Source organism: Rhinichthys klamathensis, unplaced genomic scaffold (genome assembly GCF_029890125.1).
Source record: "Rhinichthys klamathensis goyatoka isolate OS25496 unplaced genomic scaffold, OSU_Roscu_1.1 h1tg000311l_1, whole genome shotgun sequence".
Classification (NCBI taxonomy): Eukaryota; Metazoa; Chordata; class Actinopteri; order Cypriniformes; family Leuciscidae; genus Rhinichthys; species Rhinichthys klamathensis.
The window spans coordinates 531,932-1,104,707 of NW_026606829.1; the positions used below are offsets into that span (position 1 = coordinate 531,932).

At 38.6% G+C, this 572,776-nt stretch overlaps 22 protein-coding genes and 5 long non-coding RNA genes across 60 annotated transcripts; 13 read left to right on the forward strand and 14 right to left on the reverse strand.

Moving 5' to 3' along the window:
* Positions 1-20,360: 20,360 nt before the first annotated feature.
* Positions 20,361-42,676, reverse strand: LOC130104585 (uncharacterized). The gene is made up of 2 exons (XR_008809509.1): positions 42,291-42,676; positions 20,361-20,607 (listed from the first exon to the last, which is right to left on the reverse strand). It is a non-coding gene; the product is annotated as an uncharacterized LOC130104585 (long non-coding RNA).
* On the forward strand, positions 41,407-43,194 carry LOC130104586 (uncharacterized). The gene is made up of 2 exons (XR_008809510.1): positions 41,407-41,638; positions 42,100-43,194. It is a non-coding gene; the product is annotated as an uncharacterized LOC130104586 (long non-coding RNA).
* Positions 43,195-84,083: 40,889 nt separating this feature from the next.
* On the reverse strand, positions 84,084-89,615 carry zgc:153372 (uncharacterized protein LOC767695 homolog). The gene is made up of 10 exons (XM_056271207.1): positions 89,445-89,615; positions 88,697-88,827; positions 88,462-88,612; positions 88,201-88,337; positions 88,032-88,101; positions 87,843-87,924; positions 85,841-85,972; positions 85,520-85,662; positions 85,322-85,444; positions 84,084-85,188 (listed from the first exon to the last, which is right to left on the reverse strand). The coding sequence occupies exons 1-10, from the start codon at positions 89,535-89,537 to the stop codon at positions 85,111-85,113; spliced, it is 1,140 nt and encodes a 379-aa protein (XP_056127182.1). The 5' UTR covers positions 89,538-89,615; the 3' UTR covers positions 84,084-85,110.
* A 3,792-nt stretch (positions 89,616-93,407) lies between these two features.
* On the reverse strand, positions 93,408-134,068 carry nrip1a (nuclear receptor interacting protein 1a). 2 transcript variants are annotated; one of them, XM_056271206.1, is made up of 3 exons: positions 133,808-134,068; positions 94,064-99,133; positions 93,408-93,769 (listed from the first exon to the last, which is right to left on the reverse strand). In XM_056271206.1, the coding sequence occupies exon 2, from the start codon at positions 98,799-98,801 to the stop codon at positions 95,565-95,567; it is 3,237 nt and encodes a 1,078-aa protein (XP_056127181.1). In that variant the 5' UTR covers positions 98,802-99,133; positions 133,808-134,068; the 3' UTR covers positions 93,408-93,769; positions 94,064-95,564. The 2 variants fall into 2 exon arrangements, with proteins under 2 accessions (XP_056127181.1, XP_056127180.1); XM_056271205.1 differs by having other exon boundaries at positions 94,056-99,133.
* On the forward strand, positions 131,420-158,072 carry LOC130104587 (uncharacterized). Its single transcript, XR_008809511.1, has 3 exons — positions 131,420-131,464; positions 156,838-156,994; positions 158,024-158,072. It is a non-coding gene; the product is annotated as an uncharacterized LOC130104587 (long non-coding RNA).
* A 14,064-nt stretch (positions 158,073-172,136) lies between these two features.
* Positions 172,137-173,290, forward strand: ly6d (lymphocyte antigen 6 family member D). Its single transcript, XM_056271179.1, has 3 exons — positions 172,137-172,257; positions 172,449-172,544; positions 172,966-173,290. The coding sequence occupies exons 1-3, from the start codon at positions 172,206-172,208 to the stop codon at positions 173,046-173,048; spliced, it is 231 nt and encodes a 76-aa protein (XP_056127154.1). The 5' UTR covers positions 172,137-172,205; the 3' UTR covers positions 173,049-173,290.
* An 8,262-nt stretch (positions 173,291-181,552) lies between these two features.
* samsn1a (SAM domain, SH3 domain and nuclear localisation signals 1a) lies at positions 181,553-196,677 on the forward strand. 4 transcript variants are annotated; one of them, XM_056271111.1, is made up of 16 exons: positions 181,553-181,653; positions 184,129-184,272; positions 184,612-184,658; positions 184,806-184,843; positions 185,142-185,225; positions 187,198-187,289; positions 187,499-187,555; positions 187,987-188,083; positions 188,207-188,541; positions 193,464-193,544; positions 193,747-193,875; positions 194,272-194,377; positions 194,456-194,613; positions 194,692-194,910; positions 195,620-195,770; positions 196,269-196,677. In XM_056271111.1, the coding sequence occupies exons 1-16, from the start codon at positions 181,630-181,632 to the stop codon at positions 196,370-196,372; spliced, it is 1,866 nt and encodes a 621-aa protein (XP_056127086.1). In that variant the 5' UTR covers positions 181,553-181,629; the 3' UTR covers positions 196,373-196,677. The 4 variants fall into 4 exon arrangements, with proteins under 4 accessions (XP_056127086.1, XP_056127088.1, XP_056127090.1 ...); XM_056271113.1 differs by having other exon boundaries at positions 194,462-194,613; XM_056271112.1 differs by having other exon boundaries at positions 181,615-181,653; positions 184,132-184,272.
* An 823-nt stretch (positions 196,678-197,500) lies between these two features.
* Positions 197,501-206,896, forward strand: hspa13 (heat shock protein 70 family, member 13). Its single transcript, XM_056271138.1, has 5 exons — positions 197,501-197,642; positions 198,277-198,617; positions 198,697-198,910; positions 200,817-200,984; positions 205,531-206,896. The coding sequence occupies exons 1-5, from the start codon at positions 197,618-197,620 to the stop codon at positions 206,097-206,099; spliced, it is 1,317 nt and encodes a 438-aa protein (XP_056127113.1). The 5' UTR covers positions 197,501-197,617; the 3' UTR covers positions 206,100-206,896.
* Positions 206,897-207,497: 601 nt separating this feature from the next.
* On the reverse strand, positions 207,498-265,393 carry gdpd5b (glycerophosphodiester phosphodiesterase domain containing 5b). 4 transcript variants are annotated; one of them, XR_008809503.1, is made up of 18 exons: positions 265,100-265,393; positions 244,145-244,319; positions 231,845-231,948; positions 228,321-228,414; positions 228,043-228,102; positions 227,680-227,778; positions 225,443-225,536; positions 223,267-223,412; positions 221,386-221,468; positions 220,045-220,195; positions 219,178-219,399; positions 217,971-218,128; positions 217,466-217,613; positions 217,041-217,123; positions 215,781-215,795; positions 214,379-214,491; positions 209,452-209,694; positions 207,498-208,429 (listed from the first exon to the last, which is right to left on the reverse strand). XR_008809503.1 is itself a non-coding variant. In XM_056271116.1 (17 exons), the coding sequence occupies exons 2-17, from the start codon at positions 244,259-244,261 to the stop codon at positions 208,362-208,364; spliced, it is 1,755 nt and encodes a 584-aa protein (XP_056127091.1). In that variant the 5' UTR covers positions 244,262-244,319; positions 265,100-265,393; the 3' UTR covers positions 207,498-208,361. The 4 variants fall into 4 exon arrangements, 2 of the variants coding, with proteins under 2 accessions (XP_056127091.1, XP_056127092.1); XR_008809504.1 differs by lacking the exon at positions 215,781-215,795; XM_056271116.1 differs by lacking the exon at positions 209,452-209,694.
* Positions 265,394-269,360: 3,967 nt separating this feature from the next.
* On the forward strand, positions 269,361-273,013 carry serpinh1b (serpin peptidase inhibitor, clade H (heat shock protein 47), member 1b). 2 transcript variants are annotated; one of them, XM_056271137.1, is made up of 6 exons: positions 269,361-269,400; positions 270,135-270,182; positions 270,685-271,298; positions 271,604-271,702; positions 271,791-272,023; positions 272,110-273,012. In XM_056271137.1, exons 3-6 carry the CDS (start codon positions 270,716-270,718, stop codon positions 272,410-272,412), a joined length of 1,218 nt encoding a protein of 405 aa, XP_056127112.1. In that variant the 5' UTR covers positions 269,361-269,400; positions 270,135-270,182; positions 270,685-270,715; the 3' UTR covers positions 272,413-273,012. The 2 variants fall into 2 exon arrangements, with proteins under 2 accessions (XP_056127112.1, XP_056127111.1); XM_056271136.1 differs by lacking the exon at positions 269,361-269,400 and having other exon boundaries at positions 270,033-270,182; positions 272,110-273,013.
* Positions 273,014-278,174: 5,161 nt separating this feature from the next.
* Positions 278,175-291,694, reverse strand: gucy2f (guanylate cyclase 2F, retinal). Of its 5 annotated transcripts, XM_056271094.1 has the most exons (20): positions 291,008-291,688; positions 289,707-290,500; positions 285,593-285,894; positions 285,157-285,511; positions 284,014-284,098; positions 283,817-283,913; positions 283,586-283,714; positions 282,979-283,059; positions 282,712-282,888; positions 282,415-282,571; positions 282,148-282,297; positions 281,878-282,026; positions 280,916-281,079; positions 280,623-280,815; positions 280,268-280,442; positions 280,005-280,103; positions 279,817-279,911; positions 279,202-279,287; positions 278,844-278,938; positions 278,481-278,587 (listed from the first exon to the last, which is right to left on the reverse strand). In XM_056271094.1, the coding sequence occupies exons 2-19, from the start codon at positions 290,449-290,451 to the stop codon at positions 278,866-278,868; spliced, it is 3,312 nt and encodes a 1,103-aa protein (XP_056127069.1). In that variant the 5' UTR covers positions 290,452-290,500; positions 291,008-291,688; the 3' UTR covers positions 278,481-278,587; positions 278,844-278,865. The 5 variants fall into 5 exon arrangements, with proteins under 5 accessions (XP_056127068.1, XP_056127066.1, XP_056127070.1 ...); XM_056271093.1 differs by lacking the exon at positions 278,844-278,938 and having other exon boundaries at positions 278,175-278,587; positions 291,008-291,689; XM_056271092.1 differs by having other exon boundaries at positions 282,148-282,571; positions 291,008-291,693.
* Positions 291,695-295,011: 3,317 nt separating this feature from the next.
* tsku (tsukushi small leucine rich proteoglycan homolog (Xenopus laevis)) lies at positions 295,012-305,756 on the forward strand. Of its 2 annotated transcripts, none has more exons than XM_056271146.1 (2): positions 295,012-295,237; positions 304,281-305,756. In XM_056271146.1, the coding sequence occupies exons 1-2, from the start codon at positions 295,235-295,237 to the stop codon at positions 305,328-305,330; spliced, it is 1,053 nt and encodes a 350-aa protein (XP_056127121.1). In that variant the 5' UTR covers positions 295,012-295,234; the 3' UTR covers positions 305,331-305,756. The 2 variants fall into 2 exon arrangements, with proteins under 2 accessions (XP_056127121.1, XP_056127122.1); XM_056271147.1 differs by lacking the exon at positions 295,012-295,237 and adding an exon at positions 300,725-300,802.
* Positions 305,757-305,912: 156 nt separating this feature from the next.
* On the forward strand, positions 305,913-306,239 carry LOC130104551 (uncharacterized). Its single transcript, XR_008809505.1, has 2 exons — positions 305,913-305,952; positions 305,986-306,239. It is a non-coding gene; the product is annotated as an uncharacterized LOC130104551 (long non-coding RNA).
* A 6,459-nt stretch (positions 306,240-312,698) lies between these two features.
* si:dkey-52l18.4 (uncharacterized protein LOC560708 homolog) lies at positions 312,699-321,228 on the forward strand. The gene is made up of 5 exons (XM_056271153.1): positions 312,699-312,821; positions 313,369-313,704; positions 313,841-313,993; positions 314,101-314,129; positions 321,055-321,228. The coding sequence occupies exons 1-5, from the start codon at positions 312,761-312,763 to the stop codon at positions 321,154-321,156; spliced, it is 681 nt and encodes a 226-aa protein (XP_056127128.1). The 5' UTR covers positions 312,699-312,760; the 3' UTR covers positions 321,157-321,228.
* A 1,757-nt stretch (positions 321,229-322,985) lies between these two features.
* rap1gap2a (RAP1 GTPase activating protein 2a) lies at positions 322,986-424,378 on the reverse strand. 10 transcript variants are annotated; one of them, XM_056271100.1, is made up of 25 exons: positions 424,327-424,378; positions 407,775-407,810; positions 352,615-352,699; positions 344,360-344,395; positions 340,914-340,946; positions 340,398-340,430; positions 337,559-337,780; positions 337,032-337,135; positions 336,838-336,916; positions 335,817-335,870; positions 335,407-335,490; positions 335,210-335,310; positions 334,815-334,944; positions 334,573-334,728; positions 334,415-334,486; positions 334,242-334,328; positions 333,873-334,013; positions 331,905-332,051; positions 331,652-331,767; positions 330,959-331,054; positions 330,617-330,734; positions 325,406-325,505; positions 324,662-324,729; positions 324,363-324,401; positions 322,986-323,153 (listed from the first exon to the last, which is right to left on the reverse strand). In XM_056271100.1, exons 1-24 carry the CDS (start codon positions 424,368-424,370, stop codon positions 324,393-324,395), a joined length of 2,151 nt encoding a protein of 716 aa, XP_056127075.1. In that variant the 5' UTR covers positions 424,371-424,378; the 3' UTR covers positions 322,986-323,153; positions 324,363-324,392. The 10 variants fall into 10 exon arrangements, with proteins under 10 accessions (XP_056127075.1, XP_056127076.1, XP_056127074.1 ...); XM_056271101.1 differs by lacking the exon at positions 424,327-424,378 and adding an exon at positions 421,960-422,072; XM_056271099.1 differs by lacking the exon at positions 424,327-424,378 and adding an exon at positions 414,956-415,053.
* On the reverse strand, positions 331,087-331,361 carry LOC130104552 (uncharacterized). Its single transcript, XR_008809506.1, has 2 exons — positions 331,277-331,361; positions 331,087-331,243 (listed from the first exon to the last, which is right to left on the reverse strand). It is a non-coding gene; the product is annotated as an uncharacterized LOC130104552 (long non-coding RNA).
* On the reverse strand, positions 366,436-370,245 carry LOC130104542 (uncharacterized). Its single transcript, XM_056271148.1, has 2 exons — positions 369,143-370,245; positions 366,436-367,774 (listed from the first exon to the last, which is right to left on the reverse strand). Coding segments are annotated over exons 1-2 (1,032 nt in total). The 5' UTR covers positions 370,173-370,245; the 3' UTR covers positions 366,436-367,772.
* Positions 401,421-433,843, forward strand: xaf1 (XIAP associated factor 1). 2 transcript variants are annotated; one of them, XM_056271152.1, is made up of 9 exons: positions 401,421-401,433; positions 429,466-429,514; positions 431,543-431,678; positions 431,888-431,944; positions 432,032-432,263; positions 432,382-432,449; positions 432,565-432,786; positions 433,322-433,386; positions 433,485-433,843. In XM_056271152.1, exons 2-8 carry the CDS (start codon positions 429,480-429,482, stop codon positions 433,358-433,360), a joined length of 789 nt encoding a protein of 262 aa, XP_056127127.1. In that variant the 5' UTR covers positions 401,421-401,433; positions 429,466-429,479; the 3' UTR covers positions 433,361-433,386; positions 433,485-433,843. The 2 variants fall into 2 exon arrangements, with proteins under 2 accessions (XP_056127127.1, XP_056127126.1); XM_056271151.1 differs by having other exon boundaries at positions 401,425-401,433; positions 431,465-431,678.
* Positions 433,844-435,490: 1,647 nt separating this feature from the next.
* On the reverse strand, positions 435,491-439,864 carry zgc:113149 (uncharacterized protein LOC541363 homolog). 4 transcript variants are annotated; one of them, XM_056271142.1, is made up of 5 exons: positions 439,645-439,864; positions 438,073-438,228; positions 437,492-437,947; positions 437,352-437,402; positions 435,491-436,772 (listed from the first exon to the last, which is right to left on the reverse strand). In XM_056271142.1, exons 2-5 carry the CDS (start codon positions 438,209-438,211, stop codon positions 436,282-436,284), a joined length of 1,137 nt encoding a protein of 378 aa, XP_056127117.1. In that variant the 5' UTR covers positions 438,212-438,228; positions 439,645-439,864; the 3' UTR covers positions 435,491-436,281. The 4 variants fall into 4 exon arrangements, with proteins under 4 accessions (XP_056127117.1, XP_056127116.1, XP_056127115.1 ...); XM_056271141.1 differs by having other exon boundaries at positions 438,073-438,309; XM_056271140.1 differs by having other exon boundaries at positions 439,641-439,864.
* Positions 439,865-441,380: 1,516 nt separating this feature from the next.
* On the reverse strand, positions 441,381-448,431 carry zgc:101731 (SNARE_SNAP25N and SNARE_SNAP23C domain-containing protein). Of its 5 annotated transcripts, none has more exons than XM_056271157.1 (7): positions 447,970-448,431; positions 447,265-447,340; positions 446,819-446,867; positions 446,325-446,442; positions 444,067-444,204; positions 441,711-441,855; positions 441,381-441,612 (listed from the first exon to the last, which is right to left on the reverse strand). In XM_056271157.1, exons 1-7 carry the CDS (start codon positions 447,972-447,974, stop codon positions 441,547-441,549), a joined length of 597 nt encoding a protein of 198 aa, XP_056127132.1. In that variant the 5' UTR covers positions 447,975-448,431; the 3' UTR covers positions 441,381-441,546. The 5 variants fall into 5 exon arrangements, with proteins under 5 accessions (XP_056127132.1, XP_056127130.1, XP_056127131.1 ...); XM_056271155.1 differs by having other exon boundaries at positions 447,265-447,306; positions 447,970-448,428; XM_056271156.1 differs by lacking the exon at positions 446,325-446,442 and adding an exon at positions 445,789-445,900 and having other exon boundaries at positions 441,382-441,612; positions 447,265-447,306; positions 447,970-448,423.
* Positions 448,432-450,142: 1,711 nt separating this feature from the next.
* On the reverse strand, positions 450,143-458,879 carry capns1b (calpain, small subunit 1 b). Its single transcript, XM_056271154.1, has 11 exons — positions 458,706-458,879; positions 458,226-458,279; positions 458,103-458,133; positions 457,828-457,920; positions 454,147-454,204; positions 453,997-454,061; positions 453,820-453,888; positions 451,171-451,249; positions 450,892-451,008; positions 450,738-450,796; positions 450,143-450,622 (listed from the first exon to the last, which is right to left on the reverse strand). Exons 2-11 carry the CDS (start codon positions 458,270-458,272, stop codon positions 450,596-450,598), a joined length of 645 nt encoding a protein of 214 aa, XP_056127129.1. The 5' UTR covers positions 458,273-458,279; positions 458,706-458,879; the 3' UTR covers positions 450,143-450,595.
* A 1,008-nt stretch (positions 458,880-459,887) lies between these two features.
* On the forward strand, positions 459,888-473,612 carry zgc:162698 (Transmembrane protein 87A-like). Of its 3 annotated transcripts, XM_056271122.1 has the most exons (21): positions 459,888-460,099; positions 460,486-460,552; positions 460,674-460,765; positions 460,849-460,968; positions 461,117-461,167; positions 461,866-461,931; positions 464,263-464,325; positions 464,413-464,521; positions 464,770-464,831; positions 464,988-465,171; positions 465,604-465,703; positions 466,720-466,813; positions 466,981-467,052; positions 469,391-469,499; positions 471,372-471,430; positions 471,521-471,624; positions 471,721-471,791; positions 472,327-472,388; positions 472,606-472,658; positions 472,852-472,882; positions 473,295-473,612. In XM_056271122.1, the coding sequence occupies exons 1-21, from the start codon at positions 459,956-459,958 to the stop codon at positions 473,334-473,336; spliced, it is 1,755 nt and encodes a 584-aa protein (XP_056127097.1). In that variant the 5' UTR covers positions 459,888-459,955; the 3' UTR covers positions 473,337-473,612. The 3 variants fall into 3 exon arrangements, with proteins under 3 accessions (XP_056127097.1, XP_056127096.1, XP_056127095.1); XM_056271121.1 differs by lacking the exons at positions 459,888-460,099; positions 466,981-467,052 and adding an exon at positions 469,016-469,084 and having other exon boundaries at positions 460,475-460,552; XM_056271120.1 differs by lacking the exon at positions 459,888-460,099 and having other exon boundaries at positions 460,476-460,552; positions 466,981-467,048; positions 469,387-469,499.
* A 1,270-nt stretch (positions 473,613-474,882) lies between these two features.
* si:ch211-137a8.4 (RNA polymerase-associated protein LEO1) lies at positions 474,883-480,365 on the reverse strand. The gene is made up of 3 exons (XM_056271110.1): positions 480,094-480,365; positions 476,260-478,294; positions 474,883-475,403 (listed from the first exon to the last, which is right to left on the reverse strand). The coding sequence occupies exons 2-3, from the start codon at positions 478,103-478,105 to the stop codon at positions 475,381-475,383; spliced, it is 1,869 nt and encodes a 622-aa protein (XP_056127085.1). The 5' UTR covers positions 478,106-478,294; positions 480,094-480,365; the 3' UTR covers positions 474,883-475,380.
* Positions 480,366-490,922: 10,557 nt separating this feature from the next.
* si:ch211-137a8.2 (uncharacterized protein LOC777613 homolog) lies at positions 490,923-513,586 on the reverse strand. Its single transcript, XM_056271109.1, has 13 exons — positions 513,367-513,586; positions 504,116-504,396; positions 503,875-504,025; positions 502,588-502,770; positions 501,374-501,511; positions 500,146-500,340; positions 498,530-498,755; positions 497,433-497,524; positions 496,793-496,844; positions 496,214-496,377; positions 492,786-492,947; positions 492,418-492,482; positions 490,923-491,210 (listed from the first exon to the last, which is right to left on the reverse strand). Exons 2-13 carry the CDS (start codon positions 504,373-504,375, stop codon positions 490,994-490,996), a joined length of 1,905 nt encoding a protein of 634 aa, XP_056127084.1. The 5' UTR covers positions 504,376-504,396; positions 513,367-513,586; the 3' UTR covers positions 490,923-490,993.
* Positions 513,587-520,008: 6,422 nt separating this feature from the next.
* Positions 520,009-521,083, forward strand: dharma. The gene is made up of 3 exons (XM_056271162.1): positions 520,009-520,576; positions 520,657-520,844; positions 520,949-521,083. Exons 1-3 carry the CDS (start codon positions 520,048-520,050, stop codon positions 521,045-521,047), a joined length of 816 nt encoding a protein of 271 aa, XP_056127137.1. The 5' UTR covers positions 520,009-520,047; the 3' UTR covers positions 521,048-521,083.
* A 418-nt stretch (positions 521,084-521,501) lies between these two features.
* On the reverse strand, positions 521,502-533,118 carry clip3 (CAP-GLY domain containing linker protein 3). 2 transcript variants are annotated; one of them, XM_056271119.1, is made up of 14 exons: positions 532,851-533,118; positions 531,007-531,155; positions 530,688-530,827; positions 528,579-528,672; positions 528,195-528,356; positions 527,868-527,986; positions 526,507-526,743; positions 526,275-526,410; positions 526,018-526,164; positions 525,476-525,610; positions 525,223-525,346; positions 524,500-524,564; positions 524,034-524,106; positions 521,502-523,914 (listed from the first exon to the last, which is right to left on the reverse strand). In XM_056271119.1, the coding sequence occupies exons 2-14, from the start codon at positions 531,134-531,136 to the stop codon at positions 523,860-523,862; spliced, it is 1,617 nt and encodes a 538-aa protein (XP_056127094.1). In that variant the 5' UTR covers positions 531,137-531,155; positions 532,851-533,118; the 3' UTR covers positions 521,502-523,859. The 2 variants fall into 2 exon arrangements, with proteins under 2 accessions (XP_056127094.1, XP_056127093.1); XM_056271118.1 differs by having other exon boundaries at positions 521,502-523,917; positions 532,851-533,115.
* Positions 533,119-556,148: 23,030 nt separating this feature from the next.
* Positions 556,149-557,359, forward strand: LOC130104549 (cytochrome P450 2M1-like). Its single transcript, XM_056271160.1, has 4 exons — positions 556,149-556,256; positions 556,328-556,516; positions 556,656-556,796; positions 556,968-557,359. The coding sequence occupies exons 1-4, from the start codon at positions 556,154-556,156 to the stop codon at positions 557,150-557,152; spliced, it is 618 nt and encodes a 205-aa protein (XP_056127135.1). The 5' UTR covers positions 556,149-556,153; the 3' UTR covers positions 557,153-557,359.
* The last annotated feature ends 15,417 nt before the right edge of the window (positions 557,360-572,776 follow it).

Here is a 572,776-nt window from a genome sequence, read left to right on the forward strand (position 1 = left end):
AATACAATCAGTCCTTTATTTCTTCTAGAATGCAAAGTAAGTGGTTCATATGCACTATAGTTAGGATTTACTAACAGCTTGCGGCAGAGCAAACCCTCTTTTATTGTTAAAAAAGTGTCAGGATTTACTAAAGACACGCAGTGAAAAAAATTTGCTAAAAGGGTGTGGACAGGGTTATTTTTGAGGCTGATCTTATTGCGTATGCATTTGTAGGAGTTTCCATTTCAGATGCAAAATTTATGGGAGGAGAGTATTTAAATGAATCATGCAGGGGGATTTACTAAGGTTTCCTCTAGTGTGTGTGTGTGTGGGCGTACGTGTGTGAATGAGACTATTATCTTTAAGACATTATTATTATTATTATTATTACTTTGGTTGTTTTTTTTTTGTTAGAGACTTGTGCCCTGTGTGTTGTAATTTGTCCGGAATGTGTCTAAATAGTTTGTTCTGTTTGTCTTGTCTATTGTATCTTGTCTTGTGTGTTAAAAAGAAAAGAAAGAAAAGAGTGTTGTAGGTATAAAGTGAAGGGGAATGTGCACTGAGGTGGTGGTTATTTCATGCGTTTTTTTTTTTTTTTCTCCCCTATTGCATAGAGGATATTGCTTAATACTGGGATGGACTTGGATGTAAACCAGGTGCCCAGGTTGTTTGTCTCTATTTTTCTTTGTACTTGCAAAATAAAAAAACAATTAAAAAAAAACAATAATTTTTTTTTTTTTTTTTTAAAGGTTTCCTCTAGTCAATTTACTGGAATTTGCTCCGTTATTTAATGCATGTCTTAAACCAGATGCTAATTTGTGCTGCTCTTGGTAGATTGTGTTGGTCATTATGGAAATGATCCGGCTGTGTCTGTGTTTTTTAATTTGCACATCTTCAATAGCTCACACGGAGTTGCGCTTTCACACTAATGTGCCCTGTTTAGTAAATCACTTGGTTTGCACAAAAGGTTTGCATTGTGAAAGAACTAAAATGCAATATATATACACTCATTGACTACATTTACATGTGCACAATTAATGTAATTACTGTGATTATTTCATCAGTAAGGACATAATCACGGTATGTTTACATGACATTAGCAAACCTCACTCCCATTTACATGCAATTTTCATTACTCATTATTCATTAAGAATTCTGGTTATTTTTTACTGCCATTATTCACATACCTTAATGCACAGCACAAATGATGAAGTCACATACAGCAGGTGTGTTACTGGCTACTGTTTGAATCTTCTTGCATAAAATACAAAACACATTTCTGTGGACATATTGGATTTTCTCTCTGACACGTCTAAAATGTCTTCATTTTTATCTTTCAACCATTAACGTGCTGCATTATATTCATGCAGTGCAAAGTTGTCAACATGAACTCAGTTTCTTTCCAAAAAATGTGATGCCTCCTTTATCACCATGTTTATGAATCTGCGTATCACTGCAGGAGCCTGACACGTCATCCGTGTATGTCACAAGCACATGCACACATGGTCAGAGTGGGAAAGATGCGACTAAAGTTTTTACATGCCTGTTTATTGCGATTAAAATCGACATACACCACATATTTTACTACGATTATGGTTGCTCTGATTATGAGCTCAAGCACATCAATTTGATCAAAGTATTGTATTTTCATGATTGAATTATTAAGGTGCATGTCAACAAAGTTATTACGCATACAGCAAAATATAGACCGGCTGTCTCAATGATGTCATCCTCAGTTTTCATTCAAATGACTGCATTCATTGCGTTTAAAATGAATTGACTTTAGTGGTTTAAGTCAAGCGTGAAAAAAAATGGATTTGGCAGCATTAATCTGAAAAACTTTAAGTTTCCACTTTTTAAATGGTGCTTGTCACTGACTTTATTAGACTGCTATTATTAGCTACAGAGCATCATATAATTCCTCTCTTAGAACATAGAATGGTGATTTTACCTCCTTTATACCTTTAAATAACTAAACAGCTATTTCAGCTTGCTCTGCAAGTCAAAATTGCTTTAGCATCTGAGGTTTTTAATATAAAAAGCTGCTATAATTGGCTTTTGCTTTAGAATAATGCTATCTCAAAACATGTATGATACTGTTTCCAAAGGCAAAATTAGCCATTAAAGTTCATTTGGGATCTCATTTTCACTTGACACAGTGAGCACTTAACACAAGGCTATTCGAGATGCAAGTACCAAAAATCACTTACCTCTATTAATAGCGTTATATTAGAATTACTTTATTTAGCAGAGAATCGCTCCTGACACATTATGGCTGGAATTATTAAAAAAATAAAATAAATGAATAATGCATCTAAAACATTACAGCTACATCAGCTCTTGATGCCTAATTTTGAGGTGAACATCTGAATAACTTCCCTGCAGGGAAGTCAATATAAAATGGTGGCTCATTTAAAATACAGAAAAGGCAGCTCCATGCCAACCAGGTGCTGTGCTGTCAGCATGAACAACAACAGCCATTTATTAAAGGGCTTTGGGTAGCTTGCTCCTGTCTACTAACCACAGAGATCCTTGTATTATGTCAAAGGCGAGTTTTGTCGCCTGAGTCAGAAAGGAAAAAATAAAGGGTGTGAAAAAATACATCTAAATACAAATCTGGAAATTCCATATGGCTTTGATAAGAGGAAGAGCAACGGGCTGTCTATCACAGGACACCTTCATACATGAGGTCATATTGCAACAGCGCAAAAGTAGGCAAATGTTCTTAAGTTGCCAAAACAGTTTAGTGTTCAAATCTTATTTTTCTTTTAAATAAGAGCAAAAAATAAAAAAATAAAAAAATCACAACAATGTGGTTATTTTATACACACACACACACACATTAAACAACATACAGACTAAAACAGATTTAGTCTCAGAAAACAGTATTTGGAATCATAAATAACAGTTTAAAATGTAAATCACAGTTAATCACTGCATTCGATGCAATATCAAACCAAGTTCCACAAACAACTAGCCCTTTTTGTCAGGTTTGAGGTAGCCTAGGCTAAAGAATGAGGCAATGACAAGAATGCAGATATGATATGGGCTTTTTATTCATCAGACAAACTAAAAAACTAAAAAATACCATGTGAGGGAATGATTGGCTGGACTAAGCAAGGTAGTGATGTTACATTTGACACTGAAGCTTCAAAGCGCGTATCGAGTAGGCCTACGCAGCGAAATTTCTCATGAAGCTCGTGTCGGAGCGCGTATTGTTTTCAGAGAAACACGTGATCAATGAAAAACGAAGCCTCACTTTCTTTCGTCACGTGAATGCTTCACTTTGCGTGTCGGAATGTTTGAACCCAGACCACTACTCTACTGGTCTTTGGAAGTTTAAGTCCATTTACTAAAAAATTTTTTATATAAATAAGCCTATAGCCTATGTTACATGATCATATATTATGTCACATAAACAGCATAGAAACCATAGAATAATTAGACCAACATTTACTTGCATCAAGCAACTTTTATAATTTGTATCAATATAATTGTTACATTTAATTTATTGCCACACTTTAATATGTGAATTATATTATCAGAAAACTGAATATTTAGCGTTGTCAGGCTTTTATTTGTGCTTAATGTATAAAACAACTGCGCTGCGCACTCATAAACATGGCTGCTATAAATTTGACCTCCCACAAGATGGCGCTGTTTTCGACACTCTTGATGCTTCGTATCTTTTCCCGAAACATTCAGGGAAAACCTCAGTGCTTCATGAGGCTTCATATGCCCATCCCTAAAGCAAGGCAAGGCAAAACAAGACAGGGAACAGCAGGTAAACATGATGCACATACAACAACAATCTGGCACAGGACTGCAAACACAAGGAGAATAAATAGAGAGAGCAAACAAAGCAGGTAACGAGGAAGCACAGGTGGGGCAAATTAACCAATAATCAGATAACAAGAAGGGAGGGGTTAGACAATAGAGAGGAAAGCACATGGCACATAGAAACAAACATGACAAGCCAACGCTATCTCACAACTAATTCGTACAAATTCGTACGGGTGAATTCGTACGATTTGTCTAAACCCCAGTGATGGGTAGGTTTATGGACGGGATCAGGATAAGGTCATTCGTACGAATTCATTTGAATTGGTCAACTGCGATTTAGCAAAAATCGTAAGAATTCGTAGAGGTCAAATGAATTTGTACGAATTAGCCACCTCGTAAAACACGTACACTCTGAAAAAATGCTGGGTTGTTTTAACCCAAATTTCGGTCAAATATGGACAAACCCAGCCATTAGATTACATTTCTAAATTACATTTTTAACCCAATGTTTGAGGTTGTCCATATTTTACCCAAAATTGGGTTAAAACAACCCATAATTTTTTTAAGTATACGAACTGCCGTGAGATTGGTTTGGACAAGCCATGTGCTCACCAAACATGACAAAACACTTTTCCTTTTCTCAGACCCTTTTTAGTATTCATTTTGAGCAGTATCTACTTTTAACATTTGAAACACAACAAATGTAATTATCACAAAAGATTTAGTGAAAAGTGTTTTGTCCCACTTGGTTTGATGTTTTGGTTATTCAGGAAAGACATGTATAGGTGTAATGTATAGTGTACCAGTCAGATGATGTCAGCTGTTTGGTAGATGAATGGAAATTAGCAACTCAAGAACCTTAACAGTTGGCTGAATAATTGTCCTTCTACAAGAAAACCCTTTTCACTATATCAGCTTTATGTCATTTGCTGGCTACTCTCCGCATCCCCATGTCATTGCCCCCCAGCTTTTCAACTTCATGAATTATTCAAAATCATAGAAGTAAACAAAGTGATAAAACAAGGGGAAAGACCCTTGCTAGTGGCAGATGCATGGCAGGATCAGGATGGAGGCTGGAGGCTCTGTGTTATTTAAACATGCAGACATAAATATGCACTCATGAATATTAAAGCACATGTATACATCCCCCAGAGACAGGAAGTCCTATCATCTTATTTTAGCGCCACATTTTTCAACTCCAGTTTATACTGTATAGTTGTTTGTTTTGCCCCATAGCAATGATGTATAAATTATTGTGGCACTAGATCTTCATTGAAAAAATTAAATGATGGTGTGGATACAAAGAATGCAGACACAAAGTAGGCTATCTCTTTTCCATATAGATGTAACACAGCTCAGTACCATTTCTTTGAAATACGAGGAAAGTGGAACTTTTCTCTATAACAGAAAAACAGGTCACGAGAAGTGTTTAAGATTTACATTTCGCTTCAATTTTTGTATACGTATAAAGTCCCCCACAAAGTCCTCGTCTTGTGCAAGACACGCCTCAATAGATCGTGATACAAAAAATGACCTTCAGAAGTTATTTTTTTTAAACGCTGACCCCTGTGAAAGTTACTGTATAATTTGTGCACTGATTTAAATACTAATACTCTAATGACAGTTAGTTGACATGTAGTTGCAAAGTTACTTATAGTTAGTAGAATGTCTAAAGTGGACTATCGAAATAAAGTGTCACCATAAAGTGAAAAAAGTGGTTTAAAAAGAAGCAAAGCAGCATCATGTCTGAAATGTCTCAAACACAGAAAAGCCGAGTGATAAACAGTGAAACATAGCAGTGCTGTTATAAAAAATATCTGTACTCCTGAATGCTATATCACTGGTGTGTACTAAGTTATAGCAATCCAATTTCAGTCAAGTGTTTTACAGATAAATCATGCCATTTTTTTGAAAAATCAGGACTGCAGGTTAGACTGTAATATGCTTTCAGCTATTTATGGGGCTTTGGATTGCAGCTCTCTTCTATTGTTCTTCACAGGACTTGCTGAAACAGAACGAAAAGGTCAGAAAGGTACTGTAAGCCCTGTGTTATGTATGTATAATACACACAGTCAGAAGCTCACTCTGAAAAGCAATTTCTGGACTGAAGCAGTCTTACAATCTTTTTCTCCTAATTGACCCACTTAAAGCTGGCAAATGATTTTCATTGGGAAATTTCCACTTCAAGAGTTCTATAATTAGCATTCCTTATAGGCCTAATAAAAATTTTTAAGTGCTAATTGCACTCCTGTTTCCCGGCTCTAGCAGTTAGTCTCAGACTATGAACTCTAGATGTGAAAACACCCTCTGGTGTGAGCACATTTCAGAAGAAATTCACACTTCATACATGTGTCTCTTTGTCAATAAAAAAAAAGAAATCCACTGGTCAATTGAAAATTCAGGTAAAGTGTGTATTGTCAACGGTTTTGATTCAACATCTCTTGATGTGCTGTTCTCAATTTATCAGCTATAAATAAGAACAATCACCATTTAAATCTGAACAGAATTGTAATCCATGCTTTTAAATTAAATTAACTTAAACCTATGATCTGTTTCCGCCATGACTTCTGACTTTCAGAATATAATGATTGTACTATTGGTTTTATAATTGTGTCATATTCAGTTGAGTTGTGTAAACTGGGGCATCTCTTTCTGATTTCTGAGTGGCTTTTTAAATAAATTTTCCATTGTTCCTCACAACAAACAGGTGCTTTTAATGGCATAGCTTTAATTTTTGGCCCCGTATTTCGGCTGTCTGAAAATTCATTCTTTAACCCTCTAAAGGATCCAGTACTTTTACAAATTCGGGGATTTTTTTTATAACTTAATCAAGGAAATAAAAAGGCTAGTGTGTGCTAATCTGCAATGCAAGTTTCCAGATAAAAAACAGTTCTAGCGCACAGTTCTTAGACACATGTTTTGAAGCAACTCTTCATTATGATATGCATAAACAACTCAAAAGCTTGAGAGAGGCTGAGTGAATACTTTAATTCTGAAAGCACTTTATTACTTAAAGCTGCAGTGTGTAATTTCTGAGCCACCATGGAATTTAGTCTTTTCAAATAGGTTTCTGAACACTCTTTAAACCTCTCCTTATCCCTGTCTAGGATAGAAGGAATTTTAACTATTGATTTTGAATTGAATTAGGAATGCCTTTTAAATTCCAGTTCAATTCCTTACTTTGAATTGAGGTAGCAAACACAACAGAGAATTGCAATTATGATTTTAATGGATAAGGAAGTAGAATTAAAATGAATTGAAAATCAAAGAATTCATATAATGGAAGTTTGTATGGATGGATGGATGGATGGATGGGTAGGTGGATGGATGGATGGATGAATGGATGGATGGATGTGCATTTTTATTTCATTTCCAGTCACACCGGTAGATATCACATTGTAAATGCTATCATATTGCATAACATATGGGAAAGGTGAAGTGCTGGAATTGCACTGTTTTGAATACTGCTTATTGTGTTGTGTACATTTGTGCTCTATTGTGTAATTACAGTGCTGGCTGTCATGAGCAGGGGTTGAGTGATTAGTTTCTCCACCAAAAGCATTACTAAGGCCATCCAAATCGAGTGCGGGATGCTAGGGCTTTTTCATATCAAATGCTTCGAAATGCTTCTAATTCAGTCAGTATCAGTGCAACATTACCATCTCTACTTGGTACATGTTATAAAGCAATATGGATGCAGCTGCAAAAAAAAAAAAAGCAGACTGGTATGTTACTTAAAACATCAACATACAATCATTTCATTCCTGATCATAGCCTCATAAATACACTCACTATGGCAGCATAAAGCAGCAGGGCAAAAATTGCTTTAGTGCCCACTATACTTGCAAGGGCATGTGATTGATTGCATTAACTGGCATTAATCTTTAATCTATTCCCCTAGATATAAAAGATGAACCTAGATTCTTGTCAAGGCTTGTGGCTGATATATTTTGTATTATTTTGTGTAATAATTCAAAATGTGTTCTATTCAAGCACAACACTCCAGTGACACACGAATTGTCAGGACTGTATCAATAGTCAAATTCTGGCCAACACCAATAAACTGAAATCATGTTCAGATTATGACCATATTAAAAATCTATCTATCTATCCATCTATCCATCCATCCATCCACCCATCCATCCATCCATCCATCCATCCATCCATTCATTCATTACCAATTTAAGATTAACTGAAAGTGAGTGATGATGGAAAAGGTAATCTAAATTTAGAAATAAGGCAAAAGCACAATTAAATATCCAATATCTGACAATACATCCACTACCATTCAAAGGTTTGGGTAGTTTTTTCAATGTTTTTGAAAGAAGGCTGCATTTATTTGATCAACATACAGTAAAAACAGCAATATTGAAAAATTTCAATACAAAATAATGGTAATATCACGATAATAGCAGTAATATTTTTTATTTGAATATAGGTTTAATTATATTTCATTTATTCCTGTGATGCCAAAGCTGAATTTTCAGCATCATTTCTCCAGTCTGCAGTGTCACATGATTCTTCAGAAATCATTCTAATATGCTGATTTGGTGCGTAAGAAACATTTTTTATTATTATCTATGTTGAAAACAGTGCGTGATATTTTAGTGGAAACCGTGATATATTTTTTTCAGGAATCTTTGACGAATAGAAAAGAAAAAAAACAGCCTTTATTTGAAATAGAAAACTTTTGTAACATTGCAAATGTCTACTGTCACTTTTGATTAATTTAATCCATCCTTGCTGAAGAAAAATTTATAATTTCTTTAATAAAAACGTACTTTTGAACGGGAGTGCATCAAGTATAAAACCAGCTTTTATACAGTATCAATATATTGGGCATCCCTAATTCCATCCACATCACGTCAACCAAAAGGGAAAACAGGCTGCTTTCTAAAAACTCCAGAAAAGTTCTGTCCTTGACAACATGGACATAGTTTCACACTGTGCTTAAAACCCCAAAATAAAGCAACATCCTGACACATCTTATCAGCTTGAGGATATCTTCTAGCCTGACCGCAACTGGGAGCTCAGTCTTGGCTCTCCTGGAGAGCACAGTAAATGACACAGTAAATGAGTTTGGATGACATTGACTGACAGTGTCATCTCCTGAGAAGTGCCCTGTGGTTTCTCCACGACAGACCTGTAAATACATTCCATACCTTCTCCTCCTCCTTTCTGTCAAATAGGGGAGATACCTGCTATGGATAGGTCATTAATGACCCAACTGCCAGCCCCCAGCTCCCCCTTCAATTGTCACTTTGAATCCAATTTCGCCAATATTCACTGGAAACTGAACAAACCCAGCTGGATCCCCTGTCCATCAAAAGCAGCTGCTGTTTGTTGGCTCTGTAACATCAAAACAATAGAGCAGATTCTATTTACATCATCATCTGAGGGCGCACATACTGTATATGCATTTACATATATGATCCATATATATATATATATGATTCAGTTCTCTGAACTTTCACTGCTCTGCTGTTCATTTTAGTATGACAACACAGGAAGAGTAGATGCATGTGAAAGATGTTAGAAATGCTTATAAAGAATGAATGTATAGCTGTCACATGATCAGCAAATTAGCATTTAGTGTGATGCTTATTGATCACGGAATCTGTCGACGGCATGATTTACATTAACGACAACGTTCAAAAACAACATGCAAAAATAACCCATAAAATTACAAGCTTGCTATTTTGACATCAATTACAATCTGTATATCTAGGCCTATCCGTAGTGTGGGAGGATTTGGAAAACAAAACAAGACACAAAAAAATCTCTGCATGACAGGGAAAAGCAATAAAACTCTTGTCTCTTCTGAGAAACATGAATTATTTACACCGCCCCTTGTTTGGTCTTTCTGTCAGAAAAATACAATAACAGATAAGGAATATTGTTCACTTGAGGGACACAAGGTAGAGATCATGTACTTTAACTTTTAACTTTATATGAAAAACATTATACGATATCATGTATATCAAATATATCATGGGTGACATGTCCGGTGAGTATACTGGCCATGCAAGAACTGGGATGTTCCAGCAATTGTGTACAGATCCTTGCAACATCTGGGGCCGTGCATTATCATGCTGCAACATGACGTGATGGTCGTGGATAAATGGCACAACAATGGGCCTCGGGATCTCATCACGGTATCTCTGTGCATTCAAAATGCCATCAATAAAATGCATCTGTGTTCGTTGTGCATAACATACGCCTGCCCAGACCATAACCCCACCGCCACCATGGGCCACTCGATCCACACAACACATTCTCATCCCAAGGCGTCATCTAACTGACACTTTTGACCATGCGTCAACATGCCGACGCACATGGTACCCTTTAAGCGTCAATATGAGACGCTCATCCTCGGGCGTCATCTAACTGACGCTTTTGACCATGCGTCTAAATCCGACGCACATGGCACCCTTTAGCGTCAGTTAGATGACGCTTCCGTTATGGGTAGGTTTAGGTCTGGGGTAGGGTTAGGGTTAGACCACTAGGAGGCGCGTCTCATATTGACGCTTAAGGGGTACCATGTGCGTCGGCATGTTGACGCATGGTCAAAAGCGTCAGTTAGATGACGCCTTGGGATGAGAACGGGCTGATCCACAACGTTGACATCAGCAAACCGCTCACCCACACGACGCCATACACGCTGTCTGCCATCTGCCCTGCACAGTGAAAACCGGGATTCATCCGTGAAGAGAACACCTCTCCAAAGTGCCAGCCGCCATCGAATGTGAGCATTTGCCCACTCAAGTCGGTTACGACGACGAACTGCAGTCAGGTCGAGACCCTGATAAGGACGACGAGCATGCAGATGAGCTTCCCTGAGACGGTTTCTGACAGTTTGTGCAGAAATTCTTTGGTTATGCAAACCAATTGTTGCAGCAGCTGTCCGGGTGGCTGCTCTCAGACAATCTTGGAGGTGAAGATGCTGGATGTGGAGGTCATGGGCTTGTGTGGTTGCACGTGGTCTGCGGTTGTGAGGCCGGTTGGATGTACTGCCAAATTCTCTGAAACGCCTTTGGAGACGGCTTATGGTAGAGAAATGAACATTCAATTCACGGGCCACAGCTCTGGTGGACATTCCTGCAGTCAGCATGAATGAATGTGTTTGGGATGCTCTGGATCGGCGTATTTGACAGCGTGTTCCAGGTCCTGCCAATATCCAGCAGGTTCGCACAGCCATTGAAGAGGACCAACATTCCACAGGCCACAATCAACAACCTTTTTTTTTTTTTTTTTTGAAAATCTAACAAGAATATTCAAGGACTAACAAGCAACCTTTCAAACAAGATATATCAAAGGTGCAGATGCTGAATCTTTGAGATAAGGACCTCAGGAAAAATGATAAGGAAGGCTTTGTAACTTCATACATCAAACACAGCAAAACCTATACAATCTGAAGAGGTGGTACACATGCATAGTAAAGGCATTAAGTGCCACCCGAGAAAAAGCCACAACAGCACAAAATTATTTATATTGCACACTTTTGTGTGGATATGCCTGAATAACTAAGAATTAATGGTTGAGAGGTTAAAAAGCCACTTACTTTTCACCGTTTGCAACTTTAGCGAGGAGGCTGGGGCGCAGAGGCCGTTGTTCTTGGTCAGATGCACACAGATGTGTCAGAGATAGACAGTGAAAACAAATGAAGAGAAAAAACATGAGAGAGGAAAGAACCGTTGAAATTGCATCTCCAAATGATAAGCTCTGTCGATTTGCACTTAAAAACGGTTTCATGACGGATAAAAGCAAATGAAAAAAGCACACAAGCAAAAAAAAAAAAAAAAAAAAAAAAAGGGGCTCCTGGTTCACACTGATTTTGAAAAACAAACCCAACCAATCTGTATAGCTGTAACAGTACAGCATGCACACTTTTTCTGAAGGGCTAGTTGTAGCTCTAGTTTGATCATCTGCAGGAGAGCAGAACACCATGAGGTCTTTAAGGTGGAATTCTGAAGGGGTTTGACAGCACTGCGCCACCGTGTAACCCTGAATCTTATTATAACACGGTTCAGCCTTGCAAGGACATGGAGGTGTCAGTGTACAGGAAGCACTTGACAGTATCATGGTGTGTGCTTGTGTGGCAGTCGCTCTGTTGAACAGGCTCGTGTAAACAGGCTTGAGATAGACAGCACACAATAATATTTCCCTTCTAGTGTGTATAGATGACACAAGGTAAAGCAAGAAGATTCATTAGAGTTCATTATAATAAAAACATGATACACCTTTGTTTGATCACACAAAGTGGACGTATTTGTAGGAAGCTGTTTTTTTTTGGTTCCAGACTCATTTTTTCTGCCTTCATTAAAATGGGAAACTGTGAGGCATGAAATTACTGCATGAATTATTGTCATTTGTGTAAATATTTGTGCAATATTAATATTCAAAACAGGATGCAGGAGATAAGTTATTTTGATTACTGTGTTTCAATTTTAATTGATTTCTCTCTGCGTGAATGAGCATCACTAGTGCCAGCTTTTATTTTTAGACCTCTGTCCCACACACACTGTCTCAGAGTTCTCACAATCATGTGAGAACAGAGATTATTTACATTTGTACTAATTGCACAAGGCTATTTGTCAAACAATAAAGTCAAACAGTGAAGACCTAAACCAGTCACTCTATACATGGGAATGTTTATCGTGTTACCAGTGTAACAGTGTTTTCATTTACTACTGGCACATTGCCCCATAATATGAGCAAACACTGCCATCTTGTGGGCAATGGGATCAGACTTCTATCTATCTATCTATCTATCTATCTATCTATATCTATCTATCTATCTATCTATCTATCTATCTATCTATCTATCTATCTATCTATCTATCTATCTATCTATCTATCTATCTATCTATCTATCTATCTATCTATCTATCTATGCTTAGGTCAACCATCCATCTATCTGTTTTAAAAACACACACACACACACACACACACACACACACACACACACACACACACACACACACACACACACACACACACACACACACACACACACACATTCCTGATAAAAATAAAAATTCCTGATGGATATTTGATGAACTTCCAAAAAAATATACCCATTGACTCCCATTATAAGGCTTGGAAGAGCCAGAACATTATTTAATATAACTCCGATTGTATTCGTCTGAAAGAAGAATGTCATATACACCTAGGATGGCTTCATGGTGAGTAAATCATTGGCTAATTTTCATTTTTGGGTGAACTATCCCTTTAAGGCTGCCATCTTTGCTTAATCGGCTCAAACATTTTTTGGAACATTTTAAAAATGGAACACTGATACAAAAAAATACACATACTGTATTTTTTCCTAACATTTTTCCCCAGGCAAAATAAAAATACAATTTGATTGTGTACTATACAATCAAATTGTATTTTTATTTTGCCTGGGGAAAAAATGTTAGGCTATTTATTTGGCCAGAGAACATTGCTACTTTTGAATGGCCTTCTACCCGTCTTTGAAATTCATAATAGTGTTGTTAAAGACTCTACCAGCAGGGGCTAAAGGGGTGCTCAAGAGCAATACATAGCTCCTCTTCTTTTTTCTTTTTTTTATAATAATTGGCACTAGACCGAGTAACTTACAAAAACGCGCCAACATGGATACTCAAACCTCGCAAGACTCATTAACGTCACTAAAGGTAAGCAGCAATAACTCTTGTTTTAAAACGTGTCTTAGAATTTTCTCTCACACACAGTTACAATATCCATGAGCAAGTTGCATTTCGTTATTTCAAATTAGTGATGGGCGATACTGCAAATTTCTGTATCGATCCGATACCAAGTAAATACAGGGCCAGTATCGCCGATATCAATACCGATACCGATACTTTTTAAAAGCATGCATTTGAACTTGTATGCACTTTCCTGTGCTAGAGCAGTGTGTCGTGATTTATGAGGTGAATGCATCATTAATATGCTAAATCTGAACACTTTTTCATGACTACTAGGCCTAAATATTTTGTGATTTGTGCTCTCAACTCCCCTTTAATTAGTCAGTGACTTTTATAAAACTACCCTAATTATAGTACAAGCCTACTAGTACTAGCCTACTGTTCAAAAGTTTGGGGTCTGTAAGATTTGTATTTCTCTTAGTAAAAACTGTAATATTACAATTTAACAATTTAACATAGGCTATTTGTTTTCTATGCCATATTAAACTGCAATTTATTAATGTGATCAAAGCTGAATTTTCGGCATCATTACTCCAGTCCTGATGATAATTCATTTTAATATGATGATTTGCTGCTCAGGAAACATTTCTTATTATTATCAATGTTGAAAACAGTTTCATATTTTGTTGGAAACCATGATACATTTTATGCAGAATTATTTGATGAATAAAGTAAAAAAAAAAAAAAAGCATTTATATGAAGTAGATTTTTTTTAACAGTGTAAAACCCTTGACTGTCACTTTTGATCAATTTAATGCATCGATCCTTGTTGAATAAAAATATTAATTTCATAAAAAAGATCTTACTGACGTCAACATTTTAAACCGTTATGTACAGTTTTGGTTTGTTTATTGCAAAATAACTCCCGATTGTTTCTCTGTCATCTAAGCAAGGCTTCGTTTGCCAAACGCACTGGGCCTGTGAGCTCAGCGAAGCACCAGCATCGAACGCTCTCTGTGATTGATTGGTTTCGTCTTGTATACAGATGACTAGGAGAAAAGGTTCTATCCTACACAATTACCCGCTAACATTCGCTTATTTTTCCACTTAGAAGCTTATTTTACGCGCTGAATTGCGTGCTAAATTAATAAAAAATTACTGGTAAAAAAAATACACATTTGGATCGATATTTTTATGTGAGGATCGATCCTTTTCGATACCACGTCAGTATCGAAGTATCGATACTTCAGGATCGATCCGCCCATCACTATTTCAAATGTGATCGCCTAACTTGTTTGGTTGTGACCAGGTAAATTGGGGTGAGCGGTGTGAACATTTAGGCTATTTGGACGGTTCTTAGTAAAAAACAAGGATAATAACTTATCATCATGGTTAGATCAATGCAACTGAGGTTTCTTTCAAATAGACTATTTTTGTACATGTAAAAAGGAAAATTAAGTAGGCTTTATTCACTCACTTCCCCTAATAGATTTAGTAAGAATCTAGTATTAATACAATATCATTGTAAATGGAAGGCTTTTATGAAGACCTAAAGCTGGAAAATGTCGATAGACTAAATGCTTGTAAATGTGCATGTTCATTTGGGTGTCTACACACAGCTGAAAGAGCAACCCAGCTCTGTGACTAGATATGTTTTATAGAATATATGTGTGAGTGTCAGCCTTAAAGCTTGAAAGGAGGGGCTTTTATGAAGGGCTTTATGGAAGGCCAGCATCACTGTGAAGCATCAATCATTCTTTTTGGCCTACAGCATCGTTGGTTTGCCCTTTCTAAAACAACATTCAGTGAGCTTTAAAGTCGAATTTTATTTTTTATTTTTTTTTATCTCAAAAAGACCACACACTTGTGAGCTGGGAAATGCCTACCATCCTGTCTGTCTATACTGTATGTTCATATGTGAGAGCTTGCTGCAAGCAAAGATGCTGAAATTTAAATATGTTAATTTCAGTAGATTCACTGTCCACCTGCAAAAGGTGGGATTTAAACCCACATCTCTTAACTTACTTAATTCCTTTCACCATAACCACTAGATGTCTGAGAACAGGCACCCTTACATTATAGATAAATTTTTGGTGCATAAATCCTTTTAAAAATGCTCAAAGAGGGAAATTAATCCTCAATCCAATGGCACCTCCATTACATAAATGGAAATTAAATGGAAATAGGCAGGGAAATTGTACCTGTTCAAAATGTTGTCAATCAGTTTGTAGAGCAACAAAGTTTTTAAGGCTGTAAAATAACAATGTTGGAAGACTTTGTATAATAGGCATATCCAAAATCAGTTATAACAAAATAAGGCTGGTTTATAAACTTGGTGTCTTTCATTAAAGGGATAGTTCATCCAAAAATGAAAATTATGTCATCATTTACTCACTCTTGTGTTGTTCCAAACCTGTATGAGTTTCTTTCTTCTGCTGAACACAAAAGAAGATATTTTGAAGAATGTTGGTAACCAGATAGTTAACGGCACCCATTGACTTCCATAGTATTTGTTTTTCTTCAACAGATGAAAGAAATTCATACAGGTTAGGAACAACTTGAGGGTAAGTAATGACAAAATCTTTATTTTTGGGTGAACAATCTAAGGAAATACAGGCAATCCATGCTTTGCACCACTAGATGGCAGGCTTTATCTTTACACCAGCTCCTGTTTTAGTTACAGGAGATTTCACTAGAATTGCATTTCACTTCAGTTGAGCGTTTTATAGGCTATAGGCTACTGAAGGGAAAATCTGATTTATCTTAATTTGTTATTGCACTGGCAAGTGAAGTTTAATTTCTGATTACCTTGCAATGGGAGAAATCAACCCAGATTCATCAATTTGCTGGTTGTTATTTAACTATTTCAACTCAGTAAAGATAAATCTGACACATGGGCAATATAATTAGCTTTTGGTCTAGCCCTCGGTCTGGTTTAACTTTCTTCACCCATCTGTTTTTATCACAATGTTGATACTCTGTGTTGCAACTTCAGTCCATCCATTTGAGAGAGTAAATAAGCATAAACTCCTAAAATGACACCATATTAGTTGTGATTTATAGAGAGCAGTTGTCAGCAATACATCCTTTAGATTTGTGTGTGGGTGTGTGATATGTAACATTGTATTACATAGAAAAGATTCATGAAGTGACCTCTGTCATTTATGTACTTAATTTCTATTTTCTGACATATTCCTGTTTCAGTATGAGTCTAACTTACATTTCTTGTGATGTACAAGGGGGATAAACACAATGCCTTTTGTGTAAAACACTCAGTGACACAAAATACAACGTCAGCGCTTTTCGATGAAGGTAGGAGGAGCACAATGTTTGCTTCTGCTCCTGCAAAGCGTGCGCGGTAAGGGGGTTTGGACCTCTGCTGTTGTGGTTTTGGCAACTTTGTGGTCCAGCAATCAAAAGTGCTCATGTTCTCTGAACGTTAGGTTGATTTTCACTTCTGTGGTTTTAAAAAAAATACGATAACTGATTATTATTCTGTTCTGTTTATAGTAAAAATAATCTTTTCCTTTTTTTCTCTTTTTTTTGTAGGTAAATTTTTTCTCAGTTGGGTCTTTCTGGGCTGGCTTACAGTTTGGATAGAAATATGAATGTGTGCATGTAGGGATCAGGCCATTTGAATGGAGATTTCTCAGTGGAATGTATAATTAGACAGAGGCCTGTAAAGGGAGAAAGGTAGGCATCTCTCCAGCCCTTAGTCTACCAGCTTAAAAAATACATTCATAACTTCATCCAATACACAGTAGCTAGCTGGTACATTTCACATATGAGTAGGCCTATATGAGTTCAGTTTTTTGAAAGATGATTTTAAAATAAAACATATTATTAGTTAAGCAACAATATCAGTGTTGCTTTTTCGGCCGGACATTCGATTAGATGCATCGTGTGAGATTTATCTGTGACTTCTCTATAATATTCTGCTGCTTTGCAGAGTAAAAGAGCTGCATTTTGTGTTTTAGATTGCTTAATATCTCTGCAAAATGCATGACTTCAAAGAAAGTTTGACTTGGCCGCCTCACATCCTTCCGTATAAGCTTAAATCTCACAGTCGGGTTCGTGCCTGACGCAAATCTGAGGCAGAGCAGGCAGCCAGAGCAGACGAATAAAACCGACTAATGAATTGACATTCGAGACTCATGATAATATGATAAAACACACTGGAGACCTGTGGCTTTTACTAAACCAGTCTGCACAAGTCCGAACCAAAAGAAGCACTGCTTGGTTTTAATCTGTCTCATTCATTTTCAGTGGATGTCTCAATAAAGCATTAATGCTCAAAGTGTGGCTTGTGGAAAAAGCTCTTACGGGAAAAAGGAGCTATTCTTTTCGTTGCCCTTGACAAGTGAACAATAGAGGCGGTATTGTAGAGAGAAGGTCGGGTTGTGTAGCAGGTAGTGTCTGTGGCAGGTAACTTGGGCAAAGCATGGGGCTTTTGTCTGCGTCTGGCTCTCTGGTTGGACTCTCATGGCACTCCGTACCCCCTACCCCCTACAGCAGTGACCGGATTCATCCTATTAGAATGCAGCGCTCATTCGCTGCCTCTGCTCACTGGTGGAGAGAGGGGGCTGTGGAAGAGAGATGAACGATTTTAGCTGGGAGAATGCCAAGCAGAACTCAGTCTTTTCTGGTCTTTGGATTCTAGTGGTTCAAGGATAAGATTTTGTTTACAGCTGAGGCTGATTTCTAAAGAGCAGGCCAATATAATACTATATTTCAATAAAAATAATGAATAGAAAAATGTTACAAAATTATCTATTTATAATGCCTTGTAATACATATATTAAATCATATTTATTTATAAAATGTTATTTACTAATTTTCACAATATTTACAAAATGAACAGGAAAAAAAATTATTTGAACATAAAAAAAGTGTAGTATTTATAGTAAAATTACCACTTCTGTTAATCCTCTGATTAAAAGCTAATATAAAGTGCAGGTCAGTATAAAATGCTAAATTTAAATAAAATGAATGAATAAAAGTACCATTTGTTTTATATTTGTTTATTTAAAAATGGTAGGTGGATCCTGTTGTAGAGCAAGAAAATCCATGTCCAGGCACTCACATAATTAGAAAGGTAAAAAGCCTTACCTTTCTTACTAAGTGAGTGCTTGGACGCAGATTTTCTTGCTCTACAACAAGATCTACCATTTTTTATATTTCGTTCCCCTTCTGGGAGCACCTATAGTTTTGTTTGAGAGTACCAGATGCACCCCTGGTTGAGATATTTTATCTGATTTATTTATTTATTATTTTGCACAATATTTAACAGGAAACATGTTTCCTTTAAAGGTACAATATGAAAGAATTTTGTAATAAAATATCCAAAAATTACTTGCACAGTGTGACTGTGATATATGTCCTGCAGTTGTGTACTTACAATATCCCAAAAGTCTCCAAAGATTTTTTATTTCAGAGAAATTCCAATTTTAAATAAGTGGTCGTCCCGGAAAAAAATGTCGCCTGTCAATGACGCAATATCCGCGCTATCCTCTGCTTCTGTTCATACTGCCATAGCCATGACGTAACCATGGCGACAGACGTGGACAACTGCGTAGTGCGTAACGTTTAGCGGCACGCAGTTCTTGTTTCTTTCAAACATAGACCATGGCAAGCAGACTTTGGGACAAACAAGGAGAACTAAAATGAGGATCAATATCAGCGTGCCGTTTTTGAGATGCCGAGAGCTCCACGTCCGCGACTAACTTGGACTTGACAGAGCTTCACGAGTCACGACTTGACAGCTTTATTAGACAGGTGAGCAAATGTACATAAAACAAATCAATGTTATATAACGTTAGCTCAACATGATGAAATGTTAGAATATGGTCAGTATGTTATTCTAATGTTGATCTAGCTTACTGCTAGTTTCGTATAGCAAACGAACTAACACGTAACATTATAACTTTCAACACACATTTAAATGCCGTTTGTGATAGTGTAACTGTAACATTAGACCAAGTGAAGCAGCGCTGCGTTACCTCACAAGTTTAATTCGTCTAATAAACTGACCTGTGTGAGTAAAATCCAGCACTTGTGGGTAGTTCGGTAGAATTAAATGTCCTTATTCCTTTATATCCGCGGGACTCGCGTGTGATATCTGTCTCTCTAGCAATCGCGACCTGCTTCATACCACTGTAATGTTAAAAAACATGAATGTTTGCCCTCATCCATAAACCTTATTAGATCCATCAGCTTGACATCAAGTCCCATCATTCAGCTCATCACTGCGTCATCAACCTACACCTTTGTTATTGTTGGAAACTGCGCACTCTTGTGGCGAAAAAATCTTACATATTGTGCCTTTAACATTTAAAAAAGTGCATTATTCACTGTTAAATAAGCACTTCTGTTAACCGTTCCGTCTGGAAAGGCTGTTGCTGAATTCTAAAGAGCAGGCCAATATCATGCTGAATTAGAATTAAAAAAAAATATTTAGAATGATATTTTAAATTTTTACAACAAATATTATTTCATGTTATATAACATGCATTTAAATAATATTCATTAATAAATATTGTTTCATATTTTACACATTTACAAAATTAACAGAAAAATGTTTCTTTTAAGATTGTACTCAAAAACTTGCACATTATTAATTGTAAAATGAATACTTTTGTTATAGGGGTAGATTAGCCATAATTTACTCATGTCATCATTTACTCACCCGCAAGTTTTTTCTTTCTTCTGCTGAACACAAAATTTGAAGACCAAACAGTTGATGGGCCCCATTGACTTCCCATAGTAGTTTTTTACGTCAATGCGGCCCATCACCTGTTCCATATTCTTCAAACAAAATACCCTCTTTTGTGTTCAGTTCAGTTTAGTAAAAAAAAAAAAAAAAATGTAACTTTTTTTAACAGCAACTTTGACCTGTTAAAATCTCCTGTAGAATGTTGTAGAAGAAAAGTTGCAGTATATTTCTTTTGAAAAAATAAGCAAAAGAACAAAGTTGTTCACCTTTTATATTTCTTTATTGAACAAAGCCTGGACAAAAGCATTTTGAGTTGGTCAATGCAACACTGAGAGAGAGAAACAGAGCAAGAGAAAAGATCGAGAGAGTTTCAACAGTTTTATAATGCATCTAATAGAGTGTGTCTGGTTGTACTTGGCAGTCTCTGTGGCAGCCCAGGAACTCATTGACCTCTCAGCTCATCTGTGTGGAGATGAGCTTCGCTTAAACACCGCCAACTGCCTGCAAATGAAACACACGGCACAATTTCAGCAACAATCGCACATATACATAATTTGAAATGGTCCTCACTCTGCGGTATTTCAGTTCGAGCCGAAACCACACATTTACCATCTTATGAGATGGTTTTAGTTTGGCGCTCGACTCCTCTGCGGTAAACCCACATATAAGCCATAAATAACAGATACATTTCCATATGAGGCACAAAAATTATGCTAAACATTCCATGAAATTACCCCTACAATTATCGTACAGTTAAAACTTGGTATATGAGACACACAGTGAGGTTTTCCTCCACTAAAGGATTATTTAGCCAGTTTAAAGAAAACATGTCAGCAAAATGTGACCTGGTGGCTGAGAAAGTGCCGACAATCTTAATCATATGATATCATATATTCAAATAGTGTCCGTGCACATCGTGTCTGCTCAATAGCTCATGGTGGGCTGGCCGACATGAGGGTTGCTGACTTTGGTAGACAGACTGCTGAGAGAAAGTGACCTTGGTGGTGCCGATACAAATAATGCGACGGTGCACCTTGTTGTCGCTTGCGAACTGAAATATGGATGCACCGGGATTGGGTTGTCATGGCAACACCTACAAAGCAATGCAGTAGAGGGCGCCAAGGAGATAAAACTGAGTTGAAGAGGGACAATGGGAGATTTGGAGCCAGAATATCATTTGCATCAGTTACAGACTATATCCACCACATGACGACACTAAAGTGAATCTCACTGGCGCTAATGGCTGTCTGACAGTGCATGGTTGAAATTAGGTAAAAAAGATCATAAAAAATTGATTTGCCTCTCAACAGCCTCTCATTTTCAAGAAATTTGAATGTGAAAATGAAATGAAAATGTTCTAATCTATATGCAGCGTATTCATAAGATTGAAATGGAGGGTGAAAGCAATGGCGGCAGCACACTCAAAGATGGAGTGAGTTTTCAGGTGACTGTCTGGACGTCTGCCGCAGTGTCTGAAAAACACAGACATCAGCCAACTCTGATTATCACCCAAGTGTGTGCTAGCAAATATGCGTGTGTGATAGAAAAGAAAAGAAAGAAAAAGTCAACTAGAAAAGAGCAAGACATCTGTGACCAAAGCAGCGTTTGTGTCCTTATTTGACTCTCATTTATTAAATGGAGACAATAGCTTCGCCCTCAGGCATCTTACAATATCTGTCAAGAAATTCAGTCACTTTGAGGCCTTCGTTGACCTCCATGGTGGGACTACATATTTAATGCACTTAAATTGGCTGAAGATTGTGCCAGCTCTCCACTGTGGAAATTACCCGCAATTCATGACTCATACTGTTAGTACCCTTGTTGATAAATCACTGTAAAAGTCCACAATCAATATATTTTATTCACTGTAATTTTGAATTGATTAGAAATAGATTTAAATTAAAAGTTGAATTTTTAATATTAGTCGAATCTAAAATAAAAATCCACATTCGAATGCTAAAACGGTGCATTTGAATTTTAGGTGTCAGACAGCCTTATCAATGGTGCACGAGATGCTACGATGATTCAAACCATACAAACAATTCAAACAAAACCATTCAAACCACTGAGAAATAGAGAAGCTCAAAACCGAAACCAAGACGCTCACACGCTGCTTTTCCATTGGGTCTCTGTAAATAAGTGCTAGACGTACATCTTTGACCGTTGCACTCGAATCTCGTACAATGAGGCTGCATGTTTAGAAAGCCATTTAAAGTTAAAAGAAGTTCAACTTTTAAAGGGGTGATGAACTGAGAAATCAAATTTTCCCTGAGCTTTTGACATCTAAGAGGTCATCAAATTATAAGAATATCCTGTAAGTTTCAAAACTGAAAACGTCCTTGTTAGTCCAATAAAAGCTTTTATTGACACCAGGCTCAGCAAACGACTCGTTTTTCAAAGTGGGGAACTATGACGACAAAGAGGATAAAACACCACCCCTGCAGAAGAAGATCAACGCCTACTTCAACACGGCCGGTTTAGCCCCGCCCACCGATCCGCGCATTACACGAAACTCATTATAATATGCAAAACTGTTATCCACTCACAGCAGTGGGCGTTTACTTCCAAGTCTTCAATGCGAGACGCCCATAAAAACCGAGCGTTTTTGAGCTAGGCTCAAAACTAGGGTAGAAAATAGTCTATTACTTATTCATTTTGATGTTTTTGAATGTAAAAACCAAGCGAACGTCATAAGTTGACCTCAGACAACAATACAAAACAATTTAAAAAGCCAGTTCATGACCCCTTTAAAAAAACATGTCTCTAGACTTTGTGGGGGTTTTCCCATTCCACTGGATCTCATGTTTTTAAATGCAAAAAAATAGTCTGTGTGATCGGCGCTTCGGCTCTTTGTATAAATATGATGCTGTTTTGTTCGTAATTGTTGCAAAAAATTGTTGTTGCAATTTATGAAATTATATTTGATTTATTAACATTAGTTTAAACCTTTTTTGTACAGGCAGTCATGCCATTTCATTGCTTTGAGTAAACATTTTAATGCGGTCCATTAATATTTTGCTCATTGCGCTCTCTTGTGGCCTCAGTTTGTCCCCTAACGGAAATTATGCCTTTTAACTCTTTCCCCGCCAGCATTTTTTTTAACAGGTGTCCAGCCACCACCAGTGTTTTTGACCATTTTCACAAAAATGTCATGGCCATGACATGTCATGAATATCTGAACATGCAATATATCAAAAGAAAGAACAGACCCTTCCCTTTTATCAACACTTCAATGTGGGTAAGTTTAATAAAAAAAAAGTTTGAACAAAAAAGATTTACATGCTGGTTAATGTTGATGATCGCGTTATTTTACATATGCGTATGATTACATATGATATCGCTGGTTTCTGCATTTTCTTCGGATGTTTTGATCAGGAGATTCAGTACTCTCTTTAAAAAAGTTAATAAAATTTAGTTTTTAAACCATTTTGACAGCCCTAGAATAGATCCGATGGCGATTTCCCAAGAAAAAGACCCAACAAGTCTCATAATTACCTGCCTGTTTCTTCCACAATTTGATTTGCAATTTTCTCAGTACATTGAAATGTGCCCATTAAACTCTATATCAGGGGTTCTCAACTCTGGCCCTCAAGATTCACTTTTCAACTCCAAACCTATAATCAAATACATGAAAAAGCTAATCAAGGTCTTCAGGATTACTAAGCAGGTGAGTTTGATCAAGGTTTGGAGCTAAACTCTGCAGGAAAGTTGATAACCTCTGCTCATACTATATAATCTCATTACTAATATCTAGCAAGCTGTAAACCAAGTTAGATGTTTCCGCTTTAAAACCCTCACCGTAACTCTAAATGGAAACTTAAAGATACACAACTCAGTCCTCTTTCCGATATCCCGATTTCCGGTGGCCAGATTACAGACAGATGCACCATGGCTGTTTTTCTTTCAATGGGCATGCGCATTTGACTGAGTCTAGTGGCTTCAGGCTTACTGTGCTATGCCTGACTGTTTTGTATTCATGGTGGATGACTATCTCGCTACTGTTGCTGGGGGCTCTGGCAACCACCTATTAGCTGGAAAACTGCCACGGCTTGGAGTGAAGTTTAATAAATATATAAAAGCCATGCAGTGCGTAATTGGATGGTTAGCGTCAGAGGACAATCAGTTTTGTTGAGGTTGCATTTTAGATGCTTTTCTTTTTTTTTCTCATTCAACTCATTCTTGAGAGTCAGAGATTTAAAAATAATGACAAAAAAGGGGACGAGAGTCAATCTGAGTGTTTTAATCAAATATATTACTTGCACTATATATATATATATATATATATATATTAGCAAAGTCTTAGTCAGTGGCTTTATAATTATACATCCACACAATAAATGTAGGTTATGCAAATAGTAAACCAGGTACTGGAATAGTGAATTATTATTCTGAATTAAATATGAAGCAGACAAGCATACCGAATGGCATTAGAACTGTCTGCAGAATTATGCTATTAATCCATAAATGTTTGAAGACTCGCTTACAGCTGTCATAAACACAGCAATGACATTTTGAAGCAAAGCAATTATCCTCAGACTTGGAGTCTGATTGGAAACTCTAACGATGTGAAAATATTTGAGTGACGGCAATAAATCCCACCCGCTTCTTAGATAAAAAAAATAATATTCCTAGTTCACAGACATCAAATGGACAGTAATGGAATATACTGACCTTTTCCACCTTTTATTTCCATTGTACATTTTGCCTCCGCGATAATTCCATAATAAAGGAGCCAATCTGCTTTTAATTAATCTGCCAGAGAACTTCTTCGAAAAATTATTGAAAACAGCATTTGCCCTCCCTACACTCTCGACAATCTCTGTGTCTGCCAATAAACTGTAATAGTAACCATATGCCCAGCAGGAAGCAAACCAAATGCATTACCTACATATTAAATTCCCAGTAAATTCTCCTTTTGATACGCCTTTTAATGCATTAGCTGTGCTTGTGAAAGAGCCACAAGATACGTCTCGGTTTACCAAAACTACGTATAAGGAACATGTACATGTGTTGCATTTAATTAGACTTTTACTATAGTATTGAAATAAATTTATGCTCTGATCTGAGAACTTTAGATGGAAAACCCCCTAACCAGACACCTTAGCTGCCAGGTGTATCCTAAGTTGGTATCTCCCAGTTTGCAAACCGGTCGTGCCTCAAGGCGATTGAAGTGAGTGAAATTTTTTAAGTTATGCATTTAAGTTCAGAGCTTAAATACAGATCTCGAAATAGCCTGTGGGATTTTCATTTCTCATTCCAAACCCTTGTTTAATGTAAACCTGGGTTCACTCATATCACTCATTCACTAGTTTATACTTTACTTATGGTTAGTTAACTTCACACAGTATTTGGAAACTCTAGGCTAACATTTCTATTTGTGAAATCAGGAGATAAAAAAAATTAATTTAAAATTAATGAATTAGTAAATCTACGGAAACCGCTATGCTAATATTTTATATATACAACAATATAATTTATACTATAAGAATATACAATAACTTTTCCCCCTAAGATGAAACTTAACTCAGTGTGTGAAACTTTTTTGAATCATTTTACACACTATTTTTTTTGGCACCACAATTGGAGGGTTAGCATCACAAAGTCCCGATAAACCCTGCTCTAACCCGGGGTTAACAGCCACTTGATAACTTGTTTTCAAAAATAAAGTGTGAAACGCTTTACCCAGGGTTAAAAGTGGTGTTAACCTGGGATTTAAATGCTCACCCTGGGTTAAGTGCAGTGTGACAAGCCCATATATAACACGATACGATTAGCATGTATTAAGCAGGTAAACAGACTGTCGCACAAATTCATTTGTCTGAGAGAATCTTTATTTATTTTTTGGTCAGAGGTGCTGAAGCCCTCCACCTGTCTCCCAAGCTCCTGACCCGTGATTTTGAAAGAAGAACTCACGAGTTAGGGTCTCAGGGAACAGGAGGAGGGCAGCTATAACCAGCTGAGGCTATTGCTTTTCTTTTATCAAAGCTGAACTCAGCAGCTTCTACACTGCCAAAAGTTTGTGTCTGGCTGCATCACGTATGCTTTGTGTCCTAAAGCATCACTGGTCCTGTGAAAAGCCTGAAAATGTTGCAAGTAAAATACAAAGACGTTTCGCTAATAACTGTTATGCATGAGACAAAACTATAATAGGATGATGGGGCGGAAAAGAAGAATGGAAAGGCAACGAGCTGAATGACAACTTGTGAAACATGTTTCCTCTTTCTTAGATTGGACTTCAATAGACAAATGCCCTTGCTCTGCAGTCTTTGTGTGAGGAGAGGAAACACCCCCCCCCCCCCCCCCCCCACCTCCATCTCAGAGCCAGACGGTAAGTCCTTCCTCTTTGTTGTCTTCTCTTAGTCATGACAGACATGCAAATCCCACAGACACCCAGCAGAGAATCAAGGTGCCTCGTCCACATAACAGGTAGGTCAAAGCGACCTTGCATTGCAGTTATATACATCAGGCAATAGTTGCAGAAAAATCCCCAGCGAAAGTCTCTGTTACTTTCAAATAGGCTGCATCGGACACTCAAACCCCTTTGGAAATGCAGGCATGCACCAAACCGCCTCAAGACAAAGCTGTCACTTAGATATTTGGAGGTGCGACTAGTTGGCAACTACATACAGATGTGGCAAACATGCGAACCCCACCCCCCTCTTTTACCTCTGTCGACACTATTCGGTACGCTTAATGAAATCTCTCCCATCTGTGGTGGCAATTCGGTCGCACACCCCAGCCATAACATGAGTGATGTTATTCCCTTCACCTCTCCCGGCTCCTCCCCCAATCTTCTCCCGCCCCCCACACCTCTGGCCCCTGTCCTCCCCTGAGGACGATGCGAGAACCGACCAAGGTGATGCTCCCGGGAATGAGCAGATCATTATCGGCATTCACAATTTACCTCTGCCTTTCCGAACAAACGAGACGCCATCGCTGCCACCATCCATCTCTGAAGGAGAGAAAAAAAATCATATTTGGAGGTAAAGAAGAGAGGAGCCGGGTGCTGAATCAGGCGCAGACTGGTCTTAGGAGGGGGGCGGGGGTGGACTGGAAGGCGCAGGTTATACCCGCCCCGCCGTTTGCTGCCATTGGCTTGTGGGAGACATCCATCATGCTGTCCCGCAGTGGCAGGACGCTGCGGCGCATGAGTGAGGCACAAGGCAAATGGCCGGTGGCAGAAAAGTGAAGATCCAAAGAAATACCTCACAAACTCGATGTCTTCCTAACAACCAAGCTTGTCATCAACCTCATCCCGGCTCAGGGAACGCTAAAATTAATTGACTGAGGAGAGCAATAAACCTTTTGCACAACCTATTCTGCGGTTGGTCTGGGTCAGTCGATGACATCTTCTTTGAGAAATTAACTGTTAAGCAATCATTTACACCACTGCTGATAGCATATTATGAATAAGTCTATGCCTAATGACTAATTCATCATTAACTATGTCTAACATTATAGCGCAAACACTGAGAAAGGCGGTTCATGGAGAAAGAGGGTTCGTGTAACGATATAATGACTTGCAGAACAGCCTATCTTGTGGTTCAGTTCATTCCCCGTTTCATTAACACTCCTGCCCTATGCAAGCATTCTCAGAGGAGCACAGCGCTGTGAATGTCAGTATATAATCTCCACTGCACCACAAGGAACACAGCGATTTCTACAGCAGCAACACATAATTCAAGTCCAAGTCCGCTTGGACTCCAGACTGCAGACATTGGAGACTCTACAGGGCCTAGGGACTTTTAAAGCAAATGAAATCAATGCAGGCCCTAAACTAGTGCCTGTAATCAATCAACTCTATTACAGCCTTTGCCTCAGTGTCTGGACATTGCTGACCCCCACTTTCACCTTTGGACATTAAAGATGCAGCAAATACATTACCAGCTTTACAAAGCTTGTTAGTCCTTCTGCAGTTGAGTGTTATGGTTCTGCAGTGGCCCTTCACTATATGCAAATACAAAATCAATAAATGAATCTCAACACTGTATCAGGGTTGTGCAAAATTCAGAATTGAATAATTGGCTCTCTTTCAATTCATGCGAATTTGATATAAATTAATCACGCCCCACGGGAAGTTCAGTTGGAATTTGAATTGAAATGACAGGAAGAGGAATTAAATGGAATTCCAATTCAAAGAAATTTAACACAGGTGATTAACACAGGTTAATTTACTAAATATGATGAAATATGTATACACATATATCTATCAAAGCTTTATAAACTTGTTTAGCTTGATTTGTTTTTCTATTTAAAAAAAATTTGTCATATTACATTTTATTTCAGTTATATTATTTCTTTAAATTAAAATTTGAATTGCAACATGTATCTTGTTTGCTACCTCATTTCAAATTTGATTTAAATTTAAAAGGCATTCTTAATTCAAATCCGAACAGCACGTCATTCTGCACTCTACTAACTCTTCTCTGCTCTGCTAAAATATCTTCAAGAACATAAAATATGTCTATAAAAAATGTCTGAGCCGAGATGTACTGGCCGACAGGGTAGAGTGTGCAAACATTAATAACTATCATGTCTTGTCACACCAATTGACAGCCAACTCTATCGATGCTGGCCATGCCCCTTACGCTCAATGCTATTGATTTCTTTTAGGGGTCAAAGGGCGGGCCGGCATTGATCCATGAGACTCTTTGACAGCACCGAAAGGACCAGTTCCAGACAAATCGATGACACCTCAGTCACCACGTATACATTATGGTTATTTACTGGACATGAAGCAAAAGCAAGCTTTATCACTTGTCTGTCAGGTGTGGCAGAGCTAAGCAAAATTCATATAACAGCTTCAGAGAAAAATTAAAAGCCAATGGGCTCATGCAACGGCTAAAGGGTGAACAGATGGGCAAAAAAATACCTTCAAGAAAACTTGTTGGGTTACCATTGAAATTATAAGTGAGGCCAATTGCTTTCTTGTGGTTTTACAAGACAAATGGACTGAGATGTAGACAAATACAGAATCAATTCTGTTCACCCTTTAGTCGAAATATGAGCCTTATTCTAGTGCAGCATTCACCAAAGATGGATGCATGAAATAAACAGTAAAAAATCTAGATATAAAGAAAGCTAACAAAGACCTTGATTTTCAAAAAAGAAATAAAACATTCCTTTTCAGATTATTTTATCGATTTCACCTGTGATTGGCTGCAGCTTTACTTCTGACAGACATAATCCTCAATGACTTGCAGGGTTATGCATGAATGTTTAATTCCATTCAATACTAATGAAATGATATATAAAGGTCCATCTCTCTGAATCACACTCAATTGATTCAAATACTAATTCCAAATAAAAATGCATTGCATCATATTACTTCATTCTTCAAGTCTCAAAGTTTTATTGTAGTTTAATTTTGGTAACTGTATGCTGATCGGTGGCTTGTGAGCTCCAAGGAAAGCTAGAAGGTTGTACAGTTAACTCCCAGGGCAAAATTCTAAACCATACAACCTACTACCTCAACCTGGATGCACACAGTCTCGGTTGCTGTAATCCCTTTTGAAGAAGTTTACATAAATGTCAATCAATAGAAAATTACACTAGACATGTCTGAGCAACTTCAATGCCTGGCAAGCAAGGCAAAGAGTGCAATATGTAAAAAGCCAAAGCAGGCTGGCCTTACATTTTGGACGATTTTCTACCACAGAGACAGAGACCCATAGAAACGAGCTTGTGCCATCAAACTTATCACAAGATCGGATCTACGGGTTAATGACAAGTGGCTGCTCGTTTGATCATAAACATAAAAAAAAAAACTGTGATTGCCCTACACCATATAGAGATGTTAATATGATGTTAATATCTGGCACATCAATGTATAACCTTCACAAAGACCTGCATTGTAAACTAATCTTTCCTTTAATTTGGGCCAACCGGTAACATAATGTCGAGAAATATACCAAACACTCTTTTGTGATACTAAAGGAAAGCTCTTTTTTGTCCTATGCAAATGAAATATACATTTAAGACCATGAATAAATAAAATTGCTATACCTGAAGACAAGAAATTCTTGTTGTATCACCTGTAATGCAAAGATATAATAATAAACTAGATAAACACACAATTTGCTACAACGATTGCAGTTAGTAATCGGATGAAATGATATTAAAATGCTTAATACAGAAAAGCACTGTATTATTTTTATGTTTTGGCCAATAACTATTAAATGGATGACACTGACACTTAAACTCATACCTCGGGTCTTTAGTGACCCAGGACGTCATTACTACCTCCTACTCATTCATTTTTTAAAGTTAGACTTCAACCTCCTTAATATTCCTCAATCAATTAATTATAAACAATATAATCAACATGACATCATGACTTTGCGTAAACATACACGCCACTTTCAATTTAAGTGGCGTGTTATCTATACGCATTTTGAGCTATCCGCGTGTATTTCCACGCCGAAATCTTTTGCGTGTATGTCTACGCCATTAAATGTCCGAGTGATTCCGCGTGTATGTGTACACCATTAAATGTCCGAGCGAAACGAAGCAAAATCTATATCTGCATCTGTGGAGTGATATTTCTTTTCCTAGGATGGTAGGAGAAGACTCATAAATGGTATTAACCCCAGTGACGGGTAGGTTTAGGGACGGGGTTGGGGTAGGTCATATATTTATATATACATAATACAGTAATATAACGTTAAGTCAAAGGCGTTGATAAACACGCTGAAAAGCGATTATGCGTGTTGATAGCACGCCAAAAATGGAAATACGAATTGGCGTGTCATACATACGCCATTTCATGAGATCAGTCTGATATAATAAGAAAATAAATAATACACTTATAAAAGAATGCCTGTTTTCCAATTCATTTTTTTTTGTAAAAAATTGTATAGGGTCGCTAACAACCCCAGGTGTGTAACAGTTAATTTTTTTCTGCTCAACAATAATTGATTCCTTGATGGCTGTATAAGTGCAATTTCTAATACACAATGATGAAGTGATGTTTCACTCATAGTTACAGCAGGCAGAAAACAAAAGAATAGGAAGTATCATCAGCAAAACTTGAAATGGCTCAGCGATTTACTGCAGGTCAAGTACTGAACGCAATCAAATATTAGTGTCACTGTCACTTGATGGTGGATTTGGTGAAGAAGCTGTCAGCAATCAAAATATTGATTTTGAAGATGCTGAAAATGATAGTTTTGAGAATATGTTTGAGATCGTAAATCTGAGCCAGATGCTGAATGCACTGGGAAATGAGCTCTGACGAGGACAATGGCGATGGTATAAAACATCTGCTCAAACTGAACCCATCCAAGCTCTAAAAGGTAAAATATGATTTATCTTATTCTTCTGTAATTGTTACTCTACCTGTTGTGAGAATATAAAACTCTCTTGATATTAGAGATCCATCCGTGATAGATATACTTCATATATACATAATATGTCATAATGATTGGTGAAACATTCATCCATTTAAGGGTTCAAATTATTCTATTTTATGTTTAAAAAAAAATGCTCTAATATAAAATAACTTTTACTAATAACTTGTACATGATGATGAAAATAAAATCAACACACAACCCTGTACCTGTAAAGTGATTATGATGGTTGGGTAGTTTGATTCAAGAGCTCAACTTTGTTCAAATGGCTTCAATGAGAAAAGAAAAAAAGTAGGCTAGGTAGCTCAACAGATCATGTTCCCCCCTAAAATATTTGACAAGTTCAGTGATTGATAACACAGAACTCTTGCCTAGTCCAAAACCTCAACAGCCTTTCCCAATAATGAGTCACTGAGGTAATCTTGCTTTTTCAAAAATGATGCCAAAAATTCAAATAGCGGCACGCCCTGGGCTGTCAAACTCTGTTCTGTGAGCAAAAGAGTTGATCTTTTTTGCTAAGCTGAGAGCAAAGCTGCATCTTAGCATTACTTTTAGTAACCCTAACTAAACCACAGTTTGCTACTAATCCTAAACATGAAACCGCTATGTAATGACTGTCTGAAGAGTCACTAAGTACAGTATCAAGTTTCAATACCTTTTGACCCCTTGTTTGACTGACAGTTTTTGTAGAGCCAACATTGTTCACAGTGGTAGACAATGTTGGGCTTGGAGTGAGATATTTACAACCACCATCTGAGCTCTTTGCTGTGTTGGTAACACTTTACAATAAGTTAGCATTAGTTAACTACATTAGTTAGCATTAGTTAACTACATTAGTTAGCATGAACTAATAATGAACTGCACTTCTACAGCATTTATTAATCTTTGTTAATGTTAATTTCAACAATTACTAATACTTTATTATAATCTTGTTAACATTTAATGAATGCACTATGAACAAACAATGAACAGCTTTATTTTTATTAACTAACATTAACAAAGATTAACAAATACAGTAAGAAATGTATTGCTCTTGGTTAGTTCATGTTAGTTAATACATTACAATAAGGTTCATTAGTTAACATTAGTTAAAGTGTTACCGCTGTGTTCCATAACAAAACATGTGAACCAAAAACATCTTCCAATGAAACGGCCATGTAAGGTCAAACATGGCTCTTTGATTTTGTAGTCAGCTTCCAAGTTTAACCCTGCCCATAAGCTGGTTCACATTACCAGTAAATTTAAATGGAGCATGGTGAATAGGAACGAAGCTATGAGGCTTTGCAAATAAAGAATGTGGACATGTCAAAATATACCAGTCATAAAATAACATTTCATGCTCCCCACACCAAAGAATAACTCTGGCATCATTAATAGTCAACATGGATGATTTTTTTTTTTTTTTATATATATATATATATATACAAAAAGTTTGCCTTTACAAATGAGGATGCTTTGATAATTTTTTTTGGTCAGATTAACATTTTACAGTTTTGACAGTTAAAAGTATAGATTACTCAAACTCATAAAGTCAATTCTTCACCTTATGATTTTCCTCCTTCTTTGGACCACAAATACAGTCTGTTTCAAAGTGAGTGGTGACCAGAGAGCTGTCAAGCTCCAAAAAGGACAATAGGTCCTATAAAAGTATCATGATATTTTAGAGCAAGGGATACCTGAAAAAATTGTGTGCATTGAAAGCAATGCAGTTTGCTTTGAATAAAAGTGTCTGCCAAATGCAAAAATGTCAATACACACAAAAAAAATGAAATTGCTAGTAAATTTCACAATAATTACAAAGAAATGGCAAATAACACATTGAATAAAAACATGAAATTTTTAAGTAACTGAAATAGCATTTTCTTGTAAAAAGTGCGGTACTCCAATGTAATCTTTTTTTTTTTTTTTTTTTTTTTTTACTGAAATTTAAGTAGTTATGAATGAATTAATTTGTGACCTTTTCCTCCCTCAAAGCTAGAATATGGCTTCAGAAGACTTGGAACACAGCACAAGACTTGTCACGCACAAAAAAAATATTTTGTTTGTGTAAGTTACAGAGCTTGACGTGGAAAAGAGCAGCGTGAACAAAAATTAGGAATGACATGAGAATGAGTAAATGATGGCAGAATTGTATTGTTGGGTAAACTAATCTTTTAATAACCTTATAAAAGAAAGTAATAAAGATAAGCAGACTTAAAACCTCTCCTCTCTGTGAAATATCCATAAATCAGTGCCCTCCAAAATGTATACTCACATAAAAGTTTATTTCACCTCGCCAATACATTCCTTGTAAACAAAGATTTGCCCAGAATGTGACAAATCCTAGTTCATTTATGAAGAATATTTCCATATATCATAAATTCCATCCCTTAGTGGATTTGTACTCTCTGACATGTGAGAATGGAGACCTAGACTGATCGATTAGTTTTATCCCACAGCATTAACAAAAGTAATGAAAGCAAGGATAGATAGGGAAAAGCGAGGTATTTTTGGCCACAGCCTGGCTGTTTGTGCACACGTGAAGTGAACTCAACGGTGCCATTAGTCTTAAACAAGCAAATGTGAGCAGCAGCTGAGTGGGGCCCCTCACGTGCCATTTGGCTACAAGGCAGTGTTACATGCGTCGAGGAGTCACTCGGTTCATAGCAATTACTCAAACATATGACAGGACTCATGACTCACACACTGCACCACATTTTGCTGAGTGAAAACAAGACTGGTCTGAATCATATTAAAGTCACTGAGAAAACTTCTCACTGCAACTCTCCAGACCTGACCTAAAAGGTTTCACAGAGAGAACCGTTGCCATAATTTGATTTAATTCTCCAGCTGATTGGGGAAAATATTTGAACTGAAAGCAGGTCAAAAGCCTGTTCTTTCCGTTATTTAATTAAAGCTCCCTTTCATTAATGAAGGTTACTTATGATCCATCGAGGTCAATATCTAGTTAGTATTTCTCCAGCAGTGTGCATTTAGCCTTCACCTGTCTCATCAAAAGTTGTTTTTATTGAATATTCCGGTTTGCCAACTTAACTAATTCAAGAGGTGAAGATCAACTAACGAAATGGATTATAATAAGATAGATCATTATACATTAGGCCAAAAAATTATGACAAAAACAGATCATAGTATTAGTTTGAAATTTAGCCAAGCACATTGAGCCAACCCACACTAACTTAAGACAAATTGGAATTTGGTTATGGGCAGTGCCTCTCTGCAATAATTCATAGCCAATTTTAAAAGCGTTATACACCTGTGTGTGGTTGTCCAAGACGACATTGTGGCCCGCGGCAAGCAAAGACCACTGACAAATGGTGCACTTTTCCAGATGTAGTGATGTCAGAGAGCAAATCCCTCTCTTGCTTGATAAATCTTTACCCAGACTTGACGTACAGCAACAGGATATAGCTAAGTTCGAGAAAACATAAAAATACTGGAACCAAACTCTTCCCAGTTCTTTGTAGGGAACCGCCCAAGTGTAGTCTGCCTAATTGATCAAATGACTCTTATGAGCCGGTTCTTTTTTACTTTTTACTCTTTTTTTTATTTATTTTTTTACTTAAGGTAGTTGCTGACCTGCTTTTTTCTATCCCGTGGTATAGCTGTAAAAGATATTTCATTAAAACGTGCAAACACACCTTTTGTAAGAGTTGTTTTACATTTATTTGTTGTTTTCATCATTTATTCTCAAAGATTATCTTCATTTGGCAATGAAGAATTTAAAAAAATAAAAATTCCAGCATGAAAATAATTTTTAATGGAACAACTAACCAGAATTGTTAAGAGGAAATGGAATCAGAACTATATATATATAGAAAATACTATTCCAGTCTTTCTACTTTAAAAAATTTCATGTTTCACAATGGCTGTTTCCATCCAAAGTTGGGAATATAACTTATGCACAAAATTGGAATATCGCATAAAACATTTACGAATAAAGCACCGTTTCTATCCACTGGGTCGAAGAGAACAAAATCGTTACTTTCTGATAAACTGGTGATAAATATCATTAAGAAAAATGGAAGTTGATGAAGTAGGGGAAGCCACTGTATATAATAATTTTCGCATAAAATATATTACTCCTCAGAGCGCGCAGACAAAAACGCAATAAACACGGTCATGCTATATTTCTTTCGGAGGCTAATGCCTGCTGTCATGTAAGACCGTTCTGGGAGGTAATTACCGAAACACTCTGAGGACAGACTTTGCTCAGGCATTTCAGAATGACCAAAACAGCATTTCAGATGCTATGCAATGAGATCAGTCCGCTGGTTGGTCCAGTTATGCCATCCCATCGCAGTCACATCTTCTTTTTTTTTATCGTTTCATTGCAATTATCTGTGAAATTTAGTTTTACTAGCAACTTCTGAATAAAAACATTTTCAAAGTAAATCCTACTTTGGATTTATTTTAAATACACTTCAAAATGCTGACTGTTACCTGTGTTTCTTGACTCACTACCCTTCGCTCATCTCATCCATTTTTGTCAATTGTAAGCAATTATTGATATGATTGATGATTAGATGGGCTGAGGCTCAAGGCCTGAGGCATGCTGGGAAAGGTCTTTTGTCAGCCCCTGTGGACCTGATAGCACTAGTTCAAATCAAGTAGAGATTTGCTGGGAGAGGCGCCAAGAAAATGACTTTGTTTGACCCAGCTGCCAATCAATCTCCTTGCACAGTGCCAGACTAAACACGGTCAGTATTTTAGCGGGACTTGTTGGCGGCAGTTACCGGATGATTGAGGGGAAAACTGGGGTTCTATTCGGGGAGAGTTACATGAAGCAGCAGTAAACACACACTCACCCCAGTGTCCGCGGATACATGACTGCAAAATAGTAGGAAGTCTGCAAAAGTTGCATTTGGTCTGAGAAATGGTTATCAGAGAGAGATTTCCATATTTATGATATTAGTTTGAGTCGTTGGGTCATGTTTGAAAACTAAAATGTTAATTATTACCCGGATAAAAAAAAATTGTCATGATCATCTGTTTTTCTATTAGAACAACCTTGTATAAATATTCTGACAAAGGAAGCTAAACTAGTGATTACACATTTAATCACCAGATTATACCAGTAAGGCCAAGTCATTTAATTTAATTTACTAAATAACAAAGGCATTTATTTTTCATCAGTTGGTCAGCATACTACAGAAATGATTAAAAAAAGTTTTCAAACCTGAGCTGGGCAGCTTAGTCCTTTATTTTATCCAAAAAAAAAAAAAAAATCACAATATTGTATCACAAAAGTCACATTGAGGCCAATGTAATGGAAGTACATATTGATAATTTCTCATTATATAAAAGACTACTGCCAAGCACTACATCTGGCGATTATGAAAAACATCAATACTTTATGGATTTTAAATGAACTGAGCTTGAAAAAAACCATAAGCATCAATGTGGCTAAATAAAGCATTATTTTAGGATCAATGAAAGCAAAAGCTTGTTTAACCATTTATTAGAATTCCCTTCAAAAAATCAAATGGCATTTCAGTTTAATTACTTACTTTTTTAATTACTTTCCTTGTCTGCGGATCAACTATGCTTAGTGTTAATTGCTTACCATAGGCGTGTGTATGTTATCCATTAGAGGCGAAATCCCAGTACAACGAGGATGGGAAAATGCAAATGAACTAATATGATACCGACTGCAGTCCGCACTAAAATTGAGCTCTCTCTCTCTCTCTCTCTCTCTCTCTCTCTCTCTCTCTCTCTCTCTCTCTCTCTCTCTCTCTCTCTCTCTCTCTCTCTCTCTCTCTCTCTCTCTCTCTCTCTCTCTCTCTCTCTCTCTCTCTCTCTCTCTTTCTTTCATGGTCTCTCTGTTGATCACAGAGTAAGCAGTATTTAGTTTCTAAATAGCCTATATTTCAAAATGGGTTGAAGTTGCAAAAGTCTGGAAATGTCATCTGTCTGAATAAGCTTGTGCCAGAATAATGCTTACAACAACTCAGTTTCAACAGTTGGCATGTAAAAATAAAAATTCCCTCCATTTCATATAATTATATGCAATCCTTATTCTGGGAGCTGGACACTTGGTCACATGATCCAGTACCGATGACTCAGTATCAAATAATATGCTGGTCAAACAATATGCAGTAACAAACCAAAGCTGATCAAACAAGCATATTTGTAATCCAACATTAAAAGCTGTTCAAATTGATGTTGTTCTATTCACAAATATATATTTATTTATATAATTAAAAGAGGTTTTGGTTGATGAATCATATTTTATGACTGAATCAAGGCTTATTTATCATACCAAAGTAACAAAAATGTCCTTAAAATTAAAATTAGACTAAACTGCAAAGGCCCAACAACACTCTTGGAAATAAAGGTTCCAAAAAGGGAGTTTTTCGCTGTGATGGATTTCCCATTTTGGGATCCTCACATATCCTTAAAGTGATCATAAAATAACCATTTTCTTCTTAGTGTGACTGAAGAATTCAATTTAAAAAGAGTCTTTTGTGCAATGGAAAGGTTCCATGTATGTTAAAGGTTTTTCATAGAACCATAGATGCAAATAAAGAACATTTTATTTTTAAGAGTGAACATGCTAATAACATGTCAACAGCCAAAGTGTGAACCTCCAAAAATGAAACACCTCCAAAGAACCATATAACCAAGTATACTATACAGTGAAAAATGCAATATACACGCAGTAATGCAACCTGTGTGCTTACAAAGTTTCTAGTCGAATGACTCATGAATGCCATTATCCCATGGCCTCTAGATCCTTTTAAGATCACTGTAGATGAAAATACCAATGTATTAAGATTCATTCAGCACTGCTGTTATTGCCGCAGGCTGTTTTTACTAAAGAGCACCTAGTGTGAGACTGCAATAAAGAATAACTACCACATTACTAAATGCGCTGGTGGCACCATCGTAACAGCACTGGCGAGCAAAAATGAGGATGGAAATAAAATGGTGCAACCCATTTTCAAAACCACTGAAATCTTATTGAGTACAGGAGGTCAATGCAAACTGTAAATGCATTCAGGAAACTCAGGCTCATATTTTGGACTTAGGACCACAAACATAGACACTATATATGCACCTTAATTCTCAGATCTCTGAAAGCATTTACCACAGCACCACAAGGGGGGAGACAAAAATGACTTGTGGCATTAGTAAAGCGTGGAACTTAAATGCCATTCAAAAGGTCATGAGAATGTGTTTTAAAAAATAAATGAAAAATAAGTCCTGAGCTTCCATGCATTGACTAGATCTACAACAGCTGCTATCGTGTTAACGGTTAGGAAATAATACAGAATTAAACCTGTGCACCTCAGAAAATAAAAAATACTGACAAATGTCATCTTTTCACTTTATATTCAATATCCTAAACTAATTGTTCAATATAAAAGCACTCTAGTCTTTGTGACACTACTATCCTATACATTTTTGTGATGAATATTACATCTTCTTTGAAGTTTTGTTGATTTGTCCCTCTTTTTTTATTAAAAAAAAATTCTCGTAAATTATCACCATAACATTTATGCAAAACTTATATTTAATTTTTATGTATTTGTTGTATTAGTAAACTTTTTAAAAGATAAAATCGTGTAAAATAAATCACAATAATAAACAAAGGCACTTAACTCCATCTCTTTCTTTACTTTTGCATTCATTTCTGCTCTAGTTTACATCAAATATTGTAGGCTTTTATGGTAAAACGGTTTGAGATGTTCCTCAAGTTGCTTTGAATAAAAGGGTCTGCTAAATTGCTAAATTTAATAAATATAATGAAAATTGAGTTTGCCTTTTTTGTTGCAGTTTTTTATTTCTAGATTTGTGGAAGAGAAAATAATATTTCTATAAAACAACCACCATGCTATTATTTTTTGAAATATTTTCTATTTCACAAAATATATATATATTGTGGGCTTTGTGAATGGACCTTTATTTTGACATGATTGTATTGTTAACAGCATTATATATCTACTCACTTTTTGTGTCCAACTACATTTATTCTTATTTATAGGTAAATATAAGGTTTGATGACTTAGTTAAAACTCAGTTTCATTGCTTAGCATGTAAGAATCTGTGCACACCACAGTCTCTGTGGGAGGCAAAGCAATGCAAAGTGGTATTCCTCAACAATACGGCTAATGGAAACAGAGTAGAAATGCATCATAATGAAAGCTGGGGTCAAACGAGGGGAACGATTCCTCATGGGTGGAATCAAAACAAGGAGCCGAATGAAACTGAGACTCAGATTTCACTGCTGCACAATTCGATTTGTGTGATACCACTCTGTGCTACTATAATATTCATAATTACGGTAACACTTTGAGAAGGGAGTACAGTTTTTTTTTTTTTTTTTTTATATAATATAATGTGATCAATGCCTGTTACAAACAAAGAAAATTCTGAAATTACAGTGCACTGAGATCATGAATTATGGAAAACATGGATTTAAATATTTCATTTGCTGCTAAAAAGGACATTTGCTTTATAGTTTAATATTTATGGTTCATAAGTTTCATCATGTTTTAAGCTCCTTATTAATGGTGCACATAAAAGTGTGAATAAATGAGTTTCTAACAAACTAATTTCCATAGCCAACTAACCCTCTCAAAATGAAATCAATCCCAGGTCAGGCTTTAGCTTCATTCTCTCCCTCCATTCCCCTCGGAGCAGACTCAAAAAACTGAAATCACTCCAGGGAGACAGGGCATAAATGGTTATGATCCAGTTTTATTGAAAGCAACCCAAAGAAACTCAAAATCCGAGCGAGAAGAACAAAGAGCAAGACTACAGTAATAAATATTTGCCGAAACCTATTCAGAGTGCAGCAGAAAAGCAGACCTTGTCTAAATCATTTTCCAGGTCAAGTACACTACTCGAGGGCAGTAAATGCTCAACACCAGGCTTTTTTTTTTCTTTTTTTTGCATAACTAAATCTGGGGGGGTTTGCATCACTCACGGAACCAAACTTGCAGCATCGGCATAATGCGGGGGAAAAAAGTACCCAAAATGTATGGAAAATGTGCAAAAGCCAGAGTTAAATTGAGGCCAACAGTTAAGGAAGTGAAGCATGTATATTCCTGGTGTTTCCAACATTCTACCCCTGCTGTGTTACATGGCCACGACCCCTTTTGTGTTGGGTTAACCCGTTAAATCCCACCAAAGTGGCTATTCAGTGGAGTGCCATCCACCCCAGGGGTTATTGTGATTGGCCATTGTTGAGAACAATAGACGTAAAGAGGATAAGACACCAGAAGCACTTCCTAACTTCCCCCAAAGTCTTCTCACTTTCTCCACTCTGGTAGGGCAAGTGCCTGGAGCGATTGATACCCCCCCTGTTTAATTTCCTGTTTAACGTTAGGGAACTCATTTGTTTGATCCCGAACCCAATGAAATTATGTTAAATGGCATGCCATTTTTCATACAAATGAACATTTTCTGTGACTGGAGCTTATGTTTTAGTCAAATGGTTTATTACATTATTAAAAGCTGCCTGTCTAGATGGAACTAGTTAATAAACTAAACTTGCTCCTAAATATTAATAATGCTTGAGCCACAAATGAAAGAAAACCATCAATGCAAGCTCCTAACCGAACCCTAATTAAACAGTCGAAATGCATCCTATACTGATTTAGAAGCATAGCATCAGAATTTGTTTCTCATATTTTCCCATTCATTATTTGTAAACAATTTTTTCTGATTTAAATCTGCAAGAAATTACAGATGCTCTATCATTCAATTTTAGTTCTCCATCATAAATCATGAAATCACAGATTTTCAAATAAGTTCAATGCTTGTGATTATAGGACAATTTCATCCTTCCCTTTAATCATGGGTCACTGGTTCGAAAATATATTCTCGCTCTTGCCTCCCTCTAAGCAGGTGAACTGAGCTCAAGACTTTCCCACGATCCCTCAGTAAATCTCTCTTTGCTCTGCCCCTTTCCTCTGTCACAGCCATCTGTCTATTTTTTAGAGAGCGTCTGGTGGAGCAAGTGTCAGCTGCTGGGACAAGTCCAGCATTCCAAAACAGATTTCACCACAACATTTAGCCAGAAATACAAATAATCAGATTCCAAATTTAAGATGCATCAATTGTACTACTATAAACAATGGAATACCTAACGATTTCTCTTTCTTTCTTTATGTCTGTCTCCCTCATTTGAAAGAACCCCGTGGTGTTCTGACAGTCCAAGAAAAGTGAATTTCATAGAGGTAAGCATGTTTTTTTTTCATAGAGTCTGTACTACTTTAGAAAGATTCACCATCAAGCATCAACCTCTTATAATATGACTTTGCTAAATAGAAAATTGACTATTAAAAGGGGACATCCAATGTGAGAAATTTAAGGAGTATTATCAACAACAACAAAAAAAGCCAAAAGCTCTAACCAAAATTGTCAAGAATGCGATTAAGAAGTCTGTTCTTTAGCTGCCAATGTTTTTCAGTAAAACACAATATCTGCAACCTATCCAACAGCATTTGACCTTCACGCTCTTTGTGTGAGGTTTTTGTTTGGGTCATTTTTACTGAAACCGGACCTGTCAGAGCAATAGCCAAAAATAATGTTTTGCTTTAAAAAAAAAGAAAACATTAAATAATCGAGCTATGTTACGCAGTCATGTGACATACAGTCGCCCTTCTATCCTCCATTTCTCCTTTTTTCTGGTGAGCAGCCCATGCACATATCATTAGAGCGTTAAAAGAAGCGAGCCTGGTGCCACGGGTCTCCTCCTGTGCTGCCTTCCCTCTAAACGTGTGACACTGGCTGGCTGAGAGCATGAGAACGGAGCCTTTTGAATAGCAGGATCCTCATACTTGGCTAGTAACCATGGAAGCAGATGCCTACTCTCTTTGCCCTCCTTACCTCCTTGCTCCCTCATTGAAAAGAGGGCACGCCTCGCTTTCTTCTTCCTGACCGAACTTGCCTGGCCCTCAAAGGGAGCGATTGAGCAGGTCACTGGTCTAGACTTGTTTGCATGGTCCACGGAACAGCCTTGAGGTAACCCTTGCTCCCCGTGCGTCGCACCACCGCAGACTGCAGAGGGGGCATCGGAGATGTGAATTTGAAAAGGAGCTCCGTCCGATTTTGCCTTTGTGCCTTTTCCCTCATCGATCGGCTGAATATCGAACCCTCAGTCTGTGCATGTGTGAAACGGATAGCTTAGTAAGCATTTTTTCTAATCAAGCTTGCGTTGTGGGCCAACTCTCTCGTTTTTCTCTCTCTTACTTAGCCGCTCTCTCTCCCTCCCCTCTCTCCCTCTCTCTCTCTCTCTCTCCGTCTGTCCCTCTTTCTCCATTTCTCTCTCACTGTTTATTTTCTCCATTTCTCTCTCTCTTTCTATTTTCCTCTTTCTGCATTTTCTCTCTTTCTGCTTTTCCTTCCTCTTCTACACTTCTCTTTTGATAATCTGGGACATTTGGATAAGCATGTTGTGATGCTTCTGATCAATGTCAATTTTTTTTCTATCTGTTATTGATCCTGAAGTGATTTCAGCTTTGTGTTACCCGAGGATTTTGCATGCTGTTACAACTGTTTGCTTTTTCAATTTCAACTGGGATGACCACTAACCACAGAGGGACTTTTTAAACTATTTAGACAAAAATACTGGCAAATGCACTGCTTTTGTTTCCATTCCATCTTCCAAGATGTATGGATGACAGTTTCCTCTTTTTTTAAAAACAAATAACATATTAAAAACTGATGTATCGTGAGGTGAGTATAATTATGTTTTCGTATATTAGAGTTGGTATAATCAGCTGATGTAAAAGATTAAATAGAAAAAAAACCCTGATCTTTTCCTGCTGTTTAATAAATGTACACTATCTACTTGAAACATTTATGTTGAATATGCTGTATTAAAGCTGTGAGTCTTTGAATTTATCTGTGTCTCTCATCATATGACATGTTGCAATTATTGTGGGATTACTGGGCTTTCACTATGTACATATTGTGATGAGATTTCTTAAGTGCTCAATTTCCCGCATATGAACATCAATGAATATATATTAGACTAATACTCTATAGTAATACTAGACTTCTTAAATACTAAGCCTAAAACCAAATGAAATATTTTCTATGTTGCTAGAAGAAATGTTTGTTTGGAGGCAGAAAAATATACTCCAAATAATTTTAGTAAAATGGTAACACTTTATTTTACAGTGTCATTGTTACATATGTTACATGTAATTACTATAGTAATAACTATAAAATATGCATAATTACATGCAACTGATCCTAAATCAAACCAAACCCTAACCCTATAGTAAGTGCATGTAGTTAATTAATATTACTCAGAACTGAAATGTATAATTACACTGTAAAAGGGACACCTTAAAATAAAGTGTAACCAAATTATTCTTTATTTATTGTGTTGAAATGATATATTGAAGTCACTATGTATAGAAAATATATACAGGAATGTGATAACTCATCAGTCAACATCAATGATAATATAAATACCAAAAGCACACTAAATAGCACACTAAAATAATGATCATTTGTTTTGTCATATGTTCTAAGAATATGACAACACAAATGTAATATCATGACAGTCTGGAAAAAAAAAATATTGCAGGCATCAAAACTGACAAGTTTTATTCAAGACTTTATCAAAATATTATATATTTTTATAATACAATATTTGAAACAATATTGGACAAAACGTATTAGACAATATTATAAGATTGTATTTAAGTTACATTCAAATTTATTTACTGTATATTTTTGATTAAGGTACTTTATGTGCACGGTATTGTTTAAAAATAGCTTACAAAAAAAAAGAAAAAAAAAAATATTTTTTAACATTGTTAATCTAAAGAATATCCCATTTGCAAGACTGATTAAAACAGTTAGAAAGAAATTTGAATTATATAGAAATAAGTATTTTAAAACTGTGTAATGTAAAAATAAAAAAAGCATTTAATAAAAAAAAACCTTCATGTGTTACTTTTTTTCTAAAACATCCCATATTCCCCATATGTTTTTACATACATTATAAGTACATGATCTATGTTTCATAAAAATAAAAATAAAAGTTTTTTATCTTTTCAACCATTGTGGACATACTTTTTTTTCTTTTTCTTTGCCTGCTCAAGTAAGTTTGGGTGAAAGATTGAAAATGCACCAAACTGGGTGTTGAAGGGTGAAACGGGGATTTTATTTTGGAGAAATTTGATTGGACGGAGCCCCACGCAGTGTACCACGCGCGCCATGTCAGTAGCTGGCGGTGAGGTCACATAAAATGGAAGCTTAAGATCCGAGTTCAATCTGGAAATTACCTACTGTCGGATTCCATTTACTGGCTATTGTCATACAAATACAGGCCTTGTCCAATTTAAATACACAAACATTGAAATGTAATAAGTAAATTATTTACTGTTTTTGCATTTTGAACAGCTGATATGGCAACGCATTTAAGGATTTTCGTGCTTTAATTATAGAGCTCTTGAATGTGAAAATAATGTTCACTCTTTGGTTTCTTATTTTTTCATATTATTTATACAACTTTAATGCAATTTTCAACATTAGAGCAGATGTATAAATGTTATACTGCAGTCAAATCCATCAAAACTCTGGTGCTTGTTTTTACAGTGCAAATTCCTTATTAGGAAAGATATTAGAAAATGGCATTATATCTCTAAAAGAAATAATATAGAGACAATTAGATACTCTGTCTGTCTTTCAAAATAATTAAGAAAAGATCTGAACAGCATTTGATTTGTCTAAAATAGTGATTTATAGTGAAATATTAATTTAATTTAAAAAGAGAAGCTACATTGGCAAAGCATTAAACGCACAGACAGAAGACCGTATATCTCAGCTCATCCCCAACAATTAACGTGAGCCAGGCAAATGACTTTCACCATAATGCAATTATATCACTTGTGGTATGCGTTAAACGGCCATGTCCAAAAGTGTCATTTGTGATGTGCTGCTTTGTGTTTTGACTTTGAGACTTTCCCGTTCAATATGTTCTTTTGGCTCGCTCGAACGTGTGACTCACAATAGACAATGAAGCCAAGACCAGCTGTGATTTTCTGTTGAGCTCACTCTATGCATTATTTATAGTCACATCAGTAGATTAGGCTGAAAGCTTGACCCTATACCGCATGATAATGTCTCCAGCCCGTTCGCGTTCTGGTCACCACTAACAAATGATAACCCCTTATCTGACTGCTTTTCCGTCCTCATAATGCAGTTTAATAGAGCAGAGTCTCAATCGCTATGTCCATTTCTCACTAATCTGTTTTGTTCTGTTTTTACACATACAATTTTTGTTATTAGATAGAGTACAACGGGGCTAAAGGCACACCTTAAGAAAAAAATAGCTTTTCACTAGTGTATGATTGTAGAACAGATAAATATGTTTGTATTGAATATTGATGGAGCAACAGATTTTGTATAAAAATAAATCATAAAATGTGTTTATTTTGTTTAAAAATCTTGTAAATTAATGAGTTGGCAAGGCCTTTTACCCCACACACGGGTAAAAGGCTCACCAGCATGGGGCAAAAGGCACACATTATTTATACAAATACTTTAGCTATGTTTTTAATAATGTCTAAGTTAATGCTTGTTCAAAACAATCACTGTAGCAAAGTTTGTACTATTGTCTGTTTATTTTGATAAATAAATAAATGCTTTTTTTGTTAAATAAATGTACTAATATAAAAATATATTTTAAAAACAGAAACAACATGATTTTAAAAAGAGTCAATATTCTGAAACCATTGAATGTTATCCCATAATAATTTAATATAGATTTACAGTAGTAACAGAAAATTATTTATTATATGATATGATTAATATCATATTTTTAAGTATGATGGTTCCATTATAAATATGATTATTATCTCTGGTGGACACCCAACTTAATATATGATATTTACCATCTGAATCTAACTATGTTGGAAAAGCCAGCCAACTATTTATTATTATGTTAATTATTGTGCCTTTCACCCCAATAGCATTTTTTTTTTTTTTTACATATTGGAAATTTTATATGGAAAAACTGTTGCTTTAATTACCTTGAACAAAACTGAAAATCATTAATAAGACCTTTGTATAAAAATATATTCCATAATTTTAGCGATTCTCATTTGAATCGCTAAAATTCGAATCATAAATCTACAACATTTCTAACGCAATCTACAACATGAAATATTAGATCAAATTAGCACAGAATCAACATTGCGCTGCTGCCCGAGATTGCGTCAAGTATCAGCCAAATTTCCACGTGCATCTTGAAAAGTGGATGTTTTGGAAAGTGTTACGGCAAGTTTGTGTGCCATCTAGTGTTTTAAAGGGAAAATCAAATCAAAGGCGCCTTTTACCCTGGTGTGACTTTAGTCCTGTTGTATACCCTACCGAAAAATCTCAGATTTGTATTGCAATTACTAGAGTAAACTGGTGGACAGATATCCACCTGGTCCAATACATTAGTTTTTGTGGATTGTACCTCAAGTACCCTGTCGCTCTTCAAACAGATTCTCAAACAGATCCCCCCTCAGAGTCAGTACACATCACAAAAAGATCCCCCTCTGCATTCCCCGAGCTAACAAAACACCATTATCTGTTTAATTGCCTGAGAACTGTTAAATACCCTCTATTTACATGACAAGATGCATCTTGTTGCGAAGTGTGACACAAACGAGTCAATACACAAAAGATGAAGGTGGTCACCACCGCCCCTGCACCCCCCAAAGACAGGAGTCCGGCTCATGAATGACAGTGCTGCAACAAGCACCCTGAGCAAACACACACACACACAAACCTAATTGGTTTTTAACCAGGTTAATGGAGCTTTAGCAGCAATCCCTGCATTCAAAGACATAAGCACACTTCACTAAACAGATGTTTAATGAAACAACCACAGCAGTGTCAGTGTGATACAAAATATGTAAAATATAAAAAATGTTTTTACAAAAATTATATATATATATATATATATATATAATTTGAATCCTAATGTATTATCTATAAGCCCTATATACATATATATATATATACACACGCACAGACTGTATATATATATATATACACACACACGCACAGACTGTATATATATATATATACAGTGTGTGTGTGTGTGTGTGTGTGTGTGTGTGTAAAATATATATATATATATATATATATATATATAGGGCTTATAGATAGATAAATACACTGTCTATAATTATATATGCACGCATATATAAGGCTATATAAAAAAATTGTTAGATGCGCTTAATCAATTTGACAGAGCTAGTGTGTGTGTGTGTGTGTGTGTGTGTGTGAATATTGATCATGAATTAAAATACAAAATATATGAAGTAGGAATGCACAAATAATATTCTAGGTTGATTCTAACATAAATTTATTTAAATTTTATTTAACATAAATACATTAAAGTGTATTTAATTTAATAATAAAATATTTCTCAAAGAAAAAAAAGCTTCTATTTTGCATCATTTAATTTAATACAATTGAATAATTCATTACAAATAATTATACATTAAGATATTTATATCATAGGGTTTGAGTGAAAATGAACATGAATTTAATATTTGCTTTAAATTAATTGATGGCAAGTTTGTGATTCAAAACCTGATATGATATGATGAATGTTCCAAAGAGTTTACATATGCTTATTTGATTAGTGACTTGCAAACTTTAAAGCTATGTATGATTTCACATCCTAATCCTGTTTAATTACAGATTTAAATTAAAAAGGCTGAGTTTTTTTTTTTTTTTTTTTACATGGACGCTCTGTCATTTGAATCCTAATGTATGATAAAAAAAGAGTGGAGAGAGTTTGAGCAGAGGACGAATGACCCGAAGGAATGGTGACTCGGAGAAAAGGCTGGTATCACACTGGGAGAAAAAAAAAAAGCGAGAGGGAGAGAGATGGGGTTCATTCTGTCTTTTCTCCCTCTCTCTCTCTCTCCCTTTCTCCTGCTGCCTTTGTGTGCCGTGCAGGAATGTGCTTGCTTTTCATTTCTTTCTTTGTGTCTGCCCCTCAGGCCCTAGCAGGCAGTGTCTTATGCCACAGCGGGGTCATGGCAAACACAGAGACACATTCATGGCCACATCAAGTTTATGTGAGAATCTGGTCCTTCCTTGCCCCTCATTTCCATATGAATTGTTAATAAAATAGCAGTCCTGTGAGGAGGAGATCACTCCAGCAGGGGAAGTCAAGCAAAGCAACCTTGGTTTAAAAACGGCCTCATCCCTTCTGTTCCTCAGATGTAGAAACGCTTCGGTTAAAGCTATCGCGAGCATTTGTCATCATTACTGACAATGTTTACTTAAGCACAACCACCTGTGAACTGCTCCATCACAAAACACCAGCGAAAACTGTATATTTTAATAAATGGCTCAATGAAAATAACATGCCTAAATAATAAATTTGAGAAATAACCATATAAAATTCCACGGTTAATGCGATATCCCACCGAAGCTTCTCACACATGCATTAAAGGCAAGACTCTTTGTTTCAAAATGTTAGCCAGCAATAACACAAAATGGAGCTTGGGAAAAAAACAGATCCCCATTTTTAGTTTGGGAAAACAAGCTGTTCTCAAGCCAATCACAGTTTGGGCCTTCTGGACAGGGAGCAGGATACATCTGAAGGGCTGGCCAGTTGATTGACTTTTCTTTAGGTTCAACACACGTGTCCTGTGACCCCGCCACACTTTCCCATGCCCCGCGATGCCCCATCTATTCTAACAGACATCCCTAATTCCCCCCATCCTCCACAGACAGATCAGCCTCGGCCATCACACTTGACAGCAGCCGTGTGTACGAATTCCCTCTGTGATGTCAGGGAGGTTTGCTGTCCAATAATTAGAGGGCGAGGAAGGGTCAGGATACGATGTGGACAGGTGATTGGACAAGATAGAGGAGCTCACCAAATCAACCTGCTCCGGCTGCGTTTTATTCAGCACATCTGCACCGGTGATGTTTCGTTAAATGTGGAGTGTAACAGAAATAATATCATCAGGCACATCATTTACGTTAACCTGGGGGGAAAAAGTATTGTTTATATACGGAAAATGTTTTCCATCGAAATAAGGTTATATATCATACTAAGGTTATATATTTAACAATAATACAAATAATTGATCAAAAATTTGACATAATTACAATAATATTTTACAATAATTATTTAAAATATAATTTATTATTATAATAATTATTATTCAAAATCATGAATTATAATTATACATAGGTTTAAAATGATTTCATATAAATTAATAATCAATATAATTAAGATTAATTATAAAAAAAAATGAATAACAAAATGCATTCCATTTTTCTTTTAGTCAGAGATTGCATCAAATGTTGCCAAGTGCCAACACAACTGTGTCACCGGCCCACCGGTGGGCCCAAATCTATTACATTTTTAAAACAGTAATATCCTATACTAAACCTAAACTAATCTTGACAAACTATATATCATTTGAAAGCTTACAATCTTAAAAGCTTATAGTTTCCATATTTGGTGATTGATTTTCAAAATAAATTACAGAGGAGCTGTAATTTATCAATTTGCAACAAGAATATTTTCATACTCCTAAGGCGTGTTTAGACCTTTATTTTGAAATAGTGATGAACATGAAAAATCATGAAAGAAGGGTAGAAACCTCAGTTTGTTTTCATGCCAAGAGTTCAAAAGATAGCATCCATTCAATTATTTTAGAAAAAAAGGTCTGAAATTTTTTTAAATATAAAGAAAAAAATTATAGATTCACCATTTGTGATGTGGCAGGAAGCTATAACGCACATACTTGTTCTTTTTGTGTTTCTTAGAGGTTGAATTCATATCAAAATCTGCCAAACTTCTCATATTACTTCTGAATAGGATGTCTACTTCATAAATTGTATGAAAATTGTGGAAATAATGGTTCAGATCACTCAAAACACATTTGGAAATGGAGGCGCCCTTATATGGGCAGTAATGGAGTCTGGTTGTCATCTAGTGAAAAAGTTTGGTACTGCGCCCAAACAAAATCTTACTGAAAGCTCATTTTTTGAGATATCAACCTAAAATTTGAAGCACAACTTGTTCAGATTTTTGGCTTTGTTTTTTTTTGTTTTTGCAGTTTTAGAGTCGCCCAGATTTTGAAAATATATATTTTATATAAAATATGAATAATTCAATTTTTTACATTGTACATTTTCATAAACTCAAACTTTTATAACCTTTTTTCTGTTTCACTTTCTTAATTTATTTCACTTCTAAAAAAATCTGCCAAATGTCTTCTTTAAAACAAGACCAATCTTACGTCTATATTCCAAAGCATTCTTGAATTACAACCATTTAAATTCGAAATGTGCATTTTCATGTATATTCAAAAAAGGGGGGGTGACACTTAAAGGGTTAATAGATGTGAAATATATACACAGTAAAGAAAAAAGTTATAATACTGATTATAATTATTGGAGTACAAGAAAATACGATTTCAGTCTTTCTACTTAAAAATTGTATGTTTAATTCAATGTGTTACTTGCCATTTCTTTGTAATTATTATTTCTGAGTGAAAATTGTTTAAAAGTAAACTCACTATTTTTTTCAGCGTATTCATATGCATGTTAAGTTGAATATACATACATTTTTTAAAAAAACTACACAATTCTTTGTGTAAAATTTCCATTTCACAGGATGTCAGATCTCATAATCTCCATCTTAACTTGTGTTATAATCTCTAACATGTATCTTCTGCTCAATCCTGCTTTGTGGTGCTGTACATCTGTTATTCATACAGCGCTCTTCGCGTGATTAAGTCGTCTCTTTGTGGACATGGATGTCCTCACTCTTTAGTGTTTTTGGACTTGCGGACAGATCTTGCTGTGAATCGAGGGTATGTCTGCCAGCTTGACACGCACAGAAGGAGAGCATGACATCAGGGCTTTGTCATTTAGAAGATCTATTCAAGGATTACAGTGGAGAATGAGCCCCTGCCCGGAGGAGGCTTATTTCACTGAAACCCTAGCTGTTTTCACTACCATTTTCTTTTTTCTCCAAGCACTTCTGTATGTAGCTTGGGAGAGTACTATAGTTGCATTACGTATTCAAATCTGAGACTTTTAACCCTTAGGCACCACTTCGGAATACAAAAGAGGTTGTGTGCCCACATGATAATATCACATGAGCCTTCACCCAAATATAATAAAAATGACAAACACTGATACCATAAAGTATTTCTATTTCTGGGAATAACCCTGGAAAAGCTAAGATTCATTAAAAAAAAATAAGTCTTAATTCTTGGCTATCAAACAGATTAACTAGACCAGATAATGTATTACTTTAATATACACTCAATGTGTTCCAAAGGGGGGTTTTCACAGTGATGCCATAGAAGAACCATTTTTGGCTTTCCAAAGAAGCTTTCAGGGATCAGTTCTTAAAAGAACAATGTTTTTCTTATCGCAAAGAACATTTTAATAATCGAAACAAACCTTTTCTACTATAAAATACCTTTATTTTTAAGAGTGTGCATTATATGGAATGGCACACATTGGTATACTCCTTTTATCTCTTGTTTTGTCACTTAAAGAAACGTACTGTTTTAAAATGCATTTCAACTCTTTAGCCAGTTATTAATAAAAATGTACACGAGATAGATAGATAGATAGATAGATAGATAGATAGATAGATAGATAGATAGATAGATAGATAGATAGATAGATAGATAGATAGATAGATAGATAGATAGATAGATAGATAGATGTCAGAAGTTTACACTCATTTTTTATAAATACAATTTTTTTTTTTTTTTTTTAATGGTTGTTTTGGCAGGCAGAGTATCACATATCATCATTTTTTTTATTTAATTTATTTTAAGAAAACAATCTAGTTTTTCTTCACGGCAAAAACTGACTCTAGTGACAAGTCTGACATTACTTGCTGTTTGCTGAACCCAAGCATAACTCTCTTGCTCTCTCTGCAACACAGCAGAATACATTTCCTGTGGATATCAGGGAGCCATTTACTCACATACTGCTTCTTTTGTCTTGTCATTTCCCCAAACAAGTGTCCTGTGATTTAAAAAAAAAAAGAAAAAAAAAAGGAAATTTTATACTTCCTTTGTACTCATCACAGGTGTTTGTACAGCTTACTTGTAAAGGAGACGATAACATAAGCTGAAGCATGTTTGGATAATTCTAAGTTAAAAGTCATGTTTCAATTTGACTGAGATATTAGCCAAAAAAAAAAAAAAAAATCATGGCAGGGATTATTTTTGAACTGGCTCTGATGTTTATGTTTAGTGAATTTTTAAACAATCTTTTCTATGGTATATAACTGATTTCTAAATTTCCAAGGAAAGCCTCTTCCCAGCAGGTATTAGGATTTCCTCATTTTGCACATTAATTCAAATAATTTACAATACAATAATATTAAAATATACTAAAAAGGTGCATTTACTAGTACAATCAAAGACATTAAAGCTGACTGACACATTAAAAAAAGTACAAAAGCACCACAAATGAATACAAAATGTCACAATATGGTATCTCCTTGAGTCAGGTTTGACAACAGTGTTGTAAAAGACCAACTGCCTTTTAACCATCTGCAACTCACCAAGTTTGAATGCATCTTTTTAAATGAGATTTGAAAGCCAATTGGCAGAGGATGAGCTTTAGAACATCATACACCTTTAGAAGACTTAGAATATAGTGCATAAGGTGGACTTTCATTGACTTATTTTAAAAAATATTTTTTTTTTTATTAAATTACTGTAATTATTAAACATGTGGCTAAATGTAATTTGTTATGAAAACTGTTTGGTGGTAAGGGTTGGTTTATGAGCTCAAAAATATTGATATAATAACAATGTAAATTATACTAGTGTCATATAATACATAATAACAAATATATTGCTGTTGAATTTCCATGTATTGCATCATGGCTTTGACAAAATCCTCCTATATGAAGTGAAAATATCACAAGAGTTTTGGTCGCTCACAGTAAAAAGTGATCAGTTGACTTAACTTAAAAAAAGGGAGGAAACCTGTTGCCCTATCTTATTTTATTTTTTATTTTTTTTTATTACGCATTAAGTTTATTTACTTAATAATTTGAAGGCAATGGGTTTCCTTACTTTTTTAAGTAAAGTCAACAGATCACTTTTTACAGTGCAGCAAAGGCCCTCGAACAATGCTCTCTCTTCGCTCTCTTTTTCTATTAAAAGTAAAAATCCCTGAATACTCTATAACTCAAAAGTATATAAATATTATAACTTTATAACTCTTTAAATGGCTCCCATAAGGTTCTGGGAGTATAGCTACAAACACATTGAGTATAACGTGCGAGTGCGAAAGAAATTTCACATTCACCCGAGGAATTTGAACAAGATGGATCTAATCTGTCTTAATCCTCTGTGAACTCCAATTACAATTTTCTTGATCTACACTTGACCTAATACTCCCATGCGTGGCACCTCAGACCAAGAACCTTAACTTTGCTAATTGGGCCTTCTTGCCAACTCGATGAATGTAGGTCTTCAAACAGCATTCCCAGCAGGGCTGTTTTTAGTCTACAACTGAACTCACCAAAAACCTGAATAGAAAAACAGCGTTTCCACAGCTACATGAATATCAATCATCATTGGCGTAATGTAACTTTATTTTTGGTTAATGGTTAATAACTTAAAACTGGTTCGACAGAAGCACTGAATGGATTATTACAGCACAACAAATACATAGTTTTTCCCCCCATTCATATAAAACTTTAAACTGGATGTCTAGACAGACTACACAAATAAACAGCATACAGGACTTCATGCAGCGATGAACAGCACCCAGGTAAATACTGAAAGCTATTCCCAGAAAGTCCTTGAAAGTGACAGAGCCTGCTGGTTAGTGTTTGCTGTCGCTAAAGAGAAACTGGACTAGACACTCAGCTAAAAGCATACTTCACTTAAAACGTTTATAAAAAGAGAGATAACATACTTAGCTTTTATTTAATATTAACATATATATAATGTATATATGTGTGTGTGTATATATATATATATATATATAGTCTTTGATACAATTTTATACATCCATAAATATGAAAATAAAAAATAATATGGAACCAGGAACTGCTGAAAATAAATTCAACCTCTTGTTTTCATGTGTGTTCAAGTAAAAGACTGAAAATCCAGACTAGGCCATGAACTTGTCTGGAATTCAAGCACAAAGCTGGCTTTTTGCCTCAATTCTCAGTTTCAGCTGATAAGGCACAGAGCTTGTTTGAAGAGTCAATACAAAAACATTTTTAAAGGAAAAATGGGAAAGATTGCTAAAGTCTATGTCCATTCCATGTGCGTGTGTGCACATTCCGGAGCAAATACACTTTACTCTCTGAACAAAATTGTGTCGACAAAGAAGGCTGAATACACTTACCATGCCTTTAGCCTGTATATCATAAAGGGAGTGAAGCATCCACCTTTATCACAGTCTATTCCATTTAAGGTTTTGAAATAACTGCTGTCTAGACCACGCAGAAACTTGGTGCTAAAGAAGTGAAACGACCTTCCCCCTTCCTGCGAACGATCTATTACCCCCCTCCCCGCCCGGCACCCCCTACCTCATCCATGAGTGGAATCGCTTTAAGTGCCTGTCAGGCAGAAAACCGGCTTCAGCATTGTGCAGCTGTAAGTTTCCCCGATCCGTTCTCCAATGAGATTGGCCCTTCCTTCACCACATGACTCAAAAAAAAAAAAAAAAGGCTAGAAAGTGAAGAGCAGAAGAAGATACAGCAGACGTGGAGAGAGCATAATCCTGTCGGCGGGGTCGTGTACCTGAGGAGCAGGTTTAAGTTTCTAGAGCTTTTCCGACATAGTTTGTGGAGGACTGGGAGAGAGCGAATGGGAGGGGGAGGAAACTGTGCATAATCCCTTCCCTGCAGAAACTTCCTCCCTCTTGCTCTCTCTCTCTCTCTCTCTCTCTCTCTCTCTCTCTCTCTCTCTCTCATATGAGCTGCTGGCCCTTGTCTGAGCACTGGAATGCAAAGGCCATGCTTCAAGAGGCCCAGTCAGACAAGCTCAAGTCAGTCACTCCTCTGTGACCTCAAGCTTAACACTAGCACGTGTGCATGGATGTGCATTTATACCAAATTAGAGCCCTATTATCTCTTTTACACTTTTTTTAAAAAATTAGGGTTGAGGGGGAAGTACTGTAGACTAAAGGTAGAAGGATACAGGTGTGAGGTGTGTACCCAATTGAAATGAAAACATACTTGTCAGTAATAATAATTGTATTCATTTCACTATTTCATTCCGGTATTGCCCAGTACACTGCATGCATTCAAAAGTTTGGGGTTGGTAAGATTTTTTAAAAGAAGTTTCTGATGCCCACCAAGACAGCATTTATTTGATCAAAAACAGTGTGATACTGTTTTCTATTTTAAAGCTGCAGTCCGTAGCTTTTCCTCTTTGTCGCCATCTCTGCATCTGCATCTGTAACTGCAGTGATTCGCGGAATTATCATCTTTACGTGGGTTGTAAATCGGCATGAAACAGCGCGGATGAACACAGTGTTTTGAGGCGAGTGCTGCTGTCAGTCACCGCGCTGTGTGGATACTGTCAGAATCACAGATTCACTTTTTGAAAGTTTGACCAACATAAGAATTTTCATAAGAAAATGTCTTCTGAACAAGTAAGTAACATCCATTTTTGTTCTGACCAACTAAGGGGGAAAAAGCATTCGACATGATAAGCTTCGTTAGATTTAATCAACGCGATTTACAGCAACCGTGCAAATTATAGCCTACTTTGTTCTCAAATTGTTCATGTTAACAACATCACATCAGCATTGCGTGACTAATGTTAAATTTAATGTGTTTTATGGTTACCTGTGTAGTTCAGAATTCATATTCTCCATAATGGCAAAACGAGAAAGGCGCAACAAAGGAAACTCCATAACTGTGTGAATTAAGAAAACGTACACGATTGAACTATTGAAATGTCTTACTTGTTCAGCAGAAAAAAGCCGTCTCTTCTTCCGTTTCGAACCCCTTCAAAACACGGAGTTCACGCACTTTTCAAAAGCCCCGCCGATGTTTAAATCCTCGTGTTCGGATGAGACGGTTTCTTTCTCTTTCTCTAGCCACCTTAAATCCGAAGTACGAAGTCTTTTGGGTTTTATAACTGCTGAATCTCCAGTTGACACTGATGATTGTTGTTTGGATCTTTCTGGATGCCATAAGTTTAATCATGTAAAGTGCTGCGAGAAAAGCCTATACATCTAAACATCTCGTCACGCGCAGTATAGCCGGCTAGCCGAAACTCCTTCTTTATGTGTACGGGTGTGACGCATGGGCGTAGGTTTGGTCTCAGCTTTGGTGGGGACATCCCATCTGCCCCCCCCCCCCCCCCCCCCCCCCCCCCCATTAAAACTGTATAATCTCAAAAATGCACTCTCAAAAAATAAAAACCTGAGACTGTAATGCTGAACAACCAAACATTTTATTTAACATAAATTATTATGTATCTATCTTCTATTCTATATCAAATTCTATTGATATATTCTATCCTTAAAAAAAAGCAAGTTTAACCCTCCTACCAGATATTGTTATTTGGATATTATCAAACAAATAATGATTCAATATATTTGAATAACCAACAGTGTTTACTTTTGCCTTTTTAACATTGCCAATATGTTTTTCCAGACATGTGTCTAGCAGGCTACACTCACAAATACAATACATAAACAGAATGTAGAAACGAAAAATGTCTCAGATGATCCACTGTTTATGTCTGCATTCTAAGTTAAGGTAGGCTAATTAACATTCAGTGACTTGCTAACGTCTATCATGATAGCGCGACTTCTATGAGTCTATCCGAGCTGCACACCCTGCTCCTAACCTTGAAAAATTGCAGAAGCTAGGTTTAACAGTAACAATATCCTGGGTAACCAGGATCACCAGTTAATACTATTTTCCACAGTAGAATCTGCATTTGAAAGCATGGTCAGTCACTACTACTGCTAGTTATTTGTGTGGCTAGTTATTTTTGCCTACTTACACTCTGCTTTATGAAAAAGCGAGTATGTCCCCTTTCTTCTTCTTGGGTGACATAGCTGATCTACTACAAAGTACAAAAAGGGGCAAAAAACGGAATATTAAAATGTTTTACCCTGGCCTTTGTATATGCATGAATATGTGCATGCAGAGAGACAGCCCTGGGAACTTACCGTCGGCGTCGTCACGCGCGCGCGCGCACACACACACACACCACCCGCTCGCTGCCAGTGAGTGCAAGCACAAAAAGTAGTCCCGGCCCGCGCGTGTAGCCTGCCTGTCAGATACCCCGCCGCCAATCAAATTACGGCGTATCTTGTACTGTCGTCGTCCTGGCCGTTGGAATCGATCCAAATAGCAGCGCAAATATCAAAATAGCAGTTCAAAGGAGCTTGCTAAATATTGGTGGGGACAAATTTGTCATCTCAAAATATTGATTGGGACTAGTACCTAGCGTCCCCCCCTAAACCTACGCCCTTGGTGTGACGTCATGACGCAAAGACATGCTCGAATTTCCCGCGGAAACCCACCAGTACCACTGGAATTAAAATCATTATTACAAGCTAACCGTTTTGAATCTAGCTATGGCAAGCAGATAGTTTTGACCACTGGCAGAATACGTTTTTTTTAATATAATTATTTTGGATTATTTTTTACTTAAAAAAGCTACAGACTGCAGCTTTAATATATATTAAAATGTCATTTATTCCTTCAGTCTTCTGTGTCACATGATCCTTCAGAAATCATTCTAATATGCTGATTTGGAGCTCAAGAAACATTTCTTATTCATATTTATATGTAAAATGTTACAGATCTTATTGTTGAGAAGATATTTTGATTAGCTTTTCTGTACAAAGAACATAATTTATTTGAAATAGAAATCCTTTTATCAATGTAAATACAGTTACTATTAAATAAAATGTAAAAAAATCTTACCTAAACCTTTTCATCAACTGACATTTATATAAAGACAAAAAAAGCATGACATTATGACAGTAAGTTTCATACATAATGGCAAAATTGTATTTTGTGACAGAATTTGTCATTTTATCAAACCGCTGTTGCCAATGAGAAGCCATTTTTGCTCTGAACAAACTTAAAGGGATAGTTCACCCAAATTTTTTAATTCTGTCATCATTTACTCACCCTCAAGTTGTTCCAACCCGAATTAATTTCTTCTGCACAAAAGATGATATTTTGAAGAATATGGGTAACCAAACAGTTAATGGACCCCATTGGCTGGAACACAATACTATGGAAGTCAGTGGGGTCCATCAACTGTTTGGTTACCCATATTCTTCAAAACATCATCTTTTGTGTTCAGTTGAAGAACAACTAGAGGGTGAGTAAATGATGACAGAATTTTAATTTTTGAGTGAACTATCCCTTTAAGCAATAATGTAACACATTTATAATGCTTTTTGTTTTTTACCTTTGTAAAACTTTTTTCCAGAATTTGACTTATATGCCTCTACTCTGTTAACTTTTATCCAAGTGTATGTTTTGGATGTCAAACGAGACAAGGATCATTTTCCATGTCCAACTGTAGCAGTGAAAATAAGTTACCGTGCCTCGAGGTAGGTTGTGAACCCAGGCAGACTTTTCCATCTGGTTTCACGCTCGCTCAGTGAACAGAACATCAGTGTTTCACCATAAACACAAACGTCATGCTCATATGATCAGGATACGTTTCCGTTGGCCTTTGCCTTCCTCACACTGTCTTAAGGCAATCACAAGACATATATATCCCTCTGAGCCAGTCTCTCATGAAATGAATACTATTTCTAGCAATGCCGCTTGAACTAATACTTTCACTTAGAGTCAAAGCTCAAGATATGCAGAAGTCGAGTGGGTTTTAGAGCACTATCAACTGCTCATGTCTGTTCGAGACCACACACTCACTCCTGTAGCTGCTTAGAACCTATTTTAGAATCAACCTTGTCTTCACGGTGCCCTTTTCAAGAATTATTCTTGAGACTAATTGGACCCTGGGGATCTAGACCTCAGTGCTGAGGGTCTAGAATAAGGTCTATTAGACGTCCATTTGGACTCAAGCCAACACAGCACATGACAAGTGGAGTAAGTGTTTGCTCCACCCATGAGGCCCTTATGAAAAACAAGTGCTTTTCATTATGACACAGAACTGCCTGACCTCATGTCTGACACTTTTTATAAGATTTTTTTTTTTTTTTTTTTATATTATAAATGAACAAGTCAAAGAGTTAATAGACTAAACTAAACAATAAATAAACACTTTTCTAGCAGCTGGATTTGTTCAGCTGTGCACCAAATGACCCTTTGTTAAACTCCGCCCTCCTCTCAGACAAGCTCTGCAGAAGGTCCCATAGGAAAAGAACTGGATCTTTTATCTGCTGTCTTTATTCAAAGCAAATGCTAAATTACATTATATTAATAACACGATTAAAAACTGGCAGAAACTGAATAAAAATCAATGCAAACACTGGTAAACTGAAAAGAGAAAAACCTCATTTGAAAGCGATTACAGTAACAAGTGAACGGATGTCTCACTCACTATTTTTGGATAATTTCTGTAAAAGTTCATTTCAAATTCTACCCAAACACATCAGAAGTCTGTAGAATTAGATTTAAAACCTTGGCTGTGTCCCAATTCAAAGGCTGCATTCTTCGAAGGACTCAGACTTCGAAGGCGCGAAGGTTGGACTGAGCGCAAATGGGACGGTCCAGCCTACGGAGGACTCCTCTTGTCGCCTAACAACTGTGACAGTTTCCGTTAAAGTTGATGGGAAGCAGTAACGTTTGTACTGGACTTTTTCAAAAGTTATATTCAACTGCCTAAAAACAAAACCGGATTCACAACCTGTCTAAATATATTCACTTTGGCCCATTTATGTACATAATAAAGAGTATAAACTATATAAAATCGCATCTTAGTAAGATATACTTAACGTTTAAACCACTTTCCACCGAATGGGTGACATTTGCTTGTTGTAAACTTTATTTTTTATATTTTTTCAACACTGATATTACACATTTAAATATTCAAAATGTGTATTGGTCAATTTATTTTTTATAAAAACAATAATTTTTTACAAGGTTTCTAAGCAGAAGATGGACGCATGTTTTCTCAGTCCTCTCACAACCATTTCTAGGGTTTACAAAGTATGGTGTGAAAAGGGAAAAACATCCAGTATGCGGCAGTCCTGTGGGCAAAGATGCCTTGTTGATGCTAGAGGTCAGAGGAGAATGGGCCGACTGATTCAAGCTGATAGAAGAGCAACTTTGACTGAAATAACCACTCGTTACAACCGAGGTATGCAGCAAAGCATTTGTGAAGCCACAACACGCACAACCTTGAGGCGGATGGGCTACAACAGCAGAAGACCCCACCAGGTACCACTCATCTCCACTACAAATAGGAAAAAGAGGCTACAATTTGCAAGAGCTCACCAAAATTGGACAGTTGAAGACTGGAAAAATGTTGCCTGGTCTGATGAGTCTCGATTTCTGTTGAGACATTCAGATGGTAGAGTCAGAATTTTGCGTAAACAGAATGAGAACATGGATCCATCATGCCTTGTTACCACTGTGCAGGCTGGTGGTGGTGGTGTAATGGTGTGGGGGATGTTTTCTTGGCACACTTTAGGCTCCTTAGTGCCAATTGGGTATCGTTTAAATGCCACGGCCTACCTGAGCATTGTTTCTGACCATGTCCATCCCTTTATGGCCACCATGTACCCATCCTCTGATGGCTACTTCCAGCAGTATAATGCACCATGTCACAAAGCTCGAATCATTTCAAATTGGTTTCTTGAACATGACAATGAGTTCACTGTACTAAAATGGCCCCCACAGTCACCAGATCTCAACCCAATAGAGCATCTTTGGGATGTGGTGGAACGGGAGCTTCGTGCCCTGGATGTGCATCCCACAAATCTCCATCAACTGCAAGATGCTATCATATCAATATGGGCCAACATTTCTAAAGAATGCTTTCAGCACCTTGTTGAATCAATGCCACATAGAATTAAGGCAGTTCTGAAGCGAAAGGGGGTCAAACACAGTATTAGTATGGTGTTCCTAATAATCCTTTAGGTGAGTGTATATGTGTGTGTATGAGAGAGAGTGTACATGACTGTGTGTATAAGATTTCTGTGTTAAAGTGATGTACTATGTGCTAGTAGTACTTCACAGCAGGTGGAAAAAGAAAGAATGACAGAGAGGAGAAGAGAGAGGGAGGGAGAAAGAGGGAAGTTAATATAAAAAGGGGGAAAAGAAAGGGTTGCAGGTGTGTTTCGCTCCTTCCCTTGCAGGATGCCATGGGTGGGTGTTTCTGGCACTTGTATGGGTTCTCTCCATCTTCTATAAAATATAAGAAAGACAAAACGTTTAAGTCACTTCGTGGTGGACTGGCTGGAAGTATGGTATTCTCATTGTAAAACTAATACTAAGGGTAACAGGACTGAGTCAAAACCCGGGAACGCGACGTGTGTATTGTATCTAAAATGTTAGATAAAATATTTTTTTCTCATAAAAAAAACAACACTTTAAAGCATAGATTGGATATAAAGTCACAAAACAATGCAAAAAAAAAAAAAGATTTCTGAAGGATTTTAATCATTATATTTCATGGTAAAGTTTAGACATGGAGAGTGGGGACATGCAACAAATGCTATTTTTTTAGTGTTCTATGTAGTTTTTATTAATTTATTTAATTATATTTCATTTTATTAAAAAAAAAAGTCTGAATTGCAGGATATAAACTGGCAATTCTGAGGAAAAAAGTTTATATCTCACAATTCTTATTTTTCTACTCAGAATTGTGAGATATCGTTTTCTGCCCACAAAATACATCATTGCTGTTTGCAAACACCCAAATGGTTTATATAACTGATAGCAAAATTTGCTAAGGAAGTAGGCTATTGGCCAGTAATGATTTATAAGGCGGGGCTTAGCAAAGTGTCAAGAGAAAAATTAATCAAACATTGTATTAAATAATTTATTATCTTCTGCTGTCCTCAATCCCGTAACAGAATCCACAGGGAATTGTGATTTCCTTAGCCTGTGTGTATCCGCAGTCTTGAGATGTTTATGTAAGGATGTGCTGAAATATAAATCTTGGAGTGCTCTACCCTCACAATGACAGTAACGCTTGCATGTAACTCTAGATGCACTACACTGTGATGAATTTGGTCCCCACCCACCAGGTGCTCATGGAAAGAATATCATGAAATACAGAATTTTTACAGTAATAATAATATTAATACCACACTGACTCACAAGATCCATTCTGTTTGTACACCAGTTTGCAATCAGCTGACTTGTCCGTTTTCCCGCTGGTCTTTCTCTTTTGCTGGTCACTCTATGGCAGTGCGGTAATATTTCACTTCACTTCGTAATATTTGCATCAATAAATCAAAAGCATTGGTAAAATGCATGCACAAATTCAGACGAAGAAGTTGAACTGTGCCTTAGTATTTTAGTTGTCCCAATTTCAAATGAAAACTGTTAATCTGTTAATCAAACTAAATAATCAATATAAAAATGCATCTAAATGTAAAAATGAAGTGTCAGGCTGTAGTGAGCTCTGCTATTGTCTTCTGACATTTGAAAGCATTACTGCCTATTGAGAATCTGTAATAAAACTGTCGTGTTCTTCAAATGGTCACATTATACTAGCACACAAAACTATAAAACTAAACAAAGGTAGTTAGGGCACAACGCATTTATGAGCATCTCAACAAAGACATCTCATTGGCTAGCAGACCTATCATATTGCAAAGGCAATAAATTCGAGTGGAAGTTTTTGTGACAGTAAACAGCCTGTCTGTGGAAGAGAATGAATTGTGGGTTAATTGAGAGGCGCAGTTTTGCGATAAAGCTCCACCACCTCTGTATGACCCCTGTGATAATGAGCAGTATGACAGAGGGCAAGTTATCCTTGACACTCCTAACAAAAATCTACTGCCTTAAAATAATATATATATTGGGTTTATCATGCATTCCCAGGATGTCACCCATTTCTTTATCTTTAGAGGAAAAATAAGACTACATCAGTATTAGTATCTAGAGCCTGCGTAAATCGGATATTAAATTATCTTGTAATCACGAAATGTCTAGACAGTGGAACAATAAAAGGTTATTTGGTGAGTTAAGGACTGTTATGGTTGTATTTGGAAGTAGTCCTGTTTAACCAAGACATTCTGTCTGCAAGGTCCTTGACCATCAAAAAACTCACAATGGGAGCAGGAAAACCCCTGTTTTTCCACTCTCCAGCTTGTCTTACAAATGTGGGATTTCCCTTATTAACCGACACTTGCATTGATATGAAATGGAATATGTAGCGCTACAAATCCAGATATCCTATCGAGCAGTGACCAAATTGCAAGCAATCAAATGGGAATAATAAAATCTTTCAAACCAAACACTAGCTATTGTTGTTTCTCCTCTGTTTCTCCTTCATCCATTTTTTTTTTTTTTTTTTTTTGCTTGAGAGATCAAAGGCGAGGGTTTTAGCATTCCTCTGAATAAGCTTTTAGCTTAACAACACAGGGCAATTTAGATCTCTTGCCGGCCAAGACAAAAGCTTCCATGGATCTGTTAGCTGATATTCTAGTGCCTATTGTTGCCCTTGAACCTGATAAATTTGACAGGGCCCAAGAGAATGGACATTGTGATTCCACAAAGCTCTCCTTCAATAACCGAGGGGCTAATCTCCTCGCCTGATACCGTATTAATAACCTTTTAATTAAAACAGAAAGCGACATTGAACAAGGACTAAGCTGCCCCATGCTGGGAAGTATAACGAGAATCAATACGTAAACTCGCAGACTATACGAAAGGACGTTCGAAAGAGAGAGAAAAAGAGGCCCCTGTGAAGTGAACAATGTCACAAAAGGCAGATAGTGAGGGACAAAAATATTTGCTTATCAAAGGATTCGAAAGGACCAAAGCTAAACAATGCATCCAAGCGTTTATGGTGTATTTGAAATGATTCGAATTTATTCCATTTTATTCTATTGATTAATGACTTTTATAAAAAAAAAAAAAAAAAAAAAATTATGAATCTTATTTATCTTTTATTCATTGATATCTGTGTTAATTTAATCATCTTTAATCGTTATATTCCTTATGTTGCATGATTATTCGTTGACATGCTGATTTCTTTAATACGCTGATTTCACGCAGCTGCCATTTTGAAATGGCTCCGGTGGGAAGAAAACCGGAAGTGTCGCATTTAATCATAGGAGAGTCGCAAATGCGATGGTGTATTGTTGTGTTTAATGTAGAAAATAGTTATTCTAAAAATTTACTCACATTTCTTTCATATTTTAGACTATATACAGTGAAATTTATTTATAAATAAAATAATTATTTATATATAATTCAGAACGTAAAAAAAGAAGCAGGAACGAACTATAGACATATCCTATATTGAATATTAACATCCAATAGTGTAAATCGCGGCAGCAGCTTCAGGTTGGTAGTCCAAGGCATTGTTGTTTATCTATACTTCCGGGGTTCTTCCCACCGGACCCTCGCTTTCGATTTCAAAATGGCGGCTGCGTGAAATCACCGTATACCATATATTCTGATATGTTTAATCTATCTATAAATTACAGGAACGTCTGTCTGTGTGTCTGTCTGTTAATCGAATATCTCTCGAACCCATAGCTGTCAACCCTCCCGTTTTTTCCGGGTTTCTCACGCGTCTTCCCGTTTTAGTATTTTCCCGTAAAATATCCCGTATTTTTACGCTCTGATTGTGTTAACTCAGAACACGCAACTATCTGTGTGGCTTGCACTTGGGTTGCTAGACCTCCAGTAAAGTAGCCTACACGGCTTTACTCCGTGTCAGCACACGCTTTGATCGGTAAAGTAGCACAGACCTCTCCCGAATCATCTCCAGCAGTAGCAGCCTCAGAAGCACCACTAACTCTGTTTCCCTCGTAAGCTGAAATTAGTATTAACAGATCTCTATGATAAAAAAATGTTTGTAAAATTTTTTTTAATAACACAGCTTTGGCGGTTATAGAGTTCTAATGACGGTGTTCAACTATAACCATCGGTCTCACGGTTATATAATAACCGTCACACCCCTAACACACACACACACACAGTCTACCTCTCTCTCACTCACTCACACACACACACACACACACACACACACACACACACACAGACACACACACACACACACTGTCTTTCTCACACACACTGTCTCTCTCTCTCTCTCTCTCTCTCTCTCTCTCTCTCTCTCACTCACACACACACACACACACACACACACACACACACTGTCTTTCTCTCTCACAAACATAGTTATAAACTCTTTAGACTGTTAAAAATTTGTGTTGACAGCTATGCTCGAACCGTTAAGTCAGATGAATTTCAAACTTTACAGGTGTCTTGCTACGGGCAGGAGTAAGTGCAGTGCCAAGTTTGACGTTGTTTGGATTAGAAATGCAAAAGATATCGGTAAATATATCGGTAAAAGAAGCACACATTGAAGTTTAAAAATAAACATTCTGACATTAGACAGGGTTGTGGTTTAAAAATTGTGGTTTAAAAATTGTGGTTTAAAAATTAACATTCTGTCAGCTAAACATTAAGGTGCCATTCACATATAGCGCCTAAAAACGCGTAGAAAACGCTAGAAACGCGTTCTCCTTTTTCCAAAGCGCTAGGGTGGTTGCGCTCCGGTTGGTTCTTGTCACGTGACCTACGGTGCGCTTGCGGCATTCTGAAAAGTTGAGATATTTTTATCTCGATGCGGATATCTCGTCGCACCGCGTCAGGCCCTAAGTCAGCTACACTGTTTACTTCTGAAGTAAAACAGTAGTGATTCTTTTCGAGAAATGTAGCGATTCTTTTCAAGGTTGTTATTATACATTTATTACAATATAATTATACGTTTATTACAATATAATTATACATTGTTTACAGTGTTATTATACGTTTATTACAATGTAATAATATACATTACAGTGTTATTATACATTTATTACAATGTTATTATAAGTTTATTACAATGTAATTATACATAATAATGTTATTATACGTTTATTACAATGTAATTATACATTTATTACAGTGTTATTATAATTCGTTAAATTATTATTATTTTACATTTGTTACATTAATGTTGTTACATTATTCTTTTTGAAAAAAGTAGCGATTAATTTTTGAAAAGTATCGATTCTTTTTGGAAAAAGCAGAGCCATAGAGAGAAAGAGTTGCGATACTCTCATAGACCGCCATAGGAACTTTGGAATGCGGAAGTAACGCGTGTCGTGGAGCGGCCAATAGTTCCAAACACTGATAGTTTCTCCATTGAACCCCATTCATTTTCAGTGCTTCCGAAGTACGCTATGTTATTATACATTTGTTACAATAAGTATAAGTAGCGATTCTTTTAAAAAAAAAAGTAGTGTAAAAAATGTAATTATACATGTTACAGTCTTATTATACATTTATTACAATGTAATTATACATTTATTACAATGTGATTATACATGTGTTATACGTTTATTATAATGTAATTATACAATTATTACAGTGTTAGTATACATTTGTTACATTATTATTATACATGTTACATTATTATTTCGTTACATTATTCTTTTTGAAAAAAGTAGCAATTCTTTTTTGAAAAAGTAACGATTCTTTTTGAAAAAAGTAGCGATTCTTTTTGAAAAAGTAGCATTATTATTATTTTGAAATGCAAGTTCTTTTGTGTCGCTTCTGGGGTTTGTTCTGTTGACCGGGTGTGTTTTCTCCGTGCTCCTTTGTATCAAAATATGTTTGCAAGATCTGCAATATTCTCTTAAAGGTCTTAAAACCATATCTGCTTATCAAGTTATTCTGTGTGCCTACAAGGACCATGGTGACCTAATTAGACCTGCTAGGGTAGCCTACATTTTGTCCTGAGTGCATCCTTAAATGGTTGCAAGAGACGTTTGAAGAAGTTCAATAGGTTCTTTCCCTAGTCCCTTCCTCCCACAGCATAAAATGTCTAGTTTCAGGAGACTCTGGGCTTCTTCTTCTCTTCTTTCTCTCCTTGTATTCTGCAAAAGAGTAATTGATTGTGTTTTTTTGCCGGTAGAGGTATCCAAAACGGTAACAAAGGCGTGGCTTGATGATGCTGTGAAGGAGCGTGGAATGATGGGAGGTGTCGTCTTCACCTCCACTGCCGATGAAAATCAATCCGTTGGGACTCACAAATCATGTTCATGGATGAGGTAATGAAATAAAGTTTTATAACTGTTACGTTTGATCACATGATTTTATTTCATTCTAATGAATTAGCCGCAAGTAATGTAATGTCACAATGCTAAATTACTACTCGAACATGTCACTTTATTTGTCGAATTAAATGGTGGGGTAACGCAGCACAGTTTTACGTGTTTAAAACAATCACACTAAAAGTACCCACAGCATTTGCTAAAAGGCTGACTTACTTATAACACAGTGTATTTAATTACACTGCCATATACTCTTTTACCAGACTTGTTAAACAATGTTAGGACATGACACTGATATTGATCATTTTATTTCTCCTTTTGTCCAAAACTCTTCTTGGGTCATTTGATTCACCCGTACCTTTTACGTTTCTTGGTGTCATCTCTGGCGACAGAACCTACTGAAAAAGATAACGAAAAAATGTGGTCCATGAAGACTGTCTGAAAACAAGAAAATGCCTTGCTAGAAACAACAACAGAGTTACGTTCTAGACGCTACAACTACTACTTCCGAATTTTTAATGAGACCCACTGTGTTTCTGTAACGTAGCTGAGGAAAGCAGGCGAAGACGAGCATCTAAACGCAGGGTGATTTAATAAAGTAACACATAAAACAGATAACATAGAACTCAAGGAACAAAGGAACAAAACCAGGGGGTCACAGAGGCAACCATTACACGTATAACAACTGACGAAGTAACAAGTGAAACACAAGCGCTATAAATACACAGGGACAAACAAGCTTAACTAAGGGTGTATTCACACCAGGAAAGTCCGATAGTTCACTTGCTTTGGTCCGGACAAATTATTATTATTATTTTTTTTTTTGGTACGGTTCGCTTTCACACTGCTCTTTTTGCAAGTGAACCAAAATGTGTAAACAAAACCACACGTGTGCTAAGGTCGTCCATTCATTGGACAAGGATTCTCAAGTAGGGAAATCAGGAAGTGCAAAAAAGGCTCAGCATGGAGATATTTCGTACTGCAATATTTGTTATTTTACTAATTTTGTGTTATATTCTGTACAAACGCAATATGAAGAAACTGCGCAGAAGACGGATAAGGTATAAAGTTTTGATTCATAGAGAGGGGCTATGTTCACACATTCAAATAATGATATTCTTATTGTATATACTGCTAACAAGTGCTGTCAATGTTAACGCTTGCGATTTAAGTTTGTCCAGTTTAACGCAGCGTCATCCTTGTAACTATTATATGAACTCCAAAAGCTTTTTTTTGCATCTATGCGCGATTAGACTAAAGAGAACGCGCTGTATGTGAATGTCCTGATGCACACACTCATTCATTCATTCCATTCCAATGATGCACACACGACGCGCAGAAAGACGCGCAACAGTATCGTGTGGCCAGACAGCGCGCCGGAATGGAATTATCTTTCGCACTTGAACAACAATAACACAAACCTTTATGCCAAAATCTCCGACTACGGAAGCCTTTTAACTCAAAGGCGCAGTGCTTTCTTGCAATTGGGTCGGTTCATGTTCACACCGTAAACGAACCGTACCAGAGTTCGTTTGGAACCGTACCGAGACCACCTCTTCAGCTGGGTCTCGGTTCGGTTGTTTGGTCCGCACCCGAGTTCGATTGCTGTATTCACACCTGCCCAAAAGGTCCGCACCAAGGGGGGAAACGAACTAGAGTTCGATTCAATCGAACCAAACAAGGCAGGTGTGAATACACCCTAAGTAATGAGGAAACAAGATACACCTGGGAACAATCATGAACTAATCAACAGGAAAAACTACAAAGGACTACAAACATGGCACAAAACAGGAAATAATAAAAGTCCACACAAGACAAGGGGAACACAAGACAGGAATCATGACAGTTACCATGGTTTCAACGGCAGTAAAAGCGGAAAACTAGGATAAATGCGGATTGATGCGGGATGTTACGCTGGTAAAAACTGCTAATTTCTCTGGATTTAAACAATGTTGGAAACAGCTGGGATTATATAAGTACATAATTGAACAAAATATATAACACTGTGCTATAGTGTTAAAATATAAAAAAACATACATATTGTGCCTTTAAAAAGAGCATGAAATCAAAATTAAAATTAAAATATAATAAGATCATCTACATTTGTTTCATGTTTAACACTTTACAATAAGGTTATACATTTGTTAACATGAAGTAATAATAAAAATACTTCTAAAGCATTTATAAATCTTATTTAATGTTAATGTATTGCTCATTGTTAGTTCATGTATTAACTAACGTTAACGAATGGGACCTATTTGAATATCCTGTTTCAATCCTTAAGTAAAATGGGTTGCAAATGCCGTTTCATGTTACTGAGATTTAATTTTTCATACAATTTACCTTAAAACTAAAAGGAAAAGCAGGTGAATGAAAAAGGAAACAGCGTGATTTATAGCCAGGAAATGTGAAATGCTCTGATAAAGATGTGGTTGCTTCAGTCTGAGTCTACAAAACCTGCTTAGGAAAGCTGCTTGTCTGTCCTCAGCCGTGCCTGGCACACAGGGGTCATGACCTGGTCATGAATCGCTTCTATCAGCTCCTTGCTGGGACAGGAGGGGAGGGGAGCCGTGAGCGCTTTTGATCTCGGTTGGCTAGTCAAGCAGCATGGGTAAGATATCTCCTGCAGGTCAGGCTCTGTGGGAGCGGGGCCGAGGGCCGGTCAAGAGCACAGTTCTATTTTTCCTCTTCACTGAGACTCTGTTGAGCTCCTGTAGCTTCAAGTGTTGCCGCAGACATGTTGGGTTAGAAGTACACTCGGCTATGAATTTGGAAGGTGTTCATTTATGCATCTAGAGTATCTTGGTCAGTGTAGCGCCCATAGAGGACCACAACAATTATTTTACTTGCTCTAGTTAGTCAAAGCAGGTGGTATAAGAAGGAGCGGACATTCTCATTCTAACAAGCATTTGAATGGATTTTATTTATTCGTTTTTTAAAATTCATACTTTTATTTAGGAAGGAAGCATTAAATTGATAAAAAAGCAGAAATTTCAGCACAGTGGTACAACCATATATGTATATATATATATATATATATACGTATATGTGTGTATATATATATATATAATATATATATATATATTTACATAGATGCCTCAGTGTCTGTTTCTATGGGCTGACATCCGTAAGCTGTCCGCCATATTGGAAAGGTCGATTCTGGTCCATGACCACTTGAGAGCAAGTTTACTGTTCATCTGCAACCTATTTATTCACATGTATGAATATCTGCATCTGCAATAAACATTAGCAGATGATTTTTACTGCATTTAGTTAATTATTAATGTGATAATTCTGCATATTGAGTTATACATAAAAAGACAAACAAGCACATTCTCACCTCTGAAAGGTTATCCCATTTCATCAGGAATTTATAGCTCTGTGGTTTTTACAGCCATAGGCAGCACAATGCTGTGACATTTTCGATTAAAATTAATTGATTTGTCAGTGTAAGTGATGTTAACTCTTCCAAGATGGCAGAAGCGTTGAAATGTCTGGAGCGGCATCTACATATAGCCTACACATATGCAGGGCCGGCTCTGGCCCTTTGGTTGCCCTAGGCGAGATTAAGTTTTGCTGAGAGCTGAGGATCACCGCCAACACCTGCCTCTGTAGTGGTCATTTTACACGGGATAGTTTTATAAACTTTCGCCGGAGACAACTGGGATTCACTGATAATCCGCTGTTACTGGTGAATGGGGCCGAACCGACTATATCCCGCCTCGGCCTTCATCTCCCCGTCCCGAAAGCTGTATCAGCTAATATCAGCGTCGGCTGCTTTCCCGCGAGTGGGCGTGGTTTCAGCGCAGCCAGCGGACACGCCCCCAGCGTTTGAAAGCAGAGAATACTGCTCATTTTTTCAAGATTTTGATAGCTTATTTTATGTACTTGCCGGCTTTTTTTATCATTCAAATTTGGCTGGGTGGCTAATAACACATTTTTCTGTGGTGTGACAAACTCAGAACACATACTTAATTTTGACTTTACAGGGACTTTAAAAATACTTACAAATGATAAGTATTTATTAAACTAAACAAAAATGCTCTTATAGTCACTCCAAAACTTCAACAAGCAAATTATGACTTGAAGGATCAACTGTAATAAATTGTTCATACAAATGCTACAAAGAACGTTCAATGATATTTCTATCATCCTACATAGTTGCATTGAACAAATACATTTTGTCTGACCATGTAACTTGTAGTATATAAATTACAATTACTAACACCACTACTATTATTATTACGATTACATCTATTAGTCTGCTACAAGGCTAAGGGGGTTTCGGGGGTATGCCCCCCGTAAGAAAATTTTGTGCATTTTAATGTTAAATTCATCAATCTGGTGCACTTTGAGAGTTCAAAATTAAAAGCTCCAACCCATATTCAGTGTGCAAATTGAACAAAGAAAAATTCAAACCTCTTTTAGTTACAGTGTCTATCTACATTACACTACTACATAATAATAGTTATAATATTAATTCCATGACAGTAATAGCCATAGGCTATATTGTAAAACAAATGCACTGAAAAATAAAGGAAACTTTCATAATTAGTTTTGTTACTTGGAAGTAACCCAGCGCCGCCAATTAAACAAAACAAAACAAAACGAATAGGCCGATGTACAAGGTTTATGGGCCACTAAGACAAAAAATAATATTAATAATAAAACTATGAGATGTATCGGCCCAAAAAGCACGTCGGCCCACCGGGAATCTCCCGGTAGTCCCGATGGCCAGCATGCCTGTGCACAATACTAAGTCAATTTATTTAGTTTGACACCTTAATGGCTGAAATGAGAAGACTTACCTAATACTGGGCTTTATTTTTATCTAGTTGCTTTCTCCGTTTTCGTCCCTGTGCACCAGAGGGTTTCGATCAACGCGCCAGCAGCTGAGCACTTGTCTAACGTAACGTAACGTAACCCACCCCCCGTTAGGAAATGATCGACAATAATCATCAATTCAATCTAATAATCAGGTTGACAAGTTTGACAAAACATGTGACTGAGGGGGCGCCTTAGGATGATCATGTTTGTAGAAAATCCTGCTGAGATCTGATTGGCTGATTGAGTCCTGATAAGATCACCTGTTGCCACTAACTAATCATGCTTCAGTCTCAGTTTGCTTGTATATAAGAAGCCGTCTCCCCCATTCATACATGGTCTGTGTGGAATTGTTGCGTTGTTGACAATGTAAGTTTCTTTCTGATTGTTTGTTTAAAGGATTGTGTTTGATATGATATATTGAATTCTAGTTATGTATAGTTTCTCTTTGGTGTTATATTCATTTGAATTGTTAAAGTTGATATCAGATGTATGGTTTAAGATCTGCAGATGTGTTTGTAATCTATTAATTGTTTCTATGTTTATGTTTAGAAACCAACAATTACCACCATAAGAAATGTCTACTCCTACATGTTGAGTACAATAAACTGAGAGCAATAACTGATGACTGAATGAGTTTTAATGGACCCACCGTTCCAGTAGCAACAGCTGAATCAGCCTAAATGTACCACTAGTTTTTACATGGTCCTTCGAGCCAGAGAGGCTGCTGGAATGGAGACTGAGGATGACTGTGTGAGACCTAAACGTTCATCTAGGATCGTAAAACCTCCAAGATGGCACCAAGATTATATGATGGCTCAGTCAAATCCATCAATTCATCCAATTGGACAATTGTCAAATCAGCCAGAGGATTTGAGCCATTTTGTTGCCTCACAAGGAGCTTCCATTACCGCAACTCAAAATGAAGTGAAGTCTTTATCTGAGGAGATTAAACAAATGAAAGGAATGTTGTTGGATGTGGGACAAATGATGAAAGATCTGCAAAGGAAAAGACATTCTTCATTTTCTACTAGCTCTGAATGCAGTTCTATTCAAGCATCCCCAGTTCATATCCCAATGCAAGCAAAGCAGCAAGAAGAGATGAATGCTAGAGATTCTATTGTGGATGAGTTGAGTGAATGTATGCGACAACATCAAACCAGGCCGGACAATGTGCTTTCTACACCACCAAAGATTCAGGGACAAAATACTTTGCCCCCCGCACAGTATGCGCAGCCTACCATCCCATTAGCGACCACTAGAGAGCCATCAGAGAGACAACACCAGCAGCTTTCTGATCCATGTCTACTTAATAGGCCATCAACTCCTTTACCAGAAAACCTCAGGTCACAACCTTTAATGGATCCCATCGCCAGGGGTGACAGCTTAATCCAGCCACAACGTAATGGTCCTCCATGGCTATCTTCAGTCAGTCATCAAATGAATCCCAGTTTCTATCCAAGTGATCAACAAGTAGGAAGGGATCAAAGCTTATTGCCATCTGGTCAAATGCAGGGAAATGCATTTTGTATGCCCGGTCATCAATGGATGCCTCCAAGTTGGCCAACCTACTTCCCAAGTGGAGGCTTGTTAAACCCACCGTACCTACCTAAACTCCCTTATCCAGTATTATATCCATCTCATAGTCAAAATGCTCCACTTAATTGGGTTCCTCCTAGAGTTGCCACGTTGCCTCCTAGAGATTTATCAGTTGGATTTCCTTATACTTCTCTTGGACATTTACATCAAACTTCCTTAGAACAGCAGACAGCTAGAACAGCTGTACGTCAGCAAGATAACCCTTCCATTATGTTGCCACAGAATCATTTGACACCAAGAGTTATTACTACGGCATCAGCACCTCAGGGCCAGCAAAGAGATGTGAATCAAATAACTGCATTCTCCCCAAATGGAATTCAGATGATGGTACCTGATCAGCATACGTCTATTCATTCAGCAGTGAATGTGCCCCACCCAGCTATGTCAGCTCTACTTCCTTCCAGGTCAGCCCGTATTGAGCGACTTTCATATCCAAATTTGAAGAGTGATGACCCCCAAGAGTTTGCCATGCTGAATATGGCTCTGAAGAATTTGTTACCCTTAGAGGAAACTGAGCAATATAAGTACCATATTCTTCTGGATCATTTGAAGTTGGATGCAGCTCGACTTATTGCCTTAGCTTATGCCCATCATTCGCAGCCTTATACCATGTCCTTAAAGGCTCTACAGAAGAGATATGGTCAACAACCCCAGCTGGTGCTCCGAGAGATTGCTACTATTAAGAACTTGCCCGCTGTACGTTCAGGCGATTCTGCTGGATTTGGCGCATTTGCTGTACGAGTTCAAGCTCTTGTGGGAATGCTTCAATCCTGGGATCATGAAGAAGGAGCAAAGGAGTTATCATGTGCATCCCATGTCCATCAGTTACTCAGTAAACTTCCAGCACATCAGGTTGCTAGTTTTGCAAGATATGCCAAAACAACCCGACCAGACCAGTCCTATGACTTAGTGAATTTCTCAGTTTGGTTAGAAGAGGAATCAGATTGTCAGAATCTAGCAACCCAAGTGTTTGAACAACACCAAGGTATGAAGAAGTTCCAGGTAAGAGAAGGAAGGCCTACCAAGAGCCAATACCACACAGCTACTTTCCTTCATGGTGTGAGTCAAGAAGTTTATCCCACTCAAAGGAACACTGAAACTGCGAACCATGAAATTAATCAGCGACAGGGCAAGAAGGAGGGCCTTAAACCATCATGTGCATACTGTGGCAGTAAGGATCATCATCTCAGTCATTGTCCTGAATTTCAGAGCTTTGATATGGTAGCCAAACGGAAATGGATTGTTGACAACAATCGTTGTTGGAGATGTGGTTGGGCCCATAGATCATCCAAGTGTGACTTAAGAGGAAAATGTCCGTTGTGTCAGGATCGTCACTTAGGAGTATTGCATGAAGTAAATGCTCGCAAACCAGACTCTAGGATATTCTATTTGAGCCGAGCAAGTGGCCTTAACTCTGTTCTTCTGAAAATTGTGAAGGTAGTTCTGAGCCACAAAGGAAATACTCTGGAGACATATGCCATCCTAGATGATGGTTCAGAAAGATCCATGCTAATGTCTTCTGCAGCAGAGAGTTTAGGTCTTCATGGGGCGGCAGAATCATTGGTTCTTCGAACCATTCGGCAAGACACAGAGAAAATTGAAGGTGCAACAGTTTCCTTTTCCATATCTCCAGCTTCTCATAAGCAAAGTAAATACCAGATACAAGGTGCCTTTACTGCTCAAATGATTGATTTACCCGAACAGACTTATCCTGTGCAAATCTTACAGCGACGCTACCAACATCTAAGGGGCCTCCCTCTGGAGGAGTTTCAGAAAGTTAAACCTTTGCTACTAGTGGGAGCTGATCATCCTCACCTTCTTAGCCCCAAAGAGCGAGTACGTTTTGGACCACCTGGAAGTCCAGCAGCTTTGCATACTCGACTGGGGTGGGCATTACAAGGACCTACTTCTTTGGGTGAAAAGACAAATCCCCAGACTCAGTGTTTCTTCCAAGCTTCTCGCTCAATGGACCAATTGCATAACGATGTGGAGAAGTTATGGCAAGTTGACGTACTTCCTTTTTCTCAGAATCCTAAGCATGCTCTGCGTTCTAAGCAAGATAAGGATGCTATCGAGTGTCTAGACCAGAAAACAAAGCGTGAAGAAATCAATGGTATCAAAAGATATGCGACTCCTTTACTTCGTGTCAAGAATGCACCTCTCCTTAAAGCATCTCCGGAGGCAGTGATGCCAGCTTTGCGTAGAATGGAGAGACAACTAGCCAAGGATCCTGATCATGCAGCTATCTATGAGCATGAGATTCAGAAACTCATTGAAGCTGGATGTGTTAAGAAACTGAAACCAAATGAGATTGACCTCAGAGATGAATCTTGGTACATTCCTCACCATCTTGTGGAACATAATGGCAAACATCGTGTGGTATTTAATTGTTCCCATCAGTATCGAGGTGAGAGTTTGAATGCCTATTTGTTACCTGGACCGGTACTGGGCCCTTCCTTGATTGGAGTTTTACTTCGGTTTAGAGAACATCAAGTTGCTATAAGTGGAGACATCAAATCCATGTTTCATCAAGTCCGCCTCTTGTCTTCTGATTCTCCTTTGCTACGCTTCTTGTGGCGAAATATGAGAAGAAATGATTCAGCCGATGTCTACGAGTGGCAGGTTTTGCCTTTTGGTGCTACATGTAGTCCGTGTTGTGCGACCTATGTGCTCCAGAAATGTGTTCAGAGCCTTCCTGTTGAGTTTCAAGATGTGCAATCTTCTGTCATGCATTCCTTTTATGTGGATAATTGCCTACAAAGTTTTCCAACTACTAAAGAGGCTAAGGAGATGCTGATGAACTTACGTTCTTCCTTGGCTGAAGGCGGTTTTGAGATTCGGCAGTGGGCCAGTAACCATATTTCTGTGATTGACCACTTACCAACAGAAGCTCGTTCAGTAAGCACTGACTTGTGGTTAAGTCATAATTGCACCGATCCGTGCGAGGGTACTCTTGGGCTCAGTTGGCATTGCTTGCAGGATACTTTGAGCTACAAGCACCGTCTAGTGGAGTATCCTGTCCTAACATTGCGGGTTGTATATCGGGTACTTGCTCGTCAGTACGACCCTCTGGGTTTCATTATTCCATTTACGACACGTGCTAAAGTTCTTCTGCAACAATTGTGGATGAAACCTAATAGAGGATGGGATAATCCAGATATCCCAGAGGGGATTAAAACCGCCTGGATGGCATGGGAAGGAGAGTTGCCAGATTTGGTCAAGATCCAAGTACCTCGATGGTATGGTCAAAAAACCCACAGGGAAGATCCAGTCATCCGAGAGCTTCACATATTCTGCGACGCATCCGAAAAGGCATATGGTTCAGTTGCCTACTTGCATATGAGAAATGGAATTGGTGAGATTTCTATATCTCTGGTCATGGCTCGTTCAAGGGTAGCACCGAAGAAGACCATTTCTATTCCTCGTTTGGAACTGTGTGCTGCTCTGACTGGGGCACAGCTAGCTAACCTGTTGCAAAAGGAACTTACCTTGGCTGTTCAAAAAGTGACACTTTGGTCTGATTCTACAACTGTGTTGACCTGGATCCAGTCCGAATCCTGTCGGTACAAGATCTTCGTGGCAAACCGCATTACGGAGATTCTTGATTATACTAGACCGGATCAGTGGAGATATGTTGACACTGCCAGTAATCCAGCAGATGACATCACTCGAGGCAAGAGACTTGCTGAATTGTCTGCAAATAGTTCTTGGTTTCAAGGACCTACCTTTCTCTATTTGCCCCATCAGCAATGGCCAAAATCTCCAGCCTTAATGACAGAGGAGGTTGGGACAGAGCTGAGAAAACCTTTGTTTTGTGGGCTTAATCAAGCACCAGTTAACTCTCCAAAGTCTAGTGAGTCTCAGTTTAATACCTGGTCAGAGCTGATTGCAGCAACTGTTGAAAACCTCTCGTTGGACTTGGGAGCTGAGATCAAACCTTCTCAAACTGAAGCAGAAGTATATATCCTGCGTCAAGCCCAGATGGAAGATTTCCCTGAGGAATATAAGCTGCTTAAAGATGGTCATGGAGTTCCTTCGCACAGCCGTTTAGTTGGTCTGGCACCAGAGTATGATCCCGTTACAGAGCTAATAAGAGTGGGTGGACGTCTTCGTCAAAGCGAGGATTTGGATCTTGAAGCTATTTACCCAATTGTCTTAGATCCTAAGAATCATGTAACCAAACTTTTGGTTGCTAACTATGATACAACTCTGTATCATCCCGGACCACAAAGAGTATTCGCCCAGCTTCGCCGGAAATACTGGGTTCTGAGAGGGCGACAGTTAATCAAGAAAATCCAGAGATCATGCTTTGAGTGTAGGAAGTGGAAAGGTGTGCCTTCAGTTCCCAGAATGGCTGATTTACCCGTTTCCAGACTTCGCTTGTATAAGCCTCCATTTTGGTCGACGGGTATGGATTGTTTCGGGCCTTTAACCATCAAAGTAGGTCGCCGACATGAGAAGAGGAGGGGCATTATATTTAAATGCCAGACGACCCGATGTCTTCATTTGGAACTACTTTCTAGTATGGATACTGACAGTTTCCTTATGGCCCTTCGAAGATTTGTAGCCCGTAGAGGTAGGCCCCATGAAATATTATCTGATCAAGGGACTAATTTCAAGGGAGGAGAAAGAGAACTCCGGGAGGCATTTTCGCAGCTTAGTCCCTCCTTTCAGGAGATACTTGCCCAACAGCAAATTAAATTCTCATTTAATCCGCCATATTCCCCCCATTTTGGAGGTACTTGGGAGAGAGAGGTACGGTCTGTTAAGACGGCATTACGAGCAGTCTTGGGAAAACAAGTAGTTTCAGAGGAAGTTCTGTATACAGTGCTCGTTGAAATTGAGGAGTTGCTAAACTCAAAACCTCTTGGCTATGTGTCTTCAAATCTTTCAGACCCTGATCCAATCACCCCAAATATCCTACTGATGGGGCGGCGAGATGCCTCTCTTCCACAAGTGATGTATGCAGATTCAGAACTACTTACTCGTAGAAAGTGGAGACACAGTCAAGTTCTTGCGGATCGATTCTGGGTCAGTTTTGTCCGAGATTATCTTCCAAGTCTTCAGACTCGTCAAAAGTGGGAACGTGATGGTAATCCTATTGCTCCTTCTGCCATTGTCATGATTGTGGACCCTCAGCTTCCGCGTGGACACTGGCCTATCGGGACTGTTAGTAAGATTTTGCCAAGTCCTGATGGAAGAGTGAGAGTTGCTGAGATCTTCAGCAAAGGGAAATCTTTAATTCGTCCTGTCAGCTGTCTAATTGTTCTTTCTGAATTGACTGATACGGATCATCCAATTGTATGAATTTCCTGTAGATACAAATATGTTAACATATTTGGGGGCGGCTGTAGAAAATCCTGCTGAGATCTGATTGGCTGATTGAGTCCTGATAAGATCACCTGTTGCCACTAACTAATCATGCTTCAGTCTCAGTTTGCTTGTATATAAGAAGCCGTCTCCCCCATTCATACATGGTCTGTGTGGAATTGTTGCGTTGTTGACAATGTAAGTTTCTTTCTGATTGTTTGTTTAAAGGATTGTGTTTGATATATTGAATTCTAGTTATGTATAGTTTCTCTTTGGTGTTATATTCATTTGAATTGTTAAAGTTGATATCAGATGTATGGTTTAAGATCTGCAGATGTGTTTGTAATCTATTAATTGTTTCTATGTTTATGTTTAGAAACCAACAATTACCACCATAAGAAATGTCTACTCCTACATGTTGAGTACAATAAACTGAGAGCAATAACTGATGACTGAATGAGTTTTAATGGACCCACCGTTCCAGTAGCAACAGCTGAATCAGCCTAAATGTACCACTAGTTTTTACAATGTTTAATAAACATGTTTTTGTTTCGCTTGTCATTCTAATTCTGTGATTAATGGGAAGTAGTCCAAGGACGACACTAGAGTGCGCCCGCGCCCCCAACACATTTGTCGCCCTAGGCAATCGCCTAGTTCGCCTATAGCAATCGCCGGCCCTGCACATATGGCTACAACAACCTATAATGAAATGACCCGTTACAATAGAAAACTTTACACTGAATTCTGTTAGAGAGCTACATGCGTATAGCAATTTATCTGTTCAATGAAATACCTTACTCACCTGTTGAGTAATAAAAACACCTCTCCCCATCGCTTTTACAACATTTCAAAATTAAAGCCAATGTTGATTCTGGTTTTATTACGAGCTCTGTTGTGTTCTCTTCTTGCCACATACTCTCCTCTGCTTGGCGTTATTTTAAATGGGTGATTCCCCAGAGGTAGGTTGGAGACTAAAGGCCATTGCACACTGAGTCCGAAATTTTCGTATGCGTTTTTTGTTCATCAGCCTAAAAATTCGTCACGCACAGAAACTTTGCACACTGAGTCCGATGCGTATTTATTAAACCTTTGCAGAAAAAATGCAAAAAAATACTAAATGGATTCGTCAAGCAGTGAGGATGATTTTGTTGCCCTCTCTCTTATTAAAAAGGAGGAAATATTGGGTCCTGTGCCGAGAGGAAGGAGATGATCTTTCAGCTCCTTATCAAGGAGTTGCGAAATTATCCCGAGCGATTCAAAATTTACCTCAGAATGTCAATGGAACAGTTTGATGCTTTGCTAGCGATACTGGAGCCACATAAAAAGAAGACCACCAAAAAAGATACACACACGAGGGCCGGCAGAAACGCTGGGCAGACAGAACAGCTGTATACAGGTTTGTTGTTTATCATACAGTACTTTGTGCTGTGAGACGAAGTGCATCAACTTGTCAGATGCCATTCTGGATTTTGTCGTTCGCTTGTACGGTGGATCTGAATTGTCAAAAGATCTCTCAAAATGTTGGATGTGAAAAACGCAGAAAATCGAACCCGATCCGAATTTTTTTATGACGGACGAAAGTTTCGGAGGCAGTGTGCAAGTATGATTGACATAACGTGAGGTCGATTTTTTTTTTTTTACGTGCGAAAATTTCGGATGCGAATTTCGTACTCGGTGTGCAATGGCCTTTAGGTATGTTTACATATGACCCCGTTTTTCAACTGAAAAGGGAAAACCTTTTATGCACTTTGGCCATTCATTTACACGAAAACAGCGTTTTGGGGACCTGGAAAATGTAAGCTTTTGAACACGGGTTTCTAAGTGCAAGGTTTTGAAAACGATGCCTTTACCGTCTCCGTGTTAACAACAAAAACGTGAATATGTGAAAAGGATGACGTCATGCGCGTGTGTATTACATGTCCACGCATGCGTATTACGTGTTCACGGGGTGTTTTTTGACAAAGTGATATCGCCAACTACTCTGCCCTACAAAGGCTCACTAGAAACTGAGAAAAATTACTTTAAAGATTTGTAGTTGTCCTGCCAAATTAATTATAGGTAGGACACTGGAAATATCTACATAAAAAAATCTTAAGCTCAAACTTGACCTTTGACCACTATTTTAAAGTTACTGTACTCTGCCTTTGTATTGTCAGCAAAAAGTGAGAAGTCATGCCAAGGCAAAAGGCAGTAACTTCCACATTATCAATATTTAGTTGCTGATCACCATTAACAAAATCATTATAGTAACACCTGTATAAAATCTAGTTAGCATGGCATTTATTTTGTATGATTTACAATTACTTATAGCCATCTACTTATTGCTATTCTGTGCTTTGGTTGCATTCGGATTCAACTCGATTGACAAACGTATATTTAACGGTTTACTTAATAAACACTACTTCAATGTACCAGATTAAAGAATATCTTTGTACATAACAAAAAATAACATGTCAATGTGTGTGAGTGTGTGTCTATATGTGTATATTCTTAATCATAGTCACAGTGCTGGCAGATGAATGATGCCGGTAACCCTGGAGTGCAGGCCTGATGAGCCCAGAAACTGCATAGGGCGCATTTCACCCAAACCTCCTTTGGCTTTGAGTCGTTAAATTGCTCCATGCAAACCACTTTATTTAAAACACTGGCAGAGACACCTCTGTCAGTCTTTCTTTTCCATGCTCTAGTTATTCTTTAAAAACATTAAAATAAAGAACATTCTTAGTTATATTCTTAGTATGTAAGGGGATGGTTGTTGAAACAATCATACTGTTAAAAGCGCTTTATAAATGAAGGTGACTTGACTTGACACTTTTTAAATAAGTGTTACAACCCTCCCCACCCCTGTCAGCCAATGTTTAGCTAGCAGTTTTAGCATAGTGGTTTGAAATTAGCAGGGGGAAAATGCATCACATATTGCCTAGTAAACTACTATTTACTCTAATATAACTCATACAATTTTATCTTCAATAGTACAGATACTAAACAAAATATAGTCTTGGTCAAAATGTTTACTTTCTGACCTCAAAATCTTTTTTTTCTCTATATATTCTACATTTGCCTGTTTCCAGCCTTGATCAATCACCATGCGTGATCGGGTAGGAAGTAGGAAGAAACTGAAATGATCACATGACTCCTATCTTATCCCTAATTGGTGAAATTGTGTTACAACCAGGGATGTGTTACAACCATCCCCGGTCTCCCCTATTTTGAACTGTAACATTACATTGTTTTTACTCTATTTTTGATCTAATAAATGCAGCCTTGGTGAGCATAAAAGACTTCTTTTAAAAACATTAAAACCAAACCCCAAATTTACAATTTGAACTAGTATCCACAAATCTTAGATTTTAATTTGATAGGGTCTTTGATCTAAAGGAAACTGGTAATTAATGTGAAATTCAGTTTTGCAGACATATCTGGCACAGTTCCTATTTATCAATCTTCTAGTACAATACACCAGCTTACGTCATTGAAAACTAAAACATGAACCAGTTCAGAAGACGAGCATCATGCTGGAATCAGTGTGGTCTTATACATTGAAGCTTACTCTTCCCTTCACAGTGTCTCTTGACAGTAGAGGCTTTTTAGCTCTGGATATCGTCAAGCATTAAGTGGCTGAGAGTAATGGGATACATTCTGGGCACGCAGTAGAAGCCCAGCACTTTAGGAGAGGTGAAACCAGGACAATGAGAGCCGTTCCTCACTGCTGTGTTTACATTTAAACCACACCTGCTTCCTCCACACAACTCGGAATGTCACAGCACTCCTTCTCAGAGCGTTGAGGAGAAGTCAGGGAGTTTATTCGACTAATTTCTGGAAGGATAGTCCAATAGAAGCTTTTTCTAATCTAGAGGTATATGCCTGAGACTTAATCAACACCTAGAATCCAGGTGAAATGAACCTGTGCACACTCAATTTGTCATGTACAATGTTTCAAATGACACACTCTTGGATAAGACTTATCCAGAGGATTTTTTTGTCATTATTAACTTCTTTTTTTTTTTTTTTTTTGGTTCTTACAGACTAATATTAGCAAATCTCTAAGTAAATTACTATAAATGAGATTCAGAAATGCTCATTGATTGCTTGGGATGAATTGTCCTGCAGGTAATTTGCCTCTTCAAATCATTCAATTATGACTGCTTTATGCCCTTATCATTGACTAATCATATTGGTTCTGCACTGCAAACTGCAGAACCATAAAAATGCAATAACATAGCGAGCACAGAATACTAAGCTAGTGTGGGAACACTTTGAGGATTTTGGTGCCACCTACAGTCCAATTACATTTATGCATCAGGACCTTTTTGCTGATTAAACCACGTGACGAACTGAAAGGATATAATCCAATAAAACGAGACAATTAAATCATACGAACAAGAATACTGAGATTACACATGATCTTAAATCTAATCTTACTCGTCATAATAGAACTGTTATTAGGTAAAACGCAGTATGTGCATGGTTGTTAAAAAGTATGATGAAATTCCTATTACTGGCAAAGAAACCTTTCTCAAGAGACTTACAGAGAAAGTGACATCGGTCTACATCCTGCTATTAAAAATACCACATGATTTTTAGGAATAAGGGAAATCAAAAAGTGAAGTTAACATCTATCCCTTCTCGGAATCAGCATCAATTTGATGTTGCTTATAAATGTAATGGGTGTTTCTTCGACTAAGAGCTCTTTTGGACACTAAAAAATATACAATACACTTTTAATCTACTAACAACAGCAAATATCTATCCATCACGATAATTAATTCTGTCATTTCTGTTTTTCCCTAAAATCTTTTTTCCACCACATCTCAAATGATGTATTTTCATCTATAAAATTATGGCGGAAACGACATTTTAAACTTATTTTAAAAATAAAATGATCAACCTCTAAACCAATTGTATGTTAAGGTTCATTTCTAAGGTGGTATTTTATACAACCTAAATACACAGAACAAAATTCAATTTTCACACTTTTTGAATATTTTGACACATTACAGCTTATAATGATGCACAATAAAAAAATATTATCTACATAAGTGATAATAACATGTGATATGTGGGGAAAGAATCTATTTCTCATAGAGTATGTGATCTCAAGAATTCACTTCATTGACCGTTGTCTCCTTGGTAAACAAACAAACTTTTTAAGTAAAAATAACAATAAATGCAAAAACAAATTTAACAGAGAGATTGTGTATCGATGTTAATATCAGCACTGCCTTATTTCAGTCAGAATGGAAAACAAGTGCCAATACTTTTTAAGTCTTCTAAGGGACAAAAAAATAGTGGCCAGTAAAATTTGCTTTACATTTTTCAACTATAGCACAAAAAGAAGAAGAAAAAAAGAGAACTGTTGCAATGGTTTTAAAGTTAAATTTTTTTAAAAAAAGGAAAAAGTACAAATCAAGTAAAATCAAAATACAAATACATTGACAAAGATCTTGGTTTTGTTCTTTCTTGAATAAAAAGTGGATACCTTTGCTCATGCTTTTCACATATTAATGTAATTCATATATTGCTAATTATTACTATTGTTTTGTTGTTGAGGCTGCTGTTATTGTGATTACCATTTTTAAAAGTCATTTTACAATAAGCAGGACAAATAGCTTCCTGAAGTTTAAAAAAAACATATGGAATGATCATTTGAGCACTACAGACACCATATACTCTCACTTCCCACTACATTTTCTCAAGTGATCCAGACATCACATGATCCGTCAGACTCTCCACATTTACCTTAGCGTCCTGTCTTTGAGCACTGTTTGACAGAGGAGCCCAGTTTATCCGCGAGAAGGAACGGGCTAAGGTGGCAATACTGGAAAAATGAAAACTATGATTAAAAGTAATTCCTTTTATTGCTTCTATTAAAAAAGAAATATAACTTGTAAAGTAAACCTTATTTACCAAAAGATAATGAATAAGCTATGTGCACAATACAGCACATTTACCTGAGGAGTTCCGCTCTGGTTTGGATCTGGAGTGTCTAACATCGTAATATTGAAGTCTGTAGAGAAACGTGTGTTCTTGAGGATGGCGGCCATCTCTGCATCCACCTCCACTGGGACATTCGCCTGGAATCGAATTAGCAAAACCGACCACTGAATAAGGCATACTAACATATTAAAAAAGAAGAAGTAGAAGGTTACCTTGAAAGAATGAGAGGCATCAAACTCAAAACAGTCAGCACAGTCAGGCACGGTTCCTTTATATGTGACCAGAGCTTTGCTCTTGATGGAGTTTTGAGGCAGTTTAAAGATCCGGTAAGTTCCAGATGCGTATTTAACATCACCTATGATACGTCCCAGGTCATAGCATACCTAGTTAGAATTTAAAGCATCTGCCTGCATCCACGTTACATAAAAGCACAATGACAATGCAGTTCAGCTATAATGCTAGCACATACACAAACAAATTGGTAAAAAATAATAATAATTAAGAATAAAAAAAAAAGTAAACAAGTAGGTTACCAGTCTTTTTTTGAAGTTCAGGATTGTGAACCACAATGTGACTGCCTGCAACCATGTGGGGAGTGCTGAAGCCTATGTCCTTCATCAGAGCGATGAGATCTCGCCAGTAGAGGGCGCCGGCCATTCCCTCACCTGAAAGTAACGAGCACCAGTGGCGTATGTTTGATTTTGAAATTGGTGGGGACGGGGACATCAATATATAAATATATTTTAAGTTTTGATTGAAATTATTGCTAGGGATATATCAGTGTCACTGGATATTGGTAGGGACACGTCCCTATCGTCCCTACTAAATTCTACGCCCCTGACGAGCACTCATTTAAATCCACTTCTTTGGGCCAAATCAAATTCTCTTTCACATGGATGAGACACATTTCATAAGTTAGTGAAAAATGCAATTTCAATTAAATGTGTTTCAATGTGGACCAGGGTTATATATAGTATGTATATACTGTAAAAAATGATATGATCAATAAGTTATGACAACATATGTTTTTACATTGTATATATTTCCTCTCGGTAAGGTTATTAGTCAGTTTAGTGACATATCTTACCACCTGTATGCAGATGATATCCAACTGTATTGCTCCTTTAAGGAAACTGAGTTGTTTAAATTGTCCTCTTTAATTAACTGTCAAAAAGTGGTTATGTGAGAACTTTTTGCTTCTCAATTCTGACAAAACAGAAACACTAATCATCGCCCCTGAAAGTAAAATCCCAAAGACAATACAATATATTGGTGACTTAGGCTCGTCTGTCCAACCGAGCCTCAGGAGCTTAGGTGTTGTCTTTGAGTCAGCTATGTCCTTGGAGCTTCATTTGAAACAATTAGTTAGAAACTGCTTTTTTCAACTGAGGAACATTTCAAAATTAAGATCATCTGTGACTAAAGGTGAGTTAGAGATGATTATTCATGCATTCATCTCCTCCCGTTTAGACTATTGTAATAGTCTTTATACGTGTTTGAGTAAGAAGGAGCTTTATCGTCTCCAGGTTGTTCAGAACTCTGCAGCAAGGCTTTTAAGAGAACACATCACACCTGTTTTAGCATCACTTCACTGGTTACCAGTGCAGTATAGAATTCATTTTAAAATAAATTCTGGTTCTTACTTTTAGAGCCTTGCATGGCCAAGTCAAGTCCCTACCTACATCACTGACCTGATACAGCTGCACACTCCTACCCGGAGTCTCAGGTCTTTAGGTCAGATGTTATTAGTTGTTCCCCGTACTCATTTTAAAACTAGAGGGGACCAGTCACTCCAGGCAGTGGAATGCTTTGCCTCTTGTTTTACGTTGTGCGAACTCAGTTGATTCTTTTAAAAAACAACTGAAGACTTTGCTTTTCAAGCAGGCTTTTGGTTAGTCGAGGGTTTTTTTTATGGTTGTTTGTAGTGTTTGTTGTTTTTATTTTGGGGAATGTATTTAAATTGTTCTTGTATTACATTTTACTGTGAAGCACTTTGTGATGTCTATCTGTGAAAAGTGCTATATAAATCAATTTTACTTACTTACTTACATTGCTTTAACTCATCAAAATAAGTTAAGCAATTTCAACTATTTAATAAGTTATACAAGACAACTAATTTTCAATTTCATGTAATTTCAGTTGATTGTCCTTAAAAAAAATTAAGGAAACAACTTTTTTTTAACTATTTGCCAAGTAAGCATTTCTCATTTTCATTTAGTTTAATTTAATGTACGAAAATAACTAAAACTAAAAATTTGATAAAAAACGAAATAGACATGTATAGAAAATAGACATATAAACATTTGAACTAGAATTAAATAAAAAAAAACAAATTAAAATATTAATAAAAATGATATTATACTTATCTGAATTATACTAAAATAACACTTTGAACTGTGAACCCAGTGAGAACTGATTTTGACATCATTTTGTCATTATTTTCCCCTCTTAATAAATCTTAAATCTAAACAGAATGCACGTTCTAAAATGTAACAGATCAGAGAATGTCAGAAAACAAAAAGAAATCAAGTTTACCCCACAGAACTGGATCTTCTTTGAAAGAGTCTGGAACTGCTTTGCTTGCATAGATGTCACTGTAGTACAACTCTCCACCCTCCTATGAGATCATTCACGTATAAAACATAGCATTTGTAAGTGCAAGACTTCGTAAAGGGTTTTGTTGCAGAATGAGGGGAAATTATCTATATGATGGAAATATCTCACCTTTAGAACTTTGTAAGCTTCACTTATCACAGTTCTCTTATCTGGGCACAGACATATTACACAATTTGACCTAGAAAAAATAATTGGCCTTTTTTACAACTTTTGCACAGGCAGATTAATGATCTACAAATCATTGAAAACATCATAAATGACCCAAGGATGTGCATACACAACTACATCCAAAGAGTTGTTCTGTATCCCTGCATCACTGAGCTTCTCCATGTATCCTTTCACAAACACAGTGTTTGGTTTTGAGTATCCAAACTTCTCCTGATGGTACTGGATATATTTTTGCGAGGCAACAATCTAATTATGGAGCAAACACAAAGGTTAATGGTTGCACTTTCTTTCATATTGATTTACACGTTTCAATTATACCATTTATACATTAGTTAACACTTATTCACAGATATTTAGATTTTTGAACTACCATTTTGTCCGTCATATCCAGTCCAATGACATGACCGCTCTCCCCCACCAGTTTACTGAGGACGAAGCAGTCTCTCCCCGATCCACTGCCCAGATCAAGAACCGCACATCCTTCCAGCTTCTCTGGAATCACCAGGCCACAGCCAAAATACCTGCAGATTTATTTTCTGTGCATTACTGAAAGGAATCAGGCAAAACTAAAGTTTTAAGGCACAATCTCAGTGCTGCTGCTGTACCTCTTGCAAACATCCGGGTGGACTAGTTTCAGGGCTTCACATGCACTCTTGGCCACGGGTCTGGAGGGCATGACACACGCAGCATTGGTCTGTAAGTCATCTGAAGTCTCCAGCCGAGACCCATAATAATTCTGGAAGTAATAAAGAGTGAATCTTTTTTTTTTTCTGGTAGAAAATATATCAAAAGTAATTTATACATACTGTAAAAGTTTCTCCAGGAGGGCTTCTACCCCCCATTGCTCAGTTGGTCATCATGAATCCAGCAGAAATAATGCTTGGCTATTTTTTAATGTTCTTATTTTTTTATTTTTTTATCACTATTTATTTTTAATATTCCTCATTTAATGTAACAATTCTGTGAAATCTACAGTTAAGGCAAATATTACACATACAAATCTTGATCAAATAAACAATCAAATATCACATGCCTCAAGTAGGGTAGTAGCCTACTTGATGAGGAACATGATTTACATGATCTTACAGACTTCAGATGAGCAAAGTGGAATCAAACAGCTCTGGTCATGTGACTATGTGTACATGTTCACATGAAATCAAAACAGTTTGAAATGTTTTAAGTTTATTTTATAGTGCATAACTCATAAAATACATTGTCGACTCTTAGGCCACTCAAGCGCAAAAGTAGCCTATATTAGATCATTGGTGTAACCGATGGGATTAATTATGTCGCTGGTCGCGTCGCTTCATTTGCAATATAAACATGGGGTAACACGACGTTGTCACCGCTTACCTTCACGTTTTCGTGAACAGCAGAAGACATGCTAAGGGGTTGTGGTTTACGCTGAAAAGCCAGAGTCCGGAGAAGTGTGGTAGCGTGTTTCATAAACGCAGTTATGCAAATCAAACGGAATGTAGTTGTAGGTTCGTGAACGTCTTCGAGTTTGTTAGGGACAATGACCCAAAATCTAACGGATTAGTGTATTGCAAAAAGTAAGACTGACTAAACTTTAATCGTTATATCTGATTGTATCCAACTTCAGGGGTAAAGTCCTTGCAGATCCTGGAATGGATATATGAATTATCAACGCATGTTCTATCAGAACTAACCACTAGAGGACGCGCCTGGTCCATAAATTCATGGCACACCTTTCTGCTATTACCGTAAATTACAGGCGATTTATTACTAGCTATGTTTAATGACTAGTGGGTAGAGGTCCCTTTAAGTATCTTCCAGACAAATTGTGGAATATTTCACCTTTAGTGTAAGACTGAACTTATAACCTTAGCCTATAATAAGTCTGTGATGATTTGTCAAATATAATGTCCAGGTCATCAGGACAAACATCTGTAATTCTAATAAAGTGTGTAGGCTATCTGAAGTAAACTATGGATGAAGGTGGTAGTATTGATGTCTTAGCACAGTTAAAAGACAGTAGTGTGAAGAAGAGGCCTGACATGCTGTGATGAATGCAGACATTGTTACTCTCCCGTGTGTGTGCATGCAACTGGAAAACTCTTCCCACAGTGTCCTGCTTGACATTAAGCAGAATCAGTCAGCTGTGACCTTACTCTGCCCTCAGAGTCCTGAGCCTTTTACCAAACAACAGCCTGTACTTTGATTAAAGGGTGGTCCGTCCAAGTATGTCTGGTTTCACCCCCTTGTAAGCAAATATCTGTGGGACGAGTCTGAAAGGCCTTTGTTGTCAAATACGAGACATTCTCTGTCATAGAGATGAGTCATAGTCATAGTATTTTGACCTCAGAAAATCAATAAAATAAATTTTACACTCTATAACTAATGTATAATAAAGTAATTAAAAATGCATGTAAATTAATTTCAACATGAATTATTTTTAAAATATATGTTATGCTCATGAATGATTAATAAAGATTATAAACAAATCAATGTACATAAATGTAAACATTTATTTTCTTACTCATTTCTGTGTTCTTAAATTATTGTTAATGTTAAGCATGAATTACCATTGTGTACGAAATGTTCTATATAAACCAACTTGCCTACATGCATAAATACAGATTATTTCAAGCCTATTAAAGGAATTGTATGCTATTTGCACACATTCACATGTAGCCTATGGCATCCGATTTGATAAGTTAACCTGACTGTTTATCAAAGCTCTGTTTTTTTATTCCGTGACCCTTTGTAAGTGCATGACCACTGTACCGCAGACCGAGACATCAAAGCCAGTGTTCTCTGTGCGCCATTTCCACCCCCTTCTGTGTTCTCTGACAAACGAATAGTTGTCAAGCTCCAAAACTTGACCTCGGTCTTGGTCCCAGACTTATTTGTTTAATTTCTGTTCCTTTTTTTGTAGTCAAGGCAAGCAAGAGGTTATTGTCAGTTCAAGCCTGACAAACATCTATGCTGGGAAGGGTTCGCTGCCAGACTAAAGGTTATGAGAAGTTGAAGGAAAGGGTAATCTTTGGAAGATCAAATAAAGTGGAAGTCAGAGGAGGGGAATGTGTACAGTGTCACACAGTCTGCCTTTTCCTCAGCAAACAAAACCCCACTGTTCCACTTTCTGCCCTACTCACATGCACACGCACCATCTCTGAGGTCTTTTTTAACCTCTGCTGCCCTTTTGAACTCCTCAGACCATCTAGTTAAAGCAAGCTATTGCAACCATTCAATGTTAGTTATTTCCCTTTTACCACAAGAACAATGTATACCGGGAGAGCATCAGATCCTGCTGTGTTTGACTCAATGTTCAGAGGGTTTACACAATAAGGTGTGTGTGTGTGTGTGTGTGTGTGTGTGTGTGTGTGTGTGTGTGTGTGTGTGTGTGTGTGTGTGTGTGTGTGTGTGTGTGTGTGTGTGTGTGTGTGTGTGTGTGTGTGTGTGTTATGTACTGTGTACTTGTACAACTATTTTTGTGAGGACCAGTTTTAGACCACCAAAGTGAGGACAAATAGAGTAAAGTGAGGAAATTTTGGCTGGTCCTCACTCTCTGAGACCCCTGTTTGCATTAAAACAAGCATTAAATTGTGTGTGTGTGTGTGTGTGTGTGTGTGTGTGTGTGTGTGTGTGTGTGTGTGTGTGTGTGTGTGTGTGTGTGTGTGTGTGTGTGTGTGTGTGTGTGTGTGTGTGTGTGTGTGTGTGTGTGTGTGTGTGTGTGTGTGTGTGTGTGTGTGTTTTTGTGTGTGTGTGTGCGTGCGCATGCGTGCGTGTGTGTGTCTTTTTACAGAATATATAATCCTTGGTCTAAAAAAGGCTTGAAAGCCATCAGATAAAAGTTACTTAGATCTACAATACGGGATGTTATTCTCCGCGGTTCATTTCTGCATTGTCTCTCTCCTCAAAGTAATCTGGCATATCTAATGTGAGATATATGTTCATGTCATTTTCATAGGCATAACTGGGTCACATGAAATCTCTGAATCTCGGAATATGCATGATCACACACACAGATTTCCTTGTTATGAATCACAAAATAAGCCACATGATATGATATGAGATAAATTTCACTGCTAAATCTAGTCTAAAGATGGAGGCACCCCTAGACGCATACTTCGCATACGTTTGTGCTTAAGGTTACAAGGCCTGTTTAAGTGGAGACTTCAGGGATAGGGGGCATGAATGGGCTGTAAAGGAGCCAAGAAGTCATATTCCATGCGAGGAGTTCAGAGAGCCATAAATTACAGGTATGATTTAGAATCACCCGCTTAAGCACAAGGGGCATTAGCTATCATCGGCCAAGCACAGCATACTTTTTATGTACTGTTCCACATCGGCGGATTCATGCCAACTGTGCAACTTTCTTTGATCCATCAAAAATGCATGCAAGCTCTTGTCCAATTACGAGGAAGAGGATCTGTAAAAGAAACTCAGCAGGAATGTGAAGTGTCCTCCACTTAATCAGTGGCGCAGCTTCTTTACTGACCCTCCCGACAGCACTTTCCAGTTGTTCAGAGCTTTATCATCCCTTCCTTTACAGGCAAAATGATGCATTTTTAACATTCAAAGCCAAATCAGTTAGTATAACCTGAAACTCCAAAAGCTTTTTTTTTTTTTATTCACACTCATGTACAGCACAAACCTCTTTTTTCTTTAAGTTAATCCCATCAGCTCTCACTTCAGCCACCCCCTACCCCCTCACTTTGACACATAAAAGGAGGTGTAGGCCTACATTATATGACCTAGTTTTGGAGGAAAACATAAAAGAAAGCTCATATTCAAAAACAGGCGTGTGTGCTTCTCCCAGCTTTGAGCATTAAAACCCCTCGTGCTCTGCTGCCCGTCAACGAAATATGCATGTCATTTTTGAGCTCTTAAAAACTTAAGTATTTAGATGTGAGAGAGCAGAAGGTGAGGGAATAGGATTTCTCTCCTCCGTTTCCTAAGAAGCAACCCTGTAGGCCCGAGGCAGGTTGCTCTTTGTTGCAGAGTGTCCCTTTCTTACAGAATACCTTTTTACAGTCCACTGATCTGTCTTGATGTTGGCCCCAGTGATGCACGAGGTCATCTCTGTCCTATCACTTCCTCTCACATCTATGTATGTCACTGCAACCGGCAGGAATTAAGGTCATGACTCAGGGCCCAGCAGATAAAATTTAGGTCAACAGCAAAGTTTAGTCAGCCAAAGGAAAGGTTTTTATGTACAACCAACATACTCTTAACGAATTCCTCCTAACTTACTTTTTGCATGCAAGATCACGTTTTTTTGTGTAGTCTAGAGCCATAAATTGTGACAATATAGTAAGAAAAAAAAGCTCTTAGCAAGACAAACGACAGTTTATTCTGATTGTGCATTTCAGAACTTTATTCAAAATCTGTGCAAGTAAACACCCAAATGAAATGTATTTTTAGAAATAATGATACACAATAATACTCAAATGTGTTGCAGTTAGCCTGCATCAAAACAATATTTTAAAACCAATAGAAGTCTTTGAAGCATCAGTGTAATCCATCTTTGTACTGTACAGTACGGAACATGATTGTTTACCTGTTTGTTTGGTTTTCTCCTTGTAAAAAATAAAATTGAGTAAAAACAAAATAAATATCTTCATATGCACATTTGTTTCAAAAGTTCAAACATTTTGCCCAGCGGTCTATTTCTCATGACAAACATACAGATCACATTTTTATGTATTGGGCTCCATGACTATATATATATATATATATATATATATATATATATATATATATATATATATATATATATATATATATATATATATATATATATATATATATATATATATATATATATATATATATATATATATATATATATATATATATATATATATATATATATATATATATATATATATATATATATATATATATATATATATATATATATATATATATATATATATATATATATATATATATATATATATATATATATATATATACATATACATATATATATACATATATACATATATGCTTAAGACTTTGAATTTCCCCATGTCCAGTAATACATAGGAACCTTCTCATGCATCTGCATGCAACAGGCAGCAGTGTACTCTTAAATATCTGACATAACACAAAATTTTGCAGAACAGATTATCATAGTTTAATCAGGAGACACATGCAAAAGAAGGACAAAAATCATCCTCTAAAGTACATATTCACATGGCATTTACTTTGAAGTCTCTTTAAGAAATTTCAAAACTAAAATGCTTTTCATTCATACAAAATAGCTGTCTTTCATAAAGATTATGCTATGTACATAAATATAGTTTATAACGAGTCTTTAAATTGATGAAAAACAACATGTCAAATGTAAGACTGCAAAACATCACATGAGCAAACATTTCTGTGGGAATGGCCTTAATATCACAAACACTCCCTTTATTAGATCAACATGTCTATTAACATGACAGACAGCTGAGATTGGGATGATTTGTCTCAAGTCGATGCAACAATCTCTTGCATAATAGAACAACATTTTATGACATGCTAATACCAAGACCTGTTCATAAAATACACAAATACAAAACATATGAGGGGGGAAAAAGCAGTCATTTGTAGTAACTCTTGTGATTTTCATTCATCATCTTCTAGAGTATTGTAAAAACCCAATGCTGTCTTGACAGGTAAATGCTGAGAATGCGGAATAAAGAATAAAGCACATCACAACATTGTTTTCAATGGAAGAAAGAGATAAATTAAAGAGGAGATTGATAAAGTATACACACTTCACATACCATATAGATATCAAGACACCATGTTTTAACACTGATGGATTCATATTCCATATTATCCAAACATGAAGATATACAGCTTTAAAACTGCTGTTAGTTTATCCGAACAATACAGAACCAATTAGAGATGCCTATCTTTTTTTAAAAGGCCGATTTCATTTACTTCAATGTATAAATATGGTGACAAGCCTTCCAGGCATAGACAAAAGTAACAATACATAGTTATTTCTTCGTTTCATCATGGTAAATTGAAGAATATTCACTAACAACTGTTGAGGCACAATCTGTTTATACAGATTGTCATGTGCATTGTTGCATCATAACTCACTGCCTGAGGCCAAAAGTCTAACCATGTGTGGAAAACGGAGTGGGAACTGATATTGTTACGAATACATGAGGGCAAATCTGTCACACACCTTTCATAGAAACCGTATTTCCTTTGCTGCTTAGAATGTAAGAAAGAAATCAGCCAGAAAGCAGTGCTTAGAAATATTCAAATTAACTTTGGTTTCATGGTCTTTTTGTGAACTAAATGACATGTAATTCAGGTGAAAAATGTGTGATGCCTCAATAGAAACAAAAGAAGCAATAAGGTAAGTTGAGAGAATAAACACATTTCTAGTTCAAGCACAGATACTGGTTCACAAACTCAAAACTAGTACTTTTTTCAATGACCCGTGTAGCCGTGGTGAGTCACAACTAAGTGTTCCATGGTAATTCTGTGAATTTTGTTTCAAAGTTCAAAGGCCTCAGTATTACCTGACGACTCGTTTTTGACCTTTGTCTGCATTTGTCTCGAGCCTGCCTCCAGCCCCTCCCCCTCTTTAACCAGTTGTGCATTGCTCCTCTGGAGCATATAATACAAAATAGGGTTAGTCTTGGTAAACCGAGGTGAGTCTAGCCCATACTTTTGTGTTTGATCGTCTCCATTAACCATCCTTGCAGGGCCCTTCAAATCCTTTATGATGCTGTAATCGATTTTTGACCTCGCAGGCTCCTGCTGTGTAAAATGGGAAGATTCTTGCCTATGAACGCTTGCTTTTTTAGGAGATGCATTGCTGGGGCTCAGGCTCTGGTGAAAGTTTTGAAGCTCACCTTCATTACATGGTTGCTTGATTGTATTCCCATTCAGCACAGCATGTGACGATGAACTGAATGTACCCCTGGGCTGAGACAATTCCTTCAAGCAGTTGTCTGAAAGAAGCAGCTGCTTTAGAACATTGAAACTTCGGTTTTCATTAGACTCATTTGGTGGAAATTTAGCTGGTGGACTGTCTGCCTCTGGGGGGCTAGATGGGTCTCTGGCCTCTCTTGTCTCTCTGGTCTCTAGATGTCCAGCAGCAAAACAACCACTGTCGTCTTCTTTTATGATACCAGAATGCTGCAAATCCCTGGCCTGGTGACTCGAGGAGTTATGATATTCTAGTTCTACCGAAAATTTCCGCTTCTTTGGGATCGTTGGTCCCTGGATTTCAACTGATTCTTCTTTGACACAACCCCTGTTCAGGTCCTCTAACTTGTTTGGCTGAAGGGTTTTGTTGGGTCGTTTCTTTAGGAGGTGACAGAGAAGACCATCTCTGGTGGAAGCCTCTGGGGACAGTGGTTCTTGCTTGATGTTTTCGTGAGAATGATAACTGGTGCCTTTTCTAGGCTCCAACCCTGAATTCTGGCATTGCTTTGATATTTTGTTATAGTCATACATATGACCCTCATCAACTGGCTCAGTTTTTATTGTAATATCCAAAGGAGGACCATTTGCTTGGCCTATTGCCTGATGTGTTCGGTTTTCCAAAGAATTGGTCTTGCCATGTTCTCGTTTTCGTTTACTGCCTACCTTTTCATTCTGAGGAGCATTGCCCAGAAGAAGCTGAAGAACTGTACGTCTTTCAAGCAGATTCTCAATTTCTGAGACATGCTGTGCTGCTTCAGGTGCAGTTGAAGTTTTTGCCTTGGCCTCTTCCCACAGTGGGTTATTACTTTGAATTGGCGCAGTGAGTCTTTCAAGTAAAGTTGGAGGATGGTTAACTTTCAGCTCTTGGGTCATGAGTTTGATAGGGGGTAAAGTTGCCTTCGCTGGAGGAGAAATGTCAGGGTTTTGTTTTCCACACTGAGCTAAATTCTGTAACAGTTTACTAGCACTAAAGGCAGGTTCTTTTACTCTTACATCACTTGTGGATTGTTTTGCTTTACAAAGATCTAAGGGGACAGACTGAGAATGGGGAGACCCATAAAGTGTATATGGAGATGCACTGCTGTTGGATTCTCGGCTTTGGGTGTACGTTGGCAAAAGTTTGGGACTTCTACAACTCAATCCACAGTGGCCACTAAGTTCACTTGTGTCGTTACACCTAGCTGTACTGAAAACACTCTGGCTACTTGTAGATGCACTAGTGACCTTAGGGATTACATCATGCAGCAAATCTGGATTATCCAGACCTTTGTTTGCTCTCTCGTTATTTTTGTGATCCAAGAGCAACTGTAATAGAGTGACCTTGTGATGAGGTTTCATCTCTGGACATGCATCCACTTTGACAGGTGGACTCTCAGGCTTCCACCTATTTAATGAAGACTCTGGGATTCTGTCCAGTACAGGTGAGGACGAAGTAGATACTGGTGTTTGTACATTTGTTCTGCTCTTTAAAGAAAGGTCAATAGGAGAGCAACTAGAGTAAGTGCTCTCAGCATCACTGCTGTCTTTTGTTAGACTGCTGTCAGGGTTTGAGTGCTCGCTGTCTGAAAAAAGCGGAGAGGCCAGAGTGCCAAGGGTACAGAGGTCATCTTTCAAGTGACCCTGTCCATTAATTCGCTGTGAGGTGTTGTGACTGTTGAGAAGCTGAAGTAGGAGACTGCTGCAGTTCTGTGATGGTCTGCCTTGTTTCTCAAAAGGTCGACGCTCCCGAAAGCGATGTCCTGTCCGCATGGAACTTTCTGTCCTTCTTTGCCCTGAAGTTAGGCCTGGACTCTGTCTGCTGGAGCTTGTTGACAACAGTTGTGAAGAAGGTATTCCGTTCTTGGTGTGTAAGAGGCTTAGTCCATGAGACTGGCCTGAAGTTGTAGGTTGTTTATCTTGTGTCTGCTGTGTGGCCATGGCTGATAGTCTTTCACTAGCTGATCGTCCAGAGAGTTGGGTTTTAAGGGCATGTTCTCGAGAGTACTGTTGCAGGTGGGCCTCACTGGAGAGCAAAAGAGCCAGTTGACTACATGCCACACTTGGTTTGGGTGATGGAGCGGGACTGGATCTGATATTTACCAGGTTTGCCACGGCTTTTAGGCGCTCTGTACAAGATAGAGACTCTGGAGATGGGGAGGGAGTACTGTTCTGCAGTGCCTTAGGGGATTCTGAAAAGCTTTCCTGGCTAGACCGTCGACGTTGATAAGGCACACTGTTGCTGTGATTCTGCATTTTGCTCTTGCTCACTAACCCTTTGAGGTGGCTCAAGGCAGGTCTGTGGCAAGGCACATCTGCACTGTCCTCTTGTGCAGGCTTGCTTATCTGGCAGGGGGCATCCAGTGGCCTCAAGCCTTGGATAATCTGCTGTGGCAGGGTCACGTTTTGAAGTCGAGAACTGAAAGACTGCAGCAAACTAGCTAGAAGTGTACTCTCTCCTTTATCCTGTGAGGAGCCATTCTGGCCACTGTGGTGGTCTTCACTTTGCCCGTTCAGTGAAACGGAAGGTGCTGTTCTCCGTTGAGTCTCACTCTCTGTCCAGGCCTCTGAGTTGAGTAGACGAGCCTTTCTGAGGTGCTGCGAGGCTCCACAGTGGGAATTTGTTCGGTTCTGCTCCTGTCGAGTGCCATTGGGCTGTGCATGCTCTGTCCCGCCGTCCTTATTCTTCTGCTCTTGGCTTCCACTCTGTGTTGCTGCCGCACCCTGTCCTCCTGCTACCTGATGCATGAGTAAACCTTCCAGATATGTTAATACAGCAGAATCCTGGTGTGTTTCAGGGCCAGGCTCTTCCCCATGAGTCATGTTCAATACTATAGTCCTTTGTATGGTTGGCCACTACAATAGAGGGGGAAATCGTTCTCTTATGTTCTACCAAGAGACCTTACAGTTTTTAGCTTCCAAACCTTGTTTTTTTTTAGGTAAAAGTAAGGCCTAATGTAGATTCACAAACCATTCCCCCATACAGGAGGCAAGACTATTGTTTATAATCATGTTTGCCATTGTTAAGAAAAGTACAGGATTGTAATGCAGTCAAGTCTTGTGGGATTCCATGGCACTGGTTCTGTACTTCAAAGCTCCAGGGTTGTGAATAAAATCACTGCCACATCTGTCCACAAGGTCAGCTGGTGACGGTCCTGCACAAAAGAGAGAGAAAAACTATTAATATTATTAGCTAAATTTTGCATACCACACATTGTATTCAACAAAGCAAATTCATCTAATATTTAAGAAGCAGAATCATATTTAACATGTCATATGTTGATAAGTTTTAGAGGCAAAAGACACTGTAAATGTGATTAAACAGCAAGTTATTTAAGATGAAACTTAAAAATGATCAAACAAGCAAGGCCAAAAAATCTAAATGCAAGTGTTTTGACAGCCATTTCACATGAAAAAGTCATAACCAAAGATGGACCTCTTCATATACTGAAAGATTCACTCAAGACTTTTATCGTATGACAGCAATTACAATCTGTTTCTTGCCTGGGTTTAATTTTTTCCTTCTCCAGACTCTTAAGCAGTATGAATTAGCTTGCCGAATCTCATTAAAACTGAATACACAGGACTTTAAAGACTACTTGATTGATTTGACAGACATTAGGTAAAAAAAATAAAGCAGAGTATCCTGAAGAGTATTAAATGTTTTGACAGAATTCTTGCCAAGATAGACCCACAGAACTGCCAGTTGAGAACTCAATTCTGTGTAAGACAACCACAGACAGCTAACAGGTACTTTGGAACTGTCTTTCCATATCATCTACAATGACTGACAGGTTAAAAAACTAAACCAAGATATAAGCAAAAATGCCACAGAAAGTGACAAAAATTGATGTTATTATAAATAAATAAAACACTGTTTTAGGCTATATCTCGTATTGCTGATTTGCTGCAAACATTTACTACATGTTGCTGGCTGCTTTTACAGACATAGGTTAAATCGCTTAAAGGTTTTAAGAAATGGCTAAAGTTCCTTGCGATCAGACACCTGTGTAATGTATCTCTCTCTCTCACCCTCTATGCAGTCAGTGTCAGTGCCCGGAGAAGGAACACCCACATAATCCAGCCTAGTCCTTCACTTCCATGTTACCACAGTTGCTCTCACTACATCTCAAAATATACCACCCCTGGATCACACAGTGCCATTGGCTCTGTAGAATGACACATTTTTTGTGTATATGCGCAAGCCTGCTCAACGCTATACTCACCACACAACTCACTGAAGTACAGTGAAAGTCACACACAAGCCTCTTGGTACACCAATACCACAATTATGTCTACACATAAGAAATTGAAAACATAATTTGAGATTGAACTGTAAGCACTTAATCATGGAATACACACAAGGCTGACTTTGTCAGTGCTCTATGATCAGAGTGAAGGTCAATGGCTACGGTTGATTTGTTCTGCTAATAATTGGCACCTCTGGTTGTTCTACTTTGGCTGACAGGGAGTGGACAGTACGGGATGACCTTATCAAGCTATCGGTCACAGAGATGTCAGAGTGACAGGGCCGAGAAACTCCTGTGCCACCAAACTAAATACCTCTAATTTGGAATAAAGCTACTGCTAGAGACAAATTACTGATTGTAGCCTAAGTCTTAGTAAGACATTTTCAGCTATTTGGTAATGGTATGGAATAATACTACTTGTCAAATAAATAGTTAAGGAATTTCATTAAAAAATTGGTTGGAAGCTGAATCAGACTGTGAAAATTAGTGTGAAGTTTTGTCTCCTCCTGACCAAGCGTTATATCTAATGTGTCAAAGACTGGAAGAGGGTAATTGATTTGGGCCAACAACAACAACACTTCGTCCTATACTTGTGTCAATAGGCCACTGTTGTCCTAATCCAATCAAAAGAGGAAACACAATACTGACAACTCCTTCACTCTGTTAAACAGATAAACAATTATTTTAACACACTTATCTCATCTCTAAAGAGAAATCGTTATTGAAATCCGATTTTTTTTAAAAACAGATTCGGTAACAACTTTCAAATCCAAGCTTTGCAAAGATTAGAAACTGCCATTTTATGACAGCTGTGAGCTTCAGAATAACTGTGTAAGAACCAATTGTACTAGCCTCTCTTAAAACCTAGTCATATATGAGTCCGTTCACTCAGTTCTATTCAGGGTTTTTTCATCACAATATTATCACCATCAGTGCAGGGAGAAGACGCTCCTGAATGAGTTACCTGAGTAATAAAAATCCCTTTAAAATGAGTAGCCTGATATAAATGGAGAGAATCTGATATCTGGACTGGATCCCTCATTCCTCAATTGCAAGTTTGGAAGATTAATTGACCCCCCAAAAAATACCAGATCATAAATTACATCCACAGTCCAGAAACTGTAATCCATTTAGGCTATTTAAAATGCATGATGAGGCAAAAAGAGCAAAACCTGCTGCATGCCCTGTTTGAAGTCAAGGTCATTTACTCCGCCGGGGCTGTTTGAGTTGATGCAACAGCTGGCATCCATACAAAGCATTAGGTCCTAATAAAAAGCGACAAAGCTGCCCTTGCGATGTGCCTTCGTACCTGGCGTCTAGCTGATGTGTTCTCGAAATAAAAAGGAATCTCAGACATAGTTGTGCCACTGCAACTACTTAGTAGTTGTTATCCTCTGGTTGCACACATAGGCACAAAAGCCTGTGGAACTACAACAACACATTCCTAAGATAGCGTTGGGTGACTCAGTCAATCAGGGCCATGCATCATTCAAACTAGGTCACTGTGACCTACTTACAAACAAGCATTATGGGCATCATGCATTGACATTTCCTAGCTGGGGCACACCCCTTTAGTTAGGGCTTTGCCAAGTGCAATCTCTGACTCCTAGTAAAAGCATGGTCTGACCTGCATTATGACGACCCTATGATGAGCTACCCTTTCACATGGGCAAGCATGGGGCAATACCAGCATGTTTAAGCCAAGCAGAAGGAACCCTTTCCCAAGTAGACGGCAGAAATATATACAGGGGCCCCTGCATGTACCGTCACAAGACTCCAAACATAATTCCAGAGTCCTGACACAAGTAATAGTCTTGACCTTAGACTTGTAGATTTATGATGGCAGCATAATGTTAACAGGAACACTTAGAGAAGACTAAGCTGGTTCATCTTCGACTACAGAATAACATGTATCTTTGTCAGTTCTCTTTCAGCCCAAAAACAAATGGCACACTGAAGTGATACCGAGTGCACTAAAGCTTGTCCAGGAAAATTTTAATTAATGGCCACAACCAGGAAATGAGAACAAACAAAATATTTGTACTCTTAATTTACTGTAATAAATGGCCCAGTTTCCGGGGTTGGAAATTACTTGAGGAACGTGAGCATGCGAATCAGTCTTTGCCCAAAAACAAACAAAAAAAAAACCGGTTGATAAAAATACCAAAAATCACTTTGAGTACTTAAGTGGATGTTTTTGGCTGTGTGAACTTGTACCTGACCTCTAGAAAGCTGTGACCTTTTTTAGGCTTCACGCAGGGGAAAAAAACTAATTTGCATTCGTAGACATTGTGAGAAAAAGTCAGATAGAAACAAATAGCTACACAGTGAGAGCCGATGGCCCTTTAAAAGTCACCCTTCGCCTTAACTCAAGAGATCATGTTTATCAGGATCATAGTTTATGCCAGTCATTATGTAAACAGCTCTGACCAAGTATAGCAATCGACTGCCAGTACTGCAACGTGCAACTGTACTTGCAAAACCAAACACAAGAAGTTCATATGACAAAATAAACAAAAGTCACATGGTGCGGACTAAAGTGCAATATATCAGTGGTCTGAAAGTCCAAATCGAGAGGGAACCAAAGAACCCTTTTATTAATAAAATAAAAATACACTGCACAGTTGCCTTAAGGGTCAGATGAAGGGACAGCATGTGCGTCATGAACCTCATGTCATCTGTTCGAGTCTTTAGAGATAACTAAGCAATGTTCTCATCCAAAACGGACAGCTTCCACTTTTTCCAGGATGTGATCTCATTACAAGTTACTGGCAGTACAGGTTATATGTCAGGCACGATGGGCCTAATCCAGTGGTTCTCAAACTTTTTGTCTCCAAGGCCCCCCATTGTCCACAACAATCGATGGCCCCGTGGTTTTTCCAGTTGTTTGTGATTTACTGGATAATAATTTTTATTTTATTAACAAGTTCCATCATCCCAAAGTCCATGGGTTTCTTTAATTGCTTTTTGGTTAAATGCCTGAAATAAGCTAAATATATTTTCATGTTTATTCTAAAATACATCAGTAATACCCCCCTCATTAGTTTTTTCAGCTTTTTTCGTGTCTTGAAAAAGGCTATAGTGGGTTAATTTGACAATATATTTGCGCTCCAGTAAACTATTCAACTCAAACTTTACAACTTGTAGCCTTTAAATAAATATTAAAAGAGCTGTCATAGGCTATGACGCTGAAGTCATGCGACCAGGAGTTAGTTCGTTTATAGCCTAACTTCAGCGTTTTACCTCCAGTGATTGCATCAAGGCTTCAAAATGTATACAATTTAATCTTGATGAACAAAATGTGAGCTTACAGAGCTTATTTTCTGCAATAATCCAAAAGCCAGTGGGAAAACAATATTGTTGCTTTGTCGAGGGAACCAGGGTGATGCAAACTTTTGGGTTGGCCAACAAAATTACGTCATTTCAGCAGCACTCCATGAAGATACTGATATGGCTAGAGACTTCATGATGTTAAACATATTTGACTGATTTCTTTGTGCAACTATTTAAATTAGGGGGGAGGGGGTAGGGGGGGAATACAACATGCAAGTTAATTTTCAACAACTTAAAACCATGGAAACATTTTAAATTTTCACACAAATTAATCTATAACAGCAGCAAAATAAGAACATTTGAAGTATTAAGACTCATCCAGAACTTCAGAAAGCTCAAATTCATAAAGGTCCCAGCAATGTGGAAGAGATATTTCTGCCATGCACACACTCATATACAATATACGATCTTACCTTCTTACGCAGCAGTGACACCAAGAACAGGTACAGTGTAGTAATCAATTTGCTCTGCAGGCTGTAAGGCTTTGTCTGAATACTAATACACCTCAACAACATCCTGCCCCTCTTTGCTCTCTCCTTCTGTCTCTCCCTTCTTCTTTCTTTAGGGTTGACACCCTTCAGTGCCCTAGCCCTGACCAGTGAAGGAGGTGGGCAGCGGCTTGTCCTCTAGGCAGATAACCAAGGCCACTAATCAAGTGTGCGAGCACCCGGGTGGGGGATTAGACGCTCGCTCTGAGCAACTCAACACTGAAAGCAGCTAAGTGTGTGCACAACAAGGTCGCCATTAAACCTGTAGTAACCCCGTGGCTGGTCTCTCTCACTCTTTTTCTCGCCCACACACTCTTATGTGTGCCGCAACCACGCCGTTGGTGCTCAGTCACACAAAACAGGCTGACACACACAAGCGTAGCCTCTCTTTATACACCCTCACGTACTCTCGCGTACACACAGAGCCACACGCCCACAGACGGCCCACTCTTTGCCGAATAGGGATAATTCATCATATTTTACAACTGACGGCTTTCTACCTCAGCTGAGTGATATTGCATCCTGGCAGCGTGACAGGAACAAGGCACCGCCAGCCCTTCTGACAGCCTGCATTTTGTGTCTTAGAAGATGCTGCGCTCTGTCGCCGCACACTTGCTTTTATAGTGCCACAGCGCGTGTGTGCGTGTGGGTGAAGTGGAGCAGAGACCGGTCGTGGCTTCTTGATTACTACAGTCGACTAAGAAAGCTAAGCCAAGCTGAAATGCTTCAGCAGACAAGACCTTTATGCCTTGAACTTGCCTTGCAGTGGTTAGTGATAGAATTTCCTCTTTTTCCCCTTTTTTATTAACAGAGGAAACTCTAACCAATGGCTTTCCAATGTGTGCAGCTAATGATCTGGAGAGAAAAGGCCTCATTTGGATCATTATTCTGCTGCAAATATGCTGTGAAATTCTCAAGATGCTGGCATTAATAAAAATACAGTCATTAGCCTAGTGTCTTAAAATACCAGCTGTTTTTTGCTATTTATACACACACAACTAATTTTACTTTGGCAAACAAACATTATATTTTAAGAGTTTTGTTTTGTTTGGGCACAGTGCTTAGAGAAAAAAACTGGCCAGCCATGTAAAAAAACTGTTTTAAGAAAATAATTAAGCCTGTTGCATCAGCAACATGCAGCAGGTATTGATAATTAAATATACAATAAAAATAAGATTTTTGTTTTAAAATGCTGATAACCAAGTATTCAGTTTGAACTTGTAAACAAATATGCATCAAAATAAGCCTCCTTTAAATATCCAAATCAGATTGATAATAATAATAGTAATAATAATAAAAGAAAAAAATGCTAATATTCGAGGATATGGTCACTGATACAAATAAAGCTGAAATAAGAGAAATTATAAGAAATATAAGAAATTATAGAAAAGCTGCCTTGGCAAGGTTCTAAAGTACTAAAATCACTAAAACTGAAATAAAAATAAAGCTAAATAAAATGCAGAACAAAATTAATAAAACGTCATTAAAATTGAAAAATAAAAGCTAGTTCAAAATAATAAATACTATAATATAGGCCTATATTTTTTTTCTAAATGATAGATCCAAAAAATTGCCACGCTTTACTTTAAATGGTAAATAAATAAATAACTGTATATGTTACATTAAAATATATTTAATGCTGTTGTGCCTTGAATCTTATCTAATATATCTTTCTGCAGTATATAATTATATACCCCACCCAGGAGACCATTCTGAGCATAATGAGCATGATTACGAGCCTAGAAGAAGAAAAAAACAGATGTAAATGAGAGCGAGAGAATGAAAAATATCACTGCCTCTCCGTCTGAGAGCTGGGGATTAACACAAAATCTACCGTGCATGCACGTATCTGTGCAAGTGGCGTTGGAGGATGCAGTGCCACCAGTCTACCCTTGACACATTGACATCAAGCTACTGTCATGTGACACTCTGTCATTGGCCACCTGGCAGATCCTCCACCTTCTCACGACCTCATCCTCCTGTGACCTGAGGCTCTGGGCACGGGCCCGGTCCGTCAGGCCCCTCCCTCTGCTCCCCCTGCTGCGGGAAGGTCGAACAGGTCATCGTGTCCTCATCTGTAATCCGCTGCCATTCGTCAGCAGTGGAGGCCGGAGGAGGCAGCCTCGCTACGAGGGGAGAATGCCCAATTAGGCAGCTGTCACACAAAGCAGAGGCTGCAGAAAGAGAGTGAGAGAGGAGAGGGGGAGGCCGGGGGAAAAATCATCCCCTCCTGTTTGTGGAGAGGACAAGCAGCTGCGGGTGCCAATTACAGTGATATGTTAACCATTTCCACCCTAGAGCAGAGGGAGAAGGGAACGGGACTCTCTAACCCCTACTTTGTCTCCCGGTGGAATTCCTCTCGTGGGGTCTGTTTACAACCGCCGTCACATTCGGCTGAGGAACTTGACTCGAATCATAGCACCTCCACTGTTACAAGTACTTCGCTGGAAAAGCATCCCTATTTAACTTTCGCATTTGTGTCCCTCTCTGTTAATGAAACAGGAATGCATTTTGCAATAGTTCAAAGAGGTACTGCTACACATCTAGACAATGAAAACAAGGCTGTCAATGGAAGCGTCATGCCCATTCAGGCAGATTTTATTTCGAACCAAGTGGAAATTCGATGCAACCACCTAACCTCAACCTCACTCAAAAATGGTTTCCCATGTTTTTCCATATAGTGAAAATAAATGGTGATCAAGTTCACACTTCATTTTAAAAAATGTCATGTCAAATTGAATTTCACAATAGACAAATAATAATAATTATTATTATTAAATAATTAAAAAAATAATACAAAAATCCTCAGAATCTTTCACCACCTCATTTTCATTTGAGTAATTTTAAACTACCATCTACTTTCACAAAAGAGCAGACTTTCAGGAGGTTGATGTTTTTTAAGGATTTTCTGTTGGAAAATCTTTTGAGGTTCTTTTCCATTCTTGGCACAGTTAGGCAAACATCCATTATATATTAAAGATGTCTTAAGCAGTCAATTTTGTGTTAAACTGGATAATTAAATATAAAATAAAATCATACACTACCGTTTTAAAGTTTGGGACTATTATGCTCACTAAGGCTGACTATATTTGAAATATTATATTAGGGGTGTAACGGTACACAAAAATCACGGTTCGGTACGTACCTCGGTTTTAAAGTCACGGTTCGGTACGTTTTCGATACAGCAAAAAGAAATAAATGCCAGAGAAATTTCTTATTTGTTAAAAGAAAAAATATTTTTAAATAACTGAGTTTTCCTACATCTTGAAACTTTCAGGTTTATAAATGGGGGTCATCTTTGAAGGATGAACAAATAATGTTTTGGTCATCACATTAAAAATAACATTTAAATATATATATATTTATTTATATATTATTTGAGTTTTGAAGAGCTGGAAAAAGATGTGTGAAGTACTTGAAAGCAGTTCACTATTCCAGCCAAACTGGTTACAGTTAGTGTTAGCCTACTATATTAAATCCATGGTGAATGTTGCTGGTCTGTGGACGTAAAGTATTACTAGTTCATTCACGGCACAATGTTTCTCCTGGTTTCCACGTCAGCGCTGTTTGATCTAATAGAGATCTACGGTTAATAACGGAGAAATGTGAATGCTTCTCACTAGATCTCGCAGCGATGTTATTACTTCAGTGGCGAATTCAAATGTTTTCTTTACTGGATCTCTTAGCGCTGTGTTGTAACAGTGTCGCTTGATCGAGATCGGCTCGCGCTGCACAGATGTTGCTAGTCAAACGATGCGTGAAGCACAATATAATGAGTAGCGCAGTTTCGTTCCGCTTTCATTACGTTTGCCATTTGATGTTGCGCAACGTTGTGGTGATCGCGCCAGCGCGAATTTTGTCGGCAAGAAAAATGGTCCAAGGAATCGTTCGGTTTGTATGCGCACCGAACCGGAAGCCTCGAACCGAAACGGTTCAATACGAATACATGTACCGTTACACCCCTATATATACACACTCACCTAAAGGATTATTAGGAACACCATACTAATACTGTGTTTGGCCCCCTTTCGCCTACAGAACTGCCTTAATTCTACGTGGTATTGATTCAACAAGGTGCTGAAAGCATTCTTTAGAAATGTTGGCCCATATTGATAGGATAGCATCTTGCAGTTGATGGAGATTTGTGGGATGCACATCCAGGGCACGAAGCTCCCGTTCCACCACATCCCAAAGATGCTCTATTGGGTTGAGATCTGGTGACTGTGGGGGCCATTTTAGTACAGTGAACTCATTGTCATGTTCAAGAAAGTTCAAGACTCATCAGACCAGGCAACATTTTTCCAGTCTTCAACTGTCCAATTTTGGTGAGCTCTTGCAAATTGTAGCCTCTTTTTCCTATTTGTAGTGGAGATGAGTGGTACCCGGCGGGGTCTTCTGCTGTTGTAGCCCATCCTCCTCAAGGTTGTGTGTGTTGTGGCTTCACAAATGCTTTGCTGCATACCTCGGTTGTAACGAGTGGTTATTTCAGTCAAAGTTGCTCTTCTATCAGCTTGAATCAGTCGGCCCATTCTCCTATTACCTCTAGCATCAACAAGGCATTTTCGCCCACAGGACTGCCGCATACTGGATGTTTTTCCCTTTTCACACCATTCTTTGTAAACCCTAGAAATGGTTGTGCGTGAAAATCCCAGTTACTGAGCAGATTGTGAAATACTCAGACCGGCGCGTCTGGCACCAATGTGCAATGCATTGAAGCAACTGCCATGTGATTGGTTGATTAGATAATTGCATTAATGAGAAATTGAACAGGTGTTCCTAATTCTTTAGGTGAGTGTATGTATGTATGTATGTATGTACACTCACCGGCCACTTTATTAGGTACCCCATGCTAGTAACGGGTTGGACCCCCTTTTGCCTTCAGAACTGCCTCAATTCTTCGTGGCATAGATTCAACAAGGTGCTGGAAGCATTCCTCAGGGAGTTTGGTCCATATTGACATGATGGCATCACACAGTTGCCGCAGATTTGTCGGCTGCACATCCATGATGCGAATCTCCCGTTCCACCACATCCCAAAGATGCTCTATTGGGTTGAGATCTGGTGACTGTGGAGCAGGGGCGTAGCCAGTATTGGGCCAGGGCGGCACTGGCCCGCCCACATTACTCACTGGCCCGCCCAGGCAAGTTTGATAAAAATACATTTTTATTATTCAAATGTATTTATGAAAATATATTAATATATACCTGATTAATTGTTGACTGCTGTGTGTGTTTCATTTGTTTTCCGAATAAAACTTAACTTAAAAAAAAAAAAAAATTAACTGGTGAAGCAAGTTGTAGAAAGCCTTTCTCCGGAACGTTATTGGTTGCTATGGTTGCTGGGGGTTCCGACAGGAAAACTCTCAACGGCGTCGGCGCCACAATAATGGCTAAACAACTTTCTTTAATGTGCTATTTGGAAAAAAAAAGCAAGAGTTGAGGAAGAAGACACGCCACTGCCTTCATCTTCCGAGTCCATCCAGCCCAGTTCTTCCGACTCATTACCCCAGGAGAAGGCTAGTCAGGTGTTGGCGCCGGCCGCTTCTTGCTCCCTCTCTCCCCGTCAGCCTGACGCGGGTTTATCCGCCGATCTAACTGTGATATTATTATTTTAGCTTACTTTATTTTCGGGTGAACTGTATTTGCACTGCTGAATAGAATAAAATAGACATTGTCTACTGGTTTTGTCCAGCCTTTATTGAGCTCTGTTGGTTGAACATGATGATTTGCCGAATATAAAGGTGTAACTGTTCTTTCAGTTTGTCTATTAATGTTAATTATTATTGAAGTCATTTTTCAATAATTATTATTATTGAAGTCATTTTTTTCTAGGAAAAACTATAGGCCCAGTCACATTTTCACTGGCCCACCCAAAATACAATTTCTGCCTACGCCACTGCTGTGGAGGCCATTTTAGTACAGTGAACTCATTGTCATGTTCAAGAAACCAATTTGAAATGATTAGAGCTTTGTGACATGGTGGAAGTAGCCATCAGAGGATGGGTACATGGTGGCCATAAAGGGATGGACATGGTCAGAAACAATGCTCAGGTAGGCCGTGGCATTTAAACGATGCCCAATTGGCACTAAGGGGCCTAAAGTGTGCCAGGAAAACATCCCCCACACCATTACACCACCACCACCAGCCTGCACAGTGGTAACAAGGCATGATGGTTCCATGTTCTCATTCTGTTTACGCCAAATTCTGACTCTAACATCTGAATGTCTCAACAGAAATCGAGACTCATCAGACCAGGCAACATTTTTCCAGTCTTCAACTGTTCAATTTTGTTGAGCTCTTGCAAATTGTAGCCTCTTTTTCCTATTTGTAGTGGAGATGAGTGGTACCCGGTGGAGTCTTCTGCTGTTGTAGCCCATCCGCCTCAAGGTTGTGCGTGTTGTGGCTTCACAAATGCTTTGCTGCATACCTCGGTTGTAACGAGTGGTTATTTCAGTCACTGTTGCCCTTCTATCAGCTCGAACCAGTCTGGCCATTCTCCTCTGACCTCTGGCATCAACAAGGCATTTCCGCCCACAGAACTGCCGCTCACTGGATGTTTTTTCTTTTTCGGACCATTCTCTGTAAACCCTAGAGATGGTTGTGCGGGAAAATCCCAGTAGATTAGCAGTTTCTGAAATACTCAGACCAGCCCTTCTGGCACCAACAATCATGCCACGTTCAAAGTCACTCAAATCAACTTTCTTCCCCATACTGATGCTCGGTTTGAACTGCAGGAGATTGTCTTGACCATGTCTACATGCCTAAATGCACTGAGTTGCCGCCATGTGATTGGCTGCTTAGAAATTAAGTGTTAACGAGCAGTTGGACAGGTGTACCTAATAAAGTGGCCGGTGAGTGTATATATTATATATATATATATATATATATTAAAAATAATATATATATTGTGAAATATTATTACATTAAGATAAGTTTTCTATTTTATAATAATAATGGTAAAACTAAACTTAATAAATCATTCTAATCTACTGATTTGAAACATTTCAGTTCAAAAGAACAGCATTTATTTGAAATATAAATCTTTTGTTAATTTAAAAAAAAAAATCTTACTGCCCCTAAACATTTCAAATCTACTGTAAATCATGACAGTATTAATGTTTGGCATTCTGTTTGTGAACATCTATTTAAGCACCAGGTGAAAATAAATGTAAACTAAATGTACTTGAACATAATCTTGTTAACTAACTTCTGTTATTACAGAATAGAAATGACCCTAGTCTTTTTTATTGAATTCCTATGGGGGGTGGGGGGGGGGAGCCCTTAATTAGGGGGGTTAAACTGTGCCGAACCCTTCAGACAGGTTATGCGGCACAAAAAGATACAACCCAAACTTAAACGCAAAAAGAGATAACACAGCTGCAAGCACAGCCTTTATCAAGACGAAGAGACCAAAGGGGACCAATTTCTTATCCTGCAACTTATTTAAAGACCTCAGGTTCCTCTTTTCTCTACTGTCACAATCTCCTCCTGTTTCACATGCCCCGGATAGAACAGGCAAGTACAGTTACCGAATGCTACAAGTTTAATCAGAGATGAATGAGGCGCTGGAAGGGAGAAGGAGCTGACTCGAGGCTGAATAATCGCTCCTCTTCTTAATTAAATGATTGAAGAAAAGCCAGCACATTAAAAGGAAGACAGTGCCTGGGTCCCCTGCCTTTTCCCTAGATGAGAGAGAAGTTATTAACACAGTAAAGTCTCTGCAGTCATCAGAACCAAACGCATAAGTCTAGAGGAAGGAGCAGAGAGTTTTCAAGGATGTGACCGGACAGAGTCAACTGTCAACTTAAGACAATGTAGACGAAGCAACTTCTTATAAGGCCAAACTCGAAACTAGGGATGGCCCGATACCATTTTTTTTCAAACCGATACGAGTACGAGTATTTACATTTGTGTACTTGCCGATACCGAGTACCGATACCGATATTTCTACCGCAAAAGTAATAGGCTCCCAGAAAAGAAGACGACTATTTTAGAACACAGGTTAGAAGACTGTTTTTATTTTCTTCTCTGCTTGTTTTAACAAGTCTAAAAATAAAAAAAAATTAGTAAAATAATAAATGTATTAACACACAAACCACTGTTAATTTAACATAAAAGCAAGCAGGCTACTGCGTGCATGGTCTGGCATGACTGAATGCGCGCAAAGTGCGCTCCCTTAATAAATCCTAAAAGCTGACAGTTCATCACGATCTCACACATCTCTGTTATTATCAATGAAGCTGACTGCACAATCAATCTTTCATAATATCCACACTTTGTTTGTTATAATTAGAGGATTTGCCAGCATACAGAATTCAGCACTGAACAAAAAAGTCCGTTTTGAGCGGTGAGGGGAGTCTATCTTAAATGCTTCTGATTGGCCATTGCGTTCCAGAAATCAACACATATGTCTGTGATTGGCTACATCGCTCAACGCTGTAACCATGTTATGAATAGAAACTCTGTCCTGTAAATCGTTTCTATTTTGTTGTAGTTGTTCTTGTTGCTTTTCTGCAAGAGATGAATAAAAATCTTTTAGTTTTTATGTTTTATTCATAGATATTTCTAGTTTGCGGGAGTCCCGCGAATCGTTTTATTCTCCCGTAACCCGCATACACAGAGTGATTGCATTACCACCCGCGCGCGCGCTCGGCCATCAGATCTATGATGCGTCTTCAGATGTTTAGATTGCTGGTGTTAAACGATGTACTTTCTTTCCCTCCTCTCGACACCTTAGCTGAACATAACTCACAGTCTGCCTTGCTGTTGTCATCATCCCTTATCTTGAAATGAGCCCAAACCGCCGGCATTATACTTTCCTATGCCTCAGTTCACCTCGACAAAGCACTCGCGGCGGCCAGTTTCGTTTTGCAAAATGTACGTGGTATCGGTGCGTGGTATCGGCGAATTTTTATGAGTACGAGTACGAGTATATTAGGACAGTATCGGCCCGATCCCCGATGCCAGTATCGGTATCGGGCCATCCCTACTCGAAACTGCAGCTATTACTGCAAAGCTTCGAAATGATTCAACTCAATATGTAACCAGTACATTGAATCAACGCAATACCAATGCTGTATTATCTGTGACCTAAGCAATTCATTTAAACCCTTACAACCACGTTTAATTTAAAAGCATGTCAACACACAATGTTATACTACTAGATAGGCAGTAAATCCTTTCCATGCATTTCCATCAACATAAAAACAAACCACTATCTGCTATTTCATTTGGACATATTTCCAAAAATCCAGGGATTCATCAAATATGATGTAGGGAATTCTGTGAGGACTAAAAGCAGACGCTGTGTTAGTGAAACTGGATTTGGATTTGGTGTTAACAAGTTACATAAGCAGGTTTCTTTCATTTTCGTGTCATGGAGGTGCCATGAATAATACATTACCAACAATCTGCTAAATTAAAAAAACTCATTCCTGCTTATATACCAACACTAGGAATGCCCTGGTGCTCTTTACAGTGCTTTGGAGTCTAATATAAATTACAATTCTATGAACATGATAATAGCTCTGTAACCTACATACATTAGATTTAAAAGTACCACAGTATTACCATCCCTGTACTATGGTATCGCCACACCACTTCTTAGGATAAATAATAACAAACCACTCTTAAATGAAATCATCAAAGCCTCAGGAAGCAGCAATACTTTTTCAGATCCTCATTGTAACTCGGCATCTAAAATGTGCGGTGGCTACCCACAGAGCAGCTAACGCTAGACCCTACAGCACATGTGCTTTTTATGTGTCTCTCCTGTGTTCCTGGCCTGCTCTCTTTACTACGGCCCGCTCCCGAAAGAGCTGACAGTACACTTTCCATCGGTTTGACTTAATAATAAGCACTTTTGAAGGACTTGAAAAAGACTAAAGTAATGAACAACTCGAGAGAGAGGCAATCGTTGTCCTGACACAGACGGATGGACATGGCAAGGCCTGTCAGTCCTACAGTTGCTAATTAGCAGAAATGAAGTTGGATTAAAAACTTAATGAGGAGGTGATAACAGTGCAAGACAGAAAGCTAAACGAGTCAGCAAACCTTTGACAGGCCTGTCTCTTTAAAAGTAATGTTTACACAGTTGTTCTCCCTCCCTCTATCCTCTTGTCCTATTTTCTGTTTTGTTATTTATTAATGAGTGTCAAACAGTAGCATAAACACTTACGAACGATAACATGTCCTTGGTCATGCCTGCCGCACTTCGATGTTCTGTTCTGAGTTTTGGGATAGGGTGATAGACACTTTGATGCTATGCTAATCGATTAGCATTTATACATTTTACAATGATAACTTAAAAGGATGGAAATCAGAGACAACTTCCTTGAGAGGGGTTTTAATGTGCTAAAGCGTGCTTTGGCATGCTAAGTAAGGGGTGTAGAAATGATCTAAAAAGTGGTGAGGGTATAATATAAATATTTAGCTTGCCTTATGAAAATTAATTAGATGATTAATTAGATAATTAGAATGAATACATTTTCTAAAGGCAATTAAGTTAGTGCTAGCCATCATACGATTACCATTTGCACATTCATTCAACTGGGCGACAGAATTAGCTTCCAATTGGATTTAAAGATGTTATTTAAAGTAATTGGCTACTTCTTTCTACTGTGCCAAATCAAACTCTTAAAATGAATCTTTTCTAGAAGTCTACAATTCATCTTTTAAAGTATTGTTAGTCCACTAAAACTTAAAAATGTTTTCGGTAATTGAAATAAAGCTGAAAAAATATATAAATATTAAATGAAACGACGTGATACAATTACTAAATAAAAATGAAATAAAAATAAATTTATGCTAAATAGAAATATAAAAAAAAACTTCTATAAAATTATAAAAATTAAAAGAATTCAAAACACTAAAATTACACGCCCCTTAAAGGGCATATTGCAGGTTAGAGGACCCAACGAGTCAATGTATAGAAAAATAATGTAGGAACTAGATTTTCTTTAAAATATTCTTATAAATATGCTACAGAAGCTTCTGGAGTCGTTTTTGTGAGAAAGTTTTACTTCAGTGTCTGAAAATGGGCGTGGCGGGCGGGACGTAACGGGCGGGAGAGCGGTCGATTCAAACAACAAGAAAACAATGGATCGCAATGACATTTCGGACGCTGAGGAAGTACTTACTCGTATGACGGACGACAGTCATACAGTTATGAGCCTGCTATGAGCCTGCTATGCTGCCAAGAGAGCAGGACAGGCCAGGACTAATGCTAGACAGAACGGTCAGAGACATCATGAGTTGTGGTGTGAGGAGAACCAGTGGATACAGGACAGGTGTCTTGGTGAGAGACGTGCTTATAGATACACGTTCGCTAACGATATACACTGTGCTCACAATATTGTACAGATTATTACCATCGTATATCAGGCCAGCAGACATTAGTATGTTTAGGGTAGATTTATACTATTAAATGTATAAAAACTATACTTGAGTATATTTCTATTGTAAATTACTAAAAACATACTCAAGTACATTTTTAAAACATAAACAGAAAATTAAAGATTTGAATATTTAAACAATAGTCATTTTGTTTTTCAATTACAAGTTGCCTCTATTTAGGGCATGACTACCTATATCACACTATTTGATGCCATTGGTACAGTATACGTCGATCAATATTCTTGTTTCGGCATCCCATGTTAAACTCCATCATATCGCCGGTCCGGGATGATAATCCTCCAATCTGAATTTAACGCTACACACGACCGTGGTTCTCGAAGCCGATGCGGAAGAGAAATCCCGTCTCTTCACCTGCACAAACCGCACCAGGCACGAAATATATACAGCAGCACCGTCCTTTTTCTTGTTATGGAAACCTGTGGACTCGATGTCCTGACAGGCCGGAGTTTTTGCAACCTCCACAAACACAATAATTTACCATAACGATGATAAATTGAAATTCAAAAACTACCTAAAACACACTGACTCACGACTGCTCTCACTGAACACCAGCCTACTCTGCACTGAGCCGAGGCTGAGGCTCCCTGTCGTGACGTAAAATGACGCGATGTTGAAAAAAAAGCCGTTTTTACGAGCAGTCCAAGAAACGCTCACTTTATCTACTAAATTAGTGCCCTTATGTCGTTTTAAAACATTTTAAATCCTGCATTAACTTTTCATATGGTATTTTCATACAAGGTGATACATTAATTTAGGTTTTTTTTTTTTACCTGCAATATGCTCTTTAAGAAAGGCTTACGGTAGACGTGCTAAACCAGGCTAATAATATAAAGCTTCGTTCTGACAAGTCAGTTATGAAAATATGTAGTTTTGCATATCTTTATTTTATAGATTATAAATATATCATATGTGGTAATGTATCTAGGCCTACTTCCTATATTATATCACAATAGCATCAGTTTAGCAGAGAATGGAAGCGTATGCCATCTCAATCTCCTGAGTGCTCAGTACTGATCACATAAAAGAACTATAAAGGCTTGAAACAGCACAGAATTTAAAGGTGCATTAATTTCGGAGCCGAGTTTGAGATAACTCATACTTAAGTCAAATAAAAACCCCTGACATGACAAACGGTCCTACCGAGCGGCAGCCAGAGAACAGCATGTCTCAAGTTGTCTGCAAATGAGAGAGATGAGTAAAAACGGCTGAGCAAATGAGGCCCTGGCTGCGCTCACACAGAGCAAAGTGAACTGTTTACTCAGAGCACACAGGGGGAAGATGACTCGCTCCCTCCCTTCCCCCACTCTCTTCCTCAGTAACACACACTCTCGCTCTCTGTCTGTAGTGAGTGAATGTCAGAGGGTGAGTGTGCGTGACCTTGAGTCACGTCAGAAGCACAGCGAGGGTCGTGCTGCCTGCAGGCGTCCTTGAACTGCATCTGCAAGACAAACCCTTCAAAAATAAACCCTTCACGGTACCCTGATAGATATCTCAAATATCCTGCCTTTCTTCAATGGCCGCCTGTGCTATCAGTCCCAGTGATGAAACATTTCATAGAGCCGTGTACCTCTACCCTCACACCACAGTGGAATCGCACAGTTATCTGCTGGTCTAGTCAAAGATATGATTTGCAATATGAAGGCAGTGCATCGTCCACTCTAAGAGATGACGGGGGGGGGGGATAGAAGAATAAGAGTGCTTAAAAGGAGGTCAGATAGCTTTTGCACACTGATGTAGTGTTGAACGCCATCCATAACAGTCACATGCATGCCATATAATGCAATTACAAAAAGGATGCACGTGAATTTTGCAGTTTTCACCACAACATTTTGGCCAAAAATGTCAGTTGATCAACTACATCAAAACATTAATCAGATTGATTGTCATTACAAAAAATATATTTTCAAATAAATTAACAAATATAAACAAAGTTAAGTTAAATTAAAAATAATTAATTAAATAAATGTAAAAATCTTATTGCATCCAGAATTTAAAAATTCAGCCAAGAAAATATAAGCCTAAAAATATTATTTTTGGTTTGAAAGAAGTTGATCAACTACATCAAAACATTAATCAGATTGATTGGCATTACAAAAAATATAAACAAAGATTAAAAATAATTAATTAAATAAATGTAAAAATCTTATTGCATCCAGAATTTAAAAATTCAGCCAAGAAAAAAAAATGCACTAATTAAATATACACCATTTTACGTAATTACAACTTGCCACCTCAATGCATGATTGAACTACTCCGAATGCTAATGCATTAACACTTCATTGGATGTCCACCCTAGATAGGGTGTCTTTTTCTGGCAATTCAAAAACAGATACATGCAGAGCGTTTACAACGTGAACGATGACAGATTCTCAGAGGCCCGGGCCCCCTTCCGAGGAAGTAGAATTGACCCCCTCGGCAGATGAAACCCTACACCCTGCCAATCGTGGCCCCACTGGTACCCAGCTGTTCTTGTCCTGCACTTGGGTGTGCTTTAGCCTGCATAGAGCGGTTTTTAGTTTAACCTCAGGAGGGTGATCAGGACGGGATGGAATTCAACGTTGTTCATCATCCCGGGCCTGGTATGGCTGAAAACATGTTGCCAGATATCTTATCTGGAAATACAACGCATGCAGGTTGCACTGCAGAGCTAAGTTTACACAAGTCAGTGGAATGCTAGGACACATTTGCCTTTCACAACACTCAAGTGCAGGTATACCGTGACAAGAAGTAAGAAATGTAGCTCGTTACTGTTGAAATTGGCGAACACATGGGCGAGAATGCTTGTTCTTGCCAGTAATACTCTGTAGGGATGGGATATCTTGAGTATCCATTTCTTATAAGGCAACATGCTGAACAACTGCCAGGGGTCCTGATAAGGACTGAGATGAGGTGACCCTGAGATCAGAGGTTACGTTCATGGGCAAAATGGAAAGGCTGATTAGTTAGTCTGTCTTCCCCTTTAAGACAAAGGTCAACATCACAGGCCATAAGAGGTGATCCAGAGAGCTGGGTGACATAGCTTAAATAAACAGTCAAGAAATTAAATAGAATGATAAATAAACAAAACAATAAAATAAAAATGTATTTTTAAGGCAATTGACAAAATAAAAAAAGATTTAAAGTATATTGCATATACATTATTTTATGCATTTTCTCGGAATAAAGAAAATAACTTTTTAAACTTTAATTTAAAAAAAGTAATGTTGCTGAAGTTTAACTCTGAAACACATTCTCATACTTGCTCTTTAGGAAACCTTAAGGTCATGGGACAATAACAAATAAAGCTTAAAAAAATATCATTTTTAAGCATATTTTTGAGTCACAATCACAAACAATGTGTTTAAACAAGTTTCAATTGCACACGCTGCTATGTGTTAAAACTAAACTCATTTAAGCCTGCCAATTTAAACAGAGCACAAGACACGAAAGAAAAGATGTGTGCACTTATCCGAAGCGCGCGCACAGAAGTGCATGTACAGCACACAAATATTGAATTCTCTTTCAAGTCTTTTAAATAGTTTTCTTGTTCTGTTCATTTGTGCGGACGGTTGAGCCACCTGACATTTTGGGGGATACCAAAATTTTAAATAATAAATATAACTAAATGTACTGAAGATAAATTCTATAAATAGGTTTTATAGAATAAAGTGATGCATGTCACAGATTTATCCAATTATTTTAAAAGGACATAAAGGCAAAAATATGCAGGTCATGTCATTGACCCTCATATGAAAAACATTTTAAAATCATATCAAAATAGCAAATCAAAATATATAAAGAATATTAAATATATCTGTAGTGATTTACGTAGAAATGTTTCATACAGAAAGTACTGAATCAATGCTATATTTATTTATATTTGTAATAACCTTTCAGATCAATGTAATTCTATTTCCACAAGACTCGCAGCCCTTCCAAAATTATTTCACAGGGACTCTTGCTTTGTGCTGGAGAAAATAGGTCACATATAGTCTTCCACTTTTTTACTGGACAAAAGAAAAGTTCAGCTGAGTTTTATCACAGAACTCAGCAGAGACCACCTTCATTAACCCCAGCGAAGAGAGATCAAGCTCTCATATTGCCAGATGTGCTTTGGAGCCCTTATCAGCCAGCATGTATGCGAGACAGGCTGATCTTAATTAAATACTGCTCCTATCCAAAGGCTATGCAGCACACTCGTTTTTACTCCCTTCACTGCTGCCTTTTCCCATTCAGGGAGGAGATTATTTCAGCGGCTAATGGCGGAGGACTCGAAAAATCCCCTGCCTTATTAAGTAACATATTGTGCCTCATGCTATCTTAAGCAAATGGTTTCGCTGGAACTCGCTAGAATTCAAAGCTGAGACCTAACACCACGGCTTTGGTCGTGACAGGTTGCCTCATTTTGGAGCCACGTTTACCTGCATGTTAATGTTTTCCTTTTTAATGCATGTTAAAATCTTGTGTAAATAGTAAGGCTGTGAATTTGACATTAATTTAGTGCATCTCATTTTTGAAAGTAATGCAAATATTTTCTGTTCACGTGACACGTTCTTGCTGAGATAGCTGGATGGATTGCAGTAGAATATAGCCTAACAGAAGCCATAAGATGCTTTTTTAACTAAACCACTTTAAGTTTAACTAAGTCTTAAATGCAACTATATGTTATGAGATGCTGACAAACAACAAAAGACAGTACTTTACATAGACCATCAATTTTAAAACATCGCAGACCAAATACAACAAACGTGTCGAGTTCAAATTAACACAAAACTAGTGGTCCTGGAGCTCACCCATGGATGTGTTAAAATTGAACACAGGTTGTGTCATTTTTAACACATTCTTCAACCACAGTCAAGTCTACCACAGACAGAATGACAAAATCAATTGCAAAATTTTACTGTGAACTGTTCTATTTCCATATCAGTGAAAATAAACCCAACAATATTGTCCTCAAACACATTGTGTAATAGGCCTATCTATTCAATGTTTTTGTCTGTTATTAAATTATCTTGACTTTTTGAAACACAGTACATATAGTTTTTACTAAAAATACACAGTTACTATGTTAACTATTACACCGTGTCCTAACTACACGCGACGCGCGAAAAAAGGTATCTTTCCATGTTAATCAGAGTTTTTGTCCAAACCAGCCGCGACAGCGACACGCGACGATTCTATTTCAGAACCGGCTGGAACAACAAACACAGTGTGGCAATGATAATTTATTTAATGTTAAAAGCATTCAATGTGACTTTGAATATCATTTAGTGCTCCCAGCTTTGTATAGCTGTAAAAGCAACAATGGATAATTCACCTCAGATGTTGAAATTAAACAAATGGAGACAAGAAAGTTCAAACTGTGTACAATCAAGCGTATTCTTTGACAAAGAATGTTTTAGTAACTCAGTAGCCTATGTATTTTTAATAATGTTTAAATGGTGCAATATTTGTGAATTTGATTACGTTTCTAGGTTTTAAAAACATCAGGGGCTGAGCCCGAAACATCAGGGGAGGGTAAATTTGGATTTCTCTGACATACATGTGCATTTTAATGTGTTTGAAGGCCAAAAAAATTGGATAACAACAGCTTTAAAAGCATGTCAGTGGGAAGTAGCATAAATTATTTGTCAAGCAGATAACAGATTCTTAAACATGGAGCCACCAAAAAAAAGAGATCATATATTAATTCATTTTGGTTTTACGGTTATAATAACTCTGGAATTTGAGGGAAACTGGTTACTGAGGTACATTTTTCATTGGTACTCCATTTTTCCAATATAGTCAGGCCCGACAAAGTTCAATGTAAATAACAAGCTGGTGTAAAAATAGATTTTTTTTTTTGTGCTCTGGAAAATGTTCTTGTGTTGGCCTACAGTGTGCGTTTTGTGTCTTTCACATACCTTCCAGCCTGCAAACTGCCTGTCTAACCCTCGCCCGACCTTCAGCCGAAAGAGAGGCAAACATGGTTGACCTGCCACTAAACTTTCCCCGGCTGGATGATAAGCACTTGTTTAATTATATTCATCTACATGGATCTGACATTGTTCCAGGATGATGTCAGAGCTCAGCAAGGTTAGCGGGAGCTGAAAGTGGATGGGAATGTTAAAGCCACCCACTGCAGCACTTTGCAGGCAGCAACTTTATTTTCTGCTTTGTTCCACGAGCTCAGAGGGCAGCTTCACTATCCGCTGTTACCGGGGTCATACAAGGGCATCTGCCGAATACAGACAAACCAGCTGGGAACAGTGTGGAAGATGGTGTTAGAGAAATAAATGTCACTCAAATGAGAAATAAGACAGCTTTGCGTGCTAATAGTTTGTTGGATGCTAGCCCACAAAATAATTTTTGAACAAATGAACTTAATTTTGGTTTTGTACACTATAAAGGCCCGATATACTCACAGCAAAGTAATTTTGTGTTCTTTTCCATTTCCATTTTTTGTATACCACTAGCAAACATCCCAATGACGCCTACACTGTCGCAAGCGGCGTTTAGATGAATATGTAACAATGAGCTGTGCGCTTTCCTTTCAATAAATAAATAACCACCACACAGCAAAAAATGACAGCAGTGACAAAACAGCAGTTAAGAAAGCATCCAATCATAGGGATGTGGATATGTTTGCATGAGTGCTTTAACTCAGAACTCCAATAAAGTCGCATCATGTTTATGTAGCACTTTTTACAATAGAAGCAGCATTGTAGTATTAAACAACAAAAAAAGAGTGTAAGTGTAGCTTTCAACTGAAATTACAACTTTAATTTCTACTATAAAGCAGCTCTCCAGTGTGTTCACGTTTTTACTCGCGGACGTCTGACCTCGACGGACTGAACAGAAGAAATTAACCAGAGAAATGTCTGCTTCAAAGAAGGCGGAGCCACAGACCACACCTACCCATTACGCAATCACTACAGACCAATGATAGTTCAAAGGTGTTTACCAGCCAGAGGAAAGTTTTCTGACTTTTGGAAACTGTTTCAAACTCCCGAAACAAACTTAATTTTGTCCTGATTTTGTTCAAAATGAAGTCACACCAATTAGTTCTTAGATTTCGCTTCGAAGTATATCGGGGACTTGATAGTATCGCTTTCAGTGTTGTTACTTTCAAGCTTCACATTTGTTAAAAAATTTCGAAATTTGAGTGATCGCTATCACATTTTAAGGAACTATATTTTTCAAATAACACGTCAGATATCTTTTACCCTAAACGAGTGGTGTTACATGGATGACATGCGAATGTTTTCATGACAACAGCAGGTCTTGTGAAGTGATCACTCAAAGGCAGGTCAATTCCCTTTGATAGACAGGTTTACGTGTGTGCACCTCAGGAGGGGAAGAGTACGCAGGGCTGCTATAAAACATCTTTAATGGCTGAACCTGGTGCTGCTCCAGTCTTCATCTCATTTACAGGCAACTTGGATGTTTTATCACCTTCAGCTCTCCTTGCTGGCCTCGCCACCCACACGAACCGAGCGGGCGGATGGTGGATGAGCAGACCCGAGCGCCAATTATATCATTGCCCTTATTTATGCCATTCAAATGTTTTCAGGTCAGCTCTAATCTCCTCCTAATCAGCGAGCTCAAACCACAAAAAAAGATCATATCTTTTCAAAAAACAGGCCAGCTAAATCAGAGACGTCTAGCTATGAATGTCAGACAAACCACAGTTACATAAACAACAAAATGACACATAAAAGCTGAAAAGTGTCAGCCTGCTGTGCATAAAATGGAGGTTAACTGAAGCATATGTGAAATTGTGTCACTGCAGTTGACCGCAGTTGAGGTCTGTGTAGCACAGGGTCACGTCGACGTGCATCAAAAGGGTATTAAGGTCGTAACTGTCGTTTTAGATTATCACAAATCCCCTTAGATTCACTTTGAAAACAGATCGATTTGCCTGTAAGTGGACTCCTAATACAAGTTATCCTATCTTATGTAACACATACTGTGCTAGTGAGATCACTGGACTAGAACCTAGTCATTTGTGTGACAAAATGTAGATGTTTACACAAACAAAAAACTACTACATACAGATTAAAACAATAAGGTTCTGCTATCAGCAAGATTTAACAATCCAACAAGTGGCCTCCATTTTATGCACTTTGGCCCAAATAATTCTACCCTAGCATAGCAGTTCTGATTCTGTGTTCTAGTTCCTTTCTGCTGATGCCACAAATGAACACAGTACAGCAAAAAAAATTTACCATGAGGTCGGTGGTACGAACAATCACATCAGTCTGCAAGAACGGACCAAATCCATCCTTTTTAAAGCATTTTTAATGGTGGGTTTTTAGAAAATCCTCTTTCCGTATAACTTTTTAGGGCAAAACTTTTGTGGTGGGATACATCATAAAACACATTTAGGTCATTTTAATTTGTCTTGGGGCAAGGCATTAAAATAGCCAGCCTCTCATCATGCAGGGAGGCCTAGTCTGCCCGATATTCAGCTTATTTAACTACCAGTATGAGCTTTTTGATTGTTGATTCATAATGTTTACATTTGGTCAGCCCAACCCTGAATATGTAGATACGTTCTTCTAAGAAATCCAATGATATACATGAATAAAATTTGTGAAAATGTCCAAATTAGCCCATGTGAATGATTAAACAAAATAAAATGTTTATTTCACACAACAAAATAATGATGAGGTCAGTAGATTATAAAAAAAGAAATTACTATTATGGCTATATATTATCTAAAAAATAATCTATTTTTATAAATGATAATTATTTACATGTATTTATAATATGTATGGTAACTTGCCTAAATATACATCTTTTTAATGTTTTTGAAAGTCTTATGATGCTCAGCAAGACTGCATTTATTTGATCAGAAATGCAGTAAAAACAGTAATATTGTGAAATAATGCTACAATTTAAAAGAAGTGCTTATTCTATTTGAATATATTTTGAAATGTCATTTATTCCTGTGATGACAACGCTAAATTTTCAGAAGCTATTACTCCAGTCTTCAATGTCACCTGATTCTTCAAAATAATGATCACTTTCACCAGTTCATCTTAAATTACATAATACCTTGACCTTACTTGAGGCCGTTACCTTCCACAAATAAACAAATCATGTGTTCAGGTCATCTGACACACAGAGCTTTCTTCCCCGGAGCCTTGTTTTCACCTCAGCTCCAGAGAGATCATTGTTCACAATTAACTCAAATCACTGGTCGAGGGAAGATCATGTGTCCTGACCTGACAAAACAGCTTATTAAACCGTGCTTTGACCTTGCTGTGACTCCTGAAGTGGATGTCAACCTTAACCCGCGAATGACATACTAGCGACAAACGGCCTTGATCCACTCAACAGAGCAAGCTGGATCAGATTTCGGCCCCCATTATTGAAGATGCCCACTAAAAATACAAGAACGAACAGTAAAGTGCTGTTCAAAGCGGTCTGGGTGATAATTATCTCAGCCTGGTGGGAAACAATCTGGCCCTCTGGGTCAGGTCTAAGGCCATGCGCAAAGGTGACGATAGCGTCATCCTAAACGGTTTGACCAAGACATGCCCGCCCCTTCAAGGTCTTGGAAAGCTGTTCTCTTTAGTATGCGACTATGCGCTACTTGGGGGAAGGGTAATGTTCTGATTTACTGATGACTATCAAATGGAAAAACAGCTGCCTCTTTGTGATGAATGAGGTGACACTTTTTGTTCAAAGCGCAAAGGCGGCAATAAAACCTTTAAACAAAACAAAAAAAGCACACATGACCACAACAAAAAGACTACATCTCTCACCTCAAAAGCATCAAGAATTAGCATATCAAAGCGGCATGTTGAAAAAACACAGAACTGTAATGTTTACCCAGCTGTCCCTGGTGCTTCTGTCTCTCCAACGCCGCAGATTCCTTCCACAGTCTAAACACGGACGGAGGGCAACCAGACTAAAAAAATGTGCCATGAGCTGAACTCAACAAAACCGCATCCCCCGGGTAACGGCATGAACTACACACCCAAAACGTGTTGTGAAGGGGAGCCTGCTGTTGCTCGGTAACAGATTAGTCCAGTTTATGCTTTAGTGGGGTGGATCTGCTGCCCATCACCACTCGCTCTCTGCCAAATCATGGCCAGAGGACTTTCCAGACACTCACGCTAAATAGCCCTTGACCATGAACTCTCTGACTGTTCAAACATTTTCAGAAACCTTGAACACATCTCTGTGATGCCAATACAACCCCAGAGCTTGTCTGTAACATCTTACAGCAACAATCTATCTTTTGGTTTCAGCCACCTTTAGAAAAAACTGAGAGGAGCATACAAGAAAATATTAAATGTCTTTAAAGAACATATTATTTGGCTGAACATGGTGTTCCCTCTTATTCTCAGCAACTTTGGCATTAAGAGGTTCATTTAGCTGTAGAGACCCATTTGATAGAGTAAAGAAATAAAGCAGAATAAAAAAAAAAGAATTCCATTAAAGGTCTCCATACTCCGTGCCGAAGGCTCGAAGTTATCAAAGTAACAGTATCAGATATATCTACATAAAAATATATCGTCGCTATTGGGTGTAAACCTTGTATTTACATATTATTTTTTCATAAATAATTACTATCGGTTACTTCTATTTTTACTCAAGATATATATATATATATATATATATATATATATATATATATATATATATATATATATATATATATATATATATATATATATATATATATATATATATATATATATATATATATATATATTTTTACTCAAGATATATATATATATATATATATATATATATATATATATATATATATATATATATATATATATATATATATATATATATATATATATATAAAGGCTACATTGAGGAGCAAAGAAAAGTGTCTTAGTCTAGCATTTGTTATCGAGTCATTCCCAATACTGCCTTAAATAGCCTGTGTATACTTGACAGAAAAAAGTGCCCATATAGCTACAGTAAACTTTATAACCCGAATGTTGCTGAAAACGTAATGCAATGAATGCACTTACTACCTCAGATGCAGCCCTTCTAATGATGGACAAAAAACAAATTCACTGGCCAAAAATACATTTGATATTTTTAATAACATAATGACTCATGCAAGTGTCTGATCATATACAAAGCTACTTTGACAACGCAGTATTTAATTATTTAAAAATAGTGGTTTTTCCACTTCCTAAAAAGTAGTTTTTGGAGATACAAGGTTTCCGCCCAACAGCGATGATATTCATTATTTTCTGAATTGTGTATTTATTTTTTTCTCATTTTACTTTATGAATTGGCGCCTTCGTGTGTGCATAACTATATAAAATACAAAGTTCTGTCGTGAATCTCTAGATGGCACAGGCTGATAGGTCCTTAGCTCAATTGTTAAGAGATCACATCGTTATCTACATAGTGCAGTTGATTGGTAGCTGTGGCATCAGCAGCCAATGAGCTTGCTGCTCAGATTTCAAATACTTGGCATTGTTTGCTGTTCCCAGCACGCCTCAGAAACCATCCACCTTCCCCAGCTCCACCTGTATAGAGCGCTACGGGGCGTAGCAGGTCTATTCCGCCAAGACCATAAAATAAAGTACATAAGCACATAATTTATATACAGCCTGATTAAAAAAATATTGCAGTATAAAAACTACAGAAAAATATCTACCATTTGACATATGTCCATGGTGGCAAAAAATATATCAAACCACCCTGCTGTAATCCAAACTCTAAAAAGCCCAACACTCAGAGCAGACGGTAATCCCTAGCGTTTGTATTCAAAGTGGTGGCACAATAATCTTTTCTCACCATATGTTATAGATTACCTGGTAATGAATTCTGTTTAATTAACTCTTAAGAAACACCTCGAAGGTCTAAGTTCAAGCTGTGCATTATTTTCTTGATCTGCTCGGCATAGAGCCGTCTTTGTCTCGGCAGGCAACCATTGGATTCGATTTTCCTGACAACATCTAGCAAGTCATAAGCATGACCTCATATCTTATCGAACTGGGTACACAAAAAAGCAGCTGGTGAAATCACTCATGTCGTAATGCCACCACAGAGCTCCTTGAAAATACTTTACTTTCCCAGTACCTGGCAGAAACCAGCCTCGAACACATAGACAATGCCACAAGTCTGATCAACTGTTATGGTCCAAAAAAGTGGATACGGTGATTCTCCACCACGTTTCATGTGCCTCTCAATGTGACAATAAATCCATTACCTCTGCCTCACATCCATTGCACATGCTGCTCTCCTCTCTTGCAATATATCAATCTTCTCAGTCATTCATAAATTCTAAAAATCCCCTTTTAGTTAATTGCTGAACCAATTTAATTCCGAAGAGCCAGTCGTAATGAAGTAGGGATACATCCACCGACTCCCTCTGACAACGCCACTCTTTTTGCGCTTGCTGGTGTGAGTGGATGAACATTGAAAGATGCTTGCATTAAAGCCATATAATTATGTGTGGGTGAAGCACTCCATGGCTCGGCTTATTGTAGCAGACACAATGCCCTTGCCTGAGCTCTGTAGGCTCCAGAAAGGACAGGCGGCTAAGAAGTTGTGAAGGACAATCCACCCTAATAGGACAGCACTGCAGCGGCCTTGGACTCTGAATTCTCTGCTCGACGGGGGACATACATCAATCCGTCAGCCCAGCCACAGACAGCCCTGTAACCTTCAAAAGTCTCAGGATCGGTGAGGAATGATTGGCATTCGAGTGAGCCACTTTTCTCAGTGGGATTTGCTTCATATAACCCAGAGTGGTTAAATTAAGACACCATTGAATAACAGTCTTAAGTCCAATTTAACCATTGCCCCTACTGCGTCCTCTCAAGCCTTCAATTATGCTGATCCTGCCACATGGTGACCTACGAAAACCTTTATCCCTACAGCCATTAAAGCTGTCTAGAGACATAGACGTAGGAGCCAGGCAGGGCAATACATGTTAGAAATGATCGGCTCACGCCGCAATCCTTATTCGTAATGGCTACAGTGCAGAGCTTAAATGTAGTGGTTTTGGTGAATATTTCTGGGAAATATTTCCAGAATCAGCCAATGTCCAAAGAAACTAAAAGACTGGTTTGAAAGTTTCAAAGGTCACTATGACATTTCCTGTAGTTATAAGAAGTTATAAGAAGCCCCAGAAAGAATCTGCAGACAATTTTCACATGCTGTGATATGGATTTTAATATGGTTATATCGAGCCTTTATTGGTAGCTGACATGAAATATTTCCGGGACGTTGACGTGTCGTACGGTCTGAAATGCTAAACTACCCCTAGAATTCTAAAAGTCACTATGAAACAGAAGAGATGATATTTTTGTGAAATGGATTATCGAAAAAGAAAAAATGTTGGTAGGTGACTTGGTTCTATGCATGGGTTGTTGATTTGATTTTGAGATGTGGGCATTGCACTGAAAAATGAATGTGAATGTGCATTTAGCAAAAAGATAGGTTGAATTTTCTTTTCATGCCAACTTTAAAAACAGCATTTTGCCACTCATTAAATAACTATATTAAAAAATTGTGAGTGGTCAGGTCAGATAGGTCTTTATTTAAAAATATATATATTAAATAAAAAATTGTTTTAGAAGAAATGGTGACCAGTCACAGCACCTAAAATAAATATACACATTCTCTTATTCATTTTTTTTTTTTTTTACCTCAAATCTTGATGTTGATTTAGAAACAAATCTTCATGGGCATGTTATTTATCAACAACCCATAAATGTCAGGAATTGACCCAAAAATTGTGGGGCGAGGCATGTGTAGAATTTTATGAATGACTGGCATTCCAATTCTACAGAAATCTGTGGAACTTTCTGTGGGCACATATTCCATGTGGGCTTGGTTATACAATTTCATAGGAATCTGTAAATAAAAAAGTAGATTATGGACTGAGATATTATACAAACGGATAAAAATCTAAAAACCTTCACAAACAGCATTGGCTACCACCCATTAAGTTTGGCTTCTGATTTCTGAGAGTCTATGCATGTGAAGTTAAGGATAGTTGCACATGTGTCATAAATCGCATACCTAATATTGGCGTACTCTATAAAAACATCACTGATACACATCGCTTGCCTCGGCCTGACATTTCTATTCTACAGATGGAAAAATCATTTCTGTGGTGTACTGCTGATAGATGAGCTGGCACACGGAGACATGATTTAAGATGCTTCTTTCCTTTTGCCCTCCACTTTTGCTTACGCCATTAGTTTAATACGGGACTATTTGCTTGCATTTGTCTTTTTTTTACCAACCCCCCCCCCCCCCCCCCCCTCCCCCCTCCCTCCCCTCCTGGACCACAACACAAGCCAATTTAAGAGGCACTGTAAATGTATTTTCTTAAAAGCTAGTGCGCTGCTGAGATCGCATTGATCCCTGATGTTTACAAGATCACGTTCAGCTGGTTGTCTCTTCAACAAGCCGTTTGCTTGCATGCATACCTCTCTTCCTGATTTATCTGACCCTGATCTCACAGTGGGCCGGCTGTAATATTTTTCTCGCAAACTATGAATAATGTACTTCAATCTCCATTATGGTCAATCAATTATGGGTTATGATTGAGGGGCGTGGTGACCTCCTGTCTGGTAGATGATCCTGCCATTATCTCATGAACAATATACCCCTTCCAGCCATCCATACGCATGCGCGCGCGCACACACACACACACAAACCATTTCACCTTTTCACTTCATCCCTCCATTTCCTCATCCTGGCTTTCTTTCCACATGATCAGATGGCATTTACTGTTCCGCCCTGTGCAAAACGACAGGAGTATTTCTGTCTCTCTACGCTAACTGCATACTCTGTCAAAGTCCAGTTACCTGAGCTTCGAAATTCAATTTGTAATATGATGAACTGACATCATAATATTATTCAGAACAACAAAAAAGCAAAGCAAGAGTTGGCAAACATCTCTGTAGGACTGTGAGCATCATTTAGGAGTCCAACCAAATACAGAAGAAAACCACAGGCACTTCTATGCATAATCAAAAACATTCACTTTTAGATATCCATATATTTTGACTAGTGTATGTCCATATAACTATACCATAACTGTCTAATTATGAATTCACTAACAGGAATGTTGAAGAAATAGTTCACATAAATTACAATTTTATCATCATTTACTCACTCTCAAATCTCCAATCGTTCCAAACCTGTATGACTTTTTCTTCTGTGAACACAAAAGGAGGAGGGCTGGTTATCGACACAAATTTCACAATTCGATTCGATTTCGATTCACAAGCTTGTGATTCGATTCTATTCTGATTCGATAGGATAGCGATTATTTTGGATATATCAGGTATAATACATAGTAAATTTTCTCAAAGAATAAAAATCTCTCAACTAATGATGTAAACTAGTTCGTACTACATTACTATAATATTGAAGGTTAAAATTAAGTGATTTGTATACAAATACTTAAATTACACACAAGGAAGTTTCATAATGGTAAATGGTAAATGGACTGCATTTATATAGCGCTTATATAGGCCACAGACCCATGGCCACCAAAGCGCTTTACAGTTTACATATTGCCTCACATTCACCCATTCATACACCAACTGCGGTGTCAGCCATGCAAGGCGCCATCCAGCTCGTCGGGAGCAGCTGGGGTTAGGTGTCTTGCTCATGGACACCTCGACACTTGGTCAAGTGGACCCGGGGATTGAACCACCAACCTTCCGGATTGTAGACAACCTACATGAACCACTGAGCCACTGCCGCCATAATAATAAAGTTAAAATACTAACTTAATTACCTAATTACGTTGATTTTTGGAAATATAAACATTTAAATGATGGCTATCTTTAATACTTGACGGATTTATTTAAACATATAATATTGAAAAACAGTAAAAGTATAATGAATATGCATAGATTTAGCTAAATGTTCCTCTCTATAGATCATGACTAACGAGTTTATGGTCAATGACTGGCTTTTCTGAGGTAAATGTAACATTACGTGACACTGTTTACAGGCTATTTTATTGACGTCTTTCCTCAGTTCAAACACTGATTGAGCGATTACATGAGACATAAGGATTTCGGTAAGTATTTTTTAACATACCTTCTAATGTTCATTCATATTTATTCCATGCTGTAACTAGTAGTAAAGCAAAAGAGATGATTAATTCATGTGCGTTTCGTGCTGCTGCTCTGTTTGTTCTGAGGCGCCACAGCGATCAGTCACACCACATTAAAATTTTGTAATAAAATTGACAGAATTTGAAAAACTTATTTTGATATCAAAAGTAACAAAGCTTATAGTGATTTATTGGATGGGAGTCGTTACAATTCCATTCATTCATCAACTGAAAACAGCATAGACTAAAAGATCGATTTCTGGGATTTAAGAATCGATATCAGTTCACATAAATGAGAATCTATTAGAATCGAGAACCCAGCCCTAAAAAGTTGTTATAATATATTTGTTTTCCATACAATGAAAGAAATGGGGTCAAGAACAACTTGGGATGCCACTGACTCATATGGGGAAAAAAAAAGTTTGGAACAAAACGATGGTAAATAAATGTTGGAATTTTTTATCTGTGGGTGTACTATCCCCTTTAATAAGAAGAAATGCTACATGAAGTCATTCATTTACAAATATGGAAAACATGAGTTGAAACTGAGTGCACAAATATTACTATTAACTGGCTGTTATCACTATCCTAGATATCCACTTCTTTTAATCTAGACTTCAGTGACAAGATTGTTTACAAAAGCTTCCTTCACAGCTCTTTCAGAAAGACTAAGAGCTTTAATTTTAAACAGAACCACACTATAAACAAATTACGCTTTAACATAATGTGAGTGGGTAGTCAGGTTTTTGGGTTACATGTAATTGTGATCTTAAGCAAGCTGTTCCTCCCAACATTTGGGACATTTTTAAACCATAAAAAACAGTGTAAAGTCTGATGTAAGAAGAGAACCATCTCAGTGTTTTTTATTTAGTCATGCTCAATACAAAAATAAAAATCAACGCAACTGCCCACATACAGTGCATTGTGTGCTTAAAAAAAGAGACGGTGTCATACAGTACATTATTCGGTGCAGCTGAGCTAATGACACAACACCATGCTCATTCAGTACTGTCTAATGTCATAAGGTATATTTATCCTAAAAAACCCTATGAGTCAACCCACTGAACATTATATACTTCAGGTCCTGTTGTTATCCACAGCTCCACACTGGATTGAGAGAAATGCAAACAAAAGCCAGAGGCATGAATATATAATACATAAAGGTGCACTCAGTAACATCATACTGACACCTACTGGCCTGGAGGCATGTAGTATGTTTACTAACTGCTGCCAAGTATGCACCAAATCTGTTTATCTTTTTTTCTATCTCATTAACTACACGAATACATATAATGCATAATAATGCAAATGACAGACTGTTGCGATTTCTCTCTGGAAAAAAAGGCATATTGTAGTGTTTTTCTTTTAATGCATATGCTTGTAAACCACCTACATTTTAAAAGTGTAATATAATGTAAACAAATTTTAATAGCAGCCTACGCAATTGCACAAATTGATCAATTGCATGACCCAGTTGGTCATGTGATATCAACATGTCTGCGCGCATAAGGGGGCGACCACCTCCACATAGAATAAAAATAAAGACAGCTGGAGTCTCAAATTAGAGTACATAATTGCTATTTCTCAAAAGTGCCGTTTACTTTGTAAAACTACCCACATGCTCAAAAAATGATTATGTGAATAATGTGATGTTCTTTTTACAAAACTCATACTACTGTCTGCGAAACTGAACTCCAAACCATATTGTTTTTAGGAAGCATAAAAACACAAAATTTCAGGATTAAGATTTATAGCATGCGCCATGCGAGATCATTTCTTGTTACTCAATGAAAGATCTTGGAGCATGTTAAAGATTTCACACACGCACTTGTCTCAGTTAGACTATACATAAACTACGAGGTAAGCATGGTGCTAAAACCATCCTCTTATCACAACCACAGCAACAATGTATCTAGTGCTTTAACTGAGCTCGGCTACTATTAGCACAACAACACTCTTTTATATCACATTTCACGTGCTTGCCGGTGCACCCTCTATAAATTTACATGTGTAACTTATATTCTGATATAGGGTGCGTATAGTCCTTGACGCTTTCATGTAATCGTTTGATCACATGCATTTGTTAAAACAACCGCACACATTATACGTGCATGCCTGCATGTAAACATTCAATGAAATAAATGAAGACTCAAAATGGAAACGTCAGCTCACACCACCCTATATATCCTCTGCTTACATATACGCACAAGCCATTCAAATACATAGCGGATTCTGTATTTGCTGCTAATACATTGATGACCAAACGAATAAATAAACCAGAAATCTTATTTTCACACCAAGCCTTACCTGCTCGGATGAAGAGAATCCAGTTGAAAATTATGCTGCATTTAGGGAGGCGCGCATATGATATTTCTCTCTGCGAACAATTCAGATGTAGGAAAACGGAAAGATGACTGGGGCTGACAGCGTCTATTCCCCACATGCGCGGTTTTCTTCTGCTCTTGAGTCCTGCAGTCAGTCGCTTGACTGAATTGTTTATTCAAGGTATCCCCGGCACTCTGCAATGCCATGTTCACTCCTCCTACCCTCCTCATGGACGCTAGTGAGATCCGATTCAAGAGCGAATCGTTCTTGTAGGGATTCAGTCGAACCGATTCGCAAAGAGTGAGTAGGCCTACATTTATAAAAAATAAATAGGCTACACTATTATGGTAAACATAGTTCCACCAAATATCCGTAATTACAACAATAATTTCCATTAACAATATAATAAATTATCTCAAGACAGGATAGCTATAGTTTTTTAAAGAAAGCAAAACCAGCCAGGGCAAACTAAAAAACAGACTGGAAAAGCTAGAAACAAGCTAAAAAAAACCTGTTTTCCATGTGATCTCTGTGGGAAAATCTGTGGGGTAGCGTAGGTGACATCACATGTTGTGATACATAAAATATAATTAATCATACATTTGGCTATACCCGTACTTAACTGTATTTTACAACAATAACAAAACAAAGAAGAGTAAAATGACTTCTGAGAATACTTTTGAGTAATGATTCAAATGAATCATTGAATCGTTTGATCGGCTCAGTCAAACGAATCACCCGTGCGAATCGAATCGCTAAGATGAATCGGATTTCCCAATGCTTATGGACGCCACCCTTAAAGCCACAGCTTAAATATCTGTCTTCTTTCTAACCCTGGGCTTTAAATCAGTTCATGACTTGCGTGATCAAATGTAACCAAATGCAACTCAGATTGAAGCACAATTGCATAAAGTAAAGTTCTATCTATCTATCTATCTATCTATCTATCTATCTATCTATCTATCTATCTATCTATCTATCTATCTATCTTAATTTCTTCATACATTTATTGGTAATGGTATTATAATAAGAAATATAGTTTAAAATCTAATTTTGTTTGCTGTAGGAAAAATGAAGCAAAAACATTCACATTTAAAAATCGACTTGCCTGCCTAGTTCAGCCTTTCTATGCTTTAAGAAGTCTCAGGTTTTACACCAAGTTCACACCTTTTAAGACCCCATATGACCAGTCAACAGTTCTGGCTGGAATAAACATGCCCCGCTGAGGTTACAGATGGGCTATATCCTGATGGGACAGTATCAGCCATCAAGTTTTTCACAGCTTTCTCTTGCATACAAAGAGATGTTAACATCCCAGCTGCCCCTCCTTACTACAGTAGATTCTCTCTCCCTCCCAATATAGTCACATGTTTGTGTTACAAGCTGTGAGGAAAACCTTTTGCTCGTGTGTGATGTTTACACATTACACATTTTTTCAGGGCTCTGACTAGATTAAAGACAGGTTTAAAGTAAGATGTTCAGTTACCCCCCAAATCATGTCATCAAATTTATTTGTATCGCTTTTCACAACATTGAACAAAGCAGCTTTACAGAAAACCATGATGTTAACATTAACAACATTTTAATATATAGTCACATTTACCAGATTGGAGCTGGAAGATTGTGCAATTTTGTAATGAATCAAGCAATCAAGTACTTGAGATTTGCAATGTAAGTATAAATCGCCCTACACGAGTATGAATGCAGAAAAAAATTAAACTTTATGTAGAGATCTGGCCGGTAATATAGTTATACCAGTAGTTTGCGATTAACTAAAATCAGGCCGCTGAGATTTGCTATATAGCCTATTACTATGAAGGTAAGAATACACTATTACATTTTTCAGCAAAAAAAAAAAAAAAAAGTAAAATACTATTGTGTTCTAATGTGTAAAATCCATATACTATCATTGGTTTAGAAAAATTAAATGAGATGCTCAATGCACAACCCCCAAATTGTCAGGAATATTATGCTATTTGAAAAACAATTGGTTGTACTTCTGTTGTGTATTTATAGAATAATGCACCAGCACTCAGATACCAAAAATATTTTTTTAATTTTATCACAGCGAAATCAAAGTCAAGCAATTAAAGTATAATCAGAGGTTTAAATAGCACATCTTTTTCCTCTGTGTGCCTAGAAACGGATAGCAGTTCAAACACTGAACCCAGATCAGAGATCAGAGAGCAGAGTTAAAAAACAAAGGGACTTTGGGCTCAGCATGTGACGGTCACAAAGGGAAACATTAGGTCTGCCAGGAGACAATGACCTTTGATTCCACTGATTTCCCTTGAACCTTCTATGACCAGGAAGAGCAAAGGCTCTCTGGGCAGGCAGGTGCAAACAAGGATATGGGGTGAGAAGCGCAAACTGCCATCTCCCCTTTGGACTCAAATACAAAGGTTGTTGGTCTTGCCAAAGAGGCCAGAATAGAGAGGAAAATTACTGTTTAACACAATATTGACACAGTCACTGAAAATAGGCATTGTGAAGTCAGAGCGAGATGAACGCTGACTACATGTGTAGTTGCATAAAAATATAAATATTTGATTGTATTAGCTAACAATAATTGAATACAGTGCGTGCATAATTATTAGGCAATATTCTGATCACATTATTTTCCAAGAACATTTTACCAATTCAAAATCACATCATTCTAAATAACTAGCCTATTAATTTTGTATATAATAATTTCTAAGTGATATATAATTGTTAACAAGGCCTGGACGTGAAAAAAAATGCTTTATATTCAGATGGGCATAATTATTAAGTAAGCTTTCTTTTTTGAGAGATTTAACTCACACTGAAAAGTCAAAAATTATTAAATCCCATGAGAAGGATGCAATACTATAGAAACTGCAAAATTAAGGTGTGACCATTGGATAAGAAATGCTATTTGTAGCAGCAGAGACACAAACACAGGGTAAGAAGAAAATAAATTGACTGCAAAAGATTTTAGGAATTAAGGTGAAGAATTAGGTGTGAAACCATCAGTAAAGCTTTAGTCTCCAGTGCCATCATTTTCCAGAACTGCAAACCTGGAGTCTCCAGATGTACAAGGTGTGTCAGGTCCTCAGAGACTTTGCTAAGGTAAAGAATCCTGAAACGTGATAATCCAGATTTAATAAGAATTACAAGCGGAAGTGTTGTGAAATACATGAAGACTGTTTTTTAAAGGCTTTATATAAAGATAGATTAAAAATGTCTCTTGACGGACAAGCACCACTTTCTCATGTTTGAAGAATTTATATTCTGAGTTTGCATTTCACTGTTTTTATTAATTTTAGGGAATAATGAATCTGTTTTTGTGAAAGGGAGAACTACAATAAGCATCATGTTTAAACAGCGCACACAACGCCTCTGCACCTCACTTCCAATATGGGGACAGGAGAGCTGTCAGTCAATAAATGGGAAAACTAAGTAACTTGCGATACTTATTTGAAAAAGTAACGCAGATATTTTTTGGGGAAAAAAATGCATTACTTTACTCGTTACTTGAAAAAGTAATCTGATTACGTCACTCACGTTACTTGAAATGCGTCACCCCCAACATTGCATATATTATATACAAAATTAAAAGTTATTAAGGTTGGTGTGGTTTGGAATTGGTAAAATGTGCTTGGGGAAAAATATTGTCAGAATATCGACTTGCCTAAAAATAACTATGCACGCACTAAATGTTTATAAATATCGTCTGTGGAAGGCGTAGGACCATAAAATGTTTGTTCAATCATTTTATTCCGTCTGAATGAAATGAAAGCATGTGTTCCCTTGTCAGTCAACGTGTGTTTGCATTTCACTGCACAGCCTGTTCACGCAGACATCATACGTCATCACTGTGTTCACGTACGCTATGCAGACAGAGCGAGAATGGCAGGCAAACGTTATTGTAGCACTGTTACTCACTGTACTGTAATTTTTTCTCACTGGTGAATGACATATGATGTAATCCAATAACGTTGTCTCTGGTCATCTCGCTTCATATGCTTTCAATGCTAGCAGGCTAAAGTTAGCATTTCCCAGATCACCTACTGCACCTTTAATTGATGCCCAGAACCAAGCTTTGAGTCTAGGGTTGTGTTGAACTGCTGCTGATGAGGTGTTGTCACTTTATGTTCATATGACAATGTACATTTCCTCAAGCAATATGTTCAAAGGTCTCGGAGCATAACTGTGAAAAACAATTCAGTAAAGCTGTCAAAAAGTTTTTCAGCAGCATTACTGTCTGTCACAGATGTTTTGCTAAGCTTTTTTAACGAACTATAACTGCTTTAAACAAAGGCTATAGTTTGAGACTGTGGCTAGTTGTCACAATGTTAGTAACGATAAAGATTTAAGTAAAGAGTACAACTACACAAATCTTTGTTTTCTCTAGCAGTTTTTTTTTTTACGTTGGTTTCAGACACTTAAATTGGTCTACTAACGAGAGTTAGTTGGCATGTAGGTGCAACGTTACTAATAGTCAACAGAATGTCTAAAGGGGACCTTCAAAATAAAGTGTTACCACAGTTTTTTGCCTGCTAATGATCAATATGTTTTTTATTCATTATTCATGAACAATAACGATGTAAATCTTCAATAACCTTATAGCCAAGACTTAAAGGTTTGTGCCTAAACTAGGAGAAACCAAAGAAATATTCAGTGGAGTAAAAGGTGTGAACTTGCCCATGTTCCCCCTTTATCTTGTTGTGTACTTTTAAAGTGAGAGGATGTTGCATTTAAACTAATTTGGCAAAGCATTCAGATTGCCCAAAGGGGTTAATTGCTTGTTTTGACCTGTGGTTGGCGTTCTTGTATACTGGAGCTTTTCCTGTCCATTAATGTGTCCATTTTTTTGTTTTTGCTTAGAGTATATCAATATCCTCACTGGTTGGTTAATGGGACATAATGCTTAGTCAGTGGCTTTTAGTTGGTTTCGCCATCTTTGACGGGCGAAGCGCTGTGCCTTTTTGAATGAATGCTTGTTTGAGGTGAGACACTCTGTGGATTTAGGTCTTGTATCATAATGTAACCCTCGTTATTTCCCTGAGCGATGCAGATCAATAACTACTGTTTATGCATGCAGCCCGCATATACGGCACTATTCAGAGAAAGTAAAGTTGCAATTACGGCTGCTTAAAATCTGGCATGGTTTCAGTGTCCAAAGAAGCACTGAAAATAAAAGACAAACGTCATACTAAAAAGGTCTCAGTGGATATGAAACCATTATGTTGTTTCTTCTTTGTGCAAAAGATAAATTATCAAATAATAGTTCAAATAAAACCATTTATTAATCATAACAAAGAACCATAATCAGATGTTTACAAGACCTCACATATGCAACGGCTAGATGAAGCAGAAGTTACAGTAGCTGCATTCGGGGACTGGCAATGTGGTTAAAGATGTAAGGTATCTCAAGAGAGCAAATGAGAGGGAAGTGGAGGAGAAAGAGACTCAGAAAAACGGAAATAACCCCATGAGTGTATTATGTGGAGGGTTGTGACACACTGTGGCTTTCTGCACTTATGTGGCAGAGCGGAGAGCGGGGGCGTAAGACTTGGCATTTTACAGAGGAAAGGCCTCACTGTGTGCACATTGTGCAGCCATGTGTGGCATCACCACAGTTCACATCTTACCCATGTACAGTCTCCCAAATTTTCCCAAAGGGACTTCCAATTCTCATTGGCCTTGTTCCCTTTTTATCCAAATGCTTAAGCATGGAAAATCACTGACCTAGCTTCAGGGAATCTAAAGGTTTATAGGGATGTATGAGCTGTGCCTAACCTGCTCTAATGCACGGATTAGTCAAACTATGAAATCAAAAATGCATTTTTAAAAATGTTGATGTTGAATTTATTAATCAGTATTCCATTCCGCTTTGACTCCTCCCAGCAATAAAATGTCATTTGAGTAAATCTCCCTTGAATCTCAGTGGCATAAATAGTTAATATTTCTCCTTTGTACCGAGGAAGGCATGTCATAATCCTACATTTGAATGGGGTAACCCTATCAAAAGCTGGACTGTTCCATGACAAATTGCTTATGTTCATCTCTACATGAGCATACCTCTTATCAATGTGCTGAGGTCCCACATTTATTTTGCCTTGGGCGACTGTCTCTACCATGTGAAGGATCTCACATTATAATCCACAGATCACATTGAATGGGGCAAGTATCTAATTTCTCATTGTGCGCTCCTTCCATTTAGTGTACATGCTAAAGGAAAGCCGACTGAATGAGGCTTTGAGTTGAATAGGACCGCAGGGTGAGGTGCTCAGAGCCAGGGCTAAGTCATCAGGTGGAGGGTCATCTTAGCCCATTGTGTGATTTAACGCTGGGTAAATGTCACCGCCAAACATCCCAGATCTAGCTATTCACTCCTACCTTTCACTATAGTCAGTTCTTATAACAATGTTAAAGGGCTTTGCAGCTTTGAATGTTTTCCTCTCAAATGTCAGATAAGGATTACCCTCTAAGCATTTAATTAGGTCTGCCAATCAATTAAAAAAAACATTTCAAATGACCTAAATGATGTGCTGATTAATTAAAAAAACACAAATAATTTCAGGAATTCATATTTGTTTAAGGTCCCCCTGTGGTGAAAATCAAGTTTTTAATATGTCTATGTGGTGTTTTTAATATGCTTTAAGACAAACCATGTGTAATGATGCGGGAAGAATGAAGCGAGAAGTAAATCCAATTGCAAGCACATTTATTAATAAAACAAACGAAACACGGAAACAGCAACCATTACAACATTAAGAACTCACAAGGACCGAACTAAGGCTATGTTTACACGGAAACGATCTAAAGAGAAAACGCAAAAGTGGCGTTGCGTTATGACTTTTTATTCTGCGTTTAGACGAGCGTTATGGTTGGGAAATCCGCGTGCATATGGTGACGCAAAAGTGTGTGAAATTCGATATAGTATGCACTCCAGGCGGCTAGGTGGCAATGTGAAGCACTGCCACACAACAACACCAATATCTTAGAATATTTTGAACAACTGCTGAAAAGACTCTTGTATGTTTTTCAGAGCTGCTAGGGCAACTTGAAGGTCCGACGTATGGAAATAATCTGACAATGTTGGTTATTTTCCTTTATAAAACGGTTAGTTCCAATCCTTGATTCTGATTGGTCAATAGCTGTGCTTTATTCACGATAAAACACGGCTATGACCGCTTCACCCAACGGTTCTATGTATCACTACACAACACCCCTAGCAACCACTCTTAGCAACTTAAACAGATGTTTCATCTCATTGATATTGTTCATTTAAAGCTAGAGCAGAGCATTGTGAGAGATCGAGTAAGCGAGTGTACCTGCATTTACAGTAGACGTAGCATTTTCCTTCAGGTCAGTCCTATATTCATAATAAAAAAAATGCGTTTGAATGTCCGCTGCATATTTTGTCCTTTTAACAGTCATGGGGTTTTCCGTGCATAACGTTAGTCATCTGTCAGTTGCGTCTGTCTTCTCCGTGATCACAAGTTCGAGTCCTTTCAAAAGCCTTCTCTACAGACTCACTCACTCACTCACTCATAAAGACAGTCTTTGCCGCCATCTATTGGCGAAATAGTATATGTAACTTCTGTTGCTGTTCACGTTCCGGGACTATTTTTTCCAGCGGAAGGCAGGCTTTTAGTGATTTTACTTCATGAAAGTTGCATAGATACATATTTTTCGGCTTTAATAATTTTATTGTGTGGCAACCGTTTTATAAAAGCAATAAGGTACTCGAGGCAAGTGCTGTATCGTGAATAAGTAACGGCTGAAGGGGTTGCAGGCACTCCGCTTCGCGTCGTGCCTAACAACGCCCTCCAGCCGTTACTTATTCACGATACAGCACAGCCTCTCGTACCTTATTGCTTACGTACTAGCGCATGCCTGTGACGTAAACGCGTACGCGACGAGAGCCACCGTGAGCAGATTTGCGTTTTTGCCGTTTAGACGGGAATGCGACGGTGGAGCGTTTTTAAGATTTCCACTTTGGAGGGTGGTTTCACTTTTTTGCGTTTTTAAGCCCCAAAACGCCGTTGCCGTGTAAACGAAAGGCACATCCGATAAAATATTTTTACTTTTTCACCCGGAATCGTTCTCGTGTAAACGGGGCCTAAAACACAGGGCTTAAATACAGAGGACTGGGTGAGTGAAACAAGACACAGCTGGGCAATTAACTAAGAACACAGGTGGAAAACATGAACACAAACGAGGAGCGGGAAAACTAGACAGGACTAAACCAAATACACAATAATGGGGGGAACACAAGACAGACAGGAACAAGACATGAACCCACACCATGACACCATGAGCAAATTCATAAGTCAACACCATTGCTGAGTTTTTTCTCCTTAAAACTGCAGTGAACCAAAGACAGTCTCAAAAACACGGTTTGAAATCTCTGGTGTTTCTGGCGTCACAAACTACCTTGTAACCAATCACGTCAACGTGTGATTGTCAACGAGTGGATCTCTGAGCTGGTGTGAGTGAGTGGAGGCGGGGCTAATTTGCATTCTTGCATACACAGAACCACGTATAGCCTACTAAATGAGGCAAGGGTGAAGAGTTACATTCAAGCTATTTTAAGGCATGAAGAATTTAAAGGCGAAAAAACATTTTATGTCATTTTGGTGATCAAAGATGAGTTTTATGGGATAATATGATAGACTACAAGAGGACTTTAAAAAAAACAAATAAATGTAGATACTTCAAAAACATTCCATTATTATTTGGGGAGAAAAAAAAAATACTTCCACGGTCCACAGCAATCGATTTTGTAATTTAGTTTGTCATTCCGAAACTGAAACGGTTTGCTATGTCTCGCGCACAGACGAAAACATTTAAATTGGGTGTGCTACCAATAAAAACCACAGAAGACGCAGCCATGCTGTTCTCTGCAGGTTAGGTGAAGTATCGTAAAGCGGTAGAAGTGCAACATGCTTCCATACAAGTTTGTAGTCAGTGCTGCCAGAACTCTTGATAGTGGGCGAGTCGTAACGGCGAGTGGAAAAATGAAGCATTCCCAAGTCATGGTTTGGCATGAGGTGACGATGCGGACAGTAATAGCGGACTTATTCAAATATGCTTTTTATTTAGGTTGAATTAAAAGTCAAGTGAAAATCAGTGATTTTTACTAGTCAACAACACAAAATGCAAATGACTTAGGCTTTGTGTCCCAGAGATTACTAACCCAGTTGGCTCATTTTATGTTATTATTTTTTAATGAGTTTCTTTTTCTGGCATGTCCTATATTCTTTCAAAAACATGTCAGAATTGTCCGTCTATATGACTCACTCGCGCAGACGGGGAGCTGAGAAGCAGGTCAGGCGCTGATCCACATGTGTCGTGGTGGATGTGTGGCTGAGGGGGAGTGAAGCCCCACCAAAGCGCTGCGGCGATGTGTCAGACCTGCTCGCTCTTTTGTGGCGTGCCATTCATTCTGCTCGCATGCTTTGTTTTCACATCTTGTTGACCTACTTTGCGCTCTTGGAGTAATCCTCCAGGATCGTTCCACGGGTGGTTGGGGTGGAGCACTTTGCTATGCCTATCCCTCATTAGAATATCAGATAGCATGAGAAGGTCTCTCAAAAAACGGAAAAAAAAAACAGGAAAAACATCAAGGACTGTCTGGAAGTAGAGCACATGGGCGTTATGTACATTGTCTCAAGGGCCTGGGCTTGAACTCATTTACCAGGGCCTTGGTCTGTAATCGCAAAGACTATTCTGAGTCAATGCATTGTGCTTTTGAATAAGGCTATCTATTCTTAGAGGAAAGACTACAAGTTGGTCCCCTGTGTTGGAGGGTTCAATAAAATATAACCCTGTTTGAAGCGGGGCTAGTTTTATTCGTCTGTCAGACTCACTTTATAGATCATGAAGTCATTGTAATCTTATGCTTTGACTAATCAAGTAATGTAACGCTCATTATGTTTCAGCTGCAAAGAATGTTTTAACTTTGAGTCATGCCAAAATGCAAGCTTATGTTAGTCTATTTTTATGTAAAACTTCCAAACAGATCAGAGCTACTTCTTGATTATGTACATTTTGAAGTTTCATTGCTCTGATTTTTATGATCCCTCTTAGATTGCCAGAGTCCCTGGTTAATAAACTGGATCTTGCCCAGGCCCTTCCCACTCCAAAGCAACCAGCATAATTACAGAAAGGATCTTTAATTAGGGCAAAGAGAAGAATTATCCAGCTGTGGCCAATGCAGTCTTCTCCTACATCATTTTCTCTTTCAGTGAGCCAAAAAATCAAAGGAGGGAGAGGACTAACATCGAGGACGGGGAGGGCACCTTGGTGGAATTTACCCAGCAATGTTGTTTTTGCTTCCTCATACTGTTTTCTGGGACTTTACCCTCTGTCCTTCACCACAGACTGGAGATCAGACTTTCCTATTGTCATCTCATTTTAGTTTTACACAGCACTGTATCACAACAATATATTGCACAAGAAAAACAATTGCTGGAAATAATGGGGTTATGATATATTTTGATAAAATTGCTTTAACTCTTGTGAGTCAGTGGAGATCTTTGGCTGATGTATCATATCTCTCTTTGTTTTTTAGTGTCTTGCGTCATGAATGTCATGTTTTTAAGACAAATATACACACAGAAGGCCAGAGTGGGCCATGTTTGGGGGATGGGAGTGGGTGGTCAAGCTGCTTACCGACTCTTGCTGCCGAGCTGCCAGGGAGAAAATGCAAGCAGGGTCAGTCCAGTTCACAGCAAGCTATTGACATGCTTTTGCCCTGATTACTCATTACCAGAACAGCGGGAGGTAGTCTGGGGCACAGAGTGCTCCCGTGCCCTGGCATACGGGACAGGCCCCACCATTCATAACTAAAAACCTATTACTCTCTATTACAGGACCAAAGGTTAACAGCCAATGACCCTCTGCCCACTGCTAGCAAGACACTGGGGTGATACTGACCCTGCTTTCAAAGGAACACAGGGCTGAATATTCGTCTATCTGTGATTCTGTGTTAAGGACAACGCTGCTGATGACTCATCTTAAGAAGAATATGTTTTGTGAGGAATAGCTTGTGTGCTTGTGGCCACCTGGGAAATTGTGCCAGTGAGTGCGTGACCACGTTGGCGCAAAAATGGTCTTGAGTGAAAAGGGACAAGCTTCATAAAGTTGCTTAATGAGCTGGAAATAATGGAAGTAGATGTCTTGAGTCCAAATGATTCCAATTATGAAACTATAAGATTGGATTAGAAATCCTGAAAACAACAATGATGAAATTAGAAACTGGGTGTTTCTTCAACTACAGGCCTGTGGACTTTTAGAAAATAAACTCACTTGCAACCCATTTTTCACACTCTCACTAGATAGTTGCTTTTTTAAAGGGGTGGTTTACTGCTTTTTTTCTTTGCATGATTAAGTTTATGGGGTGCAATATAACATGTCTTTGTGTTTGTTTGTTTTTTAAAGCCTTATTTTTCATAAATTTCACCTTTATTGTAAGCCGCTTTCTCCTCTGTCATTTGAACGACCGGTTGACTATGAAACCACTCCCTCAGAAACAGGCAATGGGCTCAGTTTGTTTAGTTGGGCCCAGATTGGTTGGTTGGGCCGGTGTGTTGTAATTGCCTAAACTGCGTAGTCCACGTTGTCCGGAAACTTCACGCCGATTACCTTTACGGGCGAAAGATGCATGTGCTCCGGTCAAATGTAAATAATGGTGTCAATGCTGCCGTATCAGTTTGAGCCAGAATCAGACCCAGAAAGCGGCAATGAAGAGAGTCAAGCAGAACCTCCGTAAACACGGCTCTTACAAAACGTTTCTGAATGGTACATTTTTTTATTATTATTATTCTATTCTATTCTACTATTGTTATATAAGAATTTCAATATGCTGTTACTTGAAAAGGCTACTGCTGCTTGTTAGCTTTTGAGATACGGTTTTCTCCTGATTAAACATTTAATATAGGCCTAACTGAATAAATGACCGTTTTTTAAAGTTATTGTTTTATCGATATAATGAACAACCGTTTATCTATTCACAAAACTTAGTTTACTCAGTGTATCGTTTTCTTAAGGTGTACATGTGGCAACTGTGTTAAAAACCATACTGTACACTGATAACAGCAGCTGAAGTTTGCTGTTGCGATTACATATAATGTTTTGAACTTTATACACGTTTGTCTTATACACACAAAATAACATCGAACTAACTGGCTACTATAAACAAACAGCGTTGGCATTACGTTCTTGATCAAATCGAAAAATTACGCCATAAAGTATACATGGAAAATACATTTACAAAATTAGTACATAATTACAAATTCAGGTCCAAAATGTTTGTACGCGTTTGACACACGAAATAGCATAACTAAGTGGCTACTAAAGCCAGCGCTGGCATTTGTTTACGTCCTTGATAAAACAAAAACATTACGTCTGAAATTATACATGCAAATACATTTAAAATTATTAAGTCTTACAGGTTGTGGCCCAACAACTGCTGCCTCTGGTTTTAAAGTTGGAACTGCTTCATGTTTTAATAACAGTTTCTTGTTGAATCCGGCATTGAATTCGTGGAGATTCTGGAAGCTGTCTTCCGTAAAATGCGCAGCACAGAGAGCTAAATTACGATTGTAATTTTCAGGAACATAATCAAACATAAATTTTAGCCATTGTTGACGAACTACAGCGTCCGTAGGAAGCCCGAACACAGAAGACCTGACAGCTGGGTGAAAATAACACACTTTCGACGGCATGGCTACAGCTCTCCACTATAACTCTTCCTCTTCGACAAAGCCGCAGAAATATGGCCATGCCCCCTTTTTTGCATATTCCGGAGTTGATGTAAATTTATGGATTAGTTACGTATAAAACCCGGGAAGTATCTCGTTAGTCCCATTCGAGTCGTTTTTGTAGGCATTAAACTTCCTGATTTTTAAAAGACGATATCTCTGCTTACGTTGAACTTTCAGCGCAGCAACTTTGCAGACACTGTTCATGCACCAACAGCAACATTACACACTATTTAAAATGAAAAAAGTGAAATCACAATCAACCACTGCTTTAATACTAAGGGCCAGATTTACTAAACAGGGCACATTAGTGTGAAAGCGCAATTCCAAAAAAGCGCCGATGGGATCTACTGAGGTGCAAATTAAAGAACACAGACGCAGCCGGATCATTTCCATAATGACAAATGCAATCTACCAAGAGAAGCACAAATTAGTGTCTGGTTTAAGACATGCTTTTTTGGGCATTAAATAATGGCACAAAGACCAATAAATTGACGTGCTCAAACCTTAGTAAATCACCGCGCATGATTCATTTAAATACTCTCCTCCCATAAATTTTTCATCTGAAAGGGAAACTCCTACAAATGCATATGCAATAAGATCAGCCTTATCAGCCGGGGGAGGGAGGGTCTAAGCCTTAATTTTTGTTGACTAACACATTTTACACCACTTTTCAAATGAGTTATTGTGTTTGATAACATTTTGTGTTGGAAATTACATTTTGTATTTGGAATAAAATGTCTATCTCCTTTATTCTTTGTCCAAAACAATTTTAATGTGACTTTCATATAACAAAAAAGAAAGAAAAAATTAAATAAGTTGGTTTAAAAGTCATCATGAATTATGATTGCCTTTTCTTCCCTATCATGATGTATATCAATTTTTTCTTTAACCTGTTAACTGTCACCCCCCTTTTTTTTGCATAGACATAAAAATCACTATCCAAACTTAAATGGTTGTAATTCAGGAATGCTTTGGAATATAGACCTATGGCTGGTCTTGTTTTAAAGAAGACATTTTCCAGATTATTGTAGAAGTCTAGAAATTATAAAAAATGAAACATAAAAAAAGTTATAGAAGTTTGAGTTTATGAAATTCTGTAATGTAAAAATATAATTATTAATATTTTATATAAAATGTATATATTACAAAATATATTTTACTCTAAAACTGCAAGAAAATTAAAGACAAAAATCTGAACAAGTTGTATTCCAAATTTTAGGTTGATATCTAAAAAAATGAGCTTTCAGTAAGATTTTATTTGGGCGCAGTACCCAACTTTTTCACTATACTCCATTACTGCCCATATAAGGGTGCCTCCATTTTCATATATGTTTTGATTGATCTGAATCATGTATTTCCATAATTTTCATACAATTTATGAAGTAGACATCCTATTCAGAAGTAGTATGGGTGGTTTGGCAGTATTTGATATGAATTCAACCTCTAATAAATGCATAAAAAGACTACGTTATAGCGTTATAGCTCGCAGCCAATCACAAATCGAGAATCCATACATTTTTCTTTATATTTAAAACATTTTCAGACCTTTTTTTCTCATAAAATGGAATTGGTGTTATCTTTTGAACTCATGGCATGAAAACAAACTGAGGTTTCTACCAATCTTTCATGATTTTTCGTGTTTATTGTTATTTCAAAATAAAGGCCTAAATACTCCTAATGAATATAAAAATATTCTTGTTGCAAATTGATAAATTACTGCTCCTCTGTAATTTATTTTAAATAACAGCCACCAAATATGAAAACTAGAGATTTTAAGCTTTCAAATGATATATAGTTTGGCAATATTACTTTAGGTTTTTACTAAGATATTATTGTTTTAAACATGCAATGGCAAATGGGCCCGCCGGCGGGCCCATGAAGGTATTAACAAGAAGAAATCGTGATGTATACCCATTTTTCTTGATTTTGTCTATTGGGAATTGATTAGATCGTTGGCCATTGCTGCGATCTCATGTGAGTGACGTTGCTGGATACCCAAATTATATTCATATCCTGAAGTATATTAAATGAAAGACAGCAAAAAATGATACTATGATGGGAAGGTTCTGTATCAAGCGCCTGAAAGAACCCTTTAAAGTTCTATATACAGCACTGCTTTGCCTTTCATCGCAGAGAAAAGAAATGAAGCCATTTGAGTTGGATGCTCTATAATGTCTATTTAAGGGTATCTCCGAATTTGTTTGTGATACTAAATAAAACACAGATGATGAAACCACAGTGGTAAACTAAGGAGGCTGACCTTGTCCTGCCTCTGTAACACAACCCTAGAATGATCTGCAGGTCAGCAACCTTCCCCTGCCCTCCATTATCAGACCACACTCTCGCTCTCTTTTCTCATGCTTCTCTCCCACTCTTCTCTCCCTTGCCCTCTTTGTCTCTCTCGCCGCTCATGGGGGTTTATATCTCCTTATCTTTGTCTATGCAAAATGTACACGGGTCAGCTATTATACTCATGCAGTGGCCTTTTTAAGCTGTCATCACTTTTCTCACTATTACAAAATAATGCAACATTATAATGTCAACAGAGGTCATGTAGTATTATGTTCCGCTTCTCCTCCGCATTAATCAATACACAGCAGAAGCACGTGAAAAGTTTGCTAGTATGTGTTGTTGTGCGGGGAGGGACTCACATTTTCCAGGTGACTGAATGATTGTGACGCAGAGCGATGTGGAAAGCGCTCTGTTATTGCTGAAAAACGAGACGGCGTCAGCAGCTTCTTGATGTCCCCCATTCAATGAGTAATTACTGCAAATCGCAAAGGCGAGTGCCAGAGAGCCTGAAGACGCCTCATCCATTTTGACGCTCATCTTTGCAATTTAAACCACCGGTGATCTCTCAAAAGGGCCTCCGCAATTGCGGCGCATTTGCACGGCATGATTTTCACTTGTCCTTGTCTGCCGAGCTCCTTATCTACGACGCCCTTCGTTATTATTCTCTGAAAATAACTCTGTGCTCAAGGTGAAAGAAGGCTTGTGAAAGCTATCTCATTTTTTAATTCTCTTTACAAGTAGTTTCATATACCTACTGCACATGTATGCTAGTAGGAAAGGAAGTCAAGGCTTCATGATATCAAAATTGAGGTTCGTGGCTTTTATGTTTATGCATTTAGAAGACGCTTTTATCCAAAGCGACTTTCTGCATTTGAGCCTACAACCTTGGCCCTGTTATAGCTCCATGCGCTACTAAACTACATGAATTAGGTTAGGTTCAAGTTCATTTAAAATTTACAAAATTATGCTATACTGACAAAAACGTTGGGGGAAAATACACATTTATAATGTAGTTGTCTTCTGGGAAAAACAGATCAACAATAGTAATGACCCATCTTGTATTCATAGGTGTTTACATATTTTTGTCAAAATAAAATGGTTTCTTGATATAGTAAAAAAAAATATATATATATATATATATATATATATATATATATATATATATATATATATATATATATATATATATTATTGTTTTTCCTTGATGTAAACCTGCCTATAGCATTATTAGGTATCAAATCTTGGTGCATGACATTATTTCTAAGGCTGCTGGCTATTTTAAAAAAGAACAGAACTATTAGATATTTCCGCCCTAACCTGTTTGTCCTCATCACAGGATTAAATGGGTTCTAATGTCTTTTTTGTTTTTTTTTTGTTTTTTGTTTTCATGTACTGTTACAGTTCAGAGGTCAGATACAAAAAGATCCTCTGGGGGTTCGAAAACATGTCAGTCGAACATTATAGTGTCAGAGAATTTATGTGAAATCCTTAGTAAACATCATCCTTCAGCAAATTAAACCATAATCCATGTTACTTTAGCATTTACTGGACACCATTTGCCCAGGCATGTACTCTTGGCTCATATCTCTCTGTCAATCACAGATGGCATTTACTGGCTAAAACAGGGACTAAAGCAATCTTGTGCCAACAAGGACATTCATCTGCCAAAGACAAATTGGTGCATTGAAAGTCATTTAATAGATAGGCTTATGTGAAATATGGGGAAAGAGGGTGTGTTCTGGTGTTCGACAGCACTCAGAAATGAACATTTGCTTGGTTTACGACTTGTGTTGTCTCATTAAATATTCCTTATTAACACAGAGCAGTAAATATAGCTTTTTCAGTGTACTGCAAATAATAAGACACCGTAGGCCTTCAGGTATTTATGAAGCTAACACTGAAGTCAAACGATATCTTACAGGGACAGTTCACCCAAAAATTAAGATTCTGACATAATTTACTTACTCTCATGTTGTGAATTTCTTTTGTGGAAAACAAAAGAAGATATTTTGAAAAAAAAATGTAAATTAATGACAATGAAAATCAGTAGCGCCAAATGTTCTTTTTGACCAAATTGACTTTTTATTCTATGGACAAAAACAGTTGAAATACAGATTTGAAATGGCACAAGGGTGAGTAAATGATGACAGAATTAGCATTTTTAGGTGCACTAACCTTCTAAGCAATGGAAAAAAACACACATATACAATAGGTCTAAATGGCTATGTGGTGAAGAACCACACCAGCCTCAGGTCACTAGAGACTTGAGGATTGACCCATTGATAGATAAAGATAAAGGTCTCAGTGGTCAAGCTTGTTATCCGTGGCCACTCTGTTAGAGCCCTTATTTCCAACAAGACAGAAGATTGGAGAACCAAATACAACAATATTGATTTTGCAATTGATAGTTGCATGCCTGCTATTGATCAGGATCAAGCATCTGCCATTTGCAGAGGTGTGCATTTTCCATTGGTAGTGGGTTTGCAATTAAGACCCGTTTAGCATTCCAAGCCCATGTGTGATTTGTTGTAATGGATGTTCATTAACTTGCTACTTTGCTTTTGGAGGTCAAAAGACAGATCCCAGAATCCCAAGGGCTTTAGCCTTCTGCACCTCATTTTGTGACGTTTTATTCGCCCAGTTGAATTTTGTAGTTGCAAACAGAATGCTGGAGAAGTATGAAGTGTGAGAAGTATGAATAAATTATTATTATCATTACAATTAGGGATGCAAGAGGAATGTGGTTTAAATCAGTAGTTGTCAGACTCTCAGACAACCCAAAGACCCCCTAGTATGAAAATAACAGATTTTCTTGTAAACACTGTACATTGACTTTGATTAATGACATCAACAAACACTATTATATTATGCTAAACTAGTATTTTCTTGATTAATAACCTTTAATTTGGCATATCACAGAGGGGAATTTCCATGTATCTAATGATGGTTTCACTATATAGAAGCAATCAAATCAACCAAAGATGATGTAAAAGGCTTATTTAAAATTGTACTATATATTTTAAGATATTTGTGTGTGTGTGTGTGTGTGTGTGTGTGTGTGTGTGTTCTGTGATAGGTAGGTTTAAGTGTATAGTGTAGGGGATAGAATATACAGTTTGCACAGTATAAAAATCATTGGGTCTATGGAAAGTCCCCATAAAACATGAAAACACACCATTTATCACATCTTATCCTTTGTAACCTGCTGGGTTCCTTTATTAAGTTCTTAATTAGAGAATTTGTGTAATGTTTTCTGGATTGTAAACATGTCTGTGTCTGAATTACAGGACTTACAAACTCAAGGCCAGCTTTACCTCTACCCCCACGTCCCATCTCTTGCTGCAAAATCAATGGAGTGATGTAGGTATATGGAGGAGGACATGGGGACAGGCTTAAGCAGACTGCTTGTCTGAGTCCCATTTCATGCATCAGCGGCTACAAGCTCAAACACCATGATCAGCCTTTGCTGTTCAACACCGCACTTGCTCACACTAGTAGCACCAAATGCAAGCACGCACACACACATAACCATGCAGACACAAGGCGCTTTGAGAAGGCAACACAACATGTTATTGGACGCCACATTGATCTACTGAATATGAAGTCTTGCTGCACCAGCGCTTCCGTGGAAACATTGTGGCATTCCTCTCTGGAAGAATAATTCAGCCTTTGTCAGTTCATACTCTGACAACAGTTTAACATATAGGGAGTAGAGAACAGGGGGGTAATTCCAGAAAGCAGGTTATGCGACTTACCTAGGTAAGTTTACTCAGAGTAAGCGGATCAAATCAACTTTCTGTTCCAAAACCTGAGGTAACTTTCAGGGTATGTAAGTAGCCACAGCAACGTATTCTCTGAACATAACCTTACGTTCCAGGATTAGTTTACTTCTGAGGTCTTCAGTGGATGCATGCCCTATTGATGAGGCTCCAGTGGGCTTAACAGATTTCATGACGATATGCACTATTAGTGTAAATCGCCATTAAACAAAAGAAGAAGAAAGACGTATAGGTGCGTTCACCCCATGCTGTAATTACCATAATTACAAGATTTCAACTTCACATTCTTGTAGAGCTCGTAATTACAGCTTGTAAGATGGGAATTTAATGAGAGCTCCTACTTATACCACATGATCGCTGGAATACCTGTAACTCTGAGTATCATACTCCGGGTTGACTGAACTTACTCCAGACTGCAGTTTTGGAACCTGCATACCTCAAATAAGCAAGGTTTGGGTTAATCAACCAAGAGTTCAGGGTATGTGCTGGTAAGTTAACCTTGCTTTCTGGAATACCCCCATGATGTTGTATGTCTGTCTGTGTTCCCCCTGTCTTTGTGCTTTTGGTTCAGTCCTGTTCAGTTTTCCCGCTCCTCGTTTGTGTTCATGTATACCACGCCCCCTTGTTATCTTGTTTAGCTTGTTTGGCCTTGTATTTAAGCCCTGTGTTTCAGTCCAGTCTTTGTGAGTTCTTGTTGTTGTAACATTGATGTTGGTGGTTCTGTTCCTGAGTCTTGTGCCCTAGCCAGAGTCTTTATGTAGTTTGAGTTTATTAAATAAAGTGTGCTGCAATTGGATCCTGCTTCCTCCTTGCTTCCACCTCATCATAACAGAAGAACTCACCAAACGATGGATCCAGCAGTTGTCCACAACCAGGTACTAAGAAGATTTCTAGCCTCTATGTTTCAGGATGGCCAGCTGATCGAGAAGTATGTGAGGGACTTTTTGAACTGCTGCCATCTGGGATCGCTTAATGACATTGAGCTCATGGACCTGTTCTGGAGCGGGCTGGATGCGGATATCGCACAACTGATGCCGGATGATTATACCGGTTGGACCCTAGAGGGATATATTGACCTGGCCCTTTACTTGGGGGGTTCGGCATCTACGGTGGGCTTGGCTGATGAAGCACTCTGCCAGTTCACAGTATCCCTGGAGCCTATCCACGTCCCGCCTGTCCAGCCAGAGACCGTCCAGCCAGAGACCGTCCAGCCAGAGACCGTCCAGCCAGAGACCGTCCAGCCAGAGACCGTCCAGCCAGAGACCGTCCAGCCAGAGACCGTCCAGCCAGAGACCGTCCACGTCACGTATGCGCCGCCTGAGCCCTCAGTGACCGCAACACTGGCCATTATGGCCACAGCCATGTGGTGTGTGTGGGCTACGCACACACTTGAGCCGGTGTCCGCTGATCCTGCGCCAGAGCCCGCTGATCCTGCGCCAGAGCCCGCTGATCCTGCGCCAGAGCCCGCTGATCCTGCGCCAGAGCCCGCTGATCCTGCGCCAGAGCCCGCTGATCCTGCGCCAGAGCCCGCTGATCCTGCGCCAGAGCCCGCTGATCCTGCGCCAGAGCCCGCTGATCCTGCGCCAGAGCCCGCTGATCCTGCGCCAGAGCCCGCTGATCCTGCGCCAGAGCCCGCTGATCCTGCGCCAGAGCCCGCTGATCCTGCGCCAGAGCCCGCTGATCCTGCGCCAGAACCCGCTGATCCTGCGCCAGAGCCCGCTGATCCTGCTGATGACCCCATGGCTGCCCCCAAGAAAATTTTGGGGGGGGGCAGTAGGATCCTGGACGGGACTGTGAAAGCCGCACCGCCGTGGCCGCCCGAGGGGTCTTCACCGCCGTGGCCGCCCGAAGGGTCTTCACCGCCGTGGCCGCCCGAAGGGTCTTCACCACCGTGGCCGCCCAAGGGGTCTTCACCGCCATGGCCGCCCGAAGGGTCTTCACCGCCGTGGCCGCCCGAAGGGTCTTCGCCGCCGTGGCCGCCCGAGGGGTCTTCGCCGCCGTGGCCGCCCGAGGGGTCTTCGCCGCCGTGGCCGCCCGAGGGGTCTTTGCCGCCGTGGCCGCCCGAGGGGTCTTCGCCGCCGTGGCCGCCTGAGGGGTCTTCGCCGCCGTGGCCGCCTGAGGGGTCTTCGCCGCCGTGGCCGCCCGAACTACCTAGTCCACCCTGGTCGCCTGCGCAGCCTGCTCCGCCCTGGACGCCCGAGGGTCCGACAGCTCCGCCCTGGACGCCCGAGGGTCCGACAGCTCCGCCCTGGACGCCCGAGGGTCCGAAAGCTCCGCCCTGGACGCCCGAGGGTCCGACAGCTTCGCCCTGGATGCCCGAGGGTCCACAGCTGCTCCGCCCTGGTCACGCCCACAGCCTGCTCCGCCGTGGCCTCGCCCTCAGCCTGCTCCGTCGTGGACACGCCCACAGCCTGCTCCGCCCTGCCAGTCTGTTCGTCCTGCTCCGCCCATGTTCCATGGCCCAGGTCCGCCATCGCAAGACCCCGGTCCCGTTCCCTGCACGGACCTGGCCCGCCATCCCTCCCCCGGGACCGCCTCCGCTCCACCATCCTCCCGAACTATGTCTCTAGTTTTGATGGGCGTCGGGAGCCGCCCATAGAGGGGGGGCTATGTTGTATGTCTGTCTGTGTTCCCCCTGTCTTTGTGCTTTTGGTTCAGTCCTGTTCAGTTTTCCCGCTCCTCGTTTGTGTTCATGTATACCACGCCCCCTTGTTATCTTGTTTAGCTTGTTTGGCCTTGTATTTAAGCCCTGTGTTTCAGTCCAGTCTTTGTGAGTTCTTGTTGTTGTAACATTGATGTTGGTGGTTCTGTTCCTGAGTCTTGTGCCCTAGCCAGAGTCTTTATGTAGTTTGAGTTTATTAAATAAAGTGTGCTGCAATTGGATCCTGCTTCCTCCTTGCTTCCACCTCATCATAACACATGACACAGTAGATTGAATTAATAGTTCAGTGAAATTAACTCAAAAATATTTTTAATTAAATTAAAATTAATTTATTAAGTTTTTCTTTTAAATAGAAGAGAAATTGGTGTTGAGTCAAGTGTAAAATCTGGGTCCTAAAGCAAACCTAGTCGAGAACCACTAATGGCTAAAGGTTATAGGGTTGGATCCAAGTAACCCAGAAACTGAAAGGTCACTCATCTCTACTGTACCCTTGGGCAAGGTGTTTACCAAATGTACTGTCAAATGTAGGCTACTGCTAATTTAATGGACAAATAAAATGACAGTAAACACAATGGCAACCATTTTAATGATCTAAATCAGAGAACAAACTAAATAACCTTGTGATATCTCTGATTCTATTTCTGACTGCGCACATCCAAATATAAGCTACTGTGTCCTCTATGTTCCAGCTTAATTCTCTGTTTATAGATAGTGAGTCACTAAAAGAACATGCATCCGAAGACCTTTCTCTTTACTGTGGCCATAACAAATCAAGGAACGCTGGCTCCTGACCTGTAGGTGTATTATAAGAAAGCCAGCTGCCTATAGCTGAAGCTAATTCATCATGACATGGTCAATGAGGATCACACTGGTATGGCCTAGAGGGAAACTTCCATTAGTTTGCTGTCCACTGCACAACGTGTCTTATTCAGGGGGTAGGATTGACTGAAGAGAAACAGATCCGTAAATAAAACTGCATAGATCCACTCAGTGACTTTTTCATCTCATCATCTTGCAAAAATAAAAGTCACCTTGTGGTAAGGGTTAAATAAATTGAGGGGAAAACAGATCTCTTCTGAGCTACAAAACAGTGACCTTAGACTTGAGATGGATGGATGGATGGATGGATGGATGGATGGACGGACAGACATTTTTGGGGATCTGTCCCTTTATATTCCAAGAGCCATTCCTTCAGTTTTGCAAGGAAGAGGTATCCCTCATTGCTTTAAAGTACCCAATTAACACAAGGAGAGATCTGGTGGTGAAGTATTTGGGGAAATCAAATTCCTTTTCAACAGGCCCCTTGCAGGAAAGCCAGCAATAGGCCCCTTTATCTAATATGTGCCAAGAATAATTAGGTTATTCCAGCACTGCCTGTTGTTGCTCAGTAATTAGGCTAGTCTCTTATGGATTCACTCCAGGTCACAATGACCTTGAGGAAGAGGGAAAAAATTGCCCACTATTGACATCTAAACTGAGGATAGCGGGTCAATTCCCACAGCCGGCAGGTTCACCCTGATCACGTACTGTGCGTTTCAGTGGCGGTGATGCGGAAAACCGTTGGAAGTTGAGGACGCGGAGATGAAAAGGAATGTATGATGAAGTATAGCAAGGTCCTCAAGGAGACAATGAAGGCTCTGCCCCTCCCATGCCTCTTCCTGCATCTCTAGTCCGTGTTCTTGGCCTTGCTTTTGAGGTAACTTAAAAAACGCAGAGAGTTTCAGATACACTTTTTGTTGTGGTCATGCATTTAGAAGCTGTTCATCTTTCACAAAGCCCGTTATGGAATAACAAAATTAGGCTACATTTACAGTATGCTTGTTTTATAAGTCTTTGGAAACCTCATGCCTGTGCTCAGGCAGAAAATGCTTTTTCATATTTTCTACTAAAAAAATAATATAATATAATATAATATAATATAATATAATATAATATAATATAAATGGTGTGCATCTTGAGACAAAACAAGAAAAAACAAAACAATGCCAGTGCAAACTCAAATCTAAAACTCAGGGAAATTATGATTTCTTTTGCACTTTTTTATAGCAACATGTTTTTTGTTGTTGTTGTTGTTGTTGTTGTTAAACAATGCACTATCTGAAATAGATTATAAATGATACTTTAGACTAGAGGGTCACCTTGTAAATTTTCTCCGTAATTGTCTAGTAAGACAATGCTGTCTGCCAAGTAATCCATGCTTTTAAACTCGTTTTGTGGTGATAAATGTGCATCTTGTATTTTAATATGGTGATAACAGATTTTGTTCATCCATGCTGTTATGGAATGTACAAGCCATTAAAGATCTTCTGTCATCTACATTCTGCCAACATGGCTAGTTACAGTGTGGTAATTGGTCATATTGGATCCTTAATCAAAAAGCTCATTGTTTCTGCTGCCTGAAAAGCAACGATTACAGTCCCATATGCTGAGATGAAACGAAACAATTACATGGGATGGAAGCCAAAAAAATCTTTAAAAATAATTTTTTAGTTGTATTCAGCACCCACAATGGGACTAATATGTGTCACTTAAAAAAAATCCACATATTTATCTTATTCTTATATTGAATTCCAATGTGTTTAGTCATTTATAAAAGGAAATCTATTTGCAATTAAAATGCACATGCATTAGCCTACACAAATATTATCATACTCTGTCATGATGACACATTTATAAGTTGCTGGAGGCAGGGTCGTAATTGTACATCTTTTTTTTCTTTTGGCAGTTTTGTCTCACTTGCTGCTTCGGGCAAGATAAGACATGACCAATGAGAGAAAAGAACACATTCTAACAACTATGTGGATCTTTTTATTTGTAAACAAGTGCTAACCTAATTGTATAGCGTTTAGTTTGGGAACACATTTTCAAATATATATGCATATATATATGTGTGTGTGTGTGTGTACATATATATTTGTGTGTGAGTAAGTTGCATTAAAAATCCACTTAGTTAAAAAAAAAAGAGTTTGAACAGGCATGATGCTTCTGACTGGCCGTTCTGACAAGATGCATTGAGACATAAACTGAATACGTGTTAAAAAACAGATAAAAATCAACAACAGGTCACCCACTAGGGTCATCCAGTCATCAGCAGGAAACAGAAGAGGTCATGAAAGGTCAGACTGATAAACACCTTCATTGATGGGTGTGAGTCACCAGCAGGGCAGGAAATGAAGAGCTCCACCCCTCAGGGGTCACGAGAAGTTAAAGGTCCCAGTGAGGACACTGTTCTATGACGCAGGAGAGCACAGGCTGTGCAGGGATAGCGCAGATGAGTAGGCAGTATTGGTGCAATAAAAGTTCTGAGTCACCTCCTCCTGGACAGGACAGGCTGAGCTATTAGTATAATGTGAAGTCATATGTCTATTGAAGGACTGTGGCATTTTACAGCCTCCAAAATCTGCATAAATTAATACCTGAATGAATATATAAATGTGCATACATGAATGAAATGAATAATTGATTCACTTGAATAAATTCAACTTCTTTCATTTTTCTAATGTTAATGCAGCTGTTGTCAACATAAAATTAATTAATCAATAGTGCAAGTCATTATCATGAGGATGGAGTGTTTTTCATATAGAAAGGTGATCAATATTGATGGCCTGTGGACGGCCCATAGCAGCTGAAAAGTGGTGAGGAACCAAAAAAAACCAAGGCTATACTGCTTATTTGAAATAGAAATTAAAAGTGGTGTGATTGACCGTTCTGAATGAAAAATGACAAACCTGACTATCTCTGTGGAGTCAAGGAGCATTTTGCAGCCCGTTCCAGGACAGAAGTGACCGCTTTTTTAGAGAGTGGTTTTCATTTATTCAGAGCTATTAATTCAAACACACGTGTGTGTTTGAGTATAAATTTGTAATGTACAGTTTGGGGGAAATCTACTACACTCACCGGCCACTTTATTAGGTACCCCATGCTAGTAACGGGTTGGACCCCCTTTTGCCTTCAGAACTGCCTCAATTCTTCGTGGCATAGATTCAACAAGGTGCTGGAAGCATTCCTCAGGGAGTTTGGTCCATATTGACATGATGGCATCACACAGTTGCCGCAGATTTGTCGGCTGCACATCCATGATGCGAATCTCCCGTTCCACCACATCCCAAAGATGCTCTATTGGGTTGAAATGATTAGAGCTTTGTGACATGGTGGAAGTAGCCATCAGAGGATGGGTACATGGTGGCCATAAAGGGATGGACATGGTCAGAAACAATGCTCAGGTAGGCCGTGGCATTTAAACGATGCCCAATTGGCACTAAGGGGCCTAAAGTGTGCCAGGAAAACATCCCCCACACCATTACACCACCACCACCAGCCTGCACAGTGGTAACAAGGCATGATGGTTCCATGTTCTCATTCTGTTTACGCCAAATTCTGACTCTAACATCTGAATGTCTCAACAGAAATCGAGACTCATCAGACCAGGCAACATTTTTCCAGTCTTCAACTGTTCAATTTTGGTGAGCTCTTGCAAATTGTAGCCTCTTTTTCCTATTTGTGGTGGAGATGAGTGGTACCCGGTGGAGTCTTCTGCTGTTGTAGCCCATCCGCCTCAAGGTTGTGCGTGTTGTGGCTTCACAAATGCTTTGCTGCATACCTCGGTTGTAACGAGTGGTTATTTCAGTCACTGTTGCCCTTCTATCAGCTCGAACCAGTCTGGCCATTCTCCTCTGACCTCTGGCATCAACAAGGCATTTCCGCCCACAGAACTGCCGCTCACTGGATGTTTTTTCTTTTTCGGACCATTCTCTGTAAACCCTAGAGATGGTTGTGCGTGAAAATCCCAGTAGATTAGCAGTTTCTGAAATACTCAGACCAGCCCTTCTGGCACCAACAATCATGCCACGTTCAAAGTCACTCAAATCAACTTTCTTCCCCATACTGATGCTTGGTTTGAACTGCAGGAGATTGTCTTGACCATGTCTACATGCCTAAATGCACTGAGTTGCCGCCATGTGATTGGCTGCTTAGAAATTAAGTGTTAACGAGCAGTTGGACAGGTGTACCTAATAAAGTGGCCGGTGAGTGTATATATTACATACTGTAGCATGGCCCAGTTAGCCAACTGCAAGTCTCTTCTGCTCACCAAGGCTGTATTTATTTGATCAAAAATAACGTAAAAACAGAAATATTGTGAAATAACATTAACATTAAAGGGGTGGTTGATTGCGATTTCACTTTTTTCATTTTAAATAGTGTGTAATGTTGCTGTTGTTAAAACATAAAGCAGTTCCAACTTTAAAACCAGAGGCACCAGTTGTTGGGCCACAACCTGTAAGTAAGACTTAATCATTTTTAAATGTATTTGCATGTATAATTTCAGACGTAATGTTTTAGTTTTATCAAGGACGTAAACAAATGCCAGCGCTGGCTTTAGTAGCCACAGTTATGCTATTTCGTGTGTCAAACGCGTACAAACATTTTGGACCTGAATTTGTAATTATGTACTAATTTTGTAAATGTATTTTCCATACTTTATGACGTAATTTTTCAATTTTATCAAGACCGTAAACAAATGCCAACGCTGTTTGTTTATAGTAGCCAGTTAGTTCGATGCTATTTTGTGTGTTTAAGACAAACGTGTATAAAGTTCAAATAATTATATGCAGTGGTGGTAAGTAACGAAGTAAAAATACTTTGTTACTTTACTTAAGTATTTTTTTCGGGGATCTGTACTTTACTTGAGTATGTTTTATTTGCATCTTTCACTCTTACTCCACTACAATATTAAAGACAAAGTTTACTTTTTACTCCGATACATTTCCCCATGCCCGCTCCAAGTGTTTATTAAACTGGCTTTCCAAACCAATGAAAAACTTGGTTTTCTTTTGAAAAAAAGAACGCACAAGCTCTTTGCCAGTATACGCTCACATAGCAGTCAGTTCGCCATTGCGAAATTGAGGATGACCGCAGAGACGGGTGAAGGTGCAGCTCTCGCTGCCAGCAATGATCCCGAGATTCCCGGCGACAGGGATCACCCATGGCCATATCACAATGATATGTTCGAATTCACTGAAGTCAAGGGAGATTCTTATCGGCTGAAATGTCTTCTTTGCCTGCCACGGGTGAATAAAATTTCAGCATTCAAAATTTCTCCCTCAAATCTGAGAATACATATTGAGGTGAGTTGACATTAAAGCAACACTAAAGAAGATTTTTTACCTTAAAATAATTTTTCCAAAATCGTTTCAGCGGTTCATCAAGTCTTAACAGGGTGAAGGCACTTCTGCCTTCGCTTTGTGGTCCTATATCTGCTAGAACCACAGTATATAAGTTTGCCAGATCGGGTCGCGTTTTTGTAGTTCGAATGAGACATAAGAAAACTACAAATTTGAATTGCTTTACAATCGGACATCGTTCACTCTAAAGCCGGTGCTGGATAAACAACAATGCCGCTTCTAACCTGTAGGGGGACCACAGAGGAAAAGTTCTTTAGTGTTGCTTTAATGTTACTATTATTAGCCAAGTGATTTCATATTGAAACGTGCCTTGTAAACAGCTAGCTAACAAATTCTTAATTGCAGTATCTAATCTTATCATTTGTTCAAATAAAACATTGCATATCACTCCCAAAACAATTGATCTGCTTACTTATTGATATTTACAGTTAATTTAGCAACTTAGCATATCAGAAATATTTCTGAAGGATCATGTGACACTGAAGTCTGGTGTACAATATCACTGTTTTTACTGTATTTTTGATCAAATAAATGCAGCCTTGGTGAGCAAAGAGACTTTCAAAAACATTTTTTTTTTTTTTAAATGTCCAACCCCAAACTTTTGGAAAGTAGAAAATACAAATAATAATTATATTGTATTGTAACAACATTATAACAAGTATTTAGCCTTAAATTGTTGCCTGCCACGTCACACCTCAAAATAGTCGCTGAAGACTTTTGGAATTATGTGCGTCCTTGTTCTTGTGCCATCCTGACAAAGTGCCATTGAGATGAATGGGAATGCTAATGGATAGCTTTCTCCAGGTGTTATGGATCTCCTCAGTCCAAAACATAATGAGAAAGCCATAACTACACTCCCTTTCATGCAAGCCGAATCGGTGTAGTATTTACTCAGCGTTCTAAATCTAACCGACCCTGAGATGTATTTAGGGACCGTGACTTACTCTCCTGAGAACAAACACAGGCAAACACGAACACACAGGCAATATATTAAGACTTTCACAGGGAGGTCTCTGTTCCAAGAAGACCTTAAATAAACTGGCACATAGTGACCAAGAGGATGCAGCTGGACCATCTATCTGACTCCTGGCGCTCGAACTGAGACAGAGAAGGGAAAGGGGGGAGAAAGAGAACGAATGAGTGAAAGAGAGACGGATGAGGGCAGAAAAGAGTGCTAGACTCAAGAGCACAATGTGTGCACCTGGATAAAGCTCCCCCACATTACTCAGCTCTCATCCGGCCCAGTCCGGATACGCTCATCAAAGACCCCTGCTGTCTGAACTCCCCTCCACTCTTGTGCAACTTTCCTTTCGGTTTAATAACTCCTCTTCCTGCTCTTTGAATTATTTTTACAGCATCACGTCTGAGCTTTAAATACTTCCTGGGACTCCGAGAGTTCTTGGAACGGCTTTGAGAGCCTCTTACAGAGGACACTGTATCTTACTTAAACTTTAGCAACATAAGCATCGCTGTAAAGTTAGCCAAGCCTTAGATTTCAGAGATACAGTTTACATTGATATCAACATACTTTTGTGTGTGTGTGTGTGTGTGTGTGTGTGTGTACCTTAACTATATTTTGGGGACAAATTTGTACCCAGAAGTTACCAAAACCTGAAAAAATATCAAAAGTAATTTTTTAAAATGTAAAAATACACAAAGTTTTGTGTGATAGGTAGGTTTAGGTGTGGGTTAGTGTAACTGTAAGGGGATAGAATATACAGTTTGTACAATATAAAAACCATTACGTCTATGCAATGTCCCCATTTAGATAGCTAAGTAAATGTGTGTGTGTGTGTGTGTGTGTGTGTGTGCGTCACACTAATCCACCTTACACCCATTTTCTATGTCACACTTGTTGATTTAACTATTCTGAAGAAAAAATACAAGGCCATTTGTCTCTGTTTGTCTCCCAGCTGGGCCAGGCTGCTCTATAAAAGGCAGCTTTAACACTGAAACAGAGAGGCCAATGGCCCTGCATAGCTCTGAGGGACAGGAGTACAGAAGGTCATCTACAGCATGGCTGATGAGGCACTGTCTGTAACCCAACTCACTGAGGGAACAAAAGGCCACAGAGGTCATGACCTCTCAGTCTCTCAGCCGAATGCAAAGATAGGAGTTCAGACAGACAAAGAAAGGGATGTGGATTTAGTGAGCCATTAGCCACTATTCAGCACTGCAAGTGTCAAATATAAAAAAAAAAAAAAAAAAGGAATATCGGAAAAAGATAAATACAGTATTATAAAATATTCAGCAGGGTTCAGAAGTCTGAGACCATGTGATAATGCATTTATTTTGCATTTGCAAGTATTTGGTTTGTCATCCGTTTTCTCAAGAGTTGAGAATGTTTCAAAGATTACTTTGGGCTTTAACTGAAGCAAGAACATTTAATTTATCATTAATAATAATAATAATAATAATTAAATACACTCACCTAAAGGATTATTAGGAACACCTGTTCAATTTCTCATTAATGCAATTATCTAATCAACCAATCACATGGCAGTTGCTTCAATGCATTTAAGGGTGTGGTCCTGGTCAAGACAATCTCCTGAACTCCAAACTGAATGTCAGAATGGGAAAGAAAGGTGATTTAAGCAATTTTGAGCGTGGCATGGTTGTTGGTGCCAGACGGGCCGGTCTGAGTATTTCCAGACTGATCTCATGAAATGGCGTATGTATGACACGCCAATTCGTATTTCCATTTTTGGCGTGCTATCAACACGCATAATCGCTTTTCAGCGTGTTTATCAACGCCTTTGACTTAACGTTATATTACTGTATTATTTATGTATATATAAATATATGACCTACCCCAACCCCGTCCCTAAACCTACCCGTCACTGGGGTTAATACCATTTATGAGTCTTCTCCTACCATCCTAGGAAAAGAAATATCGCTCCACAGATGTAGATATAGATTTTGCTTCGTTTCGCTCGGACATTTAACGGCGTACACATACACGCGGAATCACTCGAACATTTAATGGCGTAGACATACACGCAAAAGATTTCGGCGTGGACATACACGCGGATAGCTCAAAATGCGTATCGATAACACGCCACTTGACTTGAAAGTGGCGTGTATGTTTACGCAAAGTCATGATGTCATGTTGGTATTTCACAATCTGCTCAGTTACTGGGATTTTCACACACAACCATTTCTAGGGTTTACAAAGAATGGTGTGAAAAGGGAAAAACATCCAGTATGCGGCAGTCCTGTGGGCGAAAATGCCTTGTTGATGCTAGAGGTCAGAGGAGAATGGGCCGACTGATTCAAGCTGATAGAAGAGCAACTTTGACTGAAATAACCACTCGTTACAACCGAGGTATGCAGCAACGCATTTGTGAAGCCACAACACACACAACCTTGAGGCGGATGGGCTACAACAGCAGAAGACCCCGCCGGGTACCACTCATCTCCACTACAAATAGGAAAAAGAGGCTACAATTTGCAAGAGCTCACCAAAATTGGACAGTTAAAGACTGGAAAAATGTTGCCTGGTCTGATGAGTCTCGATTTCTGTTGAGACATTCAGATGGTAGAGTCAGAATTTGGCGTAAACAGAATGAGAACATGGATCCATCATGCCTTGTTACCACTGTGCAGGCTGGTGGTGGTGGTGTAATGGTGTGGGGGATGTTTTCTTGGCACACTTTAGGCCCCTTAGTGCCAATTGGGCATCGTTTAAAGGGCATATTGCAGGTTAGAGGACCCAACGAGTCAATGTATAGAAAAACAATGTAGTAATTAGATTTTCTCTAAAATATACTTTAAAAAAACGTTACATTGGCTTCTGGAGTCGTTTTTGTGAGAGAATTTTACTTCCGCATCTGAAAATGGCCGTGACGGGCGTGACGTAACGGGCGGGAGAGCGGTCGATTCAAACCATTCAAACAACAGGAAAACAATGGATCGTAATGACATTTCGGACTTACTCCTATGACAGACCACGAACGACAGGCTTACAATTATGAGCCTGCTATGCTGCTGAGAGAGCAGGGACAGGCCAGGATTAATGTTAGACAGAACAACGGTCAGACACACATTATTGCAAAAGTATTATTATAAAAAAAACTTGCGTGGAGTGAGTGTGCGCAGCCGCAGTTTATTGCATCACTTAATCACGCTATTTTTGATTAGCCTAGCTGTCAGATACTGAGTAAACATTAAAAGAACAGGCCTATTCAATCTTCCCTGGATGTTTTTTTAACGAAGAAATTAAATAATAGCAATCAGGAGAATGGAAGCAGGAATAAAAAAAATGAGGACTGTAGTGCTGTCGGCAAAACATTATACCACTGCAATAAAAACTGCACTGCAACAAAAAGGTAAGGCATATGTGTTTTTATATTTAATGCTGTTCACTGTGAGTTTTAATTAATAGTGTAATAGAGTTAATTGTGCATCGTTCATTCTGTTTGGTAAAATGTGAAGTGTATATCGTTCGATAATGTCGTTGTTCTACATGCACAGAGGGGAATGCAGGCCTATTTAAAACGCCGCCACGGCAGGTGAGAGACCACCGCTAACTTATAGATATATAGCCTATATACACGTTCGATATACATTGTGCTCACAATATTGTACAGATTATTACCATCGTATATCAGTTAATAGCAAAGCTATTATTGGTCATCTAGGAGTATTGGAATTTACCAATAACAGAATAAACTATAAGCTTTGATCAGGCGCGTATGTCATGCTCATTAATATCCATCCAGACTAACGTTACATGATATAACTTAGCGTTTTCTCATCGAGAGACAGATAGATATTTTTATTCCTGATATACACGTTTTTGTTCCTCCGATCTGGTGTACGCTACACACGACCGCGTTTTTCGAAGCCGATGCAGAAGAGAAATCCTGTCTCGCAGCTGCACAAACCGCACACAGGCACAAAAGATATAGCCTACAGCGCCGTCCCTTTTCTTGTTAGGAAACCTGTGGACTCGATGTCCTGACAGGCTGGAGTTTTTGCAACCTCCACAAACACAATAATTTACCATGACGATGTTTAATAAAATACAAAAACTACCGAAAACACGACCGCTCTCACTGACTTTTTTTTTTATTCGATGCCACAAGAACAAGAGGTTTTACATATTCACAATATCACATTAACATTAGCTGCCAGGAGATAAAAAATACAAAAAAAGTTTTACATAAAATCCAGTGCTTTCAAAGCATTACATGTTTTCATTGCTTTTTTGTTTTTAGTTTGTTCCAAGAGATGTACATATAATGTGAAGTCATTTATAAAATGTGAAAAAAAGCCCAATTCTTTTTATGTAGGCTACCATATGGTATTTTCCTAATAAAACAAATAACTGTATAATATGTTGTTCTTTACATTCCAAATTGTCATTCTGAGTATAAAAAAGCAAATTTACCTGCTCGTACATACAAACCTATCTGCGCTGCTGAGGCAGCTGCTGAGGCCCTCTGGTGACGTAAAATGACGCGATGTTGAAAAAAAAACGGTTTTTACGAGCAGTCAAAGAAATGCTCACTTTATCTACTAAATTTGTGCCCTTATGTCGTTTTAAAACATTTTAAATCCTGCATTACCTTTTCATATGGTATTTTCATACAAGGTTATATATATTAATTTAGATTTTTTTTTTAACCTGCAATATGCTCTTTAAATGCCACGGCCTACCTGAGCATTGTTTCTGACCATGTCCATCCCTTTATGGCCACCATGTACCCATCCTCTGATGGCTACTTCCAGCAGGATAATGCACCATGTCACAAAGCTCGAATCATTTCAAATTGGTTTCTTGAACATGACAATGAGTTCACTGTACTAAAATGGCCCCCACAGTCACCAGATCTCAACCCAATAGAGCATCTTTGGGATGTGGTGGAACGGGAGCTTCGTGCCCTGGATGTGCATCCCACAAATCTCCATCAACTGCAAGATGCTATCCTATCAATATGGGCCAACATTTCTAAAGAATGCTTTCAGCACCTTGTTGAATCAATGCCACCTAGAATTAAGGCAGTTCTAAAGGTGAAAGGGGGTCAAACACAGTATAGTATGGTGTTCCTAATAATCCTTTAGGTGAATGTATATATAATTTTTTATCAGGTTTAAGGTTTATTTTCCTAATTAAAAAAAAAAATTCAAATCAACATTATTTTCTTCTTTGACCAAATTCAGCTGCTACAATATACCTTCAGGTGTGAAATTTGCTGTAAATAAAAGCTCCAGGCATTGTTATTTTATAAAACCTCTACCACGAGGCGATATTTCAACAGATGAGCACCTGATGGGTCTTGGAGAGCTACTTTGCACTTCTGTCCCCATTCTTTATGTGTCGTACCGCCCACAATCTCAGTAATACCTCTCTCCTAATCGCTGTAGCACGAGGCCCTCTGGAAGACTCCGACTCCATCACTTAATCCCGTGTCCTGTTTGATTCTGCAAGGCACTCATCGCAAGGCTACGTGAACAGAGTGGAATATGTTTTCACGCCCGGGTGGTTATTTGATTAGGTATACCGAAGGTTTATGTGATAAAGCGCAAGCCAGGTCTTGCTGTAGTAAGCTCTGTTCCAATTCAGAGACAAGGACAAGAGGAACACATGTAGGCTACATGGGACAAGCTGAGAGTTTAATGTCATCTTGCTGCAGTTGCTCCACACACCTTCCTAAGAGGGTAAAGCGCAACTCCCAAATTTAGAAGAGGTTCTTGTTCTTATAAAACAGAGCCACTTATATAATTAAACAGCATTTCGATATGGACTCGTTGTTCTTTTTCAGAGGTTCTGGTTAGGCGTATTTAGCTCGAGGATAAATGGGATCATTACAGAGTCTTCTTTCATTAAACTTGTCGGGTGTTGTATTATTGATTTCTATAAATGCTAGCAACTTTCAGCTGCATTTAGCGAAACCTTCACTCACGTATAGCATTATTGACATACGTGATGCCGTTGTCTGGCTCTGGGAATAAATGTTTGTGTGTTTAACTTTAGCTTTGTTCGGTAATCTGTTAACCATTCCTGCATTTGGAAACAGGCCTGTCTGCAGTGTGACATGAGGGGGCCGTGGGCAGGCCGATTAGAAAGCTGCTTCATTACCCTTTGTCACATCAGCTCAGATTTATGGAGCCTAATGGAGGACACTCTGTTTCTGCCATTTACAGAGGGAGATGGGAAATCAGAAGTTTTCTGTTATCCATTAGTCACTACATTGCGCTTTGGAAGAGAGAATGACTTTTTTTAAGCAGCAAGACCGGACTACTCGCCCCTTCAGACTGTTTCACTTTGCAAATGGTGTCATTTATTTCAGAGATGTTGTTGGGTTGTTTAAATGATAATTGTGGGTTTTTTTTTGACCAACTGCATTCTGAGGAGATTTTTAGCTATTTTATCTGTGAAATGCAAACAAAATAAGTCATGGACTTACACGTGATTGGCTCAATGGTAGTATCTGCTGGCTGTCAATGGTACTGCAGTGCTTGCTAATTTACTAGGGCTGTTTCCATAAATGACTTTTAAGTAATATGAATTCTAATAAACTACTATGTATTAGCCTTTAAATTTACAGATTCAATTATTTTCTTAATTTTCTTACTGTGCTTGTTTTATTTATATTCTTGCAAGTTGCTTGATGCAAGACAGACTGTTAAATTCTAGACATTTTCCTCTGGATGTCATTGGCACAGGTGAAGGAATTGTGAGGTGTCACTGCAGAACCCCTTCAGAAGGTCACATGGCCAACACATAGTTCAAAACCATAAAACACTCAACTTTGTTTGCTTAAAAGCCTGTGAAGAAGTTTGTAAATTGTGCTATTCTAAAGTTCAACCATAAACCCTGGCAAATCACAAGTCATGATCACTGTCACCTGTATTCTTAGAAGCAAAATGAAATCCCAAATGTTTTATTGAAGTGATTATTTATACAGGAATTAAATTGCTTACAAAATGGAACTTTTAGCAATTCATTTAATGCATCAAATTACATTAGAAGATTTCATTTTGTTAAGTGGTATAGGCCTAGAGATCTATAAGCTTTCCAATAAATTGCTTTTATTAAAAAATGAATTAATGGATCGATAGATGTATGGTTTATGAATAAATAGATGGATGGATAACTAAAGAGAAGCGAGAGACGGATGGATAGATTGATGTTTAGGCTGAGGATTGCTAATGTTCTTCTACCAAAGTCATAATTATCTTAAGCATTAATTATAAAACACAAGCTTTGTATATTAAACTGAAATATTTCAATTAAAACAATGTTTTGTCTTAAGTGCATTGCATGAAATCTGGTTCTGATTCTACTTAAAACTGCATATATGCAATGATACATTTGAAGTATATAAAAAAAACATACATCTAGTTCACCCAAAAATGGAAATTCTGTCATTTACTCACCCTCAAGTTGTGCTAAACCTGAATGAGTTTCTTTGCTCTGTTGAACACAAAATATATTTTGAAGAATGTGGGTAACCAAACAGTTGTGGGGCACAGGCACCATTGACTTCCATATATGAAAAAAGGGACCATCGACCATTGATTACCCACAATCTTCAAAATATCTTCTTTTGTGTTCAACAGAACAGCTCGTACAGGTTTAGAACAACTTGAGGGTGAGTAAATGACAAAATCTTTATTTGGGTGAACCACCCCTTTATTATAAACACATTAATCCATATGTGTTCCAGTATTATTTTTACCTTTTTTTTTTATGAAGGCCATGCAGGCCACGTATTTGCTAAATGTTTGTCTAATTACTTTTGATCTTTGTTGCCCCCTGCTGTCTGTGTTAGTTAGACCCTTGTGTTTTTAATCTCCACATTACAGCAATTACCTAATGATTTCAAGATCATTATGGGTTTTTAGGTATTCTTTGTTTTCACAGATACCTCATATAGATTACAAATCTTCATTTACTAAAATTACATATTTAAATTACTAATCTCATATATTATCATCAAGATATACAGTGCAATTTTTAAATCAAAATTGTGATTACTAGCAATGAAATCGAAATGTTTAATGAACAATACTTGCTCTAACTAAGTTATTAATCCATTGTCTTATCCAGATTCATGGCAACTTTGTGTTAAGCTGTGAAATTTCTGATTTGGTTTCTCAAGTGGACAATATTCTTCATATTTGGCAACCTGACTTTAGTGTAGAGAGCTGAACATTGGCAATTGCCTCCTATCCCCTAAGATCTCTCCTCAAAGCAATAACTTGCCTCAAACGTCTATGGAAATGTCAATGCCTAAAAACAATACAATACCAATCTTCAGAAAGATTACCCATAAGGCCTGTCCGTGCCCCAGCTGTAATAAGCATTGAATTCACTTGGCCTCATGGCCCTAAGGTCCATGCTATTAGAGATCATTTTGCCAGCTGGCCTGTAATTTCTATTTTGAGATGAGATTTGCATTCTTAATAAGAGGTAAGAGGCCATGAGAGGTTATGAAATAACTGAGTGATTTAGTACAGAATGAGAAGTGGTCCAAGTAGATCCCTGTGGAACACCAGAGGATTGTTGGTGGGAAGATTAATTGGATGGTTTTCCTGACAGGCTTAGAAATGCAGGCGGAATTTGAATTTAGGGGTTCTGCACTTTAGATGCCCATCTCACAAAAAATATGGTGGTTTATGGTTTCAATCAGTGTTGGGGAAAGTTACTTTTAAAAGTCATACATTACAATATTGTGTTACTCCCGAAAAATAACTAATAGTTGCTTTTTATGGAAAGTAATGTTACATACTTTTGTGCTACTTTTCTCACCTGGGCTGGGCTTGCTTGTTTAATAAAACAAATCTATTTTAAAGGCCAAAAGTGAAATGAATAATCCTCAGGCTGAAGAAAATGCAAATTCATGTCTGTAGAGGGCGCAGCCATTCTGAATTGAATAGGATGCAGGAAAAGATAGTTCAACACAAAATTATGTTTATCTAAAGTCATCTTTGCTTATTAGTATGGCTGAATCAGGTAATCGAAGATCAGCAGCAAAGACATTGGTTAATAAAGTGAGATTAAAATGCATAAAGTATATTTGTTTTATTTCACTGTTTTAGTTCCTTTTGGGGAATATGAATCGGTTTTTGTGAAAGTGAGATGAGTAAATGCATGCTTACATTTAGTCTAGAACTACAATAAACATCACATGCATCAATAAGCATCATAATGTTTTAAAAGTAAAGTAGTTACTTTACTAGTTACTTGGAAAAAGTAATCTGATAATGTAACTTTTGTTACTTGTTATGCATTTACCCCCCAACACTGGTTTCAATAACTGTACTAAAGAATTCTAATAAAATAGAAGCACAGTCAAAACAGTTCAGAGTTAGTTGTCATATTTGAAAAAAGTGACATCAAATGGTTTATTCCTGAGGGTGTTATGCTGGAAAATAGATTTTGATCTTAGTCCTAAAATAACTAAATTATCAGATGACAGAGGATAGATAAAAGAGTTGAAAAGGTTAGAAAAAGATGCCATATAGAGTTACAGGCTTGATAGAAGTTCTTGGATCTTGCATCAAGGCTCAAGGACAGACAAGCACAGAGAATTACCAGAAATGTACAAAATAATTGTACTTCCTTGTCAAGGAACTAAGCTGACATCTATAGTTACATGAAACCTGTCATGCTGCATTACTGTTCTGCGTTAGGAAGAATGTATTTACTGTAAAAGGTGTACCCAAGGTATATAAAGAATCACGTTCCTCTGCGTGACCAGACCAGTTTTCATCATGAAGGCCCTAGTGTGTGCTTTTATTGTGGTGCTCCTCTGCAGCGCATCAGGTAAGAAAAAAGATTTTTTCTATGTATGTATCTATCCATCTATGTATCTATCTATCTATCTAATATAACGAACTGGACATTCCTAGCTATCTCGGAGTAAGTTTGGAATGTAAAAATTGAAAATACTCTGATAAAGTGCAGAAAAATGTCACCATTATCATCTATTTGTCTAATATGTAATCTCTCATCAGTGCACTCGCTGAAATGCTACACCTGTGTGGACGGGGACTGCAAGACCCCAACTGAATGCCCAACCTCAAGCAATTTCTGCAAAACGGTTGCAACAGGTAAGCAAACAATATTTTCAATAGTCAGTAGTGTGTATCATTTTAATAGGCTATCATTGAAATACTATTATAGGTTTTGTTCATATTTTATTATTTTTCATATAATTTTTATTAAAAAAAATTAAGTTTTTTTAAATATCTATAGTCTTTGTATGTTTTAGTTTTTTATTTTAGTTTTATGTATTTTAGTACTTCAACTTCAACTAAATGTAAATGTTGGCAGCTAACTAAAATAAAATAAGTTTAATGTTTTGAATGTTTTTTGGTTTTTTTTTAGTTCTAGTTCGTGATAATGACCCTAAAACAGCTTCATATTTATTACCCCTCCACTGGTGATTAAAAAAAGGAAAATGTAATTTTTTTTTTACTCTGTATTCTAGATATAATTGACCTGTTTTTCTTGATATGTTTTTAACCGCAGCCACTGAGTTCTCCAGGACATGCGAGGAGTTCTGTGTGCCTGGAGTGAATACCTACTGCTGCACTTCTGATCTGTGTGACTGATCTCTCAATGTCACCAATCCTGTTGATCTACTGTCCTTGAGTCAGGCACTAATGCTCATTGAAATTGTGTAGTAGCACTGGGTTACTGTAGGTTTTTCTTTTTCTAATTCCTTTTCCATCTGATTCAACATGGATTGTTTTACATATCACTGCTTAAATTAATTTCTAATTAGCATGATTTCTGTCCCAGCTCTGTATGATTTGATTTATGAATGAAATAAAATCTACTCAGTAAACCGCTGTGTATGCGTGTGTTGAAGTCAAAGCAGTATCAGAGAGATATAGGTCATTCGAGAGAGATGTTTTGATGCCATTTGTCTGGATTAACCGTTGCTTTTAACAGATGAGAAGACTGGAAACTAAACATGCACTCCTCTCATGAGATGCAAAACTCCATATCAAATGTTGATTATGGGTGATTTAAAACATAATAACATGCTTGTTTCCAAACAATCTTAACTCTGTGAGAGTCGATGAGATGCTCTGTGCATTTTTATAAACCCTTCAGAAGTTTTAGTCAACAATATTGTGAGGTTATTGAACTTTATTGTTCCGTCTGTGAGTAACTTTTACTTTTGCACACATAACTGTTTTGCTGCTCGTTATAATATTTATAATAACATTTAAACAAAATACATTGCAGTCTTACGTATACATACTACATGCTTCTTGTACACAAATAAATTGGGCAGCTTCTAATAATCTTAATTCAAACAAGGAAATATGGGTCAGCTGCGAATTAATCCTCCCTTCTTTATTTTCCCTGACCGCAGGGTTTGTTATTAAGAGATTGAGGATTTTCTTCTTTTGAAATAACCAGCTGGGAACCTGCGCACCTTCTTTCACACAGTGCCTGTGACAGCAATTTATCTTGTCATGTTCTCTAATGGACAGCAAAAGATTAAGAGCCGGAGGCCTCGGTGGGTTGAATTGACATGGCATTTTTGTCAATTTACAAGTTCTAAGAAATGAGCAAGCGAATGAGCTGTCGTTTCTCAGAATCTGAGCTCTTTTGCTGATTGAGAGAGAGAGAGGGGGGGGGGGGGAGAGGAGAGAGAGAGAGAGAGAGAGAGAGAGAGAGAGAGAGAGAGAGAGAGAGAGAGAGAGAGAGAGAGAGAGAGAGAGAGAGAGAGAGAGAGATATCAAGATTTGTCAAGAAAGAGGAAGAAAATTGGAAACAGGACACATAGCAGTGATGGATTAACTTTAACTGAATTGAGACTGTAAAAAAGGCCTTGCCATCTTGGCTTAGCTACGATTAAGTTTGCAACTGGATATTGAACAAGAAAAAAAATGTTGGGTGGGGGTTAATTTTAAATATTGCAAACTGATTGGACAGTGAGAAGTGGGTGTTACCCACCGAAAAGAGCCAGAACAGAAACGCAAGTTAGTTAAAATGATGCCCACATACTTAATTTGCATTATGTAAGGACATGAAAAAATTTCATTCATATTATAAAGATTACTGCAAAAAATATATATATATATATTTTTTTTCAATTTGGAATAACATGCACTAATGAATGAAGCACAATAAAACCAGGAACATGCATTAAGAAATTAAATAGGCTTCATTTTGATTTCTTGTTGACTTTCAAATGGAATCTGCTACTTGAATTACCTTAATAAAAATATGCATTTGTAAGTATGCAGGACTAATCATTAAATTTATGTGAGCACATTAATTATCTGAGTGCATTAGTTGTGCTTTCTCTGCCAGACCAGCCATCACCTCAAACTGCCCTTTTCATTGCAACATAAAGGAAATGAACAGATTGCATAATTTGGCACACTTCCAAAAAATAAAAACAAGCAGATTATCACTGAAGCAAATCAAATATCTGGTGACCTTCACAATCATCTGTTTGCACAGCCAGAGAGAACCCATGAACACCTTGCTTTCATTTTGACCCACTTTCTGCAACTGCTTGTATTCTTACCAGATTCACATTCTTTCCTGATATCTGAAGCGCTGCGCTGTGCACCATAATCCTCTGGGCCTATTTTTAAGACAGTTCCAGATATAAACAACCTAAGGGTTGTTGACAAGACATCACATGCACTTTGGCTAAAAAACACTCGCTGTGCTAGCAGGTAATGTCATATGCCAAGGCGGTGAATCCTCAGCTGGGTAGATTTTCTCTAGCTGAGAAGAATGGATGAAAGGAGATTTACCCAAGTGACTATTACAACATACCATGCCACGCTCCTTGGGTTATACAATGTAGAAAGTGAAACTCTGCACTTAAAGGAACATTTCTGTGTGACTGGAGCCTTATACAATTGACTTTCGGTTTTCTAACCTTACCTAATGAGGTTGATTCAGTCATATTAAATTATATTTTTAACTTACAACTATATAATTCAGATGGTCCCACACAGTGCAGTCAAGGTTTTTGAAGGTAGGCCTAAGTGATGGACTTTCCCTGTGGATGGAGACAGAACATGGTGCTTGGTTAATAAAATATCACTGCCATATTTAAGTATATTTTTATGTCACCAGCAAGAAAAAGAGGTCAATGTTCCCTGTGTAGAGACAGCTGGTGTTCTGTTTCTATAGCTTATTTGTCTTCAGTCTACGTACAATGTGTTAAGAGATGCACAGATGCAAACAAATGCAGTAGAAAAAAGAGAGATATTAAATAAAAATGGCTTTAAGTTTTTCAGGTGGGTCTAACAGTGGCATATTCAGGTCAGAAATACTACAGAAATTAAAGTAATCAAATGTAAAATAACACTGGATAGTCTTTGTAAAAAAATAAAATAAAATACAGATTGATGCTTACAATTAGTTGCAAAAGGTATTCAGTCAAGAGCAGAGACAGAGTTATTTTATTTGTCTTTTGTAGGCTGCTGTCACGTTAAGAGTTTATGTCCAATATTCTGTTACACAACATATGAAGGGGCGCAGGAATATGTTTTAGGTTGGGGGTGCTGTTTTTTTGTTTCACTTTTGAATAAGAAACAATTAATATCAATTCTATAAAACTCGTCAAAATTCCGCGAATCACAAGTATATCGGTGAGAACACTAGTTTAAACAGCATGCACACACTTGAACTTGACTGCATCACATTTCTGAAATTATTGAGACTGCTTTTAATCATAATGCAACTGACCAGTCTGTGGGACATAAATTAAAGTCGGCATGAAACGGAAGTTGAGATTGTCATTTTTTCCTTGTTGTGACGTATATCCGAGTGAAACGGCTTCTGAAATAGAGAGCCTAAGTCCCTCCCCTTCCGGTCGACCGCCATGGGACCTTATTTCGGAAAAATATTGTATGGTAGTCAATGGCGAGAGACAACAAATATTTTGATCTCGTTTGAATTGTGCCCTGAATTACACATATGATGTTTGTCAATTTAAAAGATACATTTTAAAGTCAAGAAAGTCGCAGTTTGATGTAAAACTGTTGAGGTATAAGACTTTGAAAATACGTAATTACAAAGACTACAAACCCCAAGGCGCACATTTTCTCTCAATGAATGAAGCTAACTTTACTGAAGCTAACGTCTGTCATTTTTTCTATAGTCTTACGGTGTAAAATCGTAACGTGACGCCGTCATGCCTGAGTGTTTTGTACAAGACTGCACACACACGAGCAACGGATCTCGCTCGTTGTTTCGCTTCCCGGGAGATGTAGTTCATTGAGCGATTTTCACATAAAACTAAATGTTACTCTTCTGTTTTATGACAAACTGCGACTTTCTTGACTTTCATAATTATCTTTTAAATTGACAAACATCATATGTGTAATTCAGGGCACAGTTCAGACGGAATAAAAAGATAAGTTGTCTCTCGCCATTGACTACCATACATATTTTTTCCGAAACAAGGTCCCATGAGCCGGAAGCGGAGGGGCGGGACTTAGGCTCTCTATTAGAAAAAAATGTAGGGCGGGGCTTGATTTCGTCCTTCGGGAATTGATTGGATCGTTGGAGGTTGGGCGTTGCAAACAAAATGGAGGCAGATTTGAATGCCAGTTTACATTCAGTTGTGGAGGATTTCTCTCCACCGGACTCCCCACCGTTACCCTCCCATGAAGGATTTTTTATTGAGGAGCCCGGCGACGACAACGAGGACGAGCAGCTAAATTTTCAGGCAGGAATCTGACACTGACAGGTTCTCTGAGAGGCGGTGCACCGATAGCCGCACCCTCATCGGCTCTGGCCACACTCTTTCGCCATGGCACGTGACCGAAAGAGAGGAGAGATCGTTTCGAGAGGGGAGGGAAGGGTAATGTATTTGATTAAAGATTATAAGGGTACATGAGGTGCATGAAGGGTACATAAAAATAATAATGAAGTGCACAGATAAATCATTTATAATAAACACTACAATATTACATATAATTTGTCAAATTTGATTTCATGCCGACTTTAAGCCTTTAAATAAAAGGGTTATTGGGCTGTTTACACTGTCATATAAGCTACGATAAAAGAGCCTGCACAGCAACAGGAAATAGAAATGAACACAAAAAGCCTTAGTGCCTACCTTACACTTACGGTGGAATTGCGCTCAGGAGTACAGCGGCATGCGTACTTTTTTTAAAGGCTGCGAACTAATTCGTTCTACGCACACACAATATAACATCACACTTTTTTAATTTCAGAGAAATTCAAATTTTAAATAATGGCTCGTCCATTTTCACTTGTCGCCTGTCAATGACATAATATCTGCGTTATCCCCATGGTTATCCCGTTATAATGGACACAGCAACCCCATAGACTTCAACGGAGAAAAGTGAAGTCAATTAGAAGCACTCACTTCCTGATTGCCAAGCGCACTGCGCAGGCTCACACTGAGCTTGATGAAGTAGATGTGACGTGAGCAACCTGTCTCACAGTTGTACGTCTTCTAGCTGTGCCAAGAGGAATCTGAATCATTCCCTTCCGAATCTTGCAGAGCCGGATATCGTGAGTATTAGCTGTCCATGAGCTAGCAGCAGGAGCAACTTTACAACTCTCTATGGGCTTCTCCCTTGATGTTATGCCTCCACGTCCCCCCGATTGCACGCGAGCTTCTACTTCTGTCTATACGGTAATTTCTCTACTGTGCGACAGAGAGTCGCGTGTTATGACGCAATCGTTAGCCTATTTTTACAAAAACTGCTTCTACGGGGCCATAACGTAAGATACAAGGTAATGAAGCCTTTTATACATTGTCGTGTTTCTTTAGAAATAAACAATGGACAAATGGAGTCTTTAAACGCTTCAGATGTAAAGTTATTCGCTGTCAAAGTGATGCCAAAATGAATGGGAGTCAATGGAATGCTAACAGCAGGTGAAGGCTTGCTAGCCAATGGCGGCCCCCGGGGAGACTTCAGTTTCCGGCTGGTGGATTACCCCCTAGTTTCCGCTTGTACTGCCATAGTAACCATGGCGACAGACGTGGACAACTGCGTTACGTCTAGTGGCTAATACAATGCTAAATCATAATTCAGATGTACCTATGTACAATAACATACCGATGTAAATAGTATATTGTGTTTAATTTGTCGTTTAATGAGATCTAATAATTATGTGTTGGTGCCGAGAATTTTCACGTGAAGAAATACATAGATCCGACATATACACACATGCACTTTAATGGTCCATTGGCAGAATGGTCCATTTGCCAAGCGTGTCAGAGGTTCTGGGTTCTAATCTGCACTCGTATAGTTTTTTTTAAAACCGATTATGTTTATCAGTGGTTGTATATCAAGCAGGGACACGTTTGTGTGCATTTTACTTTGTGATTTCACCAGAACGAATAGAGAGTCTCCGCAACGGATTGAAGCGCGCGTGCGCTGGCCACAAGAGAACACTGTATCCGCGCCACTGATCGCAGCGGCAATGAGCACTTTGATCACTTGATTTAAAAAACAACACATTTCAGCGCTAGATCGCCTCTTATTTAACAAACGAACTAAATGAATGCTCTGCTAGTTAACTAGAGATGTTTTATTTATTTGTATTAGTTACATCTGTGCCGCGAGATGTTTCAAAAGTGGTGGGGACAATATCGACCCTGCAGTGGTGGGGACATGTCCCACCCGCAAACTACGCCTATGTGCTAGTCTCATACAGCCAACAATCTAACGCATAGAATAACATTATAACTTTCAACACACTCAAATGCAGGTTAGTATGGTAGTGTAGTAGACCAAGTGAAACAGCACTGCGTTACCTCACAAGTTTCATTCGTCTAATAAACTGACCTGTATGAGTAGTAATACAGCACTTGCGTGTAGTTCGGTACAATGAAATGTCCTTATTCCTTTATAGCGGGACTCGCGTATGGCGCTGATATGTCTCTCATTAGCAATCGCGCCCTGCTTCATACCACAAGCATGTTAAAAACAGCAATGTTTTCACTCATCCATAAACATTATTAGATCAATCAGCATGACGACAACTTCCATAATTCCGCTAATGCGTCATCAATCTACGGCCTTTGTTGTTGTAAGAGGTTAGCGACCCCTAGCGGCGAAATAAAAATTGCATATTGTAGCTTTAACATATAAAGGACAAACACTTTTTAAATAGCCCACTTAAAGTGTTTATTACAAATAAATTGCTAAATGCTAAAAATGAATAAATGTAAATGAACAAAAATTTGCGTTGCATTTACAATCCTGTGAAAACAGTGGCGCGCGCTTTTGATGTGAGAGCGAAACCTGCAGGAATTAGTAAAATTATGCGCGATACAAGCACTATTTTAACCAGAGTGAGAGTGAGTGAGAGGAGTGCACTTCGCCGTCGGAGAGAAGAGAGCAAGAACGCGCAGCTGACGTTATTGCTTGGGCCACTGGCAACAAAACGGACAGCATCGGAAAGACGTGATCGAGACTGACCGACCGGTCACCGGAAAATCGGGTGATACCGGTTCCTGGTCGGTCGATCGGTGAATCTGTGTAGTAGCTATGTTATATGATCACCGGCCACTTAAATACGCCTGTTTAACTGCTCGTTGGTGCAAATATCTAATCAGCCAATCACAAATAGCACCAACTCAATGCATTTAGGCATGGTCTTTAGGCATGGTCAATAGGATCTGCTGAAGTTCAAACTGATCATCAGAATGGGGAAGACATGTGATTTATTTAGTGACTTCGGGCTGGTCTTAGTATTTCAGAAACTGCTGATCTACTGGGATTTTCATGCACAACCATCTAGAGTTTACAGAGAATGGTCCGAAAATATCCAGTGAGCAGTGGTTCTGTGGGTGAAAATACCTTGTTGATGCCAGAGGTGAGAGGAGAATGGCCAGACTGGTTCGAGTTGATAGGCAATAACTCAAATAGCCACTTATTACAAGACATGCAGAAAAGCATCTCTGAACGCAAAACATGTTGAACCTTGAAGCCGATAGGCTACAGCAATTGGCATGGGCTCAACCAAATTGGACAATAGAAGATTGGAAAAACATTGCATGGTCTGATGAGTCTTGATTTTTTGCTGCGCCATCCAGATGGTAGGGTCAGAATTTGGCATAAACAACATGAAAGCATGGATCCATCCTGCCTTGTATACGGTTCAGGCTGCTGCTGGTGGTGTAATGGTGTGGGGGATATATATTCTTTGTACACTCTTGGCCTCATAGTACCAAATGAAAATTTAAACGAGTGTTGTTGCTGACCATGTCCATCCCTTTATGACCACACAAATGGCCTACAGTCACCACCAGATCTCAATCCAATAGAGTTCCTTATGGGATGTGGTGGAACAGGAGATTTGCATTATGGATGCGACAGCCGACAAATCTGCAGCAATTGTGTGATGCTATCACGTCAATATGGAATCTCTGAGGATTCAAAAATCTCTGAGGAATGTTTCCAACCCCTTGTTAAATCAATGCCATGAAGAATTTAAGCAGTTCTGAAGGCCAAAGGGGGTCCATCCTGGTGTACCTAATAAAGTGGCCGCTGAGTTTGTGTGTATACACACACACATACATTTACGTTTACATAGTTTAATAAACAAGTGACTTATATTTTAGGGAGCATATGGCTAAATAAAATATTTTATACTAAATACAGTAATAAAATATTAAATATAATCAAGTTTCTTTTTAGTTACAAGAATTGGCCTGAAGTATGTGAATGGAGCATCCACAAATAATAATTTCAGAAATAATGTTAATTATTAATGTGAAAACTATAAAGGAAAATATGACATTTAAATTTACACAGAACCAAATCAGCATCAGAGATGCTCAGAGCTTTAGTCTTGTACATGCCTGTGTAAAGACAGGATGCCTCTGAATCACATTTTTAGATTAAACTAGTGACTGGAATCTACCAACGCTATGCGACTGTTCTGACTATGACTCCGTCATAGCCCAAACAAAAGCTCTCAACCCACTTCTCTATCTAAGTAAACAACATCAGCATTAACAAGCTCAGCACTTGATATAGGGGCTGCCTGGAGTGGTAATGGTCCTCCACATCTATTGGATTAGAGAAAGGATGTCATTCAGTATTAATCTGTGGAGCAGGAGGCAGTCTGGAACACTAAGCACTCTGCTCTCTGTCTGCCTGCCTCGTCCCATTGTTCATCCTATGCTGTGGGCACTGGAAAGAAACCATACTTCCCAGAATGAATCTCTTCTGCTTCTCTCTGGTAAGATGTGATTCTGCTTTTCTTCTCTGTGGTTTGTTGATCGACAGTGTGTGGATGAAACATGAACTGCTGGAGGGTTGACAGTGCATGAAGATCAGGAACCATGCGTTAGCTGCATGCTTTCGGAGGGCCTTTAGTTTTGCTTCCTTATAGTGACGAAGTCAAGTCAGTGTGTGTTGTGTATTATGGCTTACATTTGTAGCCTGTGCATTAAAGATAAACTATGTATCACAATATCTCATTCAATTTCATTTTAATTATTTATTTTATTATTTTATTTATAAAACAAAAAAATTCACTGTAAAAAATTATATGATCAGAAGTTATAACAACGTATGTTTTTACATTGCTTTAACTCGTCAAATTAAGTTAAACAATTTTCTAACTTTTTTTATAAGTTATACAAGATTCAACAATTTTTTTCAGTTTAATGCAATTTAGTTTGAAATGACTTTTCCAAAAATTTCTCTGCCAGATGTTTTGTGCAATATAGGATTAATGGTGGTCTTGCGTCACTGAATTTACGCTGCTCTGATTTTCTGTAAGAAATATAATGCTTCTGGTTTTTTGTTTTATCTTTTGCGCAAATGGATTTGCACTCGAATGCACTATATAGAGGCGGTTTACACGACAAAACGCAAAGTTTTTATGCGTTTTGGCCGATCATTTACACTACATTGCCGTTTTGTGGGCCTGAAATTGCAAACTTTTGAAAATGGACAAAAATGCAAATTTGTGAAAACTGTGACGTCATGCCCATGCGTTTTACAGTATGTGTTCAGTCGTATACGTTCAGTCTATAAACCTTATTCAAAGCAGGGCCATTACAGGTTTGAAAGCAAGGCTGTGAGGGAAAGACTAAAGCCACGGACACACTTAACGACTATAAGGCCGATTATGAATGTAATTTGATTTACGACTGATCATGTCCACAATGCGCTGAGTCAGAGACAATTGCGTTCAGTCAGTGTTCACAGTCGGTGTTTAAAATCTGCTCCAGTCTGCTCCTTGGAATGTTTCAGCTAGTCGTTAAGTGTGTCCCCGACATTATTGTGTTTTCAATGGCATCCGCTGTATAAAGCTCCTAGATCACTCAGAATTCTTTTCACATTTTTCCACAGTTTTTTTTTTTTTTGTCTACTAAAATTTCTTGGAAATATATTTTTGCAGTGTTTCGTCAGCAGAACAATTCAAAAACACATGAAATAACTGTACAACCCACTGAAGAGATGCGTGTCTATCCCACACAGCCTCCCTTTTATTCCCGTTAAAAAATAAAGATGGCGCAGCTGTGAATAATGGTGCGTTCACGTGCTATGGAAAATACGATATTTTCCACTTGTGAACTGGTATTTACCAGTGTGTTGCGTTCAAGTGCTTTTGTTGTCGTAATGTGGTAAAAAGATGGAGATCCAGACCTGTTATTTAGCTAAAACTATTTTAGATTGCTTAAGTCATCTGCTACAGCAAGAAAATGATTTATCAAAACTCAAACGGTAAATAATATGCTGTATATTTTCTAGATCATGTACATATTTTTACCATTCACAACTCTTGCGTTGCTCTCCGCCATTTTGAAAAGGTCAAAGGTAATCTCATCTCGGCAACTCGTGCATCAAAATATTCTACGAGTTGCCCAGTGGAAAATACCACATGAGGGGGTGTTCATGTGCATTTTCCATGTCGGCTTTTGGTATTTACCATAATTACCATAGCACGTGAACGCACCATAAGGTCTATATGCGTGTAATGTTTCTTTACAAAGTGACATCCCAAACTACTGGCCTGGCATGCATAATACAGCATTTTTAGTCGTTTTAGATCCATGGGAAAGTTGTCGTGTAAACGTACCCTTATAAATCAGTGGAATTGGTGGTTGTACTGCATTAATTATTTGATCTCAAACTAATTTTTGTTCAAAAAATTGCTTTAAACTAAAATACAGCATGACCTTCGTTTAAACCAAGGCTAAAGTTGAGAAGCTTAAAGTAAGCTAATTTTTTCACATTTGAGAAAGTGAAATTAAATGATCTGTATATGGATTTGTTTATTTAACAATGTATACAAATACATTAATATATAACTTATATTAATAAAATACTATATTCTTGTTAATAAAGGCTAGGCTTAAAATGCAACTCTCAGACCTGGCTTCACAGACAGGGCTTAGATTAAGCCAGGATTATAGGCCTTAGTTCAATAAGGACATTTAAGTAGCTGTTATAAACATGCCTTAGAAAAAACATTACTTGTTTGCATCTTGAGACAAAACAATGGGACTGACATATTTTAAGACTAGCTTAAGCCTTGTCTGTGAAACCAGGGGTTAATTTTATATAAGGTATTTTGTAACTAACAAGGTCCGTCTCTCTGTCCACCAAGGGGATAAAGACCCTTGTAATAAGTACACTGTACTTAACGTTATTAGCTTATTAGCAGCACAGATTGTAAGTGACATGTTTTTTTTTTTTGTAGGAGGGCTCGATGGACAGCCTGTACGAGGCCGTGCAGGAGTCCTGTGAGGCTCAGGTGTACACCATCCCCAGCAGGTCCCACAGTCCAGCTGTTCTCTTAGATGACACCACCAACTGGAAGAGTGCAGGGCGTTCCATCTCCATGGTAACTACACAAATGACTGCTGGAATGTTGCATGCATACTGCACTGTCATGGGAAATGTATCAGCCATCTGGATGCACGCTATAACAGTGCTGTGGACATCATGAGCTTCAATTAAAGGAAAAGCTGCTGCTAACTGATTATACTGAAACCATATGGAAATATATTAACATTTCAGGTCTGTTTGTGAAAGAGAAACCTGAAATGTTAGGCTTGCATATTCTTGAGAACACGTTAACTGTTAACATATGCATGCATGTGATTTCATATTAATACATTTTACATACATATATACAATAATTTATCACCCTTATACTGCCTCATACTGTATTTATTTTCAGGAAATTTCTCAAATCAATTCAGACAACACTAGAAAAAAGAAACAAAGGTGAGATCAGTCTGTGTTTTTTAGTGAAAAAAAAAGACTTCCAATCAAAGTAAAAGGGCCCGTGTGGCTTCCATATAGCGACATATTGCAAAATGTAAACACTGAATATTTGTATTTTATTAAATGTTTTCTTGTGTCAACTTTCAGGTCACTACCAAAGTCTGTTTCTGAAAATGATGCTTTAGGTATGTGATATATTTCGTCTTTCTTCTGCATCACATGACCAAGCTGCAATAATACACCCTTGTTGTCCTTGTCCTTTCACTCTCATAATAAAGAAACTAGCTTGACTGACAGGCAAACAAAGAAAAGTTTGTACAGTGTTTATCAGGTTATTATATACATGAATGACAGGACAAACAAGATTGTCTAAATTTACTTCCCCCAAATCAAGATTTCCAGAGTGAAAAAAAGTAAAAGCATGGAACACTGGTGGACCTTAAATGAATAAATCTAAAAAAAAAATGTGTTTCCCTCCTGCAGATAATACCATCTGCACTAATTCTGGCTGGCCGGCTGCCAAGAAGCAGGAAGATTTAGTCCTCCTGAGGAACCACCAGAATGAAGGTAAAACCACTCTGAGGATTTGTAGGTTAAGCCCGACTAGATTTCATTTAGAAGACACACACAGACAAGCAACAGCCGCTTAACACTGGCCAATCAGAAACCCTTATTGCGTCAAATCCCATTCACAGTGAATGGAGAGTGGGTACAACACCCACAGTGTTGTGCAGTCATCAGCTCACTTAAAGCACTTGCTTGTCCTGCATGGGATTAATTAAGAATCAGCAGGGCCTTTATTGTAAATAGGGCACTGGACTTAAGGGCACTGAGGACTTTCAATGACAAAGTACTCGGGTAGTTGACAAAATGTGTCATGGACTTTTTAAATCAACATTCAAGATTTTAGATTAAAACCATGTTTTTAATAAACACTTTTTCTTATACTGGTTGAAACTCTCATCACATAGCAATCAATATTAGAAGTGGTCTAAATTTTTACAAAATGTACATCTTCTATGTTCGTCCAATCATTGCATTTGGTCCAGTGCAATAATAAGATGTCCTACCTGCCTGTCAACATATGTATTTACATACCTTTGCAGGCATCACACATCATAAGCATGTTCCATGACATGAGGCTCTCACTGTAAATAATTAAATGATCAATAAGTTATAAGTTAAGCAATTAGAAAGTTATACCTACAAGATCCAACAATGTTTTTTAAGTCAGTTTAATGCAATTTAAGTTGAAATGACTTAAACATCCAAGTTGATTGTAGTTAAAAAATTTAAGGCAGCAACTTTTTTTTTAGACACGCACCGAGTGCACCTTTAACAGTTCCTCCTGCACCAAAACGAGCTTATGCTGCATTCACGTCATGTCGTAATTACCGTAATTGAGAAATGGCAACCCGTTGCATTCTACTCAGCAGTTCACGTCCTCAGACTCGGATTTATGCGTTTCTATATCAGCACAGAAATGAATCTAGCAGTCAGGTGGTACAAGTAAGAGCTCTTTTTACATCCATTATTATTGTAGTCATTTAACGCCATCTCTCGGATCGTGACGCTTTGCAGACTCTGCTCTGGCTGTACGGGTCCATCTGTTTTGAACGAGGTGTGACTTTGGAGACGCTCCAAAGGGAGGGTGGGATCTTATGCTTTCAAAGCTAGCTTGCTATTGCTAGCCTCTCTGAAATTGCCTACCCTACCTTTAAATGTATATAGGAGAAAAGTGTATATTTCATAGCTGGTCGTCGTTTCTTTGTTATTTTACTGCCGAGGAATCATCCTTTTAAATGTTCCTGTGGTGTGACACAGAAATTAAAACAGAAAGTAAAAGTACAAACATTCCATGTAATCTCTCATTTAATATTTTTTTTTAGGTTCATAAAAGATGCATAATGATGATTAAAGAATAAGCCCATTCCTAAATGGTTTTAGCTGGAGCATAGCAGGACATGTCAACTTCCCACATGTATTTTATGTCAACCCATTTGTTATATACATTCTGTCCATGTCTTCCTGATTAGCGTAACATAGTCTAACTAGTGTTAAATGTAGTTTATCTTAGTTTTTTTTTAATAAAAGACAATGTTCAAATATTTTAATAACTACTATTTTTAATAGATGATGAAAAGATTGTAAGCCTGCACTAATCTGAATTTCAAATGGTGCAACGTCATTTTAAGCTAATAATGTTGTTGAACCTGTCTGTATGGATGCACCACATTTCCTTGACTAAGCACAGTAAAATATCCTGCCGGTATTTCCCCTCATCAAAATACGTGAAGAAGCAAAACAGGAAATGAGGTGCAAAGCCACATAACTTTTCTCATACGGAATGTACTATTTTGAGCTCTGCTTTGGTTAATATTTTTTTAAAATCTTATCAGAGATTCTGTAATGTCGTGGTTTTATGTACTGAAGTCTTCTGCTAATAAAAACAATGACAAAATAAAAAGCAAAATATTCATAGTGACTTGGTTGCTAAGTACTATTGTTTACTAATTCAATTAATGTGTTTATATTTCAGATAAAGTGAGAGCTGAAAGAAGAGCTGAAAGCCAGAAAATAACAGACAGAAAGACCAATTCAAGAAACATACAGCAAGAGATGCCTGTCCAGGTCAGAAACCAACATTTTGTTTTAAACATTATGATCGAGATTTAAAAAAAAATATTCATGGAAACAATATATTTTAATGTAGCATTTTCTCCTGTTCACTATCAATCAACATGCATACATAAACTCACACACACACACACACACACACACACACACACACACGTTTTGCATTACTTTTTTATTTAAATTTTTCATTCTTTTACTGGTAGATTGTCTATTATGAGGGGTGTGATCCAAACCAGCTAAGCAGCAGACAGAATGACTCGGTGAGTTCAAACCCTGTCCACCCAGGTGGTTTTGTGCCAGCTGGAATGTAACTGATCGTCATGTATTTCATAGGGGCCGGAACAGTTGTCCCCAAAAAGGGTATTGTGGTTGACTGTGTCTGTACAGATGGTTGGGTGTGAGGCACGTTCTGCCCATGTAATTCCTTTGCCTACATTGGATTAGATTCAGTCGAGACTGCTAAATTTGTTTTGTGTTCACCAGCATAAGGGCCAGTGACAGCTGTAAAATGGCCAAAAATGAAGACTGCAGAGAATATTGTTAGCATAATGAGGTTGTGGAATAAAATAAAATTATTATATTTATCTTATATATATAAAAAAATATTGTATTGTATTTTATTTTATATAAATTAAATTACCTTCAAAATTAAAATATAACAATGTCATTTAACTATTTTGTCGTTTAACAGCCTGAGACAGAGAATGCAGAGATGACAAGAGGGACAAGGGTGAAAAAAGTAGAGAGGAAAAGCAGTCAAAGAGGAACTCCAACACAAGAGACAACAGGTAAATTAACATATTAACTTGATGCAATACCAATTACTTTTGTGGTGCAACAAAGATTTTTATTTAAAGCTCTGTGTCAATGTCACTGACAGACAATGATTTTTTTTAACGTCTATTGCAAAGCTCAAATCAAAGGTGCCAAAGGAATGAAGCATGACATTGGGCAACCGTCACATAAACAGGAGACTTACTGTATTTCTGCTGACGGGTCAAGGGTCATGGAGAAAGCCCGCTCTAGGCATCGCTGGAGTAACCCCACTGAAACATCTGTAAATTGGTTCCAAGCCTACAACACCTGTCAACCTCCCCACAATGAACATCATGTCCCCACCTGTGACTGCGCTACATCCAGAATCCCAAGTCAAGGAGATAAAGTCAACGTTCGAAACATAAAGAGAGACTCCTTGCCCAAAGGAGTGGTGCGTTCCACAACCAGTGTGGATTTCTGTGCCCCCAATGTAAGTCATTTTTGACATAAACTAATCAAAAGTTTAGGTTTGTTGTTTTTTTAAGTTTTTGAAGAAAGTCTCTTATCCTCACCAGGGCTGCATTTATTTGATTAAAATACTGTAAAAACAGTAATATTGTGAAATATTCAGGCTAAGGTGAATGTTCAGCATCGTTACTTCAGTATTCAGTGTCACCTGATCCTTCAGAAATCATTTTAATATGCTGATTTGGTGCTCAAGAAACAATGTTGAAAACAGCTGTGCTGCGTAATATTTTGTGTGTAAACCGTGACACATTTTTTCAGGATTCTTTGATGATTAGGAAGTTAAAAAGAGCAGCATTATTTTTAAGTAGAAATCATTGTAATCTTAATATGAATTATATCTCATGTTTAACCACTATTTACATAAGAGCCAGAGGCAAATTCTTGAAGAACTGGGCAAGGTGAAGCTGTTCTCTGTGGGTAAATGAGCGCTGAACGGCCGGAGTTTGCATCTGAGAAAACGTCTAAACAAATTGTAAAATAGGTGTTATGAAATATACACTCACCTAAAGGATTATTAGGAACACCTGTTCAATTTCTCATTAATGCAATTATCTAATTAACCAATCACATGGCAGTTGCTTCAATGCATTTAGGGGTGTGGTCCTGGTCAAGACAATCTCCTGAACTCCAAACTGAATGTCAGAATGGGAAAGAAAGGTGATTTAAGCAATTTTGAGCGTGGCATGGTTGTTGGTGCCAGACCGGCCCGGTCTGAGTATTTCACAATCTGCTCAGTAACTGGGATTTTCACGCACAACCATTTCTAGGGTTTACAAAGAATGGTGTGAAAAGGGAAAAACATCCAGTATGCGGCAGTCCTGTGGGCGAAAATGCCTTGTTGATGCTAGAGGCCAGAGGAGAATGGGCCGACTGATTCAAGCTGATAGAAGAGCAACTTTGACTAAAATAACCACTCGTTACAACCGAGGTATCCAGCAAAGCATTTGTGAAGCCACAACACGCACAACCTTGAGGCGGATGAGCTACAACACTACAAATAGGAAAAAGAGGCTACAATTCGCAAGCGCTCACCAAAATTGGACCGTTGAAGACTGGAAAAATGTTGCCTGGTCTGATGAGTCTCGATTTCTGTTGAGACATTCATATGGTAGAGTCGGAATTTGGCGTAAACAGAATGAGAACATGGATCCATCATGCCTTGTTACCACTGTGCAGGCTGGTGGTGGTGGTGTAATGGTGTGGGGGATGTTTTCTTGGCACACTTTAGGCCCCTTAGTGCCAATTGGGCATCGTTTAAATGCCACGGCCTACCTGAGCATTGTTTCTGACCATGTCCATCCCTTTATGGCCACCATGTACCCATCCTCTGATGGCTACTTCCAGCAGGATAATGCACCATGTCACAAAGCTCGAATCATTTCAGATTGGTTTCTTGAACATGACAATGAGTTCACTGTACTAAAATGGCCCCCACAGTCACCAGATCTCAACCCAATAGAGCATCTTTGGGATGTGGTGGAACGGGAGCTTCGTGCCCTGGATGTGCATCCCACAAATCTCCATCAACTGCAAGATGCTATCCTATCAATATGGGCCAACATTTCTAAACAATGCTTTCAACACCTTGTTGAATCAATGCCACCTAGAATGAAGGCAGTTCTGTAGGCGAAAGGGGGTCAAACACAGTATTAGTATGGTGTTCCTAATAATCCTTTAGGTGAGTGTATATGAGTCACATATTTGAGGTCTAAATAACTACATCCTCGCCTAAAAAAACTCTTTTGTGACACAACAAAGGTAGTATTTTTTTTTAGCAAGCGGAGGGATACAAATGGTTAAACGGTTCCAGTGCTGATACTGGGGGAATATCGCACGGCTGCGAAAGGCCACCTTCTTAACGCCACCTCCGTCAAAAATTAGATAATGATAAGCAAATGCTCTCCACACATAGTATACATTCATCAAATACTTTAGTTTCAAATCCACTAAATCCCAGCGTCAGCCCATTCAGAAATACTGGTACCTTGGCAGAAACCGCTAAACACCATTTCCGTTTGTCAGCAAAATCCTCTAAGTCCACAGAAACCAATCAGAAGACGCGAATCAAACGATATGATTTCAAGATGAATGACGGTGTGCTTATGAGCCAGCTTTCAATTTTCGAGCTGCAAGTTTTTATCATGTTTTATCCATGGTTACAGTGGCAATGACAGGATTTTCAGAGTAGCAAGTAAACACAACAGCGTTCCTTCTTGTGCTGCTGTAAAAATCTGACAGAAACGGATGCGGCAGTCACTTACAGCTCCCCCTACTGTGAGGATCAGTTTCTTCATTGTTACATTTTGAATTCTGCTTTCGTCATTTGCAATGTTTCCAGATGCATCTGTAGTGATTTTGCAACTGTTTCATATGTCTTGTTGTCCAAAGGTTTTTGCAAAAAAGCACACTCATGAACTTAGCTGATTTTGCAGAAAAAGACAGTTACATTTTGTCAAACCAATGAATTGACTAAAGTGACATTTATGAAAATAAGGCATTTCAATAAGGGACTAATAACTTTTTTAATTGCCATTAAAGTGAAATGACTGAACCTAAACATATGAGCCTGATAAAAAAAATGCTAAACATGTTAAATGTTAAAAATGTTAAATGAAAACATGTCAGACGAATCTGAACTCTTCTTATATAATATTGGTTCCATCTCAAAGTCTCATAGCCTTTGCAAAGCGCTTAAATAAATTGAATTTCTATATATAGTATACACAATCCATCCAAGCTTAATTCATGTGATATAAACTCAAGCTGTTAACCTCCCATCAAGTGCTGAATGCCGATGTTCTTATTGCAATATAAGACTCTCTAAGATTGTCCTGGCCTGCCAACCAGTGACGTTTCCACACGCTTAAAACAATTCAGGGTAATGACTTCTAGTGTTTTCTAAAGGTATATACATAGACAGTGTAAAGTTGATAATCCTTTCCTGTTTCCTGGATTCTCATATGGCTATCTTGTAAGGGTGAACTACTACACTGTATCACTCTCAGATAAACTGAAGCTCTCATAAAAGGTTAGGAAGGGCTGTTTGTTTCTAAAGGCTTGTGGTGCTGGAAGAAATAGATTATAATGCTGTAATCCTGGATTTGGATTTTACTGTGGCCGATTGCACACGGCTGGATTATGCTGTTATTGTCTGTAAGGTTTTCTTGAACACTATTGGTCAGTTCATGCCTCGAACAGCAATCCACATTAAGGTCTTTGTTCATTTAAATTAGAAGTTTTCCATTTCAGTGCCTCCAGCGATGCCAACTTGCCAAGCGTAATTTTGCAAAAACAATGATTATTTTCAAACAGGTTTCCGGAACACTCTCGCCGTCTTCCATTGGCCGCTCAAACAAACAGTCACACCTCCTAACTCACGCCATTGGTAGAACCAATGTTGCTGGTTTTGGCTTACTTGTATAAAGAGCTTGTGACCTACATGCTTTGCATATACCAGATAAAACTCATTGTACAGTTTTGCAAAAATTCCTAACTAAAAGTTGTGAAAGCAGACGGGAAGTATTTCAAAAGCATGGGTCCACTTCCTTTGCGTGCCATGGAGCTTACTTCCCTTATACAGAAACCAGATTTAGCAATTTGGGCAAAGGAATATTGATTAATAAGCTTTCACTTGACTATATTTATAGGTTTTCCTATAATGTGAAATAATGAACGTGACAATAAACATAAAAGTTATATAAAAGACAGTAGAAGCACAGATTCTTGCATTTATTCTATAATCTGACGGCCTCATGAAATCGATATGGTGCAAGGAGGGTTTGATTATGTAAAAAGCACCTCTATGGAAATTCTTTTTTTCTGTGTGTGTACACTTGTGAATCTGTGTTACTCGAAATGACTGTGAAGTGGTAAACCACAAAATGCAGACTCGAGCATTCAGTGTTTTTCCCCTGTAAAACTGATGCCTTGATAATAGACAGAACACGCATTGGCTCACATCCTGTGTGCTTTAAGGAAGTTCTCGTGCTCGGTTGTTCTGCTGAGGCATTGCAATTTATACACTTGTGGAGTTGAGAGAAGTAAAACCGCTATAGTTTCAGAATAGAGTTTCATTTTAAGAAAAAACTGAACGCACATCAAAGCGATGCTTCAAAGGGCTGCTTCAAATGCATCAGACAAACCAAAAAGTCTTAAACCTAAGGTAGGTTTTATTAATGTATCTTAACAATGGTAATAATTTGAAGGTTATCATATTCAGTGTTGCCATATATCCCAGTAGCAAAAAAAAAACGATACATCTTGACACCACATAACATTACTGAACAAGTATGGCTTGATCTATGTTGGATCTAATGTTAACTCAGTTTGCTATGAGATTACATGGATTTTTAATTTAGATAATTATTTGTCATTTTCCTGTGGAAGAGCTGACAGGTTCTGAGCGGATTAGGAATCTATCAGTGTTTTTATCAAATTTAAAACATTACATTAAAATGATCAAGTGCAAGCACGTCAAGTGCTGTTTAATGACCTGAAGTGCTTGATGACAAGGACAGTATAATGACCATTTTTGTTTTATACAAAGTAATGTACATACATGTGCTTTGATGTTATATCTATTCACTGTAAAAAAAAAAAGAAAAAGAAAAAAAAAACATTTGCTGGCGTACATTTTTAAGTACAATCAGCTTGGATGTTTATGTCATTTCAACTTAAATTATATTAAACTGACTTAAAAAAAAAAAGCTAATTATATTATACATTATAATTATATATAGTATAATTATATTATACAACATACAAAAAAAGTTGAAAATTGCTTAACTTAATTTGAAAAGTTAAAGCAATGTAAAAACATACGTTGTCATAACTTATTGATCATATCATTTTTTTACAGTGTTGTAAATGTGCTCTGTTTTACAGCGATCCACCAGTTTTGGGAGATTTGACACGTTCAGAAATCAACACTCCCCTTCCAAACTTGAGGAAAATGGAACACCTGAGGTAAGAAGAATTTGGATGAATAAAACACTTTAATCTGCTCTTAAAGAGTTTATGCCCCGTGCTATGTTTCCTCGCAAGATACTTCTCACTATACCCTAACTGCAAAACAATCAGTTACAATTGTCTAATTGACCACTGGACCGACATACTTATATACAGACGGATTAATAAAACATATTGTGTTTATTTGTGTACAAAACAGGCAGAGGGTGAATCGGCAGCAGAGAACTGTGAGAAACCAGGAAGTCTGGGAAAAAAGATGAAGGCCATCTCGATGACTATGCGTAAAAGGATGGGCAAGAAACACGTCAAATCCTACTCTGAGGACATGGTGAGTCACAATGCAAGTTCCTCATATAATTACTGACACTGATTAGGCAACTCCGTTTTTCATTATCCAAAATATCAGCAGTTTGTTCAACCATAGGGTTGACACATTTAAATGTATAAAGATGTATTATCCCCCTCATTAGCCTCGTTATTATTATCTCATCTTATAAGGCTTACAAGTCTTATATACAGAGAACTGGTTTCTATCTCTATTAGCTATATATTTAAATTTCAATCTCCCTTTTTAAGTACCTTATTCCCAGAAATGTACCCTAAAATTATGACCCCACAAAAAAAAAAAACGAACCCATGTAGCCAAACTACCCCAGTCATCCCATTCATTAAATCTGCAGAATAGTTGATAGGAATATCCAGACTGATATTTTGATTGGTGCAGGGTGATGACAATGAAGGAGAAACGGAGAATGGGACTCCAGCAGAGAAGAGCTCAGACCGCACCAGCAACTCATTAGAAAGCCTCTACAGTGGACAGAGCTCGTCCAGTAAGTATCTACACACGTGACTGCATTACAAAGTGTTTTGACATTGTAATCATACTCTTATTGTTTATATATTTATTGGCTCAGGTGGTGTGACCAGCAATTCAGATGTATCCAGTAACAGAGACAGCCTGAAACTGGAGGAGGAAATGCCCTACACGGGACAGTTCTGTGGACGAGCAAAAGTTCATACAGACTTTGTCCCCAGCCCATATGATACAGACTCACTCAAACTGAAGGTGAGCTGAATTAATCAGCACAAATTTAAAACATAAATTGCCAACAGGAAGTTAATGATGTCGGCGGTCTTTTTTTAGGTGGGAGACATCATCAGCATCATAAGTAAACCACCTATGGGCATATGGACTGGAATGCTCAATAATAAAGTGGGAAATTTCAAGTTTATTTATGTGGATGTTTTGCCCGAGAAAGAGAAGGAGGAAGAGGATGAGGCCCCGGAAATAAGACCTGTGAAAGTATGCAAGAATCCACGACCAAATACACTTCTGGAGTTATTAGAGAGACTGCATTTAGAGGTATAACCAGACAGGACATACATACACATGAACACACATAGAAACATAGAAACATCAAGGCCTATCGCGAACAGACCGAGGGGGAAGCTCACCCAAAAAATGAAAATGCTGTCACCCTCAACTGTCACCCTTTACTCGCCCTCAAGTTGTTCCAAACCGGTATAAACGTCTTTGTTCTACTGAACACAAAGGAAGAATGTTTGTAACCAAACAGTTGACTTCCATAGTATTTTTTTTTTTACATACTATATGGAAGTCAATGGTGCCCTTCAAAATATCTTCCTTTGTGTTCAGCAGAAGAAAGAAACTCCTACAGGTTTGGAACAAATTGAGGGTGTGTAAATGATGACAGCATTTTCATTTTGGGGTGAACTATCACTATTTTAATTATTGTATTCTGTATTTCACAATTTTTTTTTTTGCATACGTATACTCACAACATTTTGAGACTCTCACCCTTTGTACACACCACTATATATCAATCCTACAAAAAAATCGCTTAGCTCCCATAGAGAATGATTTGAAAATGCCTGCTCATACAGTATCTACTCCAATGGACACATATGTTTAGAATCAACTGCACACTTTTTTTGGCCAGATGTAATGCATTTTATATATTTCCATGATAAATGTCCATGAATGTGTCCTCAACTGGACAGTTTAAAGCTGTATTGCAACTTTTTAATGTTTAAAATCTCTTTTGTCACAGGAATATGCATCTTCATTACTCTTGAATGGCTACCAGACAGTAGATGACCTCAAACATCTGAAAGAGAGGCATTTGATTGAGCTGAATGTGACTGATCCAGAACACAGACACAAGTTGCTTGCTGCTTCAGACTGCCTCTATGTCACAAGCAGTAAGTGTCAATACAACCAATTTGATTGACAGCTGTGGGCAAAACCATATTTTGGTTTTCTCTGTGTCCATCTCAGGAAACATTATGTCAGCAAGCCTCAGGAAGGGCATAGATTCTGCTATCTTTGCATCGTCTATTTTTGTGTTTGGATGAAATTCTGCCTTTTTGAAACACTAGAGTTAGACTGTAAGTCCTGTAATATTGAATGTCACAACCTTATCTGTTTTAATTTAATCCATGGCGCTCTGTGCGGTCAGGAACAGACCTTTCCAGGATTAATTGCTGTTTGGATGTGGGCTCACTGTGTGAGCAGGTGGCCCATGGTTGGGCTGCTCTGGCTGATATGAGTGTGGGATAATAACCAGGAAGACATACTGCCATTTAATTAACATTAATTTCATTTGGGGTTTTGTGCAAACCTGATTTGATTGGCAGAGATTAAATTAACGAGCAGGAGTTTGTATGAGGGATTTAACCTTTCTGTGCTTTGACCTACAGAAGATGGAGAGGGAGAGATGAAGGGCGATGAAGAGGAAGACAAAGATAATGACTGTCCCAGAGACTCGGGTTGTTTTATTCCAGCAGAGTGTCCTGACAGTTGAGGGGCACTCACTAGTTATTAACTAATGTCTCTCTATACTGATATAATTATTGGTAAACTACAAACAGAACTATGTTTTCTTTTGTTATAATATGTGTTAGTCTTTCATTTAGATACTTGTGCTTTGTATTTACACATTTTTGTTCAGCTTTGTGTTGATGTAACCTTTTTCTGTTCAATGTAGATGTCATTTGAACTTTCGTGCCATGCACCATACTTGTGTGTGAGGAACTTTTACAAATGTTTATCATGACTGATTTGTATATAATATTATAAAATGATAAAAAATAAATTATTTATTCTGCAGCTTTCTCTTGTTTCTAATTTTGGAATAGGTACACTTTGATACTGCTGCTAAAATTAACTATTTGTTTCTCAAAATAACTATTTGGTTTTGGTGGGTGTTTGGATAAGTTTCCAGATGACTAGAAGTCCTGTGCTTTAAAAGGAGGTTTGGTTTCAAAGCACTTTCCATAATATGCAACTCCCCTCTCTGAGCTGCTTTCTAATATTTAAGCTACTGATATTATTGGATGCTTATTTTTTGAAAATGAAAAGGAACGTTTTTTTAAACAAGTCTGTAAGAACTGAGAATAGGACAGGCACAGAGATCGTATTATATGTATATTTAATTATATTAATGCAAAGGTGCGTCATAATTTGAATGACAGGGCACTGTGGCAAGTCAGTTTAAAAAAAATGTTCCCAATCTTTCCATTTAATCTATTTTACTACGATCTTGTAGCAGGAAATATGTAAGTTTGTGACCACATTTATTCATTTTACATCTCTGCTCTGGAAAATATAGTATCAGATCAGATACATATTATAATAGAGTGGAAAAATATTTTTATTTGATTAATAATAATAGGCTACTCTTTTTTTAAATGCAGGTTTGCCAAGAATTACATATTTTAAAATGTTTTAAATGTATTATTATTGTTGGTATTATTATAACCATTATTTGTTTGTTTGTACCATGCATACGCACTTATTTTCTTCATTCCCTGGGTTCGCACAGGAAATTGTGCAAAAGTCCGCTTGCGTTTTAAGTGCATTTTGGGAAATGTAGTTTACAGAAGAGATAATTCCAATCACTTTGTAACTGTGAGGCTGATGAATAGAACTACAACTCCCAAAAGCCCAACAGCTCGTATTAGGTTGACGTGTATGTGTTCGTACTGTCGGCGCAGAAACTGAATGAACATCTCATGTACAGTTATCCATAACATATTGTGTTGGAGACATGGCGGGAGAAATGTCCATAATAGGTGAGTGTTAATTTGAACTAATGTAACGTTACCCGGCAAGATACATGTCAAATTTAACCGAAGAAACCTTCGTGTACGTTAGCCGTTAGCTAGAAACCGAACTGACGCATCTGGCATGAAAGTCCCAAATAACTGACTGTAACGTTACGTGGATAACTAGATTGATTTAAACCAAATCAGATAGTTAACGTTAGTTATCTTGTCTAGCGTGAGACAAAGCAGTCGGACTCAAACATAAGCAGATTTGTTCGGCTTCCGTTCTTTAAGTTATTTTACAGTTGTTACAGCGGCTGTGTCTCAAAACCTAGTTAGCTAGACAGCATTTTGGGCTTCCTTCAGGAATATTGTTTTGATAGGCACCCTACCAAACGGCATCGTGGTCTTTTCCATGTTATATTCTTTTACATACCATGTTTTTGGACTTATAAGTTAACGTTATCCTTTGAATTGCTCATGAACGGCATATACATATGGTAGCCTAACCAATAGTATACTAGTATGGTATAACAAAATGATCATGCTATTTCCATCTGATACTGTAAGTTACCACAATACGTTTTTGTAAGGGAGCTCATTGCCTGATTTCACCATTCTTTTCTTTTCACCAGTCATATATATTTGTATGTCCCTACAGGTTCTGTCATCCTGGCTTTATTCCTAGCAGGATATCTGGGACAGCAATACCTGCCTCCTCCGAAGCCCAGGGTCATTGGGTTAGATCTTGGGACTACGTTCTGCTCAGTGGGAGTGTTTCACCCCGGCACAGGCGATATTGAGGTTATTGAAGATGACAAAGGTCGCAAAAGCATCCCGAGTGTGGTGTCGTTCACCCCTACCGGCGTGTTTTCTGGACATGAGGCCCAGGAATTGTCTGACACAAATCCTCAAAACACAATCTACGATGCCAAGAGATTTATAGGGAAGATTTTTGACCAAGAGACTTTAGAGAGAGAGAGTGCACGATACCCGTTTAAGGTACACATTTCATACATTACATTCATTCATCAGTCTTACATTCATCACTCTCTGACATTTTCTTTTTACTATTTTACAGGTGATATTCAACAATGGGAGTGCAGAATTCTTAGTCTCTACAAACAGCACCTTTACAGTTACTCCGGAATTCATCGGATCCCGTCTCCTCCTCAAAATGAGAAAGATGGCGGAGAAGCAACTGGGAGTTCCTATTAATAAAGCCATCATATCAGTACCGGCAGAGTTTGATGAGAGGCAAAGAAACTACACCATCAGAGCTGCTAACCTAGCTGGTCAGTTTACTGCTCGCTTCTTAAAGTGTCATGAAACCCTCCCATGTTTTAGCCTTGTCCTTCACACCTCAGAGCTGAAAAAGACTCAAGAAATGGGCGTGTAAAGCTGTGGGAAGAGGGGAGAAAACAATCAATAAAACACAGACCTACAACACACTCATTATACAGAATAATGAATATTAAAATATGAGCGTTCTCTTGTAGCTAAATATTTATATTTATTGCGGCGTTCCACACACAAAAAAAAAAACGCTCTCATCCGTGCTCCGCATATTGTTACAGCCATTATATCTCCCATGTATTTGCAGTCGCACTCCAGCTTCTAAACATATCTCGGGGAAATGCAAACAGCACTTTTGTGTTACTGAGGGAACATACACGTACGACACATGTGCCTGAAGGACAACAACACAGCTGAACAGGCAGGGGTGAAGGAACAGCGCTGAACCGGTCTCTCGGGACATTTGAATTAGGGGTGAGCGATATCACGATTTTGTGATTTTGGATGATTAAAATGTCTCCACGATCTGCTTTTGAAGAAATTTCGTGGTATCGTGTTACAGTGCATTCTATCAGTTCAGTTATGGCGCCTCCGTCTCTACATACTGTACATTGCGACGTACATTCACATCACATTAACGCAGAGGTCGAGTTACACTCACGGGATACTGCAGTTCACAAAATTTCATTATTTGCATGTGCTTTAAAGCCTTGCCGGTTAAACATTTCATTCGCGTGCTGATGCGCTGTTCTAACATGCTCTTTTCTGAGCTTGTACACCCGAAGCGCACAGGCACTAAAAGCCTGTCAAGCAGCGCCTGGTTACTGGACTAAGTTATCTTTCGAGTCTTATTGGGTTAATACTGTCAAATACACACACGGTTTACATAACTGCAGTTGGTTATGTCTAAGGTGAAAGCAAACATTTGAGAGAAATTGGCTGCGTGTCATATGCGTGTATATTAGGTGTGTACCAGTCTTAAAGTGACAGTAGCCTAATAGTAAACATGCTGCCGCTTGTCCTTAAAGGGATAGTTCACCCAAAAATGAAAATTCTGGAAATGAAAAATGAAATGTGTCCGTCTCGAAATGTGTCCGGACACCGTGTCCAACCCGGAATGTGTCCGTGCCAGAATGTGTCCGGTGAATTTCGGCGCTAGAACGCCTCTTATTTGACAAAAGAAACTAAATGAATGCCCTGCTAGTTAACTGGAGATATTTTATTTAGTTGTATAATGTACATCCGTGCCGCGAGTTGTTTCAAATAGTGGCCGGGAGAATATCGACCCTGGCAAAACCCCATATTGCTCCGTGACGTGTCAGTGTCAACGAACGGTCGCTTTGATCAGGTGGTATTTATAGCGTAGGGGGCGGGACACTTTACATTCTAGAGAGCATTTGATTGGACAGAAGATGTGATGAGAAGCTGAAGTCCGCTGTGACGTCATAAAAATCCGTGATCCATTGTAGCGGAAGTGAGGGACTGCAAGTTTTGAATTCTTATATCTCCTAAATGTGGATTTTGTCATTGGTTTGGAACACACCAGCTTATTCATAACCTTAATCCTAACATATTCATACTAAAAACTACAAAACATATATTTTGATTTCAGGGGGCCTTTAACATCTCAAAAAAATGTGTTTTAGGGTTTCATGACCCTTTCAGGTGTGGTCACATTTAATATTGTTCTGCAATTTCTTCCATACATCTCTACGCTATTGATAATTGATCTTTTTTTGCACACGAAATTTTTCTGAAATTTCACTAATGTCACCGCACCTTGTGTGACAGCTTAAGGTCTTTCTATTGAAATGGTTGAAAATAGCCTGTTGATAATGTTCTGTTGTTCAATGATCAATAGTTAAATAAAATGATCAATCACTGTGCATCTCTTCTTTTATCCAGGGCTGGACATTCTGCGGGTGATCAACGAGCCCACGGCGGCAGCGATGGCCTATGGACTGCATAAGGCAGAAGTGTTTAATGTGCTAGTGGTGGATCTTGGAGGAGGAACACTAGATGTGTCACTTCTCAATAAGCAGGGTGGCATGTTCCTCACCAGAGCAATGGCAGGTGAGTCTGATTGTGATTGACATTATAAATGTGTCAGCACAGAGATTTTACTGTGGTAGATATATATTTGTGGTATTAATGGGCAGGATTACTTTGTTACTTGCTTAACTGTGTATGTATAGTTGTTTATGGTTGTCAACAGGCCAGGGCTGTCCTTAGGGTGCAACTGGTGCAACCACACCTGGCCTATTGTGACCGGACCGAGGGGGAAGCTTAATTATTTTATTTTAACTTTAATGTTTTTTTGCACTCTTAAGTAATTTTTGCATTTATACCACTTCACAATTAATTTAATTATGAATTATACACGCGAGGACTTTTTTGTTATATGAATGTATGTCTGAAAAGAACGGTCTCAGAAAACTTTCCATGGCATTTTCTTTTCATCCTACCTCTGTATAGGGATCTCCCAGTCACGTGACCCCTAGCCGCATGTCAGCCATTTTGACGGAATACATCCGTCGGCTACTCATAGATCCATTGCTGTGGGCAATATATAGTATTAGTATTATACTAATAATATAATTATTAGTATATTACTATACTAATAATATAATTATTAGTATAATTAGCCTAAATATTGCAATACTTTGCGCTACAGTATTGATATAATTGCATGCGCAAAATCATGGTGGAAGAACAGAATCGATTTTTCCCACCACCACGTCATGTCATCGCACTTATTATTAGCATCACAAAAATAAATATACAAGAGGAAGATAAAGGAATTAGGAATCATATATCCATATGAAGCACCAGAAGTTCTTTTTACAGGCATTAAATGTGTAGAAAAACTTCCTGACATTGAGTTCGGTGACATTACAGCTACCTTATTCACTTCCCATCACGCTTCATTATAAGAAAATGATTTTTCAATCATCACCGCAAAGGTTGGTCAATGTATTTTTATCACCAAATTACAGTACCTGTAATAATTTTTAAACTGAGTTTACAGGGAAAAACACAAAACAAAATCACCAACAAGATTAAGTGTATCTTTAATGAATTTGTTTATTCTAGTTTGATCCAAGAAAAAAACGAAATAATAGCCTATGCTTAACTTTTTTATACTTATCACTCTGACTGTCACTGTAGTATGATACTGTCATTGAGACTGTCTCAACCTGTGTTTCTAACGATTTATAAGAAGTGTCAAATAAAATACAAGATCAGCTTTTGGTATTTGAAAACGAAAGAATGTAATGTGATAATACGCCTAACGAATTAACTGATTTAGGAATGCATGCATGCGTTTTGCCTGTTTATTGCCGCCAACCACTTTTCTCCGTTTTGTTTCTTTTGGGATACGGTATAAAGATATTCCTTTTGTATGATCACACGTATCTGATCGCATCCAAATGCACAGCATTGCTCGGACATGATAGGAATATTTCGCGACGAGCTGTATTATCACCGGCGGTTTAGCATTTTCTATTCCGTCAAGATGGCTGCTCCAAATGGCGTGACGTCACGCGGGACGTCCCTATAATACCTAATACAGTGGTTTATAAGCGCACTGCTTTTCCATAATCTCCACCTACTGCCAAACTGTGAATTTGCATTTTCATTCAGCCCGTCTGCCGTTTTATAGACCAATTATATATGACATGCATAATAATTAAACGTTTTGACTAGGCTTGCCGCGATAGACGGTGTTGACGGTGTTACCGGTTTTAAGCCCCATCACCGGTGACATCACTTTCCCACCGTAACACCGCGATGTCTTGACTTTTTTTAAAGTATTCGTTTTTGCTAAAATATTTATTTGAATTAATTAAAAATAATTATCAATTATTTAGTTCAGAAGAGAGCATACATTATAATAAAAAATAGGGATGCATCGATCCGATACTCAGTATCGGTATCGGCTCCGATACTGCCATTTTTGCCGGATCGGGTATCGGTCAGAGGAGGCCGATCCAAATCCGATATTGTGCGTATTATTGTGTTATCGTTAAGCCCCACAAAAGGCACAAAAACATTATCAAGTACCATAAAGTTTTCGTGCACTATGTTATAAGTGTTCTGAAGCCATTATATAGTATAATGTGAGATAAAAATTAAGTCATTAAATTCAAGATCACGTAAACTTTTTCCCTCCGCTGCGGCTGTCAGTCATTCTCCATTCAGCATTTAACAGCGCGTCGCGTTCTGTTACGACAGGCAACACGATGAAACTCTCCAAGATCAAGATGATTCAATGTTACTATTATTATACTTGATCTGTAGATAAAGGTCTATGGTTAAGCATAAAACAACTTTATATTGCTGGACTTTATTGCTGTAACTAAATCATGTTACTTTCTACCGGGCGTCTGTTAGATCGCAACACTAGCCTAGAGTCAGAGAGCACTATAATTGTTCTTCACGCGCACAGTAACTGAAATTTAAAACTGTTAAAAGAAAAGGCTCAATAAACGATTGCATAGATAACTGTGTATAATACACTACGCATCGATATGTCTTTCCTTTGTGCTTTGAACTTTTCAATGTGGACTCGACGCGCTGCGCGCTGTGACTCTCTGTTGCTTCAAGCGCATCATTCTGCGCTCGAGATGCGCATATGCGCTGTGTGCCGCACTGTATTGGAGTCTTCATAATCATATCATACTACTTTTGCGCAATGAAAGATTATTAATAGCCTTTCTTGTTCTGTCCTATCTATCATATGTTGCTGCCTCATTAAACAGCTGTGCTATACATTTAAAACATGTCTCAATTTTATAGTAGCCTAGCCTATAGGCTAGGCTCTATATATAATAATTTATCTTTTTGATTTTTGTTATCTTGTTTTTCATGAATGTATTTTACAACAATACAAAGAGCAATGTGTAATGTTTGACCAGATTTAGTGTTACACTTATTGTCTCTTATTTGTTCCCCTAAATTTTCTTCACTAAATGTTCAGATTTGATACAATTATTTTGCACTCATGATTTTTCTAGACTAAATTGCACTGCTGAATTATCCACTAATCTAGTTTATTATAGCATTTTTGTCACAGATTATGATCATATATTTTTTGGATTTGTTGTTTTTCTTTAAAATTAAGTTGTCTGTGTTAAGTAGATTGTGTTTAACACACAAAAGAGTGATTATCAGTTCAACACACAGAGTTATAGAAATTTTACTTGATTTAAAAAAAAAAACTGCACTGGTATCGGATTGGTATCGGTATCGGCCGATACTCAGAATTTTGGGATCGGATCGGTTTTGAAAAAGCGGTATCGTTGCATCCCTAATTAAAAACTGAACTGCGCAGTGCGTGCCAAGAGCCAGTCACGTCACAGATCAGCAAGCATCAGGATTCCATTTAGCACGTGTGGAGATGAGAACGAGTCAAATTACAGAAAAGCAAGATAATAGCGGAATGTGTAATTTATTTTGGCCTGTTTTATTTTCTTATTCGTTAATAAACGTTTTATGGTTCTTATTTGTTTGTGCCCACAGTTTGACGATTTTCAGCCTATGCATGGGGTTATTTTTATTCGTTCGTTATGCTAATAAAAGTTCTGTCTATAAATAAAAGTTTTATTATCAGCGAGCCGAGTTGTTGTTTTTTTGTCCATTCAAGCAATTGACGCTGAATTGCCAATTGACGCTTATTTCGAAAGTGAAAGTATAACGCGCACGCATTTAAAAGCTATTTAACACCCCCCCCCCCCCCCCCCCCCGCCCCCCACGGTGACACCGGGATTACCGGTGTTGTGACACGTCGATTAACCGGTGGGAAATTTTCCTCACCGATCTCAAAGTGAAAGTATAACGCGCACGCATTTAAAAGCAATTCCCCCCGCCCCGCCCCCCACGGTGACACCGGGATTACCGGTGTTGTGACACGTCGATTAACCGGTGGGAAATTTTTCTCACCGCGGCAACCCTAGTTTTGACTCATACCTTTTCTTAAAAATGGTTTTAATTTTTGTTTTACTCTTCGTGACTAGCGTATCTACAGAGACGGCAGCCAATGAGTGTGAGGATTGTCTCTGACGTTTAGTGAAACACCACCTGCCCCGTCATTTCTTCATGGTGGAATCTATTTATTGAAGGGGGCGACACATACCACTTAATACACTTTCTATAGAAAACTGTTTGTTCTATAGAACATCTCATGTGGGTGTATTGAATATTGCTTTTTACTTTGTATTTAATTGTATTGTACTTAATGTCAGAGTTAAATTTAAATATCATGGAAATTTCTAGTCAAGTTTTGTTCTAGTTCTGCTCAGTTTAGAGTGTTATCTCTATAAAGTTATTTATTTCAATACTTTTCTGGTCATCACAAATTACTGGGAAATCATTGAAATTCATTGTCTAGAATATGGAGGTTGGTACCTTGGTCATGAACTTTGTTTTTACATGGGCCTACACATCTTTCCCCAGGCTCAGTGGTTTGACCTCAATGGGTATTTAGGTTGCAAGGTTTTGGGTAATACTCTCACTGAAACCTCACTGACATTTAACACACATGGAAATGATACCACATCAGGTGCACAAGCCTCATCCTGTTTCAGCACTGGATTAACACATGTCTTTATCTCCATAGGTAATAACAAGCTTGGAGGGCAGGACTTCACCCAGCGTTTGTTGCAGTTCTCCATGGAGCGAGTGCGGCAGCAGTACGGCGTGCCCCCTACTCTTAAAGAAGACATCCACCTTCTCCGACAGGCTGTCGAGGCCGCCAAACTCAACCTCACCCAGGACTCTGAAGTTCATCTCCGAGTTCCTCTTCACCTGCAGACAACAGGAGAGAATGGAGCACGAGAGGAAAAAGTCCTATTTCAGGAGAAGCTGACGCGGGAACTCTTCGAGGAGCTCAATGCGGATCTCTTCCAGAAGATTCTGGCACCCATTGAGACCGTCCTCATAGAGGGCCATCTAGAGAAAGAGGAGGTGGACGAGATTGTTCTGGTCGGAGGATCCACGAGGATCCCCCGCATTAGACAGCTCATCAGTCAGTACTTTGGGAAGGACCCGAACACCTCCGTGGACCCTGACCTGGCCGTGGTGACCGGGGTGGCTATTCAGGCAGGCATCATGGGCGGCTCTTGGCCTCTCCAGGTCAGCGCAATTGAAATTCCCAACAGGCACCTTCGCAAGACCAACTTCAGCTGATTGGTTGAGAGACTTGAACTGCTGCTTGGGCATTTGTCACGTGACTGATCTGTGCCAACAAGCCAAAATTTGGTTAAACGACATGTTTAATGTCTTTGCTTCCTCAAATGCATTAGCTTTGCAATGAATCGGGCCAAACGCAATGGTTACTAGACCATTTGTTCTTAATGTCTGGAGTTGTTTTCCCAAATTACAATTTGTATGTTTATCTTCTGAACAGATGCAGAGTATTTATTTAGATCTTCATTATATAAATAGCATTGAGAGAATGTTTTTCTTCTGTTATCCCGAGCAAGTGTCTGCTTGGGACAATATCGGTTAGTTTGTTGCCATCTGTGTGCCTAACTGGTACTAACTGTGCAATAAGTCTTTTACAACTGGTTTTGGCAGGTTTAATGATGTTGTATTCAGGGAAGCAGCTGTTTGTATATAACTGAACAATCATTCCAGTCTCAGCTATTTATTTATTTATTTATTTTGCAGAGGCTAGCTATCTTAACAGCTAGCACTTTCTGTCTACTGGAGTTTTGCTTGTGCCTTTTTATTATTTCCACATTTAAATGTGTTTGATAGACTAAGCATAGTCTGATTATTTTATTTTAAAAGACTTGTCTTTTTATGCAAGTTTTTGTTTTTCTAATAGAGTTAAATATTAGTGTAGTAAACGTAACTGCCAACTGTTAAATACAAATCATCTAAAATGTACCAGCATGACCAATGTGGTATTAAGTTCAAGAAATATTCAAACTGAAACTTTTTACAATTTAAGTGAATTAAAAGATTTAGATTAAAATATATATTTCATGCTTAGTTTCACATTCTATAAAAATCTGAAGTATATTTAACCTTATGAGAAAAAAAAAAGCTAAACGCTCAATATTGGAGGTGAAAATCAATTATGCAAAGTGTGAACTTAAGTTTATTGCACTTTATGTCAGAGTCCAGAACACAGTAAACAAGACAAAAGGGAAAAGTTATGATACATTTATCAGTGTGAATGCATATCCAAACATTTCCTGTAACTCTGTTCAAAATATTGAATTATTATAATTCTATTTTTGTAAAAGTCCTGTACCATTTCATGTCATTAAAATCCTTTAACTTTTGCTACTGTGCAAAGAAATACAAACACTGTCCGAGTTTCTTTTTTATTGACTGACCTCTGAAACACATCATAAAAACATCAACCAGCACAATCGTTCAGCCCCGTCCTCTGTGTGACAGCACAACCACTGTAAACAATGTCACATCTCACATTTACAATATTAAGTCTGGGGTCAGGGCACCTCAGCAACAGGAAGCCCTGTACAAAGTATTCAATACATGAAACGCTACTTAAACAAGAGGGTTGACGCTAAAATTATAATTTAATAGTTGAAAAAATTAAAGTCACTGAACAACATTCAAACACTTTTTATTATAGGACAGTGTCCAAGTAATATTGCACGGCGTCGAAACTCCAAGCCAGCTTTCCTTATAAACAGTGTTCAACTACAGCCTAAACTAAACTTTAACTTTTGGTTTCTGTAATCCCCCATTCCAAACTAATTAGGGGATTTATTTTGTTCTTCTTGAATCAAACCACTGGTATGTATGCAGAGCATGTGCCTAAATGTTCCATGTATTCTGGCATCATACCGACCAAGATGATAAGGCTGGGTGATTTCCTCTCAAAATGACGACTGAACCACATGCTAAATAGGTGGAATGTCAAACACGGTAAATATCACTGGAGGGCTAAAGGCAGGCACTCTGTAAACACCTGATAGTTCTACAAAATTTACAACCGTTTGAACAGAAGGCATCATTAGACTGTGAATATCACATCAAATCAAGGTCTAGAAATAAAAAAAAAGCTGGCATTATATACGTTATACTCCACATTGGCTGGCTATGGAAGATTAGAAAAAAATTAAATCCCCAAAAACCGATAGATAGATAAAATCCACTATATTATCACAGGCATGCTTGCAATACGAAGCAAGTAACAGGCATTCCAGCATCCTCAAGCGTTACGTGGGGGAAGAGGCCACAGATTTGGTAATAGTCAGAAAAACCACACTTCATACTTCTCTGTATTGTCCAGAATTTAGAACAAGCAACTTAGCGGAAGGAAAAAGAGAGGGGGGGGGGGGCTGTACAAGAGTCCATCATCACCAGTAGACTAAGAGTTAAGTCAGTAGTCAGTTCGGAGTATACACCACAAGTTGGTTCAGGATGTGATGCATTTTTTTTTCGCTCCATGAGTCAATGAGCAACGCCTTAATTGGTGTAGTAGTTAAATCCATTTTCCATGTATGGTTCATCGCTGCTGACTCCGTTGCTCACCTCTGGAAAAAGATGAAAGAAGGCAATAAAAATAAAGTTTAACATCCATGACGTTTGCAAGACCATGCAAAATCGCGAACCGAGGATCTTTAAACACACTTGAGACACATCGGCTCTGTTCCAAACCTTAGTGAGCTGCCTAAGTAGTCTGCATTTAATGAGGCATCAGGTGTGCTTCTTTTTCAACCTTATAAGAAATGTGTTTTGCCTTAAAATCTTGGCCAAATTCAGTCAGTTGGTATTACACGTATTACAACAAGCAAGACGTTTCTCACTCAAAATAACATTTATTCACTTTTAGTCAAGGTTAGATGTTATTACTTTTATTCAACAATATCAATCGAAAACAGTTTCTAAAATAACTTAACATTTTTTGTTATTTGTTCATTAGCTTAGCTGGATGCTAACATCAGACTGGAATCAATTTCCAATAGCCAAGTCTCTCATATTCAGACAAAATTGAGGGAAACAATTTTTCATTCAGTACGTTTACAGTAAATCAATAGAAATTGATCAAATTAAAGACATTTATGTTACAAGAGATTTCTATTTTAAAGAATTAATGTTCTTTTGAACTTTCTATTCATCAAAGAATCCTGAAAAAGATCTAGCAGTTTCCACAAAAATTTCAAATATCACAGCGATTTCTGAGAAACACTCACACCATTTAAAATCGACATCCAAACAAACACATACACTAACAAATATTCACACAATTGTTTGTTTAGTTGTTGATTTAAATTTTCAACAGCATTTTGCAGAGATTGCTTACTACACCTTTAAGCAGCACAACTGTTTTCAACATTGATATTAAAAAGAAATGTTCCTTAAATCACCAAATCAGCATATCAGAAGGGTTTCTAATGGTTTGTGTGAGGTTCAACATAATAATAATGCTTTATTAGAAGGTATAGCTGCCTATGTAGTTTGCACACTCGGAACCGAGCTGTTGGTGAAAAAAAAGAAATTGTAGATGTTCTTTTTGAATTCCACACATCTGAATGATCCTCCCCCTCATACTCACCATACGCAGGCCACAGTTACCCTGGCCAGTGGTGCTACAGATCATTCAGTCTGTGGGATGTCAGCGGAGTATGGATTGATGGATGGATGGATGGATGAATGGATGCAGGAAGAGACAGGACGGTGGCAGGCAGTAAGAAACAGGAGGGAGAGGGGAGGGACTGGGAATGAGATGGAATGGGATGCGGAGACATACAGTAGTGGAAGACTCAAACCCAGGAGGTGGACAGCTACTGTGGCTGACCTTAAAAACACACAGAGGCATGCGAACACTGTTGGGACACATGCACACACAAAGCTTATCCAGAAATACAACGCATGCAACATGTGTACAGTTAACCGGACATTGACCCTGTAAAGGCTGACATTTGAATTTTGCCCAAACAGAGCAAAAATGAGCTATTTCGTGCAGTTGCTGATGTTTTTTGTGGTCTAATGATGCGTTCTATTATAGTCAACGAACCGACTCGGCCCTCGGATATGACGCCATTTCCACACTTCAAGCGTTCTGGTATGTTTTGTGCGTCCGAGTCGGAGAAAAAACATGGACGCCACCCGGAAAGCTGTTGCTATGGTACCACTGGCCGAGTACCAGGCGCTTATCAAAACTCAGCCATTTGAACTTCTAAAATTTTCACTTTATTTCATGTTTTAGTTTATCTTCTGTTAGCAACGCTAGCCACGTTAGTAACACCCGTTTGAAACAAGGCTTCATTCAATATTGCACTCACAACAAGACCGATTCCCATACCCACAGGCAGTGATACGGACGCAGTAAGGTATTGCAGTAATATGAGTGATTAAAATCTTCATTTAAAGCTGCAGTCCGTATCTTTTCCTCTTTGTCGCCATCTCTCTGTTCGAAATCTGTAACTGCAGTGATTCGCGGAATTATCATCTTTGCGTGGGTTGTAAATCGGCATGAAACAGCGCGGATGAACAGTGTTTTGAGGCGAGTGCTGCTGTCAGTCACCGCGCTGTGTGGATACTGTCAGAATCACAGATTCACTTTTTGAAAGTTTGACCAACATAAGAATTTTCATTAGAAAATGTCTTCTGAACAAGTAAGTAACATCCATTTTTGTTCTGACCAACTAAGGGGGAAAAAGCATTCGACATGATAAGCTTCGTTAGATTTAATCAACACGATTTACAGCAACCGTGCAAATTATAGCCTACTTTGTTCTCAAATTGTTCATGTTAACAACATCACATCAGCATTGCGTGACTAATGTTACATTTAATGTGTTTTATGGTTACCTGTGTAGTTCAGAATTCATATTCTCCATAATAGCAAAACGAGAAAGGCACAACAAAGGAAACTCCATAACTGTGAATTAAGAAAACGTACTGTTACACGATTGAACTATTGAAATGTCTTACTTGTTCAGCAGAAAAAAGCCGTCTCTTCTTCCGTTTTGAACCCCTTCAAAACACGGAGTTCAAGCACTTTTCAAAAGCCCCGCCGATGTTTAAATCCTTGTGTTCGCATGAGACGGTTTCTTTCTCTTTCTCTAGCCACCTTAAATCCGAAGTACGAAGTCTTTTGGGTTTTATAACTGCTGAATCTCCAGTTGATGACACTGATTATTGTTGTTTGGATCTTTCTGGATGCCATAAGTTTAATTATGTAAAGTGCTGCGAGAAAAGCCTATACATCTAAACATCTTGTCACGCGCAGTATAGCCGGCTAGCCGAAACTCCTTCTTTATGTGTACGGGTGTGACGTCATGACGCAAAGACATGCTCGAATTTCCCGCGGAAACCCACCAGTACCACTGGAATTAAAATCATTATTACAAGCTAACCGTTTTGAATCTAGCTATGGCAAGCAGATAGTTTTGACCACTGGCAGAATAAGTTTTTTTTTAATATAATTATTTTGGACTATTTTTAACTTAAAAAAGTTACGGACTGGAGCTTTAAACAACCAAAGCGGTCCAAAAACAATGAAAACAATTCATACTAAGTCACACAGGGCGCAGCCATCTTGGATTCCGTATCAGAATTCTTGCTCGGTGTCCTCACGATTGTCCGAAATCCGAGCGGGAAAATCCGAGGAAAGGGGGCGTGTTGGTGCGTGTTGCTAGGCAACGTCTGTCTTCCTAGTCGGAACTCCGACGCGGATAAATAATATAACGCACCATAAATGTAAGATGAAATTCTGACAGCTTGTAGTGTAAATCAATGAAATCTTTATAACAGTATCCACCTTATTTAGCAACGCGGAAATAAGCGATTTTTAAACAGCTAAAATAACTAGGTGGTTGACACTGGAAGCCTCACACATTCAAATGACAAATGGCCACTCTTACGTTAAAAATCAGGTGGATAGTAGACTGCTTGTCATTGTAGTTTTTTCTTATGAGGGGCAAAACATGTAACGTTAATGCAATGAAATACTATGATGACAGAGAAATGAACATTCCTCAAAAGCCTGAAGTATTTGAAACTCACGTTAGCATGATTTTTCTAAAACTTTTGTTTTTATCGCTAAAGTAATGGCGCTTTTCCACTACACAGTACCAGCTCGCCTCGGCTCGGCTCGACTCGCCTTTGTTTGGTTTTCCACTGTGTAAAAGTTGTACCTGTACCTGCTTTCGGGTACTTTATTTCGTACCACCTCCGGCGAGGTTCTATGGCGCTTTTCCACTGCTGGTACGGCTCGGTACGGTTCGACTCGGCGCGGAACGGTTCGGCTCGCTTCGCTTTTCCACTGCGTGGTTCGACTCGGTACGGCACGGTTCGGCTCGCTTCGCTTTTCCACTGCGTGGTTCGACTCGGCGCGGAACGGTTCGGCTCGCTTCGCTTTTCCACTGCGTGGTTCGACTCGGTACGGCACGGTTCGGTTCGCTTTAGCTCGGTTGCTTTTCCACCGCAGTTAGCAGGGATAGGGGCAGTGTGTGTGTGTGTGATGGGTAGGTTTAGGGATAGCTAGTACCCCTTCAAAGTGGGTGGGACTGATCGTTATTTTGTCCCTACACTGTTTGTAGGTCCGGTGATAGCTCTCGCTGGATCCGCTCCTCGGCAACCAACGAGAGGAACGTCTGCACCTCGTCCACTGACCACGATTCAGCCATTTCTTTTTAAAGTTTAAAAAACAGATGCTACCGCGTTGGCTGTTGTCTACTGGTTATTTAAATCTAGCGGGTTAAGTGTCCAATGATGCTGGTAGTGACGATTCTGTCTGACCAATCGGTGATCTGCAGTGTTTTTACGTCACATTTTAGTACAGGTGTTCTGACGATTCATGCTACCCATCGAGATTTGCTACTTGCGCATGTGCAGACGCACAGTTTTTTATAACAAAAGGTACATTTTCATGTGTTATATTGTAATTTCCCTTTAAAAATGCTAACTAGCATATGAATATGTGTACGGTCAGCCAGCTGAACAATAATAACTGAAAGTTTCAGTTACTAAGGAAAAGTGTGCTTTGACAAGTCAAAGATGAATATTTGATGATAATTTTTAATTTTCACACCGTTTAAAAAATAAAAACAGTAGTCTAAAGTATACAGTAGCTACTCATAACTTAGAATTGTATTATAATTGTATTTCATATAATTTTAATCGACATTCTGTGATCGATTCGCGTTACGGTAGCATTTTTCGACAAGGCAGCACAAATCGTCAGAACACCGGTACGGTACGCTTGGAACCTCAACAGACCAGGTACCATTTAAAGCGAGCCGAAGCGAGCCGTACCGTACCATGCAGTGGAAAAGCACCACAAGTGAGCCGAACCGAACCGAACCGTACCGTACTGTACTATGCAGTGGAAAAGCGCCAAAGCGTGCCGTACCGAACCGAACCGTACCGTACTATGCAGTGGAAAAGTGGAGAGCTGAGACGATACTAAAATGTGACGTGAAACAATGCCGACTGCTGATTGGTCACAGAGAATCTGCGTCATCATTGCACGGGCCAGATGGAGTATCCAGAATAACCCCGCCATTTTTAAATAGTTTGGCCAGAGATAGTTACTAAACTTAAATTACTACTATTATTATGGCAACTCGGAAGAATACGCCGTGGTCAAACGAGGAGGTGCAGACATTCCTTTGTTTGGTTGCCGAAGAGAGGATCCAGCGAGAGCTTGATGGGGCAACGAGGAACGAAATGCGTCGCTATGACGACCGGGTACTATTTGTGGCGGTACTTTCTGCGATGGAAAACGGAGCAAAAAGCGAGCCGAGTCGAGGCGAGGCGAGCCAAGGCGAGTCGAGTCGAGCCGAGCTGGTACTGGTAATGGAAAAGCGCCATAAGAGTGTTATTCAGAATGGCAGCAGCTGAAAGGTTTGTTTGAGATGCGCCCTCTACTGTACAGACGTGAATTTGCATTTCCTTCAGCCTGAGGATTATTCATGTCACTTTTGGTGTGAAAGGGTGCAATTCTCTAACACATTACTTTTAAAAGTAACTTTCCCCGACACTGTTCATTTATATATTTTTAATCTGCAATTCAATTTACTTTATCTATGGACCAGTTAACTAACATATTTAACTACAATGTAACTTCCTCAGGTTTAAGTTCTTTATCATTCAGCTCTTTGGACTTTCTCCTGGTTCGTTCCTAACGTTCCTGGCGACGTTATAGTTTTCTTGCTGTAACTTGGGCCTCAACATGAGTTTCTAGCCATTTATCAAATGTTTTACTCACTACTATATATTATAATTAATAGTGAATCCCTTCAGTTTTGAGTCACAAGATGGTGCTAATGAGCTTGGTGGTATGAAAAGTGAGACATTGTGGAGTAATAAATGAGACATTAAATAAATGTAAATGTTGCACCAGTATTTTGCCATGTACAATGGTGAAATATGTAGTTTAACAGTCATTATTACACATTTTGATTGCCCAATAAGCTCTTTCTCACACACACAGTATGATAAATGCCAACAGGAGGTGTTTTGGTGGCTCTTACCAGAGAAGATGAGCTTCTCCTTCATGATGTTGACATCTCTGCTGGATCTCCTGACAGCTGCGCTCAGCATGATCTGCTCTGGGTTGTAGCTACGCATCCCACTCATTCTCCACCTGTGATCACGTGCACACACAAACACACACGTACACAAACCGCCCTTAGTGACCACAGCCAAACAGAGAATGCGTCGTTACAGCTGACCCTGCTAATAAAACATTCCTTTTTGATTTATAATCTCAGTGTTGACAAATCAAATTAACTCACGAATCTCAAGGTGATTTATTAACGTAATTGGTAGACACTAAGATATGGTACAACAACGTATTTACATTACCGTTCAAAAGTTTGGGGTCAGTAAAAAATGTATACTTTTATTCAGCAATGTTGCATTAAATCGATCAAAATTAAAGCCAGTAAAGCCATTGTTAATGTTATATAGATTTTATATTTCAAAGAGTCCTGAAAAAAAATGTTTAGTGTTGTTTCAAAACTGATAATAATAAGAAATGTTCCTTGAGCAGAAAATAATCATATTAGAACAATTTCTAAAGGATCATGTGACACTGAAGACTGGAGTAATGATGCTGAAAAATTCAGCGAAAATTGCCATCACAGGAATAAATTACATTGTAAAATAGAAAACAGTTATGTTAAATGGTAATAACATTGAACAATATTACAATTTTTACTGTATGTTTGATCAAATTAATACAGCCCTGGTGAGCATAAGAGACTTCTTTCAAAAACATTTTGAAAAATCTTACCGACCCCCAAATATTTGAATGCAAGTGTATGAATAATTTACTAAACTCTTAAGACTTAGATTTATGTATGAACCAAAAACAAGCATGTTAATCTATAGTGACCATCTGTTATACAAAGTATGTTTTTTTTCCTGATAATATCCAACACCATCTGTCACAACTGACATTTTGGAGTGTTGTTGGCTCAAAACAAGACCATCAGATTTAAACCATATGACCTTAAAATATAAATGTTTTTTTTGTTTGTTTTTCTGGGGGGGTACATCTCTGCAACAATAGAAAATGACTCTTGCAGAAACAAAAGCAGTTAAATGTAACTGTCAGTCAATTGTGGTTGTTGCTCGTTCCGTACTCATCCAGTATAGGGGGATATTTGCAGAATCATAGCAAAATCCTAAAGTGTATTTCCTGGATAAACCTGAATTAAATATGAATTATATGTTACGTGATAAACAGTGATATTAAAGTGTAATCATGTGGGCTGAGGTTTAGTGAGAAGAGTTAGAAATAGCATTGACAAAATCCAGGTCAAACAAAAGATCCAGGCAGACAGATTGAAACAGGGTTATACAGAGAAAGAAGGGCGAGAAAGGGAGATATACACTGGCAGCATGGGCCAACAGTGCTGACCCAATTACCTGATTATGTGATAGCTGAGAGATGCCAGAATGCAGCAGAGAAGAGGAGCATGCACATCAGGCAGAGAGCAAGAAGAAGAGGAGGAGAGGTGGAAGAAAGGGGTAAAAGAAAGGGAGAGAATCAAGAGGTCAGTTCAGAAAAGCAGATGCAAATGTCACTATGGCAAGCGCAGCAAACCTAAAGGATCCAGAGCCCCACAAAACATTGAGTGCTCATTTCACACATTAACCAGTGATGCTGATCTGGAACATTAAACATTATAATGAAAAATAACTGGGGAGTATGCTAAAAATCTAATACAACATTAATGCAAACACATTTTCTTCTTATTTATTCTTCTTTCCTTATCTCTAACCATGGTTCAGGATGCATTCATATTTTGTTTTGTAAAGGTCGAAAGAAGCTGCAACACACAATTTGATTGTGTAATAGAATTTACAATCTATGTGTTTTATGAATGACTTTAAACAACCTTTAGCTTTCATTACTACAATATTCAAAATCATATTTTCTTTTAGACTAAAACTGTACTGTTTGGGTGAATTTAAGCAGTAAAAAACAGCAAGTTCATACAGAACATACATTTGAAAATATCTCTTTAGTAGTAAAAACTGAATATTTATATACAGGATACTCTAAGTTTCTATAAACATATATATATCTATTTGCTAATTTTGTATTGCTTGTAATGTAGATGAGATTGAAATGATTTAAATTGAGATGAATATTTAATATTTCATTTAAGTATGTTAGTGTACATGTTGGAAATTTGGAAAGAAGAACTAAGATATTGTTGTTAGTGTTAACTAAAACTAAATATAAAACTTTAAAAAATATATGTTTTCATTAGTTGGAAAAAAGTGGAAAAAATATATATCTGATAAATAAAACATAAATGAGAAATGTTGCCTTGACAACTAACTGAAATAATTTAAAGTTGAAGTGCTAAAGATAAATACAAATACACATGCACACACACACACACACACACACACACACTCACACACTCTCTCTCTCTCACACACACACACGGTATATATAAACTTGACTAAAAAAGACAAATAAAAATGACAAAAGCACAAAACATGATTATTAAAACTTCAACAAAATTAAAATAAAAAAAAACTGAAAAAATAAAAGCCAATTCAATATATTAAAAAATACCTTAACAGTATATAAATAATACTAAAATAATTATTTTGAATAGAACATCATTCCTATAATCTACAGCATACCATGTCAAACAAGTGGACACTTACTTCTGGAATATAAATATTCCCAGAACTACAGCAAAGGAAATGAGATCAGTGGAGATCCATATCAAGCAGTACTCATCCGGAGTCTGGAAAGACACAAATGCTAGTGAGGCACACACACACACACACACACCACTAGATGGTGCAAGAGAAATTTATAGTACAGCCAATGCTGTACAATGCATATAAAACATGCTCCTGAATATTATATTGCATGAGATCATTTTATCAATATATATTATATACAAAATATGTCATTAACTCAATTAACATATTTAGCATATTTGTTTTATATTCTAGTAAAAAAAAAAAAATTAACAGCATTCAAAAAATGTATTTTGAATAAAGGCCAGAGCAGCAGATGTTGACCAATTATATTTTTAATCCATTGCCTAATGAATAATCTACAAGCAGATGATTGTTTGTACCATAAGCCAGAGCGGATAGTGCACCTTCCTCAGCACCTGCGGGGCTTCAGAGGAGACGGACGACACCCCACTGCACCACAGCAGAGAATACAGCCACGGGGCGTTCACCGAATACAGAGTCAGACTGATGTTGTTCTCATTATACAGCCTATTCAAATAAACAGAGATATGGGATGAGCTTTTACACACTTGACTGGGGACTAAAAGCCTATTCACACCAACTGCAACACATTTTTGTCAATCTCTTATTTTCGCTGTACTTGTTTGTTGTTGCTATGGCTTTTTATGTTGAATTTAGATGTGAGCAACAAGCTTACAGGCTAAATTGCGCCCTGGAATAGCAACATTGGCTATAATATAGCTTGAGTTTGGCTGAACAACTGCATTTCCGTTACATTACACTAGTGCAGCAGACACTGCAGCTTTTGTTCCCAAGCTGTCCCTTATCGTGTAATGTGGATGTTGTAAGTGAGACCAGGTGTTTGTAAGTAGAGCAGAGGCCTACCGGACGTCCTGCACAGAGGCCTGGTTGTAGCGCAGCAGGACCCTGCTGATGTCTTTATGATGGAGTGTGTCGAGGGGCAGCTTCTGTACTGAGGTCTGCTGTAAACCTGGAGCAACCTGCCTCACCATCTCCCTGTTACTGTCCACCGTCCACATCACCTACACACAAAACAGTTCAATGTGAGAAGGGGAATACAAACTATGGAATAATTATACTGTATTAACCCTGTGAAGCCTGACATATAAAGTAATAGTCAGAAAAATCTAATTATACATTTGAAAAAAGTATCACGAATAAGATTTAATATGATATATATTATGATATAGGACAATATGGAACTCATACTCAAGGAGGGGGGGAAATTATTCAGAGGCCCAAAATGAGCAAAAAATATGCAATTTGGTGTAGTTGCTGATATTTTTATGCACAAAAAGTAAGATGAATTTCTGATAGCTTGTAATGTAAATTAATGAGATCTTTATAACAGTATAGGAGACTACATACAAAAAATGCATATAAATATCAGTTGTCACTCTATATTTCCCAAAAATATGTCTTTGTAAGATGATATTTAAATGCTTCGTTTTATGATCAAAGCTCTGTCGATTTTATTGTATGGGGCAAAACATATAATGCATTGCACTACTATGAAGACTGAGAGATGTACACATAAATGTTCCTCAAAATCCAGATTTTAAGATTTTTCAAAAAATTCTGTATGGATGATCATCTTGACTAATCAGTGTTCATCTTAAAATATTACTAACAATATAAACGTTATTATTACGTTCACTTTATAAAAATCAGTTAAGATTTCACAGCAAAAAGACACAAGTACCACAACCTGAAGGTGAACATTTTTACATTTATACTAAAAGGCTTTTTGCTTGCTGAAAAAAGTATAAACTATCAATCAGATGACAGCAGGCATGTAGTGGATTGTGTAAAACTGGTGTTTCAGCAAAGTTTTGATCATGTTGATAATATAGGCCTTAGAAATTTGCTTTTCAAATATGATACAGTAGGATTTATTAAGGTAACAAGTTCATAATGTAATTAGTTTTACTCACAGCTAGGGGGCGCGACTATACAACCATATAAAACAAGGACAAACTTATCCTAAAGATATCTATTTCAACCCCAGGCCAAGGACGAATGAGATTTCCAGTAGCATATCAAAGGTGAGTATCACTCCCTCTAGACTAACCTGCTGTTGTGGTATTCTTGACCTCAGAACAGTGTCCAGGGTGAGGTTGACCCAGTCGTGGTGGTGGGGGTGATTGGGCGGTGGTCTACGCAGAGTGAATACAGCCGAGCTCTTGGATTTAGCCGCTAGTTTCAGCATCTGCTCCAGGCTGCACACTGTCTGGTTCCCCACCGACCAGCGCTCGGAAGCTGACATGTACTGTACAGTCCAGAAAGGGTCATCCTGCGTTCAGTGAAATCAGTTAGTCAAGCTATATGCAGATATACGTACTTATACATTCTTAATGTAAAAGATTAACACTTTAAAGTCAAAAGAAAACGAGGACATTTAGTGTAAACTATGAAGCTTATGACACTGTGCTTAATTTGCGGGTATATCACGTTAGATAGCATTGAAGTCCACTTATAATTGGAGCAAAAGTCATAATTTCAATTTACATAACCCTTAGAGATAAACAGACCATTTTTGTTACTGTACCTTTAAGATAAGCAAATGATATCTGTTGTAACTGGCAAATCACTTTGCATGAAATGCAGTTTAGTTATTGTTCATTAGGTTGGGCTGATTGCACAAAACTAACAGTGGTCTATGTATAAATTTGGGCGAACATATACTTATGTGCTGACATCATAACTGTGAAATGATTTATCCAAATGACCTGTTTTGCAATATAATTTCCATTAATGGTCAAGAGAGAGGCTTAGTGTGAGTATTAAAGTACATCTACATATTAGACTGAACTCATACTTAAAAAAGAAAATCCTGTTTTTTATAAGTCCCCACTGCAATAAATGCAAATTACTAACACGACTACATCTCTATTTCAGCCTTATTGTAGACATTGTTTAGAGCCAATATGGCCCATACCTTCAGAAACCACTGGCCAGCGTTCAGTGAGCTCAGATCAGTCCAGTTGAAGAGTGAAGCATCCTCATACTGTCTCTCTGGGAACACTCTCCTCACATTTGTGGTTCTCCTCAATGTCCGGTCTCTCATGAGGAATGGCACACCATCTAGACTACAGCCAAAGCCAGAGTTACTCAGCAGTTTGTGATTAGACAGCACTTAGATGCAACTGAGAAAGTGCTTCCATTAGGGCTGAACCTGCCAGCACTGCTGGGTAATATTCAATGATAAGAGAGTGAATAAAAGAGGTGAGTGGACTTACTGTATGCTGTGAAAGGCAGAAGAACATCTGTATGGACTTATTGCAATAGTGGGATTGTTGTACAATTGAAGTAGTATTATTTATTTAATTTGGCAGATTACAGATCCCCTTTACAAGGGGGAACGAATAAATGGAGGTTTAATGACTTGAAAGAGCACAATAATGGTGGTAGCTTGTGATTGAACCTTTGGGTTACCAGACAAGATCATTTAACCTCTAAGCCACATCAACCCATTTTATTTGAATATGGTTTTATACCAGTGCCACCACCTCTCAATGAAATTAAACCAGATGTTCCCAACCAAAGCAATACGTTGCCTGAAACAACCAATCCCAAAGCAGTAATGGCCCACAAGACTTAATTTGTGTTTCTTACAATATATATTGTTGTTTTCAACCATTTGAAAATTGCAGCTGTATCATTGCAACACAATGGTCAAGGTGGATGAGTCAGGAGAAAACAGCCTTGAATTTAAAACATTTAACATTTTTACTAATAGATTATAAAAGGATTACAGAAATTATTTGCTTTTAATTTCTTCAGTTACAACTTCAGTTAAAAGAACAAGCAAATAGCATCATTTTTTGCAGTGTTTCTAAAAATGAGGTCAAAATGATTTTTGCGGAAATCAACATTATGCCAGAGATTCTGTCCATTCTGTTCACTTGTATTTGAGATATCTCATTCAAAAAAGCTTGAGTGATGACTCTCTTTAACCAAGATAAATGACAACACAACAGATGGATCATTTCTGCTCCATTATCTAAAGATGTGCAGGCAGAGTAGATTATAGCTTAAAGGGGCTTCTTTATAAAGTCTTCCTGTCTGTCCCAGTGTTCAATTACTATGCGCTCCCTGGGTTAAAGAGACGTCACGACTCATGCCAACCTCTCATTATAGCAGTCTCGCTCTGCCACACAAGGATTCACACTTTGAAACACACACTGTGGCCTTGTGCCTTTAGACACACACTGCTCTGTATAATCTATTGATTGAACTGTACCAAGAGAAGAACAAGACAGAATGAATGTATGAATACCTGATGGTCACATCCGCCTCCAACCCACTAACATTTCTCTGCAGAGCTCGGTTGAAGGATAGTAGAGTGTTCTCTGGAGCGAGCTGAACAAGAGGCGAGAAAAGAAAAGAATTTTTTTTTTTTTAAACAAATTAAGAAGTGAAAATGATACAAAGATTAATGTACTGCATACTTGAACCCTATGGAGGCAGCAAAGGAAAGAGCACTGTTCAACCAAAATGTGAGACTCTTCTCACCCTGGAGCTAGGCAATAGCAAAACATCTTCCTTGTTGTTTGGATATAAATCAATAACTCATCTCAGAGGTTCACTGAGTGCTTGAGGGCTAGACAGATGCACAATCTACGGCTCCTCTGTGGTTCATGCTTATGCAACGGCATGCAAGCAGCAACTTGAGATCATCTGAACACAGCGGGTCTACATGTGACAAATGCAGAATGAGGGGAGGAATAGATTAAGGATCAACAGGATCAGTATGAATGTGCCTTTGGAGAGGACTTATGGTTATGACCCTCATCTCAGAATTCTGGCTTTTAAAGCCATTGGTGGTCCGTTCCACACCTATGATCTCAAACCAGCACCCTCAATGTGTTTTCAACCCAAGTTTGGGTGTTTACAGCTGTAGCTAGGAGTGGCAGAAGACAATTACTTGAAGTTCCTCCAAACAAAATTGTTCACTAATAAGGTAGCAGAAATCTTACATAACACTGCTGCTAGAAAGACACATAAGAACACTGAGATGTTATTATTAATTATATTTCTCATTGATTTTTCTGTAGCCATATTCAGAAGCGGACCATTGTATCCCAGGGGAAATTAGGTAAATTTGTGTTTTTCACAGATGATTTTAATCCAGAGCAATTAAAAATCTCTTTTTTCTCTCTCAGACAAACCACAAAAATCTACAGAGAAAATTACACATACACACACAACCTGTCAAAAGTTTGTAATAATTAGGATTTGTTTTTATGTTTATGAAAGAAGAATCGTATGCTCACCAAGGCTGTATTAATTTGAAGAAAATACAGTAAAAACAGTAATATTGTGAAATAATCAAAATATTACAATTCTTTTTTTATTTTAATATACAGTATATTCAAAAATGTGATGGCAAGGCTAAATCTTTAGCAGCCATTTCTTCTGTGTCACATGATCCTTCAGAAATCATTCTAATATGCTGATTAGGTGCTCAATTAGTGACAATTATAATTATCTATGTTAATATTATATATATATATATACGGTATATATATATATATATACACACACACACATACATTTATATACATATATTGTATAATAATTTGTGACGTACACATCTGGACACAGACACAAAAAGTCCAATTCCAGCTGAATCAGTACAATAATGGATGTCCTATATTCATACCTTCAAATAGTTCATAAAACTAATCCTGTCCAAATACTGCATTTGACTACAAATGCACAACAGCATTTGCAATCTTTTCTGTGCCACTATCAAACAAAAATAACATCCACGCATATAAAAAGCGCATTTGCCATTACAGAGCACACTACACCACTGATACACACGAGTGTATTGAAAACCCTTCATAACCACCAAACCTTGAACAACGCCTACACAGAGATTCTCACTGGCTCTTACCAGAGTTATATTTAGCTCTGACAAGCCAGGGAAAGGACATATGAGAAAGATAAATGAAGAGAGAGAAAGAAAAAGAGAGGGAAAGTGAGGGATGGAAAAAGACACAGGAAAGAGATAGAGGCCTAGAGAGAGAGAGAGAAAGAGAGAGAAAGCAAGGACCAAACTGCCTCCAGCTATCCGTGATGTAGCCTGAGCTTGATGTAGCATCTAGGGAAGACAGGAAGTGCACAGCACAATGTTGACAATTTGGCAGCTTACCATTGGAGCTCCTTGATGGCCGATGATGGCGGGTGCCGCTTTGAGACTCCCACGCTCCATAATGCAGGGTGAGGTGATTGACAGCGGAATGAAGTACAGCGTGAGGAGAACACTCATGTAGATGAGGAGAACCATCATCTGGAACCCTGTAGAACCAACAACTTAGTTATCTGAAATTACAACTATGGTACAGCTTCAAAAAAAAAGTTTTTTAGGCATAAAATGCCTTTAAATGAGATGTTTTTAAACTATTTAAATTGTGATTACATGTGTTATGTCATCACCTTTGCAGTAGCTAAGAGGAAATGCCTAAAGGAAATGTTTAGCTCAGAACAAGTAACTGTGAATGCTTAGCCAGCACATTTAAAGTGTGCGGTCTCCTTGTACATAATGTGCTTTCTAATATTAGTGCTACTGTAAGTAAATTTATGTTGACAGTTGAGGAGCCATAACAGCAGCTCTCCTGAAGAAGAAAACTGTAGAAGTTTAGGCTAAAATGTGCAATATCTTCCCTTGCAGCAATGCTGAATATATAACTATTTCATTCTGACCACATGATGTGTGGAATTGAGCTTACACAGCTATTTTAATTCACATGTGAAGTTAATACTCATGTATAGTTTTCTAAATCTTACGAATGAAGACAAAATACACTTCCATTCAAAAGTTTGGGGTCTTCGATTTCATAATTTTTATTTAGCAAGAACGCATTAAATTAACTGACAGTAAAGACATTTATAATGTTACAAAAAATTTCTATTTAAAAAAATAGCTGTTCTTTTTAACCTTCTATTTATCAAAAATATATTAATCCGTTTCAAAATTGATATTAATAATAAAACGTTTCCTTGAGTACTTAATCATCATATTGGAATGATTACTGAAGACTGACGAGTAATGATGCTGAAAACTCAGCTTTGCATCTGAAAAATAAATCACAGTTTAAAATATATCCAAATAAAACAGTTATTTTAAATTATAAAATAATTTTCACAATATTACAGTTTTATTGTATTTTTTATTTAATAAATACAGCTTTGGTGAGCATAAGGCTTGCTGCGATAGTCGGTGTTACCAGAGTTACACGGTGTTACACAGCCACACACCGATTACATCACTTACCCACAGCGGTATTCTAATTTACACACACACACCTTCATGGTGTATGCAGTGCCTATTAATTTTTTTAAAGTCCCCGTGAACCGGAAGTTGCAAACGACTTTTCTCCAGTGTTGTGACGTATTTCCAAGAGAAACGGAATACTAAATGAGGCAAAATAGTGGGCGTGGTTTTTTTCCAACTAGCACCTGATTGGATCTAGAAAAGTAGGTGTTTTCATTCAGCCTGTCTACTCTCAGTTGGAGGGGCGTGGTTACGGATGTTAAGCAGACACCCAAACCGTGAAACCTACGTCATCAGGGAACGTCCTCCAATGCAGAGGGGAGGGGAAATTTCAGATTTTGATTAAAGATTATGAAGCCAAAAAATTGTTGTGTGTGGATTGACTTGCATGGATGAATTGTTCACCACAAAACGATCAATTTAGGCAAACAAAGTAAGTATGGTCAATTTTGAATTTAATACAGCCGACTTGTTCGTTTTGTTATTAAAGTTCAATGTTTAATATAAGCATGTTTGTCACTGTTTTGTTATTGTGTTTTTCCATTAAGAATAATAATGAACCCACCATTCAAGCAATTGCCGCCCCGAATTGCCGTTAATTTGTAAAATGCAAGCTGGAAAAAGCGAGGTGGAAAGTAAAAAAAAAAAAATATATATATATATATATATATATATATATATATCACCAACCCAAAACTTTTGAACTCTAATGTAAGCTCTGTGTACTGTACGTCCCTGAGGAAGGAAGATAAAATTTGTTCTGATTAACTAAATGAGCTGAACCAGTTAAATCTGTCCTTAGTTGAATCAGATGAGCTTGGGTAAACAGAAATGAGGAATCAATAGCAGTTTATTAATTTCGCCCCTAATGTGGTAACATGAAACACTAGAGCATTGAACTAGTGGAGATAGTAATGTGTGTCTGTATGACGACAGGAATGTATTGATAGGGATGGAGGATTTCTCTGTGTATCGCTTTAATAATTAACATCTGGTTAATAATGATGTCTAACTGAGAGCCTGATCTTTGAGCGAGGAAGTGAATTCGGCTTACTGGTTTTCTCTCCGCGTGCCACCTGTCCCGCCACCAGCCAGGCCAAAGCGGTAGTTGCAGCTAAAGCACCGATTTGAAGGAAGGGACCAGTAGCCTGAACAAAAAATTGAGACATTCATTTGTCCTAAATACACAAACATAGACATAAAGAGAAATGTCTAGAAAATTGAGGAACCTTACTTAAAGGTTCACCCAAAAATGAAGATTTTGTCATCATTTATTCACCCTCATGTCATTCCCTGTAAGAATTCTGTTTATCTTTGAAACACAAATAAAGATATTTTTAATGAAATCTGAGAGATTTCATCCCTCAATTGACAGCTACGCAACTACCACTTTGACGCTTCAAAAAGTTCATAAAGAGATCGTAAAACTAATCCATATGAATTGAATGGTTTAGTCCAAATTAAGGCTTTTATTCACATAAACATTCACCAACTCACACATCAGTTGTGGTAAACGGAAGCTCAAGCATGTTTCGCTTGACTTGCGAGAACCAATGAGGTTCATTCTTGTGTTACGCATCATGTTTGAGCTTCAGCAAGAACCAATGAGGTTTGTTCTCACACGTCGAGCAAGAAGCCTATGGCTGAGCTTCTGTTTATGTTCACTGATCAATGTTTATGTGAATAAAAGCCTAAATTCAATCTGTTCATCATATACAGCGATCGTGTCTCTCCAGAAAGTTTTGGACTAAACCGCTCAATTCATTTGGATTAGTTTTCGTTGTATGGAACTTTTTGAAGCGTCAAAGTGGTAGTTGCGTTGCTGTCTATGGAAGGACAGAAAGCTCTCAGATTTCATCAAAAATATATTTGACTATGAACAGTAAAGAAACTAATAAATTGATAAATTCCTGTATAAATATTATATAACTCCAGTGAAGCTTAATAAGTTTGATGATACAAATTCTCCTATGTGTAGAAAATGTGGAACTGAATTAGGAACATTTATGCATTTATTTTGGTATTGTAAAGCTGTTTACTCCTTTTGGGAGACGATTCATAAAGTAATTCAAGATATGTGTAACTGTACTTTTGAGCTATGCCCTTTGTTATATTTGTTGAATTATGATGTGGAAAATAAGTTTCTCTATACAAGAAAATGTGTTTACAATGTTTTCTTATTTTGCTAAAAAATGTATACTTACTACATGGATTTCGCAGTCAGGACCCACCTTGGGTCAATGGCTGGAGCAGATAATAGACTTGTTGCCCATTGAAGAAATTACAAGTAAACGGCATTCAAGATTGGAAGATTTCCAATCCACATGGTCCTTAGTACTGAATTATATAGAGACTATAAAATGACAAACTCACATTGAATAATGGATAGTGTAGAATTTATTATTATTATTATTTTCTTTCTTTACTGTCCTGTCGATATATTTTGCTGTATTGTCCCTATTATTTTGTGTGATGTTGTTGGGCTGTGTGTAATATGTGCTAAATTGTGAATAAAAAAAAATATATACATCTTAATTTGTGTTCCAAAGATAAACAAAAGTCTTACAAGATTGCAACAACATGAGGATGAGTAAATAATGACATATTTTACATTTTTGGGTGACCTAAGCCTTTAAAGTGTCTGTAGAGAAATCATTTTACAGAGAGAGATCGCACACTCAAGACAAACTTCTAGCCTGAAGCATACACTATCATTCAAAGGTTTGGGGTCTGTAAGATGTTTTAATGTTTTTGAAAGAAATCTCTTACACTCACCAAAGATGCATTTATTTAATCAAAAGTACAGCAAAAAAACAGTAATACTGTGAAATATTATTGCAATTTAAAATAAATGTTTTCTATGTTAATGTATTTTAACAGTGTCACATGATTCTTCAGAAATCATTCTAATATGCTGATTTTCTGCTCAAGAAGCATTTCTTATAATTATCAATGTTGAAAACAGTTGAGCTGTTTAATATTTTTGTGAAAACAGTGATACTTTTTTCAGGACTTTTTTTTATGTATAGATTGCTCAAATGAACAGCATTTATTTGAATGATAAATCTTTTGTAACATTACATATGTATTTACTGTCACTTTTGATCAATTTAATGCAACCTTGCTGAATAAAAGTGTTCATTTCTTTCAACAACAAAAAATCGTACTGACCCCAAACTTTTCAAGGGTATAGTGTAACTAGAAAAACGGATATAGAATCGTCCCTGACATTTTTACCAGGCTTTTCAGGACTATCTAAAACCTGGAGATCAGATTTCTAATAGACCATACCTGAAGAGAAATCCAAACTACATCCCATTCCTCTCCCCACATCTGAGTGACAGATATCACGCCAATTATTGTAGCGAGCAAAGCGACTGTCACACCAATCTAGTGAGAAAAACCAGTTAATTCAGTTAAAAGTCATATTACACAATTCTACTTAATTTAATCTCAGCAAACCAAACTATGCTTCCTTCTCTGTTCATAAACAAACAGGAAATACAACTTATACTCTCAATGTGGCCAAAAAGCCTCAGGGCATAACAAGGTGTTTGTGACACTTTGTCAAGGTTAATTTTGTTTGTCTCACATATACGGACTAGGTTTTCTATTTCTATTCTGGGAAAAAACATTTCAATGGTTGACAGGTACCTTGTGGAGCCAGTGAAGGTTTAACTGCTGTCCGACAGCTACATGACACAGGGCTAAAATCTGGACCAAAAAAGGACAAATATTAAGTTTAACGAAAAACCGGGTGACAGCAACTTTTCAGATAAAGTGATAACTGGAGTAGGAAGCTAAAATGATGCTGAATGGTGACATGTACACACATGTGTGAGAGAGATATTTAAAGCGTTAGTGGTTCTGGAGAGGTTTTGGTATGCAAACCCACAGTGCAGTATCAGTACTACAGAGCAGTTACAACTCACCATTAAAAATGCAATATAGGTGAAGCCAGCTGCCGTGGTGGCCAATATGGGAATGGTTCCATCGCTCCACTCCCCTGAATGGTTATATAAAAACCTGTGGGAGCACAATACCGGAAAACCGTTAGAAGTTGATTATTCAGCATTAGAATTCGTGGGTGTCCTCCATTATGTTCAGACCGAACCAAATAACCAAGCCCCTGAAAAACAAATACAAGCTATACTAATCTTTTGACAGGCTCCACATTTCTCTTGCTCGCTCTCATGAGAGCTCTGGATTATATAAGTATACTTTTACCAAAGAGGTGGATCAGAGAAGCATCTGTTTTACAAAAAGCATCATCTGCCTTGTGCGTATCTTTGAAACAAAGCATATGAGACCATGAGGCACAGTATCAGGGTCAGTATTAGCTTTCTTCAACATCTAGGCACAACGGCTATGATCAGAATTGAATACCGGCCTACGTTTACTCAAAGTGTAGTATATCCTTTATATCCAGAAAAAGTGCATATTATTCCACAATATGCTTCAAACTGTAGTATGCTGTAGATCATTTTTAATTCAGAGAGTCGTATAAAGTTAACATCTTTAAAGCACATTTATTAACATCTTTATTGTTTTTATATAATGCTGTGGGGAAAAAAATGGCAAATGTTATACTGCGTTCACACCATGTCGTAATTACCGGTCAGTACGCTTTCGAATCGCTCTCGCGGTACTTTGATGTCATTCACCGATCAGTCAGTGCAGCTTCAAGTCGAACACACTTTAAATCTGCAGTGGTCAGGTGGTATAGCGGCCACGGGGTACAAGTCATAGTTCTCAGAAAATGACAAGTTCAACAAGCACATGAAGGCTTTTTACATGGCGTGAAAGCACCTTTAATACATATTAAATTCACGTTTTCAACATTGATAATATAAGAAATGTTTCTTGAGTGATTTCTAAAGGAATGAAGACTGGAGTAATGGCTGCTAAAAATTCAGCTTTGTCATCACAGGAATCAATGACATTTAAAAAAATATATAATACAATAGAAAACAGCCAATTGTAATAATTTTCCACAATATTACTGTTTTTACTGTATGTTTGATCAAATGTAGCCTGGGAGAGCATGAGAGACTTCTTTCAAAAACATAAAAAAAATCTTACTGCAGCAATAGCAATATGTTAGTATGTTTATCTGAGCCTAGAATCAGCATGGAAAAGGGGTGGGCATGTCATAGATCACCCTTCTGAACTGACAGGCAAAACTGCAGCTTTGTGGGCGGAGCCATATGGAGGGTTTGCCTGCTAGATGCCTCTCCTGCCTGATCACAGATTCTACATGCTTGCACGGTCCCTCTGGGGATTAACTGGAGTTCTCAGTGAATCAACCCCTTTTGTCCTCTACAGTAAAATCAAGGACTGGGAGGAGGTGGAGGCCACAAAGAAGGAGAGAAGTGACATTGAAAAGGAAAAGAAAACAGAAGATGAAAGAATTAAAAAGGAGATCAGGAGGATCAGGATAAAACGACCTTGAGGAAAAAAGCAAACAATGGCTTTTACTGTCACGTTGTTTTTAATGTCCTCAACCTGTTTTACAGAGTATGTGGTTCCTGGGAAATGGAAGATTATGTAGTATTGTTTCGTCACGCCATGATTACTATAATGCTTTATATATACTGTAGGTGTTTGTCAATCTTCATTGGTACGCCTACAGCTTGATCAAAATGCAACTGCCCCCTCATTTGTTTTCTATAACCAATACTGTCCAATAGTTTACATCCGTGTCTTCTGTTGTCTTGTTATTTGTTTGTGCATATGGTATTTAAATGTTTTTTTCTTTCTCATTTATTGTTTGCTAAAAAAACTGCTGAAAAAAATTAAACCGCTTTATAAATAAATTTGATTTGACTAAAAATGTATTTAATAGCTAAACCATGACTAGATGTAAATACAAGTGTTTTGTGTGTGTTCATATTATACAGCATTATGCAGATACACTATATTATATATTATGTAATATAATACATTTTATATATAAATAAATATTATATATCATGTAAAAATATTATATATTATTCAATATGAAATAATATATTACTATTAGAGCTGTCAAATCGATTAATCGCAATTAATTCCATCTAACACAAAGGTTTGTTTACATAATAAATGTGTGTATAAATTATTATATTTATATTAGTGCTGTCAAACGATAAAATATTTAATCGCGATTAATCGCATTAATGTCATAGTTAACTCACGATTAATCGCACATTTTTATCTATTCTAAATGTCTCTTGATTTATTTTTGTCCCATTATTTTTTCTCATTTTAATGCTCTTATCAACATGGAAAAGTGGATCGGCTTGCTTTGTGCAAATGTTTTTTTTATTGAAAACAACATTGGCATTTACTGTGTTCAATTTCACACTAACATTCTCACTTGGAGCAAATAATCTCTCACACAATATAACACTGTCCATCAATAAAAGGGTGAAAGAAATACTGACGAGGTCCTGATATTGACGGGCGGAGAATTCGCATCAGCTGTGTGTGTGTGCTTGGCCATCATCAAGTGGTATTTCAGACTGGACGTTCTGCGATGATGATAGCTCAGTTCACAACGACAAAACACACAGAGATCACTTTAGTCTTTTCAATGAAACCATTTGGCAACTTTTTAAAAGTAAACTTTCCATTCAGAATCTTATTGGCATCCCTTTGCGGCGTCTCGCGCTCGTCATCCACTCAAAACGTAACGTTAACCTACTATCTGGCCGGCTCGCAAACCCAAACAAGTGTGTGCGGCGTGCCTGTTGTTTTGTTTCCGGTCTAGCTAGATCCGCTTGCGCTTTGGTCGACGAAGCAACAAAACGTCCTCACGCGGCGCAAGCCATATGTATGTATATATGTGTATATTTTATTTCTGTATTTTATGTAAACATTTGGTTCACAAAAATGAGCAACACACAACAAGGAACACTGCCCTTGGTCCTATAACCCAAAATGCACTCTGCTTGACTTGCCCTTCCATTTAATGTTTGACAAATTAACCGGAAATAATAGCAGCCTCGATTGTCAGAAAAGTTTCTTGACTCAATGATAAATTGGACTGACAAAAGCTAACACATTTTTTATACAACCTTGCATTAAAAATACAAAATAACTGCATTTATTCAAGATGATAATTAGCTGGATTAAATATGTAACCAGTATGCAATGCAATGTAGCATACTACTCTAATTCATTGCATTATGCATACCGTTTTAAATACTAAAAGTAGTATTTGCATATACTGCACAGTATGTGCAATCAGCAATTCCATTCTAAATCCTAGCCAAAAACAGTCCAGCCTATCTATTAAAGTTGCAATCTGTTCCATCAGAGCCTTTTCCATGATCTCTGGATTACTTTAAGCGTAGGATTATACCAAATTTGTTTCGGGAAAGCTCATGAGTTTCTTAGATGTAGCTATCTGTGCAGAGAAACAGAGATTGTGGGATCGTTGATGAAAGTGTATGATTTTAAAAGGCCTACTCACCAGTTAAACTCGCTGTAGTCATTGTGGGCCTCCCACCAGAAGTAAAACCACACCAGTAACAAGGAGAAAGTGCAGAAGAGAATGAAGGTCCATAAACACTCCCACTGGAACAGAAACACACACACACACACACACACACACACACACACACACACAAACAAATAGGAGTAAATAGGAGTTTAAAATAAATCGGTTCCATAATTTGTGTCGATCAACAAGTATTATTAAACAGGTTGGTATCAGCATGCAACAATACAGTCACTGTGAGAAACTGTGCCAAAAGATCTAGAGACGGAGAACAAAATTTCAAAATACTGTCAACACTGTTTAAAAATGAGTGAAATTTAATATGGAGTTCTCATAATGCCTCAGGACATGACTGCATACTCATATTAAACTCAGTTAATCTGAATAGAGCTGCTTTAATAGTGAGAACTGCCTTCATCACAGATTCATTATTAAAACATTAGTTCTGCTCTCAGCAGGGAACAACAGAGGGCCTTTCCTGTTGCCTGAATTCAGCTTCCTTTCTACGACATCAAGAGATGCATCAAAACGCAAACACTAAATTCGTTGCAAATCTGCAATAATTAAAATATAAATTTTCCCACACTTTACTCGCATAGTGTAACAAATTATGCTTTCTCATCCGATGGTCTTCGCATCAATGTTTGTTTAATAACTGGAAGTGCCTTGTTAAATATCCTATATTGATTTGTTTTATAGATAAATTATGGACTGAAATGAAAATATCATTGATTTGGTAAGCTCTTTTAGTACCATGTTAGCCACTCTGGTATTTCTTCTCCAGTTTACATCTTCCAGTGGATGGACTTGGTATTTAGCATTTTATATTAGCATTTCTCAAACATATATACGAACAAGTAGCCTATTCAACAACACCTTCTTTGAGACAGAGTTTAATTTTCAGCATATCACCAGCACTTCCCACACATTTTTTTGTTTGCACATACACCCCCTGGCACAGCCAACCTCTTAACAATAACCAATGTACTGTGAATAAAGTCCGAACCTAAAAATATCACCATTTATTTGTCTCACAGGGTAGTGCGTTGTCTACAGCACACAAGAAAATTGGGTTTGTGGATTAATTTAATGGCTAGTGTGCAATTACATAAACCATGAAAAACAATAAAAACATTCATTTATTTAGACATAATTAATGCTTTAATGTTCGAATGGACTAACGTTACTATAATTTTCAAATCATAGTAATTTTCCTTAATGGTTTTCCTCTTTAATCCACCCTGGTGATTTAGTGTCAGTTCTGTATATGGCAGACAACTTCTAATTCCTTCACATTATGAACTGAAAGGAGACAAAAATACAGGTATAAACCACCCAGTATAATGAAAACCTGATTTTTTTAGAACAGCATGGTCAAATAATTTTTTTTTAGAAATGAAATAAAAGTGAAAAATAAAATAAAACCTGGTTACATAAAGAAATTCACTCTGTTCTCATTGCAAAATAAAGACAATGCAGAACGACAGCACTTACTTCAATAAAAAAAATAGCGGGGACACAAAGTACTCATACTGTCAATCTTCTTCCTCATCACTACACAAAGAATGAGGATATAGTCTGCCATGAGGGAGCAGAGCAATGAAAACAGTTTTGAAATGTTCACCAAAAGCAGTTAGAAAGCATGTATTAATTCCTAAGCTCATCATCCAAAAACACCTAAATATAGATGGATAAAGAGGATTATGGGTAATTCTAAGCAGAAAAATAATTCACACAAATAAATGCTGCTAAACCTGAGATCTCACACCATCATCACAGGCTGTCTGAAATGCGCCAAATCAATAGCACACCATAAAACGGGTCAAATGTCAAATGTGGTTTTGTTTTTCCAAATGATTTTTCCATCGAGTTTAAAAATGACACCAGACTGAGAACAAGAGAAATGTTTAACACTGACATGAGATGTGGGTGGATGCAGGGTGTTGCTACACGGTTTAACATTATAATATACAGTATAAACAAATTATATTCATTTTTATTAGATAAATATTACATTTATGTTATGTTTTTAAAGATTAACTTTGAGTGAGCATTCGATGACAGCAAAGGTAATTTACATATGAAAAAGGGGGAAATGAGCATGCACAATTAAATATACAATACTGACCATGCTTTTTAAGCATAAGATTTATCATTATTAAGTCAGACTCAGATCATAATCATAAGTCAGATCCAGATCATAATCAATTGAAGTATGATTCGTTGTGGGACAAGTTTTGCGCCAAAGTTTAATAGTTTAAGTTAGGGATTTATTCACCATATAGCAACACCCTGCATCCACCCACATCCCATCTCAGTGTTAAACATTTCTGTTGTTCTCAGTCTGGTGTCATTTTAAACTCGATGAAAAAATCATTTGGAAAAACAAAACCTGACCTGTTTTATGGTGTGCTATTGATTTGCCGCATTCAGACAGCCTGTGATGTTTTTTACGCATAAGATTTATCATTATTAAGTGAGATCATAATCATAATTACCAAAAGCACATCTCTCCTCAACACGCTGCATAATTTGAAGTATCATTTGTTGTGGCCTTGTGGGACAAGTTTTGCGCCAAAGTTTAATAGTTAGGGATTTATTCATGGCCTGAATGACTCATCCCTCATAATCTTGAACACACAATCTTAAGATGAAGATATAGCTCAGCGTATGAATTGATAAACTCGGCTGTGTTTTTGGCACTGCTGTGCTTGTAGCAGATTGCCATGACATCATCAGGGTCAATAAGCAACAACCAGGAGACAACTCGACAGAAGGGATTCAGAGCAAACTGTTTCCTCTAAACGAGAATATCATCTTATCATTAAGCCTCAAAGAGCTTGTTTTCAAAAACGCTTGTTTGATTCTGTCCCGCTGATCTGAGATGGCAGCGCCAATTCACTACTTCATACCAAAGTAAACTCACTTTTTTCCTGAGGGGAGTGTTGAATTTGTATTGTGCAAGTCAACTGTCTGGACTTTGAGCGTCTTATTGTTACAATCACAGTTATGTCAGGCACAGAAACACTTCCATGAACAAATCTAAAGGTAAAATCGAGGTAACAATTCCCTTCAAAACGATCCCAGCAAAGCTTTGCATGGCACATTAGTTTTAATGCTGTAAAGTAAACGGCTTGGACTATCGCTAATTGGTTAAGGTGGGGTGAAATGGCATGGTTACAGTGGTTGCCTTTAATTATCTTCATTAAGTTAAACAGGCTTATCTGATGCTGAAATATGGGCATAATAACAATATCTCAAACTAAGATCTGCCAAGAACTGGCTGCAATTATGAAAATGAGCTTCTTTAGCATTTCCTGAGCAAAGAACCAAGCTGAACCACTGCCCAAAAACATGACAGAGGCATACAAACAGCAAAAAAAAAAAAAAAAAAAACGCTTTTCCTTGGAGTGCCTTGACTTTGTTGCCCCATAGTCATATCATTTATTCATCCAGTATTTACCGCACACATCTGCCAACTGTAGACTGACTGCTAAATATCTAGTCCACATAGGCAAAGGGCAAAGAACACGGGGAGGCCAGCTGCCCGATGTGAGAGAGTAAAGGAGAGGCAGTGGGTGGAAATGAGCGGAGAGAGAAAAGGTAGTTGGAGCAGCAGAATAACGTCCTTTCATAACAGTCCCTCAGCTGTAAGTCTCATCGGTGAGTGAAGTGCAAAATCAAGTCCCTTTTTTACAAACTGACCCATTCTGGAACAGATGTCACATAATCCATTAACAGAACCGTTCAAAGAAAAGATATGCGTTCTATTCATAGAGTGGTTATTTTACTGGTGTACAGAAGCAGCTTTCCAATACGGGTCTCAAAAACCAGACTAGACAACTGAAAAGAAATGTCACTGGAGGTAAAATTTAGATCAGGTGGAATTAAAAGTGTCAGTATAACAAAGACTATGCAAACTGACTTTACCAAACCACATGGATTCAATACAGCACTACTGGTGCTTACATCTTCATGGGTTAGTTGCATCATTTCTACTGAATAAACCAGCAGTAATAGTGGAAAAGGTGCTATGTAAATTCTCACTATAGTGTTGGCATTTACATAAGGGTATTTTTGGTCCTGAAAGTAGTTTCACTACAGCTCGACAGTGTCTGCCTGAAGGTTACAGTCAGACATGCTAGATGTCTAAATGTAAATGCTGTGATCCTGACTAATTTCCACTTGAAATTACACTCTGCTTATTTCTATTCAAAGAGTTTCCATTGATGTTGATTGTTATGTAAAAATCACTGTGGGTCAATAATGTGTAATGTTGTGGCGGCTGCCACAAAGAGTGCTTTCATAAGCTGCCTTTGCAAATGTGCAAAAGGAACAAAACGGAATATGTACTTTAAACATGGAAAAACATCTTCATCAAAGAACTAAATGTCAGATGTAGCTCCATTTAAAAGCACTGAATAGCCAAGATCTTTGTAAATCCATACTTCAAATGCTGTCATCAATTAGTCACCAACCCATTGAAAAGCTCCCTAAGGAACATAAACAGATTGAAGATGGCATTAAAAAAAAAAAAAAAAAGTTTTTGTCCATACAATGATAGTCAATGGAATCCAAAACAACAGAATAGACATTTCTGGATGAACTATCCCTTTAACATCTTTCTCTCTTCTTCTCCAATGTAAAATAATAACTGTAGCCTAATAATCTCCATGTTGATGGACAGGAAAGATTAAATCTGACAAGAACATGCATTGTAGGTCACCTTGTAGGAAATGCTGGCACTAGAATACACCCATAGATCAATTCATCAAAGCCATTTAAAAATGCTGCTCTCTTCTGTAAGCATGAACCCTGAATGACAGCAACAGCACTGGCAGAGGAGTGGAGAGAATCTGAAAGCAAAGTCTTCCTACACGTGAATCCAAGAACATTGCAGTGAACGGATTACTACGTGCAAAACAGCGTCTGGGGAACAGAAAGCAATCACAAATATAATCTGTATTCCTGAGGGATGGCAAGAGTTTAAGAGCCTCAGTTTGTTGCTGATGCGGTCTGAAGATGCATGTACAGGTCTGTGGGTTTCTTCCAATCCACTGGAAATGACAGTCTTCACCCTGAGGGAAAACACAGATTTTTTTTTTTTTTTTTTGGGTGGCCTCTGGCTGAGGCGGTGGCAGTTCTGTACCTGCTGTAGGCTGGAGTCACAGTCTGTCACTCTGCATCATGCCTGTGGTGACACCCTGCCCTCAGTACTGACTGGAAAAGGAGAATGTTTATACTACAGTGTTTTCACCAGACCAAAAGGTATTTGAACTCCATTTAAAAAGGTTAGAAAGATGTTGAAAGGGATATTTCACCCCACCTCCCCCTAAATATGGTTAGCATAAGCCTGATTTGTTATGAAATACACTGACAAACATTCTATAACCAAAGTGACATTTCAGTTGAGGAGTGCTGTATGAATGAAAGCAAAGTAAACAACTAGTTGTCTGCCGTGTCATTGACGCATGTATACCACACATTGCGAGTTAATCTTTACTGTCAATCACTAATGTTAGAGCTGTCAACCTCTCTCAGATTAAAAATGATAGAAAAGAGGGGAACTGTGTGGAGTGGGTAGATCCTGAGAGGTTTTGGCAGCAAATCTGAGAGGATGAAAGCAGGCTGGCGTAATGATGCTGAAAATTCAGCTTCGGTATCAGGAATATATTACATTTTAAAATATATTCCAATTGAAAACAGTTATTTTACATTTGAAATGATATTTCACATTTACCTTTTTAGTACTGGTGAGCATAAGAGACCTGTGTAAAAACAATACAGTACAAATCCTACACTTTTGAATGGTAGTGTATGTAACTGATCACAGTTGATTCACTACATGCCAGTCGCTGCTGTTATTGTGTATATTGGCTATACAGACCATGCAGGGGCCCATGGGAGAAAAGGACACTTCTATTCATGTGTCCTTTGTGTTGGGATGCGTAAACGGAAAAACTCTCAATTATTACTGAGGAGGGATCTCTTTTCAGTGGAGCACAGCTTACAGCTTAAACAGGAGACAATCACACATTTATCTGTCACACTCACACTACCCAGACACAAATACAGGCTTTATATAGAATAATTCAACAGAACATATTATACGTATTAGATCCCTGTATGCCATGCTGTTTTGGGGTTAAATCACTAAGCTTTTGTATTGAGTTTGAAATGCCACATGGAATCTCACCGCTCCAGTGATTCCAGAGATTGATTCTGGAATCATGAAATATGGATGCGCTTTGTATAATCCCAGACCTCACACCCCAGAGTTTAGTGTGTCATATGGGTGAGAGCTGGGCTCTGAAGCGATCGACAGTGGCGAGATGGGACAAAGGTCAAATTGTTATGTATGAGTAAAATATCATATCCTGTTTCATTTAAAAGTGACAGGAAACGACATTAGCTGCATTCATTGAGAACTGACACCATTCTATCTCTCTCTCTCACTTACAGACAGCTGAACTGGCTGTTTCTGTGGACAGGGTCAGGCCTCCCGCTATGGAGAGTCAAGACTGAGCCGAAACTGCTGACAACACAGTACAAGCATCTGAGAGCCAGAGAACAACAGGAAACCAGGGCAATGGCTTAGTCTCCTTTTGTGGAATTAAAATGGGAATGTATATCTGCTCCCCTTTCGCTCATTTTGTTTATTAGGCATTGATACAACTGCACACTGATTGGAGATATGCGATGCACATGTTCTGATTCCAAAAAACAAGCTCATGCCCCTACCATGAAGGTGGAACCATGGTAAGGCAATGTTTTTGGATGGAAATCCTATGACACTTTGATATACCACAAATATATTACCAAAGTACATTTCCCAAAACAAAAAAGCAAATATAAAGGAAAACATTATTTCATTATATAATAATATATAATATTATTTATAAAAGAATATTAATATATATAAAAGAAGTCTCTACTGCTCACCAAGGCTGCATTTATTTGATCCAAAATACAGCAAAAACAGTAATATTGTAAAATACTTTTCAGCAAGGATGCATTAAAGTTGCTTTATTTTGGATCAAATAAACGCAGCCTTGGTGAGCAGAAGAGATTTCTTTTAAAAACATTAAAAAAATCTTACAGATCTAAAATGTTTGAACGGTAGTGTATATATAACAGGTCTCAAGTCCTTCATTGTAAGTCTATGGAATTCTTTCATCAGTTTTATTATCACCCTGGCAAAAATAAAATTAAAAGTTTGTCCTGCATTATTTGATGAATCAGTCATGTCTATAATATAAGAATTAATAACAAATTTTACATTATTTCTACTGTAAATTTTACAGTAATTTTTTTTTACAGTAAAAGGACATGAAGTTTGCAAATGATATTCAAACTTACTCTCAGACAGATTCCTTAGACAAATATAGTTTGTGATGCTGTGATGCTCCTCCTTTCGCTATCGACATGCATCTGTACTGATAAGACTCCAACTTTATCTTGGTTTCTCTGACAACCATCTCTCCTGCTTCTCTCAGCAACATGACCACGGTCAAAAATCTGTGTCACTGATTTTCAACACAAAGTCATCTCCTTTTGCTCCCGTCTCATCTTACAGCCCGATTCTCTGACAAGCAATTGTGTCCCAACTCTCTTCTCCCACAGGGACCTTTACAGAGTACACAACTGAAAACAGTAATGCTCAAAGGCAAACTTTCTCTGAAGGAAAGCAAACATTTAATAAATGCACCTCCAGGGAGTTTTGGATATTTTATTTGCTTGCTTAAAAAACTTGCATGAAAAGGAAGGGTTATAGTTTTTCCACTAACACGTGTGTTTTTGAGCTACTGAAAGTCCTTAGAGAGGATCATGGAAAAGGAAAAAAAAAAACTAGAGGATGTTTATTAGCGAAACATTTACTGTGGCAAATCAAAGGGTACATACAACATGAAAGGCCACATGTTCCCTTGACGCTGTCCCTATTCCACTAACGTAAAATGTATACAGACCTGCAACGTTTTGATTAAAGTCTTCTTTTACTAAAGCACCCTCGTGGACTCTTGGCTGCGCTCACTGCATTAGACAATGAGGATAATACCATTTGTTGGCAGTCTGGAGGCAGCTCTTTCAACACACATATATAACATCACAATTCCCCTGATGCTTAGCACATGTGCTTTAATTAACTTCATGGAAGCGGTATCCTAGACAAAAAGTGCTTTGACGCATAAGAGACTGATCGTTACTTACTTATACTTGACTCTATTGAAGCAGACGTCAGCAAACCCCAGTCAAAAGACCCTCAAATAAAAAGATTATGATTAATGTCATTCCTAATTAAATGATTTTATCCTCTATGACTAATATTTGCTTGCTGAAGTAAATCAATTCCTAGAACATAATCTAATACATTAAAATCAGTAAGTCTTATGAAATCTAATGGCAGGCTCCATTTGGTTTTTCTCTTTTTTTAATGAATAAGGCTCATTAGTCTGGTTATTTCACATGTATACTATACAGTACAAATGTTGGTTCACTACTACTTTTTAAACGACTGACCTCTAAATGACCTAGAGTTCCTTTATAAGCTTGTGTTCTCATATTGACACTACATCACCTATGTCTATGCACAAAACAAAGATAGACGTGTCACACTAGTCTGGGTGACAGATAAAGAACACAAGGGAACACAGAGTTTGCAATCAGCCAATGAATTTCTGACCTGACTGCACAGTGACCCTTGACTAATCTGAACTTTGATCTTCTCAAAAAGGTTTTTCTTGGAAACTATGACTCATCATGTGACCTTATTAATTTCCAATCCCAGTTAACCTATTACACTTTTAAAACAATCTGTAGGCCTATATGTTTAGGTTGTTACTTAAACAGTATGACCCTAAGCTGTTTTCTGTGGGTCGCAAGATAAAGTTTCGAGGAGTTTGCAGTCAAAGAAACAACAACAAACATAATTCTATGTTTTTTTTATGCGAGACTTTTATTTTGAAAGACGCGTGGGAACGCTGTTGACTCTTCTGTCAGACGCAGTTTAAGTAAAGAGCGCCTGAGAAAAACGTGTTGCCTGATTTAGATTCTGCAGTCAGATGAGATGTCAGGTTATATGTCAGTATTATTATTTTAATGTTATTTTCATAGCTTGTTCCAAAATAAAAAGTCTCTCACCTCAGAAAAACGAACTTTCCTGTCCTGTTAGCCATTGTACTGTGCTCATAGCGCGTGAAAATGCGGCGGCACGGGATGTATATCACTTCATAAAGTGCAAAAATAAATTACGAGCATGCAACATCGTAGTTATGTAGTTGTCAATTAGTAAGTCATGAAATTACCAAAAAGGACCAATAAATTACGTAACTGGTAAGTCGTGTGTCAGCTGGGAAGGATTTGCATGCAGGCATGTTTATTCTATTAATCAGGAGCAGTTACCATATTTCCATTTTATTAACACTTCATGTTAGTATTGTGTATTTACCATGGTAACTGTTGTATCCATAACCCCAAAATGCAACTTTTTTTCACTTGGTGTTATTTTGTATATTTTAAATTGACTGTGGTGGCTTACCATCTTACTAACTTTATTGCATCAACAAAAACTAGTTTGGGACTGCCTTACTTTATGATGTTTATTCATCAGTTCTGGTCATAATATTATGATAAGTAAAGTGGGACGGTACTTGTGTGTCAATCAATTGTGTGAAATACATTTGATTTTTTTTTTTTTACGCAAATTTATTATAATTGCCCGTTCGCAGGCCCCTCCCACAAAACGGCCATTGTCCAATCACACATCATAGCAACCGTTACTATGTGAGCAGGTCCGTCAAACATTGACTCCAAGCAAGATGGTGAAGCGGTGCACCCACGGCGTTTGTAAATCGGACACTAGGTACCCCAAGATATTGTCTGGAGGAGTTGTGTTCTTTCCGTTTCCAAAGCCGAAAACACAACGTGAGTGGTGCCTACAATAGATAAAAACAGTGTGGACGGCCCCACTCCCAGTTAAATGTGTCGAACATGGTTAACGTTAACTCGCGTGCAGCGTGCGTTAGACTGAGATTGAGATTAGTCAAGGAAACATGGAGAAAACAGATCAAGAGGATCCACAAAGGAATTACGTTTTCTAAAGGGTTGTTGTTAACATGATATTCTCGGGGGGAAATGAGCAGTCAACTAGCAGTGCAGCACCCGTAACTTAGACTAACTTTACAGTTTTTAGAGGAGTGCATGTTCGCAACGGGGAAAGCATGAAGTTTACTTGACAACATCAGTTCATATATCAATATCATAACGAATAGAAATAACCTTAAATAATGTATGGTTATCTGCATCCTTCCGTCTCTTATGTATAGTTACTTTTTAAACACGAAAATCGCATTCAGCATGACACGCAAGCGGTTGCCGTGGTAATGAACAACCTGCTTGTTAAAGCGAATGTATCTGAGGCAAAATTACTAAATATGCAGCGCGAGTTATATATTTCTAACTCCAAACATTAGCCACTGAACCAGCTTATAAAATCTTCTTCAAGGCTGTGCTGGTTGCATTTGAGGTACAGGTCATGGGGTTTCTCAGATTTAGCTTGAGACCGGTATAAGCTTTCGACTCGATAAGTAGTCGTGTCTCCTTCATTGCGTATTTTTATATTTTGAATATATCCCTCCACTGCATACTGTAACCCCTTGTGCCTCGATCTGGAGGATATCGCTGAGGTATTGCTCCAAAAAAGGTCACTGACACGCACCCGTATACCTCTTCCCGTCATGGCAATCTGTCGCGCTGGTCGTGTTTGACCATTTGTTTGACGGGCGTAGTAACAATAACTAGGGGGCGTGGCTTTTGCGAACGGTCAATTATATAGGCTAATTAAATAGGAATTAGGTCAAATTCCTAAAAATAAAATTAAAAAAAGGTAGCGGCTAAATGACCATGGAAAATGTGGGTCCTATGGCCAAGTCAGTTGAGTTCCACTGTTCCACTGTTCCACTGGACACCACACAACAACAAACATGTCACGATCAGTGTAGTCTGATTCGCGAATGAACCACTGATGTGATTCTGAATATTTTGGGTTGGTTCTTTTAAAAGAATTGGTTAAACAGACTCTTTATTTGTTTTGAGTCTTCAAAGCTGCAGTCCGCAGTTTTTCCTCTTTGTCGCCCTCTCTGTTCGAAATCTGCAATTGCGGTCATTCGGGGAATTATCAACTTTACGTGAGTTGCACCTCGGCACGGCACAACGCGGATGAATCCAATGTTTTGAGGAGAGTGTGCAGCTGTCAGTCACCATGCCGGTGTGGATACTGTCATTCGGAATCATGGATTCTACTTTTTGGAAGTATGACCAACATAAGAATTTTCACCCTAAAATGTCATCTGAACAAGTAAGTAACATCCACTTTTGTTCTTCTGGCCAACTAAGTGGAAAAAAGCATTGCAGTAAATCGCGCTGATTAAATCTAACGATCGTTTATCATATCACGTCAAACCGTGCGAATTATACTTTGTTCTCAAATTGTTAATGTTAACAACATCAGCATTATGTGACTACATTTAATGCCCTTCCGATATTTATCCTCGTTTCCGCATGGGCCGGTTGCAGTCTCTTTTTCCAAACTCTCAGTCCAAAGTCTTTTGCATTTTACAACGGGTGAATCTCCAGTTGTCACTGGTGATTGTTGTTTGAACCTTTCAGGATCCGCCATCAAATTAATACGTTTAATTATATCAAGTGCTGTCACTGCTGTGAGAAAAGGCTATAAATCTCCACCTCCAGCATCCTCTCTCGCAATATAGCCTACTAGCCGAGACTCTTCTTTATGTGTACAGATGTGACGTAATGACGCAAAGACATGCTCGAATCTCCCGCGGAAATCCACCAGTACCACTAGAATTAAAAACATTACAAGCTTACCGCTTTGAATCGAGCTAAGGCAAGCAGATAGTTTTGAACACTGGCTGGTTATGTACTTACTCAAAAATCTATTTTGGATAATTTTTAACCCAAAAAAGTTACGGACTGGAGCTTTAAGTAGTAACAGAATGAAATGACCAAGAATCAGAAAAACCAACGTTAGCTTCTTTGAAATGATGCCGCTTGTTGGGGCAGTGTGAACCGGATTTAATCACTGTTGAAATCTGATCCAAAAAACTCCACCACAGCAAAACTGTTCGAAAAAAAACACTCAGGTAAAAGGTGTGTGCGATGAACTAAAATGAGACATCTTTAATTTTAGCTGTGGGATTTGAGTTTTAATAAAGTCTTCAAGTCTCAGCCAGATGGCTTAGAGACAGGGTAACTCACCTTGGTGGTGTCATCATGTGACCGCTGGTAGCGTTTCCAGCGGCAGCCGTATATTCCGGTTAGACATGACAAACACAGCTGTCTCTCATAGACCTGTAAGGGTTGGTGCTTCACCATGCTCCTTCAATCCAGACTCCAACCCACCTCACTATCATCCCACTGACCGCCAATGACCCTGCATAAAGACACACACAGAGCACTGCATAAAACAAACAGTAGATTAGCATTAGAACCATGTGACACTTCAAATGGCTGACACATCCATAAATCATAAAAGGGGAGGAATGGAGAACTGTGTTTTTTTACCAATTCCAACATTGTCACTGATCAATCCCATTCCCGGTCCTCTAAATACTGTAGATGCATAATTCTTAAAACTGACCATTACAGCTCAATTTGTGCTTGTTAAAGATGTTTTTTAATTTTTTAATTTTGAAAATTTACAGTTCAAAAGTTTGAAGTCAGTAAGATGTTTTTTATTAATACTTTTACTCCGCAAGAATGAATTTAAAGTCATTTATACTGTTACAAAAGATTCTATTTCAAATAAATGCTGCTCTTTTGAACTTCATCAATTCATCAAAGAATCCTGAAAAAAAAAAACACGCGTCACTCACGGTTTCCACAAAAATTTTAATCAGCCAACTTTTTAACATAGATGATAATAATATTAATATGAAATGTTTCTTGAGCACCAAATAAACAATTAGAATGATTTCTGAAGAATCATGTGACACTGAAGACTGGAATAATGGCTGCTGGAAAATTCAGCTTTGCATCACTGGAATAAACTACATTTTATAATATTAAATAAGAAAGCTGTCATTTTAAATGGGAATAATATTTCACAAAATTTCTATTTTTACTGTATTTTTGATCAAATAAATGCAGCCTTGGTGAGCATAAGAGACTGCTTTCAGACTACTTTCTGTCTGTGGATCAATCTTTTGTGGACCCTCAATTGCTCTCGTGTTCATGTGGGTCAGGCACCAGATCGGCGCTGTGCCCATAGTAATCATCACTGTATTACCCAAGAGAATAAATTCACATTCTTGCAGCTTCAGCCCAGAGATTTTCCACTGCTTATCAGTCTCTATGAGGTACTAAGCCTCTGGAACCCTTATCAGGGAGGGCAGTGAAGCACTGGCATCAGCCAAAACACTGTCATCTAATGCGACAGCTTTTTCATTTACACAAATCCAAGCACTGAGGAAAAGCTGACAGAGAAGTAATTTCAATGTTGTTCATTTTTAGATTTCCGCTACAAATCTGCTTAAACGTTTTACGTTTAAGAAACTGTGTTTAGAGTACCCATCAAAAGCTTGGGGTCAGTAAGATTTTTTATGTTTTTGAACGAAATTAATTATTATATTCAGCAAAATAAGCATAAAGTAGACAGTACAGACTTTTAAACAGTTACAAATTTTCTCTATCAAACGAATGCTGTCCTTTTGAAGTTTTTTCTGAGAAGAATTCTGCGCGCAACTGTTTTCAACATTGATAATAATGTTTCCTATGCCCAAAATCATCATATTGGAATGATTTCTGAAGGATCATGTGACACTGAAGTCTGGAGTAATTGCGTCACAGGAATAAACTACATTTTAAAATTGATTAAAATAGAAAACAGTCATTTTAAATTGTTAAATTATTTCACAATATTACGTTTTTTTCTGTATTCTTGAGCAGAGTAGAGATTTAAAAATCTTACCAACCGCCACCATATGTATAAGCATGACTATAATAACTCTGAGCACCTCCTCTTCTTATCTGCTAAATGATTCATTGCAGAGTTCACCCAAACAGTAATCAGGGACATCAGGCAGAGAATAGAGACTACCAGCAGCCTTTCATGTGCACTGTATTGGTGGGAGATGTATCCGGTAATTAGAGGACCCAACAGAGCAATGGGAGTTAGTTGCGTCACCAAGATCTCATGTGAATGTGCATGAGGAACATGGTAGCAAAGACATTTCTATAGGTTAACTGAGCAGGTCACGTCGCCTTATTTTGACAGCATGAACCTGCATAGTGCTACGATGAATGTTAGAGGCCACGCTGTTGGACTAGCATCCGCTAATTTGCTTTGCCATGTCCTTGGAGTTAAATATTTTAAATTATATTAAAAAGCTCCGCTTGTACAAGGCAGACTGAAATATGCTTTTTCAAGGGTGTGTTATACAACAAAAATAATTTCTTTCATAACAAAAATGAGCTTTAAATACTTCTCGTGTTCATTGCTGTTAATTAGCTGTCAGTGTTAGTTCATTAAAAAGAAAGCAATTATTCTTGCACTCCCATGCAGAGAAGAGAAACCATTTTGGAGAACTGTTGAATAATTAAGCATCTCCTGTATTTACTGCTGGGTGTGTGAAAAATTTAGAAGGGGACCGGTAATCTAACAGGTGGGATAATTATAGGGTTAATTCGATCTGGTAATGTCAGACATGGCTGAAAGCCTTTTTACGTCAACATTTTACCTGTTTAATATCTGCGTGCCAGGATACATCTAGAATTAACCATTTAATAAAGAATAAATCATCATGTATTTATTCATTAATATCCTCCAGGAATTAGATGGCTCAATAAATAAGCATGGAGGTTAAAATAATTAGGATTAGTGACTGTTGCCAGGAACTGGAGATGAAATGCAGCCGTCAGCGTTTCCGTGTCTCAACACCCTCAGAGAGGGAAAACATGCTATTACACAAGACCACGGTGAAGCAGCGCAAAACTCTGCTGTCTCTTTAAATATATCACCTTTCTGCCAGGTCACCAGTTCACTTAATTATCAGGTGAAAGAGAGAAGGTAAGCACTTGGGAAGAACTACTGATTCACTTTGAGACATTGTCAGTGGAATTGTGTATTTCCTCTATGATCGTATTTCCCAGAAGTTGCACCTGATTTATAAATTGTACAAGGTAAAAATTGCATTGTTGAGAGGGAAAAAAACACAGATAAGTCACATTCTATGCTTTGGAATAGCAGACACAGTATGTTTAAGATGATTTTTTTTTTAAAAGTCACATATTCTGGAAAATACGGTATCTAGTATGTACTATGATGTCACCCCACCAGCACTAATGATGTCAGCATAAAATGTCTAAGTAAGGGACAAAGTCACACTCAGCTTTCTCGTAATCCTCATAAATTATTTATTATTTTAGAATTGAGTCAGAAAGAAATATATTAACAATAAATAAATAAATAAATGTGGAAAAAATAACAACTTCATAAACACTGATGTTTAGATTTGCTCTCTGACTGATATTTTCAAGACTGTCATTCTTGCATCTTGAATAAAATTTCATCTGCATCAGCCAGCTAAATAATTTTAGCATAATGACATGTTGAAATCAACAGAATTCACATCAGCAAATGTTTACTTGTGCAATACATAAACATACACCCAAATAACATCAGTTGTCAGTTTCTGTCAACTAGTGTGAAAGTTTTCCATCTGGCAATCGTTGTTGTTCAGCGCTGAAAGCTCTAGTTGACTCTGGCGTCGTATTTTTAGGGTTCTGACATGGGTGAGACAGAGTTTAGGAACAATATTCTCCTTTTTTGCCGCTTCATTTCCTATTGCCAGAAAACAGCCTCCATTAAGGGAAACGGTTCAGCAGTTTGAATCTCAGATTAGAGTTAGAAGGGAAAGGTTGAGTTAAAAGGAACCTCCCACAGCAAAAAGAGCCAGTATCATTGACAGTCTCAAGAGCCTTAAGGTGGGGTCACATTAGTGAAAGTTTGTGGGCAAAAAATGTCTATTGTTTATTGTCATTAGTTTAGTGATGCATGAAGCACAGTTCACAGAAAAGTCACTTTCAAGCAGCTTTTTGTTGGTCAGTGTGGCAAATCCATGAACATGAACCCTTGGAAAGTCTGCAAGGAACTTTTTCACCCTGATACAAATTTCCCAATCATGAGGATTCATATTAAAATACCTGGATTTTGCCTGTGAAAGTCGCCGAACAACGGTAAATTTGACTGCACCTTTAGGCAGAAAAGTCCACTGTGAGTCAGTCTACTATTAGGCCTAGTATCTTAAACATGTTTACTATATACTTAGGTTAAAGTACTGATCACACTGAGCAAAAGATAAGCAGGTTAAACGGTTTACAGCCTGGTGAACAACTAATCAAGCCACTGAGTCATTTATAAGATGTCACTGTACCACGGTCAATTTGGTGAGACATTTAAAGTAACCGCAGACAATCAAGGGCTCCTCAAACTGATGCGCTACAAATGACTACCATCGGTCCTCGACAAGTGAAGAGACAATTGAAGAAAATGATAACAATCACCTCTTTGCCTTAGGGAAAGGTTGCAGATATTTCATTTTTATTCAGGCGACAGGCGTAAGATGTCAAATCTGATTGATTTACAGGACAAAGGTGTTGCATTTTCCACAGGAGGAGACAAATTGCTTTCTTCATGTGTATCAGGTAAATTATTCTTTAAGGAGCAATTTGTTCCAGTTCAGATGTTCAGAGTAACCGGTGCTTAAAGGGAATAAAAACTAAACACAGACACCCTTTGTGACTTACTGTTACCACAGAAAATAATACTGATTAACATGAGGAATCAGTTTGAAAACAGTAACAAAAAAAAAGAAGAAAACCTTACACTAGACTGGCATCTAACTAGTCTAAATCATGTTGTTTTTACTAAATGGAGGGGTGGTAATTAAGATGATACAGGCTCTGCCATGGCCTGACTCATATTAGCAGGTTGTTTATGTCTGACTCCCTCTGAAATGGAAGCGTTCCAATGCTGTGTCAGCAGCCCACCCCTACTCGCCCTCTCTATAACAACTAAAAGATATTCCAGTAACCATCTGTTTGCTCAAAACTGCCAAATACCTTGCGCAAAGCCCGAGTTAAAATACTCCCTTACAACGAGGGAGTGAATGTGACCTCACAGATCAGATGCTCACAGCCCCTTTTTAAAACACTTCAGGCTGGAATTTACAAAGACCACAAACAGTTCGGACTTGACCTCTTCCACAGCACACCTAAATAAACACAGACAGGGTCTGAGTTGCGGAGGACCAGCGGAGCTGGTGCGGCTGGAGGTGAAATAATATTTGGGGTGGTGGAGGTTGTTTCTTAGAATATTGTTTGAGAAACAGAGCCTATCGAACAAACTGAAAAGGATGCATACAACTTTAGTGGTTGTGCAATGTACCCTACGTTTGCCTATCAAAAAGTTGTATTTGGCTTTAACTTTTATAACAACCTTATTTCTCAAGAACTAGTAGATAAAACTTCACTCAAGAGATTGAAATTCATCCAGTATGGTATAATCTCCAAACATAATAAGACCAAGAGTTTTGCAACTTCAGGAGATTTTTATTTAAAGGGGTCATCGGATGTAAAATTCACTTTTATATGGTGTTTGCATGTGTCTTTGCAGCGTGTGGACACAACCACCATACAATGAAAAAAATCCATTCACTCCTTTTTTTTTTATCCTCAAAAAGTCTAAACACTCTCAATAATCAAGCCGTTTGGATTTTCCGAGCAATATGATGTCATATTGCTCATGCTCCACCCCTAATAAGGGACTGACTGACCTTATTAGCATATTTCCTGTATTAGCATATGTCCAATTTTAACCATAGTATGTACATATACAAACTTTACATGAAGACCCTAAAGAATCATACCAACTTGTGAAAAATGGACATCCGATGTCGATGACCACTTTAAAAAAAACAGCGAGATAAATCAAGAATATCCAGGACATTAAACCTGTGTATTGTGTAACACATTAAAAATTCAACAACCAGCATATCTGATGCCCAACGTGGGGCATATCTTTTGTGAATTAAAGAAAATGGTGAACAAAATAAGTGTCGCATTCATGTCAAATCTGCCTTTGGTGGTAGGTACTTCCATAGTTGTGGTATAAATATTTTATCAGATGGGTGCAGGGAGCGGGGCTTGATATTGCGGGGCGGTGCCATGGAGGATTTTAAATAAAATCCTAATATTAAACAGCCCAAACAACACCTACAGATGAACATACAAAATTTACGAGGACAGAGTTATGTGAGAACGCTCAGAATTAATGATTAAAAGTTAAAACCAACCACTGCATATTTCACTGCATGACGGCAGCACAAAAATCTGCATTTTACCTTTTGATACTCAAATATAAGTTTGGCACTCAGGAGTTAGGGCCGGTTCACACAGAAATCAAACACTTTCAAAGCAAAAACGCAACCGGTTTTAGAAGTTGAACTTACTTTTCTTGAGCGCCACGTTTTTAGAATAGGGAAACAATCCAACCCTCTCCATTGACTTTGTATTGCGTGAAGCTGCCTCCTTGTCATTTCTTGCTTCTAACAAAAGACAGAACAATGCCTAAAAGCTACGGTGTGACAAGGTGTACAGCAAACAAGCTAAAAAACCCAGAACTACGTTTTTTATAAGCTACCGAACCGTAAAAGCTAGCCTTTAAGGAGACAAATGTGGATACAGGCAATAAGACGTGAAGCATCAGCAGGAAGAATGGGTAAATTGTGGGATCCTGGCACTCAGTATGCCTACGTGTGCAGTAAACATTTTGTCACTGGTAAGTCAAATATCCAAATGTCAGTTTTATATATTATATTTCTGTAAGCTAAGCTATTCTGTCGCCGATTACGTTCCCATCCAGTGGGAGTAGTTCCGAGAGTAATATGACACGTTGCGCTCTGTCTCAATTCCTTGTATCCATTTTTGTGTCCTTAAACCATTTTTTGTGCCCATTTTTTGGGGGTGGAAGGCTTATGAACTTAGTTCTGTTTTTTTAGCTTGTTTGCTGTACCCTCTCACATAGCAGCTTTTAGACATTGTTCTGTTTTTTGTTATAAGTCAGAAATGACAAGGAGGCAACTTCATGCAATACAAAGTCAATGGAGAGGGTTGGATTGTGGGTGGGTGTGGTTTTCAGATGATGCGTGTCACTATGCTGTGTCATGTGCGAGACGCGAGCGCATCGGTTAAATACGTCCGTCTAGCACGTTCACATAGAAAAACAATGGAAAAGTAGCACAGTCGAATGGAAAAACGTGTTCTGTGTGAACGGCCCCTAATGCCAATGAATGCTTTAATCAAAAACTCTATATTATTTAGTTGTTCACCGATGTCTGCATAAACGGTGTACAACAGTGTCATTACAGTGCGAATAAGTTCTGAGACATGCTGGTCCTCAACTCCATGCGAGAATGGCTTTTGAAATGGCCTAAATTCATAAGTCATAAAACCATATTCGACAACATATAAAAACGAAATAATCTTTAGAGTAATTTTATGAATACATTTTATGAATTTATGGGTACTTCTCACAGCAATGTGTACTGGCCGCAAAAGCTTTTTTTGAAAATATTCTTGGATGCTATATTATTTATGGAAAAACCGCTCAAGTCCAATTAGGCTTATTCTTGGTGACAGAAATTGAAAAATTAAAAATTCTGTTGTGAAGAAAGACGTGCCAACTTCGCAGTCCACAGCTCGCTCAGAATTCTAATGAGCATGGCAAAATGCTGATGTGAAAATCTGTTCATTCAGAGGGTCCAAAATGCCAACATAGCACAACATTACAACTGCGTATTAATGCAGTGTTTTATAATCTTTTAGGGCAGCTCATGACAGAAATATTGCAATGGAAAATGTTTATGTGACAGCAAAATATGTTGCTTGTGAAACATTGGACCACTATTTAAGTGACACAAATGACACATAAATCCCCAAGTCATTACCTCAAGTCAAGATATGAAATGTACCCGAAGAGAATGCATGGGGATTGCAATCTACACTGGCAGAAAGCATTAATGTGACCACAATCAAATTGTATGAGACAGAGGAGAGACCATAATTCTTCATACTGTCGAGAAAACAATGGACCTCTCTGTCATAATGTCAGAGTTCTGGTCCAACATAATTTGGGAGTACTGTAAAATAGGGGTAAGCATGAAGCTATGGCACATTCCAAATCAAATGCTTTATTTTTGACATGCTTATTTATTATGCAAAATGCTAGTGTAGATAAAAATGTACTATTATTTATTGACTGTCTTGCACAAAAATGGGACTTAAGCAAATAAATAAACTGTCTGATTCCATATATATAAAAAATAATAATTACACAGATCTTTGGAATACTTTATTCCTATTATTCAAATGTGGAACAAAGTGTCAAATATTTTTTATAACTACAGCTAAACTGTATATTACACCATTGTCCATTGGCAACATACATACCCTGGATACCCATGCCACTTTCATGTATCACTCTGCATGCAATGTCTCTATTTTTTAGTAGCTAAGCCAACAGATTGTTTTCTACGTTGCAATGGACTATGGGAGGAAAACCTGTCACTCACATGAGATCGCAGCAATAGTAAACCACAAAGATCCAAAGATCCACTTAAAGCTGCAGTAGGGAGTTTTGAGAAAACGTTGACTTAGCCTGAAAATTTGAACAAGCACAACCTACAGGTCCCACCCCCTTGCTCTCTGCTGCGCTACAGCCCTCCCTCCACAGCTTGTCCTCCACAGCGGAGCCTGTCGTGAACGCGCAGGCTAGTAAACAGGGCCACCGATAACAGCGGATAAAAAGTTATATGGCACATTCACTAATAGGAACTAAACGTCAACAATATGCTTTACATTGACTATGGCCTGCCCATACTTTGACTACAAACTTGGTCCTCAAATCATTATGTATTTTGCAATAGCCTACATGTAACTTTATAACGTTGCACTCTTTCTATAAGTTATAAATAGCTAGTAAGATAACGTTAATATAACGGTAACTAACGTTACAGTATGTAAGTAATTATTCTAGTGATATATAATGCTAGATAAGGTGTGCTAGTACATTATTTCAGCAACATGACAAGCCAGTGAATTAGCAGGTTTCAATTGTTGCTTAGCAGAGTGCGTGACATTTTATCTACATGTTATGCGGCTAGAGTTGACACCGAGTCAATGGGCTCTGTGTAATTCTTTCTTTTTCGCTTGTTTATCGTAATCAGTCTTTTTCCTTTTACCTAGGGCTGGGACGGTTACCGCATTACCGCAATACCGCGGTCACGTGACTCCAACCGCGGGTCTGAGCTCGTCACCGTCATCACCGCAAAAAAAAAAAAAAAAAAAAAACATTGGCCTGCACATGTGTGCACGTTGTGTCTAATGATATGGATTCATTGATTCTAATGACATGGATTATTTCTAATGATAGTGTGTCTTACATGGATTCAAGGTTTTCTAAACAAAACTTATCAAAAGATGGAGCAAATCCCTTTCGCGAGTTGGGGAGCGCAATGTTCCATGACACATAGCATTACATTCGTATTAGAGATGCGCGGATGGGCTATTATTATTTCATCCGCAACGGAACCGCAGCACAAAACGCATCATCTGTCCGCCATCCATCCGCACCAACGTTTTTTGATCAATTTTCGTTTTTTGAATTTTTTTTATCAGTTTTAAGGTCTATGAGCGATGCAAGGCGCTGCTGCCGCGAGGCTAGAAAGCTCTTGGCTGTTCTAGAAAGGAGACTGCGCATGCAGCAAATATATCTAAAGGCTAAAGTCCCTAGTATAGCCTATTGGCTATGTTGTATCCTCAGAATATCAGCAGTGAACTCCGTCTCCGATGGGCGCACGAGTTTCGGTTAATATATGAGACGAGCTCCAGTTCACGCGCAAGAGATCGCACCGTCGCTTCCACATCGTCCTGATTATATGTCTGCTATATTTGTATAATTCCAGGCAATTAGTTAATGAAACAGTGATTAAAATTAAGATACAATTTATACAAAACGAAATTTAATTTAAAGAAAGGCTTTCTACAAAACAAAACTTAATAAAGTGGTCAAAATCATGTCTGACCCATCTTATGATCCTATCTTACTCATGGTGTTCACTTTTCATATAATCGACATAGATTAAATAAAAAATAACATAATATGTTAACATAAATATGGAATATCATTTTTGTAATTAAGACATGTTGGAAAAGCTGTTCATCTTTCATTTCGTTCAACATCATAATGTATTCTCCTGAAAATGATGAATTCAATGCGAATGTATCTGAGAATATTCTTAAATTAGGAAATCTATTCAGTGATTGGTTCATGCCAAATTACAGCTTAATGAAAATCGGACTCTTTCAAATTGTGCTCGTTTTTTTTCGGATGTAGGTGAAAATATTTAGTCTGTCTAGAAAAAACGCCTTCTGGTGAGTGCGCGGAAGTCTGTCGGGGGGGGGGGGGGGGGGGGGGGGGGGTTGGGTGTTTAAAGCGGTTTACCGCTATACCGCGGGAATATCTTGCTTTTCAACCGCGGTTAGAAAAAATCCATACCGCCCCAGCCCTACTTTTACCTCTTTGTTTTATGAGCAGGTGTCACTCGAGAATTGGCAGTTTAGGTTGTTTCAAATTCTCCGTCATAAGCACAGCTGCAGCACGCCGGCAATCTTGAGTTTGAACGACGGCTCGCGCTGTGCAAGAGAGGGGTGTGATCAGCGCGTACACGAGCGTGATTGACACTGCTAAGACATTCCTCCTGGCTCTGATTGGTTGTTTCTGACCGGGAGCGTGTATTTCTGCAAATGGCAATAGGACCACTGGGAGGAGCCAGAAGAGCTTGATTTTTACACAGATTATCTGTCTCATATTCTACTGTCAGGACATAATGACAGTTTTAACAAATATGTAAAAAATTTTTTTTTATAAAAGTTACCTACAGCAGCTTTAATTCCCGATTAACTAAGTGAAGCCCCACCCTACATTTTTTCTTGTTTGAGAAGCTGTTTCACTCTAGCCGCATTTCCACCGCAGGAACTTTCCCCAGGAACTCGGAACTTTGGGGTGGTACTCGGTGTGTTTAGACCACAGGAACCAGGGTCTAAATGAAATCCCGGGTAAAAAATGTCCCCCTCAGAAAGTCCCTTCTTGCGAGGTAGTACTTTTTTCAAAGTTCAGGAACTTTTGATGTTGGGACTTGGCACTAAAGATGCTGATTGGTTGGGTTCATGTCGCATTTTGATTGGTTGACTCCACGCAGAATTTAATTTTAACGACCATTTTTAAAAATCTGTTAAAAAAAAAGTTCCTGGGACAAATTGTTCTGGGTAATTTCGGTGGAAAGCCGGCTGTATGTCGAAAGAGGGAAACACTGTAGGCTACTTTAACAACTTCCTTTTAATACAAATTTTAAGCTAATCAAGTGCAAATAAGATAAACAAAATAAATCATCTGACTGTACCTGATCCCTTACATGACATATCCATTTATTCCTTATATAAGAGTTTAACATAATGTATTTTAAAAGTGGGAAAAGCTAATTAAATCAGCAGTTTTTTTAATCAGTCTCTGTCATCTAAATTAATCAAAGGCTGGTTTAGAGACACGTGGCAATCAAAAACAAATAAGCAAGTCCCTCATTTCCTACTAGTAAATGACTAATAGACTGTCATATACCATGACAACTATAATAATCATGATAAAACGCTCAAGAATTGGTGAGGGTATATGAACTGGGTCACATGTCCGATGAGTTTCCTTATTCATTTCTCATTCACTGAGAACTCTGTCCTCTTGGATGGAGAGTTCAAGCAAGCAGTTTTCGTCATGTCTCCCAGGACAAGGAGAGGACATCTTCACTGGACAAAAAAAAAAAAAAAACACCCAGTCAGCAGAACGCTGAGCAATGAGCATCTAGGAAGACCTTGTTCTGATTGATCGAAGACACTGTAATAGATTTGAGTTAAATATAGTTCCCTTCCTCTATTGTATAAGCTGCATGCCGTTGTCTTGAACACGGATGTTAGATGCTGTAATTTATCCACTTGACGTCTATTTAGATTAGAAGAAACATTCACTGTCAGGACACAGTGACTTTTCAATTTAAAAAACAAAGAAAATTATTCACTGGCCCCAATTAAAATGTCATAATAAACGGAAAAAAACTAACAAACAGGCAATTACAAGCCATTATTAATCCAACTAATTTATCTGATATACAGTTTCAGAAAGCAAAATGAATCACTCTAAACCAGGCCCAATTAAAAGGGTATATTTGAAGGCATTATTTAGAAGTTGTGACAAGTGACACAAAGCACTTTTCACAGACTAACTACCGACAGTGCTAAATGCCCATCAGTGTAATTATAAGGGTAGCAATATAGTGTTACAGACGCCTCCTTCCTCCCTGACTGGAGACAGTCTATGATTTAAAATGCCACAGATGAGATCTGGGCTGAGGCTGTGTACTCAGAATATTTTAAGTTACTCACTGGCACTAATTAAAAGCAGCAGGTGGTGCTATTTGGGGGAAAAGAAGTGAGACAGTAGAGGAACAAAAGGCGAAAATCCTAACTAACCTGCAACACGCCACATATTTTCACAAGTCTAAGCAACAATAGCCAATAACTCATTTGCTCAAAAATGAGAGGAGACTCAACTTGCAATTGATTTAAATCGAGTTATGTTACCATGTTGCTAAGATAATGGAATGATAAAGCATAAAATGTACACACAAATATTAGGTAAAATAATACATTTCCACTGCCATTCAAAAGTTTGGGGTCAGTACAGTTTATGCAGTAAAGTACAGAATATGTAAATCTGTGCAGCATGCTTTCCTCTCAATAACAAAATAAACAACAAAAATTAGAATACAGCTAGCATTTTTTAAGAAATCATAAGAAAAGCATCTGATCATAGCAACGTGGATATGTTTAGACTCGCTCTGCAATTCAGCACTACAGTAAATTCACTTATATAGAGCACGTTTTACAATAGATTGCTTAAAAGCACGCAGCTTTACAGTATTAGACATGAAAAACGGTGTCAGTGTCCCGTTTCATCCAAAGTACAACTTCATTTTCTACTATAAAGCGACTCTCCAGTGTGTTCGTGTTTTTATCTGCAGATGTCTGATCTCGACGGACTCAACAGAAGAAATAAACCAGATAAGAGTTCTATGTGAAAGAAGGTGGAGCCTCAGCGCACACCTACCTATTACGTAATCACCACCGACCAATGGGAGTTCGAAGGTGTTTACCAGCCAGAGTGGACTTTTCCAGTAAGTTTGCTTTGGCAAGCCATTTCGAACTTCTGAAGCGAACACAAACCGAACTTCATTTTGGCCTGATTTTGTTCAAATTTACGTCATATCAGTTCGTTCTTTGATTTCGCTTGAAGTATATCGGGGCCTTAAGAATGCATTAAATTGCTCAAAAGTGACATTAAAGACATTCATAACGTTCCAGAAGATTTCGAAATAAATTAAATGCTGTTCTTAACTGCTGTTCTGATAATAGGAAATGTTTCTTGAGCAGCAAAAAAGAATAATTTCTGAAGGATCATGTGACTGAGGACTAGAGAAATGGCGGCTGAAAATTCAACTTTACTATCACAGGAATAAATTGCACTTTAAAAACTATTTTATTGATTTTTCAGTACTGAATGAAATATATAAACAGGATTCATTTATAATTAGCATTTTTAGCTTCAGTTTTGGAACTGCAACAGAGTGCATACAACAGTTGACAAAATAAATCTCTCTCTTTCTCTCTTTCTCTGACATCTTTAACCCAAGCTTGTCTTTGCACATCAGAGACAATAGTTTTAATTACGAGCAGAAAGCTTTAAGATGACAGGGCATCAATTCTCACCCATACATCATTGTGCTAATGTGGAACAGAGCCATTTTTGAAAGATCAAATGTGGTTAATTTAATCCCCACCATTTATTCAGGAGAGTACTACTGGAGCTAAAGACATAACACCACTTAGTGGTGCTCTTTAAGTAATCATTCCTCCTTAGCCAACTAATTAACTGCCTGCAATCAACCATATTTGGTTAGAATTTACTCTTGTGTCAAGCTTTCTCCAGTTGCATTTTGAGAGCCTTTTAAGGATTTGTTCAGACTTCCAGCAAAAATCTGGCATGTTTTTAGGAATATTGGCAAACTCTAACCCTAAACGGGGGGTATTAGTGTGGAATATCAAAACATGGAATTCAAACAGGATATTTATCGTTTTATTCCTAAAGCAAATTTTTTTTTCTATAAAAAGCGGGCTTTGCCATAAAAATGTTTTCGAATAAAATATCTTAAAAGAGTGAAACAAAATGAAGGACTTAACACCTCCTACACACGAGGGACAGATCAAAACGAACAACAAACCAGCACAAACATACTGTGTTCAGATGGCTTCACTAACTCCAAACAGAGGGATGCTGAGCTTGGCACGTTCTCCATTCAGCTGAACCCGCTGCCCTCCTAAATGCTAATGCAGAAAGCACAAGAATGGCCTAATGGAGCAGTTTGCAACAACCACTGGAGATTAAGTCCAGTGTGAGGAAAAAAAGTAATTCTGGATCAGACCTTAATCATACAGTAGGTGCTGAAACATTTCCCTGGAAAACCAGCACCTGACAAAGGCATTCGAGGCATGCGGAAACAGTTGGAACATTATTCTGGCAGAAACGAAGGCCATCGAATCCTTAACCCTTCCGGTGCCATATGAAATCTCAGAGGCAGTAAACACAGGTGCCATCTGTCTGAAATGGCAACATGGGATACGTGGCTAATTCATAGTTTCAGTCATGTGACTGCCGCGGAGAACTGGAGGGCAAAATATCCCTTGAATTACAGCACAAGCTTGTTCATTTTTCCATTTGTTTCAAGGAGCAACTTTTTAGATCACCACTCAAAAGAAAAACAAAGATATGTGAACAAACTACAAGTTTTGGGCACTTGCGTTGCAATCAATACAGCACCCGCAGCAGTATTCTGCTGCACATTAAACAATTTAAGTTACGATGAAACAAATTGTGAAGCAAATCCAAGTGTATTACTGAAAAAAATTAAATAAAGAGAGAGGATTCTTAATTTTAAGCATAGTTTGTTTATTGAATGTTGAGGTGTTAAGTAGTTTCTTTAATGTTTTTTCTGTGGGAAAATGGTTAATGTGAAACGTTGCACACTGCATTAAGATTCTGGAGTCATCTACTTGCTGGTACATAGTATGTTATATTAATAAGGTTTAAATTGAATTTGGTCCCCCAATATCACTGTCTAAATTAAATGAGCCATATTAAGCATTTTCTTAATGGTTTTCAAAGGGAAAATGCTTAACATGAAATTTAATGTGCTGCATTCATATAGGCATTGCTGCTTGCCGCAATATACCGTAGCATGCATCATTAATAAGGAACATACAGAATTTGCCCTTTAATAGCACCATCTTAGTACATTAGTTGGTAAAAGCTTAGTACATTAGCTGGTAAAAATAACTAGAGGGCAGCGGAGGAAAGCCTTGTTTTGCCCTCCAGGTTTGACGTCACGTGAAGACTATGTGCACCAGTGAGCTTCAATTTGTTCGCTGATGATATGATACAGGCTATATATTTAATCATCAAACACTACACCTCTGCTTTGCCTTAACCTGTGCTCCAAAATTAGCTAAATCATATCATATCATTTCAATTAAAAAAAAAGTTAGTGTGAGGGGGGCAAGAGCTGATCCTCTACCTGACTCCATCTTATCCTGATGCAACTTTTCAGACAAAACGTAAGTGAGGACTCACAATCGATTTAAACTAACCACAGATTTCTGCTGTAAGTACCAAGTTAAAAATCATCCACCATCAAGCACAATGAATATTAAGGGAGCAATAGGTGATCTGGGAAATGCTAACTTTAGCCTGCTAGCATTGAAAGCATATGATTCCACCCTCCCTGCAAATCGCCATCCAAAGCCATGCCTCTTCCAAAACACATGAACACGCTAAAAATGGGGAGTTCGGATAATTGTACTGACTTGGATCTTTAAATTTCGTTCATCAAAATGAACTAATCTTTTTTCGAGTCATTTCATTAATTTCAGCAGAATGTATTTAAAATGTTACATGTTAGCCAAATTCCCCAAACACATCAAATGTTTATCGCATTTAGAATAAGAAAAAAATTGTAATGCAAGGAAAAGGTCAAATTATGAGAATTATTATACGATTAATTAATTTATCTTGGTCTTCAGGCTATGCAGTCTGTTAGTTTACCTCACCTCCCGAAGCTGTTCGTTCATCCCGTGACATCCTCATAAACTGAGCTTTGCAGTCTGTAGTATCAGATACAGAATTGATTAGTTCACGTTTCAAGTCTATCGACTTCGGGTTCGAGTCATTCGTTCATCACGTGACAGCAACATAAGCTGAGCTATGCAGTCGGTACTGGATACAGAATGACTTCAGGTTCGAGTCATTCGTTCATCACACGACAGAAGAATCAGACCCGAAGACTCGAGAGGTGAACTAATCATTTATCTTTCCGGTACTGACAGCATAGCCTCTATGGGACTGACAGGAAGAACGAAAGACTCTGACCCGAACCCGAAGACTCGAGAGATGAACTAATAATTTCTGTTTCCAGTACAGAACCTATTGGATGTTGCGCATGCGCAGTCAACACAAAATGAACGAATCACTCTCTGAGACAATTCGGAGGTCCAGAGTCATATTAAAGATTCGTTCAACAAATCGTTCATGACCGACCCATCACTAGAACACGCACAGACCAGAAGCGAGACGAACAGGCCAGGGACAGCGTTATTGGATTATATCATGATGTGTCATTCACTGGTGAGAAAACTTTACAGTACAGTGAGTAACAGTACTACAATAACGAACGTAAACAACTGTTTGCCTGCCATTCTCCCTCTGTCTAAACAGTGTACGTGAACGTGCTGATTATGTATGATGTCTGCGTGAACAGGCTGTGCAGTGATATGCAAACACACGTTGACTTACAGGGAACACATGCCTTCATTTCCTTCAGACCGAACATTGTATGGTCCTACGCCTTCCACAGACGATATTTATAAAAATACATTAAGACTGCTTAACATAGTGTTTGCTATCAGGATATGAGGAGATTTTCAACCATCATAACAAAAAAAAAATTCTGTGTAGAATCTCCTATTGCACCTTTAAAGACCCCCAAGTTTCAAAACACACCTCATCAGATGCGGTTTCTTAAGAGGGTAGGTCTACGTCCTTTGGTCCACTAATGATGCAACGCTGTGCTTTGAGTATCAGAGTCTCGTCCATTATTCCTTGACATGTGGGAGGGGGGTGTGAACTAATCAAAGACAGCACATGGCTCAGCTCCCACAGGACTGACAATAATAATAGGTCATCTCACAGCATCACCCGGCTCACTTACGATAAGGAGGGATAATTCAATGTTAAACCTGTCATGCTAGATAAAGGAAGACTGTTTCCTTAGAAATGGGCGGCAGTGGTGTTTTTACTCAGCTAACTGATGTTTGAAGAGATCTTTATTCTTCGCAAACTAACGCTAATAAAAAAAGTTAAGTGTATGTCGCAAGATACAACAGCAATTGGTTTAATTTCAGCTTTTGGTCTTTTTTTGAGTCTAATGGCATTTTAGATGTGTCAAATGGAATTTAAAATCTAAAAGTCTTCATGCTAGTATTCCAAAATAAATAACTTTCTTTAAAACGCACAAATGTGACTCAGTCAGAATTAACTTTTAAAGCTGCATTTACATTGGTCAAATCAAGGGCAAACAATTAAGATACAGATTAAACGGATTTACAGATTAACAGTGACATAGAGATATAGGTTATGATTGTACTGATTAGATCATCTAAAGTACCTAAAAGGATTTACCTGATTAAAACATGTTCCTGTATCAACATTCTTTTGTTGGACCGGCAACATTCCTATTAATGACTGAGTGTGTTGACTTTACATGCGTAAGAATATTTCAATGTTTATCAGAATTTTGTCATATTTTCTGACAATCTACAATCATGTAAAATAATGAAAGTGAATGGCCAAACCAGAGTAAGCTGTCAGTCACCACTCTTTTGGATATTCAAAAGATTCAAGAGCTTAAAGTTATGAGTAAACATGAATGTTGCTCCAGAAACAACAAATGGATGTTGAGGGGGAAACCAGACGCGATCGTGTCACCTGGCGTCAACAGAAACTACGTATCCGTGTGCCAAGCAAGAGGAATTCCAAACAATACAGTTTGTTTACAAAACAATAGACCAACGCTACTTTTGCGTCGTCGAAGGGTAACGCCCCCTTTTGGGGGAAAACAAACGGATTCCCCTGAGAACAGAACTCGCTCCAAATCTGCTAAGTTTCTTGATAGCAAAAATGGCACAAACTTAAAGAAGCTACTGTATACGGGGTTACAGAGGTGTCCCTTTGAAATGGTCGAAACCTGGATTAATGACCCCACGCAGTGGCCAAAAATGGACAATTCAGACATCTAACGTTACCACCATCTCGTGGAATCACCAAGTAAATAACGTTAGCCTATTTTTTTTGTGTCATTAACACACTCACAGTATGACAAACTAGACGATGAGGCCATGTCACTTGTATCATATTTAACTTGGTTTAAGCTATTGACATAGTTGTGTTGTCGACTAGCTATACTAACGTTAGTTAGAAAGACGAAGCTGCTAGCAGCTAACGTTATGTGATTAGCTCTCACTAGGCACGCTACCTTGGCTGTTAACTGATTTTACTGTTGAAATAGGCCTAGTGGCAGGCTAGGGCTAAAGTGGACTTGGCTGGTTTCTGCTTGTGTCTAAATTGCTTTAGGCCTATAACTTTTCGACGAGCACTGCTCTGGGCTACATGTAACAACATGAACGGCAGTAGATCAAGCCTTCTAGGCTAGATAGGATAGCGTAATGTCACAACATCCAATTTGATAGCCCCGTACATACATAGGTCCTATACATATTCTGCCGTACACTGTAAACCTTTTTACAACTTTCAAAGTCCTAGCACTTTCTAGACACAAGCAGAAACCAGCCAAGTCCACTTTAGTCCTAGCCTGCCACTATTTCAACAGTATAGTATAGCTAGTCGACAACAAAACTATGTCAATAGCTTAAATCAAGTTAAATGTGATCCAAGTGACATGGCCTCGTCGTCTAGTTTGTCATACTGTGAGTGTGTTAATGAAAAAAAAAAATAGGCTAACGTTAGCTGCTACTTACTTGGTGATTCCACGAGATAGTGGTAACGTTAGATGTCTGAATTGTCCATATTTGGCCACTGCGTGGGGTCATTAATCCAGTTTTCGACCATTTCAAAGGGACACCTCTGTAACCCCGTATCCAGTAGCTTCTTTAAATACCGCTCACGGTCCTCGGCCGGCAAAGAGAGTGTGTATGTTTGTGCCTTTTAAGAAACTTTGCAGCTCTAGAGCGAGTTCTGTTGTCAGGGGAATCCGTTTGTTTTCCCCCAAAAAGGGGCGTTACCCTTCGATGACGCAAAAGTAGCGTTGGTCTATGCGTTGACGTAAAATGTATTTTGGTGTTCCTTGTGCTAAACTTAAATGTAAACATCGATCTTAATAGCATTCAAAACAAAACACTCAAGTTGTGGTAACATATTTGCAATATGTAAATCTAAATTAACAGGACAAGGTTTATAGTTGCGTCCCAAATGACACACTATACACTACTTATGCACTATGTATATCCAATATACTATGTGTGATGTACTGTATATCCTATTTACTGATTCTCTATATAGATCAGTGGTGTGATTGTGAACACACTACTCGCACTATTTATACTAAAAAATATCATAGAATAGTGCATAAGTATGCAAATTGGAACCCACCTCAGGTTTTATCTGATGATGATCCTAACAAAGTAATTTGTGTGTAATGGGTGGAGCTAGAAGGTCCCTACCCATAACTGTATCCCTCCACCCATTAGATCCATTAGATAGGTGAAACTGAACTAAGGCTGCGTCCAAAATCACATAGTCTCTTGAGAAGGTACTTATTTTGAACAAGTAATTACTTCACAACCTCTAAAATGTTCTATAGTATGAATGTGTAGTATGGATGTAATCCTACAATACAAAATTCCCCATGCTGTCATTATCATGTGACCTGATAGTAAAGTGTGCGCAATTCAGAATCTCGCCGAAGTAGTAGGTCAGCCGTGTACTTTTTTGCCTATTCATTTACGAGTACTGTGATTTCAGACAAACTTATTTTTTCACATAATGTTTTTGGCCTACTAGTATGTAAGCATGAGAATCGCATATACTCTCGAATTGTTACTTATTTTGAAAACGTAGGCTAATTACTTCACGACCGCTAAAAAAGAATGTTCTATATAGTATGAGTCTGCAGTATGAATGTAATCTGGACGTTGTCATTATCATGTGACCTAACAGTGTCAGTGGCTTCGCCGTTTACAAATCCTCTGCCGTTCACAAAGTGTCCATCATATGCACACTTCAGAATCTCATCAGAAGTAGTAGGTCATCCGGGTACATTTGCCAACTCTTTAATGAGTACTGTGAATTCAGACAAACTTATTTTGTCACATACTGTTTTTCGCCTACTTATATAGAAGGGAAGTATGGCATTTCGGATGCAGCCCAGGTCAAGCTTAACCAATGACGTTCAGAGAGGGAAAGCTGGACGTCATCTGGCTCTGCAGTGAGCACCACTTGGATAAGTGCGAGAACGCCATACTGTTGCTATGGCTACAACGCGATTTTGGTTACAGAGCTTGTAATCTAACTTTTGTGGTTACTGAAATATTTGAAAGTCCAACATATATATGTTTAAAATGTATACATACTTTCAATATCAACCCACTCAACTTTTTGTTTAGACTTCCATTGGTGGGGATTTTTAAGACTCCCCCACCGCACCCTGTCAACATTGTACACCATCTGCGTCCTAACACCTGATTGCCTTTTAATATTACATTAAATATTACATTAAACGATTAGCCTTTTATTCATTTAACACAATCGATGTAGGGCTAAACAGTTTTTTCACCATTTAATGGTGGTCATCGATTAAACAAATCATTTCAAGTGCGGATGATAAAATGAAAATAAGAAAAACACGTTTATAGTGAGTTTCTTACCTTATCTCGACGCGTTTGCCCTGTAGTTTTTTAGCTGGTGAACTCTGGAGGAACGTTTCCTGTGTGCGTTCCTTCCTTCCGTCCTTCCTTCAACACCTAACGGGACAGGTAGCCAACAACTGACACAGCAACTCAATCAAGGATATTAAAAGAATATGAGACTAACGTAAATTCAAAGTGCAACGGCAGACACGAGAAGCAATTTGAAAAACAATAAAAAGTGTCTGAACTAAAAGGGCATGCAGTTTGTTAGCTGGGCTCCGGGCGGTCTTTGTGTGTACCTGCGCTCGTGCTTCTGGCAGACAGTGAGACAGCACAGAGAGCTGTCCTGCCGCTAGCTTATGGGCGGGGCCAAATGCTGCTTTGTCTTATTGTGCTCCCTACTGTCCAGTTGAAGGAGTCAAATTTTCAATGCAATGCCATGAGCTAAAAATATAAAATTTGTTGTTTTATTCAGTGTATGTATCATTCATTTGTAAATTACTTTCTTAATCGTAAACTGTCAAAGAAAAAAAAACATAATTTGCATAGTTTAAAAAAAGAATTTGACCAATATAGAGGAAGGAACTCAAGTGTAGGAGTGAATTATTACAAAAAATAATATAGTCCTTACTCTGTTTTATTTTATTTTTTTAATGCTTTTAATGTAATACTTATATAGGTCTTGTGTACACTTATTTCTAACTTATTTCATTATCTTTTTTTATATTCTTAAGGCATTTGACCCTCTGCTCTTTGCATGTCGGTCAAAAAAGACAGAAAAAAAATATTTCAATGAAATTAATGTACTATATTTTAGTTTTATAATGTTTTTTATTTAATATTTTGTTATTTTAGGGGATTTTATGGGACTAATTTATATTTACACTGTATTTATAATCAATTTATTCACTTTTTGAGCATAGACCTGAAAAATGAAATGTCGTAAATCTTCTTTAAAAAAGAACTTAAAAAGGTTACAGATTTGTATGTTTATTGTCATGAAAAATGCACAAAAATACTATTTAAAATTTGTATATGAAATATATATTTTCAAAAAAACGTTTTTCTCTAAAACTGCAAGAAAATCCAAGCCATGAATCTAAACAAGTTGTGTTCCAGATTTGAGCTTGATATCTCAAAACAATTGCTTTCAGTAAGAGTTTGTTTGGCCGCAGTACCAAAAGTTTTCACTAGATGAAATTCGTCTCCCATTAATTTCCAATGTGGTCTTTTTTGACCGAGAGGAGCACAAGTGTCAGTGTGAGGAATTTTTTTCAGGGCCATTTTTTAATCATGTCCATGATTTTTGTGTACAGTAGCAAGTGCCAAAACCTAAACCTAAAAATAAAAAGTAAAATTGTTCAACAATTCTTCTAACTGTGGAAAAATGTAAAAACTGTTAGTGAAGAACCCAGACTAAAAACTAGTCTGTTGTTTAGGTTGCAGCAGAGCAGGGTAATCCCTGCCCAGACATTTTAGGACCTGTTCAAATAAAGTGGACACCTATCCTCTAATCAGCTCATTCATCTCCAAACTCTGTTGTAGCCTACTTGTGGATCTTTATTTTCAGTAGCTAACAGGAGCTAAACAAAAGTTTTAAAATACCAAACCCCAAATACCAATTTCATTTTATTTAAAGAGGGAAAAGGAAAGGAACATGACCCATGAATTTGAGAAAGCCAGCAGCACTGTATTATTCAACCGCTTTCTTTTATCGCCATCTAGTGATCAACATGGTGTAGGCAGGGTGAAAAAAAGGAAGTTTTGAGTTATGCAACTTTTTGTTCCTATTTCAAAGGCAAGGTTATCTGAATAATTACCTCAAAACCTAAAACATACCAAGCCACATTTTGGGATTAACACCTTAAGTACTATTGTGACTTCAATTTGTAAAAGTGACTAAGGTCACAGCCAATTAGCCTACTCCTTATCCTTGATGACTAAGAGCCTGTTCATTAAAGGCCCAGACATTGAAGGGAATTACTCCTCATCAGTCTGAGCAAAGATTGTGTTCCTTAGTCACGACAGAGCCAAAATCATACTCAATAACTCTCACCTAACCTAACTAACGCACAAACTGTGAGGAGGTTTGCCTACATTTTGCTTTTATTTTCCTACGACATAGGCTACATATTACGTTAGAGTGGTATAAAAACCGCACCCATGTGTACATACAATAATGTACATACAATAAACGACAACTAGCCTATATAAAGATAACTTTAACGATAATAAACACTCGTGCACACCAGCGGACGATATCGCGCGTGCTACCTATGCGTTTGTCATGCCACTTTAAATGCTCGAGCTCTTTATAACAGGGTGGATTTTGATTGGCTGTCAATGTTTTTACCGTTCATCAGCTGGGAAAAAATCGTTCTGAAAGTAATTTCAACGATGTCGTTTCTCTGCGAAGCTTTCATTATAGTTGTGGTGTGGACTCTGTCACTCTGCTATTCTTTTATAGGCTATTCGATCTTTAGTTATCGTGCTATGTGCTTGGTGTGAACAGCCTTAAGAAATAATTTTGTCTTGCAAAAAAATTGTGCCTCTTAAAAAAGACACAAAACAAAAAACAAATAGGGGTTCCAGATCAGTCTAACTACATGATGAAAACCGTTGGATTGCTGCAATGATAAAACAACACAATTCCATTTGTGGTAGCCTATTTTGTAGGCTTTGATTTGTATGAATTCAGGTAGGAAATTAATTATCTAAAAAATAATCTGTTTTGCACATAAACCAAACAAAAGGAGTCTGTTTCTCTTACTGAAATCTCTTTTCCTACTTATTTAATGAGACATTAAAGACATACGCAACACTGCAATAAGTTACATCAGCTTTTGAGAAGTAATTTAGCTCACATCTTACATCATACATGTTTGGCACAGCCCCCCAGTTCAGCCCATAACTCAATGACTGCTTTGTGCAGATTTTCTGAGGTTCCATAGCATATTACTTTAAACCGATAACTAACAAGCAATTGTGCTACTGTAGCAAGCAAGACATCTGATTCATGCAATACTGAAGTGCTGATGGAACTGAGAGGTTTAAAGAGACTCCAGTAAACAGATTGTCATTAGCAGCAGCACCACATGTTTGAACAAGACATACCACACACAGGTGGTCAGTGCACAAAACACATGCTTTTGTGCTGATCAGGCATTTAGAAATTTACCTAATAAAAATCTGACAATTTTAGAGCAATTTGAGAGCTTTTTTTTATCTTTAATGTATTTCTGATGCACATTCAATGCATGGATTGCTCATTTACACAAAGAAAGAAAAAAAGAAAGAAAGTAGCTTTTTTTAAGTGGACTGTATGCCTTTTCAGGAATTTATGGTTTAACCCAGCAGCATGGGTGTGTGTATCATTAGGGGTCAGAAAAAAGGCAACAAAGTGGGTAAATTAGGTAATTGTGTTGTAAATGCATTTGACAAAAAAGGTAAAAGTTGCATAAAGAAAAAGTGATTAGGATAGCAAAAGAGCACAGACCTATAAGCTCAACAAAACAAAAAATGTAAAAAAAGACTGATTACCACAACATTCAGAAAAAGCTCAGTAAAATAATAAAAGTTAGTTTCGAATGTAGCCATTCCTGCACCACACCCACGGCCTGGAAAAGAATTCACGGTTTGACGTGGCAGTGTTGGGGGAGGATGTGAGCTGGGGATGTGAGCATGTCTCTGCATCCCCCGACAGAAGAATCTAGAAGGAATGTTGACAAAGATGGAAAACTCCGCAATTAAAACAGTTATTTTATATATCCTGAAGTTATTTGTGTAGTTTATCGACAAACAGTCTGTTTAAACTATAGCATAAAAGGCACATTCTGTTCTGCAAAACACTGCCAACTCAGCAGAGCAAATCTGGGCTCAGTGGTAAAATGCAACACATTATCATCTTCCATTACACACTTGATGCCAATATGATTTTTCGTAGGTTTTAATAAAAACGACACTTGTTTAGTTGCAGAGGTCAGCTCATTTTTCTGCCGATTTCAGAAGGCTTTAGGACCATGCAGTGGTGGAATGTCAGAGTTGTGGTCATTGGATCCAGAGGGAGGGCTCTCCCAACTTCTCCAGGAAAGCCAGACATCCTCATTTGAATAGCCCAGCTCCAGCTTCTAGAAGTTTCTTTCCCGGACTATAAAGGCCTCTGCTTCAAACACTCTGCAGCAAAGCAGCATCCGAGAAAAGAAGAGGAGCACATCCGAGAAAAGAAGAGGACATCTGAGATAACAAGAGGAGCACATCTAAGAAAAGAAGAAGAACACATCCAAGAAAAGAAGATAAACACATCCAAACAGCTGTCCAAGGTAATATATTAATATTTATTTAAATTTGGAATGGCTTTATTTTGTATGCTAAAAAGGCTGCTGCACACAGGGTCAGAGAATCCTTTTTTTTTTACTCTTATTACAAGTAAAAAAAAACCTAGTTTTTTTTTTTTTTTTTTTTTTACTTCTTTTGCATTTTTAAAATGTATTTACTTGCAACTTAATCCATAATCAACTACGGTTGGTAATGATTTAGGGGGAAACAAATTTATTTACTTTTGTCATCTTATGCAAAACTAGTCAAAAGTTTATATGCATTGCACAGTTATAGGATGTGTAATATTAATTGTTTTATATATATATATATATGTTTAGTTTCTTCTTAGTGATGCAAATTTGTGCAATTGTTTTTCTTTTTTTCTTTACACTAAACTGTAAAGAGTGATCAAATTGTTCCATTGGGAGTGGTTTTATGCTATCACTCAATCAGTGCAATTCACATGCGGGTCTACTGTGGAAGTTCTGATTGGTTGAAAGTTTCTCCCAAAGATCTTCTAACCAATAAGAAGAGTCTACGTGTCTTTCTTTCTCTGTGTGCATGAAGTAGGCAGCAGCAGAGCAGACTTCTCAAACTTCTGCTTCAAATCGATCCTTAATTAGGACGAGAAGCGAGGAGTTCAAGTCACTGATTTTGTGACTTTGTTTTGCACTATAACCAATGTACATAAATATATTTTTGTGTAGATTACCCAAATGCACCTCTTGTCTTTCAGAGTGAAAATCGCAATCGTTGACAACTATGAATATGAAAACGTATCAAGGTATCACAGATGATAAAAAGCAACATACAAAGAAGAAAAAAATATGTGAATAATCAACCACGCTGACTTACATCTTTTGCTTGATAAGGACACATCTTACAACCAACTTTACCCTCAAGCATAGTTTTAAATCGTAATTTCAACATGCAACGTAATCTCTATCTTTACCAAATAAGCAGGCTCATGCATTCCTGTCTGATTAGTCATTGCCGTTGCTTTTGTTTAACTCGTTTGACCTAGAAATCATGGCCTACAAGCATAATTTCTGTAGGTTTACCAATTTAGGGTACATATATATATATATATATATATATATATATATATATATATAACTTAAATTAAAAGACAAAATTATTTCAAACTGATATAAAACTCATGAACAAACTATTTACTATGCAGCCTTTTGTTCCTAAAACAAACACATAGACATTTTAAAATTAGCATTGGTGAAGAATTGGTGAATTTCCACTCAGTATCACTGATCTCCCCTCTTCTCCTCTAGGCTTTCGTTACTACCCAAAAATACAGCAAGCATGTGGGCGTCCAACCTCATTGCTCTATGCCTTTTGGCTGTGGCCGTGTCCGGTGAGGACAAAAAGCTGAGTACCCATGCAACCTCCATGGCAGACACCAGCGCAAACCTGGCCTTCAATCTCTACCACAACATCGCCAAAGAAAAGGGACTTGACAACATCCTCATCTCTCCTGTGGTGGTGGCCTCCTCTCTGGGCATGGTAGCCATGGGAGGCAAATCCTCCACTGCGTCCCAGGTGAAGAGCCTATTGAAGGCTGACGCCCTGAAGGACGACCATCTGCATACAGGCCTATCCGAGCTTCTGAGTGAGGTGAGCGACCCCCAGGCCCGCAACGTCACGTGGAAGATCAGCAACAGGCTGTACGGCCCCAGCTCTGTCAGCTTCGCAGAGGACTTCGTCAAGAATAGCAAGAAGCACTACAACTACGAACACTCGAAGATCAACTTCCGTGATAAGAGAAGTGCCATCAACTCCATCAATGAGTGGGCTGCCACCTCCACTGCCGGAAAGCTGCCAGAAATTACCAAGGATGTGAAAAACACAGACGGTGCTATGATCGTCAATGCTATGTTCTTTAAACGTAAGCATTTATGTTGGCTCTTTAAAATGAATATAGATATTTACTTGTATAGTTTTAGGAATGTATTTAATTATTCAATTATATTTATTAATTTAAATCATTTTAAAATTATTAATAAAAAAAAAAAAAAAATAAGTTGGAATGGACATTCACTCTGATCTAGTTCCAGGAATGTCCATAAAATTATATTATAATGATTACATAATAAATGATATTTAATTATTGATCTCAGAGAGAGCCAGGCAAAAATAACAAGAAAACACAGTACTGACTAAAAATGTTAATGTTTGGTTCTGTTTCCACAGCCCACTGGGATGAGAAGTTCCACCACAAGATGGTTGATAACCGTGGTTTCCTGGTTTCCCGCTCTCACACGGTCTCTGTTCCAATGATGCATCGCACGGGTAAAACCAGAAGCTTATCTTAAAGTCTCTTACCGTAGATCTACTACCTACAAAAGAACTCAACAGTATTTAACTTGGCCTTTTACAGGCATCTACGGCTTCTATGAAGACACACAAAACAAGCTGTTTGTGGTCAGCATGCCTTTGGCACATAAGAAGTCCAGCATGATTTTCATCATGCCCTACCACGTGGAGCCTCTGGAGAGACTGGAGAAACTGCTCACTCGCCAGCAGCTGGACACCTGGGTCGGCAAGCTAGAGGAGAGAGCCGTCGCCATCTCACTGCCTAAAGTTAGCATGGAAGTCAGCCACGACCTTCAGGTGAATCATTTTGCTATATAGCTGGTTGCAAACCACAACTAACATGTTATGCATGATGTATGAGCTTCTTTTTCCTTGCTTTGCAGAAACACCTGGGAGAACTTGGTCTCACCGAGGCTGTGGACAAGTCTAAAGCTGACCTGTCCAACATTTCTGGCAAGAAAGATCTTTACCTCGCCAATGTCTTCCATGCCTCTGCCTTCGAGTGGGACACAGAAGGAAACCCATTTGACTCCAGTATTTATGGTAGTGAGAAGATCCGGAACCCCAAGCTCTTCTACGCCGACCATCCCTTCATTTTCCTTGTGAAAGACAACAAGACCAACTCCATCCTTTTTATTGGCAGGCTTGTTCGGCCTAAGGGTGACAAAATGAGAGATGAATTATAACTTTTAGGCTATTTGAATTCTGTTTTAGGGGGTTTTAAAATGGTATTATTGTTGTTCATGATGTGACTATTACCTCATGAGCCCATTCCAATGGATTATCTGCGTTTAGACAATCTAAGTCAACCTGTCAGTACAAAAACATTGTTTTAAGGAGATTGGTGATCTGATTCAGGAGCAATGCAGTCCTATAGGTGAGGAATTGGAACCCCACAAATGTATACAAAGGTTTGACATCAATTAGTTAATGTGCATTATTCAATCAGACACTATGCTTACATTAAGTGTAGTGCCATTGATGTTAAGCTGTAGTATTGTGGTACTATTTAAGATTGTGCTTGTAGAAGCCCTCTTTATGAGCATGTGAGATCTGTGTAGGGTTTGCCTTATCTTTAACGTTTAAAGGGAAAAGGTAGTCCTATGCAAGTGTTCCTCAAGCACAATAGGTTCTCTGTTTTCACTTCCATCAAGATTTTTTGACTCCTGCACTGATGCCTTTCTTCTAAATTCTCCATTTTGTTAGATGTCATGTTTCATTGTCTTTACCATATCTTTTGAGAAAGTGTGCTAATTTTAAAAAAATCAATTTTCCTTCTGTTTGTTTTTTCAATAAACTGAAATGAAAAAAATATATTTTGTCCTTTATTTTTATTATATGTTTTAAGTAATGCTTCAAATAAATAAATACATAAAATATAATAATAAAATAAAAGTCACACTGTCATGAATGACTGAAAATCAATAATGACAGATGAAGGCACAGCACATTGTCATTGCTCTGTCAAGCCTTATAGTTTAATCCGAGTCATTCCGCCTGGTTTGATGTGGCAAATTCCTTTGTGTGCTGGAATGTGGAGCTTCATCTGTGTGTTTATTCCACTGAGGGCTTAAATTGTTGTCTCACCTCCTCACCTGTTGAGAGTCACAGATTTCCCAGACAGCCTGCTGTCTTTATGGCACCACCATAAACCACAAAGAAAGAGCACATTTGATGTGGGAAATCAGTTACTTCCTTTCACACTAGCAGATCCATCCTGTAGGCTGAATGTGTTAATGAGTGGACGTATACAAAGGACGGGTTAGAGGCTGGAGTGAAGGGCTCTCATGGTGATATGGCCAATCGGGAAAGGTTAAAGAAATAGCCAAAGATGAGATTTGATCACGATAATTAACCAATGCGTAAACATTGTCAGGATAACGCTGCAGACTTAATGTAATATGCAGCAGTTTATAAATGAAAGCAACTTTTTTAAGGGATAGTATGATTAAAGAGAATATCCAGCCTACTAAATGTACGGGAGCTAACTGTAGGACTACAGTGCAAAAACCTTTGTAACAGGGACATCTTGTGGTAAGCAACAAAACTGCATGCAGACAAGACGTCCTGATTGTCTCGAACATTTTGTTAGTTATTATAAATGCTATAAAATAAAATTTTCTCATCAAAATATGATGGAACGACAGACGCACGATCACGACATAACTATACTATAATAACCTAAAACAACTTCAACTTTTCTGTAGGCCTATCAGGGTACAGGGCATCCCAATGGTACGTTAGACAATTCATATGACTGTCACTGCTTGAAATGACTAGAAGTCGCTAATTATCGTTTCAAAGTCAACATATTTATTATTCCTTCTTATGGAGCCTGATTGATTCAGTTTAGCTACCCTTAAATGTTAATTAATGCATGAACTATAGGCTACTAACATCAGCATCGTAGTTAAGGAGTTCTTCATTGGTTCATGATTAGATATATCTTCACTAATCATGAGTTCATGTTGAAGTAACTATTAATTCAGATATGAGTACATGGATATTCATGTAGGGAGTTGGGGTAAAACGCCCCCTATACTTTTCCCCAAAATAACCTATAGATAAAGTCAATATACGTTTTTGTTGTTGCTATGGACTAAGTTGACAAGAGTGATGTAGAACGAAGTAGCCTATTCACTGTGAAGCTTACACTGGCGACATACCTGAGAGAAAACTGATTTCAGGGTAGCCGATCTAATTTTCAGTAGTAAGAAAAAAAAAGTGTTTTAAAGCTTGTTGTTTTGCAGAACATAAACAGTTATGATATGAGAATAGTAAGGCATGTAATTAGGGAGTGCATGGAATATATATATATATATATTATTATTTTTTTGCTTGTCTTTTTAATTTTAGGCTAAAACTGCTTGTAGGCTACTTTGATTTTTCTGTAAATGTAGGCTATAAAACAATTTTTTTCAGAATGGGGGCATTTTACCACACCTGTTCTTAGAACATTCATAGCTGTAAAAAAAAAAAAAAAAAAAAAAAAAATTGTTTTTTATACTTAGATTGGTCCAGTGTTCCACTGATGACATCACAGCAGCATTCTGAGCAGAAGCTATAGAGCTGATGCACCTCAGGGGCTCTTAACAGCAGTAGTTGAGAAAGGATATCTGTGTTACCTGAGTACTGATCAAATACCGGTTTGTTTTTCAGTAGATTAGTGTCCAGTTCAGATGTCTAACAAATTCATATTCACTTTTCAGTTAACTAATGGCAATGATATTTTTATTGTATCATTTGCAAATGAGCATGTCTGGAGGGACCTTCCAGAAATTCACACAGCACAAAGCGGTGTGTATCGAGTGTTGCTTCAAGAAACTCTCGAACAACTTTTTGGTCAGTATCCATTGACACCTGGTCCTGAAAGCAATCCACTACTCTCCATGCTGGCCTGGAATTCAGATTCCTGGAACTTTACTTTGGATGCATCAGGTGACTTTGAATTGGAAGAAGGTAACATTGCGTTTTGTGTATAATAATCCACCGGCAGAACATGTGGAGACATTTGTGAGCTGGACATGGACCTATGAGGCCCTGACTCTCTGTGGTCACAATCCAAATTTGCCCAGTGGCCTCTGTCCATCATGGCCTCCTAATCATCCCCATATACCAATTGGCTTCATCACTGTCTCCTCTCCACCAGTAAGCTGGTGTGTGGTGGGCGTTCTGGCGCAATATGGCTGCCGTCGCATCATCCAGCTGGATGCTGCACACTGGAGGTTATTGAGGAGATTCCCCCTTCTATGTGAAGCGCTTTGAGTGCTGAGAAAAGCGCTTTATAAATGTAATGAATTATTATGACCTGATTGACAACAGATCTGAGATCAGATCTGGAGGATCACATACGAATAAGTCCAGCAGAGATGATGAACAGCCTGTACCTTCTCATCGGGCAAATAACAGTGAGATCAGATCTGGAGAATCTAGAATACCTGCTGACCAAAGCTCAGGCAATCAGGTTGAGATGAGACAGGCCGTTAAAAGAAGAAGGAAGACTTCTGCCAGGTCAGAGATCAGATAACAGAAAAAGAGAAGATCAGACCACCGCTCTGATTCTGACTGAAGCAGTTTTTAGGGACTGCTCAATTTTGTAAGTTTCATTCAAATCAAGCATGGATCAGGACTTTCCATTCACGCTCTCTGTGATATCATCTTGTCTATTTGGTGTTTGTCTGTCACAAGCATATACATTTCTTTGTAGACAGGAGTTATATAGAAAGATTGTAAAATGGCAAGCAAACACCATTTTAAATCATGCGTTCCTCCCTTGAGTCAGCATCATTCCTGAAGGCCCAGACGTTACCCACCAAGTCGGTCAGAACAACTTTGGCTTTGGTGTGTAAAGCATATTCAGCGGCAGGTCAGGCCCCAGCATGCCTGCACACCATGTCCATTCTGCAGGCATACCAGGATGACCTGCTGAGAGACCTTGATGATGAGGGCGAGGGTGTGGGCCAGGACGCATTAAGATATATCTCTCCGAACCACCAAGGAGACGGCCAAGTCAGTCAGCCGGTCTACGGCAGCCCTGGTGGCTACGGAGAGATATTTATGGCTAAACGTGTCTGGTATGAGGATGCCCTGCTTGCCCCTCTTGGGGTCTTCGGCGATGCTGTCACCTAAGTTGTTGAGAGGTTTTGAGGAGGCAAAAAAGCGAGTGGCGGTGTTCGAGAGACATCTTCCTCGCCGCTCTCAGATCTCTCGCCATCTACCAGCTCCTCACATCAAGAGCAACAGAAGCAGAGCCTCGCTACCCTTCCTTTTGGCCTAGCCTTGTCACCTTGCAATTTCACAAAATGCGTGGATGCGGCACTGGCTCCGTTGCGACTCCATGGGCATTCGCGTGCTGAAAATGATTCGTGCTTTCGCGCTTCGGCTGGAGCCGAACATAATAATCACATAATGATTATTTTAGGTTTCAGACATTTAAATAAACAGCCTGAATTCTAGCAAAAATACATTTAAAGTTTGTTAAATACACACTGATGTCTAATAAGCGCCAATAATAATCCTTTCAATAATAATTTGACAACGTGTTTTATTCATATCATATACACATTGTATAGGTAACTATAGTTTACTCTATCCTTCTCCCAGTTTATCGGTCACTTACTTTAATGTCTTTTGGGAGAAGTGGTTGAATTTATGTGTTGTAAATCCGACTGTTGTAACTTAAGATCCGATTCTCCGAACTGTGATGCAAACTAACATGGCGGTTCCCATCAGGCATAGATCAACTAACAGGGTCATTATAAAGGTGTTTAAATGACAAAACACATTCACTTACACATATTTGAGAATCAGAATATCAGATAGTTCATGATATAGTTAACAAATTTGTGAATATTTTGAATATAAAAGGAAAACTAAAAAAAATAACTAAATAAAACCGTTTGATTAACAGGACATTTAAGTTATCATTTTAAACAGCTTATAAGGCAGTCAATCCCTCTCAGATAAACCCAGACATGTTTAATACAACTTAAACTGCAAAGAAACTTAAACTTTTCATTTTATACACTGTAAAAAAATTGCTGTAGTTATGCAGCTGTTTGCCAGTAACTTACTGTAGATTTAAATTGATGTATATTTACTGGCAACAGTTTGTTCAAAGTTAAATGAGCATTAAACATTAACAAGTCTTTGTCTTTAAAGAATAAAATTATAAAATAACAATCTAATGCAAAGCATTCTGGGAACCAGAAATCCTCATCAACCTTTTTCTGTTTTTTTTCCTTCAGATTTTGGTTCCCAGAATGCAAAACAGGCTGTTATTTTAGTTTTATTCTGTAAAGATAAAGACTTGTTAATGTTTAATGTTCATTTAACTTTGAACAAACTGTTGCCAGTAAATAACATAAATTTAAAACTACAGTAAGTTACTGGCAAGCAGCTGCCAGTAATACTGTAATTTCTACAGATTTTTTTTACAGTGTATCCAATACAAGCACAAGTGCTTTATCAGAGAGAGAGAGATAGGACCCTTTATTAAACTGATTTAATACGTCAAATAAAAGCAGTTGCCCTGTTTACTAAATGTATGGCAACTAAAATGAATAATTCTGCATAGTATAAATAATTATTTTTGCATAAATTAACAGAACTCACAGAATTATTGCATTCCATTTTGTAATATCTCTGAAGCAACTTCTTAATCAGCATACACACAGTCACGTTTCACAATTTTCATGAGTCCAGAGACAGCTTACAGCAGCCTTACATTTGTAATTGCTTGGTATCAACCAACCTCAGTCAGTTTGGCTTTTGCATAAACATCGCTAGAATATCGCATTTGGTCTTAGCAACAGATGTCCACTAAGCTTCGTCAAATCTGATTATGTCACTACATTGTTTTTTGGTTAGAGAAGATCAAAGAAAAATAATTAAAGCTCCCCCATGAGTAACATATGGATGAAAACACAACATGTGAAACCTCAAAACCATGTGAAAAAAAACCCCAAAACGTGGACTCGCCTTTGGTACGGGATGCATATGGGGCCACTCTGTGGCCAAAACAGAGCAAGTGTTAGACATTGGGAAAGAAACACACTTTCACTGACTACCTGTTCCTCAGCTGCCATTTCATTAGCGCTGTTGTTTCTGCTGTGCTGGGCAGAGTCGGATTAGACAGACGACAATCAATCCTATTAAAGTAGTCTTTGTAAGCTGCACTGAAACACACACGCTCGAATTGTCCTTTGTGTCTCTCCCATGCGACTTGTCATGTGCCTTTCCTTCTTCGTCAGTTTTAACATCCTTCCTTGCGCTTCTCAGATTTTGGGATTGTCCACTTGTCTGTTGGCCTTGCGAAATATTGACTTGACCTCCTCCGTAACCATGTCTTGCCAGTTATCTCTAAAAGATGAAAATTGAATTGAAAATTGTAGAAAGTTATAAATGATAACGACAGACAGAACTGAAGATTCATTTTAGGACTTTGGTAAGTAATGCACTTCACAACAACTGAAAAAAATAAATACACGGCATGCACGAATAAACGGACATGCAATTAGTCCAGCACAATTAATCTCATTAAACACCATCACGGCACAAACCCACCAGAAGTAAACCTAACCACATGACACATACAGCACAGCATGCAAGGTACTACCTCCTTGCAATTGGTTATGGGCTCATGCCTTTTTCTCAGCTTTCCTTCTCCTGTAAGCCTCAATGTCCTCAGGTCTCAAACCATGGTTGTCTTCCCTGATGCATAAATCCAATTATCCCATTTGTAAATAGTATCCCATTAAGTACAAAGAGAATTATTCTAAAGCACAGAAATTAATCAGAAAGTACAATTTATTTGGAAAGAGTAAAATAAAGGGCAATATAATGCAAAGGCCAAACTGCTTTACATACATGTATATAGGCTATGTTTACAATATTTTAAATGCTAAGTTTATTTAAAATATTGTAGGAAAAAAAAAAAAAGTAAAATAAATGGTTAAATATTATTCAAATCTTACCCTGGTTTGATCTCTGGTGGTTTTGGCAAAGGATTAGTAAAATTAGATTTTCCAACAAGCCAGTATGTCTCTTCAATGCCTTTCCCCTAATAAAATCCATACAAATTAATTTAAAAAGCTCAAATTATCCACAGTAAGTTAATGCTTGCACTACCATTTAAATGTTTGGGGTCAGTTTAATGTTCCTGAAAGCAATTTAAAATATTCATTTTACAATTTAAAAATAACAGTTTGATAAAATTGTTTTCCTGTAAATTCCTGTGATGCCAAAGCTGAATTGTCAGCATCATTACTCCAGTCTTCTGTGTCACATGATCCTGCAGAAATCATTCTAATATGCTGATTTGCTGCTCAAGAAACATTTCGTATTATTATCAATGTTGAAAATAGATTCTTTAAAAACAGCATTTATTTGAAATAGAAATATTTTGTTAGATTATAAATGTCTTTACAGTCACGTTTGATCAATTTTATGCATCCTTGCTGAATAAAATTATTAATTTCTAAAAAAAGAAAATCAAACTGACCCCGTACTTATTAACAGTAGTGCATGTTATTATTTTGTTCAAATATAATTGAATTAATTATGATTATTAAAAGCGTTTGTTTTTGTACCTTCAGCTCAGTCTTTCCTCGAACTTCTATTTTGTAGCCATCGTTCAGTGAGTGGAGAATCTTCACTGTACTAATGTTCACATGAATTCTGTAAGCTGATGGAAATGATGTTTATTGACCGATCTTCTCATTACAGTGCAGGGTTAGTATATCACATCTGTAAAGAAAAATATCTGAATGGAACATACGCAACCCTGTAGATTCCATACGAGAGGCGGTGTTGACTGTGTCTCCAAAAAGGCAGTATCTAGGCATAGTTAGACCCACGACTCCAGCAACACACGACCCTGGATAGAGAAGAAACAGGATAAGATAAAGGATGCAATATTTTATAACTACATATTTGGACAATGAAATGTAATCTGTCAAAAAGATTACATGAGCATTACAAGAGCTTTTTCATAACATTGCCACTAAGCGGATAAAAACAGCTGGAGATTGACAGGCTAACCTGAGTGAATGCCGATCCGTATCCTGACTGGAACTTCTGGCATGTGCCGCATCTTGAAGGATCCCACGGAGCTGAGAATATTCAGGGACATGTTGGCGATCTCGGCTGCGTGCTTGTTGCCGTTCTTCTTCGGCAGCCCGGAGGCCACCATGTAGGCATCTCCAATGGTTTCAACCTGTGATGAAGAAGAGTTAAATGGCTTTTCATGGAAATCGATCGGCATGTTGTCCTGGACATCCAAGCCAGTGTTATTTTAGTATCATTGAGATACTATTAAACTATCGAAGGCATTTGTCGCCAATTTCCAAAAATAACTGTAAGTAATAACCCTGTAATAACCCTGAACCAAGCTTACCTTGTAGACATCGTGGCTGCCCAGCACAGCATCAAATAGGGAGTAAAGGTCATTGAGCAGATCTACAACCTCAATTGGATCACTAAGGGATGAGATGGTTGTGAAGCCTACAATGTCACTGAAGTAGATAGTGACTTGGTCAAAGTACTCTGGCTCCACAGAGGCACCGGTTTTCAGAGCTTCTGCCACAGAACTGAATGAAAATATAAAAGAAGTTTAATCTGACATAGAAAGATTGTTGATCCAGGAACATGTCTTACTTGAGAAGTGTGCCGGAGAATGAAAACACTCACGGAGGAAGCATCTCAGCCAGAAGCTTCTCAGTCCTCTGTTTCTCTACCTCCAGCTCTTCTGTTCTTTCCCTGATCAGGTCCTCCAGGTTAGAGGAGTACTGCTCCAGCATACGCAACATGGAGTCAATAATATTGGTCTTTTTGCCCTTGTTGATGAGCTTGAACTGAGAACAGACCATTAAGATGCATTATGAGTGAATTTAAAAAAATCATTAGATGTAGTTGTCTTTTAGACATATGCCAAGAAACTTTAATTAAAGTGTCTTTATTTGTAATGTTCATGAAATCTGGAAATACTGCTATCCATGCATGTTGTCATATTAGAAATAGAATATATAAATACACTATACCATTCAAAAGTTTGGGGTCTGTAAGATTTTTTTCAAAATGTGCTTGAAAGAAGTCTCTTATGCTCACCAAGGGTTTATTTCATCAAAAATACAGTAAAAACAGCAATATTGTGAGATATTATTACACTTTAAAATAACTGTTTTCTATTTTAATATATTCCTATGATGCAAAGCTGAATCTTCAGCATCGTTACTGCAGTCTTCAGCGTCACATGATCCTTCAGATATCATTCTAATATGCTGATTGGGTGCTGAAGGCATTTCTTATTATGTTTTTTGTGGAAACCCGTGAATTTTGTATTTATTTTGTACTTTTTTGATGAATAGTTCGCAAGAACTACATTTAGTTTATGATCCATTGAATGCATCCTTACTGAAATTTTTAAATATGAAAATAAAAATAATAATAAAATAACATGAAATAAAGCAATGTAATAACAAATATAAAAGCAATAATTATTACAATAAAATAATAAATTAAAATAATATATATATATATGAATTAATTCATATTTTGTAGAATCATTATACAAAGTAAGCCAGCATTTAAAAATCTACGTTCTTTAGATCCTACGGCTTTTAATTCTGTTATCCAATGCACTCAAAGCTCACCTGATCAAAGATCTGATCAAAAGTAGGCCTTCTATCAGGCTGTTCACACCAGCACTGCTTCATTAACTGGATGCATTCCAGTGGAGCTTGATCTGGAGCTACAGTGGGCCTGCACATAGGCGGAGGTTTCTTCACCTTCCTTATTATCTCTGTTGATGCAATAAACATGTCACTGATAATACCTGCCCAGTTTCTGTTATCACAGCCTTGTTTACCAGTTCAACTAATTCTGTAAGAACAACTACTAAGTACAATTTATTTACAACCAACCTTCAGGAGTCAAGCCCAGCATACAGTACGGCGCTCCTCTGACGACTACTTCCTGAAGTATAATCGCGAAGCTGTACACATCTCCTTTACATGTTCCTTTCCGTGGACTTTCCAGATCTCTGAGAAATTCAGGAGCTGTCCAGAATAGTTCTGAAAGACAAAGAATTGCCTTATTATGTCTTTTTTTCAATATCAGGAAATTGGATGGAATAAAAGTGAGATTTGCATTGTAAATAAGTCTTTTCTTTAAAAAATAAATACCCATACCCTCTGGAGGTGGGGTCTCCTTTGGAGCTTTCTGGGACTCAAGAATCTCATTGTAACCATAATCAGTGATCTTTAAGACAAAACGTCCATCAACTACACAATTACGAGACTTCAGGTGCCCGTGAGGAAATTCCCTGTGGTGAAGATATTTCATGCCCTATTGGATGGGTAACAGAAACCATCCGATTATAATGCCGACAAAAGACAGATATTATATTGAAAGTGCAGAATGGATTTGAAAAATGATCTGAAGGTTATTAGTTCACATTTTCATAATATCATAACATTCAAAAGTACCTTGATGAGATCCAGCAATAAAGAGGATTTAAACATCCAGTCCAGTTTGACATCTTCATTTCGAAGGAGGTCATGTAGACTCCCCCGAGAACAGTGTTCAGTGACGATGGCAAACATCTCACAATCAGTGAAGAACCCCAAAAACGGATTGACATTTTCATTCCGTAGGTCCCTCATCTGGGAATTATGAATATGATAGGAACCGTCACTCAAAGAACAAGCTCATACCAAACTGTTAGTTTTAAATGAAAGGTTTAGAGCCAATACCTTGGTGAAAATATTAGTGGTGCTCTGTTTGACCTCCTTGAAATGTCCTTCCTTAAACTTTTTTAGCCATACCCAGTCGCCCTGCAAAGATCAAAACGACTTACATTTACATTTGGCAGACACTTTTATCCAAAGCAACTTTCATTGCATTTAAAGAGAGAGTTCGCCCAAAAATAAAAAAAATTCATCATTTTTATTTTCTCACCCTCAAGTTGTTCTAAACCTGTAGGAGTTTATTTCTTCTGTTGAACACAAAAGTAGATATTTTGAAGAATGTGGGTAATCAAACAGTTGCTGGTCCCCATTGACTTCCATTGTATGAAAAAAAATACTATAGAAGTCAATGGGGACCCACATTCTTCAAATATCTTTGAGAAACTCTGGTTTAGAACAACTTGAGTAATGACAACAAATTCTTTTTTGGGTGAACTATCCCTTAAAGGTACACATTAACATTTAATCAGTTCTTGCTTTCCATGGGAATCGAACACTTGACCTTGAAGTTGCTAGCGTACTGTTTGAGCTACAGGAAAGTTAAAAAATTTGGTCAAGATAAAAAGACATGGTGTGTTCAATAAATAAAATTAAATGACACATAAAAAGTCACCTCATAGACGGCCACGTTCGAAGTTTCATGTGTTGCCGTTGCCATGCTGTTCACAGAGCGGGACCGGCCACCTGTGCTCTTCTCCTCAATGTAACTTTTTGAATCGCTAAGATCCTCAAGGGTGATTTTCTGTGAGCAAAGAGTGCATAATAAATGTAGAAAATATAGTATAACATTTTCAGAAAAACGCCCTTAATGCTTAAGGAAGGCAGCTGATGAGGTGACGCGTACCCTCTTGCTCAGCTGCGGGTTGATGAAGGTCAGGTCCTCAAGCGTAAGCAGGATTCTGTTGGGCCCTTTGATCAGCTGGATTTGTTGAATTCGCCTCCTACAAAGATCAGACAAGATCAGGTACAACTTTTTGTACCTTCAATATATTCATAAAATGAAACAAATCATAGGTTCTGTTAAAATCACAGCAAAATTACCTTATGAATAGAGTTAGGCCAATACAACCAAGAACTATAATGAAGACTGTCACAAACGCTATGATGACGTATATTAATTCCACACCTAAAACACAAGAGAATCAATTAGCTGACAAACACATAGAATATAAGTTTCAAATTACATATAAATCAGTATGCATCAGTTAACAGTGGACATATAAAAACAATGCCATTGATTACAAGTGAAAAGGAGACTGTTTTATTTTATTTTATTTTTTAAATTGATTTATTTATCTTTTAATAATAATAATAATAATTAAAGCTGCTAGCAGCATTTAGCGGTGTTCAAGCAGTTAAGGCCTTTAAGGCCGTTAAGCACAAAAGCATCAAAAGACATTAAGTTTTATGTAGCAAGCATTTAACCACTGACATCATAGATGGAATAGACCATGTTTTAGCATGATTTACCATGATATACCACATTTCAGTGTGACTTTTCATGATTTACCATGTTCCAGTATGATTTACCATGAATCTAGCATGATTTATCTTAGTTTACCTTGATTTACCATGTTTTATGATGATTTAACATGATATAGCACATTCTAGAATGATTTACCAGGATTCTAGCATGATTTACCTTATTTACTATGATTTACCATGTTTCTGGCGTTATTTACCATGATTTACCATGTTGATAGCAGTTACACATAATACATACAATTATATGCACCAGTTAACGATAATCATTTAAAACAGCAATAATATATTTGTTAGCAAGATTAAAATAAAATATTACGGTTTAATTTTATTTATTAATTTTAAATTAATCATTCCTTAAAATTAATTTAAAAAAATAGTAATAATAAAATTTATCATTTACTAAACGACATTTAGCATATTTGCATTTTGGTATTTTTAGCATAAAATATTGATTTATATTTCTTACAATTATTTGACTTTGAATAATTATAATAGTTTTTAATATTGATCATTTACTAAAAAATATTGAGCATAAAAATACCAATTTGCTTAAAAAGCATTATACACAACACCTAATGTAACTATGACACACATATACAAGCTGAGTGAAATGAGTGTGACTTTTAAGAAGAAACAATTGCACAATCAAAAGTCAAATATCTGTTTCTCATCGATCAACATTGTGTGGGTCTGTCGTACCTCCTGTGCAGATGGCATTGGGATCAAACCAGCAGCTGGAGTCTGAAGGTGGAGGTGAACCTCCAGGGAAATTAATGGACTTGCCAGCAAACAGCACCATGTCCGAAGTCAGGTCTACTTGAAAACAACGATACAGTTGAGTTCCCCAGCCATCAGTATCCAGGATCACGTAGTTGGTCTGCCCGTTTCCTTGGGTGTCTGTGCGGATGTTCTGGTTGAACCCCGAAAATGTGATGTTCCTCGTGAAGAAGGCCAGGTTGGACCCGGAGAACCACTTACCTGCTCTTCTGGCATTGTGCATGGACTTGGCAAACAGGTACAAACTGTTGTAGATTGTACCAAAGAGAGGAGAGACCTGAAATGTAGCAGAGGATTTTAATCAAGCTTTTGAGAGTACAAATAAGATTCATAATGTGTCAAAGTGCACCACCCGCACCTGCTCTGGCTCTTGTGACACTATCAGCTCTCCAAGTCGTTTGGCCATATTGAACGCTTCGTTGAATGACATCAGATCTGACTCCACAGTGACGGTGAGTACAGCGTCATAGGCTTTGCGCAGTTTGGTGTTGTTTTGCAGTGGGAAGTAGGTTGTGTTGGTGTAGGGTAGGCTGTACTGGAGGGTGTCGTACGGTATAAACACATATCGACCATTTGTCAATCCCATGTCATAGGCCTTCATCAGGAAAGAAGATTGTTGCTCTCCTCCAATGAGCACTGAATGCATGCACATAATGATGACTGAAACATACATAAAAACATTAATTCATGTTGAATTGTAAAAGCATTTAGGACTAATATACGGTATGAGCAGTAGGTTTTATCTTAATATAAAATGCTTTATTTAAATTCTAAAAGGGCCATGATCCGAAACTTATAATTTGACAATTGAAGACAAACCTTCAGTCAGTGTGCACTGGAAAATTTCACATACATTCATTTCACATAAATATCGTTAATTGAGTAACAAATGTAGTGCATGCTCTTACACATGTATGAATAAATGCATGTTTTTGTTGTATGTTTCGTTTTTTTGTTGAAGATAAATCTTTTGACAATTCTATGAAAAGAAAGTGAAAATGATGAGAGATTAAATAAACTTTAAGCTGTCTTCTGTTTAATCATACTACACTGAACAAAATTATAAACGCAACACTTTTGGTTTTGGCCCCATTTTTCATGAGCTGAACTCAAAGATCTAAGACTTTTTCTATGTACACAAAAGGCCTATTTCTCTCAAATATTCTCTCAAAAATCTGTCTAAATCTGTGTTAGTGAGCACTTCTCCTTTGCCGAGATAATCCATCCACCTCACAGGTGTGGCATATCAAGGTGCTGATTAGACAGCATGATTATTGCACAGGTGTGCCTTAGGCTGGCCACAATAAAAGGCCACTCTAAAATGTGCTGTTTTACTGTAATGGGGGGGTATCATGTATATCAAATATATCATGGGTGACATGTCCGGTGAGTATGCTGGCCATGCAAGAACTGGGATGTTTTCAGCTTCCAGGAATTGTGTACAGATCCTTGCAACATCTGGGGCCGTGCATTATCATGCTGCAACATGAGGAGATGGTCGTCGATCAATGGCACAACAATGGGCTCCAGGATCTCGTCACGGTATTTCTGTGCATTCAAAATGCCTGCCCATACCAATGCCTGCCCATACCATAACCCCACCGCCACCATGGGCCACTCGATCCACAACGTTGACATCAGCAAACCGCTCACCCACACGACGCCATGCACGCTGTCTGCCATCTGCCCTGTACAGTGAAAACCGGGATTCATCCGTGAAGAGAACACCTCTCCAAAATGGCAGCCGCCATCGAATGTGAGCATTTGCCCACTCAAGTCGGTTACGACGACGAACTGCAGTCAGGTCGAGACCCTGATAAGGACGACGAGCATGCAGATGAGGTTCCCTGAGACGGTTTCTGACAGTTTGTGCAGAAATTCTTTGGTTATGCAAACCGATTGTTGCAGCAGCTGTCCGGGTGGCTGGTCTCAGACGATCTTGGAGGTGAAGATGCTGGATGTGGAGGTCATGGGCTTGTGTGGTTGCACGTGGTCTGCGGTTGTGAGGCCGGTTGGATGTACTGCCAAATTCTCTGAAACGCCTTTGGAGACGGCTTATGGTAGAGAAATGAACATTCAATTCACGGGCCACAGCTCTGGTGGACATTCCTGCAGTCAGCATGAATGAATGTGTTTGGGATGCTCTGGATCGGCGTATACGACAGCGTGTTCCAGGTCCTGCCAATATCCAGCAGCTTCGCACAGCCATTGAAGAGGACCAACATTCCACAGGCCACAATCAACAACCTGATCAGCTCTATGCGAAGGAGATGTGTTGCACTGCGTGAGGCAAATGGTGGTCACACAAGATACTGACTGGTTTTCGGACCCCCCCAATACAGTAAAACTGCACATTTTAGAGTGGCCTTTTATTGTGGCCAGCCTAAGGCACACCTGTGCAATAATCATGCTGTCTAATCAGCATCTTGATATGCCACATCTGTGAGGTGGATGGATTATGCGGTGAAGTGCTCACTAACACAGATTTAGACAGATTTGTGAAGCATATTTGAGAGAAATAGGCCTTTTGCTCATAGAAAAAGTCTTAGATCTTTGAGTTCAGCTCATGAAAAACAGTGGCAAAAACAAAAGTGTTGCGTTTATCATTTTGTTCAGTGTATATAGGGGACACCGGGGCTAGTTGTCACATGCGCTGTATTTCATTAACTATAGGATTTTTAGTGAAAAGTCCAATTACAACTATGCTTGTTTTGTGTTTTTTTGTAAGCAGTGATATTGTATGTTAGTTTTAAACACCTAGTTCTCTCTCTCTTCCTAAAATATTTTTTGTTCCAATTACCTGTACATATACAAATCCTTAAAGTAGACAATAAAACCACAGTAAAGTTATAATTTTAAAAGAATTATATTTATATAAATATAACTATGCTATATATACACTCACCGGCCACTTTATTAGGTACCCCATGCTAGTAACGGGTTGGACCCCCTTTTGCCTTCAGAACTGCCTCAATTCTTCGTGGCATAGATTCAACAAGGTGCTGGAAGCATTCCTCAGGGAGTTTGGTCCATATTGACATGATGGCATCACACAGTTGCCGCAGATTTGTCGGCTGCACATCCATGATGCGAATCTCCCGTTCCACCACATCCCAAAGATGCTCTATTGGGTTGAGATCTGGTGACTGTGGAGGCCATTTTAGTACAGTGAACTCATTGTCATGTTCAAGAAACCAATTTGAAATGATTAGAGCTTTGTGACATGGTGGAAGTAGCCATCAGAGGATGGGTACATGGTGGCCATAAAGGGATGGACATGGTCAGAAACAATGCTCAGGTAGGCCGTGGCATTTAAACGATGCCCAATTGGCACTAAGGGGCCTAAAGTGTGCCAGGAAAACATCCCCCACACCATTACACCACCACCACCAGCCTGCACAGTGGTAACAAGGCATGATGGTTCCATGTTCTCATTCTGTTTACGCCAAATTCTGACTCTAACATCTGAATGTCTCAACAGAAATCGAGACTCATCAGACCAGGCAACATTTTTCCAGTCTTCAACTGTTCAATTTTGGTGAGCTCTTGCAAATTGTAGCCTCTTTTTCCTATTTGTAGTGGAGATGAGTGGTACCCGGTGGAGTCTTCTGCTGTTGTAGCCCATCCGCATCAAGGTTGTGCGTGTTGTGGCTTCACAAATGCTTTGCTGCATACCTCGGTTGTAACGAGTGGTTATTTCAGTCACTGTTGCCCTTCTATCAGCTCGAACCAGTCTGGCCATTCTCCTCTGACCTCTGGCATCAACAAGGCATTTCCGCCCACAGAACTGCCGCTCACTGGATGTTTTTTCTTTTTCGGACCATTCTCTGTAAACCCTAGAGATGGTTGTGCGTGAAAATCCCAGTAGATTAGCAGTTTCTGAAATACTCAGACCAGCCCTTCTGGCACCAACAATCATGCCACGTTCAAAGTCACTCAAATCACCTTTCTTCCCCATACTGATGCTCGGTTTGAACTGCAGGAGATTGTCTTGACCATGTCTACATGCCTAAATGCACTGAGTTGCCGCCATGTGATTGGCTGCTTAGAAATTAAGTGTTAACGAGCAGTTGGACAGGTGTACCTAATAAAGTGGCCGGTGAGTGTATATATATACTGTATATATATATATAGCATAGTTATATTTATATATATTTTATATAGTATTTATATGTATTATAAAGACATTTAAAAAAAATTAATGAAAGGTTGACCAGGAAGAGTTGTCATGTGTTTTAAATGTTAAAAGGTTCCTATTTATTAATCACAATATTTATTGGTTAAAACAATGGTTTGTAAAACAATTACATTATTGTTTTAGTGTTTTAGTGTTTAAACATGTCATCTTAAAAAGTCTCACACACAACCCTGAGAAATCATTGTAAAATGTGTGGCAAATAGCCTTGTCCTCTCCTCCCCTAAAATGAATGTTTATGCTAACAATGCAAATCTATGGGTCCAAAACACTTTACCTTTTATCTCCCCTGCGTTTTGAATGCTCATCAACGTGTTCTCCAACATAGTGTCATTATTCCCCATGGACGCAACAATGCCAACAGGAAGGCCCTGGTTTCTGAGAGCACTAGCCAATTTGGCAGCCGTGTCGATCCATATATCCTCATTAGAAGACACGATGCCTATGTTAGCCCAGCTGAAATACTTAAGCACCTTATAAAGCACCCGCGTCGGAGATGGTAAAGTCCGGGCAAATGTTGGGTAGCCCTGGACCCGGTCTAACTCATAGTTAATGCACGCCCATGAAAATATAGACTTGTCCCAATTCTTGCCCATGAGCGAAGCGGCATTGCAGTATCCTGGATTTGTAGGGCCTACAAACGCATCAACTACGTTCTCATATTGTACAAATGAGGTCAATGCTTTTGATGTCTCGCAAGCTTCCTGAAGGATGACAAAGTCCATTGTACAGCCCAGGTCTAAACTAAAATCCTCGTTTATCCGGCCAACGGCCAGTCTGGATGCAATGGAAGGAAGTGCTTTAGAGTAATAAGGGTCACAGTTCCAAGGCCCCAGGACTCCTACTTTGAAAATCAGGCATTGGACACAGCATGGGAACGTCAACACACCAAGAATGATCCATAGTGTAATGCTGTAAAATGGAAGTGTTGAGAGGCTATGTCTGCTCCTGAGGACGGGGCAGCGGGGGTAACTGGATAACTCCCATAAAGCACCTCCAAATGGGAGGTGAATATGTCGCATTGTCCTCCTTTAGAAGCCGTTATGAGAGATGGACGTCACAAAGAGACACCTGGAAATCAGCAGATTAGATATGAACTGGAGTCACAGCACACTTTTAGCACCATTTTCAAGGCTAAACAAGACTTATCTGTCACATAATAGCTGGGCTGTATATTTTCTACACAATGTAAACATTTCAACTCACTAAAATTGAAAACTTAAGGTAAAGTTTTTATTTATTTTAAAAATTCAAAGCCAAATCTACGACCAGAAGTGATACGATCATTTGCCCACTCTAAATGTAATTACTTCTGAAAATCAAGTTGAAACTAAACGTTTAGAACATAGTGGATATAGAATGTTTTTGACAGAGAACATTTTTTGTTTTGGCATAAATACGTTTTTTACATAGTATTATCATATTTTCTTAGGTTATTGTTGTATTGTTTTCTTAAAAGCTTCATACACTAGAAATGCAAAAAAAATGTAATTCCAAATTTATCTCCACTTACATTTATGCAAGTGCACAAAATAAAACACATTGCTAAATAAAATATCATTTAGAAATTGAACTTACCATTATTCATATAGGCCTCTTGATGCATGAAAACATTTCCACAAAGTATTAACTTTTTCTTCCAGTGGTTTCTTTCATGAAGTAGATTTATATCCTTCATAGAGTTACACGGTCAACTTTCACGATGGTTATCCAGCAACAGTCGTCCATGGGCATAAATAAATGTGAGCAGACCTCAGCTCACAAACAACAGTTTGATGAGGCTTGTCAGTGGCGTTGAGAGATTCCACTTAAGCACCCTGGAGAGCTACTTAATGCCTGCAGTCATCAATAAAGGTGTTCTTTTGCACCTTCACAATTCACACCTAACGTTCAGCGACATTTTCCAGCTTCACTGTTATAAATATTGCTGTACAAAAATTCTCGATAGTGTTGTCAATTTGGGCTAAATTATTTACCTTAGTTTCGTTATATCGCAGGTTCCTAGAATCGTTGACGATTTTAAAAAACAACAAATACATTTTATAGTTAAATAAAATGGAAAGCGATATTCGATACAAATCTCCTTGAAAATATCAAAAGGCCTAGATGTTTCTCTGTTCAATGAAAGTCCTTTGAAAGTGACCCGCGGATGAATCTAATCCATACTTGGTCAGGGACAAAATAAGAGGATTGCAGACGTTAACGCTTCAGACCCGCCACCTTTACTGACTGAGCTAGCCATGAAATCAATTAGTTTAGTTACCTTTATAAGAAAAATTGAGGAAATATAAAACATTGTTGTTAATGCACATGGTGTACAGTCATCACAAGCGTTAAAGAAGACGAAGACATATTGATGCGCCGAAAAGAATAATTAGTGCACTGAACCAATCATATAACGCCATAGGCTACTAAGTGATTTTCAACATTATAGGCCTACATTTTATTTTACATTAATTTATGTTTTATATTCGGGGTAAAATGTAGAAATCGTTTAAAAACTAGTGTAAGTGTAAGGATTTTGGAAAATATGTGAATAGTAACAATAAAAAAAGTAATAAGAATTGTATTGTTCAAAACAATAAATTATGTTCAAATAAGTTTTCAAAAATGTTTTAATTATTAAAAACATGCCTTGAATTATTTATGTCCACCATCACTGTTATTATCATTATTTATGAATACCATGGCATATATATATATATATATAGGGGCCATGGCATATATATAATACCATGGCATATATATATATATATATATATATATATATATATATACATATATATAGCCCTCTGTCTCCTCTCCACCAGTAAGCTGGTGTGTGGTGGGCGTTCTGGTGCAACATGGCTGCCATCGTGGTGGATGCTGCACATTGGTGGTGGTTGAGGAGATTCCCCCTTCAATGTAAAGCGCTTTGAGTACCCAGAAAAGTGCTATATAAATGTAACAAATGATTATTAATTATTATATATATATATATATATATATATATATATATATATATATATATATATCAGATCATTATGGTAAAATGTATATATATATATATATATATATATATATATATATATAAACACACACACACACACACACACACTTGACAGTCTTGTTGAGGGTCTGAATTGTTTTTCTTCATGTTTTTTGGGAAAGCATTGTCATGACAAGCATGACAATGGCTTGATTTGGAAGACAAAAGCTTCTAATATTTATATTACAAAACATATTGCACTGCTAATTTTTTAAAGAAACAAAAATTAAACTTTATGCCAAACTACTATTTCTTTTTTCAAGATTTACAATTTCTACAATTTTTTTGCATTTTCTTTATTTTTTTTAGCTCTTATCTTTCATATTTAAAGTTCATATTTAAGGTTGAGCAAGGTCTCAGCAGCCCATTTCCACCTCTCTCCATGGAAACCCCATGACATATGAGTGTTTATGCAGTGTAATTAGGCATTTGTTTGGTGTAGGTGTGATAGGCCCACTTCAATTGAATTTGCACAAGGTGTATTGGGTAATTAAAGTTAACGAAGGGCGCTCCCTTGGACGATCCCTAGGGTTCTCTTACATTTGCCTGCGTCAGTTAAACCTTGTGTTTTGAGAACACATCTGAGGTCTCTCTGAGCTCATTTAGACTATTAGCATAATGTTTATGGTTTACAGAGATATACGAGCACAGGTAAGGACACACATTTACAGGACGAATGCTGTTTTACTGTGTGATCAGTATTACATCATTGTTTCACATTGGAGAAACATTTGCTGTGAAAAGCTTGCATAAGTCTTGACTTTCTGATTGATCATGTGACTTTTGGGATTTCTGATTTGCTTGAGGAGCTTAATGCACCTGGGCATCGATCTAGGCCTGTGTACGTTTGCCTTCAGGTTACTGTAGAGATTTTCTGGTGATTTGTGCAGTGAGAGTGTGTGTGTGAGAGAGAGAGAGAGAGAGAGAGAGAGAGAGAGAGAGAGAGAGAGAGAGAGAGAGAGAGAGAGAGAGAGAGAGAGAGAGAGAGAGAGAGAGAGAGAGGAGGACAACGAGAGAGATGTGCTGACCCATATCCAATAAGCCTCTGAGCTTCTTAAAAGTTACACCTTGACACCTCTGCCCTACAACCAGAAACAGATGATGCAAACTCAGCAACCACAGCCCAAAGCACTTACAGGTAATAACACAGCAATCTGCAGCACTCAGTAAAGGAAACAAACCATAAGTGTCTTCTGCCTTTCAAACATTTACTGGGTGTGTATTAATATATCTATATATATTTTAATAGGTTTGGCTATGTAGCCATAATTGATTAACCACTGTTGAAGATGCACTTCACATACTGTACTTTCTAATATTTGTGTTACAATTTATAATATTTTATAACTGTTTTACTCTCATTGAAATGAAGGCGTCTCAAAGACAATTGTTTTTGTTTTATTGTACTGCCATCTAGTGGAGGGAAAAAAACTTGTAGATTACAAGTTGATTTTAAATTCATGTTTTGTCAAATATAAAACTATACTACTGATCCTGTATCACTGTTGTCCTCTTCATTTGCTTCTTGCACTCATTCTCTTTATTTCACGTCTTCTTCATCAATCTGTTTAGAAACTCTGCAGAGAGCAGAAAAAATATAAGAGGCTTTGTTAAGAATTCCAACAAGTAAATGGTTTTCTTTGTGACTTAAATCCACTGGAAAGTCACGAACAAGTAATAATATTAATACAAATAATATTAAATGCATCTTTTAAGCTTTTTTATTCCTTAAATTCAGCACAGTTTTTCCACATCAATGCCATCGAAGAACCATTTTTGGATTTTCAAAGAACCATACAGTAAACAGTTCCTAAAATACCTTTTTTATCTTTTCTTTTTGTTTTAGTAAACTTTTTGTGCAATGGAAAGTTTCAACAGATGTTAAAGGTTCCATCGATCAATGCTGATAAAGAACCTTTATTTGTATGTTTGTAATTTAATCTCAAGTTGTATAATGGTAACCTTCAACATTACACTGTAAATGTATCAATAATAAATTAGACTGAAATGTATTTTATTTGATACTTCACATTTTGAAAAAAAAAAAATGTGAAAGGGCTGTCAAAGTTAACATGTTAATTTTTAAACATTTATTGAATTTAATAGTATTACTGATGGGAAAATACAAGATTAATCATGATTGTTGTTGGCAACCCTCATTTTTAACAGTGAAAAATAAAACCCCAATGTGCATATAGTGTTCTTGGGAGTTTTTCCTTATAGGAGTTTGTCAGTGATATACACACTCTTGCCCTTAGGCATGTGTTTCCCTTGATACAAAGCAAATATGTATAATATAATTATTTGCTTTGGCTTCAGTACAGTGACGGAGTAAACGCATTTATTTATTTATTTTAATTAAAGAATAATAAAAAAAAAAAACATTCAGAAGTATCCGGAATCAGAAAAGATTTCACCCCCTACTGTTAGGTCTACAGTATTTAAATGGTGTGTGGTTGTAGTAGTATATACTCGCCGCTAGGGGCCGCTGTTGAAGCTCGCCGCGTTCAGACGTTGGTGGGCGCGGATTATCATCATCAGTGAGTGAAACTCTAGACGAGACTCTGCTTGCGGTGGCTTTTTATTGCTTCATCTTCTTTGGCGAGTCTGTACTCTATAGCAGAAAGATCGACAGAGTCACAACCCACACAATACCGCAGACGTGTTCATTTGCCACACATCAAAAAGCTCTGGATATGACAATGACTAAAACTAAAGTATTTTCCGATGTTGGCCTGGAAAAGTAAAAGCTCTCCGACAGACGAGTCTCGCGGCACATGGTAAGTTTTACGAAAAAGAAAAAAAGTTTTCTCCTGTGTCTCACAAGCGTATTTATATTGTATTTTTTACATAACAAAATCGAAACGTACGCGGATTCCTTAATCTCCGATAGTTCGCGTGATGAAGAGTAAAGACATGGACAATGAAAAAGCCTAGATTGCCTATATTTGTGCATTCTGGTATCGTGACAAGCACACGTTTGTTGAGCATTGTCAAGCTGTTACAAAGTTTGTATTTTTAACTGAGGACAGATGTGAGTCCAACCATCAAAGCAGAGATTTTGGCTGCGTCTCAAAACTTAGTGAACTGGCTTCCTAGACAGCATATTATACCCAAAATGTTGTCAAGGCAGTCACTAGACTTTGAATCAAACCCAATCAGTTAAATTAACAAAAGAGTGCGTTGTATTAGAAATGAACCAATATTGTTTTTACCGGAAGATTTTTAAAAATAAATATTGTTTTATACTTTTTATACAACAATAACTAAATTCATTAAACTACAACAAAAAAAAACATGATATTCACGATTAATAAATGATGATGATGATGGCGAACACATTTATGTAAAAATGTCGAGATGTTTGCAAGTTTATTTGCAATTGAGCTTAAATTGCTATGTTTCTCACTTAAATGAATGGCTACAAATAACTGAGTTTACGTTGTTTCCTGTTGAAGGAAGTGGCATTAGCATGATTAAGTACTTCTCTTTAGAGACCCACCAAATGGTGCCATTTGTCTGTAGACCTGAATAAAACAGCAGTCCAACTTTACCTGTTCATTATTGCAACCCATTAATAATGGTACAAGAAATCCACATATTCTATTTAGATATTGTTTTAAATTCTCTTTGTTCTAGGGATATACAAGTGCTACAGTATATTGCATAACATTGAGATAATGCTGTGCAGTGTGTGCATGATCTTTCTAGGATATGGGTGGCAACCTGCATTATGTCAACTGTACTGTAGTCAACAACCATAAACATGTTGAACACTTTGATGCATGTCTCTAATTCAAAGGTTACGTGCTGCTGTTGGCATCACAAAAAGTACCTGCCATACAAAAGTTGTATTACTGAGCTGTTTGAGACACTAAGCTCCCATTAAATCTGCCCCCCCTTAAAGTACTGCATTCTTTCAGCTTTATTGGATTAGGATGTCTGCTGTCTGCTAATTAAATTGGTTAAGAACCAACTTTAGTTCTTTTGTACTGTAGTTTTCTTTTGGCTATGTAAACTCCAGGAAAGATAAATTACGTTTAAAGTGCCCCTATTATGATTTTTCGAATATTTCCTTTGATGTACCTATTACGCGTACCTTTTCTTATAGATGTCTGTGAATGTAAACGGTCTGCAAAGTTGTAAAGTCGGACGTGGACGACAAATAAAGTTATTGAGATTATCAAGAACGTCTACTTTGACCCGCCCTCAAACGTGCTCGGATTGATTGGTAAAATCGACGCCATTGTTACTATCTTTACAGTGTAAACAATCTCTGAGCTTTAGGAAGCCTCTGGAATGGAAGTTTAGTCATGGGAATGGGCGTTTTTGTTTAGCGGTAGACCAATCACAACAGATTAGGCCGTCTGGCCAATCAGAGCAGAGTAAGCTCGGGGAAAGGCGGGATTTAGAGAGAATGAATCCACATTTGATGCTTGTAAACCTGTTGTAGGAGACCTTCAAATCAAAACTAGGAACCTTTAAAATAGCATAATAGGCGCACTTTAAAATGATCTGCGTTTTAATACTAGACCGTTTTCATGCAGACTCGATGGGTGAGCCTCACAGTCTCACTAAAAGGGGAGAAAGATAAATGGTTTAAATATGTAGCTGTTAACCACTGACAGTGATTGCTCTTAAAATACAATGCACTTAGACTTCAGGCATTCTAAGGAGGGACTTAACAGTGAGTGTACCACACCTGGAGAGTTCATAACCCCTGGAACACAGGCAGATGTTTACACTGACAGAAGAGTTCCATGCCTCCAAATTCCATTCATTTTGAATGTTCTAAAGTTAGTGTTACATATGTGTAATCATTACCAAATACAAAATGGGGCTGAAAATGGTTTTCAGTGCTTTCACCTCATGTCCTAACTCCTAAGAAGAGAGTAGAACAGGTATGATTTTTTAGGAAAATGTTTACTTGAAGTCAAAGAGGAACACATCTTGACCAGAGCGAAAGGGAAAGACATGGCTGAGGTTACAAGTCTGTGTCTATATCCCTAACAAATACTCCCATTTAAATGGATAGATCACCATAAAATGAAAATTTTATCATCATTGCCAATCGTTCTTTTTCGGACCACAAAAGGAGAAATCTTTTTAAAAATGTCACGCTCACATCCATATAATGGCAGTAAATAGTAACCACACTTGATCAATGAAGAAAAAGACAAAAAAAATCTGATAAAAACCACTGGTTTAATGGCAAACGTTCCGGTCTCATGTGAGCTTTCTCAATGCCAAGTTGACCACTGAAAAAGGTCACATGAGACTGAAACCCTTTTGTATACCACTGGAACACTTGGAATATATGGCACTTGTCACATGGGACCATTCTGTGATACTTTTGTGTCTTTTTTTTTTTAAAAGCTTGATGCTGGTCTCTATTCACTGCCATTGGATGAGCATGAGTGGGACATTTTTTTCAATTGTCCTTTTGTGGCTAGAAAAAGAAAGAATGGCATACAGCATTAGGTTAGTAAATGACGACTTAATATTAATTTTAGGGTAAACCAACCCTTTAAAGCTGCAGTCCGTAGCTTTTTTTGGGTTAAAAATAATCCAAAATACATATTTGAGAAAATACATAACCAGCCAGTGTTCAAAACTATCTGCTTGCCTTAGCTCGATTCAAAAACGGTAAGCTTGTAATAATGTTTTTAATTCCAGTGGTACTGGTGGATTTCCGCGGGAGATTCGAGCATGTCTTGCGTCATTACGTCACATCTGTACACATAAAGAAGAGTCTCGGCTAGTATAAGTTAGGGGTGGGAATCTCTAGGCACCTCACGATTCGATTCGATTACGATTCAGAGGGCTGCGATTCGATGCTAAAGCGATTGTCGATGATCGATTATCTGAATCTTTTTTTTTTGTGTGTGTGTGAGACTATAAATTTAAAGACTATAAAAACTATATATTTACTTTGCTTTAAAAGTACCAAGTAATGACCCATAAAGAATTAACGTACAATATATTTTATTAACATTGCAAAGAACCAACAGGAAAATAAATGTGTGCCTGAACTAGCAGCATACTTGTAGTAAATTAGTAAATATAACAATAACAAATTATAACAAACTTCAGCATTTCTGAATCTCTAACATAAAATGGACTTCAAACAAGCATCCCCCTTTTATCAGTATTGTCTCAGTCCCACTTACTGTTTTGCAGAAACCAAAATATCATATTACTATCCCCTATTCCACACGTCAGCTTTTAACGAGGAGGGTGTTTGGATTTCGCGCTCAGCCATTGCGTCTCTGTTATGTGCACGCCACAGACGGTCCGGGCGCTGCACTTCCGCGCTTCAGAGTTCCGTCTTTTCCGTCAATATTACGTTATTATAAATGTGTATATACACTACCGTTCAAAAGTTTGGGGTGAGTGAGAATTTTATTTTTATTTTTTGGAGGAAAGAAATCAATACTTTTATTTATCAAGGAATAATTAATTTGATCGAAAGTGACTGTAAAGACATTTATAATGTTACAAAAGTCTTTTGAACTTCCTATTCATCAAAGAATCCAAAAAAAAAAAAAAAAAACGGTACAACTGACAGACCAACAAATGTTTCAACATTGATAATAATAATAAATGTTTCTTGAGCATCAAATCCTCATATTATACTGATTTGTGAAGGATCATTTGACACTGAAGACACTGACACTGGTGATGCTGAAAATTCAGCTTTGATCACAGGAATAAATTACACTTTACTTTATATTCACACAGAAAACAGCTGATTTACACTGGAATAATATTTAATACTATAACTGATTTTTGTTGTATTTTTAATCAAATAAGCGCAGCCATGGTTAGCAGAAGAGAATTCTTTTAAAAGTATTTAAAATCGTACCGACCCCAAACTTTTGAACGGTAGTGTGTGTATATATATATATATATATATATATATATATATATATATATATATATATATATATATATATATATATATATATATATATATATATATATATATATATTTGAAAATCGATTTTTGATATTGGTGAATCGATTCAGAATTGTCCGCATCGCGATGCATCTAAGAATCGATTTTCCCCCCACCCCTAGTATAAGCTATATTGCGTGTGAGGATGTTAGATGTGGAGATTTATAGCCTTTTCTCACAGCACTTGATATGATTAAACTTATCAATTTGATGGCGGATCCAGAAAGGTTCAAACGACAATCACCAGTGACAACAGATTCACCCGCTGTAAAATGCAAAAGACTTCGTTCGGACTTTGGAGTGGCTACAGAAAAAAAGAGACTGCAACCGGCCCATGCGAAAACAAGGATAATATCGGAAGGACATTTGTAGTCACGCAATGCTGATGTTGTTAACATTAACAATTTGAGAACAAAGTATAATTTGCACGGTTTTGCGTGATATGATAACTTATAAGCGATTGTTAGATTTAATCAGCGCGATTTACTGCAATGTCAGAACCAGAACAAAAGTGGATGTTTCTTACTAGTTCAGATGACATTTTCCGGTGAAAATTATAATGTTGGTCATACTTCCAAAAAGAATAATCTGTGATTCTGAATGCCAGTATCCACACCGGCGCGGTGACCGACAGCCGCACACTCTCCTCAAACAGTGTGTTCGTCCGCGCTGTGCCGTGCCGAACTACAACTCACGTAAAGTTGATAATTCCGCGAATGACTGCAATTGCAGATGTCGAACAGAGATGGCGACAAAGAGGAAAAAATGCGGACTGCAGCTTTAAGCAGATTCATCAAGTATAAGCAGCACTTTACAGTGTTTACAGTTACATGGTCACAAAGCCTTTTTTGCTTTTTTGGTACCACTTAGTTTCTCGTAGCATGTCTGCTATTTTTATAGTAAAAAGATAAAAAAACATAGTTATAACTCACTAAATAGTTGAAAGTGTGTATTGCACTCTGTAACTTAGTGTTTTCATTGTACCTATTATGCAATCAATTACACAAGAGGTAATTGTTTACCTAGCGTGCTGGTTCTGTTAATCGTTATCTATAGAAGTACACACAATCTTACAGACTAATTAATGTTCAGTCATTTTTGCTGCTTCATTCTCAAGTCTCTTTCGACCTGTCCTGTTTTGTAATCAGGTTAACCCATGCCCAGATTCAGTGGTAACATTGTAGAGTGTTGAAACGGGGTTTAAGTTCATGTCAAATAGTTAAACAAAGAGCACATGGTAGGGTAATCCGGCAACAAAAGTCGTAAGTAGAGCGTGGCAGAGCGTTTATAGATTTTAGCTGAACATCATGAACATCTCCACCTATTAGACACATAGACCTTCTGTCTGAGAGTTTTTGAGAGTCTTCTGCGTACTTCATGAAAACACGTAAGCAAGATTCAGATTTTTATGTGTAGAATGATGGTGTAATTTTTTTCGACAGTGCAAATTGGCAACGTGCAGTATCACAGACCAAAACAAAAACGCACATTTCAAAGTAAAATAACTGGCTGTAGAAGTGTTTTTCAGAGAAACAATTATGTGAACATAGCATGTTTCCTCAAGCAAACATATCATGGTATTTTTATGCTTTAGTAGAGTGAAAAAGTTACATACAGCACCTTTAAATATGAAGACATTGTTTATTATTATCAATGTTGAAAACAATGTTTTTTGATTAGCAAATCAGCATATTAGAATGATTTCTGAAGGATCATGTGACTGAAGAATGGATAATAATGCTGAAAATTCAGCTTGGCATCACAGGAATAAATTACATTTTAAAATATATTAAAATAGAAAACAGTTATTTTGAATTGTAATAATATTTAACATATTGCCATTTTTTTCTGTGAGTATGAGAGGCTACTTTCATAAACATTAATATTTTTTATATTCTTATTTTACTTTCAAACTGAATTACATTAGGATGGTAAATTATCATTAGATATTTAGACATACATTTAGAGTTTATTTCACAAGTAAACCTGGTAATATAGATATGCGATATACAATAATTATTTGGACTTAATCATTGCCAATAATACTGGTTTGCATATTAAAGCATCAGAGTCTGAGTTTCATTTATATTCTTTAACTAAATGATGTGCTAACAGCTCTTAAATTCTCCATGAGAAAAGCCTTGCACCTTTATAATCATGACAACTTGTCCCTGTAATTGAAAAAGTTCAATTTAATAGGCTCTTTGATCATAAGAATTAGGTCAAATCCTTTGAGAAGGTGCAGAAAAAATAGGGCTCATCAGGTTGCACTAGAAGAGAAGAAGCTTGAATATTTATGTTTTCATGGAAAGGATGAATAAACATCTTATCCCGATGTACACATCAAAATTAAAAAGTCAAAAACCAGAGATTAAGGTGGTTCGACAGTGGACTGATGACAGCAGAGAGGAGCTGGGAGCTTGCTTCGACTGCACGGACTGGCAAGTGCTGAGGGGGGACACATTGGAAGAAACTTGCACTGCTACAACAGATTATATCAACTTCTGTGTACAGTCTATCATACCCACAAAAACAGTTAAGGTGTACCCTAATAACAAAACTTATGTAACTAAAGACATTAAACAAGTAATGAATTTGAGAAAATTGGCGTTTAAAAATAAGGATAGAAGAGAGTTACAAAAAACAAATAAAGAACTGAGGGAAAAGTTGAGGAAGGCAAAGAAGGCACACAAGAAACATCTGGAGGAAGCTTTCAAGGCTGGCAATCCACGTAAAACGTGGGATACAATAAAAAGTATGACAGGCATGCCAGGTAAAAACAGGATACCATTTGTGACAAGTGATGAGATAACCTCTGCCACGGAATTTAACACCTTTTTTACAAGGTTTGAAACCTCTGGGAGTACGGAGAGATGCAGGAAGGTGTTGGAGTCAGTCACGATGGGCTCCGAGGATAGAGTGACAATTACAGTGGGTCAGGTGGAAAAAGTATTTGGTCAGCTTAATTCACGTAAAGCCACCGGCCCGGACAACATCAGTGCCTCTATCCTGAAAACTTACAGCAAGGAGCTAGCACCAGTGTGGCAACCCATCTTCCAACAATCCATGGATACGCACACGGTCCCTGTGGCCTGGAAAACATCGCATATCATTCCCCTACCAAAGAAATCATGCCCCAAGGAGTGTAATGACTTCAGACCCGTGGCTTTAACATCCGTATTAATGAAGTCATTGGAAAAAATCGTAGCAAATGAGCTCTCTCAGTCTGTACAGGATATCCTGGATCCGTTCCAATTCGCATATAGGCAACATCGTAGCACGGAGGATGCTGTCGGCACTCTTACGCATCTGGTCTCAAAACATCTGGACACCCCGAAAATAAAGCCATATGCCAGGGTACTGTTCATTGACTTCTCCTCTGCATTTAATACAATAAAACCGGACATATTGTTATCTAAAATGGCCCTAATGGGTACGAATCCATATCTTATTCATTGGTACTGTTCATTCCTCACTAACAGGCAACAGCTGGTTAGGGTCAATAACACCTATTCACCCATGGTCACAACCAGCTGCGGTGCCCCTCAAGGATGTGTTAGCTCTCCTTTGCTCTTCACACTCTATACCAACGACTGTGTTACCTTTGCACCCAACCATCATATCATCAAATTTTCTGATGATACTGCTCTGGTAGCTTTGATGAAGGAGGGGGAAGGGGCTGAACTTTATGTGCAAACAGTGAATAATCTTGTAGAGTGGTGCGATGAAAATGCTATCATTCTCAATACACAGAAAACGGAAGAGATCATCTTCGGCACCTCTCATGAATGCCATATTACACCATTAATCATCCATAATCAAATCATAAAACAAAAATCATCATTTAAATATCTTGGAGTGTATGTGGACTGTGACCTTTCCTGGACCTATCATGTAGACTACATCTGCGGAAAGGTACAACAGAGAATTTATTTTTTAAGGAGACTTAGGTCATTCGGAGCGAGTAGTGAAATCCTGTCTCTTTTCTTTGTGTCAACCATTCAAAGCATTCTGCAGTATGGAGGCGCAGTGTGGTTTGGGGGCCTCTCAGCTCATTTGAAGGCCAGGATTTTCCGGCTCCTGGGAATTTGTTCCAAATTGGTGGGACAGTCGGTTGAGAAGGCGTTTATTGAAAGTCATGAAGTACATACTGTACGATTGGCTCATAAAATCACCCAAGATTATGCCCATGTGTTGAATCAAGAGTATCAACTCCTGCCCTCTGGGAGACGCTATAGGGTCCCGGAGTGCAGGAAGAACAAATATAAACACTCATTTGTTCCTCTGTCTATATCGATGCTGAATCAACACATGAGGGGAAAGAAGTGATAGTTTTCCCCCCACTTGCATTTCAATATATGTATATATTTATGGCTATTGAAGAACACTTCTGCAGGGCGGAGTACCCATAATATTATGGAAGTAATTTTGTATACTTTTTATTGATGACTGTATGTTTTTGTTTTTAGTTTGTGTGTGCTATAATTGTTGGAGCTTGTATTGCAAGACAAATTTCCGTGTACACGGACAATAAAGTACTATCTTATCTTATCTTAAACACAGACCCAGAGTGACCAGCATGCACGTACAGCTGTAAATGATTGGCTACGTCGGTTTACAGAATTAACACATGTAAATGAGTGACTTCTGATTTCTTCAAACCTCTCAAAGGCCCCTGTGAAGTTGATTCTAGTTCAGTTTTGATGATAACATATGCCATGCAAGACCCTTTTTTACATTCAGTCGATTTACTTGATAATTATTTTTTGGTGATGCTTGAAGTTAATGTGATTTGATTGGTTCTGTTTTGGGACGTTCGTGGCTATAAAATGAAACCCTTTAATGTGTGTTTTTTTGGTTTATAGCTCACCATGGCCACATTGCTGTGTCTCTTCTTCTCTGTGCTTGGCCTGGCTGTCATGGGAGCAGTGAAGAACTGCCATCCGCAGTGCCGCTGTGAGGTGGAGAGCTTTGGCCTCTTCGACAGTTTCAGCCTGACCAAAGTGGACTGCAGTGGGATCGGGCCCGGGAACGCTCCTATCCCCATCCCTCTGGACACCTCCCATCTCGACCTGTCCTTAAACTCCATCACATCCATCAGCGATTCGATGCTCTCCGGACCAGGTTACACCACATTGGTCAGTCTGGACCTAAGCAGCAATGTCATAGCACATGTCAGTCCCAAAGCGTTCTCTAAACTCCGTTATCTGGAGACGTTGGACTTGAGCAACAACGCTCTTGAGGGTCTTGGCGATGGCTGCTTCACTGGACTCCCTCTCGTTGAGCTGGACCTGAGTGAAAACCAATTCAAAGAGTTCAGCCTTGATCTCTTCACCACCAGAGCACAGGATATACCAATCATGGTGGACCTGTCGCAAAACCTCCTGACCTCCATTAACAGGAGGACGCCTGGCCATCCGCTGTACATCAAGAGTCTTATGCTTGCAGGGAACAGATTGAAGACGGTCCCAACGCTTAACGGAATCCCACTTCAGTATCTCAACCTGGACGGGAACCTCATCTCCAGCATTGACGCAGGGGCCTTTGATTCGATGACAGAACTGGTTCACCTGTCTCTCAGCGGCCTGTCTGTCCTGACCTTGATTCAACCAGGTGCTTTCAGGGGTTTGAGGAACCTGCAGGTCTTGGACTTATCAAACAACAGCCGGCTCAAGACGTTGAGCCCAGATGTATTTAGCGGACTCGTCTCTTTACAAGAGCTTCATTTGTCCAATACTGCTGTCACACCATTATCAAGGACCGTCTTTACCCAGATGCCAAGCATAAAGAGTATAACTCTAGGGTCAAACGTGCATTGCTGGAAGACACACAAGCAAGGACAGTTTCACAGACAGATTGGACAGGCAAAACCCAATGATATACTTACCTGTGACAATGCAGGAATGATCTTATGAGCCTGAAGTGCCAGGAAAGACTCGGTTTCTCATCTCTGTGCCTTATTAGTATCTCTTAAGATCTTTTATATTTTCTAATTCAAGATTGCATCGTATTTGCACATACTATGCCAACTAAGGTCCGCTATTTTACAGGTGTTAATCATATTTTAACACAGAGACAGTACATAACAATGGCCTTTGCACTTTATTTATCACATTTCTGTTCTTCTACTTAATGTCACCTGAGATTTGAAGTGTGATGTCAGCTCTAATGTGATGTTTATTTTGTTTTTTAACACAAACAGTCTTAAAGTGTCATAAGTTGTGTATTCAAACAACAGTGTAGTAGGTTAATTTAGAAGTCATGGTGCCTTACAGTGTCATTCATTTAACAGTATTCTGGAACAAAAAATGTCTAATGTTTAGATGCCCCCTATATGATACACTTTAAATGACCATAGAAGCCGTACAGTTTACACTAATGCATACAAAAATTCTCAGAAGGTGTATTAGAATTATTTTTCAGTGGACCTTAAACACTGAGGGCAGGCGAATTTGGTTCATTTAGATGTTTTTACTATTCTTTTTTGATAGAAGCACAAAGAATAAAATACAATTTGTGGAATTTAAGAATTTAAATGTGGCATTTTAATGTCATTTATTACTTTAGCAGTCAAATGTGTTTCTAATACTGAACCTAAAATATGATTTACAAACTACAAAATGTTCTACACATCACTCAGACTGACGTTAGAGGGAAATGTAACGTTAATGTATTCTCTCTGAGTCGTCATCACAGACGTTTACATTATGTTGCTCTAAAATGTTGCACTTTTGATGTTTCAAGATGGCTCATCATATGAGTTGAGGTATGTTTTATGTTTGTTCAAAACTATACTCCTAATAAAAGATAATCTACTTTACATATCTAACATCTTGTTGTGATTTAATGCTCACTTCCCCAAACAGTATTAAAACTTCCAAAGTTAAGCCAGGGCTCTTTCTGAGTCACGTAGTGCATTAGTCATAATACAGACCTCACTAATGTGGTTCTCTTCAGTCTGACGCACTCCGACAGCAATGATTTGTTTATAAGAAACACCCAGTGTTTTATCCCACACTTTTTTTTTCTTCTTTTTTTTTATATATATATACAATAATTAAGCATTAACCATTTACTCAGACTAACCGTGGACAGAAGACTTCATTGCTGAATTGGACCAGATGACTTTAGCCTGTCATGCTTTAGGTTTGTAGGCCTCACAGACCGGGTCTTCATATATCCCCTTAGCTACTCTGAATTGTTGCCAAGATCCAGCTCTTTGAAATTCTAGGAGACTAATGCCAGAGACACATCCCCCTCTTCTTTTCTACACAAAAGCTTAATGGAAAAAAAGGTTTACTTAACGGCTAAACTTTCACTTCATCACTTTGCACTTTCTGCCATGCTTAGGATAAATAAGTAATGTAAATAAATGTGGGCCAATGAGGAACAACAGTCAAGAGCAAACAGTCAGTCAATGTTATCATGACATTCTCTTCATGTTTCTGAGATTTCTCTTTGGATAACACAAGAACACCATTTTATGAGGATAAATCCTTTAAATGCAAACTAGATTTGCATTTCCTGAAGAAAATACTAGCACTACAGTAAAAGAATAGCTTTAGCTTTCTTTGCAATTTAATTCAATATAGCAACACTATAGCACACATTTTTAAATTAACATAATATTCAATGTTTATCTAGAGATATTAAATGCTTCTTTTTTCTTGAAAGAAATTGTAGTTTATAAAACAAAAAGGAGTAGTTGATTTTTCATTTGTTGACACTGGCAAGCCAACTTCACTGTTGTGACCTAGGCTACCTAACAAATCAAAATAAATGAGCATTAACCTTTACCATTCTTTTACAGAACATTGTAAATGTCACAATGAATTGCTAAATTTGATTTAGTACTGACACTGCTCAACTTGCCTTACTATGTGAGAGGTTGTACTAGAAGTTATATCACCTGCTCTCTTTTTAGATAAGAACAGAAGTTAAATGGGCCTTAGGTGAATCATTTGATAATCAAAAGCCACAGCCTTGCAAAAGACAAATGTTGACATAAAAAGCCCTGGTGCATCCATGGAGAGTTTGTTTAAAAAAAGACAAATTAAACTTGTAAACACCAACTATGCAAAATCCTCTAGTCTGTTAAAGCCTCTCGACCCCAGATTCCCAATGACCAGTTAATTCAAGGCTGAATTGCCAGAGAAAAGACAATGGCCCACTGCCAAACACCTGACACAAACTCAAAGCACAAGAGAATCGATATGGAACAAACAATCAAATTTAAGTCAGATTAAAAGGCTTCAATGTCTGGAACCAGAACACAAACAATAAATGGAATGAAGCCTAGAATGCAGCCATGGTCACATTTCGCCCATGAAAATCTCATGAATTTTTCATTGGAGAAGCATTCTTACAAAGTGCCACGCCAATGCTTGTTTCAGACAGCATGCTGCTATTGATTTCCAATTCGGGTTCATAAAATAGCATTAGAGAAAAGATGAAATCTGTTTCATAGTTGTAGTTTTGAAAATTACAAAGTCTTACACAGAAAAACTTCACTATACATGCTCATAAAACATCCCACATGATGCAATTTCATTGCAATTCGTATCTGTTTTACATTTTGGCGAATTGGTGGCTAATTTGTGAGAATCCGTATCTCATTTGTAGGTTTTCGTACAACCTGTTTACACCCCAGTGACAGGTATATTTAGGGGTGGGGTTAGGGGAGAAGCTTAATTTTCTCTAAATTGTACGTTTCCACATGATTCACATTGTACAAACTCATACGCAACTTCCACTTCGCGAAATAGTTTCGTTTCCCATGAGATTGGGTTGGGCGCACGGTACTAAACTAATTAAAAGTTCTCATGTGCTTTCCTTGAATAAACAAAGACAGGATGGTAACATGGCTATCAAGTTCGACATGACTTTTAAAAAAACACATAAGCAAATAACATCCCTCTCTAGATTACACAATGTACCAGTTGCTCATATTCTCTAAAAGCGTGCTGACGTTTCATTCTCAAGCTGTTGTTGACATCACAAACAGTCAAGTCATCGTCATTCCCTTTCTGCCTAATGTTAAAGACCCAGCGTAAGTCTCACAGTATCAGAAAACCAGCACAATAGAGCCATTCTCGCTGTAACACTGCGTCCAAAAGAAAAGCTTTATTGTGCACCAGAATAGACACATCGGGCTCTGTGTCCATACGTCACGCTCAACTGGGTTAGTGTTTTGTGTCAGAACAGGCCTTTGTAGCTAAAATCACTTGCAGAGGTGCTGACCACATAATGATGTTTGCATTCCATGTAATGCATTAGCGCAATGCCATCTTACACTTGTACATTTTTTTGCCTATTCTGCAATGTGGGTTCAAGAAACCTCCGAGAGCCTCAAGCTAGGGAGGAAAAGAGCCTTGTTGTACATTCAATGAAGGCTGAGGACGTAATCTGATCATGGAGCAAACTGTTTTGCCAAGAAATCTTTCTTTCTTGGGACTGTACCATTCAGAGGACACTAATCTGTCTTTTCATGTGTGAACAAAAATGATTTGTACATGGCTCTAAGCATTAGCTAACTCCGTTGCAAGGCACTGTATACATCTAAAATATGGAAGAAATAGTGCCTTATTGCCGGTTTAGTCAATTGTACACTATTGTTTGCTCCTGACCTGTGAGTGTTTGCTTTTACTTATCTGCTTTAAAGCACATGGGTTGGCCGGCTCATGCTTATTCCTCATTCTTGGGTGGTCAGTCCAGGTTTCCTGTTTTGATTGATAACAATGAGGAATTGGAGATCAGGTTCACTTTCAGATCTTTAAAAAGGGACGGTAACAAAGTTGACAAAAGTTATTCTGCAGCACGTACGAGCATATGAATGAGCTAAACCGGGGGTAGGCAAGTTCGGTCCTAGAGAGCCGCTGTCCTGCAAAATTTAGTTCCAACCCTAATCAAACACACCTGAACAAGCTAATCAATGTCTTCAGGATTACCAAGACCCTGTCCCAAATGGCGCACTTCATGCGGACTTTCGGTCTCGTGGACTTAAATTGCTCGTGCTCGCTGAGTCTACGAGTCTGTAGGCCGTCCCATTTAGCATTTTAACGCTCTGAAGTGTGCTCAGCAGCGCCCCCTTTGTACCCTTGAAGTGGTCTTCCGCGAAGCCCGCATAGATGCAGACTCCACGCACTTTAACTACCCAGGAATCCTTGCGAAAGACCAATCAGACAGCAGATGGGAGGAGATTTCGCTCACGGACAATTATTAACATGGCTGAGAAGAAAATATTTAAGTGTAATTATCATTACGGTTTTTATGACAAGTTTATACAAATATTATGATCATCGACCAGTGGTTGATGTCTCAAACATAGGCTAATAATAGCGAGCTGAATAATACGATCGCATTATGATTCATTAATAGAACAGAATGTCAGGGCTTTACTGAGTCATGTGTAAACACAACAACAATAGGCAGCATATTTCCCCGAACCTGTAGCTCCTGTCCATAACAACAATCAGACCGTCTTCCTGTTTCCGGCGTGACGATCGACCTATAGAGCCTTGCGCTAAGGGCTCTATAGGTCTGCACAACATGACGTCACCGAAGTGTGGACTCTGAGGAAGTCCACAAGTCCGGAGTGTGCCATTTGGGGCAGGGCCCAAGGCTATAGGCAGGAGAGGTTTTTTTTCAGTGTTGGAGCTAAACTCTGCAGGACAGCGGCTCTCTAGGACCGAACTTGCCCACCCCTGAGCTAAACGATTAAATGATTTTGTTAGACATTGTGTAACTTTGGGTTGGTGTTGTACTGCGGGCGTTCCAAGAAAAACAGACATATCCTGAGATTGTAAGCCCACACTGACGTCCTTCACATCTGGTTGTCATTACGGTTCGCTGACTCAAGTTACTCGCAGCAAGAAAACAAAGGCACAGCTCAAAGGAACCTTCTGAGGGAGCTTCTCTTTGCTGAAATGCTGCATTTGTTGTTTAAAGGGATAATTTCACCCCAAAAATGTAAATTCTCACATTATTTTACATTGTTAAACCTGTAGATGAATATCATGTAATAGGATGCCATAAGTCACTTTCAAATTAGTGACAAGTTATCATTTGCAGATCAAAATTTTGTAAGTCCATATTATTTATCTTAAAAATGTGTTTTGTGTATTTTTATTAACGTTATTATTAAACTAATTATATAAAACTATGTTGTCAGTGCACTACAAATACAAACTGGTTATTGTCTTTATTTTGTCATTCAAATGTATAGCCCAGAAAAAGGCCTATTTAAAATGATATATAGGCCTATGTTAAAATATTTTCTGGCTTAACTGACTGGTAAACAGTTTACAACTGATCCTAATTCCAGAGCATGCGTTTTTCACACCTGTTGGGCTGACGTATATGAGGGCGAAAGTTTTTCGGCTTGATGAGATCTAGAAGTGTATCAATTTGGTTACTGTATGTGAAAAGCGATGCGCTATACAGAGGACCTGAAAAATAATCATAATATATTTTATATATATATTTACAGCCTTTTTCCATATTGCAATTATTAAGTTCTACTTCTTAACAAAAAAACTTTTTTAACTTTCAAGGCTTGTCTTTATCATATGAATTTGACCCTTTTTAAATAGATTTCAAGCAAATGTATCAAGCGTAATCTATGAGGACATTGTGAATGTCGTTCATCTTAAAGCAACAGAGCAGCAGCAGGTTGTGTTTAAGCTCAGCTTTTATCTCCAGCAGCAGCTGTGTAATTGCCCGCACATGCCTTTTTATTCCTCTGCAATATCCAGATTTCCCAGCTGACTGCTGTGAAACTATTTAGCTTTGAGCACCACCATGTGGCTGCAAAAAAATAGAACGAACTATTGTTTTTCTTCAAGGAATTTCAGTGACAGAAAATGACACACAGTATCTGGCAGCATATATATTTAATATAAATATATTTAATTATATTGAATATATTTATTTATTTGTATTTTTCAGTAAGGTATCTGGAAATCATTTGCTCGTTTTTATGTTTAAGCATAAATCTAACCATGTATAATAATTTCTTCTTCTAACCATGTATAATAATTTCTTCTCTACAATAAGTGTTTCTTCTCACATAAAGATTTTATTTTTTTGAAAAGATTTTATAAAGATCTTATTTTAAGGATGTTTGAATATTTTTACTAGAAAATGACAAAATACTAAGCAAATTATTATTATTATTATTTGCAGTATGGAAAGAAACTCTAAACAGCAACAACACAAAGAAAAAAAATATCAACTGCATTTTAAAGGCATTGTATAATGCCCTCTTCACAAGATGTAAAATAAATCTTTGATGTCCCCAGAGTGTGTATGTGAAGTTTTATCTCAAAAGAAAACGCACTGTTTTTGTGTGTGTCCCTTTAAATGCAAATGACTTCTGCTCCCGACACAGAGAGCAGAGCTTGTGTGTTAGCGGTTTAGATTACCTCACACAGACATGTCATGCACTGAAAATTTCTAAAACTTTTAGCCCTTTTATGTTCAAACCGGAGTCGAACAATGATGGAGAGACTCAAGAAGAAGTGACAACATATAGACACAATTTCTGAATGGTTAGTTGATGGATTTATGTAGCTTGTGTAGTTACCTTCTAGTCTAGTACCATATATTCTGTCATGATAATATATAAATCGTGTTCCGGGGGCGGGGTAAATTTTAGGGTTCATGATGTCACTAACCCGGGAGGAAGCTCATGTAGTCCCTACCGGCCGTTGTAGTCCTTAAAAAGCAAATTCTTTAAAAGAAATTATCTCCCTTTGCTTTGAACTTTGTAACTTTGCAGATGTTGTTTATGCTCAAACAGCAACATTAGCTACACACTAACAAAAGTTGAAAAAGTTAAATCATAATCAACCACCACCCCTTTAAAACTGAAGGAAACCCTTCTATTCTGTAGTTTAATTTCCTGCCCAGTGCAAAATCTGCCTTACCACAGCTGGACGGACACACATATTGAAGGATTCAAAAAGGAGCAATGTTAGTTTAGATTCCATAATTATTCTCCTAGTTTCGGTCCATTTATAATGGGATGTCAACAGTGATTGAGATTCAGGAAGGATATGACCCAGCTTCCCACTAGCTTGTGGCAAACTTGCTTTTCCGTGCACATTAACAATGCGGCTGAAGCTGCCAGACGTAATTAAACTGAGCGTACATTTCCCTGCAGTTAATAAAAAGAGTGGGTGTTGACGAAGCTAGAAAGAGTTTAGAAGAACTAAAAGTGACTTTTGTTGTTGTAGCCTATTGCGGAGACGTGGCAGAAGAGTCGGCTGTTAATTGTAAAGCGCGTCTGAACCTGTTTTGTGGCTGCGAGGACAGTCGACTGTGTAGGCCTATGGAAAATTTTTAAATGATGAAAAGCGATTACAGGTGTTCCTTGACGTTTCTGGCATTTTTGTGTATGTTAAAAGGTAAGCCACTTCTCAAATTCATAGTTAAAATTGCGGTACTTTCAAAAGTAGGCTACTTAACTTTTTTCTTAATAAAAATAATGTTTTAGAAGTGTAAACATTTACAGTTCTCAAACTTTTCTTTTTAATGTTTTACACCCAAAAATGAAAATTCGTTCATCATTTAGGCGTGTTGTTTTTGACCTGTATGAGTTTCTTTGCTATGTTGAAAACAATTAAGAAGATATTTTGAATAATATGGGTAACCAAACCATTGTGAGGCACCCTTGAAGTCCATAATATGGAGGTTAAAAAAATACTATGAAAGTCAATGGTGCCCACCACTATTTGGTTACAAACATTCTTAAAAATATCTTCCTTTGCGTTTAACAGAAAAAAGAAAAAGAAAAAAAAAACTCAAAAAACAACACAAGGGTGAGTTAGTGATGACATAATTTTCATTTTTTTTTAAACTATCCCTTTAATTGTAGCCTACAATCGGAACACAGTACAAAAAGTGCTTTTGTGTAACTAAAAACTCAACTCGCTTGTTATACTCTGATTTCAGCATGTGAACTGTGCTTTGTTCGAGCAAGTCGTGCATCCAAGTTTGTTCCAGAGGGAAGCAGTCTCGAGTTGAGCTGTGAAGTGCAACACTGTGGGGTCCTTAGCTGGACTGGAGGATGGGTTTTCCAGGAATGGCAGAGCACAGGATTTACTCGCCTCACTCCCTCCGAACGAATCAAGCTGTCTAATTACAGCTCAACAGCCAATAGCACACATCTGTTAGTCCACATTCACAACATCAACCAGTCAGATGCTGGACCATACAAGTGCATGATAACCTGGTCTCAGAAGAACTTAACAAGCAATGGGCATGTGACATATGTTAATGTGACTGCAGGTATGTGCATTCTGGACATGCTATTGTTTTGAAATTTGCATACAGGATATTGCTAAAAAATGAAATGAGAAAGTATGAATGGGATCATCAACCTTTAGCTTGATCAAATCCATTTAATGTCTTTATTTCTGGACAGCATCAGTAGACTCATCGGGAAGAAACCTCTCTCATAGAGTTCTGCTATGCCTTAGTGCCTCAATGTGCTTTCCTCTTGTTCTGGGATTAGTTTGGTGTCTGACCCGGGATCATCCACCACCACCCCCTGTCCCGCCTCGCTCCTACACTTCCTGTAAGAGCCAACTCTCTATTCTGCAGATGTGTCATATCAACTCATCTATCTATCTATCTGGTTGTTTATCTGCCTAGTGCTTAAATTACTTTTCTTTTTTTTTCTAGTTGCAGCTAGAGTGAAACCAAAAAAGGAAGTAAGTACCTCAGTTTCTTGTGCTTTCTGGTTTGTTTAAAGCAGTCTTTAATGTTCTCTGAGGTCCAATGTTATAAAGATTTTTACATAAAAAAAAAAATATTAAAATAATTTTCAACGTCGCTCCCTGCCATAACATCTCGAAAACTACTCGGTTACTATCGTAACCTCGATTCCCTGAGAGAGGGAACGAATATTGCGTAGCTATACGCAGTGGGGAAACTCCCTTTCCTCGATTTACTGAAGCTTATATGTAAAACACATTTGCAGCTGCACAGCTAGCACATTGAGCGTCCGACTCGCTCATAGGCTGTGCTGCGGCAACTGCACATCCAATGGCCCGGGCGACTCTGACGTGCGACCAATGAGCTAGCTCGACGTCAACATAGCGTTTAAAGCATCAACACAAGCGTTTAAAGACTCCATTTGTCCATTGTTTATTTCTAAAGAAACACGACAATGTATAAAAGGCTCCATTACCTTGTATCTTACATTATGGCCCCGTAGAAGCAGTTTTTGTAAAAATAGGCTAACGATTGCGTCATAACACGCGACTCTCTGTCGCACAGTAGATAAATTACCGTATAGACAGAAGTAGAAGCTCGCGTGCAATCGGGGGGACGTGGAGGCATAACGTCAAGGGAGAAGCCCATAGAGAGTTGTAAAGTTGCTCCTGCTGCTAGCTCATGGACAGCTAATACTCACGATCTCCGGCTCTGCAAGATTCAGAAGGGAATGATTCAGATTCCGCTTGGCACAGCTACTAGAAGACGTACATCTGTGAGACAGGTTGCTCACGTCACATCTACTTCATCAAGCTCAGTGTGAGCCTGCGCAGTGCGCTTGGCGATCAGGAAGTGAGTGCTTCTAATTTACTTCACTTTTCTCCGTTGAAGTCTATGGGGTCGCTGTGTCCATTTCTTTTACTGTCTATGGTTTTAGCCAGTGCTGCAGCAGGCGCAGTAATCCCATACGGAGTACTGATGATGCTGCTGCCATTAGACCGAGAAGTTTCTGAAATTTCTTCAGGGGTGCACGCTCACCCGCCTTGAATGAGACTGCCAGCGCTCGCACAGAGAGGGTCAGTTTGCTCTTGGTTACATTGATTTTGAGACCCAGGGATTCCAAATAGCCGAGAATCAAATCCCTGTGTGACAGTTGTTCGGCTTTCGACTGTGCCAGCACCAGCCAGTCGTCGAGATAATTTAGCATGCGCACTCCCTGATGTCTCAGGGGAGAGAGCGCTGCATCCATACACTTCCTGAATGTACAGGGTGCTAACGATTGGCCTGTGACGAGGGTTTATTCGGATGTGAAAATATATGTGAAAATATAGGGCTGGTTGGGACAGGCTCTATTGCCCCTTTTGCTAACAGATTTTGTATTTCGGTGAGAAGCACGTGACCCACATTGCTTCTCACTGAAGTCTCGACAACCGCCTGAAATTTCGGGGGCCTCCGAGCGAATTGGAGCAGGTAGCCTTGCTTTATGGTGTTTATGACCCAACTCGACACATGGGGTATGGCTTGCCAGGCCAGCGCCCATGTGGCTAGGGATTGACACACAGATTGGGATGGGCCGCCTAACATAGGGGGACCTGATACCCTTATATTGTGATTTGTGCACACATTGAGTGTTGGACTGACTATACAGGCTTTTGCCTGGGGGGAAGTCAGTGTAACAACAGGGTAGGGGCCGCCGAGTGGAGGGGGACCGTAAACCTGTGTGTTGTGAAACATACTCTTTTTGTGCTTTATGTGGGTCGCCGTGAAAACGGCGTATGTTTGTAAAGGTGTTTCTTTTTCCTCGGTTGGAGCGGAAAAGGAAGAGTCTGTGACGCGGCGTCACCGTCTCAGGAGAGAGCTAGCCGCGTTCGCAGCACAGACATGGGCATGCTCTCGCAGGCCACGCAGCCACCAGAAGCAAGTGCAGTCTCCGCGTGGACGATCCCCAGGCATGAGATGCATCTCGTGTGCTCGTCGGCCTCGTGCAGATTGCATCCGCACGTGGCACAAGATGAGCGAGGCATTTGAAACAACGCCTCGCATGCTCAATATCTGTAAAATTAAATGAAAGGATATAGCGTCGTCACCGGATAGCCACAGGTGAGACGGCGTCAGGAGAAAACGGCTGATGAAGACGTAGTCTGCTGAGATGAGGCACCCTCAGGCTGAAGGGCTTGTTCGACGGCGAAAGCTCAGTAAAAAAGTCAGATACGTGAAGTTGCCGCTGAAGGAATAAAAATCTGCTATAATGGCTGATTCGGAGGAATAATAGGGCTTGAGCGTCGTGATGTCATTACTTGGCGTGGCCGCCATGTTGATAGCTTCGCGAATGTAAACATACAGCAAGTCGAACGAGGAGAAGCAGCAGAGTTGGGAGAAAGAAAAGAAAAAAATATGTTAAAATCCCTAAAAGGATGTGAAATTTACCGGGATACGTTAAATAGGGAAGCCAGGGACCGGTATGTGGACAAAATCGGCACTTTTAACGGTTTGGATCCATATGAAATTTCCAACAAAGACTCGGCAAACAGTGGGAACACAGTAATCCGGACAAAGGTAAGCTGCGCTCCACCTAGCTGCTAGTTTAGTAAAAGTTAGTGCTAACAATCATTCACACATGTACTTTTAACTATGTGTTTGAAAAGTGTAGTTAGTAACGTTAGCTCAACCCTCACGTTTCTCACGTATTTGAGCTCTTTTCCCGCTGTCTTCCCGTTTTAGTATTTTCCTGTAAAATATCCCGTATTTTAATACTCTCTTAACATTGACGTTAGCCCTTCCATCGGACCTGTCAGTCTCTGTACTGTTGTCCTGTTGCTACCCCCTTGCCCTAAGCATCGTTTTGCTTACTAATTTAAGTTTTGCTTAAACAGGTACTAACTACACTTTTGAAACACATAGTTAAAAGTATGTTACATGTGTGAATGGTTGTTAGCACTGTTACTAAACTAGCAGCTAGGTGTGACGCAGCTTACCTTTGTCCGGATTAAGTTACTGTGCTCCCACTGTTTGTTGGAAATTTCATATGGATCCAAACCGTTAAAAGTGCCAATTTTGTCCACATACCGGTCCCTGGCTTTATGGAGTCTTTAAACGCCTCAGATGTAAAGTTATTCGCTGTCAAAGTGACGCCAAAATGAATGGGAGTCAATAGAATGCTAACAGCAGGTGAAGGCTTGTTAGCCAATGGCGGCACCCGGGGAGACTTCAGTTTCCGGCTAGTGGATTACCCCCTTGGCTAAAACTCCGTGTGCCAACCCATGCATGGCAGTCAGGCAGTCTGCACATCAGGGTGAATCACGGTTGTTTAAGAACCCTGATTCCCTGGCAGGCGCAGGGCTGGTACCACGAGGGTGTGACCATGGGAGTAGTTTCCTCCTTCCACATTTATGAAGTTTTATAATATGGAGGTGCCTTCCCTGCAGGCGAAGGTACTTTCTGTATGACAAGGCCCGACGGTGTCTGGTCATGTCTAAATATGTTACTGTGCACACACAGTCACACATATATACAGGTCCTTCTCAAAAAATTAGCATATTGTGATAAAGTTCATTATTTTCCATAATGTAATGATATAAATTAAACTTTAATATATTTTAGATTCATTGCACACCAACTGAAATATTTCAGGTCTTTTATTGTTTTAATACTGATGATTTTGGCATACAGCTCATGAAAACCCAAAATTCCTGTCTCAAAAAATTAGCATATTTCATCCGACCAATAAAAGAAGTGTTTTTAATTAAAAAAAAATGTCAACCTTCAAATAATTAAGTTCAGTTATGCACTCAATAGTCAATACTTGGTCGGGAATCCTTTTGCAGAAATGACTGCTTCAATGCGGCGTGGCATGGAGGCAATCAGCCTGTGGCACTGCTGAGGTGTTATGGAGGCCCAGGATGCTTCGATAGCGGCCTTAAGCTCATCCAGAGTGTTGGGTCTTGCGTCTCTCAACTTTCTCTTCACAATATCCCACAGATTCTCTATGGGGTTCAGGTCAGGAGAGTTGGCAGGCCAATTGAGCACAGTAATACCATGGTAAGTAAACCATTTACCAGTGGTTTTGGCACTGTGAGCAGGTGCCAGGTCGTGCTGAAAAATGAAATCTTCATCTCCATAAAGCTTTTCAGCAGATGGAAGCATGAAGTGCTCCAAAATCTCCTGATAGCTAGCTGCATTGACCCTGCCCTTGATAAAACACAGTGCACCAACACCAGCAGCTGACATGGCACCCCAGACCATCACTGACTGTGGGTACTTGACACTGGACTTCAGGCATTTTGGCATTTCCTTCTCCCCAGTCTTCCTCCAGACTCTGGCACCTTGAATTCCGAATGACATGCAAAACTGAGTAACAGTCCAGTGCTGCTTCTCTGTAGCCCAGGTCAGGCGCTTCTGCCGCTGTTTCTGGTTCAAAAGTGGCTTGACCTGGGGAATGCGGCACCTGTAGCCCATTTCCTGCACACGCCTGTGCACGGTGGCTCTGGATGTTTCTACTCCAGACTCAATCCACTGCTTCCGCAGGTCCCCCAAGGTCTGGAATCGGTCCTTCTCCACAATCTTCCTCAGGGTCCGGTCACCTCTTCTCGTTGTGCAGCGTTTTTTGCCACACTTTTTCCTTCCCACAGACTTCCCACTGAGGTGCCTTGATACAGCACTCTGGGAACAGCCTATTTGTTCAGAAATTTCTTTCTGTCTCACCCTCTTGCTTGAGGGTGTCAATGATGGCCTTCTGGACAGCAGTCAGGTCGGCAGTCTTACCCATGATTGCGGTTTTGAGTAATGAAACAGGCTGGGAGTTTTTAAAAGCCTCAGGAATCTTTTGCAGGTGTTTAGAGTTAATTAGTTGATTCAGATGATTAGGTTAATAGCTCGTTTAGGGACCTTTTTCATGATATGCTAATTTTTTTAGACAGGAATTTTGGGTTTTCATGAGCTGTATGCCAAAATCATCAATATTAAAACAACAAAAGACCTGAAATATTTCAGTTGGTGTGCAATGAATCTAAAATATATGAAAGTTTAATTTTTATCATTACATTATGGAAAATAATGAACTTTATCACAATATGCTAATTTTTTGAGAAGGACCTGTATATAATATGAAACCCGCTTTGGCCGGTTATAACTCCTATACTAATAATCCCGACTGTGTCTGGTTTTATTAGTATATTATGTTGGTTTGCTACTAACACATGTGTATATTGTTCTAGACCCGATGGTGTCCGGTCTGTTATATACTTGGGTTTCTGGCTTGTTCTATGAGCTCAGAGATCCTGAGTTTTTCAGTGGCAGCCAGTTACTTTGGGTGCGGCGTTTTGCATGGCGTCCCCACTGCGTATAGCTACGCAATACGAACTGACCGTTCGAAAGGGAACTACTCGGTTACTATCGTAACCTCGGTTAGCCGGCCGCACTATAGTAACCTGGCGTGTTGTCGCTTCAGTCGTTGAAACCTGCTATAATGACGAATTCGGGCGAATAATATAGGCTAAGGCCACGCCCCCTTGACGGGCTCTGACGTGCGACCAATGAGCTAGCTCTACGTCAACACACGTCAGAGCCCGTCAAGGGGGCGTGGCCTTAGCCTATATTATTCCCCCGAATTCGTCATTATAGCAGGTTTCAACGACTGAAGCGACAACTCGCCAGTCGCCCACGCCATTGGATGTGCAGTTGCCGCAGCACAGCCTATGAGCGAGTCAGACGCTCAATGTGCTAGCTGTGCAGCTGCAAATGCGTTTTACATATAAGCTTCAGTAAATCGAGGAAAGGGAGTTTCCCCACTGTGTATAGCTATGCAATACGAAGTGACTGTTCGAAAGGGAACTTCTGATGTTGAAAAATATTTGAAACTTTTTCCAACAATGTGAATCATTCATGCTTATTATATATGCTTTATAAGTCTTGGTTGTGGCAAATAAAGTGTAGTGTCGTGTTTTAAATAAAATAAAAAGGATAGAATAGCATGTCACAACTATTCAGTTTGACTGCGGTGCTACAGTATAAATACTCAAAAGATCTCATATCAAAAGACCTGTATCATATGGAAGCCCGTTTCCGCCGCAGTTGAGTAAAAAAAATATAATTCTGTAAGTCATAATAATGAGAAATTTTCTCATAATAATGACTTAACATCTCATAATAATGAGAAACTTTCATTATTAATTTGTGGGATAGTTCACCCAAAAATGAAAATTAGCTCATGATTTACTCTAAAGATTTAAATATGGATATTTTTCTTACACAAATGCATCGCTTCACTTCAGAAGACCTTTATTAACCCCTGCAGAGCCGTGTCGAGCACTTTAATCATGAATAGATGCACTTTGATGGACTTCCAAAAACATATATTCATTCACTCCCGTTATCAAGTTTGGAAGAGCCAGGACATTTTTTAATATAACTCCGATTGTATTCGTCTGAAAGAAGAATGTCATATACACCTATGGCTTCAGGGTGAGTAAATCATGGGCTAATTTTCATTTTTGGGTGAACTATCCCTTTAATGTTAGGATCACAAGGTTGGTATTACAAAGACGTCTTCTAATCCCCAGAGACGTCTCTATGGTTTTGTTGTTGGAGTAATCCTGTGTTTGGGTCTCATGTTTACAACAACATGACGTGCAAATCAGTGGGCGGGGCTAAAGAGGCAATGATGTAGAAGTAGGCGTTGATCTTCTTCTGTAGAGGCGGTCTTTCGTCGCATTATAATGTCATAATGTGACAAAATCTGAAACGAGTCGTTTTCTGAGCTTGTTTTCAATAAAAGCTGGTTTTGGACTGGAAGTTTTCAGTTCTGAAACTTACAGGATATTTTTATAGTACAATGACCTCTTGTATGTCAAAAGATCAAGGGAAATTAGATTTCTCTATTCATGACCTTTGAATATGATTGATTTCTTGTCATTATTTATGCAGTTGGTGTATGCAGAAGTTGCATTGAAAAATTCAAGACGGCAGAATGATTGTCCAAAACAAGTGCCTGAGCCAACTGTTTACTCCTCTGTGCATTTCTCCTGAACAGAAAGACTTCATCTTGCATTTCTATCTCGCATGTGGCTGTGGGTATTTTTGAATACCAGAACAAACATGACTGTACATTTGCAATGTTAGACACAACAAGATTGAGAATATATCAAACTTGTGATCCTTTGAAATGTGAATGCTAGCAATGTTACACTTTGATTTAATATAGTTGTAATGCCGTATCTGATTGTGTTGATCTTCCATAGATGCCTGTAAGATGTGCTTTGTGTATATGGATTGTGTGATTGTACCAGAAATAAAAGGAGACCTATTTGAGCAAATGGCATTGGACAAATTTTTCGAATGATTTAGACAACAGACCGCTATTTGACACAAAATACATTTTATTTTATAATAAATTCTTAATGGCACATGCCATAACCAAATATACATATACATCATCTTTTAATTTGTTTTTGACTCTGTATTTTTTTTTTTTACGTAACATCAACAACTTTTAAAAGCAATAAATTATGGCAGTACAAACATATATGCCATCACGTTTTATGTGAATGTGCTTACTATTGTACAAGAATATTTAACTCGCTCTCTGCAGTCTAATGCCCTCACCAATAAGTACCGCTGAAAACTAACAACTGATTCATGAGGAATGAGGAGAGACAGACATTTGTAAATAAATAACACAATTTCCAAAAAAAAAAAAAATCCATTCAAAACATTATTCTGCCAGCCAATGCCATGGTTGAATAACGGTGCATTTACAAAAATGGAAATTAATTTTTGTACATCCACAAGTCCACAAACCATGTTGATGTGTCTCTGCTTTCTGGCCTGGTTTCACAGACAGTGCTTAGATTAAGCCAGGATTAAGCCTGGCTTTCACACTGCAAGCGGATGCGGACTGTATTTCACAGTCAACATACAGCTTTTTTGACCAGGGTGAAGCAAGGAAAACTACACCTTACCTCAACAAGGCCATAATGGATGGCACTCCTTTTCATTTAAAATGCAGCAGCAAACTACTGCAAACAGGGTATGTGTGAAACAGGCGTTAGTTCAATTAGGGCATTTAAGTAGCTTTTTTAAACGTGGTTTGGAAAAAAAAAACATTACTGGTGTGCATTCAGAGTTAAAACAGCTCAAACATGCATTTAAGCTAGTTTTAGGACTAGCTTAAGCCTTTTCTGTGAAACCAGGGGTAAGTGAATAATTTAAATATATATAAATATATATATATATGGAAAGTATTTTTTTAATTCAATTGTGCTAATATACCTGTTCAATAAAGTCAGCAGGAGCTGCCAACCCAGTAAACAAATTTACTGTAGTCTTTATTCAAAGAACTAAATGTATACTGAAAAGATTTTGCTTTAAAATATAATAAAATGTGTCTTTGTCAACCACACAATGGCATGTTTTTTTTTTTTTGTTAAAACCTTTGTATTTCTACCATCAATAACCCATGGTAAATCTTTCTCTTTGGTTTCCCTCAGGAAAGAATTCGACCTCTTCTCACATCACTCGAAAATAACAGAACCAACTCATTTCTCAGCAGTGCACGGTTCTCTAAAGTGAAGAGTATTTTAAGGCTTACACTGATGGGCGATGCGTTACAAGACTCAAAATGACCCGTAATCTCTGCAACAGACAGGGTATAGTAGCTGTACAGGAGCTGATAATGCAGTTTTGTAGTCCTTCTCTCTTGTAACATTTAATGACTGTACTGTTCAAGTATTTCAAGTGGCTGTGTTAATATTGAGCATCTGTCTAGAAAGCAATCGCAGCTAGGCAAAGACAGTTTTCAACACTTGTTTGAGCACTACATTTAAAATGTTGGAATAACAGAGACATTTGTTGCTTTTTCTACTAAGACTGGTGTCCTCTAAACCCTTTTTGTGAGAGATTGTAAGATCAGTTCTTAACATGGTGTTCAGTTGTGTAATATGTTGAACAGTAATAACTGTTGCGTCGGCTAGAGAAAATGGTCCCTTTTTTCTTCCAATCTATAAAAATCCATTCATAGCCACTGCCTAGAAAGACAAAGAACACACACACACAGGGTAAATTATGTACGTTAAAAGTGCACAGATTCATTAAAGTACATACACAACTAAGATAGAGAGATGTAGTAAATGGAAATATCTATAGTAAACCTCTATTAAATGGAAATCAGTGTTGTTATAGTATTATTTATATACAATTATATTATTTTTAATATTTTGAATGATCTTTTATTTTATCTTTTCTATTTCTATTTGAGTTTTAGTCATTTTGGTACTTCAACAAACTTATTTCAGTTAGATGCCAAGGCAACATTTCTAATTTTTCTATCTAAATTTATAATTTATTTTATTTCAGCAATTATCAAATTCTTGTTCTTCGGGGTCAAAAGTGCTTGAACACCTGAAATGTAGCTTTTTTTCAGTGCTTCACTTTCACTTCACTTTCTTTCTTTATAAAGCACTTTACAACTGGACCCGCAGACCAAAGTGCTGTAAAATCAGCAGCATAAAAAAAACCCCATACAACTTACTAATACAGACACTAGCCCAACATCTCAAAGGCTAAAGAAAAGAAGTATTTTTTAACACAAGCTTTAAAAACATTTAAAGATGTGATCTCTCTAAGTTCAAGAGGCAGACTATTCCAAAGCCTCAGACCCGCAACAGCACAGGCCTGATCGCCTTTTAACTTTAAATAAGATCGAGGGACAGAAAGCAATGACTTATTATTTGATCTTAAAGACCTAGGTGCTTGATGAAGAGCAATAAGCTCAGATACATAAGCAGGAGCCATCCCATTCACGGCTTTAAAAACATACAGCAGAGTTTTGTATTTTATCCTGAAATCCACTGGTAGCCACCTCAGAGAAGCTAATATTGGTAACTTAAGCTATTTAACAATCATTTAGAAAGGCCTAAATTGAAAATGATCAGACTCCTTTTTTGTTGTTTATTTGTTAACAACAATTATAGAACATGTTTCAGCATTCATTTAAAGCATTCATATTCCCCCGAAATAGTTCCTATACAATCCATACATGCGGTACTTGCTAACAAAATTAGTTTTTTTCACCTCAAAGCTTATGATATCCATTCATTTTCATTGTAAATAAATAAAAGGTAATAAAAAAAACTTTATTTATATTTCTAAGCAAGTATCAGTATCGAAAGTTTTGATATTTCAATATGCATATGCTCATCCCTAGCTTAAAGATGTGTGCATAACATGCGAAGTACCTTTTGTCCAAGCAGTGGCTTCTGTCTGACCTAATGACCCTGAAAGAAAGGATTATTCTCAGTGAATGTTTTTTCATTATTTGCAAATGGAAACAAATGCACTGTTATAGATCTAAGATAACAAATGCACTTTCACCATAAAACCCAGAGTAACACACGTGCTGTCATTATTTCATCATTGTTATCAATCTGATCTACCACAAAACAGCAAAGCTATGAAAGCAATATCAAAATACACACACGAGTATTAAAGTATTAATACACCAATATTAAAGGTTATTCGAGGACAGGGTACATACTGTGGAGTGGCTCAGCTTGTCGAAGCGGAATTTCAAGTTTGACCTTGGTGAAGTTTTGCTCTTTACATCTGAGGAAACAGGAGGAGTTCTTGTTTTTTTGTTACAGTGACAACGTGCAAGAATTTGTGTGTGCATGAAAGTACATGTGCGTTTATGCATCTCATGGCCAAAAGTACCGTATGTGAACACCACCCTCAGTCTAACTGATGATTCAGACTATTTAAAGGGGTCCTATTATGCTTTTTTACATTTATTATTATTATTATCTTTCTAATCTGTTTGTGCATGAAAAAGATGAAGCCTAAATTCAATCTGTTCATCATATAAAGCGATCAGGTCTCTTCAGAAAATTTGGACTAAACCGCTCAGTTCATATGGATTAGTTTTACGATCTCTTCATGAACATTTTGAAGCATAAAAGTGGTAGTTGCGTAGCTGTCAATGGAGGGACAGAAAACTCTCAGATTTCATCGAAAAGATCTTAATTTCTTTGACCTTTAAAAGTCTTACGGCTTTGGAACGACGTGAGGGTGAGTAATTCATGACAGAATTTTCATTTTTGGGTGAACTATCCCTTTAATTGCGAGTCTGACTATTTCAACTATTTCCAATTGCCTATTAAAACTTAATGGTTTTGATGTGAAATGTTCAGCAAGCACCTATGGGTGTGGTTTTCGGGTGTCTGTCCACTAACTTTTAGCGTCCACTAACTTTTAACGTGTAGTGTATGATTGCTTTTTTCACCTGTGGGACTACGGCACATGATCAGTGGCGTTCCGGAGTTCTGGCTTTCCACGCTGAGAGACGGACTGTACACAGATGAAGCCGTGGACGGGTGACTGCTCTACAGGACACAACACACACCAAATGACAGTCTGAGTGAACTGCAGTGGCACTGTTAATACTAGTGCAATAGCTATAGATTGTCCTAGAACTAGCTCTGGTGCAGTAATTAGGCACATTGACAGGCGTCAGGCTGAGTGGATCAATGCAAAGGGCCATTTAGAAAGTGTGCGATGGTTATCTGCAAATCAATTGTGTACTGGAAGCTTCTAGATGTGACAGAAGCGTAATTGAATTGTTTTCATAGTGAGCTTTTCTGAAGCGATTGTCCGCGGGAGCTTTGCTAGAGAAAGAAACATACAGCAAAAAGTATGTTCTTGACCATTTTGTCTCAGTTTAAAAAATATCTAAAAATCCTAGATGTGGCTGAAGCATAATGTAATTGTTTTCAGTGAGCTTATCTGAGGTAATTATCTGCTTTTGTTAGAGCCAGAATCATTTTGTTGTTTTCCCACTGTAAAAAAAAATCCTTAAAACTTTTTATTACTCAATTCATTTGATTGTACTTCCTTTAAGCATAAACCTAACAAAATTTTGTTAGACTTAGATTAAAAACAAGAAAAATATTTATTTTTAGAGGTAGATTATATATTTTATAATATATAAAACAACAAAATAAATCATATGTATCATAGTAGTATCACGAGTAGAAGTGCGATATGGCTGTATATCAGCACGGCTGTGATTCGGCCGTTGGTAATCACAGCATGGTGATATACAGCCATATCGCACGGTTACGAGTGTGATATTGCGTTTATACAACAGTTCGATGGCACATGACACAGGATTTAAGTGAAATATAGCCTAAATATAGAGTTATGAAACTTAATTTTCCTCTTAACCAACATCAATTTGTTCTGGAACAAGTAATAGATTAATAAGACCAAAGATTGCAAGTTTGATATACCCTAAATTAATTATATCTCATGTTTAACCACTATCTACATAATAGCCAGCAGCAAACTCGGCTGGACCGGCCGAGATAAAAGCTGTTCTCTGTGGGTACATGAGCGCTGAACGGCCCTGATGGCCTGGAACTCACGTCTGCGAAAGCGTCTAAACAGATTGTAAAATAGGCACTATGATTATATTAGTAACATATTTGAGGTCTAAATAACCACATTCTCGCCTAAAAAACTCTTAAAAATATATTTTGTGACACAACAACAGTAGTATTTTAAAAAATAATATGGTGGAAATTTGTTGGACCACCATGACAGTTGCCGCAAGAGGAGTGATACAAACGGTGAAACGGTTAGAGTGCTGTTACTGGGTGAATATGAACGGCTAGAAAAGGCTCTCAGCCAATCAGATTAGAGAACCAGAAAGAACTGTTGTAAATATATAATATATAATATATATATATATATATATATATATATATATATATATATATATGTAAGGGATAATCCACGGCTAGCCATGCATTAAAGGATTTTAATGCACGACGTAGAGGCGAAGAACCACCCAACGCGAAGCGGAGGTTGCCTCTACGTCGTGCATTAAAATCCTTTAATGCATGGCTAGCCGTGGATTATCCCGCTTATACCTCGGTTATTTGCCAAGTTAATAAGAAGTTAAAGCTGTAACTGATGTTTACAATGTAATTTTTTAACAGACGTGTAAAAATGACGGTTATTTTCTTAAGTTACGGCTCGTTAGTTCTAGCACTCGGTCCGCTTTAAATAAAGTAGAGCCATCGGATTGCTTTTATTTGAATGAATTATCACATTTATTTAAATTCATTATTAAGAGAGAGAGACAGAGAACTGAAAGAGAAGAAAGAGAGAGAGAGAGAGAGAGATGCGTGCGTGAGTTACCTATGAGCGTCTCTTCTTTAAAGTCTAGTCCCCTCGTTGCTTAAGCATAGGCATATAACTTAATGATTCATGGATTTATTAAAATTATTTATGAATGATAGGCAACACTGACAGTGACAAGGCAAGCTTTATTTGAACTAATCATGTCATTTATTTAAATGAATTAGCTGTATGTCAAACCAAACTTTTCTTACGCGGATGATGAACGCTGGTGTCTTTTCCATTTTTCCTGTAGCGCTTTAAAACTGATTTAAAGACGGCATTGCTTGACTTGAAGTCTTTATCCCTTATGATGATGTATTTTGTAATGTGACGGTTTATACCTGCTCTGAGACGCATCAAACTTGCAACACTGTATTCGCGTCCAGCGGTAGACTGAACAGAGGCATAAAACTCCCGAAATGTCTCATTTAAAAGAGAAGCAGAGTAACGTTAGGTCTCGAAATCACAATTGTTCTGTCTTTGGCGCAACAAGTCACTGAAAGTGTTAACTGCCCATTTAGTTGTCTTTTTCATGTTGACCTTATCTTTGTCGTCTTCGATCTTATCTAGCTCTGTCTTACGGAGCCCCCCTAGTCCCACTTTGTCAAAAAAAATTATTATAACTATCTCGTGGCCTCAAGATAGTAACTCGTGGCCTCAAGATATTAACTCGTGGCCTCAAGATAGTATCTCGTGGCCTCAAGATAGTAACTCGTGGCCTCAAGATAGTATCTCGTGGCCTCAAGATAGTAACTCATGGCCTCAAGATAGTAACTCGTGGCCTCAAGATAGTATCTCGTGGCCTCAAGATAGTATCTCGTGGCCTCAAGAAAGATAGTATCTCGTGGCCTCAAGATAGTATCTCGTGGCCTCAAGATAGTAACTCGTGGCCTCAAGATAGTATCTCGTGGCCTCAAGATAGTATCTCGTGGCCTCAAGATAGTAACTCGTGGCCTCAAGATAGTATCTCGTGGCCTCAAGATACTATCTCGTGGCCTCAAGATACTATCTCGTGGCCTCAAGATAGTATCACGTGGCCTCAAGATAGTATCTCGTGGCCTCAAGATAGAGATACTATCTTGAGGCCACGAGATAGTATCTTGAGGCCACGAGATACTATCTTTCTTGAGGCCACGAGATACTATCTTGAGGCCACGAGATACTATCTTGAGGCCACGAGATACTATCTTGAGGCCACGAGATAGTATCTTGAGGCCACGAGTTACTATCTTGAGGCCACGAGATACTATCTTGAGGCCACGAGATACTATCTTGAGGCCACGAGATACTATCTTGAGGCCACGATTTACTATCTTGAGGCCATGAGTTACTATCTTGAGGCCACGAGATACTATCTTGAGGCCACGAGATACTATCTTGAGGCCACGAGTTACTTATCTTGAGGCCACGAGATAGTTATAATAAATGTTTTTGACAAAGTGGGACTAGGGGGGCTCCGTACTGTCTTTTCCCTAAAAAAAAAAGAAAAAAAGCCTAAAACGTATCTAAGTAATATACAGTAGTAGGCTATTTCGTTGTCAACCTGCCTCTCCAAATGCATAACTGACATTAACAAAATGCAATAATGCAGTAACAGCTGAAAAAGTACTTGGGTGTGTGTTTTATTTTATATTTACCGGTCAATAATGCAATCGCTGCTGTCTGTCCCATAGAAGAACATGACAGCCCGCGTATGTTTTGGAACTATTGGGGCTTATATGAACCACGTGACAGCCATCGCGAGCGATCAAAGAGCGTCGCAACTCTTTCTCTCTATGGCTCTGAGCCTACCTAACGTTTTCATATGTGTCTCTCTCTCTCACTCTTTTGCAAGTGTAACTCTGTTACTATGGTTACCAATGTTTATAGTAGCGGATTAATTTCGAACTGTAATCAAACTGACTGGAACTACCTGTGCATTAAACGGTTTTACTGCACACCTTCCAGCCAATCAGAATCGAGTATTTAAACAGCCCGTGGTATAAATATATATATACACACACTCACCTAAAGGATTATTAGGAACACCTGTTCAATTTCTCATTAATGCAATTATCTAATCAACCAATCACATGGCAGTTGCTTCAATGCATTTAGGGGTGTGGTCCTGGTCAAGACAATCTCCTGAACTCCAAACTGAATGTCAGAATGGGAAAGAAAGGTGATTTAAGCAATTTTGAGCGTGGCATGGTTGTTGGTGCTAGACGGGCCGGTCTGAGTATTTCACAATCTGCTCAGTTACTGGGATTTTCACACACAACCATGTCTAGGGTTTGTGAAAAGGGAAAAACATCCAGTATGCGGCAGTCCTGTGGGCGAAAATGCCTTGTTGATGCTAGAGGTCAGAGGAGAATGGGCCGACTGATTCAAGCTGATAGAAGAGCAACTTTGACTGAAATAACCACTCGTTACAACCGAGGTATGCAGCAAAGCATTTGTGAAGCCACAACACGCACAACCTTGAGGCGGATGGGCTACAACAGCAGAAGACCCCGCCGGGTACCACTCATCTCCACTACAAATAGGAAAAAGAGGCTACAATTTGCAAAAGCTCACCAAAATTGGACAGTTAAAGACTGGAAAAATGTTGCCTGGTCTGATGAGTCTCGATTTCTGTTGAGACATTCAGATGGTAGAGTCAGAATTTGGCGTAAACAGAATGAGAACATGGATCCATCATGCCTTGTTACCACTGTGCAGGCTGGTGGTGGTGGTGTAATGGTGTGGGGGATGTTTTCTTGGCACACTTTAGGCCCCTTAGTGCAGTGGGCATCGTTTAAATGCCACGGCCTACCTGAGCATTGTTTCTGACCATGTCCATCCCTTTATGGCCACCATGTACCCATCCTCTGATGGCTACTTCCAGCAGGATAATGAACCATGTCACAAAGCTCGAATCATTTCAAATTGGTTTCTTGAACATGACAATGAGTTCACTGTACTAAAATGGCCCCCACAGTCACCAGATCTCAACCCAATAGCGCATCTTTGGGATGTGGTGGAACGGGAGCTTCGTGCCCTGGATGTGCATCCCACAAATCTCCATCAACTGCAAGATGCTATCCTATCAATATGGGCCAACATTGCTAAAGAATGCTTTGAGCACCTTGTTGAATCAATGCCACGTAGAATTAAGGCAGTTCTGAAGCGAAAGGGGTCAAACACAGTATTAGTATGGTGTTCCTAATAATCCTTTAGGTGAGTGTATGTGTGTGTGAGTGTGTGTGCATCTTTTGAATCTCCTGAAAGGTCAACAGAACTGTTTTTGTCTGTGTCTGTGTGTGTGTGTGTGTGTGTGTGTGTGTGTCACCATTTCCAGCTCCTCCAGTCCGTCTCCATCCCCCGCTGTGCTGCTAAAGCTGCTGGTGCTGGAGGAGGATCGGGAGATATTAGCTCTGCCGCTACACTCTTTCAGCTTCACGAATGGCCTGCAGGACCAAACCAGCAGGACAGAGATCACACAACAGAAATCCAAAATTCTTTTTTTGCTGAAGAACTATGAAATAAACAGGACTTTGCTAAAGAAAATGTGCTGGAAAAGCATTTAAAACAGCATTTCGGTGTCATCAAAGGCCAAAACATCCCAACATTGCATTTAAATCAGCTGTGGCTACATGAGGAACTGGAACTTAGAAACAGCACAAAGACCCACCTTTCTTTGTTTGGGCAGATCTCTGGTGAACTCGGATTGGACAACGTCTCTGACCTCACTTCCTGTGAGTGAGGGAATACTTCTGTTTTTTGGTCACTATGAAAACAGAGAAAACAGTTTATGTAGTGTTTTTCTGAAATACTAATGTACAAATGTAGCATACACAGACACACAAGTGTAACATTGTGAGCTACATTTGCTAAGTCCCAATTTACATACCATCCATCCTAGATAGTATTCAAAATTGTAGGCTACCTAGTATCCCAAAGGTACCCAGATGTTCTACTATTTGTGTACAGAGTACGGATCCGTGAACACTCTAACAGCTAATATTACCCACAACCCATCACACCTGGCCGAAGATTCGATTAGAACTACAAACACGGAAAAAGTGTTAAAACCCAAAACACACGAGAAGAGTTCTCCGCATGAAAGTCCCACGACTGGCAAATCAACATGCTACTACATTTCTCCTCAATATAAAATGAAAAAAAAATGTGGAGGATGTTAACTGTGACAATATGACACACTCAAAAGTATGTACTTTTTCTCCACAAAAACAGTACTTACTTTTAGGGCATAGTATAAGTAGGCGTATTGGGACGCAGTCGCAGTGATCATCTTTGTATATAGAATCAGATTTTTGCACATCAGCGTGAGTATTATATATAAAATTATGTGTTTGTTGAGTACCCGCGAGTTGGATGTTTCTCAGTTGGACTTTCTGTGCTGGAGTGCAGTCTGGGGAACAAACCAGAGCGCCGCTTTACAGGACTCTTTAACGGAGACTTTGCAGAGAGCACTGGAGGCTGACAAACACAAACACACAAATAAAGCATCAAGCTCATGCACTGCTGCACCCCAATAATAATAAGTGACTTATCAGAATACACTTGATAAGATAAGAATTTCCTGTGAATAAATGAATGTAGGAGAATATGCGTACAGTGAAGGTGCTCTTGGTGCACTCCATGCTGTTCTGCTGGAGTCCTCCACCGCTGACGCTGGACGGGACCCCCGCCACGGCTCCTGGACTCTTGTGTTTATGAGTCACCATCGTCTCCATGGAGTGGCTCCTCACACGCATGGCCCTCTGACAGAGAGAAAGAAACAGGAGAAGAGGGTAAGAGAAGGACAGAGAACGAACCTGAACGTAGAAACTGTATTAAGTACAATACTTTTTTTAAAGGAAAATGATGAGAAAACATGAAGTTGTCAAAGATTATCTCGTCACAGAATATTCTTAAGGCTTATATGTGCATTGTTTATATTAATTGGCTAATAATGCATTTAATTTAAATGATTTATTTGTTTATATCAGCCCTAATAATGATGAAGTAAGGAAAACTGAATTGTATTTCCATGAAAAGCCAGTAGGTGGAGCTAAACACTAACTTATACTAATGCCAAAAGTTAAATGGTAGAAAACACAGTCTACTCCAATCTTTAGCGTTTCATTTATATATGTATTTTTTATATTACATTTATATACTTTTTTGTGATTTAATAAACTTTCCACAAAAAACATCTCTAAGAATATATTTTGTTTATATATTATATTTGTATATTTTATTTCGTGACATACAATTATATTATACATACAAAATATATAATTTACTTAATATTATAATATATTATAATATATATATATATATATATATATATATATTATATAACATTTATAACATAAATATATTATAATATAATATTATAAAATTGTATATTATAATATATATATGTTATATATGTTATGATATATATTATATATATTAAAACTACTAAAATAAAATATTAATAAAAAATCTCATAAAAATGTATACAAACAATTAATATTTTTAGTATGTAAATTAACCAAACCAATAAAAACTTGCACAAAAGTACAAACAACCTACAGAGAAATCTAAGAGTCTTGTGTTGTTATATACATGTTTAATGTATTATTTAATGTGAACTGGTCATCTACACCAGTTCGGCTTGGTAATGATACACAGTCACAGCTGCTACGCAGATCAGACCTGCTGGATATGCGTGTGTCTGCAAACTGCCCCACACACACCTCCACCCTGCCTGTAAACACCCACACACGGCAAAATCGTGCATATGGTCACTAACACACAATTAGGACTTATAATGAGAGCGTAGAAGTTCAAAACAGCTGAGTTTCATGCATTTTAATATCTAGACAGACAGAATGACATGCAGACAAGACCGATCAAGACAGACAAGCACATTGTCTTACATAAAAATTACATTCAGTGGGAGACATCAACTGTGGGTATACATATACTACCATTCGAAAGTTTAGGGTCGGTAATGTTTTGGGGAAAAAAATTATGTTCACCAAGGCTGCATTTATTTGATCAACAATACAGTAAAACAATAATAATGTGAAATATATTACAACAACTTAATTTATTTAAAATTTTAATTTCTTCCTGTGATGACAAAGCTGAATTTTCAGCATCATTAATTCAGTTTTCAGTGTCACATGATCCTTCAGAAATAATGCTAATGTGCTAATTTGGTGCGCAAGGAACATTTCTTTTTATCATAAATGATGAAAACAGTTGCTGTTTAATATTTTTGTGGTAACCGTGCTACTTAAGGATTATTTAATGAATGGAGAGTAAAACACAAACAACATTTATACATATAAATATTTTGTAACATTATAAACGTCTTTGCTGAGTTTAATGCATCCTTGCTGAATAAAAGTCAAATCTTACTGACCCCCAAATTTGAAATGGTAATATTTGAGAATATATTATATATATATATATTTCTTTTTTAAAGGAATTGAGAATATTTCTCCATACAGAAAAAAATTCAACGTGCAACATCATTCTGTAAAACGAATCTTAAGGTTCTCTGAGACTTCAAGGGGTCAAGTGGAATTCGGGATAAGACATCTCACCTTAAAAGACTCCAGCAGCCCACCATGGCCTCCATTTTCTAGCTTTTCTTCATCTGAAGCTGAGCCCAGTCCTACTGTGGCCTGTGTCTGTCTGTGCAATTCATCGTGAAGGTTATCTAACAGTGCTGCCCGTGTCCTCTCCTGTCAAACACACACAAATAGACAATGAACCAGATCAACTAATTAAAGAGATAGTTCTCCTGGAAATGGTAACTCAATGACAGCATTAGTAAATAATGACAGAATGTCAGGGAAAACAAATCTGAACTGTGAAATATAAACTCGCTAAAAAGTTGAGATTTTATTCCGTGGTGGAAACAAGCGTCCATAGGCGGGTGATATGTTGATCTCTGGATTTTCTTTCCTCACCTCTAGCTTGGCGAACTTGTCTGACTTGTAGCATGCATTTTCTGCATTGATCAATTTTGCCAGGAGAAATTCCCGGAACTCGGGACCCTGGGGAAGAATTGATCTCCATCATCATATGATACAAATCATCATCTCTTTATGCAATATTTAATTGAAGCAACCTTCTATATTACCTTCTTAAAGACTGAAGGGTTTGGAAGAGGGGGGCCGAACGGAGGGACATCCTCTCGCGCAGTGACGGACACCTGTGAACACAGATCAATATCTCAGATCAGTGTTGGTTCAGGGATTGATGGCTATCTGGAGTAATTCAGTGAGGTGTTTGGCAAACCTTGTACACGGTATGATCCGTACAGGGGTTTTCTGCCTGCACTAACACGTAGGCATGAAGGAAGTTGGAAGCGATCATATCAGGTACGAATGGCGTGGGCCCTTCCTGGAAGACGGCTGCGACAATGTCATTGCCAATATGTCTCTTCCTCTGGAGCTGAGAGAATATGACCCAAGAGAAAAATATTTAGAAAAAAGACAAAACAACAACAACAAACTAAAATCTGGATTTGTGTAGCCTACCTGCTGAATGTCTCCTTCTGTGAAGGGAAGCTTTGTGGAAACGTGAAACATGATTTCTCTCTGACGGAACGTAGTATAGACGGACTCAGATCCCGTCTGTCCATGAGACACATCCAGACCGCCTCTGAAGCTAAGCGGCACAATATCACCAGACAAATTAGCTCTGCGGATGCTTAGGCAGATCAGTCAGATTACTCTGCCCAGATTTACAGTCAAAATCACACACAATGGGTGAACTAAATTATTCACAAATGAACTCTATGATTATTGTTTAATATTAAAACGGGCCTTTTGTGCGTGTAGGTGAATGATTATTGTTTAATATTAAAACGGGCCTTTTGTGCGTGTAGGTGACCCCTGGCGGCAGTTTTCAGAGTCTAATCTCCGTCTCTCACCCTTTAAAATCCTGCAGTTCAATATTGTCTCCTAAAACACTGAGGAATTCAGCAAAGGCAGGCGTCTCCTCATTGTTGCCGAACAGCTCTTCCTCTGATGTCTGATGTGAAAAGACAAAAGCAATGAAAAAACCGGAAAACATTCAGTGGAAATAGGCCTAAATAAAATGAAGAAACCTACTCAAGACGACTCTCACCTGACCAAACTTCTGATAGATGACTCCAAACTTGAAAGTGTTGTTCAATTCGTGCTCATCAAAACTGACGATCAGTTGCGAGGCCTTGGGAGGGAGAAAACAAAAAGTGAGCAAAAGCGCCCGCAGGGGTAAATATGTGTGTCAGTGCCTTTCCATAATTCAGGCGTTTGTGTTTTGCCATGCAAAGCCTTGAGATGGCCTCTCTCAAGCCTTCTCTCAAACACTCTATGTGGTTCAGGCACGCCAGGCAGTGTAAAGCAGATGGATTTGTGAGTCCCCTGGAGCATGGGAACATTTTAATTCAGATGACTTGGGTACTAGGGTGAGACGGAGCAAAGCGCAGCCCTATTTCACCCTGACGCCTGGAGTAGGTAAGTCACAGATGGAGTGAGAAACAGAGAGATGCTCACCCTAGGGTAGAGGACGGGGTTGAACTTTAGACCCGTGACATCATCGCAGAGCAGCTGAAACACACAGGACACATCTGATGTGAGCATCTCGCATCTTTTGAGTGGATTGAGGGAAGTTCAAAGGAGGTCTGCTAAGTATGTGGTCTTGAGAAACTTTTTTGAGAAGTTGTGTCCTCATGCACTTTAAAAGTTTGATTACAGTTGGACTAGAACAATAACTCTAAAATATTTTTTGATTGGTTGGTTGAAATAATTAAAATATACACTGTAAAAAAATTATATGATCAATAAGTTATGACAACATAAGTTTTTACATTGCTTTAACTCATCAAAATAAGTAAAGCAATTTTCAGCTTTTTTCATAAGTTATACAAGATTACATTTTTTAAGTCGGTTGAATGTAATTTAAGTTGGAATGACTTAAACATCCAAGTTGATTACTTAAATTTTTTAATTAAGATTAGGGTTTGCCATCACAGACATGAATTACATTTTAAAATATATTAACATGAAAAATGTTCTACTGTTCAAAAGTTTGCGGTCAGTAAGATTGTAATATAAATGTTTTTGAAACCAGTCTCTTATTTTCAACAAGGCTGCATTTGTTTGATCAAAAATACACAAAACAAGCAATATTGTGAAATATTATTACAATTGAAAAATGTTTCTCAAGATGCTAAACGACTATTCCATTGAAATCTCACGCTCTAATGCTCAAAATGAGTTTTTGTAGAAAAATATATTGCGTGCCTTTTTATTAAATATAGAATAATTCCTTTATTTTGTTTTTAAATGGCCAGATTGTGAAGCAAAAACAGCCATCAAGCATTCAGGGTGCATGGGAACTTCTTCAAAGAATTCCAGGTGGCACCTCATACAATTATTTAGAGGATGCCAAAGCTGTTATGAAGGCAATGGAACAATCTAAAAGACAGTTTTAATTTGTTTGGTCACTGCATATTTTCATTTATGTTATATATGATGAATTTTGACTGGTATGGGACGTCTTGCCAATACACACCTTTGCTATCTGTGGTACACTTGGTAACTGAAGGAGTCCTTCAAGTGGGATCCGCTCATGAAGGGTCTTTGTTTTTGACCTAGAAAACGACACAGCTCAGCTAATTACTATGACAATACAGGCCTACCTAGCTATGACTATACCAGAGTTTCAATATGTGTTGGGGTGTGTGATGTTTATGGTGGATGTGGCACCTGAGCATGATGCGGAGTGACTCCTGTCCGTCTACTTCCTCATACTTCAGAGACATGATGAGGTGTCCCATACTACTGGCTGTGCAGTAATAGTTCATGTGCTCCTGAGAAAGGTGTTTACACAGGAGTCATTACACAGGTTGCTTGCTTCCTCACAAATTTTAATATGGTTCATTTTCCAATAGACTGATTTTTCATTTCAAGCGTGGCTTGTTCAAGTCAAGGTCTCTGTGAAACAGAACTGATACCAAAATGTAGAGCACAAAATGTTCGCGCCATCACACCTCATGTCCAGTGTTAGGAAAAACTGTGAGTGAATAAGCTATGGGCACATGAAATATCACCTCAGACGGGACACTTACTTTTAGCTGAAAGGGCATATATTGAAATTGTGTGGCCGTGGTAAGAACAACCCATTGTAAAATAGTATGTACATAGGTGTTTCTTTAACTATGGGTACTTTTGGCTCTGTGGACTTACAGTATAGAAAATAAACATACTGTCGGCAATAACAAATGAATCCTGACCTTGCCCAGAAAGTGTTTACGGTAAGCGCGTGAGGTGTTGTTACACTCCAGCCTGTAGCTGGAGCCTCCTCCTCCACCAGGACTAAGACCATCATCCTCCTCCTCACAGAAGCTGCTGTCTGAGGACGTGGGCGTCCCGACTGGAGCCTCGGGATCCTCAATCCAGTATCCGCCAAACTGAGGTAAAATGACCTGAGGGTAGGGACCACCCTTCTCCAGGACCTACACAGCCAATATGAAGAAAAATAAAGGGTCGGCAAAGTCATTTTGATTTCAGTTACAGTATATAACTTAATAACTTATAATAACCTTTATTAATTAAATAATTAGCAATTCAGGTAATTATAATGATTATATAAATATATCTTACTATTATATAAATAAACAGACACTACCATTCAAATGTTTGGGGTCTCTTATGCTCACGAAGGCTGTATTTATTTGATCAACAATACAGTAAAAACAGCCATATTGTGAAATTTTAGGTACTTTATTTTACTATAAGTAACTTTGCAAGTACATGTCAATAACTGTCATTAGAGTATTAGTAGACTGTCTGCTTATCTGCTAACACTTTATTTTAATGGTCCGCCAACAGACACTCTACTGACTAAAAGTAACTTTGCAACTGCGTATCTATCAACTTATTCTACCCACCCGAACCCTAACCTTACAGTCTACAACAGTCTACTAATACTCTAATGAGAGTAGGGTAAACAAATTTTGTATTATTTTAAACTGTAATTTATGCCTGTGCTGGGCATAGCTAAATTTTCAGCATCATTACTACAGTCTTCAGTGTCACATGATCCTTCAGAAATCATTATAATATGCTGATTTGGTGCTCAAGAAACTTTTGATTATTATGAATGTAAAAAAAAAAAGAAAAGTTGTGCTGCTTTTTTTGAATTTTCAGAATTCTTTGATGAGTAGAAAGTTCAAAAGAACAGCATTTTTTAAAGAAATATTTTGTAACAAATGTTTTTACTGTCACTTTTGATCACTATTATCATAGTGTAAGACAAACCGAACTTTGATCGCCTGAGATATGGACAACACCCTCACATTTGTTACTTCTCCCCACTTCCTTCCCTTTACACATTCTTCTCTTCACTCAGTTCACTTAGAAAGGTTATTCAAAAATTATAATGTTCTATGTCAATAAAAGTGAATTAACAGTAATGTTTGGTATAATTTAAAATGTTTCAGTGCGACTGGTACAATGATCCCGTCTCCACTGAAGTAAACCAAATGGTAATCAGGGTTTAGAGATACTTTGCTTACTGGGTGTGCACTTTTTCCCAGGGTCCTTCATCCAAACTACCTCCTGAGTCCTGTTCCTCGACAAGGTGTGAACTCCCTATGTCTATAACTCTAGTCTCGTACTCCTAAGCCCGTAATCCTGAATGTCCTCGGATGCTCAGGATTATGTATTTTTTCTAATGTCAGGTATGCATCTTTTACTCTTTATCTATGAGCATTTGATGTTATTGTATTAATTATCTTTGAATTGATTATGTAATTGGCATGATACCTTTACCTGGCTAATAATAAATTGTTACATTTGGATTTATTCTGACTTACTCTGAAATGATTAATTCTAGTAGATTACGTTAAATCCATAACATCACAATTCTACGCTCAGGTTAGTAAACTGACTGGAATCCAGCTTAGGTGGAGCAGAGAAGCACACCGACTGAAGTTTTAGAGATCCAACTAACACATCGGCATTAGTCATGTACTTAGACTGTAGAGTCTAATAATGGGTTTTCCGTTTAGAACAACAGAGTGTTGTTAGACCAATCTAAATAGGGGTGAGCCTCAACTTCTGATTATTGTTTAGTATTATTCTAACTAAGTATACGTGGGAAACCACGGCATGATTATACAAAGTTACCATTAGAAGTAGTTAAGTTGGTCAGCTTGGTTCTATGGTAATGGTCAAGACCTTTGGTTAGATCTAGTCTTACCTTAATTGTGTTCAGTTCTATGGGGACTAAATAATATATTCTAGAATGAGCAAGTAGAGTACAGCCATCTAGGATATTAGTCAATCGCCTCTGTCTAATGACCGAGACTGACTGTGATTATGTATACCCGGCCGGTGTGTGTTATAATGTCATAGGAATCCGGATGAACGAGTGTAATTTCAACAAAGAGTTCACCTAAATTTAATGATTAACAAACATCAATTAAACCTTTTTCATTTTTGGAGTCAGATGAAACAAAGAGGTTATTAAATTACTTTGCCACACTGAAAAGAAATTAACACGCATAAACCTTCACCCGCTTATCGGAAACTGTCGATTGGGTGGCCCTTACAATAGCTACCTATGAATACTATGGGAAAAATAAAAACACTGTAAAAAGTGGTAACCTGCAATTGTTAACTTAAAGAGAGATTTCTACCTGCTTTAAAAAAAAAAACCTTAAAAAAACTATAACTTTATTGGAATAAATTAATGTACTTAAGTTGATTCAGAAATATTAAATACAATTTTTGACTTCAATAAAACCAGTTAATTTAGATTATATCATTTAAGGTTACCATATTTTTCTGTGTAGCAGAGTATATGAGATTTGTTGTCAGGGACAACAGCTTGAGCTTAGCAATCATTTTGCAAACCTATCTAAATGCAGAACACAGTGATTGACCAATCAGAATCAAGTATTCCAGAGAGCTGTATAATAAATAGAGACAATCTGTTCCTTTCGGTCCTAAAACACTTGAGCATAATGAAAACTCTGTTGTGCTAATTTGCTAATACAGGAACATAATAATATACAGCACATATAGGCTTGCTTTTTAATGTGTGTGTGTGTGCGCGCAAGGACTCACATCCTCAATCCGTGGGTAAGGGATGTAGTCATCCTGTAGGAGAGAGAAATAAATATGATCTTAGGATAACACCGTAGAGCCAACTGCACAAATTACAGTCTGTTTATTGCAATAAAAGCATCCCAAGAGCAGGATAGAGAAATATGACACAATATGACTGATAAAAAAAAAAAAAAATAACAGCAGCTGCAATAAAAAAAAGCATCTGATTATTCTCTGCTTGCATTCCTATAATCATATATGAGATATAAAGGTTTTAAGTCTGCATTTGGACTCTTTGGTAACGTCTGATGGCCATCAACAATGACCTTTGAATCCCTAAATGTACAAAAACACTTCAAAATGATTGATGTGTATTGATGTTGTAAAACTCCAGACTGTGGCTGATGTTTATCAGAATATTTATACAGAAGAAAAGACTGAAGAAGAAGATATTATACATGCACAACTCTCCCACTCACACGCATGCACTTACAGACACAAAATACACAAACACATTCAGAATACCAGCCCAACCTTGATTCTCTTAGTCTCCTCAGTTTTGGGAATCTGCCGTGTCCAGGTAAGCAGAAGAGATTGGAAGAGGAAGAATGCATGACACACTAAAACATGTATCCCTGGTTGTCAAATAAGCTCCACAAATAAAGGTCTTCCAAACCTTTTTATCCTTTTTCCCCCCATTTTAAATTGTTTTAATAACACTATGGTGGCTAATATCAAGATATTTGGTCAACAACTCTGGTTACCATGGTAAACTGTTTCCTGTTAGTCTAGGGAAAACAGTTGCCTAGAGATCAATAAAGGCAGAATCTCTCGTTCAGTTTGAAACCTTTATAATGTTTGGCTATGTAAGATAAAGCTTTATCTAATTTTGCTTCTTAGTTCCTTGTTGCGAATCTGAATATTGGGACATTGATGACACAATTATTTTGATGATTACAAGGTGACTCATTAAACGTAACTGATATATTCCCAATGGGGCTGTATAACACACCATTGACAATCTTCATTTTAGCTGTTACACAGTTAAAGGGGTACTTCAGTGCTGGCAAAATGGGCTTTCAATAAAACTTGGCTGCCTATATAGTAGAAAGGTAGCCTGGATGCCAGCCCGAACCCCGCCCACAACATTTTTTGGACGGGAAGTTCGGTCTGGACTCGATCCATTGAGGAGTAATTATGATCGGTTCAGAATTAGTCGGGCCAATCAAATTGCCAGGGCGGGCTTTATACGATGATGGACAGATGATCTGCAGTTACGTAATCATCACGTTATCAAAGAGCGCTTGGGTTGAACTGGTTTCCCTCAGAGATGACTGCAGCTGGAGAATTGAGATGTATAGATTCCGCTACCGCGTCTGTTGTAAAAGAAATCGACAGCGCATTAATTTTAAAAGACTAACAGAACTGCAAAAGTTTATTTTATCAGCTGGCTCCGATGGTCGCTAAGAAGATGGGACGCAATGAAAACTCTGTGGTCGTTGTGGTTTCTCCTTTGGTCGCACACTCGCACTCATGGAGGACCAAGTAAAATAATCAACACTCATTATTTTACTACCTCTTCCAGCGTGCATGCAGTTGAGTTCTGTTGACAACTATGCGTAGCTCATAAAAAAACACTTACTGCGTTGCTCTGATTGGTTGTAGGTCTATCCAATTGAGTGCAGAGTTTTTTTTTTCCTGGTTCGGTTAAGACACGCCTCATAATCAAAGCCCTATGGAGCAGTATCAGACTCACATTCTGACTAGAATATGAGTATGACGAAGTCAGGCTAGTAGAAAGGTACAAATGTTTTGAAATCGGTGCTACCTGAAAACAGAGGAAAAAAGGCTGCTGTTTTGCCTTTTGACAAATAGGTAGGAAAACTTCAACACCCATAATGCACTGGGCATGTTGCTGTCCAAGGCCACTCCCACCAGTCTGCTACAGATACGCTTACGTAATAATACGTAATAATACGTAATAATACGTAAAATACCGCCTTGCTTTAGTAGGAAATACTTCTTAGCAAACATTTAGTTATAATGGTGTTGACTTGTATTGTTCCCGGTGCAAGAATTCAAAGAGTACATTTTAAAGAGTTACTTTCAGTTTCCAGTGAATGATCCAGCGTGTGTAGGAAAAAATTTTTATTTATTAAAATTACATAATATTTATTTTGATTAATTTTAAATATACATTAATTAATTACCTTTATTTAGAAATTAAAATATTAAAATTAAACAAAAATAATTGACAAAAAAAATTTATCTTCCAATTTTACTCCTGTACAGTTCTTAAAAGTTTGTGGCATTGTTTCCATTTCATAGACATTAGGGGCCAGATTTACTAACAGCTTGCTCCAATGCAAACCCTCTTTTGGCGATAAAAAACTACTGTCAGGATTTACTAAAGACACGCAGTGAAAAAAATTAGCTAAAAAGGCTTGGACAGGGTTATTTTTGCGGCTGACCTTATTGCATATGCAATTGTAGGAGTAGGCTATCCCTTTCGGACACAACATTTATGGGAGGAGAGTATTTAAATGAATCATGCAGGGTGTCATGAACAACCAGAGACAGGTAGATCCAGACGCAGCGTTAGTTTATTTACAGGGTAGTCAGACAGGCAATGGTCACAGACAGCAGACACAGCATAGGAGACAAGGCAATACTCAGAGTCTGATAACCAGACGGGAAGACAGAGGCAGGCGGCAGACGAAACGGAATCCAGGAAACAGGCGATGGGTCAGAAACACAGACAGGACTAGACTCGGAAAGGCTTGGTGATGTCCACAACAGTAAAACAAGACTTAACCATGAGTGATAGTGAGAGTGGGGTATAAATGAGTGTGGAGCTGCGTGTGGAACTAGATGCAGGTGTGAGAGTGATCAGTGGAAACAGGTGTGCGCAATCAGTTCAGGGTGTGTGCGAAAACAGTCCAAGGGAAGCCAGTGCAGAAGTGGAGCGCCTTCTCGTGACACTAGAGGGCAATCCAGCCAAACATCGTCACACAGGGGGATTTACTAAGGTTTGTGCACGTCAATTTACTGGTATTTGCGACATTATTTACCGCCCCAAAAAAAGCATGTCTTAAACCAGACTCTAATTTGCGCCGCTCTTGGTAGATTGCGTTGGTCATTATGGAAATGATCCGACAGCGTCTGTGTTCTTTCATTTGAGCGTCGTCAGTAGATCACGCGAAGAACTTTCCACTCCCATCAGCACTTTATTGGGATTGCGCTCTCACGCTAATGTGCCCTGTTTAGTAAATCTGGCCCTAGGAATGTAATTATAAACAAAATCTCTTTTAGAAAAAGAAAGTAGGAAAAGGCCAATTACTTGGCCTCTGTACATGCTACAGGATGGAGCTGACTAAGACACACCTAAACACCTTCGTATTTGATTGAGAACATCACAAGTGCATGTGATCCATTTGAGAGAGACATCAGCCCTTCAGACAAACCATCGATCTGTTACTCATACAGAGATCTGTTCAAGAAGACTGAGGGCTTTAATAACACCCGACTCAGATACCACGCTTCTGCCTCAGCATATTGATCGGCTGGATCTTTAGCTACCTGCTGCCCATCATCTACACACTCTCACAAACATGCACACAATGACAGCACAACTGTTATATAACAGGTCAGTGCATCCTGTTCCCAGTCTCTCACCCTGTGGGGCTCCTACAAAACCCCCACCCAAAGACTGACCACAGAGAAAAGGTTTGGCCAAATCACTGCATTTTCAAATGAGCCGAAATGTGTAAGAATTCATTCAGAATAACTGATGATTGGTGGTCCACTGGAGAGAGAACACTTAGCCAGCACTCAAGGTCAAAAACATGCTGTGATTATTATATTATTATACAGTAAAATGCTCTTCAGCTTAATTACAAGTTACTGGAGGAATACTGTTATTACAGGAATCTTAAAGAGCGACGTGCACTTATAAGATCATCTGAGTAATGGAGTCTTACCTGCATCCTTTCCAGCATGTCGAAGAACTCCGCCGACTGGGAAAGAAATATAAATTGAGATAAGTCAGTATTTGAATGTCTAAATTTACATAGTTTTCCATTTGTTATTTTTATTTATTCATTTATTTTCTCCTTTTGAGTTTTTTTATCTGGAAAGAAATTGTAGAAGCAAGACAGAAATATTCCTAGGAACAGGTTAATTTTGACACCACTTATTATTTATTATTACTTTTTCCATTTGAGCAGTAAAGACAATAAAACTTGGGATGCACCATTATTAAAATTCTGTCCAATAAAATACCGATAATTGTTTTCATGTTATGGATGATAAAAGATAAATGTCTGATATTAAATTTCTAGACACTTTTTTTCTAGATTAAACAATCAATAAAACACTAAAAACCAATATCAATCGTTTTAGATTCTACAGATTAATGTGAGCATCAAAACATACATTGACAATATGAACATTTTAAATAATACATTTAACAGTATTAAAAATGATTAGTGCTTTTAAAGATTAAAGTTAAGTCATCATTAAATTATGGCAAAGACAATCTACATGTAAATAAATAGGTAAAATGAGCATTCTTAATTAAATATAAGATAAAATAAAATAAACCTATAATATGGAACTGATTTATTCTGCATCCCTAATCAAAAAGAAAAAAAAATACTGTGAAAAAATAATTTCTTACAGTTATTTAAAAAAAAAAAAAAAAAAAAATACCTTTAAAATACTCAATAAACAAAAAATATGTTTTCCATTTTATAAGTAAGATAATTAAATAAAACAAAAAACATTTTACATGTTAAAAAGTAACATGTAATGGTCACAAAATAATTTCTGGACAGCTATGCTCACTTTGGATATTCTCTCAATTAACATGAGGTGCATCCTATGATGGTTTTTAAATCATACAAAAAAGTTCCCATGTATTCTGGGCTCTCAATCTTACACACCCATCTCACACAGGCTGGAGGCAAAATATACAAGCCTGATCATATCTAAAATCAAATCAACAACTACAGTCTGGAATCCACTGCACATTGTTAGTGCTATATCATAAACACTGGAATGTGATATGGGTTGAGATATGTTTAATGCATGTTGATTGAATGACAGTAAATGACTCTTTCTCCACAAAGACTTAAACCATAATACAGCTTCAATCTAAATCAAACTTACTGAACCTTCACAGACTCATTTAATAAATGGGCTGTGCAACCATTAGGGCTTAAATATTAGAAATACACCAGATAGCCTATTTAAAGTATAATTTTTAGTCTAGACCTGAAGGCCTTATAATAAAACAACCTCAATTATTCTTGATAAACTTGCACAATACTTCAGCTGAACCCAGAGTCTCTTACCTCAACAGAGCACCCCTGCTAGTTAAGAGGCAGACCACCCCCCAAAAATCGGATTTTTGTTCAAAAAGAAATCCCTTTGGTTTAAGGATATCCGTATGATCAGACAGAGTAGCAGATGTGGGTGGGTGGGACAGAGCAAATGTAGATCGGTTAATGTTCAACCTGCCATGGATCCAAGGGCAACTCGGCTTCACAAAGTCAACAAAGTTCAGCCCAGCTGAGGCATATTTGCCTAAATAACCTTGAGGAATGGAGACCACAACATCAATAGGACACATAAGGGCAAACCTTTATTCTAAGGCAGAACGCAAGGCCAAAGAAGGAAACCAGTGAAAGATGTGTAGATTTTTGGAAAGGCTTTGAACGTTTTGTAATGCAATGGCCTGTTGATCTTTTTGATTATATATTGAATATTGAGATTTTTGAGTGAGAAATTCACTTGAGTCAGCAGTCCAATGCAGTAGCAGCTCATGACAGATTCTAGGTCTTGTGTTAAACATTTTGTAAGCTTTATAATCTATTATCCTTGCGTTATTCAGCCTGAGGTTGGCGCTCAAATGTTGATTGACAGGCACACAGAAAGCTAGTATTGCCTTAATATAGTATTTATTGCCTCAGATTGTTTTTTAGAATATTAAGTTGAGGAATTCCAATAAGGAAAAGAAAGTCATGTCTGTTCTCAGAACATAAAAAAAAAACAGAACTATATAAAGGCTATCCACAAGAGCACTTCATTAATTTCATTAATTAGGAAGAACAGACATTCCAACTAGTTGATAGCACACGTACATCACATAGAGACGTCTATTTGATGTGCGTGTTTACATCTGGAAGACGTATTTTTTAGTGTGTTTTGCGCATCTGCAATACGTTTCCTGTCAGATGTCAAATAGACGTTTAGAAAATGTCTTTAATATGTCTATGATTTAGAATGTATGTAAAACTGACATATTAAAGACTTCTATCAGATGTTAGTAAACAGCAGATGCTTTCCAGATGAAGTGATCTTTAACAGACCGTCTTTAACGATCTTGCAGACGTACGTGTGCTATCTTACTGACCTGAAGCAGACTAATGTACACTGAAGCGGATTCATATCGTCTTGATTTGGATTGAGATTTTAACGCGAAAAGCGGGGCAGTTTGAAATCTACCCAAATGGCTCTAAATTAGAGCGTGCTGCAGTTTTACATTGGAAACCTGTGGGGCGCTGTAGAGCTAGGGAGGACACAGGCACCATCTTCCCCGATTAGTGTCATGATAAATGCCTGCCGTAGCCACACGCTAAATTTTGAAATATCCCGCTCAATTTACGACTTAAAATAATCAAGAAAATGATCATCATAATGCTGAACACACTTACAATTTATTATTCATTCAGTTTCTATAGAGGTCTATGTTTTGGATGAATATTTTGGTGGGACACTGCCCCACCTGCCCTTACAGACGACGAGTACATCAAATTAAATATAAGCACATCAGAGCTACATGATAAAAAATTCACATGGTCTTAAATTATGCCTGTGGTGTCATAGTAAGGAATAAAGAGACAAAGCTTATCTGCCATGACAACCTGCTGTTTCACTGTTGTCTCAAGATTAACAGGATCTTTGAAGCTTCACCCAAAATACAATGAACTGAGGGACAAAAGTATTCTCTTGATAGTTGATAAAACACATTTAAACCTGGGTTTGGTAACACTTTACAGTGAGGTAATACATTACTTTTATCTATGAATACATTTTTAACATTTCAGGTTGTTTGAGTTAACATTACACCATGATATATGTGTGTGTGTGTATATGCGTATGTGTATATATATATATTGACTTTTAAAAGACCCCTTAAAGCATGCAGTGGGTTTGGTGGGGGGTAATTTCAAATGAATGGGGGAAAGTCACGTGAGAGGAGGCAATGTCTCCACCGCGCTATGATGGGATTGATGGGATTGGTTTGAGCTATAAATCCCGCCTTTTCATACATGTTCCGTGTTTGCGAATCAGTCTGAATGAACAAAATGGAGTTAATGGGAAGACTAATGAAAAAGTAAACAACTCCACCACTTTAGATATCACAGCTTTAAGTCACGTCAAAATCAAACTTCAAATGGCCTGAAAACATGATAACTGTGTTTTTTTTAGTGAGCAATTAGCTTGGTTAAATTAAAGATAAATCTTTGTTTCTGTGATATATTATATTATTTAAATTGTTATTGTTTAAATATAATGTTTAAACTGTTAGTGCCTTTAGTTATTATTTTGGAATAAATGTAAAAATGCTTAAGAAATGTTGATGAGGTTTATACTTGGTTTTAATAAATAGAACATTAATTACATAGTATATGTAAAAATACAATACAGAATTGTATTTTCTTTCTTTCTTTCTTTCTCTTTCTTTCTTTCTTTCTTTCTTTCTTTCTTTCTTTCTTTCTTTCTTTCTTTCTTTCTTTCTTTCTTTCTTTCTTTCTTTCTTTCTTTCTTTTTTTTTAATGTAATGTTTAACCAGTAAATGTGACAACATTAAGTGTAACTGGGACATGAATTTACATTTGGTTTATTTAAATAAAAATAAAAAAACTGTGAGGACTTTGCTTCCTTGTTTCAGAACACTACTGCAGGCCACTGATATTAATATGTAACATTTCAGCAGGGGCGTCAGTTTGTGTTGAAAAGTGGTGGGGACAAAAGATCAGATAAAAAAACATACAACAATATAAAAAAAAAACAATATCGGCGCGCGTTATTCGTCAGCGTTTTTCAACGCGTTTTTTTGTGTTCACACCCAAGCGATTTTCGCTGACGATGAGCCGAGTGAACATGCAAATTCATTCCCTGACATTAGATGGCGCCCATTTGCTCTGCAATACCACTCCATAACATTCTCTTTTATCAAGATTTTTGTAGTCGCTGTCGCGTTTGTCATATAGTTCTTTATGTTCGACACCAACGAGACCAGCAGCTCCACATTCATCTTGCCTTGCATCTTCCTCGTCTTATTTCTTCCCGGCAGTGTAGACGCTACTTGGCGTATATCTTCTTCGCCGTTACGTATGTGTGCTCGGCAAGACCGTTTTGTGTTTGAGCGCCCCCAAGTTGTGTTTTACTGTAACTTCAGAAGCTCCAGACACGTGAGCAAAAGCGCCAATCTCATTGGTCGGATAGTTTTTGACGCGGCGCGTCAAACTAAAAAAACGAACCCGATGCGTTTTTAAAAAAAATGACGCTTTTACCTGTGGCGTTTTTCGTGTCGGTGTGCACACTCACATTGGCGCCCTTTGTTTAGTCACGAGGCGTTAAACGTCGGCGAATATCGCGCGCGAAATTCGTCCCGGTGTGAACAGGCCTTAAAACCCTCAACAATGTCGACTGCACATGTAACAGTCCCTGCAACACCAGCTCAACCGAACAGTGCCAAAGCACCATACTACAGGGCTCGACATTAACGCTTGTCCGCTTGTCCGGGACAAGTGGATTTTTTGAAGGGACAAGTAAAAGAGAATTTTACTTGCCCAACCGGACAAGTAGCCTCCACAGGCTGCGTGCTCGTTTGTCCCCGGGGGACATCACACACGAGGAGAAATGGGGCCAAAAAAATCCAACATGTTGGATATCCCCGATTAGAGATCTGAGCGGTCCCGGCGTCCTTCCGAGCAGACGAGAGGAGTCTTAACACACCACACACGGCAGGAATATCTAATCAGATTATTTTACGATAATCGGAGGATCCTTAAGATTGTCGGAAGGGGTAAATCGGGGCTAAAATCGGCCTAATTATCCTGCCGTTTGAACCAGGCTTTACTGATCGGCGCATGCATGTTTTTGGGTCATTTTAGAATCAGTAATAGTTTATTTTGTTTAAGTTACTTTTTTGGACAGTGTACATTGTTTCTTTCTGTATCTAAACTGCATTGCATGTTTTATTTTGTGCAAATAAAACTTTAACTTTTCTTGGTTTGCTTGATTTTTCAGAACATTTTAACCAAATGCTTTCAAAAAGTGGTGGGGACAAAATCAGCCATTTCAAAAAGTGGTGGGGACATGTCCCCAGTGTAAATGACACCTATGCATTTCAGGTTGTATGAGTTAACATTAGATAAATCCTCCATTTATTGGTCCCATTCATTTTCATTGTAAGTGCCTAACTGCAACCTAGATTTTTGCAGGACAAGCCAGATCTATTTTTTGAGGTAACCAATATAACGCAACAAAGGCTGTCAAATGATCTTAACTTAATCCTGGAATATTCTTTTAACATGCCTTAGATTAATAAATGCAAAGAAAAATGATAATTATACCAAATGTATTAGCAAATGTTAACAAATTGAACCTTACTGTAAAATGTAACCTTTTTTTATATATATACATATAAACACTATATTTACTTGAATATGCCATATATTTTGACCAAGTAGCTATAGGTATAAATAGACGCACAAATAGAGACAGTGAGGTAATATGTGCATCTGACACTCTTGTCCAGTACTGGCTAATAAACAGATATTACATAAAGATCTTCACAAAGACGCACTAGAATGAATGAATAAAGCTTCATCAATAATACACACATCCAGGCTAATACCTCTCACATTCTGTTTCTCCCGTCACAGTGTGTTATACTGTAAAACAAAGTAGCCAAAGCCAAGTTTGTTACAATACAGCGATCATACCTCTCTCCTCAGATTAGCTGTGTTCCTCTTTGCAAACACTTTCAGTAGCACAGAACAGGAAGAAGATGGCCAAGTCCGCACCCTAGAACTGGTCCTACCAGTGTGTCTGTAGGCCTACTTATGAGTTAAGTTCTCTCATTCTCTCTGCGTTTTTTGGTCTTTTGTAGTTCTGCTTTGAATATGACCAACAGCTGAGCCGCAGTTCAAGAGAGCTTATCACATCCACACACTCGCTGTCCTCCCTTTCCTCTTTTCTTCTTTAGGCTCTGGGTTTACATTGGGAGTGGCCACTAACTGTGTGAACAAAACATAATTATAGATCTTAAAAAGACACGTACACATACAGATTAATATGTCCTTACTAACTGTATTGTGTTTACACCCAAACACAGGTGTTAATGGAGTCTTTGCACATTGTGGGAGTGTTTTTAGTGTGTGTGTGTGTGTCAGGTGGTTTTGGCTATATTGTGTGGACCAAATGTCCCTACAAGGATAGCTAAACCTAAAAAGAGGTAGAGTACATTGTGTTGTGTTAACGTGTGTTCTGCAAACATTTCCCTGTAATGTGTAAAGTGACTCAGTAGTCTAAGGACAAGGTTAGAACGGGGAAAAAACTGGCTATGTGAGTTTTATATGACAAATATACTTATTAGTGCAGTACAAACTAAAACTAGATTTCGGGAAGGGTCGGTACGATTTTTTTAATGATTTTGAAATCCCTTATGCTCACCAAGGCATATTTCATTTATATGATCAAACGTACAGTAAAATAGTAATATTGTGAAATATTATTTCAATTTATAAAAACTGTTTTCTATTTTAATATATTTTACAATGTAAGTTATTCCTGTGATGGCAAAAGCTGAATTTTCAGCATCATTACTCCAGTCTTCAGTGTCACATGATCCTTCAGAAATCATTCTAATATGATGTTTTTGTGCTCATTTCTTATTATTTGTGCTGCTGATTTTTTTTTTGTGTGTGTGGAAACAATGACAATTCTTTCAGTATTTTTTGAGGAATAGAAATGTATAACATTTGTAACATTATAAAGGTCTTTACTGTCACTTTTGATTAATTTTATGCATCATTACAAAATAAAAGCCTTATTTCCTTTAAAAAAATAAAAATTACTGACCCCAAACTTTTAACCAGTACCTTCATGTCATTTAATATTTTCATGACTTATTTTCTTCAGTGGAACATAAAAGAAGATTGAAGAACGTTTGATTTCAACAATTTTTGTCAAAAATAGTGTCAAAATAACATTGGACCCCATTGAATGTCATAGTATAGGCTGCTAAACCATTTAAGTAAATGATGACAGAATTTACAAGATGCTCACAAGAGAGGCAAAGAAATGTAAGTTCTTTAAAAAAAAAAGAAAAAAAAAGGCAATATAATTTTTTTTTTTTTTAAAGCAGGTGATAATGAAACACCTGATGGAGACCTTAATAAATTTCAAGTATAATGTTCAACTAGTTCTGTGTGCTTCAGACATTTAATCAGTCCGTATGAGAAATTATCTACATAATTAAAGCACTGGCTAACAGGATCATGACCTCTGAGTTCGACTTCATGTCTTCTCATCTTAATATCACGCCTGACACCTCGGCCTTTCGCCCTGCCTTCCCGCATAAACACCCACCTCTCTCCCTCCTCTTCTGATTTTTCGGCAATTGCGTTTCATCTCAAGGTGACACCGACTGTGCTCCGCTCACGCCACACAATCCATCTCTGAACTCTGTACCACTTTTAAACAAGACAGAAAATCTTTCCAGACCCTCTTGAGGCTGTTGCACATATAACAGAGATGACGATACTGTGCGATCTCAATGGGACCTTAATGCTCCGAAGAAAATGGATTTCTCAGTCCAAATGAATTAGAATTACATTTAGAGGTAACCTTGAATGAAAAGCTTTACCTCAAACACACCGCATGTACCTTCACAGACAGGACCGCAGGTTAATGTGCATGTCTAAGTCAGTTAGAGACATTATGTAAGAGCATGTTGACATTTCTGTAGAGAAACGAGGGTCATTTTATATAGCATGCTACAAAGGGCATTCTCACTTTCTCATGCTATCACGCTAATAGAGGTTCATTTAGTAAAAAAGGTGTGACTGAGAGATGAATGCAGCAGATTTCAGCTAACAGCAGCTAATAGAGCGACGCTTGTGGTGTGTGTGTGTGAATGTGGGACCACAGCACTCACCTTCATGGTGGGTGGTGCAGTGCGGGGAGGTGAGGGTGGACATTCTCCCAGAGGCACACTGGAGATGGTCAGCAGCTCTTGTTTCCTGCAAAACACACACACACACACACACAGTTAGACTGAGAAACGGTCAGCACCACACTATGAAGAAGACTAATCTAAAATGCAGCAGTTTTGCACAGAAGTCAGAGGATATTTAGTTTTGCATATTTGAGTGGAAACCAGTATAAAACAGGATTTTTTTAAAGAAGGAATGAAAAAACGAAGGAAAAATATAGATTAAAACTCATGTGCAAAGGCCTTAGAAATGCACCCTTTACATCCATGTTTTTGAAAAACATTTATACCATTTTTCTTGATGTTGGTTGTACCACTTAGCTGTAATTTTGCAGGCAAAATATTTATTTGAAATATTAATGCAGTGTTAACAAATTTTTCCCATAAATGTATAAATAAATCTTCATGTTGAGATTGCTTAGACACCATCATGAAGAAAACACGCACACACACACACACAGGGTCAGTGCAGTACCCTTTGAAAGAGTTTACTGAAAAGAACATGGTTTTGCCTCCAGAGACTAAGGTGAAAGACTGCAGGATAGAAAAACCCACTAACATCAATTCTTCTGTTTGCCTTGGTATCTGCACAGAGACATAACAAGAACAACTAAGAGCAGCCAGCCCTACAGACAAACTGCTGTAGGTCAAAAAAGAAGAGGGATAAGGAGGGGGGACAAGGCGTAAGGAAAGGCGTAAGTCTCCAAGCAGGAACATGATCGCATTTTAAAAGCAGTTCTTTCAGCCAAAGACAAATGACAGAGGGTCTACTTGGAATCAGAGGTTAAAATTAGTCCGGCAGACAAACTCTGGTCTAGAAATGCAGCTCCTTGCAGACGGTCTCAAGTGAGGGTCCATTAAAATCTTCCCTTACATTACACCTCTGAGGGTCATTAAACTCCAAAAACATTGACCACATGAAGAGCTGTAGCTGGAAAATGCCACATTGATACATATACAGTATGAGGCTGTGAAAGTTTCAATGGAAGATGTGGGAGAGTCATTTCAATCAGAGAGGATGGAACCAATAACATAAACACAATTTATAAATAATATTTAGTATTTATATCATAATACCACAATAACCACAAAGGTTGCATTTGCAGAGATGTTGACTGTGGAACTATATTTAGTCCAACAAAAAAGTTGTAGGACTTAGAAAAATAAAAAAAATAAAAAAAAAGTTATGATGTAAAATGAAAACGAAATGTATAAGATTCAACACTATTAAAAATCAAATAACCAAATTTGTGACATTGATCAGAAAGAAAAAAAAAAACGTCTCGGTTACGGATGTAACCCTCGTTCCCTGAGTAGGGAACGGAGACGTTCCGTCTGATGACGACGAATGGGGGTTTCGCTTAGAAGCCAATCAACTTCAAATACTTCAAAACGAGCCAATGGCAAAGAAATGCCATGGGTCTGCGGAATTTGCATAGCGTAACTCCGCCTCACCTCGTGAGTATATAAGGAGAACGCTGGCAGCAAACCGGCATGTTTCTTCGCTGAGGAGCCAACCTGAGTTCAGGCGATCCCCGCGGTACAGCGGAAGTGGCAGGAAGACGGAACGTCTCCGTTCCCTACTCAGGGAACGAGGGTTACATCCGTAACCGAGACGTTCCCTTTCGTTGTCACTCCGAGTTCCGTCGGATGACGACGAATGGGGATACCAGTCTAATCACGCCACTTCTCGGCTGTCTTCCAGTGCCCTGCGTAAATCTGAGATCCCTGTCGTGAGACTAGCACGGACGAAGGACTCCTATTTAACACAGGAATACCAAGGTACACTGGGGAGCATATCCCAGGTCTTAGGGAAGTATGCAATTACTGCCAACCCAGAGGGGGGGACTTAGAAATACACATATGACCCGAGGGATGCATATGGGGAATCACTGGGGTATCCAGCCGCAGGTGGAATATTTCAACCCCAGGGGTGGCAAGGTGGCTTGCCAAGGGAAAGACACATGCTCAGAGAGGCTTACAGTGGGAATACACATGTGGGGGTAGCTCCGGGAGGTACCATGCACACGGGAGGCACCTAGCCGACGCGCAGGCAAGAGACACTGGCGCCGACGTCAGGAGTGCTGGAGGAACTCAGGGCTTTCGGAGAAGCTCACCTGAGGAGAATATCGCACGTATCCAGTCCGTGGAGTGGAGTGGCGAGCAAGCGAAGACACCTGAGCGGGTCCGGTACTAGCTGGTTGAAGCGAGTACATGAGAGGACACTGGCTCCACTCGGAGATTGTAGAATCTGGCGAATGTGTTAGGTGTCGCCCAGCCTGCAGCTCTGCAGATGTCTGTTAGCGAGGCGCCATGCGCTAGAGCCCAAGAGGATGCCACACTCCGGGTGGAGTGGGCAGTCACACCAAGGGGGCACGGTCGACCTTGCTGCTGGTATGCCAAAGCAATGGCGTCCACTATCCAGTGAGACAACCTTTGCTTGGAGAGAGCCTTTCCCTTCAGCTTCCCACCATAGCAGACAAAGAGCTGGTCTGAGGTCCTGAAACACTGCGTTCTGTCTACATAGATGCGGAGAGCACGTACTGGACAGAGCAGTGCCAAGGCTGGGTCTGCCTCCTCCGGGGGCAGCGCTTGCAGGTTCACCACCTGGTCCCGGAAGGGAGTGGTAGGAACCTTGGGCACATATCCAGGCCGGGGTCTCAGGATCACGTGAGAGTAAGCCGGCCCGAATTCCAGGCACGCTTCGTCAACGGAGAATGCGTGCAGGTCCCCTACCCTCTTGATGGAGGCCAATGCAGTCAGAAGCGCCGTCTTCATTGACAGGAAGTTAAGCTCGACTGACTGTAAAGGCTCAAAGGGAGCACTACGCAGGGCGGATAAGACCACTGCGAGGTCCCAAGAGGGAACGAGAGGAGAGCGAGGAGGATTCAGTCTCCTCGCTCCTCTCAGGAACCTGACGATCAGGTCATGCTTCCCCACCGACTTACCTTCTATAAGATCATGCTGTGCGGCAATAGCGGCGACATAGACCTTGAGGGTGGAGGGAGACAGCCTTCGCTCCAACCCCTCTTGAAGGAAGGAAAGCACGACGTTGATCGAACATCTCCGGGGGTCTTCTCGGTGAGAAGAGCACCAGTTGACGAAGAGGTTCCACTTCAACGCATAGAGGTGTCTCGTGGACGACGCTCTAGCGGAAGTGATGGTAGCCGCCACCGCTGGTGGCAGGGTACTCAAACCTGCCTCGTCCCGTCCAGGAGCCATACGTGGAGGTTCCAAAGATCGGGACGAGGGTGCCATAGGGTGCCCCGTCCCTGAGAAAGTAGGTCCTTCCTCAGAGGTATGGGCCAAGGAGGTGCTGTCGCGAGGAGTACAAGTTCGGAGAACCAGGTCCGGGTGGGCCAGTACGGCGCGACCAGAGTGACCTGCTCCTCGTCCTCCCTGACCTTGCGCAGGAGTTGCGCAAGAAGGCTCACTGGGGGAAACGCATATTTGCGGCCCCGCGGCCAGCTGTGTGCCAGAGCATCCGTGCCGAGCGTGCCCTCGGTCAGGGAATAATACTGGGCGCAATGGGTCGAGTCGTGAGAGGCAAACAGATCCATCTGTGCGTCCCCGAACTGGTCCCAAATCAGCTGAACCGTCTGGGGATGGAGTCGCCAATCTCCGGGGAGGGGCTGAAGCCGTGACAGCTCGTCGGCTGCACAGTTCAGGGCTCCAGGGATGAAATGGCTCGAAGCGACCTCAGATGCTTCTGACTCCATAAGAGGAGGTGGCGGGCGAGTTGTGACATACGGCGGGAGCGCAGACCACCTTGGCGGTTGATGTACGCTACGGTCGCGGTATTGTCTGATCGGACTAGTACATGCTGGCCCGAGAGCACGGCTCGGAAGCGGCGCAGGGCGAGCTGTACAGCCAGCAACTCGAGGCAATTGATGTGCCATAAGCGGTGGGGTCCTGTCCAGGAGCCCGCGGCAGCACGTCCATTGCACATGGCACCCCAGCCCGTGGTGGAGGCATCTGTCGTTACAACAACATGCCGGGAAGCTCGTTCCAGAGGCACTCCTGCCCGTAGAAAGCTGAGGTTCCCCCACGGGGTGAAGGTCTGACGGCAGGTCGGAGTAACTGGTACTCGGAGGGTGCCGTGTTGCCATGCCCACCTCGGGACTCGGTCGCGAAGCCAAAGCTGAAGCGGTCTCATATGAAGCAATCCGAGCGGCGTTGCCGCGGCTGCAGATGCCATATGCCCCAGGAGCCTCTGAAAAAGTTTCAGTGGAACCGCACTCTTGCCCTCGAACTGTCTCAGGCAAGTCAGCAGTGACTGCGCGCGCTCGCTCGTAAGCTGCGCGGACATGGCGACCGAGTCGATCTCCATACCGAGAAAAGAGATCCTCTGCGCGGGGCAAAGTTTGCTCTTCTCCCAGTTGACCCGAAGGCCCAAACGGGCTACATGGCGGAGTACCAAATCCCTGTGTTCGCAAAGCTGATCTCGAGAGTGAGCTAGAATCAGCCAGTCGTCGAGATAGTTCAGAATGCGAACCCCGTGTTCCCGGAGGGGAACAAGGGCTGCCTCGACGACCTTCGTGAAGACGCGAGGAGACAGGGCTAGCCCGAATGGGAGAACTGCGTACTGATATGCCTGTCCCTCGAAAGCAAACCGTAGGAACGGTCTGTGTCGAGGGAGAATGGAGACATGAAAGTAGGCGTCCTTCAGGTCGATCGCTGCAAACCAATCCTGGTGCCGCACACATTCGAAAACGCGTTTGGCGGTGAGCATCTTGAACGGCAGCCTGTGAAGGGAGCGGTTCAATACGCGCAGGTCCAGGATTGGCCGTAACCCACCGGTTTTCTTCGGGACAATGAAGTAGGGGCTGTAAAACCCGGACCTCATTTCGGCTGGAGGGACAGTCTCGATCGCACCCTTCGCCAGCAGGGTAGCAACCTCCGCTCTCATGATAGGGGCATTGCCACCGACCATAGTGGAGCGGACTCCCCTGAAGCGGGGAGGAGACCGCGCGAACTGAATCGCGTAGCCGAGCCTGATCGTTCGTGCGACCCAGCGGGACAGGTTGGGAAGCTCTAGCCAAGCTCCCAAGGACTGAACCAGCGGGGTCATGCGAACCACAGACTTCCCGTCGGTGGGGCAGCGAGGCGGTATGACTGACCCAGACGTGGACGGCATAGCGGCCCGGTGTGGGGGTACAGTCATAGACCGCGTCCTGACAGAGCAGACCAGGGAAGGACGAACGTTCCACGGGGGTCTGCTCTGCCAGGGGTCTGGCGACAGAGGAGGATGAGAGCGGCACGGTCCGGGGACGGCGCGCACTGTCATCCGGCTCTGGGACAGAGGAGGACGAGGGGTGCACGGCCCGGGGGCGGCGCACCGTGTCGTCCAAGAACTCTGTGTGCTCAGGGATGAACGTGTTATTTCTTTCTTTAACCACATTAGGGTACTGCCCACCCGTGGGTGAGCAGCGGGGAGTGGAGAACAAAAGATTCTCCCCCGGCCCTCCACCGGGGGAAGGAGTGGTCCTGCAACCATCTCCTGAGAAAAACACGTCATCCCTGAGCAGCCCGTCTCAGGAGCGCCGCTTGGCCCGGCGTTTAGCGGGGGGCGGGGCTGGAGAGGGCTGGGGCGCCTTCTTGCGACTTCCTCCGCGACCGGGCCCGGGTGGAGGCTGCTGCTTGGGCCGGGCGGGAGGGGCGGGAGTCGCAGGAGGGCGCCCTCGGCGGCGAACAGACTGAGTATTCTGCCCGGTCGGCTGGGTGGAGGCAGCAGCGGGCCGTCGGGGCAGAATGTGCTTGATCGCCTCAGTCTGTTTCTGAGCAGTCGAGAACTGTTGGGCAAAGTCCTCGACTGCACCGCCGAAAAGGCCATCTTGCGATATGGGGGTGTCGAGCAGCCGGGACCGCTCGGCATCCTTCATATCGGCAAGATTGAGCCATAGATGTCTCTCCTGGACCACGGCTGTGGACATCACCAAACCCAGGGAGCGTGCGGTCACCTTCGTCGCTCGGAGAGCAAGGTCGGTGGCGGCGCGCAGCTCATTGAAGAGCCCTGGGTCTGTCCTACCCTCGTGCATGTCCCTGAGCATCTGGGCCTGGTAGACCTGCAGAATGGCCATGGCATGCAAAGAGGTGGCTGCCTGTCCCGCAGCTCTGTAGGACTTCGCCACTAACGTAGACGAGTACCTACAGGCTTTGGATGGGTGCTTTGGCTCACCACGAGACGAAGCGCTCTGAGGACACAGTTGCATCGCAACAGAGCGTTCGACCGGGGGAAGCCCAGTGTACCCACGGGCAGCGGCCTCATCGAGGGGAGGAAAGGCGGATGAAATCATCGAGCGGTCGCGGGAAGACATGGGAGTCTTCCAGGACTTCGAGATTTCATCATGCACGTCCGGGAAGAAAGGTATCGGGGCCTGACGGGGACGGGGATCCGCAGCCTGACCCAAATACCAATCATCCAGCCGCGAGCGCTCGGGGCAGGGCGGAGGGTTCCACTCTAACCCGATGCTCGCGGCGGCTCGAGACAGCATGGCCGTCATCTCTGGATCTGACTCTGGCACAACTGTAGTCACACCCGAAGGCGGCAGCTGTGATGAGTCTTCACTTCCAGCAGACTCAGACCCACCTTGTGATGCTGCAATAGACATGGCATCTTCCTCTGGAGCGCCAAAGGAAACCCGCGGGACACCCGAAGATGATCTCGCCGGAATCCCCTGAACACTCACGGGTTGCAGCATTGGAGAGGGTGCGGCTGGGCACGGACTGATAGTCGGCGCTTGGTTCCAAACCGTCACCCTCAGATCACCCTGGCCACCAGCCGAAGTACTAGCTCTATTTCTAGAGTCAGTAGATCGGGGTGTGGATGAGGGGACCCTCACTCTTGCGAGATCACCGAGTCTTGACCGTAATGCTGCGATGGTCATGTTCCCACAGAGAGAACATGAGTCATCCACGAGTGCTGCTCTAGCGTGATCAATGCCCAAACACACTATGCAGCACCCGTGCCCATCAGAGTCGTCAACCAGCCTACCGCAACCAGAAGTGCACGGGCGAGGCATCTTTAAAAAGACGTGCCACGTGCAAGCTCTTTTGTGAGAAAAAGAAACCTGATTGTGTTGAAGCGCTCGGGGAGAACACACTCGCTGTCGAACCACAGACAGATAAGCAGGAAGTGCGCGCTCGCCGAAGATCGCCGTCACACCAACACCAGAGAATCTTGCTCGTTTGAAGAACTGACAATTTCAGGAATGGCTTGTGGAACGAAGGATTAACTTGGCTCCAAAGCGAAAACATGCCGGTTTGCTGCCAGCGTTCTCCTTATATACTCACGAGGTGAGGCGGAGTTACGCTATGCAAATTCCGCAGACCCATGGCATTTCTTTGCCATTGGCTCGTTTTGAAGTATTTGAAGTTGATTGGCTTCTAAGCGAAACCCCCATTCGTCGTCATCAGACGGAACTCGGAGTGACAACGAAAGGGAACTATGGTTACACTTTACAATAAGGTCCCATTAGTTAATGTTATTTATTGCACCAAGAATGATAACTATAACGATAATGATATTGTTCTAAAATAGTAATACATATAAAAAAGTATTGCAGAGTCTACACCACAACTATAAAAACGGCACAGAGAAACAATATCATTGGAACCCCTTTCAGAACGATTTCTTTCCAGGTGACGAACAATAAAAACATTGGCAGCCAATCAGAATCCATCCTGTTTGAAAGAGCTTGAGGATTTAAAGTGGCAGATACTACAAAAACTACAGCACGCGCTTAGAATAAACAGAGCGTTAGCGTTCGTTGGTGTGGACACTAATATAGTTATCGTTATTGTTATCCTTATAGTTATCATTCTTGGTGTGAACGGGCCTTAACAAATGAGCAATGCATTTGTTCCCGTATTTATAAATATTTGGTAACGTTAATAGCCTACATGACGTTAATAATACAAATATTCATTGTTAGTTCATGTCCATGAAATAATCTTAAAAGATACAACTTTTAATTTTAGTAATTTATTAGTAAATATTGAAAATAACACTAACTGAGATTAATAAATGCGTTAGAAGTATTTTTCATTGTTGTTAACTATTTAACTATTGTTAAAATGAAACCTAATTGTAAAGTCTAACCTAAATTATTAAATTAAAAAATATTTTTAATAGTGATCAAATTTATGAATGAAACATCCAGCAGTCTGATGCAGTGACAAAGCAAATTTGCTGGGGGTTTTTGTTGCCTAGAAGGTTTCAGCATGGCTAGCTGTCCTGGACATTACTAAAATATCACATTAAGTGGAGGGACACAGTCAATGTTAATGTACTTTGTTGATGCGTATATTCCCTTCTCCCCTTTCTGAAATACATCCAGCACACAGAAACCATTCACTTAGACTCAAAAGCCACATGTGAGTGTTCGTCTGGATGCCAGCCTTTCCATTGTTAACGGGAAACTGAGTCTACCCATGACTGCAGCTGCTTGAGGGGACATGCTCCAGAACACCAGGACTCTTGTTAAAAACGACCAGTTGTGCTCCAAATTCATGTCTATACAGCACTGCACCTTTTTTCCAGCTGGGTCACCAGAACAATGCCAGCTGCTGCTATGGAAGAGGACAAACAGATGGACAACAGCAGAGGCTGACGTCAAAGTTTGTGGGACCAATCCCAGTCTACTGTATTTTGACACAGTTCCCTCAAATTAGGCAGATGCCAACATGGGCTGCGCCTGCGTAGCATACAAGTTTTCTTGCAACAAGGATAAACATGGCTTGTACGGACAGACAACACTATGTGTTTTGTGAGGTGAACTGAGTAACCATAGAAATTTAAGACACATTTAGAAACCAAATACTAATACCATAAAAGTTTTTTTTTTAAAAGCAATGGGATCATATAATAGGAAATCCTCACACAAAAAAAGTTCACACACACAATGTTTTAACATGTTACAATCAGAAATACATATGCGCTGCTTTTACATGCAGTCTGAAACCGGTGTAGCTTTAGAGGCAATGTATTGCTGATCAGCATTTCGAATGTCTAATGACTCTCATTGCTGATGTAACTGCATCACTGACTAGGCCTACATCACTCTCACTTTGCATGAGGCTGTCAAGGGGGTAATCCATCGACCGGAAGTTGAAGCCGGCCGGGTGCCGCCATCTTGTAGCAGAACTTCACTTGCGTTAGCATTTCCATTGACTCCCATTCATTTTGGCGTCACTTTGACAGCGAATAACTTTACATCTGAGGCGTTTAAAGACTCCATTTGTCCATTATTTATTTCTAAAGAAACACGACAATGTATAAAGGGCTCCATTACCTTCTATGTTACATTATGGCCCCGTAGAAACAGATTTTGTAAAAATAGGCTAACTATTGCGTCATAACCACTCGACTCTCTGTCGCGCTGTACAGAAATTACCGTACAGACAGGAGGAGAAGCTCGCAGGCAATCGGGGGGACGTCCCGTCAAGAGAGAAGCCCATAGATAATGAGTTCATAAAAGCAACGGGATACTTACTCCTGCTCACTCACGTCAAAGAACTCTTTGCTCAAGTTCCTTGTCTCTGCAAGATTAACGTTGGCAATTTTCACGCATAGCTACTAGAAGATTTACGTCTGTCAGACAGGTTGCTCACGTCATCAAGCTTAGTTTGAGTCGGTTTGAGTCTGCGCGTCAGGAACGGAAGTGCTCAAAAATCGCTAAAAGTGGGCTTCAACTGTCTCAACTGAGTTCCAATGAGATCGCTCTGTCCACTTCTTATACTGTCTATGGAGGCTGTATGCAGTTAATTCACTGAATATAAGAACAAACACCTAACCGGAATGTTTGAGGTGGTTTGGGACGTCCCCAGTTATACCTTCAGCACACTGAAATTGCATTCAAAGATTCACAAATAATTAGGCCGCAAAGAAACAGCAAGGAAAACATTGAACTAAACATGAAACATGAAGGCTGAAATAGTTTTTTTTTTTTTTTTGTAAAATGTATAATCTGTTTAATGTTTTAATTACAATTTCGAAAAAGTCATTTTTACAGTGTAATAAAATTGCTGTAAAATTGCAAAACAATACACTGAAACTAGACTTAAAGGAGAACTCCGGTGCAAAATGAACCTCGGGTGTAATAACACATTGGTACAGACTAAATCGTTCCCTGAGATTTGATTTCATGATAATCGAATGTAAAGAGTTTTATCTCTAAAAACAGTTTAGCTTATAACGCTAGTATATTGGGCATAAAGTAAGCAAAAAAAGATCGCTAGTTAATACCACTAACAAGGCTCAAATTAGTCCCACACTAACACGGCAGCATAATGAGGGTCCTTACATGCAAACCGAAGCATTGAGAACTTTGTAAGTGTATAGACAGTTTAATAAGAAGATACTTTACACAGACAGTACAGTTAGCGCATACAGACAGGAGCCATCTTGGAAAACAGTCTCGACCAATCGAACCACGAAGGTGAGCGAATAGTACGTGTAGATATTGAAGATAAGATAGATTATATTTATTTTTTTATTTTCTCTGTTGCGTTCAGTGCTTCTCTTATGCGCTCAGTGCTTTCTTCCGGAAACAACGGACCATATGAGATTCCAAGTCACAGTTCAGCTCACGTATCACCGCCTTCGTGGTTTGACTGATCGAGACTGTTTTCCAAGATGGCTCCTGTCTGTATGCGCTAACTGTACTGTCTGTGTAAAGTATCTTCTTATTAAACTGTCTATACACTTACAAAGTTCTCAATGCTTCGGTTTGCATGTAAGGACACTCATTATGCTGCCGTGTTAGTGTGGGACTAATTTGAGCCTTGTGGTATTAACTAGCGATCTCTTTTTGCTTACTTTATGCCCAATATACTAGCGTTATAAGCTAAACTGTTTTTAGAGATAAAACTCTTTAAATTCGATTATCATGAAAACAAATCTCAGGGAACGATTTAGTCTGTACCAATGTGTTATTACACCCGAGGTTCATTTTGCGCCGGAGTTCTCCTTTAAAAATACTATTTCAGTCTTTCTACTTCAAAATGTTTAATTCAATGTGTTACTTGCAGTTTCTTTGTTCACTGTAAATAGTGATCAGTTGACTTGACATAAAAAAAGTGAGGAAACCCGTTGCCTTAAAATGATTAAGTAAATAAGCTTCATGCGCAATTGAATAAATTAAGTTGTGTGAACATAACACAAGTTATTTTTTTCAATTATGCATGAAGTTTATTTACTTAATCATTTTAAGTTATGTGACCATAACTTAATTTTTTTAAATTACGCATAAAGTTTATTTTGCTACAGGTTTCTTCACTTTTTTAAGTTAAGTCAACTGATCACTTCTTACAGTGTAATAATTTGTGAAATTTACTAGCAATTTCTGGGGGGAAATCCAACACAATTGTTGTGTGTGTGTGTGTGTGTGTGTGTGTGTGTGTGTGTGTGTGTGTGTGTGTTCACCGTGATAAAGATTGCAGTTGATTACGTTCATAAAATGTACATGGGGGATGAGGCTGAGAGGTTTGCTGTGCTGTGCACAATGGAAAGATGAAGACTTATAAACAGGCTTATGTGAAAGTTATATGAAACTTTTTCCTGGAACTACTGCAGAATGCGTTTATGATGCTGACTTATGAATAAAGCCTTACAGCAGCCCTGAAACACAATTAACAATCACAGTAATTCACCATTATGGCTTTATTAGAATCTTATCAGCTCATATGGGAGAACCGGGAAGTTGTGATATCTCTAATTGTCCTGCACATGCTGTCTTCCCTCATTTCCAGTCCATAGTTTCATCACCAGGCTGTATATCTGCCTCTTTAATTAGGCCTGATTCAATACTAATCACATCTGCCCAGTGATTATGATTATCTAATGTTCCGGCAACATGCCTTATGCTTTGATTACACTCCAGAGAAACATAGACAACATACACTCTGAGTAAATATATAAGCTGTCTTGATTCTGATTGGTCAAAATATTCAGAGGTATAATATTTTTGTAAAAAAGACTCCAGGCAACCAATTTTCTAAAATAAACAGGATCTTTACCGTCACTCTGTGACTTCTTCTGGCATAATAAAATAAGTTAAACGTGTTTAAACATTTAAAAAAAAGAAAAAAGAAAAAAACATGCACTAGAGGTCAAATATTTTAAGTCGGTAAGATTTTTTTAAAGTAAATTTTATGTAAACATTTATAATGTTACAGAAGATTTCTATTTCAAATAAATGCTGTTCTTTTAAACTTTCTGTTCATCAAAGAATCCTTTAAAAAAAAAATCACGGTTTCTACAAAAATATTAAGCAGCACAATTGTCTGTTTTCAAAATTGATAATAATAAGAAATGTTTCTTGAGCATCAAATCAGCATGTGAAGGATCATGTGACACTGAAGACTGGAGTAATGATGCTAAAAATTCAGCTTTGCCAGCACAGGAATTAATTACATCTTAAAATATCTTAAAATATTATTATTATTTCAAATTGTAATAATCACAAGCCGAATATTACATGAAACTAGAATAGAATAGAATAGAATAGAATAGAATAGAATAGAATAGAATAGAATAGTTTGTCCATTTATTCAATGATTTATCAGGAAAGTTCTGATACCCGTTGTTACGTCTCCCCATTACTAGGTCTAAAACTAATAGGGAAAGTAACATAGAAGTATTAAATTTAGTTAAATAAATAACAAAAAAAAGAAAATAGGTTCAGCTACTGATAACAACTTGTGTTGAGATGAATCAGACAGAGACAGATTTCGTTGAGTGCTTTTTAGTAGGTCGCAATAGTAACCCAATAGTTTTACAGTTTGAAAGTGAAGAAATAAATATTTACAGAATATACACAAATGAAGAGACAAAACATAAAACACAGGAGAAAGGGACAATGAGCGGTGCTAAAGCAAAGAAATAAACATAACAAAACCCTCTAATCTTAACCCCTTTGATATTCCTAAACTATCAAAGAAATACACGAAAATAAACAATTTTCCGGCAACGAATCACCGACTAAACTACACTAAATAACAAACATAAATACATGAGGTAGCATCCGCTCCTTACCTGATGTATATAAACAAACTCAAACTCTAACGTGTTGCATTATGTAGATCACGTGACAGACTAACTATCCCTTCTCATTGTGTCTGGGAAGATCGATGTCGTACGACAAAGTCACGCACCAAAATAAATCAAATAATACAAACTTAGAGAAATAAAAGAAAAAAACAATCGAGGAGGCTAACAGCGAACAACAACACAGTGACACGAGAAAAAAAACACGCCTCCCCCCTCTCTGCTCGTCACTTCCAGGTCTTTATATGGAGAGGGTGAGTTCGGATTGGTTCTTTAGGGGGATGACGTCACGTTGGTTAATCATGATAAATACGAACCCACCAATCATGCGACCTAAGAATAAGGACAGCAGAGAACAAAAGAAAAGGGGAGGGGGGGGAAAGAAAACACAACCAAAATACGACACAGACGTAACACCCACCTCCTTAAAAACAAACCTCTGTACAAAATACAGAGTTTGTCAAAAGAACCCAAATTATGATCAACTCACTTTATTTTAAACCCGGGATAGCGCATCTGCCACCACATTATTCACACCTTTTTTATACTTTATTTCCAGGTTATAATCCTGAATGATGAGAGACCATCTCATCAATCTCTGGTTCCGGTTGTGCATGCGTAGAAGAAAAGTCAGTGGGTTATGGTCTGTGTAGACCGTTACAGGAAGGACAGTCGAACCGACATACACGTCAAAATGTTGAAGAGCCAACAGTAAAGCTAGAGCTTCTCTTTCGATAGTGGAATAGTTACGCTGATGTTTGTTATATTTCTTTGAGAAATAACAAACAGGATGATTGATCTCATCATTACCCTCCTGCAATAATACAGCACCAGCTCCCACCTCACTTGCGTCCACTTCCAACTTAAACGGTATGGAAAAATCAGGAGCAGACAACACGGGTTCACTACACAACAACGTTTTGACGCTGTCAAAAGCATTCTGGCACTCATGTGACCAAACAAACTGATTCGAAGGGCTAAGTAAAGCAGTTAAAGGAGTTGCAACAGACGAAAAATTCCGGCAAAAACAACGGTAATAACCGGCCATACCTAAAAACCTACGCAACTCACGTCTGGTAGATGGCACAGGAAACTCGCTAATAGCCGAAACCTTTGCTGACAAAGGACGCACTTGACCCTGACCCACCCGTTTACCCAAATAGGTAACTGTTGCCTTCCCAAACTCACATTTAGCAAGATTAAGTGTTAGGGATGCCTTCGCTAGACGCTCAAACACTGTTCCTAGTAACGATACATGCTCTGACCAACTTTGTGAATAAACAACCACGTCATCAAGATATGCATTGCAGTTAGGAACATCAACAAGAACTAAATTGACCAATCTTTGAAATGTAGCTGCGGCGTTTCGCAAGCCAAAAGCCATAACATTATATTGCATAAAGCAATCTGGCGTTACGAACGCTGAAATTTCAGATGCTCTAGAGGTCAGTGGAACTTGCCAGTATCCTTTCAGTAGGTCGAGTTTACTAACAAACTTTGCTGATCCTATGCTATCCACGCAGTCCTCCATCCTCGGTAGTGGAAAGCAATCTGGTATCGTAACAGCATTAACGCGTCGATAATCAGTACAGAAACGTTTAGTGCCATCTGATTTCTGCACTAAAATACACGGGGAACTCCAGGGACTAACACTAGGACTGGCCAATCCCTTCTCCCACAAATACTGAGTCTCCTGTTTCATTATAGCTCTTTTCACAGCATTAATCCTATAAGGGTGTTGTTTAATCGGTCGTGCATTAGTTACATCAATATCGTGTTGTAGCACGTGTGTAAGTGTAGGAACGTCACCCAAAATAGAAGAAAATTTGTCAAGAAGCTCTACAACATCCTGCCTTTGACCTGCATTAAGATGAGCTAAAAAATTGGATAAGTCTTTAAGAGTTTCAGAGTTTGACAGCCTAGCTGATAATAACGGCGTATCAGACTCCAGTACACCATCCAGATCAGCATCCTGCTGCTCAACAGCTGGACTCGTCTCACAGACCACACCCACTGGAAAGACAACAGAACTTTCACTTTTCATGGTAAGAGATTCTGTATTAGAGCCAGCTCTAGCATGATAAGCTTTCAGCATATTAATATGGCATACTCGCTTCTGACGTCTCCTATCAGGAGTTCGCACCACATAATCAGTCTCACTCTTTTTCTCAAGGATCACATATGGCCCAGAAAATCGTGCAGATAAAGCAGATCCAGGAATGGGAAGCAAGACCAAAACTTGATCACCAACGGCAAAAGATCTATCCACGGCACATTTGTCATAACGCTCCTTCATTTTCCCCTGAACTTTAGACAAAGATTCTCGAGCCAGTGTACACGCTTTCTGTAGTCGTTCCCGGAACTTACTTACATAATCTAGCACATTTATTTCCCTAGCATTCTCGATGCCTAACATCCTCTCTTTCAGGACTTTCAGAGGACCTCTGACCGTATGCCCAAAGACCAACTCTGATGGACTAAATTTAAGAGATTCCTGCACAGTTTCACGAATTGAAAATAAAAGCAATGGGACTCCTTCATCCCACTCGTTTCCCGTCTCAATGCAATATTTCCTCAACATTGATTTTAAGGTCTGGTGGAACCTCTCTAACATTCCCTGACTCTGGGGATGATATGCGCTAGATATACGATGTGTGATATTTAGCGACTGGAAAACTTGGGAACACAGCTTAGATAAAAAATTGGTGCCCTGATCGGTTTGCACAATCTTTGGTAAGCCGAAAGTCGAGAAAAACTTTGTTAAAGTTTTAACAACCACTTTGGCTGTAATCTTACGAAGTGGAATGGCCTCTGGGTACCTAGTAGCGGTACACATGATTGTAAGTAGAAACTGGTTACCAGATTTTGACTTTGGTAATGGCCCCACACAGTCCACTATTACGTGTTCAAAAGGTTCGCCCAACACAGGGATTGGAATCAAAGGAGCCGGTGGAATCACCTGGTTAGGTTTTCCTGCGTATTGACAAATGTGACAGGTCTTACAATACTGAATCACATCCCGCTTAAGACCATACCAAAAAAAATGTTGAAGAACACGATTATAGGTTTTTGTTACCCCTAGATGTCCTGCCAACAGGTGATCATGCGCCAAAGACAAAACCTGCTGACGAAAAACAGTGGGAACCACCACTTGATAAACTACATTCCACTCGTTCTCTATAGTATTACTTTTGTGCCATTTTCGCATAAGTAAACCATCCTTAACCAAGAATGAAACATTGTCCAATTCATCACTCTTCACTGACTTAAAACACTTTGCTAACGATGGATCATCTTTTTGAGCTTCAATGAGCTTTTCACGAGTTACGGCTAATGACAAAGGATCACTCACTACAACCTCCCTCACCTGGTCATTGTCACAAAACCTGGTCTCCACAACCTCCTCCGTCGTCCCATCTGTACACAAGAAAGAGTCAGATAAAGAAATGTCATTCCCCTTCTTAGATTGGGCCCTTGTAACAACGCACGCAGGAAATGCACTTGGGTATTTCTGAAACAACTCATCGGTCTTAAGATGAGTCAATGGAGTGTCTACCACTTCCAGCAAAGGTGTTACCTGCCCCCCGGCTAAATCATTACCTAAGATGAAAGACACACCCTTCACTGGTAATACTGGACGTACTCCTACCTCCACAAAATCGGTCACCAAGTCAGACTGAAGATGGATCCGATGAATGGGTACCCTAATCACCTCCATACTGAAACTCTGCACTAACCTACTAGATCCTACTGATGATTCATCTGAAAAAGACAACACATCAGCGCATACAAACGACTGCGCAGCTCCCGTGTCACGTAACATCTGGACTTCAACCTGGTCCTCCTTTTTACCGGTTAATGAAACAAACCCTTTAAGTAAAAAGGGCAAGTACGAAGGGTCTGGTATTTCAGCTCCATTTTCAGAAAGCAAACACGAATTCACCGAGTTCACAAATGCAATTTCTTTCTTCGGAAAGTTCTGCTTGCGCTTCAAAGAAAAACAGTCGGCTATAACATGTCCTTTCTTGTGACAATAAAAACAGTCACGAGTCTCTTTAGACTTCTCACTACTCTGTTTAGGCATCTGAACATTCATTGAAGCCCTCGGTAAAGAATTCTTCTCAGGACCTGCTATTTGAAAAACGTTTTTATGCGTAAGCACAAATTCGTCCGCTAGTACTGCAGCTTGTGAAAGTGTCGCTACCTTCTGCTCATTTAAATACAGCACCACTCTCTCAGGGAGACACTGCTTAAAATCCTCCAGTAAAAGAAGCTCCCTAAGTGAAACAAAATCATCAGCCTTACTAGAAAAACACCATTTGTCGAAAAGCATTCCCTTATCTCGTGCAAATTCTACAAAGGTTTGAGTTGCGTTTTTCTTACAATTTCGAAAATGTTGCCTGTAAGCCTCTGGTACTAACTCATATGACCGGAGTATGGCGGACTTCACCATGTCATACTTAAGACCATCTTCCAAAGATAAAGTGGAGTACACTTCTAATGCCTTGCCGACCAATTTGCATTGCAATAACAACGACCAAACCTCCTTTGGCCAACCTAAAGACGTTGCTATTCTCTCAAAAGCGTTAAAATAACTATCCACTTCTGATTCTCTAAAATTCGGCACCAAAGCAATGTGTTTTCCCACATCAAATGTGGTTGAACCCAAATTCGTCGAATTATTACTCACCGATGAGAAGTTCTGCTGCCCAGAGGAGACTGGAGTAACCCTAGCCGCTTCAATCTCCAACTTACGAAGGTTCACCTCTTTCTCGGCTTGAATTTCGAGCCTGCGGACTTCCAGCTTAAGATCCAGCTCTGCTTGGCGGGCTTGTGCTCGTTCTTCCACCTCCATACGGAGTCGTGCAATTCGCACTTTCGTTTGTATCTCCCCTCTTGAACTGGGAGTACTCGGGGAAAAGGGTTCAAAAGGGGGCAAAACAGCCCCGACATCGGCCTCAACCTCCGTCACGGCCGTCTCTACCTCCTCTTTACCCACTTCAATAACATCCTGCCCTTCGCCAAAAGGATCGGTCTTTTTGTCTACGTCAGGCAAAATGTTTAATTCAACCAGCCGATCTATCACTTCGGCTTTAATTTTTCGTTTTAGGGATTGCTTTGGAATAGAAATCTGGAAGTGGTTAGCTATTGTCAACAACTCATCTTTCCTACACTTTTCGATAGCATCTAATGAGGGATAATCAAGGAAACCCTGCAAATTAAACGCCATGAGCACGCCTAGTATTAACAACTCGAACTAACATGCCTCACAAAAAGGAAAGATATACTCCACAAGTTCACTACCATTCACACTGAATCTCTGCCATGTTCAAAACAACACAATTATTTAATAAACAGTAACAAACGACGAGCCCCCAATTATGTTACGTCTCCCCATTACTAGGTCTAAAACTAATAGGGAAAGTAACATAGAAGTATTAAATTTAGTTAAATAAATAACAAAAAAAAGAAAATAGGTTCAGCTACTGATAACAACTTGTGTTGAGATGAATCAGACAGAGACAGATTTCGTTGAGTGCTTTTTAGTAGGTCGCAATAGTAACCCAATAGTTTTACAGTTTGAAAGTGAAGAAATAAATATTTACAGAATATACACAAATGAAGAGACAAAACATAAAACACAGGAGAAAGGGACAATGAGCGGTGCTAAAGCAAAGAAATAAACATAACAAAACCCTCTAATCTTAACCCCTTTGATATTCCTAAACTATCAAAGAAATACACGAAAATAAACAATTTTCCGGCAACGAATCACCGACTAAACTACACTAAATAACAAACATAAATACATGAGGTAGCATCCGCTCCTTACCTGATGTATATAAACAAACTCAAACTCTAACGTGTTGCATTATGTAGATCACGTGACAGACTAACTATCCCTTCTCATTGTGTCTGGGAAGATCGATGTCGTACGACAAAGTCACGCACCAAAATAAATCAAATAATACAAACTTAGAGAAATAAAAGAAAAAACAATCGAGGAGGCTAACAGCGAACAACAACACAGTGACACGAGAAAAAAAACACGCCTCCCCCCTCTCTGCTCGTCACTTCCAGGTCTTTATATGGAGAGGGTGAGTTCGGATTGGTTCTTTAGGGGGATGACGTCACGTTGGTTAATCATGATAAATACGAACCCACCAATCATGCGACCTAAGAATAAGGACAGCAGAGAACAAAAGAAAAGGGGAGGGGGGGAAAGAAAACACAACCAAAATACGACACAGACGTAACACCCGTGTTAGGTTTTTGTGTGTGCGTGATTCTCACATACTGACTATACATTATCGCTTACAAATTAAATAGGACAAGGCAGTAGACCAGACTAGAGGAAAGGAGATATTGCCTGAGGGCTGACAATTAAATCCTAATTATAAATGTTATTTTTGACCTTGATAAATACTTATGAAAACTGAAAATGAACTTGATCAGTCCCCCTTTGATGATTGCAAATGACAAATCACTGCAGTAATGGACGTAATATTCAGAAAAAAAAACAATGACAAGCAGAAGCAATTTTATTGTTACCTACCAAAGGCACTGTGTATTTGTTCTACTCACATAAACTAATTTAATATGATCCCGTCAGGTTCATTCTTTTACATACAGTCCGCGGCCTAAACATTATCTACAAGCTATACGATTATGCAATTACTATGACAGTGTCAAAGCTCTGCTCATCAACGGACCTGACAGTTCACATGCTGAGGTACTCTTTTATCATTCTTCTCCCAGCAAGGGATTATGGGAAGCAATACCAGTGTTGTTTAAAAGGATAATGTTTTTCCTTAGATAACTCTCAGAGTGGTCAGAGTGCGGCTTCCTGTTGTACGTTGATATGTTGAGGCTATTTATAGAAAGTGTTAAATGTGGACTACAGCCAGTGTCCCAAACATGGTGTACCACATAGACATTCAGTCTCGCACACACACTGACAACACAAAATGAAAATGCCTTGTAATACAAATGTAATTTTGACAAACTCCGTATGGAAATTTAATTAAGAAATAATTGGTGCTGAAACAACGTTTTAACACATAAAAGGCACAATCGATACTGAGTGCTGTTAAAACCCTCTCTGCTTTTAGACCCTGCTGTGCTAGCAAGAATTAGAAAGTCGCTCAATAGGGCTCAATTAAGGCATTCAGGCTTTTTTCTTTTCTTTTTTTCTTGTTTAACTTTTGTAAACAAAGTATTAAAGCGCTAGAGGAATATGGCATTGTGCCATGAGGACAAAGTGTTACAACTTTTATTTGATCAAATTCAATGTTATTCCTTCTTAACAGACCACACGAAAATGAACATTCAAAAATAACATTCAAAAAAGAGCCGAAAAAGGTCATTCAAGTTCACTGACTAGTTCCTACAACTCCAACAACTAGCAGTTGCCAACCTTGTTAGGATCAATATACACAGCAGGCTAAATTATGAACCTCTAAATCACCTTTTTTTAATAGGAAGCTGGCTAGCCCCTGACTCTTTGCACCTGTTCTCCATTTTACTCTACTTGCCCACCACCTGTAGACAATCAATAACTCACTTAATAAAGCCATTCAGTCACCATTACACATTAGCAAGACTAGCCTCGCTACTATGGCAACTGCACAGAGGTTGACATCCTATATGGCTAGTAACTCTCAGCAGGATGAGAGTAACAATAAAGAGCTCAGGAGAAAATGTTATACATTTACACGTTATTTCATTCCTTTTCCAACAGAACAATGGCAAAATAAAACAAACAATCTAGATGCCACAGTCCGTGGATCAAAATCAAACTCTCTTTACACGTTCATTTTTAAGTTGCACTCTCTACATTCTCTAAGTTCATAAAAACTGGTAAAAAAAAACTGTGCTGGTTCCATTTCATTCCATACCATAATAAATAAAATAAATATATTAAAAAAAATAAGTATGCTGTAAAAAAATAATAATTCAAAGTTGTAAATAGAACAGATTATTTGAGTAGGCTATGTTTTAATGGGGTCATGAATTGAAAAAATCAAATTTTCCTTGATCTTTTGACATATAAGAGGTCATTGAACTATAAAAAATCCTGTAAGTTGCAGACCCCAAACTTCCTCATTATTCCAAAAACAGCTTTTATTTAAAACCAAACTCAGAATTTCGTCATAGTGTGACGAAAGACCGCCTCTACAGAAGAAGATTACGCCTACTTCTACATCATTGACTCTTTAGCCCCGCCCACTGATTCACACATGTCATGTAGTAGTAAACATGAGACAGGCGCAACTGCAGTGTCAAATACATTGGATCCGACAGTAATGTTGCAACACACAAGTGTGAGTAACAGTGTTTTTACTATGTGTCACTATTGCTTTGTCTGCTGCAAATCGCTTGATATTTACTGAGTATTAATACTGTAGCGCCGCAGTCAAACTGAATAGTTGTGATATTCTGTTCTCTCCTTTGCTTCGGCATTTATGGGGTTAATGCGTTGGATTATTGTCGGATACGGAAGAAAGCACATAGAGAATGCTGATTTAGTTGTTTTTATCTAAGCCATTCACTGTAATCCTGAATAAAACTACTTCAAAATTGTTTAATTCAATGTTACGTGACGTTTCTTTGTATGTTATTTGAGTGAAATGTGTTTCAAAGTAAATCCTACACCATCCCCCCTCCCCCTCCCTGTAGCTGTTGTATATTTCAGAAAGTGGGACCCACGCAAGAGGATTATCATGTTTGGTGGTGCGTCGGCGTATTAAAAGTAGTATTACAATTACTATAGTATTGCAATGGTACTTCTTGCAAGTCCATCTTGTTTCTACAGATTGATTTTACAAATCAGATTATAAAAAAAAGCTAAATAAGAAAACAAGTAGGCTACTGGCAAGGGAACAGACACAAACCTGTTGATATATATCCCTCTTTCCAACTGTCTGAATAAATCAAATTCATTCTCACATCAACAATATCTTCCCTACCCTGTTTGACAGTATTCAGTCTGATGTATGTTTTTGCCTCCAGCGTGACTCCAGGAGCAGCTCCTGTTTATTTGCCTTTAGACAAATTGGACAGTTGTTCGTTTTTGGAGGCTTTCCACGTTCAAAAAGTCGAAAAGGGTCCCATCAGACCAGCACTGGGGCCTTAAGGGGGGCTGGTGAGATGCCGCCATTGAGCAGGGCTTTTGATATCACTCCCTCTATTAAAGCAACCTGTGCTCCTCTGGGGTTTTTAAATGCATTAACCCTTTGTCCATATCCCTAAATCAACAGTCTAACAGGAGACAAAGAGGACGCCACAGGGTTTTGAGAGAGCGAGAATGGGAGATAGAAAGGGGAAAAGAAAAGTGACTTCTAAAAATACACTCCTCAGTTCAACTGCTCTGTAAATAGGCTCTATACCAGCCTTTCTCAAAGTGGGTGCCGCGGCACACTGGGGTGCCCCCTGACTTTGTCAGGGGTGCCGCCAAAAAATTACGTAGGCTAAAAAAAAATATATATATATATTTGAATTTACATAAATACATTCTTCTTCTTTTTAAACATATGAACGTATTATTAAAATTGTAAATTCATTTTAGATAAATATATATATATATAAAATTAACCATAAAAATCCGTCTCACAAGACCGAAGCAAGACACACACACAACTTGACGCAAGTGACGCAACCCATAGCACCGCGTTATAGCAACAACACCGACCGCGCGAACGCGCGTCACACAGCAACTGCAGGCTCTGACAAACACACATACAAACTATACTATACTTCTGCATAACGTGTCTCTTTTTACAACAAAAATGTGAATTCTGCCGGTATTCAGACAGTCCCATGCATACAGATACAGATCCGGCCTACAATCGCCTACGTAGGCGAAATTTGTTTGACATTTCTAATCGTAAACACAGCCATGTTGAAGCCTGCAGTAATGTTTTTCATTGATGTTATGGCAGTCCACTCTGCTTATTGATTTTCGAGAATCTTGCACTCCTGTTTGTCATTGTGCACGAAACTTCATGCCAATAAATCATCAGAAATATTGCTGACTTGTGCGCGTCTCAAGCGCACTCTTTACGCTCGTGCTAATGCCTGTTAGTTGTCCGTGGATTTGCCTATATTTGGCGCTGAAAATGGAAACGTCTTTAGACATGGAAAATCGATTTTACAATCGATTCAATGAACGTTTATGTCTCAAAAATCGATCAGGATTTTTTCACAAAAGTGATAGTCCTGTAAAGTTGTCATTATTATTGTTATTGTTATTGTTATTTACAGTTCGTATTATGCTCTGTTCATTACTGTTCTGTCTAAATAAACAGGACATTTGCATTTACATTTGGGTTATACAGTGTTTTTAATTTATATTTTACACTGGGGTGCCTTGAGATTTTATGCACTTTTGAAAGGTGCCCCGACTGAAAAAAGTTTGAGAAAGGCTGCTCTATACAACCTGTCAGTGAAACCGTTTCGGAAGCACTTGTTAAGAGAGACATGGTCACCTCATCTATTCCATTTATACAGATACAGTTCAATGGACTACTATATACACACACACACACACACCAGAAGAGACACTTTTATTTTGATAATGAGTGGCAGCTATACTATCGCCCTATAAAAGATAAAATGCAGAAACTATGGCAACAGTAAAGCTGGGGAAAATGGCTTCAATGTCTTTTGATTGAATTTTGATTGATTTGATATCACTTTTCACACTCCGCCTTCTCTGAATCTGAGCTTAGTTGAGCTAAATGAATCTGTCACAGAACAGATCATATTCTAAAAGATCTGATTTTGTTCACAAATCGATTTTGAGGCTTATTTTTTGTCCATATCTATTTTTTTTATTTAAAAAAAAGACAGTGACTTGAATACACAACTTACAGCATCTGGTCAACATGTATTTATATTTCTATGTACATTTATGTATTTAAACTGGAGGTATAATGTCTGAAATATCTCAAATATCTAGGTGATACAGAGAAAAAGAAAAAAAGCCCCATTAAAAGGAAGGATGAAAGAGAAAACCATATTGAGTAGTTTGGCATAATTGAGCAGACATTCAGAATGTGCAGGCGGAAAAAAAACAGGAAATTACATCACAGAAAGGAAGACTGAAGACCATCATAATAACGGTCAAGGTCAGTAAGTCTCTTAAAATATTAGTTAATTTGACTTTTTTATGACATGGTAAGGATATTTAGGTTGTGGTACAAAAAGTATAATGATATTTATTCATGAATTAATCATAAATACTCAGAATAATTCATGATATTTCTAATAATGATCAATATGTGGATGCATAGATTTTTTTTATTACTTTTTACTTAATACAACACATGACCTGCTTAGAGTCATTAAAATGAAATGTTGATACAAAAATGTATTTTCAAGTTGAACTAGATTATTAAAAGATCACTTTATCACTTATTTGTTAGTGACTCTGACAAAATTACAGTGTTTTGTTTTCACACGGCAGTATAAACAAACAAAAAGTTCAGGGACATTCAGAAGGAATATTCCATCCCCTCTCATTTAATGTTTACCTTTAGTAGGGACTGATAAGGAACATTAGAACATAATCCATCACTTTCCCAATATGCTTTGTTGCCATTTGACCCCTTTGAGATTGAGTTTTTACTGTGTGTATTTTACTGAGTGATCTTCGCCATTGTGCTGGCAGCCAGAGGACTGTTTTACAGCCTCTTCTGGATGAATGAGCTGCATGGTTTTTTTCCAGGTACTCAAAGATGACTCGCTCTTACAGTTACAGACGATGATGCATCTGTGATACTGAATGAGGAACTGAACTGGAATCTTATGCTGGGAATCTTATCCTCGGACCTAGGACATTGAGTCTGTGTATGTTTATATGCAAGGCAGAGGGCAAAAGGTGACCTAGTTTAGTTTAATTTCATGCAGCTGCTAATCAAAAACGCTTTCTCAACAACAGAGAGAGAGAGAGAGAGAGAGAGAGAGAGGGGCAAAACAACTGAGCGAAGAGGAAGTAAAGGTGGGAGGAGGGCACAGCGGAGGTACATGAGGGAAAAAAATTACACCCGGAGAAAAGTGAAAAAAGCTGAAGGAAAATAAAGTGTGATGGAAACAGAATGAGTCAAGGAGGTAAAGGCAGTTGATGTGAACTGCAGGAGACAGGATCACGGGAGAAATGAGTGATGAAGGTGGAGAAAATTAGATTTCAGTGAATGAAACAGGAAACCAGAAAAAACATTTGCTTTGGTGCTTAATGAGCTTATGAAGAAATGCTTTCGCTGCTGCTCTCATCTTACAGCACTTGCCAAGATAAATGGAAGAGGAGCATCATGTAAAATAAAGAATCATTAACCAAAATAAAACATGAAACTAAGGTGGTAGAGAGACCGAAAACAAAACAAAAATTCGAAATAAAAAAAATCTAAAAAAGCATTTGTCTTGTTTTCCATTGAAAAAAATATCAAAAGTTTTTTAAAAGAAATAAATTTACTTGAGGAGCAAAATTGCATTAGATATCAATACTTTTTTTCTTTTGAGAATATATAGCATAATTTAACCCACTGGGAAAATAGTATGAAGCATTAAATTTGTTTTTAGATGTATGCTACAAAAAAAATATTCTTAAATGCTTAAAATAAAATCTTCCAATGTATTATATTATATTATACAGCTAAGATGCAGAATTTATTATTATTAATTTAATACATTCAAGATATTTTTTGTAAATAGGTCTTAATTAAATTCAATATGGATAATATTTTTAAGCTTTGTTTTATGGATTTTTTTCATGTTTTACTGGAAATCAAGACAAAAGCACTGGTAAAGGCGGCTCTTTTTTAAAGAGCTTTTTACCAACTCAAAGAGCGTCATTAACTCATAATTAAATTACACTCTCAAACCTTGTTTTACCAAACCTTTCATTTTAAGATAAAACAATGCAATTACTACAGCATTCAACCCTTTGATTAAAACAAGAGGGAGCAATAACTTTCCTGACAGCCCAAACTTGAAACAACCAGCCTTCAAGGTGATTCACATAATAATGTTGACAAATATAGCCTGCTTATCACTCATTCAAACACAGCAGACCTGTAAAGCCTGTCAGATATACACTTTCTTCTCACGGAGTGCCCATCTGAGCTGAAGAACGGGACAGAACGGATCTAGAGGGAATAAACAGGGCGACTCCAGCTGGGCCGTCTCGCAGTGATGTCAGTAACCATGCCAGTTATCGACGAGATCTATGCAAATGGAGCCGCACACACGGCGCCTCCGAACACAAATCGCATTGTGTGCATGGTTCAGAGCGGCACGACACCTGCGTAAAAGAGTGTGTTTGGATGGGTGTTGGTACGTGCCTATGCGGTCAAATCGGTTTTAATTAATGATTAGACAAAGTATACACTAGGGTCACTGTTAGTGATATAGAGCAACACGGCTACTGACCAGACAGCCACTGAAGAAGCCTTTAGTAAATGACAGCTGAGAAATACTTTTGTGGTTTCTTCCTCAGAGATTTACTTCAACAAACGATCAGACCCGGATGGCCCTGACAAGGGGAGTTTGGTGAAATCTATCTGCCCCTCTGTTTACTCTCTGTAAGTTTAACAGAGCTGTATTTGCTTTTGAACTCTTTGTACGTGGACTGTTACACAGGAAAGAGAAAATAACACGTGTGATCTTCTTAATATCTTAACTGTTTCTCCTAGACAGCAATGGGATCTGATAAGAGAGCAAAGGAGCTTTTGCTTCTCCTGAAAAAAAGACCCCCAACAACATCACAGCGTTTCAGAAGACTAGAATTATTATGGTTAACTCAAATTATTTATAAAGTATTCATTCATTAAAATATAAATATTAGATTAAACTTAAACTAAATGAAAATTAGAAATGTTGACTTGGCAGCTAAAATTGAAGCACTAAAATGACTGGGAAAAAACTAAAACTGAAATAAAAACTTAATTTAACCTAAATTACAAACATAAAAAAATATATGACAAATAAAATCTAATTTAAAATAATACAAATTACAATATAAAAAAATACTCTCAACGATGTCTCAAACTGTGCTCAGATTTGTACCAAATTTACACCAAAGTCTGTGATTAAAAGTCTCAAACATTTATCATCATAATTCTTGCAAGACCAAAAATGTAATCCATGGTAATTCTATAACCATACATTGACTGTAGTATATCAGCAATTGACTCATTTATGAGTTATGTCATTTCTCTATGAGAAACAGTTGAGATACTTTAATGGCACATAATTGAGAACTACGTCAAGTGTCCTGAGTTATGAATGAGCAATATCTAAGAAATGAAATTTTGCTTTGGGGCATATGAGGAGGGAAGCTGGCAAGTTGCAAACGAGAACATCCACAAAAGAGCCACAAAAAAAGGGTCCTTTACTATACTGACCCAATTACAACACACTCTGGGACGACAATAAATGTATGAAGTGTACATAAAGACCTACATAGCCATAAACGCATGCAGGTCAACTAGAGCACGGCGGCCAATAACAACACCAGAACCGAGCCAGATCTGAAATCACAGGTCAAACTAGTGGGTGGGAAAAAAGAAAGTTCACCCACCGCTCCTCTCTCTCTTTCTCCTTCTGCCGTCTGGACTTGTGCAATAGTCCGATCAGAATAACAGCAGCCCGAATGCCGGCTTTTTTTGAGTTCACTCTGGCTTCAGGATCCGACATGCTGTCCGGCCCACACTCCGAAACACACTTTGGACCAGGACCGTCCTGTGCTATTCTAGTATGACCAAGCTCTCTGCCTCTGGCTGAGGGACTGAGAATATACATCTCCGTCTACCTCTCTCCTTCTCATGCTCTCTCTCTTTCTCTCTCTCTCTCTTTCCTTCTCTCACTCGCTCCTACACCAGTTGTCATTGCCTGCCCCAGTCTGGATCTGATAGGCTGAGCAGAACGCAGGCCCCACCCCCTTCTCACCAGTCCCTCCCTCTCAATCCCTCTCTCTGCTGTGTTCCTGGACTGCTTGCCTTTCTGTTGCCAGACCTTTCCGCACTCGTTCAGTCTAGAAAAAAATCTGTTCTCTTCTGCCCTCTTCACGCAACTACGAAACACGGTCAGACTTAATTGCATCTTGCATCTTTCTGAATCTCAATGTGACCTTTTGTTTAGTATTGAAAGAAACTATCACTCTATCACAACATCCTTGACCCCTTTTCTTATGTTCTATGGCATTTCTTTCCATCACAAATAGGCTTTCAGAACATTCAGGTATATGACAATAAGGTGGTCAATATTTGTGACCTTCCTCCTCTGCCAAAACAAGAATTTCCATTATGTCTCAGTATATTTGCATCTGCATGTTTGTGCGTTCCACAGTCCATCTAAAGGTGCGTATTGCGGTATGCTCCCTCCTGCATCTTGTCTGACCTGTTCTTCGTTTTCCTCTGCTGTCTCTGTTTGTCTTTCATCTTCTCTTTCTGTTTGCCTTTTCCCACTGCAGGAAGTTACTCCCTCTTCTGCTTTCTGCCTAGTGTGCTGGGTCGGACTCTTTCCATGCATATCTCGCTCATTGACGGATTAATGCATGGGCCTGCTGAGCAATTGCCCCAAGGAGGTCTATAATACCTGGAGAAGGCTATCCGTTAGCATTTCCATTCATCTCAGTGGCAGTTGCTCAGCTGGTGCAGAAACCCCCAGAGGTACTGGTTAGAAATCTACCCTTTTTTGCTCATGCCACACTAAATAAAAATTAAATATATTATTATAAATATTATAAAATAATATATATATATATATGGGGGAAAATGAATCTTGGAAAAAAAAATATATAAATTGTGATACTGGTTGGTCTTTAACACCCAATATCAACACTGAAAGTGTGCAGTGTGTGTCATGGCACAAATTCACAATCGGGACCCATAGTCTCACTGGTTGCCCAAAGCTTGTAGTCAGATGTACTCTTTGTGTCTAATAATGGCAATAACCCATCCAGGTTTTTTGTTCTGTTTGCAAAAGATTAACTACCCATGTCTGCAAAAACAGATGGTTCTCTGACAACTAAAATGAAAGCTAAAATGGAAACATTGGCCAGCTGGTCCTTAATCAATAAGGATTAAAGTCGACAAAAAATCAAAATTGGTTTTCCTTTTTACTTTCTTAAAAGGCATTCCTTGGTCTTGGTCGCACACTGCTCAAATTAAAATATTTATATTCATATTCTTTCATTATAGAATTGCTACACCTCTAAAACATCTGTATGTATCGACTGACGTCACCAAACTAACTTATTTTCAACTTGGCTCCTTTAACCGTCATGGTCCAATCAGTTCCACAAAAATACAATTAAGATCCGCCCTAACTTTTTCTCATTGAATATCACGTTTCTCTCAGAAATTCAGTTCAAAAGTTCTTCAAACTTTCTTTTCTTTATAGAAATACTTCTATGCAATCGTGCATTAAATTGATCAAAAGGTACAGTAAAGACATTTATAATGTTACTAAAGATTTTAAATAAATGCTGTTCTTCTAAAATTTCTTTTCATCCTCAAAAAATGTATCAGTTTCCACAAGAATGTTAAGCTGCACAACTGTTTTCAACATTGATAATAAGAATAAATGTTTCTTGAGCAGCAAATCAGCATATTAGAACGATTCTGAAGGATCATGTGACTCTGAAGACTGAAGTAATGATGCTGAAAATTCAGCTTTGCCATCCAATTTTTGAACGAATTAACCCTTTAAGTAAACTGGGTTGTTAAAATTAGACGTGAACCTGGTTCCTTAACACATATTGAAAAAACTGAACTTCAAACCTTACCAGACCTGTTTCAGTTCAAATGTGCTGCCTGCTTACAGTAAAAAGTATACTGTAAGTCTATTATGGTAAAATGTTGAAGTATCTGTTACTTTGTTATATGTAGTGCTCTCTCGTAAGTGCAAAATATGAATAAGTTAAGAATGAGACAAAAAACAAGCAGGAAGCTGCAACAACAAGTGCTTCAAAAAGCCCATGTGCCCCTTCCTCTGCCATGGTAACGTTGCTTCAGATTCTCCAAATCTGCCACCAGGATCCTCATCCCCACGGCAACCCTGAGCTTCCTCTGGGGAAGGGGAAGGTTGACAAGCAAACCGAGTCATGTGATCATTGGAAGAGATGTGGTATCTTGTATCTGGGGAGGGATACTTGGAAATGAATATGTGAGGTGTCTTGTAGGGAAGCTGGGAAGGTGAACCCTTTCCTCTCGGCTGAGCTGTTAAGAGAGATGGAGAGCGAGAGATTCAGAATGGACACAAAGTGAGCAGTCTTTCAACAAAGATCCACGAAGCTCCAGCCTGAACCCCTCAGAGAGACACAAACACAAATGCATGAGCAAACACACCCCCCTCTCCCACTCCCTCATCTCCTTACACACAAACATTAGTCCCACTGTCCCTCAGTACATCACACAAACACACACACACATGGTGTAAATACCTTATAGGAAATATTACACAAATTCTTGTCTCCAAACATCTGTAGTAGCTCACAGCAACACACATCCCTCACACATTTCACTGCACTTCACATCCCAGTGGTCTTCTTCATTCAGGTGCAAAAACACACTTTGGCCACTCATGAGGGGATGCATGGCCCGAGAAACACCTCCAGTGACAATAGAATTGTGGCAAGTTACATCACATAAACATAAAGCGTCGGTCATATGAAAACTAGACACACGCAAGGCTAGACACACGTATGCTAACACGAAGGTCAAACACGAAATCAAGACTACAACTCAGAGTTGAAATCATCACTGTTTCTGAAGTAAAAGCTTCTGTTAGTGCTAAGGTGAGAAAACTCAAAGTAAGATCATATTGCTCAGGTTAGTTACATAGCTATATGTAACATTATTTCACCTGTTTGCTTAGCAATGTTAGTTTATTTAATACTGAAACTTTTTTCCAGACAAAACTTGTCTGCTCGGCTGAAGTAAACAAGACCATAAAGGCGGAGAAAAACAATGTTACAAATAGGCTTATATTAGACAATAAAATCCTAGCATAAAGAATGTTAAACAGAATTAACTTATCCTAAATAATATTAGACAAGAATACATAAATAATATTAGCCGATGACATCCTAGCATAATTAGCATTAGCTAGTAATATTGTAGCATGAATAAAAATAGCCAATAATATTCTAGCTTTACTATTAGCCAATAATTTCCTAGCATAAACAATGTTAGCCAATAATATCTTAGCATACGTAATTAGCCAATATCCTAGCAAAAACAACATTATCCAATATTGTAGCATAAATAACATTAGCCTATAACATCTTTGCGTACAAGATATTAGTCAATCGTCGCATAAATAGTATTAGTCAATATCCCAGCATAAAAAATGTTAGCAAATAATATCCTAGCACATAACATTTGCAAACATGGGTTATCCAACCAAATCCCAAAGGATAAAAGTAAGTCTCGTCTACACTATTTCCTACTCAACATTGTTTCATTCAGAATTATTATTATTATATGTGTTATTATGTTATTATTAAAAACAGCTGTGTTATAGAGAAAATGACTAACACTGAACCAGACTACTGGAACACAAGGTTTTAAGGTTGCCATCAATCCAGTTTCTGTCTCAAACTCACACACACTAAATTCATCAAAATGAGAGTACAGTAGATAGGTCTATTAGCCAGTCAAGATAGAAATGCGTTGACGTTGTGTGAAGAATGAGACAAGACCAGACAAGGTGACTGAGAGAGCAGCTGAGTATAAATCCAAGCCAAACACTACAGACAGAAATAACCGAGCACCGCACAGGAGAAACATGTGGCCCTGGAGCCAAGCCCAGCCAAGCCAAGCCAGAGCTCCTTAATGACCACTGTATCAGTGTGTGTTTATACACTTTCACACTAACACAGGCTCTCATACAAAAAGATAGGGTCATTCACAATCTCTGAAACACACACACTGGCAGCCACTTACACACACAATCTTGGACCACAGGATCTTACTACTATAATTAGCTTGATGGGAACAAAAACATCTGTGTGACACTAATGTAGAGTTAGAGCCCACCAATAAAAAATAAATAAATAAATTAAATGCTGAAATTAAATGCTTAATGCAAAGGCGACAGGTAAGAGTGAGCTGGTAATTGGATAGGTACTGAGAACTCTTTTATCATGGTGTCTTGTCTTTAAAGGGGTCATCTGAACCTTATGTTGCTCCAGGGAGACACTTGCACATAGTACATAGTACATAGTAAATTGCTTTGGAAAGGACCAATTAGCCCTGTTAAATACCAAATAAGCAATATTTAAACTGTGGAAGACATAATAAAGTGAAAAAATTGTTGAATTATTTTTATTTTAGCTTGCATAAAGACCATTATCGCAAAATAAACCTGGGCAGGTTGACAGGTCTTGTGAAGGGGTTTATTTTTGTGATAATGGCCTGCTGACTGTACAATATCCAGATTATTTCATGGCTACTTATTAAATAAATACTAAGGGACATGAAATATCGATTTGAACAGAAATAATTTTATTTTACGCAAGATGAAAGCGTCTGTGGCAGTGTTGTTATTGTCATCTAAAACTAAAACTATTAAAAATTATTTTCGTTAATTGAAATAAAGCTTAAATTAAATAAAAAATAATATATTCCCCCAAAAAAAACTTAAACAAAAATTAGAAATGGTGCCTTGGAAAGTAACCAACCCAGTTACTCACTGGAAATATGTGCCTTTGGCGGCATTTCTGCAAAATGACATTCTGTTGATATTATATTTCACGACCAATTGAAGTGAAATGTCCAGTGAATGGTGCTAAAAGCACGTTTAATTTTACCCGAAACATAAACATGAATATGAATCTGGTAACGTTTTATATATAATGGTTGTTGTACAGTTGTAATCGAAATTATTCAACCCCATTGCAAATCAGGTTTATTGGCAAAATTTACAGACTTTCAGCTGTTTGCAATGAACAAATCAAACAAAAGTAATTGTAATAGCTCAACAAATGTTTCGAGTAAGAAAACTAGAGGGGTAGAGGAGCAGCCCCCCCTAAGTAACGGTTAATTTGACCAAGCCATAAGAATAAAGGCTATTTAACTTTTTCAATTGAGCTTGGAGTTCCCTTTTTTGATTTTTTTTAATGTTTCGAGTGGTTTTCCCAAATTTAACTAAGATGCAACTTTTAATGACTTCTGCAGTCTCAAAATTATTCAACCCCTTCATGGCAAGCATCTTTAGTACATAAAGACTTCTTCTGCAACCAAGTCTTGGTGAAATTTGAGGTATGCTTGGGATCATTCCTTTGACTCCTAGACGTTTTCTCCTAGGATTTCCTGGTACTTCAATGAATCCATCTTGCCTTCCACACACTGCAGGTTTCCAAGGCCAGAGGATGCAAATCAGCCCCAGAGCATCACCGAGTCACCACCATGCTTAACTGTAGGCAGAGTTTTCTTTTCAGCTTTCTTCATCTTCATTCTTCATCCTCCAGATATACCGCTGATCCATAGGGCCAAAAAGTTTTGTTTCATCGCTCCACAGAACAGAATCCCAAAACTTCTGTGGCTTATTTATGATTTTAAAGACATTTCTTGTGCTTTTGGGTCAGTAGTGGTGTAGTTGGAGTTCTGGCATGCGTTTAGTACGTGCCTTACTGTTCTAGCTGAAACCTCAGTGCCTGTGTCACCAAGTCTTGCTGCAGGTCTTTTGCAGTCACTCGAGGGTTTTTCTGAACCTGCCTTCTCAGAAATCTGGTTGCAGCCGTTGATAGCTTCCTTTTTCTGCCCCGTCCAGGTAGTGTAACCACTGTTCCTTTAACTTTGAACTTGCAAACTATGCTTCCAACGGTGCCTCTTGGAATATTTAGTGCTGTGTTTTTGTATCCTGTTACTTGTTTGTGAAGGGCGATGATATCTTCTCTTAACTTTTTTGACCATTCTTTTGACTTAGCCATATTTCTAACATGCAGTCAAACATGACACTCAACAAATCTAGCTAGTTCAGATATTTCATGTGTTCTAGCTCAAGCACACCTGCTGTAACTAATTAAGCCCTTGATTAGTTGCATCAGGTGTGCTTGAGACAACACTTGTTTTGCAGATTTGTGCTGCTGTGAGGGATTCTATTCAGGGGGTTGAATACTTTTGAGAAAGCAGAAGTCATTAAAAGTTGTTTCAGTTAAAAAGCATTTTCAGTTAAAATTTGGGAAACCACTTGAAACAATTGTTGTGTTGAGCTATTTCAATTACTTTTGTTTGATTTGTTCATTGCAAACAGCTGAAAGTCTGTACATTTTGCCAATAAACCTGATTTGCAACAGGGATTGAATAATTTCGATTACAACTCTATATATCACAGCAGTTCAAAAATTAAATGTTTGGTTAATGGCATTAAAAGGTTAAACTATCGCATTTGAATAACATACCACCTACACTAAATCCTACTCTAAGCCTAACCGAGTGTTAACAAAAGCAAATGTGAGATAAAACACATTGGCTTCAGCAACCATGCCATTTTAGCTTGCTTCTCCAAATCTTTAAGCTTGTCCATCGTGACTTGTGTTTCACGGGACTCATACCCGAGCGCTCCGCATCACAAGTGCACTACTACCAGGTGATCTACTAAGCAAGTTTACTAAGTTAGAAAAGCCAAACATATGGAGCTGGTTATGTGATGCAAATTTCAAAATGTATTAGTTTACAAATATGGTAAAAACTATTTGAGGTCATAACATAGCTTTGTGCAAGGAACCGTGTGAAAATAAGTCCTTATTAATAAACAATCTGCCTCCATAATCAAAATTTGGGTGAAAAGGTTGTTGGCACTGTACTGCCTCTGTTCATTTCAGCTGGAAACAAACTTATGGAAAGATAGTAACATGTTTCTTATTTGCCAAGGTGAGGCATGTCATTATGCGATGATGACAACCCTCTAGCGGAATGTGTTTCAAAGGCCAGGCACTCAATTTACAACTGTGGGGGTTTTTTTCAAACATGATTTAGGATCAAGCTGTCATCACCTAAATCTTCTTGGATCATCTCCCAATGAATGAATGTATTTTAAGACTGATTTTAATAAAACAGACTACAGAGCACTCATAATCACATACATTAAAGAGATTAATGTTTTCACTGTACATGTTTGTGTTAAAAGATTGTAATGCTATTATTAAAGGGGTCATAAAATGGTACATGCACTTTTTCAAGTTGATTGTACTGAAATGTGTGTTGGCAGTGCCTGTACACAACCATCATATAATGATAAAAATCCATCCAGTGTTTTTGTTTTAATCTCCTTATATGTTTTCCCCTGCCTCAAATCGAGCCGTCTGACGTCACATGGTCGGACACCCCTCCCACGAGTGTTGATTGACAGCAGTGTTTCAACACATCCTCGCCCTGAGCGAGCTGTCATGATCATAGTCCGTCATTGTTGATACGCTGGAGCAGAATGGCGTCTAAGCGATTGTGGTGTTCTGTTCTTGGCTGTAATAACGAACACAGTCATTTTGATGTTCCTAAATCCGAACCACTGAAGACGCAGTGGCTGGGTTTTGTTTTTGAAGTGAATATTCCCCACGATTAATGTCAATGCTTTCATGTTTGCACGAATCATTTCTCACCAGACTGCTTTATAAACCAGGGTCAGTGTAAAGTTGGTTTTGCTAAGAAGCTGCTCCTGAAAAAAGAATCGGTACCAACTATTCGTGTTTCTGCTGCACCTCCAGAAGAAGTGAGTGTAAAATGTTATTAACCTTATATTAATCTTTGCAAATCGCGAAAAAAAGTTGTTCATGACCATTAACTGTAACATCAATCTGTCAACGAACTAACCTATACATCAGTAAACACACAGCGTTCGTATCTCACTACTCTACCCGGCCAGTACATACACAGATAGATCAAAGTGACATTACGTTAACCAACCATTCAGAAACGTCCTGTTCGAGCCTTAATTGTCGAACTTCTTCGGGCCGTCATCTTGTTCCGGGTCCGACTCCGGTTCAAACTGATACGGTTGCACAGATGTGTCCTCAGCATGGTCCTCAGAGACTCCTGCTGCCATTCTCTCTCCAAAATATACCCTCAACTGTTGTCAAGGCAACACTCCACGTGCGTTGTTACAAAACGCCAGCAGAACAGAGGGTGGAGTCAGCGAAGCTCATTATCATTTAAAGGCATATGCACTGAAACGGCGTGCTGAAAACAGAGCTGTTTTTGACCACGTAAAATTAGTGTTTTCTTACAATACTAATGAGAATTTTTTATTAAAGTATATTACAAACTTTTCATTTAGACCCTAAAGAATCAAATCAACTTGTATGAAAATGGCATTATATGACCCCATTAACAGTCAAGGTTATTTCAAAGTGTATGTGCTCTTGGCATTACATATAACAATGTGCAGACAAGTCTGAATGAAATGAGACAGTAATGTACATGTACTCAAATTCACTGTAATGAGATTTGAAAGACAAAAAAACAAATAAAGTGAATATGAATATTAATTTTTAAGTTAACTTGAGTATATAAACTGGTCTATTATGTCTATAATGCATCATATGTTAGGTTGGGTTGCCCTAGAGAACTGTTATGGCACTGCACTTGTGTTTCAGTTATTACTTTGAAGGTTAATAAAGGTAATTTTCCTCTGTTCTAAGAACAGCGGGTCCAAAGGTAATATCCGAATGAAGGTCTTCTTCATTCTCTACGGCTTTGCCTCAATATGCTTTCTGTGATTGTACTTGTTACACCAGTTGACTGTTTGCACAGTCACTTTGGTCCAAAAGCATCTGCAAATTGAGAAAATGCTAATTTTATGGAAATTAAAGCTTGGTTTGAGGGTGACCTTTGCAAATGTCATTGATATGTGACACGATAACTTCTACGGAGAAATTTCGAGACAGAATTAATGTCATTAATGTCTTTATTTACTAATATCTAGGTAATTGGTCGCCTATTTTAAGTCTCAATCTACAGTATCAGATGTCAAAAACATCTCAAAACATTGCTGCAAGCCAACGTTGGTAAGCAGAATAGTAACTGTGATAACAAAGAGCTCTTTTACTGTTTCTTGATCTCTTACAAACACATTTATAACAACTTCCTTGCACTTTACTGAATAACTGAAGTCCCACTGGGCCGAGTGAAGGATTGGTCACCTGAGGTACACTGAGTAACATCATGAAACCGATCCCTCCTGGCTCATGCCACAACGACACAAAGATTAAAACCTGAGGAATAAAAACTCTCATCTGACGTCTATTAGCTTCCAGGCAAACCCCTGAGGAGCTGTGTTTTTCCCACACCGCTATGCTCTGAACTCAGGGGCGCAAGAATCTCATCGTCACACCTAATCATTTTATGGCAGTTTCTAACTTCATCTCTGAAAAAGAAATCGTCACTATAATTATTAAGACCTCTCTGCTCCGACACAGGGCATCCGGGACACTGGCCGACAGATCATCTATCATTTGCAAATGTCTGCACCCTGTAAATAGGCAATTTGACAGGTTGCCTGGAGGTTAACGTGACAAATCTTTCACTTATAGAAGTACTGAATCCCTGAGAAGAGATAGATATGTGACAGGGAACTTGGTTAATGAGTATTATCCCATAAATGAGCATCCAATTGAGGATTATGACAGGTATATGATGATGAAGGTGGAATCAAGTTATTAGAAACCTTTTTCGGTGCTCTTTTTTTCCAAGCTCGTTTTTTTTTACCTCTGGATGACCTGTCATCATCAAACACTTTAGTAGCACTAATATTTTAATAATATAAGCAATATTTAGCAGATTTCAAAGGGAAAATCCATCTTTCATGTTTTCAATTTCATTTTCAATTTCAATACGTTCAAAAGTTTGAGTCAGCAAGGATGTACTAAATTTAATCAATTGTGACAGTAAGGACTTTTACACAGTTACAAAAGATTTATATTCCAAATAAATGCTGTCCTTTTGAAGTTTCTATTAATCAAAGCAATCTGAAAAAAATTATCACAGCTTCCGCAAAACAATTTGGGCAGTACAATTGTGTTCTTTGATAATAATAATAAATAAAAAAAAGTTTCTTGACCACCAAATTCAGTATAATTTCTGAAGGATCGTGTGACACCATCAGAGGAATAAATCAAATTTTAAAAGGAAATAATATTTCACATTATTGCTGTTTTTTTTTACGGTATTTTTTATCAAATAAATGCAGCTTTTGTGAGCACAAGACTTCAAAAACATTAACAAAAATCGTACCGGCCCCAAACTTTAGAACGGTATACTATGTCTAAATTGAAAACTATTCATTTTATATTTGTGTATTCCACTTTTTTTTATACAAACTATAATATAAACATAATTACCATTAATATATATATATATATATAAAAAAAAACATAATTATCGGTACATCCATAGACAGTAAAAGAAATGGACACAGCGACCCAATAGACTTAAACGGAGAAAAGTGAAGTAAATTAGAAGCACTCACTTCCTGATCGCCAAGCGCAATGCGCAGGCTCACACTGAGCTTGATGAAGTAGATGTGACGTGAGCAACCTGTCTCACAGTTGTACGTCTTCTAGTAGCTGTGCCAAGAGGAATCTGAATCATTCCCTTCTGAATCTTGCAGAGCCGGAGATCGTGAGTATTAGCTGTCCATGAGCTAGCAGCAGGAGCAACTTTACAACTCTCTATGGGCTTTCTCAAAATTGACGTTATGCCTCCACGTCCCCCCGATTGTGCGTGAGCTTCTACTTCTGTCTATACGGTAATTTCTCTACTGTGCGACAGAGAGTCGCGTGTTATGACGCAATCGTTAGCCTATTTTTACAAAAACTGCTTCTACGGGGCCATAACTTAAGATACAAGGTAATGGAGCCTTTTATACATTGTTGTGTTTCTTTAGAAATAAACAATGGACAAATGGAGTCTTTAAACGCCTCAAATGTAAAGTTATTCGCTGTCAATACTAGAATGCTAACAGCAGGTGAAGGCTTGCTAGTCAATGGCAGCCCCCGGGGAGACTTCAGTTTCCGGCTGGTGGATTACCCCCTTGGGTACATCCCTATAGTTAACATCATCCGTTATTAGTGACATCTACGGTGGCCGAGAGAGCTCAACTCGCTGCAACTGAAGAAAATGCATGCAAATAGAAAAAACACCCACAAATTAAGAAATCATCTTCATCAATTGTACAACACATGTGTGCTCCAAATACTCACAACACAACCAAATACAGAAACGCGCTGCAAACGTTCACAACACAACCAGATACAGAAACGCGCTGCAAATAGCACAGAACACAACGGAAATGTTGTCAGGGGACCCCAATAAGTGACGAACCCGGCTGGGAAATGTTTAGAGCTCAAAGTCTACTTTTTTATTTAATTTTTTTGCAAAACATACAGAGATGACATGTTTATGACTTATAACTTTGTATACAGTATACAAAATGTATTAACATGTTCAATGTCATCAGAATACAAATGAGAAAAGAAGCATTAACAATGAGCTGAAAACAAACAAAAAAAAAGATAGAGAAAAGGAACATGAGGGTAAGATATTAATCTATACATCAGTTACATTGTACACATTTTGTCATGTTATGTTTAAATGAGTTTCATAATAAATGTTAGGTAATGCAGGGTACAAAGATGGGAAGGCAAGTTTTAAAGTTACACTCACACACAGATATATAACGCATAAGAACAGCTATATATATAACGCGTAAGAACAGCTATTCCGCTGATGGACACCGAGCTGCGTTGTCATGGGAACATCCCAGGTGAAAATAATGAGGAAATTTCGTTGTCTTTCGTTGCTCCCTTCATCAAGTGCTTTCCAAACGGCTACATAATCATGGCACACGCGTCTCTGCTCACTCCAACGTTCCCACTTCAAGGGCTCTGCCGTCTGCCCTTCGAAGGGAGTAGGGCATAGGGAGGGATGCTCACGAGCAATAAGCATGTCCCAACCGGGTTCGTCACTTATTGGGATCCCCTGAAAACATTTCCGTTGTGTTCTGTGCTATTTGCAGCGCGTTTCTGTATTTGGTTGTGTTGTGAACGTTTGCAGTGCGTTTCTGTATTTGGTTGTGTTGTGAGTATTTGGAGCACACGTGTTGTGAAATTGATGTTTTCTTAATTGCGGGTGTTTTTCTATTTGCATGTGTTTTCTTCAGTTGCAGCGCGTTGAGCTCTTTCGGCCACCGTAGACATCAGTGGAAAGAGAGAGACATTTCAGAGGACGTGTTACCACTTATAGAAAGACTAAACCCGTTTGGTTTAACGATGTTATTTGTTGAACGATTTTCAATACTTTTTCTCAAAGGCAAATAGCACAGTCTGGCATTGAAATCAATGTGCTGTGTGAATTCATTAATAAAAATTTGGAGCAGATATAAAAGATGGTCTCTGAAATGCGCTACGACTGACGTTTTCTCATCTTTATGCAGCTACTAATTGCTTAGCTGCCCTTCCGTGCTGGAAAAGCAGGTTATCATCTCCAATTAATTTGGCTCAAGAGACACGGAGTGCACCATTGTTCCACGGCAGCTCTATCAAAATAAGATTCTTTGAGTGAATGCACAGCTTTGCCTGCGTATTAAAAAGACTTCTGCATCTAATCTCAGTCCGATATTTCTCCCTTCTCTTTTCTTGTCTGTTTTTCTCTTGGCCAGACAGACAGAACGTTCCTCTTTTTTTTTTTTTGCTCTGCCGTGATGCGTCCAGTCAACCAGACCCAGACTGATCTCCCCCTCTCCTCCTCCTCCTTCCAAACCCTTTCTTCCTCTTCTGCTGCAAATGTCATTTATTTAATTTGAGTCATAAATCAATTTGGTCCCATCCTTCTGTTTGTGGAAAGGGTTGACAAAGCTAGGTCTAACAATTGTTTAGCCCCTGCTTCGATTCCCCTCAGAGAAGGGCGGATACTTGCTGAAAGAGAGGAAGAACAACAGGATAGACCGATAGGAGATGAGTAAATACCGGGCGATCGATGTGATATACAGCGCAATATACCAATTCCACAGCCGTGAGGTTCCTATGTTGAAGAGTAACAGGTAAAATGGCAATAATAGCTACAAACGAGAAATTCACAAGCAAGCCAACTGATTTTCTATCTCTCTGATCTGTGACGCAGACAGAAAGCAGTCACCGGCCTTAGTTTTAATAGATTTTTCTCAAGTCATTTAGGATTGCAGATAGGAGGCACACTGAATCCAGCTGCAGGTCTTCTTTCATGCATATCTTATGTAAAAAGACAGAGTGAGAGAGATCGAAAAAGCAGGAACAAAGAGAAAAGGAAGAAGAGGACAACAGAGGTCAAAGTCAATTTAGCGAATATGATAGAAATTTTGGGCATATCCTGTGTGGCTTGTGTCTCATTGAAAGGAGGCACGTTTTAGCTTTATGCAACCTGGTCTTGCCTTCCCATCCTTCTGCTGTTAATGGCACCTTGCTTGTGCTTCTGATCCCGATGTTTGGTATCAGCTCCGATAGTGCAAATTTTACTGGATCGTAGGACTGTGCTATTAATAGTAATTGATTTTTCGATTTTGATTTTGGCTTCCAACGATTATGAAAACAAGATAATCGACGTGAAACAATTATTTTGTGGCTGCCGCATACTGTCCCGTGCACCTTCCTTTCCTTTACAGCGGTACGCTTTCGTTTCTCCCTAAAAGCCCAAACTTGACAAATGGACTGCAATTCTCCATTTACCAAAAGCCCAAAATTGACAAATGACAAATCAGCCAAATAAGTGAGTGTTGTCAAATGCAGTCTACGGTTTCTAAACTGCGGGACGTGCTTGATATTAAACGGTGTTATTAAAAGCGTATTAACCCACAAAAGAGATCCTGTGCGAGCGCTCCGAGACAGGGTGGAACGTGCATAACCAAAGTATATTGTGGACTTCAGATACACGCAAACAGTCAAATAGCCTACACACAAATATGTCAAAAAGTGTTTTGGTAAGTATCCTTGTAAACACAGTCAGTTATGTCTCAAGTGAATGTAAACACTGAGAAAGAACGCATGTGTAATAGTATATTGGATCCGTGCATTAGCTCTTAAAGTGACAGCAGCCTAATAAATCTGATGCAGTCATTATTGTTGATCAAACAACAAAAGACAAAGATAAAATCACTCACTGCTCTTGAATGAATAAACTGTAGTTTTAATGAGCATTAGTCTATATTTAAAGGTGCAATAGGTGATCTGGAAAATGTTAACGTTAGCCTGCTAGCATTGAAAGCATATGATCCCTTCTCCCTGCAAATCGCCATCCAAAGCCACGCCTCTTCCGAAACACATGAACACAACACGTACAGACCAGAAGCGAGACGAACAGGGACAGCGTTATTGGATTATATCATGTGTCATTCACTAGTGAGAAAATTTCACAGTACAGTGAGTAACAGTTCAACAAAAACGAACAAACAACTGTTTGCCTGCCATTCTCGCTCTGTCTCGCTTAGACCACTTAACATAGTTATTGCAATCAGGATATGAGACTTTCAACCAGGATAACAAAAAAAATGTCTGTGGAGAATCACCTATCGCACCTTTAATTTATATAGGAGTGTTATTTTACATTTGATTACTTTATTCAGTTTCAATTGTAGGGTATTACTTATCTGAATACCACTGTTAGTTAGTACAGCTTCCTGAAAAACCTAAAGCACTATTTATTTAATTTGTATTTTTCTTCTGTTGTAGCCTATTTTTTGTCGGTTTTGTTTGTAATTTAGTTTCTTTGTTCTTATTGTATTGCTGACTGTTTACTTGTCTTCTGTTACTATTTTGAGGACTTTTACTTACATTAATTAACCTATTCGTTTTTGCTGAAGTATTGATAATTGTAAAATTTCACTGACATTTAAAATTACTCATATCATGAAAGATGACTTATGAAATATTACTCAAATCAATATTGAGCAAAATAATCGTGATTATGATTTTTGCCATAATCGAGCAGCCCTACAGATCGGGTATCGGTCAGCGGTCAGAGGGGACCAACCCAAGAGTGATACTGTGCGCTCACGGTTGTTACTGTTAAAGGTACACTGTTCAGTTTTTTATTAGCTAACATCAATGTCTTTATTCATAAATATGTCCTCATTGGTGTAAAATTACCTCTGCCAATGATCTGACTTATCCTCGTAAGCGAAGAATTTCTTATCTGTAATTACATGTGACGGGTAAGTCCATGGAGGCTTCCATGTCGTTCCGCCATCTTGAAAAACTATAATAGCAGAGAGGGACAAAAAGCACTAGCCTACCTAAACGCGTTTCCACAACGCGTTTTCATTCAAAACCAGCGTCACGTGACTGAAACCAGCAGAAATGGACAAGGAGATCAGTGAGAGGCGCTTGTCACTGATTATGATTTTTGCTTGTCACTGCCCCGGCAAATTTGAAAGGCTGCACTGCACGTTACTTCATAATGCAGGATCATTTATGCCGAGCCACAGGAGAAGGAATCCTCGTCGCCAAAAAAAGCAAAACATTTTATTTAAAAGGAAACGTGACCGGCGAATTAAAAAAACGAGGGTAAATATCGGGATAGCTTTTCCCAGGTGGAAAGAGCTAATGAAGGAGAAAGACTTTGAAAGGGACGCTGAAGTTGCCTGCTTTCTCAAAATGCAAAATACAATTTCACCGCTAGAAGGGAGAAATTCCTACACAGTGTAGCCTAGCCTACTTTTAAGATCCACAAAAGGCAAAAATGCATTACAAAGCGCCATAAATATTTTGTGCACTATATTCCTAGTCTTCCGAACCCATTCAATAGCTTAATGTGAACTAAGGACAGATGAATATTAAAGTTCATGGAAAATCTTCCTTCGCTGTGGCTGTCAGTCACTCTCCGTATTCAAACAGCGTGTTGCGTTCAGTTACGACAGTCAGCACGGTAAAAATCTCTCCGAGATGATTCAATATTCCCATTATTATACTTGATCTTTAAGTAAAGGTCTGTGGATTTGCATAAAATTACTTTATCTGGCTAGAGTTTATTGCTGTTTTTAAATGATGTGGTACTTGCTACCAGTCTGTTTGATCACAACGCTGGAGTAGAGAGGATTATGAATTGGCATTGTGCGCACTGTGACTGGAATTTAATACTATGAAGAAACAAATGCTCAATAAACTGCTGCATGGATATAATATATAATATACTAGGATATCTCTTCTCTTTGTGCGCTGAACTTTTGAATATGGAGAACAAAGCGTTGTGAATCCATGTTGCTTTAAACACATTATTCTGCACCCAAGAGGCGCATAATCATAAGTGGTTTGTGCAGCTCTGTATTGGAGTCTTTAATATTATTAGCCTATGGTTTTGTGCACTGAAAGATTATTGAAAGCCTATATCTTGTTCTGTTGCATCTATAATATCTTGTTTCTGCATTAGCTGCACAATACAATTGAAATAACCTTATTTTAATTTTATATTAGGCTATTTATTTTCTTAAATATAATATTTAATATTTGTATATTTATATATACATCTTTTGAATTGTTTAGATGTATATAAATATAAATCTAATAAATTGTTTTTCACGAATGTATTTTATAAGGATACAAGTAGTAATTTGTCATTTATTTTTTAGTTACATTTTACCATATTTAGCTAGTTTTATTTTCCCCCTCTAAATTATGTTTCACTAAATGCTTAGATTTCATAAAATGTTTTTCTAGAAGTACTATTGCTGCTGAATTATTCACTCACCTACTTGATAATATATATATTTGTGTTGTAGATAGATTTTTTATTTGTTTGTTGTTTTTCTCTATAATAAAGTAGTGTGTATTTAGAGGAATGTGTTTAACACATAAACGATTGATCATCAGTTCCACACACACAGAGGTAGATATATTCTACAATGATCAAGGAAATACAGCACTGGTATCGAATCGGTATCGGAAGATCAGAATCAGAACGGTTATGAAAAAATAGTATCGGTGTATAAGCTCCAATAGAAATGCATAAATGTGTTTCAACTTTCAAGTAGATGCACAATATAACGGTTATCATATCCCGACGGTTATCTGTCAATATTACATATTTTTCTCATTTGTCAGCAGGGACGGACTTTATCGACGAGCGAGGTAAGCGGCCGCTTAGGGCCCCAGGGAATCAGGGGGCCTTGACAAATAACCAGAAGTCTATATAAATAATATATATCGTATTAATTTTCTGTCACATTTTGTATATTCAGGATATCACCATCCAAGTTTTAACATTATTATTATATCTGCAAGAATGATCACAGGCCATTAATTCCTAGAGAAATCAATAGATTTCCTGCATTCTCCAAAGCAGAATGATCTCTAGGGGCTCCTAGATGCAGATCAGACTTGGTGAAGGGCATCAAACCTGCTGTGGAAGGGACACCGCAGTTCTCATTTGATGAAAAAAAAAAACATCTTTTCATGAGAAGAAAGCTGGTGGTCTTAAGTAAAAGTTGTTATAGTATTTACATTATATATACTGTTACTATACATTATATATATATATATATATATATATATATATATATATATTATATGTTTATCATTATATAAAGTTGGATATATAACCTAAACCTCTGGGTAGGAGAGGATCCCTCTTGTCCTTTGTGTTCATCACCTGCCACATTAAGGCACATTTTGACAGGATGTAAGGTGGCTCTTAGCCAAGGTCGGTTTACTTGGCGCCATGACCAAGTACTGCGATGTTCGGCTTTAGCATTAGAAGGCAAGCGTAACATGACCAATAAGTTGCCACCTGTTCTAGCAAAACATTACACGCAGAAGACAATATTCCTCCGCCCAGGCGAGCAACCACCAAGAAAAGGTGCTAACACCAATTCTCGCCCAGGACAACTGGAAGCTGCTAGGGACTGGAAAATGCTGGCTGATCTTGACCAACGGCTTATTTTTCCACCTGAGATTGCCACCACTAACCTACGACCAGATATTGTTTTGTGGTCTGGATCAGCATGCATTGTTCAACTGATAGAGTTAACAGTGCCATGGGAGGATGCGGTAGATGAGGCATATGAGAGGAAGAAACTGCGGTATGCTCATCTGGCCACTGAAGCAGAACAGCGAGGATGGAGAGTCCAGGTTTATCCAGTGGAAGTGGGTTGTCGAGGTTTTGTGGCACACTCTACAACCCGGTTCCTCAGAGACATCGGATTCAGCGGCCAAGAGTTGCGTCGCACAGTAAAGAACTTATCTGAAGCAGCAGAAAGGAGCAGCAACTGGCTGTGGTTGAGATGGAAAGATTCTAGCTGGCTGTGTACAGGCCGCCATGCTACGGTTTCGTAGAATTCTAGATTCTTGAGTCTGTTGGTTTGTTTGTATACGTTCCTGTGGATATTGCGTGAATGACGGGTGGTTGGACAGATATTGTGTTTTGCGGTAGGTGGTATGCCATACGGAACCGTTGTCCACTGAAATTGCATATTAACGCACCAGTGGGGCTCGACAGCCTTAGTCAAACGGGTTGGCGTGTATGGTTGGGTTGCGGAGAGATTGTGAGATTGTGGTTAGGTCTCAGCAGCAGGAGAGAGGTCAGTAAGCTGGGCTGAGTTGAGTGGGGGACGGAGGGGGGTGACTCTGGGACGCCAGAGTCACTGTCGAGCCCTCTTGAGGTGTCGTGGGCTAGTCGACGAAACACTGAGGACGGAAGGTGCCCACTTGAAGACCCTAGAGATGTCCCCTACTCGGTTCAATCCAGACGGTTGTCGTGCTGGTCCTGTAGTTGCAGTCGTCGCGTGTGCTGACGCGCCAAGTACACTGCTGCCGTTAACGCCGGACAGAAGGGGAGTCACACCACCTTATGGAAAGAAGCGTAAATGGATGGAGAAGCATAGGTTACTGTAAAGCTACGTCTTAGTTTTGCTTATCTTGGCGAAAGCCGAGTACAAATCAGCATGAAGTTTTAACATCTACTCTCGTGTAATGGAAATCAATTTTTTTTATGTCAAACTTTATCTGCATACATATAGTATACTCATGTATGGTAAATTGTAATTTATAGCAAATCTCTTTATTGCTTATGTTTACAAAATAAAAATGTATGTCCAGCTCTAATCTGCTAAATGTGACTACAAGATATGAAGATATTAAGATTTTATAAACATTAACATCACGATTTGAAGCTGCTTTGATACAAAACGCGATATACAAAATAATTTGACTTGACTTTGTATATAAAACATTTATACAGATATTTATCTATTGCAGATATTTCTATCATATTCTGTACAAATCGATATTTGAGATGTAATAATGTATACATATAATTTAAGTAACTATACACTCACCTAAAGGATTATTAGGAACACCTGTTCAATTTCTCATTAATGCAATTATCTAATCAACCAATCACATGGCAGTTGCTTCAATGGATTTAGGGGTGTGGTCCTGGTCAAGACAATCTCCTGAACTCCAAACTGAATGTCAGAATGGGAAATAAAGGTGATTTAAGCAATTTTGAGCGTGGCATGGTTGTTGGTGCCAGACGGGCCGGTCTGAGTATTTCACAATCTGCTCAGTTACTGGGATTTTCACGCACAACCATTTCTAGGGTTTACAAAGAATGGTGTGAAAAGGGAAAAACATCCAGTATGCGGCAGTCCTGTGGGCGAAAATGCCTTGTTGATGCTAGAGGCCAGAGGAGAATGGGCCGACTGATTCAAGCTGATAGAAGAGCAACTTTGACTGAAATAACCACTCGTTACAACCGGGGTATGCAGCAAAGCATTTGTGAAGCCACAACACGCACAACCTTGAGGCGGATGGGCTACAACAGCAGAAGACCCCACCGGGTACCACTCATCTCCACTACAAATAGGAAAAAGAGGCTACAATTCGCAAGCGCTCACCAAAATTGGACAGTTGAAGACTGGAAAAATGTTGCCTGGTCTGATGAGTCTCGATTTCTGTTGAGACATTCAGATGGTAGAGTCAGTATTTGGCATAAACAGAATGAGAACATGGATCCATCATGCCTTGTTACCACTGTGCAGGCTGGTGGTGGTGGTGTAATGGTGTGGGGGATGTTTTCTTGGCACACTTTAGGCCCCTTAGTGCCAATTGGGTGTCGTTTGAATGCCACGGCCTACCTGAGCATTGTTTCTGACCATGTCCATCCCTTTATGGCCACCATGTACCCATCCTCTGATGGCTTCTTCCAGCAGGATAATGCACCATGTCACAAAGCTTGAATCTTTGCAAATTGGTTTCTTGAACATGACAATGAGTTCACTGTACTAAAATGGCCCCCACAGTCACCAGATCTCAACCCAATAGAGCATCTTTGGGATGTGGTGGAACGGAAGCTTCGTGCCCTGGATGTGCATCCCACAAATCTCCATCAACTGCAAGATGCTATCCTATCAATATGGGCCAACATTTCTAAACAATGCTTTCAGCACCTTGTTGAATCAATGCCACGTAGAATTAAGGCAGTTCTGAAGGCGAAAGGGGGTCAAACACAGTATTAGTATGGTGTTCCTAATAATCCTTTAGGTGAGTGTATATACAGTATATTAGCTCATACCAATGAATAAAAATCTCCAAAATTGACCAACAACCAATTTGGTAGTGATTTATCATGCATCTTTAATATGCATCACAAATATTCATTACATTATATATTATCTTTGCATGGGAACAACTAAAGATGTGAGCTCCATTGAGATAAATTGAAATGCTAACAGATAGCCATCTCTCTCTCTAGGTATCATGGACCTCCTTGGTTGGTCACATGACCGGCATACACCTTGTGGGGCTTTAAGTGTGAATCCAGAGCAAAGACAAATGAAGCGAAAACAACCTTACTACACCATCCTCCACCTTCCCTTCTCCGTGTCTTTATCCTTCTTTCTCACCCTGATCCCTTTCGGAAACTCTGTCCAGCACACGCTCATCAAAATTCATTTTTCCAAGCTGCCTGACACCACTTCAATCACTAAAAGGAGTCCTTGACACTCTTATCTTTCATGTCACTGAGGTAGTTTTTAATTTTCTACACACTGTACATGCACTAAGTCTCCAGGCTTTGGGACGTCAGTGGATTTTCGACGGATACGTGGAAAGGAAAGACTTGGGGCTATGAGATGAATTCAAAACAAAAGCTGACTGACAGTTCACCTCGTGAGTGTCACATCCCAGAAGGGTTATGTTGGATTTATTCATCCAATATCGCAGTAACCCCCCACATCTCAAGGACGTTCGGCCCTTAAGTGAAATCAATCAAGGCAAAAAAAAAAAAAAAAAACATAAAAGGACTAAATCTAAACGCTCCTTTAAGATCTCCGCTCAGGCCAGCCGGAGGTCTCTGTTAGCCCTCCTATTCAGACAGGAGAGAACCATGAGCTATCCTCCCAGTGGGCTCTAGGCTTCTTTATGGCCCTTAAAAGCCCCATTAAAATCAAGCTGCCAGATGGTGCCCTTATCAGAGCCGTCAGAACGTTGCAATGGGGGCAGAGTAGTAAATATTTGTCAGGAGAGGAGGGCAGCTGCTTTTGAAGACAGATTTGTGGAGGAGTCATCGTTGTACACAAGTCCGCAACGCCGCACGCCTTCTCGGACAGATTTTGGCCCTCGGCGTGTGTTTGTGTGAACGAGAGAAAGCGAGAAATGGAAAGGTATAGGAGGTGAAGAGAAATAATAATTCTACAGTTGGTGATAATCATTAAGCATCTGTAGCTGTGGGTCTAATAACAATAACACAAGCTGTCTCGGCCGAAGCGATGCCAAATGCCGCTGTCAACCAAAACAGCTGAGCAGGGAATAGCCAAAATATTCCACACAGTCAAATTTCAGCGCTGTCAATCAGCACCAGATGTCCTCAAAGCTAATGATGAACACTGTAGCTTTCATTATGTTTGTCTTTCTCATGGCAACAAGGCCTCTCGTAGCCTGGAATGTTCTACTGTCTGTCTCTGATGTATTGCTACTCCATTGTCATGACCGTAGCCCACGAGAGACTGTTTCACATTGTCAACATGCTGAGCCCTATTCTTCACCGCCTACAAATGATGCGACCCTCTTTCATTAAGTCACTCATTCAAAAATAAAGACATTGAGATGATACTATTACGTTATATTATGTAAATAACCACATTTTGAATGCGTCAGCTGCGGTCTAACTTCAGTTTCTAATGAAAGCCTTCACACCAAACACCTGTTAAATGAGTTTAGTTTCATAGTTTAATTTGAAATTTAACATAAAATCTATTACTGCATCTATTAAAATGGGTTGCAAACAACAAGTCAAACCACAGTAATTCACTTTGTAAATTGAAATGCCATTATTTTTGAACCGAAACGAGTTGCAAACAGCAATTCAAACAGCATGTGATTTACTTTGTAAGTTTATAAGACAATAAAAGTAATGATATTATTGTATTTAAATTTAAATATTATTAGGCCTACTAATTATCGTATAATTATTATTATATTTAATATTATATTATTAATTAAAATATTGCATAATAGTAATAATAAATAAAAGCATATTAAAAATGACAATATAATTATTGCACCGGAAATATTTTTCAATATTAATAGTAGTAGTAGTATAATCATTATTATATTTTAATATTATATTATTAATGAATATATTATATAATAATAAATCATATTAAATGTTGCATTATTATTATTATATGCTTGCATTAACAGGTAGTGCAGAGTGCTAGCAATGTTAAATTCATGGCATGGGTTCAATTCCCAGGGAACACACATAATGATAAAATACAGACCTTGAAAACTGAATGTAGCTTTTGAAGGGTAGTGTATGAATAAATATAAACAATGTCCTCTTGAAAGAAGCAAACATTCATGAACACTGCCCTCTGGAGGACAATTACTGAAAAAAAAACTGATTGTGTATGCGTTATACATTCATCTCTGCTGCCCTCTAGAGCCAAACGAGTGTGAGAGCTCACTGAAACGTACAAAGATATCATATTATGCAAGTGTATGCAAATTATTCTCATAAATCCTTACAAAAAAAGGTCTAAATTGGCCCCAAGGCACAAAGCAGGATATTTTAATGAATAAACAGATTTTTAGTGTATAGAAACTGCAAAAAGTTTTGGGAGAAACAAGTGAGATTCATGTATCCGTGAATGAATGACTGGTGGATTGATTCATTAATTAACATGTTACATTAAAAGTGCAAAGAAAAATATTGCAGAAGGTCAGAGCCGAGATGAATTTATGCTCCTTGACATTTAACATTTTGGTAAGAAAGCAAACTCATCTCCATATACCGTCATGAGTCATGTGTGTTGTTGCTCTCAGTCTCTGTTCAGTGTATTGGTTTATTGTGGGTTTATGCCTCTAATTGTCTCCTGTAGGACTACAGGCATAATCGAGACAGCTGCAGATGTGGCTGGAGACACAGCGCCGTCCCAGAAGACACTGCATTGAGCAGTCATACTGCTCTCAGATCAGCCCAAACAGCAGGTCAGCACTATACTCCCCCGATACATGCACATACATGACTCAGTCTGAGCGCTCTCAGTGGTCTTTTCAGTCTAAACAGCCCATTTCAAGTCTCACACAGCAGAAGGTTTCAGGGGCAGATTGCTGACCCAGGACCAAATTAGTTTATAGATAAAGGACAACAGTCTTTCAGAGTCGCTTAATGTCACCGCCGTCAGCCATTCACAGCACCCCTGTAGAACAGGCTGTTGGGTCCAATATTAGATCGTTATGGGGGGGATAATTAAATCACAGTACTGGGGGTGGGATCAATTGTGACAGCTGAAACAGCTCTTCAGGCGTTGTCTCATTTAGGTGTCAGATGTTTTACCTCCAGTCCTGCATCAAGACAGCAATCAAACTTAATTCCCTGTTAAACTGGGCATTTGTGGTTTATGTAAACACGTGTTTTACGCATTTTTTGTAAGAAAGAAAGGAAGACCCAAATTGAAATTGGAAATATACCATCCCACATAAGAAAAAACACAATCGAGAACCCTTGCTTTGTTAAATTGTTTCTAGGTAGAAGATTAAATAGAGATCAGTTGGAGACTATTACTTGAAGTTAGATATTTCACAAGAGTCTGCTCTAGAGTTTCAGAAGAGATATCAAGAACGTCACATGCTGTGCTTGGATCACTTGCAAGATAATCAGCAAAAGATCTCACTATGACCTCAAAACATTTCTCATTAAATTCTTAAACTAGCCTATCTATCCTATGCAATCCACATTCATTTTATAGCTCTTACTGTGTCAATAGCCTATAGCCTCAAATGGTATTTCTGAGAAGCACCTGAAATAAAACTGACACGTTAGGTCTCCCAAAGGCATCAAAATGCAACCTATTAAAAAATGTTAAATCTCTTAAATCAGAAATGGATGGACGCATTCACATCTTTTATAATTTACTATATAATAACGTTTTTATAATATAAATATAAAGCATTTATATTCATTAAAATAATATAGAATTATTATAAAATTGTTATACAGATTACACTACCATGCACTTTGGGATCAGTAAAATGTTTTTAATGTTATTGGAAAATGTCTCTAATGCTCAACAAGGCACCATTTTGGAAAAAAAATACAGTGAAAAATGTATATTGTGAAGTATTATTACAATTTAAAATAACTGTTTTCTATTTTAATACATTTTAAAATGTAATTTATTCCTGTGACGCAAAGCTGAGATTTCAGCATCATTACTCCAGTCTTCAGTGTCACATGATCCTTCAGAAATCATTTGCTGCTCAAGAAACATTTCACTGAGAATGACACAAGTGCGAAACAAAATATGCAAACGCAACATAAAATACTCCAATCTTAAGCAGAAACCAGAAAAACTCACCAGATTTTGCGAGGCATCTTACACGTTGAGAGGTGAACCCAAAATACACGGCTCTCTCCTCTCAGGCTCTCTATTTCAGTCTCTCCCTCTCTGTCCTTCCATTTCTAAAGCATATTCACGTAACACTAAGCTTTATTGAATAAACAAAAGCACCTGCATAAACAGGCAGACACACAGGCCCTGATTATGCTGTTCCTCTAATGTGGCCCTGTCCTTCAGGTGGAGAGAGCCGACCATTCACTTTGTAGTTGCAGATGCGATGGGGGGAAATCATTGGTTAGATTCTGCCCGGCAAAGCACAGCCCTACATAGACAACGCGCCCAGACACACCAACTTGTTCTAGTACACACACACACACATTTTTTGATGGTCCTTGCATTGTTAACTCATTTCCATGGAGACCAATATAAATAGTAAGCAGCGACATCAGGAATTGTTATTCGTGACAGAAACACACACACAGAGACACACAAGAACAAATGTGACATGACCAAATCTGAAGGTATATAGTATACTGATACAATTGAGCATGCTGTCCTTCTCACACACGCATACAAGCGCAAAGACCACCTGTGCTAATCCACAGCAGGGGGCTTTGATGTCGGTCCGTTTCTGTCTATACCGAGCTCATGATTATTGCCTCCACTCCTCCACTCGCCTCTCTTTCATCCCCGTCTCTTAACGCCAGACAGGCGGATAGACACTTGAAGGTTGAGACGTTCATACAGAACAGGCATGTGTGAAGATCTCACACCAAAGACTTCAAAGTAGGATTAGCGAAATGATTGCTGGATCAATGGTAGATGTATTGACTGAAAATTCAGGCATGTCATTAAAGAGCATATTGCAGGTAGAAAAAAAATCTAAATGAATATATAACCTTGTATGAAAATAGCATATGAAAAGTTAATGCAGGATTTAAAATGTTTTAAAACGACATAAGGGCACTAATTTAGTAGATAAAGTGAGCGTTTCTTGGACTGCTCGTAAAAACGGCTTTTTTTTTTTTCAAAATCGCGTCATTTTACGTCACGCTAGGGAGCCTCAGCCTCGGCTCAGTGCAGAGTAGGCTGGTGTTCAGTGAGAGCGGCCGTGAGTCAGTGTGTTTTCGGTAGTTTTTGTATTTTAATTTATCATCGTCATGGTAAATTATTGTTTGTGGAGGTTGCAAAAACTCCGGCCTGTCAGGAAATCGAGTCCACAGGTTTCCATAACAAGAAAAGGCACGGTGTTGTATATCTTTCGTGCCTGTGTGGTTTGTGCAGGTGAAGAGACGGGATTTCTCTTCCGCATCGGCTTCGAGAAACGCGGTCGTGTGTAGCGTTCACTTCAGATCGGAGGATTATCATCCCGGCGATATGATGGAGTTTAATATGGGATGCCGAAGCAAGAATATTGATCGTCGTATACTGTACCAATGGCGTGAAATAGTGTGATATAGGTAGTCATGCCCTAAATAGAGGCAACTTGTAATTGAAAAACAAAATTACTCAGGTTGTTTAAATATTCAAATCTTTAATTTTCTGTTTATGTTATAACCCAGGTGAAAAATATGTATTAAAAATGTACTTGGGTATGTTTTTAGTACAATAGAAACATACTCAAGTATAGTTTTTATACATTTAATAGTATAAATCTACCCTAAAAATACTAATGTCTGCTGGCCTGATATACGATGGTAATAATCTGTACAATATTGTGAGCACAGTGTATATCGTTAGCGAACGTGTATCTATAAGCACGTCTCTCACCAAGACACCTGTCCTGTTCTCCACTGGTTCTCACACCACAACTCATGTTGTCTCTGACCGTTCTGTCTAACATTAGTCCTGGCCTGTCCTGCTCTCTTGGCAGCATAGCAGGCTCATAATTGTATGGCTGTGGTCCGTCATACGAGTAAGTACTTCCTCAGCGTCCGAAATGTCATTGCGATCCATTGTTTTACTGTTGTTTGAATCGACCGCTCTCCCGCCCGTTACGTCACGCCCGCCACGCCCATTTTCAAACGTGGAAGTAAAATTTTCTCACAAAAACGACTCCAGAATCTTCTGTAGCATATTTATAAGAATATTTTAAAGAAAATCTAGTTCCTACATTATTTTTCTATACATTGACTCGTTGGGTCCTCTAACCTGCAATATGCCCTTTAAGACAGAGAATTTAGATGGATCGAGTTTATTCCACACACACACACACACACACACACACACACACACACAGAGAGAGACTCACCGGGTTCTCAGGGCGGCAATGCCGGACTTGTCAATCCTGTAGAGTAGGAGAGGAAGAGAAAAAAATGACTCAACTAAAAAAATAAAAGTCCAAAATCATCAATACACCCTTTGAGACAATAATATACACCTGCTTTTTAACCTAAAAATACATTGTATATTCCCGACAAATAGGAATGCACTCATTATTTATAATTAATAAGCCATAAATGCTGTCAATATGTAAATTGTCATATTCGTCCAACACAAACTTTTAATGCTAATTCTAATAATGAAAAAAGTCACAACATTTATTTTTGATAATTTGGCCCTAATTCTGTCATTTTTTTATACAACTACATGTCATTTCAAACCTGTGTGATGCTCCAAAAAGGACAAAAACACCATAAGATTAGAGTATCATAAAAGCGGTCTGTACAACTTCCCTTAAACAAAAAAAAAAATTCAAGTGTGATATTAGTATACTTCTTTTAAATTTAAAAAACAAGAAAGTATACTTTCAGTACACTGTTTATGTATTTCTCGTACTTCACAGAAATATACTTAAAATTGCACTTAAGTATACTTGACTTATACTGACAGAAAAGTATATTTGGCTTATACTGTACTCAGTCTTTTGATCAAGATAAACTTAAGTATTCTAAGTTGTAGCCTATTCAATATTTGTTCACAGAGATTTACATACTATTTTATAAACTTACATGTTCAAGTTTATATAACAAGTCAGCTTTGGGTTGCAAAGTGCAAAAATAACACATAAATAGTCAACTATAAGTATGATGTTAAGTTCACTTAAAGAGAACTTACAAATATACTTGCAGTATAAAACTACTAAACTAGTAGTTTAATGAGAGTATAAACTAAATATATATATATATACGTTCATAAACTAAATAATATGTTTTAAGTATTTATAAATATGTTCACTTGTAGTATAGTTGCAGAACAAATGAAAAACGTAGTTGTAAACTAGTATCTCAAAGTTTACTACTGTCACACTTAAAGTATACTTAAATGTATACTTTTATACACTAAAAAGTGGGCAAATTTAGTCCAAAGCACACTAAAAAAAAAGTTCCTGCCATAAATTAAGTACAAAAAACTTGGATGTTTAAGCCATTTCAACTTAAATTACATAAACTGGAAAAAAGTTCCAAAACTTATTTAAAAAGTTTAACTTATTTTGATGAGTTACAGCAATGTAAAAACATGTTGTCATAACTTATTGATCATAGAATTGTGTACAGTGTAGTATTGAAATAGTACACTTACAAGTATACTACTAGTACATTGATACTAGAATGTTACTACATAAAGTACACTTAAAATATACTAGAACTTTACCTAAGTATACTTAATAAAATTACAAAAATTTTACTCATATTTTACTAAATATCTTGCCCTTTGGTGCAGCAGAATAAACATCCTTCAAAATCGGTTTTGTGTTTCACAAAAGACAGACAGTCATATGAGTTATGATGACTAATGATTTAGCAAACATCCTCTAAACAAGCTGTTGTGCTAGGTGGGAGATGCAGGTTTGAATCAGGCTTCTCCATGTCAACTGGTACAGTAAATAAATTGATAATTGCTAAATCGGATGAAATGGTCTGTCTATGATCTTGGATGAGTATTTACTCCTATTTAATTTGTTTCTCTGTTCAAATACATTTTTTGTGTAATTCTACTGAGGCCGAATTACTGCCATTAGGCCTGATGTGGAGAACAGCATGAGGTTTATCATTTCAGCTAAATGAGTGATGAGCCAAACACATGGTAATTTGCCGGCACGGAGAAAGTTTATATTTCTTTTTCACATGCAAAAAAAAAAAACTTGCAGACATACATCAACATTTTCCTAAGGAGTTTCGGCGAACCGTTTAAGGACATTTCAAACATTTTGTCCATTTGAATGTGTGAACATTTACAGCCCAATGACGAAAGAGAGATGTTCCATTCCATTCAGAGAGTCAACCGTCAATCATTCACCTTTACCTGCACACAACTGGATACATTAGAATACAAAAGAAGAGTTGACTTATTAATTTTCTCTAAGAAACAAGTCCACTGTGCCTTACATTAGCTTCGCTATTTATCAACCCGAAACTGAAGCGACTAAATGTAGATAAATGTGTATATTTATAAAGAAAGTCAGCGACCTTCACAGCAGCAGGTAAAAAGAAACCAGTTTTGCAAGTCAGATTTTTTATTTGATTGTATTTTGATTATCCGTCTCACTGAAACATGCTGTCTACAATGAAATTCATATTACTCAGAGCAGCCAGTGACACTCATGTAAGCAAAGGTGTGAGATATGAAAGCTGATATCGTCACGGTCCCCAGTTGTGACGCAGTCATCTAATCAGTGTGTATTGTTGTCAGACACGACAAGCTTTGTCACTGTGCGTCACTATCATTACATCAGCACTGGCCCACCACAAAGCACAGAGGAAGACCACCATTAAAACTGCAACAGTCTGCATGCTCATTGTGCACTGCATAACATGTAAAGAGGTGACGCTAAAAGGCTGGTATCACTTTTGTTCTCTTAGCTTTAAAGGTGCTATATGTATTTTTTAGCGGCCTCTATCGGTGACGTTTCAGATTGCAACCAATTTTTACAAGAGCGCCCGTGCTCTTGCGCGTGCTCGAACACAAGAGCGCGCACTCATGGTACACAGCCACACTGACTTTCAACACACCGGAGAAAGCATCACACAACATGCTGGAAACTCATGTAAACTCCCACTGCAACGTTACAATAATAGGCTACCTTTATCAGCTTGACGTTGAACTAATGCTCCATGCTCGTACCATGATAACGTTACATTGACTGCATTTAGCCGGCATGTGGTGTTAGCATAAGGCATTTCACTAACTATCCGTGTCTTTCACAATCAGGCAGCAATGTCAACATAGATGAATGTATAATATAATAACGAAAACGGTTAGTGACTAGACTGAACAATTTCAGTGTAACATTACATTACGTAGGAAGTAACATTACTGTACTGAACGTGTCTGGAAATCTGTATTATAAAAAATATGATAGTAGTGGGATGAGTGACGTTAGACAGTAGATCTACATAAAATAAAAGTTACATCCTAAAGCACCTACTTTTTGTTATCCTGGAACAGTCTTTTGTATTCATTTCATATCTCATGTATGTTGTAGTTTACCTTGCTATTTCATTACAGTTTACCATTATTTATTTCAGCATATCTGAAAACTTGTAATTTATCACAATAAAAATAGCGGAGGTCTCTCCATAATTCAAAAGCTCTGCCGATGTTGATCCGTGTTTTCGTCATAAGTCGATCCGATTCACGTTTGGCCTGACGAGCTTCAGCAGATACATTTTTGTTTTGTTTTTTATATTTATGTGGAGTTTGTGTTGGAGTCTGTGTTGTGCTGGAGGCAGGTCGTGTTTGGTGTTATCAGACTCCATGTCGTCAGCTGCAGTGCCGTCGCATAGACTGTATATAAAAAGAAGAGAGGCTCGGGAGCGCGCATGCACGTCACATCCGATGGATTTCGCAGAAAATCCGACCCGGAGACTTCACATAGAAATAGGAATACTGGCCTTCAGAGGTAATAGCAAAACCCGACAAGTGGATCATTGTAATGTGTGATTACAACCCCTTCACACACAGGCAATAAAAAAAGGATTCATTTTAGAAGAAAAGTTCCATATAGCACCTTTAAGATACACCACAGAGTTCTTGAATGGCATGGAAAACTCATTCTCCTACGAATTACATTTGGTCACATACAATCATCTCTAGACGTGCCGAAATATTTATCACGATAATGTACATGCACAATATTGTTATCGTGGGCACATCAACGCACCGTGAATAACTATTCATTATGAATTATTCCGATTTTTAGAATACTTTTCACACCAACTGGTTAAAATGCACAACACCGCTGTATGCTGCGTCAAAGAGGAATGTGCACACACTGATGTAAATAAGCCCAACATGGATAAGAAGCGCATGGCAGAACAAGTGTTACGCCCTGAATGGAAATGCACATTCACTCTCTGACAGCAGGTGGCGCTTATGGAACAGTAGAAATGCAGCCATTACCCTGGTAACCCCGTAAACAAAAGTTTCTGTTTCTGAACAATATTTAAATGTTTTAAACAGCCATTCAGATTTTTGTATTCGCAATGGTGTTCACTACAGCACCGAATACTTAAATACTTAGACTTAATAGGCTATTTATTTTCAAATGTTAACATTTTTTACATTTTAATCTGGAGTCTAGATGACTAAAACATGCCATATATTGTTTGAAAATGTTCAGATTCTTTATTGTTTGGTCACACTTTACAATAAGGCTCCATTAGTTAACATTAGAAGTATTTTTAATTGTCCGTTTGTTAACTAAAGCATTTATTAATCGCAGTTAATGTTATTTTCAACATTTAATTACACATTATTAAAATTTAAAGTTGTAACTATTATTTAATGGACCTGAGCTAACATGAACTAACAGCTGTGTTTTTTTTTACAAACTTTAACAAAGAATAATAACTTCTGTAACAAATGTAGCTATTGCTCATCATTAGTGTTAATGCATTAACTAATGTTAACTAATGAGACATTATTGTAAAGTGTTACCTATTATTCTTTTTAATTCTTTTGCACTTTAATCTGTTTGAAACATTTGTTTACTTTATTATTTTTTTGTATTGCTTCATTGTTGTAATGATTTATAATGAACACATTATAAATCATTGCAATTGTATTTAAATGTTCAGTACTTTTTGTATAAGAAAAAAAGTTATTAAACCTGTATAGTATGACAACACTTTTTTTGCAACTTATTTCAATATCGTATACCGTGAGAAAAGCTTGAAAATTTTATATCGTCACACGCCTAATCATCTCCTTCATCAAAACATTTTTTCACTTGCGTCGAATTTCAGATGCCGAAACAGTCATCCATGAATTTGTTTCATGGCGCCTTGAATACTGTAATGCCCTTTTCATTGGCTTACCAGCTAGCCATTACCAGATTACCATTACCATTACCAGATTGCAATATATTCAAAACTCCACTGCAAAGATTCTCACCCACACTAACTGTTCTGCCCACATCACATTCTGTTTGAACTCCACTGGTTACGGGTGTCCATATCGTATCAAGCAATTACTGCTCACTTTTCAATCTTTACATGACTTGGCTCCCCGCTATCTTTGAAATCTGAAATCTCCTACACTCCAAGCCGATAATTTCGGTTTTCTGAATGTGGCCTTCTCTCTGTCCCTATAACCTCTCTTCCTGGGTAGATCATTTAGCGTTGTCACACCCTAACTATGAAATTCTCTCCTCCGGTCACTGCATTAAAAATCATAATATTTCTAATTTCAAATCGCAACTCAAAACCTATTTGTTTTCTGAATGTTATCAATTTCTTAAGTAATATTTATTTGTGCTTGATTCTGTGTTGCTGTGCACTACCTTGTCTATGCAATGCCCCTTTTACTGTCTTTGTATTATCTTTGCTCAATTCTGTTTGTAATATTCTACTCCACTGCTTGTGCTATTGTCTGTTATTATTGTCTATCATATTGCTGTTATCTTTTCTTTATTGTATCTACATTATAAAGCATCCTTGAGCAATGGAAATGCGCTCCATAAATACAACTTATTATTATTCCTTCTTCACCTCGCCCTTCTCATTTTTATTTCCTTACACTCAAAGACAATTTCTGTGAACTATTTAGCTCCAAGCATACAGATTTTTTCCTCGGATTCTGTGTTCAACAGAGTTAGTTCCTCAAAGTGTCAGGGGTGCGTGTAGAAAATCCAATCCTTCTCCATCCTTTAATCACATAACCTTAATGCTTAACTGAACTAAAGAAACAGAAGGCTCAAATACACAGACAGGCGTCAAAGAAACAAGGAACAGGTGATACAACGAATCAGAAACCATGGTAACAAATGAATGAATGAGAACATGCAAAACAGGGTCAAAGAAACAATTATGAAACTGTGAAACTATAAACTTAACAAGACATAAACGTGACACAAAGACGATGTAAATATCTCATACTACACCCGTTTGAAGAGCCAAAGCAGAAAGCACTTTGATTCGTTAAAATAATATTACATATAATAATAATTAGCTTGTTAGGAGAGAGAGTTTGCTATTTCCTAGATAGACTGTGAAAAAAATGACATAATAGATGATAAACTGTTTACAACATTAATAACAATAAGAAATATTTCTTTAGCACCAAATCAGTATATTATATTAAAATATGTGACGATGATTCCTATCAAGCTGTAATTCCGATCTCTATGAGGATGTGAATGCTTTTTGCAAGTTGAAATCTCGTAATTACGGTAATTACAACATGACGTGAACGCACCTTAAATTGCAGCTTTGCCATCACAGGAATAAATTACATTTCAAAACATATTAAAATAGAACAGTTATTTTAAAATGTGTAATCATTTTTCACAATATTAGTGTTTACTGTGTTTTTGATCAAATAACTGCAGCCTTGGTGAACATAAAAGATTTCTTTCAAAAACACTAACCAGTATTTGAACTGTAGTGTATGTATATGCACACGTCTATCATTTTTACAATCATACAGTCTTTTTTTATAAGAATAAATGTAAGTACACACAAAAAAAAAAGCTCGGCAGGAACTGAAATCAATTGCAATTTCCTGTCTTTTTGGGGGTTTGCCCTTGTAAAGAAAGCATGAGCCTTAAGGTCAATACCAGTTGATTTTCACATTTTATAAGGCTGTTAAAAATTACTTTTCTTTGCAACATTTTCTTGTCTAAGTGTCTAAAAGATACTTTAAAAAATCTATTAAAAACAAAGAAAACAAATCTAAAACACATAATTATTTACTAGATGGACAGTTTTACATAGATTGATGATGTACTCTCCCAAAATAACGTATATAAATTATAAAAAATATCTAAATGGAACTCTATTATGAAAAACTAAATTTAGCTATGGTCTATACAATTTGCCATCTTTCTCACTAAAAACAAGTGATTATATGCAGGGATTTTATTAGCAAATAAAAAAGCAGATTTATCTTATTCTACCATAAACTCAAATGCACTGAGCTCAACTGTACTTTACTGAAGCGCAACTTTTGAATCACAGTTTGAGGCTAGAGAGAAACAAAAAAGTATCCTACCATCCAAAGCCCCCAAACGACACACTTCTTTTCCTCCTGTACATGCTGACCACGGTGATTTCTCTCTCTGTCTTACTCTATCTGCTGTGACAGACAGAAGACTTCACCTCTTTCCACCCTTTTAAGGGAGGCCACCAGGGGGAAGAGTAAGGGACAAGAGGGAAGGGAAGCTGACGCCTCCTCCTACCTGTTTCCCACCCCTAACCCCCCTTTCTTCACTTCACCTCCCTCTATACTTTATAAATGTGTCTGTGTGGCTTTTTAGGTCACACCAGCAACTCATTATATCCAGCACAGGAAGTACAGCACCATTTATGTAATGACTTTTAATCAATAGATCCCAATGTGATTTTTAGTGGATGCCTGATACCATTTCCCCTCAAGTTTTAACTCACAATACCAGACTTATGTGTGAAATTTCTTAAATAAAATCAGTGTCATTTGTTTTGATCTTTTGTAATGTGATGCACTGATATTTAGACAAAATAATTTAATATTTTAATTTCTAAATGTGTGGCCGAAACATTATTCAAAGACAAAACAATAACGGACCATGACTGAAAGGAACAGAGGAACTTAAATACACAAGGTGACAAACTCAAATACAAACAGATGCGCTCTAATTAGGAACATAATGTATCTCCATGACAACTGATTAATCCAGACAAGAACATAGGCAGATGGCAACAAAGAGGAACATAATAAGAGTCCATGAAAACAAAACTAAATCTAAACTGAACATAATGGTGACATAACGCCCCCTCCGGAAAGGCCGTAACACATCGACAGGGGGATAGGGAGGGTGGGGACTCTGGAGGTGGACGAGGGGCTGGTGAAGAACCAGAACAAGGCAGGAGGAACCAGGGCGGAGCAGACGGCGGAAGGACCCCTGGAGGAGCTGATGGTAGACACAGCCATGGAGGATCTGAAGCTGGAAGGAACCAGGGAGGAGGCGATGACAGGATGGAAAAAGTGGACGTCCAGAGCACAGGTGGTACGAATGCCCAAGGCGGAATCGATGGTGGGAGGGGCCAAGGCAGAGTAAGCGGTCCGACAACCAACGGTGTAGCCGAGAGGTCTGTAGACCCTGGTGGAGCCGAGAGACTGAAGGGACCGGGTCACAACGGAGGTCCGTGCGGAGCCGCAACCACAAGCTGCCGAGGCATAACCTGGGTGCCGGAGGAACGAGGCGGAGGCGGTGTGACCGAGGACCCTGGTGAAGCCGCAGGGAAGGCAGAGCCAGACAGAGCTGAAGGGGTGGAAAGCAGAAGTGCAGCAGAAGGATCGAAAGTACACGGCGCAGGCAGGGTGATGTCCGACCAAGGTGGACCAGGTGGGATGAGGAAGCATGGTGGAGCAGAGGGGACGACGGTCCCGGGTGGAGCTGAGGGAGGGAGGAGCCAAGGCGGAGTCGACTGCTCGACGGTCTGAGTTGGAGCTACGGGCCTGGAGGTCTGAGGTAGAACACAGGAGTCGACACACCTTGGCTAAGCTGGTGAACTAGAAGTCCATGGCGGATCAGACCAGGTAAGAGCCCATAGAGGAGCCGAGGAACTGAAGGGTGCCAGCGAAGGCGGTGCAGAGTGACTGACTAGCCTGGGCAGAGGACGTGGGAGAGGGAGGTAGGGTGGGTGTATTATATTAGTAATGAAGTTACTATAGTAATGATAGTAATGAAGAATTTAAGATGGGCAAGACAAGCAGTGAAAAAGTCTCTAAGCTGAGTTTAATAAACTGGGCTGCAATATCCATTTTCTTCCTCAATTTGAGGGTCGGTTATTCTGTCACGTTTTAGTCCAATGATGATAAAGAAGATTCAGGTAGACATGCGTATTAAAAAAAAAAAGTAAACTCAGTTAATCCACATAAATGCGAGACAGCGTGCCATGCACAAACGATAACGGACCATGACTGAAAGGAACAGAGGAACTTAAATACACAAGGTGACAAACTCAAATACAAACAGGTGTGCTCTAATTAGGAACACAATGAATCACCATGACAACTGATTAATCCAGACAGGAACCTAGGCAGACAGCAACAAAGAGGAACATAAGAGTCCATATATATCTGTGATGTTTATTGAGCACAGTATATTATGTTCAGGTACAGTAGTGATGCACTTTGATAATGAACGTAGATGTAGCGGCTTGAAATGATCACAAATAATTATTTTTCATTTCCTCATTCTCAGAAAGCTAGAGAGCTTTTTAAAATGAAGAGAGGACAATTCATGATCACTGTGGACATGTACTTCTCTCCCGCACCCTTGCATTAACATCCGCTTCGATAATGATTAACGCTGGCCATGGCGGAACATCAATATATGTGGTAATTAGATGAGTATCACTTGAACTTTTCTCACCGGCTTTGTGATTCATAACGAATAGAAAGAGTTGAGATGTTTTATGACTGGTCACAGGCATTGATTAAAAAGGATTTTATCACATACACACACATACAGGCACCCACACACACACACAAATATGACAGACATCATCTATCTAAGTGCATTGGACTTGGCAGACAGAATGCAGTCTGTCAAATAGGGCGCTCCCCACGGCGTAAAGTCAGAAGCTCATAAAGAGATGACTCAGCGTTGGTTGAAATAGCCTGATGCCTGGTCTACCGAACCCCTCCCTGACTGTCTCTTGTTATTTACACCTTTATGTAACAGAGAGCAACAAAAGAGTTTGTGCATGAAAGTAAATAAATACTAAAGTTGATATTAAAATTCTATATTATTTTGTCTAAATTACAAAATAAAACACTAGAAACTCAAATCAGTTGTTTAATATTTTCACAACATTATATGAAAAGTAAACATATGATTTGCTAAAGTTTACATTTCACCATGTTATTAAATGAGTGTTTTTAAAGATTAATTTTAAGTGAGCATTAGATGAAAAAATAAAGGGAAAAGAGCATGTACAATTAAAAATACTAAAAAAATCTCGGATATCAGCCCATAACCAATATGGTACGAATATATAGTGCATCCCTTATCAGAATAACATATTTTGCACTGTATTTTAACGGACACAGATAAATTAGCGTGAATTCAGGTTAATGGGCCATTTTGCCTCAATTTCCCTTACGTCTGCATTTATAGATCATGTATGGCTGATAAAAAATTAACTATGTACTGTATCTACTAGCTGTATCCTGAACAATGACACCCTATTGGACAGTTTGCCTTTTCCTCTCTAGTTACACAGCAGTATTAGCCTGGGAAAACCCAGACAACTTCCGGCAAATTTAGATTTGCTCTGAAAGTTAGTCTGGCAAAGAGCTCATTCAAGCCCATTTCCAATCCGTCGAAATCGCGGCACCAATCAGAAACGTTGGGGCGGGCTTTACACGATGACGACAGCGCTGGGATTTTGAAGCAGATTTTGTAGCCTACATTACAAAGATGGATGCCGCTGTCGATAGCTTCAAATCAGCTATCGCGTCTGTTTTAAGCGATTTGAACGTTTCCTTTTAGTTAAAAACCGAGCAAAGAACAACACTCAGAGATGTTTCTCCCCCCGCTCTGCATACGTCATCTCCTTCATCGCTCTGATTGGTTTTAGGTCTATCCGCGACGTCTGTTGGTGACGCCCCTCTGGAAATGATTTGTCTATGACGCTTTGCCAGACCATAACTCAGTTACAACTGAGAATGGTCTGGTTTTAACCAGGCTACAGCAGTATTCCTTCTCTGATAAAAGAAGAGTGAAGGGCGTACATGTTGTGAATGAGTTATGAGAGAGAGAGAGAAAAGGAAAGAGTGAAAGCTGCATAGGCTTAGAATCAGTGCTGCAACAAACTTAAGGTTAATCATACCTTATAAAAAGAGTGAAAGAGGGAGGCAGGAAGTGGAAAGGGCCCCTCTCTTACACATTTATCTGACTTGGAAACCACTTGTTTCCCCGAATCTCAATTTCAAATGTCCTTTGAACTTCTTTTGGCATACATGCAATTAAACTCAGTCCAATAAGAGTAAATGTAAAACTCAATGCAAAATACAATGGTGCTAAATTTTACATGTTGGAATAGCACTCTTTGGTTTTAAATGCTTTATTTAACAACTGACATAACAAATGGAATATACTCAGTCAGATACACAAATGATTACATTTTGACGTCACTGCCAGGAAAAAATCGGACTTTTTATTAAAATCTTAGGAGGGTTATTGGTTTGCATGTAAACAATGGGTTATTTCAATATGCTTCTTTTTGGGAGTTTTCAGCGTAACGTTGTGCAAGTAAACAGTTATTGGTTATTAGGAATATTGTTAGGTATAAGGTTAGGTATAAGGTAAGAAATGCAGTTAACCTTAAAATGTGATTGGTTGAAAAGAATTGTGCTCCAGGACCAAAAAGTACAAGTCCTACTTGGGCAGGACATAAAGCATGACAACTCATGATTCATACGTTTCCAACTTGTTAATCATGATTTTGCTGATGGTCCAGGAAACACAAGTCCCAAATTTAACTCTAACCTTAACCCATTAACCATTGCTCCACCCACTCTGAAATCTCATTGGTCTTTAGTCCTGTTTCTGATTAGCTGTTATAGTGTCAAGTTATGAAGCAGATTTGGATTCAATTTGAAAACTTGTTGCATCACACCTGGTTGGGACTCCAGGCCTAACTCTATGCCAAACATCGAAATACTTCAAGGGGCACAAGGATGGTGATCCAGCCCAGATCTTTGACCATTTCACCTTAGACTCGCATTAAACAGTCATTGGAGTGTGCAGCATATGTTCCATATGTTAGAAAAGTCTAAGCAATGCGCTTGGCATGATTGTGCTCTACCTAATGGACTGAAGACAGTGTTTTGTGGGCTCCAGCAGCCCTGAGCCAAAACTGACTGATGGGGCTGTTTTCCAGCGCTCCCACTAAATGAACGCCATGCTCTCTCATTAGATTAGTAGGCAGAGAGGGGGTTGTATCACTCGCACACAGCGCTCACACGATCTGGCTCATTAGATCTACTGTCTGGGCTTCCCCTTATCTGTCGCTGGAATCAAGCCGACAAAACCTGAAAACAGGATGACAATTCTGCATTGCTTTTATTTCACCTCATTATTTTTTCTCCTTTATTTCTCTGCAAAACCTTCGGGGTTCTACTTTACAATTCTACTTTATACTCTCACCTTCCTCATTCATTGGATATGCTGTCCTCTCATCGACCTCATCCTTAACTTCTCTCTCTCATAAGGCCTTCTCACATTTTGACTTCCCGTGCTTGACTTCGTCTCTGATCCACTCATTAGTGATGAACGCCGCTCTCTCTCACCCGTCTCTGTGCTGCGCGTATGGATTTCGATAGCCGTGACAAAGAGCTCAGCTAGTACACCCACTCGCAGCCTGAAACCCGTTTACACCCACCCAACCTGCAAATCAAACACATCCACATGTGTGCGCGCATACACCGACACTCAGAAACAAATGCTGGTCTCTGCAGTGCTTCTAGCTCATCTGCAGTCCTTTATGTTTTTGAGTTTACAAAGAGAGATGGACAGCACAGCTCTGTGGTTTATGAGCCTCGTTCATGCTGTCATTAGTCAACATTAGACAATTGATGATTCGTCTGATGTTCTTCTCTTTTCATTTAACACCTTGGCATTTCCGTATAATACTGTCCTGAGGGGAGGGGAGGGAAGGGAAGGGAAGGGAAGGGAAGGGAAGGGAAGGGAAGGGAAGGGAAGGGAAGGGAAGGGAAGGGAAGGGAAGGGAAGGGAAGGGAAGGGAAGGGAAGGGAAGAGAAGAGAAGAGAAGAGAAGAGAAGAGAAGAGAAGAGAAGAGAAGAGAAGAGAAGAGAAGAGAAGAGAAGAGAAAAGAAGAGAAGAGAAGAGAAGAGAAGACACCCTTCACTCATTACAGTGACTTATTCATTCTCCATTTAAGTTTCTGCTCATCACTCATTCCCTTCAGCGAATCAAGAGAGGGCAGGAACAGAACAGAGGTACGGAGGGGGAGGAAAGATAGAAAATGAGCTGTGGAGCAACTACGCCGCAAACTAATGAGAGACCGCAGGGGGGTAAAGAGGGAAAGACACTTGAGAGAAAGTGAGAAAATGAGCAATGGGGAAATGACCGGATGAGTATCATAACAATGGAAGGATGAAGATAGAATGAAGGACAATAGAGAGAGCAGATGAGGCTGATGCACATGGCAGGACCCACAATAGAATTTAAGAGACATAATTATGCCGTAATGGTGAACTGTGCACACGCTTGCACTGGAGAGGACGGCAACATACAGTTCACTTATCACTCAATATACATGCATACAAGTAATCGCACTAGCTCAGCAGAAGCTCAAGCTACAGGTTGCAATAATAACCGCAGTTGTTCGACATAATGTTCTGTAATATTAAACCTAAGATCATATATCATTTCCTCCTACAACCACAAGGAAATGTGGTCGTGTATACATCTAAACTGTGTAAATTTCATGTAAAAACTGTTTTGCATCTTTGATGCTTAAAGTCTCTTTCATTTTATCATTATGCAAGGCTCTTTATGATAGCTCTGTTTGCCAAATCCCGCACAGCCCGTGCAGAATGACTCATATGCATCATCCACATACTTTATTTTTTTCTAAAAATTGAGCCATCGTGCTGAACACGTCCCCTGGCAGCCACAAACAATGGCATACACTGAGGGAATGAGTCATTAACGCAACACACACACAAGCCAAAAACAAGCTATAACTATTAATTGAAATAGTCACGTAGGTTTTAATGACACGCGGTTGCGTTTTAAGACTTTTTTGTAAGAAAATATGCAAGTTTAAAACTCCATATTAGTTTAGAGACCCTGATGCAACTCATGGGCATGACGTAAGAAAACAGACACAAATACAAACACACCCTATACAGTAGCAGTTTAGTCAGGTGCAGGTCCCACTCAAACCCAAATGCTGCAGTCCATTAGTCTGACAAAATCCCCAGGAAATAAGCTCTTGAATTCATCATGCACTTAAATAACCATTAAATCATCACCTTACCTTGAATCTGCCATCAGAGGCTCTCAGAACTGAGTAAACACAGCAGTGCTGCATGAAACGACTGGTTCAACACGAGTGAGGAGAGAGAACCGCTCAGAGAAACAGAGGGAGAGAGAGAGAGAGAGAGAGAGAGAGAGAGAGAGAGGGAGGGAGAACAAAACAGTGGAGGGAGGGAAAAGGATGAGAGAATGTGAACGAATCATGAGGAGAGAGAGGTGTATAAGAATGCAGGTAGTAGTTGTAGTAGTTGCTATGGCATTTAATACACTCTGTGATGGGCTTGTGAGAGAGTGCGGATTATTCCTCAGATGTAAAATTAAACAGAGCCACAAAAGCCAACCTTACAGAAGATTTATGGCACAGGCGTACTCACAAGGCTATAGAAAGGCATACGCTTAATAGCTCGGGGGCAGAAAGCACCTCTATTGAATTTTTCGATTTAAACGCATTTAAAATTCAACAGATTTATGGCAGCTTATAAGGCCCTTCTATCTGATGCTACTACTTTGGTTCTGTGTTAATTAGGGACGCACTGGTATTAGGTAATAATTATTTTAGTCATGCTATGGCCAATGGTAAATGCCTGATATTCAAATTCTGCATTATTTTGTCTTATTAAATTAAAGCTACAATTTGTAAGATTTTTGTAATAAAATATCCAAAAATCATTTGCACAGTGTGATATATTTCCTGTAGAGAAATTACTATTTTAAATAATGGCTCGTCCATGTTCACTTGTCGCCTGTCAATGACGTAATATCCGCGTTATCCCTAAACAGCGCTGCGTTACCTCACAAGTTTCATTCGTCTAATAAACTGACCTGCATGAGTAGTAATTCTGCACTTGCGTGTAGTTCGGAAATGTTTTCCTTTATATCCGCGGGACTCGCTGATATTTTCTCTCATTAGCAATCGCGTCCTGCTTCATACCACAGTCATGTTAAAAACATCAATGTATTTACTCATCCATAAACATTAATAGATAAGTCATGCGTCATCAACCTACGCCTAGAGGTTAGCGACCCCTAGCGGCGGAAAAAAAACATAGTAGCTTTAAAACACTCAACATTTAAATCAATCATTTTAAATGCTACCTACAAGTGAATTTAGGTATCACAAAATTATAATGTACAGTATGTAAATGGTTAATCATTTTGAGATTGGCTAAAGATTTTATTTAATAGTGTTAGCAAATAAGTGTTTTTAAAGATTAACTTTAAATGAGTGTGCACAATGAAATATCCAATGTCGGTCGATATTAGATATCGATGAATTAAAAGAAAAAATTCAAATATCAGCTAATGGTGCCATTATATTATGCATTCCAAGAGTTAATAACATGCAGCATCATAGCAGCCAGTCATGGCAGAATATGCTATACATTTATATTTGCCATTTTTATTTATAATTTCATATTTAAAAAATTAATTTTATAACATTATTTTGGCAATTGCAATTTCTGTATTAATGCATTTTCTTTTTTTAAATGTATTTATGTAGTGTTTTTTTACAATACATATTGTTTCAATTATGATGTTGTTTATAATGTTTATAATATCTTAATAGTCGCATTTAGCAGATTACAGCTGGATAATATAGTTTACATCCTGTGACAAGCACACTGTAAAAAAAATTTAAGTACAATCAACTTGATGTTTAAGTCATTTTAACTTAAATTACATTAAACTTGAAATGAGTTAAAATTAGTTGACTATAAAAAGTTGAAAATTGCTTAAATAGATTTTTTTACATTGCAATCGAGCGAATTAAATATGAAATATAGTATATATCACGCATATATATACTGTATGAGTACTTATATCCAAGTAAGTATATACATAAGTATATATCCAACTTTCTATAAAGAGTTGGGCGATATTAGTTACACTTAGAAAATAGAAAAAATGATGTCGCCTCTCTGCAGCATCAAACAGTCTGTGTAAATGCATCTTCTGCAAAAGAAACAAACAATTCAGAGCTCAAGTTCTCACAGTAAGCCATGCAATACAATGAGAACATGGATCTGTTCAAAGAGGGAGATTCCACTCAGATGTTCCACAGTAGTTTCTTCACATGCAGACACATGTGCCTCACTGGCCAGCATTATAACAGCATGTGGTCAATGCAGTCAGCCACCGCTGGGGTCCAGTCAGATCAATGTCCACACACACACACACACACATACACACACACATCTGCACGTACTGGAGGAACATCAATAATCTGGATTCACGAGCAGTGCGTCATAAATATGAACCATAACTAATGAGTTTTCTAAAAACATTACAACCTAGGCAAGAAAATCGAATCAACCCCGATCCTCGCTCACCCTGCAATCTTCCACTAAAAGAGCCTGTTGATCATTACCTGGTTCTTTCATTTGTCAGTTTGTTTAGAGCTCTTGTCTCCATCTCCTTCAATCTCTTGGCAGTTTAGTGTTTGAGAGCCATTGCGCCTTCTAATTGGTTCACTTTCTGGGGTTGCCTTGGTAACCCTCTTTGGAAATGTTCTTTGGACTTCTGCCATAAGGTTTGGTTGGATGAACATATGTATATATAGCATAAACCCGAAAATGACAGCAATTTCACACAAGGTTTCACATTTTATCAACCTGTTCTTTTCCCTGCAATGATATGACCAGATTTTATAGGATTTAAAAATTAGCATATGGCACTGCAATGTTTGACAGCCAGCTAGAGGTGTGACTTCCCTCTGAAAAGAAATCCATCAGCTTGTAGTTTAATTCAAGTGTATATGCCAACAAACCCAATGTAAGATGGGCTGTAGACATGTTAGCAAAGAAAAGAAAGTGTTAGTTTAATCAATAAAATATATATTTTACAATATTGTATGCTATCTATTATACCATTAGTATATTATACCATATATTTAATATACTATAATAATTACATTACAATATACAAAATATTTTTAAAAGAAAGCATATTTTTTTACTCTAGCTTTTAACTCGCAAGTGATGTTATGAAGTATTTGTATTATGTTTTCTTATTTTAAATTGACATCTTGTGTTGTGTATTTTATGGTTACTAATTGTATTCATATTATATACAAATAATGTTTTTTTGTTTATTCATGTTTATTTGCATTAATGTGAATACAAATATATTAATAAATTGTTTAAATTATAAATGTAAATAATTTATATTTGTTTATGAATATTTAATATGTAAATATATATCATTCAATATAATATTTATTTAATATATTATTAATTAAAAAGTAAATATTAATTTTTAAATAAAAAAATGCATTATTTTGATGCATATTATAAATAAATAAATAATAAATAGGTTACTTTAATTATATAATATAAATTAAAATGTATAAATTATAACAGTAAATGACTACAATTAAATTAATGTGCTTATTGTAATGGATTTATTTTGTTAATTAACTGAATTTCTTGTATGAAAGGTGCTATACAAATAAAGTTTATTATTATCATTATTATTATTATTATTAAAATAGGATAAATGAAAGGTGATAAAGGTGCATAAAATGCATCTTAATAACCATCACCAAATATCTTAGTAAACAATCCCAAGGTCACTTTATTGTGAAATTGTTGTGACACTGGTCTGCGATGCATTAAAACAATATTTAGTTTCATGCATTCTTTTTTGGACTCTGAGATCAGATGTCCCCGATCTGCTCATAAAAGCAATCTGATCTAGAGCAGTGATCAGAAACTGATAATATAAATCACCAAGGAAAAGAGAGCTTACCTATGTAAGACCAGAACACCAGAACTCTCTGAATTGATGAGTGTAAATGTTGAATTGATGCTAAAACAACCCTGTTATTTGCTTTGAACTGTGCTGCTGGTCTGACTGGTGCAGCAAGGACTTGTGAACTTTAATATTATATAAGCGCGCACACACACACACAAACATACAAGAAAAACAGGCCTGCAGCATACAATCCTACCCTAAAAATAATTTGCTTGTTTATGTAAAGCAACATCGGGCCAGATTACCCTGGTGGCACCTCTAATGTTGATCACAATTCTGATCAGACATTGCAGGCGACAGCTGACCCACTCAGGCGGAATTAGGGAATGAACCAGTCTGTGTTAAGTCTTCTGTCCACACCCATCTGTGGTGATAGTGAAAACGCGAAACTCAATACCGTAATTACTGTGATTCCCCTGGCGTGACACAGCTGTCCGCTCCTGTGCTGTTTCTGCTGACAAACATCCATTAGCTGCTGATGTCTGATGTCTCCGAGGCCTTGATACAAAAGCCTTGTTCAATTATTTTGAGAACATTTTTTTAAAACTAACAGCTCAATAAAATCTTGAACTACAGAGTCAACATAAGTGATCTGCTAATGGGGCCAACAAGGGACATCCATCCAGCAGTCTGTCAGACTCCTAATGTTTCACTAAAGTGACAGTATACGTGAGTTGAGCAATAATCATCCAGAGAAGATACAAAGCTGAACACCATGAACTGATCCATATTAATGCACATTGTAAATGAGTAAACTATACTTCACTCGGGAGGGTAACATCTATTGCTTGGATGCAGGCAAATAGAAGTCTGAAGTTTTCCTTTCTCATAGAAACAGGCTGGCTAAAAACAACAAAGGTTAAAATGTGAAATCATTTATGTGTATTTTGGGTGCATTACAAAATCGTATTAACTGACCACAAAACAACGCATTCAAATATCTTGTTCAGGGATAGCCATATATGAAACATACCCCTCTATATACAGTTGTAATCGAAATTATACAACCCCTGTTGAAAATCATGTTTAATGGCAAACTTTACAGACTTTCAGCTGTTTGCAATGAACAAATCAAACAAAAGTAATTGAAATAGCTCAACACAACAAGTATTTCTACAAATTCAACTGAAAATGCAACTTTTAATGACTTCGGAAGTCTCAAAATTATTCAACCCCTGAATAAAATCCTTCACAACAGCACAAATCTGCAAAACAGGTGTTGTCTCAAGCACGCCTGATGCAACTAATCAAGGGCTTAATTAGTTGCACCAGGTGTGCTTGAGCCAGAACACATTAAAGGGATAGTTGCACCCAAAAATGAAAATTACCCCATGATTTACTCACCCTCAAGCCATAGGTGTATGACATTCTTCTTTCAGAAGAATACAATCAGAGTTATTTTAAAAAATGTCCTGGCTCTTCCAAGCTTTATAATGGCAGTGAATGGCCGTTTCTGTTTTGAAGTCCATCAACGTGCATCCATCCATGATAAAAGTGCTACACACGGCTCTGGGGGGTTAATAAAGGCCTTCTGAAGAAAGTGTAAGGCCGTTCGTGTAAGAAAAATATCCATATTTAAAACTTTATCGACTAAAATAACTAGCTTCTGGCAGACAGTACGCATTGATTTACGGCGAAAGAGTAACCCTTGAGCTGACGCACAATGTAATGACGAACGCGGAATTGCAGAGGATAGAGCAAAACAAAACACCAGTCACGAATTAGAAGTCTAAAACGTCAATTCTAAGAGAAATGTTGGAGGAGCTTGAGTTTGTTGCCCAGCCCTGTTTGTTTGAAACACGAGAGGCATCTAAACTTACGATACTCCTACATCCTACATGGGCTAAGATTCCTCAGAAACGCTGCCAGAAGCTGGTGTCTGGTTATACATCTTGTTTGCAGCAGGTCATAACAGCAAAAGGGTGTTCTACTAAGTACTAAAGATGCTTGCCATGAAGGGATTGAAAAATTTTGAGACTGGTCATTAAAAGTTGCATTTTCAATTGAATTTGGGGAAACCTCTTAAAACATTTGTTCTGGTGAGCTATTTAAGGCCTTGTCCACACGGACACGGGTATTTTTATAACCAGAGTTTTTCCTACAGCGTTTTTAAAAAAAATCCCATCCACACATGCTCGGTCTCCGTCTACATGAAAACGCAAAAACACGTATCAAGCGCAGTCAAGAGCATGCCACGCCAGCAGGCGGCGATATAAACCTTAACCGTAAAGCCACGTTGGCCAATCAGAAGCGCAAATCTGACGTCAAACACAGCGGATAACGGCGCACGCTCTGACGTCGCAAGGCAAAAACCCCGGTTTCACTGTCTACACGACAACACTGTAACCGGCGTTTCTCACCCTGGCAGGGGTTTTCAAAAATGTTCGGTTTCAGTGCGTTTTCGTGTGGACGAACGGCCGAACCGCGTAAAAAAAAAGTCACGGTTATAAAAATACCCGTGTCCGTGTGGACAGGGCGCCAGGTTTATATCGCCGCCTGCTGGCGTGGCATGCTCTTGACCGCGCTTGATTGCGTGTTTTTGCGTTTTCATGTAGACGGAGACCGAGCATGTGTGGACGGGATTTTTTTTTAAAACGCTGTAGGAAAAACTCTGGTTATAAAAATACCCGTGTCCGTGTGGACAAGGCCTAAATTACTTTTGTTTGATTTGTTCATTGCAAACAGCTGAAAGTCTGTACATTTTGCCATTAAACCTGATTTGCAATGGGGGCTGAATAATTTCGATTACAACTGTATATAAACTACTGTTCAAAAGTTTAGATCTGTACGTTTTTTAAATGTTTTTGAAAGTCTCTCATGCTCACCAAGGTTGCAAGGTTTCATTTGATCAAAAATAAAATTAAAAGTAATATTGTGCAATATTATTACAATTTAAAATAACTGTTTTCTATTTTAATACATTTTAAAATTTAGTTTATTCCTGTGTTGGCAAAGCTGAATTTTCAGCATCATTACTCCAGTCTGATCCTTCAGAAATCATTCTAATATGCCGATTTATTATAAATGTTGGAAACAGTTGAGATGCTTAATTTTGGGGGGGAATTTGTGATACTTTTTTCAGGATTCATGAATACAATTTTTAAAAGAACAGCATTTATTCAGAATAGAAATCTTTTCTAACAATAGAAATCTTTTAATCTATTAATTACCTTTAAAAAAAGACAGAAAAAAATGACTGATCCCAAACTTTTAAACGGTAGTATTATTACAAAAGATTTCAATTTTAAATAAATGCTGTTCTTTTTTAACTTTTTATTCATCAAAGAATCTTGAAAAAAATTACAAGTTATAAAAAATTATTAAGCAGTAAAACTGTTTCCAACATTGATAATAAATCAGCATATTATAATTATTTCTGAAGGATCATTTTTTTACTGACAATTATTGCATTTGTTTTTACATTTTACTAATTTACAGAAATATGGTTACAATACAATGAGCCATCCTTTAATACATGTGGTTATCTAATGCAACAATCACAGTGACTGTGCAGGAGTTATGGCTACAAGATGAGACGTATGTTGCTGCAACTAGATGCCATTGTCAAGTGAAGTGTTGACTGTTTTTCACCACAACAACACAAGGCAATATGAATGTTGTACTGTTAGAAAACAAGAGCATTTTAGCGAGAAGATTTATTTACGACACCTGTTAAGTTTCGGTTCTACTTTCGGTTCAGAGTAAGTGAAATCGACAACCCCAACACAGTAACCCAGTCATCTCTCTCTAGTAGCCTATAGTCTAACTATGGACACTGAAGAACTGATTCTGTGTACTCACTGGTGAGTGTTTTACAATGTATTGTAAACATAATATCGCATAGAGATTTAAGATCGTCTAGTTATGTTCATTGCCAATGCAAACAAATCGTGTTCGTCGAGTTTTAGACGATCCTATTATCATGACAAATTTCTCTCTGTCAACAGTAGCAACAGCATTAAAAAAAAAAAAAAACATTCTACTTTAGTACACAACAATAATGACTTTTTCTTTATGGTGTTGATATTATAACTGCGGCCTATATAATTTTAACAAAGTGAAACTATTTCCATGGGGGCCAGCTATGGCTGACAGGACAGTTTACGTTCTATAAAATTGTGAATTTTAAAACTATAGAGTAGACGCATTTCATTTGCTTTGGTGATTTGCTGAATCATTCATTTTGAACAGGATTGATTATAGTGAATAATTGTAGGCTAACACTAGGCTACTTGTGACCTAAACACTTAATTTAGGCTGTTAGCTATTAACTTGATTTAGCCTAGTTCACCCAAACATTCTGGCATCATACTCACCCTCATGTCCTTCTAAAACCGTAGGACGTTCTTTCTTCCGTGGATCACAACATGTGGATTTGGAAAGGTATCCAACGTGTCTGGACGTGAAGCTTCTATGAAAAAAATAACACAAACGCATAATAGCCTATGCTACTTATCATATAAGTAGGCTATGACTCATGCTCCATTCAAATCTCATAAAGCTATATGATAGCTTTATGTGAGAAATGAGCCGTTTTAAGTTATTTACAACTCTAAACCTAGTGAGCTGTGACTGGTTCATTGCGTCAGTGAGTGTTGAACTAAAGAATCGGATCATTCTGATTCGCGAACAAATCATTCAGATCCGTTCTCTTTTTATTTAAATAACAAGAAGGGAATACAAAGTGATACAGAAACACTTTAATCTAAAACATTAAAACAATTTAAAAAAAATCTGCATTTTATTTCAAAAATCAATCATACATCACATCAATTATCCTTTCCCATTCAGTCCCGTTCAGACCTGGTTCAGACATCTATTATGATTCAGACCTTCTTTCTTTTTTTAACTCGATCAACCGATTCATTCATCTGACTCAAAAGAATGATTCATTCACGAAATGAAGGCCCCCCATGCATAGTTTTTGACACCCCAAGTCGCCATTCACTTTCATTATTATATATATATTTTTTTTTTAAGTGCTTAGGAGTGTTTTTGTGTTCCTCAGAAGAAAGTCATACAGGTTTGGAACAACATGCTGGTGTGTAAATAATGGCAGCATTTTTGGGTAAACTGTTCCTTTAACTCTAGAATGCATAAAGAGGGTCAAATTGACCCACCATGCTTCAGTTGATTAAATATTTTATCAATGAAAACATTTGTTTGTTTGATATTCCATGAATTCTTCTAAAACTTGTTTCTGACCCTCATCAATGTAATTTTCCTATATCTTGGTCATATGGGGAACTTTGACTCAACACAGTATTTTTGGATACATTTTTGTCAATAATAATATACTCAAACAGTATGCGATTTAAGATGCAGTAGACGAGTAGAGAAAAGCTACAGGAAAGGACAGCTGTCCAAACAAATGAAGATGTACAAACTCTGCCTAAAAGTTATGCTTAGAAAGGTGCCAATCTTATGTGAAATGTTCTGCCTTTGTCAGCTAATTTAATTTCCACATGCTCTGTGAGAAATGTGGCGATATATACTTTACAGTAGATCTATATGAGTTTGTTTTAAAAAATAGTACAACTGCATTTTTTCTAATCATCTTTTGTAATATATTTACAAAGAACAAAGTGGACAAATAAGCATGTTTGATATATTAAAACATTTGAGTATCATCAATTATTTTTAATTCATTCATTAATAAGACTTATTTTTGAAGAAAACCCTTCATTCCAATATGGGTCATTTTGACCCACTTTATCCATTTGTTGTTGGTTTTTTTGGTTCATGCATTCTAGGGTTAAGAAAACATGTACAATCCCAACGTTTCCATCCTCCAGTCTCTGTAAAGAGTCTCTTTTAATGTTTTTATGCAGCAATAAAGAGGTGGCAAAGGCAAACTATGACCTCCATGAACCACACTGTAAGAGGTTTCTGTGTAAATGCCCTGACTGCAATGACACTATCCCTCGAGATCAGCTGGAGGAGCATAAAACCGAACAGCACGCACAGGTCATAACCACACCACTCAACACCGCTTAACATTCTGATCTATGCTCCTCTTTACAAGCTCTTAGCCCTGTTTGTCACACACACACAAAACAAGATTTTTGATGCATTTTCCTACTGAACGTTTTCCACTTGTGTTGCTTTTTACTCATCATTGCAATCTCCCACCTCTAAAATACTGTTGGTGGTCTCATTTTCATCATGTCTCACAGGTAAAATGTAAGATGTGCAATAAAAAGATGGAGCGAAGGCATTTGTTGGACCACGAGGTGAATATTTCATCTTACATCTATTTAAGCTGATGAGCTCCGGGTGTTTTTTTTTTCACGTATTCCTTTGTTGTTTCTGTCTTTCAGAAAGACGAGTGCCCTGAAAGGCCTCAGATCTGTGAGTTTTGTCAGCTCGAGCTTCCTCTGAGCAACCTGAAAGAGCACAGAGTGTCCTGTGGGAGTCGGACCGAGCTCTGCTCCGACTGTGGCCGGTATGTCAAACTGATGGACCAGCTTGATCACGCTCAGATCTGCTCAACTACCACTCCAACAACATCAAAGGACCTTGTCCCTGAAGATGATGCATCTGAGACTGACGGTTTGTTCATCATGACACAATCAGTTTTAAACATTATGGATATGTTATAGATATAGTATTGCCAAGTTCTGGGTATTTTCATTGTAAAATACTGATTTAGCATATCTGTTATCTCCAGAGCCGACCATGTTGCAATGTCAGAATTGTCTGAGATACATTTCCTCAGACAAACTGAAGGATCACCGGGTAAAATAAGGAAATAAATAAGATATTACAGAAATATATTTCATATATTTATGTACAGTAATTATGAAAATCTCTTTTTTAACGCAGCAAATCTTTTATTATTCCCTTTGACTAGCTGGGTTGCAACCAGATTTTACAGAATGCAGACTACGAGGATGATGACTCGGATGAAAATTTCGAAGCTGGAAATGCCAGTGCTCCAGGCGCTGCAGATTTCTCCTTTTCAACATTGCAAAAGACAAAGAGAGACAAACACATTGACATGGACCTGGATAAGATAAGCAGCTGTCCGCTCTGTCATCTGGCTCTTCCTGTAAAGACACTCGAGTGGCATGAGGTACTAGTCACTGTGTGGTACATAATGATATTTTAAACTTGTGCGGCCTGAACAACAGTCAACAATCTGAACAGTCATTTTGTTGTTGATTTGATAAATACTTTGGATTAGTACATTATACCAAAATGAATACACTACCGTTGATAAGTTTGGGTCATTTAAGATTTTTTGAAAGAAGTCTCTTGCTCACTAAGGCTGCATTTATTTGATTAAAATACAGTAAAAAACAGTAATATCATGAAATATTATTACAATTTAAAATAACTGTTTTCTATTTTATTATATTTCAAAATGTGTAATCCTCCGCTGGCAAAGCTGAATTTTCAGCATCATTACTCCAGTATTCAGTGTCACACGATACATTTTATATACATCTTTTTTTTTTAGAAAAGGGACCCCAAACTTTTCAACAATACTGTAAATGATGTACATTTGAGCCTCTACTGTTATTCTACTCTAATATAATATACAATATTTACTGATGATTAATTATATATTTATATAGGTATTTATATATATAATGTTTTTTTTAAAGAAAAAATGTGAATTATACAAACATCTAAACCTGGCATGATGGCTGGAGAAAGCTAAGCTAAATGTGTAAGTATACAAATAATACATTATGTATCACCAGTATAACTTTGCAATGCAACTGATGCCATCCATGAATTGTAATAAATGTATGATTTATCTTACAGGGTTGCTGGAAACTGCAAACTCATCAGTCATCACAAATAATAATAAAGAAAATTTAGTTGTGGAAATAACATACTGAAGTATTTTGAAGATACAGTAACTAAAAAAAAAAGTTTACAATGCTTCTGTTGTCTGATTTTAATTTGATAATGACACTTTAAAAAGTGACTTATTCGGCCCAGTAAAGCCAAAATAATGCAAAAAAATTTGCGTTGAGTGCAGGTACTTTATGTTTATACTTTATTTTCTGACTACTGACTTTTAACCCTTTTTATGATTATTATTTGTTTAAAACGTCCTGCATGTTAAATCTGGATTAACCTTGTGTAGTAAAAACTAAAGATAACATAAGGCAACCAAACTATTTGTATGAAGTGCATGAAAAGAATAGATTTTGTGCACAATTCTAGACTAAGTTATTTCTCTATATGCTACCATCCGCATACCTTTGTATGAAATGCCTTGAGGATCCAGCTCTACCAGATGAAGTTTATGAAAATCAGGAGAAATGGGAAAGACCACGAGATGGCAGTTTCAGTCAGGAGGGCCTTTTCTTAATATTCCTATCATATCTTACTATATCTTTTAATAATTATTACTTAATTGATGTATTTAACTGATGTTAAATATATTTATAAAAATGTCTTTTAATGGTCTATTTGTCCATTTGTAAATTGATTTCTCCCCCCCCCCACTTGGCAATAAAAGTGCAACAGTGACATCTAGTGGGCATTTTCGTATTCCTTCGTGAGAAACCAGTGTTGTTGAGAGTGTAGATTCAAGAGTAGGCATAATCGTTGTTTAGTCAAAATCTCATAAGCAACTTCAACTGTTTTTTCCCCTTCATCTGTTAACAAAACAGATTATACAAAGTAGATTATATAAATAACTTTAAGCTTTATAAAGCTTCCACTGTTTAATTTAACAGGTTAAATTAAAAAATGTTAATGGACTATATGAACCCTTTTCACAGACCGCGAGGACACTTTCCCAGTTATCAACATCGCAAATCAATTCGTATTCAAATGTTTCATATTCAGACATCCCACTCAGTGCTGGGTAACTTGACTACATGTAATCTGGATTACATAATCAGATTCCAAAAAGTAATATTACGCATTCATATATGAATATATAATCTATTCATATAACAGATGCTCTCTATTATATGAATATATAAGAATATGCATAATCAGACTACAGTTACTTTTTTATTGATTACATATTATTCACAGAATGGCAGTAAATCAATCACAATTTATTGATTCTCCCTTTCATGTTTTACATTTTCCTTTCTAAAAAAGAAAATCATTCAGAAAGTCCTCTAGTTTTAGGAAATTGCATGTATTGCTGTCTTTGGAAGGCATTTTTATTATAATTTTCCATTTTTATGATTTATTTAATTATTAGCTTTTCATTTAACTCACGAACCCCCTGCAGTTCAACGTTATGAATGAGGTAGGTCAAAAGTAATCAAAAAGTAATCAGATTACATTAAATGTGCAATTAGATTACGTCGCTAACTACAATTTCTGTCATGTAATTTGGAATAAGTAACAGATTACAATCAGTGGCGGTTTAAGACTCTTTGGTGCCCCTGCACTGACACCTAGAGTAAAACATTACTCTATTAAAGGGATAGTTCACCCAAAAATGAAAATTCTGTCAGTAATTACTCACCCTCATGTTGTTCCAACCTCGTAAGACTTTCGTTCATCTTCGGAACACAAATTAAGATATTTTTGATGAGATCTGAGAGCTGTCTCGCTCCTTCATAGGATGCTAGGTAATTGATATCTGCCAGCCCAGAAAAGTTAGTAGAGACATTGTTACAGTAGTCCAAGTGACTACAGTGGCTCAACCTTAAGTTTATCAAGCGACAAGAATACTTTTTGTGTATAGCACAAATAAAATTACATATGGTAGCCAAAACCAATTTTCCCACTTTTCCTGATTACCTGTCACACTTAATCGGAAGGAGCAAAACACAATACTGATTTTTAAAGTAATTTCAAATTATACATTTTATTTTCATCTTTGACATTGGGTTTTAAAGTAGGAGACATCTTTTGACAGTGTGCTGACTTTTCATTTCTGGGAGATCAAACACAGGTCCATAGGAGCTACATCTAAGATAATGTGCCTTCAATCACTATTCAAAATCGCATCTGGAGAACAAAAAAAAACACACTAACGAGTCTTTGGAAAGTCAAGTGAAGAGAAACTACTAATAACAGATAATGCACATTGGCTAAAAGATTAAAACATTTACAGCAGGTCTGTCAAGCAATGCTTGAGCCAGAAACTGATTTAAAAGAATTTCAGAAAAACAAACCCAAATAAAGAAGACTGTAAAATCAGATTAGATAAATTAAAACCACCCAACTTCATGGCCACTTCGCAATATGTTAAAAAGCACCACAAGTATAATTATCTTAAATTACCAGTCAATTTAAATACATTTTGCCTATTATATTACCTGTATAACAGCACATAATTGGTCCAAACAGTCTATGAGACCCAGTCATCTACTGAAAATATCATTCAGTACATATGAGGAACTCTACAAAGAACCTATTTCAGCTCCCAATGCTTCTCATTTTGGTTATTAGGTTATAAACAGGGAAAACTTTTTAGTCCTGTCAGCTCTGTAACTCAATATATAAGATATTTAAAGATTGCCATATACTCTAGTGTCACAATATCCTCAGCTTATTGTATTTTCTGTGCTATTAGCATTCACCGCTTATGTAACTTGCTCCCAGTTGTAGCAGTCGATAGCGTTGCGGTGTTCAGAAGCTATGGATGTCCGTTGAACTTGTCCTGCAGGAGTGTCAAGGCGTTGGAGGAGAAGTCACGTAGGACGTGGAGTGTTTCACGCTGCAGTTGTAAGGTGTCACGTGAATACTGCTGCTGGGTGTGGACTAATTTCTGCACTGACTCCGCAAGCGACTCCAGCGAGCGAGACAGCGACCCTATCAGCAGTGTGGTGCCCTGCTGTTCCTGCAGGCTGAGTGAGGCACTCTGGGATAGACGTTCCTGCAGACTGCGGGGTTCCACGGAAGCAGGTTGGGGAGGGATTCGAACAGGAGCTGAACGTGATGATGAGGCGGCCCCAGAAGGTGCAATAAATGTTGAGGTCCTGGCAGCTGAAGGCCCGTTAAATGTGTTGTGATTAGGTTTTTCTCGAACTTGGTTCTTCTCAGCAATGGGACGGCTGAGGAATCCAGGGATAACAACAGGATTCTGATTTGGTTGGTTTCCTGTTTCAATAAACTGCATGTTACCACCTGGAAGGAACAGAAATATGTTCATGCTAATATAAGCATTAAAATAGAAACCGTTTTTTATTTGGATATGCAAAACATCAAGTACCAAAAAGAGTGTACAGGATAATGCTGTTCACAATGCACCATTTTCACAAAAAAAGTTTATGTTATGTGGTGTGACCAATTTATTTATTTATTAACAATAATATTCATTTTTCCCCTTATACATGAAAAACATATAAGATGACCAAGACCTGACATTATTTATCTACAATAAACATGAACATTATTATTTTTTACATTCATTTTTTAATGCAATACATTTTTCCCCCCAAAAAGGAAAAACAAATATTTCAATTGTCTTTCTTTTTTTCTTCAAATATAATATATATATAAATAAAAAATCATCATGTTTTTAGCGAATTGTGAATAAAATGTGTCCATGTGAATTCACCATGTGAATTTTATTCACATGGTGAATAAAAGTGTTTCAATTAAAAACCTGCTCATCGTAGAAGAGATGTATTTCACTTTATGTACGAACTGCATTTTTTATGGATTTTTAAAACATATGGCAAGTAGCTCTGCATTATTACTTACCTTCCTTTTCTGACGCGCCAGTCTGGAGGTCTATAAGAGGCACTGCTGAATCTATCAATACAAAAACAAAATTACCAACTTATTATTTAAACATTTAGTAATGAATAACCTTCAAATTACTCACTAAAGAAGGAACTCACCGCTAAACATCATGTGTGTGGGAAGCACCATATCTCCTTTGCTTGGGATACTAGTGAGGAAAGGAGGTGGCATTGGTAAACTAAACGAATGAGGCCCGCCATTTGCCATGTGTGACGAGCTATGTGGGATCTCAGAGAGACCTGGAATGTCTTCGTCTTCGTCATCCATTTGGTCATCAATTGCCAAACTGCTCACATTTTTGTTAAGGTTAGACATCTGAAGGATCTGGTGCACCATGGTTTCTATGGGTGACAGCTCTTGTGCGATGTGGGTAGCCGTGGCTCCCGATGCCCTCATGGCCGCCACCCTCCGTTTGGTGTCGCATTTGAGGTCTGCCCATTTCTTGATGACTTCAATAATTTCTCTGTGACACTCACTGACCTCATTGATACGTGCTGTCAGATCCGCCCAAGTGCGGTTTTTCAGTTCCTTCGAAATGCCCCTGTTGAACTTTCCTGTTGAAGACATGAGTTCATTTAACTAGAATCCTTCATGTATGCAAAGCATCATTTACATACTTTCAAATCGCTGTCAGGTCCTATTGCACTGTGTGATATAAAAATAAAAAGGTATGACTTACCAACTAGAATATGCCGTTTTTTCTGCACCTCGCTGAGCAGAAGTTCAACCTCTTGGAACGTGAACCGTGACTTCCTTTTCTTAAAGCGCATCAAAGCACCTCCGGGCCCTCTGTAAGGGTATGGCAGAAATTCCGACATCCCTCCTCCTTCGAAAACTTTCGCTGTTACCAATCACAAACTAAATCAAACAGGGCTTCTAGACAGCATCCATCAGAAGGTTTCCATGAATTATATGGCTGAAATAATAAATAAAATAATCAAATTATTATTATTATTCATCCAAAAGCAGCATCATTTAACTCATTCATCCTCTTCAACCTGCCTTAAATACAACTAACCTGTTCTTATTTCATTGCACTGTGTGTGTGTGTGTGTATATATATATATATATATATTGTGAAATATCATTACAATTTAAAATAATGATTTTCTATTTAAATTTACTTTAAAATATCATTTATTTCTGTGATGCAAAACTGAATTTTCAGCGTCATTACTCCAGTCTTCAGTGTCACATGATCCTTCAGAAATCATTGTAATATGCTGACTTGATGCTAAAAAGAACAGCATTTACTCAAAATAGAAACTGTTTCTAACAATATAAATCTTTACTATCACTTTTTATAAATGTAACACATCCTTGCAGAGTAAAAGTATTCATTTCTTTCAAAAAAAGAAAGGACAAAAAAATGACGACCCCAAACTTTTGAAAGGTAGAGTATATTGTTACAAAAGATTCCTATTTTGAATAAATGCTGTTTTTTCGGTCTTTTTATTCATCAAAGAATCCTGAAAAACAGTCTCACAGGTTATAAAAAAAATTTAACCAGCACAACTGTTTCCAACGTTGATAAATCATTAGAATTGTTTCACTGAAGACTGGAGTAATGGCTGATGAAAATGCAGCTTTGCATCACAGAAATATATATATATAATATATATATATATATATATATGTGTGTGTGTGTGTGTGTGTGTGTGTGTGTGTGTGTGTGTGTGTCAATTTACTCTGATTAATAATGTGATGACTGCTGCTTGTGTTCTGCTCTTTAAAAGGACAGAACAGCCACAGACAGAGATTATTTGGGAAAAGCACAGATCCACATTTTTCTAGGATCCTTTTACTTTAAATTAACTGTTACGACTAATTGCGGCGTGATCTCACACCGCCTCGCCGGTGTGCCCATATGCTTCCTGCTTCTTTGTTGTTGTCCTGCCTAATCGTCAGAGAGCAATAGGAACAGAGAGAATCGAGCGAACGCCATCACGGAAACACGGCGTGTATCTCAAGCGTTCAAATCTGCCATATCTGAAATATCTCGCGTACAGTATTCGCTCATACACGTAAAGATACAATCCATTTTCGTAAAAAGCAAACATTCGTCCAGGAAACGCAAACGGATTTGTATTTTGTTTGTCGCTAGCCTGCCGAGTAGGAAAATGGAGTACGCACGCATTTCGTAGACGTATTTACGAACGAATTTAGCGTCAAATCTAAACTGCGTACATCGGAACGGCGATAAACTCCCTTGCTATTGATATTAGTGATAGATTGGGTGGTAATTACCTACAGTGTGGTCGAATGTGTCCTAGGATTTGTCGGTGTAGTCTTGCCCGATAAACTTCGTAGGCAGTGATCCCCTGCGTCGCGCAGACTCAGCTCTACGTGTTTTTCCCCCTCCACAACGATAGTTCGCCAACATTCTATAGTAATCCTGCCCTGTGCCTGACTGTGTGGAAACATTCCCAACTACACACGAACACCCTGTGGCCCAGTCTAAGCATGTGAATGTGCAACTCACAATTAAATAAACGTAAATTTAAGTTGCATTTTATATATACACATACAAGTTTAATATATCGCGTAAAATATTTGTGGATTTTGTACGCTTCCCCCACCCCATTCTGATAGGCTGTTTAGTAACTTTCGAGGCTATATACGGCGCTCCAACAGTTACTAAAAAACTGAAATATAAAAAAAATTTGATTTCCTTGTCTGATATTAATCAAATATTTAAAGACATAGGTTTGACATAATTTAAAGGCATATAATTTGATAAATGCAAATCATAAGGGGCTATTCTTCCTAGTAAGAAATACTGGGATTAATTTAGGCCTTACATCTGAAGAGATTAAATTAGAAACATTAAATTGTGTTGCAATCCTATTGTCTTTCTTCTGTGGTCCTCAGGTCGTAATCAATGTACTCATTGAGTATTATGCATATCTAGCAGAAGTTTGGAAGGCAACCAAATGAAAATCAATATTTGAGTGTTTGTTTTTAAAAACAAACTAACAAAAAAAACATTATTTAAACAGTTCACTGATGATGTGGCCATGCAATAACACGCCACCATCTTGAGGTTCTTTCTCAGACATGGGGAGTGGCATTGTAATTGCCTGCAGCAACCGGTGGGTGGGAGTAGCGAGAGTTCCTCAAATATGCCTGCATGAGTCTGGAAAAAACTTAAAGGGATAGTTAACTTCAAAATGAAAATTCTGTCATATACTCACCCTCAAGTTGTTTAAATCAATGGGTCCAGTTAACTGTTTGGTTACTGACATTCTTCAAAATATCTTCCTTTGTGTTCAGTAGAACAAAGAAATTCATACAGGTTTGAAACAACTTGAGGGTGAGTAGGCCTATGTGATGACAGAATTTTCATTTTGAAGTGAACATCCCTTTAAGATACGTTGAGATTTGTCTAACGGCTTAAAGGGATAGTTCGCCCCAAAATGAAAATTTGGTAATTTATTCACCTCATGTTTTCCGAACCAAAATTACTTTCTTTCTTCCGTGGATCATAGAAGGAGATTAGTTAGGATAATGTTAGAGACCAAGTAACCATTTTATAAAAGGATAGAATCTCAGTGAATGGTGACTGAGTCTGGCAGTCCCAGAAAAAGAAAAAAAAACTAATTGGAAATAGTGTACATTTTGTTATATTTTTAGTATTATTTTTAATTTAATAAGAATGCAGATAATAAAAAAAAATTAAGGCTATATAAGCTATTTGAGGAACCGCAAGTGGCCCATATTTAGCAGAAAAAAAATGTTTGTCAATCTGGAAAAGCACCCTATTAATTTGGATTTATTTTTTAAAAAAGTTACTCAAAGTAAACAAAGACATGTACCAATACAACTTAAAGACAGTCTGAATAGTGAGCTGTTATCACCCATGACAAGTGTTTTGGAGGCTTAAAAACCAAGTTAGCAGTCTAAAACATTTTATATACAATACATGTTTAAATCACAAGACTACAGTATATTAACATTCATTCCATTTTTCTATAAAATAGAGCTATGTTGTCGGAACATAATAATATGAATAATTTACTATCATATCAGTAGGCAGTTATCCAAATTCCACAAATAGTCATTTAAAAGAAGGATAGCCTATTCATTTGTGTCATTTTGCACATTTTCCCACAGAAGACTGTAAACATGTTTAACAAAGGAAAATCCCATGTTTTTATCTTGATATTAGCTTTGTGGTCCTCTGATTGGCCTCATTGATGCGGGATTCATTGACCATGGCCTGCAAAAAACAGAATCAAAGAACAAAGAATGGTTAATATAAATAGGTTCAGCTGCTCTTTGTATAACAGTGTCTCTGAACCCTTTCCAAACACTGACCTTGCTCTGTATGCGTTCAATCTGGACATTCTGAGTGTCGATTTCATTGCCCATGTCAAGTGCCATGTTTCTGAGGTTGCCAAGGATACTGCCGACCTGGGCCAAGTTTTCCTCCATTTCATCCTCCCTTACATCGTTTGTCACTCTGTCAAGATCGCACACAAATAGTCAGACACACTGTCAACTGACTGTTGATCACTATACTATCCCTCCCCTTGTGGCGACTGTCATGGCAGTCGAGCAAATCCGCACTATTTTTTAAAAATACTACTGTTGTTGTATCACACAATGTAGTTTTAAGAGATTTTTAGACCTCAAATATGTGACTCATAAACACAGCACCTATTTCACAGAAGCGAGCTCCAGGCCATCATCGGCCGTTAAACGCTCATGTGACAACAGCTATATCTCGGCCAGTCCTTCAGGAATTTGCCGCTGGCTCTTATGTAGATAGTGGTTAAACATGAGATATAATTCATTTAGTCTAGAAGAACCACAATAAGCATCATGTTTACCAGAGGTGGACAATAACAAAGTACATTTACTTGAGTACTGTACTTTTAAGTACACTTTTTGAGTATCTGTACTTTACTTGATTATTATTTTTTCTGGAAACTTTTTACTTTAACTTTACTACATTTGAAAGACAAATATCATACTTTTTAATCCACTAAATTTCTGTCAAGGTCCTTTGTAGTACTAACGTCAGTCAGGGGATGATTTTGGTTGCAGGGGTTGCATTCTGGTTGGAAATGAAAGTCGGGTTGACGTCAGAAATTCGACTTCCATTCACATAAATTAGCCTTGTTGACAAGTTTGGGTGAGTAAGGTCAAAATGTATTGGAGTAAAGAGTTCATACTTATTAAAAAATGTAGTCAAGAGTAAAAGTTGCAAATATCTTTGATACTCAGTCAAAATACAATGTAACCAAAAAGATACTTAAGTACAGTAACAAATTACATAGGCCTAGCTACTCTAATCAATAAATGGGAAAACAAAGTAACTTGCGTTATTTGCTCAAAAAAGTAATTCAGATATTTTTTGTAATGCGTTACTTTACTCATATATATATATATAGCCTATATATATATATATATATATACACTGAACAAAATTATAAACACAACACTTTTGTTTTTGCCCCCATTTTTCATGAGCTGAACTCAAAGATCTAATGTTAAGACTTTTTCTATGTACACAAAAGGCCTATTTCTCTCAAATATTGTTCACAAATCGGTCTAAACCTGTGTTAATGAGCACTTCTCCTTGGGTGAATCATGGATTTCTGGGAATGGGTCTGGGAAGAGCATGATTCCATGCCCCCGCTGATACCCGACTCTGAGTGCCTTGTGGGAAGAAGGAGGCGGGAACCGGCGAACGTTCACATACTTTAATAATAAAATAAACAAATACAAAACGAAAGTAAAAGACAGCAGCCCCTCACGGACGACTGCTGTCACATATAATAAAACAAACAAAACACAACATAAGTTCAGGCCTGTTCCTCTCTCTCTCTTCACTGTCGTCGCTCCTCCTTTATGCTTCCGCTCCTCCGTGAGAGATACGAGACAGGTGCGTCGCGCAAGTATCGCTCACCATTAATCACGTCACCGGCCTCGCACCTCGCGGCCTTGTTGCTGCAGCTACGTCACGGCCGTTAAGGCTTTCGGGGTTGCTTAGGTCCATCTACTTTCTGTATGCGCCAAGGGCTCCACCACTATTGACTCTGTCATCATTAGTCATCCCCATGGCCTCGTCAAGGAGATCCCCACCATGTCTTCTCCCTCCTTCGACTTCTTCAAGGCTAGCCTTTCCCGGAGGGGGCGTAGTGTCACAGTTACGTTCTGTTTGTTTTCTTTGCCTGTCTTCTTGCCAGCCTCGTTATTAGTTGCCATTGTTACTCATTTGATTAGTCATTCTGTTCAGCTGGTCGTGTTTAATTACCTTTGTTTGTCTCCTGTATTTAAGGGGCTGTTTACACGACACCGTTTTCAACTAAAAAAGGTACAACTTTTAATGCGTTTTGGCCGTTCGTTTACACAACAGTGTTTTGGGTGCCTGAAAACACTACGTGTAAACAACAAAAACGCGAATCTCAGAAGACGATGGCATCATGCACATATGTATTACGTGTTCAGTCTATATTGTTTCATCGCCATCTAATGGCCTGGCAGCAGAATACAGCGGTTTTAGTTGTTTGCGTGGATCATTTTGAAAATGGTCTTGTATGTACGCGTAAAATTCAAAGGAAAAACTTCTCAGTTTTAAGTATATCCAGTATATCAATTATAAATGTATCCACCAAACCGCTTATTTATATTGAGAAAGAAATGGTAATGTCAAAAGTCCTGGCACCTTCTAATATATCCACCGCTCATGGTCATCTTCTCTCTCTCATCCACCACTCGAGAGGAGGGCTGGCTAGACACCACCCCATCTTGATTATTACCCCACACCTTCTTATACGCCCCACTTGCTTCAAAGTCCTTTAATCTGAGAGAAACCATGAGAAAGACACAAAGTTACCTAAATTAGTCATTTCTGTTGTCAAGAACCTATACCTTGAGAAATGATCTGTGAAATTTAGGCAGTAATTGCACTGTAAAAAACAATTAGTTCAGTTTACTTAATTTAATTATGCAAACTTGTTGCCTTAATTTCATCAAGTAAGCATAACTTAATTGCATCAAGTTATTCTTACTTAATCCATTTAAGTTTTGTCAACTTAATTCTATCTGTGATCTGAGGAAGCGTACTCCCAGAGTGCATTGCGGCATGAATAAATGAATTGCTTTGTTTTACTATTTTTGGCTTTGTTTTACCATTACAATTTTATTTGCTATCGTTATTGGGGTTATAGTGACAAGAGACAGCAAATAAAATTATAATGGTCTAACTAATTAAATTATTTTAAAAAACAATTGTTACCACTGTTGTGGTTTGCATGCTGAATGTTGAAGTCTGTGTGTGACTCAAGCAAAATTGCAAGATATCGTCACAAATATAGAGGGATAATATCAACCCAATGAAAGATTTATGCCATAAGCGTTAGCAATAATAAAATGTTAAAAGATCATTATTATACATGAAATATAGCTATGTTATAATTAATACATTCATTCATAACATGGAAATAATTTAAGTATAAATATATATAATATTTATTACTTCACTTCCTTTGAAATCAAATATTTGTGATTTCATGTTGCATCACTGCATCAATTGGAAGATAATTACAATAATATATATTAAGTTCCAAGTGCCCAACCAAAGGGAACATTAATCACAATAATGGTGATCACAATAAATCAACATGAATGTATGAAGTCAACTAAAGAATTTTGATGTTCTCTTAAAATTTGTAGGTGTATTGACAATAATATTCAAGATGACTGCAATGAGCGAATGCAAATAAGAATGATGACCGCAGAAGTGGAAGAAATGAGTGAAAGGTCTATTAAGGCCACATAAACCATTTGCCCCGCCTGTTTTTTTGTTTGTTTGTTTTTTTGCTTTGGCAAAATGGTACCCAAACCAGTCAAGTAATGTTTAATAGGTTTTTCTGAGTAACAAAGGCATAGCATGCAAACAGTACAGATTACTAAGAAATTTTAAGTAAGTTCAACAAATTATTAGACATTAAGTAAAGTTAACTTAAAAATTCTTAGTAAGAACAATGTTAGATTTTGCAGTGTGGCTAAATTCTTTGAGTAGGATTCAAAGCTGTCTCTTACGACACAGTTACTTGGTGTTGCATCTGTTTTGAATGAACCACACAAAAATCACAGTACATATTATTTGGTTGGAGTTGGTCATACTTCTGTAGTTTAAGTCATGAGTTTCATGAGTTCAATGGTAAAGACCAGTGAGGGTACATTTTTTTATGTTATTGTTCCTTTCACAACGTTACTTATTAGGGCAATATACTATACACACACAAAGGTGTATGTATCCAACCAGTTTACTGTGATTTCTTGAGTTCACACAAGCAACCACTGGCACAAAATGACACAAATGAGGTATGCAAAGTTTTCATGCAAGCATACTAGAAGCCGAGCCCCTCCAAACATCACATACTTATCACAGGAGCACAGACCGCAGCATTTGCCCAGATCTGTAAGGTTTTTCTCAGCTTCCCTCATGTCCTGGTTGATCTGGTCCAGCCCTTCCTCAATCCGTTCCAGTTGCTCTGGATGACGGAAGGTAGGATCACAGAGTATGGGAGTTTCAGTGGTTAAAGTATGGAGACGAGATAAAAAACACAACAACAGATGTCTCAGCAAGAAGCGCCACACACCCACAAGGAACTAAACAACTACGGCAGCTCTAGCTCAAAACGACAAGAAAAACAGACATATGGACTTAAACATGACTGAAAGACATTAGGATTGTGACTAAAAACCACTGTGTTTGTTGTGTGAGCACGGGTGGCACACGTTTTAGGTTCATTTTGAAAGTTCGCATGGGGAATTGCATTCACATCTGCTCACAAAACAGCCAAAAAAAGACAAATAGGAAGCAATGTCAAAGCAGGATAGGTTAACCAATGGGACAGAGGCATGGGCAGAGAGGTGACATCCAGCCATGGCTCAGGTGTCTGGGAGGAGACCTACTTTGTACATGGCCAGATGCACAGACCACAACACCTGGCCATGTCATTGAGATTTTTCTCAGCCTCCTTCATGTCCTTGTTGATCTGATCCAAGCCCTCTTCTATGCGGTCCAGTTGTTCTGCCCATGCGGGGGAGATAGGGAAGGGCATGGGTGGCAGCAGGAAGGGCAATTGAAAGGGGTAGAAATATGTGAGCATGCACACACAAACACATGCAGGGTACGTACTTTTATATGCACATATATGGCTATATATATATATATATATATATATGTGTCACAAAGGACGAGTAAATAACAAAAGATGAAGAACACATTGTCTATACACCCACATCTTGCACATATTATCATTAGCATACAGATAATAGCTACCTGTCATAAAGATGCAACAGGACTAATGAACAATTATGCATTTGCTAGTAATTAGTTCATTGTTTAGCTGCTGTACATTTGATCTCTATTTAATTACAGCGTGTATGAAGATAACTCATTATACCTCCCTGCTCGTCCAGCATTACAAGCGTCCTGATCCCTGCATCTTTACTCTGTTGAACAATTACACAAATAATTCAGAACGAGTGCACATTTACATAGATAATTCATCAATATTCTCTCAAAATAAATCAGCTTTATACACACTTTTGATTTTTTTCTATATATATATATATATATATAGCCTACTGTATATATATATATCGACATACACTCAAACTGAAAATCATTCAACAAAGCCCCCATGTATACTGTATATATCACATGACTTCTTAAAGTTATATTTTACATTAGTGTTTTATGAAAGAGATTTTAAGATGGGGTACTAAGCTTTGAGAACATGAATATTAAAAAACAACAACTTGATGGATAGATTAGATAGATAGATAGAATTCTGCAATATTGCTGATAATATATTTTTGAAATAGTTGATTAATAATAATCACTCACCCCCTCCAACAGTAGCTTCAAGTTTCTGGTGATCTCAAGGGACTGTCGGAGGTAAAGATTCAAAATACAATGTTGACTAAAAAGAACATATTAAGTTTATTAAGTTGTGTGATTCTATGGAGTTCTCAATTCTGATTAGACTGAATAGTCAGTCAGATTGTAGTGAAAATTATCGATTGTAGTGAAAATGACTTGAGGAACTTAGTATTTTAATATCACTGTAATATTGTTGCAGTGTTCGACTTGTTGCTAGGCAGATTGTTTTTTATATTGTATTAGACTTTTTTATTAGTGGCAAGACAATAATATAGGCGTGTAATAAGCACTCTGAATCTGGGTCCGAACCCTTCCTTAAAGACCGGCGAACTGTACATTATCCATTATATAACACCCAGTGGAAAATCTGGTGATGAATAATGGCTTCATTTATGTTTTCCTCGCTACGTCACAATGGGAATCATAATCATTCTGCAGGTGCATATAAAACATGTTTAGCATCATCATCCTGTTTGCTATATACCATGGGAATAATTGAGACCGGTAGTAACCCTAACAAGGCAACACGGAAAATGTTTGATGTCATCACTGTAGGCCTGTTGATAGTTGTGCAGCCTCACCAAAACAGGACAGCAAAAAACACACACCATCAGCTAAAGATCCACACAAATCAATGTAGAAGTTTCTAATCATTGTTGTTCGAATTACCTCATCTGTCACCTGATTGGCCCTCCTCTGCATCTCCTCCACTTCAGATGTCATGGTGGAGTCGGCAGCCAGCTGAGTACTGCAGCAGGGGGGAGGACAGGTCGAGGGATGTGGTTATTCTTAGAGCAAAGGCTTTATAAACTCAGCATGCCTCAGATTGACAGCAATAATTGGTCTGGTACAACAGAGAAGAAACAGCACAGCATAAAATCAGACCCCCTCGTGCAACACCAAAACCATCATTTATTAATTGCTAGGTGCATCTCAGAATCAGCACGCATCCCAAGCATTAGGATGGAAAATTATATATCTCGACCAACCTTAAACAACTGGAGCTTACACTGTTTAGAGGGTGTGTTTAAATTGTCACCAAGTCTTTCACACCTTTATTTTGTGACTAAAGAAAATCAGCGGTATAGGCATTTGAAACAATGCAACAAGGCTTATTTGCAGCATACGTTACTTTGAGACATCTTCAATGTCTCTATATACGTGCAATAATTTGACATATGAACATGAACCAAAGATGGAAATATATGAAGAAAAGGTCAAGATGTTCCACATCAAAACAAACACTTTCCATTTAATCCCATACAGATCTTGAAATGTTTAATGAAAACCCATCACAAACAGCTTCTTTCATACACAGCATATAACACACATTTCCTCAGAGGAAACTGATATTCTACCTCTGTGGGTAGTTTTAATTAGTACATCATACACTTAATTAATTGGGGAAAATCATTTATAAAATCACCCTGTACATCAATCAACACAAATAATTCGGAATTATACAATATGAACATGCAGATGTATGGCTTGTAAGAAACCTTTGATCATTTGTGGACTAATAGAGCATGTGCATCTGTGAAATAGGAAAAGAAGCCTGCTATAATAGCAAGAAACTAATTTTATGGTATCAGAAAACCACTGAAATGGTTAATGCACACAAACTGTAAATGAAGATTGTTAGATTAGATTCAAGTTAGATGCATTAGCCTAAACTGAGTGGAATTTATTGCAACTTTAAAATTATTAGAACATTCTTATTATTGCAACTTTAATTTTTTTTATTCTATTGACTTTGTTATTTTGATGTTTTTAATTATTAATCATAATTTGTCTACAAACAATTTACTGTTATTTGATACGATTTGTATTATGCCAAGAAGGCAGAACAAACTAATATTGATTTAGCAATAAACATATAAGACCTAAATATTATCAAATATAATTTACTGGGCTGGTTTGGCTGTGGGTTTTAATCCGCATGTGGGCATGGATTTAATGAGGGGATTTCATCTGTTCATAGCAAGAGACCTCTGTCCAAATGCAAAGGACACTAAATCAAAGCAGGGGGGTTTTCCCAAAAAATTTGCTTGAAATTCTTATAAACTCCAGCAAGAAGAGCAAAATAGTAAAAAGCATCTTTTGGCCGAATGAGCAGTAATAACTGCTATATGTTTTTATGATGAATTTGCTTCCAGTACACATGAGACAACAATACACAGATGATATATTTCTATATACACAAATTCCTTGTGTGGGCAATAATATAGGGAATATCTAGGGATTAATCTTGAACCAAATCAAATCTGTGATAATTATGCAATTGTTTGCCTTTAGGTATATTACATTGGGGGAAAAAAACAAAAAAAACATTTATATCAGAATAAACTATAGGACCTCAAAACAAATAGCATCCCAAATGCAACATTAAAGCCTAACATTAACAGATGCCTTTTTCATGATAAACTAGATTACCAAAATTATCTAAAAGTTTATTTGTCAACTAGATGTAAAAAAAAAAAAAAAAAATGCAACTCACCGTATATGACAGCAGATACACGCTTAATTTTTATTTCCCCTGAAGATGACGCAAAGATAAAGCCCGTTTTGTTCACCTATACTCGCGCTCAACACCTGTTTGCTTATTGATCTGATTTCAGCATCATCTACTCAGCGCGAGCAGCAGTTGTCTTCATCCCAGGTAACTCTGGAGGCCACGCCCTCATTATGAAGACGATTGGCTGTTGTTCTATTCATATCTGGTGCTGGGCTGTTTAATTGGCTATTGTAACTGTCAGTCATTTTCTATTTCAGCCCACTGATGCGGTTAGATTGCGTTGCTCAGAGCAACCGGTGTTTGCACACGTAATGAGTGGAGATCTGCTTTGCTTTTGTTTTCAGAACAAATAACGTTTATTTGTACATCAGTTTTAATAAGTCTGCAAAAATGACAGCTGATTCACATCCTCAGTGATTAAATAATATGGCTCTGGAATGTTGTTAAAAGCTATTATCTAAAACATAAGAACATTGTTTTTAATCTTTGGTTGAATGCACTTTGTAAAACTATAAAGCCAGTCATGGATTAATGTAAAGGACACAATTGGCATGGAATAAACTATGGAAATGTGGCAAAAACTTGACCTTTAGAGACCACAATGCAAACACTATCTAGCGTCGCAACAAAGCTGCCATCTAGTGTAGAGGCACAGTATATGATCATGCTGTCATGCTAACAATTAAACTAATAATTATGTCAGTTAATAAAACACAAAGACAGGCCACAAAGAAGAACTGACAAATTAATATAACCATTGTGCAGTATATTCGTCTTCATTCAGGAGTACATAGTCAGCTGCAACCACTGTGAACAAGAAACAAAAGAGAGTTATATAGAAGCTAATTTAGCAGACTCATCATGGTACAAGTCATAAAATGTTGGTTTCTTGTCGTCTTCAATTATGGTTCATGTACAGTACCTCTTGAATGTCGACTTTAATGGTGCCATTGTTGTCTTTATCAAGTGTCTTGAAGGCACCTGAAAATAAGAAAATATTAGCAACAGAATCTAAAAATATACTGAGCCTGTGATGAAAGAATAAAGAAAGACTGCAAAATATTCTGACAACGTACGACACATAGCATCCAGGCGCACAAGACACCCAATGAAATTATCAAAATCCATGTTGCCCTGTTCATCACTATATCGCCGAACGATCAATTGGAAAAGCTGGTCATTAAGCGGGAACCCTAAAGGATGGAAAGAATTACAAATTAAACCCAATTAGGACTGGTAGATATACTAGTATTTTCCACAATATATATATAAAAAAAGCACATAGAGGACTTCAGCATGCCTTTCAAAACTGCAACCTAAATTTTAATAATGTCAGCACTGACAACACTGCTCACCTGCTGCATTGAAAGCTCCAGGTAGCTCAGCGGACCCAATCATACCAGATTGATCGGCATCGAACGTCTTGTAATTGCCCTGGATTTAACAAAAAATAGTTTGCTCTGAAACATTTATGACAGGAAAGGGAAATCTGTTGGATGTACAAGAAAGCTAATTAATATCCTAAGTGGCAAACTTGTTGTTAAAGCAATTAGAAAGAAAAATCATACATTAACACAATAAGTACATTCATTGTACCTATCAATCTATGCAACTACATAGTTAAAGAAGACACCTAATATGCAGGGGTGCCCAATCCTGCTCCTGCCGATTGACTGTCCTGCACAGTTCATCTCCAACCCTAATCAAAAACACCTGCCTTTAATTTTCAAGTGATCCTAAAGACCTTAATTGGTTGCTTCAGGTGTTTGATTAGGGTTGGAGATGAACTGTGCAGGCCTGCGTTCCAGTCCAAAAATGTCATGCCCTTCACCTGCTAACTACCCTCCATCTAGTCACTCGGATGTACGTCATTGCTCACTACTGGCGGAAACTAGCCTGACTTCGTCATACTCATATTCTAGTCAGAATGTGAGTCTGATACTGCTCCATAGGGCTTGAATTATGAGGCGTGTCTTAACCGAACCAGAAAAAAAAAAACCTCTGCACTCAATTGGATAGACCTACAACCAATCAGAGCAACACAGTAATGCCGAGTTCAGACTGCACGATTTTCAACATAATCGGGTCACTGTTGTTTTCACACTGCATGACTATCTGGGGTAACGTTCAGTTGCTGCTGTGTTCACACTGCATGATGGATCGGCGACAGGAGGTTTCACACTGCATGACTACACAAAAGAAAGAATCGCCGACAACTTCTGCCTGGTCCGCAAACTACGTTTCACAACCAAACAAACGCGAGAAGTGATAGGAAATAACGGAAGATCACGCGTGCGTGAGACCGGAGTTCTCGCGCGACACTGAATTTGTTATTAAAAATGATAGCCTACAAATTGTCTGTGCACTGATTTGTAGCGAAAATGAAAAATAAATAAATAAACAGTTTATGCAGGAAATGGTTGGGAAGACGAGGGGAGCAAGGACTGTGTTTTGCAAAGAGAGTTGGGGGTAAATAAATAATTTTGCAAATGTCCTGCTGTTGCTGCTGGTCATGCAAATGTTTGTGCTTTGTTTCTGTTTGATATAATTGTAAATATAGGCCTATCTATTAAAATACTGATATTCTGGTCTATAACTCCTCCTCCTCCCTGTATCTTGCCCTCTCATTGGCTGTCGGTCATCGCCGATGTAGTTTTCAGTCAGAACACATTCACACAGCAGGATTGTGAATCGCCGACAGGTCCAGATATTTAGCATGCCAAATATCTCACGGGCGTCGGCGACTCGTCGGCGATTCTCTCAGATCGCGTCTTTGCTCATTCACACTGCGTGATTGTCACTCGCGTGAACGAGCACCGATTTGCCTGTGATTTCGGGCATTTGTCGGCGATTTCTCAAAACCTGTCAGCGAGCCAAAATCAGGGCTAAAATCGTGCAGTCTGAACTCGGCATAAGTCAGCTACATAGTTGCATAGCATAGTTTCAACTGCACGCACGCTGGAAGAAGTAGTAAAATAAACATTGGTCCTCCATGAGTGCGAGTGTGCGACCAAAGGAGAAACCACAACAACCACAGGGTTTTCATTGCGTCCCATCTTCTTAGTGACCATCGGAGCCAGCTGATAAATTAAACTTTTGCTGAATCCCGTAGTAAGGACGGCAAACACATCATTCCGATCGACAAATGCATTGATTGCAGTTCTCTGTTCGTCTTTTAAAATGAATGTGCTGCCGATTTCTTACAACAGACGCGATAGCGAAATCTATACATCTCAATTCTCCAGCTGCAGTCACCTTTGAGGGAAACCAGTTCAACCCAAGCGCTCTTTGATAACGCGATGATTACGTAACTGCAGATCATCTGTCCATCATCGTATAAAGCCCGCCCTGGCAATTTGATTGGCCCGACTAATTCTAAACCGATCATAATTACTCCTCAATGGATCGAGTCCAGACCGAACTTCCCGACCAAAAAATGTTGTGGGCGGGGTTCGGGCTGGCATCCAGGCTAGGCGGAAACTGCAATGGGCTGAATTGGAATGTCCTAAGCCCTTGATCACTTGAAATCAGCTATGGAGTTTATTTATTATTTACATTTGTTTTCCCTTTAAGAATTTGTTTAATGCAGCATCCAAATGTAAATAGGTGTGTTTGGGCTGTTTAAAATAAAAAATATATATAATTAATATATAAAGCTGTTTGTGGTGGTGGTGATTAGACGAGATCTGCGGTGACGTAACCATCGTGTTGCATTGTGGTATATGGAGCTGCCTGAAGTGTACATATGAAGTAGACTCGGGAGGGAGCGAGGGTCTGTCCATATAAACTTCCCTCGTCCACTTCACGAAGTGGAACGCACTTCAAAATGGCGGCAGGGATTCCCCCGAGGGGAAGTGCTTAGGGAAGTTCGCAAGTGCGTGTCTAAAAGTGGACTGGAACGGAGCCCAGGACAGTCGATCGGCAGGAGCAGGATTGGGCACCCCTGATGTAGTGTGACCCTATAAGGTCAAGTACAAAAAGTGTAAAATTAACAGTTATTGTACCTGCCACCTCTTGATATTATTCCAAAGATACTTGAATTCCTCAAATCCAAGTTTTCCAGTACTGTCAGACTGAGAGCAGATAGTTAAGGCAAAATTGATGTACCATTTCAACACTTATTCACAAAATGTAATACTTCTGTTAACATTCTGTTAATGATTGATTGTATTGAAGGATACGTCCATTACTGCAACCATGCTTCTGCAGGACTCAATAGAGAAACCATCCGTCTTCAGATTGCCATCTAGAATGAAAATAAGGGATCGTCTTATTAGCATCTTTTACATAATGCCTCATTTGTGTCATATGTATATGTTAAAGGAACTTACGTTTGGAAATAATCTTGTTAAGGATGTTCATCAGTTCATTAGGGCTCACCTCCATGTCCTATGATGAGAGGAAACAGCCGCACTCTTCTTTCAATACAAGCTTAAAACAATCTCACTTTTTTTTAAGAGACTAGTAATATCCTAAACAAAGAACTTGTATATAAAATATATTTAAATCAGCAGTTCTCAACCAGGGAGCCACAGTAAACTGAATGACTTTAATTAATTTGATTAATTATTTAAATATTATTGAATTATTTTAAGTGTAATAAAAATGCTAAAACACATCAAAAATCAAGTTGTAACCTGAAAACGTATTTTCCCAATTTCAGTAATTGTTGTTTTTACAGAATCAAATCTAGAATATTACAAAAATCACAAAATAATTCATGAAATGTATTTAACATATATATACACTCCCAGTTTCTGGCTGTCTTGTCGTAGTTAATTTGATTATGCTGTTTGCAATGCTTCATGGGAGTGTAGTTCTTTTCCTTAGTAAAGCCATCATGTACACAGTCTTGTACCTTTGTCTTTTTGCCTGACTTTCAAAAACTATTTAGCTTCAAATTAAAGTTTGTAATGTTGTGATTCACCTTGTAGCTGATTGGCTTGGTTCAAGGCTTATTAGTCTTTAACAAAGACTCTTTAAAAAAAAAACCCTATGGGAAAAATGAACGGAAAAAATACTTCTGAAACCAGTGCTGCTGAATAAGCGGGCAGCCACTGTTGCACTATTGTTATAGGAAAAAGTAACTTCAGTGATTTTCTCTAATATTCCCCCAGTTTCACAGACAAGGTTAAGCTAGTCCCAGACTAAAATGCATGTTTGAGCCGTTTTAACTAAAAACAAATTGAACTGAAACATCCTAAAACATGTCAGTGCCATTGTTTTGTCTCAAACTGCACACCTGTAATGTTTTTTTCTAAGGGAGTGCACATTTATAAAAAGCTACTTAAAGAGCATATTGCAGGTAAAAAAAAAATCTAAATTAATATATAACCTTGTATGAAAATACCATATGAAAAGGTAATGCAGGATTTAAAATGTTTTAAAACGACATAAGGGCACAAATTTAGTAGATAAAGTGAGCATTTCTTTGACTGCTCGTAAAAACCGTTTTTTTTTCAACATCGCGTCATATTACGTCACCAGAGGGAGGGAGCCTCAGCAGCGCAGATGGGTTTGTATGTACGAGCGGGTAAATTAGCTTTTTTATACTCAGAATGACAATTTGGAATGTAAAGAACAACATATTATACAGTTATTTGTTTTATTAGGAAAATACCATACACTGATTCATAAAAAGAATTGGGCTTTTTTCACATTTTATAAATGACTTCACATTATATGTAGGCTACATCTCTTGGAACAAACTAAAAACAAAAAAGCAATGAAAACATGTAATGCTTTGAAAGCACTGGATTTTATGTAAAACTTTTTTTGTATTTTTTATTTCCTGGCAGCTAATGTTAATGTGATATTGTGAATATGTAAAACCTCTTGTTCTTGTGGCATCAAATAAAAAAAAAAGTCAGTGAGAGTGGTCGTGAATCAGTGTTTTCGGTATAGTTTTTGTATTTTAATTTATCATCGTCATGGTAAATTATTGTGTTTGTGGAGGTTGCAAAAACTCCAGCCTGTCAGGACATCGAGTCCACAGGTCTCCTAAGAAAAGGGACGGTGCTGTATATCTTTCGTGCCTGTGTGCGGTTTGTGCAGCTGCGAGACAGGATTTCTCTTCTGCATCGGCTTCGAAAAACGCGGTCGTGTGTAGCGTACACCAGATCGGAGAAACAAAAACGTGTAGGCTATATCAGGAATAAAAATATCTATCTGTCTCTCGATGAGAAAACGCTAAGTTATATCATGTAAGTTACGTTAGTCTGGATGGATATTAATGAGCATGACATGCGCCTGATCAAAGCTTAGTTTATTCTGTTATTGGTAAATTCCAATACTCCTAGTCCTAGATGACCAATAATAGCTTTGCTATTAACTGATATACGATGGTAATAATCTGTACAATATTGTGAGCACAATGTATATCGTTAGCGAACGTGTATATAGGCTATATATCTATGGCTATATATCTATAAGTTAGCGGTGGTCTCTCACCACGACACCTGCCGTGGCGGCGTTTTAAATAGGCCTGCATTCCCCTCTGTGCATGTAAAACAACGACATTATCGAACGATATACACCACATTTTACCAAACAGAATGAACGATGCACTATTAACTCTATTACACTATTAATTAAAACTCACAGTGAACAGCATTAAATATAAAAACACATATGCCTTACCTTTTTGTTGCAGTGCAGTTTTTATTGCAGTGGTATAATGTTTTGCCGACAGCACTACAGTCCTCATTTTTTTATTCCTGCTTCCATTCTCCTGATTGCTATTATTTAATTTCTTCGTTAAAAAAACATCCAGGGAAGATTGAATAGGCCTGTTCTTTTAATGTTTACTCAGTATCTGACAGCTAGGCTAATCAAAAATAGCGTGATTAAGTGATGCAATAAACTGCGGCTGCGCACACTCACTCCACGCAAGTTTTTTTTATAATAATAGGCCTACTTTTGCAATAATGTCTCCTCTGACCGTTGTTCTGTCTAACATTAATCCTGGCCTGTCCCTGCTCTCTCAGCAGCATAGCAGGCTCATAATTGTAAGGCTGTCGTCCGTGGTCTGTCATACGAGTAAGTCCGAAATGTCATTGCGATCCATTGTTTTCCTGTTGTTTGAATGGTTTGAATCGACCGCTCTCCCGCCCGTTACGTCACGCCCGTCACGCCCATTTTCAGATGCGGAAGTAAAATTCTCTCACAAAAACGACTCCAGAAGCCAATGTAACGGTTTTTTAAGTATATTTTAAAGAAAATCTAATTACTACATTGTTTTTCTATACATTGACTCGTTGGGTCCTCTAACCTGCAATATGCCCTTTAAATGCCCTAATTGAACAAAGGCCTAATCCTGGTCTGTCTGTGCTGTCTGTGAAACCGCGCCATTATGTTTTGATAGTAATTTTCCACTAGCATAACAAGAAAGTATCCCTTTAACTTTAAAGAGAGCTCCTGGATCTAATGAATCCAGTAAAGCAAGGCTTCCACGCCCCTCTATGATTCAACACAAACCAAACCAATTGGGTCACAATGGCAGGAATGTGAAAAAGAGGAACAGCCAGCCATACTTCTTGCCCCCGGACTAGTTAAGCATGTTATAACCACACCCATGTTTTCATTTTGAAGTTAAGTAACTCTGAATGAGATGTACAAGCCTACACGGAAACAAACCTAACTGAAAACAGGGAAAGTCATGCTGGGTGGAGCAAAGTGATGGAATCTGGACAATGCCTTGATGTGGAATTTTCTGGGTTGAAACGGAACGTCTGATGAATGTGTTCTAATGTGTCTGATTTGTAAAACTGTAGTCAGACTTTAATGAATCTTTATATGCAGGTGTAGGGATCATTTGAGAAGCATAGGAGGATACATTAGGATGCAGGTCATAGGGGATGATACATTTTCCACTAAGTGAATGAAGCTGATTGTGCTGATCTTATTAGAAACTGCACCACAGAATAAACATTTGAACACTCCAATAAAATGGAAATTAAAAACAACATTGGAAAGAACAGATAAAAAGTATGAGTCAGGACAGGTCTACTTACTTCCCCTGCAAGTTGTTGAAATACTTTGCGAAACTGCCTCTCCTCATCAGTTTCATTCTGGTTTGCATATGCGAGCGGTCTTCTGGGAGGAGGCTGGAAGAGCAGACAAGTACAGTGAGAAGTGCATTCAACTTTTTCATGCGCCAAGATAAGAAATCAATGGACCACTATGTTTGACTTCCAGGATTCGCCAAAGTGCTTAATGACATGGCAAAACCTCAAACATCACTATGAAATATTATAAATAAATAAATAAATAAAATATGCAAACTTACAGGGTCAGAAGGAACAAACTGGTCGACGTTGCTGTGATGCATGGAAAAAGCAAACCGATACCATGAATTTGTTGAAAATGTATTATTTGAACAAGCAGTACAGTAGTAAGAGTACAGGCTTACCTGACAGCATCTACGAGCCCTTTAAGTAATCTTTGGGCCAAAAACATCTTGAGACTGAACAAGACAGGAAAAGACAATATAAAGATGTGATTAGACAAAAATAAATATACTAAATAAACTGCAATAGATAGACACAGACCAATATCCATGACAGTCAGCTGACTACAAAACTCATTTATCGTCATCTATCAGTAAAAAATATCTTTTCATATATGGTACGTATTTACCTGTGGTATATTTATTTTGAAAAGGTAAATCACTGAATAAACAAACCATGTCAGTACTCTACAGGCCTAAGGGAATTTAACTTATATGAACACATGAATTGGTAACGCATTAGCTTTATGCTACTGTCTTGGTTTAACTACTGTAGAAATCAACTTTAAAGTTACAGTTTAGCAGGCCGCTGTGCTTTAATCCTGACGCACATCCGAAATTAGTAATGCTAACCATTTTAACTACTATTAAATAAGACCTTACCAGAACAAAGACGCTGAATGGGTCCAGCGAAAAGGTACAGAGAAGAAGAAAGACGCGCAGCTCAGGTAAACAGATAAAAGCAGCTGTTTGCAAAAGGCGATCAGTTCTTGATGAATAGAGCAGTTCTCCACACCCAGTCCACTGATTTGTCAAACTCCAGGTCCTAAAACCAGCCTGGTTTCAGAACAAATGCAGAGGTGATGCGTCATGACGTCAAATTGTAGGCCAGAAGTCTGTATTCTCAAATAGATATTAAGCGCTCCCTAGTGTACAAATCCTGTACAACAGACTTGATGTTTGTGACTTTTGTTCAAGGAATTTCAATGAAATAAAACATTTCTAACAATATTCTGTTATTATTGCTGTCTTTATTTCTTACAAATGTTACCAACTAGCCAATGACTGCAATTGTTTATTAGCACTAAAAAAATGCAGTTTGACGACAAAAATCAAGCAATACACATACCAAAAATATATTTATTATAAATTAATTAATTAATTAACCAAAAAGCACAAAAATCAAGTGTTTTCAAGCTTCCTCTTTTTTTACACAGATAGCATTTTAAGGTACTGTTTAATTTAGTTAAATGTGGTTTGTAATTAACTTACTTTTAAACTGACTGTAGTCATCAAACTTTCCCGTTTACAATGACCTGACCAAATATGTGCAGAGAATTTAGAATAGAATATTCTAAAGACGTTGAAAGCACTTTTATTTAATTTATTCAGTTATATTTTGACCAAATTTCAAATTCAAGTTAAAAGCCAACTTTATTACAACTTGTCTCACAGTAAAGCTGTCTATAGACCGCATATGAGACTCATTGACTACTCAGTGCTGTCAAATCGATTCATCGTGATTAATTGCATCTAACATAAAAGTTTTTGTTTACATTACATTATATATATATATATATATATATATATATATATATATATATATATCACTTTGTGAGCTCATGCATATATTTGATATTTTTATACCTGATTGTGCCCCCTTTTTATTTTTATATCATTACTTTTATATTGTTTTTGTAGTTGGTTTCTTTTTGTGGGGTTTTTAATGCATAATTGTATAATGTGTAATATTTCATTATTTTATTTTATGCATGTATAAATTCAATGCTTATTTAATTACAAAAATGACCAGAAACGTCACCACCCACCAAGTGACGTCGAACAGGATGTAGATTTACACAAGGAAGTGTTGCTCGCGCTGAAGTTGTAACGTCAACTGCTTCCTTATAACAATGGCGACTGTCACGACCGATTCTTTGGTATCGGTGAGAATTAGAGGAGTACTGATTGTTGTCATTCTTCATTTCTTATTTATACCACCGCTGACAGCTATATCAGAGCCGGGGAAATGGATCGTGAATGTGGATAATGTAAGTGCATCACCAACTGCGGTATTCAGGCTAGGTGAAATCTTGACCCTCGCGTAGTGTCTCCTAGACTCGTGATATTGACAGTCCATTGTCTTTGCACACACAACACCAGTTAACACTTACCATATATATATATGAATGTATAAAAACATCGATAATATGATGTTATGTGCCTAGTGGTAGGCCTATAATACATGTAAGTTATCTTAAGTGTTTAGGCTAAGCTATTTTACAGGATTTTTTTAACCTGGTCTTGCCTGAATATAGCCGACTACATGCTAATCTTTATATAAGAGTTACAAATATATTTCTTCTATAATAAATGTCCATGAAGGATTTCATTTTTGTGTAACTAGTAAGATGGTGAGAATTCTCCTTTTTGTGTATTTCAGACAGTTAAAAGGAACTACTTCTATTTTCCAAAAACAATGTTCAATGGTACTGACATTTCAATAATCTGTGAGTATGCTCTTTACTTTGTCATTTTTCCCCAATTTAACTTCATCTCATGCATCAGTGAGTCGGTTATGCTTTGGCTGCTCTGTGCATTATTTGTATTAATCGACTGAACATATTTCAGGGCACAAAGGAGAATGCAGTGGTCCTGTAAACTTTAGTATATCATGGTATTTGCGGAGTTCTTCTTGCCACGATGAAGTGTTTGGACTTAATGTGAGTGGATGTTTATCAAAAAGTGCTGTTTTTGACTACATTTACAGCCTTTTAATATGCAAAATTCTCTTTTCTCCAAAAAGGCTGAATTAGAAATGCAATATTTTAACAGCACGAATGTACTGCGGCCAGGAGGCAATGGATTCTACATTAGTCACTTGTATGAGCCTATAGAGTACACATCTCGTATTGATGGAAATAAGGTACATGACAGTTTATCTTTTTAATACATTCACTGTCGAGTGAATGTACATTTTGTTACTGTTTTAGTTTATTTAGGTCAGACTTAAATTAACATGAATTTCAAAGGCTCTGTCAATAAGCATCTCTTTTTCTTGATTGAACACCCAGCTTGCTGTAGAAAACTCTGATCAGCCTAAAAAGCTGGAGCCAATATATGAGGTAAGTTGAAATATTACAATTATATATGGGGATAATGTACTGTAGTCTGACCATTATTTGCAAAATAAAACCCAGCTGTGTGATCAGGACTTCACTTTATCCCATGGCTGCTCAAATAAATGAATAAATAGATATGAAATATTGATTTGAGAAGATTGTATGAGATGAAAGAGGCCATGGAGTGATATATGAAACTAGCACAGCTATGTAGGAAATCTGTTGCCTAATAGTCAATTATTCAATGGTGCAGAGCGCTGTGATTGACCAATCAGAATCCATTATTCCAAATAGCTTTGCATTAAGTATTTTATTTGTAGGTCTGATGATCTGACACAGATTCTGTCTGAAAAACTGACCGTTTTTTAGAGCTAACCTAAATAGCCGAAGCTTAAACAACTAGAAGACTTTGCTGTTCATATAAATATCTTGTCTAACCAGTTGTGTCGTTAGTTATTTTTAGTGTGTGCCCATATTCAGAAATTCCTTAACATATTTCTAGTATAGATTTTGTCCAAATAGGAGAGATCCTGACAAATTTCTAAAACTGCAAAATGGGAGAGGACAACACAATTATTAAAACATTTTGCATAAAATATATTTTTTTAATTGCTAGCTACAGCCCAAAATGTAATTTAAGCTGCAGCCAGAAAATGCAGGAAACAGCTTGGGAATATTGTCTGCTCTCTTTTGTGTTTCAGCCAACCACAGTTAAACCAAAGAGACGAAGGAGGGATGTGGAGAAGGAGGAAGTAAAGGCGAAAGATGTTTGTTCATTTTCTGTTCAATATTTTTTACCCTCACTGAAAATCAGAATTGAAACCTTAAAGGGATACTCCACTTTTTTTGGAAATAGGCTCATTTTACAACTCCCCCAGAGTTAAACTGTTCAGTTCTACCGTTTTTGAATCCATTCAGCCGATCTCCGGTTCTGGCGGTACCACTTTTAGCATAGCTTAGCATACATCATTGGAGTGGACAAGACCATTAGCATTTCTAAAAAAAAATATGACCAAAGAGTTTAGATATTTTTCCTATTTAAAACTTGACTCTTCTGTAGTTACATCGTGCACTAAGACCGACGGAAAATGTAAGGTTGCGATTTTCTAGGCTGATATGGCTAGGAACTATACTCTCATTCCTGCGTAATAATCAAGAAACTTCACTGCCGTACCATGAGAGCAGCAGGCGTAATGATATGACGCAGCGCCTGAAAATAGGCCACCTTCCGTCAACACAACGGAACTATTTTCAGGCGCTGCGTCATATCATTACGCCTGCTGCTCTCATGGTACGGCAGTGAAGTTTCTTGATTATTACGCAGGAATGAGAGTATAGTTTCTAGCCATATCAGCCTAGAAAATCGCAACTTTACATTTTCCGTCGGTCTTAGTGCACGATGTAACTACAGAAGAGTCAAGTTTTAAATAGGAAAAATATCATAACTCTTTGGTCATTTTTTTTTTAGAAATGCTAATGGTCTTGTCCACTCCAATGATGTATGCTAAGCTATGCTAAAAGTGGTACCGCCAGAACCGGAGATCGGCTGAATGGATTCAAAACCGGTAAAACTCAACAGTTTAACTCTGGGGGAGTTGTAAAATGAGCCTATTTCCAAAAAAAGTGGAGTATCCCTTTAAGAATTCACTCAGAATGAAAAGTCTGTCATCATTTACTCGCCCTCCAAACCGGTGTGACTTTTTTTCTCTTTTAGAACACAAAAGGAAATGTTTAGCAGAATGTCTGAGCTCCTCTCTGCCATACATACAAAATGAATGGAGACTCTGGGCTTTCAGGCTCCAAAACTAGCAACATAAAGGGCTGCACGATTTGGGGAAAATGTCATATTGCGATTATTGAGGTCAATATTGCGATATGCGATTGCGATATAATAAACAAATGGTTTCATGAGTCAACTTGCTTGGTTTTAAAGCAAAAGGCACACACAGATTAGTGATAATTCTGAAATGTGTATTTCTCAACTCAAACTAGCAACAACAACTAAATGATTGATAACACCTATAATGATCAATAAGCCATTGATGTCTGGATACAAATTTATTTAATTTTAATTGAAGTGAACTTCAAACAATCCTCACATAAACCCATAATAAATGTCATATTTACCTGTGCTCTTCCTGTCTAACAGGTAGGACATATACAGAAATTGAATAAAGTTATCAAACAGTCTGCGCTGCATAAATTATATGGACTAAAATCCTATTTAAAGCTACACAAGTTCTTTGGTCAAGAGCAGTGAGTGTTTTTCTCTGTTCCCTTTGTTCTTTGATTAACTACTGACAAAGCATTATTGGATGCTGGCCCTTTAAGAGTTTCTGACAGAGACGCGGATCTCACACGCGCCTTATTCTCTCACAACTCTTTACGACCATCATAAGACTGCTCTTATGTTATGAAGACACTCGACAAATGATATTTTGGCATAATTGTGTGTGTTGTTCGTTCACTTCAAGCGGAAAGACTGTATTCTGGCGCGCGGTCTGTGCATGCGCATGATACTGGCGCGCGTCTTTCAGTCAGGACAGAATTTCACAGGCAGCGCGCTCTCTTTTGACTTGTCTCGCTGAATGGTTTAAAGCATTCGCATGAATAAGAGCGGGATCATGTAACACTAGCCAAAGGATGACAAAAAATAACAGATGCTGCGTTAACAGCACTAATTTGTTTATTTCATATAAAATCGCAGTATTCTGCATCATATAATCGCACAGGTTTGACATCGCGATTGCGATATGATTCATCGTGCAGCACTGTGTGAGGAACAAACTTTAAAATGACAAATTTTAGTAATTTTTCAAATTTCTTTGCAATTGTGGTCACCATTTACTATAACTGTATGGAAAAGAGCAACTTTATACGTTCATGTGAACAACACGAGAGTGAGTAAATAATGTCAAAATGTTGATTTTTTTTTTTTTGAAAGAATTACTCTATTTAATGCCTTGTTATGATTATTAAGTGATGGTAATTTTTATTGTAAAGGAAGCAAAGATGCAATATGATGTTCAATGCCAACAAGGTTAAGACTTGAATGAGGATTTGTAAAATTACACTTTTTCAAATGTTTGTATGATCAGGCTGCTGCAACAAATCCATCGAGTGCTCCGAAAAGCAAAGACTCTTTATCTGTAAAAACCTCAGTGAGTATTATTGCACAGAATCACAATTCAAAAATCGTTCTTTATTGTGGCTCTTTCTTTACATGCATTTTGTTGTGGCAAAAACAGTCTAAATCGCACACCGCAGCGGTACAGACCTGGGAAGACAGCCCTTACATGTTCATCATCAGAACTGACGCGTTTCCAGCTACCAAAGAAACGATATGGAACTTTCAACGTAAGATTATAATTAGGCTTACCTCAATGGTAATAATGAGGTTCATGTAGTTATAAACTACTTATGGAACTCACAAAGCCAGATCTTTGATTATCAGCATAATGTCTTGTGAACAAGAACAGCCCAGTTTGACAGCAAGGGTCCTTTTGAATGACATGTACAATTGCTAACAAATTTTATAAATAAACACATTTTAATGTTAATAATTTTAAGAATGTTAACTTAATATATATTTCTTCAAACTACAGTGGAGGTCAGGATGCACGGCCCTTATGACTACATCTCAGCATCTGAATGGCCTTTGATGATTGTGAGTGTCTGTCTTTTTATTTTTTATTGTCTAACTGCAGTTATTTAAGGCTCTGATTCCTATGTTATTGTAGGATTTACTGTAGCAACATATCAGTGTTTTGTGTAGTATTTTGTGCAAAGGCTTCCACTTTCACTTTTTGCCCGTTGTCCTCAGTTCTACATGGTGATGTGCATCATCTACGTAATTATGGGCGTGCTGTGGTTGGCTCTCTCGGCTTGTTACTGGAGAGACCTGCTGCGTATTCAGTTCTGGATTGGGGGAGTGATCCTTCTGGGCATGCTTGAGAAGGCGGTCTTCTATGCAGAGTTCCAAAGCATCCGTTACGATGGCCAATCAGGTAACACTAGTTAAAAATGTGTCCTAAAAACGGATTCATTATTTATTCATGTCACATTTCAGCTGCAGACACACAGTATGGTCTCACTTCAAGCTGTTTCTTATATTTTATGTGAAGTACAACATAAGTGCACTCAAATTAGGTCAGTTTTTAAATGGTCACTGTGAAGAGAAATGAAGGCTGTTTAATATTTAGTTTGTAATGTTTTAATACGCATTTGTAATAATCTAGTACATTTAAAAATAACGCTGCTTTTTTATGTTCAACACAAAGGCAAACTGTTTATATGTACAGTATAGTATTGTGGCCCATTATATCGCTAAATCCTTAGGCTTATGTTTGATGTGACTGATTCTGTAATGGTGCTGTAAAGCTTTGATAAGGTTACTATAGTGAATGTAGTCATCACGGTGCATTATTTTGTGTGTGCAGTTCAAGGTGCAGTGGTGTTTGCAGAGGTACTTTCGGCTGTGAAAAGAACCCTGGCTCGAGTGTTGGTCATTATTGCTAGCCTGGGATATGGCATAGTCAAGTAAGTTGTTTTTAAACTGTGATAAATGGAGGCATAATAGACTAGAATCTGGTCTAATCTTTTATTCAGTGAGGATGCATTAAATTGATCAAAAGTATAGACTTTGTTACATTGTAAGTTTTGTAACAAACATTTCTATTTCAAATAAATGCTGTTCTTTTGAACTTTTATATTCATTAAAAAAATTCCTGCAAAAAATGTATCAAGGTTTCCAGAAAAATATTAAGCAGAACAACTGTTTTCAATAATGATAATAATCATAATACCGGTAAATGTTTTTTAACACCAAATCAGCATATTGGAATGTTTTCCGAAGGATCTGAAGTTATTTTAAACTGTAATAATATATAAAAAAAAGATTACTGTGTTTTTGATCAAATAAATTTAGCTCTGGTGAGCATAAAAAAACGTTTAAAAAAAAAAGTGACAGACCCCAAACTTTTGAACACTAGGATAAGTGTAATTAGGGATGCACAGATATGAACATTCTGGCCGATACCGATAATTCTTTATATTTGAAAGCCGATAACCGATATATTAGCCGATAAATCTACATCCAAATTTCTATATAATTTTTGAGAGCCTGATTACAAAAACAAAAGTCTCACCATTAGAACCCATGTCAACCTATGTTTTCATTATAATTTGATGTAGCCTATATGACAGCACATGTTGCACTTAACTGTATTTTCCTTTTTTGAAGTGATTCCAATCATATTTCTAGCTATTCAAAACCATTATGGAGAGCAGTGCGCATCTGAACTGTCTCAGCTGAAGGAAATAATTTATCGACTTTAATATATCAGCCAAATCTTCTTATCGGACCGATAACGGTAACATTAAAAATGAACATATATCGGTCGATACCGAAATGGTAGCCGATATATCGTGCATTCCTAAGTGCAATGCTATTTGCAGTTAATCCTGGAAGTGGAGTTCAATTGCAACAAAGCATTTACTATAAGAGTAATCTTCTATACATTTCCCCATTCAACAACTCTGCCTTTTTGCTGCAGGCCAAGACTAGGAGCATTGCTGCACAGGGTAGTGGGAGTAGGACTGCTCTACCTTATCTTCTCCATCATAGAGGGCGTCCTGAGAGTCAACACGGTAAGGAGAGTCTCACCGCTGAATCCAAACACACTTGCCAATTACTCATTGCCAATAATAAATAGTGACTAGTGGAGAAATGTCTCCTCCTTTGTGGCAAACCTTCTAATTTAACATGATGCTGTTGCACCACATGTCATGTGAAGCTTAATGTTTCTCTCTCGCAGGAGCACGGTGGTTCAAGCAGGCTGCTTTGTGACATTGTTATGGCCCTCATTGATTCTTGTGTTGTGTGGTGGATATCCTTTCACAAGTCAGTCATCTGTTAAGATTGTGTCATAGTAGTGTTCATTTTGTGGTGTTATTACAGTGACTTCTGCATGGTGTAGTTCAGGACAGATAAATGGAAATGACAGCAGATTCAACAGGGTTGAACTTATAAATGTTTTTTTTCTACTTCAGTGACAATGCAGACAGTACTCTGTGCAATTCTTTTTGGGATGCTAATGGACATAGATTCTTTAGGCACTTGTGTTGGTGGTGGCGGCGTACAGTTGAGATAATGCCTTGTGGAATATCTTTTTTCCCCATTTTCAGTCTTGCTCCAGAGCTAGTAGCATGACATAAACCTGCCTTTGTTGGACTGAATGATGGTTGCAAAGTTAGCATTTATAACTAGGGCTGGGCGCTGTATTAAATATGAAGATCATTGCAATATAAAATGAAACCACATAGGAATTTAACGCTACTCGATTACTGAAATGCTATTTATTTCATAGGTATATTTTCACAGATGCCTCATTAGTGTCTGTTTCTATGGGCTGCTACGTAATCCGTCCGCCATATTGGAACGGTCAAATCCGGTCCGTGACCACTTGAAAGAGCAAGTTTACTGTTCATCTACATCTGCAATAGACCTTAGCAGATGAGTTTCACAGCATTTAGTTTATTATTAATGTAACAATTCTGTATATGGATATTGCATTTGTTATACATAAACCAGCACATTCTGAACGGTTATCCCATTTCATTGAATTAAAATTCATTGAATTGTTAGTGTGACTAATGAACGGCATCATGTTAACCGTTCCCAGATGGCGGACGTGTCGACATTTCTTTATCGGTCGATGTGGCATCTGCATATACATATCTATGATTATTTGGCCATAAAGTTTCCTGAGAACATGTAGTTACACTATTTGGTAAGTTCAATTTACTTCTGTTAAAGGGATAGTTCACCCAAAAATGACATTTCTGTCATCATTTACTCACCCTCAAGTTGTTCCAAACCTGTAAAAATGTATTTGTTCTGCTGAACACAAAAGAAGATATTTCGAAGAATGATTGTAACCAAACAGTTGTGGGGCACTATTGACTTCCATAATATGAAAAAAAAAAAATACTATGGATGTCAATGGTGCCCCACAACTGTTTGGTTACAAACATTCTTCAAAATATATTCTTTTGTTAAACTCTGCATTTCAGAAACTAAATCTAATTCAACAAATTCGCTCAAAAATATTCAAGAATGCACCTATGTGATATTAAAATGTTTTAGTAATAAACAATAATATTCACATTACCGTTCAAAAGTTTATGGCAAGTGAGTTTTTTTAATTATTTATGCAAGGACGCAACAGAAAAATTCTATTTAAAATAAATGCTGGTCTTTTGAACTTTTTATTCATCAAAGAACCCTGAAAAAAAATGCATCCTGATTTTCACAAAAATAATAAGCAACACAACTGTTTTTAACTGATTCTGAAGGATCATGTGACACTAAAGACAGGAGTAATGGCTACTGAAAATTCACAGACATAAACTACATTTTAAAACATTGAAATAGAAAACAGTTGATAAAGTAAATACAGCATTAGTGAGAATGCTTTATGCTTTAATTTATGCTAAGAACATTTAAAAAATATATATTTTGATCACAAACCGTTTGGATGAAAGTATACTGTAGTTTCATGGAAATTATTAAATCTCTTTTGTGTATGTTCATTACTGTACTTCTTGCATTAATCATTTTGGAAAATATTTGGTTGAATTAAATTGACAGTTCCTTTTGAAAAAAGTCAGCCTTTCAAGCCATCTCTGAGCAAATAAAGAAATATTGAGGTTCTGAATATCTTAAAAAGGCAGTCGTCCAGCCCTATGTAGGACCCTCTGATGGTGGTGTGTGTGACGGTGCTACTCTTCTCTCTCTTTCTCTGGCTCTCTCTGTCTTTCCCTCTCTCTTCCCCTGTATTGTTCTGCCAGGCTGAAGATGACCTGGTGTTGCTGGCTGCCATCCCCTTGGCTGTTCTCGACTCTACCCTCTGCTGGTGGATATCCTACGTTTCTCCAATGCTGCTTGTGTGTGTCCCTCTTTCTCTCTTGCTGGGTTGTGCTGTTAATCGCCCTTTTTTGTCCTCCTTCCCTTTGTGATTCCCTATATTTTCTCCATTCATAAAGCTTGACTCACCTAAAGGACAAACTCATCCATGTTACAGCCAGTGGGTCAGGAAGACTCTACAGTTCTGTCATTTCTGTTCTGGTTTAACTGCATAGTAAGCTGTGTCTGATTTAGATTGTGAACATTAGGAAGTTGCTGAGCTCTAGTGATCAGATATATAGTCCTTGACACCCAGTCACATCTTCATTAGCCTGGCCCAGACGATGAAGCTCCTTCGGCTGAGGAGAAACTTGGTCAAGCTGTCCCTGTACCGACACTTCACCAACACACTCATATTCGCTATCATCGGTGAGCACACACTGCACACTACTACACTATTGTGTGAAGTGTCTTTGACATTAATCACTGGTTTTTAGGCATTTCAATACAGTACTGTAATCCTTTCAATGCAGACTGAATTATGATTGGTCTGTCAAACATCTGGGTTACATGATTTATTAATGGAAAGTGAGCCGTAATTGGGGACATTCAATCTATGTCTCTCTCTCTTGCTATATTTACATTGGCAACTCTTCAAACTATAATTTTACTAAAAATTCTATCACTTGCATGCACTGATATTCCCTTCACGATGCACTACCATTCAAAAGTTTGGGGTCAGTATGTTTAAAAAAAAAAAAAAAAAACTTTTATTCAGTAAGGACGCTCAATTTATTAAAATGTGACAGTAAAGATGTTTTTCAAAGGATTTTCTATTTTGTAATAAACTCACCAGCCACCAGTCACATTAGGTACACCAGGGATAGGCAATGTCAGTCCTGGAGTGCTGCTGTCCTGCTGAGTCTAGCTTTAACTCTAATCAAACACATCTGAACAAGCTAATCATTGTCTTCAGGATAACTAAGGTTCACAAGCAGGTGAGTTTTTTTTTTTTCAGGATTGGAGCTAAACTCTGCAGGACAGCAGCACTCCAGGACTGACCTTGCCCTATCCCTAAGGTACACCTTGCTAGTACTGGGTTGGACCTCCTTTTGCCTTAGGGATTGTCTTAATTCTACATGGCATAGATACATTTTTTTTAAAGGTTTTGGTCCATATTGACATGATAGCATCACACAATAGCTTTTCGGATGACGCATCCATCATGCGAATCTCCTGTTCCACCACATCCCAAAGGTACCCTATTGGATTGAGATCAGGCCATTTGAGAATAGTAACCTTTGTGACATGTGCGTTATCCTGAAGTAGCCATCAGAAGATGGAAACATTGTGGTCATAAAGGGATGGACATGGTCGGCAACAACACTCAGGTGGGCTGTAGCGTTTAAATGATGCTCAGTTGGTACTATGAGCCCCAAAGTGTAACAAGAAAATATCCCCCTCACCACCTGAACCGTTGATGTTTACTCCAAATTCTGACCCTACCATCTGAATTTCACAGCAGAAATCAAGACTCATCAGACCAGGCAACCAATTTTGGTAGCCTCAGTTTCCTGTTCTTAGAGGACAGGAGTGGCACCCGGTGGTCTTCTGCTACTGTAGCCCATCTGCTTCAAGGTTTGACATGTTGTAACAAGTGGTTAGTTGAGTCTGGCCATTCTCAAGTTATTTTCGCCCACAGAACTGCCGTTCACTGGATATTTTCTCTTTTTCGGACCATTCTCTGTAAACCCTAGAGATGGTTGTGTAAGAAAATCCCAGTATATCAGCAGTTTCTGAAATACTCAGACCAGCCTGTCTGGCACCAACCATACCATGTTCAGTCACTCAAATCACCTTTCCTCCCCCATTCTGATGCTCAGTTTGAACTCCAGCAGACCATGTCTACATGCCTAAATGCATTGAGTTGGTGTCATGTGATTGGCTGAACGGGTGTATCTAATAAAGTGGTCGGTGAGTCCTGAAAAGGAAGAATCCTGAAAAAAAATATCACGGTTTCCACAACATTGATATTTGACATTGATAATAATAAGAAATGTTTCTTGAGCATCAAATCTCAGCATATTATAATGATTTCTAATTCTATTATATTTTACTGTATTTTTGATCAAATAAATGCAGCCTTTGAGTGTAAGAGACTTTAAAAAAAAAAAACATTTTAAAAAATCATGCCAACTCCAAATTTTTGAATGGAAGTCTATGCAAATAGAATTATTTTGCTGCTTTTTTTTTTTTTTTTTGGCCACATGTTCTCATAATAAAATTCTGATTCTCTTTCAGCATCTGTTATATTCATTGTGTGGACAACAAAGACCTTCAAGTTAACCAAGTGCCAATCTGTGAGCATTCTCTTGTTACATGTAACAAGTATCTCTTCTGTCTTTTTAGTTAAATATATTTGTTTGACACCTATTTGCCATGAACTGTAGGACTGGAGAGAGCTGTGGATAGATGATGCCTTCTGGCGCTTCCTGTTCTCCAGTATCCTGCTCGTCATTATTTTCTTATGGAGGCCTTCAGCGAACAACCAGAGGTAAAGCACTTCACCTCTATCCATGTGTCAACCCTGTTTGTAAACTCAGCTTATAGTGGAGACAAGATCATCAGTCTCTCATTCTGAACCCTTCAGGTATGCCTTCAGTCCACTGGTGGATGAAGTTAGCGAGGAAGAGGAGGAGCAGCTAATGAATGAAGCCTTCGGTAAGAGTTTTAATTAACAAATTAGAAGGTGTGAGACACAAGATGTGGCCTGTATTTAAAGATGGTGGAGAAATTATTCTGCATGTGGGATCTTTCAATATATGATGTATTTGATTTAAAGTCGCAATGAAATAGCGACAGATCTTTTCGTCTGTATTGTGATATACATCCGAGTGTAACAGATTATCAAAAAAGAAAAAATGTAGGGAGGGACCTGATTATATTAATTGGTTGATGATTTGATTTTGGAATGTGGGTGTTATGCTCAAAAGTGGAGGCAGATGAACTTCAGGTCTGTCATTTTCACAGGAATATTCAGTTGACATTTTTCACAAATTTTCTTAAAATTGAAACGTATTCATGGGTGAATCATTCACAATGAGATCCATTTGCATTTCATGCCGACATTAAAACAACAGTTTAAATTTCATCAGCACACTTGAATGCTGCATATCATGTCTGCATGTTTGGTTATCAGCCTTTGTTTGCTTGACTGTGTTTAGCCGGTTCTAACCAGTTATTCTTGAATCTACAGAGGGTGTGAAAATGAGAGGGATGAAACCAGAAACCAACGGAAGTGCAAAACTCAGCAAAGTGGTAATGCACAACAATGCTTGGCATAGAAAATGAATAGTTTTACTGACAATAAGCATGTTGTATTGCCATATATAAGAATGCCTTAAGAAAGATATAAAACACCACGTTGTGAGAAAACAATCGCTCATTATTGTGTATTCCCAGATGTGCTGCATGTTTTTTGTCATGGTAAGGCCTTCCCCCAATGGTAAATTTGTAAATTTTGTGGTCACTACAGGATGAAGATCTCAAATGGGTTGAGGAGAACATTCCCTCATCGATGGCTGATGTGTAAGTCCAGGGATCATATAAAAGTCATATTTTTACAGAAATTATGGTTAGAATGAGAAATAACTGGTTATTTTTAAAAGGAATTCCCTTTTTAGTCAGATTATTTGTACATCCAAAGACACTATCAATTTGCCTGTAAATCTACTAGCAATTACTGCCGTGTCATTGATGTGTCCTTTTCTTTGTTTTGCAGCGCACTGCCGCCTCTGCTAGACTCAGACGAGGTAAGTGTCTCGTATTCTGATAGGCCAGCAGTGGGCGCCATTTGAGCTTCCAAAGTAGAACACAGAGAGCGATCAGCCTGTCACGTCACAGTGTTTACCCTCGCTCCCTCTCCGTCGGTTGTTTTCTTTCTGCTTGGAACAAAAGGAGCGCTGAGGCTTTGGAGGTTTTGTCTGACTAATAAGACCTCACCAAAGCTAACATTGGACGTGTTCATTTCGAACCGCCGCCAATACAGACAAATCTCTTAAAGAGGAGATCAGAGATTACATGCTACAATACATGCAGGCGTTTATGTAACCGTGTTGATTATTTCGAGAATTTTATTGTATTGCACAGCCTTTTTAAATGTCTCATTAGCCCCATTGTTTAAACGATTTCCTCTCATGATTTTGTCTTTCTTTCCTCCCCCAGGAGATCATGACTACGAAATTTGAGATGTCCAAAATGGAGTAAATCTATGAAGATGTATGTATTGTGTATATAATGTGTATGACAATGCACAACTGCTTTATCCTAAAATGAGCTTTTCATAAGCAACGTCTGTAAATATGTGGGGCGTTGAGGGTAATGCACTAAAGGACTTTTTGTTTTATTTTTAATTGCCTGTTTGTATTTATATTTTCTCAGATAATATGGTGTAAGAGTTTCTTAAAACATAACTGTAAATTGCCTTTGACTGTTGTTTACATATCTACAGCACAAACTGTGATTAAAACACATTAGTTTGTGCATTGTGCTCTTTTACTAAGAGGCTTTTGCACAGCAATCCTCTTAATCACATAAAGATGGGAAAACATGTCAGATGAAAGCACTCTTTTCTGGTTTTCTTTAATTCGTCAATATGCTTTCATAGATTAAGAGTACCTCTGTGACCTGCTGGTATTTTCAGTAAAAGTGGCCATTAAGTGTCATCTTACTGGCCTGTGGACCATTAAGCAGATTGCCTTTCAATGGATTTATCTAACGTGGAGTTTTTAATGCTCTGTGTCATAGTTAATAAAACCTCCTCTGCCTTTGGGTACAGTTAGATGACGATGGAAAATGAGGTTACTAGATTTGTCTGTCTAAAACAAAGGGCAAAGGTTCTTTTTTTCCCCAATTTATCCAAGCTCATCTCTCTCTTTTTGTAAAATCTCTTTTCCACCCTAGAACCAGTTAAACTACTGCCCACATGATGTCTAGCAGCATGTGCAGATGCTCATTGGAAAGTAAAGTATTTTTTTATGGCAAAAACAGTATAAAAAAAGGTATTACCATTGACCTGTTTTGACATGTAAGATGAGACTTACTGCTTTGACAACATATGCTAAGTCTGTAAAGTCCACCCGAGTTGTGTTGTCAATAGGTATTGATTTCATCTCAAAGCCACATTCAAGTCTGTCATGCAGAGTGTCAGTTTCACCCGCTTGCCAATACAGTCTCAATATCTCTGTCCTGTTTTGTCCCTGTTAAGTCAGCTCATTATCTGTTAATACTTCCACACAGTTCTTCATTAACCCTGACCCTGCGGTGAGCTATAGGGAAATGCTGCACCAAAACCTGTTGCTAGGCATTCTGTTAATCTGCAGTTAACGTGCTAATAGCATGATCTTGGCGAATTAGTGTAAATAGTTGACAACATTATGGTGGTCAAAGATGGGACAGTCATAATCATCTGAGCTTAATAGAAATATGTTGGGGATGAAGTGAGATATTAAATCCCAGTTAAAGCATCCAATATAAATAAAGCTTTGTCATCACAGGAATAAATTACATTTTTAAATTTATTCAAATATAAAACAATATTGTAAAAATTATTTCTCAGTATTGCTGTTTTTACTTTCTTTTTGATTAAATAAACGCAGCCTTGGTGACAAAAGAGACTTTTCAAAAACATTCAAAATTGTAATGTTTCCAAACTTTTGACAGGTAATGTAAATAAATTCTGTTGGTTTGCATGCTAATTAGTCAGCATTTCTTTTCTAAAATCTGTAACCTGCAAGAAAACCCAGAGAATTACTTAATGTTTAATGGTGGTTTATTCATGTACACAAGATAACAGTCTAAAAACAAAAACACAGATTAGAGCACATTTCGTATTGAATTCACAATTCGGGGAGCAGTTTGGCGGGCTGTTATTTTAAATGTGTCTGTATCACATATATCTAGTCAAAGGAAAACTACAAACATAATGGCAATTAATATAAAACTAACAGTCTTTATGATCACGGTACTTTTTGATCACTGAGATTAACATTTCAAAGGAATGTCGTTTATGACAATATAAAATCTCACTAGTAGACAGGCAAAACATTTACAATGATGGAATGGTAGCAAGAACTGCACTGATTGATGATTCTGAATTATTGCTTTTCAAGATTTTTTTAACTATGTGGATTGCATCTCTCACCATGGTGAATCGTGGCGTAAACATGTGATTACTCCATATTTTGGGGGGAGGGGGGCAAAGCTCCTCGCTGAACGAATCCCATGCAGATCTAATCCTCTTTGTGTGGCGTCACACGTTTCCCGCCTTTTTTTCTGGTAAATAATAACAGAAGAGATTTCAGAATATATTACAATATATGTCTACATTTAAAACTTTCATTTTAATATTTAATTATTCACACATTTTTGTCACAGAGAAGAGGTCATTTAGGTTCACCAAAAACACATTTTGTGAACTTTATAATACAGAAAAGCAAACACTACACAACTGCATGTGAAAATCCTCGACCTCAAGAACAATGAATTATTATTGGCTCCACATTAACATTGAGACATGCTATAATTTTTCATTTAATAAATTATTATAGGTAGAGAATACTTCCTGAAAATACACAAACTGGTACTTTGGGTAACTTCACAACAGCTCAATTAAAGCACCTATATCTTCCTTTGAATTCACTGACCCTGAAATTCACAACTTTTTAAAGGGGTGATGGAATATAACAATAACTTTTTGACATGTGTCCACAACACCAGAACATGTTCCCCACAAACACAGATGCTGAGGATCAATACAGGGATCTCTGATTTAAAGTAACTTCTCTGTGACAGTAACTGACATCAATATCTGTATAACTGCTATTATTTTCAGGCTGGAAACACTGCAAACTACTGTCCGGAGGCTCCTTCTCCTTGGCTAACTGTTCAGTGGCTGAGGATACAACTGCACGCACGATGGAAGCTGCAACCTCATAGAACATCCTCTTCAAGGCCTCCTCTTGTTCATCTGCATTGGTCTTCGCTGACCCAGAAAGGGACCCTCCACATTGAGGGGCCCCATCCCCCCTGGTCTCTACCTCAACACTAGTGCCTAGTCCTACTTTAGACTCTGCTTTGTCATTTCCATTTTGCTGTAGATCTCTCGAGTCAATTGGGGCTTGACACTCACCGCTTTGGACAACTGCATTGACAGTATCGCACTTCCCGTCTTGATTTAGGATTTTCCCATCCTTCGGACAAGTTTTGCCACTAGAGTTTATGGTCTCCTGGTTGGTCTCCTCATCCTTCACATCATTCTGGGTTGTTGCTTCATGATTGTGTGCTGCGGTGTCCTCTGATGTAGCATCCGAACATCCATTCTCACCATTGGCTTTTGGCTCGGCCTGGCCTCCACCCTCTGGTGCTGGATCTGCTGCATGAGGCTTGTCTGATGGCTGACCAGATGGTGCGCTAGTGTGGGACCTCTCCTCTCCATCAGAACTCTTGTGCTCGCCTGCCACCTGAGCTTCATTATTGCTCTCACTCTGAGCCACAGTCTGCTCCTCTGATCCAGTCTGTGGGACATCGGTTGACCCAGCTGCATCATCAAGGCCATCCATGTCTTTAGCCTCACTCTCAGCAGTTTCATCGCCATCTTTCTGGGCTGTTGTACCCTCCCCCATGTCCATGCTGGTACTCTTCCCCTTTCGCAGTATGAAGTTCTTTAGTGACACAGCACGGTTGAAGTGTGTCCTTTTTGCCTTGGCTGTCTTGCCTGAGTCTTTACCCGCCTGTGGTTCATCAGTCTGCTCTTGCTCACCCGCTGCTTCCTCCTCTACTCCACCAGTGTCAGCTGCCTTCTTTGATTTGGGAATAACTCGTTTTTTGAAAGAGGTCCAGATCTCATTTGCATGCTGGTCCACAGATTTTGCATGCTGTGTAGTAGCAGTTGCTCCTTTCTCCTCATCAACGTCAGCATTAGTCTTCTCCTGTGTTTCTACGTCACTGGCTACCTTTACATCTTCCATCCCCTGTTCTGCCTCTGGGTCATTTTCATCTTTTACATCTGAAGAGTCTTTGTCCTTTGGTTTGTGGATTCCAACAACTGATGAATCTCTCTTCAGACCTTGGAATGTCCAAGATCTCTTCAATTTCCACCTTTTTTGCCCAGATTGCTCTGACTTTGTTGTGGAATCCAATGTCCCAGTGTCTCCTGCTCCATCTGCACTTGTTCCATCTCCCCCCTCAGCATCCTTGGACTCATCTGTGCTTTTCTTGTGACTTTTTTGAGCCATAAGTTTCTTAAAAGAGTGCCAGCGTTTCATGTTTTTTGTTGTTTGAGGGTTAGACTTGTCTGGCTCGTCTGTGGTCGGAGGCTCCTCTGTTTGGTCAGCCACAGTTGTGCTGACGTCAGCATCCTCTAGTCTGTCTAGTGATTTCGACCGAACCTTGTCATGTTTTTGGAGCCCCCCTGTACCATCCTTTTTGTCTGTGCTTTTGTGTGAGAAGATTTTAGCGACAGGATTGCGGATGAAGTCTCTGACACTGGACTTCTCTCCTTGCTTTGGCTTGGCACCAGATGCCTTTTGCTCTTGGGAAGCCTCCTCATTTTCTGGGGCTTTTTCAATAGTCTGCCCATCAGCTGCAGCCTCGTTAGCTTCTGCTGGCTGACTAGATTCCTGTTCTTTAGGGCCTGCAGTATCCCCTTGATCATTCTGATTGGAGATCTTATCCTGCTCCTCGCCTGTAGTATCCTCAGCTCCTGTATGCTGCTCCTTCTTCTTCTTCCCTCCCATTACTTTTCCAAGCCCACTTTTATTTAAAAAAGAGTCCCATATTTTTTCAGAGGCTGGTTTGGATTTGCTATCAGCTGGCTGCTCTGTGCTTGACGGTGCCTCAGTAGTATGCTGCGTTTCCTCTGTTGATGCTGGGGCTTCCTCTGTTGAAGCTGGGTCTGGCTTTGTGGTTTCCACCTCAGCTTTATTCTCAACAATGTCTACTTGGACAGGCTCTGCAGTAGCCTCAGTTGCCGCCATATCCGAAAACAAAATCTCCAACTTTCAGGAATTTCTCACTGAAAAAAATACTTATTTCCTTCTGTTCTTTTTGGAACTGAGTTCATTGATGATCAGCCAACAGCTCTGAGAGTGTTCCTATCCAACGTATTTCCATAAGAATAAGGAAATTCTGCATCATATTCCGTGTGGAGAAGATGGACCTCAAAGCTAGAAGGAGAGGAGACAACAATCAGTTTTAAATTGGCTGTATGTATCAGCATATGAGAAATGTTTTTTTACAATGCTTGAAACTTATGTATCTTAGTTCTACAATTTAGCTTATTAAGACCATATAAAAAAATTAATGATCTTATAAACCTCTAAACTCTTCACCCTGAGTCAACTCATGTCGCTTAACACTGGGGCTGGTTTTGTTTCTACACAGAGGATTCTTTTGTGATTACAAAAATGATCTTGCGTCAAGCCATCTTGATGCTTAAAGCAATTTAATGCTTCCTCTGAATGACCCACTTGAGAATTTGAAATTATTTTACATTGTATATTTGGTCTAAGATGCTAGAGGTGAAACCACATGTGACATAGTTACATAATTGATTTATTCAAAGAACCATATGACTATGCACCGTAAAATGAGTACAGTAGCATAAAAAACAGAAGCAATATTCTTTGCCTTGTGAAAAGCCTGATGGAAAGAACATGGCTTAATTGGATTTTGCCGTGACTTAGACTGTTTACTGATGGGACACAAGACCCTGCTTGCCCATCCGACTGACACTGGGACAATTGAGGCTTGACGGTTTTGTCCCCTCTTTTCATGAACAAAACCCTTCCCCTTTGTTATGCAAACGCAAGAGAAGAGAGTTGGAGAAGCTCCCTTGATAAAGCCCTAAGTGTGGGCTCAAACCTTGCTTTGCAGAAGTAGAACCTAATTCTAATGAGAAACGAGGGAAAAGCCGATGCAAATGCCTGAGACAGCAGGTGCCAGTGCTCTTCAAAACCTCATTTGCATTGCTAATGCGTCCCTAACCATCTCCTCCATTTTGTAAAAATACGTTGATATCAACATCACCCAAGTTATTTTAATTGAAGGCGTTGCGCGAGTAGTACGTTATTTGCCAAAAAATGAATCGAAAAGACTCAAGGAGACATCCTACTTCTGTTGTGTCTGGAAAACATGCTGAACAATACTCATTCATGCCACTTGACTCGGATCACCAATTTATAGGACCTTACAATAGTTCGTGAATAATTACAAATATTTAGATTCGCGAAGCTTCCAGTAATCAGCAACATGTCTGTCACCGTGTAAATGTGTGATGTGGGAATTATGAAATCATCATGCAGCGGGAAAACAACAACCTGCGCGCCATACACACATACACACACAAGCGCGCGCGCATTCCGTCTATTGTGGTAAAGCCATGCTTCTTTTATTCTCGAAATCTCTTTGGTATCCAATTCAGCGACTAAAATGTTTTTGTTTCATAAAAGGGCATTTAATTGATACATTCACCACCGACTGAGCGCAGTTTAGAGCAAATTCACACTTGAGTGCGTCTGATAATAATATGCGAGAGGACAGTCTGGCACGTTCGGCGAAGTTGATCGCATGAATGAATGAACTCGTAACAGTTGCTTGAGCAAACACGCAATTGTGAAGCAGATGTCCTTATTCAGAAACATAAACACAAAGCAAGACAAGCTGGAAACGGATTCGTTGAACCAAATGCTCAATTTCACCAAGCCAACGAATTCAAATCTAGGGCGCAGTCATTGCGCGCCTATTGTCCTTTCCATCTAAATCTCTGCACTTCCTTAATGTCCATTGTAAATGCATTGCACAGGCGAAGCGTTTAAAACAATACGTTTGTATTTTGACACAATAAAGAAAGGTAGTCAGATCTAGCATACAAAATGAAGTTGTGCACGACAGATAATAGCCTACTACTTAAAATTATACCCCGTAACCCCCCCAAAAAGTATAACTAAGATAAGAGTCTCCAAACCTTGTTTCTCGTGTGTAAATCCGTCCGGTGTGCTGGAGGAAAGGTAATAATCTGCTCCAGACTGGAAAAGACACTGAAACTAAATCCCCGCTCGCATCCTCATGCCTTGACTGAAGAGAGATCAGTGTGCGTGTGAGAGTGTGTGTGGAGAATTGCGCGCGGGGACGTGGAGGGTCGAGCGCTGGTATTAACAGACGCGCAGCTGCGGCTCCATCTATCTCACCCTGTTGCCCTTAGCAACCAGGGAGACCACCCCCACCCTGACACCACCACCACACACACCCGCCCCCAACACTAAGAGGGTTACAGTACGGGGTTGAGATGGTAACTTTAATTTCAGCCACCACTTCCCCTGATTTGCTTGAAATGTGGTGATGTTGCATCACGACCATTCAGATTGGCTGCGGCAGGTCCGCAGATTGTTTCTGTACCCCATGATGCAGGGCAACAGATCGAGCGCTCGGGGACACTGGAGAGAGCGTTGTAACATTCAGTTTTAACGTCTGTAACACACTGCGTTTGCTATTTGTCTTACACTTTGATGTAGTAATATTTCATATTTTTCTGCTCAATTCAAGTAGTTTGAAAATCTTATAGGGTGGGATCTGAAACCAATAAAAAAAACATGGGCATTTAAAAATTTAGTGCATAAGTTACTTGGGTTAAAAATAGAGAGAATAGCCTATTCAAATGAATAAAAATGGAGACATAGATGTTTCTGCTGTCATCTGATGAGGCTGGTGGATGATAGTGATGTCACCCATAGCTAATTTCGAATTGGTTAAACTGATGGTGTTACATCTCACCCTGTGTTACACACTCCCCTACAACTCTGTTCAAATGAAAAAGCTCCACAAATAGAAATGTGAACAAACTGACCTCATTATCTGAAGCTAATTGTTGGGGAATCAGAACAAAGGCCCGTGTGCACATTGGGTTGATGCAACTGGACAGTAAGAAAGATAAATGCAAGTGTCTGCATTCCAGAATGCTCTTGAGACCCCAAAGCATAGCTAAGGGATAAAATGGAATATTTAGGACTGTGCCAAGGCCAAAATGGTGTTTTATTGTGTCCCTGTTCAAAATATCGGACACAGTTTGCCCCAAGGCCAGAATAATATACGCGTTCCACTGGAAATGCATTGCTCTGTGATGAATATTTCATACGATTGAGCATCTGCAAGAGAATTCTGTTCTCCTTCATTGAGCTTTAATTTCCTCATGGAGGATGCCACATCTGTCTGGAGGCATCATGGAGTCAGACATTCAGTCTCGGTCGGGTTCACGGCGCAACTGATCGGCACTGGAGGATTAACATGCGGCCAAAGAGTCATAGTAAAATCATCCTCGTTCAAGCGAAGGGGTGGAGCATAAGGGATTGGTCAATTTGAAAGGAGCGACCTATAAATAGCAGAATAACAGGGGATTATTTTGACAGGACATAAAGTAACGCTGTTATGACTGTGTATGTGGCGATGCAGATGCTAGGAGGTCTACATGTGGATGTTTAAAAGGCCTTGTTTGTCTGACTTTCACTGCACTTCAGAGATGGTAGATCACTGGCTGATCAGGCTAAATGGTCAGGATGTGTTTGACTGAGCAATGTTTCGCACTTAGTTGTGCTATAGGCTATATTTTTATAATGTTATTTTTTTCTTTTTATTAATTTTAACCCATTTTTTATTATTTTTTCTTTTTATTATGTGTGTGATAAATAAATAAATAAATAAATACATAGTTTTTAACACAATGCAATGCCTTGCCACTGTGTATGAAAAGTGATAGATAAATAAATAGTAAATCGTTTTAACACAATGCAATGCCTTGCCATTGTGTATGAAAAGTGATGAATAATTTTTGATAGAGCCTATGGAGGAGTAGCCTGACTTCGTCATACTCATATTCTAGTCAGAATGTGAGTCTGATACTGCTCCATAGGGCTTTGATTATGAGGCGTGTCTTAACCGAACCAGGAAAAAACAACAACTCTGCAGTCAATTGGATAGACAGTAGACCTACAACCAATCAGAGCAACGCAGTAAGTGTTTTTTTTTATGAGCTACGCAAAGTTGTCAACAACAGAACTCAACTACACGCACGCTGGAAGAAGTAGTCAAATAATGAGTGTTGATTTATTTACTTGGTCCTCCATGAGTGCGAGTGTGCGACCAAAGGAGAAACCACAACGACCACAGAGTTTTCATTAGCGACCATCGGAGCCAGCTGATAAAATAATCGTTTGCCGAATCCAGGAAGGACGCCAAACACATCTTTCCGATCGACAAATGCCTTGATTGCAGTTCTCTGTTCGTCTTTTAAAATGAATGGGCTGTCGATTTCTTTTACAACAGACGCAATAGCGAAATCTATACATCTCAATAGGCTTTATGCCGAGCGTCACGTGACCAAACCGGAAAACGGGTCTCATTGCATCCGCTTGTCAGAGAAAGTGTTAACGGCATAAGAACTAACTACGATATCTATGGATTTTTAAGGTAATCAGCTAAGAACACTTTGTTATTGGTGTTTTATGCTATTTAAATATCTAAACGTTAGTGTGAAGAAGAAAAATAAAAAACTTTTAAATATCAATCTGCACATGCGAGGGACATTGGTTATGCTCATTTTGCTTGCTCCTTTTAAGTTATCTTGAGTAAAACCGCAAAAAAATTCATGAAGCACATACAAAAGACCTGAATCGGAAGCGATGTAATCTGTTTTCCGGCTTGGCCACGTGATGCTCGGCATAAAGCCTATTCTCCAGCTGCAGTCACCTTTGAGGGAAACCAGTTCAATCCAAGCGCTCTTTGATAACATGATGATTACGTAACTGCAGATCATCTGTCCATCATCGTATAAAGCCCGCCCTGGCAATTTGATTGGCCCGACTAATTCTGAACCGATCATAATTACTCCTCAATGGATTGAGTCCAGACCGAACTTCCCGACCAAAAAATGTTGTGGGCGTGGTTCGGGCTGGCATCCAGGCTAATGGAGGAGTGGTCCAGCTCTCAGATTTAATAAAAAAATATCTTAATTTGTGTTCCGAAGATGAACGAAAGTCTTACGGGGTTGGAACATGAGGGTGAGTAATTACTGACAGAATTTTCATTTTGGGGTGAACTCCCTTTAATGTCAGGAACACAAATACATAGTTCCCACAGGCCAATTAATGTCACGTGACCTCCCCGGAGACGCCATCTTTGAGGGCATAAGCTGCTGTGTTTACAAAGTTTTACAAGCAAATTTCGAATATTTCTTTCTGTTTATAATGTTACGAAAATCATGAAGAGACAAAGTGACAGAGATTATAAAGAGACTCTATTAACACAAGACAGAGAGAAGTACAATGCGAAAATTTCAGTCATAAATGGTGTGGATCCGCACTAACGAAGGAAGCACTGAGCACTGATTATGCAGCTTTGCCTCATACAGTATTATCATGTGTAACGTTACCATTATCTGGTATTTTTTACATGTGAGCAATTCAGAGCTTGGAAATCACTGAAGGCGTACAATCAGTTTGTCGAGGGGTTGGGTTGGTGACGTTTGCTCAAGTGCAATCAATGGAAAAGTAGTCATCATAGCGAATGTATGTAGCATGATGCTGGACTATCTGTCTATTAAAAAGCCATAGCCTGGACAACTTAATTCCTGTTCCCCTTAAAACAGTCATCGGTGCTTTCTGTAATATGCATGTACTTATTTGTACAGTGTAGAATAGGGTTGGAATGGTACATGTATTCGTATTGAACCGAAACTGTACGGGCGTCACGGTTCAGTGCATGAATATACACGATATAAAAATAAATAAAACTCGCGTGCAAATTAATTAATGTTATGCGGAACTACTTTATACGCGGGTTCTTTAGGGACATAATCTGAGATTGCAATGCTGGAATGTCCTTGTGTGTGTGTGTGTGTGTGTGTGTGTGTGTGTGAGTGTGAGTGAGAGAGGCGCGGACGCGATCGAACAGTGGAAACAATGTTGTTTTTAATACCTCGTCATTATTTTCATACAGGACATCATTCAAACTGCAAAGTGTTAACTTGTTTATCCTCGCCAGCCATAACCTCTGTCGTTGTTCTGACAAAAGCTTAGTCTTCTCACATTCATGAAGTCTAAAGACGGGTATACTGTAAAATCCAAATTTAACTGAACCTCCGGCACGATTTGAACATGCATTGACCCAGCAGGAGATGACCATTGTCACTTTTTATCACGAAATTAACTCGTTTCAGCATCTTCTTCTAATATTCTGCCCACAGAAATGGCGCCGGCTCTGCAAATGCCTGTATGTTGTGACGTCATGTAGGAACTATACCAGAAATGTCTGAAAGTCAACTCTTGTGAGCAAAAACAACAGGAATTCCTCTGGGGAAAAAAATTATTCCCACATTATGGCATGTTTCGGTCATAACTGTGGAAACAGATGCGTCATACACAAGCTTCTCTCAACACCCCACAAAAACCTGCAACTAGGCTGTAAATGCACATCTGACGTAGGCTCAAGCGTGGGGATGGGAAGATGTTGCAACGCGGTCGAGAAATGCCCAGGCTTCAGGTGGGGTGGAAGGAGCAAGTGTGTGTATTTCTGCCACGCTAATGACTCGCGACAGCATGTGCTTGTGTGTGAGCAGAGGGGTGAAGATGGGGGTGGGGTGCTTCTGCTCTGACAGATTCAACTGAAGGCCGCGTCAAGCTCACGGCTCTGACTGTCAACTCCATTTCCCGCTCTCTCATCCACCACAACCGAGGTCTTATTTTAAGAAGCCGGTGTCGTGGCGGGACTGACCAGCACGTGCTTCCGCACGCAGCTGTAAACACCGGGATCAGAAGTGATAAGTAGCCTCGCGGCCGCAACGCTGGGTCCTATAAAGGTTAGCCTGGGAAGTAAAAGCAGTTTAATCAATCCAGGCTTTGCACACTAAACAGGTGAGATGTGCAAGGGAACGAAATCAGTATTAAGTGATAAGTTTAGCCTTTTGCTGTGCTACTGGCAGCCCTGGTTAAATATTTCAAGTTGGAGAAGGCAGGGCGAGGACTTATGCAGGCTTACTGTCATTGTCAAGTGAAGTGCCTGTAGAGGGGGAATTAAAGGCTGCACTTGAAATCTTACTCCAGCAGCAGACTGAAGAAAGTCAGGACACGTGCATATTCAAATCTAGATTTGAAGGATCCATCAGCATTTAAACCGCATATTTGGGCTGAAGCAAAGTCTCCTCCTTTTTAAGGAGGCTATTTAGGTAATGGCACCTTCCATGGGACATTAATCTGAGTAATTAGGTTTCAGCTTCAGCATGTGAAATAGATTGCTCTGGCATACTTCACTTCTCTGCAACCTGTACCTACATGAGAACTTTGGAGGAATGAGCATTTTTTTGGCTGTCCACCTCCCTATTTATTTCCTCACCAGCACAAAACATCCATCAACTCCTGTAAGGGGAGATTTAGATCAAGCATGATCTAGTCCAAAAGAAGACCTGGCCTTGCTAGGGCTGCTGCTGTTCGGATGATGATGATGATGATGATGATGATGAAGCAATATCATAGCATTTACTGAAAAACTGAAAGGTGGTTTTGTGCTTAAAGTCAGCATGAAATAAAAATTCACCCTCTGGATATTATAGATCTTATTGTAAACAATTAATCCATGCAGGTTTCATTTTTTTAAAAACATTTTCACCCCGTAATGTTTAAGCAAAATGTCATACTGTAACTGGATCTTCAAGTTAAATCTCTCTGGTGACGTATGCAGGACTTTTCCAATAAAACCCGCCCCTGCAAGCTCATTTTCATCTGCAACACCCTCATCCTCAGCTATTAGGGAACGTTGATGACCTACTTCTGGCGAGATTCTGAAGTGTGCATACAATGGACACTTTACTATCCCATGAGGCTACGGGAAAGGGTTTGTGAATAGCAGTGACGTGACAACCGACGCTGGTGGTTCACATGATAAGGGCAACATTGCGAATTTAGTACGTCCAGATTACATTCATACTATATACAACATACTTTTTTTTTTGCTGTTGTGAAGTAATTACTTATTCAAAATAAGTACCTACTCAAGAGGGTATTCGATTTCAGACGCAGCCCCCAACTAACTGACCTACTTTTTTTTTTTCGATAATCCTTTACATTCACATGTATGTCACAATACAGAAGAAATTATCTGATACTACTTTCATTTCAATGCAACTTTAAAGGGATTGATCACCTCAAAATGAAAATTTGATAATTTGCTCACCCTCACACAATTTCAGACCTGTATAAAAAAAATTATTTTAAGTAACACAAATGTTGAAAAATGTGAACAAATGTTTACCCCATTGACTTTCAATGTATGGACAAATATAAATAGGCTATCTTTTTTTGTTCCACTGAAGAAAGTAATTTTACAAGTTTGGAACAACATGAGGGTGAGTAAATGACTTGACTTACATTTTTGGGTGAACTATCTCTTTAAATTGCAATTTTTTGAGAGTATAAGGTGCAATGCAAACTTCACAAGCAGTTTGTGTGCATGACAGCTATTAATTTGAGAGACATTTGTCGATTAAGCAAGTTTAGATCTTTCATCCCACTGCCCCACTGGACAGCTCCGACAAGCTGGACTATTCAGTGACCTTTTATAGTATAGTGCTGATTGGGTAATGTGTCCCTTACGGCCTAAACGTAACGTTAACTTCACGCATGGACAACATTTGAGGTGCAGCTGTTCTAGATATCCAAACGAGCGCTGTCCTGAAGTGTTGGCTTCAGAGGGATTTCCATGTAATCTCTTTATTAGCAGACAGCCTGTCGATCTCAATCACTGGTGTTGCTGTGTGGGAGGGGGGTGGTGGTGGGAGCCGAGGTCCCAGCCAATGGTGCCCTATCCTGTCGATTATCTCTATGCTATCTCATTAAGTTACTTGAATACCTTTGCCCACTTGTGTTGGCAGGACACAGAAATGGTATTTGAAAACAACTGATCATAATTGTGAAATGCTACTTTTAGTATTGATCAAAAAAGCTTTGGTGCAAGCAAGGTGGGATTGAAACTTCTGTCCATCAAACTGAGCATGAAATGTGTGGCAGACATATAGTTCTGATGTCTGAATAACCAACGAATCATGCAATGAACAAATGAGCCACACAGATGTTGTATGAGATTATGCGTACATTAAACTGGACATTTCTAAATATATACAGTTAGAAAATGCATATTTAGTAAGGGTGACCAGTGACCAAAATATAGCATTGAAAAAAATATAAACAAATAGGTTTAATTTATTTAAAAGCTCTCTATTAGTTAATAAAATAAATATTTATAATATTTTAATATTTATCATCAGCTTTTTCTGAAGGAGCATGTGACACTGAAGAATGGAGTAATGATGCTGAAAATTCAGCTCTGACTTCATAGAAATACATTATGAAATATATTCAAATAGAAAAAGTTATTTTAATTTGTAATACTATTTCACAATATTGCCATTTTTACTTAAATGCTAGCCTGGTTAAAACCAGACCATTCTCAGTTGTAACTGAGTTATGGTCTGGCAAAGCGTCATAGACAAATCATTTCCAGAGGGGCGTCACCAACGGACGTCGCGGATAGACCTAAAACCAATCCGAGCGATGAAGGAGATGACGTATGCAGAGCGGCGGAGAATCTCAGAGTGTTGTTCTTTGCTCGGTTTTTAACTAAAAGGAAACGTTCAAATCGCTTAAAACAGACGCGATAGCTGATTCGAACGAGTGATGTTCGACGCCGGCATCCATCTTTGTAATGTAGGCTACAAAACCTGCTTCAAAATCCCAGCGCTGTCGTCATCGTATAAAGCCCGCCCCAACGTTTCTGATTGGTGCCGCGATTTCGACGGATTGGAAATGGGCTTGAATGAGCTCTTTGCCAGGCCCTGTCCCAAATGGCGCACTTCATGTGGACTTTCGGTCTCGTGGACTTAAATTGCGCGTGCTCGCCGAGTCTACGAGTCCGTAGGCCGTCCCATTTAGCATTTTAACGCTCTGAAGTGTGCTCAGCAGCGCCCCCTTTGTTCCCTTGAAGCGGTCTTCCGCGAAGCCCGCATAGATGCAGGCTCCACGCACTTTAACTACCAGGAATCCTTGCGAAAGGCCAATCAGACAACGGATGGGAGGAGATTTCGCTCACGGACAATTATTAACATGGCTGAGAAGAAAATATTTAAGTGTAATTATCATTACGGTTTTTATGACAAGTTTATACAAACATTATGATCATCGACGATCGACCAGTGGTTGATGTCTCAAACATAGGCTAATAATAGCGAGCTGAATAATACGATCGCATTATGATTCATTAAATAAATAGAACAGAATGTCAGGGCTTTACTGAGTCATGTGTAAACACAACAACAATAGGCAGCATATTTCCCCGAACCTGAAGCTCCTGTCCATAACAACAATCAGACCGTCTTCCTGTTTCCGGCGTGACGATCGAGTCGGTCCCAAAAATACCTCTCAATGCGCCCTCGCGGACTCGTGCTAAGGGCCCTATAGGTCTGCACTACATGACGTCACCGAAGTGTGGACTCTGAGGAAGTCCACAAGTCCGGAGTGTGCCATTTGGGACAGGGCCCCAGACTAACTTTCAGAGCAAATCTAAATTTGCCGGAAGTTGTCTGGGTTTTCCCAGGCTACTTAAATGCAGCCTTGGTGAATATAAGTTATGTATATATATATATATATATAAGTTATATAAGTTGGTTATATATAAAATTGGGTAGCACTATTTTACAGTCCTGTTCCCCATGTACATACCATGCACTTTGCAATAACTGGGTAATAACTAGATACTAACCCTGAACCTATACCCCACATAGTTACCTTATATTACCTAGTACTTTCTTATAGGCAAGTAGGCCTACACTAAGAACACGTAAGTGCACGAACTGAAAAATAAAGTGCAACCAAATTTTTTTTTATATTTCCTACCTTTTGTCAGGTACTGTATGTCATGTTTACAGCGTTATAATGGTTAGTGGTGTTGTGTTACTAACATTCTGAAATACACAGGAATTCAAATGGCTGGGCCTTCAGGATTAGTTCGGCCACATTTCAGCTGAATGGTGCAAAATGCTCTCTCTGTTCTCAAGCGTGGCAATTCCCCTGACATAGGCAAGGCCTGTTGTGGTCAGTGGCATCATATTAATTCAGAGTAACCATCGCAAAACTGAGTTAGTGATGCTGCCTAATCAGAGTCAGGTTGTCCCAACTCACATTTTTTAAATTTTCTGATACACATCTGCCCTGTCAATTTGTAATGCCACATATAACGGATACTTGTGAGTTAGGAGCCAAAATTAAAATGCATTTGCATTCATTAAAAAAAAAAAAGAAAAGAAAAAAAAATTACATTTGGTTCAGGATCATGCAAGTTGTGCAGCCCAGATAAATTTATATGCATGTTTGATTAAAAAAAGCTATCTCCTGTCGTCTTTCATAGGAACTATTACCGCATAATCCCTTTTCCACCCAATCCAAACGCTCTTTATATCAGCAATTACCAAAGTTGTAACAGCAGCACTGACCTTCAGTGCTTCGGCAGAGTTCAGAAAAAGCTATTTCCTCTAAAGGTTTTATTGCTAGAGAACTCCTCCCTGTTTGTTCATGTCGTCCTCAGGTGGATACTAGAATTTATTTGCTTGGGGTTTATGGGCTCTAGGCTCGCAGAGGTATGGTTCAATTTGAGACTCCGCTTTTGCTCCTGCCAAGTAAATAAACTCATCATCAAACAAAAGACAGGCTTGCTTGCATGCACAGAACACTTGGTTTTCTGCAGTGTTGACTACAGAACTCCCAAGAGCTCTGAACGGAGAGAGATGAGTTCGAAAGGCCATCTGCAGACGTTTCCAGCTAAGATCATTTGTGTGCTAATTGAATTTGAAACATTCTTTCATAATCTTTTTTTGAGTGTTCTTCCCTGGCAGCAGCACAAAACCTTCTTTCAGCAAGTCCACCAAGCCAGATACACAGAGAAAGGCACTGACTGCTTCCCCCCAATGAGAATCACACAGCGTATCACTCATTCCAGTGTCACCATCCACAGCCAACCACTTGTTTTTTCACTCATCTCTTTTATTTTAGAAGTCATAAAAAAATGGATAACAGTGCAAAAGTGATCCTTGATATGCACAAGGATTTGCTTTAAAGCCTGGTTGAGTCTTCTTCATTGGACTGATGCAAAATATTAAATACAGTGCAGAATGCCCATTTTAAAAATGCTACAGTGATTACAGCATTCAATATAGTGGTTCTTGATCAAATAATGTGTATTGTGTTCAGTTTCATTCTCTCTGTACAAAATTGTCTTCAGCTACAACATTCAGGAATATTTTTTAAACAAAAATTCTTGAAGCAAATGCTCTCTCTCTCTCACACACACACACACACACACGTCATAATCTGCCTCTAACAAACCTATAAATAATGGTTGGCCAATAAATGCTTAATTTGTCAGTCAAAATAAATCAAGTAAACAAGGCAGTTTTAAATAGTGATGCTTCCAGAGCTGTCAAATCATTTAAATCTTATACTATTCACTTTGACATTGTGAGAAAATTAGTGTCAGAGCAGAATTAAGTGCACTTGTTACATGGGTTTGATGGCCTGAGTCCAACCATATTTAAAGCATGTGGACAGTGGTCATAGATTATACAAGACCATCTTTAGGCAATGTATAATCTATGATGTGCTGGTCATGCAGCCAAACATATAGCAAAACTTTCAGACCCACTCCATTTTCATATAACACATGCTTTCATTCTGGGAAGAAAAAAAAACAACAACATTGAAGGGAAACCCTGAAAACAATCCCATATGTGCTTATTAAACTCTTTGTCGTTCCTGTAATTATTGCAGCTTGCGTCCTCAGGTGGGAGGGGGTCCTTTATAATGTAGGGCCAGGTGAAATGAGCGGGTCAGGGTATTGGACCGATGACATGAGGTATCGTGGACTGAAATGAGGTACCAGATCATCACAGCAAGCAGGAGGGCAAATAGGATGACAAAAAAACTCAGGGGCCACAACTGCCAGGGGCCTCTTTGCCATAGGCTGCTAGTAGAGGTCTTCGGTTTAATCGGGCCACTGGAAACAGAAAAATATGATAAAAAGCCATTTTTCAGCATTAACAGAAGAAAGAGACTGCCTACAGTTCTCCGCTATGGTGATAGTTGGCATAAATCAGCTGTGCCCAATCCTGCTTCATGGAGGGCCAATTTCCCAAGAGTTTAGCTCCAACCTGACCCAATACTTGTGCCTGGAAGTTTCTAGCAATTCAAAAGACTTTGATTAGCTGGTTCAGGTGTGTTTAATTAGGACTGGAGCAAGAGAATGACCCACCAGGAGCATAAATCAATTTTAATTTAAGCTTGGTATGCATTGGTGAGGTAAAATTGCTTTAATATTTGCAAATACTGCTTACGGTAGAGTTTAAGTACAGCCTTCATTTAACAATTCCAAAATGTTTCAACGATTCATGTAAAAAATGACAACATTTAAAAATGTGTCCTTGGTTCATGTTTTAAGTGCAGGCCTCACTGGTCAGGGAAGCATATGACTTCACTTTGTCAAATGATTCTCATTGCATTTTTGCAGTCCAATAGACCTAAAACACGCCTTTTTTGGACACTGCCCAAATCACTGGCTCAAGGTTAACTAAGAATATTGGGTACAACTTTAAATATGTTGGACCACACTAACTTTGATTATAAGACTTTCTTAGTCCAGGTTTAGAAAGACAATTTTAGAATTTAGAAAGAGTAAATTATGACAGTTTTCATTTTTGAGTGAACTATCCCTTTAGATTTACATATTGAATATACAGACAGGCAAATTCACCATCATTCAAAAGTTTGGGGGTTTTCAATGTTTTTGAAAGAAATCTCTTATGCTCACCAAAGCTGCATTTATTTAAACAAAAATACAGTAATAATGTGAAATTGATATTTATGAAAAACTATTCTTTATACATTTAAAAAAAAAGCTGAATTTTCAGCATCATTACTCCAGTCTTATTAAAAACTAAATGTTTCTTGAGCACCAAATCCATGCGGAAACATTTAGTTTTTAATATCAATGTTGGATATCAATCATTAGAATGATTTCTGAAGGATCATGTGACACTGAAGACTGGAGTAATGATGTAATGGCAATATCAATGTTGTAAACAGTTGCGCTGCTTAATATTTCTGATGCCTATTTTTTCAGCTGTTCAAAAAAAAAATCAGGGTGCCGTTTATCACAACAAAATACATAATTAGTGCTAACCATATCAAATCAAACAGTTTCTCACCGACTCCACTTTGTACAGGTGTTGTCCTCCAATGAGTCGGGGAAAGAAAGTCTCTCCTGCTGCCTCTAGTGACAGAGAGGGACATGACGATAATAGCTTGAGATTAACAAAGCCCTGCAGGGACTCTATTGTTTACCAGCTCTTTGGCACTGGCACACATTACAAGTGCAATTATGTGTGGGGTGTGTCGAGGTGTAAATCACATCATAAAAATCATGCAAGGCGCCACATTCGCTACACATTAACAGGCCTGGCTTTAATTCACAAACCTTAGGTGACCACAAAAGAAGTTATGTAGTTTGTAACACATTTGAAGCTACTGTGTGATGGGTGTTTGGGGCGTAAGTGTCTGCACGAGGGAGATATACCTGTGGGTCTTCGTGACATTGGTCACATGACGGGGACGGGCAGGGGTTGTAGCACGTGTGTAGAGTTTGCTGTGGGTGGGGGCGTCTCTGGGGGAGCACGTTCTCCTGATACTCAACTCCCTCCTCCTTTCCGGAAGGCAGAGATGAAAAACTGGAGCGAGGCTATAAAGGTTCACAGAAGCAACAAACACTTTTGATTGCCAAAGAGCGGACAGCACAGTTTTCACTACATGTGACAGCTTCGCTATGCTACAAAAGGCGCTTGTAAATCGAAAGAGACGGGCTCCATTAACTAATAAGGTTCATGGCGGCTCTGTCTTTTTGTGCTCTCTTGTTTTTCTCATTTGCTCCTATTCTTTGAGTCCTTTAATGGGACCAACAGATACGCTGCCTCTACCTTTTCGTGTGACACATTACACAGGCGCTCTTGGCCCTTTGGTAGTGCCAGTTCCCCACTATGTTTGTGCCCACAATTACGGCTGCCATTAAAGAGCCAGTTAGAGCGGCTGGTCTTTTCCCCTTCCCTGTAAAGCTGCCAATTAGCCATGAGCACCGAGAAATTACAAGAGGCTCTTTGAAATGGAAATGGTCCCTCTCTCTCATCAAGGTTTTTCCAAGGCTTCGGCAGGCAAATCAGCCTTTGCATCAGTGCAGAGGATTCTCTTTCCCAGAAACCAACTTCACCCCGCCCTTCCCTCTCTAAAAGGAAAGATTGAGCTTTTTAAGTCGAGATGGTACAGATTCATTCGAGTTGGATTAATTAGCAGCACGGCTGAATAATGTGTGCCTCATATATTCCTTGTATTGATTTATTTTTATGATGCCCCTAAAATAGCCTTTTTTCTCCCACAGAAAGATTGATAAATATTATGGATTTATGATTAAAGATAATAGGCCTGCGCAATATTTGAAAAAACTGACATTACGATATTTTGTTTTTCTGTGATATATATATATATATATATATATATATATATATATATATATATATATATATATATATATATAGTGATAAACAATTTCACTAGATTTTACAACAATTTCAATAGATCACTCTATTTGGAAAGAATTAATCATTCTAGAACAATTTTGAAGGGGAGTGAATCAACCATAGGAAATAAACAAATTACAAGCATAGATAAATACAATACAACAAAAATACAAATGAAATAAACAGTGCTTTGTTTTTCAGGTTCAGAAATTGAATCAAATGTATATCAACACTGCATAGATAAATTATATTTAATTTATATTTAAGACTTTGTTAAAGTAGCAAAAGTGATTTTCTCTTTGTAAATTTTGTTGATTGATTAACATTAAAGACACAGATAGCAGCAGGAGTATTAGGCTGCTGTCACTTTAAGACATGCACAGATCCAATATAATGATACGCATTTGTTTTATTTCTCCATGGCGAATGCGTTTGCGAGGATACTCATCGAGATGGAGATTGACGGGCACAAATAGACACGGAAGAGAACGTAATTCTGTGTTCGCGTACAGTCTGTCCTGCTGTGTGTGCGCACAGAAAACAGCGCAAGAGTTCCGAATTGAGTTCTTTCACGTCTTGCGCTAGAATTGTTTAAAATCGCTTGGATGTTTAAACCGACAGGACATAAAAATGCAAATAATGAACTTTCGCAGTATGATGGTTAAACTTTGCAATTAATCCGTGAATTGCATGCATTTCGAACCGTGGTGCCTGCTCTGTACGGATCAATTACGATCCTATACTTAAAGGGTTAGTTCACCCAAAAATGAAAATTCTGTCAGTAATTACTCACCCTCATGTTGTTCCAACCCCGTAAGACTGTCGTTCATCTTCGGAACACAAATAAAGATATTTTTGATGAAATCTGAGAGCGGTTCAGATTTACTCAGCCTCATGTTGTTCACGTAGTGTAACAGCGCAGCGCTATGTCAGAACGTAGGCTCACTATTGGCCGACGCTGGTCATGAGTGTGATGCTGGCCAATAGTGAGCCTACGTTCTGACGTAGCGCTGCGCTATTACACTACGTGAACTTACTCTGAGGCCCACACAGAAGAAGATGAAAAGTTGAATAAAGTCATTATTTTGGGGGGGTTTTTGCACACAAAAAAGTATTCTCGTCACTTGATAAACTTAAGGTTGAGCCACTGTAGTCACTTGGACTATTTTAACAATGTTTTTACTAACTTTTCTGGGCCGGCAGGTTTTAATTACAATAGAAGATTTAATAAAAAATATCTTAATTTGTGTTCCGAAGATGAACAAAAGTCTTACAGGGTTGGAACAACATGAGGGAGAGTAATTACTGACAGAATTTTCATTTTTGGGTGAACTAACCCTTTAACAGCGCACAATCATATATCAATCAAATAATGTGATTATTGCGGATGCACACTTTGCGAAATCGATGCTAAAACTATATATATATATATATATATATATATATATATATATATATATATATATATATATATATATATATATATATATATATATATATATATATATATATATATATATATATATATATATATATATATATATGGTGCAGCCCTAATATGAATAGCACATTGAGGCAGTAAACAGATCTTCAGCATGTCATTGTGAGGTGGAAAAGCAGCATAATGACCATTACAGAGTCGAGACTGTTATAACGTGCACAGCCTGTGACTGCTGAGTCTTAATGAGATTTGGCAAAAACGTCTCCATTCACAATTACACCGAGCATCCATTCTGCATTTAGATGACTGCAGCACTAAATATGTAAACTAATGAAGCAGTTTAGTATTCATAACTTGCTGATTTTGTTCTGGATTTGATGCCTATGAAGTGTAGGATGAACATACAGTGGGGTCTCAGAAGTCCACTAGTGCAATTTTGTGATTTGATACCATTTATCATTTTTTATCCATAAAAAAATGGACCCCACTGGATATTCATACAGGATTATTTACCTATTAAAGATCAATAGCTACAACATGGGTGATGTGTAAAATCCATATTCAACACCATCACTTAGTGAGTCTGTCCTACCATTGATGAAAAGTTCAATGATTTTATATAATTATTTAAAGTTAATGGCTGTATAAATGACAACTAAATATATTTAAAGGCCAAAGACTGATTTTATGAGCTGCAATTCATTATAAACACATGAGCAGCAGCTGGCCATTTATTGCCTCTAAATAAGTGACACTGGTATTAACACAGTTACTTCGCATCAAAATTCAATAATATTGACATCAAGCTAATGGCAAAAGCAATCTACGAGAGCCATTAAACCATTTTTGACAGACAGTGTAATGAGTAGCATTACTCACAGAGAAGCTTAAACGTATACATACACTTCCATTCAAAAGATATTTGAATGTGTTTGTGGAAACTGTAATACAGTTCTTTTAGGTTTCTTTGATCAATAGATTCCAAGCAAAGTGTACCTGTGAAACATGCTCCGTCTGGACGGCTTTAGAACAAAGTTGATGCGTCTGGCCCAGCCAAGCGCTGATGCGGTCAGGGTCAAAGGTCACAGGCTCAGGAGACCTAGTTTCAGGTGTTGAAGTCTTAAATTGTTTGGCGTACTGAGGCTTGCCGGCTCTGATGACTATCAAATACAAACGCATGCAAAACAGATGTTAGCAAAGCATAAACAAATCATGACTATGATGTAAAAAATTCCAGAGGTTGACTGCAGATTAGACAAGACATTTATCATAAAAATGTCTAATCCCTGGCCTGGATATAAGCACCAAATATAACATTTTAAAACTAGTTGCTGCATAGAATATGATACAATGGGCCAAATCACAATACAGAGGCTCAAAAGTTGAGATCTTTGCCCATCATGAACCTTATAAATGAGGTTTTAGGTGGCTATTGGCTATTTTTCAAGGATATTAGAAAACAAGTCAAATTGAGAGCAGCTCTTCCATGATTATCAAGTGATTAAGCGGTGAGAGGGACACTGCCTTCTGTGGATGGCACCAGATACACGGACCAATCAGGAGCCACAGCTTTACCTGGCACTGGCATCTGGGGTGGGGCCGCACGCTCTAAGCTCTTCTCAACGCCCTGAAAAACACAACAAATACATTCAGCATTCACCAACATTAAAGATATACACAGATGCTTATTATTCACAGCCATTTTTACCATCAAGGTTGGCTTCTATACATTAAGATGCATTTCTATTGAAAGTAATGTACTTCAATGCACTTGAATAATAGGGTGGCTTAACGTGTTCTAAAGCCAGCTCAATAAGTAAAAACATACCATCTTACAAAAAACAGACTTGTAACCATCTATTTGCATGTTACATACCCCTGCATGCTACAACGTGCAAGCACACATGTGCTTATGTCTATGTCTACCTGTAACCATCTATTTGCATGTTACATACCCCTGCATGCTACAACGTGCAAGCACACATGTGCTTATGTCTATGCATGCACACAAAGACACCAACCACCATGTGATCATTTTAGCAGGAGGCCAAAAATGGCTATACAAAAAAAAAATCCCCTAATTTGCATTACAATTACATTTAGTTGCTAGATGGAAAATGTATGCACATACACAATGGACCAGCAATCCATGTTTAAATGTATAGTATAATGTAAATAATTATAAAACGAAGTTGGAGCTGTCAGATGGACTTACTGGCTGCTTGAAGCTGACAGATCCCCTGTCTGGATGCGAGTCCACAGGACTCTTGTAGACTCTCCTCCTCAGAGGATATTTGGCTAGTTCATCTGTGCAAGACACACAAGAGAGGGTGGAAGAAAATGTTCCTGATAGGTCAAAGTTAAATTCTGTTTTAAAGTGATAAGCTAATAGAAATGTGTAGCATTCACAAAGTATAAAGGGCTACGGAAAGTATTAAACCCTCCAGTCCTCATTTGGAGTCATGATTATTACATAATCACCTGATTGTAATTCACATGTGAAGCATAAATATCTCTGGAGCACCTGCGGTGGTTTACACCACATAATGTATAAACATAATTTGTGAATGCAAAGTGCTCCAGTTTCCCTTTATTTTAACATCCACTTAGAAATGTTGTGTGGAACGTGATCAATTTAAGACAGAAATATAGTACTATTGAATAGCTAATACTTAGAGAAAACAATACTGTACATCAGTGTTATAACTAAAACTATTAAAAATTGTTTTCAGTAACAAATAAAATATAAAAATGAAAAAACTTCAGTTAATTGCCAATGCACCATTTCAATTTTTTGTTTCTATGTTTTTTATTGACATACCGTACTAAACTACTACAGCTAAAACTTAAATAAAGCTATATAGAAATGTGTGTATATAAAAAAAATAAAAATAAAAGAGGACAAAACCACATAGCAAAATAAAACTAAAAATTTTAAAATATTACAAAAGCCAATTCAAAATATTAATAAAAATATCATAGTATATAAATAAAACTACTGTACATTTCAATGTATGATGTCAAGTGTAATGTGAATAAACACAAGCTTGATACACATACCTTTAGTTGTTATCAAGTAAATGAATTGAACAAAAACAGAAAGCTAATCACAATTATTTGCATGTCAATTAATCACCACCTAAAGTTTTATGATTGCCATAGATATCTGGACAGGCTTTAAATTGAAGCCCGGACCCGCCCCGTGCCCGAGAACGTTTGGCTCGGGTCGGGTAGCAGACCACTAGATCGCCAGGGCCTTATTGGCAGGTAATGGATATGAAGATTGGATTGTATTACAGAGGCAATCCCTACCTGCAGCAGCACTGAAGGAGGACGAGTCCGTGTCATCCCGGGAGATTGACCGACCAATGTCCACCGAAGGGTCCCACTCCAGAACCTGGTGATCTTGACTGGATTGAGGAAGGCAGGCCTGAGACTGATGCGCCATGGTGCGCTCTAAAAAACACTCATCCTCCAGCATACTCTCAGAGGGACAGCCAGAGTCAGGGGCACACAGAGCCCAATCCTCTTCGAAAACCTGGCATAACACAATTAAACATCTTAAAACACTTGCATTTTCAGAATTACATTTCAGTTTAAAGGTATTTATTTAGAAGGAAGAAGATATGTTTTTTTTTAATGTCCTTGGAGCCGCTTATGCTCACCAAGGCTGCATTTATTTGATCAAAAATACAGCAAAACAGTATTTGTTCATTTTAATAACAAAATAAAAATGAATTATTTCTGATGTCTCTCAGAAATATAATATAAAAAGGTATAAAGATTATTTTAAAAGTTTTAAAATGTGATTTTTTCCTGTGATGGCAAAGCAGAATTTTCAGCATCATTACTCAAGTCTTCAGTGTCACATGATCCCTCAGAAATCATTCTAGAATAATGATTTTGTGCTCAATACATATTTCGTATTATTTTCAATGTTGAAAAAAGTTTAAAAGAACATACATTGTTACAAAAATATATATTTCAAACAAATAAATCGTTCCTGTCACTTTTCAATCATCAATTTAATGCATCCTTGCTGAGTAAAAGTGAAAACTTATACATTAAATAATTTTGCAGTTAATTATATATTACATCTATCACAATTATTTATGCAATACAATTAATTCATTTTTAAGTGTGACAACATTCTGAAAGTTCTGAGAACATACTGAACTGGGGTGGGGGGGGGGGGGGGGGGGGGGGGGGATGCCTACACATAGACTTTGTGTGCTTTTTCTGAGCTATGGAAAATATACTGTGGCAATTCATCATATGTCTGGTGTGGGATTCTATAAACATCCTATATCTGACAACAGCATAAAGAACATAACAACGCAAGATTTTTTAGCATTTCTTAACGTGATCCACTTGGACCTAAAGAGACAAAGGCTCACACAAGGAACTTGTTCAAATGGACAGTACATGTATTGTACAGTGGCTGCTTGGCTACAAGACAACAATTCAGGCTATTCAGGGGGTGTATTCATGACTCCTCTGCCAGAACGTATGAAGTTGGATGCTTGAGTAGCTTTCCCTTGGGATCATTTTCCGAAATATGTGAACTTGAGTGAACTTGAGATGGCACAAATTAAATTATCAAATAAAAAAAATAGCTATCAGTTTTCATAGTCAATTGTGCATATGGTGTGTGATAATACTAATCTATGGAGGATTGACCAAAAACATTAGCTAAAAGCTACCATGCTACTGCAGATCTATAATCAGTCAGCTGCTTGGCTGGCCAATATTCGGGGTGGCAAATGAGTTGAAATGATTATAAGCACCTTGATTTCAGACCAATATAAATGGAGCAATTGAATTACAAGTTCAAAAGAGACTGAGATGACTTTCAGGCTTTATCTTAGTTCATTCCAGGTGTGAAGAAAGTTTAATCTCATTTGTGCACATGCAGCATGGATATTTACCAGTCTCATGCTGAGCAGGCGTGTGTGCAGGCGGCCCAGGCCCTGAAAGACACGAGTACAGTGGAGCAGGAGTTCCTGCAGATGGCTCTCGATGGCCTGGGCGTCCGCCGGCTCGCTCCTTTGGATAAGCTCTTCTCCATGCTGGAGTAAATCGTTCAGTTTACCTGCACTCTCTCCAACCGCCTCTTGAAACCCCTGAGAGATAGATATACACACATACACGTTTAATAATCATGCACATACATACAACATCTTTCCTTGACAACAAGTTCTATAAACCCCAAAATAGAACTCATTTTTTAATAGAAAGAAAATGAAGCCTGTTTAGAATCATTAAAATGTCCAAAAGCAAAAATCTCAATAACAATTAAGCACGTTTATGCTCAAATTTTATATCAGCAATGCTATTTTCTTAGTAATGAGGAATAAATAAAAAAAAGTGAGAATTAGAAATAAAAAAAATGAAAAAAACTAAATAAAATTACTCTTCATAAATTAACTATGATTAACTATTTTAAGCATTTATTTGTATTTAATTTAAACATTATTTATATATTATTAATATAACAACCGCAATAATAATTATTATACTCACTTATAATCATTATTGACTATCATTATTATTACTGTCATTAATATGACCGTTACCATTATTGTTACTATTATTATGATGATGATCCTAATCATCACTATTATATTATTATCATTATAATCATCACTATTATTGTTATCACTATTATGGTGATTATCATGATGATGGACTATATATCATTATTATTATTATTATCATCATCATCAACTATTATGATTATTTTTTATTTATTATTGATTTCTTTAAAAACATAAAATGTCTGGACTTAAAGAAAATAAGAGTACCGTGCAGAGACATATTAATTGTCCTATTAAAAGTTCTTTATTTAAAATGTATTCATTTTGATTTTGGGGTGAAGAAATTGATTCCCCCTCCTCATTTAAAAATAAAAATGATTCATTTATTTAAATAAACTCTTGAGGATTTTTGCAATACATGTAGGTCTCTTGTTTCTCATACTTTCAGTGACCTACTATTTGGTTAATAAAGCTCAGAAATGCCTTTCAGGGATTTGAACCTGTAAATTAGGTGTTAAAGATCTGCACTTGTTGTAACACAAACCACACTATCCAGACGGCAAACAAACAGAGATCAGATTTCTCTCTGCATGGACCAATCCATGTTTCCTGAGAGTACCTGAAGCTGGTGCATCTTCGAGCAGGTGTCTTTGCCTGAGAAGTGCTCCACTTCAGTCAGTCTGAGGTCCATATCAGCCAGCCACACTGCCATCTCTTCCCTCTGCCTCTCAAAATCCTCCCGCTGGCAGACCAAATGCTGTTGCGCACACACACAGACAGAGCGAGCATCATTCTGTCTGACCGTCTACACCCTGATGCCGTTTTTAGCAGAGACAGAGACTGACAGGGAGACACACCAAAATTATAACAAGGACGTCAAAGCGGCAGACAGGGAGCGGAAATGGCATAAACAAAACCGACACTGAAGCCCACAGTAAAGGGGGGGCATATGCAGTGCAGCCAAGCATAGACCTACAGTGCGCAGGGGTCACTGCGGCTGAAAGGACAGAATTATGTAAGCCGAACGCAGGCAGAGCATAGGGCTGTATGGATAAAGAGTTAATGGGATTAAAATGAGGGAAGGAAAGGGGCAAGAGAGACTTACGCGAGTACAAAGTAGCAACTAAAACGCCTTTCAAAATCATGTGCTTTTTACGTTTTTCAGCCCCAATAAACAGTGAATATTGAGAACCTAAAAATGTGTAAACAGTAAAATATTATAATGGTAAAAAACTATATAGTAAAGAAACTTACCATTCAGGTTTTTTACCATAGATTTTTACTGTTTTTCACTGTGAAAGTGCTAACAGGAGATTTCATGTATTTTTTATAGTAAATTGCTGTTAAATTTACAGTTTTGGGAAATTAAAGACCAAATCATCTTATAATTTACAGAGTTCACTGTGTGAAATTTCACATTTGATAATTCTTTCATTGAAATATCTTTCTTTTTCTGTGTGTATTACCATGATGGTGTTCTGAATGCGTGTGCATGATACTGCACACCTTATATATTAATATTTACATCAGCTTGTGGAAAAGCTACATTTTATGAGCTTTGAATCTTCATGTGGCTTTTTCATTATCACCAGTGTTTTTGATGGTAGTCACTGTATTATAAAGGTACAAAACAGATTTTAGTGAGTTGTTATATTTACATTATGTCAGTTAGTGAAATATGCAGGTAGCAACTAAAATGTTGCTACCTTTTTTTTGCGGTAGAGTTCTGGCAACCACAGCTGCCGTTTTATTTACCATGAATTTCATTGATTTTTTACAGGGTGCTTGCTTTAAAAGATGTCACCTTTGAGGAGTTTGAGGGTCTTTATATACCTTTAACCTGCGGCACACAGTTTCCACTGTGTTACTGAGCTGATCCCAGCGCCGTCCGCAGTCCTTCGTCATTTCTACGAGCCGTGCGCCCATAGTACCTCTAAACAGGCCGACCAGAGTTCGACTCTTCTGTGTCAGGCCGTCCAGCTGGTTTAAACGCATCCTGGCCTCTGCATGCAGGTTCTGGAAAGAGATAAAAAAACAGTCGGTCTTTGGTTACTGATGACATCATGCGATTAACTAGGAGGTAACCCTAGTTCCCTAGTAACCCTCTAAAGTGTAAAATTAACCACCGGAAGGTACAAAATAAATCCCACCAGTTCTCTGATTAACTAAAGCAGGTTATTTTAAGAAATTTGTGCAAGGGGTTAAGAGGGAGGGAGGCACAATGGTGCTTAGGAGGAGAGCCAAGGAGTTTGATGGCCATTTGGTGTCATTTATCTTCACTGGCACAAGTCCCGGGCTTCTAGACAGTCTGAGTAAATGCGCTGTCGGTGCGCGTGTAAGTGTGTCTGTGTCGTTGATTACACTTTCATTGTAGAAAGCATCAAATGCTGGTCGGCATCCACTCAGCAACAGACACCTGTAGTGACTAATCTGAGATGGCCTTGCACTCATCTTATACAATAATACAGCAGCTAGGAGTTTAGGGGTAAATGATTTTTGGCAACTCCATTTTTCACCCTCAGATTTAAACTGGAAAATGGTCAGACTTGTGGCTTTAGCTCTACTGTGTTTGTTAGGCCTCAACATTTTCTTTTTCTTCTCCTTAGTGTACAGGGTCCTATCGGGTTAGGAGTGGATAATAGTGTTAATGTATAAGTATATGTATGTTATTTTAGGATACGTGTAGTAGGTAATGTGAGCAAAAGTGCAAGTGTGGGCGATGACGTTTTTTGTTTGTGTCTGTGGTGTATGTATATGGTTTTGAATTTGTAACGAATAAAAAAAGAAAAAATAATTTTGTTTTTTTGTAAATTGACATTAATATATAATATGTGTATACAAACATTTTCCAATCACCCTGAATGCATGTTATTTTTACTTGGTCCCATCACATGACTTGTTTTTTTAAATGCTAGTAAGACTTCTTAAAACCATCCAAAACAAAAAGAATATAATATATATATATATATATATATATATATATATATATATATTTTTTTTTTAAAGAACTTGACACGTGTTTTTAACTAGATTTTTCCTTTTCTTTACACACTCTTACCTGTCATTGACCCTAATATTAAGCATAAAACATCACTGAAATTAGACCCAATGTCTCCTTACCTCATACTTTTGTAACTCCTCTTTTGCTGTAACATACAGCACATGGCTGGAGTTCGGGGACGCTGCTATTTTCTCAGCTGATCGAAGCCAGTCGTCCAAGCAGGAGAGTTCCTTCTTGAATTCATACCACAGCATCCACCTCCTCTCCAGCCTGATGGACCAATAAGAAACAATTAGATAGGACAGTCTGTACAGATCAGTTATACAGACAGGTTTCCAATACACATGGATGCCTACTCACTTGACACAGCCCTCAAGAGAGAAGGAAACATCTTGGCTCACGTCTCCAATGGACGACCACTCATTAGAGAACTCATTCAAATCATCATGTAGTTGAAAGCTTCTCGTGGGACAGCAGGTCTCAGAGGACTGTAGGTAGAGACCACTTTGGTGGTTCGTATCAACACATGTTAGTATCTCTCCTCTGTCTTCATCACTTCCTCTGGGGCCTACTCTAGGGTTTCCATGGTGACTGGCTTTGAGTGATGTCTCTTCTAACATCCTGGCATGACCAAGCGCCACCTGTTTACAACAACACAAAGGGTTCATTAGGATCAAACACAGCATGATACACAGATATAGTGTGACCCTGTTGTCAAAAATGAGTTCTTTCAATTACAGTATCTAGTCTTCCTTATGAGGATGTTAATGCATCGTGGGATAAATTCATTTCTATGTAACACACTGGAGTGGAAATTTTATGTATGGGTAGTTGACATTAAAGGTAGGTGATTTGTTCACAAAACATTTTTTTGTTATGCTAGTTGAAAGTCTCTTCACATAATGATAGCAATCACTAAGTCGTCTAAATGTATTTATATTTATATTAGTCTGTGGAAGGCGTAGGACCATGAAAATGTTCATCCAATCATTGCCTTCGGTCCGAAGCCCTGCTCACGCAGACATCACACATCATCATCAGCTTGTTTCATGCTATGCAGAGTTGAGACATCAGTCACCGAGCATCCCCAACCACCTTTTACAGTTCCTCCTGAACCAAAACAACGAGCTTATGCAGCGTTTACACCATAACTACTGTAATTTGGAAGAGATGGAAACTTGTAACGTTATACTCAGAACGGTTTGTGACTCAAATTATGCGTTTCAATGGCAATACTATCAACGGCGAAATGAATCTGCAGCAGTCAGGTGGTACAGGTCAGTGCTCTTTAAGTTGTTTATGTTCATTATTATTGTATGCTGCCTGCTGAACGCATTCATGTGTTTTAGAGGAGCCGTGACTTTGGAGACGCTCGGAACATGATCTAATGTTTTCAAAACTAACTCGCTATTGCTAACCTCTCCGAAAATCGCCTATACCCTAATTTTAAATTTTGGGAAGTATTTTAGGAAGAATTTAAAACCATTTTAAACAGAAAATTGCCATTTTAATGACTACGCATGCAGCTTTTAATTGAGACTAAAAATAAATCCATTTGTCAGTTTTAAAAGTTAACTAGTTATGCCAAAAGGTTATTAAAATGGTGCAAATTTAAATCAGTGGTGACCAGGATTTAAGATAATTTTTAAAACAAATAAAAATATTGAATGAATAAATAAAATAATATAAAATGAATAAACCAAATAATAAATGAATCAATTAACATGAAAATTTAAATAAATAACAAGATACAATAAAATCATTAAATAAAAATAAAACATTCTCATAAATATGAAGAATAAAATAATGAATAAAGGTAACACTTTACAATAAGGTCTCATTTGTTAATATATTAACATGAACTAACAATGAGAAGCACATTTGTTATGGTACTTATTAATCTTTGTTAATGTTAGTTAATAAAAATAGGGTCATTGTTTGTTCACAGTGCATTAACTAATGTTAAAAAACAACTGATTTTACTAATATTAGTAAATGCTGAAATTAACATTAACTAATATTAATAAATGCTTTAGAAGTATTGCTCATTGTAAGTTCATGTTAACTAAAGTAGTCAACTAATGAAACCTTATTGTAAAGTGTAAAGTTGACAAACAAACATGAAAAGTCCCGCTAAATGTCCACCATTGCATAGTTTTCTTTTAAATCTCTCATCTAAGAAGAATTTCACGTTCACTGATTACGGTGCATCTGGTTAGAAAAGCTGTGGTTTATCTGCATAACAAACAAATTAAAACTTTCAGACAGAGGAAAGTCTCCTGTGCTCTAGGGTATAATTTCAGCCATCAAAAAATAAAATAAATCAGTTTTATGCCCATTACCCAAGGAGTTACGGCGCTGCCGCCACAGCCCTGGCAGAAAAGAAAAAAAAGCCAAATAGATTTTCCTCACTCTAATACCTGCATAATGTGGCTGGCAGAACAAGGTCAGCTATGCCAGGCCATGGCTGCTGTCAGTCAAGAGTGATGGTCCCAAAAACTGCCTTGGGCTGACCTCATGAAAAACACTTTTTAAAAAATGTTCAAGAATAGCTTCAGAACCTACGTCAGTCTCATAAGTGGTCCGCATCAGTATTTATGAAGGACTTGCCTTGCGAGATCACTTGGGGAGAACAGTTCTTTCAAAACTTCAAGCCCAACCAGCTAATAACTCAAAGTAAGATGGGCATAATTTACCTGCAACCTTGCCGTCCACCTCAGCCGCCTCTACTGTAGGTACACACTGACTTCAGGCTCAGCCGAAATAATGGTCCTTTCTCAAGGTCTGCCGTGAGTTTGCCCCAGTGGAAGGCATTAAGGCACTGGACTGAGTCTCAAGGCAGTCAGGTTGAAAATCGAAGTCACCATTATTGCTTTTCACATCCTGCAGAGAATGTTGCTCTCGCCTGAGGAGTAATGGAGTGCAAACACGACTGCAATCCATACTCTGTTCCTAACCTTTTCAGAAGTGAACATACTTATGCAGGCTGCAGGCCATATCCCATCTCAACGGTGAGCTTGTGTCTTGAGGAACAGGTGTGTACGTGTGACACCCAACAGGCGTGCAATGACACAATGACTGTTAATGGGACGTTAAGAATCTGATTTCGTGCTGATTTTCACCCTGTAGGCCTACAGTACATCCCAGCCCAGCTTAAGTTACATATCATAATGCTCTAACACACAAACCAAACCAGGGAGATTGTCATACAAGCCCAAGATGTGGAATAGGGGTATAGCAAGTTCTCACAGGTGTAAATGTAAAATAAACGTGACCATTTTGATATCCAATCCAGTCATGGACAGCTTGACCATAGTAATCATATACATGTAATCCTGCAAGAAAGTCGTGGACAAGGTTCATGGTAAATTAATATAGATAGCAGGATCAAAAAGCAGCATGAGACCCCCAAGGATGTAAATGACAGGCCGGATTACAGATGCTTAGTCATCCCATTCAGCTCGTGTCGGTGGTTTGGCTAGAAACAGACGAGGCAGGTGCATCTGGGGATCTTTCCATAACACAGCCCGCATTTAAATGAGCTGGAGTTGAATAAACACGCAAACTGTCTGTGAGTGTGGAAGAGGACAAAAAGCCCTTACATTTAGGTGAAAGGTGATGCAGGATGAGTCTGCATGTGGAAGCAAATGAAAAGTAATGATGCATTCAATACATCAATGGCGTTCAAAATCACTCTCTGGCTCCTTATTCAGGTTTTATAGTCCATTTTTCCAGATCACATGACACCTCTGTACAGACACAAAACACCCTCACAGAACATGAATGTCGCTCTGGAGAGAACATCGTTTTTCTTTCTTGTCGCCGAATAAACCTCACAGCAAACTGAGGTAAAGTTACCCTTTCGGTGGCCAATGACAATTACTTCCCTTGGCTTATGATAAGCATGGGAAAGGTCATAACATTTTAAAAGCTCAGACTGTTGCTGTTTCCATCCGAAGCAGTAAACACCCAATCTCTTGCTAAGCTCAGGGCTCGGTCTGAATCTCATCCCACACGCTGCCAAGCAAAAAGTATAACCGACAATATCTGCCCACATTCTATTGATTAATTTGAGGTGGAGGACAAAAATGGGTTTAACAGCATGTCTAATGACTCTAATCAATCACATCACTGAAAAGCTAAATACTATTTAGACTCATGGACCAACATTCTAGACGTAAACTAACTTTCCTACAATAACAATTATGGACTAAGACTACAACATACAGCAAGGAATCTAAGGATATAAAAGATAACGATGCTCAGTCTAATTAATATCAGTAGATCTAAACTGGTGAACCAAAAAGAAGAGGAAAAATAACAATGCTAAAAGCAAATAATAAAACTACGAATACTCACTAAATATCCATTTATTTAAATAAACATCTATATAAAACTACTAAAATTAGAGAAATAAAAAAAAGGTACACCTATTAAAAAAAAAAAAAAACACTTCAAGTGGTGAAAATAAAAATCCCTGTGGTGAAAATCAAGTTTTTAATGTTGTTTATGTCTATGTGGTGTTTTTAATATGCTTTAAGACTGACAAACCATGCGCAAATTCAGTCAACACCATAGCTGAGTATTTTCTCCTTAAATTGGCAGTGTACCGAAGATAGGCCGCATCCGAAATCTTAAAAATACTGCCTTTGTAGGATGCATTCCAATGTAGGGAGGCATTAGGGCGCATCCGTATCAATTGTTAACTTCACTTCCTGTCTCCTGTAAAACCTTCATCTGATTGATCTTTGAAGGCAGCATAGATGTATCCTTCACTGCCTTTGATATCCCACAATTCTGTGCTTTCCATTCGGTGAAAGCGGAGCTAAATAGTAACAATGGTGTCTCAAAGTTGCGTTTGGTGGTCAGTTTGTGTGTAAAAGTACTTTTTAACCAATGCGAATCACTTTTGATGTCATTTCTTGTGAGAAATTACTATTGAAGTAATTAAATATGCTCTAGTTATCCTCAAAGCTCTCTCTATTTTACTGTGTAGAAGATTAAACCATTACACTGCCTCAGAAGTCTGTCCAAAATCAGTTTTGTGTGGTACCTTTGTGTGCAAACACTGCCTGAAAAGTCCTGATAGGCCAGCAAGGCAACAAGTCAGCTGCCTAAATTTTCGGACGCAACCAGTCTCAAAAATGTGTTTTGAAACCATGTAAACAATCCCGTCAACGTGCGGGCCGGAACTTCCTATAATTCCTATCATGCTCTGTGGGCATTTTAACATAATGAGCAAAAGACCAATTTTAACAAAGGACAGGAAAAAGAGGTACATATAGTGGGAGAATTATGCATTTGATGTATATTACGGTGTTATGATCAACTGTCTTTCTCCATTGACGTTCTATGATGTTCAAAGAGTTTCTAAGGAGGCCGATTTTTAGAAGGCAGCTGTCTGACTCGGAGATAGCCAACGAGAACAGGTTTGTGTAACATAAGCAACACATTATTAGCTGTTTGATAACATAGTCAAGGCTAATCATATTAATTACCATTATGTGTCTGACGAAGAGAGCAAAACATAAAACGCATTACCATTCCGATACATCGACTTGTAGATGCCCCTGTATAATTTGGTCTTCTTCTGAATCAGTTTCTGGTTCAAACATATATGGCTGAATTAAACCTATATTTCCATTTGCCATCGTGTAGAGTTTATTACAGTTGACCGAGGGGATCAGGTAGTTTGTGCGATTGAGTGGAGGTGCGTATACTAAATGAAGCATTGGTGTAGTTACATTCAAGCTATTTCAAGGCATTAAGAAATTTTCACAGGGAAAATGTTCACTTTTGACTATCAAAGACTATATAATTACGGTATTGACTGGAAAGGGAATTCAAATAAATACCAACAGTTTATAAAGCAACTAGGAGAAAAATAAAAACCATGTAAACATTTATAAAATAATTTAAATTATAACTAATAATAATAACTACCTTTTTTGTACTTGCAAAATTAGGAAAAATTAATTACTATTTAGCTTCATCAGGTTAATAATTTTGCATATTGAGCTTATATACTTGTATGCTAAAGTTTTTTTAATTTTAGGTTTTACAGACACCTGGAACCGTGTTGGGCCACCACTTAATGTCCAATGTAAAATCTTCAAGCAAAACCAGTGGTTTAACATGATGAACACCACAACCCTGCACAATTTTAACACCATTTGCTCAGTGGGAGTCACAAAATTACGACAATCTAAAATAGTTCTGCTTGATTGAGCCAACCTGTTCATAAAATGTATTTTTAATTGAAAACGTGTGCACACACTTCCAGTGAGGTGACAGCATTCCACCCACTCCCGTCTGTACCGTCCCATGGAGGCGGTCTGAGGAACATCTGTGTTTCCGGTAATGGGTGCTCATGAAGACGGAGGAGATAAGGACCCTGGTGCTCTGCACCGCTTGAGCTCGAACCCTCTGTTCTCCCTCCCCGTCCTCACAGAGACTGCAGAGACTGCACTCATTGTCTCTTTGGTGCCACAGGCCCAAATTGCAAACAAACAGGCCTTTCTCAGCACCCGGATAGGGAGAAGAGGCCAGTGCCAAGACACCTGATCACATCCACTACACACACACAAAGCAAGAGATGAACCAGGCCCTCCCCCCCTCCTCTCCTTGGGCCCCTCAGAGGCCGAGCTGTGTAGAGGGCAAAAGAGCATCGGTACAGCAAACTCGCTCTGGGGTCCTGTGAACTACAGTTCATTATTGTGTCTTAATTCAAGTCCGACCGTGCCCATAATTCTCTTACTAAGAGGCGAATGCTCTGAGAAATTGTTAGTTTGTGATTAAAGTAGCTAGATCAGCCTTCAAATCCAATCCAGGCTTCTTCTAATCCCATTTACAGCACTCGCAATCTGGTGAGAGTTCTTAGACAGCATCCTCCTGGAATTGTCTCCATTTCCCATGCTTAAGACAAGATGATTCCAAAAAAAAAAAAAACAGATGACAAGGAAGATCTGCTGCTTTGTGACAATATCAAAGGTATAATGAGGACATCATCCATTAATCGCAGCACATATAGCCAAAGGCAAGCTACTCCAAAAGGCACTCTTGTTAAGATAAATTTTGCTGCTCCACATGAATGCTAGAGATGGAAATGATTGCCCTCTCAGCTGTGACTCCCCAGCTAGCAGACGTCTGACAGGTGTTGTGCTCAGGGAGAATAACACAGACTCATTCACCTGACAACTGAAAATTCATTCAAGGACAGACAGCGAGTTTAACACAGCAGAATGTCTGTTTGCCATGCCTGAAGCAAGGTCATTCTCTCAGGAGAAAGAAAGAAATAATGTGCCTCTCTATTCTAATCAATTTAAAGAGAAGATTATATATATATATATTAAAAAATATATATATATATATATATATATATATATATATATATATATATATATATATATATATATATATATATATATATATATATATATATATATATATATATATATATATATATATATATATATATATATATATATATATATATATATATATACACACAATATATATTTTACAATAAGCACTCACTATCATACGCAAAATTAAATACAAGAAATTATATATTATGTACATTTTTAAGTAAAACCAAGGCTATGTATAAAGTCAAAGCTAAACTAAATCACAGATCACCTTCGTCCCTCTCTGCTTTCATTATCTGTGCATGCCAGAAAACAAAACTGTCATTCATCCTTTACAAGTGTTGGTGAAATCTGATTCCTGGTTTTCAAACAAAGCTCTGCTCAGGGGGCATCTGCAGTTTCAGCAACGAAACAGGCCAGAAGCAACAGGGAGGAGAAAGCTCTTAAAAAAATAAATAAAGTCTAACAATGAAAGCCAGTAGCAGCATTAGACTGAATGGCCAATTACTACCGATGCATGACGCCATTCATCATTAAACTCAGCATGGTGTCATTCTGGCAAAGAAGTGTGTTTTGTTGAATGCATCTATACCCTGTCCTGAACCATAATGGGTCTGGGAGGGGAAATTTAGAAAGAAAAGACAAAGCAGGAAGCTCTCTTTTGCCCTTTTAAACCAACATACATTTCTTTCAACCAACAATCTTCAAATAAACCCACTTTTGGGGTCTTAGAGCAGGAAGCCAGAACAGTCTAACAAAAGAACAGGACATGTACAAGCAGGATAAGGAGAACTTTATTCTCTGTGCTCACAGGACTTTTTCCTGACACTGCTTAAACCCTGGTTTGTTGGGCCTCATAATCAAATCATTGGGTTTAGGCCTAAATTTGAACAAATTACCTACAGTAAACATCAAATTAGAGGGTATATTGACTGCAAATCAGATAGTTGTTTTTAAAGGGCTCACTGGAAGGCCCCAGGCAGATTGAGATAAGAGTAAGACAGAAAAATAAAACACCAATTCAAGTTCATCAAGACATGCAGTCTTGGAATCCACTCAGATGGATGAAAAAAGCTAATAATTATGTAGTTGTTAGTTTCACAATCAGCTGCCTGGAAATTAATTATTTAACATTTTTCATTCTCATCATGATGCAGTAGTGTGCAGTTTTTCCCACCACAGAGGACACTGTAAATTACATTCTTATGCTAATGATGGCAACCACAACGGAGAGATCTGTAATATTAATGATAGAAACATATGGGGAAGGAGATGACGTCTGGAGGTTAAAAATCTAAATTAAATCCCTGATTTTATTTATTTTTAATTAAAATTAAATGTTTTAAACTATTTATATTAAAATACTTATTCTATCTATACATTTATTCTATTCTAAATAGAAAATAAATTAGAAAGGGCAAAAGTTAAAGAGGACACTACAGTCACAAGTTTGGACACATTTCACAATACATTTCTCATGTAAAAAAATAAATATATATATATATGCATAGGTATACAGCTTACTGTAAATTCCTCATACTTCCATTTGAGATCTTATAGTTTTACTGACTTGTTAATAACTTCTAAAATGTGGAAATACAGGATAGGTGTGTCCAATCTTGACTAATAGTAGGCCTTATGTCTTAACGCAGGTTGTAGAGGCTCTATGACTGATTATGGTTGAAAATTGTATTTAAGCCCATTAAAACTAATTAGATAAACAACAAAAGATCTCTGACCCTGAATACAGGCCCAGTTTTAACTGCAAGAGGCATCAGATGCCAATGCGGGAATAATCAATGGGCATGGAGTATCACATTCAGCAGTAGTCTTGTAACCTGATGGGCTGGTGTTGTCACCCAACTTGTGAGTCATGCATACCATTCCACAACAACAGAAACACATTTAAATACTTTGAAAACAATGGCTTGTATAGAGGCAAAACACTTAAACACGCCTTTTGCAAACTGTCACGTGCGCAATTACCATCTGGTACATCTCCCAAAAAGTTTGTCCCTGTGTTTACATACTAGAACAAGTAATATTTAAAGAGAATTCGATTAGTGATAAATATGATTTTCGTCAAAAATCTACCCATACATGTATAAATAATTATACTCTACGCTGATTAAATGCACGTGCTAAATGCACAAACGCGGTAAAGAACGTGAACAATGTTTGTAAGCGATTAAAAAAAATGCAATAAAATGGGGGGAATTGTATTTAATTCCTTTTAAGACTTACGTGCAAACCTGTCACTCCAGCTTCCAGCTTTTTCCTTCAGGGAATCCCTCGGGGTTTCAGCAATCATACATGAGCTAAAGTTTTTATCCGCAGGGAGAAAATACTTCTGATCAGCTTTGAAATGCCAGGTATGCTTTACTAACACAGATCAAACAAGAAACAACGCTAACTGTTGTGCGATAAAGAGAAACTCTGTTGCAGGTCATTTAACACAGTCACCAGTCTTTTGAGTTGTAAGCAAATTGAACTGTCACCTGACACAGGTGAGAGGAAGCCACGCCCCCGAGCAGTTCACCCGCTCCTCCTACTCACTTTTACAACTCTGCGTGACTTAAAAGCACGGGTATTTACGTAAATAAATGATATATTGTTATTTTTGTAAGAAAAGAAAATGTGGGGAAAAAAGAAGAAAATAAACTATTATAAATTAAAGTACACGACAAGAAAAAATGATAAAGTAGGCGTACATTAAAAATTATTTTATTCATACATTGCAGACACTTATCTCTGCATTTATCTCTGCTGTGATATTATCTCAGAAATTAGCTGCCATGTCATTCAGGAACATTTCATTAATACTTTTCATAACACATATATAGACCGTAAAATCAGTTGCTGTAGATTCTACAGAAGTTTGCATGTCTGATGGTGCTGTATTCAATGTCATATGCACATTCTAATGCAACCATTTTAATCAGTATTTTTTTAATCAGTATTTTTGTATTCTGAAACGTTTTATGAAACATGTAGGGCTGTAGGGAGAATATTGGGAATTTCTATTATTATTCGAAAGTGCAAATTTTGCATGTGTGATGATACAGTACTCAATATAATACAAAAACAATATAAATAAACTAAAATTTGGAGTGATCTAAAAAGAAAAGTTATCTGGCGTTACCTGGAAAGGTCAAAAAACTAATTAAAGATATGATTAAAAAAATCCTCAATATTGAACATGGTTGACTGGTCAGCATTTATTTAATAAGTTTATATAGATATATAAATCTAGATAGGTATATATATATATATATAGGCTATATATATATATATATATATATATAGATAGATAGATAGATAGATAGATAGATAGATAGATAGATAGATAGATAGATAGATAGATAGATACAAGAGGCATCAAATCATTTTATTCAGTGTGTCTCTTTCAAAATAAGCTGCTCAGTACATACTGACTAGGAAACTGCAGCATGAATGTATGTTGTATTGGAGGGATGGATTAGCTCACTGTATATTAATTGGCAGATCTCCCATAGGAGCTCCTTTGTTGATTACAAGGAAACAAAGAAAAAGGTCCCATAAGGGGCCATGCAGTCTCTGCTGTCTGACAACTGCTGGATTTGAACTTGGCAGGACACCATTTAGCCCCCTTGAAGAGCGTGTGTGAGCAGACGGTACTACTACACCAGGGTGCACCAATCCGGCGGCCAACCTTCACTCATGTACCCCGTGTTCACTCATGCAGTCACCATTTGTCTCTTTTCTCACCCAGTAAGGAGGTACAGCTCCTGCATATTATGTTCATAAGTCTGAGCGGGGAGGGGTCCAGTGATTCACCGCTCACGTCAGAATGAATCAGTCAATTTTGCTAATTATGAATAAAACACAGTGTAATTATGCAGTGGGGTGCTTTTACTTGCTTTATTTATGAAGCCGCCAAATTTGAATGAGCAGAAAACAATAGAGATGTGTGTCCATTGAGTTTGAGAGGTGAAAAGGTCACAAGCTTCATTAGTCACCAAGAGCAAGGATTTAAAGGGACAGTTCATCCCAAAATGTACTCACCATAATCTTGTAGTTCCAAATCTATATGGACACAACAGAAGATATTTTGAAGTAGCCTGTATGAAATTTTTGTCCATATAATCAGTGTGGTCCAAAACAACATTGGCTTATTTTTATTTTATTTTTTTTAAATAATATCTTTGTTTGTGTTTTACAGAAGAGTGAATAAATGAAGACAGATAAGCTCAATGATAAGATATGCATATTGGCTAATACAATTAGTTTAAGACTACGCCCTTTGATCTCATAGCCTTTCTGCAATTACATAGCCTATTAATATTCACCTTTGACTGTGTTCAGATGTTTTCTGTTTTTCTGCAGCCTACAAACAGAAAGCAAGACATAATTATGTTCTCATAAATTAACTCCATTCTTCCAATGAATCGTTCAATGTAATTGTAATTATGTAATGCCGTCATCCAGATGCAGGTCTTCTAATAGAATGTCTCCCTCTTCTGGTTGTTCCGTGAACTGTTTTACACATTCATCGTCATTCTTTAATCTCGGGCAGTGTCAATATCTTCCTTTCGTTGCAGTACTGTAAACCTCAAAGCGTGTCAAATGAGTGTGCTAATATAAGATGTCTTCTTTGGAGGGGTTTCAAAGGACACCAGAAGCTTTTTTGATAGCGCATTTGCTAGCTCACGAGCCAAAGCAGACAGAAATTAGGTCACCACTGTTTCAACCATGATTTCAACCAGCAAAGAAACGCGCGGAAAATGAGCATCACTCAAATGCCTCATATTATCTTCGTAGCCCCCCCCCCCCCCCCCCCCCCCCCCCCAAAAAAAAAGAAAAGAAAAAAAAGGCTGAGTTGTCTGAATCTTGTCTTGGGTGTTAATGGCCTACTTCAGTTTAGCTCTCTCTACTCTGTAAAATCTACAACAATAGCACAGTAGCCTACTGTGCCTACTTAAGATGATTAAGCGACTCTTGAAATTTATTTCTCTCAAGAGAACGTATATTTTGGTTTGTATTAGGCTACTTAATGTAAAAATTCACTGTATTTTCTCTCTCTCTCAAATTTTCAGCGGACACAAATTTTCTAGCACCCCTTGCGGGTCCCCGGACCCCAATTTGTAAACCGTTGCTTTCGACCATCTTAAAGGGATAGTCACCCAAAAATTCTGTCATCAATAGGTCTACTCACTCACTCTCATCTCGTTTCAAACACTTTCGTTCATCTTCGAAACACAAATGAAGATTTAATATCTGTCCCTCCATTGAAAGTCTATTCACTCAAAAATCTATAGTTCAAAACATTCATGCAGAGTTTTGGGTGAACAGACTTTCAATGGAGGGACAGAAGAAATAACTCTGATTTAATTAAATGTGCTCTAAGCGATGTCACGCGTTTTTTAGGCCAAAACATTTTTTGTCACATACAGCAAACATCTCCTCACTATCCGCGGGCTGTCCCCTGAACACACTAAAGAAACGCGATCTCTGTAGACAGCCCAGGCTCCACAAACAGCAACAAAAACAAACTGCGGCGACCCGCTCCCCGAAACATAACAAACTGTTCCAGCCAATGACCGACAAGAAGGGTTTGGGAGTGTGATTTGGTGTGCAGATGAGGAGGAGGGAGGGTCTAGCTAGCCTCCGTTTTGTTTGACAATAGTTCGAACGTCAACAAGAAGTGACGTCACCCAGGATCGCTTAGAGAAAAATAGCCTATTTTCAATTATTTTCCAAAGGTGAACGAACATCTTATGGGTTTTGAAACGACACGAGAATAAATGATGGCAGAATTTGGTAACAATTTATTTAAAGGTGACGTAGTTACACGCTACATAATAACAGTAAATTTTAACAAATAATTAAACCTAAACCAAACCGTAACTCTATAGTAAGTAGCATACATGTATAATTAATATTACTCACTTATTTGAGTAAGTACAATGAAACTATGTCACCTTAAAATAAAGTGTAAGCCAGAATTTCATTTTGGACAGGCCCCTTTTGGGGGTGAATTCAGGTTGATTGGGACACATTGTCCCAATCAACCTGAATTCACCCTAAATAAGAACATTTTCTTTCAAGTTGATGTCACTGGTTTTATACTGCATGTTGCAATTGCTATTGCAATTAAATTACATTTATAACTATGGTTTAAATGTGAATACTTCTCAGGAACCTTTGTAACTCCTCTGGTTTCTGTCAACTGATAAATACCTTTCCTTGGCACAAATTTACTTGGTGACATTTGATCTGCTCTTACTCTACAGTTTATTTCGTGTAGAGTTGAATTTGAAAAGCTGACCTAAAGATGCTTGACTGAGTCTATATGACACACAGTTCATAATTCTAATTGCTTTGTGACGAGGTAACAAATCAAGTTGGCCTGATGCAGACACTCTTACCTGCATGGGATGAGATACGAGTTGCTTTTCCAGCCATCTGGAACAGTCGAGGAGAAGCTTGGCCTTTAATGCAGCAGTTCAGCTCGATGTCACTCAGAGAACACCAGAGGAATAAAAGGATCTATTGAATGCGAATAACATTGATGCTCTTTAAATGTTTCAATCGGATGGTGGTATGTCATTTTTATAAGTAAACAGAGCAACATATTATGTTTGTCCAGATGCAGTTTATGCAAAAGACATCTATTGGTTCTACTATTTCTTCAGTAAATGACTCAGCTAATCTTAAATACTATTTCTCAGAGAACTGTTGTTGTGGCCCGAATATCCTTTACAACAGTGTCTTACCTTTGATCATAAATCATTTGATTGAAGTAAGTGAACTCCATTGAGAAAAGCGAGAGAGTAACCTTCAAAATCGCCCTTGTTTGTCTATGCTTTGGATTGATTGCTTTAGATTAGAATATTCAAACTTGCCTTTGTGTTTTTGGGATGCACATCTATCTAACTCACTGGAGCTTGAATTCCATCGCCAGATCAGTTTGATTTGGCAGGATGTATAGTTGGGAGTTCTCAATGAACATCCAGCTCTGTTTGGAGGAGTTCATGCATTTGTTAATTGCCTATTGGCCCAAATCATATCAATGCTTGTCAGTGGCATTGTGCAAATCCTGGCTGTACAGATGGATGCTTACAACACACTGATGTTCTAGAAACGCATCGCAGAAGTGAATATGGGTCAACCATATGATCCAGTTGAATGCTCTGAATCAGATTGTTGCCTTTATCATGCAAATGAGGTTTGTTTAGTGTGAGTCGCTGTACTTGTTGTATGACTGATTTGACTGAAGTGGAAGATACTGACTGATTAGGCTAAACACATATGCCTATATGCTCTTTTATCTTGCTACTGAGAAAGTAATTGAGGTTATTGTTAATGAAAGTCCCACATCATGTATCAAAGAGCTTACAAGTTGTTATGATCTGAATGGAAGGCCCAAAAACCTTTCATTCCTAAAGATCGTACTCATTCACAGATTCTTGAAACAAAATCCCTGTAACTGATCATAAGGGCATTGATAGTAAGTTTGTGTTTAATAGGCCTACATAAAAAAAAGGGGAAAAAAGGACATGCAGTATTCTGTATTTTCTGTATGTGCTGTGTGGGCCTTGCAGATTATCAAATGATCTCATTTGGCAAAGAGACAAAACCAATATCCGCTCAGTGGGATTTTTATTCTTTGTAAACCCGTAGCTTAAAAATAATCGAATATTAATGATGTAAGCTTAGTTATATTGGGAGAATCTGCTGGTTTGTAAAATGCACACTCGCTTAGACATTACTTGTGACATCCCTAAGCTACAGCTGCGGCTTGTGCTTTAAAATAACCATGATAATTTAATCTTGAGTTAACCCTGATATATTGGCATGCAACACATATGTAACGCTGAAGGCTTTTGAATAATTCCTCTATCCACAGACAGACATTGGCCTTGTTTAGTAATAATATGACAATGCAGTCCCTGTTTTTTATTCTGTTCAATTGACTATATTTAAATGATGCATTTATTATTGCTCGCAGTGGATTCAATGTTATCTTTCTAGATAATAAAACAGGGCTTTTAAAAAAGGAGCTATTATTATTTGTATTATTTTAAAATATTTATATTACTATTATTTTAATTGTATTGGGCCTAAATCTGTAAGGCTGTTAAAAATTGTAACTGTTAAAATTGCATTAGCTTTATTAAAGTTTCTAAATAAAACCACAAGATGGCGACACAATTTCGAAGCACGCGTGTCTCTTTGAACAAGTGTCAAGTTATTTCTTTATGATAAACTGAATTCAATATAAACTTTATCCAGTATAAACTATAACATGATTATATGCCATAGCCTAAGTTAAATGATAATTTTATATAAAAAGTTAATGTTTCCACATGCTTTCGGGTTTATTTATTTTGGCCTAGACTAATAAAATACAATTAAAATAAAGCCTTTCAGTAAAAAGTTTTTTAATGCATAGGAATATTTCAAGTGAGACATTTTTATCATTGTATTTTGTACACGTCAAAGTAATGACAATGTTATAACTTATTACTTTGTTATTACGTATAGTTATTACTTTGACCCGTAAGATCACTGCTGTGATAAGAACGTTCGGTGCGTCATGTGATCTGCTAAATTCAAATGTGCTTTCGCGCCTTGGCTGTTTAAACAACAAAACACATATTTGACAATCGGAATATCACATTTGTCATGTTATAGTTAACAAGTTTGAGAATATTTTGAATAAAAAAGGAAAAAATAAATAAAAGCAGTGGCAATGACATAAAAGGGAATGACGCGTCGCCATGGAAACAATCAAAGTGATAAGTTCTAAATAACGGTCGCCTTGAAAAACTCACGCTGGGGGATCAAAACCAGTAACTTGTAGTATCGAAGTGTGATCAATAAACATTAATAGGAATCATTACAGGTGTAGGTCTATTTAAAGTGTCAGGTTAAAAGGGTTTAATGATCTTCAAAGTGGATCTTCAAAAGGTAATTTCCTTTGACTTCCACCTTTACAAAGAGGTGTTGATGGACCGATATAAATACATTAATACCTCAGTTAAAAAGATACAGGGGGTACAAATAGGCCTACAACTCTCTAGCTCCATATCATTATTAAAGGAGAGCAAGAGGAGAGAGTGCATAGTCACACCAGCTTCTCTGGGCCCCTACTTGAACATGGCAACTCAGAAATTTTCCAACTTCTCTATTGATTACATCTTGGGAGATGCCAGCAAACAAACAGCAGAATCACCTGGATTGGATCATCCAGCATCTTCTCAGGATTTCCCAGGGCACTTGACCACACTTGACCTGCTCTCCCAGGATGGACCTAGAGGTCATTGTGACCATGCAGCACTGATGATGAACTTTCCATCATCATCATCCTCATGGGCAGGAATGTACAGCTGCTGTGTTCCAGTCTCATATTATCAACCAGCTTTTAATTCAAATTACTATGCAGGTCAACAGTGGCCTTTTGCCGTATCAGGTATGCCTTTTAAACTTTATTTTTAAATTAATTTAATTTATTTTGGTATTGTTTTTAACTGAATTTGTAATCGCCTTCAGGTTGTGGGACAGCTGAGGATCACTGCCACCCAACTGTAGCCCAGAAACAGCGCAGTCGAATCCGAACGGTCTTCACCGACAGCCAGACGGAGCAGCTCGAGCGGCTCTTCGCGCTCACGGACTACCCGACCGCTGAAACCCGGGCGGACTTAGCCAAGAACACCGGCCTCAGCGAGGAGACTGTGCGGGTAAGATAACACTCTTTAGTTGGAACAATATTTCATATTAACGTTTTAACGTTTCCATCTAAATATATAAAATGACTATAATCCAGTTATTTATTTATTTTTAGGTGTGGTTCAAGAATCGACGTGCACGCAGAAAGCGACAGACAACGTGCCCTGACAAAAACGCGAGGCGCGCTCCCGATGATCATCAGGAATCAGATTAATGTATGATTGAAACGTCAACATAGGCGGCTCAATGACTTTTTAACGTTGTTTTTAAAAGTACTCGTTTGTTTACAGTTTACAAATGTAAAAAAATTTAAAATAAACATTTTCTCAGTGAAATAAACTTGAGTTTGGCTTATTTGGATAGATAGATAGATAGATAGCCTAGATAGATAGACAGACAGACAGACAAAAAAAGTTGCTGCCTTAAATTTTTAAGTAGGCTACAGTAAACCTGGATGTCTTTAAAGTAAACTTAATAAACTTATATAAATCTTATATAACTTATAAAAAATATAAAAATGATTTGATGAGTTAAAGCAATGTAAAAACATTTGTTGTCATACTCATAACTTATCATTTTTTTACCATAATATAATTTTTTTTAGAGTGTAGATAGATGACGGATACAGATTGATGATTGTGTAATCAACCAAAACAACACAGTCAAACTAAGTATAAAACACTAATGTTTATTATCCATTTATCCATAGTCAGGATAGTTTCAGTTTAAGTAATTATGCTTTTTCATGCTGATATACTGTAGGAAAACGAAACCTGCAAATGTATACACAGCATGCAGTACAGTTATGTTGTCCATCAAATCCAAAACTGAATTCATGAATAAGATCCGCGTTAATCGGATTTACAGAGTATAGTTAACATGAAAACAAAGCACAGGACGTTAAAAAAGTACCTTGTGAAATTATTAAAATATATATTTTCTCAGACGAATAAATGTTTACAAATGAACTATACCAATTACACAAACTGGATAGAAAATGACAGAAGGCTTTGCTGACAGTGCTAGATGTCACACTGAAACTCTTGAAAGCGTGGAGGGTGAGCCAGTCAGTGCGACTTACTTACATATGAAATTTCACTTTAGTCATACTTTTACTCTCCTTTTGGCATCAAAAACTGAATGTGATTTGTCCTGAAATCAAGGTAAATAACAGTGATATATTGATGCGTTGTACAACTTTAAGTCACCAAAAAGCAATATACTGTACTCTATAAGTCACAAAATTTTAATGCACAATTTCAGGTTTTTTTGTGAGCTGACCTTTGCACTCCATCAGAAGATGCACTATTCTACTCACTACAGTGTCATTGCTAAACCTACCACACAAATTCAAGAATTCTTCAATGAAATAATGGCATGGCGGCTGAAGAAATCAAAAGCTGTCTAGATCTGCTCAAGCAGGACATTTTCAATTTTGCAAGTTGCTCTTTTTTGTAAACCAGTGCAGTTGACCAAGTGTTCACAAGAAGGTAAGTGCACAAGTCAAGTCGTTGTTTTTTATTCTCTCCTTGACAAAATCTGCCCGCTCTAGGATCACTGTAGTGATTTTACCTAAACTGTTGGTTGATCCCAGGTCATCTATTACGGACAGACACTTTTACTCATGCTGTGCTACCGTAGGTGGTCATAAAGTAGACAGATTTCCATATTCATATAGCATGTTGACACAAGAGTAAATATTGCTGTTATTACCCACACACTTGGATACGATATCATAAGCACATACTGTTTTCACGATCAGGATTTGAAAAAACAGCATTTACAAAACTGATCCAAGTGAAAACTGATGGAGGGAGAGTGAGAAGGGATAGGTAGTCTGGTCTAGCATCTCTTGACTTTAGACGATAGATGAGGATTGATTTTTCATTTTTTGTTAAAAATAAATTGTACAAGGAGCGAATTGTTCTTCACTTTAAACTATACTAGATGAAGTAAATGCATTTAATTACATTTTTATTTAAATATTTTTTTGGTGAGAGAAACACGATTGTGATTGAATTTGTATGGTTATTTGGGTTTACAAAATAAGCAAATGCTTTAATTTTCACCTCGTTTTTTTAATGAGAGGTCAAAAATAAACATGCCTCCTTTTAAGAGTTGCATTATTGATGTGTGATTCTTAACAGCACATTATTTTGGAGTGAAAGATACAGTCATTTAGCTTTTGCTATATCATGGAGCTTGCGCTTTGGTTTTGTGGTAGATTTGAATTGAATGAAAAGTTATTTATTAACTGATATCTAAAGCAGGCCTCTCACCTCATTTCAGAGCACTTTATGACCTGAAAACGTGCCCATGCCTGCTTATTTCATGCAACATATTCTATATTTTAATCTACACACTTACAGTTTCACTGTAGATGAAGAAAACATTGGGCTCAGATGACAAAAAACCAGTTCTTTTTCACATTGGCAGCATGAATATTTTCAGACTACAGACTGCATAAATTGTGACGAGCATAAGATCATTTGATGTTTTTTTAGATGTCACCTACTAGTTAATTTAAAGGCATTTGAAACTTAGAAACCAAAGTTTATATATAATAAAATACTGAAAAGTAAGACAGTAAAGGTGCATAATACAGCAGCATGTTTCCAATCAAAACAAAAGAGCACCTTTACAAATTAAAACAGATGTACAAGCCTACTTTTGTGTATAATGACTGTATTATCAAGCTTGAATACTGCCAATTATCTACCAACAGTGGTTTAGCAAAAAAAGAGAGAGATATGCATGGCTTTTAGATGGGATGATTTTCCCTTATTTTGATTTCATAAAAGATTGTTCGTCTATAATTCAATCATCGGAATGCAGGACGTTTGTTATTTGACAAGGCACTATTTTTTTGCTATTGAATTGCTGTCAAAGGGGTGGGACAGCAGTCTGGGTATTTCACAGAGTGAAGCACATATGAATAATGGAAGTACACAGAATGGGTGAGATTTTATCTTGAGGAGGAACAGAAAGAGGGGGGGGGGATAGAATTAAAGATGTAAGCTGTGGATTTAGGACTGCATCTCTGCACGGAGCATCCAGGGAAACCAGCAACAGAACAGCAACCTGCTACAATAGAAACGAATCATGAAAGTAAAATGCTGTTTAATCTTGTAACACAGGATACATTATAGATTCACAGCTGCGGCCAAAACAGATATGTTACTTGTGGGACACAAGCATACCTGGATATGGAACTTTCAGATGTTATGTCTTTCGGAGATCGCACCGCATTAAAATTCCGCTTCGGCTGGGACACTGTAGAGAAGAGGAGGTTGAAACATTACAAACATGTACCTGAGACTGCCATGTGGGAATGTTGTCCATTCATATAAATATTGTATTACGCATATTGCATAATAAGAGTTATATATTTCTGCTCTTTAATGCATGCAATCAGGCAGCTGAACTAGAGAGGAAAACTTCTTATTGCTATTACACATTATGGACAGTAAGGGGCGCTGTATGCCAAATTGACAAGATAATGTAAAATGGAGCACTAAATGTGAGCTTGTTTTGTTTATTCATATAAATACATACACTCTGATCGTGAAAAATATTGCTTTAAACAAGGAAAAAAACATTCATAATGTTCCATAAAGGAAATATTTTCCAAATTGATAAACATGCTCCTTATTGCTGTATACTTACTAGTCACCTGGTGGACTTTCTTCACTAGTGTCCCATCCGCCTGGGGATCTCTGGGCCCTGCAATTCTGCAAGATTTACAATAAAACATTTTTTAAATTAAAACATACTGCTGATGATTTTTGGTGACTTAATCTAAGCAACTTCAACATATGGATGTTTAAATTGACATTTTACTAAGTGTCCCTGTTTTTCACCTTTGGAATTTTCTTATCATCTTACACCAGATGGTTTCACAAAGACTTCATAGCGTAGGTAGTGTTTTAGCACATTTACTTAGGCCCCACCCCTAACATTGTTCAGGTACTTTATCATTACCTTTCATTAATAGTGAAACCTTCCTGCAAATGCTTTTGCTATCCAGGAATAAAAGCCAAGTGGAAGGCAATGGTCTGTTCATATTCTTTAACCAAAACAGCAGAACATATAACTGTAAAAGTCGTGTAACTGTAAATAAAGCCCAATTTGGACAGGAATAGTTTCCTAAACAACGTTTGAGTTACAATTCTTATCACTCGACGTCTTTGATTTCATGTACCGATTTCATTCACATACAGACGGGATTATATTTCTTAGAGAACCATTGAGTTGGCTGTAAAACAGTAGGTAACTTAGCTGATTCGGACGGGATTAAAATTGCAAAGAAAGTCTGTGAAACACGAATTTCTCTAACGACCCCCTGAAAAACTAGTCCCGTCCGAATAGGGCTTAAGTTGAAGATTTTACCTCTGAACACGGGAAGGTGGTGCAAAAACTCCATATTTGGGCAAACAGTGGAAGTAACGCACTCCAAATACACTGCCATCATGCTTTCCAGTGGGATGCTCCAACTCCACACCAAACCAATATCCTGATCACAAGAATGCATACACAAAATACTAAATACTCATGGCACAATATGGTAATTGTATGACTCATTTCATATTAGTTATTAGGGAAACACAAATTGTGCTCATCTTAGACCTTCACATAGACATACCAGGGGCAAAGTCTGTCTTTCCAAAAAAGCGGACAATCCCTTGTTTTTGGCCTGCCACCAGCACCTGATCCCCAACCTCAACCTTGACTCCATCAGGATCCAAACTGACCCCGGACAGAGACTTCTTTCTTGGAGCTGGTGGAGAAGCAAATCAAATGTAATTTGATTTAATTCAGATAGACAATAGCCTACAGAATCATATCACACATATCAATTAGATGAATTATTATAATTAGTATTATTATGATTGTTTCAAATGGTCTTGATAACTATTTATCGCTCAGTGAGTTTATATCTCTATATTTTTCTCTCTCCACAACATCACCAGAAATGTTTTATTAATAATAATGATTACTATTAAATCACACTAAATTAACCTATTTCTTAAACGTATCACCGTATACACTACTATATCTTTACATCTATATATGTTTTTGTTGTTAGGTTTTTCTTTAATTATCTGTGTGTAAATATGTGTGTTATTGGTCTCTTTGTATAAGTTGCTCTGTCTTGTTAATAAAAAATATAGACTTATCACTCACTCTTCACACGATCTTTCTCTTTTTTCTCTTTCTTGATTTTGCCAGTGACGCGAGACAAATCCATGCGAGGGGTTTTTGGGGTGGAGGTGACCGAAGAGGGGGTCTGCTCAAGAGCTTTGCTGATTTTTGACACAGGGGCAAAGATGCCTGAAAAATAGAAATCAGATTATTTCATCTGAATACTTGGTCTGAGTCAATTTAAGCTTGCTGTTGTCATTACAAATGACTTTTATATTACAGAAATGAAGAGAACACACCTTGTTTTGGGGAGCAGATAAAATAGCGGATTCCACCCACACTCCCGTCATTCTTGCCCTCCGTCTCGTCCAGCTCAATACCAACCCATTGCCCGCTAGCAAACTCAGTGGTGCCACAGAAACGGAGGGTGCCAGTCTGCAGGAGAGAGGCATTACGTTTTATATAGCCTATTGTCTCTAAGGACCTTCAGACCACATTCACATCCGTTCTCCAAATCTTTAATACACCCACCTTTGTGTCGTCCAGCACCACACGGTCCCCTAGTTTCAGGCCGAGGGAGGAGAGCATGAGGTTGCCGGGGATGTTGTCATAGTTGGGCAGGGTGGCACGGGGTAGGTTACAGCTGAGAGGCACTGCGTCCAGCAGCAACTGTTTCAGCTCTTTAGCCACCATGGCGGCTTCAGCCTTATCCAGACTCATGTCCATGGGGTCAGGGACAACCTCAGCTGGCTCTTGACCCTTATCATTCTATAACATGCAGAGAGATTATATTTGTCAGTGATAGTCTAACCAGACCAACATTTATCTTTTTATTTTTGTATTTTTATATTATATTTATTGTATTATTTTCAGTTTTACAGACAAATAAACAGTACAATCACAGGACAGGACCAAAGACAACTATATGCATAAAAAACAACAACAAAACTCCTTGGGTTAGATTCAAGTTTGCAGTTAACCACAACACTAAGCACAGGCAAGGGAGGTCAAAACAGATTTTTGCCCAACGTGAAATTATGGACAAGGTGAAATTGTACAAATGGACCAAATGAGATACCGGTATATAAAATACGTAAAAAAAAATACATTTAAATAAGTAAATAATAATAAAAGGTACCGCATAGGCAAATTTGCAATGGAAACACTGGCGAAATTTAAGGAGAGTGACAATTAAAAGAAAACAATTAGATTTCAAATATTGTCATCATTATCTCTGACTTTGACTAATAGTCAAGAAGCCCCCAAGCTATTTCAAATCCACCTATATTTACAGAGATATTAATTAGGAAAAATAAGGAAATAAATTAGGAAATAATAGTAAAAAAAATTACACCTATGAATTTTTACCTAAACAAACAATATTTATAATTTTGAGATTACAGATATGGCCTGCTGAGCCAATGACTGAAGTCACATTTCAGTTTTTAATAATGTTTGTGTAAATATTGCTTTACAACTTAAGGTGCCAATAATGTTCATAATATTAAATGCCAGGTTTATTTGACAACTAAATTAGAAAGGATGTGACACTGAAGACTGGAGTAATGTTGCTGAAAATTCACCTTTGCCATCACAGGAATACATTACATTTTAAAATACATTCAAATAGAAAACAGTTATTTTAAATTACTGTTTTTACTGTATTTTTATCAGATAAATGCAGCCTTGGTGAGCACAAGATTTGAAAATAGTAGGCTATACTTGTTAATATACATATACATGTACATTGGGGTCCATACTAACATTATTTGGCTACTAATGTATTCTGAAATACAGACCAATCAAACATTGATTCAAAATGAGCTGAGTGGATTAATAACACAGCCAATTAGACTGATTAGCTCAAGCTAGGTTTAAATCATCATGCTCACTCTGACAGTAGGGTTGGCTCCGTGCTCGAGCAGACACTTGACAGCACCCAGGCAGAGGTTGGAGGCGGCGATGTGCAGGGCTGTGCCATGATAAAAGTCACTGCAGGTGGAGTTGAGCACTGTGTAGAGAAACAAGACATCCCAATTTTAGTGGAAAATGTAATGAGTTGCCAAATGCTCATTAGCCACTTCATCATTTGCTAAGAGTTTTGCATTTTCTGCCTTGTGTGTGAGAATGTGGTTAGATTGTATCTAAAGCATCTGTCTACTCTGTAAAGTTTAGATGCCGTCATGAATACAAACACTCTTTATGCTTTTGGAAGTCACCTTTAGGCTTGCAGGCTTTGAGCAAAACGCGAATCAGTTCTGGCACATCGAAGTAAGCTGCATAATGGAGGGCGTTCATGTTGGTCCAGCGACTGCGCAGACTCACATCAGCTCCCAGAGCTATCAGCTGATTGGACAGCCGCAAAGCTGCCTCAGGATCACCTGAGAGGAAAACACTTTGTTACTATAGGAGGAGGAATGGTACATGCTGCAGGCTAGATAGGCTTTTATAATGTTGTCAAGTGTGAAATGCACAGCAAGGTTTGAGCTTTTAAAGGATTAAGAACTAGAGAAGTCCTCAAACTTTAATTATCTCAATAGATTTGTGGAATGTAAGGCAAGTCAGGGCAAAGGCCTCCAACCGTCAACTCCAATGTCACTTACCTACTCCATGAGCCCCTGCTTTGCAGCAGTAGTGGAGAAGAGTCATATCCGTCAGGCCGTCACGGTCATTGACATGGCAACCTCGCTTTAAAATCTGAAAGTGATTTTAAAGCGTGAAATAACATCAAGTGATGATCAGCACATGTTGGACTTCCATGCATCTGGAATCCAATTAATAAATAATGCAGCAGACTCGCACGGAAATTCTGGTCCTGAGTAGATGAAGTTTTTCAAAAGCAACTGGGCACTTTCAAAGCTGGACAAGAGCCATATTAGTGAGATGGACTCTAATGATGACAAATTATACCAATAAATATTGATTACAAGTGATAGAAGCCTTTTTTGCTGAGTCATCCTCAAAGTCACAACTCTTTCCCCGCCATTGACGGAATTTTCCGGCTTTCCGTGTTTTCACTGTTATATGGTAGGGGGGCGCTATGACACATCTTCTGAAAGAGTACTGAATCTCATCAAAACACATGCGAAGATGCAGAAACCAGCGATATCATATTTAATCATATGCATATGTAAAATAACGCGATCATCAACATTAAACAGCATATACTGTACTGTATATAAAAACTGCCAAATGTTACTGAATGAAATGTCAGGACGCCCAGGACGAGCTTTAGCTGTGCAAGCATTAGGGGTGTTGATGGACTTGTTCTGCTCCATCTATGTTTTGATCATCTTTCTAAATCCAATCTGGATGTAGTCTTTGACAAAAACGTGATTTTCTCAGCTTTTTGCTCAAAATGTTGCTTTTTTTAATGAAACTTACCTACAATTAAGTGTTGATAAAAAAAGAATGCATAAAGCTAAAATTGTTTAAAAGCAGAGGGTCTGTTCTTTCTTTCAATATATTGCATGTCCAGATATTCATACAACAAAATATTCTGGGGGCTATGAAAATTTTGTGAAAATGATCAAAAATGCTGTCGGTGGCTTTAAAAAAAAAAGAATGTTGGTAGGGAAAGAGTTAATGATTTAGATTTCCCTGCTGAAAAATACAACTTATAACCAGCCTATGTTGTTTTTTGCTGGTCTTTTCTATCCCCCAGACTAGTCAGGTTGATCTGGATTAAGCTGGTCTTGTCGCAAGGGTTGTAAAACCGTATAACCTTATGAAACTTCTTACATTGATTACTCATTATCACAAGTCAGACTCACAAGGCCAGATACTGGTAGGCACTGGGCAGTGAGAGTTCAGCTAGATCTGACAGGTGGAGCTGATTTAGGGCAGAACTCAATGGAGGGATCAGTCAAATGTAGGAAGCTTATTACCACTGCCATCAATCCCTGCAGCTTTACCACCTCTAGGGACACCATTATACAGCAAGGTACCTCCTTCTCTTTTACCCATACATCTTTATCTTAGCCTAAATTTTGTTTGTGTGTCTGTGCGATACATCTAGGAACTGAGATAAATCACTGACAGTACCAAACATTCCTGTGCCTCAAACAGTACTGCATGGAGCAAGAAACACCAAGGTCATTGATTTGATTCCCAGAGAATGCATGAACTAACTAAACGTGTAATGTGTAAATGAACATTATGTCCCTTCTTGGTACAACGTGTAAAATGAAAACTTAACCGAGGAAGATTTTCAGTATTGGTTCATCTACTGACATTTATTTATCTGTACTGCAACCAAATAATTTTGACAAAAGTTAATATAAAAGTTAATATAAAACTTAAGACGTGGCAAAATAATTTGCACATCATTCCTGCCTGTACACTCTGCACTCAAGCATGTCAATTATTAAAGAACGATTAAAAAGAAAGCTGAGAAACTCCCAAAAAAGGTAAAGAGGACAAAAGCTTTCAACAAGTTTGAACACAACCCATGGATTAGAAACCAGACTCTATCCTCAAAATCAGAAAGACTAAAAAGCTGAATAGAAACTCAATACATCTCTCTATTCTTGTAGACATGGCATTTATGTATGGTTCACTGTCTTCATTCATTCCGTATAAAACAAATGCTAGGTTTCAGCAAGATTGCATGAGTAGGTTTTGTTAGTTGCCCATATCCTTTAGCAGGTTTCTTGTTTAGCCTGCTGGCAATTCCAGAGAAATACTTGAAGCTTTATTAGACTGTCTCTCACCTCGTTGCCTATGATGTCAATCTTGTGTTGAACTTGTGGAACCCATTGGCGGATAATGGCAAACAGTTCTGGGATTGTGGTCCGAGAGTCTGTCAGAATCTCCATGCAGGCTGGGTCATTCGGATCAAAGAAGGTAAACGCTGGAATAGAGGCAAGTAAAATGCAGGATATAAATACAGGTTTAGTTAAAACAGCCAAAAAGATGGTTACCGCTACATTGTGCTGTGAAATTTGTAAAAATTAATCTTCAGGAAATTAGATTTCTTCTTGTTCTCTCTGTAATATTTTTGGGTAGAACTGACTTAGTTGTGAAACCCACCATAGTCTTTGGGCAGTGGAGCCTGTGCAGATGGATGCACTATGGGTTTCTTGCGGGGTTCATGAACAGGGCTGATGAACTCGGAGTCAGGCTGGGCCTCTTCCACATCAGAAGTTTCCTCTTTAGTCATTCTGCTTATGTGATTTGGCCTGCACATATATTCATACAGACATCTTTCACACTCTCAGTATTCTTTTTGTTTGATCCCTGCTCAATAACAAAAGAATAAGTTATATTAGATGTATAATCATAATCCTCTAGTAGTCTACTCCACAGATATTCCTCTCTGCAAGGCTCTAAGTTTAGTATGGAGGCTGGTGGAGAGGACGAGTGACTCACTGCTTCCAGCAATGTCTGCTGGAACAGAGGAGAGTTCGGCTGTGCCATCTTACTGGAGATCCATGCTGAATATAACTCACTGCAATGTCTCAGATGCCCGTAACTGTATTCTGCTCAGTCAGCCATCAAAATAACATTCAGGAAATTATTCAGACAATTCAAGCCAACGCTACAGTATGTGCACTTAAGAATCACCACTGTGAACCTGCATTTATTAAATTAATTGCAAAGTAGATGTTGAGAAGCTATCAACATGATATACAATTTTTCATATGCAACTAAAATATTTTTTATCATTTTTACCATCTAAATTTGATATACCTGCAATTTACATGACCAAGGGGTATATTAAAACTATATCATGTACATGTACATGTCATTTAGAGTAAAACATTGAACATCCGTTGTCATTGTAATCAAAATACTTATTATTGTGGTCTCTTCAAAAGCCTTTGATTTTACATTGTGTTCTGTAAAGGATGTATGTTCGATGATTCATTTATCAGACTTTTTTTTTTTTTTTTTTTTAGCTTTTATTGTGACCTCCCTTAATGCCAATTTCACAAAATGTCTGGATACTCAGTATATGATCTACTCTGAACACTATTTTATCAGGGCAATGATCAAAGTAAATATGAGCTTTAGCATCTCTTGCTCTATTTAATAATACATTATCTATTACTACAAAGGTTTTTAATTGCAGTTGGAATATACAAGCCCACACACATTAGCTGTTTGAGGTAGTGCTTTCAATGTCCTTCTATTGCATCAGACTGTGGGAGACATTGATGGTGTTAATGCACAACAAAGATGTCAATTAAACAAATAGACCGCTTGTGATGTTGTATTGTAATGATAATTGCCACTTCAGGATTCAAATATTTTTGAAAATTATATACAAAATAACACCAGAATTTCCTGTTGTATATGACTGCTTGGTTAAGATTCAAAGCCTTGTCATCTTAATAATGGAAAACAGACTATAAAGGCGATAAAATGCAATCTCATAATAATGTTTCACGACATATCAACTGTAAATGATGATATCTGTATACAGTTGTTATAAAAAAAAATGAATAAGAGCATAGGCCTATATACGATTAATTTACTGACATAAGAATAAGAAATATTATTTAAAGGATATCTGAGCTACCAGACTGCTGAATATTTAATTTCACGAAAAAAGGGGCGTATTCAGAAATGGGTCGTGCACAAATGGAATTGACACTGTCTTTAATCTCTCAATATTATTGATTTAATCGTCGATAAATAAATTACAATGATCTATAAACTGTATTTAGCGACTAAATGTATACAAGCAGGTGCATTGTGTCCTTATATTCGGGTATAAAGCATGTCAGTCTTGCTCTGTGTCAACAAGAAAACATGGACGCTCCATCACGCAGCACATGAAAAACAAGCAGGTTTTTCTTAGGCGGAAAAACATGGACATTTATATTTTGCGAAAATTCGAAGCGGATACAACGAAATAATATCCGCCTTACCTGATAACAAGCCTCAAAACCTTGATTTCTTTCCCCCTCTTTTGTCAGTCGTTGTTGTGCTATGGAGGATGGAGATGATGCTGCGCCTTGTCCTTCTCTCTGCCTGCGTCACGGATGTGACTCACGACTGGACCACTCTCCTCTCTGCTGCTCCTCAACCAATCTTGATGATGCTCGTTTAGAACTTGCTAGTTGTGACTCCAGCTTTTTCCGTTACAGAGATACCTGCCATTTTAAATACGAACGACTACATCTGGATAAGTACACAACAACTAAACTTTCATGGCCGTGTCCACATTTAAATGGAATTCCTCCCAGTAATATTAAACCTGGGCGCAATAAATTGAAGATTGTCTTTGGCGCCTCCAAGCACAGCAAACCGTCAGCTATTTTGAAAATATTTTAAATAACACGTTGATAAAGGAGCTAAAGGAACGTTCTCGTAACTTTGGCTTACGTTCTGGTTCTGACAAGGTTCTCGATTATATGAATGAACAAGAATTGTTCCAGTAAATTTAACAGAACTTTCTTTCAAAGTTATAATTTAATAATATTCTCAAAATATTAGCACAAAACATTATTTATACATCGTTCATGGAGTGTTATTTTCCCCTGAAACGTTTTAAATGGTCGTTTAAACGTTTAAATACTCTTACGTTTCAGAATATTCAGAGAACATTTAAAGATCCATGATCTTCTATCGCTATGGGGGAAGTTAAGGACAATGTGGATTTACTTTTAAACAAACATATTTAGATACAAGTTTAGCATGTGCAGGATGATGATGATGTGTTATTATAGTAAAAAAATATGAACATTTTCTAATTTAGTTGTTATAGCACAAACTGTAATAAAAGAGGGCAGGGGCGTAATTTGTGGGGGGGATGGGGGTATATAACCCCCCCAATATTTAAATCTATGCATTACAACCCCCCCATTATTTATACCATGATCACAATATCAGGAGGCATACCCAAACTTCAACCCCCCCAATGTTCAAACCAAATCTACGCCCTTGAAAGAGGGGTAAAATGGCCTGGAAGCTCCCCCTGGATACATTTTTACAGAATGTAAAAATGAATTTTGATATAATTCTTATTAATATTTTAAAGGATCATTGTGTCAAAGTGTCATCTTACCCCAAGGGTTTAATTGGATCTTTTTAATATAACTTTTACTTCACAAATCTAAAAAAAATTCATGTGTCCACCGTGTTGGGGAAAGTTACTTTGAATGTAATGCATTTCAATATTCAGTTGCTCCCTTAAAAAGTAACTACAGTAACTGTGTTACTTAGTTACTTTTTAAGAAAAGTAGTGTGTTATGTTACTTTTATTTTTTAATAACAAAAAAAGTTATTTTTACTAAATTTACTTAATCTGATTTAGCATTTCACTTATTTCATTCATTTAGAGGAATACTGAATTTTTTTTTGTGCAAGTGAGATGAGTACCTGCTCACATCTAGAACTACAATAACCATCATGTTTACTATGCACACAACTCCTCTGCACTTATTCATGATTTCTCTCAACATGGGGACAGGAGAGCTGTCAGCCAAAACACTTGGCCACTTGTCCTTGGGCTCTAGCTGACGCGTTGCGGCAGGTGGTAGGTCTCCGTCTGTGGGGGGCTCTTGCGATTTCTCCTTTGTCGCGGATGGTGGAATAGGCTCTGGGTCCAGCTGTGTTCTGGACCAGGGATAAAAGCTCTCTAGACACCAAATGATGGCTTCTCTCCAGTTTAATCAAGTGGTGTCTGAGGTCAACAGGATGGTGAAAGTTCACCCCGATCCAGATGTCGGGTCTCATCACCGTAGAGGCAGGTGATGGCAAGAAGAAAGAAACGATCGGTGAACTCAAAAATGTTTATGCTCGTTTGAGCTACCGCAGCAAACTTTGCTGGGAATCCACTGCTGGGAAATTTACTTCAGTTTGATGTCAAGGAACCATACAAGTTTTACCTAAAGGTCAGTATTCAAAATACTATAATTCTGTTAATTAGCAGCTGTTTGTGCTTGGATGGTTGTTTTCAGGACTTACAAGGATGTACAGGAACTGTATTTGTGACAAGACCTATGCAGCAGGGGCGTAGCCAGAATTTTATTTTTGGGGGGTCCCGTCTTTAAATGAGGGGGCAACATATATATATAGCCAGAATTTTATATAGCTTACCTATTCTGATGGGTGTGGTGATGCGGTGGCGACTCATGTAACATGTAAGGGTGGCGCTGCCAATAAAGCACCTAAAAGCTGTCACAAAGAACCGGCAAAAGTAATGATAATGAATATGTAATGATTTCCATTACACGAGTAGATGTTAAAACTTCATGCTCATTTGTACTCGGCTTTCGCCAAGATAAGCAACACTAAGACGTAGCTTTACAGTAAACTATGCTTCATCCATTTACGCTTCTTTCCATATGGTGGAAATAGTCACACCCCTTCTGTCCGGCGTTAACGGCTGCAGTGTACTTGGCACGTCAGCACACACGACGGCTGCAACTACAGTGTGGTCTCCCTAGTGGACCAGCACGACAACCGCCTGGATTGAGCCGAGTAGGGGACATCTCTAGGGTCTTCAAGTGGGCACCTTCCGTCCTCAGTGTTTCGTCGACTAGCCCACGACACCTCAAGAGGGCTCGACAGTGACTCTGGCGTCCCAGAGTCACCCCCCTCCGTCCCCCACTCAACTCAGCCCAGCTTACTGACCTCTACATCCCTCCTGCTGCTTAGACCTAACCACAATCTCACAATCTCTACGCAACCCAACCATACGCGCCAACCCGTTTGACTAAGGCTGTCGAGCCCCACTGGTGCGTTAAAGGGATACTCCACTTTTTTTGGAAATAGGCTCATTTTACAACTCCCCCAGAGTTAAACTGTTGAGTTTTACCGTTTTTGAATCCATTCAGCCGATCTCCGGTTCTGGCGGTACCACTTTTAGCATAGCTTAGCATACATCATTGAAGTGGACAAGACTATTAGCATTTCAAAAAAAAAAATGACCAAAGAGTTTCGATATTTTTCCTATTTAAAACTTGACTCTTCTGTAGTTACATCGTGCACTAAGACCGACGGAAAATGTAAAGTTGCGATTTTCTAGGCTGATATGGCTAGGAACTATACTCTCATTCCTGCGTAATAATCAAGAAACTTTACTGCCGTACCATGAGAGCAGCAGGCGTAATGATATGACGCAGCGCCTGAAAATAGTTCCGTTGTGTTGACGGAAGGTAGCCTATTTTCAGGCGCTGCGTCATATCATTACATACAATGCGTGCTGATCCAGACCACAAAACAATATCTGGTCGTAGGTTAGTGGTGGCAATCTCAGGTGGAAAAATAAGCCGTTGATCAAGATCAGCCAGCATTTTCCAGTCCCTAGCAGCTTCCAGTTGTCCTGGGCGAGAATTGGTGTTAGCACCTTTTCTTGGTGGTTGCTCGCCTGGGCGGAGGAATATTTTCTTCTGCGTGTAATGTTTTGCTAGAACAGGCGAGAACAACTTATTGGTCATACTACGCTTGCCTTCCAATGCTAAAGCCAAACATCGCAATACTTGGTCATGTTGCCAAGTAAACCGACCTTGGCTAAGAGCCACCTTACATCCTGTCAAAATGTGCCTTAATGTGGCAGGTGATGAACACAAAGGACAAAAGGGATCCTCTCCTACCCAGAGGGTTAGGTTCTGCGGTGATGGGAGAACATCATATGTTGACCTAATAAGGAAACTGATCCTACTCTCTTCCATTGACCAAAGGTCTTGCCAGCCCATCTTGTGTTGTTTCACACTCTCCCATCTCATCCACTCTCCCTGCTTGGCCTGGGAAATGGCCTTTATACACCTCATCCTCTCCTCCTGCTTTCGCACCTCGTTGACTACCAGCTTCCTCCTTTGAGCTGGGCCTGCCTTGTGCCATTTAGGAGGAGCTAAACTGAGCCCAAAACCCCCTCTTCCATGCTGTACCTGTCCCACGATATCCCCAATTTGAAGGTCAGCCTTTGCCTCTACTACAGATTTCTTTGCTGACCACTTTCTACCAGTTTTTAACACAGTGGCTGCCTCCCTTACACATTTGTCACGTGACTCTACTAAGGTCATTTCCAGTCTGACCTTGGCACACTTAAACTCCTCGGTTAAAGCAGAGACTGGCAGCTGCAATATTCCTTTACTATAAAGTCCCACTCTGCTGAGGCAGCGTGGAACTCCCAACCATTTTCCATTTCCTTCCTAAAATATAGCAAGGAGATATTTTAATTGTTTATTAATAAACAAGTGTTTTCTTTGTCGGCTAAGATGAAGTTGACGATGCTGAGTGACTCGCGATCTTCAGTAGTGAACGCGCCAGAGAGAAATGCACATTTCATAAGGATTACATTAGCAGAGAGCAGTCTGTAGTCTGTTTTCTTTCGTTTTGAATTGTTCTGTTTAAAAGTAGACATGTGAGGCAAGTAGGCTACCTTATATGCTGAGTTTCGGTTCATTTATGAGACGAGCTGCAGTTCACGCGCCGGCGCCTCCGTTTCTTATCTATCATCTGCTATATTTACTTCTTATTTATTAAATCCAGGCATTTGGTTGATGAAACATTGATTAAAATTAATATACAATTAATACAAAATGAAATTCAGGTTAAAGAAAGGTTTTGTGCTTTCTGTTTGATGTCTCTGTGAAAGTTTTAAAGCATCTTTTAGTGCCGCTTTCAGAGCGCTCACGTCCGTAACGGAGAACACGTCCGTAACATTGTTTTTTCCTCATAAATGCGAACACAAAAAATAAAATAAAATAAAATAAAATGAATATTTTATGTACTGTGGAGACTGAGAGGAAACCCTTCTTCATAGGTCTATTACTTTGGTTTGCGCAGTGTAATTCACATAATCACTAAAAAAAATATTTTGCCTCCTAAAGTTTTTTTTGTTTTTTTTACGCAATCAGAAATCTGAGGGGCCGGCCATGTAAATGAGGGGGCCTAGGCCCACCTAGGCCCCCTCGTGGGTACGCCACTGCTATGCAGGTAAACGAGTTATGTGCAAAACTAACTAAATAGAATAAAGTATTTTAAAAAAATTATTAATTTCACACTAAAGCAAAGGGTATTTTTCTTTACTGTAGACTTTGAAGCATTTGAAGCAGACCAAAAAAAAAAAAATGCCATATGGTACTATTGGACTTTGGTGCTTGCTTACACTCTTAGAATGGCTGTGTTAGAACAACCCAGTTGGCAACCCATCGGGTAGCTTAAATATTGGATAGAACAGTGGTTCTCAACTCTAGTCCTCGGGACCCGCTGTTCTGCACATTTTGTATGTCTCTCTTATCTGACACACTCAGTTGAGGGCTGCGTTCAGCCCCGAGAAAACGTTGCACAACGTTTTTTAAACAGAAACGGTGAACACACTGTTCTGATGACGCAAGAGTTGCAACTATGGCAGCTGAGAAGGCATTCTTTGTGTTCTTTGTGAATAATTTTCGGAGCCTGATGAAGTAGGTATAAATATGTGTTTAATACCACAAAATATGCCCGATGTTACAGTTTACTGCACTTGCCGCCCAGAACACAAGAGAACATCCCAATCGAGTGAAGGGATTTGTGGAAACTGAAATGGAAGCACACATCTTACCTAATTCAGACTAAAACACATCTATTTAGCCTCACATACTGTAGCCACATCGAGATGTTGCCTTAATTAGCTCAAATTATGCATAGGGAATTTTAATAATTAATCATGAATATGATTAATATATTGCATATTACAGTTAAATTATCGAAATTGAAAATAGATCGATTGTATGTATGAATGGTAAATCATAACGAATTATAATTTCTCATTCATATATCAATGGTCTCATTACAGATCGATTATATAAGGTAACTTTAAGGGAATTAATTAGTTATCAAACAATCGGTTTGTCCAGCAAACAGCCGTAAGATTAACTTACCACTTCTCAACAAAGTTATCCCTTTTTATAAACTCCAAGAAATCTCAATGTTCCGGCCGTGAACATTAATTTTCTCGTGTTTATAAAATTTACGTTACTGATATAGTAACAACTTGTAAAGCTTTGTAGCTATGAGATATTCATTTCATTGACTTGTAAATTAGCACTTCAGGATCAATCAAGAATATAATGGTTTTAATAAAATGAAACTACGGATACAGAATTCTACATTTAAACACGGGATACATGTATGTACAGTAAACAGTAAAACTAATGAGACAGACGAATAACAAACAGGAGTGAGAGAGAGAGATTGCGAGAGCGCAAGATTGGGAGTGAGAGAGAGAGAGAGAGAGAGTGAGAAGATGAGAGATCTTCTGGTTTGGCAAAATTCATCACAGACACAGAACCTTTTTGAATTAGAACAAGACTCAACAGATCTTAAACCTCGAAAGAATGGTAAACGGTTACTTGCACAGGTAAAGCTCTTTGTGGTTGATGTGAAGAAGGGTGCGTGTCTCTGTCCTCGCGTCATGCGTTCACGTGGTCTTTCAGAGCGGGCAAAGCGCGTTAGTTTGAATGAAGGCTTAAAGGTCTTTGGTTCTCCTGGTGTTGCTGAGGAAAACTGTGTCTTGCGTGTGTGTCCTTAAGAGCCAGTGATGGGAATAACGGCGTTATAAATAAACGGCGTTACTAACGGCGTTATCTTTTTCAGTAACGAGTAATCAAACGAATTACTGTTTCCCCCGTTACAACGCAGTTACCGTTACTGACAAAAAAAATGTGGCGTTACTATAATTGAACTCACTGAAGCGGCTTTCATCCGAGTAGGCTCTCTCTCCGCCATAAAGTTTTTTTCTCTGGTGTGTGTGTGTGTGTTTATGAGGCGCCGGAGAGGACAAAAGCGAAGCGATTGGCGCGAGCGCGCTCAATGCGCGAGAGAGACCGAATGTGTCCGAGAGCGCGCCCAACAGTTGCGCAAGAGAGACCACGGGTGTCCGAGCATTATATAGTTTGTTTATAAATAAATGACACATATCTGGAACGTTAATTAATTTACATGGTTATACAAATACAATCTAAAAAATTACCGTCAGGTAACGTTCTGTTTAGGTTATAAAATAAACCCGAAAATAACCTGCAGGCAACATTCACAGAAAACATCTTTGTTTGACCGGTTGTAAACACGTGCGGCAAACATGTCTAGAATTTGGTTTAAATAATCTCTGATGATGACGTTCGCTGTAGGTTATAAAAATAAACCCCCAAAATATTATATTTTAGTATTATTATTTTTTTTTTTTGGTAAATTGTTTAGTATTATATTGAGAGAGCACTTGTTAAACTGTTTACTTTTGTTAGGAAGAAAATACTCAGGCTACAGTATGTCTACTAGTTGTGAAGTTGTGTAACAGTTTTATCATTTTAATATGCACAAAGAGTATGTATATTTTTTTATTATTATTTATTCATTTTTGGTACATTTCTTAAGAAGCATAATTTATTTTTAAACTTATTTGTTGGCCAGTTGGGGTCTGTGCGATATTAAGTAAACCATCTATAATGTTTTATTGTTCTACTATAGTAATGCTAATATTTAGAATAATATATTGAATTTAATAGTCGTCTCTCATTGTCCCACAGCAACATTAAAATAGAATAAATTATTATTATAAAACATTGAACACTAATCTACTCTATTAAGTGTCCATTTCATTAATTTAACATATTTAATACTGGGGGCATCCAAATTATTTGACATAGGCCTATTTGATTTTTTTTTTTTTTTAAGTAACGCAATAGTTACTTTCTCTGGTAATTAGTTACTTTTATAATGATGTAACTCAGTTACTAACTCAGTTACTATTTGTGAGAAGTAACTAGTAACTATAACTAATTACTTTTTTTAAGTAACATGCTCAACACTGTTAAGAGCGGGTGCGTGCTTTCTCAGCTCTTCCGGGCGAGCGTGGTCGCTGCAGATTCAAAGAGTCTCCTTCAGGTTGAAGTTGCCGATTACGTTCATTTCACTGAAACTAAACGTAAGAAAAAGTCCGAAGACGAAAATAAAGAAAGATTAAAGAAAACGGAGAAAGCTCCCCGAAGGAGCCATGGATCCTCTCCCAGGAAAAAGTTCTCCTTTCGTCGTAGAAACTGCTGTCTCTTATGGAGAGGAGGGTTCACGCCTCTGTTTGCGCGAATCACACATGACCGTCCGCGGATCTGAAGCGGACACAGTTCTCTTTGTCCTGTGGGGGATGCCCACTTCATGAGGAGATTGTATTTGAGCCGTTTGGCTCCTGAAATATGAAATGTGTAAAATAATGCACCTTACTTCATCATGCTATCGGAATTCGGCTCCGTTAGATTGAGCGAATTACAGACATATCAGACACGTCACATGAAGATTATCGGAATACAGAGTTACATAAGATATGCATTTTATAAGCATTTAATGTTCCTTCACACGACTATAAAGCCATAATACCGGCTACCGTGACCTAGGAAATATCAAACTCATGTTTATGCATTTCTTAAGTGGTTATACTTATAGACAATATAAGATTGCAGAGGCTATTCCTCTTTCTTCATCAGAATTCAAGTGGGAGCTGTGATTTCCCTTGGAATTCCTTTTGGGAGTCATAAAGTTTTATGACCTAGCAAGAGGGAGAGTTATAGAATCTTTCTTTAGAAATAAACTTTAAGGTTCGAAGTTACAGAACAGTTAAAATTACATCTATAGAATAAGACAAGACTAATTAGATATGCATGCATACAGGAAGGTTGGATACAATTCTGTGTTATATACATTATAGGACATTCTTATCCTAAATTATGCACAAAGACGTCTGTGTTCGTGCATCTGTATGTGTGGCGTGCATCTGTCCATCCGTGGTGTGTGTGTGTGTGTGGAATGGGCAATTGTCTGTCAGCACTCAGGCAGCATTGTGAATTGACTTACTCATTGCACAATGCTCTGTTGTGAGGTGGTCAAACCAAGAGGGGTCTGTTTTCATGATTATCGAATGTAAATAGTTTTATCTCTAAAAACAGTTTAGCCTATAAAGCTAGTATAACGCTAGTATATTGGGCATAGTGTAATGACAAATAAAAATCGCTTGTTAATACCACTAACAAGGCTCAAAATAGCCCCACTTACACGGTAGCATAATGAGGGTCCCTACCTTCAAACCGAAGCATTGAGAACTTTGTCAGTGTCCAGACAGTTTAATAAGAAGATATTTTAAACATACAGTCAACTTCGCGTATACAGACAGGAGCCATCTTTGAAATACAGTCTTTACCAGTCGATCTACGAACGCCGATCCAAGCCTGCTGTTCGCGCTCACCTTATCACAACTTATAGCTCGTTCACATTCTCACCAGCGCACTTGGATCGGCGTTCGTGCCCATACTAGCATTATACTAGCTTTATAGGCTAAACTGTTTTTAGAGATAAAACTATTTACATTCGATAATCATGAAAACAAATCTCAGATAACGGTTGACTAGGTAACAATGTGTAATTAGACCAAAGGTTCATTTTGCGCCGGAGTTCTCCTTTAAGGGGTCCCATGTGCGTCGGCATGTTGACGCATGGTCAAAAGCGTCAGTTAGATGACGCCCGAGGATGAGCGTCTCATATTGACGCTTAAGGGGTACCATGTGCGTCGGCATGTTGACGCATGGTCAAAAGTGTCAGTTAGATGACGCCTTGGGATGAGAATGTGTTGGCAGATACTGTCTTTTTGTTGCCGCTCTTTTATGTCTTTCAAGTTGAGACTACTATGAACATTGGCTATATCTCTGACCATTAACGCTGCTTTATCTTCATCCTTCACTGCCATAGTTTCATCATTCTTAAGGACGGGATAACTCCAAGATTGTCGCACCCCACTCATTTTTTTAACAACTCTCCATACATCATTTACAGAGGTTTGCCTTCCTATAGTGTTACAATACTTTATCCAGTAATCCTTTTTTACTTTCCTAATTACTTTCCTCACCTTAGCCTGCTCTCTTTTATATTCTAAATACTTTTGAAAGCTTAAACTATTTTTAAAACATTTAAACGCTTTATTTCTACTGCTTATTGCTTGTGTGCATTCATCTGTCCACCAGGGTACCAATTTCTGCTTCTTACCTCCCGGCCTCGACTCAGCAATAGAAACTTTTGCAGCTTCCACCATAGCTATACTAACACTTCCAGTAAATTCATCCACATCATCTATCACTTCAACTTGACCCATATTCCTATCACTTATAAATGTAAACATTATCCAATCAGCTTTATTAAAATTCCATCTTTCAGAAAAACACTGGTTCATATTGCAGCTCCTGCTACCCGTCCGGCACATAATCGGATAGTGGTCACTTCCAATCGTTGACTCACTATACACTTCCCATATTATTTGACCTGCAATAGACTGAGAAACGAAAGTCAGATCTAATACTGACTGCACCCTCACCCCAATATGAGTAGGCGACCCATCATTTAAACACACCAACCCTTTCCTATCCATAAGTTCTTCTAAAACCAAGCCATTGTAATCTGTTTCATCCCCTCCCCACAGGGAACTATGTGCGTTAAAATCTCCTAACCATATTATTTTTCCACCTTCTTGCCCTTCAACCAACTCTAGTGCATCAATATCAAGTCTTTTACAAGGATTATAAAAATGTACAACATTTAAACTACCCTTATCACACCAAACCTCAGTAACTAAATATTCTAATCCTACACCTTTACCTAAAACTCTGTAGGGAACCCCCACCTTAATAAAAGTAGCACATCCACCCCCACTACTATCATTCCTATCACTTCGCTCACATACATACCCATTTAAAACAAAATTCAGATGAGGTTTCAACCATGTCTCAACAATGCAAATAATCTCAGGTTTAATCTCTAATTCGGAGATAAACCTCTTGAACTCTTGTCCATTTGCCACTAAACTTCTAGCATTCCACTGTAGAAAATAACTGTTTTTGTTTGTTTGTTTTTTTTCCCCTTTTTTTTTAACCTTTTTTCTTTTTCTTTTTCTTCTTTTTTTCCTTACTGTGACGACGACTGTGATAGGGATGCTGGCTTCTCAGATTTATCTCTGTTCTGAAGTTCTTCATAAATACTCTCCCACGTAATATCTTTGATACCCAGATATCTATTGGCACTTTTAACCACAATGGCTGTCTTCTCGGACCTGTGTTTTGCTTGTGACGTACAATTTATAACTTCCGCAATAAAGCACAGAAACTCTTTCTTTTTAACAACCAGGGATTCCTCATCAAAGACTGAGATTTTCCTAGCTCTTGATGCCTGTTTCACTAAATTTGGCTCAGCTTGAACTCTCTTAGCTGCCTCAGCATAAGACAAATTTCCTTCAGCCCTAACATGCTGGGTTTCAACTGCTCTCTTTCTAGCTTCACACTCCCTGTACCCAACACTATGCGGTCCCCCACAGTTGACGCACTTCTCTTGCACCCCAGTTCCACATGCACCATAGACATGGTCTCCCCCACAGCGCCCACATGTTTGTGTGCCTTTGCAGTAAGCAGCTATGTGACCATATGTCTGGCATTTAAAACACCGCAACGGAGGGGGCACATACATCCTTACATTATAGTTCAGATATCCAACAGTGATATATTTGGGCAGCTTTTCCCCTTGAAATTCCACCAATACTGATAGACTATCAACCTTCTCTCCAGACCTCCATGTTTTGAGCCTCTTCAGGCTAATCACATGTCCTCCCTCAATACTATCCTTCAGCTTTCCCAATTCCTCATTTATGGGAATACCATAGATAACTCCCCTACACACCTCTCCTGCCACCATTCTTTTCTTCACCTCCAAAACTTCTTTTTTGCAAACACTCTTCAGTTTTAATGCTTTCATCTGCTGGCCTTCGTCTTTACACACTATCATCAAATCACCATCAGAATGCACTCTAGCAATTATCTCACCCACCTTCTCGCGCAAAAATTTAGTGAGAGCAACAGGCCCTACTGACTTAATATCATGACCCTCTTTGAACTTTACCAGCACTTTCAATCCTTCCTGATCCATTTTCCGCCTCACCACTCGTTCACTCGCGTCTTCTGACTCGCTGCTATTAGCCCCCTCTTCCTTTGAGAATTAGTCTCACTACGTTCGCCCTCGTCCATACTATCCTTACTCGACCGCCGTGTTTTTTTTCCGCTTGAAAATCTCATAAAAACTGCCAGCTTCTCAGTGATCACCCACTAACTGACTTCAGTTCCTCGACAGAGCAGCTGCGAATAGATTCAGGAGTCACTCACTCCCACCTCTATGATTTCTTCTACTGCTCACCTGGCTCTTTATCTAAGCACATAGGTCTCACTAATACCCCTAGTGGTGAGGAGTGTATTGGCAGTTAAAATAAAACCGAAGTAACTGACAGGTGTCTGTTACAAAGTATCGAACGCGAAACGCAAGTAACTTTGTGGGCGGATCTTGCGCTGTTGCTATTATACCGACGGGATAAATGACTCTTTCGCCCGACGCAAATCTAAAATGGGTTGGTCTGAAGTAGCTACATTACTCATAGGTGTGGTTTGGGCGTAATATGCAATAAACCAATCAGAGCGTCATCTCACATTCCCTTTAAAAGCAGGAACGCTTGTTCCATGGCGGATTGCTATTATAATGGCGTATTTGCCAGGCGCACGCCAGGAGCGGTTCACAGCCGAGGAGACCAACGTTCTCGTCAGGGCCGTAAAAGATAGAGAAGTGACATTGTATGGGGATGGGAGAAACCCACCCGAATTAGCTTCGGTTAAACAGGCGTATAATATGGGTAAATGTGTAAGCTAGATTTATGCCTATTTTTTCACATCTTCATGGACACCACAATGATTTCCCTCGTGTGGTAATATTTTTCCTTGTAATTATGTATGGTTTGCAAAAATGGGAACTGCTGCGTCTGTGTAGATGAGAGAAGCAAAGTGTATGCGCGTTGTGCACATGCTATATTATGGCCCTAAAAGTATGCGCCCTTAAAATAGCATCCGAATAATGCGCCACTGACTTTAGACTAGGTTTTTCCTGGTCTGCGGCTGAATTGTTTTCTGAAACTGCAAAATAGCACCAGGGAACGTTTGCGCTGGAACACGCCTGCTCTTTTCGCTGAACTGCCCCCAGGAGCTCAAGTTGATTCCCTAATTTTGGGATTCCCAAACACTCCTGTAGTGATCATTTCTGGATATGAAGCCCTAAAGGAAACTATGATTGGTCTTGGTGAAGAATTCAGTGGCAGGGCCAGCTACCCCCTGATCATGGAGGCCACACTTGGATATGGTGGGTTCACCCAATGTTGAAACTCTTCTGGGAGTTAAAGAGAGCAGAAACATTTTCTCTATGGGCAGGTGTTCTGTCCACCAGTGGACACAGATGGAAGGAGATGCACAAATTCTCTCTCATGACACTGAAGAACCTTGGAACCTTGGCAGCAGGAAGTGTGTCACTTTCAAAACGCTTTGAAATCACCCTCTTATTTTTACCCGATTTGCTTCAAACTTCACTACTATAATGTAAACACACGCCAGATGTTGACCTGTGAATGGATTCTTGATATCTTAGATACTGTTGCCATGGCAACGCATCAAATTTTAATATTATTTTGTTATGCTTTTGAGACTCTTAGCATGCCTGAAATTGCTTGAAATTGCATGAAACTCGACAGACAGATCAGATTTATTAGCCAGTAGACATGTGCAAAGTTTCAGAAACGGGCATGGTGCAGGGACTCAGTAGCGCCACCTTTTGACAAAAGTGGGGGTGTTAGTTTTATAGTTTTACCTACAATCATAAAACTCGGTAAGCATATTGTTCAGATCAAGCCGGACAACTTTCTAATTAACTGTCATTAGCTCAGATCAAGAGGAAGTCAGATATTTTAGTTTGAATGTGGATGTTTCTGAGAATTTTCTCTCCCTCTCCCTCTGACAGAGAGAATGCACCCTGCCATTCGTGTGTGTGTGTCTGTGTCTGTGTCTGTGTGGGGAGGGGGGGAGGGGCTCTTCGTGTGACAGTTTAGTTTAAACACAAAATTATACATAGGGCCATACTGCCCTCTTGTGTCCAAAATTATATTTATATATACATTATACATATATTTGGTATGTGACTGAGGACCGAGAGCTTTTAAATACGGGACATTGATAATGGCCACGTGCAGAGCGCTCGAGGGAATTCCTATGGAAGTAGGAATTAACTAAAGTTCTGCTCGCTCATCGCCGTGGACGCGCACCGTTATGAATGCCCGTGCAGCCGTTAGTTTCATTTTAAAATTAGCGCCTTTTCTGGGGCCGATTGCTTGAATTGTGAGTTCAATAGCCTATTATTCTTCATGGAAACCACAACAACAAAAGAGTATAAAAGTTTGGTGTGAACGCAGCATAATGAACACGCTGCGATCTCAAGATTGCAATGCTGGAGTGTGTGTGTGCGTGTGAGAGAGAGGCGCGGGCGAACTGTGTGTGTGTGTGTGTGTGTGTCTGTGTGGGGAGGGGGGGAGGGGCTCTTCGAGTGATAGTTAGTTTAAACACAAAATTATACATAGGGCCATACTGCCCTCTTGTGTCCAAAATGATATTTATACATATATTTGGCAAGCATGTGACTGAGGACCGAGAGCTTTTAAATACGGACGTCCACACGGACATTGATAAGGGTTGCGCTTGCAGAGCGCTTGAGGGAATTCCTATGGAAGTAGAAATGAACTAAAAAACGTTCGCTCTGTTCTGCTCACTCGTCGCCATGGACGCGCACCATTATGAATGCCAGTGCAGCCGCATACTTTTTAGTGTCACTTTAAAATTAGTGCAATAACGGGGCCGATTGCTTGAATTGTGAGTTCAATAGTCTATTATTTTTCACGGAAAACACAACAACAAAAGAGTACAATGATAGATTCGCTTAAATAGGGGCTTTTACATAAAATAGCCTATTCCGTCATCATCTTTTCAGTCAGCTCTTCACTCTCGTGATTAATGAAATTTGACTCCTGTTGCTGATATTTGCTGCAACTTTCGTTCAGCTCACAATTTAGTAAGCAAACACGCTTCAAATGTGTTTTTATTTTATTTTTGTGTATATATAATGTGTGTACATATATATATATATGTATATATATATATATATATATATATATATATATATATATATATATATATAAATATATATATATATATATAGCTTATGTTTCAAATATGAGTTAATTAACAATCGTTGGAAAGAATGATACTTTTAATATCACTAAACCGTCATTAGGTGCCGCCAGGCGACCGTCTTAATGAGCGAGTCATTGATTCATTCGTTCAAACGATTCGTTCGAACGGCTGAGTCATTCATGAATGAGACAGATTATGGATTGGTCGTTGAATCTTTGAGTCAACCGATTCGTTCAAAATGCTGAATCATTAAGTAATGAGAACGCGTTGCGAGCCTGTGAGATCCTCGATGGTTCTGCTGTGATCTTTGTTTAACTATTTTCGCTGCTGAAACAGAAAAAAAAGTCAATATTGCATCTAAAATGTAAGTGATTTGACGTGTGTGTGTGTGTGTGTGATTGTGTCTGTTACAGTGATTGTTTAACCCTTGTTAAAGTTTAGGCCTTGTCTTTTTGGATATATATCTTTTTATATAATAAAAATAGCATACAACCCATATATTTTAAATGTATTGTTTGCTTTAAATTACATTGAGATTTGTATGTTTGGTAATTGAACCTGAATGAATTTTAAATGAATGTGCTATATTTCAGATCATATATTTGTTTTCCTTAAAATTTGAACTAACACTAACTTTATTCTCATCTGAATGATAGATTATTTATTTATGTATAAAATAAAAACACATTTGATTTTTCTTTTTTAATCAATGTAGAATGTGTAACTGAAAAAATAAACAGATTAGGGCTCTGTTCGAGGACAATAAATGAAAACCAATGCAATATGATGAATGTCCAAAAGATTTTTTTATGCTTTTAAACTATGTGTGTGTGTGTGTGTGTGTGCGTGTGTGTGTGTGTGTGTGTGTGTGTGTGTAAGAGATTTTGGTTGGGTGACAGTTGTAGTTTACAGTTTGACAAAAGCACAATGTTGTGCTTTATTGCGATTGTACACAAATATAAGTAAACACTTTGCAGTTTGAATAATGTCCTGTATGAACAAAAGGACGGAGTATGTTTTTATGTCTACATTGTTCAATCACGCCTCACACACACACACACACACACACACACACACACACACACACACACACACACACACACACACACACACACACACACACACACACACACACACACACACACACCAACTATTTTTCTAATCAGATCAGGCAAATATTCTGTCTTGGCACACTTCAATAACTTTCAAACTTGTGTACTTATTTCATGTGTCCATTAAGTCCATGAGACCGTAGAGTGTCTCATTTTTCATTTTAGGTTTCAGAAGGTTGCTCACGCATACTTTGTGGTTGATATGTGCCCTCAATGCACACTTTTGCAGAGCCCACACCAATGCAAGCTCTACAGCACACATCTTCTCAAAGGTCAAAGCGGAGTTACGATATTGCCCGTCATGCACAGTAACCCTAAAGGCACCGGGGTGGCGGTGCCACCGGCTTGTTTATATATATATACATATATATATATATATATATAAATATAGCTGCGAGCAGCGATGAAGGGCCAAAGCCGGCGGCACCGCCACTCCGGTGCCTTTAGGTAACTAAAGGCACCGGGGTTGCGGTGCCACCGGCTTGGGCCCGTAATCGCTGCTCGCAGCTATATTTATAATTATTATTCTTTTTCTATCAACCTTTCGGGCACTTTTGGGGCCCTTAACGTGCTCAAAAACTCTTGAAACTTTGCACACGGGTCAGAACCCGCGGCCATCAGGGCTGGGCTGAAGATGGTACCCGGGCGTGGCAGGGGGGCTCGACAGCGCCCCCTGGAACGCGGTCCGAAAACTGGGTCTACAAATCAAACACGCTTTCATGTAATAATTTGAAACTCGGTACACATATAGATCTCATCGGTTCATATATCCTTCATGCTCTTACTTTTTACGCCAGCCCAACAGGAAGTCGGCTATTTAGGGTTGTTTGGAAACGCATGCTCAGGAATTTGAAACACTTCTCCTAGGGAATTCCGCCGTTCGTCTCCAAACTCGGTGTGTATGAAGTCAAGACATTGAGGATCCCAAATTGCGAACGGATTTTTGATATCTCGAACGGTGTGGCCGTGGCGAGGAAACGAATTTATGGCGAATAATGGAAACAGGAAGTGTGTTATAACTTCTTCATACATTGACTGATCTTGATGAAACTTCAGCAGTGTGTTCGCTGTAAGAGGCCGATCACATGGATGTGACTATTGTGAGTCAAAGTTATAGCGCCACCAACTGGCAGCAGGAAGTGTGTCACTTTCAAAATGCTTTGAAATCACCCTCTTATTTTTACCCGATTTGCTTCAAACTTCACTACTATAATGTAAACACACGCCAGATGTAGACCTGTGAATGGATTCTTGATATCTTAGATAATGTTGCCATGGCAACGCATCAAATTTTAATATTCTTTTCTTATGCTTTTGAGACTCTTAGCATGCCTGAAATTGCTTGAAATTGCATGAAACTCGACAGACAGATCAGATTTATTAGCCAGTAGACATGTGCAAAGTTTCAGAAACGGGCATGGTGCAGGGACTCAGTAGCGCCACCTTTTGAAAAAAGTGGGGGTGTTAGTTTTATAGTTTTACCTACAATCATAAAACTCAGTACGCATATTGTTCAGATCAAGCCGGACAACTTTCTAATTAACTGTCATTAGCTCAGACCAAGAGGAAGTCAGATATTTTAGTTTGAATGTGGATGTTTCTGAGAATTTTCTCTCCCTCTCCCTCTGACAGAGAGAATGCACCCTGCCATTCGTGTGTGTGTGTCTGTGTCTGTGTGGGGAGGGGGGAGGGGCTCTTTTAGTTTAAACACAAAATTATACATAGGGCCATACTGCCCTCTTGTGTCCAAAATTATATTTATATATACATTATACATACATTTGGTATGTGACTGAGGACTGAGAGCTTTTAAATACGGGACATTTATAATGGCCACGTGCAGAGCGCTCGAGGGAATTCCTATGGAAGTAGGAATTAACTAAAGTTCTGCTCGCTCATCGCCGTGGACGCGCACCGTTATGAATGCCCGTGCAGCCGTTAGTTTCATTTTAAAATTAGCGCCTTTTCTGGGGCCGATTGCTTGAATTGTGAGTTCAATAGCCTATTATTCTTCATGGAAACCACAACAACAAAAGAGTATAAAAGTTTGGTGTGAACGCAGCATAATGAACAAGCTGCGATCTCAAGATTGCAATGCTGGAGTGTGTGTGTGTGTGTGCGTGTGAGAGAGAGGCGCGGGCGAACTGTGTGTGTGTGTGTGTGTGTGTGTGTGTGTGTGTGTCTGTGTGGGGAGGGGGGGAGGGGCTCTTCGAGTGATAGTTAGTTTAAACACAAAATTATACATAGGGCCATACTGCCCTCTTGTGTCCAAAATGATATTTATACATATATTTGGCAAGCATGTGACTGAGGACCGAGAGCTTTTAAATACGGACGTCCACACGGACATTGATAAGGGTTGCGCTTGCAGAGCGCTTGAGGGAATTCCTATGGAAGTAGGAATGAACTAAAAAACGTTCGCTCTGTTCTGCTCGCTCGTCGCCATGGACGCGCACCATTATGAATGCCAGTGCAGCCGCATACTTTTTAGTGTCACTTTAAAATTAGTGCAATATTGGAGGCCGATTGCTTGAATTGTGAGTTCAATAGTCTATTATTTTTCACGGAAAACACAACAACAAAAGAGTACAATGATAGATTCGCTTAAATAGGGGCCTTTTACATAAAATAGCCTATTCCGTCATCATCTTTTCAGTCAGCTCTTCACTCTCGTGATTAATGAAATTTGACTCCTGTTGCTGATATTTGCTGCAACTTTCGTTCCGCTCACAATTTAGTAAGCAAACACGCTTCAAATGTGTTTTTATTTTATTTTTGTGTATATATATGTGTGTATATATATATATATATATATATATATATACACTCACCGGCCACTTTATTAGGTACACATGTCCAACTGCTCGTTAACACTTAATTTCTAAGCACCCAATCACATGGCGGCAACTCAGTGCATTTAGGCATGTAGACATGGCCAAGACAATCTCCTGCAGTTCAAACCGAGCATCAGTATGGGGAAGAAAGGTGATTTGAGTGACTTTGAACGTGGCATGATTGTTGGTGCCAGAAGGGCTGGTCTGAGTATTTCAGAAACTGCTAATCTACTGGGATTTTCACGCACAACCATCTCTAGGGTTTACAGAGAATGGTCCGAAAAAGAAAAAACATCCAGTGAGCGGCAGTTCTGTGGGCGGAAATGCCTTGTTGATGCCAGAGGTCAGAGGAGAATGGCCAGACTGGTTCGAGCTGATAGAAGGGCAACAGTGACTGAAATAACCACTCGTTACAACCGAGGTATGCAGCAAAGCATTTGTGAAGCCACAACACGCACAACCTTGAGGCGGATGGGCTACAACAGCAGAAGACTCCACCGGGTACCACTCATCTCCACTACAAATAGGAAAAAGAGGCTACAATTTGCAAGAGCTCACCAAAATTGAACAGTTGAAGACTGGAAAAATGTTGCCTGGTCTGATGAGTCTCGATTTCTGTTGAGACATTCAGATGTTAGAGTCAGAATTTGGCGTAAACAGAATGAGAACATGGAACCATCATGCCTTGTTACCACTGTGCAGGCTGGTGGTGGTGGTGTAATGGTGTGGGGGATGTTTTCCTGGCACACTTTAGGCCCCTTAGTGCCAATTGGGCATCGTTTAAATGCCACGGCCTACCTGAGCATTGTTTCTGACCATGTCCATCCCTTTATGGCCACCATGTACCCATCCTCTGATGGCTACTTCCACCATGTCACAAAGCTCTTATCATTTCAAATTGGTTTCTTGAACATGACAATGAGTTCACTGTACTAAAATGGCCTCCACAGTCACCAGATCTCAACCCAATAGAGCATCTTTGGGATGTGGTGGAACGGGAGATTCGCATCATGGATGTGCAGCCGACAAATCTGCGGCAACTGTGTGATGCCATCATGTCAATATGGACCAAACTCCCTGAGGAATGCTTCCAGCACCTTGTTGAATCTATGCCACGAAGAATTGAGGCAGTTCTGAAGGCAAAAGGGGGTCCAACCCGTTACTAGCATGGGGTACCTAATAAAGTGGCCGGTGAGTGTATATATATATAGCTTATGTTTCAAATATGAGTTAATTAACAATCGTTGGAAAGAATGATACTTTTAATATCACTAAACCGTCATTAGGTGCCGCCAGGCGACCGTCTTAATGAGCGAGTCATTGATTCATTCGTTCAAACGATTCGTTCGAACGGCTGAGTCATTCATGAATGAGACAGATTATGGATTGGTTGTTGAATCTTTGAGTCAACCGATTCGTTCAAAATGCTGAATCATTCAGTAATGAGAACGCGTTGCTGTGAGATGCTCGATGGTTCTGCTGTGATCTTTGTTTAACTATTTTCGCTGCTGAAACAGAAAAAAAAGTCAATATTGCATCTAAAATGTAAGTGACTTGACGTGTGTGTGAGAGAGATTGTGTCTGTTACAGTGACAAGAGTTTAACCCTTTAAGGCCTTGTCTTTTTGGATATATATCTCTTTTTTTATTACAAAATGTGCATACAACCCATATATTGTAAATGTATTGTTTGCTTTAAATTAAATTAAGATTGTATGTTTGGTAATTGAACCTAAATAAATTTAAAATTAGGAAGTCGGCTATTATGGGTTTAGGAAGGCCGATCAGATGGATGTAACTATTGTGAGTCAAAGTTATAGCCCCACCAACTGGCAGCAAGAAGTGTGTCACTTTCTAAATGCTTTTGACAAAAGTGGGGGGGTTAGTTTTATCTACAGTAACAAAACTCGATATGTATATTGTACTCTTCGAGCCGGACAACTTTCTAATTTACCGTAATTAGCTCAGACCAAGAGGAAGTCAGATATTTTGGTTTGAATATGGTGAGCTTCTCTCTGTCTCTCTCTGAGCTAATATGGCAAGCCGTTTTAACATTTAATCATTTTAACCTACTAGTCTCTATTTTCATGCTACTAGTACTTATTTTTTAGATACTAGTATCTATTCCATTAAGTACTAGTACTTATTCCTTAGCGACTAGTGCTTATTCTGTTTAGAATATTCAAAGTGCTTATTCAATTTTTATGCTTATTTATATTTTCAGAGCAGAAAATCCGATTTTTCTGCTTATTCAATATTGCATCTAAAATGTAAGTGACTTGACGTGTGTGTGTGTGCGTGAGAGAGAGAGAGAGAGAGAGAGAGAGAGAGAGAGAGATTGTGTCTGTTACAGTGACAAGAGTTTAACCCTTTAAGGCCTTGTCTTTTTGGATATATATCTTTTTTTTATAAAAAAAAGTGCATACAACCAATATATTTTAAATGTATTGTTTGCTTTAAATTAAATTAAGATTGTATGTTTGGTAATTGAACCTAAATAAATTTAAAATTAATGTTCTATATTTCAGATCAATATATTTGTTTTCCTTCATTTTAATCAACACTAACTTTATTCTCATCTGAATTATAAATAACTTATTTCTGTATAAAATAAAAAATCCAGAATAATCCAGACCAACCAGAGCGCACTATTTCTACAACATCATCAGTGCTGAAGCGGAACTACCAGAGCCGTTCGGCAGATAGCGAGCAGATATTTTGTGTCACGTCGTGCACAATAACCCTAAAGGCACCAGGGTGGCGGTGCCACCGGCTTTTTATATATATATATATATGAAGAGTTCAGATGCAAAACCCTCTAAATCCGTCAGACTTATTTTCTTTAAATGAGCATTTTTTATCAGGCTCCTATGTTCACGTCCAGTAGTTTCATTTTAAAGGTACTGATAAGGTTATTAGTCATTGAATAAAATAACTTTTTTTCAAAAATGTCACTTGAGTCAATTCAGTGATTTTTAACAAATTCGATTTTCTTTTGCGTCAAAAACAGCTAAATCCACTTGTGCTTTTTTCGCAAAAACCTCTAAATCCACCTCTTTGGGACAAGACATAGTAAATAGCTGAAAAATCAATAAAAATGTAACTAGAAACACTGAAAAAGATTAGAGCACATTCATTTCAAAACTAAACAGTAGACACGCCTCTTTACAGGGGGGCTGAATGAGATCTGCGATTATTTGCAAATCCCACCCCATTTCTCTGCAGTCACCTTTCTGCCCTGTCTGAATAAAGACAAAAGCCCCCCCGATTCACACAGTACAACCACATTGGCAAAAAGAATTGGCGATTAAAATAGTTTAATAGTTTTAGTTTGTATAATCAAGTAGAACAGAGCAACATTCTTAAACATCAATATCTGTGCATTTTGTATAAGAAGCTTATAAGACTTAAATAATGTAAAGTAATATTATAATGTATATCTCAAGTATAATAAATCAAATTCCTTCAAAGTTACAGCACTGCACCAAGAACTGTTATGAGTGCATGCTACACTTGCGACCAAGCTATTTTCACTGTAAAGTTACCGATTTTCTTTTGCCTTGTAAATTAACGGGAAGAGTTTTGAGGTAGATAAACGACGTTCTCTTCTGCCTTTTGATGTCAGTAGGACAGGCTCCTCCATTTCATCGTACTCCATCTTAAAAATGTAAAAAATCTGAATCCAAAAACAAAACAATCTCCTCAGCCGTCTCAAAAAATCCGTCTCCTCAGCGCACCGCTCTATTGAAACAGCCTGTACTGATTCGCGCGGCTCGCGCCTTCTGATTGGTTCTCGGGATGTAGTGGCTTTTGCTGCCAAAGGGAAGTGGCGTCTAGAGGCTTTTGCCGACAAACTGATATTTCTGAATGGGCTGAGGCTGAGATTTCGAGGATTTGAAGCAAATATATTTGTTGAACGTGTACTGTGTTCAGATAGCTTTCACTCAATGTCATTATCTCATTTTTGACGGAGGTGGCGTTTAGAGGCTTTTGCATCTGAACTCTTCATATATATATATATAAATATAGCTGCGAGCAGCGATGAAGGGCCAAAGCCGGCGGCACCGCCACCCCGGTGCCTTTAGGTTACTAAAGGCACCGGGGTTGCGGTGCCACCGGCTTGGGCCCGTAATCGCTGCTCGCAGCTATATTTATTGTATTAATTCTGCTGTTCGCTTTTGCAGGAGAAAGACAAGCCTGACACAGAATATCATTTTGACAATATGGTTTCTTCAGCATGGAACTTGTTCTGCGCCGGCACAGAAACCACTTCATCCACCCTCAGACACTCTTTACTTCTAATGATGAAGCACCCAGATGTTCAAGGTGAGGTCAAACTAATGCGTCTCTCTCCAAGCATTAAGTGTTTCAAGTTTACTTTCACTTGTTCTGTACAGAGCGTGTTCAGAGAGAAATCGATGAGGTTGTAGGACAGGACCGTTGGCCCTCCATTGAAGACAGACAGAGGCTGCCATATACAGATGCTGTAATTCACGAGGTCCAGCGCAGCATGGATCTCGCCCCCATCGCTGTCCCACACAAGACCATGTGCGACACTGAATACAATGGCTATGTCATTCCTAAGGTATTCTGCACTTTAATGCCTCTCCATTACAGTGATATTTTTACAGAATGTTTATTCATTTATTCAATACTTCCATTGCAACACAAAAGGAAGTGAGTGAATCTATTTTTCTATTTGCAAGATACAATTTCTTTTAGGGAGTAATGGTTTGGTTCCACCACTATCCTCAGTGCGTATTGACCCAAAATGGTGGAAAAACCCAGATTGTTTTGATCTTGAAAATTTCCTAAATGAGGAGGGCCAATTCAAGAAGAATGATGCATTTGTTGCATTCGGCATGGGTGAGCTCAGATCTTCATTGTGCATATCAGACTAAATAATTACATTTCTTACTGTTTTAGTCATACTGGGAGAAACATAACTTCACTGATTGCTTAGTGGTAACCCTTTAAATCAATCCCAGATTGATCACAGATAATAAAATTGCTGACTTCTGTGTGCTCTCTTGACAGGCAAGCGCGTGTGTCTCGCTGAGGCTCTGGCTCGCACAGAACTCTTCCTCTTCTTCACTTCCCTCCTTCAGCACTTCACCTTCAAAGCCATGGTGCCACCAGAGGAGCTCGACACAACGCCTACAAATAGCAGTTTTGGCCGCATTCCCCGTACATACGAGTGCTATGCCATTCCTAGGATATAGAGGAAGAAACAGTCCACAAAGTCTGTATGCAAGGATTAATCATTTAACTTGCATTTTCCTGCAATTACAATTTTTTTTATCTTCTTACAATAAGACATGCACACTTAGCTTATTTTATGTGGAATGATTTGTACTTTCAGTGAAAATGTCTATTGAATTGCACACATATTGTTAATAAAAACACAGATCGTCTTAAACAAAAACTCAGATTATAGTAACATTTAAGGCCTGTTCAGACCGGGACGAATTTCGCGCGCGATATTCGCCGAGGTTTAACGCCTCGTGACTAAACAAAGGGCGCCAATGTGAGTGTGCACACCGACGCGAAAAACGCCACGTGTAAAAGCGTAATTTTTTTAAAAACGCCTCGGGTTCGTTTTTTTGGTTTGACGCGCTGCGTCAAAAACTGTCCGACGAATGAGATTATCGCTTTTGCTCACGTGTATGAAGTTCTGAAGTTACAGTAAAACACAACTTGGGGGCGCTCAAACACAAAACGGTCTTGCCGAGCACACATGCGTAACGGCGAAGAAGATATACGCCAAGTAGCGTCTACACTTCCGGGAAGAAAAAGACGAGGATAATGCAAGGCAAGATGAATGTAGAGCTGCTGGTCTTGTTGGTGTCGGAACATAAAGAACTATATGAAAAACGCGGCAGCGACTACAAAATAGGACTATTTCTGTTTTACATTAACCGCCATCTAATGTCAGAAAAAATGAATTTGCATGTTCACTCGGCTCATCGTCAGCGAAAATCGCTTGGGTGTGAACAAAAAATAACGCGCGCCGATATTCGTCCCGGTGTGTAGGGCCCTTTACATTCATATCTACAATCGGAAGGGTCTAGAATGTTTAAACAAAACACAGGAGTGCACTGTAGGACCAACCAAAGATATTATACCCCTTTTCCACCAACGCATTTTGAGAGCCGGTTCGGAGCCGGTGCCTGCGCGCGAACCAGTTCTTTGTGTTTCGACAGGCAAAGAACCGGTTCTCGGCCAGGAAAACTGGTTCCAAAGCGGCACCAACTCTTTGCTGGACTAGAACCGTTCTTTTACCACGTCATGCTTACGTTGGGGGCTGGGGGCGGGTTTAGATAACATATTTTCTGACATAATATAGGATCGCAAAGCCAGGAGAAACATTTGCAGAAACACGATGTAGTCCGCCATTTGTTATGCTTGAAGTTGGCGCAAGCGTTTCTAGTTTATTTTTTTATTGAAAACGTTATGTAAGCAAAGGAGAAAACAGTCACAATATAGAACAAATAAATGGAAAGAAAAAAAATACACAAGACAGGAGTACATAACTAATCAGAAAAGATTACATATCAAAGGAAAAGATTAAAAGACTTACATATTTCAATTGTTTTTAAAGCCTTCTTGGTTCACGAGTTAGAGATAATCCCAAAGTAATGTTGTACCTGCAAGCGTTTCTAGCTAAGATGTATGGCGACGTACACAGTGACGTAAAGACGTCGTTCGCTGGGCGCTCTAGTCAGTGGAAAAACAAACAGGTTCTGAGAAGGTTCGCAAGTTGAACCAACTCCGAACCAACTTTGAACCAGCACCAGTTCCGAACCAGTTCGTTTTTGGTGGAAAAGGGGTATGTAGGACCAACCAAAGATATTAGAGACCAAAAACCTGTTGGATCAGGGAACACAGCACTGACCTTAGATTTGTACATTTTTAGTCATGACAACTTTAGGAGTGATTGGCATGGTAATGGATATGACAATGTTGTATGTTTGGTCTTGGCGGAATAGATCTGCTACGCTGCTGCTGCAGGAGGTTATTGGTGCTGCTGCGGCAGAGCAAGTACGGGACTTGCTACTGCCAATACATACACGACACGCTGCTGTGAGCACGTAAGACATGCTGGTGTTGTACAATATAGCGTACATGAATTACCCTCCAACAGAGCAGGTGACATGGTATTTGACAATACAATACAAGCCGAGTGTACTGTACGTCAGAAAATCCCCCACCCCCACCAGATCTACCGCCAAAACATATGAACTGCTGCTTCTCCAAAGACCCATAGGAACATGTGTGTGTGCCTGGCCCTTTAGTTTTGAGTATGAGAAATGGCGCATACGCTTGGTCTAGGCGGACTAGTTCTGCCTACGCAGTATTACCCCAAGCAGACCTTGCCGTTAGACATGTGGGCTGCCATGAGGTGCATATAAGGCACATGAAGCATCTCGCAGTGTAGCCCTATGAGTCCCTAGTGACTTACCATTGTGGTGTTCTACGTATGTGCCTACACTACAGTAGGCTACCAGTGTATGCGTGCCACTAAACTAAGTAGGGCCGTAAGGTTTGTCTCATTGAGATATAAAATCTCTTTTTCAAGAGAGACCTGGCCAAGATAGCAGAACAAATTAGATCACACAATCACAAAACAAACACAATCGCAAAACAAACACAAAAGAGGCAAAGACAACTCAAGTACATTTCAATTAAAATAAAAGTGCCATTAATTAAAACATTTGCACGTGTGGATGGATTCATGTTCTATAGTTAACATAACCTTTAAAATCATTTAAGAAAATTAGACACTGTAGTTTAAGTGTTTTCTGTAGATCATTCCAAGTAGAAGGTGCAAAAAAACATGAAAGCCTTTTTGAACAACTCTGTCCGGGCTTGAGGTACATTCAATGAAATAGTTTTCTGGGACCGTAAACCATAGGTGCTCTGAGCAAAAGAAAGAAATTCAGATATGTAACATGGTAGCCTGCCTATAATGCCCTTATATATAAAGGTGAGTAAGCCGGCGATTTGACAGAGAAGGCAAATTCACTGTAGAGTAAAGTGTACAGTGATGAGTGAGGGATCTGCAATTAGAAATAAATCTTAAAGCTCCATGAAACACACCATCTAACATCTGAAGATACTTCGATGGTGCATTCATATACAACAGATCACCATAATCAATAATAGAGAGAAATCTGGCATCGACTGGCCTTTTTCTAGCAGAAAAAGTAAAACAAGATTTGTTCCTAAAGAAAAAACTTCAATTTCAAGCTTCAATTTCAACTTTTTTACTAGATTCTGTATGAAGCTTAAAAGAAAGGTGATCATCAATTAAAAATCCTAAATATTTATAAGATGAAACTACCTCAATTGTTTTACCCTGATCAGTAACAATATTCAGGTTTGAAAAAACCATTACTTTGGTCTTCTCTGCATTAAGCAAAAGCTTTAATTGATAAAGCTGTGCTTGCGCTATATCGAAAGCAGTTTGCAAGCATTGGCACTATATCGAAAGCAGTTTGCAAGCATTCATACGCCTTCCTTATTGTAGCTGCACAACAATAAATAACCGTATCATCTGCATAAAAATGGAAAAATGCATGTTGGACATTTTCTATATCGAAAGCAGTTTGCAAGCATTCATACGCCTTCCTTATTGTAGCTGCACAACAATAAATAACCGTATCATCTGCATAAAAATGGAAAAATGCATGTTGGACATTTTCCCCCAGACAGTTAATATAAATAGTGAATAAAAGTGGCCCCAGAATGGAGCCCTGTGGGACCCCTTTACAGATTGATAAATATTTTGACGTTAGGCCATCAACTTGCGTAGCTTGAGTCCTATCAGCGAGGTAGTTGATAAACGTACTCGGTCACTAACGTAACCTCGGTTCTCTCTAGAGAGAGGAACGAGTACTGCGTAGTAAAACTACGCTTTGGGGAAAATCCTTTTCCACGAGAATACTGAAGCCTAAAATTATCCTTAATTTTGTATAGATGTAAAACGCGTTGCCGCAGCATACAGACCTAGGCGAGACAGCTCGCGCGCCGATTGGCTGCTGTGCTGGCAACTGCTTAAGCCTATCGAGCGAGACCATGAGTGACGTCACACCCAATGGGTGCGCTTCGCGCCCTTCTGCGTCACGTCCCGCCGAAACGGGCGTGGCTTGGGGCTATAAATTGCGCTCGCAGGCTTAACTCTGTGATTTTTAACAGTGAAGTACAACAGAGTGCACGCACGACATGATACGCAGTACTCGTTCCTCTCTCTAGAGAGAACCGAGGTTACGTTAGTAACCGAGTACGTTCTCTTACGAGAGATACTCTCGTACTGCGTAGTTAAACTACGCTTTGGGGAACTCGATGTAAAACGTCGTGCGTGCTGGGATCCGACACCATAGACCCAAGGCGACCAGCCGGGGTTCATACAGTGCATAATCACCAAGGGACTCACAGGGAATCCTGGAAGAAGAGGGTTTAGCCACTATCTTCCGAAAAAAGGCGGCTTAAGCGGCCCTGCTATTATAATAGCCATATATAACAAGACTGAACTTCAGTCTAGCCCCTTTTGGCCTAATTAGACCGATAGTAACCTGGCTTGAAGAGCAGGAACCTCTAGGTTATAAAACCTTATAAATGTAGACGGGGAGGCCCAGCCTGCCGCCATACAGATATCTTGCAAGGCAATCCCACTTGACCAGGCCCACGATGAAGCCATGCTTCTCGTGGAATGTGCTCTGACACCCAACGGGCATTGCACGCCCTTGGTAGTGTATGCTAGAGCTATTGCGTCCACTATCCATCTGGATAGGCTCTGCTTCGAAGCGGCTAGTCTCTTAGAACGCCCGCTAAACGAAACAAAAAGTTGCTCCGTCTGTCTGAAAACAGACGAGCGCGACACATATGCTCTCAATGCCCTGACCGGGCAGAGATAACTTTCGTCCACGTTTTCCCCAGCAACCGGTAGGGCAGACAGGGAAATGACCTGTGCCCTAAACGGAGTATTAAGGGATTTTGGAACATAACCATGCTTAGGTTTGAGTATGACCCTCGAGTCGTTAGGCCCAAACTCTAAACACGCAGCGCTCACGGAAAGCGCGTGTAAGTCCCCAATGCGCTTCACTGAAGCGAGAGCCAGAAGAAACACCGTCTTGAACGACAGGTGTTTTAAACCAATCTCCTGTACAGGCTCGAATGGATGACCTTTCATGGCTTCCAGAACCATAGAAAGGTCCCATATGGGAACTGTGGGAGGTCTGGGAGGATTCAGCCTCCTAGCTCCTCTAAGGAACCGGATGACTAAATCGTTCCTTCCTATAAACTGACCAGGCGTCTTTTCGGAAAAAGCCGCTATGGCCGCTACATATACTTTGAGCGTGGAAGGGGACCTGCCCTTATCCAGCAGCTCTTGTAGGAAGGAGAGAACCTCTGCCACTCCGCAATCCGGGGGTGACACACCACGAGCTGTGCACCAACCAGAAAATACCAACCACTTAGAGGCATAGAGACGTCGCGTAGACGGAGCTCTGGCCTGCGTGATCGTGTTTAACACTCCCTGAGGGAGGTCAGCGGATACCCGTTGATGGCCCACACGTGAAGGGACCATAGTTCCGGATGGGGATGCCAAATCGAGCCATTGGCTTGAGAAAGGAGATCCCTTCTCAGAGGCACTGGCCACGGGGCGGTGCTCACTAACTGCATCAGAGCTGGGAACCATGGTTGGTTCGTCCAGAGCGGCGCTATAAGCAGCACTGAGCATCCTTCCTCCCTGATCCGCTCCACCACCTGGGCTAGGAGGGAGACAGGGGGGAAAGCATAGAGAGGACGACGAGGCCACGAATGGGTCAGGGCGTCCTTGTTTTTCGAGAAAAATTCTGGACAGTGAGCGTTCTCCTGAGACGCAAACAGGTCTACATCCGCTCTGCCGAATCTCCTCCACAGTAGTTGTACCGTCTGTGGGTGTAGAGACCATTCCCCTGTCGGAACGTAGTTCCTGGACAGTCTGTCTGGTCCTACATTCAGGCGACCCGGCACGTGTGCTGCTTTCAGCGAGCGCAGGTTGCTGCGCGCCCAAATCAGAAGGCGCCTGGTCAGCCTGTATAGCATCAGGGACCTGAGGCCGCCCTGGCGATTTATGTAGGATACCACTGATATGTTGTCCGAACGTATCAAAACATGGCATCCCGCTATCAGGGGGCGAAAACGCGTGAGTGCTTTGCACACCGCTAACATTTCGAGGCAGTTTATGTGGAGGAGCTTCTCTCGCTCTGACCATAGGCCGAAAAGCGGTCTGCCCTCGAGCAGCGCTCCCCATCCTGCATTGGATGCGTCCGTAGACACCACCCTCAGTCTCGAAAAAGTCCCCAGGCTTACACCTGAATGGTACCAGTCTTTCGACCCCCAAGGGTTCAAAGCTGTGATGCACGCTTGATCGACCTTGAGGCGAAGATGACCGGTTGCCCACGCCCTGTGAGGCACTCTCTCTTTGAGCCAGAACTGCAGTGGGCGCATGCGCAGCAGGCCCAGCTGGAGGACTGAAGATGCTGAGGCCATTAGACCCAGCATCCTTTGAAAACTCCTGAGAGGGACTATAGCGCCGCAGCGGAAGGAGCTGACTGTGCGCTGAACATCCAGTGTGCGCTGAGGTGACAGTCGCGCTGTCATTGACAGCGAGTCCATTTCTATCCCCAGAAACAAAATGGTTTGACTGGACACTAGCGAACTCTTTTCACAGTTCACTGTTAAACCGAGACTGTCGAGGTGGTTCAGTAACATGGCCTTGTGCTCCATGATCTCTGAGTGAGATTGGGCTAGAATGAGCCAGTCGTCCAAATAGTTCAACACTCGAACGCCCCTGAGTTTGAGGGGTGTGAGCACTGCGTCCATGCACTTTGTAAATGTACGGGGTGCTAGGGACAAGCCGAACGGCAGGACTGTGTACTGATAAGCCTGACCCTCGAAGGCGAATCTCAAAAATCGCCTGTGACGTGACGCAATCTGTATCTGAAAATACGCGTCCTTCAGATCTATTGACACAAACCAGTCCCCTTGGCGAACATGCGCGAGGATTTTTCTGGTTGTGAGCATCTTAAACTGGCGCTTGATAAGCACTTTGTTCAGTTGCCGCAGATCTAGTATGGGTCTGAGACCCCCGTCTTTTTGGGTACTAGGAAGTATCTGCTGTAAAAAAACCCTTCTTTTATGATGTTTAGCACCCATTTCGAGACTCCGGGGAGCTTCGCCCATGCAACAGCACGGGTTGATAGGGGCTGAAGCGCGCTCTGATCGGCTTTCGATACAGCGGCTTCGGTGAGCTGTGACGTAAGCGCCGTGCTCAAAACATCTGAGGCGGGGGCCGCGCTGACGACAGCGGGCAGAATGTCCGCGCTCGATCCCTCTACAGTGGTTAACTGGGAGGGAGAGGGCTGGACGAGTTCCACAGGTATTGTGATGCTTGTGTGTGGGTGTGGGCGCGGGGGAGCGGGCACATTTACCACCTTTATAGCATCGCTCGCCTGGGCAGAGCGCCTGCACGCCAGTTTCGTTTTTACAGAAACTGTGAAACGTGCAGGAGGTAGCATAAGTGGGCACTGAGTCGTGGGCACATTTGCTACGCTTGTTGCGCAATCGATCTGGGTCGATTTTATGTGCGCGAGCCCTGTGTGTGGGGCTGTGTTTGTGTGTAGGGATGGGCACATTACAGTGGGCAGTCTTACTACACATGAAACACCATCGGCCGTGGCCGGGACACCAGAAAATACGCTCTTTAAAGGATTTATCTGGGTAGCCGTGAAAACGGCTGTTGTGTGCAGGCAAGCGGGCAATGAGACCGGCTTGTTGACTGCTATATACACTGGACCAGTCACTTCTCTTGGGACTGGACGAGCGGCAAACTTCGGTGGGGGTCCGGCCGCAGCGGGACCTGAACACCGTCGTTTTCCTAGGAGTGCTAGGATGACTTCGGGGCCTCGGGTTTCAACGCGATCTTCGGCCGCGGGCCCCGCGTCGCGGGGCGGCGGCTGGAAGATCGAGAGCGCGGTCTCGAGCTCTGGTTCTGGCGGCGTTGAGAAGAGGCGCTGGGCGGAGACTTAGGCTGCGAGCTCTGAGCAGACGGTTTCGCACGGCCTGCTGTAGAGTTGGAGCGCTTCGGGAGGAAGTGCCTCATAGCCTGTGTCGCTTTCTGTACCTCAGCGTACCTGTCAGTGAAGTCTTTGACCGAGGTACCGAAGAGGCCCGCAGGGGAAAGCGGCGCGTCGAGGAAGGCGGTGCGCTCCGCGTCCGGCATGTCTGAAAGCGTGAGCCAGAGGTGCCTCTCAGACACAGTGAGCGCCGCCATGCTCCGTCCGATGGCCTGTGCTGCAGACTTTGAAGCGCGGAGAGCGAGGTCCGTAGCGCTCCTTAAGTCCGCCACACAGATCGCGTCAGCCCCTCTCTCGTCCAGCTTGCGGAGGAGATCGGCCTGGAAGATCTGTAGCGTGGCCATCGTGTGCAACGCTGACGCAGCCTGTCCATTAGCGGCGAAAGCGCGGTGGAGCAGGGATGACGTCATGCGGCAAGCCATAGAGGGCAGCGCCATCTTAGCACGCCGTCCAGCGGAGGGCGGGCATAAGTGCGCTGCTATAGGCTCTTCGACCGGCGGCAGGGAAAGGTATCCTCTGTTTTTAGCGTCGTCGACAGCGGAGAACGCCAGGGAAACAGAGGACCGTGTCCTGGTCGAGAACGGGGAGTTCCAAGCTCTAGCGAGTTCTTCGTGAAGCTCAGGAAGAAACGGCGCTGGCTTTGAAGCAGGAGATGAGCGCTCCCCGGGCAGGAAGTAACCGTCCAGTCGGTTGGGGGGGGGGGCTGTTCGGACGACACCCACTCGAGGCCAAGGCTCGCCGTGGCCAGAGTGAGCACGCGAATCAGTTCCGCCTCGATGCTCGCTCTCTTTCCCGTAGATGAGCGTGCAGGAGGAGCGAGGTCCACAGAGCTCGCCCAATCCTCGCTGCCCGACGCCAGGAGAGAGCAGGAATCGCCTTCCCTCAGCATCGCGTCGACCTCATCCTATCGACGACAGAAACGGCGGCAGGCTGCGGCCGTTGTCCGGCGGAGATAGACAGGGATGAAGCCGGTGACGCAGCTCGCGGGCGCACCGGCGAGCTATGGCGGCTGGGGGAGGGTTCCGGGTTCCGCTGAGCACGGCGCTTTTTACGGCGCGGTACAACAGCGGTGAACACAGGCTCTTGCAGTGATGCCAAGCGAGTCCGCAGAGTCGCTAAAGGCAACAGCTCGCAGTAAGGGCAGCCGCCGTCCGCGAGCGCAAGAGTAGCGTGTTGTTCACCCAGACAGGAAACGCAGAGAAGATGGCGGTCCCCGTCGATGAGTGAGGCTCCGCACGAGCCACAGGAAACCATCTTTAAAAAGACGTTTGCTCTTTTAGAAGATGGGGTGTGTGATCGCGCCGGCGAGCACACACACAGAGATAGAGAAAGGATATAGGCGCTGGATAGCGTAGCTGGGAAGGCGGTGAAGGCGGCGTGGCCAGCAGCTTCTGACTCGTCCCGCTGAGTTGCTTCTGTCGACGGCGCGGCTTCTCCTCGGATCCAGCGATGTTGGAGACTTCGCTGAAGGATTAAAAATCACAGAGTTAAGCCTGCGAGCGCAATTTATAGCCCCAAGCCACGCCCGTTTCGGCGGGACGTGACGCAGAAGGGCGCGAAGCGCCCCCATTGGGTGTGACGTCACTCATGGTCTCGCTCGATAGGCTTAAGCAGTTGCCAGCACAGCAGCCAATCGGCGCTTGAGCTGTCTCGCCTAGGTCTGTATGCTGCGGCAACGCGTTTTACATCTATACAAAATTAAGGATAATTTTAGGCTTCAGTATTCTCGTGGAAAAGGATTTTCCCCAAAGCGTAGTTTTACTACGCAGTACGAGAGTATCTCTCGTAAGAGAACCAGCCCACAGAGTGCTGAGAAATACCAGCCCGTTCTCATCCCAAGGCGTCATACATGTGACGCTTTGGACATTTCGTCGAAATCTTACGCACATGGCATCCTTTAGCGTCAATATGAGACGCAGAACCCAAGGCGTCATACAGGTGACGCTCGTCTAAATCCAACGCACATGGCATCCTTTAGCGTCAATATGAGACGCAGATCCCAAGGCGTCATAACCGTAACCCTACCCCAGACCAAAACCTACCCATAACAGTGCGTGTTATATTTACGCTAAAGGATGCCATGTGCGTAAGATTTCGACGAAATGTCATATGAGGACGAGAATGTGTTGGAAATACCTATACTGATCAGTCTCTGAACTATGTTTGATGAGTAGTCACATTTTGTTCCTGTGTACAGTGTTATGGATTTTCTATCCTCAAACCTAACTATTTTAGATTTGTCTCCCTAAGACTAACTATTCTAGTATAACGTATACGCTAGCACCTCTAATGACGTTAGCTACGTTCACACATCAGCGAGTCTCCAGTCGACTACAGCATCCGCTCCCTAACTATACTTCAGCGAGTCTCCAGTCGACTACAGCATCCGTCTAAATCTCCAGCGAGTCTCCAGTCGACTACAGCGTCCAGAGCCGATAATCTAACTTACTTGTTCTCTTGCTGCGCAGCTTTAATGACAGACAGACTTGAGTAATTGTCCTTTAAATGTTCTTTATTACGGCCAGGAGTTCTCGAGCAGTCCTCAGAGAATCTCCCAAGAATAAACAAGGCCGGAGGATCTCAGACAATTTCCATTGAGAATCCCACCGAAAACACGGAAACAACAGTTCTCTTACGAGAGTATCTCTCGTACTGCGTAATAGCTTACGCTAGGGGAAAAACTCTTTTCCACGAGATATTGAAGCCAAAAATTATCCTTAATTTTTTATTAATGTAAAACGCTTTGCAGCAGCAAGCAGACATAGGCGAAACAGCTCGCGCGCCTATTGGCTGCTCTTGCAGCAAATGCAGCAGCCTATCGAGAGAGACTCTGCGTGACGTAATGACCAATGGGGGCAATTCGCGCCCATATCGTCACGTCCTGCCAGAAAGGGCGTGGTCTCACCCTATAAATATGCTCGTTAGGCTGGTACAAGCTGATTTTCATCTCTTCAGCGACGCACACGCATCGCTGGATCCGGAGTGAGAAGCCGCGCCGTCGAAGCAAGCCTTTCAGCGGGACGAGCTCTGGAGTCGCTGGCCTCGCCGCCTTCAACTGCCGTACCTGCTGCGCTTTCCGGCGTTCTATATCCTTTTATACTCTGTGTATCTTTACTCTGCTGAGAGTGTTTGCTCGCTTACTTGACGCGACTCACACTCCTCTTCACAAAAGAGCTGCGTCTTTTTAAAGATGCCATCCTGTGGCTCGTGCCGCGCCCCGCTCAGCGACGGAGACCGTCACGTCATCTGTGTTTCCTGCCTGGGTGAGGATCACGCGGCCCTCGCGCTCGCTGACGGCGGATGCCCTCATTGCGAGTTTTTGCCTATGGTGACTCTGAGGACTCGCCTGGCATCATTCTCCGAGCCTTCACCACAGCCCGCCGTGGTGCCGCGCCGCAAGAAGCGCTCCCGAGCTTTCTCCAGCCCGACAAAGCTCGCCGGTTCGCCCGCCAGCTTCGCCGGCTTCGCTCGAGTCGCTCACTGATGGACAACGGCCGCCGTCTGCCGCCGCGTCCGTCCACGAGTTCGACGAACCCACCGAGGCGTGTTCTCTGGCGTCCGATAGCGAGGATTGGGCGAGTTCCGTGGACCTCCCCTCCGCTAGCGTTTCCCGCCAGACCACTGGTAAGAGAACCAGCATTGAGACTGAGCTGATGCGTCTGCTCTCTCAGGCCGTGGAAAGCATCGGCCTCGATTGGGAGGCGCCCGCACAACCGCCGCGCAACAGGCGAGCTCTGTGGACCTCCGCCTTCTGTCCGCGAGTCGTCAAGGAAACGGGCCAGCATCAAGACCGCGAGCCCTAAAACCGCGGCTAGCTTTCTTTACGTTATAAGAAATCTACCCCGCCCCCCATGGGCGTGCGTCACCGGCAAATGAGAAAATAGTGTGTTTTAGTCCCCGCCGAGGCCGGACTAATCTCCATTTCTCAAACATTTCTCAGCTCCTAGTTTGAGCGGCTGAAAATGTCATTATTGCAGCAATGAGCCTGTTGTATAACACGCAAACCTGCATACAAACGCCGACACACACAAAACTGTGATGACGCTCTCTTATCTGCTTGCGCTAGTGTAGTTCTCCCTGTGGCCCAGTGGCGGAACCCGAAGCTTTCACGCGAGAGACCCGTGTTCGATCCCGGCTCTCGCAGCAGATAAAAATTTAGTCTCGCCGCGGCCAGACTTCCACCGAAACTTTTCGCTCGTTCAGTTCCAGAAAATGTGACTGTTCCAGTGTATTTTGCAGTAAACAAGCTGGTACCACGCCCCGCTTGCCTGCACATAAAGGCCGTTTCCACGGCGACCCAGAAAAATCATGTAATCATTGTATTTCTGGTTTTCCGGCCACAGCCGATGGTGTTATAAGTGTAATAAAATGCTCACAGCCCAGTGTTCATTTCTACACACAAACACAGCCCGCCACGGTACAGGGCTCGCACAAATGAAATCGACGCATGTCAATTGTGCATTAAATGTAGTGAATGTGCCCACAACCCAGTGCCCACAAACACTACCACGGTTTCTGTAAAACGAAACCAACACAAGTCTTCCTAGCCTCCTAGGAAATCGACGGTGTTTCAGTCTCGCCGTGGCCAGACTTCCACTGAAATTTTCGCTCGTTCAGTTCCAGAAAATGTGACTGTTCCAGTGTATTTTGCAGTAAGCAAGCCAGTACCATGCCCGCTTGCCTGCACACAAATGCTGTTCCCACGGCGACCCAGATAAATCACATAAACGGTGTATTTTCTGGTATTCCGGCCACAGCCGATGGTGTTATGAGTGTATTGAAAATGCCCACAACCCAGGGCTCATTTCTACACACAAACACAGCCCGCAAAAATGCAGGGCTCGCACAAACAAAATCGCCTCATGTCGATTGTGCACTAAATGTAGTGAATGTGCCTACGTCTCAGTGCCCACAAACACTACACACCACATGTCCCACGGGTTCTGTGAAAACGAAACCAACACGCATTCAGTCAGCTCAGGCCGACGGTGTTTTTCAGTGCAGTAAATGTGCCCGCTGTCCTGCGCCCACATTCACTCACAGACATGTTAAGCCCCACGGGGCTCGCCCCGCTCTCTCTCCCTCAGCAAACTGCTATAAGGGTTTTGAGCGCGGCCAGGCTGCCCGCCGCGATCGGCGCGCCCCCCGCCTCACACACTGTAAACACAGTGTCTGCGTTACAGCACGCCGGAGCTCTCTTGCCGTCACTATGTCTCGGCCAGAGCCCAGATCTCATTCTACCCCTAGCTATTCACGCGAAAGTGTGGGCACAGCTTCCTGGGGTATCAGAATGGGTGCTGAACACTATAAAAAGAGGCTATTCGCTACAGTTCGCTCGACGTCCCCGCCGTTATACGGCGCGCGTCGAGACGACGGTGGAAAACGAAGTATCTCATCTACTTCGAGCCGAGATAGCGAAACTACTGAGCAAAGGTGCTATAGAACCTTTATCTCAAGCTCAGAGCAAAGGGGGCCTACACAGCAGATATTTTCTGGTACCGAAAAAAGATGGAGGTCTCAGACCCATTTTAGATCTGCGACAGCTGAACAGAGCGCTTGTGAAGCGCCAGTTCAGAATGCTTACGACCAGGAAAATCCTCGCGCAAGTGCGCCACGGGGACTGGTTTATGTCAATAGATCTGAAAGACGCCTATTTCCAAATACAAATAGCGTCCCATCACAGGCGATTCTTGAGATTCGCTTTCGAGGGCCAGGCATATCAATACACAGTCCTGCCGTTCGGCCTGTCCCTAGCACCTCGTACATTCACCAAGTGCATGGACGCGGCGCTCGCACCCCTGAGACTTCAGGGCATGCGAGTCCTGAACTACTTGGACGATTGGCTGATTCTAGCTCGATCACGATCGGAGCTCATAGAACACAGGGCCGCATTACTCGAGCACCTCGAGGAGCTGGGCCTCACAGTCAATTGGGCGAAAAGCTCACTGTCTCCCAGTCAGAAAATTTCCTTTCTGGGAACAGTGTTAGACTCGCTATCCATGACGGCACGCCTGTCACCAGAGCGCGGACAAAATATTCAGCGCGTCGCGAAATCCTTCCGCCACGGCTCGATAGTTCCGCTCAAAAGGTTTCAGAAAATGCTGGGGCTGATGGCCTCAGCGGCCTCTGTACTCCAGTGGGGCTTGCTTCGCATGCGCCCACTGCAGATGTGGCTGAAAGCGCGGGTTCCACCCAGGGCATGGACAGCGGGTCTGTTTCGCCTCAGGGTCAACCTACAGTGTGTTTCAGCTCTGGAACCTTGGAAAATAACCGACTGGTATCAGTCAGGTGTGAGTCTGGGGACCGCTTCGAGTGTGAAGGTGGTGTCTACGGACGCCTCCACCTCGGGGTGGGGAGCGCTGCTCGTGGGCAGACCGCTAGCTGGCCTGTGGTCAGAACGGGAAAAGCTCCTTCACATAAAATGCTTGGAGATGATAGCAGTCGACAAAGCGCTACGGCGTTTTTGTCACCAGGTAACAGGCCACCTCGTCTTGGTCCGGTCGGACAACATGTCAGTGGTGGCATACATAAATCGCCAGGGCGGCGTCAGGTCACGAAACCTTCACAGGCTGACGGAACGCCTCCTGGTCTGGGCTCAGCACAACCTGCTCTCACTGAGAGCAGCGCACGTGCCTGGTCACCTGAATGTGGGACCAGACAGACTGTCCAGGAACAATGTTCCAGCAGGGGAATGGTCGCTGCACCCGCAGACGGTCCAGCTGCTGTGGAAAACGTTCGGCAGAGCACAGGTGGACCTATTCGCGTCCCACGAAAACGCTCATTGCCCGGAGTTTTTCTCGAAAAGCAAGGACGCGCTGGCTCATGTTTGGCCCCGCTGCTCCCTATATGCTTTTCCTCCTGTCTCGCTCCTGCCTCAGGTGTTGGAACGAATCAGGGAGAACGGATGCCCAGTGCTGCTCGTAGCTCCGCTCTGGACAAACCAGACGTAGTTCCCTGCCCTGATGCAGCTGACCAGCACTGCCCCATGGCCTGTACCATTGAGGAGAGACCTCCTCTCTCAGGCGGAGGGCTCGATTTGGCACCCTCGCCCGGAGTTGTGGTCCCTGCACGCATGGGCCATCAACGGGTACCCGCTAGCCTCCCAGAAGGAGTGTTAAACACGATCGCGCAGGCTAGAGCTCCGTCTACCAGGCGGCTCTACTCCTCGAAATGGTCTGTTTTCTCTGCATGGTGTCAAGCCCAGAGCTTTTCACCTGTGGAATGCGGGGTTTCGGAAGTGCTTTCCTTCCTTCAAGAGCTACTGGATAAGGGCAGGACCCCATCCACGCTCAAAGTATATGTGGCGGCCATAGCAACGTTTGCAAAACCGGTGTCTGGCCAGTCGCTGGGGAAAAACGACTTAGTCGTGCGTTTCCTTAGGGGAGCTCGGAGGCTGAACCCTCCCAGGCCCCCTTCAGTCCCGACGTGGGACCTTTCCACGGTCCTGGAGGCCATGAAAGGTGCCCCGTTCGAGCCAATCCAGCCGGTGGACATGAAACACCTGTCGTTCAAAACAGTGTTTCTCATGGCTCTCGCTTCAGTGAAGCGCATAGGGGACTTGCAGGTGCTTTCAGTAAGCGCGTCGTGTATGGAGTTTGGGCCTAGTGACTCGAAGGTCATTCTCGAACCTAAGCACGGGTATGTGCCGAAATCCCTCAATACACCGTTTAGGGCCCAGGTAATTTCCCTGTCCGCCCTTCCGGTTCTCAGTGAGGAGGAGGACGC

Bases quoted from the DNA above. Each gene is read 5' to 3' on its own strand.
- zgc:153372 (XM_056271207.1), bottom strand. From the start codon at position 89,537: ATGAAACACGCTACCACACTTCTCCGGACTCTGGCTTTTCAGCGTAAA. The intron at 88,338-88,461 runs GTAGTTCAAAAA...CTCCATAATTAG, and splicing joins TGGATATGACGGACAAAATG to ATTGTTGCCTCGCAAAAATA. The intron at 87,925-88,031 runs GTGAGATATTTC...ATGATCTCATAG, and splicing joins AAGCTTACAAAGTTCTAAAG to GAGGGTGGAGAGTTGTACTA.
- nrip1a (XM_056271206.1), bottom strand. From the start codon at position 98,801: ATGACTCATGGGGAAGAGCCTGGCCCTGAAACACACCAGGATTCTGCT.
- ly6d (XM_056271179.1), top strand. From the start codon at position 172,206: ATGAAGGCCCTAGTGTGTGCTTTTATTGTGGTGCTCCTCTGCAGCGCA. The intron at 172,258-172,448 runs GTAAGAAAAAAG...ATCTCTCATCAG, and splicing joins GCTCCTCTGCAGCGCATCAG to TGCACTCGCTGAAATGCTAC. The intron at 172,545-172,965 runs GTAAGCAAACAA...TTTTAACCGCAG, and splicing joins CTGCAAAACGGTTGCAACAG to CCACTGAGTTCTCCAGGACA.
- samsn1a (XM_056271111.1), top strand. From the start codon at position 181,630: ATGAATCTCTTCTGCTTCTCTCTG. The intron at 188,542-193,463 runs GTAAGTCATTTT...TCTGTTTTACAG, and splicing joins TGGATTTCTGTGCCCCCAAT to CGATCCACCAGTTTTGGGAG. The intron at 193,545-193,746 runs GTAAGAAGAATT...TGTACAAAACAG, and splicing joins AGGAAAATGGAACACCTGAG to GCAGAGGGTGAATCGGCAGC.
- hspa13 (XM_056271138.1), top strand. From the start codon at position 197,618: ATGGCGGGAGAAATGTCCATAATAG. The intron at 198,911-200,816 runs GTCAGTTTACTG...TCTTTTATCCAG, and splicing joins CAGAGCTGCTAACCTAGCTG to GGCTGGACATTCTGCGGGTG. The intron at 200,985-205,530 runs GTGAGTCTGATT...TTATCTCCATAG, and splicing joins CCTCACCAGAGCAATGGCAG to GTAATAACAAGCTTGGAGGG.
- gdpd5b (XM_056271116.1), bottom strand. From the start codon at position 244,261: ATGGTGAAGCACCAACCCTTACAGGTCTATGAGAGACAGCTGTGTTTG. The intron at 227,779-228,042 runs GTACCTGTCAAC...TTTTCTCACTAG, and splicing joins ACCTTCACTGGCTCCACAAG to ATTGGTGTGACAGTCGCTTT. The intron at 223,413-225,442 runs GTAAGCCGAATT...TTGGTTCTACAG, and splicing joins GGCACGCGGAGAGAAAACCA to GGTTCCAGATGATGGTTCTC.
- serpinh1b (XM_056271136.1), top strand. From the start codon at position 270,115: ATGCACCTCTTGTCTTTCAGAGTGAAAATCGCAATCGTTGACAACTAT. The intron at 270,183-270,684 runs GTATCACAGATG...CTTCTCCTCTAG, and splicing joins GAATATGAAAACGTATCAAG to GCTTTCGTTACTACCCAAAA. The intron at 271,703-271,790 runs GTAAAACCAGAA...GGCCTTTTACAG, and splicing joins TCCAATGATGCATCGCACGG to GCATCTACGGCTTCTATGAA.
- gucy2f (XM_056271091.1), bottom strand. From the start codon at position 290,451: ATGCGACATATTCACCTCCCATTTGGAGGTGCTTTATGGGAGTTATCC. The intron at 282,889-282,978 runs GTATTGGCTCTA...CATAATTCCCAG, and splicing joins CCACTAATATTTTCACCAAG to ATGAGGGACCTACGGAATGA. The intron at 282,027-282,147 runs GTTGGTTGTAAA...TTGCATCAACAG, and splicing joins GCTGGGCTTGACTCCTGAAG to AGATAATAAGGAAGGTGAAG.
- si:dkey-52l18.4 (XM_056271153.1), top strand. From the start codon at position 312,761: ATGATGAAAAGCGATTACAGGTGTTCCTTGACGTTTCTGGCATTTTTG. The intron at 313,705-313,840 runs GTATGTGCATTC...ATTTCTGGACAG, and splicing joins ATATGTTAATGTGACTGCAG to CATCAGTAGACTCATCGGGA. The intron at 313,994-314,100 runs GTAAGAGCCAAC...TTTTTTTTCTAG, and splicing joins GCCTCGCTCCTACACTTCCT to TTGCAGCTAGAGTGAAACCA.
- LOC130104542 (XM_056271148.1), bottom strand. From the start codon at position 370,172: ATGGTGAAGTCCGCCATACTCCGGTCATATGAGTTAGTACCAGAGGCT.
- rap1gap2a (XM_056271100.1), bottom strand. From the start codon at position 424,370: ATGGAGACAAGAGCTCTAAACAAACTGACAAATGAAAGAACCAG. The intron at 334,487-334,572 runs GTTTGCCAAACA...CTGTGTTCACAG, and splicing joins CGGATCATACCGTGTACAAG to GTGTCCGTCACTGCGCGAGA. The intron at 324,730-325,405 runs GTGAAAAAAGCA...CTGTTTCCTCAG, and splicing joins CATGTGCCGTAGTCCCACAG to ATGTAAAGAGCAAAACTTCA.
- xaf1 (XM_056271151.1), top strand. From the start codon at position 429,480: ATGGACACTGAAGAACTGATTCTGTGTACTCACTG. The intron at 429,515-431,464 runs GTGAGTGTTTTA...CATGCATTCTAG, and splicing joins CTGATTCTGTGTACTCACTG to GGTTAAGAAAACATGTACAA. The intron at 432,450-432,564 runs GTAAAATAAGGA...CCCTTTGACTAG, and splicing joins ACAAACTGAAGGATCACCGG to CTGGGTTGCAACCAGATTTT.
- zgc:113149 (XM_056271142.1), bottom strand. From the start codon at position 438,211: ATGTCGGAATTTCTGCCATACCCTTACAGAGGGCCCGGAGGTGCTTTG. The intron at 437,948-438,072 runs GTAAGTCATACC...TGTCTTCAACAG, and splicing joins AAAACGGCATATTCTAGTTG to GAAAGTTCAACAGGGGCATT. The intron at 436,773-437,351 runs GTAAGTAATAAT...TGTTCCTTCCAG, and splicing joins TGGCGCGTCAGAAAAGGAAG to GTGGTAACATGCAGTTTATT.
- zgc:101731 (XM_056271155.1), bottom strand. From the start codon at position 448,023: ATGACATCTGAAGTGGAGGAGATGCAGAGGAGGGCCAATCAGGTGACA. The intron at 446,443-446,818 runs GTATAATGAGTT...CCGCATGGGCAG, and splicing joins AATGCTGGACGAGCAGGGAG to AACAACTGGACCGCATAGAA. The intron at 441,613-441,710 runs GTCAGTGTTTGG...TGTTTTTTGCAG, and splicing joins TTGAACGCATACAGAGCAAG to GCCATGGTCAATGAATCCCG.
- capns1b (XM_056271154.1), bottom strand. From the start codon at position 458,272: ATGTTTTTGGCCCAAAGATTACTTAAAGGGCTCGTAGATGCTGTCAG. The intron at 454,062-454,146 runs GTAAGTTCCTTT...TTTTCATTCTAG, and splicing joins TAACAAGATTATTTCCAAAC to ATGGCAATCTGAAGACGGAT. The intron at 450,797-450,891 runs GTACGTTGTCAG...TCTTATTTTCAG, and splicing joins GCGCCTGGATGCTATGTGTC to GTGCCTTCAAGACACTTGAT.
- zgc:162698 (XM_056271122.1), top strand. From the start codon at position 459,956: ATGGCGACTGTCACGACCGATTCTTTGGTATCGGTGAGAATTAGAGGA. The intron at 461,168-461,865 runs GTAAGTTGAAAT...TTTGTGTTTCAG, and splicing joins AGCTGGAGCCAATATATGAG to CCAACCACAGTTAAACCAAA. The intron at 471,431-471,520 runs GTGAGCATTCTC...CATGAACTGTAG, and splicing joins AGTTAACCAAGTGCCAATCT to GACTGGAGAGAGCTGTGGAT.
- si:ch211-137a8.4 (XM_056271110.1), bottom strand. From the start codon at position 478,105: ATGGCGGCAACTGAGGCTACTGCAGAGCCTGTCCAAGTAGACATTGTT. The intron at 475,404-476,259 runs GTGAGTGTCAAG...ATTATTTACCAG, and splicing joins CAATGCAGTTGTCCAAAGCG to AAAAAAAGGCGGGAAACGTG.
- si:ch211-137a8.2 (XM_056271109.1), bottom strand. From the start codon at position 504,375: ATGTTAGAAGAGACATCACTCAAAGCCAGTCACCATGGAAACCCTAGA. The intron at 501,512-502,587 runs GTATATAAAGAC...TGTGCGCAACAG, and splicing joins CTGTGTGCCGCAGGTTAAAG to CATTTGGTCTGCCAGCGGGA. The intron at 491,211-492,417 runs GTGAGAAACTGT...TTCTGTTTCCAG, and splicing joins ACCTGTACAAAGTGGAGTCG to TGGCCCGATTAAACCGAAGA.
- dharma (XM_056271162.1), top strand. From the start codon at position 520,048: ATGATCTTCAAAGTGGATCTTCAAAAGGTAATTTCCTTTGACTTCCAC. The intron at 520,577-520,656 runs GTATGCCTTTTA...AATCGCCTTCAG, and splicing joins GTGGCCTTTTGCCGTATCAG to GTTGTGGGACAGCTGAGGAT. The intron at 520,845-520,948 runs GTAAGATAACAC...ATTTATTTTTAG, and splicing joins TCAGCGAGGAGACTGTGCGG to GTGTGGTTCAAGAATCGACG.
- clip3 (XM_056271118.1), bottom strand. From the start codon at position 531,136: ATGACTAAAGAGGAAACTTCTGATGTGGAAGAGGCCCAGCCTGACTCC. The intron at 528,673-530,687 runs GTGAGAGACAGT...AATCACTTTCAG, and splicing joins TTGACATCATAGGCAACGAG to ATTTTAAAGCGAGGTTGCCA. The intron at 526,165-526,274 runs GTGTGTTCTCTT...TCTATTTTTCAG, and splicing joins TATCTGCTCCCCAAAACAAG to GCATCTTTGCCCCTGTGTCA.
- LOC130104549 (XM_056271160.1), top strand. From the start codon at position 556,154: ATGGTTTCTTCAGCATGGAACTTGTTCTGCGCCGGCACAGAAACCACT. The intron at 556,257-556,327 runs GTGAGGTCAAAC...TGTTCTGTACAG, and splicing joins GAAGCACCCAGATGTTCAAG to AGCGTGTTCAGAGAGAAATC. The intron at 556,517-556,655 runs TATTCTGCACTT...TTCTTTTAGGGA, and splicing joins TGGCTATGTCATTCCTAAGG to GTAATGGTTTGGTTCCACCA.